At 43.5% G+C, this 576,716-nt stretch overlaps 1 protein-coding gene, 4 non-coding genes and 1 pseudogene across 5 annotated transcripts; 2 read left to right on the top strand and 4 right to left on the bottom strand.

Annotated features, from left to right (window-relative positions):
• The first annotated feature begins 56,688 nt into the window (after positions 1-56,688).
• Trnas-cga lies at positions 56,689-56,763 on the top strand. The gene has a single exon. It is a non-coding gene; the product is annotated as a tRNA-Ser (tRNA).
• Positions 56,764-197,158: 140,395 nt separating this feature from the next.
• LOC124789893 (protein-L-histidine N-pros-methyltransferase-like) lies at positions 197,159-493,987 on the bottom strand. The gene is made up of 2 exons (XM_047257413.1): positions 493,474-493,987; positions 197,159-197,348 (listed from the first exon to the last, which is right to left on the bottom strand). The coding sequence occupies exons 1-2, from the start codon at positions 493,696-493,698 to the stop codon at positions 197,160-197,162; spliced, it is 414 nt and encodes a 137-aa protein (XP_047113369.1). The 5' UTR covers positions 493,699-493,987; the 3' UTR covers position 197,159.
• LOC124790208 lies at positions 325,370-325,487 on the top strand (annotated as a pseudogene).
• On the bottom strand, positions 393,842-393,916 carry Trnat-ugu. Its single transcript has one exon. It is a non-coding gene; the product is annotated as a tRNA-Thr (tRNA).
• Trnat-ugu lies at positions 410,140-410,213 on the bottom strand. The gene has a single exon. It is a non-coding gene; the product is annotated as a tRNA-Thr (tRNA).
• Trnat-ugu lies at positions 420,334-420,407 on the bottom strand. Its single transcript has one exon. It is a non-coding gene; the product is annotated as a tRNA-Thr (tRNA).
• Positions 493,988-576,716: the final 82,729 nt, after the last annotated feature.

The following is a 576,716-nucleotide window of genomic DNA, read 5'->3' as shown; positions in this document are numbered from 1 at the left end:
CTCGCTCGGTGGGGAGGGACGGGAACGCGTAATGCGCCCGGGGACACTGTCGAACATCATCATTTTGGTGGTCCAGGTGTCATGGTGTGGGAAGTCATAATACTGCATCGGCGTACTGACCTCCAAATCTCTGAACATCGTACATCCATAGGTCTACGTTATTGTGACAGTGCACTTGTTCCTCCATGTTCGTCATTTCAGTGGTGCGTTCAACGCAGACAGATGTTTTTTGAATCGTAATGCGCGACCTCTTCGAACAGGGAAGGTGGAGGAAGTCTTGTAATTACCTCTCATTAATAATCAAGTGAATGGACTGGCTTGCCTTCCCCCGACCTAAATCACATCGAGTACATGTGAGATGTGGTGGGGAGATGTACTGTAACGTGTCCGTATGCACAAACGACCATCTGCCAGCTGTGAAAAGCGCTGGTGGAAGAGAGGAACGCCCAATCACAAGAAATCCTTGCCAACTTTGTTGCTAGTAAGGCTGCGCTTTGCAGAGCATGTACTGCCGTTCGTTGTGATAACCCTATTAGCAAGCATATGACACCTTTTGTAATGTCCAAGTGACCATGATAAACTGCGTTGACTTCTTTTTATTTGTCGTCCATGTTTCTTGGAGCTAGATTGCCTGGCAGTGACACGTCATGCGAAACTTACTTTCGTCCTCATGTTTTGCATACTAGAATATAACTCCCAACATGACATTGCAGTTCCCCGTGTTGTTCCGAAATACAATGCAATAAGCAGGAAATCCGAGTTAGAGTCCAGATCCAACACAGATTTTCAGTGTCGTCGAGCCGTGATACAGCTGATGGTTGTACATTTTCGCAACTACGACTACATCTCATGTGTAATGCCCAATTATTATATCTTTTGCAAACGTGCAATTTTTGTGTAGAGATGTGTTCCCTTCCTGTTAGCTTGGATTTTGGGCGTCAGATTCGTTGAATGAATGCAACATTCGGTCGTAAAAATGGGCTTAGGTGGGGGATTCATGAAAAGAAACACACACTACTTAAAAGATGCACCAAATCGACAATTTTGTACCATGCTTTACATGAAATCCGCACATTTATAGTCAAATTACTTGTATTATTTTTTATGTATTTCAAAAATATTGTTACACATATATATGTTCTCAAAAACTATTCAAGGGAGTCTTATAAACTTTTCTCTGTTTAATCTCCTTGCATATGGTAAGCATCTCTCATGAGGTTTTTTGAATATATCCAACAGGAAACTATTAATAACTTTTTAATTGTAATTCTGTATGTAGAACATAAAAGTCATGCAAAATTCCAAGCTATTTGCCCCATATATCCGTTTACACGCAGAATTTCAATATTTACTCTTGAGACAACATTTATTCTGTTTACAGAAATAACGATACAAAATATCGCAATTCTAGCCTTCATAAATTCTGAGAAAAAGATGCATAAACATAAAAAACATAATTTTCAGGCCACGCAATTTAAAGGTCAAGCTAACATTTTTTCTTACGTCTGCTCTTCAGAAGGCCCGAAATTTCTACTCAGGGTCCTCTTTCTCTTAAAGGCTTCACTTCTGATTTCTTGTTTTCTGCCTTCTTTACTTTTCCAGGTCTTCAGCCGACTTCTCAACTGTAGAGAGGCACCGTAATTCTTTTTTTTTTCTAAAGGTCTCTTGAGTGAAATTTCCTGTCTTTACACCCATTCTATCGAATACCTTCATCCTCACTACGTTCCCACCATAAAATAAAAGAACTGCACCAGATATTGCAATTCTAACAACTCTAGCATACGAAAATAAATGTGGTTTTAGGGCATCGTTTCCACATGAGTGAATTTAGAGACTGATTTGCCATAGAGAGACTTTTTCAGAAGTTCAGGATCGGTCAGAAACCTGTACATTGGCTTGACAACATCCAGTATACGATTTGGAAACCTCTCCTTCTGAATGTAGGAATTGTTATCCCTCTGGGCATGTAGATATTTGAATATTGCTTCAAAAAGTGGGCGTGGCAGGAAGGTCGCTTCACAAGGTCGCTTCACACGTTTAATTATTTTTCAGTAATTTCGGATGCAATTTCATCACTGAAGCTTTGGGAATTTATCATGGGTTCTATTAATAAATAAAAATTCATTGAAAATTGATATTTTAGGCCAGTTTTATGAACGTCCCATCTTGAGGTGATGTGCGAGCTGCGAAGTAGCACATTAAAGATATCGTAATAATCGTACGTCAAATACGGGACTCGGATAAATCTCATACGTAGACCAAGAACGAAGCACTCGGATTGAAAAGGGTGCAAGACAGGGGTGTAGTCTTTCGCCCCTACTGTTCAAACTATAGATCCAGAAAGCAATGAAGTAAACAAAAGAAAGGTTCAAGAGTGGGGTTAAAATTCAGAGTGAAAGAATATGCATGATGATTGGGTGATGAGATTGCTATCCTGGGCTACCCTGGGTGAAAGCGAGGAAGACTTACAGGATCTGTTGAATGGAGTAAACAGTCTAATCGGTACAGAATACGGGTTGAGAGTAAATGGAAGAAAGGTGAAAGTGATAAAAAGCAGAAAAAATAAGAACAGCGGGAAATTTCACATCAGGATTGGGGACCACGAAGTAGACGAAGTTAAGAAATTCTGTTACCCAGGCAGCAGAATAACCCACGACGGACGCAGCAAGGACGATATGAAAAGCAGACTAGCACCAGCAAAAAGGGAAATTCCTGGCCAAGAGAGTCTGCTAGTATCAAACATATGAGTCAATTTGAGAAATAAATTTCTGAGAATGTACGTTTGGGGCACGGCATTGTATGGTAGTGAGACATGGACTGTGAGAAAACTAGAACAGAAGAGAATCGAAGCGTTTGAGATGTGGTTCTAGAGAAGAATGTTCATCTACATCTACATCGATACTCTGAGAATCACATTTAAGTGTCCACTTTTTGAAGCAACATTCAAATATCTACATGCTCAGAGGGATAACACCTACATTCAGAAGGAGAGGCTTCCAAATCTTATCCTGGATGTTGCCAAACCAATGTACAGGTTTATGACCGATCTTGAACTTCTGAAAAAGTGTGTCGATAGCAAAACCCGGAACTGCGGAAAAGCGAACACCTATATCTTTCGGTGCGAGCTCTTATTTCGCTTATTTTATTATGGTGATGTAGGTCGGCGTCAACAAAATATTTTCGAATTCGGAGGAAGGAGTTGGTGATTGAAATTTCGTGAGAAGATTGCGCCGCAACGATAAACGCCCTCGTTTTAATGATGTCCACCCCAAATCCTGTAACATTTCATCGACACTCTCTCACATGTTTCGCGATAATACAAAACGTGCTGCCCTTCCTTGAACTTTTTCGATGTATTGCGTCAAACATTGCTGGTAAGGATCCCACGTCGCACAGCAGTACTTCAAAAGAGGAAGACCAAGAGTAGTGTAGGCAGTCTCTTTAGCAGATCTGTTACATTTTCTAAGTGTCCAGCCAATTAAACGCAGTCTTTCATTAGCCTTCCCCACAACAGTTTCTATTTGTTTTTCCCAATTTAAGTTGTTCGTAAATGTAAATCCTAGGTATCTGGTTGAATTTACGGCCATTAGACCTAATTTTAATGGATTCCTTTTGGCACTGATGTGAATGACCTCACACTTTTCGTTATTGAGGGTTAACTGCCAATTTTCGCACCATACAGATATCTTTTCTAAATTGTTTTGCAATTTGTTTTGATCTTCTGATAACTTTACTAGTCAGTTTATATAGATAAGGAATAGCAAAGGGCCTATAACATTACGTTGGGGAACGCCAGAAATCACTTCTGTTTTTCAAGCAGTTACTACGAACTGACAGGAAATCACGAATCCAGTCACATAAGTGACACGATATTCCATAAGCACGCAATTTCACAACAATCCGCTTGTGTGGTACAGTGTCAAAAGCCTTCCGGAAGTCCAGAAATATGTAATCAATTTGAAATGCTGAAAATTAGGTCGGCGGAGAAGGTTCCCTGCAGAATCGGTGAGGAAAGGAAGGTGCGCGAAACACTGACAAGAAGGAGAGACAGGATGATAAGACATGTTTTAAGGCATCAGAGAATAACATCCATGGCCCTGGAGGAAGCTGTGAGAGGGTAAAAACTGTAGAGGATGAGACATATTGGAATACAGCCAGCAAACAATTGAGGACGTAACTTGCAAAAGGTACTGTGAGGTGAAAAGGCTGACACATGAGAAGAATACAAGGCGGACGCATCAAACCAGCCAGAAGCCTGATGAATAGCAGGGAAATGGGGGAGGGAGAGAGAGAAAGAGAGAGAGAGAGAGAGAGAGAGAGAGACTGAACGTGACAATGCATCATTTAGAATGTCAAATCAAACACTTTTTAGCCGTCTAATTTCCAAACTTATTTTATTGGGCTACCAGTTTCAACGATTCATTACGCCATCTTCAGGCCCCCTGAGCGACGCGTAGAAAGGTTCCAACCTCAGTTCTGGTCAATATAGGGGCCAGCATTCAATGACTGATATCTGTAGGTTTCTGACTGACGCAGCGATCACTTCAAACAACTACATCTACATTTATACTCCGCAAGCCACCCAACGGTGTGTGGCGGAGAGCACTTTACGTGCCACTGTCATTACCTCCCTTTGCTGTTCCAGTCGCGTATGGCTTGCGGGAAGAAAGACTGCCGGAAAGCCTCCGTGCGCGCTCGAATCTCTCTAATTTTACATTCGTGATCTCCTCGGCAGGTATAAGTAGGGGGGAAGCAATATACTCAATACCTCATCCAGAAACGCACCCTCTCGAAACCTGGCGAGCAAGCTACACCGTGATGCAGAGCGCCTCTCTTGCAGAGTCTGCCACTTGAGTTTGCTAAACATCTCCGTAACGCTATCACGGTTACCAAATAACCCTGTGACGAAACGCGCCGCTCTTCTTTGGATCTTCTCTATCTCCTCCGTCAACCCGATCTGGTACGGATCCCACACTGATGAGCAATACTCAAGTATAGGTCGAACGAGTGTTTTGTAAGCCACCTCCTTTGTTGATGGACTACATTTTCTAAGGACTCTCCCAATGAATCTCAACCTGGTACCCGCCTTACCAACAATTAATTTTATATGATCATTCCACTTCAAATCGTTCCGCACGCATACTCCCAGATATTTTACAGAAGTAACTGCTACCAGTGTTTGTTCCGCTATCATATAATGTTAAGGGTCAGTTGCCACTCCCTGCACCAAGTGCCTGTCCGCTGCAGATATTCCTGCATTTCGCTGCAATTTTCTAATGCTGCAACTTCTCTGTATACTACAGCATCATCCGCGAAAAGCCGCATGCAACTTCCGACACTATCTACTAGGTCATTTATATATATTGTGAAAAGCAGTCACCATAATCTTTGAATGCTGGCCCCTATTTTGACCGAAACCGAAGTTGGAATCTTCCTAAACGTCGGTCAGGGGGCCTGAAGACGTCGTAATATATCGACAGAACTGGTAGCCCAATTAAGGGGGGTAGGACGTCAAACGGGCCGACTTGGAGCAGGAGAGGCACCACAGGACATTTTAATTTCCACTGTCTATGCTTTTACAAGTAAATTCATAAAACTTTGTCAGCATGACCAGGAAGGATTCAAGATTCACACTCGTAGCAGCGGAAGTTCAAAAACATAGCAAAATAACTTTTTTTACATGTGAAATTTCATCTTTTTTTCACTTACTATTGGCTGCATTTGTTGCTAGAGGTACACTTTTCTTCATAAGTAAGAGAGACTGTTCGATGAATTTTGCACAGCATACAAACCATACTTATAGGTGTCTGAAACTCTAGAATCTATTTAATTTATGAAAAAATGAATAAGCTGTTACGTTTTAAACTTTATGTTTAGAAAAAAATCAAATTTTGTAATTAATTATCTCCATTTTTACCACAGTTTTTAATAGATTTGGAAAATTCTAGAGTTTCATACACCTGTAAGTATGGTTTGTGTGCTGTGCAAAATTCATCAAAGAACCTCTCTTACTTGTGAAGAAAAATTTACTTATAGCAACAAATGCAGCCAATACTAAGTGAAAAAATGATGAAAGTTCATATCTAAAAAAAATTATTTTATGTTTTTGCACTTCCACTTCTATGAGTGAGAATCCTGAATCCTTCCTGGTCATGCTGACAAAGTTTTGTGAATTTATTTGTAAAAGTATAGACAGTAGAAAATAAAATGTCCTGTGGTGCCTATCCTGCTCAAACTCGGCCCGTTTGACGTCCTAACCCCCCTTAAGTAAGAGTTTGGAAACTATACGGCTGTAAGGTGTTTGATCTGACATACTGTGCTGAATAGCCGAGTCCTGCAACTATCTCCGGAAAGATGGACATACAGAGATGCATCCCGCGCCCGGGTTCGATTCCCAGCGGGGTCAGGGATTTTCTCTGGCTCGTGATGACTGGGTGTTGTGTGCTGTCCTTAGGTTAGTTAGGTTTAAGTAGTTCTAAGTTCTAGGGGACCGATGACCATAGATGTTAAGTCCCATAGTGCTCAGAGCCATTTGAACAGAGATGCATCATTTTCGTTCCGCGGGAAGGAGCTTCCAGTGAGGTAACGACAAACGCAGAGGAACGCGTGTTTGCCTCCGTGTTAAACTTGTGACGGACGGAGTACGGACGCGGCTGGACGCAGGTGGTGAGCGGCAGCTGCAACAAGTGGGGCCCGTGCTGTCGCGAGGGACTGCGGTCGCCGAATTCGCCGGTCCCGGCTGGGCGCTGCCCGGCTGGGCCCGCCTCGCAGATTTACAGCCGGCGAGTGCGGAGCTAATCTGCGCACTCTCGCCTCGGCGCTGCTCGTATCGATGGCCGTCGCCCGCGCCTCGCCGGCCGGCCGCGCCTCGCTCCGCCGCGCCGCTGTTTAATTACCTGCGGCCGGCGGGATTTACTGCCTCCCACATAACACGGGGCCGGGCCGGGCCGCGGCGCGCCACGCAGCGCAGCGCCTGCTGGCGTTTACGACACCTGCGACCGCGCCGCCCGCCAGCCCGTCCGACTCCTCGCTTTTATTTTCTGCTGTCCGGCGAACAAATCATGCCTACTAAAAACCTCGCCAAAACGGACCGGCTAACGCAGCCGGGAGGGGGGAACCCAGCCAGGCAGAGGAAAAAAAAAAGAAAAAAAAGGATATTCGAAAGACGTAAAATGCAAAAGAGTCCGGGGATTAGTGACTGTAAAAACAACCTGTTAATGTCGTCCAGGGTGCGCAACCCGTGTAAAACGGGATTAGCGTGTTGAATTACAATGGAAACCCGTAGCCTATGGAGTAAGCGCAGTGGGCAAAAGTTCAGTGGCAGACAACCAGACGGTTGAACCGCTAGCAGCGACGCACCTATTCATTAAAGTGGCATTTCCAGCTTTGAGATACGATGCGTCACGGGCGCTATGGGCAGTGGGCCTTATTAGTATTAATAAATAATTTTTTTAAGAATATTCACATCTTCGACTTTTATGAACCACCAGCTGCGAACCTGGCGTTTCCCGGCTGTATATTTAGACAAATCCTCTATTACCGAGCGCAAGGAATTAAATGTGTCTGCAGTCGTTCTATCTATAAATTCACACAAATCTCCAGTTTTATTCTGATCTTCACGAAATTTTGCACACTTGATCGAGACAAGAGGGAGATCACTGTCTACATAAGATTTCGTAATTTCATCTGAAACATATATATGTGTGTAATATACACAGGGCCCGCCCGGTTGCCCGTGAGGTCTAACGCACGGGTTTCCGGGCGGGAAGGAGCGCCTGGTCCCTGGCACGAATCCGCCCGGCGGATTTGTGTCGAGGCCCGGTGAACCGGCCGGTCTGTGGATGGTTTTTAGGCGGTTTTCCATCTGCCTCGGCGAATGCGGGCTGGCACACCTTATTCCGCCTCAGCTACACTATGTCGGCGATTACTGCGCAAACAAGTTCTCCACGTACGCATACACCACCATTACTCTACCACGCAAACTTAGGGGTTACACTCGTCTGTTGTGAGACGTTCCCTGGGGGGTCCACCGGGGGCCGAACCGTACAATAACCCTGGGTTCGGTATGGGTCGGCGGAGGGTGAAGTGGACTGCGGTAGTCGACGTGGGGTTGTGGACCACTGCGGCTGCGGCGGGGACGGAGCCTCTCCGTCGTTTCTAGGTCCCTGGTTAACATAAAATACAATATACACAGGGGAAAAGCTGTAACCAAAAATATCTAAAAGTTGTTGGCCTATTTACTTCAAATTTCTGCACTATCTCCCAATAAACATTGGGATTGACATAAGCCATAATTTTTTTAATTTACGAGGGAAGGTCGGAAAGTAGCGCATAATAATGTTATTACTAAAAAGTTTTATAGGTAACAGAACCTAGAAATAACAAATGAAGCTACATCTTTTTCCTGCTTTTATACATAATCTCCAAAGTTCTCAATAAATTTCTCCTGTTGTAGTACCAGTTTCAGTACGCCGAGTTCGTAGAAGTCCGTTTGGTTTGAGAATAGCCATCTGCGGGTTGCTGATTTCATTCCCGCACCTGTCGCAAAGCGTTGACCGTCCAGGAATGTCTTCATAGTACCAAACAGATGAAAGTGCGACGGACCGTATGGTGGATACTGGAGCACCTCCCATCCAAATTTGGCGATTTTTTCACGAACAGGAGCAGCAACAGGGGGCGACTATTGTCATGAAGATGTTTGACACCGTCAGCATTAATACTGAGGCGTTTGTCACGAAGGGCACGACGCAAGTTAACCAAAGTTTTAATGTGGGCTGCAGCATTCACAGTGGTCCCGTATTCAGCAAAGTCCACCAATAGCACACCATGCATATCCCAGAACACTGTCCAAACATTTTCCTAGCAGACTCAGTCACTCTGATTTTTTTTCATACTGGAGAACCAGGATGTTTCTACTGCATAGAGTCCCGCTTGGTTTCGGGCGTGCAGTGATATGCTCACGACTGATCATCAGCGACGATTCCCTTCTGCGGCGTGATTTCCCTAAATCTTTTGAGGCAAATGCCGGGAGGGTTCCTTTGAAAAGGGCACGGCCGACTTCCTTACCCATCCCTCCCTAATCTGATGAGACCGATGACCTCGCAGTTTGGTTTCCTCCCCCAAAAACAACCCAACCCTTCTGCGGCGTAACGCGTTAAGTGATCAAAGCTCGACATCATTCGCTGGTCGTTACGGCTGTCTGTCAGCCTCTTAGGAGCCCAACGAACACTAACTTTACGAAATTTCAACGTGTCATGAACAATATCGTACACGGCGCCATAGGAAATGTTGAATTGCTGCATTAAGTTCGCAGTTGTACATGCTGGTCGTTCACAATTGCTGTCTCAATAGCTCCGACGTTTTGTGGGGTGCAGCTGTTACCGGCGGCCAGGAGTGTGGCGAATTACTAAGGTTCTCACGGCCCTCTTGCAAGAATGCACACCACGTGGAGACATTGCTACAGTCCATACAGTCGTCTCCATACACGCCAAACATGGCCCTGTAAACTGAAACCTTGTTACCAAATATCTCGAAAAGTACTCGACCGATTTACTTCAAATTTTTACATTCAGATGAAACAATGAAGAAAATTAAAGAAAAATTAAATGCCTAACAAACAAAATATATCGTGGTAAACTGGCTGTAATCGCTATCTCCCCTCGTACACTAAAAAAATTATGGCTTATGTCCACTTGGCAGAAAATCCTAAGAAATTTTGGTCTTATGTCAGAACGGTAGGTGGATTAAAACAAAATGTCCAGACACTCAGTGACCAAAATGGTACTGAAACAGAGGATGACAGACTAAAGGCCGAAATACTAAATGTCTTTTTCCAAAGTTGTTTCACAGAGGAAGACTGCACTGTACTTCCTTCTCCAGATTGTCGCACAGATGACAAAATGGTAGATATCGAAATAGGCGACAGAGGGATAGAAAAACAAAATTGCTCAAAAGAGGAAAGGCCGCTGGACCTGATGGGATACCCGTTCGATTTTACACAGAGTACGCGAAGGAACTTGCCCCCCCCCCCCCCCTTTCTTGCAGCGGTGTACCGTAGGTCTCTAGAAGAGCGTAGCGTTCTAAAAGATTGGTAAAGGGCACAGGTCATCCCCGTTTTCAAGAAGGGACGTCGAACAGATGTGCAGAACTATAGACCTATATCTCTAACGTCGATCAGTTGTAGAATTTTGGAACACGTATTGTGTTCCAGTATAATGACTTTTCTGGAGACTAGAAATCTACTCTGTAGGAATCAGCACGGGTTTCGGAAAAGACGATCGTGTGAAACCCAGCTCGCGCTATTCGTCCACGAGACTCAGAGGCCCATGGATACGGGTTCCCAGGTAGATGCCATGTTTCTTGATTTCCGCAAGGCGTTCGATACAGTTCCCCACAGTCGTTTAATAAACAAAGTAAGAGCATATAGACTATCAGGCCAATTGTGTGATTGGATTGAAGAGTTCCTAGATAACAAAACGCAGCATGTCATTCTCAATGGAGAGAAATCTTCCGAAGTAAGAATGATTTCGGGTGTGCCGCAGGGGAGTGTCGTAGGACCGTTGCTATTCACAATACATACAAATGACCTTGTGGATAACATTGGATGTTCACTGAGGCTTTGTACGGATGATGCTGTAGTATATCGAGAGGTTGTAACAATGTAAAATTGTTCTGAAATGCAGGAGGATCTGCAGTGAATTGACGGATGGTGCAGGGAATGGCAATTGAATCTCAACGTAGACAAGTGTAATGTGCTGCGAACACATAGAAAGAAAGATCCTTTATCATTTAGCTACAATATAGAAGGTCAGCAACTGGAAGCAGTTAATTCCATAAATTATCTGGGAGGAGGCATTAGGAGCGATTTAAAATGGAATGACCATATAAAATTAATCGTCAGTAAAGCAGATGCCAGACTGAGATTCATTGGAAGAATCCTAAGGAAATGGAGTCCGAAAACAAAGGAAGTACGTTACAATACTTTTGTTCGCCCACTGCTTGAATACTGATCACCGGTGTGGGATCCGTACTAGACAGGGTTCATAGAGGAGATAGAGAAGATCCAACGGAGAGCAGCGCGGTTCGTTACAGAATCATTTAGTAATCGTGACAGCATTACGGAGATGATAGATAAACTCCAGAGGAAGACTCTGCAAGAGAGACGCTCAGTAGCTCGGTACGGGCTTTTGTTGAAGTTTCGAGAACATACCTTCACCGAGGAGTCAAGCAGTATATTGCTCCCTCCTACGTATATCTCGCGAAGAGACCATGAGGATAAAATCTGAGAAATTAAAGCCCACAGAGAGGCATACCGACAATCTTTCTTTCCACGAACAATACGAGACTGGAGTAGATGGCAGAACCGATAGAGGTACTCAAGGATGTAGATAAATTAGAGAATTAGTAGCCGTCTCGGAGTTACTATCATAAGACGCCACTAGACCGCGAGAAGAGCGAAAGTGCGAAAATTGGACAGAAACATGATTGGAAACTCCCAGTTATTGATTAGCTGCCGTTGTTAGTTATGACATATACCCTGGAAGACATTTTAGCCCGTGTTTCACAGTTATTTTCAGTATTAAACTCCACACTGTCACACAAAACAAAGGCAGGTCGTGGATATAGTACCAAAGAAAGTCACTAGACGCCTGATCGATCAAAAGATCGAGCAGCACCCGAGATTTCACGCACGGTGACGTAAACTGTTTGAACAGTTCGAATCGTACTCAAATACAGCCCTACGCCAAACAGTGAAATCCAAGCTGAAACAATAGGAGACGAAGTCTCCAAAATCACAATGAGATACTTATCGCAAAATGTAACAACACATGGCGCAAACTAATCATCTTTTCATATAGGAAAAATACAGTGGTATTCAAGAAGACGGGACAGATGTCAAACAGTTATTGCTTCCAAACTACACAAGATAGAAACACAATTCCAACGTTCCTGGAAAGAGAAAAGTTCAAATCTTCATCTAATCAATGTGAGCACCATGTGTTACGCGACAAATATCAAAACGGTGGCTCATTTCCTGCCACATACGAAGCAGCTGGTTTCTCGTTATAGAATCCACAGCTTCAAAAATGCGATGTTGCAGATTTTCAAGAGTGTCAAGGATAGAGAGGTTGGGAGGGGGGGGGGGGGGAGATGAAAACGCGGTCTTTTACATAACCCCACAGATTAAAGTCACCAGGTGTGACAGGAAGAGAATTTCTCTAAGCACGTCCGACGTTACCTGAATGACACCTTACCAGGAAGTTGGACTGGAAGAGGAGGAACAGTAGATGAACTTCATCGCCCGTGGCCCTACACGTCTCGAGACCTAACACCTCGTGACTTATCTGTGTAGTTACATTTAAAAAAAACGAGTTTTTCTCTCCCCTATACCTGACATTCTTGAAAGTCTGCGACATCGGATAGTTGAAGCTGTGAATTCGATAACGAAAGACCAACTGCTTCATGTGTGGTAGAAAATGAGTCACCGTTTTAACATTTGTCATTTAATACATGGAGCTCACATTAAAGGCATAAAAAGTTTGAACTTTTCTCTTCCCAGGAACATATGAATTGAGTTCCTATCTTTTGTAGTTTGGAAGAAATAAATGTTTGAAATCTGTTCCTTCTTTTTGAATAGATCTGTATAAAGTTTGCGAAAATGAATTAAGAATACTAATCGCAAGTCATTTAGTTCCTATCAAAGTTTAAAAGAAATACCGAAGTTCTGTTTACCATTTTTTGTATATCGTATACTGATAACAAAACACGACTGAACTTACTCCGGAAGCGGAAGTTTTAAAATCGTTTACATCGCTATTTCTTGTTTGACAGCTGCTTAGTACGGCCGTTAGGAAGCGTGGCTGTCAGCTTAGATTACCATCTATCATATATGTCATCTTGCTTTCTTTAACCTAATTTTTAATACTTTTACGTGCTGATGTATTTGTATAAGCTAGAACTGGCTCAAATGGCTCTGAGCACTATGCAACTTAGATTCTGAGGTCATCAGTCGCCTAGAACTTAGAACTAATTAAACCTAAATAAGCTAAGGACATCACACGCATCCATGCCCGAGGCAGGATTCGAACCTGCGACCGTAGAGGTCGCTCGGCTCCAGACTGTAGCGCCTAGAACCGCACGGCCACTCCGGCCGGCAAGCTAGAACTAGAAGTAGATAAGTTTAGTTCAGTTAGACATGAATTCACACCTACCGAAACGCCGCCGAAGAAAAGAAAGTCTATTGGTCAGAAAAGCCATGCAGCTATAAGACAAACAGCTATCTGGGCGTCGGAAACACCTGAACAACGGGAACTTCAGCACCATGTGCGTATGAGGGCTTCTACGTCTAGGGCAACAGAAACTTCAGAGGTTAGAGACCTTCGTGTACTGCAGTTTCCCATGCGGCTTGTATTCGCTATGAGTATTAACAGGGCACAGGCCATTTGCGTGGCAGATATTTAACTTCCCGGGCAACGCAGGGCACTACAGCTAGGTTTCGACAATTTTAAAATGGTACAGCTTTCACACTCCCACCCCTTTCCATTTCTTTCCCAAAAGAACCATCCGTTTTCGTTAGGGTACTAGCGGCCGGACCTGGCATCCTAAGGGTAGCACTAAATATCTACATCCAGACGACATGTCTGGCGTAGTGGAAATAAATTATACAGGGTGCATGAATACGCCATCGATAAACGTTCAGAGGTTGTATAGACCAAAACATTTAAAAAAAGGTCTAGTACACATGGATTCTAAAAGCGCATACCTCAACAACTATGAGCACTTGTTCACTTTGGCTACTGCGAAACACATCTCTTCTACTGAACAAGTCCTCGAGGCTGTCAAGGTATACTATTCAGAGCCCATCTTTACTAGACATTTTTTCCATGTTTTCATCCATACTACAATCTCTGAAAGTTTTCAGCTTAGCCTTCACATACAGACAGTACAACCTTTTACAGACATCTTTAGGATCAAAGCTTTCATGCACTTTTTTAAAATGTTCAATATATCTTCCTTCGAACACATGATACACATCCAGATGATAGCCAAACTCGTCTGATACTGTTGCCATAATGTGTGTAGTTAACATATTCACCGCTGCTGCTGCTACGCGCTATCGCAAGGCGCCCAGTGTTGTTGGATGAGGAGACACACAGAGGCAGTCTTTCCGGAACATCCACAAAAAGATCACATACTATGAGATCGGGCGACCTTGGACGTCAATGCGAACCATCGTTGAGGCAGGTCATAGTTAAGACATGAGCCGCAGAGTTGTAATTGGGTTGTATCTGCTGAAACGTGGAACGCAAAACCCATTTTATTGCTGTGTCATCGGCATCTCGACACGACATACATAGCACAATGAAAGAGGGAGCGAGCGGGCGAGGCAACAACATAAAGCGACAACTTACTACTTGGAGCCAAAGTAAGCTTTTCGTTTCGATACTTAAGTTAATATTCGCACCGAGTTTCTATCTTGATTTCTGAAGTAGATATAGATTTTGGAATCGAATGAACATTTACGGAATACTATGTACATAATCAAGCTTGGCTGAATTGCTCTTTTTTCCAATACAAGTGGCAGACTTAGTTATATAGCGAAACTCTTTCTGCCTTTTCCTTTCTCCGGTTCTTCCGCTCTGTAAGATTTCACTACAAATTCCCTTCCACTATTATAATTCGAGAATGGTCACTAAATCGTTTCAGTATATGAACTGTGTGTCACTTTCGTCATGAGTACGTATGGAAGTGTCCAAACAGACGAAGATTCGTCGAGATGTGAGTTACTAGAGATCTACAAAACTAACTCAGTTTAGCTGATGACACATTTCAGTAGCTAACATGGTCAAGGCATGTCTCAGCAACACGAAGTATCAAGTAGACCAACATCCTTTGTGTAAACAATCAGTTCCATTTTCGACTGAGAATAGAAACTGTGTCCTAATTTACAATGAGAAAGGACATTTCGCATCTGAGGGTCAAGGTAGTATGGTAAGTTGCAGATTTTGGCTTAAAATACAAATTAATAAAATGGAAAATTATTTACAGAATGTCTGAGAAAGTAGATAATCCTCCAAAACTGGACAAACATTGTAATCATTCTACTGTCTAGTGAAGACACAAAAATATAGACGTACTACACGTCACTGTAGAAGCCGTTCAATAAAACAATCATCAGTCACACAGGGAAAAAAGTACACCTGAATCAGTCAAGCGAACAACTTGCCTTCAGAAGTGGCTACAGCACAGCGCACCAATCTGCAAGGCGTGAATGGAATTACAGAATGGAGTATGAACTATCACTTCACTTGAGAACTTTCATTTTATTTCCGAAATTATACGTTCAATAGTACAGGAGAAAGACACCATCTCTGCCTTAAACCCTTTGTAATCAGAGCACATCTACCTCAGTTTTCGATTTTTATTACTTCCCCTTGGCGCTTGTACACACTGGTTTTTAACTCCCCTCCCCTATACACCTGAGGGTTCTGAACATCTCGCATCACTTTATGTTGTAGCACGCTTTTTCTAGGCCAACAAATCCTACGAAAGCGTTTTGATCTTTTTTTCAAAATCTTGCTTCAGTTATCAAGCGTAACATCTGGTTGCCTCACTGATTCCCTTACCAGTCCTATAGCCAAACTGATCATCTAACAGATCCATAATTTTATTTTCTATTTTTATGAATATACTTATTGTCAAAAACTTGAATGTATGAGCTGCCAAGCTGATTATGCAATAGTTATCACATTCACCTGCAGCTGCTATACTCGGGATTGTGTGGATGATATTCTTCCGAATGTCTGAAGAGTATACCTGCAGTCAAATGTAGTCTATATATTAACTTGGAGTATCGTTTTGTTGCCACTTACCAAAATGATTTTAGAAGTTCCCAAGGGATGTCATCAATCCCTAATGACTAGTCTGATCAAAAGGTTTCCAAAGCACTGTCAAACTCCGACTGTACTTCTAGGCCCCCTATGTACTTCACACCGATCTCTCTTTCTTTTTCTGTCACTTCAGCGAATACTTTCTCCATCTTGCAGAGGGCCTGAATGTGCTCTAGCCACATATTCTCTCTCTCCTTTACGTTTAACAATGAATTCCTTGTACTCTTAATGTTAGCGGCTTTGCTCCCCCCCCGCCCTACCATGATGACTCACTATTCACTTTTCGATATATTTGCATTTTTCCTGCTAATGCTGCCTTGCATTTTCTTTTGAGGTCATTCTTACTGCGGATTTGCTTGAATATTTTTGTATTTTCTTCTTCTGTTTATCAGCCGAAGTATTTATTCTCTCCTTATGTTTTCGACGCGTTTACCTTCCTTGTAGTTTTTATATTTGTGAGTCCAACTTCCATGATTGCCCTTTTTAGGGATAGACACCTATATTCAACTGAACTGCCTACTGTGGTAGTCATTATCACAGTATTAACAGCGTCAGAGAACAGTGAACGCAGATGATCATTCCACAGAACACCAGTATCCGACACCTTTGCATACTGATCCTTCCTGATTGTTCTTTTGAAACCTGTGCGTACGCTTCCTCATTGCCTAACATATATAAGAATTTATTGTGAAAAAAAAGTGCGCAAGGGCTTAGGATTGGGTGGAGAGGGGTGGGGGGTGAATGTTGGAAGAAACGACAGAATAACCTTTGTGATGAATGGTTCCGAATCCACAAAGTCCATCTGTCTATAAGGGACAATCAGTAATCTGTTGAACAGAGAGTACTGCGTGTTATTACAATCAATATAACACAAGAAACAAAATTCTGTGGTACCTAATAAATGGCTGCATTGTTATTTAATCTTATGTATACCATCCCTATCATAGCAATACGTTTTTGGTAGACAGGTACTAGACGTGACAGTGAAACGGGAAGCAAGCAGGTAAATAAGCGAATAAACAAGAACTCTATTGTAGCGCTGCTAAACTACCTCCCTCTGCAATAACACATTCATGCCATACCACGAATATAGCATATCTGTATACAATCAAAATTGAAATTACCGCTTTCAAGAATAAATTTTTTCACCGAGCGAGTTTGCAACGGTTAGCACAAATGGACTGCATTCGTTAGGAGCGAAGCTCAAATCCCACCCGTTAGCTTTTTCACCTGGAATCCCTAAATTAATTCAGTCGAAAGACGTGTTTACTCTTTTTTATATAAAGATATTCTCGCCCAGTATTCGTTTGTGGGCAGCACTGGAACAGGTTTTAGCCCTGTACGGCATAATATATTATAATTTCTATAATGTGAACCCTATGGTTCGTGTGACTTCGAGAGGACGTCAATGGAGATTTTCTAAGAGACTCAAATGATTGACTACGCTTTAAGTAGGCCACGAGAGGGGTACACGAATGAAGAGTGTGTCAGAACAGGCACCACGCATGCGACAGGAGGGCTTTGAAGTTTCTTCGTTGACTGCCGACAGCGATACTGTAATACGTACATACCATGTGCACTTTAAAGACTGTACATACTATGGACAAACTTTAATGACTTCTGCACTTCTTGACAGATTTCTAGTTACTGCCCCTCGCGTCTTCATTGTCCCGCTGTAAAATAATATAACGTCTGCAAACGCATGTAAATAAGATTCGACTTCCTTCGAGAGAAGGATCCGACTTCTCTTTGAGCAACGTGTAAACCGCTTCTCTGCGGCACAAAAACACTGAGGTGTCGTGGCATCATCCCCAAACTTTTGTCCTCGCTGCAAGTGAACTGGACTTTGGCGTTCCGACAAGGCATCACTGAAACGCGAACAATCCTCTGTACGAGTAACAAATCGTTCGTGTTGGTAAGATAGTTGACGCGCAGACTATTCTGATGGCAGTTCACCTTATAACTACGATATAGCATCGCACGACGACTAGTGTTGTCAGGGTTGTGTAACGAAATAAGTTTTTCCCTGCAGAGAATAAAACTACCTGCATATCTGCCCCCTTCCATTTCCAGTGAGGCAACGAAACGTAGCACTGCAGTTCTCTTGAATTCAACAGTTCCGAGCTTGACACATTAAGTCGAGACTTTTATAGATTCCACTTTTTGTTGATCTATTACATGCGTAATTATGTCTGCTGATCACTCACTTTTTCTTGGCATCGAATCGACAATCATTTATCACTTTTATGTGTGATCTTATGTTGTAGCTATTTATATTCTCAATGGTTGTTACAATATTTCATTTCGCGAACACGGTTTTACTCAATTGTCACCGACGTAGCTGAAGACGAAAACTGATTCCTCAGCTGAATACACTCAAAGTAAATGAAAATTAACTGCCCACTTAACAAAATCAGAAAGTTTTTTCGTAAAAATAGAATTTCTCCACTCACTTCATTGTTCGATTACTTAAAACTGAGCTACCGCTGACATTTGCATCATACAGCTCTCCACCAATTCACTGTAGCCAGTAGTAGTCACATATTTGATATTATCTACAGAGCTCTGTACAAAGAGAGTAACCAAATCTCACAGGCAATAACAAGGCGGCCCTAATCAGGTCCATCTCAATCTTCTGTATTATTAAAGGGCTAAAAGGGTCACACAGTTCTAGTTGAAGATTTCCTATCAAATGGCTTCCAGGGGCAAGAAAAATTTCATTTTGAGTAACTCATATAATTAAAGACTGACTGTACAAATTTAAAATGCTGTCATCATCTACTCATCAATAGGTATTGCCGTAGGTTCAATATTTAATACCGTAAATGTTGAAATTAGAAACTGTGTGTACTTAAAAAATTTATGTCTTTTATTTTTCTGTATCAGTTGTATTATTTTGGGCAAACATGCAATTTTTTAAATGGAACAATGCCTATTCACATTAAGAAATTTTAAATAAGATAAATTGAATGTCATTCGTATCTATTGCAGGATTCTAGTACGAGTTGTTTCCGAGATATCGTATTTTGAAAAGTTCCACACCGACACTTGTCTGTGCTATTCTACTTGCGTAGTTGATAGGTACGACGTTCTTATGTTTGTTTACAGTGTGCTTATATGTTGCTTGAGCGCAATGCGACTTGCTAGTTAGTCAGTGTGTCACAGTCACAGCAGAAGATCGAGAGTGGACGATGGGATTTACCAATGCAGAAGAAGTCGACATGCTCATGGTGTATGGAGAGTGTAGGAAGAATGCAGTTCGTTCTTATAAGGCGTATGTGTCAAGATATCGCAACAGACGTCAACCATCTCGGCAATTAGTTACCAAACCTCCAACCAGTTAAGTGAAAGTGGTAATATAACACTAGACAACGCAACAGAAGGAAGCAACTGACGACAGAAGAGGGGAAAATTAATATTCTTGCTGCTGCTCTGCATGTTAGCTCCAGCGCAGTCGCACGAGGAACCGGCATGAGTCAGGCAAGTGTCCTACGCTTTCTCCATAGGTTCCATTCCTATCACGTCTCTCCCCATCATGATCTGCATGGAAACTATTGTAATAATCGTGTCAACCTCTATACATGGGCATAACACAGGATATTCGAGATGTATCAAGTATCCTGTTTAGCGATGAAGCCGCATTTACCAATCATGGCCAGGAACATGCACTATTGATTTGTTGACACTCCCCATTGGCTTCGTCAGGTGCAACGTCAGAGTCCATGGAGTATAAACGTGTGCTGTGGGATAGTGAACCATCTGATCATAGATCCGTGTTTCATAGACGGAACGCTGAACGCAGCCTCCTAACAGACCATCCTCCGCGGATGCTGGAAAACGTTCCTCTGCATGCTAGGAGGAACCTGTGGTACCGACATGATGGCTGTCCAGCCCATAGTGCATGAAGTACCACAGGATGTCTTCACGAATTGTTTCCAAATCGTTCGACTGGACGCAGAGGACCTGTACCTTGGCCGGCCCATTCCCCGGATTTGACAACCATACACTTTTTTTGTGAGGACAGCTGAAAGACACTGTCTACAAGGACATACCGGCTACACCCGCTGATATGCAACGACCTGTTGCTGCAGCCTGCTCAGACATCTCCGCTAAAATGCTAGCATCTGTGGAGCAGTCGTTCCACGCCAGACTGAAAGGGTGTATTGCCGCTGCCGGTGGTCATTTTGGACAGAACCTGTGACGGTCAATTGTCTCGTTATTGGTCAGAATCCACGTAACTAGTGTATGCACTTGCTTTGTTTTTTAGTGTGTGATACCACAGGTATTACACAAGTGTTGGTTTTTTAATTTACGCTAATTGTAGCTCGTTAGTGCCAACAGGCACTGTTGCATTTAAAAAAGTGTATGTTTGCACAAATAATACACTTTGTAGGTATTATTATAATCTATTTATAGACCAACAGTACGAACCTCTTACTTCCAATCCGTTCCGTGAAAACCGCACGTCAATAGCAATTTCCACTTCCGCAATATTTGTGGTGGCAAGTTTTAGGTGATTCACCCTCTACATGTACGTATATATAGTTGCTGAAGTCTCTCGCGACGAATATGAAGACTGTAGTGATATATATACAGGGTGGTCCATTGATCGTGACCGGGCCAAATATCTCACGAAATAAGCGTCAAACGAAAAAACTACGAAGAACGAAACTTGTCAGGCTTGGAGGGGGAAACCAGATGGCGCTATGGTTGGCCCGCTAGATGGCGCTACCATAGGTCAAACGGATATCAACTGCGTTTTTTTAAAATACGAACCTCCATTTTTATTACATATGCGTGTAGTACGTAAAGAAATATGAATGTTTTAGTTGGACCACTTTTTTCGCTTTGTGTTAGATGGCGCAGTAAAAGTCATAAATGTATAAGTACGTGGTATCATGTAACATTCCGCCAGTGCGGAAATTAAGCATATTGTATTTACAGGTATTTGAGAATTAGAGAACTAAGTGACTTCCAAATTATTTAACACATGACTTCAAACCTTTCCGAAATTTTTTAGCTGACAACCTCAACAAAAAAGAAAAGGAATTTATCGCTTACTACGTTTTCATCAGCAAAATTGCAGAACCAGGCATGTCGTTTTAAATTACTGCTTCTTTACTTCTAGTGACACATCCTGCTGCCAGTATACACACATAAGATATACACTTGAAGAATTATATGGCTGAACGACAGCCGCCCGCATCTCGTGGTCGTGCGGTAGCGTTCTCGCTTCCCACGCCCGGGTTCCCGGGTTCGATTCCCGGCGGGGTCGGGGATTTTCTCTGCCTCGTGATGGCTGGGTGTTGTGTGATGTCCTTAGGTTAGTTAGGTTTAAGTAGTTCTAAGTTCTAGGGGACTGGTGACCATAGATGTTAAGTCCCATAGTGCTCAGAGCCATTTGAACCATTTTTGAACGACAACCATACAAAACTGAGAATGCTTTCCAGTTTTCCCTTATGGACCTGAAACACGGACAATAACAGATTGGGACTGCAAGAGAACTGACGATTTTGAGATGTGAACACGTAGGAGGTTGCTGAGAATATCATGTATGGAAAAACGGACCAACGGATCCATCCTTTAAGAATTCAAACCGGGGAAAAGGTTGTGCAGTATTTGTTTCCAGCAGTTCTTTAGGCACATAATTCGACGACAGGAGGATAACTGGGATACGATGATCATCCAAGGCAAAGTCGAAGGGAAAACATTGCGGGGAAGACGACCGAGATGATGGATAGGCCAGATAAAGGAGAAGACACACCCAAACATGGGGCCAGCTACTCCGAGTTGCCGAAGACCGGAAAGAATGGAAAGAAATTGTAAAGATAACTGTATGATGGGCCACCAACTTTCAATTTCGAAAGACGGATTGTTGATGATGACGACACACACTTCACGAAATATGACGTCATAAACACTGAGACACATGAAAAACTAGTTTTCTTTAAACGGATCGCAAATGTTTGAGTCCTTAAAGTAGTGAGGATGGGATTACTAACTGAGTACTATACGGCACCTCCAGTGACCTTCAACTGTGATGTCTGGCCGTTTGCAACACTGTAAATCGCCGCATGTAACACAGAGAGCTGTTTTGAAGAGTGAGTTAGAAATATTACTACGAAAATCTAAGTTTATTACTTCATATAACGGCTATTTAGTTAACATACAACCGAGATTCATTCTCCCATACGAATTTATCTGTAAGAACACAGTTCCGATTAAATATTGGATGATGCCATTGCACGAAGTACTTCATTATCGCGCTTCGCTTGTGAGTACTGAACAGTTGCTACCGGATGATCTTATATAAAATAAGGTTTTCGTTTTGAAGCGAGGTTAGTATTTTTGGACGCTTACAGCTTGGTGGTGAAATCAAATATATGCAAACAGAACAATTTCTGAATACATTTGCAAAACCGATGTGGCTATTCTGCAAGGCAGAACGGCACTGACATATATAGATCGGGACCTGAACAAATTCCACAGTGACGTTGGAATGAGAACTGGCACACGGATTAGCAGGTGCACCTCAATGGAAACGCTAAAGCTAATGTCTACAAGTATCTGACACGGTTTATGAGAGCTGCTGTCAAGATATTAACTCGTGGACAACGTCTCTGTTTATTCACAGGGACACTGGTTGGCGGCGACTACTGCCACTGTCGCCAAATGGTGTTCAAGATGTTGGCAAACAATATTTCTGTGAGTCTGATGGTTACATAGGATTTGACATACAGTTCACGGTGGCGATAGGCCACAAGAGTGCGTAAGTTTTTTTCCCACCTGATGCTTGCATTAGACCCGTCGCTTTATGGGATATGAAGGGTCGAGTTCTCACTCTGCCTTCTTAGCCGCTACGTCAGGGCCCAGACCCGAGTTGGTTCAAATGGCTCTGAGCACTATGGGACTTGACATCTGAGGTCGTCAGTCACCTTAGAACACACATCCATGCCCGAGGCAGGATTCGAACCTGCGACCGAGCAGTCGCGCGGTTCCGGACTGAAGCGCCTAGAACCGCTCGGCCACGGCGGCCGGCTAAGACGCACTGATGGCCTTCACGACATCTCGCTTGCGGGGTACGGCGCAACGTTGTCCGTGATAAGCCTCGCAAGTCTTTTCGGTTTGTTGTTATTTTGTATTCGAATTTGTTTTCGTAAGTTGTAAATCAAAATACGTGGTGCACAATGAAAATTTGTTTTGTCATCAATCGAAAACGTTTTACAATGCAAAAAAGGTGTATGTGATGGTGAAAATACGAACATCCTTGAGGATGTATTTCATTCGGGCATAATTGCAAAAACAAGTGCGCTAGACGAACGTTTCACGTAACTTACATTCCAATGAAAATCTGTAGCGCAGCCAGTTTTGTTACACGCTTGTAATTGTGAATTATTGTTTATCCTAGGGCAACTCACCAGCAAACCAATGTATCATCTGTTTTGATGAAAGTACGAAAAACCGTCTGAGGAAGACTTGCGAAAAATTCGAAAGCGGTGACGGTACTTTTTGAATTAGGTAATTCAAAATTAATTTGTTGTTGGTTGCTGCATAACATCAACTTATTCAATATTATTATTTCGTTTTTCCCGCAGATTTTTCTTTTGCCATGAAATACCGGGTGATCAAAAAGTCAGTATAAATTTGAAAACTGAATAAATCACGGAATAATGTAGATAGAGAGGTACAAATTGCCACACATGCTCGGAATGATATGGGGTTTTATTAGAACCAAAAAAATACAAAGGTTCAAAAAATTTCCGACAGATGGCGCTTCATCTGATCAGAATAGCAATATTTAGCATAACAAAGTAAGACAAATTAATGACGATGTTCTTTACAGGAAATGCTCAATATGTCCACCATCATTACTCAACAATAGCTGTAGTCGAGGAATAATGTTGTGAACAGCACTGTAAAGCATGTCCGGAGTTATGGTGAGGCACTGGCGTCGGATGTTGTCTTTCAGCATCCCTAGAGATGTCGGTCGATCACGATACACTTGCGACTTCAGGTAACCCCAAAGCCAATAATCGCACGGACTGTCTGAGGATCTGGGAGGCCAACTATGACGAAAGTGGCGGCTGAGCACATGTATTATGTAACAGGTGATTTGGTCAAGAACGTTGTCGTCATCATCGTCTGTATTGTTACTTGCTCTGATGTTTCCAGTATGAATCTTTGACTTTGCAGCGGAGTTTTTGCTGATATGAAAGTTCCTGCCAGAGTAAAACTTCGTGCGGACCGGCAATCGAACGCAAGACCTCTCCCGCTCGCGGGCAAGTACTCTGGCTGAGATTCCAGAGCTCGACTTACAACCCGTCGTCACTACTTTACATCCGCGAGTACCTCGTCTCTTACCCGCCAAACTTCAAAGAAGTTCCCTGCGAAATATGCAGGAATACTGCAGCAGTGCTAGTCCTGCAAGTTTCGCAGGAGAACTTCTGTGAAGTCTAGAAAGTAGGCGATGACGTACTCCTGGAAGCGAAATGTGAGGACCAGTCGTGAGTCGTACTCGGGTAGCTCAGTTTGTACAGCACTCGTCCACTGCGTTCGATTTACGACCCGGGACACAGTTTTAATCTTCCGAAAGTGCCAAGTTTCTTCTTATGTGCATAAAAAGTTCTCGGTTTACTTGCCGGTTGATATTCCGATAAACTTCCAAGCTTTCGATGATATCCAACATCATCTTGCTCAGGGACTAAAACTGACTGTCGTGAACTGGAAAAATTTCCCCAACTGGCTGGATTACATCATAATGGCGCGTACTGAGGTAGCGCCCTCTACTTCCATTAATTTTGCTTGCGCTCTCTGTCTTGTACTGCTTTGCAGTGCCATCCATCCCATCACAGGGTGAACTACGAGAAGTATTCCTCTCTGTTTTTTCCTTGTCAAGTGCACGCTTCCATGCATTTCTAAATGCATAGTTAGTGTCTCTACTGAGGTTGAGGGCGAAGAAAGCGGTGTCATCAGCATACTGAAGGAGGTGGACTGGTGGGGGTGGTTTGGGCATATTAGCAGCGTGGAGGAGATAAAGTGTAACCGCATTGTGTAAGTCGTGCGTAGTGGGAGGGGCGACAGCGGCGACTGCGAGATAAGAGGAGCTGGGTCAGCGGAGCACCTGCTGCGAGCGCAAGTGTCCATTCATTTGGCGACATCCGGCCGGCCAGGCGGCCGCGCGCGCCTCCGGAAAGTCAATGAGCGGAGAGGCGGCGCGCGAATTCCTGGCCCCGCTGCCTTTGTTTGGAGGCGGAGCGCCGGCGGCGGCCGGGCGTGGCGGCGGCGGCGTCGTGTGGCGAGGCGAGGCGAGGCGACAGGCCGGCTCGCCCCCGACTGACGCGCCGGCCGCTGGCAGTGATCGATCACGCCGCCTCGTGAAATACACTTTTCAGCGCGTCGCCGTCCTGCTCCTTACATGGAATGCGCACATTAGGAGAGTCGTGACGCGGGCCGATCCCGTGTCGTGACAAAAAAATATCTTTTATAGCCTTTGTAAACCGTTTTCGAGAAACAAAAAAATAAGAGAACAGGAAAAGGAGGCAGGAGCAGAGCGGGTAGGGACGAGGCGGGGCGGCCGTGACGGCGGAGGAGGAGGAAGAGAATGAGAAGAAACGCGGCCCGGCGCGGCGGCCGATGCTAATGGCAAGCGCGAAGAAGCATCGTTAGCAGAGGCGTGCATACAATTCGGAAGAATCCGGCTGATTTATTCGGACGCGCCCTGAGGCGGCAGGGGGAGGGGGGGGGGAGAGGGGAACCCCCGCGCGAGCTGGTTCGTCAGAATTCAGCACGGCGCCCGCTCGCCCGACTTGATGCACGGCCGACAGCAGAATGACGGAGCTTACCTAATTACGAGGCGAAATCCGCTACGACCGCTGCCTGGCGTTATACAAGGCCTTGCTGAATAGTTAACAGGTGCCTTTTGAGAGCGTCTTCCGGCAGAAACAGATTTCTGTGTCGGCTGCCTTTTCCAAATTTCTCCGAGTCCTCCGTGCATAATCCAATCTAGCTGAAGAATCACATCTTTTTAATGGTACACAATGCGGCTCAGATTGGAAACTGAAAATGTTCCGCACCGAAGTGACATCTTTTCTGGGTTCTTCGATGTGGTAACTGCCTTCTTGACATCTGCACATAACTGACCAATCATACAGTGTAACACAGGCGTTAGGATACAGGCGTTAGGACTTTTAAAATATAAAACTTAAGATGAAGTCCAATAGTCCGGAATAGCTGTATTTACTGAAGCAGATAAGACACTCACACAACCGGTTTTGCTACTTCTAAGCTGTATCTTCTGGTGTAGATCTGTACAAAAGTTTTTAGAAATTAATACTTTGTTTATGGGAAAATGAAATTATCTGACATACTTTGAAAGTACTGTGTGAACAGATTTAAATAAGGAAGAAAATATTTGCATCCGGTTAGGAAACAGAAAGTGGGTCACATAGCCCCATAATGAATGGGCCCGTTCGTATATAATAAATGACATTTGTAATTTCATACCAAGAGATGTTTACATAACATCTTATGTAATATAGTATAGGGAGCTATTACCGAAAAGCACAGAATAACAATTGATGTCGTTAGAGCCGGCCGTTGTGGCCGAGCGGTCCTAGGCGCTTCAGTCTGGAACCGCGAGACCGCTACGGTCGCAGGTTCGAATCCTGCCTCGGGCATGGATGGGTGTGATGTCCTTAGGTTAGTTAGGTTTAAGTAGTTCTAAGTTCTAGGGGACTAATGACCTCAGATGTTGAGTACCATAGTGCTCAGAACCATTTGAACCATTTTTGATGTCGTTACGCAGTTTTTCAGTTGCTAAAACATCATCAACTATGAATGTCCAGTCTATAAAAGCGAAGGAATGGAACTAATCATTGACGAAAAACGTTGAACCGGCTTCATATTTTAAAAAAAGTTTTAACTCCTCTATGTAAAAACCTGCGTTATGCTTTATGAATGGTCAATCAATCATGTATAGTTACTGTAGCTGTTGCTGCCCTAGTTTTAACATTATCTGTTATCGACATGTAAAAGGCGAACCAAAACTCCGCTGACAAAGTTTCGGAGGCTGTTCAGTGATTCTTCCTGAGTATTTTCACCTTGCTGATCCATGGTCACACATGGCTCGTTGCACAGTAATAAAATGGTTCAAATGGCTATAAGCACTATGGGACCTAACATCTGAGGTCATCAGTCCCCTAGACTTTGAACTACTTAAACCTAACTAACCTAAGGACATCACACACATCCATGCCTAAGGCAGAATTCGAACCTGCGACCGCAGCAGCCGCGTGGTTCCGGACTGAAGTGCCTAGAACCGCTTGACCACACCGTGCACAGTAATAATGTTAATTATAATTTATTGGGTTGGTGGATTGATTTGGGAGAGGGGACCAAACAGCGAGGTCATTCATTGGATTTGAGAAGGATGGTTGAAGGAAGTTGGCCGTGCCCTTTCAAAGGAACCAACCCAGCATTTGCCTGAAGCGACTTACGGAAATCACGGGAAACCTAAATCAGCATGGCTGGATGCAGGTTTGAGCTGTAGTCCTCCCGAATGCGAGTCTAGTGTGCTAACCACTGCGCCATCTCGCTCGTTTCCCTGTGTATAAATGACCCAGTCGAAGGCCTGCAGAGAATCTACACTTGATGCAGGGAATGACAGCTGACTCACAACTTCAGCAAATGTAGCGTACTGCGCATAAATAGGCGGAAAGGCGCATTACTGTAGGTGCGGCCCAGATTCCAGCTTGCGGGCCATGTTCTGGCACGAATGCCACAGTGCTCAACCGCGCTGCACATTTCTCCCATCACCCCGCCACGCTGTCTGACCGCTTGGAGGGGGAAGAAGAGGAAAACTGTGAATGCGCCGCACTTAAATGGTAGTGCAGTCGTACTGGATACGGTGTGGTTTTATATTTCACATTTCTCAACAATACAGATCACAAACAAAACAAATTTTCACTGTTATTTAATTATTTTGCTGAAGACATGATTTTTATGTGGTACAGCCTGTCGACATACTGGCAGATACAGACCATCTCGAATAGATTTTCGTACTCACGCTGCCTTAGTTTCATAGCTAAAAAAGCTCCTTAACGCAAATATGTCGATTGAAATATTGTAACATTTTTGGAACATCATTGTGCACACGTGGCAACTCTACATCAGGACAATTTTAACATAAAACGATTTGTCATTAAAACTGGAGTTCATTTGCAGGTCAATCAGTTACATCTGCACATGCACTTTCAACTGAATTGGCAAACAGTCTCGAAGACAGATGTAAGTCTGACAGTGTCCTCAAAATGTTTAGGAAATTATCTTTGTAACTCTTTCAATGCCACAATGCATTCTTCAAATCTCAAGTTGTCTTTAACATCAGTGAGCTTAGGGAACTGGACTGTATTTGTCAAAGTATGACCATTCTGTAACGCGATTTTCCTTTTAAATGCATCCTCATCACGTCAGAAAGTTGTTCCTTGCCTTGAATTGTCTTGCTGTGAGCGGTGTACAGTCAAGTTCACTTAAAATCCGACGTCTGCAATCAATTCTGTATGTTCTAATGCCGGCCGCTGTGGCCGAGCGGTTCTAGGCGCTTCAGTCCGGAACCGCGCGACTGCTATGGTCGCAGGTTCGAATCCTCCTCGGGCATGGATGTGTATGATGTCCTTAGGTTAGTTCGGTTTAATTAGTTCGAAGTCTAGGGGACTGATGACCTCAGATGTTAATCCCATAGTGCTCAGAGACATTTGAACCATATTTTTGATGTTCATAGTAAACTAGGATGTCAATGGCTATTTATGAATGATACAAGGGCAAGAGAAAACCATCAACTGCTAACAAGTGGTATACCAAACGCATATCTACCAAGTCACACGTAAAGTAGTTCAAACATAACAGCTACATTGTAGAAATCGCTTTTACAGATTATATAATGTATTTCAAACTCTGTTCGTCATAGCAGTCCTCGTAAAAATTGCGATTTCTTATGATCATTATATATATATAGCGGACAAAAACTTTTATCGCCGGCCACCAAACTGCGAACTACACCGCGCAGCTTCTCGGGGTGGTCTGAAATGGACAGCCAGAATACCATCGTTCGGTGTGACTTTTTGACGGGAGCCAATAATGCACGAACTGCTTCATCTGCATATCGTAATTGTGACGTTAATAAGGATACAAAAAAGAAATTTGAACTGAGTATATGTTGGCTTACTATTGAGAGGCTAGCTGTTGTGATCTGACATCTAAATTTTACTTTGACAAAGATTAATAAACGAAAATGTGAGATTTGATGCACAGTTCAACGGTAATTCCTTCATCTTCTATTGTGGCACCGAGTCAGATTATACGAGTACTAGGTTGGCGCAGTTACACACGGAACTGGTACCCACTCCACGTCATTCCACTTCTTACATCATACATCAGATAATGCAATGTACAAAGAGCATTCAATAAGTACTGCCTCAACTTTTTTTCTCATACAATTTCGCTTGAAAAAGTGCAGACTTTTGTTGTGTGACATCGTGGAATATTCCCGCTTCAGCACTTACAGTTTCATGAAGTTCCGACCGGTACCAGTGCTATACGTAGCCTTCAGAATGGCGTCTGTAATGGAAGTGTGTTCCAAGCAGAGAACTGTCTTTGATTTTCTTTTCGCGGAAACCAGAGCGTCACAGATGTTAATATGCACCTGCAGAATGTCTTCGGTGACTGAGCAAGGTGGTGCAGTGGTTAGCACACTGGACTCGCATTCGGGAGGACGGCGGTTCAATCCCGCGTCCGGTCATCCTGATTTAGGTTTTCCTAGATTTCCCAAAAACGCTTCAGGCAAATACCGGGATAGTTCCTTCGAAAGGGCACGGCCGATTTCCTACCCCGTCCTTCCCTAATCCGATGACACCGATGACCTCGCTGTCTGGTCTCCTCCCCCAAAACAACCCAACTCTACGTTGACCTGGCAGTGAACCAAAGTGCGGTGAGTCTTTGAGCGAGGCGTTTGTCATTATTGCAACAAGATCGCGCAAACCTGTCCGGTCTCCCTCATGCCAGTCGGCCGCCCACAGCTGTGACTCCTGTAATGTAGGAACGTGCGGACACACTCATTCGAGGTGATCGACGGACTACAGTCAAACACCTGTTGCTAAACTGGACTTTGCTGTTGACAGTGCTGATACATTCGGCCGCCAGTTGCGGTGAGCAAAGCTGTACACCCGCTGCGTTCCTCGCCGCTTAACAGAAGACCATAAAGAGAAACGAAGGATCATCTGTGCGAAACTGGCTATGAGACACTGGTTCATCATTTCGAACCGGAAACAAAATGGCAATCCATGAAGTGCCACCACCCCACCCCTCCTCTGCAGAAATCGTTCAAAGCCGCACCCTCACCGGTAAAGCCATGGCGACGGTTTTCTGGGACTCTGAAGGGATTATTCTGTTGGATTTCCTCCCTCATGGTGCAACGATCAACTCTGAAATATAGTGTACTGTGCTACACTCAAGAAATTGAAGAAATGCAAACGGACTTCTCCTTCTCCTTGACAAGGCCTGACACAAATCTGTGCACCCAGGAGGAGCTCACAGAACTTCATTGAACTCTTCTTCCTCATCCACTCTAGAGCCTGGATCTCGTTGCTTCCTCCTTCCGACTTCCATCTGTTTGGCCCAATGAAGGTTGCACTCCGCTGGAAGCAGAACGTGGATGATGGGGATGGTACTGATTCAGCAGGACGTTGGGTGTGACGTCGACGAGTAGAGTGATACCATGCGGGCATACAGGCACTCTCAGTAAGTTGGCGTAAGGCCGTCGCATTGAACAGGGATTGTGCTGAACAATACAGTCTTGTAGCTAAAACAGTGGGGATTCATATGATGTATTGATATTCTGAATAAAACCAATCTGGTTTAAAAAAAAAAAAAAAAAAAAAAAAAGCCCCTCGTATCTCAACTTCGAAATGAAACTTTGATTGAATATTGTGTTGCGTTGGTCCAGAAATGTTATAACGGTCCGCCAGAAGAACGATTGTCGGTAATCGCCCGTGTGATCTCGAATCTTCCAATTTTTAGCTTCATGAATTTTTCGCGAGATATACACGGGAGGAGGCGCGACGTATTTGTTGACTGTACTAGGAACATACGTTCTCGCATTTTTAACATCGTCTGTTGCAGCGTCTATCACTAAATTTGGTTTATTTTCTCGGTGACGTTTTCGCGCCTACTATATGGACCTGTAACGAAACACGCCACTGTCTGGATCTTCTCTGTTTGCTTTATCTGACGTATCCGATAATGGATCCCACACTGACGACCACTATTCAAGTGTAGGTCGAACGATAGGGTAAGCTGGCGCCTGCACTGGTGGGCTAATGAATTTCAGTCTAGTGGCTGCCATATTGCAATTAGTTTCATGTGGTCGTTCCGCTTTTAAATCGCTCCGTACGCATACTCCTATACGTTTTACGGGCGTGGATGCTTTCGGCGATTATTCTGCTATCCTGTGTATAAACAGTAATGCTGGACCGGCCACGGCGTGCCGAATCTCACGCGGGCCGAATGTGTATCGCCGTTGCTCGGTGCTTCCCGGAAGTACTCGGCACAGCGCAACATTTCCTTTAATATTGCGTTGCGACATTTCTTGGTCGGCACAGTTCTCTGTAGTTCGGTAGAATCGTGGCGCCAGCGATGTGTACCCTTCGCTATTTGTTCGTGGCATGAAGGAAGTTCACGGGTCCAATGGCTGTTAGCACAAAAAGAGACAAAAAAAATGGTTCAAATGGCTCTGAGCACTATGGGACTTAACATCTATGGTCATCAGTCCCCTAGAACTTCGAACTACTTAAACCTAACTAACCTAAGGACACCACACAACACCCAGTCATCACGAGGCAGAGAAAATCCCTGACTCCGCCGGGAATCGAACCCGGGAACCCGGGCGCGGGAAGCGAGAACGCTACCGCACGACCACGAACTGCGGACCAAAAAAGAGACAGTGTGGCGATCTATCATCATAAGTCTTTACAAATGAATGGGAGTGACAGGAGAGAGGGATGAGAATTCTCAGTGTACATTATGAAGTCGTGTAAGCGAGGGGTACTGTAAATTTGCCTGGAAACAATACTAAAATACTATGCAGAAAAAATTGAAAAATTTTGTTGATAATGGAAAAGTTATTGTTTACTACATCAAGAAGCACATTCTGCTAAATTTTCAGGCGAGGATATTGGTGGAGCGAATAGTAAAATTTCTGATGTCGCAGGCATTATTCCACTGTCAAGTGCAACTGTTTTTGATGGAACTGAACGAAGAGTATGGAGACTTTATACTGCGTAGTACGTTTGTTAAGTCAAGGGGCAGGCCTGAAACGATTTTTCGATTTAAAGCTTGCTGTTGTTAAATTTATGAAAGAAAAAGGAGAGCAGGAACGAAAATTAGAACATCCAGAATGGATTGCAGACATCGTTTTTTTAAGTGGACTTCATTTACTAGCTTAGTGAGCCATAGACAAATCGCTAGCAAATTTCACAGCTTCGCCTCAAACATAAATGAATTGTGACCTAAGAGCCACTCCTGTGCAAGAGCAACAATATCATTAGAACATACCAGGTGGGTGAACATGTAGAGGGCCTCAGTGATCTGCTTTGGTGCGGCGGAGTACACGTTTTGTGTGGTGTCACCGCCAGACACCACACTTGCTAGGTGGTAGCCTTTAAATCGGCCGCGGTCCATTAGTATACGCCGGACCCGCGTGTCGCCACTATCAGTGATTGCAGACCGAGCGCCGCCACACGGCAGGTCTGGAGAGACTTACTAGCACTCGCCCCAGTTGTACAGTCGACTTAGCCAGAGATGGATCATTGACAACTACGCTCTCATTTGCCGAGACGATAGTTAGCATAGCCTTCAGCTACGTCATTTGCTACGACCTAGCAAGGCGCCATAGCATTTGATATTATTTTATATTGTGGTTATAACATGTACTGTCAAGAGAGATGTTCTACAATTGTGGATTAAAGTTAAGTATTACATCAACTACGTACTTTATTTGCTACTATTAATTTATTTAACTGTTCCAGACCTCACGCCAATCTGCGTGGGCTTATCGCGTGCCTTTCGGCTTCCTCTCATTGTGACTTGGCTGTCTTGCCAAGTCACAACATTTTGCATTCAAAAAATGGTTCAAATGGCTCTGAGCACTATGGGACTTAATATCTGAGGTCATCAGTCCCCTGGAACTAAGAACTACTTAAACCTAACTAACCTAAGGACATCACACACATCCATACCCGAGGCAGGATTCGAACCTGCTATCGTAGCGGTCGCACGGTTCCAGACTGAAGCGCCTATAGCTGCTCGGCCACACCGGCCGGCGTTTTGCATTCCCAGTAGAATTGGGCACAGTTACTTGCCATCTGTGATAACACGAGGAGGAAACCAGGAAAATGCATTTTGAACTAGGCACTGACTGCCGCCACATTTGTTGTTCTTCTTTGTACGTGATCTCTTAGGATCGTATCACCTTACTATTCGCGACTGAAAAGGAAGGGGAAAGACACTGGTACACCACATACCATATGGCGACTTGAGGAGTGTAGTGCAGATGCACCATTTCATACACACATTTAAAGCACGTGGCACAGCAGTCTAGGTGAGTATATATTTCGTAAGAATCATTTAACTACATATTAGAGCAAAAATGCCTACTTTTAAAGTATATTTGAGATTACTAAGGGATCGCATCTGCTTTCTGGCACAGATAGCAACCGATCAAGAAAACATTCCTCCGAGAATCTAGTGGCGGCCACTATGCATCAAAAGTACGCAAGAGGGGATGGTGGCGGTAAACAGAGGGAGACTGTGACTAACAGAGAAGTCTTACGAATTTCAATAGGTACTCTAGGCAAAGCTGCGGTGGTTCCTATCGTACAGCAGAAACCCAATTATGCTTTAATTCTCATCCAAGTGAATAATGTCGTGTGTAACGATAGCGATATCGAAGTGACACTAACGGTCATTCCTTCTGCGAACAAACGGCACAGTGCACAGTGCGACCAAGCGAGGTGGCGCAGTGGTTAGCACACTGGACTCGCATTCGGGAGGACCAAGATTCATACCCGCGTCCAGCCATCCTGATTTACACTCCTGGAAATAGAAAAGAACACCGTGAATTCATTGTCCCAGGAAGGGGAAACTTTATTGACACATTCCTGGGGTCAGATACATCACATGATCACACTGACAGAACCACAGGCACATAGACACAGGCAACAGAGCATGCACAATGTCGGCACTAGTACAGTGTATATCCACCTTTCGCAGCAATGCAGGCTGCTATTCTCCCATGGAGACGATCGTAGAGATGCTGGATGTAGTCCTGTGGAACGGCTTGCCATGCCATTTCCACCTGGCGCCTCAGTTGGACCAGCGTTCGTGCTGGACGTGCAGACCGCGTGAGACGACGCTTCATCCAGTCCCAAACATGCTCAATGGGGGACAGATCCGGAGATCTTGCTAGCCAGGGTAGTTGACTTACACCTTCTAGAGCACGTTGGGTGGCACGGGATACATGCGGACGTGCATTGTCCTGTTGGAACAGCAAGTTCCCTTGCCGGTCTAGGAATGGTAGAACGATGGGTTCGATGACGGTTTGGATGTACCGTGCACTATTCAGTGTCCCCTCGACGATCACCAGTGGTGTACTGCCAGTGTAGGAGATCGCTCCCCACACCATGATGCCGGGTGTTGGCCCTGTGTGCCTCGGTCGGATGCAGTCCTGATTGTGGCGCTCACCTGCACGGCGCCAAACACGCATACGACCCTCATTGGCACCAAGGCAGAAGCGACTCTCATCGCTGAAGACGACACGTCTCCCTTCGTCCCTCCATTCACGCCTGTCGCGACACCACTGGAGGCGGGCTGCACGATGTTGGGGCGTGAGCGGAAGACGGCCTAACGGTGTGCGGGACCGTAGCCCAGCTTCATGGAGACGGTTGCGAATGGTCCTCGCCGATACCCCAGGAGCAACAGTGACCCTAATTTGCTGGGAAGTGGCGGTGCGGTCCCCTACGGCACTGCGTAGGATCCTACGGTCTTGGCGTGCATCCGTGCGTCGCTGCGGTCCGGTCCCAGGTCGACGGGCACGTGCACCTTCCGCCGACCACTGGCGACAACATCGATGTACTGTGGAGACCTCACGCCCCACGTGTTGAGCAATTCGGCAGTACGTCCACCCGGCCTCCCGCATGCCCACTATACGCCCTCGCTCAAAGTCCGTCAACTGCACATACGGTTCACGTCCACGCTGTCGCGGCATGCTACCAGTGTTAAAGACTGCGATGGAGCTCCGTATGCCACGGCAAACTGGCTGACACTGACGGCGGCGGTGCACAAATGCTGCGCAGCTAGCGCCATTCGACGGCCAACACCGCGGTTCCTGGTGTGTCCGCTGTGCCGTGCGTGTGATCATTGCTTGTACAGCCCTCTCGCAGTGTCCGGAGCAAGTATGGTGGGTCTGACACACCGGTGTCAATGTGTTCTTTTTTCCATTTCCAGGAGTGTATATTCTCCGTGATTTCCCTACATCGTCTCAGGCAAATGCCGAGATAGTTCCTTTGAAAGGGCACGGCCTTCCCTAATCCGATGGGATCGATGACCTCGCTGTTTGGTCCCCTCTCCCATACCAACCAACCAACAAACCTACACAGTGTGCCTGCACTTCAATTTGCAAATTCCAGCTTATTGATTAGGAGTAGTATCGCAGAATGGCCCGATGGCCCATGGTGGAACTGCAAGGTTGGGTGGCGTGCAAATAGGAAAAATGCATACGTGAACGTCGCATCAGTCCAAGATTAACAATTCTGACTCCCCTAAGAAAAAAATTATACGCTCGGGAAGCTGTCGTTGTCGGTTCTTGTTGTAATACTTTGTGTGTTCGTTTTATGCCGTCCATAGTGAACGCTACACTGGGTAAGTGCCTGCATGATACACTGACCGCCATGAGTTTGGAAACCAACTGATTAAGGACAATGGAAAGGAAATAAATTATAAAATTGCATTTTATCGTTTTCTAAATGTTTATTAAGCTCAAATAATACATAGGCAATCGCAACCATTAAATTTTAGATTCCCTAAAATAACCATCCTTTGCTTTCATCAGTATCTTGCATACTCTCGGCATGCGACGGGTCATTTTTACCAGGGTTTCAGTTGGAATTAGCCCCTATTTCTGCTGCAGGACGTCCCACAAGTGTGTCCCACTTAAGATACCACGGTTTCGGAACCTCTTGTCCAACTCATCCCATAGTAGCTCGATTGGGCTACAATCAAGGGATTGGCGAGGCCATTCCACGTTTTTCAAAATTTTCTGAACCTCTGGAAACTTCACATCAATTCTGACACAAGTGGGATGTATGTTTCTGGTCGTTTTCTTGCTGCAACACAAACCCCTTCGCAATCAGAGGCAAACCAAATGTCTTGGCACGTTGCTGGAGAATGGCATAATATTCCTTTCGGTTCATTTTTCCATCAACTTTCTCCAAATTTCCGACTCTATTCCCTCTAAAAGGTACCATCACGGAACTCCACTTAATGAGTCATTGTTGGATGAAAGCACTGAGGATTCAAGTGTTCATAGGGTGTACGGCATACAAATTGACGGCGTTTACTTCCAAATATTTCTAACCTATATTGATCAGTGAACAGCACTCTTTCCCCTGCCCCTGATGTCAATTGTTGGTTTTTCGTACCCCACTGAAGCCTTTTCTTCTTATTAACAGAGTGCAACAATGGTTTCCTTGCCGCTACATAACACATGAAGGTTATTTTCTGCCAGGTGCAGTCTTTCTGTTGACTCACTCACTGGTGAATCCCTAGCTGTGTTTAGTTCAGCATCGATTCACAGACAGTTTTCAATTTATTATGTTTACTGGTGACTACCAAATACTTTTCCTGGCATTCTGCCGGTCGGAGTGGCCGACGGTTCTAGGCGCTTCAGTCTGGAACCGCGCGACCGCTACGGTCGCAGGTTCGAATCCTGCCTCGGGCATTAATGTGTGTGATGTCCTTCGGTTAGTTAGGTTTCAGTAGTCCTAAGTTCTAGGGGACTGATGACCTCAGAAGTTAAGTCCCATAGTGCTCAGAGCCATTTGAACCATTAGAACCTGGCATTCTGATATTTTCCTGGGTGTTCCTGAGAGAGGATGATCAACATCAGCGCCTGTCTCTCGATGTCAGGGTATGGTCTTGTCAACTCCATTGATATTAGTCGCACACTGTTGCGTTCATGGTGCAAAGGGTTACCTACACCTGTGAATCATACGGAATCTGGCACGTTTGGGGCATTTTCAATTACATTTTCTGCATGTACTATCTTTTCTCGTGGGGTGTCTTACCTTTATACAAATCGAACTACAGTTGAACAAAACTGTAAGCAACATACCTCTACATAGTCGTGCGTCTACCGGCGTGTTTAGTGGAAGTGCTTCGACAGATACACTCACTTTACATGAAACAGTGGAATACCAGTATATACCAATATGTATGTATATATACAATAATTATCTGTACATTGATAAGAGTCCTTGTCAATCGTTATTTCAGTACACTATACTATCATAAATCACTCCCATAATGCTCTGCTGTAACATGCTGTATGCTGTCTCCAACCTTATGGAGTGTAGTGTACCTAAACTGACACGAAAATCAACGCTAAATGTAGTACGCTCACCCCAAGCGCACCCTACAGACAGTGGCCGCAGACTGACGCTTTTGGCTGGAACGTCGCCCGGCACACTGAGCATCGCTCCCACCGCCCGCCTTGTTACGTGCAGCGCACTATAGCCGGCGACGGGCCGCGTTGCGGGAGAGGCTCGCAGGTAATGACGCGCCCCGGGCGAGCGTGGCGTGGCTCTATCAGGCGCGCGCTTTCCACATATTTGCCCGTCATCAGCTGGGGTAATTTATGAAGAATCCCGCGCCCGGCCACTAATTAGTAATTAAAGATTTATGCTAACTAGCGGCGTGCCGCACGAGAGGCCGCTCAATAAGTCCCCGCGCAGCATAAATTACCCGGACCCGGGATGTCCAGATAAGCCGGGGCCGGCCGGGGCCGGCGGGCCACGCCGCCTCTTTCACTCGTTCGTCAGCGCCCTTCCTGGCCTGCCCGTAAAGCACGACGGCTCAGCAGTGACTCACGTGAGGGATAACGTATCCCAAATTTTTATATTAAATGGAGACATTAAGTCGCTGTACGACTCCGCGAATATTTTTAAGAGCACATTTTTGTTACTTTCCTATCGACAGGGGATCTCAAGTTGATTACGTATTTCTAGATTTCCGGAAAGCTTTTGACACTGTTCCTCACAAGCGACTTCAAATCCAGCTGCGGGCGTATGGGGCATCGTCTCAGTTGTGCGACTGGATTCGTGATTTCCTGTCAGGAAGGTCGCAGTTCGTAGTAATAGACGGCAAATCATCGAGTAAAACTGAAGTGATATCAGGTGTTTCCCAGGGAAGCGTCCTGGGACCTCTGCTGCTCCTGATCTATACAAATGACCTGGGTGACAACCTGAGCAGTTCTCTTAGGTTGTTCGCAGATGATGCTGTAATTTACCGTCTAGTAAGGTCATCCGAAGACCAGTATCAGTTGCAAAGCGATTTAGAAAAGATTGCTGTATGGTGTGGCAGGTGGCAGTTGACGCTAAATAACGAAAAGTGTGAGGTGATCCACATGAGTTCCAAACGAAATCCGTTGGAATTCGATTACTCGATAAATAGTACAATTCTCAAGGCTGTCCATTCAACTAAGTACCTGGGTGTTAAAATTACGAACAACTTCAGTTGGAAAGACCACATAGATAATATTGTGGGGAAGGCGAGCCAAAGGTTGCGTTTCATTGGCAGGACACTTACAGGGTAACCTCCCCATCGCACCCCCCTCAGATTTAATTCTAAGTTGGCACAGTGGATAGACCTTGAAAAACTGAACACAGATCAATCGAGAAAACAGGAAGAAGTTGTGTTAAGTTGTGTGGAACTATGAAAAAATAAGCAAAATATACAAACTTAGTAGTCCATGCGCAACATAAGCAACATGAAGGACCGGGTGGGCTCAGGAGCGCCGTGGTCCTGTGGTTAGCGTGAGCAGATGCGGCACGAGAGATCCTTGGTTCAAGTCTTCCCTCGAGTGGAAATTTTAATCTTTTGTTTTCAGTTTATGTGACAAACTCTTATGTTTTCATCACTTTTTGGGAGTGATTATCACATCCACAAGAAAACCTAAATCGGGCAAGGTAGAAGAATGTTTTTACCCATTCGCCAAGTGTATAAGTTAGGTGGGTCGACAACATATTCCTGTCATGTGACGCACATGCCGTGACCAGTGTCGTATAGAATATATCGGACGTGTTTTCCTGTGGACGAATCGGTTGATCTATGACCTTGCGATCAAATTTTTTCGGTCCCCATTGAAGAGGCACGTCCTTTCGTCGACGAATCGCACGGTTTTGCGATGCGGTCGCAAAACACAGACACTAAACTCATTACACTGAACAGAGACGTCAATGAACGAACGGACAGATCATAACTTTACGAAAATAAAGAAAGTAAACTTATCACTCGAGGGAAGACTTGAACCAAGGACCTCTCGTTCGGCAGCTGCTCACGCTAACCACGAGACCACGGCGCACCTATGCTTACATTATCCTTGATGTTGCCTATCTTGCGCATGGACTACTCAGTTTGTATATTTTGCTTTTTTTTCATAGTTCCACACAACTTCTTCCTGTTTACTCGATTGATCTGTGTTCAGTTTTTCACGGCCTATCCACTGTGCCAACTTATAGCTAAATCTGAGGGGGGGGGGGGGGGGGTGCGATGGGGAGGTTCCCTTGTTAGAAGATGCAACAAGTCCACTAACACTAAAGAGACAGCTTACACTACACTCGTTCGTCCTCTTTTAGAATATTGTTGCGCGGTGTGGGATCCTTACCAGGTGGGATTGACATCGAAATGGTGCAAAAAAGGGCAGCTCGTTTTGTATTATCACATAATAGGGGAGAGTGTGGCAGATATGATACGCGAGTTGGGATGGAAGTCATTAAAGCAAAGACGTTTTTCGTCGCGGCGAGATCTATTTACGAAATTTCAGTCACCAACTTTTTCTTCCGAATGCGAAAATATTTTGTTGAGCCCAACCTACATAGGTAGGAATGATCATCAAAATAAAATAAGAGAAATCATAGCTCGAACAGAAAAGTTTAGGTGTTCGTTTTTCCCGCGCGCTGTTCGGGAGTGGAATGGTAGAGAGATAGTATGATTGTGGTCCGATGAACCCTCTGCCAAACACTTAAATGTGAATTGCAGAGTGATCATGTAGATGTAGATGAAATGCATACTGTATAGTCCATAATATTACCAGTTTCAGCACTAAGTCGCTTATCGAAGGGAGAGATAATGGGCTGTCAATAATTGCATTATATGGTCCACAGCTGCACTAGAGTGGCTGTCAAGGTATCAGACACCCCCAGATCACACCCATTCCTTGCAGCAAGCCGCATGTACAATGTTGGAAAGCGACAGCTGAATGTTCCTGTGTTCCCGTGCGATATCGTGTGTTCACGTGTTCAAAAATGGTTCAAATGGCTCTGAGCACTATGGGACTTAACATCTGAGGTCATCAGTTCCCTAGAACTTTGAACTACTTAAACCTAACTAACCTAAGGACATCACACACATCCATGCCCGAAGCAGGATTCGAACCTGCGACCGTAGCGGTCGCGCGGTACCAGATTTAAGCGCCTAGAATCGCTCGGCCACAGCGGCCGGCTGTGGACGTGTGTTTTCAGTCTTCCGTGGAACGGTGCACTGACGTGTATTTGGTGGTGAGCTAAATGCAGAAGCAAGGGCCTACTTGTAATGCTACTCCAGTCGGTGTGTATAAAAGGCGAAAAGACATTTGGAAACAATCTAGAATTGTCGTATCGAACGTGTTGAAGATTTTTTACTCATCTGGCCAACAGTGGAGAAGCCAGGAGTGATATAAATTCTCCAAAAGTTCATAAAATGACAACAAAACATTGTGGTATTTCTGAATCGACTGCATTCCGTATTTACAGTACAGTAACATCGGCAGAATTTCTAGATGTCATCTTCTGTTTTGATTCTCCAAAAAATGGATATAAATGGAAAATAAAATTACGGAATTTGACAAAAAGTTACTGCATAGAACTGTAGTATGACAGAGGAGAGTATTCCACGACTAGAAAAATACAGAGCGAGCTCCATGAACAAAATAATAATAATAATAATTTTTCCGGCTCAGAGACCTCCGTTCTTTGCCTTCACTGCTCATTTGGTTTTTGATTCAATAAGTATAATAATAGGCAAAAAAATTAATGGAATTCAAAGACATTGCGGCAGCAAGAGCGAAGTTTTATGTAAATTGAACTTACTGCGTGCTCAGGACAACAGGCTTGTAGTATACGTCGGCAAAACTTGTGTTTCACAAAACTGCACGCAAAAATATGTTTTCCGAGACTTCAATGGAAACATTGGCCTGAAACTGCTTACAGTTACTTTTGTACAGCGTATACCGGCGATTTGGATGATGAGTGCAGTGACGAAGGATCAGTAAGAGCAGAAAATAAAAATTGTTTAGGAGGTAGAGAGTGTTTTCGGTCGTGTTAAGGCGAGGCGTCGGAACTAAAATCGCGTCGGTGGCATACGAGTACCTGCACGCTATCGCGTACGGAGCCTCCCGTAAATAAAATGTGTTCGTACGTGATGCGATGCAATAATGTCTCAGATGTTACCAAAATTAATTTCATAGTTTTCTTAACAATTTTCTCGCTGGAAGTTTCTGGAAGGTCCAACAGAACGCAAATTCCAGCCGGAACAGTTTCCCACCTCTTACTGTATTTTTTTAAATCTCAGAATACTTTTATGGTTTCACAGTAAAATATGTAACACATGCATTTATGAACTTTAAGAATGTTCATCTATTATTATCGGTCCAAAAATATCAGTGGTTGTGTTTTTCCACAAACTGAAGTTAAAACATATATTTGTCTTCAAAATTTCTTGAGACGTTAGTTTTTATTTTTTTCGTAGCAGCTGGCAAGAATCTTCTTTAGGAAAGTACATCACATTCCTGACTAGAAATAAAGACATCTAACATTTTTTCGGAATTTTCACTAATATCTGAAATTATCACTAACTGGCAATGCTGTTGGACGGTGAGACCTTGGGGGTGTCTATTTCCGTGACGATCGCTATAGTTATTGTATTACTGACTATCGATATCAATCAATATTACATCGTTCACGAGTCAGGCGAAGCACGAATCATAAGGAGAAGAGGGCGCCATCGTCAATTCCCGTTGTAATTTTAACATGACGTACTTCGTCTGACTACAAAAGCGGCAGCGAAATCTGGTACGTTAGTAAATGGCAGGGTTGAGTGCCGTGCTTCATAGACGCGCCATACTCTCGAGTTTCAGGAGGACGTACTACATCACGAAGAAGAGAACTGGGCCAACGAGAAACAGAGGCCCTGCAACTAGCTTGTGACGTCACACTAGTGGGCTTGTCCGCCACCCTTCGGAAATGCTTGGGTTCCATGCAGGGCCATGGGAAATCAATATTTAATTGAAAAAGTTCCGACTAAAGGTCTCAATTTTGTCCTGTGCTGTCCAGAACCTGACTGCATTTAAACGGGCAGTTAAGATTTATTAAACTCCTCTGAAACAGTTACTCGTTACCCGAGGAGACGACTGCCAGCACTCATAAGGCCTGCAGTGTCATGTGGTGTGACGTAAGTGCTATGGCCTGTCTTTGTCGTGGGCTTCAGTTCTGTCTTACGAGTGCCAGCAGCCGTATTCGGCGGGGAGAGAGTAACTATTTCAGTCGATTTTAGTAATTATTAACTGCGCGTTTAAATGCATGCTAATTCTCGATGGCACATGACAAAGTTAAGACCATTAGTGGGTACCTTTTTATTGACATACTGATTTTCCGTGGGCCCTGCACGGAGCCGAGCGTTCGCGAAGTATGGCTGACAGGGCGGCTGGTGAGACGTCTCAAGTTCGTTACAGGGCCCGTATTTCTTGTGGGGTCTGGAAGAGTACGCGCCAACAAGAACTCTAAACTTTGCCCATGCCATGGGCTCCTACAAAGCACACGAATCAGAGCTTATTGCCATTGTGGGAAGTAGAAAATTTGGAAGTGATCCGTTCAAATGTTCAAATGTGTGTGAAATCTTATGGGACTTAACTGCTAAGGTCATCAGTTCCGAAGCTTACACACTACTGAACCTAAATTATCCTAAGGACAAACACACACACCCATGCCCGAGGGAGGACTCGAACCTCCTCCGGGATCAGCCGCACAGTCCATGACTGCAGCGCCTGAGACCGCTCGGCTGATTCCGCGACTTATTTTAGATTCAAACGGCACATTTCTAGACATGGGTCTTTATCAAAACTTTATCTATTAAGTCTCCTTTACAACCCTATAAACCTGCAATAGGAACTCTGAAATACCCTGGATAAATAGCTGAGAATATTTCACACACAGGCGCATATGGAATGCCCAATTTAGAAAAATGGTGAAAAACATCACCAAAAGACAGTCCATAGAACACTGTATGTGACATAGGGCTTTGGGGTATCGCCAGAGAGTCACAACTGAACCAGCTTCACGATAAGAGAAGCATCATATGATTCATAGCCTTTGCAGATCTTCTAATAATATTAGCTTCCAACATCAGGCCACAGAAAACAGAAGCAGAACATCCATATACACGCGGAACTCATCTTCACCACCATCACCAACACCGCCTGTTGATGCCTCGGCAGTGCGTGTGATGCCTTACCGGCTGTACGCTGGTACACTGGAACTACCCCTCGGGCTGTCCTCCGTGTCAGTGTTGAGACTACGATCTACTATTTGTTACTGCCTGCCAAATATACCATGACGTCAATCTCACTTTTAATTATTGTGTTATTTCCTATACATATTATTATTTTATCTAATCTATTGACATCCCTGTTTATTTATTTAACTCGATTTGATTAGGGCCATCGAGCCCTCTCTTGCATCGGACTAAATATTTTACATCATAATTATGTAAGAAAGAACAATTTTAATATGACAAATAGTATTAAAATGATTTGCATGTCTATACAGACAATGTGAGTATATAATAATCGGTTCACCATAAATTCACAGAAATTTCACTTCAGAGTAATGCATCATCCGAAAAAAATTTGTACAGAAACTTGAGAACTACCTGTGTCACGCAGTTGTTTTCAGAACTATAGTAGCAACGAACTTCCACAACTTTGAAAACTTCATAATTCATCTGTAGAGCTACATAAAGACAAGTCGCTGTTGAGCGTTGTTACTAAAAATCTCAAAAAGTACTTGACCAGTTTACTTCAAAATTTTTCACTATACGTTAACGGGAAAAGTTGTTAGCAAAAATCTCGAAAACTTCTTGACTGATGTATTTCAAAGCTTTACGCGATACTCTTGTGAACATTCGGACATACATAGGAGATATATTTACAAAAATGAATACAAACGTAGTACGTAAAGGGGAAACATTGTTACCTAAAATCTCTAAAACCTCTTGACCGATTTATTTCATATTTTTTACACACTACTCTAACGAACATCCGGACAGACATAGGCTATGTGCTTTTTAAGCAATAACGGACAGGCTTTGTCGTACACCGTCTGTGAGAAGAAATTGCTGTGCTGTGCTCTACTGTTAAAATATGTTGATTTGTCCCCTCTCTAACAGTCAGTTTTAACTAAAATAGCAGGGCACTTAAACCATTAAATAAATTGTTTCTCCAATATATACATTCTTTCTCATTACGTATTTTAAACAGAAACTGTATACACAACAATATACTGTTTTAAGTTGTATTTACTGATTATCACCCTACGATTAGAATACTACTATGGAATCTGAATTTGCTATAATAATAAACGAGGCTCAAAGTCAGAAAAGGGAGGGGGGAAGTGGAGATGGGCAGAGGGGGGTGGGGGGGATGACGTATAGATGGGGAAGGAGTAGGTGGACAGAGAGAGGGGGAGAAGGAGATGAAGAGACAGAGAGGAAACAGGAGGACATGGACACAGCGTGGTCGGAGTAAGTGATGGACAGAGACAGGGGGGCAGGGGGGGGGGGGCGAGAAGGGGGACAGAGAGATGGAGGACAAGGAGAATAGGATGCATATCTAATCACCATACATATTTATCATTTGCGAACTATATCCGGATTCGCTTGTACGGCGTTAAATCGAAGTGTTTAGTCACGTTTATCAGTATTTCACTTACAAGTAAACCAACAAACTTGTAAATGACGGAGTTTCGAGATTCTTAGGTATGCGTATGTTGTAGATAAATCTCTCGGGAGTACCTGACTAGAGGATTTTAATATGACGGCTCCTAGTTTCTGACAAAATAGATGTTGACGTTTCATGCGTATTTCCTTTGACCATAATGTTAATAATGTTTTGACCAGGCGACCGTAGCGCACCCGTTAATTTTCACGGCTTCCAAGCTTGGAGCAGCGGCACAAATCCTGTCGGTGTATTTTCGTTTCATCATTTCGAGCGTAGATTCCATAAAAATACCTTGTTCAATTCTGCATCAATTTAATGCTTCTGCTTTCGCAGGAATGATAAAATTCGCGTGGTTCGCATTGACGTTGACCGAAGGAAGAACAGTCGTTTTTAATTCAAACGGTGTTTTCCGATATCGCTCCTGAAAAATCCGTTTGTGAGCAAGACTGTAACTCTCATTAAATTTGCATGGTGCTCTACAAATTTGTGCTTTGGTTGCTTCTACGACGAATATCGTTCGGAATTCTCTAGCAAAGCAAGCGATAGCGTGTAAGAAGATTCCGTAATCTATTCAGTAACAAACGAGATACATATCTGAAGAAAGTTTGCTGTAATGATTGATTCAGTAATGGAATTACTACGGCGAAACTAAGTACTTTTGAATAATATTGCATGAAATACACCATTTAATGGCATTCTGTACGACTAAATTGAAAAAAATAAAGAGTACAATGGCAGGATTATTAATCCGTACCGTCAAGTGATATGCGCGAACCTTTACTGGTAACGCTACGCTCGTCTACTAGAAGCGTGAGTAACGCCACGTGTGTAGGCCGTGGGCATAAAACTTTTCCAATCTTCTCGGAAACTAGGAGCCGTCACACGACAAGTTGCTAGCCACGTACTCAGGACAGGTTCCTCTACAACATACCCACCAAAAACTTTGATTAACAGGTCTGACGGTCTCCTTGTTAGCTCTAAGGTGTGAACGCAGGTCTTCAGACTACAGGTAAGCGATCATACAAATGAGAGGAATGCTGTGTCTATACGTCGTTTCCGCTTATGCTCGAAAAAGGCAGTCTTATTTTTTGTTACTGTAGCAGATCTTCCCTTCTGTCTTAACTTCCCTCAATTCCCTGTGATCTGTCGGTACCACCTGTGGACTCACGAACCGTATGAGATATGTTGGCAGCTAGTGTGGTCAACCTGTGTATTGTAACACTGATACGAACGCAAAGAGATGTTCACCACCCGGAGACACATGAGTTGGATGGATAACTGCTGAGTTAATACTCCATAAACCGCCGGGGAAGAAGAGGATCCCAGTGAAGACCCACTGTGTTTGCCTGTGAATGGCCGCCGTTTCCCCACAGGAGTATTCTCTGCACTCAGTCACGCCGCAAACAAATGCACGTGGTCTAACGTGATCAATGTATCCTCCACTTGAGTTCGTAGACGTAGATGAAGTAAAAAGATAGATCGACTTACGTGGCGTTTACTGGATGATTGTAGCTATCATAATTTAATAAGTTTTGTTATTTAAATGGTAAAGAACTTGTTGATTTATCAAAGAATTATCGTTCTTCTCAAGACACCAGCTTCGTTTGTTTCACCTACTCACAAACTCAAGAGTCTCAGTTAATATTTCTCTCTCAGGGATAGTTGGTCTTTCCACTCTGTTTTTCCATTACTATTGCGTCAATTGTCCTGTATTTAAGTTCATCAAATGTTTGAGCATTCTTACGAAAATAATTTAATATTAACAATTTATACACTGTAGCGAAAGAGTCTCTGAGAAGCTGCTTGGTGACCAGTGATTGCTTCCGTAACACGGCTCTCTCTCATTTTTCAAGTACTTTAGAATTCTGCGTAATTGCAGGTAGAGTGCTCCAATTTTTAAATATCCACTACATAAGCTCTGTCGAACACCTCAGGCCTGCTGATGACCCGCCCTGTCCAACATAATTTTCAATTTTTACAGTTTCTGTCACAGTTGCGTTCGAAAACTGTTACTTACTGTGACTAGTTTCGGACTACATTGTCCATTCTCAAACCACAGCCTAAATACATAGCTGACAGTCTAATCTTCAAAATATTGTTACGTACGAGGAAGCTAAGACAACTGTCATCAGTGCAATTAACACTACATACAATAGCCATAACTAGTGTTTTTATGTATATACAGAACAATAAAGCGCATTAAGGACCCAATTATATTCCAATGACAAGTAATGAGTATCCCCTCCAAAGCACGTGGTATACTGAAGGTCCATGTTATGAGCGCATCGAAGTGACCTCCATAAAGGCTAAATGTGATATTCGTATGTGGTGCGAAGCTTTACATGCTTCTCGCTTCTACAGTGGTAACCATTCGCAGTTCATTAGTATTGTTTAATGAACAGCGCATAGCGGCAGTCGTGCACTGTTCATTAAATAGTAGACGCGTGAAGCATGTAAAGCTTCGCAGCACATACGAATATCACATTTAGCCTTTGTCGAGGTCACTCTGATGCACTCTGGGTCCTGATTATGCATTATTAATCTGTAAATATACACAAATATGTTACTGTTATTCTATGTGTATGCATTGGTGGAAATGTGTGTTAACATTTACAAAGAAGGTATGCAGTGTTAATTACACAAATGAGAATTGTCTATTCTTCCTCATAAGTAACAATCTTTTAAAGATTACACTATAAGCTTTGTATTGTTTGTAAGCTGTGGTTTGTGAATGGACAACGTAGTCCGAAGCTAGTCTCCACAAATAAAAATTTTTGAACGCAACTGTGACAGAAACTGAAAAAAAAATTAATAATCCAAGTTGCTGGTCTTCGCTCCAGCATTATGGTGGAACTTCATGACCACAATTTTACTTATATTGCGATTTAATGCAACGTTATAGTTGTTTGTTGTATCCTAGTTTCCAAAGTGTCTTATCTCTGCAATCTCTCACTCGCAAATTCCTCTTTGACATACTGCTGCCGGCCGGGGTGGCCGAGCGGTTCTAGCCGCTACAGTCTGGAACCGCACGACCACTACGGTCGCAGGTTCGAATCCTGCATCGGGAATGGATGTGTATGATGTCTTTAGGTTAGTTAGATTTAAGTAGTTCTAAGTTCCAGGGGACTGATGACCTCAGAAGTTAAGTCCCATAGTGCTCAGAGCCATTTGAACAGTTTTTTTTGACATACTGCTTCTGACTACCTCTTCCCACCTTGTTTCCGAGCGTCCACTTCTTCTGTTAGTTGGAATCCATTCCATCGTCTACTTAGGCCACCTGTTCTCGCCCAAACGCCATATATGCTGATATAGATGACACGAACTATTCGTAGCAGAAAGTTGCACAGAGAAAATGGTAAATGAGGTATAACCATTAATTTAGAGAGAACAAAATGTTTGGTTATTGGAGAAGCGAGCCAAAATCTGACGTTAGATACTGGGGTAGTAAGGTCTGTGCATTCTCATAAATACATGGCAGTTGTTATTAACAAAGTTGAGACCAGTAAAAGCGAAATTAAGAACCGCCTTCTACAAGGGAGACAGACCACCAAAGAATTAAATAGAGTTTAATAGAGTACACACATTAGATCAAAATCGACGATTAGGATATTTAAAATTACTTCCGGAAGTATTGAAACTCGTTTTGTGATGCAAAGACCAGTAAGTAAAGTGCGACGAACTATTAATACTACGATAAATGTAAAGTACTCCGTGCGGACTCGATAGCAAAGATATGCAGACTGTATTAAGCTACGGCAAAGAGATAATTATTTCATGTTGGACACTGGAAAAGAGATGTTCTATTTCGGATTGAGAGGAGATTGTTGGAAGCCACCACTAAGGCAGTATCTATGTTTTATGGTATTGAAGAAAATAGATCCATATAAAAGCAAAAAAGGAGTATCAGCTATGTAGAGTTCAAAATCCTTAATCATTTCAAAAGAAATATTCAGTGATTATAAAGACGCAAGTCATTCGAAAGTGATGTGTGGTTTGATGGTGCAGACCTGCGGTTTTACACGGTTTTAGGATTAGTCGAGAATATTTCTCCGAAGATCTAAATAATTTCACGAACTAAAGTTGAACGCCACATTCCATAGACATGACACAGCATAGCACTTGGCTGTACCGATCGATTTCCGTAGAGCGATAAATTATCTTTAGCGATTTCAGGTAAAGTTCCAGCAAGGAGGCTCAACGAAATCCGCTGCTGCGAAACGCATATGGTATTACCGTATTCTTTAACTTATGGAGAACAGTAACCAATATAGAATTCATAACCACCGCAAACATAATTAAAAGGACTCAAATAAAAGGAGCAAACAGTAAAAAGGAATCGCTAAACCAAACCAAAAATAAAAAAAAATCAATTAATAATAATACGCAATCACATTAATAAAACGCCCATTAAATAATAGAGAAAATAAAAATAAAAACTTTGAAGTATGGAGCAAAAACATGGGAAATAACTGAAAGAATTAAGAAGAACGTATAGTCAGTGACAATGGGATTCTGGAGGTGTGACTTGGTTGACACTATGGGATAAAATTATAAGTGGAGACACATGGAAAAGAATGACTTTGGGGACCGCTATAATGGATACGCTCGAAACAAAACGACTGTGATGTTTTACATATGTAAATTTTCTAATTTTTCCGCTAAATTTCGGAGAATACCGTATCGTGCAAACTAAGAATCTCAAAAACGGCACGGAATTCTAAAAAGATACAAGCTTCGTTTAGTAGGGGATACTTTTCTGGTGAGTTCCTGAGGATTAGCCCATGCGCAGTGGTTCCTGCAGAGAGTACTTCTACTAGGAAAAGGTGTACTGTCACAGACTCACACAGCGGGTCTTCAGGGATTCTCTTCTCTCCCTAAGATTTATGGAGTATTAACTCTGCAGTTACCCCACCTACTCACGTGTCTCGTCTCGGAGTGGTGAACTTCTCCATGTGTTTGTCATCCCGGTAATCCAGTCCACAGGTTGATCATACCAGCTGCCAACAACAAATCTGACACGGTTCGTGAGTCCACGGGTGGTACCGACAGACCACAGAAAATTATGGGAAGCGAATGCAGAAGGGGAGATGCTACAGTAACAAAAAATAACAGACTGCCTTTCCCGAGCGTGGGTGAAACGACGTATGGACACAGCATCCCTCTCATTTGAATTTGCCGCTTTTCTGTTTCATTTGCGAATGGTTTACATGTAGAAGATTGTCGGCAAGACAGCGACCGAGCTGGAATTTCTTTGATAGTTATTTCGCGAGACGTGTATGGTAGAAAGTAATACGTTACTAATTTCTTCTCGGAGAAAGCACTCTCGAAAATTCACCGCTCTATTTCCCTATACAAATGCACAAGGTTTCTCTTGTATCGTCTGCACTGGATTTAGATCAACACCTTCGTGAAGCTCTGGCACTCACTAATTATTCCACGACGAGACGTGCTATTCCTCTTCCAATATTCCTCATTTCAAACATTAGTCGGCCCTAGTAAGAGAGAGGTAGTTTGCCAGCTTCTGTACAACGGGGCGATTCTCTATAGTCCTGTATTTCGGTGTTATTAGCTGGTGCTGCGACTTTCCTATATCCTACAAAGTTATCAGTCGCGAAAAGCCTCATGTATCTGCAGCCGTTATCCACCAGCTAATTTGTACAGAGTGAGACGACTAACTATTTCACCTAAAACGAATTAGACTCGAGAAGACAATTTTAATGTATTTTCACCTAGAAGATAGTGACGGGTGCTTTATGAAAGAAAATTTTGGCAACTTTATTACTCACTCAGATACAGGGATTAACCTTGTTTCTTTTTACGAAACTATGCTATTTTTTGAGAGCACACAGTATATCTGTATGAGACAAATCGAGTGGTATAAATGTCTTGTAGGTTTGACAAAACATAACGGAGTAAAAATACAATGAAAATGAGGATTTTTGTGCTGTTGTTGCGACAGTTTGAACGGGGCACCGTACGCAAGTCAACGACACTGACTGACCTTCAGCGGTAACATTCTCTTTGATAGAAAAACTTTTACACCTTTCTAATCGGGTTTGAGTTGAAAAAGTTAGATATCTCATGCAATATGTCCATCATGAACACTAATACCTTAATAGCACTGCCTAGGCATGGGCGTTTGTAGAAATTCAACAGGAGGCCAAGATTTAAACCTTATTGTATTTTAAATATCAATATGGTAAGCATATTTCATTAGTATATGCTAAGTCGTGTTTCTATATTATTAATATGAATGCCACTATTTTTATACAGCAGTCTGAAATTATTCTCGTGATTAACTCCACATACTCAACGAATCACTCATATAGCAAGAAAGTTAGGTCTCATTGAAAACTAAAAATCTGAAATATAGAACAAAATCAGAATGATTGAGGAAACCCTACTGGATACTAACAAATATTTTCGCAAAAATGACAATACGTACTTCTCAAAGTTAAGAAACAGACATGAACTGTAAAAAACCATTGTACTTCCCACTGCACGCGGCAATGCTAAATTTAACATTTTGTAGATTCCCAATCAATCACTGCATAAATGCGAGAGAATTTTGGAATAAACCCTATAGCCCCAGATTCCAGGAGAGGACCACCGCCCCCTTTGACCCTCCTTACAGACACCTATGCCCTTAGGGTGCACCCGAAGTTAATCTCACATCTGATGATGTCGCTCTAACCAGTGTTTCATAACCTCGCATCCTTTTCGCAAGGCGACATTTTATCACTGATGGACAAGTTAAAATCTGCGCTGAAGTTCACGGAACCGCCAACAAAACTGCTCGTGAACTGGCACCCTGAAGGGATGTAAAAGGGAGCAGTGCACCCAGGGTGCTGGCGAAGAAGGCCGCGCTGAAGTGGCCCGCTTAGTATGGTGTAGTGACGTAGAGTTGCAGCGCTGTGATGTGACACTGTACTCGTAATCAGGAAGATGGCGATTCATATCCCCGTGCGGCCATCCAGATCAGTTATGTTGCTGATGTAAATCTGTTGTACAGTTACGGAAGTACTTGTGTGCTCGCACATTATGCCTTTTCTGGAAAACGACAATCTCCAATCTCCTCTATAGGAACTAAAGCGTGTTCCGTACACAGAGCTCTTGCTAAACACAGCTTGATCTCTGCGCCTATGACATACAGAGCGCCGCAGACAGAGGCATTCAGGTTCCTGTCGTGTTCCTCGACTTTCGGAAGACATCTGATACAGCTCCGAACTGTCTTTTAGTCAACAAAATACAAGCTTAAGAAGTCTCGGACCAGATTTGCGACTGGATACAGACCTGTCTACGAGACAGAACTAGATACGTTAGTCCTAACGTCACAAATCGGCACATGCAAATGTAGCTTCTGAAGTACTCGAAGGGTGTGTTATGGGACCATTACTGTTACAGTATCGGTACGTATGCAACAGCATGTTTATCAATGTATTACAAAAGCCGCGCATAAAAACGAGATTTTTCGGAAGCTTGCACCTCGGGTTCTATTGCTGATAGGAAGGTAGGATCAAGTGTTTTGTGTTGCCGTTGGGCTAGGGATCATTTGTACACCCAACAGAAGGATCGTCTTAGTCTCTATCGTTCAGTATGATGCCAAAATATGAATATTACACAGTTCCTCCAGCTTAGACGAATGGAGCGAATCGGTTAGTTGTTTACGGTGGGCCTTAGGGGGCTAATGGAAGCACCATTACTTGATGGGCTGTTCCTTAGAAATCCTTTTAAAAGGTGTTTTTTGCCATTTTTTGTACCAAAGCCGTGCCGCAGATTCCAAGACGGCTATGCACAGGAAATGGCTGTAATTTTTACGATATGTTCCTCAGATTCCGACCTCGAACAATCTTGAAAATTTTCTTCATATCTTTATTCATTTCCAATATACAGAGATTCAAAGTTACCCTACTTGTACACGTAAAATACGAACTTTAAATGCGGTGTGACGCGAAAATGTAGTTTATAAAGTGACTTAACACGGAGAAATATGCTGCAAAGTGTCTCCGTTACCGATTATAAGAGTTCTGGCAATCCCATGTTGTAATACTGAAGCGGATTCAAAATTTTTTGCACTTAGAAATCCAGTATAATGTGAGAAATTTGTTTTCCATTATTTAAGTTTCACGTAAGAAAACTGAAATAAATTTCTTTTAATATGAGTAGCATGCCCTGCTTCAGCAGGGAAAAGAAGATAACCAGCGGAAAACTGCTCTTATCGGAGGATATAAAATGCGAATATGTTTCTATTTATTTAAAAAAAAACTCTGACTGAAAAGTGAAATTTTCCTCGGCATCTTTAAGATTTTTCCCAAAAGTTTTGGCAAGTGAACACATTCGCGATTTTTGTGCGGAGAGAAAAATAATAAATACTGTAATATAGCAGAGAGTGTTTGTGGTATAAAAAAGAGAGAAAAATGGTTCAAATGGCTCTGAGCACTATGGGACTCAACTGCTGAGGTCATTAGTCCCCTAGAACTTAGAACTAGTTAAACCTAACTAACCTAAGGACTTACTTTTGAATGCATTACGGGAACAGCAGTGATCAATAAAATTGTAAATAATTACTATTAAAAACAGTCTTGATCACAATTTATTTTATAAGGTGACCGGTTTCGACCACTGCTGTGGTCATCTTCAGACCATTGAGTGGAAACCCCTTTCTGTTGGAGAATTCCACTCAATGGTCTGAAGATGACCACAGCAGTGGTCGAAACCGGTCACCTTATAAAATAAATTGTGATCAAGACTGTTTTTAATAGTAATTATTTAACCTAAGGACATCACAAACATCCATGCCCGAGGCAGGATTCGAACCTGCGACCGTAGCGGTCTTGCGGTTCCAGACTGCAGCGCCTTTAACCGCACGGCCAGTTCGGCCGGCAAAAAAGAGAGAAGAAGAGAATGGCAGTTTGAGAGAAACAGAGGGGTACAATGGCAGCGGAGCATAGTTGACAGTGACGGAACAGTGGTAGGAAAAAGAGTGTCAAAGGGAACAGTGGCAGCGGGAGAGGAATAAAGACAAGGAGAAAGAAGAAACGGGAGCCAGTGATAATAAGAGACAGAGCCTATGACCATCACAACGAGGAAGAAAGAGACAGTGACAATGAGAAGTGATAGCAACAATGGGAAAGAAGACAGTAAGAGGGAGACAGTGACAGTGACAGAGAGAGGATACAGTAGTAGTGGGTCGAAACAAAGGCGACTGTGGCTGTGAGACAGGAACTTGTGACGGTTGTGGAGCCACAAAGAGATAATGACATTGGTTTGGGCCGAACGAGTGAGTGAGAATGGACAATTGGGTGAGGATGGGCTTGAGCGACTTACAGCGATAGATTAGTGGGTGTGAGTTACAGTTAGTGTAGCTTCTGGGAGTGAGCGGTGAATTGCATCTTAAGAGCAGCGCGCATATGTTCGCATGCCAAAAATTTTGGTAAAACTATTAAAGGTGCTGAAGATCGCAGAATGAGAGAGTTGGTACCTCAATTTTCAATGAGAGTCTTTTAAGTAAACAGGGACATATTCCCAATTTTTGTGCTCTGAAAGGAGCATTTTTCCGCTGCTATATAAATGATCCAGAGGATAACGTCAGAAGCTATGTGAGACATTTTGCAGAGAATGCTGCTGTCTATGTAAATGTTGCAACGCAAGAAGACTGTATCGAAACACAAGGAAATCGGCATAAGATCGGTGACTGGTTCAGGGAGTGGCAGTTAACCCTGAATTACGGGGGTGGCGGCAGGAAGGGCATCTGGTCACCCCTTCAACATACCATGACTCATCCGATTAACCATGGCCGACCCTGCGTAACTGCGGGACAAGGCTCAGACAAAGAAAGAAAGAAAGTGTACATGTATGTTTGACACAGTGTCCCTAAATAGTTTTTAAAAAAATTCCGGTTTCTTTGCAAATAGCACACCCGATTTCCTTACTCCATTTCGCCCCGGAATACGTTATCCGTCTGCAAAGAAACAGTCGTCTAACGGACATATATCTCAATGTTGCTTTTTTGACTGTGCAGTTGTTAATACGCTCACGAGGAGAGGAAGTGAAGTAACACAACTCGTGTTCCCAGAAACTTCGCTCAGTGGAAGAGGAGCCAAAATGAGCGAACAGATGTCTCGGCTTAACCGCGAATACTTGACCGTTTCTGAGGAAACGACCGTTGAAGTCTTTGATGTAATTCCGATGCCTTTTAGCGCGCGATGAGCGTAGCCCAACTGGTGGCATAGTGGCTAGCGTAACGGCCTCTCACTTCTGGGTCTTGTGTTCGAAACACGATTATCGTTTTTATTTATTTTATTTTTTCGTTTATCATATGTCCATTCTAGGTTACCGCACGAATGTTTCTCATCGAGTTAGAGGATACAAGGGTAATTGTGAAATCGAAAGACTTGCACCCGGCGAACCGTCTACACGACGGGAGGCCTTCGTCACACGACATTTTAACACGTTTATTATACAATTTTCAGGTGTTACAATCTATTTTTTTTAAATTCTTATATCCTTATGTTTCGCTCTTATATCAATTCTCATATGTTATTCTTATGTTTATTCTTCAGACAGATATAGTGCACTCCCTTGGATGATACTGATCGTAGAATCACTGGAAACGTAAAAATTCCGATCAACGCGAGTATCAGGCGAAGAGAGTTTTGCCGCAGCGACATTTCTTAGTGCGACTCTCCCTCGAGAAAGAAACGTTATCTTTGCGGAAGATTTCACACGTTGGCAATGGTTGTGCAACTAGCGCTTGCGGTTAATTATGAACCACAATACACTACACGAATCTCACGAAAAAAAATTTCAAACAATTTTTCTGGTCATCTACTTTTTATTTTGTTTTTATTTAATTCATTCAGAAGAGATACAATTATTAGAAGACCCTATCCACTGTGTCACCGCTTCGATTGGCCTACTCGGTCGCTAAAAGGCGCATAAAGCACGTCGAAAGCATTTTGATTGTCGTTTACTCAGAAACGGTCGAATAGCTAGGTCAGTTCGCTTACCAGAATGAGATTTTCACTCTGCAGCGGAGTGTGCGCTGATATGAAACTTCCTGGCAGATTAAAACTGTGTGCCCCACCGAGACTCGAACTCGGGACCTTTGCGTTTCGCGGGCAAGTGCTCTACCATCTGAGCTACCGAAGCACGACTCACGCCCGGTACTCACAGCTTTACTTCTGCCAGTATCTCGTCTCCTACCTTCCAAACTTTACAGAAGCTCTCCTACGAACCCTAATCTGCCAGGAAGTTTCATATCAGCGCACACTCCGCTGCAGAGTGAAAATCTCATTCTGGAAACAATCCCCAGGCTGTGGCTAAGCGATGTCTCCGCATTATCCTTTTCTTCAGGAGTGGTTCGCAGGAGAGCTTCTGTAAAGTTTGGAAGGTAGGAGACGAGATACTGGCAGAAGTAAAGCTGTGAGTACCGGGCGTGAGTCGTGCTTCGGTAGCTCAGATGGTAGAGCACTTGCCCTCGAAAGGCAAAGGTCCCGAGTTCGAGTCTCGGTCGGGCACACAGTTTTAATCTGCCAGGAAGTTTCAGTTCGCTTACTTTGGCTCCTCTTCCATTGAGCGAAGTTTCTGAGAAATCGTGTCATGCCACTTGCCGTGTTCTCCTCGCCGCTTATGGAAGGCATCGCCGCCGTGGCTCTTTCGCTTTCGTGTGGACCGCGCCTGAGTTGACAGCGTATGCGACAGGTGCCCGGCACACCCTCTGTCATCGGGCGTGTACGCGCCGCTTATCGCACGAGCTGCCACGCGGGCGCGTTATCACGGACAAACTGTAACACCCGCTCGGCGTGTCCGATCCCATTACGTGCCGCGGACAAGGGCACCGCCGACGTGTCCTTCCTTCTCTCTCTCTCTCTCTCTCTCTCTCTCTCTCTCCGTCTTTTTTATTAATCTACGCGCTTAGTCCCTAATTCAATATACATGAGGAGGCGGGCGAGACGTTGCCGCTCATCCTGCGCTTGGACCCGCTGCTCGGGCTGTCCGACTCCTTTTCTGGAAGCGCCGCCGAGGAGGCATTTAGTATGTGATTCCTGGCTCGTATAACCAATCTAATCAGATAAACACGCGGCCTGACAATAAGACTACGCGGCGCCGGTGCCGGGGCGGGTTATTTAGATTAACGAAAGGGAGCGCAGCCGGGCAGGACGGCCGGCCGGCCGAGCTGAGGCGAGGAAAGCCGAGGACACGCCGCGCGTCCCGTTTTTGTTCGCCGCCGCGCGGTCAGCTCCCTCTAATAGGGCGGGTGCGTGCGCCAAGATATACGGCGGCTCCTCGCACACCTGGTTTAGCATTGCCCCAGACGGGAGCCGCCGGGGGGAATCTCGCAGAAAAGGACTAAAACGGGGCGGGGACGGGAGAGAAATGGTTAAACAAAAAGCGCCACCAAAAACAAACAGTGGCGGTGGTGGTGCGGCGGCGGCGGTGAGCGCAAACGAGCAGCAGTCGGGGCGACCCCTCCCCCTACCCCCCTCCATCACATTACTCGCGCGTGCGTGCTCGAACACCACACACACGCACACACACACACACACACACACACACACACACACACAGCGACTGCATACATTAGGCTACCACTTAGCCGCGTGCCCGAGCACAATATTTAGCATTTCATTTGCATGATATTCTTTCAGGCGGGCTGCGCGTCGCCGCGGCGGAGTCGGCCTGCGCGACCACCGCGCCTCAGTCCGCTGCTATCTATAGCAACCGCTCCGCGGCCACTTGTGTATTGTCGCCTCTAGTACAGGCGTGGTACGAGGGGAGGCGGAGAGGTGGGGACGAGTGCGCGAGAGGGGGGGGAGGGGAGGGGTACGGGTAGGGGGTAAAGGACGGCGAGCGCAGTCGTGGCAGAGCAGAGAAAATAAAGAAAAGGAAAAAAAAGCAGCGGGAGGGGGGGGGGGGGAGGGGGGAGACAGTGAGAAGTAAAGAAAAGGAAAGTGGGCACGGTGTCCGTACCTGCTGCTGGGTGTGACAGGCCGGATAACAAGAGACGCTCAACTGATTGCGTATTGGCTGAGGTACAGTCGCGTCGCGTCGCGCCACACGGCGTCGCGTCCACACGCACGGCAAGGCCACCGCCGCCCACGCTGCAGACGCACCGCACCGCGCACTGTGTCTCGCTCCTCACGCCTACGGCGCGTCCGGGCGGCAAAAAAAGTGAAAGTTACGAGCGATGCAGATCAGTTCCATATATCGCGCCCAGTGGCGTTGTCTACGGACGTGACGCGACTGGCGTCCGAACACGTATTCACAATTTCTGTGGACCACTCAGTAAGTGGTCTACCTTTGCAGCTAGAGCGGCGTACCTGTTTGTGAGGGAAAAGTGGGGGTGGGGATGAGGGGGGGGGTGAGGCCACTGTTTGATTCTTGACTCTGCTAAAATATTTTGTTTGCTGCAAGAATTGTGGTGCGGCACGCTATGATTTCCCCTCCCGCGCAGTAAAAAATTGCGGCATAGTCGGACACCCCAGATATGTCGGTGTGACTCTCGACAGAACACCGACATTTAGAAAACACGTAGAACTAATAGGACAAAACCTACAATCAAGAAATATTAAATATTAAGAAAACTGGCTGGTGCTAGCTGGGCATCTAATGCAAACACGCTGAGAATTACAGCACTGGAGCTAGCGTACCTTATCGCCTAGTACTGTTCTTCTGTTTCGAGTTGAAGCAGCGATGTCAGTAAAATAGGTAACCATCTAATGGACGGAATGAGGATGTGACAGGAAACTACAAATCCACACTATCACCACGTCTATCAGTACTCGCCAATACTGTCCCTCTAAATCTCCGACGACAACAAGTAATAACACTTGAAGGCGAAACTCAAAAGACCCATATGCTTACAACTCACGAAACCCTTAATAGTTTACAGCACAGATGACGAAAATCTAGAAAACTAACTGGATAAATAATAGTCAAGCCATTCCACAGAAGTGTGCCCTAAGAGAAGAATGGAAAAAACGATAGTCGTCCTTCTTCCATGCTCTACGATAAGATAGGTAAAATAGATCCCTCCATCCAAATCTCAGGACTGAGCCAACCAAGAATAATATGCAGCTCCCCCAAATGTGGCGGAACTGGCCACGCTGTGAGAAAAGCAACACTACACAAGTGAGGAATGACCCATGAAGACCAATGCAATTACTGAACATTGGAAAAATACTAACCACATTTTCCAAGACTGTCCAAGAACAAAATGCATGGGTTCTTGGGAAGACATTGCAGACGCAGCACTTCTAGCAGTCAACTGGGTGGTGTCTTCGGACGTTCAACCATGATCTCAAATGGCTAGCATCTTTCACCTCCTGCCTGTACACACACACACACACACACACACACACACACACACACAGAGTGCTATTCAGCTGCTCCTACGTGTTTGGTTTTTATGCAACCCGCAACGCCTTCAAATACCGCACGCAGGATTTGCATATTCTCTCGCTCACTATGTACAAACTATCAACCCTGCAAAAAACTGAATTGGATCTGTACGTAGGAACTTTAATGCAATTAAATTTTGTCCAGGAGTACGTTTTTGGCAGAGACTGCAGTTCCCGAATTATTCAAGAGAAATTAATTTTAAATTAACAACAGCCTCAGTTGCAATGTTTACCTATAGTTACCTAGGTTTCAGTTGCGATAACCCATCCTTCTTCAGAATAAAAGGAACTACGATTTGTCCATAATAGACAACGTCAAAAACTAAATCCCAGCTGGGATTATCTGGTATTTCAAATCCGTAGTTATCCTCATGTGGTCAAGTTCGATGATTAGCCCGAATATGCTAGGTTGGCTTAAAATAGTAAACGCATTGCATCCATCACTTTTGATGTCCAACAAATTATTACAAATTTTAAGACAGTTTATATATCTTTTTCCTTACAGGATAACGTATACGTCAATTTCGTTACCTGCACCTGGTTATTCATAAAATTTTAAGTAGGAGTACATGTTGGTACCAGTGTTAACAAGTACGCATGACACACTATCGCGCATGCGCTCTCAAGGCTATAGCGTTCCAGTACAACATCCGTTGCCGCCTTACTACGGTGGCGAAGCGGGGCTGAGGCTGTTTCTCGGGTAAGTTATTACAATATCACGACGTATTACCATATTACAGTTTTTAGTTTTTGACGTCTATTATGAACAAATAATAGTTCCTTTTATTCTGAAGAAGGTTGGGTTATCCCAAGTGAAACCTAGGTAAATCTAGGTAAACATTGCAACTGAGGCTGTTGTTAATTTAAAATTAATTTTATACATTTCCTGACAGGATCACGAAATGTTGAAAATATTAAAATCCAACAGAAACATATAGAAGTTAACTTTAAAAGCGTTTTTCTTGGATGACTCGAAAACTGTGGCCTCCAGCGATTATGTATTCCAGTATAAAATCTAACTACATTAAATTTGCTAAAAAATGGTACTGTTCATTTTTTTCTGTAGGACTAAGAGTTTGTGCATAGTGAGCGAGAGAATACGAAAGTCTCGTGTGTGGTTTTTGAAGGCATTGTGGGCTGCATAGAATCCATAGGTAGGGGCAGCTGAATCACCCTGTACAGAAGGGGAGGGGGGGGAGGGGAGGGGGACAAATATACGGAAACACCAAGAACGCAACACGTTACTGTAACTTATACGGCGTACACAGCTTCCTGTCGTCTCGGAATGGGCGTACAGGTCCTGTATGATTTCTAAGAGAATCTTATACCATTACGCCTGCACCAGGATCATCATTACGAAAAGAAAAAAAACATTGTGTCATCGGATGCACCTTTTCCGCCAAATTGGTCACACAGTCGTTGGTAACAATGCGATGCTGCCCGTGTAATATCACGATATGTGTTTTTCTTGGGACGTAAATCCGGCCAGCAGTTGAAAACAATATGCAACAAGATTCATCCGACGAAATGACAGTCGGGAGTGAAGTTGCGCATCATGCAGCCCATTGCGCACAGTTTGAGTCGTAACACGACGTCCTGTGGCTGCACGAAAAGCATTATTCAGCGTGGTGGCGTTGCCGTCCGAACTCCTCCGAGCCATAATCCGAAGGTAGCGGTCATTCACTGCAATAGTAGCCCTTGGGCGGCCTGAGCGAGGCATGTCATCGACAGTTCCTGTCTCTCTGTATCTCCTCCATGTCCGAACAACATCGCTTTGGTTCACTCCGAGACGCCTGGACACTTCCCTTGTTGAGAGCCCTTCCTGGCACAAAGTAACAATGCGTACGCGATCGAACCACGGTACTGACCCTCTAGGCATGGTTGAACTACAGGCAACACGAGCCGTGTACCTCCTTCCTGGTGGGATGACTGGAACTGATAGGCTGCCGCCGGCCGGAGTGGCCGAGCAGTTCTAGGCGCTGCAGTCTGGAACCGCGCGACCGCTACGGTCGCAGGTTCGAATCCTGCCTCGGGCATGGATGTGTGTGATGTCCTTAGGTTAGTAAGGTTTAAGTAGTTCTAAGTTCTAGGAGACTGATGACCTCAGAAGTTAAGTCCCATAGTGCTCAGAGCCATTTGATTTTTGATAGGCTGCCGGACCCCCTCCGTCTAGTAGGCGCTGCTCTTGCATGGTTGTTTATATCTTTGGGCGGGTTCAGTGACATCTCTGAATAGTGAACGGGACTGTGTCTGTGATACAATATCCACACGTCTATCTTCAGGAGTCCTGGGAACCGGGGTGGTACAAATCTTTTTTTTTAATGTGTGTATTTGTAGCTGACAGTGGTCTCCCTTAACAATCCTTACCTCTGTGACTGTTCATTCTGTTTCTTTTTCTAGATAGTGTTTTTTGACGTATTACTTCTCCCGGCGATTCTGCGAACAAATCACTCGTTTTATCAAACTGAAGGCTCAGCTTTTACGACCGGTTTCATTGGTATTGAAACGTTCCTTTCGTCTGAGACTCGACGCTTCCGTGGCCTGAACCCACGTACTGTTGGCGAATGGAAACGTTTACTGTCGGACCCGGGTTAATTCTCTGCAATGTTGCACTTGTAAAATCAGGTTAGATAAGGGTCGAGAGTGTGACTCTGACCCGGGAAGTCAACAATAATGCCCTTTAGCTACGTGATCTGCCAAGGTCCGTCAGGTGAAGGTGACTTGAGAAGAAGAAGCATTCACAACGTTCACAAAGATTCCGTGATCCGACCAATGAACTATGTTCAACATTTAAAGTTCATACATCGCGCATAACTTGCTGCTAACAGCTGCCGCAGATAATCTCCATGATAACAACATGGGGATACAGATCTAACTCAAGAACGAAGGAGTAACACAAAACACCACACTAAATTTCACACAGAAACGAATGTAATTTATTGGCTTTAATGGACGGATCGCCAAGCCTGTCTCGCTAATTAGAACACCTAGAGCACCAACCATCCAAGCAGCTTCTTAGCTCCACAACTTCGTTTGAGGATTCCGCTTACTGAGCACGTGCATCCTCGCTAAAAATGAACTCTCTTCAACGGAAACAGTAGAATCGTTGAGCACTCCGCATGCAAACCCGGGAAACCCAGTCCCCTCAGCCTTCCGTACTGGAAGAAGTACTTCGTGGATCATTATGTCTCCGAACACAGACATCGGCAACAGCCAAGAGGGTTGTTGATAAACCCCAGCCCCATTTCGCTTCACGAAATTACTTCACTTTTAAGCCAACCAGCCAGTCAGAATTGGGAGTAAAATGTAGTTATTTTCACTATAAGTTTCCAGCTCCCGCTAAAAGAGCTTCTGTAAGCTGCTGCTTCCTGGCAGGACTGTCAGGACTATCTCTGTCACGGGGCGTTGTAAAACACCGGCCGCCATGGGCAAATTACTCGCCCTAAGAATCAGTCTAGTCGGTTCCGACCGCCACCCATTTAGGACGATAAGAGAAACACTGGAAACTCATCTACAAGTCGAATAAAAGCCCCCTGCCCACGCAGCCGGAAACTAGCCAAAGTGACTAAAACAGCGAACAGGGCTGGCGCACATGAGCAGCCAGGAAATGTGTTACACCAACATCTCACGTCACTGTATCTTCACTAATTTCATCTTGATCTACCTATTCGTTTCATTCCAGTTTCAATTTTTATGTACGCCTTGTGGCATGGTCAACCACAGTCAGCCAAGTCTGCTCCCCCCTATTCCCCCCACTCTCATGTAGCCCATGGAAGAACCGCAGATTGCAGAAAAATAACAGCATGAGGAAATACCACAGCTAAACTGTAACTCGGGTCTAGATGCCTGCTCAGAGGCAAGTCAATACACGTGCACCATACAAAACCGGTTTCTCGGTTTCTTATACACGATAACGAAAATAAAACTGGCCCAGAAAATATTTCATGCTCCACAATATAGGCAACCCAACATGATCTGCCCCAGGTGCAATGCTACATGAAATATTTTCTGGGCCAGTTTTATTTTGCCCATCTTATTATGTACAGTGTGTTCGGTAATTTCCGTAAAAAACTTCTAGGACTTGTAGAGGGAAGTGAGTACATAATATTTGTAATAGGAGCCCGTGTGCGGAAAAGTACCGCTCGAAAACATGCTCGCTAGGTAGGTAAGCAAGAAGGTTGTCATGGTGGGGGGCGCCTACGTCAGGTCGGCTGATGTTACTTGACGTCTATCCTACCCGTCTAGTACCCGTGGTCTAGGGGCCGGCACGGTAACTCAGCGTGTTCGGTCAGAGGGTTAGCTGCCCTCTGTAATAAAAAACTGAGTAAATGGATCAACAACGAACTGAAATGGGTGTCTTTCGACGTTCGCCTCGAGCAGATACAACGAACAAAAACGAACAAAATGAGACCTTTTTTTTTTTTTAAAAAAAAAAAGGGGGCAGCGTCTTTAATTCATAATCAAAACGTCTTCGGTCCCGGGTTCGATCCCCGCCACTGCCTAAACTTTGATAAATAATCAGGATTGGCGGCCGAAGACTTCCGGCATAAGAAGTCAGCCTCATTCTGCCAATGGCCTTGTCAAAGATGGCGGAGGAGCAGATAGAGATTCAGGGCACTCTCTTGTCCTAGGGGTGGGAAATTGCCCCTATAGGCGGAAGAATCAGCAATGATCAACGACATGAGGATGCAGAAGGCAATGGAAACCACTGCATTAAAGACACGTATCCACAGGACATGTGGCCTGTAATTGAAGAAGTGTCATGATGATCTCTCCATTGCCAAAAGATTCCGGAATAGTCCCCCATTCGGATCCCCGGGAGGGGACTGCCAAGGGGGAGGTTACCATGAGAAAAAGATTGAATAATCTACGAAAGGATAACGTTCTACGAGTCGGGGCGTGGAATGTCAGAAGCTTGAACGTGGTAGGGAAACTAGAAAATCTGAAAAGGGAAATGCAAAGGCTCAATCTAGGTATAGTAGGGGTCAATGAAGTGAAGTGGAAGGAAGACAAGGATTTCTGGTCAGATGAGTATCGGGTAATATCAACAGCAGCAGAAAATGGTATAATAGGTGTAGGATTCGTTATGAATAGGAAGGTAGGGTAGAGGGTGTGTTACTGTGAACAGTTCAACGATAGGGTTGTTCTTATCAGAATCGACAGCAGACCAACACCGACAATGATAGTTCAGCAGGTATACATGCCGACGTCGCAAGCTGAGGATGAACAGATAGAGAAAGTGTATGATGACATTGAGATGGTAATACAGTATGTAAAGGGATATGAAAATCTAAGAGTCATGGGAGATTGGAATGCAGTTGTAGGGGAAGGAGTAGAAGAAAAGGTTACAGGAGAATATGGGCTTGGGAGAAGGAATGAAAGAGGAGAAAGACTAATTGAGTTCTGTAACAAGTTTCAGCTAGTAATAGCGAATACCCTGTTCAAGAATCACAATAGGAGGAAGTATACTTGGAAAAGGCCGGGAGATACGGGAATATTTCAATTAGATTACATCATGGTCAGACAGAGATTCCGAAATCAGATACTGGATTGTAAGGCGTACCCAGGAGCAGATGTAGACTCAGATCACAATATAGTAGTGATGAAGAGTAGGCTGAAGTTCAAGACATTAGTCAGGAAGAATCAATACGCAAAGAAGTGGAATACGGAAGTACTAAGGAATGACGAGATACGTTTGAAGTTCTCTAACGCTATAGATACAGCAATAAGGAATAGCGCAGTAGGCAGTACAGTTGAAGAGGAATGGACATCTCTAAAAAGGGCCATCACAGAAGTTGGGAAGGAAAACATAGGTACAAAGAAGGTAGCTGTGAAGAAACCATGGGTAACAGAAGAAATACTTCAGTTGATTGATGAAAGGAGGAAGTACAAACACGTTCCGGGAAAATCAGGAATACAGAAACACAAGTCGCTGAGGAATGAAGTAAATAGGAAGTGCAGGGAAGCTAAGACGAAATGGCTGCAGGAAAAATGTGAAGATATCGAAAAAGATATGATTGTCGTAAGGACAGACTCAGCCTACAGGAAAGTCAAAACAACCTTTGGTGACATTAAAAGCAACGGTGGTAACATTAAGAGTGCAACGGGAATTCCACTGTTAAATGCAGAGGAGAGAGCAGATAGGTGGAAAGGATACATTGAAAGCCTCTATGAGGGTGAAGATTTGTCTGATGTGATAGAAGAAGAAACAGGAGTCGATTTAGAAGAGATACGGAATCCAGTATTAGAATCGGAATTTAAAAGAGCTTTGGAGGACTTACGGTCAAATAAGGCAGAAGGGATAGATAACATTCCATCAGAATTTCTAAAATCATTGGGGGAAGTGGCAACAAAACGACTATTCACGTTGGTGTGTAGAATATATGAGTCTGGCGATATACCATCTGACTTTCGGAAAAGCATCATCCACACAATTCCGAAGACGGCAAGAGCTGACAAGTGCGAGAATTATCGCACAATCAGCTTAACAGCTCATGCATCGAAGCTGCTTACAAGAATAATATACAGAAGAATGGAAAAGAAAATTGAGAATGTGCTAGGTGACGATCAGTTTGGCTTTAGCAAAAGTAAAGGGACGAGAGAGGCAATTCTGACGTTACGGCTAATAATGGAAGCAAGGCTAAAGAAAAATCAAGACACTTTCATAGGATTTGTCGACCTGGAAAAAGCGTTCGACAATATAAAGTGGTGCAAGTTGTTCGAGATTCTGAAAAAAGTAGGGGTAAGCTAGAGGGAGAGACGGGTCATATACAATATGCACAACAACCAAGAGGGAATCATAAGAGTGGACGATCAAGAACGAAGTGCTAGTATTAAGAAGGGTGTAAGACAAGGCTGTAGCCTTTCGCCCCTACTCTTCAATCTGTACGTCGAAGAAGCAATGATGGAAATAAAAGAAAGGTTCAGGAGTGGAATTAAAATACAAGATGAAAGGATATCAATGATACGATTCGCTGATGACATTGCTATCCTGAGTGAAAGTGAAGAAGAATTAAATGATCTGCTGAACGGAATGAACAGTCTAATGAGTACACAGTATGGTTTGAGAGTAAATCGGAGAAAGACGAAGGTAATGAGAAGTAGTAGAAATGAGAACAGTGAGAAACTTAACATCAGGATTGATGGTCACGAAGTCAATGAAGTTAAGGAATTCTGCTACCTAGGCAGTAAAATAACCAATGACGGACGGAGCAAGGAGGACATCAAAAGCAGATTCGCTATGGCAAAAAAGGCATTTCTGGCCAAGAGAAGTCTACTAATATCAAATACCGGCCTTAATTTGAGGAAGAAATTACTGAGGATGTACGTCTGGAGTACAGCATTGTATGGTAGTGAAACATGGACTGTGGGAAAATCGGAACAGAAGAGAATCGAAGCATTTGAGATGTGGTGCTATAGACGAATGTTGAAAATTAGGTGGACTGATAAGGTAAGGAATGAGGAGGTTCTACGCAGAATCGGAGAGGAAAGGAATATATGGAAAACACTGATAAGGAGAAGGGACAGGATGATAGGACATCTGCTAAGACATGAGGGAATGACTTCCATGGTACTAGAGGGAGCTGTAGAGGGCAAAAACTGTAGAGGAAGACAGAGGTTGGAATACGTCAAGCAAATAATTGAGGACGTAGGTTGCAAAGTGCTACTCTGAGATGAAGAGGTTAGCACAGGAAAGGAATTCGTGGCGGGCCGCATCAAACCAGTCAGTAGACTGATGACCAAATAAAAATACTACCTCTCTGACATGGTTCGGACCTCATTCACGTATCTATGAGTGTTAACGGCAACATATCTGACTGCACATTTGCAGAGTGCACCGACATGATTCTTCTGTATGTTGAAGCTCACGGCAATGGAAGAGCTGCTCGTCGCCTTTATCGTTATCCACAACGTCCCACTCCATCACATACCCATTTCGCCACAATTGCGCAACGGCTTCAAGAAAGGGGTACCTTCACCCTTAGCAATTGTGCGCGCAATGGATGTAAAACAAGTGATTTTCTGAGTCACGCCTAACAAATTACACGTAAAAAGTGGTCGCGTTAGCAATATGTTTTCCAATGATTATAGCACGGAACTGCTACGTTTCCGGACATTGGTTCCAATTCAAAATACAGGGTGGGGCAAATACAAGTGGCCCAGAGAACAGAGTTCCACGGTACAAAGAAATACAGCAGAGGGATGGAAATACAGCAATAATCCGACTATAGCAGACGCTGAAAGTGAACACCATTCATCTCTTAGAACTTTTGGGCCCAGCCAGCAAATTGCTGCAGGCAGATCGAAGCTATACTGTTGGACTTGCTGCAATCTCATCCGAAATGTTCTGCTGCAGTTCTTGAAGACTCTTAAGGATGTTGCGACACATCTTAGACTTGAGGGTTCCCCATATAAAGTAATAGCACACTGACAGGTCAAGTAACCTCAGTGGGCAGCTAGAGCCGCGACCAGACTGACCTCACAAACAATTCTGTCACGAGTGACGATTGTGTAAATGTGCTCCAAGGTTCGGCTGGCTGTATGGCGAGTTGCTCCATCGTGTAGGAAGTAGCTGTACGTCTTTTCCTCCTCCGTTAATGCTGCCAGAAACGGTCTGACAATGTTACGAGCCGAAGTCAGCGTCTGATGAAGGAAGATGAGATCAGTAATGTGGCGTGCAGACACTGCGCACTAAACCTCAATCTTCTGTTCATGAAATGGTGTTTCGTGGAAGTTATGCGGATTCTCCGCTGCCTAGAATCTGCCAGTTGACAGAACCACTCAGGTGAAAGCAGGCTTCATCAGACATAAAGAACAGATTCGTGTCTAAGCCATTCATTGTTATCTCACTGAAAAGCCACTCACAAAACAGGAAACGCTGAGGAACATCTTCTGGTTTTAATGTATGAACAACAGACACTGGGTAGGGATGCATTTGCAGGTCCAGGTGGATTATTTGTTGGCATTATCGACGTGATATGCCGGTCTCTTGGGCCAGGCGTCGGGTTAATTTGGTAGGATTTTTCTGCTGAACTCTGCGGGGACGTTTCGGAATGTTTTTTGACTTGTTCAAAACAGATCTTGCCTGACGCCATTTTCGGTCTAGGCGTCGCGTGCCACTCTTTGCTGGCACTTTGACACCGTTAAACTCCTCAGCAAACAACTGACCACACCGTTTCCACTACTTTGTTGCCGCGTAGCTTTCCACAACGAACACCCGCAGCTCCACTATGAGTATTGGTTATCGTCCGCTTTGCACTGCTCCATTCACACTGAAACAGCGCGTATTACGCTTTGAACCGGTGTGGATCATGTGGCGGGCGTACTCGGGGTGTGCCCGTGACGTCGTGTTATCATATGCATACCTTCACGTCCAATCGTACCCAGTCGTCCAGGCCACTTTTAATTGCCCCAGCCTCCATTATTCACTGAACTCCTCTACAAGTCCTAGAAGTTTGTAAAAGCAATTTCGGAACACCCTGTACACTGCCTGTCACTGAATATTCAATGATTTAGTACCCGTTGACTCCATTTCCTGTAACTGTATTTAAATAAATCCACAATTCTGCTATGGTCAAGAGTCGATAGTGTTGAACTGTCATTGATGCGAGTGTATTATACTTGCAGTTTCCTCTCGAATAGCAGCAAGAATGTGGTTCACTTTAATATCCCGATTTGACGGACCATTTACTAATTCATGTTCCCACACCAACAGCCATACAGGAAATATGTAATGAAAATCAGGTCAGACATGCACAGTTTGGTAAGCAGGGAATGTAAGCCAACCTGTTAGGGGATGAAAATTTCTTGGACCATCCATTCGAGAGCCATCGTCGAGTCATCAGCAAGTCAGGGGACTAGACTAAGTATCATCTTTATAACTCACGGAAACAGGATATGACCCGCAGACTACTTGAAGTGAAGTCACTACGAGAATCGTGCACTACTTGTTTTCAAAAAAATGGCTCTGACCACTATAGGACTTAACATCTGAGGTCATCAGTCCCCTAGACTTAGAACTACTTAAACCTAACTAACCTAAGGACATCACACACATCCATGCCCGAGGCAGGATTCGAACCTGCGACCGCAGCGGTCGCGAGGTTCCAGACTGTAGCGCCTAGAACTGCGGCCGGCACTTGCTTTCACACGGTTGCTGTTGACAAAGGGGCGTCCTGAATTTAGTCCACAGGGAAGTACGTGCTTCGTTCAGACATCGGCGCCTCAAATGCTTGAACGTCTGTCCAGACGCAGACAGATCACGAGTATGCATTATGGAGCAAGCAGCCACACTGGATCGGTACTGTCCGACAACCGAGGAGTCGCGACTTTTTGCCCTGCCTCACGTCATTAGGTGCTCCGCACAAGAGGCGATACTTATGAAAATACTCATTTTCGTTTCGTCCAAGGAGCCATTTCAGTAGTATGCAATAACGTACGGCTACAGAGGCCAACGCTATGAGGACGCAACGGTATCAAAGAATTCGGCATTAAGGCTATGCAAGTCGAGAACATATCACAGTCGAGACTAATTTTCATGAAGTTAAGCTACCCAAGGATGGACCTATGAGACATGGTATGCCGTTACCTTACTCCGACCTTTGAACTGACTTACCCCGCCACTAATAGAGGCACCTACAGTTTTTTGTGGATTCCGAAAAGCGGTGCAACTCCATTTTTCACACTAACAATGCCGTCGGAAGTGAAATAGAAATAATAAAAAGCCTAGGACGGATCGAGGATCGAACCCAAAACCTTTGGATCCGTGGTTGCTAGGTTGCCACCGAGCCTACGCGTCAGCGCCCATTCTTAACAACATATCTACAGGAAATAGGAGAGCAGAAAGAACTATGGAAAGTTATTGACCAACGCAAAACAAAACTCGTTGGACACATTTTCGAAGCCATCATACTATATTCGAGCCTTTTGAAAGAAGAAGAAGAAGAAGAAGAAGGAGGAGGAGGAGGAGGAGGAGAAGACGAAGAACTAAACTAAACTCCGCCCGAACAGTCCTTGACTGCCCAACGCTACGGACCGGCCGCCGTGTCCTACTCAGCCCACAGGCGTCAGTGGATGCGGATGTGGAGGGGCGTATGGTCAGCACAACATTCTCCCGGCCATATGTCAGTTTAGGAGACCGGAGCCATTACTTCTCAATCAAGTAGCTCTTCAGGTTGCCTCACAAAGGCTGAGTGCACCCCGCCTTCCCACAGCGCTCGGCAGACCGGATGGTCACCCATCCAAGTGCTAGCCAAGGCCGACAGCGGTTAACTTCGGTGATATGACGGGAACCGGTGTTACAATAGAATAAAAGGTTTTTTTAAAACGAAATAGTAACTATTGGCGCTGTACTTACTGAACGTACATGGTTAATACAAGCACTGAAGTTCCACACAATGGGCAAGATTATTTTAGGCATTGCAGCTTCAGTCGATCCTTTCGGAGCGACAGAGAATTCAGCATTGAATAATTTATGCAGTTTGGTATTCGAAAGCCATTGATTGCAACAAACGAAAATAAAATGAACTGTAAAACAAGCAAGAATTGTTTAAGATTCGAGGACAGTCATTAAGAGAAAGACAGCCATAAGCTACCTGAATTAAGAAAGGGCAACATTTTCGTCAGGCCACTGTTTGCAGTTTGATATTCAATTTATTCCACTGTCAACTTCAGCTTGCTACCATATTAAAGTAGTTTTGAAACACTTTAGCTCTCTTACCTGTGACAGGCGCTAAGGCTTTCAGAATTATTGAAATTGCTGCAAGCTGAAATCGACAGTGGAACAAATCGAATATCAAACCACGCAAAGCCGGCTGGTGGAAATTAGTCATTTCCTAAATACGACTGAGGAGCCAAACACAGTGAAAACAATCGAATTAAGTTTACTGATGGGAACATAATGACTTTAGCGGCAATGAAATCAATGTGGATGCAAATAAATTAAATCCATACATATTGTAAAAACTTGTGTGTGTATGTGTGTGTGTGTGTGTGTGTGTGTGTGTGTGTGTGTGTGTGTGTGTGTGTATTCCGTATCTCCCCCTAAAGCATTTGAACCGATTTCAACCGCCGGCCGAAGTGGCCGTGCGGTTCTAGGCGTTGCAGTCTGGAACCGCGAGACCGCTACGGACGCAGGTTCGAATCCTGCCTCGGGCATGGACGTGTGTGATGTCCTTAGGTTAGTTAGGTTTAAGTAGTTCTAAGTTCTAGGGGACTAATGACCTCAGAAGTTGAGTCCCATAGTGCTCAGAGCCATTTGATCCAATTTTTGAACCGATTTCAACCGACCTCTGTACGCATATCCCTTAACGTCTGGTAACAATCGTTGTCGAAGTAAGAAACACCTAATTATCATAGTTCATGAGACATTACATCATAAACAATGCGACGAATGAAAAACTGCCGCATCATGTGTGATGTCTAAACTTATTACTTCTGTGCTACTAACTCCATTCGCAATAAATTTCACCAACAACATCCACATACGCAGCTAAATGCACCTCCACAATTATATCATGATAGCACGAACAGTTCAGAAAATATGACGTCATTAACACTGAGATGCGTGAAAAAATGCCGCATAATGCATGAAGTTTTCACGCACGTATTCTTTATTACTAAGACATCGCTACAGTCAGAGTGAACATAAGGAAATCCCTGACACCCGGCAGGCTTTCAACTGCGAAGGGCAAACGGCTGTAGGCGAAAACAGTCGCCATCTATAGAGCTGTGAACAGACGTTATCAGAGATATTTACAAAATCACGTTGTAGATACGTGAAGCAGCTGCGCCCAGTGTACAGAAACTGTCCGGGATATTACACTACAAACACACTTTTGTTTTCGAACACAAAATTGGTAAAACGAATACCCAGCTAATGCCGGGTTTGTAAGCTATTACCATCAATAAAACCGTTAAAAACTGCTAAACGTACAATACACTGGACACGTAATGACAGATAAAACTTAGCACCGGAGCTCCTGATAATCGGGGGCAGTCGTCTTGACTATTAGTCAATACGAACACGCCTTTACCCCCCACCCAAATTTCTAGTCTGACTGTTGCTTCTATTATTATTTCCAAACATTACGACCAGCAGTTATCCTCCGAGATGTCCACATCCTGTCGCCAGTGACACTTCCCACATCCTCCGTAGAAACTTTTGGTTGTAATGTTTGTAAATGACAGTACCTGGAAATGTGAGTGGCAGTACCAGTCTGGGTCACATCTGGAGATGCGCTCATACAGCCTGCGCTAAGGTGATGCAGGTTCGAGTCTCGGTTTGGTACAAAGATTTGTCATCACATATTAATTACAGTCACAAACGATCTGTAAGTACCCAGTCATGTAACATAAAATTTTAAGATTTATTTACTTGTTCCTCGATCCTTGTTCCTCGAGATTTAATGGGTTCGCTGTATTTTTTTCCTTTCTTTTTCGCCGCCTTTGCGCTCGGCATGGTGTACATCAACACTTTTTACCAATTATAAGGTACTTAAACAGATGTTTTGGAATGTGCCTCCCTTTTTTTTCTGGTCGCAAGAAACAGTCGCAGACAGGGCCGGTTTAAGGCCCAAGCGACACAACCTGCTGCTTGGGGCGCCATGCCGTATAGAGACTGTAATGAAAACTGACAACACTGAAAGTGCAGGACAACAGAAGTAAAAAACGCTCCAGTACAGAGGTGTCCGTAAATGAGCCGATTGAAAGATAATCGCCAATGTGTGGTTACGAGCCAGCACTGACTTCAACATCGAATATTGTCACAGACAGTAAAAATAATTTAAAATGTAAACTTTCGGAGTATGTCCTCATGTAACTGGGCTCAAATTTCACTCATGGCCTGCCTTATCAATAAATTCAACGTACAATACTGTTTCAGTAAATTACATACTACAATTTACTATTGAGTTATCTTCGTATGTAAAATACAACTTTCACAGCTGAAGATGTGTTACTGTTAACACGTCAGTGTAAAATTAGAATATACAGGGTGTACAGAAAGTCCGGGAACACTTCCCATTATTTATTGCACAAGAACTAAACACTGTACAGATGTCATACATATTGCATTTTGAAGAGAAACTCTGAAAGTTTATTTTACAAACATACGATATGCGAACCATGAGTAGGCCGGCAGACGTCAATACGGTAATCGAATTCTTGCCATACCCGTCCCAGCATGGCATCGTCGACTGTGTCAGTCGCTTCCCCTATTCTCTCCCGGAGCTCTACTACATGACTTGGTAGAGGCGGTACATACACCAGATCTTTAATGTGTCCCCACAGACAAAAGTCACACGGATTGAGATCTGGTGATCGGGGAGGCCATTTCGCACTCCAACACACAGAAAGCTCACTCCGCACCTGAACTAGCCATGTTTGCGATTAGCGCTAACTATCGGCAAATTACCAAACTACGCTGTGGCAGTATACAAGCAAAAAAAACTTTCAGGGTTTCTCTTCAAAATGATATCTGTAATATATCTGTACAACGTTTGATTCTTGTGCAGTAAATAATTGAATCTGTTCCCCGACTTTATGTACACCCTGTATTTTTTGTGTTTCTGTCCCATTTTTATCCGATGGAATGTGAAATAATTTATAAATTACGGAATTACAGAGTTTCTACATTAAACTAAAACTATAACACAAATTTTATAGTTTCAATGTTTCCACTCAGTTCAACAGATAGTGCACTTTTATTGAAGTTAGAACAATGCTGTTTCGTTCTTTCTGCATACAGTAAAATCTTTTAAAGATCTCAGAAATTACCTTAAAAGGGAATAAATTGTTTTCCTTCAATTCTTAGCACAGGAATAAGATTCAGAAATGTATTTCTATTACAGAGAAATGTCTAGGAACAAAAGAAGCTGTTTCTACTATTACTACATTTAAATTTGAGCCCAAGTAAAGGCAACTAACGTCAAGGGAGGTAGGGGAGGAGTGGGGAGTTGGATGGAGGGGGGAGGGGAGGGGGGGGGGTTAAATCGTGGCGCGTATGTAAAAAAATGTTCTCGAACCGGCCGTTGTCGCGGAGAAAACACAATAAAGACGCCATTGCGTTGCCTGCTGAAACGATGTTTGCATCTTTAACAGTATACACTTTGCATAACATCACTTGCGGAACACTATCTTTCAATATGTTAAATACTTCGGAACATATTTGAGTTCTGTATGTTACTGGTGATCTCTTCTATAATGGAACTTATTATATATTATATTTGCTGTTAAACAGCTCCATATTTTTTCTTTCTAGTCTGATTTTTTTCGTAGTGCATCTGATAGCTATCATAATTAATTAGCGCTGTAAAACTGCCGTAGGCCACCGAAAGCAAGCGTAGACTGCGGTCGTTTTCGTATTAGCTTTAGTCAGTTAAGATCGTAACCGCGTTACCTGCACATGTGGATGGGCTGCATACCTATCAGCTGTTACGTCATAACGTTCGCTTACGTATGCGATCAGTGTCTTACTAGATCCCCCTAAAAATTGGATGCGGTGAACCGTTTAGAAACTGAGTGAGAATATATTAAGGGCTGGGCAACGTACGGAACAACGTACGGAACATTTTGGTTCTACACAGTCATCCTGTCTGTCTGTTACTTAAGAAATAACAGTATTTACAGCAAAATTGAAACGGTGAAAGTTTAACTGTTAATGTTGATTTGTAATGTGAAAAAAAGGGATGCAGCAGTAAAAATAAAGAAAACAACAGAGTGTTATCATACAGCGCTAGAAAACGCAATTTACAAAAAAAGCAAAATAAAAAAAAGGCAAAATAAAAAAATGGGAAACAAAAATATATCAAACATCGCTTCGATACTTCGACGAACTTGTATAAACCATGTTTCTGTTATTAAAAAACAAAGGCCGTGCGGAGTGGCCACGCGGTTTGAGGCGCAATGTCACGGATTGCGCGGCCCCTCCCGCCGGAGGTTAGAGTCCTTCCTCGGACATGGGTGTGTCTGTTGTTCTTAGCATAAGTTAGTTTAAATAGTGTGTAAGTCTAGGGACCGATGACGTCAGCGGTTTGGGCCCTTAGGAATTCACACACATTTGAACATAAACAACTTTCGCATTTATCAGTGATACCAGGAAACTCTTATCCTTGATCATGATGAAGAACGTTCTGTTGAGTACAAAATAACAACAATAATTGAACATACTTTCTTATGTTTGTGCGTGAAAACTGCACTTGCATCAAAAGTAATTGCCTCGGTTAAACAAAAGCGCAAAAGTTACGCGATCGACTAATTTTTATTACTTATAAAACGCAATTTATATTCTGTAAGGATATAAAACACACAACTGACTAACGCTGAATGATATGCGGTTCCAATTATGTGAAAAAAAAAACAATTCGTCAGCTCCCAGTTCCTCTCTTACACGTTCAAAATGGCTCTGAGCACTATGGGACTCAACGTCTGAGGTCATCAGTCTCTTACACTTTCATTCATGTTCCTTTTCTTATCAATGTTACCAATACTACCGGCAAACCATTTAATTACTACAAGATTTATGCAGTATACCAAACTACCGAACCATACTATTGGTACAGCGGAACCCTTAATAGTTAAGTACTGGGCTTTTCGTCATTTCAAACTGTACCACGGATGGAAACATGTAAGTCATATCATCTACTAAAATTTTACTAACTGGATATAAAGCATATTTTATATTATACGCACATAGCGAAAAACAATAAGAAAAAACTAAAGTTTCGTAACATATAACGCATGCCGGGTTAGCGATATTACAGCTGGTGGAAATTTTGTCCAAGGCTTCCAAATGGGAAGCGTATTATGCAATAAGAGAGAAAAATCAAACATGCTATTTGCACTCAGCTGCTTTAGTCATAATAAGAGAAAAACTTTTGTTCCCATATTGCTGGAGTCCAAACACTCAGCAACGAAATCTGCGTGCGACATATGACGAAGACAAATAGGGAAGTTGCCGAAACGTTGTGAAGACAGAAAATGAGAACTCGGTTGCAAACCGCAGAAACTTGTAAACCACCAGTTTCGATGGGGAAACTTGAAGGATCACATACTAGTACAGAGAGCGTTCCAATGGAAAACCAGATGGTGGCGAGAAGGTCTAAGACTATTAGCCTTTCTTTTACGTATTTATGGAATGAGTGTCCATTGTTATTGCTATCCGAAATGGAGAAGTAAAAGGTGGGAAAAACCATAAGTTTTCAGATGTCCCTCGTCGAGGCGAGGGCGAACTCAACTGGCGTTTAGGCACGTTTTATTTTCGCACGCAAATATTACGGGTCATAAAAATTTGCTTTATAGTTATCTCGATAAATCAAATCCTGTTATTTTGTTACAATATAATACGCTTTTTACGCACCTGCACATCTTTACGAGGCCATATATATCGAAGTGCACAATGTTCGCCAATATGGCGGAAAAGCGCAGGACTCGTTAAAAACAATAATATATTTAGCGGCAGAGGACGTAGGCCGGGGCGAGCGCGGACGGATGTGGCGAGGTGTCGACCTGGGACGGCCACCTTACGCAACTATAAATAATCCCGTGGGCGGCTCGTAAGTCGCACTTCGACGGCGCCCGGCCAGCCACACGTGGGATGCACGTGCGCGCCCGGCCCGGTAAATAAAAGCGTGCGCTCGTAACCCGGCGCGGACCTCTGTAGCCGCTCATTAGGGGCGCAGCGTTTACGCTGACATCCGGGCCGGCGTAAATTAAACGTCATCTTCTACGCGTTTCCCGGGCGCTGGCCTCGTTCGGGCCGAAGGCTTTAACACATACGTGAGCACCGGCTTTGTGTGTTTAGTTCCTGTCCCTCTTCGGATGCCTCGTTTTATATCCTCCTATTACCCTCCAAAGCCGTTTCTAATTATTAGCTATTGAACCAATGAACAGAAATGTTTTCTTTTCTTTCCCATTTCGTTTTATAGACTGCGAAAAATGGGCAATTGTGCAGTAACGGGACAAGGATTTCAAACAAGTTCAATAAGTAATGCAACACAATTTTTTTTTTTTTCTGGGCCAAGTTGGTTTCAATCAGGGTTCAAATACACCATATTATTCCCTACTCTAGCCGACCGTTGCGACCGAGCGATTCTAGGCGCTTCAGTCCGGAACCGCGCTGCTGCTACGGTCGCAGGTACGAATCCTGTCTCGGAGATAGATGTGTGTGATGCCCTTAAGTTAGTTAGGTTTCAGTAGTTCTAAGTCTAGGGGACTGATGACCTCAGATGTTAAGTCCCATAGTGCTCAGAGCCATTTTGAACGTGTAAGAGAGGAACTGGGAGCTGAAGAATTGTTTTTTTTTTCCACATAATTGGAACCGCATATCATTCAGCATTAGTCAGTTGTGTATTTTATATCCTTACAGAATATAAATTGCGTTTTATAAGTAATAAAAATTAGTCGATCGCGTAACTTTTGCCCTTTTGTTTAACCGAGGCAATTACTTTTGATGCAAGTGCAGTGCTTAGGGCCATTTGACTATTTTATTCCCTACTCTTTTGGATATGAAACCCTATTTTTCAACATAACCTCCCTTCATTGCGACAGCCTTACGCCACGTTACTGGAGGGCTTGCATATCCACATGGCAGCACTCTACTTGTCGACGTGGGATCCAACGTACTGCTGCACCAATAACCTTCCCATCACCCACGTACTGCTTCCCGCGAAGTGCGTCCTTCATTGGGCCAAACAGTATGAAGTGGGAAGGTGCGTAGATGTCAAGGAACTCAGCGGGCACACAGTTTTGAGTACCCCAACTGGTGGACGAGTGCGTCAGCACTTCCAACAAAGACGTCCAGTTGAGCAGCGACCTATTTGATTGTGATCCATCGATTACCTCGAATGAGAGTGTCCGCACGTTCCAACATTGCAGGAGTAACAGCTGTGTGCGGCTAGCCGGCACCCGAGAGATAGGACCTTACTCCGATGATGACAGACTCCTCGCCCAACTCACCGTGCTTTTGTTCACTGTCAGGTCTCCGTTGATATTCTGCAAGAACCTATGAATATCTGCGATGCTCTGTTTTTCCACCAAAAGAAACTCAGTGACAGGTCTCTGCTTGGAAAGCGCCTCCGCTACTAACGCGTGCGAAGGTTACCCACAGAACCACCACCTACCGGAATTTCGTGAAACCATACAGGCTAAAGCGGGAATATTTCACGATATCCCACAACAAATACCGCATTTCTTCATGCGAAACTGGTCGAGAAAAAAAGTGTTGCGTTATTTATTGAAGGTCCTCCGCACAATTGGGCCCATGGCTGACAGATGTCACGCACCTTTAAAATTTGTCTAGAACAAGGAAAATCATTTTAAAATAGCGTTCCTTCATTTATTTGACAAAATGTTAACCATAGGTTATGCCTTTGACTGTATAGAGCATTCTACACAATATAACGAATTATTTTTTCATCACCACTACACTGAATCCAAGCATGTCCTACGATCAACAAGAGCAAATATCTTTAATTCATACTTTGCAGTTTCACAGGGCATGTAGTGCCTAACGGAGCAGTTCCCCTGAAAGATCGATGGTCACATACTCACTTCGTGAGTAAAGACCACTAAGCCTATTAAACATAATTACGATATTGCAGTGTCTGTGTTATTCTGAATTACGATGTAAAGTTCCTTTGGATATGCATGCATGAGAGTGCAGGTTGTAGACGCATGGTTGACGACATGTGGAAGTTTGGGTCTGGCCGTGATTCGTGTAGAGATAGCCAAATGGTAAGGCGACCCATCGCGGCTTCACTGTCATCATTCCATTATGCAGCTGATGGTGGTCCATATTCTTAGTCGTGAATACATTAAATGTATTTCATAGCGGCTGTAGTCGCCGCAGTGCCCCGACATTCCATTCTACATCTGATGCAAGTCCACATACGCAACTACGTATGCATTAACTGTACTAAACATAAGTTGAAATACTTCTCTGATTCTGGCTTGTTTGTCTCCCAACTGACGAGAATTGAGCGTATTTGCGTATCAAAGCCATAATATCGGTAAAGAAAACGAAATTTCTTCACACATACCAAGCAAACCATACTCCAATCCGTTGCGTTTGGAATTATCCAACTCCTTTAAATTCTTTCCAGAACAATTCGTAGTAGCATTATGCCGATGCCGATGAAATATCTTACTTCTGTGCTATCTGGCTATCTTGCATCTCACTTCTGGTAAATTTTGAACGAACGTTTTTAATGTATATGTTAGTACGGCAAACAAAAATTTGCCTTATGTCTTCGTCAAGATACAAATTCAGTGCTTCTATTGGAGTCTTGTCCGAACGAGCCCTACATTTACTTCCAGAAAGATGAATAGTATTGCCACTTGTTGGGTAGCAATAGTTTTTCGAGGAGTTTTTGTGTCCCATCTTGCTTCACGATCCTTTCCATAAAAAAAATCAGATGAACTGGATGCATCTCATCACTTAATTGTGACGAACTTGATCTATTTCCCTTATCACTCATCTCCTGTATCGATCAGTGTTGTAATCACGTGATCAATTTCATCATCACCTTCATATCCAACACAGCGCAGACTCCTCCTCATGCCACTGCAGAACTGCATTCGTCGTTATCTTTTGTTGTCTCCATCTTCCGGCGTTTTGACATTTTATTTGTTAGTAATATAGGCGCGCGGTTGATAGCTGTCATCCAAAAACGCTACTGTGGATAGTATTTATTTCTTACGAACACTGTGCACGTAAAACAGAACTGTGACACTGCCACCACAACGAACGCCAACGATAAATGTGGAAATACTGAAAGGCACGACACCGACAATCAAGAGATACTATAGTGATGCGAACTTGCGACAATCCTCAATCCTGCGAGGGGGGAGGGGGGGGGGAGCTTTCTCTCACGTGTTTGATCTGGGGTTAATCGCTGCTTGGCTGAAGTTGTAAATAACGATACAAGAATATAATAATAATCTATTTCAAGTATCGATCAGGAGTCGCTGTCAATTTCTAAAAAGGAAGTCTCTCTCCTGCGTAGGTTATTCTTTTATTTTGCAAGGAACACCCCATTTCATTATTTAGCAATTAGCTAATTTCGACCCAGTTAGGCATTATCAAGCTACATCACAGCAATAATAATTATGGTAATTTCGTGTACCTAAACGGCCTAGCGAAAGTTGTTCAACTGGACGCCTACCCCAATGATCCTGGTGGGGAAAGTGGGCCTACAATTTGCTTGGAATTGGAACCACTTGTCGTTCCTGGTGAATTTCCACGTTATTGAAATTTGAAGGCTGGGCTACAGGTAGACTGAACTATTCCACGGTCGGGATTCGGTCACGTCACCGTTCGGTTTCCGGGTAGGCGTTTTACCACTATATTACCAGGCCAGACGACATAACAACTAAAATTGTTACCCGTACAGCATGGTATATTTCAGTCATCACCGTGCGGAAAAAACAAGTGATGGCGTCGCTAATGAAAGAGCTTCGCATTTATGGCCACCGTCATCATAGATGTGAAATCCACGTATAAAATGAAAAGAAGAGCAACTTTTACGCGTGTTTTGTCACTGTACTACCATACGTATCATACTGAAACACGTTAGTGTAACTACTGAAGTGCAAACACGCAAGGCGTAGTCAGTGTCTTAAAATTAAACATGATGTGTATCCGTGTAAGCGTTGCACTATTTTTGTTTTCACAGACTGACTTTGTGATTTTCAAATGGCTCTGAGCACTATGCGACTTAACAGCTATGATCATCAGTCCCCTAGAACTTAGAACTACTTAAACCTAACTAACCTAAGGACATCACACAACACACAGTCATCACGAGGCAGAGAAAATCCCTGACCCCGCCGGGAATCGAACCCGGGAACCCGGGCGCGGGAAGCGAGAACGCTACCACACGACCACGAGCTGCGGACAGACTTTGTGAAAATACTACTATAATCTGATACAGTATTCTTTGCTTTCTTTTTTTAAATTCTTTTCACATGTAAGATAAGACTTCAATAGTGCAGGTTTAGTGTTACGTTCTATTTTCGTTCTATAACTGCCACGAAAATATTTTTGTTTTATTTTCTGCTATTGTCTGATATGATTCATTACAAATGGTTTCTGCTGTTGTAATCTGTCTTGACCGAAGACTTGCAAATTGTTGGCAAATACTTCCGTAACTGAAGGTTACAGAGAAATGTTGCCAAAATAAAAGTCACCAATTTCCACCTGAACAACAAGTTCGCCAACAAGGATATAAAGGTATTACTGAACAGAAACAGCTGAGGCACAGCACAAGTCCGCCTTACCTAGGGGCTATGCTAGACACGAAGCTCAGCTTTAAGAGGACTTGCTGAGATGTGCCGCTAAAATGTAGAGAACAAATTTTTGTGATACGACATGCGTTTCATCAGCTCACACGCTATGAACTTCTGCTCTTGGACTGGTGTATTCTGTGACAAAATGCAGCGTTGCAGCCTGGAAACACAACACACACACACACACACACACACACACACACACACACAACAGTTTGATCGTCCTTATCTTCTTATTCTTTTCTTCTTCTTCTTCCTCTTCTTGGTAGCGTTCTCGCTTCCCACGCCCGGGTTCGATTCCCGGCGGGGTCAGGGATTTTCTCTGCCTCGTGATGACTGGGTGTTGTGTGATGTCCTTAGGTTAGTTAGGTTTAAGTAGTCCTAAGTTCTAGGGGACTGATGACCTTAGATGTTAAGTCCCATAGTGCTCAGAGCCATTTGAACCATTTGAACCTCTTCTTCCTTTTATCTTGACCTCCAGCATCTTCGCCGTTTCAGTGCGCCGCTGAGTTTGTGTCATTAGTTTCTCCTTAGCAGTCTCTTCTTGTCTTCCTAGGTGCAGGATGTTGTGTTCAGGAACATGGTCCCTTGCCCCTTCCCAATTTCAGTGAATGCCTATTCATTACTATCAGTTCCACTGTGTATGCAGTAAAAATTCGCTAACTTATGAAAGCAACCGTTTTGTTGAAGGATTCTTTTAGTTTACCGAAGAGGTGGTAATCACACGGTGCCAGATCAGGGGTGTCGGGTGCGTGTTTCAGTGTTGTTCACCAAAATGATTCAAATGGCTCTGAGCACTATGGGACCTAACATCTGAGGTCATCAGTCCCCTAGAATTTAGAACTACTTAAACCCAACTAACCTAAGGACATCACACACATCCATGCCCGAGGCAGGATTCGAACCTGCGACCGTGGCAGTCGCGCAGTTCCGGACTGGAGCGCCTAGAACCGCTCGGCCACAGCGGCCGGCTTGTTGCTCACCCCAACTTCGTAATGTAAGCGGTGATTTCTCACTGATCTGGCCGGCCGCTGTGACCGTGCGGTTCTAGGTGCTTCGGTCTGGAAAAGCGCCACCGCTGCGGTCGCAGGTTCGAATCCTGCCTCGGGCATGAATGTGTGTGATGTCCTTAGGTTAGTTAGGTTGAAGTAGTTCTAAGTTCTAGGGGACTGATGACCTCAGTGTTAAGACCAATAGTGCTCAGAGCCATTTGAACCATTTTCTCACTGATCTGTAACCGGGTAGTCCAAACTCCATACATCTTGTTCAATCTCTTGTGAATGTTTGCCACTGTATTGTTCTCACAGTACCGGAACTATATAACAGCACGTTGCTTCAAACGAACACCAAGCGCAGCATTCAGCTTGGCGGAGTGCTACAACACCGCGACTCACGGAAATTGGATTAATTAATTATGAGTGAGAGAGAGAAGAATTTTTGCACGATATCTATGAACAGCGAAAATGCAGAACAAAGGATGCATTCTTGGAAAATGTTGTGCATTTCTTTTGGAGTGACCCTCGTAAATGGCCCCCACTGTAGCTGAATTACACTTACGACGAATTTTTCTAATGAATACTGAGCTAGATCTCGCTTTGCTCACAATCAGAGTTAAGCGGTCACACCGCATACACATCGACCTTCTCTCCGTAATGTATAAGATATTTATTAAAATTATTACCAGTTGCAGAGAACAAACATTACTTTTTAAGCAAACAGCGGCACAAGTTGACTTTAGATGTGGATAGCGAGCAATGGACCATTTATAAATTGGGAATAATGGGTTTATTTAGTCGAACCTCCATTGTCCTAAATAACTGCGAAAATACGCTCAGGCAGCGATTGTTTAAGGACAGTGATCTCCCTCTCCGAGACTGAGGTCCACTCCATTCTAACTGCACTTTTCAGCTCCGTCACAGGCTCATACTGTCGTCCATTGCGATAAACAAGTTATCCTAGGATCGCCCACAGATTTTCCATGGGATTTAAGCCCGGACTTCTCGAGGGTCAACTCAGAAGTGAATTCCATTATCCTGAATTCACAGGTTTGTCTTGGCAGACCTGTGAATCACAGCGTTATCGTGTTGGAAGAGTACATTATTATCGCCAAATTCCTCATACATACGACAATCCAATTTCCAGCGTTCCTGTATAACCACCGAACTTAATTTTGGGTTGCAGCCATCTGTATGTTGGCGTGCCTTTACCACAAAATGCTGCCACCGCTCGTCCGAACGTGTTCTTCTGTACGGAGATCATGCCAATAATACTGAAAACCACCTGGCCCACCAAAATTAAACTTCTTCCCATCACTTTAAACTACTTTGTTCCATTCTACGGGCCACGACGTATGTTCTTCCGCAAACTTCAACAGAACATCCTTACGCGCACTGTTTATACCTGGTTTATGGAAACGTTTCTCGAAATCTACATTCACGTCTTGAGCCAGGAATTGTCTACCGCGTCTGTTAAGTTACCGATAACAGCAAATGAGCCACGATTTGAGAGGAACACAAGCCGCTGACTTTTGCTTTAAGCAGAATCAAACGCGTATCTGATGCTTATAACTGTCGTGCCCGTCGATATTTACCAGTTTTGCCATACTGTGCACTCAATCTGACAAAATTATCAATAACACAACTGGAACCCCTAATTTCTTAGCAAGTTGCCGATTAGACATGTCCGCTTCCTCAAACACCTTATTACTTGCTTGCTTGTCACCCAGTAGAGCTTTTCCACGCGCTATTATCACAATCACACCGTGCGACGTTAGCAGACACACCTCCAAACTGTAACGATAGCAAACAGTTGATCTTCACTACTATGCGCGTCATCTAGCAGACCTGCCTCTATACCAAATCCCTCCGCTTCCTACCCGAAATACCGTCTTTTTTCAAATTTTAAGTACTCGGCCTAATTCTGATGGTAAAATGTGAATGTACGAGGTGCATTCAAGTTCTAAGGCCTCCGATTTTTTTTTCTCCGGACTGGAAAGAGATACAAACATGCACATTGTTTTAAAATGAGGCCGCGTTCATTGTCAATACGTCCCAGAGATGGCAGCACCGTACGGCAGATGGAATTTTACTGCCAGCGGCGAGAATGAGAACTGTTTTAAATACCTAAAATGGCGACGTTTTCCTTACTTGAACAGCGTACAATCATTCGTTTTCTGAATTTGCGTGGTGTGAAACCAATTGAAATTCATTGACAGTTGAAGGAGACATGTGGTGATGCAGTTATGGATGTGTCGAAAGTGCGTTCGTGGGTGCGACAGTTTAATGAAGGCAGAACATCGTGTGACAACAAACCGAAACAACCTCGGGCTTGCACAAGCTGGTCTGACGACATGATCGAGAAAGTGGAGAGAATTGTTTTGGGGGATCGCCGAATGACTGTTGAACAGATCGCCTCCAGAGTTGGCATTTCTGTGGGTTCTGTGCACACAATCCTGCATGACGACCTGAAAATGCGAAAAGTGTCATGATCGAGAAAGTGGAGAGAATTGTTTTGGGGGATCGCCGAATGACTGTTGAACAGATCGCCTCCAGAGTTGGCATTTCTGTGGGTTCTGTGCACACAATCCTGCATGACGACCTGAAAATGCAAAAAGTGTCATCCAGGTGGGTGCCACGAATGCTGACGGACCACATGGCTGCCCGTGTGGCATGTTGCCAAGCAATGTTGACGCGCAACGACAGCATGAATGGGACTTTCTTTTCGTCGGTTGTGACAATGGATGAGACGTGGATGCCATTTTTCAATCCAGAAACAAAGCGCCAGTCTGCTCAATGGAAGCACAGAGATTCACCGCCACCAAAAAAATTTCGGGTAACCGCAAGTGCTGAAAAAATGATGGTGTCCATGTTCTGGGACAGCGAGGGCGTAATCCTTACCCATTGCATTCCAAAGGGCACTACGGTAACAGGTGCATCCTGCACTGCAACAAAAACGTCCGGGAAGGGCTGCGCGTGTGCTGTTTCACCAAGACAACGCACCCGCACATCGAGCTAACGTTACGCAACAGTTTCTTCGTGATAACAACTTTGAAGTGATTCCTCATGCTCCCTACTCACCTGACCTGGCTCCTAGTGACTTTTGGTTTTTTCCAACAATGAAAGACACTCTCCGTGGCCGCACAATCACCAGCCGTGCTGCTATTGCCTCAGCGATTTTCCAGTGGTCAAAACAGACTCCTAAAGAAGCCTTCGCCGCTGCCATGGAATCATGGCGTCAGCGTTGTGAAAAATGTGTATGTCTGCAGGGCGATTACGTCGAGAAGTAACGCCAGTTTCATCGATTTCGGGTGAGTAGTTAATTAGAAAGAAAATCGGAGGCCTTAGAACTTGAATGCACCTCGTATTTTTTTGCGCTTTGTTGCACTTGTACGGGGAAAATCGCGTGCAATACCAAATACGTAAATAAATATGTGTTTTCCACAAATAGCAATGTGCCTTTATACTTATTTCACCACTGTATAGCGTAAATTAATTAGACGATTATCAAAAATTGCGACCAAGTCGATACCCGGAGGATTAATAACTAACAATTTGTTTTACGTGGCTCACGGGCGGGTGTACTTAGATCATACGACTAACTCCTTGTGACCGTAATTTTACGCTTCTGTTTGTCAGTGGACCTACAAGAGACAGTAAAATGAATGAGCAAGTAATACGGGACTTGGATGTTCCACGTTTTGAATCGGAGGCTGGCAAAAGACAAATGCAAAACTGTAAACATAATGTCATGGTGTCACTATGGTTAGCGAGCATTTTGCTGACTGTGCCTCACAGAACTCAGCGGTATTAAAAGGCAGATTCATCCATCAAAATATCGAAACAAAGAATATTCCTTTGCCGTATTAGACGACAAAACGAGTTCGTGCTTTACTTGCTCAATTTTATGCTATGCCTATTTTATTTACACATGTCTCAATTAACTCGGATGCTAACCTCATGTGTATGTCACTATTAATTTATTTCTGACTAGCGTATTCCAGATTCACCTAGCGTTAATTTACTTTCCTCAAAAATCAAATTTGTCTCCAGTTTTAGTCAGTTCTGTTGCGTGTCTCCTTTAAGCGAGAGTGATGTCGAGCACAGTACTTTACAATTTAGTATTTTTCCGATAAAACGAATTTGGGGGTTGGGCCTAAGAAACAAATACGTGCTTTAATTTGAAAGTAGACGCGTTTTCTACCTTCATTTTTATCAGGAAAAATCACAAAAAATTTGAGTCTGCCTATTACTTACGAGACCACAAAAAAGTGCTCTTTACGAACCAAACAATTTTGTGGGCAGTAGCCACTTGTGTGCTAAAGGTCTTACCGCAAAATAAGATTGCATACTGATAGAACAAAACTTTCTCCGTCTTTTAAAACGTAAATCACTGAAATTATTCGCTAGTAAAAATTACTTTTTACACAGCGTCGTGATGAGGCGCGAAAAATGTAAACATAAGAATTGAAATATGAAACGCGAAAGCGTGAACCTGCAGAATTGAAAAAATTAAAAAATGAGAATGACATAAAGCAAGGAAGGAGAATATTACCTCACTGGCTGACATGGTGCCATAGACATGTCTAACCACTCCTTTAAGTACGTGATATTTCTGAAATAAAGGGTACTGAAACGAGAAATCAGTGTTATTATCCCTATGGCCCCAGTTTTGCCTTTCCCACTAGAATGCAATTCGCAAAGTTTAGTAAAACAAACTGTGGGAAATTATTATGACGTTCACAGCACTAATGATGAACACGTACACACATACGGGATATAGTGGAAATCTTGAGTGCAACTGAAATCCTGAGATTCAAATAGTCACTGGACGCAACGTCAAATGCTGTTAAAAGTGACATAACGCTGAACTTAGTAACTTATTTACTCAATTTTGGCACTAATGATATAGGCCACCAAAACAAATACGTCGAAAATTATCATACCTTTTTCAAAAACTTATACATGGTCACAATGACCAGATGAACAGAATTTGTCGATCGGATGTTTTCAGATAGTATTTCTGTTCCTTCCGGTGACTCTGTGGCAACATACGATTTAACAGACCATTAGTAAATCCGAAGAAACAAGGCAGCTTCACTGTAACCAGATTATGGGCGAAAGAAGTGAGAAAAATCAACCTACGCCTTGTCCAGCTCACGTTGATATTTTGAGTCTTTATTTGTTAGGAAATCTTCATCCTAGATTGTTAATCTTCATAGAATTAAGACGCGAATATGCTATCTGAGGAGCTTCGCAAAAATACGTTTTGCTAGGAACATATGGTCCACCAGATTATAAATCCCATTTGAAGGCAGGCACAGACGAAAAATTTTAAAAACTAGTGAAGAACAAGTGTTAGTGACCAATGGTCCGAAACTGTTTTCTCTGTTTTAAGACAGATATAACCAAGTTATAGCATAGATCAATATATCCCTGACTTCACACTAAAGCTTGTGCAGCTTGGATTCTTTACATAAGGCGCGTCTCTGCATATGTTTTTCAAATAAGGCTTCACATGTAACTTCAGAAGAATAAAATCAAGTAAGGTCAGATTGCTTGTAAAAGCTGTGTAGGGAAAAGCCAATTCTTCCAGTTTACTTTTACAGAATGTCTTGCGCAAACTAGAATCTAATGTGCGAAAGGATTGTAAGAATAACATCCTTTAATGAACAGTGACAGGAACTAATGTTATGATTTCAGAACAGAGCGTTTTGCTTCACGTCTACTCCCATTCGGATTTTCCCCCGGCTCAGTCACTCAAGAATATTTATAAGAATAGAAAGGAACTGATATTAGGTGTTGCTGATAAATCTGGTGTTTTTACGTCATGAAAGTGTGAGTATGGACTGCAGAAGACGATGAGTGTTGATTACAAGGAATGTCTGTAACAGTGCAGTGGTCAATGAAAAGAGGTCCTTTACCGCACAAGAACTTAGGAACAGTGGTGGAAAGAATGGGCTACAAAGATTCAGATAGGAACGCTGTGAAACGAGAGTGCTTGAAGGAGAATTATTCTTTCTTCCGAGACAGACAGGACAAATTCTTCACCTTGTAAAAATAACAGCAAAGTGATTTTTGTTTGTGTACAAATGTGTCGTATTGCTCTCTCACCTGCAAGGATCGGTCGTTATTAAGCAGAGCTGTGACATATAACGCTTCTTTTGGGTAGAGCTGTATCACAAGTTTCCTTACATGATGTTGTTTAAATCCACCAACAAAACAGTAACTGTTCAGCGGCACATTGTCAGAGATAAATGCAGCACGTTCGTAGAGCTGTAGCTTGCGTTACCAGACACTAAGTTGTATTATGTTGTTACTCTTTTTATTGTTCTCCAATACAAGCTTCACGTTTTAATGTGATTCCAGGACTATGCAATTAAACGATTTTCGGTATTTCATGACAGTGTAATCTAAATCACAAAGCAAAAGTTGGTATCGGGGCATTTGGATCTTCATTTTGCATTTTTTCATATGAGGACTGGTTCACTCAATTTGGGTACGTTAACTCTCAGAATTCGCACCATTATTAGTCATAAAATCGTCATCAGTGCATTCCACGAAGGTTATGTTTTGGCAGTCTTATGCAACACAGTCGTTGATGCGGCGGAACGAGTACTTCCAAAGAATGGAGTATGAAAGAAAGGTAAGGGTTTTGTGTCCCATCGACGACAAGGTCATCAGAAAGGGAACACAAGCCCGAGTTGTGCCTAGAGTTGTAAGACTATGTAATACTACTGTAGCCTACCATGGACTAAGATAGTTTTCCTAGTAGCTTTAGTCAGTTACGATTGTCCACACGTTATCTGTATATTCTGTGCATTGCGTACCTATCGGGCGTTTCCTAATAATGATAGCTTTGGAAGAGTGCAACTCTAGCTGTGCCCCTTCCGAAGGAACCATCCAGTGTGATAAAATTCTATTCATCTCGCGACCAATCGATCTATTCCAAATCGACTGTTTCAGATGAGACCTGCTTTGTTCGTCATAACACAAATTCTACGTAATAAAAGTTGGTACTGATGTAACACCACAGACACTTTCGGCCACAACACAAAATTGCTTGAAATTATCCATCCTTTTTCATATTGAACCTTATACTTTTGTTTACTTTATCAACTTTCTTCGTGTAGTTAAAGTTTTGTATTTGGTTTCCGTTTTAGAAGTTATCGCCAGCTTTTACTAACATGCACTAGAAGTCAGAACCATCTCTTGCTCGCAGCGACATAACACGTTTTGTGGGCGATGGCTTCCATCAACTAAGTTTGCAAAACATGTTATGAGAACACTAGTCATCTTAATTCTGACATCTTTTGAAAGCCTTTTGAAGCAATTGATGTATTGCAAGAGAAGCAAAGTTTCTTGCTTATAACAACCAGTTTCACTTAAAAGACGATGCTCAGATTGCTATTTATTAAATGAACATCAAAAATGACAAATCAGTAACTTACATAATCAAATTAAAGCTTTATAATTATTTGCTCACACGGAATCGTTCGGTGTACGAGGGTTGGAACTTAACCCTTTGTTTCCTGACATAAGAAAATTTTTAATTTTTAACATTTTCTTTGCAGAATTTATGCTATTGTGGCCTCAAATGACGGTAGGATTTTTTGTAAAATTTTATTTTATTTTTTGCAACTTTTTTCTCTCCTGGTACTCAAAAGTACCGTCAGACTCCATGGACAGAATCACAACATGCGCAGAAAAATGCTCCAATTTTTATAACTTGTACTTTATTCCACATAAATATTAAATATTTGTACATTAGAAAATTAACAGAAATATGATATTTCTGATTTTTTTTTTAAATTTCGCATAAATTTATTCTAGAGCAACTTCAAAATACATAGTAACTTGGCAATACATTTTTGACAGTATATACATATCACATATTTAGTGATACCTCATGAAATTGTAGGAAACAGTTCTTTTTCTCATTGCAGCACAAATACACTTTACATGTACTACATTGTGAATGTGGTCTCGACTGAATTTTATTTTTTGCACACATTTCGCATCGTCCTCTTTTACATCTGAACACTACAAAATGGTTTCCTCGGATGCCAAGACGTACAACAGAAAAGTTATTCTTCCTTCTCTTTGGGAGAGTTATTTCATCTTTACCAGAGTTTCTCTTTCTGAGATTTGGCACTTCATATTCATTCATTAGCCCTAGTGCCACAGCACGCCTGAATTCCAGCAGTGGCAGTGCCCCATGTAGATCACTGAAAATGACGTAAGCATTGACAAAAGCAATTTCTATTGCTCCCCAGAAGAGACGGTGCCACCATTTCTTTGATCGCTTGTCAAGACCATAAGTTGAACGTAATCTGTCTGCATGATCCACACCACCCATGTTTTTATTGTAATCACATACAATAACTGGACATGGTATAGTCACACTAGTTCCATCTTTCTGTTTTCTTGTCACTACGCTCTGTTCGGTGCTATGGAAGTTTGACGCAAAATACACTACTTTATTTTCCTTCCATTGAAATACTGTTAGTTCTAAAGATGACACTCTGTGTTTTGAATTAGACATTTTTCTTTAGGAAAATTCCCTGGCAAGCCTTTCCTGTTTTTTCTAATTGTTCCACAGGCAAATGTATTTACGGATTTCTGTGTGAGAAAAAGTGGACAGAACAACTAGTGAGAGCTAACGCATTGTTGCTACAATAAAGTGTTCGCACAACCTGACGGTACTAATAAGTCCGCCTTATATTTTCCACTTTATCTCATTCACTTGTAACGTAATGCTTCAAACTGTTATAAAAAAACAAAGAAGGTAAGTACGTACAGTGGAAAACTCAACGGAAGTTTCAATAAATTGCGCACAAATTCAGGCAACACCATGGAAACAAGCACATACAATCTTCTGTTTTCACAGCAGCGCGCGAAAAACAATTTCAAGCTCTGACCGCCAGAGAGGTCTGTGTGTTGGCGACTACTTTGAAGGACAGTAAACTGTCTGAAACACGCGTCCATTCTGTATTCGTTGTAAATAAGTAGCTGCCACTATTCAGGTTCCAAACGTTGTACATCACAACAACATTTTGTTAGATTCCCTAGTGATTTTTGTTGTTATGTATGTTTTAGACCTTCGCACCCCCTGGTTCAATCAGAACATTATAACCACGATTCGAATGCGACGAGAACCGGCAATCTGTGAGGGATTGGCAATGTCATATGGATGCATTGACCTATCTGTATTATTTGCCACCAACCTAAATTTACATGTTACTTAATTTGAATCATACTACACTCTTAATTCTGACGTGGAGCTTGTCTGACGCCATGAGAATGTCGGTAGCCCCTAGAACATAAGCAGCACCCTCAAGACCGCGGGGGGTGGGGGAGTTTTCCTGGGAGCACCATTTGTGGGGGTGGTTGACGTGGAGACATTGTTAGCAGACGCTTTAGGAGACGATAATGTGCGTTCATTTACAGGTCAGTATATATTTACGAGATGGCGCGGTATGGATTTTGTCTAGAGTCAACGTGGCGACACTGTACTTCAGTCGTTCAAAGCATCGTGCTCATTTTGATTACGAGCAGAACTATAATATACCAAAACTGTTGGATGTGTTTGTTTCGATATTACTAAAATTGAACGATCATCTCAAACATACATATGAAGCTGTGGATCTGCAACCCTAGAAAACAAAACGACTAAAATGTAAGAACAGGATGGGCGAGAAGCCTCCGTACCCCTGTGACGCCTGTCTAGTCCCGCGTCTGGCTATTCGTGATTTCTCTAAATTGGTTCAGACAAATGCAGGGATGGTTCATTTGAAAGGGCACGGCCGACTTCCTTCCCCATTTTTCCAGAATCCGGTAAACCGATGACCTCGCACTTTGGTCTCCTCCTACAAAACAAAACAACCCAACCCTACCCCCCCCCCCCTCCCTAGTATCAAATGATGTTATACAGGTTGGTAGCTATGTTACTTCTTATCCGTTGTTGGAAACAACTGTTGGAATTCATGTCTTTGCAGTCGCAGTCGAGTTTCAATTTGTAGCCATCATGGTAGATAAGAGCCGTCATAGCTACACTAGTGAGGAGCGCTTAGTGACAAGAGTGGGACTGAACGTACGACATCACACAGGGCAGACAATGACACAGATTGTGAGAGCATCCCAGGACAGATTTTATAAGGCTCCACTCACTTCGAAAGTCAACAGTTCTGGGTTGGGAAAGACGCGCTTTTGCCTTTGGCAGTGCTTAGATAGGCTGCTGGAGTATCTGCTCCGTTTGAACAATTCCCTGTGAAGTCGACACGGAAACATGCATCGGTAGTCGGTATACCAATAACAGCAATGCAAGATCTTATAAAAACAGACCTTAAGGGCAGACCCCTTCGACCCACGCTCTAAAGGAGACATCGGATACAGGCCAAAATAAGTGCGTTTTAGCATACCGTGGTTTGTCAACTGAATTTCGAAATGAAATGAACCGTGCGAAGGTTATGTTTTCAGGTGAATGTGCCACTTATCGCAGCTCACGTGCTAGAAATATCTTCAATCTTCGTTGATCCATTATGGGCAATGGGACAACGGCTGGCATGTATTTCTTGATGCAATAATTTATTGTAGAAATTTATTGTATCAACTTCCGTGTATAGCGATTTTACAACTATGACGTGTGGGGCCAGAAGATGGCATCAATGTAATGCGGAAACTGGTAGCACGTAAGAAATTTATAAAATAATTTTCTACAATGCATACGGCTGTTTGTAAATTATTGCATCAAGAAATGCTAAAAATACTGTCGTCTGTACCACATGGTCGAGTTAAAAAGGAACGCGCCACACGTAATAATATGGGCAGCGATGACAACATACTTGGACCGTACTTTCTGAAGGGACTGTAAATGGCATAAATTATTTTCACAGGTTATAAACATGGCTAATACCTTAGCTTGAGGGAAAGGCCCTCGCAAGACGCATATGGTTGCAGCAAGACGAAGCGCCTCTCACTACGCTCTTGCAGCGCGCTAATTCCTAAATGAACACGTTCCACGGCGGTGGTTGGATTGTGGCTGATCAGCCACATCAGCTCGTTTGAAATGGCCACCTCACCACACCTTACAACTCGTTATGGAGAGCCATTAAGGCGCGTGTGTCTGCACGTCGTTATGCTACAAACGAAGAACTGTCCAATGGTGTTGAGAATGCATTTCGCACTATAACAGCGGCCATGCTCAAAAATATGTGAAGAAGAATTTGGAGGCGTATGGAAATGTGTTTACTGCGTGATCGAGAACACATCTACATATTGGACACTTCATACGTAAGTAAGTACTTGTGCTAAAACAGATGAGATGAATTAGTATTCGATACTAGGGAGTACGGGGAATTCTCGCCCACCCTGTATATTCACGGGCGGTGTGAATTTAGGAGATGATGTTACTTGTGGGGGCTAGATTTACTACCAATTAAAACAAACAATAAGTATGTCTCACCGGATTTTTCTTTAAGCTGTTTAGGGGAAACACGGAAAGCTAAATATGGTAAGTCAGACGGGGATTTGAATTGCTGTCCAACCGAATGTGATTGCAGCGTCTTATTGCTGCGACGCCCGAGCTTGCCAGTTGGAAAAAAAATAAATCTTTATGGTCTTAGCATTTGACAGTAAGAGAGTAAGTTTCCGTAAAGTACGCAGAGTGCTCTCAACACATGACGGAAGAACCTGTTTATGGCAGTTCGCACATGGTTGTTTCTGCTTTTTCTGAAGCCACGCGAAGACCTTTGCTCAAATGGGTCAAATGACTCTAAGCACTATGGGACTTGACATCTGAGGTCATTAGTCACCTAGAACGTAGGACTACTTAAACCTAACTAACCTAAGGACATCACACACGTCAATGCCCGAGGCAGGATTCGAACTCGCGACCGTGACAGTCGCGCGGTTCCGGACTGAAGCGCTTAGAACCGCTCGGCCACCGCGGCCGGCTGAAGACCGTTGTCAGACATGTTGCTGTATATAATTTTATGACGTCTGAAGACGATCCGATAATCGAACCCAGTAGTTAATAGAGACTTCTTTATCGACAGTTCTTGGCGGTTCTGCAAAATGACGTTTGTCACCTGCACAAAGACTTCTATGAGACGCTTCTGGAGGACAGGAATATCAATACGAACAAAATCTGCACCTCCTCCGGCATTACCTATGGAAATATCAGTCAGCAGCAATGAGACCACGAGTCACGCGATTAATCCAGAATTTGTTTTTGGCCGCTTGCTTTTTCGCTCCCGCAGGAGCACCAACCGCCATCGCAGACAGCGGGACAACCTCAAGAAATAGATCGATTCGTCAGCTTCACAGAGGCTGAAGACAAAGGCGCGGAATTAATCGGTGAAATCAAATCGATAAGAAAAATCAAAAAGGGCAAAACCTCGCCAATGTGTGCGTGTGTGTGTGTGTGTGTGTGTGTGTGTGTGTGTGTGTGTGACGCGTGTGTGAGAGGAATGGGATATGGGACCTCGCCCGCCACTGCCACCGCCACCGCCTTGGTCCCGCGCCCTGGATATTGTTTCTGAAACGAATGTATGGGCACTGGCGGAGCCGGCAGCGAGGTAGCTCATTAAAATGTAAGTGGAGGTGGGCCGACTGAGACTGAGGGGCAGCCCTTAACATATAAAGGAGGAGCCAGCCGGGACGCCGCCGCCGCAGCCGCTACGGGACGCACGCGCGCCGTTTATTTGTTGGGCGCAGATAGCGCTGGGCTGCCCGCACCGCACAATACTAATTGATTCCTGTATTGGGCCGCAGAGGCACCGCTGCTACAGACCATATCGCCCGCTCTCCTATTTGGCTGCCTGCGTAGTTTACCAGAAGGGTCAGCCTTGTCTGTGGCAGTTACCGCTAGCTTCGGTGCGCTGTCCTCAGCCCTTCAACTGGGCATGACGGATATAGACTATCTGATCAAAAGTTTCTGGACACCTGTTACTTGACATTAATATGGAGTGCGTCCACCCTTTGCCTTTATGCTGGCTTGAACTCTGCTGAGGCCGCTTCTGATAGGGTGTTTGAATCTGTCTGGAACAATAGTACCACATTTTTCCTCGAGGGCCTAACCCAGAGAAGGTAGTGATGTTGGACGCTGGCGTCTGGACCTTAGTCGATTTTCAAACTCATCCGAAATGTGTTCCATTCGGTTCAGGCCGGGATCCTAGGGACACTGGTCTATTTCAGAAATGAAAGCGCTTACAAATTCTAAAGGCAGCAGGGGTAAAATACAGGGAGCGAAAGACAATTTGTACAGAAATCAGATGGCAGTTTTAAGAGGCGAGAGGCATGAAAGGGAAGCAGTGGTTGGGAAGGGAGTGAGACATAGTTGTAGCCTATCCGCGATGCTATTCAGTCTGTACATTGAGGAAGCAGCAAAGCAAGCGAAAGAAAAATGCTGAGAACGAATTAAAGTCTTGGGAGATGAAATAGAAATGTGGAGGTTTGTTCATGACACTGGAATTGTCAGAGACAGAAAAGGGCTAGGAATTGCAGTATTTTAAGAGTAGGTTATTACATGAACCACTACAAAATTGAAAAAAGGGTAATAGAATGTAGTGGAACTAAATCAGGCAATGCTAAGGGAATTAGATTCGGAAACAAGACACTGAAAGTAGTAAATAAGTTTTGGTGTTCGGGAGGAAAGTGATTGATGATGTCCGGAGAACAGACGATTTAAAAAGTAGACTGGCAATGGCAAGAAAAGCGTTTCTGAAGAACAGAAAATTGTTAATATCGAGTATAAACTGAGGTGTTAGGAAGTGTCTTCTGAAGGCATTTGTTTCGAGTGTAGCCTTGCAAGGAAGCGAAACAAAATGTTCAAATGTGTGTGAAATCTTATGGGACTTAACTGCTAAGGTCATCAGTCCCTAAGCTTACACACCACTTAACCTAAATTATCCTAAGGACAAACACACACACACACACACACACACACACAACACACACACACACCCATGCCCGAGGGAGGACTCGAACCTCCGCCGGGAAGTGAAACGTGGGTGATAAGCTGTTCAGAAAAGATGGAAAACAAGCTTTTGAAATGTGGGGCTACAGAGGAATGCTGAGGGTTAGATGGCTAGTTGATGTAACTAGTGATGAGATTATGAACAGAATTGGGGAGACAAGAAATTTGTGGCACAACTTGAGTAAAAGAAGGGATCATTTTATAGGACACATTCTGAGACATCTATGGATCGTCAATTTAGTACTGGAGCGAAGTGTGTGAGGTAAAAATTGTAGAGGGAGACCAGGAGATGAATAAAGTGAGAAAATTCAGAGGAATGTTGGTTGCAATAGTTATTAGGAGATAAAGAGGTTTGCACAGGATAAAGTAGCACGGAGAGCTGCATAAAATCAGTTTTTGTACTGAATACAAAAACAACATCGTTCACAAACTACTGCACCACAGATGATGATGTTTGGTTTGTAGGGCGTTCAACTGCGCGGTCATCAGCGCCCGTACGAAGTTCCAATTTCTACACGGTCCAATTTTTTTCCACAGTCCAATCGAGCCATTGTCACGAATGATGAGAACAACACAAACACCCAATCCTCGGGAAGAGAAAATCCCCAACCCGGCCAGGAATCGGACCCGGGACCCCGTGATCTGCATCACAGATGTTGGATCCCCTCCGAAATGTTTGTCTACTATACGCAGTACATAATACTGTAAAGTGCGTTCATACCGTTCCGCATTTACCGTTTACTTAAGCACAATAAAGTGATCACACCCTAACTACTAAAAACATCCCTACACCATAACACCACTTCCTACTCCGTACTGCACTGTTGGCGCTACACGCGAAGGCAGGTAAGGTTCTCGAGGCACTGCACAACACCAAAACCTTCCATGGGATTGCAACAGGGTACAGCGTAATTCATCAGCCGAAATCACTCGTTTCCAGTCATCCACTGTGCAGTGGTGTCACTCTCTAGATTACCTCAACCATCGCTTAGCTTTCACCACAGAAATGTGTGACGTACGAGGAGCTGCTCGACAATCTTTAAGCCTTTCTTTTCAACTCGCTTTGCACAGTCAATGTGCTTACTGAATTGCTGGTAGCACTCTCAAACTCATGAGTGATTCCTTCCGCTGACTTCATGCAATTTTTTACAACCACTCTCTGCAAGGCCCGGTGGTCCCTGACCGTAAGTACATGAGGTCTGGCTGGTCATGGTTTAGCTGTGGTCATTCCTTTGTGTTTCCATTTCACAAACATTTAACCAACAGTACCGCCTCTCTACTGATAACACAATAGCTTCCTTTCACTCTCGAGGACCCGCCTCTTCTGACGTCCAGTGGTCAACTCCGCATCAGATGCGGGTTTGTCCGGATACTTTTGATCCGGCAGTGTACCCTCCATGGCCGGATGATACCGGCTATAGCATTCTGTGGCTTGTGGTTAACGGGAACGAGGAGCTTCAGTCCGGCAGGTGTTATAATGATATTAGTTAATGCTCCCTGCAGTAGATGATATCTCTCGTCAGTCAATGTACTGTATTCTCGACCAGGTAAAACGTTTTCCTTTGTTTGTGTCAGAACAAAAATTTTGGCAGTCATTATTCCGAAAAGAATATAATTTTCAGAATTATTTTGGAGCCAATTCAAGATTTTTTCGGAAAGTGGTATTGCATTTACGTCGACAACTGGTACAGTAGTCCAGTTTTGCTTGAGAAACTAACTAGTAAGAAAACCGACATTGTCGGCACTATTCTGCAAAACAGAAAGAAGTTCCCTGACTTCATGAAAAATGAAAAACTGACTAAGTGCGAATGTGTAGCAGCGTACAAGAACAAGTAGATGTTGATGAAATGGAAGGACGAGAGAGACATCGTGATAGTCAGCGTGTTCGATGACGATGCATTTTCTGAGGTAAATTCAAGGAATGGCATCGTGTGAAAACCACACGTAGTCACGGATTAAAACAAAAATATGGAAGACGTAGATAGAAGCGAGTCCCAGTTGCAAACCTATCAAATGGCCAATAGCAGACCGAAAAAATTTTATCAGAAGATTTTTCGCCGTTTATTGGAAGTTGCATGATTCATTGTATACTATGATCATTAAAGTGTAATATTATATAATTTTTATATGTCAGTTCTGGGGGAAAGATCTCATTTTCTAGATTACTTCTCCTGTCGGTAGCAGGGTCGCAGACCCGACATACACTACAGAGACGCTGGTGGGAGAGCTCCGGGTTTCATGGCATATGCCCTCGCAGCGGACGGACGTCAGCTATCGCCGCACGAAATTTTAACCACCTCTGGCAGACACTGGACTCAACTTCAACGTGTGCAGTGCTTTAAATTTCAGCACAGCTTCCTCCGCCATCGCGGTCCAAACAAAACGATCTGTGAAATAAAACTACGCTGACCGTCCCCTTTACTCTTATCATCCGTAGCCAAGTGGCCGCAAAAGGAACGCACACACCCCGTTAGCGTTTGCCTAGCCGAGGAAACTGCTGCTGCAGCATAAAATGGACTACGATCGGTCGAACGTGATAAAAGGGAAATTGAAGCCTAACGACGGTCGATTTCGATACACTGAATGCCAATGAATTCCGCGAAGCTCTGGAGACATGCGAATAACAAGACGACATGAATTAAACATGGAGAGACGATGACGTCAGCAGACGGCCATCATAGCAGCCTTCCAGCACTCGGCAGGATCATCCTCCGTGAGACCTAATATCCGACTTAATTGCTGTATACCTTCGCGCAGTATTTGTACAGCTTCAGCAAGAAGTCCGCTAATTAATATTTCAAAATTTAGTGCATTGTAACAAAGTAGGAAACAGCAGCAAAATGTTTAAATTCTAATTGAGAGTAATAAGCATCACATTCACGGTACAGAATTATCCTCACTCCTGTTTGTCAACATACATCATGTTGCAATGAGGTGACAGGAGTTACGGGATAGCGATATGCACATATACGGATGGCGGTAGTATCACGTACACAAGGTATAAAAGGGCAATGCATTGGCGGAGTTACGTCTGACGTGACAAGTTTTCCGACCTGATTATGGCACCACGACGGCAATTAACAGACTTTGAACGCGGAATGGTAGTTGGAGCTAGACGGATGGGACATTCCATTATGGAAATCGTCAGGGAATTCAGTATTGCGAGATGCACAGTGTCAAGTGTGTGTCGAGAGTACCAAATTTCCGGTATTACCTCTCACCACGGACGACGCAGTGGCCGACGGCCTTCACTTAACGACCGAGAACAGCGGCATTTGCACTGAGTTGTCAGTGGTAACAGGCCAGCACCACTGCATGAAATAACCGCAAAAATCAGTGTTGGAAAGTGCGACGAACTATCCTTCAGGACAGTGCGGCGAAATTTGCCGTTAATGGCTATGGCAGCAGATGACCGGTGCGACTGGATTTGCTAACAGCAAGACACCGCCTGCATAGCGTCTCCTGGACTCGTGACGATATCGACTGGACCCTAGACGACTGGAAAACCTGGCCTGGGCAGATGAATCCCGATTTCAGTTGCTAAGAGCTGATGGTAGGGTTCGAGTGTCGCGCAGACCCCACGAAGCCATCCACCCAGGGTAACAACAAGGCACTCTGCAAGCTGGTAGTGGTTACATAATGGTGTGGACTGTGTTTACATGGAATGGAATGGAATGGGTCATTGACAGGAAATAGTTATGTTCGGCTACTTGGAGACCATTTGCAGGGAGGGGGAGGCCGATTTCTTTATTTTTCACAGCCAAATTGTTCCCATTATTATTATTATTATTATTATTATTATTATTATTATTCTTTCTTTCTTTTCTCAGCCGTTACGTCTGGTCAAAAATGGAAAGTGACGCAGACCTTGATCAAGCGTGACTTCCTTTTAACTGTACGGTATATGTTATATTGCATTTAGGAACTTTCGGGTAATTGAACATGTGTTTTTAGCATTTGTAGACTTAGAGAAAGCTTTTGACAATGTTGACTGGAATACTCCCTTTCAAATTCTAAAGGTGGCAGGGGTAAAACAGAGGGAGCGAAAGGCTATTTACAATTTTTACAGAAACCAGATGGCAGTTATAAGAGTCGAGGGACATGAAAGGGAAGCAGTGGTTGGGAAGGGAGTAAGACAGGGTTGTAGCCTCTCCCCGATGTTGTTCAATCTGTATACTGAGCAAGCAGTAAAGGAAACAAAAGAAAAATTCGGAGTAGGTATTAAAATTCATGGAGAAGAAATAAAAACTTTGAGGTTCGCCGATGACATTGTAATTCTGTCAGAGACAGCAAAGGACTTGGAAGAGCAGTTGAATGGAATGGACAGTGTCATGAAAGGAGGATATAAGATGAACATCAACAAAAGCAAAACAAGGATAATGGAATGTAGTCTAATTAAGTCGGGTGATGCTGAGGGAACTAGATTAGGAAATGAGGCACTTAAAGTAGTAAAGGAGTTTTGCTATTTGGGGAGCAAAATAACTGATGATGGTCGAAGTAGAAAGGATATAAAATGTAGGCTGGCAATGGCAAGGAAAGCGTTTCTGAAGAAGAGAAATTTGTTAACATCCAGTATTGATTTAACTGTCAGGAAGTCATTTCTGAAAGTATTCGTATGGAGTGTAACCATGTATGGAAGTGAAACATGGACGATAAATAGTTTGGACAAGAAGAGAATAGAAGCTTTCGAAATGTGGTGCTACAGAAGAATGCTGAAGATTAGATGGGTAGATCATAAAACTAATGAGGAAGTATTGAATAGGATTGGGGAGAAGAGAAGTTTGTGGCACAACTTGACCAGAAGAAGGGATCGGTTGGTAGGACATGTTCTGAGGCATCAAGGGATCACCAGTTTAGTATTGGAGGGCCGCGTGGAGGGTAAAAATCGTAGAGGGAGACCAAGAGATGAATACACTATGCAGATTCAGAAGGATGTAGGTTGCAATGGGTACCAGGAGATGAAAAAGCTTGCACAGGATAGAGTAGCATGGAGAGCTGCATCAAACCAGTCTCAGGACTGAAGACCACAACAACAACAACATCAATAATTACGGATTTCTGTAGTTGTATATATAAGTTTGGATGTAGCTGTATTGCATTGATGTACTGGTGGATATTGTGTGGTATGACTCCTGTAGTTGATAGTATAATTGGTATAATGTCAACTTTATCCTGATGCCACATGTCCTTGACTTCCTCAGCCAATTGCATGTATTTTTCAATTTTTTCTCCTGTTTTCTTTTGCATATTTGTTGTATTGGGTATGGATATTTCGATTAGTTGTGTTAATTTCTTCTTTTTATTGGTATGATGTCAGGTTTGTTATGTGGTGTTGTTTTATCTGTTATAATGGTTCTGTTCCAGTATAATTTGTATTCATCATTCTCCAGTACATTTTGTGGTGCATACTTGTATGTGGGAACGCGTTGTTTTATAAGTTTATGTTGTAAAGCAAGCTGTTGATGTATTATTTTTGCTACATTGTCATGTCTTCTGGGGTATTCTGTATTTGCTAGTATTGTACATCCACTTGTGATCTACTGTTTCTATTTGTTGTTTGCAAAGTCTGCATTTATCTGTTGTGGTATTGGGATCTTTAATAATATGCTTGCTGTAATATCTGGTGTTTATTGTTTGATCCTGTATTGCAATCATGAATCCTTCCGTCTCACAGTATATATTGCCTTTTCTTAGCCATGTGTTGGATGCGTCTTGATCGATGTGTGGCTGTGTTAGACGATACGGGTGCTTGCCATGTAGTGTTTTCTTTTTCCAATTTACTTTCTTCGGATCTGTTGATGTTATGTGATCTAAAGGGTTGTAGAAGTGGTTATGAAATTGCAATGGTGTAGCCGATGTATTTATATGAGTGACTGCTTTTTGTATTTTGCTAGTTTCTGCTCGTTCTAGAAAGAATTTTCTTAAATTGTCTACCTGTCCATAATGTAGGTTTTTTATGTCGATAAATCCCCTTCCTCCTTCCTTTCTGCTTAATATGAATCTTTCTGTTGCTGAATGTATGTGATATATTCTATATTTGTGGCATTGTGATCGTGTAAGTGTATTGAGTGCTTCTAGTTCTATGCTAATCCATTTCACTACTCCGAATGAATAGGTCAATATTGGTATAGCATAAGTATTTATAGCTTTTGTCTTGTTTCTTGCTGTCAATTCTGTTTTCAGTATTTTTGTTAGTCTTTGTCTATATTTTTCTTTTAGTTCTTCTTTAATATTCGTATTATCTATTCCTATTTTTTGTCTGTATTCTAGATATTTATAGGCATCTGTTTTTTCCATCGCTTCTATGCAATCGCTGTGGTTATCCAATATGTAATCTTCTTGTTTAGTGTGTTTTCCCTTGACTATGCTATTTTTCTTACATTTGTCTGTTCCAAAATCCATATTTATATCATTGCTGAGTAGTTCTGTTATCTTTAGTAATTGGTTGAGCTGTTGATTCGTTGCTGCCAGTAGTTTTAGATCATCCATGTATAGCAAATGTGTGATTTTGTGTGGGTATGTTCCAGTAATATTGTATCCATAATTTGTATTATTTAGTATGTTCGATAGTGGGTTCAGAGCAAGGCAGAACCAGAAAGGACTTAATGAGTCTCCTTGGTATATTCCACGCTTAATCTATATTGGCTGTGATGTTATATTATTTGAATTTGTTTGGATATTAAGTGTGGTTTTCCAATTTTTCATTACTATGTTTAGGAACTGTATCAATCTAGGATCTACTTCGTATATCTCCGATATTTGTAGTAACCATGAGTGGGGTACACTATCAAAAGCTTTTTGGTAATCAATGTATGCGTAGTGTAGCGACCTTTGTTTAGTTTTAGCTTGATACGTCACCTCTGCATCTATTGTCAGTTGCTCTTTACATCCTCGTGCTCCTTTGCAACAGCCTTTTTGTTCTTCACTTATAATTTTGTTCTGTGTTGTATGTGTCATTAATTTCTGTGTAATGACTGAAGTTAATATTTTGTATATTGTTGGTAGGCATGTTATGGGGCGATTTTTAGCTGGGTTTGCTGTGTCTGCTTGATCTTTAGGTTCCAGATAATTTATTCCATGTGTAAGTGTATCAGGGAATGTGTATGGGTCTGCAATGTAACTGTTAAATAATTTAGTTAGATGTGAATGTGTTGAGGTGAACTTCTTTAGCCAGAAATTTGCTGTTATATCTTTTCCAGGGGCTTTCCAATTGTGAGTAGAATTAATTGCTTGGGTGACTTCATGTTGCAAAATTATCACTTCAGGCATTTGTGGTATCATCTTGTATGTGTCTGTTTCTGCTTGTATCCACCGTGCGTGCCTGTTATGTTGTACCAGATTTGACCATATGTTGCTCCAGAAGTGTTTCATGTCTGTTATGTTTGGTGGATTGTCTATTTTAATGTGTGTGATATCTACTGTCTGGTAAAACGTCTTTTGGTTTGTGTTGAATGTTTGGTTTTGTTCCCTTCTATTTTCACTTTTTTTGTATCTTCTAAGTCGTTTGGCAAATGCTTGTAATTTCTGCTTCTTTTCATCTAATTGCTCTATCGCTTCTTGTTGTGAGATTTTACCTAACCTTTTTCGTTTTTTGTCTGACATTTCATTTCTTATAAATTGTGTTAGCTGTCTGATGTCTTTTCTCAGTTTTTCTATTCTGATCTGTAGACTGTGTTGCCATGCTGGTTTTGTGGGTTTCTTCTGTGTGTTGGTTGGTTCTGATCTCTGCCTAGTGTGTATATTTAGTGTAGTGAGTGTTCCTATATAAACCAGTAGTTGTAACTCTTCCATAGTTGTGTTTTCATTTATTTTGTTGTGTATGATTGTGTTGATATTTGTTATTGTTGTTTCGACTTGTGGGTTATTTGGCGGTCTATGCAAGAATGGTCTAATGTCTGTATTTGTGTCTTTGTATTCTATATATGTCAGCTGAAATTCAGCTTCTATATCTAACATGCGTGTCACTTCGTGTTCTATTTGTGCTTGTTCTGGTGGCTGTCTTAAGATTTCGTTTTCCTCTGATTGTTTAATTGATGCGTGTTGTTCTTTGTTTGTTTGTTCTGGGATGTTTGAGTCCATTACTGTATTTTCTTCTTCTTCTGATTGCACATTATTTTGTTCCAGTATTTGTTGTACTTGTTGTTTGATGTATTCTAATTCTGACTGGGGTATCCTGTTATTTTTGATTATTACACGGATCTGATCAGCAGTCGTTGTTCTGTTAAAAATTTTTATTCTGGGTATCTGGTAATAAATGTTGTGTATACTTGTGATCTGTATCCGGTTGTGTTGGTTCCCAGGTTTGTTGCTTGGTAATAACAGAACATGAGGTGTCGGTTATTATTCTTCTTCTTATTATTATTACTATTATTATTATTATTATTATTATTATTATTACCGAAAACATGAGAGAATGAATCAAGTGATGTATCTATTTTATTTACGTATTTAGTGTTTCATTTCAGTCGTTAATTTTTATCTCTCAGAGTCACTGCAGATGTCTCTGAAAGACAAGGTACGAACGAAAGTTACTTCGTTCTCTTAATAATTGTAAAATTGTACATAAAATACACTGATGGAAAAAATAGCAAAACCAAAGAGTTGTGCGACATAAACGAAAGTTGGTAGGCGTTTTCGTACATCTGAAAGATGATGGCTATTCAACTTTCGCCCCAGGCGCATTAGAGTGCCGTTAGTAGCGCCTCTATGAGGATGCAAATCAGGCTTGCTTTAAATACACACTGTAACTATCGCGGGCATTAGTCAGCTTTGAGATTGCACGCGGTGAGTTGATGTTAGTCAAGAATACCTCTAAAGCGACAAAGACGCCATTATCAATACCTCACTGAGTAGCAACGAGGCCGTGTGATAGGGCTACGAGAAGCTGGATTTCACTTCTGCGACACTGCAGAAAAACTTGGTAGGAATGTAGCCACTGTACATAATTACTGGCAGCGGTGGGGGGCGAGGGTATACGGCCACAAGAAGACCCGTCTCCGGAAAGCCACGTAGCACTACCGTAAGGGAAGACCATCGCGTTCGGCGAATGGCTTTAATGCATCGTACTGCATCTGCAGCAGCAATTTGACCATAAGTTGGCACAAGAGCGACAACAAATCGTTAAAAATCGGTGACTTCAAGGACAGCTCTGAGCTAGACTCCTTGTAGCATGCGTTCCTCCGACCCCACACCACCGCCATTTGCGACTTCGGTGGTGTCAAGTGAGAGCTCACTGGAGGGCAGGGTGAACGCCTATTGTGTTTTCAGACGAAAGCTGGTCCTGCCTAGGTGCCGTTGACCACTGTGTGTTGATTAGAAGGAGGCGAGCTGAGGACCTGCAACCAAGCTGTCTGCGTACAAGACATACTGGACCTACACCTGGAGTTACGGTCTGGGGTGTAATTTCATACGACAGCACGAACACTCTCGTGCCTACCCCACGCACCCGGCCTGCAAATTTCTACGTCAGTCTGGTGATTCGACCTCTTGTGCTACCACCCATGAACAGCATCGAATGGTTCGAATGGCTCTGAGCACTATGCGACTTAACTTCTGAGGTCATCAGTCGCCTAGAACTTAGAACTAATTAAACCTAACTAACCTAAGGACATCACACACATCCATGCCCGAGGCAGGATTCGAACCTGCGACCGTAGCGGTCACGCGGTTCCAGACTGAAGCGCCTTTAACCGCACGGCCACACCGGCCGGCCATGAACAGCATCCCAGGGGCTGTTTTCCAACAGAATAACGCTCGCTCACCTACAGCTGTTGTAACCCAACATGCTCTAACGAGTGCCGACATCTTCCCTTGTCCTGCTCGACCATCAAATCTTTCTAGAATCGAGCACAAACACGACATCAGCGGACAACTCCAGCTTCATCCACAAATAGCATAAGCCGTCGGCATAGTGACCGACCATCAGCAACAGGCGTGTAACTCTAATCCCACAAACTAAATCCGGCAAATGTACAACACAATGCACGCACGTTTGTATGCTTGTATTCAACATTCTGGCGGTTACACAGGTTATTAATGTACCTAGATTTCACGTTTGTAATGGCTTATCTCACGCTTACAGTAACATATGATCCCGCAATGTTAATCACTTATATATGTTACACAGATAAATGTATTCCCGAAATTTCACTATTATACATAAATTATTTTATTGGTGTTAGGATTTCTTTCCGTCAGTGAATAAGCGCATAAGTTACAAGAATTAGAATTTAAAATCCATGAGCGAGGAGGTCACAACTTTGAAGTACAGAAAAATCTTGATCGCACAGTTCTTATTAAGAGTTACGCGCTTCAAAATTTCATAGTCAGACTGAAGCTGTGGAATGAAGTGTACAGTAAACTAATGATAGAAAATATACATAAGCGTGCATCTAAGTATGGCAACAGACGGAAATTTCAAATACTACCGTACTTCCATGAAAATGAAACTTTAGTACAAAGCTCTCGGAAGTGAGCACGTATAGACTGAATACAATGCAGATCTCACATCATGTAGGCATATTTGATGGTGCCGTGTATTCGAACAGAACCAGTGCCAAAGTGGGTGTGGCGATTGAGCTATCAAAGAGGTATATGAAAGCCAGTAGGTGGCTAGAAAGCAAGTCAAACTTCAGCACGAAAACTGCATCGCTAGGTAACATCGTAAGAACGTTACACAGAGGTAGTATTAGTCAACTGTCTGTACATTGCAATACTTAGATTTTCTATCATTAATTCACTGTGCATTCCACGGCTTCAGTCCGACGATGAAATTTTGAAACGCGTAACGCTTGATAAAGAATTGTGCGAATAAGACCTTACCACACTGAAGAGTCAAAGAAACTGGTACACCTGTCTAATATCGCGTAGGGGCTCTGCGAGCCCTCAGAAGTGCCGCAACACGACGTGGGATGGACTAGACTAACGTCTGAGGGGAACTTACGTCATGAATCCTGCAGGGCTGTCCACAAAACCGTAAGAGTACGAGGGGGTAGACATCTGTTCTGAACAGCACGCTGCAAGGGGTCCCGGAATTGCTCAATAATGTTCATATCTGGGATGTTTGGTGGCCAACCGAAGTGTTTAAAGTCAGAAGAGTGTTTCTGGAGCCACTCTGTAGCAATTCGGGACTTGTGGAGTGTCGCATTGTTCTCCTGGAATTGCGCAGGTCCGTTGGAATGCGCAATGGACATGAATGGATGCAGGTGATCAGATGGGATGCTAACGTATATGTCACCTGTCACAGTCGTAGCTAGTCGTGTCAGGCGTCCCATATCACTCCAACGACACACGACCCACACCATTACAGAGCCTCCACCAGTTTGAACAGCCCCTTGCTGATATGCTGGGTCCATGGATTCATGAGGTTGTCTCCATACTCGTACACGTCCATCAACTCGATACAATTTGAAACGAGATTCGTCCGACCAGCAACATGTTTCCAGTCATCAACAGTCCAATGTCGGTGCTAACGGGCCTGTCGCGCAGTCATCAACGGTACACGAGTGGGCATTCGGCTCCGAAAGCCCATATCTATGATGTTTCGTTGAACGGTTCGTACGTTGACACTTGCTAATGGGCCAGCATTGAAATCTGCAGCAATCTGAGGAAGGGTTGCACTCCTGTAACGGTGAACGATTCTCTTCAGTCGTCTTTGTTCCCTTTCTTGCAGGATTTTTTTCCGGCCGCAGCGATGTCGGAGATTTTATGTTTTACCGGATTCGTGATATTCACGGTACACCCGTGAAATGGTCGCACGGGAAGATCACCACTTCATCGCTACCTCGGAGATACTGTGTCCCATAGCTGGTGCGTCTATTATAATACCACGTTCAAAATCACTTAAATCTTGATAACCTGCCATTGTAGCAGCAGTAATCGATCTAACAACTATTCCATACACTTGTTTTCTTATATAGGCGTTGCCAAGTGAAGCGCCGTATTCTGCCTGTTTACATATCTATGTAATTGAATACGCATATCTAAACCAGTTTGTTTGGCGCTTCAGTGTATACAGGGTATTACAAAAATGTACGGCCAAACTTTCAGGAAACATTCCTCACACACAAAGAAAGAAAATATGTTATGTGGACATGTGTCCGGAAGAGCTTACTTTCCATGTTAGAGCGCATTTTATTACTTCTCTTCAAATCACATTAATCATGGAATGGAAACACACAGCAACAGAACGTACCAGCGTGACTTCAAACACTTTGTTACAGGATATGTTCAAAATGTCCTCCGTTAGCGAGGATACATGCATCCACCCTCCGTCGCATGGAATCCCTGATGCGCTGATGTAGCCCTGGAGAACGGAGTATTGTATTACAGCCGTCCACTATACGAGCACGAAGAATCTCTAAATTTGGTACTGGGGTTGCGTAGACAACAGCTTTCAAATGCCTCTATAAATGAAAGTCAAGAGGGTTGAGGTCAGGAGAGCGTGGAGGCCATGGAATTGGTCCGCCTCTACCAATCCATCGGTCACCGAATCTATTGTTGAGAAGCGTACGAACACTTCGACTGAAATGTGCAGGAGCCCCATCGTGCATGAACCACATGTTGTGTCGTACTTGTAAAGGCACATGTTCTAGCAGCACAGGTAGAGTATCCCGTATGAAATCATGATAACGTGCTCCATTGAGCGTAGGTGGAACGAAACTAAAATGAGCTCTAACATGGAAATTAAGCGTTTCCGGACACATGTCCACATAACATCTTTTCTTTATTTGTGTGTGAGGAATGTTTCCTGAAAGTTTGGCCGTATCTTTTTGTAACACCCTGTATTTCAAAGTTGTGCCAAATCGTAATGGTCTCCTGGTTCTACTATGGAAGTATTTCTACACACAAGTAATGGCGACGAGGTCGTTACTAACGGAGTGAAATTTCGGATACGGCAAGGTCCGAGAAGAAAAATCCGAGCATTCGACTCAGCCCATTTACAAAAGCGTAAATCCGGTTGGCTTCTCCCGTATACGCGTCAGAAAGCAGAAGAAGAGCTGCGGGGTTGAAAGTTGTGTGGAGTATTCGCGTAAATTGCTATACAGTAGGTGGGAAGCAGAGGAAAGTGACGCTTTGTAGTTTCCATCTTTTCTGCGTCCCCCGGCGGCAGTGTTGTTTCCCCGCCGGTCGGCTGCCGGCGCCGCTGACAGCATGAATGGCGGCGCAGCCAGTGGCCAGGGATAGCTCTGGCCGGCTCATTTGAATGGACGCGCGGCGGCTACCGCCGACACTCCATCACGGATGGCAGCGGCGATCCTCCTCTGATGCCGAGCCTGCAATACATCTGCGGGCACCAGGCGCGCATATCGAGGAGGAGGAGGCAGTCAAAGGGCGCTGCTTCCCGCGGGGAGGAGGGAGCAAAGTAACAGTAATATTTGGTCTCAGCGGAGAGGCACTACCGGTCGTTACTCCCAAAAGTGGTCAGCTGGAATGCCCGTAACGCCTGCAGTTCGATCAGCGAGTAACTAAGCACACTGGACAAAAAATCAATCGCCACAAAAGGAATTCATGTTAATATCGCCTCCATTACAAGGGGAGGGCCGCTGGGGTCTAGCGGGTAGAGCGCTAGCCTCCGACCCTGCAGGACAGGGGTTCAATCCAGGGTAGAGACTGGTTATTTTCTCCTTGTTCCAGTCCCTCGGGGACTGCTCTACTAAGCCTGCAGAACGCGAATCACACTTTGGCGGCGCATATCACAGTAACTTCGTCCTTACGGTACGAGTTCCTCCTGTGTAGCCGTATCAGTACCAGTGCCTAATGCAAGTCAGCCTGCTGTCAAAATGATTACAGGGAGCCAACAGGCGACCACGGCGAGGGGCCCGCCAACCCTACATCTAGATACATACTCCGTGCTGGAGGGTATGATGCACCACTACTAATCGTTCTGCAGTCGGATTGAAATGCTGATTAAGTTTCTCGATAGTGTTTTTCGAAAAGAACGTGTCTTGACATTAAGCTCTGGTACTGATACGGCTACGTAGGAAGGACTGGGACTGTAAGGACGAAGTTACTGTGATATGCTTCGCCAACATGTGATTCGTGTTCTGCAGGAGAAAGGTGCTTCGGACTCAATTGCTTTGATGCACGCTAGAGTTCCACCTCACATTGCTCATGGTGTCAGTTGGTTACTCTGAAACACACGCGGAGTAAATCGAGTCATTGGACGATCCATCCAAACTGTATGGTCACCAGGTTTGAACCCGTGTGATTTCTGGCTGTGCTGTCACCTGAAGGACAGGATTTATCAACGGGACACTAAAACATCTTTGAAGTTGAAGGTGAGCACAGCGAAGGATGTAGCCAACATCCCACCTGAGATGTTTCGGGCAGCAGTAAAGTAATCTCTTATACTGTTCCAACATCTCGTGGTCGTCACATGGAGCAACGTTTGTAACCCGGAAATGTTAAAATGGTAAGCAGTTAACAAATCTGACCCTCTCATGTGGAAATTAATATGCATTTCTTTCAATGGTTTATTCGTTGTTTTTCTTCCGCATGTCCTTATAAATGTTCCACAAAGTTTCATTATCCTAATATAACTCGTTTTTCATAGTGGCCCTCTCCAGTAGCGAAAGTATAATTATAACTACCCTGTACATTCTCACTGAGTTGGATTGATTTGGGGGGAAGAGACCAAACAGCGAGGTCATCGGTCTCATCGGATTAGGGAAGGAAGTCGACCGTGCCTTGTCAAAGGAACCATCCTAGCATTTACCAGAAGCGATTTAGGGAAATCACGGAAAACCTAAATCAGGATGGCCGGACACGGGATTTAACCGTTGTCCTCCCGATTGCGAGTCCATTGTGCTAACCACTGCGCCACCTCGCTCTGTGTGTAGATTCTGAGACAACTGCCTTGCCGAAGTGGTAACACCGTCAGGTCATCGAAGTTACGCGCTGTCGGGCTTGGCTACCACTTGGATGGGTGAGTCTTAGGGTCTGCCGAACGCTGTTGGCAATCTGTGTGCACCTAACCCTTGTGAGGCTAATTGAAGAGCTACTTGCCAGAAAAGTAGCGGCTCCGGTCACGAAAACTAACAACGGCCGGAGAGTAGTGTGATGATCACATGCCCCTCCACATCCGCATCCAGTGATCCGTAAGGGCTGACGATTATATTGCGGTCGGTCGGTACCATTAGGCGTTTCGGCCTCTTCGGATGGAGTACACTCCGGGAGATACAGCAAGGTGACTTGTGGAGTGTATACTACCTGATCAGAACTGCCAGAAACGTTTTTCCTTAGTATGTTCTTCAACTGGCGCGCCATATTGGCTTGAATGTCGGTTTAGTCATGAAATAGTTGACCCTTCAAGTGAATTTCTGCACTTAGTCGTTTCGTGGTAGGCTCGTATAGTTATAGAAGTCTCGCTTCCGTGATAATTTCTTTGAGAAAAGAACTGTCCGGGTTTTGCATTTCAATCAAGCCGCGGCAAAGTGCACAAACATTATCTAGAATTTTTGAATAATTGATTTAGAGATGTTGCTCCATTGCGTTTGTGACGTAATAAATTTGAATCCGTACAGCCACAAGTCCACTTCTGAGAACTGGAAATTGGAAATTTGTGGTAAGGACTATGGAACCAAACTGCTGAGGTTATCGGTCCCTAAGCTTACACACTACTTAATCTAACTTAAACTAACTTACGCTAAGGACAACACACACACCCATGCCCGAGGGAGGACTCGAAATTCCGACGGGAGGAGCCGTGCGAACCGTGACGACGCCTTAGACAGCACAGCTACGCCGCGCGGCCTTCTGTTCTTTACTGTTATTAATTCACCCGTGGTCTAGGGGTAGCGTCTTTGATTCATAATCAAAAACGTCTTCGGTCCCGGGTTCGATCCCCGCCACTGCCTAAATTTTGATAAATAATCAGCATTGGCGACTGAAGACTTCCGGCATAAGAAGTCAGCCTCATTCTGCCAACGGCCTTGTCAAAGAGGGCGGAGGAGCAGATTGAGGTTCAGGGCACTCTCTTGTCCTAGGGGTGGGAAATTGCCCCTACAGGCAGAAGAATCAGCAATGATCAACGACATGAGGATGCAGAAGGCAATGGAAACCACTGCATTAAAGACACGTAACGTGTATCCACAGGACATGTGCACTGTAATTGAAGAAGTGTCATGATGATCTCTCCATTGGCAAAAGATTCCGGAATAGTCCCCCATTCGGATCTCCGGGAGGGGACTGCCAAGGGGGAGGTTACCATGAGAAAAAGATTGAATAATCAACGAAAGGATAACGTTCTACGAGTTGGGGCGTGGAATGTCAGAAGCTTGAACGTGGTAGGGAAACTAGAAAATCTGAAAAGGGAAATGCAAAGGCTCGATCTAGATATAGTAGGGGTCAGTGAAGAGAAGTGGAAGGAAGACAAGGATTTCTGGTCAGATGAGTATCGGGTACTATCAACAGGAGCAGAAAATGGTATAACAGGTGTAGGATTCGTTATGAATAGGAAGGTAGGGCAGATGGTGTGTTTCTGTGAACAGTTCAGTGACCGGGCTGTTCTAATCAGAATCGACAGCACACCAACACCGACAACGATAGTTCAGATATACATGCCGACGTCGCAAGCTGAAGATGAATAGATAGAGGAAGTGTATGAGGATATTGAAAGGGTAATGCAGTATATAAAGGGGAACGAAAATCTAATAGTCATGGGCGACTGGATGCAGTTGCAGGGGAAGGAGTAGAAGAAAAGGTTACAGGAGAATATGGGCTTGGGAGAAGGAATGAAAGAAGAGAAAGACTAATTGAGTTCTGTAACAAGTTTCAGCTAGTAATAGCGAATACCCTTTTCAAGAATCACAAGAGGAGGAGGTATACTTGGAAAAGGCCGGGAGATACGGGAAGATTTCAATTAGATCACATCATGGTCAGACAGAGATTCCGATATCAGATACTGGATTGTAAGGCGTACCCAGGAGCAGATATAGACTCAGATCACAATGTAGTAGTGACGAAGAGTAAGCTGAAGTTCCAGACATTAGTCAGGAAGAATCAATACGCAAAGAAGTGGGATACCGAAGTACTAAGGAATGACAAGATACGTTTGAAGTTCTCTAACGCTATAGATACAGCAATAAGGAATAGCGCAGTAGGCAGTACAGTTGAAGAGGAATGGACATCTCTAAAAAGGGCCATCACAGAAGTTGGGAAGGAAAACATAGGTACAAAGAAGGTAGCTGCGAAGAAACCATGGGTAACAGAAGAAATACTTCAGTTGATCGATGAAAGGAGGAAGTACAAACATGTTCCGGGAAAATCAGGAATACAGAAATACAAGTCACTAAGGAATGAAATAAATACGAACTGCAGGGAAGCTAAGACGAAATGGCTGCAGGAAAAATGTGAAGACATCGAAAAAGATATGATTGTCGGAAGGACAGACTCAGCATACAGGAAAATCAAAACAACCTTTGGTGACATTAAAAGAAACTGTGGTAACATTAAGAGTGCAACGGGAATTCCACTGTTAAATGCAGAGGAGAGAGCAGATAGGTGGAAAGAATACATTTAAAGCCTCTATGAGGGTGAAGATTTGTCTGCTGTGATAGAAGAAGAAACAGGAGTCGATTTAGAAGAGATACGGGATCCAGTATTAGAATCGGAATTTAAAAGAGCTTTGGAGGACTTACGGTCAAATAAGGCAGTAGGAATAGATAACATTCCATCAGAATTTCTAAAATCATTGGGGGAAGTGGCAACAAAACGACTATTCACGTTGGTGTGTAGAATATATGAGTCTGGCGATATACCATCTGACTTTCGGAAAAGCATCATCCACACAATTCCGAAGACGGAAGAGCTGACAAGTGCGAGAATTATCGCACAATCAGCTTAACAGCTCATGCATCGAAGCTGCTTACAAGAATAATATATACAGAAGAATGGAAAAGAAAATTGAGAATGCGCTAGGTGACGATCATTTTGGCTTTATGAAAAGTAAAGGGACGAGAGAGGCAATTCTGACGTTACGGCTAATAATGGAAGCAAGGCTAAAGAAAAATCAAGACACTTTCATAGGATTTGTCGACCTGGAAAAAGCGTTCGACAATATAAAATGGTGCAAGCTGTTCGAGATTCTGAAAAAAGTAGGGATAAGCTATAGGGAGAGACGGGTCATATACGATATGTACAACAACCAAGAGGGAATAATAAGAGTGGACGATCAAGAAAGAAGTGCTCGTATTAAGAAGGGTGTAAGACGAGGCTGTAGCCTTTCGCCCCTACTCTTCCATCTGTACATCGAGGAAGCAATGATGGAAATAAAAGAAAGGTTCAGGGGTGGAATTAAAATACAAGGTGAAAGGATATCAATGATACGATTCGCTGATGACATTGCTATCCTGAGTGAAAGTGAAGAAGAATTAAATGATCTGCTGAACGGAATAAACAGTCTAATGAGTACACAGTATGGTTTGGGAGTAAATCGGAGAAAGACGAAGGTAATGAGAAGTAGTAGAAATGAGAAGAGCGAGAAACTTAACATCAGGATTGATGGTCACGAAGTCAATGAAGTTAAGGAATTCTGCTACCTAGGCAGTAAAATAACCAATGACGGACGGAGCAAGGAGGACATCAAAAGCAGACTCGCTATGGCAAAAAAGGCATTTCTGGCCAAGAGAAGTCTACTAATATCAAATACCGGCCTTAATTTGAGGAAGAAATTTCTGAGGATGTACGTCTGGAGTACAGCATTGTATGGTAGTGAAACATGGACTGTGGGAAAACCGGAACAGAAGAGAATCGAAGCATTTGAGATGTGGTGCTATAGACGAATGTTGAAAATTAGGTTTTAGTGATAAGGTAAGGAATGAGGAGGTTCTACGCAGAACCGGAGGGGAAAGGAATATGTGGAAAACACTGATAAGGAGAAGGGACAGGATGATAGGACATCTGCTAAGACATGAGGGAATGACTTCCATGGTACTAGAGGGAGTTGTAGAGGGCATAAACTGTAGAGGAAGACGGAGATTGGAATACGTCAAGCAAATAATTGAGGACGTAGGTTGCAAGTGCTACTCTGAGATGAAGAGGTTAGCGCAGGAAAGGAATTTGTGGCGGACCGCATCAAACCAGTCAGTAGACTGACGACCAAAAAAAAAAAAATTCATGCTGCCACCGTAGTTAACGCACCGACGTTATTTATACGCCAAAAATAAAATCAGTGTCGGAACTTCCTGGACGAAAGGTGTACATTAGGCCCCGACAGTCATGATTTCGACTACAAACGGCTCGAACTCGCTAATTTGGCAACATTCGTTATCTATTAAGCCCTTCGCACGTTGATATAAAAATTACAAAGAGACGCTCCTGAAGTCGTAACCAGTCAGTTCACAAGTAGACAAAGCGGCTTAGAAGGAGACACTTTACTGGCCCCCAAAAAGAATATGAGTCCCACACTCACTCAATCTTGTTGCAAAGATAGATTTTTCAAATTTTCCAAATAACTATTCATCTCAAGAGGATAGCACCATCTTATGACTCCGCGTAGAACAGTAAGTGCGTAAATCGTTCATCGTTCTCCGCCACACTTACCAACAGTCCTCAGGAGGACTTACAAGAAGGTGACTCGAAGCCTTATATCGTTTTTCTCCCCTTTTGCTTCATCAGGACAACCGATTTCGGAAACACAAAGCCGTGGCGCCATATACGGACATCGTCGGCGGAACAGTGTGGGGAAGCGGGGCAGAGCACGGTGGAGCAGGGTGGAGCAGTATGTTAATTGAACAGGCTGAGAGGTGTCCCGGCTGTCTGCGCGGGCGACGGCCGACCCGGCTGGCGACGCGCTCAATTGATAACGAGCCAAATTAAACGCACGCCGTCCCGCCCATTATCCTTATCGATGGAACACACGTCCGAAATTTGTTGGGGCGACACGTAAAGGCTAGAGACTCTGGGAAACAAAGAGGAAAACAAGAAAACTAACGAACACGTTCTCAGGTGATGGTGGACACGCGGTAACAGAATATACAATTCATCACGAATACACAAGATAAGACCTTAAGAGATTTTCTTTTCATTTATTTGGCTGTTATCTTGGAAAAGGGAGACTACAGCAACACAGGACGACCCAAGCAACTAAAAACGTTATAACTCACAAAAGTAGCGTTCCGAAACGTAAATATTTCTGCATTTGAAATATTATGTACCAGTAATGTTTAATGAAAACTAAAGGTACAAGTAATTTTCATTACAATAATGAGCCACTGTAGAATAGGGCTGCTGATAAAATATGGATACATCGATAATTTTTCGAAAGATATTGATTTATATCGGAGATATTCCACAGATAAATCGACATCAAGATGGCAATATCGAGTGCCGATATTTTTATTTTATGTTATATTTTATTCACTATTATTGGTCAATATTTAAAGTTGTTCTTATAAAATTGTAATTCTACTTTCACTGTGTGAAGGAGTCTTACTACCTTTTGAGCTTTCATCAGGTCCAATCTTTCACTTTGACCTATTGCGCTGGGTTCAAATGGCTCTGAGCACTATGGGACTTAACATCTATGGTCATCAGTCCCCTAGAACTTAGAACTACTTAAACCTAACTAACCTAAGGACAGCACACAACACCCAGCCATCACGATATTGCGTTGGGGGATGGCTGTGTGAGCGGTATAACAAGATTACCGATGTGAAGAAATAGCACTAGTTTAACGCAACTAGTGTGTATTTCTTCACATCGGCGTTCTTCAAAAACGTTAGCTGAAAATGATTAACACAAATCTAAATGACAAGATCGATCTTTACGGTGGGCGGAGACGTGAAAGTGGGAAATGCTGATGTAATCCGCTCTCGGCCCTACCAACAGAAACTGCAACGATTAGCGTCACCACGCAATTTTGACATTACAATTGCTAGGTCGTTGGTAGAAAAGAAAAAAAAAAAAAACATGTAAGTCGAAATGAAGTGTTCCGGGCAAATCCGATATATGACGAAATCGAACGGCGGACCCATCGGACACCTTTTGTTGTGCCACTTACATGCAGCTATTGTTAGCAACGTAATTATCGCTAAACGTGAACGTGCATTGTTTTCCTTTCAGTTCCTGCTCTAAGGAAGATAGGCAGGCTGCTAGCTTGTCGACGTACAGAATATATAATAATAAATCAACACTTAAATAGACGACCCTAAAACCGGCATTATATATTTACAAGGTGCTCTCGATAGTTTTATAAGCACGTACGTCGATTTTTTACATCGATACATTTTTCGATGTATCTGGAGCCGATAATGAATTTTCTCAGAATTAAATTAAAACCAGTCACTATCCTCGATTGTGACCAAGGTTTTTAGGAGGTATCTCTTTACTGTTAGGTAAATGTCCGCACTGGAAATTGGCTCCAAATTTTTCCCGCCGGCCGCGGTGGTGTAGCGGTTCTAGGCGCTCACTCCGGAACCGCGCGATCGCTACGGTCGCAGGTTCGAATCCTGCCTCGGGCATGGATGTGTGTGATGTCCTTAGGTTAGTTAGGTTTAAGTAGTTCTAAGTTCTAGGGGACTGATGACCACAGATGTTTAGTCCCATAGTGCTCAGAGCCATTTGAACCATTTTTCCCAACTGGGTAACCATTTTCCCGATTCCAGCTCGCCGTTTATTTGGTCGCAAAGTCCCTGACTCTACAGTACGACTGTTCATATTTTTTTAAAATATCGGTAATCCAATACATAGATATGTAAAAATATCTAAAAAGTCGCTCCCTCAGAAGTTGTGTTACCACCACAGACATTGGACACCTTGCAAGCACGTTCACCAATTCGTGAGGCTACTGGACCAGATCGCATGTGACTTGTTAGTTGTCCTATCACCTCTCAACAAACCAACTAAACAGAGGGCCAACAACGATGGTCTCAGTTAAACAATGCCGAAGCCGGTTGAGACGAAGTGATACGGTATTTCGATGAACTACCTTTGGGCACCAACGCACCTACACTCTAGAAAATAGAGTACGTAGATCTCATTGCAAGGGACGCAAGGACTAACGGCACTTACTTTACTCCGATTTCAATGTATCTGACGAGATCCCTAAACTTCACGCGAAAGTAGACAAAGTCATTTACTTGGAATGGTATTTCATTTCCTGTCTAATGTTTGCCATGACTTGCTTGTTCGATTAAACTGACACTATTACTTTAGCCCAGTTTGTGTTAAATTTAAGTTTATAGTGTCACACAAAATTGTTCACATACAGTTCTACATCTAATTTTACATGTGCATGACACTTAAGTGTTTGGCTGAGGGTTCGTAGAACCACTATTCCCCGACCGTTTCACGCTCGAATAGCACGCTGGAAAAATGAACACTTAATTCTTTTCGTGCACGCTTTGATTTCTCTTATTTTATTTCGACGTTCATTTCTCCCTATGTAGGTGGGAATCAAGAACATACTTTGGCATTCGAGAAACACCTCTGCTTTAATGATTACCACCCAATCTCGCATATCACATCCGTGACACTCTGCTCCCTGTTTGGGATAATACAAAAGGAGCTGCCATCCTCTGAAATTTTTTCCATGTCCTCCGTCAGTCTTATCTGCTACGGATCCCAAATCTCGAAGGAATACTCCAGAAGAGGACGCATAAGCGTAATGTAATGCAATAATTTTAGTTCACTACCTTCTCAGACACTACCTGCTAAGACTACTGTAACATAAGCAATTCGAGTACTTTGTATTAGTTCAATTTGATCCTTGTCGTGTCGCTTTTAATTGTTTGTACTTCACTTCCTATGAGTAAAAATGGCTCTGAGCCCTATGGGACTTAACATCTGAGGTCATTAGTCCCCCAGAACTTAGAACTGCTTAAACCTAACTAACCTAAGGACATCACACACATCCATGCCCGAGGCAGGATTCGAACCTGCGACCGTAGCGGTCGGGCGGTTCCAGACTGAAGCGCCTATAATCGCTCGGCCACACCGGCCGGCTCCTATGAATAAATTAGAAGAATATGGAGAGAGAGAGAACAGCCTCGTCGGACACCTCTTCTTATAATACCCTCCTCTTTCCTAGTGCCTTTGATATTTATTCCTGCATTCTGGTTTTTGTATATATTGTGAATCAATATTTTATCCCTACATTCCGCCCCGATTTTATTCAGTTTCCCAGAGATTGCCTTCCAGTCCAGTCTATAGAAGGCCTTCTTTAGATCAAACATTGAGGGATACCTTTTGCTGTCCATCTCAGTTCTTGATTATAATGTCATTCGTAGCGTCGCTGTAGCTTCCCTGGTTCCTGTTCCTTTTACAGGAATCTACTGACAAGGTTACGACAGTCTCTCAAGATGAGCCGTCGTGGGAATCTCTCGAAAAGCGAGTTTCTGTTCCGCGACACCGTGCATATCTCGTTGACACATTCTGCTTCTTTAGGCTATCAAATGTTGCTTCACACATCGTATGCTCATAACATGACATCCTGTTACTACTTCCCCTTTCCCGAACCAAAAAATGAGTGCGTTTCTGACACTTTCTGAATGACGACGAGGCGACTTTCGAGGTGAATCGTTCCTGAACAGCCAGAATGTAGACTTGTATGACCAAGGTCTACCGCCAAGTCATTCATCGTTAGCAGAGACGATTAGAGAACATATATGCATATAAGCGACTTATAATTTGGCGCCACCTCCTCCCCTCCTCTCCCCCCTCCTCTTCGTCCTCCTCCATCATACATTAGTTGCCTTTCCCGGCGCTCTTGGTACGACCGTTTCAAGACTAAAGTTATATATCCAACTTACTTATACGAAATGTGAAATGATTCTAATGTTACAGAAGGAAAGTAGCACTTTTCACGAAGCAACACTTACTGTCGCATGCTACTCACAATGGAACCTCCCCATTACACCCCCCTCAGATTTAGTTATAGGTTGGCACATTCAACAGGCCTTGAAAAACTAAACACAGATCAATCGAGAAAACAGGAAGAAGTTGTGTGGAACTGTGAAAAAATAAGCAAAATATACAAACTGAGTAGTCCAAGATAAGCAACATCATTGCTAGCCCGAGCTCAGGAGCGCCGTGGTCTCGTGGTTAGCGTGAGTAGCTGCGGAATGAGAGGTCCTTGGTTCAAGTCTTCCCTCCGGAGAAAATTTTGATTTTCTTTATTTTCGCAAAGTTACGATCTGTCCGTTCGTTCATTGACGTCTCTGTTCAGTGTAATAAGTTTAGTGTCTGTGTTTTGCGACTGCACCTCCAAACCGTGCGATTAGTAGACGAAAGGACGTGCCTCTCCAATGGGAACCGAAAACATTTGATCGATTCCTCCACAGGAAAACACGTCTGATATATTCTATACGACACTGGCGACGGCATGTGCGTCATACGACAGGAATATGTTGTCGACTCACCTAACTTGTACACTTGGCGAATGGGTAAAAAGATTCTTCTACCTTGCCCGATTTAGGTTTTCTTGTGGATGTGATAATCACTCCAAAAAAAGTGATGAAAACATAAGCGTTTGTCACATGGTGAAAACATAAGCGTTTGTCACATGGTGAAAACATAAGCGCTTGTCACATAAACTGAAAATTAAAAAGTTAAACTTCTCACCCGAGGGAAGGCTTGAACCAAGGACCTCTCGTTCCGCAGCTGCTCACGCTGACCACGAGACCACAGCACCGATGAGCTTGCTCTGTCCTTGTTGATGCCTATGCTGCGCATGGACTACTCAGTTTGTACGTATATTTTGCTTATTTTTTCATAGTTCCGCACAACTTCTTCCTGTTTTCTCGATTGATCTGTGTTCAGTTTTTCAAGGCCTATCCATTGTGTCAACCTATAACTAAATCTGAGGGGGTTCCGATTGGGAGGTTCCTTGTCAGGGGGTCTAGGCAGACGCCCACTTGCAATGCACTGATAATGCTGCGATTTTAAGAATGCTGTACACTATGCAGGGCCAGATGGCCTCAAGCCGAACAGTCGAGACTATACTGTATTCATTGTTTTTGAAAGATCATATTAATTCCACTTCTTTCATTACAGATCTATCTGCTGATTGAAATAACAAAGAATTAGACTAACAAAATGAATGTTCAGTTTAAAATACCTAATTTTTAAAAACGAGATACTAAGTTCGGCAACAAATAAATAAAGTAGCGTGTTATCTGTGCTAACAATGGTTCAGTTCTTGAACAGATAGTGGTAGTTGTATGGCTGTCATCACTTAACTTCATAGTGTTTTTCATCTAGAGAAATAACGTCTTTACAAGATTTAAGAAGCAGAGTGATTAAAGACGTTACGCGACAGTGGACATTGATTTATGTCAATGGGGCAAGCTGAAAGTCCATACCGGACCGGGATTCGAACCTGGCACAGATTTTCAACCTACCTGTTAATATAAATCAATATCCACTAGTGCCTAATGTCTTTAGTTCCCTTGTGCCTTGATTCATAGTGGCTGCAAGCTCAAAATGGTGTCTGACGCACCAAACATATACACTACTGGCCATTAAAATAGCTACACCAAGAAGAAATGCAGATGATAAACGGGTATTCATTGGACAAATATATTATACTAGAACTGATATGTGATTACATTTTCACGAAATTTGGGTGCATAGACCCTCAGAAATCAGTACCCAGAACACCCACCTCTGGCCGTAATAACGGCCGTGATACGCCTGGGCATTGAGTCAAACAAAATTCAAATCCTGCCTCGGGCATGGGTGTGTGTGATGTCCTTAGGTTAGTTAGGTTTAAGTAGTTCTAAGTTCTAGGGGACTGATGACCTCACAAGTCCCATAGAGCTCAGAGCCATTTTTTGAAGTAGTGACTGGCGTATTGTGACGAGCCAGTTGCTCGCCCACCATTGACCAGATGTTTTCAGTTAGTGAGAGATCTGGAGAATGTTCTGGGCAGGGCAGCAGTCGAACATGTTCTGTACTCAGTAAGGCCCGTACGAGACCTGAAACATGCGGTCGTGCATTATCCTGCTGAAATGTATGGTTTCGCAGGGATCGAATGCAGGTTAGAGCCACGGGTCGTAACACATCTGAAATGTAACGTCCACTGTTCAAAGTGCCGTCAATGCGAACAAGAGGTGACCAATGGCACCCCATACCATCACGCTGGGTGATACGCCAGTACGGCGATGACGAATACACGCTTCCAATGTGCGTTCACAGCGATGTCGCCAAACACGGATGCGACCATCATGATGCTGTAAACAGAATCTATATTCATCCGAAAAAAATGACGTTTTGCCATTCGTGCACCCAGGTTCTTCGTTGAGTACACCATCGCAGGCGCTCCAATCTGTGATGCGTGAAGGGTAACCGCAGCCATGGTCTCCGAGCTGATAGTCCATGCTGCTGCAAACGTCGTCGAACTGTTCGTGCAGATGGTTGTTGCCTTGCAAACGTCCCCATCTGTTGACTCAGGAATCGAGACGTGGCTGCACGACAGCCATGCGGATAAGATGCCTGTCATCTCGACTTCTAGTGATACGAGGCCGCTGGGATCCAGCACGGCGTTCCGTATTACCCTCCTGAACCCAGCGATTCCACATTCTGCTAATAGTCATTGGATCTCGAGCAACGCAAGCAGCAATGCCGCGATACGATAGACCGCAATCGCGATAGGCTATAATCCGACCTTTATCAAAGTCCGAGACGTGTGGTACACATTTCTCATCCTTACACGAGGCATCACAACAACGTTACACCAGGCAACGCCGGTCAACTGCTGTTTTGTGTATGAGAAATCCGTTGGAAACTTTACTCATGTCAGCACGTTGTAGGTGTCACCACCGGCGCCAACCTTGTGTGAATGCTCGGAAAAGCTAATCGGTTCCATATCACAGCATCTTTTTCCTGTCGGTTAAATTTCGCGTCTGTAGCACGTCATACAGGTGGTGTAACAATTTTAATGGCCAGTAGTGTATTTTGCAGAAGGACTGATAAAATCGCGCAGTTTCACAGTCACAGCTTGATTTTTTTCGAGATGCTTATTAAAAATACACGACAAGTGCTAAGCTATAGAAGCATATATAACAAGGGAAAAAATAGATTCCACGTACATTAAAATTAAAGAGGCTTTGCAGATGAGAGAAGCACTTGTATGAATATTAGATCAGATGGAAAACCAGTATGCAGCAAAGAAGGGAAATCTCAAAGAGGGATGTAGTACACAGAGGGGCGGTATAATGGAAATGTAATAGGAGGCAATATTATGGAAATGGAAGAGGAAGAATTTGACAGACCACTGAAAGAACTGAGTCAAAGAAGGCCTCTGGAGTAGACTACATTCCGTCAGAACTACTGATGCTTTTAGGAGAGCCAGCCATGACAAAATTCTTCCATCTGGTGTGCAAGACATAAGAGACAGATGAAATATCCTCTGAACTCCAAGACGAATGTAACAATTCCAATTCCAAAGAAGGCAGCTGCTGTCTGGTGTGAATATTATAGAACTATAAGTTTAACAAGTCAGGGTTGCGAACACTTACACGAAATATTTATAGATGAACGGAAAAAGTCGACCTCGAGGCAGATCAGTTTGCATTCAGGAGAAATAAAGGAACACGCAAGGCAATACAGACCCTATCTTAGAAGATAGCATAAGGAAAAACAAGCCTACATTTATAGCTTCTGTGGATTTTTGAGATAGTGTTTTGACATTATCATTTGCAGTACTCTCTTCGGAATTCGGAAGGCAGCGCGGCTAAAATACGGGGAGTAAAAGGCTATATACAACTCGTTAAGAAACCAGACGACATTTTTAACTGTCGAGGGGCATGAAAAGGCAGTAGTAGTTGAGAAGGGAGTGAGAGCCAGAGCCTATCGCCGATGTTATTCAATCTGTTCGTTGAGCAAGCAGTACAGGAAATCAAAGAAAAATTTGGAGAAAGAATTAAAGCTCAAGGAGAAGAAATAAAAACGCGGAGCTTTGCCGATAACATTTTAATCCTGTCAGAGTCAGCAAAGGACTTGGAAGTGCTGTTGAACGGAAGGGACAGTGCCTTGAAAGGGGGATATAAGATGAACTTCAGGAAGAGCAAAAAACATAGGTAGTCGGATGTAGATCGGTTGATAGAACGAATTCAGAGACAAGAAGGGATCACCAATTTAGTATTGGAGAGAAGCGTGGGGGTTGTGGTAAAAATAGTAGAGGGAGACCACGAGCTGAATACAATAAGCAACTTCAACTGGCTATACAATGACTTGACAAACGCCACGGGGTAACGATATGCACACATACGGATGGCAGTAGTATCGCAAACACAAGGTAAAAAAGGCAGTGCAATGGCGGAGCTACTTCTCAGGTGATTGTTGTGGAAAGATTTCCGACGTGATTATGGCGGCACAACGGGAATTAACAAGACTTTCAACGCGGAACTGTAATTAGAAATAGACGCATGTGATATTCCATTTCGGAAATCGTTAGGAAATTCAGTATTCCGAGATTCACAGTGTTAAGAGCGTGCCAAGAATACCAAATTTCAGGCATTACCTCCCCCCGTAGACAACGCAGTAACCGATGGCTTTCACTTAACGATCGAGGGCAGCGGTGTTCGCCTAGAGTTATCAGTGGTAACCGACGAACAATACTGCGTGGAATAACCGCAGAAATCAATGTGGGACGTACGTCCGTTAGGGAAGTGCGGCGAAATTTGTCGTTCTGAGCTATGGGAGTAGTCGATCGACGCGAGTGCCTTTGCTAACAGTACGAAATAGTCTGCAACGCCTCTCGTGGGCTCCTCACCATATCAGTTGGACCCTAAACGACTGGAAAACCGTAGTATCGTCAGATGAGCCCTGATTTCTGTTGGTAAGAGCTGATGGTAGGGATCGAGTGTGGCGCAGACCCCACGAAGCCATGGACGCAGACTGTCAACAAGGCACCGTGGTAACTGTTGGTACCTTCATAACGGTGTGGGCTGTGTTTACATGGAACGGACTGGGTCCTCTGGTCCAACTGAACCGATCACTGACTGAAAATCGTTATGTTCAGCTACTTGGAGACCATTTGCAGCCATTCATTGACTTCGTTTTTATTGATGAAGATGCGCCATGTCACCGAGTTAGAATTGCTCGCGACTCATTTGAAGCACATTCTGGAAAATTCGAACGAATGATACGGCCACCCAGATCGACCGACACGAAACTCATCGAACATTTATGGGACATAATCGAGAGGTCAGTTGGTGCACAAATCCTGCACTGGCAACACTTTCGCAATTATGGGCGGCTATAGAGGCATCATGGCTCAGCGTTTCTTCAGGAGACTTCCAACGTCTTGCTGAGTCGACTTGCTGCACTACGCCGGTCAAAAGGAGGTCCGACAATATATTAAGACGTATCCCATTACCTTTGTCAACTCAGTGCAGGTTGTAGAAGTTAATCGTAAGATGAAAAGACTTGCACAGGATAGAGTAGCACGCAGGCCCGGATTTGGATGGGGGAGGGGAGGGGAGGGAGGGAGGGGGGGATGGAATCGAGGGTATCTGCACCGGGCGGCAATTTCCACGGGGCGCCAAATTCATATTCTGAAGAAAAAAACCTTGTTGCACAATGTGCCTAGCATACAGAGCACGTTGGTCTATGGATTATTCCTATGATTTTGAAACGCATGCCAGTTGTTTTTGCAAATTTTTGAAGACATTGTAAGTTTATTTCTCAACGAATCATAAGCTGATTTTTGAATGCGTGCATAGGGCACGTGATGTCTCTGCCAGGGGAATCCCCGTCGCATCTAGAAATAAAAAACTTTCCCGCAGATGAAAGGGGGCGGGGCTATACGAGCCGGGCCGAATGAACCCAAACGGGTCAATGACAATCGCTGTTAGTTTATGTGGTTGACTGGGTGTGCGAATGATAAGAATTGTTATAATTACTAGCGAAATCCATAGATTCAGACTACCAGAGTGGAAATAGGAATAACAGGTAAGAAAGATTACATATTATCTTCACGATGTACCCATGAAAATGAAATTTTTAGAGAAAATTTTTGCCATAATGCTACACTATTGAGGGTCATTTGTGCAGACGCCGGTTAGCAGCCGTCAAAAGTACTATTCTCGGAATAGCGCGGACAATGTGTTGTACGAACACATAATAACGCCTGCCCGGAGAATTAACGCGGGATAACTGAACCGGTGATTCTGGCAGGGATAGTTACAGAATTATTGATGACAAGATTATTTGTTAGAACGGGGAAGCAGAAGAAACAGGGACAATACACATATTATGAGAAAGAATATGACGATCACGAATTTATATAAAAATTTTGTACAACTACTTTTCGATCTCACGCTTGAGAAACTGGAGCATATGACTGAATTGTGAAGCTATTTCCTAACAATAAACTTCTTACAAAATTGTTAAGGCTTTCGTGGCCGCCAGCCGTTGTGGCCGAGCGGTTCTAGGCGCTTCAGTCGGGAACCGCGCTGCTGCTACGGTCGCAGGTTCGAATCCTGCCTCGGGCATGGATGTGTGTGAAGTCCTTAGGTTAGTTAGGTTTAAGTAGTTCTAAATCTAGGGGACTGATGACCTCAGATGTTAAGTCCCATAGTGCTTAGAGCTTTCGTGGCCACTTGTTGACAAACTGCCTATTGGCTTCTGTCTCGGGTTCTTCGGCCGACGTTCAGCTAATGATTTTACTGACGTTTCGCCAGCACATGTGGCTGGTATTGTGAAAGCTTCACCCTCCACTGTTCACCACCGGCAATGGAGGGTGAAGCTTTGACAATACCAGCCACATGTGCTGGCGAAACGTCAGTAAAATCATTAGCTGAACGTCGGCCGAAGAACCCGAGACAGAAGCCAATAGGCAGTTTGTCATACAACTTTTTGCTTGTAGTAGGCCACTTAGGCACTTGATATTGGCACTTCTTGAATTATATTCTGTTGTGTTATTTATGTAAACGACGTACGTTAAAATGAGCATTGTGCCAAAACTGTGTCGCTTACTTGGCGTGTGTTACAATTGTTACAATATTAGAAACGCCTGTTTTGCTTTCTCTATCAGTGACAAAATAGACGTAATGAAATCGAGAATCCACTCCTGACTAGGATACTATTCGTATTGACAGCTTTTTCAATATTAAACAACGACATTTTGATATTTCATGTAGCAAAACGATTGAGGAACTCTGATGAGGTAATAGTTTCTTTCGCCGGAAGGAAAGCAAGCCATGTAAAGATTACAGAGAGAGAAATGCTTGGACCTCAGGACTGAAGAAATGTGTACTGTCTCGCACGTCTCTTGACTTTACTGGTTTTATGTTTCTTATGTTTAATTTTATGTCACACGAAAGAGAAAGTTATTAGCTAATAAGGAATAAAGAGTGTAAATTTTCTGAAGAGTTCTTATTCTCCAGATCGACTGGGAGCAGGTCAGACTTCATAGGACATTTTAATTTCCACTGTCTTGAATATAGGTTTGATGGCTTCCATTACAAAGTACACACGTCTGAATTTCACAGGGCGGAATACAGTGACGTGCGATAGAGGAATACTGTGTAAAGAGGCGGGCACTGCGCTTTGGCACACTTTAGACCAAATAACATTCCTTACATTTCCTCGAACATACATGTTTTACACATCAGACTCTTCAGAAAGATGTGCACTACAAAACGAGCGTGTCTTTGAAAAATTGATTTTTTAAAATTTTTGTCGTCCTATCTCAATTCTGGAGGGGGGGAAGGGGTGCGCCACTATCAAGCTTTTGCTCCGGTTCGGAAATATCGTACTACACTACTAGCCATTAAAATTGCTACACCAAGAAGAAATGCAGATGATAAACGGGTATTCATTGGACAAATGTATTATACTAGAACTGACATGTGATTACATTTTCACGCAATTTGGGTGCATTGATCCTGAGAAATCAGTACCCAGAACAACCACCCCTGGCCGTAATAACGGCCTGGATACGCCTGGGCATTGAGTCAAACAGAGCTTGGATGGCGTGTACAGGTACGGCTGCCCATGCAGCTTCAACACGATACCACAGTTCATCAAGAGTAGTGACTGACGTATTGTGACGAGCCAGTTGCTCGGCCACCATTGACCGGACGTTTTCAACTGGTGAGAGATCTGGAGAATGTGCTGGCCAGGGCAGCAGTCGAACATTTTCTGTATCCAGAAAGGCCCGTACAGTGCCTGCAACATGCGGTCGTGCATTAACTTGCTGAAATGTAGGGTTTCGCAGGGATCGAATGAAGGGTACAACCACGGGTCGTAACACTGTTCAAAGTGCCGTCAGTGCGACCAAGAGGTGACCGAGACGTATACCAATGGCACCCCATACCATCACGCCGGGTGATACGCCAGTATGGCGATGACGAATACACGCTTCCAATGTGCGTTCACCACGATGTCACCAAACACGGATGCGACCATCACGATGCTGTAAACAGAACCTGGATTCCTCCGAAAAAATGACGTTTTGGCATTCGTGCACCCAGTTTCGTCGTGGAGTATACCATCGCAGGCGTCAAGGGTAACCGCAGCCACGGTCTTGCGAGCTGATAGTCCATGCTGCTGCAAACGTGGTCGAACTGTTCGTGCAGATGGTTGTTGTCTTGCAAACGTCCCCATCTGTTGACTCAGGGATAGAGACGTGGCTGCACGATCCGTTACTACAACCCGACCTTTATCAAAGCCGGAAACGTGATGGTACGCATTTCTCCTCCTTACACGAGGCGTGACAACAACATTTCACCAGCCAACGCCGGTCAACTGCTGTTTGTGTACGAGAAATCGGTTGGAAACTTTCATCGTGTCAGCACGTTGTAGGTGTCGCCACCGGCGCCAACCTTATGTGAAAGCTCTGAAAAGCTACTCATTTGCATATCACAGCATCTTTTTCCTGTCGGTTAAATTTCGCATCTGTAGCACGTCATCTTCGTGGTGTAGCAATTTTAATGGCCTGTAGATCTGGGGTTGGTATCACTGCAAGCTCCATGAAACCAGTAGTTGGACTGAAGACCAAAATAAGGACAATTAAGACAGTACGACTACACCACCACGTAGTTAGGACTGCTCCAGCGCCTAGCGGCAGATCACCGCGTTGGTGCCGCGCCAGACACACAGGGGCCGGCCAGCAGCCGCCAGACAGACAGACAGACGGACAAGGTCCCGCGGGCGCGGACGACGGCGTGAGCCGGATCGCCCCTCTGGGACGCCAGGTGGGCCGCCGCGCGCCTTTCCCATTTGCATGGCGGCGCGTCGCCTCGCTCCGACACGCGGAGTCACCTTGTGGTAATAGTCCGCGCCGCGCCACAACACACAAATCACACGCGCCTGGCCCCGCGCATCTGGGCCAAACGCGTTGCGCAACACGCCGCCGTCTGCACTTGACCTAAATTTGAATAACATCTTCGGCGGTGCCGACCAGGAAAAATAAAAGCACATAATACGCCCCGCGCGGAGCTTCCTCACCGTTTCTGTGCCGCCGGTATAAATATTCAGCGCGACGGCCTCATAGACACGTTCTTTATTCATGGGGGGGAACGTCCAGATGAAATCGGCAGATTTGAAATTCATGTATTATTTTATCATATTGCCTTCAACGAGAGCCTTCCGCGGACACGCATTTCAATATTAAACTGATGTATACGGATGATCTGTAATTTCCGAATGGTAATCGAGGAAGCTAAGAAGAACAAAACCGGTGACTGCTGGCTTCCTGACAAACTCGAGACAGTCCGACAAAAGACCTGGGACGAATGATACATACCGAGAAAAACGAACCTCATGCCTCACGAGACTGACGTAAAAATGGAGATTTATTCGTCACTGACCCTGTATATGTTTCATATCAAATGCCCTTCATTATACAAAAAATTACGCAAACGAAGTAACCGAGAAAAAATCTACGATATTATGCTACGTTTGTGTGTGTACAGCATGCTGCATTAGCCTAAGCAAATATGCAGTATCACATTAGAGGCAAAGTGATGAAAACAGATATCTAGTAGTTGTGGTGGGAACTTCGATACAACCAGTGAAATGTCAACTGTAACACAATTAAAGAAGAAGTAAATATAATTTATACAAAGAATTATTTCGACATACACAAATGCATAAACAAGGCGCCCCAGAAATGTTGCGACAAAGGTCGAGAGCTTGCAGTTCGTTGGACGATTCGGCGGAAGGGGACCAAACAACAGGTCATCAGTCTCATCGGGTTAGGGAACAATGGGGAAGGAAGTCGGCTGTGCCCTTTAAAAGAAACCACCCCGCCATTTGCCTGGAGCATTTTAGGGAAACCTAAATCAGAATGGCCAGACACAGGTTTGAACCGTCGTCCTCCCGAATACGAGTCCAATGTGCTAACCACTGCGCCACCTCGTGCGGTCGAGAGGTTGCAGAGGGTGTCTTGAGGAATAAATCGAGGATAGAAACCGGTGTCCGGAAATCTCATCCAAAGACGCTACAGAGGATGGAATTTGTAGGCGCTGACGCCTGCCATTAGGCCACCCCTTCGGCAGCAAACATGGGTTTGTACGCTGACAAACTACAGGCGGAACATCTCACAATGCTGTTTGTTATTCAGTGATTGCGACTGATTGCCACGATCGCCAATGGAGAAGGTGGACTTAGCTGCTACGTAGAAAAGCCTTGTCTCCTATGAAAGTGATGCTCTGGTGCCTTAGTGGAGGACAGTTTTGGACATGGGTTTCCATCTGCAGTTTATTTTTTCCTGGAACCCTCTAAAACTTCCAATGTTTTTCGGTATGAAGGAGAAAAATAAACTGTAGATGTAAATTCGTGTCTGAAAGCGTCATCCATTGCATTCATAGGAGACAAGGCCTGTCTACACAGCAGCTAGCTCCATCTTCTGTACAGTCACATCTGCTGCTAAAGGGGTTGCCTAGTGGCAGGCGCCAGCGCCTGTAACTTCAACGCTCTTTAGCCTCGTTGAATGATGTTTGTTGCTAAAGACACTCTCTACAACAAAATTTTTGGGACGCACGGTGTAAGTCCCTAACGTTACACTTTCCCATCGAAGTGTAAAGGTGACAGAAATACACTGTGAAAGCTTGAGATGACCTCACACGTCATAAGTGTGACGATCATCCTCGCTGTTCACATGTCAATGCATTGATGCATGGGCCCGTTATGCAGGTTAAACTACAGTTAAAATGCAAATGGCACAGTGATATAATGCTAATGGCGTTAGTCATTTCTTCCAATTCAACACTTTACTGTGAATATCAGCAACATAACTATAGGGAATGCCATTTACAAAAAATAAGCCAGTTACATTTTTAAAAGTTGTAACATGCTGAAAAGCTAATCATGAGTTCGTGATGGTATTTTTTAATAACATAAATTTTGCGTAACTCAAACCACTTGACAACATGATTATTAACTGCTGTAGATTTTTACCATTTATTCCTCTCTAATGAGAATAGGTCTAGGTCTCGTATACCATGTTTTCTCATTTTGGCAGCTGACGACCTCCAAATAAAAACTTGGGAGGAAGATGAACATCTCAGAATAACTTCAAAACTCACCGCGACTTAAGGTTTTTCTGTTTTTCCGACACTAATTTATTATAGGTGCCAACGTACGGATTACTGTCGTAGATGAAAAACAGCTTTCGTGAGCAACTGAACTGATGAACACCGCACAAAGATAACAGGTAGTAACTTCTTCCGCTGTGGATTCTGTCATCATAACCAACCGAAAGCAACTCACGATTTTCCGTCATTGTATCGATAACTAAACGGAACACATGAAAAAACGATTTAGACCTTGGCCAAGCAGTTCTGTTATGAGACGGGTTTGAAACGATGCATATAGTGAACGAGTACCGGTACATCGCCGGAAAACAGCGTTATGTAAAAACCTGCCTCTCCAAAATATCTTGGTGTCACCTCGGACCGTTCACTGTTTTTCAAACAGCACCTTCTGAAAATGGTTCAAAAGTTGACGGCTTGAAAAAACATCCTCCATAATCTATGCGGAGTTACCTGTGGATCTTCAACAACCACCCTGTGATCTTCAGCCGTGGGTATAGTGTACTCAACAGTTGAATGCTGTGCACCTGTTTGGGTGGACAGGATACCCAGCTGAATAGTACAAGGAGCATAGTATCTGGCGCAATCGGATCTACTTCAGTTCACTGGCTTCCGCTGCTAACCGGTATAATGCCTCCTAATCTACGTAGATCTACTGCCCTTATGAGGGAATTCAACAACATCTCCGTGTATACTTGATCTGCCACTTCTGAATCTTAAATGATAAAAATAACGCCGCCCAATACTGTGTTGTGCTACTGACACGGATGCGACAGATTTTATACCTCCTGATGAATGTAAAGGTCACTGGCAAGCAGTAACAGATGTGAGCTTGCATAACATCTTTACAGGTACTGGACTTCCAAGGGGATCCGACCTACCAAGCGAGACCTGGACTGCCCTGAACAGTATAAGAACGGACCATGGCCGGTGTAGAGATGCTCTCCACAAGTGGAAAAGGCTGTCCAATCCAGACTGTGACTGCGGAGCTCCACACCAAACTATTAATCAAATTGTCAGTGATTGCAAGTTTCGAGACTATCACGGCGATGAAGAGGACTTCATGCTGGCAACTCCAGATGCTGTACGCTGCATCGAAGAAGTGGCTATCCAATGGAGAAGCACAAACATTACTACGTTTCTCATCTGCAAAAAATATACACGGTGTTTCCGTAAGAGGGAGCAAAAATGTCAGAACAGAGAGAATGCGCCACGAAACAATTTGAGATAGGGAACCCGGGGTCGGAGAAGCCAGTTTAAGGATACATGGAAGTAAACTTGTCTATTGCTTTGTCTAGCATCACTGTTTTCCAACTCGTTTACAGCTAACATGCGTACAAGTTAACACGTACTGCTGTTTATTTAAATGTAAATTCTTTATTTCCTGCAAGGAAACAAGGAGGACAAGCCTGATTGCTAGGAAGTCATGATGCAGGTTTTGCTTATTTTACTTGACCATAAGGTGGCTCTGTTGTACATATTTACATTGCACATGACAGAACGCGCTATGAATCAACGACAGACTTATTCATTACTCAGTACGATTCAGAGACGTACAGTACAATACGACTGAGCAGTACAGGTACAGTACTTTCTGATCACTGGATTGGAAGGGAAAGTCCATTTCCATGGCTTGCGAGGTCACATGAACCGGAATCCCCTTCATTATTTCCTAAGGGGATATCTAAAGTCATTTATGTATGAGATCCAAGTGGATACGGAGATGCAATTAGTTGCCAGAATTATAGCTGCCTCTGATGTAATTCGAAACACACCAGGGATACTTGTCAGGGTGCGTCAGAATCTTGTTCGCCGATGTCATGTTTGCATTGAGGTTGATGGCCGCCAATTTCAGCACATTTCATAAGATACAGTACAGATGTTACGTTCGTTGTGCCAGTGATGGCATTTGCAGTTAACCAATGTAAATAAAGAAGTGTTCAGTAATGCGATTTTATTCCTATTATTTCCTTAAGCTGGCTTCTCCGAGTAGAGGTTCTCTACCTCAAATTGTTCAGTGGAGCATCTTCTATGTTCTGTTAAATTTTTGTACGCTCTTTCGGAAACACTGTGTATATGTATATGTAACCACTGATAGCAATACGCCAAATAAATAAATAAATAATCGCCATGATTGGAACACACTGATGTAACTATTACGTGCAAGAAGTGACAGGCCGCCCTCGTCAGAGTTCCACTACCTTCGGAATTAACAGCGAAGTGAAAGCGTTATTGAACGTTCACAGTCCGAAAGTGACTAATCTTTGAGGTACGAGAAAAGGTTCTTACCACACGTGTGTACCGATCTTCGCTGAAACTGTATTTTACACTTGTGTTCTCTTGTAACATAGTGCGCTCGTGTATATAGGCTATTTCTGCTTTCTGTGTGTGTGTTGGTGGGGGAGAGAGGGGACATGATGACGGAGAATTAGAGAAAAGTTAAGGAATGGGAAAGAGAAAGACTACAATACGCGGGAAGCGTACAGAAAACAGCGAGGTGCGGACGAAATATTAATCTTAACTGAGTACTGAAATTCTGCGAGCGTTGCGTTGCCAACAAGCTTGCGGTGTGATCTTAAAAATATTGAAATGTGTTTTGACGTCAAGGAAAAGAAACTAAAATGACCAAAGGACGTGAGATGACGTGTCACGCACAATTAACACAAAACAATCTGCGGTCTCACACTGGTGTTGACCATCGGCGTCACATTTCGTGAGGTTTCTGTGCGCAGGTCTGGTAGTCCTCCCAGTTATAGATTCCAGTGACGCTCGTTCGCGTGCATGATGCACCTATATCTACGTCAACATCTAGACTTGGCCAGTGGTAGCGAAGGGGGGTGGCGGTGGGCACACACAATCGATTCCACTTACGACAGTTTGCTTCCCATTTCAGACGACATAGGAGAAAAAGACCCGCATTTACCCTTCAATATGCGCTCTAATTCTTCGTTTTATCTAGTTGCTGCAATCACGACGCAGGAGAGTGGCCGACTGCGACACGTAGCCTGCCATCGCTTCTGAAGGTCATCCACCGTAGCCTTGAAAACTGCTGTACATGAAAGTGTCGTATCTTATTGTTATTTTTCTCTGAATTGGTGGCGTGAACATAGAGAAGAAGTGAGCTTCCCTGCAAGTATAAATTCTGGTTAGTTCAAAATTTGTTTTATGAAAAGTTCCAGCACACCTAAAAGGTCCCAAAATACACGCAAAAGCTGCACTTTGTACTGCATCGTGTTTCAGGAAGCACTGCAAATTCAGGAACCGTAGTTTGACCGTATATGTGTACACACGTAAATTTTTGGCGAGTGTAGAATTGCAGCCGTTTCAAAGATAGGGGTGAAAGAAACTTCACGCATGATGAAACACACACACGCATAACTTAGTTATTTAATAACGAAATATTTACAGCACCTTAAATTTTAAAAAATCTTCATATGAGCTTCAATTCATCAGCCGTCTTTGGAACGTAATGCTTTCATTCTTGGCGTACTACACTGACAGAAATGAAAAATCACAGCACCAAGAAGGAGTTGCGTGAAATAAACGAAAGTCAGTAGGCGTGTTTCTGCATCTGAAAGATGCTCCTAGTAGCACTCCTTGGGTAACACAAAAAATATTGAATTTAATTGATGAAAGGAGCAAATATAAAAATGCAGTAAATGAAGCAGGCAAAAAGGAATACAAACGTCTCAAAAATGAGATTGACAGGAAGTGCAAAATGCCTTGGCAGGGATGGCTAGAGGACAAATGTAAGGATGTAGAGGCTTATCTCACTAGGGGTAGGACAGATACTGCCTACAGGAAAATTAAAGAGTCCTTTGGAGAAAAGAGAACCACTTGTATGAATATCAAGAGCTCAGATGGAAACACAGTTCTAAGCAAAGAAGGGAAAGCAGAAAAGTGGAAAGAGTATATAGAAGGAGTATACAAGGGCGATGTACTTGAGGACAATATTATGGAAATGGAAGAGGATGCAGATGAAGATGAAATGGGAGATATGACTCTGCGTGAAGAGTTTGACAGAGCACTGAAAGACCTGAGTCGAAACAAGGCCCCAGGAGTAGACAACATTCCATTACAACTACTGACGGTCTTGGGAGAGCCAGACCTGACAAAACTCTACCAACTGGTGAGCAAGATTTATGAGACAGGCGAAATACCCTGAGACTTCAAGAAGAATATAATAATTCCAGTCCCAAAGAAAGCAGGTGCTGACAGATGTGAAAATTACCGAACAATCAGTTTAATAAGTCACAGCTGCACAATACTAACGCGAATTCGTTACAGACGAATGGAAAAACTAGTAGAAGCCGACCTGGAGGAAGATCAATTTGGATTCCGTAGAAATGTTGGAACACGTGAGGCAATACTGACCCTACGACTTATCTTAGAAAATAGATTAAGAAAAGGAAAACCTACGTTTCTAGCATTTGTAGACTTAGAGAAACATTTTGACAATGTTGACTGGAATACTCTCTTTTGAAATTCCGAACGTGGCAGGGGTAAAATACAGGGAGCGAAAGGCTATTTACAATTTTTACAGAAGCCAGATGGCAGTTATAAGAGTCGAGGAACATGAATGGGAAGCAGTGGTTGGGAAGGAAGTGAGACAGGGTTGTAGCCTTTCCCCGATGTTACTCAATCTTTATATTGAGCAAGCAGTAAAGGAAACAAAAGAAAAATTCGGAGCAGGTATTAAAATCCATGGAGAAGTAATAAAAACTTTGAGGTTTGCCGATGACATTGCAATTCTGTCAGAGACAGCAAAGGACTTGGAAGAGCAGTTGAACGGAATGGACAGTGTCGTGAAAGGAGGATATAAGATGAACATCAACAAAAGCAAAACGAGGATAATGGAATGCAGTCGAATTAAGTCGGATGATGCTGAGGGAATTAGATTAGGAAATGAGACACTTGAAGTAGTAAAGGAGTTTTGCTATTTGGGGAGCAAAATAACTGATGATGGTCGAAGTAGACAGGATATAAAATGTAGACTGGCAATGGCAAGGAAAGCGTTTCTGAAGAAGAGAAATTTGTTAACATCGAATATAGATTTAAGTGTCAGGAAGTCTTTTCTGAAAGTATTTGTATGGAGTGTAGCCATGTATGGAAGTGAAGCATGGACGATAAATAGTTTGGACAAGAAGAGAATAGAAGCTTTCAAAATGTGGTGCTACAGAAGAATGCTGAAGATTAGATGGGTAGATCACGTAACTAATGAGGAGGTATTGAATAGAATTGGGGAGAAGAGGAGTTTGTGGCATAACTTGACAAGAAGAAGAGATCGGTTGGTAGGACATGTTCTGAGGCATCAAGGAATCACCAATTTAGCATTAGAGGGCAGCGTGGAGGGTAAAAATCGTAGAGGGAGACCAAGATATGAATACACTAAGCAGATTCAGAAGGATGTAGGTTGCAGTAGGTACTGGGAGATGAAGAAGCTTGCACAGGATAGAGTAGCATGGAGAGCTGCATCAAACCAGTCTCAGGACTGAAGACCACAACAACAACAACAACCACCTTTGAGAATGGACGTGGTGAGCTCATAGTCAGGATTGTCTTTAAGGCACTGAGTTTGAAGGAGGCCGTGTGATAGGGCTAAGAGGTTGTGGCTGTTCCTTCTGCTATATTTGAGAAAAACTTGGCAGGAATGTAGCCGTTGTACATGATTACTGGCAGCGATGGTCACGAGAATGTACGGTCACAAGAAGACCGGGCTCCGGACGGCCACGTGGAACTATCGAGAGTGGAAGACCATGGTGTTTGGCGTACCACAGGACGCTCCTCTCAGAAAAGAAGATAGGAAACACTTCCATACAATGCCTTAGTTATTAGATGCACTGCGAGTTGTATCGGAAAGCGAACTGCTTTTCTCACTGCGTCAGTATAGATGGTGCTAGCGTCAATACCCATCTGGCAGTTTTCCATTTTCATCGCCTATTGGGACATAATCATTATTCAGTATAAACACTGAGTGTCACCAGATATTCTTCAGCGTTCTGCATATGACGTGCAACAGAAGCATACTACACACATACAAAAATATGTTGCATCACCTCGGTTCCACGCTCTCCAGAACACTGACGTTGAATGTGTATACTGCACCAATAGTACAGTCTCTTAGATTGTTCATAGATATCACGCAACCCACACAAAGAGGTAAAAAACCATGCATGCCCTGTGCCTATGCGACAGAGTGGGCAAGACAGCAAATCAGTTCCAGTCGTAACACCATGAAGGAAGTATACTACTTGTGTTATCTGTGGTTTCCCCATGCCTAGAAGGTCAATTCCAAAGTTCTATCGTATCCGCATTGTTTCGTTGTATCTGTAAGGGCCCTCATCAAGGGAAGTTTAAAGACGTCTCAGACTGAATCAAAGTGGTGTTGTTGGAGAAGGTACACAGGTACACAAACTGTCGACGACTTGTCTCAAGTCGCCCAAAGGCTACTACTGCAGCTGATGACCGATTCTAACTGATTTCAGCTCGGAGGAACGCCATCATGGTGAATAATGATTTTCGTGCAGCCACAGGACGTCGTGTTTCTTCTCAACCTGTACGAAATAGGCTGAATAATGTGCAGCTTAATTCCCGACGTCCATGGCGATGTCAAAATTTGAAACGTAGACACAACGCAGCGCGGTACAGATGGGACCAACAACATTCTGTATGAACTCCTCACAATGGGCATCGAGTTCTATTCACAGGTGAGACTCGCATATGCCTTCAAGCAGACAATTGCCGGAGACGTTTTGGAGGCAGTGTGGTCAGCCTGAACGTCTTATACACACTGTCTAGTGAGTCCAGCAAGGTGGTGGCTTCCTGATGTTTTGGGGTGGTATTTTGTGTGAACCTAAGTACGTCACTGGTGATCGCTGAAGGCAATCAAAAGACTATACGAAAGAGGGATGACACCTTCCGACGTAGGCTTACAGTGCAATCATATCGGCAGCATTGCGGAGAGGGATTCGCCTTAATGGACGACATTTCTCGCACTCATCGTTCACATCTTGTGAGTGCGTTCCTTCATGATAAGAGAATCACTAGATTAGAATGGCCAGCATGTTCTCCGGACATGAACTCTATCGAACATGCCTCGTATACAACGAAAAGGGCTGTTTTTGGACGAGATGATCCACCAACCCATCTGAGAGATCTGCGCCGAAACGCCGCTGGGGAGTGGGCAATGTAGTCGAGAGTGCTTTGGTGATCTAGTGGACGAATGTCACGACGAATAGAGGCAGGCATCAGTGCCAGAGGTCGTGTTACCGGGTATTACAGGTACAGATTCTGCAATCTGGAACATAAATTCGGAAAGTCTAGATTATTATTGTACAACCTGCAGTTTTTTGTTTTCACGAATAATACAGAGAGAGGGAGCTGAAACGTTGTTTTTGTACGAGGGTAATCCCAAAAGTAAGGTCTATTTTTTTATAAGTAAATAGACCTGTTTATTTCTACAATGGTTTAAATCAGTTTACAGCTTGAACACTTAGCTTTTTTCGACACAATCACCATTTCTGTCGATGCATTTTTGTAAAGGCTGTGGCAGTTTTTGTATGCCCATGTCATACCAGCTCGCCGCCATGCTATTCAGAAAGTTATGAACCTCTTCTTTCACCTCGTGGTCGGAGCTGAATCGCTGCGCCCACAGTTAACGCTGACGGTACTGTGAGACTCTCAAAAAACTCAAACGGGCAATTCAGAACGGAGAAGAGGAATGTTGAGCAAGGGCGTACACATTGTCCATGACCACGCTCACCCACACATCGCTTCGAAAACCGTTGCTCTCCTGCAACAGTTTCAGTGGACCATAATCAACCACCCACCCTGTAGTACTGACTTGGCGCCCAGTGACTATCACATGTTCCCTAAGTTAAAAGAACATTTTACCGGAAAGCGATTCAGCTCCGACGGCGGTGTGAAAGAAGAGGTTCATAAGTTTCTGAACAGCATGGCGGTGAGCAGGTATGACATGGGCATACAAAAACTGCCACAGCGTCTACAAAAATGCATCGACAGAAGTGGTGATTATGTCGAAAAGTAGCTAAATGTTCAAGCTGTAAACTGATGTAAGCCACTGTAGAAATAAACAGGTCTATGTACTTATAAAAAATAGGACACCTTACTTTTGGGATTACCCTCGTATATCTCATTTCCATTTTCATGTAAAGGCCCAGGAACTCCTAGAACCGTGGTGATGCACAATTTTTTTGATGTGTGTATAAAAATCTCCACTCAAAGATGTACACAGAAAAGAAAGGTTTCCAACGAAAAATGTTATGCGTTTGAGCGAAGACCTTTGTAGCAGACGCCAGTTATACAGCAGATGCTGGATACTGGGGATTTTTTGTACTATTCATAGCTTACAGCGTACAGTGGTTAATTTTGTGGACGATAGGCAACGAAAATCGAAGATTCCAGTTGGATATCAACACCAATAACGCCTATACTGACACAATAAGTAAATAAATTCAATTTTCGGTACAACTTCCCTAATAACTACAGTACAAAGCGACACATTAAACAGTTTCCTATGCACTTGTCACTGTGAAGCAACCTTCAGAGTCCATTACCTTGTTATGAGTAATGAATAAGTAAACTCATCTCAAGATGAGCCTTAAATCATTCGAAAACCACGGAAACGAGGTTACTGGTCGCAGCTATCAGTACTTATACTCCGTCATCTGAACTTTATAACTTGATACTCCTGGGGCAGTGGACTCGGGAAACGTGCACATTTCTTCTCAGACATCGTATACTGCACTGCTCCAGATGTATCGGGCCTCTACTTTGGAGAGTACTGGCGAAACCACCCGGACGGCAGTGTATCGGCGAGTATCGTGCGGCGGAGCGCATCCACTGCCCGCGAACCGGCTCCGCGGTCGCGGAAGTTTTTGCAGATTGAATGCGCCGTAGGAGTTCGTGCTGTGCTTTATCTAATTTTATTACAGCCGCCAATTAAGGCAAGGAACTTGCGCAAGAGATAACTATGTTTCGCTATCGTAGAAAAACAAAATGGGCCCCGCCGCTTTTACGACCACTTTACCGCCGGTACGAGTTAACTAAAGCCCTCCCTCACGAAATTTTAAATTAGTGCTGCTGCTGCGTCAGTTCTTGAAATAGCACTGCGAATTTAATTAAGCCACTGCATGGTTTCGAATAAAAAAGTCGGGCTGGACCAAAATGAGGATTGTTACGACGCCTCGCCTCGCCGGCACCGCTGCCCTCATCGCAATATGCCCGCGCCGTGGAATTACCGCGCGGCTTTAAATTCGCCGCGGAATGACGCCAGCTCAATCATAAACGCCAGCCGAATAGAGACATGTGAATCCTTCTCAACAGTACGTTCAGTGCGGCTTTACTTTGGCGTAAGGAACGTCGGAGGACTGACAAAAATAGTTTAAACGACCTTACGGCGAGAGCGTGATGGACAACGCGGCAACTGTAGACTTGAAAACCAACCAGTTATAGCCGATACTGGTACTTTAGTGCTGAATAACCTGTATTTTTCGGTCTTTGACTGCCCCCCGTTATTGCAGGTATTTTTTTTACTAATAACTAGGTAAAAAACCGAAATATCAGTTACTCATTGTAGCAGTGCTAAAATTACTATAGAAAATGGGAAAAACGATCAATGCTATTTTAATAACAGACAGAAACGAGCAACACGCGCATGGCATAAGAATTCATATAGCAATGCTGAGACAATAACGTACCTGCTACCACATGTGGTGTGGCCTATTAGATCGTGTGTACAGGTAGTGTGCAAGATTTTCCCAATCTGCTCTATATGGTACTTTCTCACCGTCCTCTTGGGACATCAGTTGTATTACAGAATGGCACCGTCCCTAATCTGGCAGTTTTTGCGAAGTGCAATATCAACGAAGTACAATGCTCCATTTGATTTAAAAGATTAAAAACGAGAGGAACCACAACGAATTGGTGACATAATATAACGAGAAATAAGGAGAAAACTTGACACTTAACAGTTCATTCACAGTTTGTAGAAAAAATATAAAGCAGCCGATTAGCTGCCTGCGTATACACAACATGCCTTCATCTAGTTTGTAGCCCTTGAAAATGGGCTAACGAATACGAAAAATATAGTTCTTCAGCCTCAGTTTTCACTCTTTAGCACTAATACTCGTAATGTCCAAATCGTGGCACGATCCCTAATTGTAACACGATTTTGGAGCAGAGTTGCAAAAAATTAGAATAAGCAGGAGAATACCGGTGATTTTTAGTAGTAGTCAACTACATATCACTTTTCGAGCAAAAGCAGCAAACGGTGGCCGGACTAAGTTTCTTTTATTTGTCTATTTAATTTAATATTTTGATTCTATGTATCTTAAAACTGACAGACACAATATTTTTCAATCTTAGCTCTACTTCTACTTTTAATACAAGAAATAACAATAATAAAAGACTGAAAAACGATTACTTCAGAAACCTATTATTTTCAGCAGTTTTAACAGTACTGTTAAACTGGCGCTGGAAAGAAACGATACAATCGTAAACAGTTTTTCTTTTAGAAATAACCGACTTCCCTATTCTTGACTACTTATACAATTTTTGATCTTTATGGCCAGCAAAAAACGAGGTGGCTCTTTTGCTATCTGAGGAAAACTACTTCTATCTTTCAGCACTCCAGCAATAATTTGCTATACAAACTTCTTCCAAATTCCCCTTGCAATCAATGTACGGCGGCGATACATTTTCGAGCTAAGTGGTTAGCTGCAATATATAGCTCACTTACAAGAATTACATCGAAATGATGTGGAACGAGTCAGTATGCGTGTACGAACAGATGATTTTTTTGTGTGTCCGCGTCTTGGTCGTTTACAGATTCTTAAATAGCATATTGGGCTAAATTTAATAACCTTCTGCTATCCTAGAGCACAGTTTCAAGACAGGTGCAGACACCAACGAGAAACCACCCCTTAAAGAGTAGGCAAATGAAACAGTGAAGGAAGCTTGGAAAGGAGAAGATACTGATACTCCCGCAAATGTGTATAGCAGCAAGTTTCTAAGAAGTCATTGATAGAATTCTTTCCACGGAAACAGGGAGATCCCACAAAGTGTCCAAAGTACGTGAAGAAAACTGATTAGCCAGTAGAAACTCTCAAGAAAATATGATGTACGCTTGTGCCCTGACAGTAAAGTTCCACCGCCTCGTCAAGCTACAAGATAAAGGCAAATTATTGTCAAGTATAGTAATTGGACTCTAGCAAGAATTATTACAGTAAAAATATATTGAAATTTGAATAAGTTGATGTCCTAATTTTTGTCGAAATTGTAGTTTATTTTCTAACTAAATTAAAGAACAACCTTTCCACTTCCAAAGTATGTTTTCATCCCTGAACACGTACTTAAAGAGCTGGAAAAAAATTATATACAGGGTGTTACAGATTGCCATCGACAAACTTCGAGGGGTTATAGAGGCTGTCATGAGGTACAAATTGAGGATAGGAACCCAAGTCCGAAAACGTTATCCAATGACGCTTCAGTTCGGTTTCAGACACAGGTTTATATTATCTGCAAAGAGTATTAACTCCGCTTCAGTTACATCAAGTGGTAGATAACACACATCCGTATGATTAGTTAGTTACTTACTTGTTCCATAGATCATATTCACGATAAACGTTATGATGTGGAAAGTGTAGTGTGCTAAGCATCAGACAATAAGTAACTCGTGCAGTTGTCATTATTTAAACCCTTGTCTCTGATAAACACTCGCCGTCGAGGACAACGTACTGGGTGCCATCACTTAAGAAATCTTCGAAACACCTGTCTGGAAACATTCCGTATGCTCGTATCTTTAACAGTTTGCAGTGCGGCACCGTCTCAAATACTTTCGGAAATGTAGAAATATGGAATCTGCCTATTGCTCTTCGTCCGCAGTATATCGTGTAAGAAAAGGGCAAGCTGAGTTTCGCACTATGCTAATACGTGGACAGAAGATAATTTATTACATTAGAACTGAGAATATGTTCAAGAATCCTACTGCTAACTAATATAATGGATACTGGTGTGTAACCCATTTAGAAGTTGTCAACCGCACTGGCGCAGAAATGGAATGGCCTACCAAAAGAACTCATTACCAACCTTGTAGCCAGCATGGAAGCACCTTGCAGTGTGTGCATTGCTGCCCGTGGTGATCACACACCCTATTGCGAACCATGACCCGCCTTTTGTAATGTCGTGGTGATCATGATAAATCGCGATGACTTCAGTGTAATTATTGTCTTTGAATAAAAGTGGAATTTCTGCTCATGCCATTGCGTATTCCTTTCAGTTATTTTCTGTACTATACGGTACCAGTAGTGGTCCACGTTTCATCGAGCTACGTTACTTAGCAGTGGCACAACAAGCGATAGTCACTTTCGTCCATACGTTTTGCACACCAGTGCATAACAAAAGTTTTATGAATTTCCCTGCGTGGCTGAAAAGCTGCAAAATTCAGCGTTATGACACAGTTATAATTTTATGAACATGACTTTTTTTGTTTCACTAAACGGTAATTATCGGTTTCGGCTGAATTATTCTATCTGAAGAACAAGAGGGCGTTTGCTGCTACCGGCGTCAGCTGGCTCGCGTCGCCGTTCTATATTTTAGATATGAAGTCGTAGTTGTGCAGCTAAATTCGTGGTTTCCTGATGTAAGGAAGAAGGAAGGAAGATCAGTGTTTAACGTCCCGTCTACAACGAGATGGAGCATAAGATCGGCTTATGGAAGGACGGGAAAAGAAATCGGCCGTTTCCTTTCAAAGGGAAACATCCTGGCAATTGCCTTAAGGTATTTTAGGGAAATGGTCGGAAACCTAAATCAGGATGACCGGACGGGGAACTGAACCGCCTTCTTCTCGAATGCGAGTAGCTGACGGGAAGTCATGTAGTGTAACCGAAGTGGGTTTCCACAAGGAAGTATTATAGGACCTTTGCTATCCTCAGTGAAAGTGAAGAAGAATTACGTGATCAGTTGAATGGAATGACCAGTCTCATGAGTGCAGAATATGGACTGAGACTAAATAGAAGGAAGACGAAAGTAATGAGAAGTAGCAGAAATGAGAACAGCGAGAAAATTAACATTATGATTGATGGCCACGAAGTAGATGAAGGAATTCTATTACCTAGGCAGTAAAATAAAAAATTAGGAGCGGAGCAAGGACATCAAAAGTAGACTATCACTGGCAAAAAGGGCATTCCTGCCATGAGAAGTCCACTAGTATCCAACATGGGTCTTAATTTGAGAAAGAAATTCCTGAGTATTGTATGGTGGTCAAACATGGACTGTGAGAAAACAGGAACAGAAGAGAATTGTAGTATCTGAGATGTGGTGCTAAAGACGAATGTTGAAAATTAGATGGACCAATAAGGTAAGGAATGAGGAGGTTTAGCGCAGAATAGGAGTGAAAAGAATTATGTGCAAAACACGAACAAGAAGAAGTGACAGATTGATAGTACATCTGTTACGACATCGGGGAATAACTTCCATGGTACTAGAGGGAGCTGTAGAGGATAAAAACCGTAGAGGAATACAGAGATTGGAATACACCCAGCAAATAACTGAGGACGTAGGTCGCATGTGTTATTCTGAGATAAGAAGGTTGGTTCAGGAGAGGAATTCATGACGGGCCGCATCAAACCAGTCAGAAGGCTGATGACTCAAAAAAAGACGATTTCGGAGACAATCTGAGCAGCCGTCTTCGATTATTTGCAGACAGTTCTCTCGTTCACAGACTACTTGTCGTGAGTAGAACAAAACGAAATGCTAAATGATTTTGACAAGAGGTCAGCAGGCAGATTAAAACTGTGTGCCGGACCGAGATTCGAACTCGGGACCTTTGCCTTTCGCGGGCATGTGCTCTACCATCTGAGCTACCCAAGCACGACTCACGCCCCGTCCCCACAGCTTCTGCCAGTATCTCGTATCCTACCTTACAAATTTTACAGAAGCTCTCCTGCGAACCTTGCAGAACTAGCACTCCTGAAAGAAAGGATATTGCGGAGACACGGCTTAGCCATAGCCTGGGGGGCGTTTACAGAATGACATTTTCACTCTACAGCGGGCGTGAGTTGTGCTTGGGTAGCGCAAAGCATTTGCCCGCGAAAGGCAAAGGTCCCGAGTTCGAGTCTCGGTCCGGCACACAGTTTTAATCTGCCAGGAAGCTCCATATCAGAACACACTCCACTGCAGAGTGGAAATCTCATTCAAGAGATCTGCATTTTGCAAAAAGCGGCAATGGGCACTAAACAACAAGAAGCACGAGGTCCTCTTCGGTTACATGATAACCCACAGAAATTTAAAGACTGTCGATGGGTGGATTACTATTACAAGATAGTTAAACTGGAACCATCATACAGAAAAATGTTGTGGGTAAAGCGGACCAAACAGTGCATTTTACTGGCAGAACACTTTGAAGGTGCAACAAATCTGCAATAGAGACTGCCTGCAGTACGCCTGTCCGTACTTTCCTGAAGTACTGCTACGTGCTAAGGGGTCCTTATCACACAAAATTGACGGAGGACATCGAAAAAGTTCACTTAAAGGCAGCTCGTTTTCTATTAACGGGAAATAAGGGAGAGTTTGTCATGGATATGATACTCGAGTTGAGGTGGCGAACATTAAAAGGCGTTTTTAGTTGTGGCAATGTCTTTTCACGAAATTTTGAACACCAACTTTCTACTCTGAATGCCAAAGACTTTGTTGTCTCCAATCTACTAAGGGAATATTTTCCATCGTTATAAAATAAGAGAAATCAGAGCTCGCACGGAAAGAATTGAGTGTTTACTTTTCCCACGTGCTACTGGAGAGTGGAACGGTCGAGTAGTAGTCTAGAAGTGGTTCTACATCTCACTGACAAACACTTAAGTGTGAATTGTACAATAGCCATGTTGAATATGTAGACTAGTGCTTTATGCCACAAACTGTTGCTAATCAAGTGACTACCTTCATTCTAATATGCACGGCAAAAGCACATGTCACTGATGAGAAAAATTCTTCTTAGCAGCTATTCTAATTGGAAATACAAAGCGGAAAATGATATAATACAAAGCCAAAAATGATAACATGCAAAAATAATTCTTTAACAGATGGAGAAATTTCAGCCCAAATTGTTACATACAGAACGTCAACCCGAGCTACAAGGATAAAATTTCGGCGGTTGCTCGGGAAGATTTTCCGAGTATTTTTGCACACAAGACCGGTGGTCTCCTGTGACTAGTACAGAATAATAACGTGTTTTCGATTTATCCGGTTTGTTGCATCAGTTACTTTATTAGTTCCTGTGGAAATATCTCCACATCAGTGAAAAAGGCAGTAATACGAAATCATGAAAACGTACAATACAAAACACAGTCCTTAGACGAAACATGCATGCACAACGTCGCTGTGCCATTGCATTCAGTGAACACACAGGCGAGGTGCACACTGGCCGACCCTACATCAGTAAACCTGTTCACTGCGTTGTGCAGCACCATTAACATACAACTAACACAATCGGAAAACCAAGCGGTTAAAGGCACTACGGTCGCAGGTTCGAATCCTGCCTCGGGCATGGATGTGTGTGATGTCCTTAGGTTAGTTAGGTTTAAGTAGTTCTAAGTCTAGGGGACTGGTGACCTCAGATGTTAAGTCCCATAGTGCTCAGAGCCATTTGAACCATTTGAACAATCGGAAAAAAAAGCCCGAGTTAGAACCTGCCATTACTAAGAGCAAGGATAAAGAGTCAGTTGGGCGGCGTTACTTTTATGAAGAACAAGTAACGTCAGCGAAAGGAACAAGTTTGTTTCGAAAGACGAAAAATAGTGTACACTGTCAACATTTGGACAGTTGTGCGGATATTTTCATCGTAACAGAGATAGGAAGAGAAATACTCCCCAAAATAAAATATTATTTCTGAACGAATTTTGCACTCTCAGTATATTTTATAAACTAGAAACAAATGTTATTACACTTTTCATGTAGTCTTTCTGCAGTACAGTTTACTGCTGCAGCTTCTAAGCTCTCTAAACAATAATCAAAATAAATGGACGTCATTAAACTCAACCTTTGGTTTGTCTTAGCATCATATCAGGATTGTTTCCGGACAGAAGCTTTGAATATATATCTCACGGTGACTACGCAACAGCGCTTGGCAATTGTCGAAATGAGCACAACTATCACGGGGATCATAAATTACTCATTCATTCTCTTAGATTTGTGTGTTCTTGTTGTGATGTCACAGACACGGAGAGGATATTCTGTGACTGATAAACTAAATATTACTGATAGTGTGAGGAATGGTGAAACTGAAGTAGGCTTATCACGCTAGTGTGGTGCACCTGAATGAACAATCAGGATTTGATGGAAGAAGAGAATAAAGATGGAAGTTTTGTAAACACAGTTGAAAGTAATGTGGGAATGGACAGGAACAGGACTAACGTAAGAAAAGACAGTGAACTTGGCAAATATCTTTATAGGTGGTTTTTAGTAAAACGGTATGAAGGTGTACCACTTTCCAGGCCAATTATTAAAGCCCAAGTTGAAAAATTTCTCTTTGATTTACATGTCAACAAAAACTTTATAGCTTCAGACGGATGGTTTTCAAGATGGAAATATCGATGGAATTCTCCGAACGACCACTGAAGGAGAACCAAGGTTGCGACACTGAATGTGCTTCGATGTGTTTGGAAATGAATAAAGACAAAATAATTCTCCTCTCTACCATAAATAAATGAGGCAGCCATAAGCTGAAAGCTCATTGAATAAGTAAAGTAAAAGCCAAAGATGTTTCAAGCATGTAAACTTGTCATCATTACAGATCACTTACAGACATTCAAAGAGTGCTTGGATGACACGTGATATGACCACCAACTGGTTTAAGAAGATCACTTAAGCTGAGAGAAGAAGCTCTGCTAATCCTTGATCACTGTCCAGCTCATCCACCTGCTGACGTGTTGCAACCAGAAGATGGAAAAATACTTTGTTTTTGCTTAAAGACACAACGGCATTAATAACTGAGCCATTGTATCAGGGGATCAAACGAGCATTTAAGACTCATTATGAACTGATCAATAGTATATTCAGATGAGGAAATAGAAATGCTCTTGATATATCTAAGTCTTAAGAGCGTTACGCATTCGGTGGGCCTGGATTGGCAAAGCATCGGTCCGACCACTGTGAGGAATTGCTGGAGCACGTGTTCCATAGAAGACACTCAACAGATGAACGCTGTAGTAGCAGCAGTCTGCATGTGGTGTTCTGTGGTACAATGTTGATCATGAATACTTGGAACGTTGGGTAGATGTCGATACGAAGAAGCGATTTCGGAGATCACAGATGAAAAGGACATTACTGATGATGTTCGAAGTAAGAGTAGCGAAGCAGCCGATGACGAGGATGATCGAACTGAAGAAGAAAGTATAGATGACTTTCCCAGTGCACATGAAATGTTGGATAATATAGAAACAGGGATTACGTTGATGGAGCGAAAGGTGAACCAAACCAAATAGAACTGTTGCACCTAATGAGTATAAAACAATACGCACTAAAGAAGCTGCGTGAAATGACCCGCGAAAAAGATGACTGTCTTCTTTAAAGCAGTACAACAAAGACGTGCTAGGAGGCACTGTTGTAAATTATCGTACTGTATTTGACAGTGTACTTTATACGAGGGGCGGTAGGAAAGTTTGTAGCCCGAGATAGTTAGCGTAATGTCTCGCACAAACACCATCACCTACTTTTATGATGACCCCTTGTGGGTATGCAAGTCAAATTTCGCGGCTCCAGCTTCTTTAGTTTCGCCGCTAGGATGCTTTATATACCGTAGTGTAAGTAAATTGCGATTATCGAGGGAATCAAAAGCCGTGCTGTGACTGAATATCTCCAATTGAAGGAAATTACGCCCAAGGAAATTGCGAAAGACATGCGGTATACACTTACGGACAGTGTTCCGTCTTATTCAACTGTGAAAAACTGGGTGTCCTACTTCAAACATGGAAGGACGAGTTTGGAAGATGTTGAAAACACTTATGGAATCTCCCATGGGCGTGCTCATGACATTATTGTAAATACTATGGGAATGCGGAAAGTTTAATCTCGGTGGGTCCCGAAAGACTTGATCACAGATCAGAGACGGGAGCATGTGCAATGTTGTGAAGAAATCGTCCGCCAATTTGAAGCGGATGAAGACGGCTTTCTTGCAGGGTATGTGTCAACCGACTGAACGTGGGTTCACCACTTTGATCCTGAGACAAAACAACGGTCACAATAATGGAAACACCCTTCATCCCCTATCTCAAAAAACTTCCGGTTGCAAAAATCAGCAGGTAAGGTGATGGCATCGGTCTTCTGAGATGCAAAAGGGGTAATTATGGTGGATTACTTGCATAAGGGCGTAACTATCAATGCATCATACTATTGCACCCTCCTGCACCGTTTGAGAGAAGAGATAAAGAAAAACAGGCTCGGAAAATTGGCGCGCGGAGATCTTTTGCATCAGAACAACGCACCGGCGCACAAAGCCCTCGCAACACTGGAAACTATGCGCGACTGCGAGTTGGAATTGTTACGTTTTCCGTCATATTCTCCAGATCTGGCTCCATCGGACGTTTTCTTTTCCCAGACCTAAAAAAAGAACGACTATTTGACAATGATGATCCAGTGATTGTTACTGTGAACGCTTGGTTGGACTGGAAATCGAAGACCTTTTGTCTGAATGGTTTGGAGAAGTTACCTGACCGTACCCGCAAGTGTATTAGTGCACACGGGTATTATATTGAAAAACAAATTGGTATTATGAAATTTCTGTCATTCTTTATTTGTTAGGCTGGAAAATTTTCGATCTCCCCCCACCCCCCATCCCCACTCGCATACCGTATCGAAAGTCGTGTTACTGTTTGGTCGACTTTTGAGTGAAGTTTGTCTAATTGCTGTATCCCATTTGGTAAGCTTCAGAATTGCTCTACTTCTGATGTTCCTTAAATACAGTACAATGCCAATGTTTTTGCCAACTTTCTGTGTAGTTTGTTATTTCATGGCTCGATCTCGATATCCCGAGGGTACGCAGGAGTAAAACATATCCCCCGACAACTGCGTTACGTCGCGCTTCTACAGTAATTTAAATGACAGAAGAACATAGGTTACACCTAGTGCTCCAAATGGTTCAGTTATTCTACCTTCCTCACGAACAATGCGTGTAATAATAACACTAAATCTTGAAACTTTTTTATGTGCCGCAGAAGTTTCCGCTGTCGATGAATCGTATGAAGTCATTAAGTCAACAGGTGTTTCTTACGCGCGGCTGACAATAGAGACATGGCTGACGAGCTAACGTCTGGAATGAGGCATCGACAGTCGAGAGGCGCTGACCGGCGTGTAGCCAGGGTAATAAACGGACTGGCGGACGGTGCGGCGAGGAGACGCAGGAGGTAAGAAACACGGCGCCGGCCGGGGGCGCCCGTTTCAACTGGACCATCGTTAGGCGCTGTCTTAATCGCTCCGTGATTATACGCTGTGAGGTGCCCCTCCCGTGTGCTCTAGCTGGCTGATCGCTTCTTTAGCTGTCCAGCTGTCGCCCAAGTTGGCTCCAATGCCGTTCTGCTTGCTTTGTGGGTTCACACGATGAAGGTATCTGCACGGGGATTACGAATACGCGTGTGCTGGTTACCCAGTTACTGCTTCTCAATCCCTTCGAAAGTGATATGACTCACTGGTGGTCACCCAGGTGGCACGAGAAGGACGAAATAATACGGATTACGCAAAAAAGTAAAGGAAAATCGAAGTCACGTTTATTCCAAAAGACAGTGCCAATATAACCCATTTTGATTTCACTATATATAAATTACACGCGAATAATCTGTATACGTATGGCGATTGGTGATGCTGAGGGAATTAGATTAGGAAATGAGACACTTGAAGTAGTAAAGGAGTTTTGCTATTTGGGGAGCAAAATAACTGATGATGGTCGAAGTAAAGAGGATATGGCAATGGCATGGAAAGCGTTTCTGAAGAAGAGAAATTTGTTAACATCGAGTATAGATTTAAGAGTTAGGAAGTCGTTTCTGAAAGTATTTGTATGGAGTATAGCCATGTATGGAAGTGAAACATGGACGATAAATAGTTTGGACAAGAAGAGAATAGAAGCTTTCGAAATGTGGTGCTACAGAAGAATGCTGAAGATTAGATGGGTAGATCACATAACTAATGTGGAGGTATTGAATAGAGTTGGGGAGAAGAGAAATTTGTAGCGCAACTTAACTAGAAGAAGGGATCGGTTGGTAGGGCATGCTCTGAGGCATCAAGGGATCACCAATTTAGTATTGGAGGGCAGCGTGGAGGGTAAAAATCGTAGAGGGAGACCAAACGATGAATACACTAAACAGATTCAGAAGGATGTAGGTTGCAGTAGGTACTGGGACATGAAGAAGCTTGCACAGGATAGAGTAGCATGGAGAGCTGCATCGAACCAGTCTCAGGACTAAAGACCACAACAACAACAAACAACGTATGGGAAAAGAAGTTTTAAAGTTTCAATACATACATACACACCGATGAGCCGAAATATTATGACCATCTATTTAATAGCGTGTTGTTCCTCTTTTCAAACACAGTACAACAGAGATCCTGCTTGGCATGGATTCTGCAAGTTCTGGACAATATTCTAGAAGCATGTAGTGCCAGATGTCTACGTACAGAACAAGCAATTCCCGCAAATTATGAAAAAAATGGCTCTGAAAAGTATGGGACTTAACATCTGAGGTCATCAGTCCCCTATAACGTAGAACTACTTAAACCTAACTAACCTAAGGACATCACACACATCCATGCCCGGGGCAGGATTCGAACCTGCGACCGTAGCGGTCTCGCGGTTCGAGACTTTAGCGCCTAGAACCGCTCGTCCACTCCGGCCGGCCGCAAATAATGAGACAGTGCTTTATGGGCACCCAGCTGTGTATTCCAACGGGTACAGTTCAGGCACATTCGCTGGCCAAGACATCAATGTGAGTGCGCTACAATGCTCCTCAAACCAGAGTAGCACGAGTCTGACCTTGCAACACGGACAGATGTCATCACCGCACGGGGAGACTTCAAGTATGAAGCGATTCAGGTGGTGCGCAACAATGTTCACGCAGTTCACTGCTGTCTTGATGCCTTCGATTACCACCACAAATATCATGGAAGCCCAACTCAATGCACTCCATGGCATAATTATGCCCTCACCGGCCTGTATGTGTGGTGTGTAGCATGTTTCGTGCAGCCATTCGCCTGGACGACGGCGTGTAAGGATCCAACCACTGACCTGGTGTAACAAGATACGCGATTCATGCGACAGGAGACACATTTCTATTGATCCGCGTGAAAACTCACTGATGTTGTGCCCACTGCAATCATAACTGACGACGGGGGTGGGTCAACAAAGGAACATGTAAGGAGTCATGTGATGTGGAGCGTCATGTTCAACAATGGCCTTTGAACAGTGTGCTCCGAAACAGTTGTAGTTGCACCAGCATTGTACTGTTTCGTCAGATTCGATATAGATTGCTGTCTATCGTGGATTACACAGTGCGCGGTCCTCTGACCTATATGTTTTGTGATGAGTCGTGGTCGCGAATATCATACAGCCTACTCGGTATTTCACCCTCCTTAAACCACTTTCCATAGGTGCTCACGATAGGATTGCACCAACAGGCGACAACCTTGGTCGTTTCAGAAAGACTCGTTTCCAGCCGCAGCGCCACAACAATGTGCCCTTTGTCAAAACAGCTTAAATCAGTGGATTTCCGAATTTGTGCCCGTATCTTCGCTATAATGACTGCCCATTCTTCTCTCTTCCGCTTACATTCTTTCTTTACCGCGTCACGTACCCAAAACACCACCAGGAGGCGTTCAACCTCGTGGTGGGCGGTGGTCATAATGTTTTGGTTCATCAGTGTTTAAATAAGTATGACGTAGGGATGTGGCGACCCCACCGCGCATGAGAAGCCACTGCAAGCAGTCAACCGAGAATTGGCGGAATAACACTACCTAAATGGGTAATGAGAAAACCAGGACTGCCTGGGGTATTACGGCAACTGGCCAACTTTACCATGTGGAGATAAAAGTGAGTCAAGGAAATAATATTAGCTGCGGAGTGGACAGATCTGTACGACGACGACAACCGGCGTGGGAACAGAAGATACGATATGGAACATGGGCCCAAAAACGATTGTTGCTAAAGAGAAAGAAGTGATTCAGGAACGAGAGAAAGAAGTGATTCAGGAACTAAGGATCATAAACTAGATGTTCTCGGACTAAGTAAGGGGAAGAAGAAAGATTTTAAAAAATGTCGTGTGGCTAGGGCCTCCCGCCGGGTAGACAGTTCGCCGGGTGCAAGTCTTTCGATTTGACGCCACTTCGGCGACTTGGGCGTCGATGGGGATGAAATGACGATGATTAGAACAACACAACACCCAGGCCCTCAGCGGAGAAAATCTCCGACCCACCCGGGAATCGAACCCGGGCCCTTAGGATTGACATTCTGTCGCGCTGACCACATTTTTTTTCTTCTTCATTTTGTTCATTATTGATCGTAGTGTTTGGTCGTTGCGGACGTCGCAAGACATCCTGTTCAAGTTCGATGGTTGATCCTTCCACTCAGTTTTTTTATTACAGAGGCCAACCGGCTCTCTGACCGAACACGCTGAGCTACCGTGTCCACTCAGCTACCGGGGGCGGACAAGAAAGGTAGTGGAATGTGAAGAACATAGGAGGGGTATACTTTAAGAGATTGTGTAGCTGGGCTCCACAGCTCGTGGTCTCGTGGGTCCCAGTTTGGACACCGGGCACGTCGGGGATTTTCTCCGCCCAGGGACTGGGTGTTTTTGTTCTGGCCTCATCATTTGAACAAAATTCAGGCAAAGGCGGGACTGGAAAGTGAAAAGATTGAGAATTTGAACGGACGCCGATAACCACGCCGTTGAGCGCCCCACAAACCAAAATCATCATCATCTGTATGTAAAACATTCTCGGTTTTCTTGCCGCGTCAATTCGGGATAAAATCTCGAGATTTCGACGATAGCCTCCATCGTCATCGTCAGGAGCAACTGGCTGTTTCACTGCTGCTGTGGTGGCATTTTATACTCCGTGGACGGCTTTCGATTGGTCGGATTGCGATTGGTCGCCGACCATGATGACGATAGAGACTATAGTCGAAAGCTCGAGATTTTATCCCGAATTGACGCGGCAAGAAAACCGAGAATGTTTTACATAAAAGTGCCGTCGCGTAAGACTTCGATCTCACCAACATCTGTGATGGGAATGGATAGTCGAGCAAAACAAGGAGTAAGTATAACTATCACAGTGCAGCATGAAATGAAGGTGAGTCGATGGGAACCAGTTAGTTCAAGAATAATTGTTGTTAATTTGGACTTAGAAATGGAAGTGCCTTACATTCAAATGTGCGCGCCAACTGAAGATGCCAGGAGACTAGATAGAGAGAATTCTAAGTATTAATGCAACGGACTGCGCACAAGGAGGTAGCCAGAGAACGCCAAGTACCAATAGGAAGAGGTTCCAATGGCAGAATGAGTCACGATAAACGAATAGCACATGCAAGCATAGGCAGTCATATTGAAGAGAAAACCCGAGAAGATTGTGACAGGCAACTATCAGAATTCTGGGCAGCTCCTTTTTCCCTCAAAAACTAATGCAGAACATTTTCAACGAAGCCGAATGTACAAATGCCAAAAGCATTATCGATTACTTTGCATACCCCCATGGTCAGCGCAATAATATCATAGATGCGAAGGTTATACGAGGAACAGAGCTTGCTACAAATCATAGACTGTTGGTGGAGGACACTAGGTTCGGAAGACCAGTAAATCTGACAGCAAGAAACTGATGTCGACTAAACTCAAAGAATTTTAGAATGAACAGAAAGAGACTCAGTATGCAGAACTCGTGACAACAAGGCTGCAAAGCAGAAATAACGTGGATGTCATGTGGATTAGGCTGAAATCAGTATTAATACAGTCAGCGGAAAATGTATGTAGGAATCTAATAGCTACACAAGGAATAATAGAACAAGTTGGTGGAATGGAGAAGTAAAGCAGGCAGTGAAGGACAAGAAGAAAACCTGGGGAAGACAGATAGCACCTGAGACTGAAGAAGACAGGCTGGATTATCAGGAAAGAGAAAATGAAGTCAAACGAGTATTTAAAAAAAAAAAAAAATGTCGTGTGACTAGGGCCTCCCGTCGGGTAGACCGTTCGCCGGGTGCAAGTCTTTCGATTTGACGCCACTTCGGCGACTTGGGCGTCGATGGGGATGAAATGATGATGAGAGGAGAAAATCTCCGACCCAGCCGGGAATCGAACTCCGGCCCTTAGGATTGACAGTCTTTCGCGCTGACCACTCAGCTACCGGGGGCGGACAAACAAGAATTGAAGGAAGCTAAAAGGAAATCTTGGGAGGAATTTGGAAACATGGTTGAGGACAGGGGAAGATAGAACGACACAAAGAGGTTCTGGACAGTCATAAGAGCACTAAGAGGGAGATATGGGAAGCAGACAAGGAAAATTAAGAATGGGAATAAGCTAGCGTCAGAGAAAGCAGCAGTGCTCGAGATGTGAAGACCCAATGCAGAAAAGTTCAAAAACTGAGGGAGTAGAAGAAGAAGAAGAAGAAGTACTTATCGTCGTAAAATATCAAATTTTGCAGAAACTGAAGAAGAGATAAAAGAAGGAGACAGGCCACGACTCAAGACACTGGGCACTTGCCTCGCCGGCTGAAGGCAGCAGCATCGCTCCTGGGAGGCGCAGCCAGCGCGAACGTACATTATGTGATCAAAAGTATAGGGACACCCCCAAAAACATACGTTTCTCATATTAGGTGCATTGTGTGCTCCATATCTGCGACCTCAGTAATCACTAGACATCGTGAGAGAGCAGAATGGGGCGCTCCGCGGAACTCACGGACTTCGAACGTGGTCAGGTGATTGGGTGTCATTTGTGTCATACGTCTGTACGCGAGATTTCCACACTCCTATACATCCCTAGGTCCACTGTTTCCGATTTGATAGTGAAGTGGAAACGTGAAGGGGCACGTACAGCACAAAACCGTAGAGGCCAACCTCGTCTATTGACTGACAAAGACCGCCGTCAGTTGAAGAGGGTCGTAATGTGTAATAGGCAGACATCTATCCAGACCATCACACAGGAATTCCAAACTGCATTAGGATCCAGTTCAAGTCCTATGGCAGGCAGGAGGTGAAAAAACTTGGATTTCATGGTCGAGCGGCTGCTCATAAGCCACACACCACGCCGGTAAATGCCAAACCACGACTCGCAAGGTGTAAGGAGCGTAAACACTGGACGATTGGACAGTGGAAAAACGTGGTGTGGAGTCACGAATCACGGTACACAATGTGGCGATACGATGGCAGGGTGTATGTATGGCGAATGTCCTGTGAGCGTCATCTCCCAGCGTGTGTAGTGCCAATAGTAAAATTCGAAGGCGGTGGTGTTATGGTGTGGTCGTGCTTTTCATGAAGGGGGCTTGCAAATCTTGTTGTTTTGCGTGGCACTATCACAGCACAGGCCAACATTGATGTTTTAAGCACCTTCTTGCTTCCCACTGCAGAAGATGGCGATTGCATCTTTCAACACGATCGAGCACCTGTTCATAATGCACAGGCTGTGGCGGAGTGGTTACACGACAATAAAATCTCTGTAATATACTGTCCTGCACAGAGTCCTGACCGGAATCCTATAGAACACCTTTGGGATGTTTTGGAACATCGACTTGGTGCCAGGCCTCACCGACCGACATCGATACCTCTTCTCAGCGGAACACTACGTGAAGAATGGGCTGTCATTCTCCAAGAAACTTTACAGCAGCTATTGAACGTATGCCTACGAGAGTGGAAGCTGTCATCAAGGCTACGGGTGGGAGAACGCCATTTTGAATTTCAGCATTATCGATGGAGGGCGCCACGAACGTGGCCGGATACTTTTGATCACATAGTGTATTTGCTTCCGCCATATCATGTGGCTGCAAATAATTTGCGAGCCATTCATCCGCCCGCTAGCATTTTCCGTCGCCCCGTCTTATTTCGGACAGTTGCAGGCACCCACCCAACCTGAGAGCGCCACCTTCCGGAAATGCGTGAAGCCACCATCAATTCCTCCATCCTGACTCTCAAAGCCCCACGGACTTTGGTGTGCGGTTCGTATTGTGCTTGTGTTATAGACAGTCGTCTCACCTTTGACTCTGCCACATCGTTTGGGGATTAGGCATCTATGGCGGACAATTTAACTTTGTTTTTTAAGACTGGAATTTGGAGTGATTATCTATTTTTTTGTGTTCCTGTGAATTTATGCTTCAAGATGAAGAAGACATAAATCTGTTGTTTTCAATAAAATTGTCCTTCAGTGTTTGCCTAATTGTTACTCTAGTTCCTCCACATCGAACCTGTCGCAGGGCACTTCAAATCCCTCCATAGCGGATGAGTTGGGTTTGAATCACCGTCCAACCGTCCTAACGTACGTCATGTGTTTTTTCCTTTTTCTGTAGAGTCATTCCAGGCGAATGCTGTGATGATTCCCCCACCACGGATTAGTTGGGTTACAGGATCACTTTGTTGTCCGTCCGTCCATCTGCCTGTCTCTCTCTCCGACTGCTAAGAACCCTTTTCCTCAGGAATGGGTCGACATATCAGGCTCAGATTTACGTCATATATTGAAGTCGAGAGTCTCTTGGTAGTGCAAAAGTTTTAAGCTTCGAAGTCAATAGAGTCAAAAGATACGGCATTTAGATCATATCTATTTTGATATTCACGTCACATCCTTTTATACTCGAGAACTAACCCGTCGAAACCTACACAGCATTTCCCGTTGACCTAAAACAGGTTCCGATGTACAAATAAAGTAAATACATCTGAAAATTGTTAAATTGTAATTTTATCACACACAAATTTCTTTTTGCCATACGAGCATACATTACGCCCGTCATTCGCCAATTGCATGACAGACCAACATTACTCCATGCTAACATAACAGGAAAGTTGTACTCATGTTTTAGTAAGTGAATAAAATACATTTTATTACATATTCTTTGTCTACATATATAAAGTGAAGTCCCCTGGTGGCTCTTCTTTGTATGTCCAAGCTAGTGTGTCCCCTGGTCGCTATTCTTTACATGCCCAAACTAGTCTCAGAAACTACTGTAGAGATTTTGATGTGGTATTGGAATTTCCGGGACCGATATCTTGCCAGTATCTATATCAAATGGTTCAAATGGCTCTAAGCACTATGGGACTTAACTTCTGAGGTCATCAGTCCCCTAGAACTTAGAAATACTTAAACCTAACTAACCTAAGGACATCACACACATCCATGCCCGAGGCAGGATTCGAACCTGCGACCGTAGCAACAGCGCTGTTCCGGACTGAAGCGCCTAGAACCGCTCGGGTATCTATATCGATAACAGGCAAAAATAAGTCAGATTCTAGATTCCCAGGACGGATGAACTAATTATTTGCACGGAATCGTCAGTAGGACTCGCACTTGATCAATTTCTTAACGATGATTTCGGCTGAATGCTGGGATGATTCCTCAAATACAGTTACACAGAAACCCTGGCATTCGACAACCACTCCCCTCCCAAATGATTTGTGATGTCGTCATTAAACGTTTAACACGACTTCGTTCATGAGTTGAAGAACACTCATCACGTCTTGAAGGGCGTTAGCCTAGGAAACGCCGTCACAATACGACCAGCCGTTAAGGATAATGCGCACGAATTTGTAATCCAGTACGGCCGGCATCCGAGTGGAACGACGGCCGCCTGCCTCCCATGCTGGCCGCGGTTGCGCCGTGCGACATGGTGGTGGCGGCCGCGCGTCCTCTGCTCATCGCAACCGGAACTGATCGCCTTGTTTTCAATAATGGGCCGAGTTCCCAGCGGATGCCCGCAATCAGGCGACTGCCTGACGTGGGAACTCCCGCCGCAACCGCCTTCTCAAGACCAGCAGACGGCGGCTTCTGGCCCGCCTCTCGTCACATACGGCCTTCTCTGCGGAGGCCACGAGCCGAAAGACTCGCCACGTTTGGGCTCTGCGTCTACAGTGAAGAGCCGAAACAATTACCACCTGCTTAATAGCGTGTTGGACCCGAACAAAAGCACCAGCGATACTTCGTGGCATGGTTCGACAAGTTCCTCGCAGGTGTCCGGAGATATGCGTCACTAGAAGTCTCGGTCCAAGTAACACAATTCCTTCCATGAGAACAGAAGCTGAAGTAAAGAATTAAAATTTGTTCCAAGGCCGGGATTTGGGCCAGCGTCTCCTGCTTACTAAGCAGATGTGCTGTCCACTACACCAACCTGGCATTGCAGCTGACACAGGTGCACGGAATACCTTAGTCCAGTGCCTTCCGTAACACATACTTAACCTCATTACTTCAGCTTCTATCTTTATCGAAGATAAAGATGAGACTCAATGTCTCCAGGAAAATGTAATTTTATCAGATGGATAGATCACCTACTCCTGAGGTGGAGACTACGTACAGATCTGGGGTGCTATTCCACTATCGGAGAGCCTCAGCAATACTGACGATTTAGATTTAAGAAGGGGGTAAAAGAGATAGGCTGATGTGCGAATTGGCCGGCCGCGTTGGCCGAGCGGTTCTAGGCGCTTTAGTCTGGAACGGCGCGACCGCTACGGTCGCAGGTTAGAATCCTGCCTCGGGCATGGATGTGAGTGATGTACTTACAAGGGGAGGCCGCCAATTGTGAAATTCAGATTGGATTCATACTGCGCATAATAAAAGCTCATGGCCACAGGTGTAATGTGGCAAAGCACCAAGATGCACTTCTCAGCCGTTGTCGAGAAAATCGACAGTTAAAAGAAACCGCTGCGGTGAAATACTCTCTACGATTAATAAGTTTCCACAGCTTCGTGGCGCAGCGGTAAGCGCTTGGGTTTGTAATCCTAAGGTCACCGGATCGAATCTCACACCATGCAATTTTTTTTTTAGTATTTGTTTTTTGTAATTCAAATGTGTATACACACACACACACACATATATATATATATATATATATATATATATATATATATATATATATATATATATAATTCCCGGCAATCAGTTGCAACAATTATGCATATAATACGTTGTTGAAAGTCGTTTGTCGCGGAAAAACTGGCGACTTCGAACATCATTATGTTTTCCGCAAACAAAGTTGTATTTCACAAATGTCATTAATTGTCTTCATAATGTTAACCACGTATAGTTAACGGAAGATGTAGAAACGATATTCCGAAACGAATACGTATAGCGTAAGTCAAACGTTCGAATTAAAATAGAGACCCCACGAACACAAATTCGCTGTGGTAGGCATGAAATATAAACTCCGTTACTCGCTCGTTACACTTGAAGGACAGATGTTGAATGGGCCGAAACGAGCCGCTGCATAACAGCGTAGTTGCGTGCTAACTTCGAAAGAAGGTAGATGCGGTCCCTAGCGTAACTTATAACATCGTCGAAAATCAGTGCGTACGTGAGAGCTTTGGTACACCCTTTTAAAGAAACGGAAAAATGGAGGCGGTACAACTGGAGAGCGATCCGCCTTCACCAGCATGCATAAGCAATTCATTAATAGTTATATATATATATATATATTTGAATTACAAAAAAACTAATAATAAAAAATATTGCATGGCGCGAGATTCGATCCGGCGACCTTCGGATTACGAGCCCGAGCGCTTACCGCTGCGGCACGACGCTGTAGAAAACTAGTAATCGTAGAGAGTATTTCACCGCAACGGTTTCTTTTAATTGTCGATTTTCTCGACAACGGCTGAGAATTGCATGTTAGTGCTTTGCCACATTACACCTCTGGCCATGAGCTTTTATTACGCGCAGTATGAATCCAATCTGAATTTCACAATTGGCGGCCTCCCCTTGTTAGGTTAGTTAGGTTTAATTAGTTCTAAGTTCTAGGGGACTGATGACCTCAGATGTTAAGTCCCATAGTGCTCAGAGACATTTGAACCTTTTCTTTTTTTTTATGTGTGAATTGAAGCTTGTGTTGGGGAGGGCACTGGACTAGGGTATTCCGTGCAACTGTGTCAGCCAGAATGCCATGGTGGTGTAGTGGATAGCACATCTGCCTATAAACAGGAGATCTTGGTTCCAGTCGAGGCCTTGGTATAAATTTTAATTAATTATTTCGGCTTCTATCCTTATTGAAGATAAAGCTGAGACTCGACATGCATCAAGAAAAATGTAGTTACATCAGATCATGAAATTCTCTTAAAATACAGGCCGTTTGGGTTTTCAGGCCAGACCTGGCACTCTATAGCGCCCCTAATGCGTTCTTCGGGTTCAGATGAGGCTTATTTGATGTCCAAGACATAAACATTAGCTCACTGCCACGCTCCTCAAACTACTGTTATCATGATTCCGGTTTCTTGACACCGACAGTTAACCTACTAGACGATGACATCACCGTTGGGGAGGACATCAAGAATGACGGAATGGTGGTGGTCCACAGTTCTCAAGGTGGCTTAGGTTACTAAAACAGGTCCCATGCAAATCCAGGGGAACGTCCACCGTATCGTAATACAGGCTCCAATGATCTGCATCCGTCGCGCCATAAACGTTTCGAACAGACATTCACCAGAATGACGGGTATCTGGTCACGACCATCGGCCTGGTATAACAAGAGACGTGATTCGTTCGATCAGATGAGGCGATTTCATTCGTTCATGTTCCAGTTTAGATTATCCTGTGCCCTCTGATATCGCAACTGACGTTGTCGTTGGGTCAACACAGAAACAAATACGGCTCGCTTTCTACGGGTCCCCACGTTGAACAATACGTGTTGAACACTGTGCTCCGAAGCGCTTGTGCCTTCACCAGTGTTGTACTCTGTAACCAAACCTGATTAGAGTTGCGCTCTACCACACTACTATTCGGTAGTTTTGGTATAGTGCATAACTTAGGATTATCTACAGAGTAGTCCATTGATCGTGACCGGGCCAAATATCTCATGAAATAAGCGTCAAGCGAAAAAACTACAAAGAACGAAACTTGTCTAGCTTGAAGGGGGAAACCAGATGGCGCTATGGTTGGCCCGCTAGATGGCGCTGCCATAGGTCAAACCGATATCAACTGCGTTTTTTAAAAATAGGAACCCCCATTTGTATTACATATTCGTGTAGTACGTAAAGAAATATGAATGTTTTAGTTGAATAACTTTTTTCGCTTTGTGATAGATGGCGCTGTAATAGTCACAAACGTATAAGTACGTGGTATCACGTAACATTCCGCCAGAGCGGACGGTATTTGCTTGGTGATACATTATCCGTGTTAAAATGGACCGTTTACCAATTGCGGAAAAGGTCGATATCGTGTTGATGTATGGCTATTGTGAGCAAAATGCCCAACGGCGTCATCTGGTTTCCTTCTTCAAGCTAGACGAGTTTCGTTCTTTGTAGTTTTTTCGTTTGATGCTTATTTCGTAAGATATTTGGCCCGGTCACTATCAATGGACCACCCTGTATACTGCTCGTAGCGTTGGTAGGACAGAAGCATAAACTAATGTCTGAGACAGAAACCGGGGTCTACGACTTCTCTTTGTTATTTGTTTGTTTTGCCCATAATTAGAAACGCACATCATTCAGCGTTAGTTCATTGTGTATTTTACATCCTTACAAAATACAAATTACCTTTTATAAGTAATAGAAATTAGTTGACTATATAGCTTCTACGCTCATATGTAGCTAAAGCAAAAATTACTTTTGACGCAAGTACAGTTTATATGCACAAACACAAGAAATCTATATTATTATTGATGTTATTTTGGACTCAATAGAACGTTCTTCACCATGATCGAAGGCAAACGATGCCTGCTAGAATAAGTGTGAAAATTGTTTTGCAATAAAAGAAACATGTTTTTTATAAAGTGTTCATACGATGTTTTATATGTTTTATTTCGCGTTTTCTTAAGTTTACCTTTTATCAGAAAATTGCATATGATACCAAAATGATTAATCTGTGTTGTTTTTCTTTATTTTTATCGGTACACACCTCTGCTTCACGTAAAAAATCGATAATTTTCGAAAAAAAACAACAATTAAAATTTGACATCTTCAGTTTGCTATAAATACTGTTTATCTTTAAGTAATGATACGAGGATATGTATGTAGGAGGAAAATGTTACGCGGACTTTTGTACATCATCATTCAGTTTCTAGACGATTCACAACTGCAGGTTTCTGGGAGAATCTAGTAAGACACTGATCGCACACCCAAACAAAGCGACCGACATGACGTAAAGCCCAATTGGTGTGCAACACACTTAACGTACACGTACCGTGTTTACGATCTCAACTAATCAAAGCTACTAGAAAAGCTACCGTAGTCTACGCTTGCTTACGGTAGCCTACGGTAGTTTTACAACTCCAGATCTACCACAGATCGCCGGATATTGTCCTTTACAGAGCGGGCAAGCCTTCGACCGCCACGTTTTGTGATAAGACGCGGACGTCCAACGTGTTGTCGCCTACTAGTGATTTCGCCGTCCTTCAACCGCTTCCCACAAACGCCAGGACAGTAACTCGCGAGTAGCTGACCGCTTTCTCTGTTTCCGAGATGATCATCCTCAGGCGCTGCGCCGTAACAATCTGGCCTCTGCCAAAGTCACTTATGTCAGTGGCTTTCCTCATTTGTGGCCACGAATCGTTGTTAGAATAATTCCTCATTCTTCTCTGCTCTGCTTACGTACTTTCCTTACCGCGTCACGTGCACCCAACGCACTAGTTTCACTGATTTTACATTCATGTTCAGGAAAAAAAACAACAGAACACTGTAAACGACTTAAGACAGGACGTTCATATTCACAGGGCATTTATATTAGTATGTTCTGCAGAAATGATTAGCGTTTGAACCATGTCAGCTGGCGATCTCCAGGTCAACACTGATATCGCAGCGCAATACCACCAACCGGTAAAATGTACCTGCGATTCTCTTTGTCGCTGTAAACCGAAAATAATGGATCAGTGTGACTTGAACAGAGGTGCAGGATGGCTCGCAGAAGTTTGCGCAAATAGTACCATCAAATCAGTGACATTGAAAGAGGGCGCATTATTGGGATGAGAAAATGTGATGCTTCCATCAGGGAAACTGTTGCTCGTGTGTGACCAAGTATTTCGGCAGTGCGACGGGTATGTGCAGAAAGGTTTACAGAATGTTGTAGAACACGACGAGATCGATCAGGTCGCACCACCCAGACCACACCCAAGAAGTTCGACATCTCAGGCATTGCAGGACAGATACGCGTCCTCCTCGGCTCTGGCGCAACAGCAGAACTTTGTAACACACCGTAGAAGATCAAGGATGACAGTCCGTCGCCGTTCATTACGGCATGAGTTACGTGCGCGTCGTCCACTTCTCCGCATACCTTTGGCGAACGTGCGGAAACATGCCAGATGACAATGGTGCATGGCTCGCCGTCACTGTGGACAGGAGTAGTATCAGATAGTGTTTTCGGACGAATACAGGTTCTGTAGGCTTGAAAATGATGGACGCATTTTGGTTCGCCGCAAACAGGGGGAGCGGCATCACAGTGACCGCATTTGCACAAGACATACAGCGCCAGCACAAGACGTTATGGTGTGGGGTGATACTGGGTGCAATCACAAATCACAGCTGGTGCGTGTCCGGACACTGCGACCAGTGTGGCCCACGTGAATCACATCCTGCGACCCGTAGGCATGCCCTTTCTGCGCAACACCCAAGACGCCATTTTTCACTAAGACAATGCACTATCACCTGTTGCTGCACGAACACGTGCCTTCTTGGTGTTGCAGGATGTGAGCCTTTTGTCGTGGCCCGCCAGATCACCAGACTTGTCGGCAATCGAAAATATGTGTGATATGGTGAAATGACGGGTGCAGCGCTGTGAGCGAATGCCAACCACCACATATGAACTTTGGAACCATGTGAATGCAGCATGGATGGCTGTACCAGAGGACGCCATTCGCGCCTTATACGCGCCGACGCCATCACGCATGGAACAAGTTACCACGGTCCATGGCCGATCCTTCGCCTTCTAGGCAACAGGACACATGCTGAACTGAGGTGACTGAAATGCTAATCATTTCTGCAGAACATACTAATCTTCATGACCTGTGAATACGAACGTCCTATCTCTAGTCGTTCAAGGCATTCTGTTTTTTCTGGTCATGAGTGTATTTAGCTTTTATCCGTTCTGTGCGTAGAAAATGGTTCAACTTGCTCTGAGCACTCTGGGACATCATCTGAGGTCATCAGTCACCTAGACTTAGAACTACTTAAACCTAACTAACCTAAGCTCATCGCACACATCCATGCTCAAGGCAGGATTCGAATCTGCTACCGTAGCAGCAGCGCGGTTCCGGACTGAATCGCCTAGAACTGCTCGGCCACAACGGCCGACTTCTGTGCGTAGAAACAGAGACTGCGCATGTCTCTTAGGAGCTCGACTTGCTGCTTCCAGAGGCCTACAGTGGACCAGTACTTCGTTTTATGCCAGGAGATTATATACTGTCGGCAATTAATGTGGGAAACGAGGCATAAACGGCCGAAGTAAGGGAACAAAGTACTCCTTGCTGCGACATTTTACGGTGCAGACTGATTTATGCCGAGGGCGTTACGAATGAGTCAATTCCGAGACAGCGGCACAACGGCAGGAGCTGAGCGCAGGTGAGAGCTATCACTCGCCATTCAATTACCGCATTTTACGGCCCGCACCCTGGCCACATATTGCGATTTAAAAGCTATGCGGAACCACATTAGAGTAGACACAAAGAGTGGTCGCATAGCTTTCCATTTGCTCGTATTTCCTTAACGTGTGGAATCAACAGAGACTCAAATAAATAACTGTCTCGGAAAGCTGTTTCCGTAAGTCTTTAAGACGGAAACCTCAACATCGACCGTTACAGAATAAGCTCTGGAGAGAGTCTTAGATGGGTACGCACAGTTTCTCTACATGCGACAATGCCACATCTCAAATCCCCAGAGAGTATGTGGACACACAGTTACAAATGGTTTAAACGGCTCTGAGCACTATGGCACTTAACATCTGAGGTCATCAGTCCCCCAGAGCTTAGAACTACTTAAACCTAACTAACCTAAGGACAGCACACACATCCATGCCCGAGGCAGGATTCGAACCTGCGATCGTAGCAGTCGCGCGGTTCCAGACTGAAACGCCTAGAACCGCTCGGCCACAACGACTGTCCCACACCGTTACAGGTCAACGAAAAGTACATATATTCGATCGGTTCGAATTCCTTTCGGACTATGCCCGTACACGAATCAACCTAATCTGTGTGTTTAATTATGTCGGGTGAGGCGTTACTGTACTGATGGAGTAATTTGGTCGTCATATGCTGTGAAATATGAAGCCCTGAGTACGACTCGTATCGTATCAAGCATAATTTATCAAGAATTACGAAACGCATGTAACTCTATTACTTATAATGTGTGATTTGTTCACTAGAGATACTAATGCCACATCCAGATTGAACGCAATTATACTGAACCACAGGAAATGTACAACAACAAACACCATGAAATGTAGATCAGAGTCACTTATGAACGGAAATTTCATAGGAAGCTCATCAGCAAATGATCTACTGCCATGGTTCTACAGAAAAAAAGACACTTTCGCCCAGAAAACCCTTTGTCATCGTACCTGCGATTGTTTGCCACTGGCTGAAGATTTTCCACACAATCATAAAAATAGTTACACTACTAATGGGTAAATACATGAAGTGAACTATAGACACTCCCACATGTCACCGTCATAGTAGCAAGTCAGTGAATTATTACTGTAGGAGACGGTTCTGGTTACAATTTTCTAGTGACGATGACTGTTATAACATTTGCACAGACCGCTGCTCTAATCCATACAACAAAGACGACAGTATTAGAATTTGTGTTCCGGGAAATGAAAGGTACACTGAGCCGCGTAGAATGCTCTAGGTGTTTCGCATCTCGTGAGGACGTCTTTAACAGTGAGTAATCACTCTGAACAGTCTCGCGGTTGCTTTCTGCCTGTATTGCGTGAATTCCACCCACGGATACAATCCTAATAAATCTTAAGTAATCACGAATATTTAGGGAGGAGATTATTGTTTAACGTCCCGTCGACAACGAGGCCGTTAGAGACGGAGCGCAAGCGCTGATTAGGGAAGGTGGGGACGGGAACCATCCCGGCATTTGCCTAAAGGGATTTATGCAAAACACGGAAAACCTACATCAGGATGGGCGGACGCAAATCTGAACTGTCCTCCTTCCGAATGCGAGTCCAGTGTGCTAACCACAACGACACCTCGCTCAGTAGCGAATGTTCAACAACCGGGAATGGTGTCCTAATGATAGCCAGCAAAACTGCTACTTCCGAAGAAGAATGGGGCAGTTGAAGACAGAAGAGGTTTATAAAATACTCGTTCGGCTTGATTGGGGTATATCTGGTCAGTAGAACTGCGCTCTACCAAAACTACGGTTTGTTAGCTTTGGTACAGTAGCTAAATAACGTAGTAAATGGTAGGAGTACCGGCAGTATTGGCAGGGAAAGAACCGTAGCTAAAAACATCGTTGTGGAAACCTCCAACATATATCATGTATTTTCTCGAAAACGGAAAGAGCTATTGCTCTTCTACGACTGTTAAAAACAATGTCGATATCTTAGCTGTATTTCGCATGCAGCAAGCATGACCTATGGCCCACCAAACGTAAAACTGTCGAGCGACTACGTTCTCCACTACAAACTTTTCAAAATATTACTTATTTCCGACGTATAGCAATAAATAAGATCAATAGCGTAACGAAAACCAGTTCATTATCAAGCACTGATGTGGGACAGTGATATGAGAAAGAATTAGATTATTTTTTCACACAGTTTCGTTTGAAATGAATGAGAAGGACTGCACAATAACGAAGACATGCGAATACGGTTTTTAATTTTTTTACGCAAAAAGTAAAAGCTTTACTGGGAAACTAAGTAGAGAGCGGATGTAGCTTTGCACCATTTGTATAAAAAATTTTTAGCGAGACACTTCTGATGACTCGAAAGTTGTGTCATACGATGCAGTTGCGTGCAGCAAACAGCATTCCCTATTGCGCCAGGAGACACGACAGGTACACGTGTCGTTGTCGTATCGCTTTCGTTTCAGTATGTGAACCAGTCAAGTAGCTTCAATTACTTTCCTATGCGGTCCACCAATGCGGGTTGCTACTGCTTCGCGTCGCATATCGTTTCATACCGTACTGCATATACACTCATGCCCATAAATTAAGGATGATTGCAGAATGTGGTGCCACACAATGTGGCACTACACGAAACTGGCGCTAATAGCATAGGCACACAGGTAACACACACGACACAGATCTGTACGTCCACGGTATTGGTGGTAAGTTGAGAAAACCGTCCCGAAACACATGTGCTACAAAACGCCACTGTTTCCTGCGCATGTACCCCGACATCAATATGGGATATGATCACCATGCACACGCACACAGGCCGCACAACGGGTTGGCGTACTCTGGATCAGGTGGTCGAGCAGCTGCTGCGGTATAGCCTCCCATTCTTGCACCGGTGCCTGTCGGAGCTCCTGAAGTGTCGTAGGGGTTTGAAGACGTGCAGCGATACGTCGACCGAGAGCATCCCAGACGTAGTCGATGGGGTTTAGGTCTGGAGAACAGGCAGGCCACTCCATTCGCCTCATATCTTCTGTTTCAAGGTACTCCTACACGATGGCAGCTCGGCGGGGCCGTGCGTTATCATCCATCAGGAGGAAGGTGGGAGCCACTTCACCCCTGAAAATGCGGAAATACTGGTGCAAAATGACATCCTGATACACTTGACCTGTTACGGTTCCCCTGTCAAAGACATGCAGGGGTGTACGTGCACCAGTCATAATCCCACCCCACACCATCAAACCGCAACCTCCATACAGGTCCCTTTCAAGGACATTAAGGGGTTGGTACCTGGTTCCTGGTTCACGCCAGATGAAAACCCAGCTACAATCACTGTTCAGATTATACCTGGATTCGTTCGTGAACATAACCTGGGACCACTGTTCCAATGACCGTGTACTGCGTTCTTGACACCAGGCTTTACGGTTCAAAAATGGTTCTGAGCACTATGGGACTTAACATCTGAGATAATCAGTCCCTTAGAACTTAGGACTACTTAAACCTAACTAACCTAAGGACATCACACACATCCATGCCCGAGGCAGGATCAGAACCTGCGACCGGAGCAACTGTGCAGTTCCAGACTGAAGCCCCTAGAACCGCTCGGCCACCCCGGCCGGCAGGCTTTACGGGCTCTCCTGTGGCCAGGGGCCTGTGGAATGCACCTTGCAGGTCCCCGGGCGAATAAACCATGTCTTTTCAGTCGTCTGTAGACTGTGTGTCTGGAGACAACTGTTCCAGTGGCTGCGGTAAGGTCCCGAACAAGGCTACCTGCAGTACTCCGAGGCCGTCTGCGAGCACTGATGGTGAGATATCGGTCTTCTTGTGGTGCTGTACACTGCTGACGTCCCCTACTGTAGCGCCTGGACACGTTTTCTGTCTGCTGGAATCGTTGCAATGATCTTGAGACCACGCTTTATGGCACACGGAGGGCCCGATCTACGACCTGCTGTGTTTGAACAGCCTTCAGTCTCCCTAGTATTCTACCCGTCATAACGTCATCAACATGTGTTCTTTGAGCCATTTCCAACACACAGTCACCATTAGCTGCACCGTACTCTGACATGCACCAACACATCTCTGCGTATGTGGACTGCTGCCAGCGCCACTGTGCGACGACCGCAGGTCAAATGCACCACATGGCCGTACCCCGAGGTGATTTAAACCCGCAAACTGCCCACCAGAGCGTTGTGTCACCATGTATCAGCATTATCTTTAATTTATGAGCATGAGCGTAGTATAGCTTCACTGAATGTAGCACTTTACAAGGGCAGTAGTCTCGTATAAAGAGCGATCAAAAAGTTTTCGTCTGAGGGCGGTTCTGTACTGTATATGCAAAGTAGCGCGACCCCGATGTGGGTATATAAGCCCCGAAAGATAGGCAAGGGATTAGTGTGGCATTCGTGTAAGGACTTGCGTGCAGTAAAAGCAGACTCGTGAACTATGGTGACGTTATTACCAAATGCGTCCACAGACAGGACCCACGTGCTGTTAGTCTTTTCTTGGTTGTTGAAGGACAAACATAGGTAGAGATTCCCATAGGAGAATGAAGAATGCGTAAGGGGCAGCATGTCTGTTGAAAACAACCGTTGTGGAATGGTGCGTCAAGTTCCGTGCTGGTCACGAATCGACAAAAGACGGCGGTTGATCTGGGGGGCCAGCCTCAAGGAGCCTGCTGTCTCCATCATTGTGAAACGGCACTGCGCAACGCAGGAGAAATTACGGTGTACAATCAAGGCAAAATTTCTGGGAAAACTGCGACAAAAAGTGCTGCTGCCTAACGATAACGAAAGTCTCCATATCGCAAATGACGTACTGCAGAGGTTACTGAAGTGGAAGACATCCGAAGCTGTAGATCTGATCTCTCCCCATACGATTAACACGCATTTGGCCCCTTAGAAAAGGCCTTGAAGGGTTGACGATTCCTATCGGACGAGGATGTCCAGCAGGTAGTTACGGATTGCATCACTCAGCAGGACACGGTGTTTTCACAGACGAACATCTTCAAATCGGTGAGGCGGTGGGATGATTACCTCAATGGTCACACCGATTTGGACAGTACGGCCTTCGAATAGGAACTTTTTGATCGCTCCTTGCAGTCAGTAAACCAGAGGTACAAAACGACTTAATTCTCAATTTTACGCTCTTAAAATTTACAAAATTTTAGGTTAAAATTTACACAAACGTCTTTTTCGCAACTATATCTGCAAGTTTAAGGCGTATTTTACGTTGAAAGACGATTTTAGCGAGAAATAGAAATGAGCGTAAAACGGTTTATATCGAGCAGGCCGGCATAAAAAGGAGCAAAACGATATGGAAACTATCGCTCGGGCTTTGAGCGCCAAAGTGTGGTAAATTTTGGAATTTTGTGGTAAGGTCTTATGAGACCAAACTGCTGAGGTCATCAGTCTCTAAGCTTACGCACGACTTAATCTAACTTAAACTAATTTACGCTAAGGACAACACACACACGCATGCCCGAGAGAGGACTCGAACCTCCGACCGGGGGGGGGGGGGGGGGGAGTAGCACAGCACGGACCGTGACAAGGCGCCCATAACCTCACGGGAACCCCGTGCGGCGCTATAATGTCTTCTGTATGCCATATGGGGTTGTTCCCCCGGACTGATAGACCAAAAATGTCCCTTATCAAACTCTTCGTCTCGTGGACCTCTGCACCACTTTGTACGTTACAAAAAGTTGTGTTTACACCTTGTATACTTCCCTTATTGCAACCAGGCGCCAGATAGTCTAGTGGTGGGCAGTGGTCATAATGTTTTGGCCCAGCAACGTAAATGTATAAGTGGCGTTCAATGAGTAATGTATTCCTTCTTTTCTGAAAGCAGGCTGATTTTATTCAGGTTTCCAATACACTGCATTACTCCCCATCTTTTGGCTAAAGAACCCTACTTTTAACATACCTCCGTTCCATGCGACGGCCTTACGCTGTCTTACTCGGAGGGCCTGTATGCCCGCAAGGTACCGCTCTTTTGGTCGACGTCAGATACAATGTCTTGCTGCATAAATAACATCGTCCATGGAGTGTAACCTTCATTGGGCCAAACAAATGGAAATCGGAAGACGCGGAATCTGGGTGGATGAGGAAGAATAGTCCAATGAATTTTTTGAGCTTCTCTCAGGATCTAGCACTTGGGTGAGGCCTTGTGTGGTCATTGAGAAGGGGAAGTTGGTTTGCATTTCTGTGGCGACGAACACGCAGAAACAATCTCTTCAGTTTCTTCAGTGTCTCACAACGCACTTCAGAGTTGATCGGTTGTACCATGAAGGGGGAATATAGGAACAGAATAGCCCCTCCAGAGACCCAGAATACCGTCCTCATTAGTTTACCGGCTGAACGGGTAGCTTTTTCTTCGGAGGAGCGGTGGTGGGGCACCACTCTATGGACTGTCGTTTTGTTTCCGATTCGAAGAGATGAACTCATGTTTCATCGCCTGTGACGATGTTCGATAAAAATTTGTCACGACCGGCCTCATAAAGCGCAAGCTTTCCGCACAGATGGTCCTTCGTTGCTCTTTATGGTTTTCTGTTAGACGGTGAGGAATCCAGCGGTCGCAGATCTTCAGGTATCCCAACTGGCGGACAAGAGTGTCAGCACTACCGACAGTTGAACAGCGAGCGCTGATAACCTCGAATGAGAGAGTCCACACGTTACAACGCTGCAGGAATCACAGCTGTGTGCGATCGGTCCGCATGCGTAGGATCGGACAGGCTTGCGCGACCTTGTTGCGATGATGACAGATGTCTCGCCCAACGACTCACCGTGCTTTCGTTCACTGACAGGTCTCCATAGGCATTCTGCAAGCTCTTATGGATATCTGCGATGCTGTGGTTTTCTGCCAAAAGAAACTCAATGAATCTCTCTGCTTGAAACGCACCTCCGGTAGAGATGCCATTTGAATACTACGTATAGTGCCGCCACCTATGGGAACTTCGTGAAACTATACTGGTTGAAGTTGGAATATTTCACGATGTTCCACCACAAATTCGAAACTTCTTTCAACTGAAATTGGTCGAGAGAAAGAAAGCGTTGCATTAATTATTGAAGGCCCCTGGTACAAGTAAAATACTACTGGCCATTAAAATTGCTACACCACGAAGATGACTTACTACAGGCGCGAAATGTAACCGACAGGAAGAAGATGCTGTGATATGCAAATGATTAGCTTTTCAGAGCATTCACACAAGGTTGGTGCCGGTGGCGACACCTACAACGAGCTGACATGAGGAAAGTTTCCAACGGATTTCTCATACACAAACAGCAGTTGACCGGCTTTGCCTGGTGAAACGTGGTTGTGATCCCTCGTGTAAGGAGGAGAAATGCGTACCATCACGTTTCCGACTTTGATAGAGGTCGGATTTTAGCCTATCGCGATTGCGGTTTATCGTATCGCGACACTGCTGCTCGCGTTGGTCGAGATCCAGTGACTGTTAGCAGAATATGGAATCGGTGGGTTCAGGATGGTAATACGGAACGCCGTGCTGGATCCCAACGGCCTCGTATCACTAGCAGTCGAGATGACAGGCATCTTATCCGCATGGCTGTAACGGATCGTGCGGCCACGTCTCGATCCCTCAGTCAACAGATGGGGACGTTTGCAAGACAACAACCATCTGCGAGATCAGTTCGACGACGTTTGCAGCAGCAAGGACTATCAGCTCGGATACCATGGCTGTGGTTACCCTTGACGCTGCATCACAGACAGGAGCAGCTGCGATGGTGTACTCAACGACGAACCTGGGTGAACGAATTGCAAAACGTCATTTTTTCGGATGAATCCAGGTTCTGTTTACAGCTTCATGATGGTCGCTTCCGTGTTTGGCGACATCGCGGTGAACGCACATTGGAAGCGTGCATTCGTCATCGCCATATTGGCGTATCACCCGGCGTCATGGTATGGGGTGTGATTGGTTACACATCTGGGTCACCTCTTGTTCGCATTGACGGCATTTTGAACAGTGGACGTTACATTTCAGATGTGTTACGACCCTTCATTCGATCCCTGCGAAACCCTACATTTCAGCAGGATAATGCACGACCGCATGTTGCAGGTCCTGTACGGGCCTTTCTGGATATAGAATATGTTCGACTGCTGCCCTGGCCAGCAATTTCTCCAGATGTCTCACCAACTGAAAACGTCTGATCAATGGTGGCCGAGCAACTGGTTCGTCACAATACGCCAGACACTACTCTTGATGAACTGTGGTATCGTGTTGAAGCTGCATGGGCAGCTGTACCTGTACACGCCATCCAAGCTCTGTTTGACTCAATGCCCTGGCGTCTCAAGGCCGTTATTACAGCCAGAGGTGGTTGTTCTGGGTACTGATTTCTCAGGATCTATGCACCCAAATTGCGTGAAAATGTAATCTCATGTCAGTTCTAGTATAATATATTTGTCCAATGAATAGCTGTTCATCATCTGCATTTCTTCTTGGTGTAGCAAGTTTAATGGTCAGTAGTGTACATTGTATGTCCTGCGACAGTGAAAACGGTGACATGAGAGGCGTGTACTGGAGAACGGTGGCCGCCTACTGCGCTGCGCAGCGCTGCGCAGCGTAGCGCCACACCGCCCCTGTGGCTGGGCTGGGCTCTGCCCGGCCTCGCTTGGCGCCTCGGAGCATTGCGTGCCGTCTGGAGCCAACTATAAAGCACCTTGTCAGCAACTCGGCGGTCGGCCCTTAGGACCTTATAAATAAATCCTTATCGCCATCTCATCTGGGGCCCAATCGGATCTCCGCGAGACGTTCGTTAAACGGTGTCCGGGAACGCAGTGTGCGCGCCTCGGTGCCGACGCGCCTCGCCGCCATATTACTTTTAATTAAATACCTCCAGGCGCGGCTGATTTATAGAATTCCAGCCTCCCCGCTAAAAGCGCTAATTAGATCCCGACCGTGACAAACGTGATTAGGATTTAAAGGCCCAACTGCTCGAGTCACTTATCGGATAATCGCAGTCGTCCATCTCGCGGCAGTTCCTTCAACCAAAAATAATTAAAACTAAGAAGAGCGGTAGTTCAACAATGTACAGTGGACAAGACAGATGTAGCTTATCTTCCGGAAATGCAACAAAATATCTGGAATTTTATTCTGTCAACAACTTCTAAGTGGTCTTGTGAACAAACTTCTGGGACACTGCCACCAGTCACAATTTTCTTTGATAACTCGCTTAAATTACTGAATATTACAACACGTTTCGAGATATAATCTCATCATCACGCAAAAATGGGAATATAAAAACATATAAAAGAGATCTAAAAGTAACTGTATTCGCTCCTGGTATCGTATGTGTAGCGTTACCATAAGTATAACATCAATACAACATGCCTATTTAGAAGAAAATACATATCTGATAGGACGGAGTACGCTTATGAGACCGCATACATAAATGGCAGTTTTCGCATCTTTACTCGCTGGCTCACGATGAGATGCTAGGTAAAGAAGTATACAATTTATTCTTATATATTGACATATTAAAATGGAAAGAAGTGTCGGAGGCAAAATATATCACACAGTACATAACGCAGTCATCTGAGAAAATTACGCTGCCTGACAAAAAAATGTGGAACACCTTCAGGGAAGCATGGAACGAAATGAAACTCCACGAGTTGAGAGGGCATATGACGTAATTTCATGGATTACAAAACAAGTCAAATTTAGAAACAACTGGCAATATTATGAGAAGGGTAGTTGCTACCCACCATACAGCGGAGATGCTGAGTCGCAGATAGGTACAACAAAAAGACCGTCAAACACAGCTTTCGGCCGAACAGGCCTTCATCAGGACCACACACACACACACACACACACACACACACACACACACACACACACACACACACACACAAATGACCACAGTCTGTGGCCGCCTAGGCCAGACTATTCCATGATGCATTTTCCATTGTTTGCTTTTCTACAAAGAACTGGGTTGTATGAGCCCTCTTATCAGTATGACGTAGTACACTCTCTGGTCTTGCCTTCATGGACTGATTCGGTTGGGAACGGTCGCATAACGCCTTTGTATCCTCTCCTCAAGGAAGCTAACCCATAACGTTCCTAACTGGTCCTTATATATACTGGATGGCGGCACTGGGACGGATTTGACGGGCAAGCTGGTCCCATATATATACTATAGGGGGCAGATCTGTATAGCTTCTCCGCCACAGAAGAACCTCGACATCAAGCACAGTGAGTTCTTACAGACACGTGGAATGTGTGGACGAGCTTTGTCCCCTTGAAAAATGGCACCACGATACTTTCGCACGAGAGGCAGGCCTAACACATGAGGAAGCACCACGTCTGTGATGTACCGTTGTGCCGTCAGAGTTCCCTCAGTTACTACCAGCTTTGGCATGAAGTCATACCCGACAGCAACCCACACCATGACATCTCTTCTAAAATTGGAAGAGTGGGATCCCTCCCCAGATTGCCGCCATACTCGGAGACGAAGGTCATGTGTGGTAGCGCTGAACCGTGATTCATCGCTGAACGCAATGCGACGCCATTCATTCATCAGCGGTTCATGTCTCCCGGTCGAGGCACTACTCCAAATGCCACACAGAATGTTGCAGAGGGTCGATCACATGTTCTAGAGTACCAGGCATAAAAGTGGATAGGTTGAGATGTACTTGGTAAACATTGCGGTGACCCTGCCATGTGATGCTCTGACATGATCCACCGGAACCTCGATGACGTGTATACCTGTCCTCACGTCCTCCTGCAGTCCAACACCGGGCCACTGTCACAATCGAATGCCCCTCAATCTTGATATACAGGGTTTGACCAGCCGAGCAAATGGACACTCACAATGTGACCTCTTTTCAAACTCAGACAGGTGCTGATAATGCTGTTTCACACGTATATGAGGCATCTGGATGTCCACAATGATAACTGAAAACCTGACGTAGTTTATGCCCCTTATATATCCCACCAAGCCTTGTAACAACATTAAACACGAACACATTCAACCTGTCACAGAGAATTGTAACTCTGATCATTTACATATCCGCCTATGTTGCAAATGTGTATTAAGCTATACTGACATCTGGTCGTATCTTTCTGGGTGCTTCGCTTTTTTTGTGAGGCTTTATACGGGCTAGTAAAGTTGAACATTCCTACAAAATAGATTAATTTCTTATTGCATAAATGGAGTCCCAATAATATTTACTCTAAATTTTGTTACGCTGCGGTTTGTTTCAGAACAATTACATAAATGATTTTAGAGAGAGACAAAAGACAGAAAGCTTACCTTCTCAATGTATTATCTCCTTCATGAAACAAATTATAATCATGACCCACATTATCATTATTCACAATTTAAAATTCATAGTTTTACCGTTTGCGATTTATTTAGCCTTTGTTCCTAGATATTTCACGATATTCTAAATTCTGAACTCACGCTCTAATTCATGGAAGGAGTATTTTACCACAGTGGCTTTGCACGAAACAAGTGCATGCATACTAGCAACTCTGTAAACCGCATGTGTCATCTGCATATAGCACGCAATTGCTATGCATGTGAGAGCAGGCAGCGCGAATAGTACGACGTAGAATAACGTTGAGACATAACTGTCAGGACGAAATACAATGCGGTTAAACGCACACCCATCTGTTATTTAGACGTTGTGGAATCAAAGTGTAATCACTGGCCTGAGAGCATGTACTAAAGGCTTAGCAGTTCTGTTGAAAGGCGTATATTTAATACGAAATATGACTTGTGGACATACGCAGCAAAGACATATATGATAATGAGAAAAAGAACGGGGAATAGCGACTTGCTTAACGTCAGAACTGATAACACAGCACTGGAAGAACTAAACGAATTGTCCTATCTAGGAAGCAAGGTTACAAACGATGGCAGGAGTAATGAAGGTAGCAGAAATAGACTGACAGAGGCGAAGAAAGCTTTCTCCGATAAAAGAGCTCTGCTGACATCAAATATTGACATGGAGCTGAGGAAGATGTTCCTGAAAGCGTGCATCTAGAGCACATCATTGGACAGAAGTGAAACGTGGGCCGTCCGAAATGTGGAGAAGAAAGTGCAAGAACTTGAAGTGTGGTAAAAGCTGACATTATGTAACCGGATACAGTTCGAATATTCTAAAGGATCAAAAAGGATGAGGAAGAACCACAAGGCGAATAGAGAGCGGTACTCTAAGGAACAGCACACTGTAGTCATTTATTTGAGGCTTAGCTATGACATTATCTTCAGCAGCTAACACACCAATGATCGGACAGACCGACTCGATTACTTGATAGAAATAGAACGTGTACAGAATACTCTATAAAAATACTGGCGGTTAAAAGTCCTGCATATGCTATCTGATCGATAACACCCAAGAAACCCATATGGAAAGAGGAATTGACCAGTAGAATTCATCACGAAATGGTAATTACAAATTTTAGTTCCTGTCAGTGTTTATCAATGGAAAGGATGACCCAACCGCACTTACGCCCTGAAATGGCAGTGTTAAACCGTTAAGACAGCTCACTACAAGTGTGGGATCGGTTTCCGAAGATGTAATAAATGAATCAGTGCATTAAATCTGATCTCATGTAAAGACAGAACAGTTCGTATAATACACTGCTGGCCACCGTAAATGCAACACCCTGAAGGAAGCATCCGAATCGAGTGAAATTTACACCATGAGTTTGCAGCGATGAGATATGCAACTGATTAGAATTTCAGCGCAGACGCACATCACGCTCGCCTGTGGCGCCACCTCATAGCGCCATTTAAGGCTTGGCGATTTCGACGAGTGTACGTTCGGCACGTGTGTTTACCTTGTGGTTGTTTCACAAGACGATCAGTTATGCCTCGTAGACAACAGCGAACATCTTTTGATCAAGTAACCGAGTTCGACAGAGGAAGGATAGTGGCTTACCGAGATTGTGGATTATCATACAGAGAAATCGCTAGTCGTGTTGGACGAAACCAAACAACTGTAATGCGGATATGTGACCGTTGGATGCAGGAGGGTACGACGGACCGACGTGGTCGATCGCATTCACCTCGGTGCACCAGTGCACGTGCTGATAGGCAAATTGTGCGCATGGCAGTGACGGATCGCTCAGTGACATCCCGAACCATAGCACAGCACATTGCGTCTGTAACGCATCATCCAGTGTCTGCACGTACCATTCGACGCCGTTTACAGCAGAGTGGTCTGTCCGCAAGACGTCCATTGCTTCGTCTACCACTGACGCAGAACCACAGACGTCTCCGTCGCCAATGGTGTGATGACAGACGGATGTGGACGGCAGAATGGAATGACGTTGTCTTTACTGACGAGGCACGCTTCTGTCTGCAGCACCACGATGGTCGGATTCGAGTGTGGAGACACCGTGGAGAGAGGATGCTGGACAGCTGCATTATGCACCGCCACACTGGTCTTGCACCGGGTACTATGGTACGGGGCGGTTTTGGATATTACTCTCGCACGCCTCTAGTACGCATTGCCGGTACTTTAAATAGCCGGTGCTACACATCCGAGGTGCTGGAGCCAGTTGTCCTTCCTTACCTTCAGGGCTCGGCCACAGCCATATTTCAACAGGATAATGCGCGACCACACGTGTCACGTATTGTCCAAAGGTTCTTCGTCAATAACCAGATTGAATTGCTTCCCTGGCCGGCTCGCTCTCCGGATCTTTCGCCGATAGAAAACATGTGGTCCATTGTTGCTCAACGAGTGACGCAGATTACATCCCCAGCTGCCACACCAGATGATCTTTGGCAATGTGTGGAAGCTGCTTGGGCTGCTGTACCCCAGGAACACATCCAACGTCTCTTTGACTCAATGCCGAGACGTGTGGCAGCGGTGATCTCCAACAATGGCGGCTATTCTGGCTACTGATTCTGGCAGGAACCACATGTCACAGATGTCTGTAAACGTAATCATTTGATACTTGGTCAACATGTTATCTACAAAATAAATTTTGTTGTGCTACCTCTTGTCTTTCTTGGTGTTGCACTTACGGTGGCCAGCAGTGTAATTGCTTCGGGTCAGATGTTGTGTTAATCCAAGGCAGTCTACGATCGGTTTCCGAGGTGGCAACAGGCGAACTATTGTGTGAAGTGCAACTCCGTATAAAGACGGAGTTAAGTGTCACAGTTGCCTTGGAAAACATATTTGTTGGAGGTTACGTTGTTTCCAAGATCGTCTGAAGTACTTTTGTGACTTTTTCGGGGCTCGATAACTAATGATTAATGACCGGAAATCTTGTTATGAATATTGAAGACACAGTGCCTCTAGAAATCGTTTTAATAATTTTGCGATTGGTGCAAGAAAGAAAAATTAGTTACCATCCCAACATTTTAAGTTTCTTATTATGCTTAGCATTTAAATCTATCAATTTGTCACATTATTATGCACTGTTTACGGTACAAGCGTTAGAGCTCGCGACCGATGGAGGCGAAAGGAATTGGGAGCATCTACCAGGCGGGAGGTAAGCAAGTTGGCTAAAATCCAATTACGAGAAGTAGGGAGCGGACGCACTGGACTTTCACCTGTAAATCACACGTAGCATCACTGTGCGTCCCCGTGTACATATTGCGGCAGAGGATATTTCGAACATTCATTCTCCTGTCTGCTGTGATACTGTTACAACGTCTGTGCAAGATGCAGGTGTTTCTGTAAAGGCTACATGGCTCAGAGAATGGAGATTCCACTTTAACAGCTGGTAGAAACGCCACCGGAGGAAGGTACGGACACAACGACCTTCTAACTGCTGCCTTAAACCGCCATTCGCGGTACCTTTAGCTGCTGGCTTGCACCCCCTGACACCACCGACATCTTACGTAAGGAGAACAGATAAGATACCTTGTTACGAGGAAGACTGCAAACAGAGATCTGCGATCACGTATGGCAAGTACTTATGGTAAAGAGGTACAGTGTCCTACAGGTGCAGGCTGTGCGGGGAACAGGGGGTGTTTCGGAAGCAATTTGGGCGATCACACGGCGGACGACAGCGCCGGGGCGCGCTTCCCTCCTGGCACGGGGACCGGGGAACAGGGAACGAGGTTAATTCCATTTCGATTTAAACGAGGCGCCCGCCACTGCGGCAATGAACGCGCTTCGCCTCGCCTCGCCTCGCCGCGCCGCGCAGGAAGCAGCCCAGTCAGACAGTCCACTTTATTCGCCCAATTCCCGAATTGCATGCTCCGCCGGTATTACGGCCGGCAGGGACATCAGATGCACCGTTCCTCATGCATAATCTATGTGCGACAAGAAATAAATATGGAAGTTTAAATGAAAATTTAAGAGCAATAGAAATTCATGAACAGTTTTATAGCGCGGCCGTCTATATCCGTGCGCCTCGCTTCCGAAGCGACTATTGAGGGCGCGCGAGCGAGGGCCCATTCCGCCCGCGACTGTCACGCCAGACGGGAGCTGCGACAATGGCCGCCGTCGATACCTCTGCAATGGCGTCGCCTCCCATCGTGGGCAATCCGGCTGGATAGGCCCTGCGTACGTCTTCCTCCACGCGTCGGACAGCACGCACTAAACGCTGTTCTCGCTCCCTGAACGGGCTGGCTTTCTAACATTCTCTTCCCCCTCACAGTATTACCAATCTTTAAAGCAGATGATGATGCGGTCTCATACTCCGAGGAGCATAGGGAACGATGTGGGCCACCCGCACCGCCGACTAGGCAAGGTCGTAGCGGTGTGGTTTGCCACTGCCTTACTCCAACCGTAATGGGGATGATGATGATGAAGACAACACAAGAACACACAGTCATCTCGAGGCATGGAAAATCCCTGACCCCGCCGGGAATCGAACCCGGGACCCCGTGCGCGGGAAGCGAAAACGCTACCGCAAGACCACGAGCTGCGGACTATAAAGCAGAAGTAGCTCAAAATTTTTATCAACAATTATCCAAAGCATTTCTGAGAAAATACACTGATCAGCCAGAACATTATGACCACCTTTGGCACGGATAACAGCGGCAACGCGTCGGGGCATCGAAGCAGTGAGATCTTGGTAGGTCGCTGGAGGAAACTGGCGCCACATCTGCACACACACGTCACATAATTCCCGTAAATTCTGGGGAGCGGGACGCCACGTTCAATCAATCCCAAATGTGATCGTTCGGGTTAAGATATGGGGAGCTGGGGGCCAGCACATCGACTGGAACTCGACACTGTGTTCCTCGAACCACTCCATCACACTCGTGGCCTTGTGACACGGCGCATTATCATGTTGAAAAATGCCATTGCCATCGAGAAACATGATCGTCATGAAGGGGTGTACGTGGTCTGCAACCAGTGTACGGTAATCCTTGGCCGTCCTTGCACGAGGTCTACTGTACCTAAGGATGCCAACGTGAATGTTCCTCGGGACATTGTAAAAAAATTCGTGCCGAGAAGGGGGGATGTAGTTGTTACATCCCACTTCTGACACCAAATGTAAAAGAGTACGTGGTTTGGGGATGGGGAGAGAAACTTCTGGCACCAATGTTAATATATAAAATGGCAGGGAAGGGGGAAAAAGGTTGTTAAATATACCTCGTGGCGGCAGTGTGCAAGAGGTCGAGAGGTCAGGATTTGATATTGGGCATCCAGGGCTGCCGTTAAATGAAAAAACAGGGAACTAAGTACAATGAAGAGCATATATTTCAATATACGGCGTACAAAAGGCGCGCCTAGGGTCAGAAGTAAACAGGTTTAGGCCAGTCTAGGAGGTCGAACAATTTATTAAAATGGGCAACGGAAGGGGAAGCGGTTCATGGTTCATGTTAACTTACGTTGGTAGCCGGTCGTGAAAACCAGAGACAGAGGCTCTGCTTTCCAAAAAGACGTCTCTTCTGCTCGAGGTCTGGATTACAAGAGAGAGAATAAACTGTGTTCGGCACCGCAGAAGACTCCAGAGTCCGCACACGTGATCCGTATCCCGTGCACGCTATTGGCTAAAACCAATGGCGTGAATTCGCTAGCAGTTTCAGCAGAGGGCTCAGGGCGTCTTCTGTCAGCAGCTTTAACTGGACAGAATTGCCTCGGTTTCGAAAGACAAGCGATTTGTGTCATGTACACACGGCGTCAATTAATCTGGGAGAAAACTTGTAAAGTTTCCACTGGGCCTTTGGAATAAATTTTTTACACTAATTCCCTAAAATATTCCTTGACTGGCTGCCATCCTGTACAGCATAATGAAGCCGCCGCCATCTTGTCTCCGTCCGGCAGTACAGGTGTCAATGACCTGTTCCCTGGAAGAAGACGGATTCGCCTTCTCCCATCGTCATGATGGAGGTTCAACAGACCACGCAACGCTCTGCCACTGCGCCAACATCCAGAGCCGATGGTCGCGGACCCATTTCAGTCGTAGTTACCGACGTCGTGGTGTTAACATTGGCATATTCATGGGTCATCGGCTGCAGATGCCCATCATTAGCAGCACTCTGCCCAGCAGTGCTGTTAGTTCCGCCACAGTTCGCCGCCTATCCTGTTTTACGGCCTACGATGTCCGACGTCTGTAACGAGAGGTGGCCGCACAACCCCACGACGTCTGGACGTGGTTTCACCCTCGTTTCGCCACGTGTTGAAGACACACAACAACAGCAGTCCTCTGACACCCGACAACTTGTGAAGTTTTCGAAATGCTCATGCAGAGCGTCCGGGCCATCACAACCTGCCTGCCCCCTGTCTAACTCAGACCGATCGCGCGCCATCCCCACTCCAATCACGGACAGCATGTGGACTGATGCTACATACACCGTGCGTGTGTCTGACTAGCAGTCATTCCTCGCCAGGTGACGTTGCTATCGCCTGGACGGGTTTATAGCGATAGTAGATAGGTGGTGATAATGCTCTGACTGATCAGTATATATTGCATCAATAACACAGTCCCTTAGATTGTACATAGGTATCTCTTAACCTGCACAAAGATGTAAACAACAATGTATGCGCAGTACCTATCCAACGGGGTGGGTAATACAACCGATCAGTTCCAGTCATAACACCAGCAAGGAAGAACACAACTTGTGCTGACAGCAGTTCCGCCACGGGTAGAAGGTCAGTCCCGTAATTTGATCGCATTCACATTGTCACGTTGTGTCAGGAAGGACCCTCATCAAGAAAAGTTACCAGATGTCTCAGAGTGAACCAAAACGTATTTGTTCGGACGTTAAGGTACAGAGATGACTTGCCTCGCTGAGGCCGCCCAAAGGCTACTAGTGCAGCTGATGACCGCTACTTACAGATTTCAGCTAGTGGGAACCCTGAAAGGAACGTCATCATGCTGAATAATGATTTTCGTGCAGCCATAGGACATCGTGTTGCGACTCAAGCTGTTCCAAATAGGATGCATGAAGTGCAACTTCGCACTTAACGTCCATGGTGAGGTCCACCTTTGACAGCTGGACACCATGCAGCGCGACACAGATGGGTCCAACAACAAGCTGAATGGACACGTCACAACTGGCATCAAGTTGTTCACATATGCCTTCAACCAGGCAATCGTCGGACACTTTTTGGTGGCAGTCTAGTCGGACTGAACGACTTAGACACTCTGTCGGGCGAATGCAGAAAGTTGGTGGTTCCTTGATGTTTTGTGGTGGGATTATATAGGACCAATGTACGTCATTGGTGGTCAGTGAAGGCAATCGAACAGCTATATGATACAAGGATGACATCCTCCGACATTTGGTGCAATCATATCGGCAGCATTTCAGAGAGGGATTCGTCTTAGTGGAGGACAATTCTCGCGCTCATCGTGTAATCGCGTACATTTTGCGAATGCGTTGCATCACGACATCGAAATTGTTACATGAGAATGGCCAGCTTAGTCTCCAGACATGCCAAACATGCCTCGGATACATTGAAAAAAGCTATTTTTGGACGAGATGACCCGCCAACCAATCTGAGAGATCTACGCCGAATCGCCGCTGAGGAGTGGGATAATGTGGACCAACAGTGCCTTGATGATCTAGTGGACAGTATGCCACGACGAATGCAGTCATGCATCAGCGCAAGATGATGTATTACTGGGTATTACAGGTGCTGGTGTATGCTGCAATCTGGAAAACAATTTCAGAAAGTAATACACCCCACGTAGTTTTTCATCTATTTTGAATATTTTAGCATTGAAATTAGTGGTTTATACAACTATAAGTTATCACTATGGGTTAATGTTATTTATTATTAATACACTTCAGAGTGGCAAAAATAAAGTGGATTTTCATTGATATTAATTATTAGCCAATAACAGTTACAAATATTGGCTCATACAATACTGAAATTAACGCCCTTGTCCAAAGCTGCTGTTCTGAAATAACTGAGATTACAATCAACAAAGTATGTTTTATGTAGTCAGAGACTTATAGAATATTGTATTTACGATCCATATCTAAAAGATGAAAAAAGTAAGGAAAAGAAGAATACATGCCGCATTCCGACAAACTTTAAAATGCACCTGTGCAACATTACGTTTAAACTACACTTACGAACGAACGGAAAACGAAAATATCTATAAAGTACATATTTTTGTAATCGGCATCAAATGCTCTTTTCTGCAGACCACAAATATTTTTTCAAATTTTTGGTCATTTCTCACGAGCAGGTCCCCTTAAGGATATACTATGTGTCCCAAAATATTGGGTCAAGGTTAGCGTATACAGATGACGAAAAAATCCTAAACCAAGTATTTTGAGATAAGGACTAATTGTACGAAATAAATACCAATTTTATTATTGACGAAATGAACTTAACACTTTGCATCAACAAATGAGGTTCATCTGTGCTAGTAAGCAGGCGTTCATGCCACGAGCTTCGCGTTGCAGGTTGCCTGCCTACAGGCTTCCAGGAGCAACAAAAATTTGATTTTCGATACATCATATAATTATTGACCGAATTTTAAAAAAATGCTCTCACAGTCTATTCAGTAAGAGGTATACTCTTTATGTTCAAGGTCTAACAAATGGTTCAAATGGCTCTGAGCACTATGGGACTTAACATCTGAGGTCACCAGTCCCCTAGAACTTAGAACTACTTAAACCTAACTAACCTAAGGACATCACAAACATTCATGCCCGACGCACGATTCGAACCTGCGACCATAGCGGTCGCGCGGTTCCAGACTGGAGCGCCTAGAACCGCTCGGCCACACCGGCCGGCTCCGGTACTTCAATCTAATGATTTTAGAATCACATAAAGGCACACGCATTATGGACTGCCATAAGTAGCTTCCGGCATTTTCTGTTGTTTTTGTAGTTGTGAGGCCAAAATGTTTACTCGTTACCTCCGTGACAGTTTTGCCGAGTATGGCTCTGAGCACTATCGGACTTAACTTCTGAGGTTATCAGTCCCCTATAACTTAGAACTACTTAAGCCTAACTAACCTAAAGACAACACACACATCCATGCCCGAGGCAGGATTCGAACCTGCGACCGCAGCGTTCGCGCGTTTCCAGACTGTAGCGCCTAGAACCGCTCGGCCACTCCGGCCGGCTTTGCCGAGTAATGCAATACTATAGCGAGAGGGTAGGCTTCTAACGACAAAACGTTTTTTATCGTTACCTGCGTCCTGACTTGAAAGTCTCTCTCTATATCTCCAAATCAGCGTCCAGCTATACCGTGTATGCCTCTTATCTCGTTGACTTGCTGCTGAGTGCTGCAAAGTTAACAACAGCCTACTGCTCTCCATATTATTAAATGAGAGAATTTTGTTCTTTCGTAGATCATATGCATTACAACAACTTTTTACGTTTACGAAACAGCTTCAAACAATTCCCTCTCTGCTTGACAAGTGTATCTCAAATGCATTAGCAACGATCACAGTCACAGTTCATAGAAAACCTACCAACTCGAACTTGTTTCGTTCCGTGACTTTTTGATGCATTATCGCGGCCGTCTTGCTCCACGATGGCTGGCGCAGCTCCGAGGTGGGGATCCGCTGCACACGGAACACACAGAGAACAGTATGTGGGGCCAAACATAAGCAGCCGCCAGCGCCACCTCGTCCCGCCCTAGCAACGCCGTCTGCATTGTCACGCAGTTAACACGCAGACACAGACAAACCCTACGTTGAATACGCGCGCCCCACCTACCAAACTACATGAAGTAAATCTTCAGCAGACGACGACTATCATTCGTTCGTTCTAGATACAATGAACAACACATCACTTTAACGAAGTGGTGTGTTACACTGAAAGACGTGAGGCTGTGTTTTGTGCAGGGGTTGTAAATATTCCGAGTTCTATACATGGCATTACGGCTGTATAATCTCTAACAGTTAATTCTTCAGTCTGCAGAGTTTTATGGTGAGTAAAATTTTGTGTACATCGAGGTGACAAAAGTCATAGGATAGCGAAATGCACATATACAACTGACGGTACTATCGCGCACACAAGGTATAAAAGGGCAGTTCATTGGCGGATCTGTCATTTGTACTCCGCTGATTTCACTTGAAAACGTTTCCGACGCTATTATGGCCCCAAAATGCGAATACACACACTTTGAACGCGGAATTGTAGCTGGAGCTAGATGGATGGGACACTCCAATTTGAAAATCGCTAGCGAATTCAATATTCCGAGATCCATAGTGTCCAGAATGTTCTGAGAATACTAAATTTCAGGCACTATCACTCACCACGGATAACGCGGTGGCCGATGGCCTTCACTTAACGACCGACAGCAGTGGCGTTTGCATAGAGCTGTCAGTGCTAACAGACTAGCAACACGGCGTGAAATTACCACAGAAATCAATGTGGGACGCACGTCGACCGCATACGTTTGGACATTGCATCGAAATTTGGCGTTAATTGGCTATGGCAGCAGACGACCGACGAGAGTGCCTTTGCTAACAGCATGACATCGCCTGCAACGCCTCTCGTGAGCTCGTGACCGTTTCGGTTGGACCCAAGACAACTGGAAAAACGTGGCCTGGTTAGATGAGTCCCGATTTCAGATGGTAAGAGCTGATGATAGGGTTTGAGAGTGGCGCAGTCTCCACGATGTCATAGACGGAAATAGCCAACAAAGCACTTTGCAATGTGGTGGTGTCTCCATAAACATGGTGCTCGGATCCAACTGAACCTATCGTGGACTGGAAATAGTTATGTTCGGCTACATGGATGATGTTTGGTTTGTGAAGCTCTCAACTGCGGGGTCATCAGCGCCCATACAAAGTCCCAATTTTTTCACAGCCCGATTTTTGTACACAGTCCAGTCTAACCACTGCCACGAATGATGAGGACAACACACTTAGTCCCCAGGCAGAGAAAATGCCCAACCCGGCCGCGAATCGAACCTCGGACCCCGTGATCCAGAGGCAGCAACGTTAGGCACTAGATCATGAGTTGCGGACACGGCTACTTGGAGATCATCTGCAGTTATGAAAAAAAAAAAAAAAAAAAAAAAAAGATGTGGTTGAAATGGCTCTGAGCACTATGGGGCTTAACATCTGAGGTCATTAGTCAGTCCTGTAGACTTAGAACTACTTAAACCTAACTAACCTAAGGACATCACAGACATCCATGCCCGAGGCAGGATTCGAACCTGCGACCGTAGCGGTCGCGCGATTCCAGACTGTAGCGCCTAGAACCGCTCGGCCACACTGGCCGGCTACAGTTATTCATGGACTTCATGCTCCCAAACAGTGGTGAAATTTGTACAGACGACAATGCTCCACGTCACCGGGCCACAATTGTTCGCGATTGATTTGAAGACCATTCTGGACAATTTGAGCGAGTGATTAAGCCATCCATATAGCCCGAAATGAATCCCACTGAACATTTATGGAACATAATCGAAAGGTCATTTCGTGCAGCCGGCCGGAGTGGCCGAGCGGTTCTAGGGGCTACAGTCTGGAACCGCGCGACCGCTACGGTCGCAGATTCGAATCCTGCCTTGGGCATGGATGTGTCTGATGTCCTTAGGTTAGTTAGGTTTAAGTAGTTCTACGTTCTAGGGGACTGATGACCTCAGAAGTTAAGTCCCATAGTGCTCAGAGCCATTTGAACCACCAGTTCGTGTACAAAATCCTGCACCGCCAACACTTCGCAGTTATGGACGGCTGTACAGGCTCAATATTTCTGCAGGGGACTTCCAACGACTTATTGAGATCATGCCACGCCCAGTTTGTGCACTACACCGGCGGAACGAGATCCGACACGATATTGGGAGGTATCCCAGGACTTTTATCACGTTACTGCATTTTTTAAGCCAGATATATAATGTGCGGACTGTTAGGCCATACTCCATTTGTCGCCATCTTGTACCTTGAAATAGAAGAATGTTTCTGTCATGGAGCACGTGGTATCTTCAAATGAATTCAATTTATTTACTGTCTCCTACAAATTTCCCCCGTCTTGAAAACGAAAATTTGTGTTACTTGCCAACAGCTTCTGTATCAAAACGTTTTTAACTTGTAACTCGTACATTATAATACTTCTTCTTAATTGGATTTCAGTTACTGATCATTGGTGTGTAGCAGAGTAATAATATAGCACACAGACTATTAAATGCTGTATCGACAAGATTTTCTCGAGTGCAACACCTTTAAATTGGAATAGAATATTTGGTCCTAGCTATATAATCACGATGTACCTTGGAACAGCACATTTGAAAAAGTTTTACTTTTCCGAAGTGATTTCTGTAATTTCAAAAAAAGAGTGCAGGACACAGAATGCTATCATTTCAAAATGGAATAAGAAAATATATAAAACTTCTATCACCGGTCCGGCTAGAGGCGAAAGACTGAAAAGTTTTCCGAGGTACAACGCTCTCCTCTACCGTTCTTCAAGGTAGAGCCACAAAAGTGACATCATAAACATTAATAGTTTACAAACACGTACCTCACACGCGCTGCTCATTCAAGAATTCGAACTAGCTGAGTATTCATTTCCAATCATGGCTTCCTTCTCACGAAACACTCTCTTCATGATTATCTACCGCATAATTGACCCTAATCGTTTGGGACGTCCTGTACAGTCTTCCAGAAGGAATGGTCAAATTCGGGGATATGACGGGAACATTCATTCAAAACAAAAAGAATCTAGTAAACATGGGCTCTAAAGTGCAAATCTTAAGAGCTATCAGTACATTTTCATCTTCAATACTGTGAAAAACATCTTTTTTTACGAAGCAAGTTCTCACTGCTCTTAAGGTGTGCATTTTAGAGCCCATGTTTTCTAGACTTACTTGCCCCGAATGGTCATTCCTGCCTGCAGCAACTACGTAAATGAGTGCGGCTTCATTGAGACCCATGTTTATAGTTGGCGCCAGAACACACCGAAACAGAAAGAAAAAAATCTTCAGCATTCCAGTACGATCAGTTTCACTAGTACTGCCAAAATTTCGACAGGAAATGCTACTGACAGCAAACATTGTGCTGCTGTCGACATTTGCATGCTAATCTGTCAGACATTTGATAATGTAAGGGGAAATAACACGTTTCAAAAATGAGAAAATAATATTAATTCTCTATTATATGGAACTGCCGTAGATGTAAGCAATCAAACAGCAATGCAAAAAGTATGACTTTTTTGTACTGATTCTACACTTGTATGTTAACCGGGGGCCTACAAACGACGGAGAGGCTCCGTCCCCGCCACAGCCGCAGTGGTCCACAATCCCACGACGACTATCGCAGTCTACTTCACCCCTCCGACGCCCCACACCGAACCACTCTTTCAGGGTTATTGTGCGGTTCAACCCCCGGTGGACCCCCCCCCCCCCCCCCACACCCCCTCCCAGGGAACGTCTCACACCAGACGAGTGTAACCCCTATGTTTGCGTGGTAGAGTAATGGTGGTGTACGCGTACGTGGAGAACTTGTTTGCGCATCAATCGCCGACATAGTGTAGCTGGGGCGGAATAAGGGGAACCAGACTGCATCTGCCGAGGCAGATGGAAAACCGCCTAAAAACCATCCACAGACTGGCCGGCTCACCGGATCTCTACATAAGATTCTATAGTTACCAAAATAATCTCTGCAGGTGTCCGGACACTGGTTACTTTACCTGGAAGATGAAGCATGAAAGAGCAACAACACGCTCGAATAGCTTGATTTTGTGAGCAATCTAGAACTAGCGTCCTGTTTCAGCCTGGTGGTTCTCCACTTAAGAAATGAGAAGCTACAGTCTTAACAGGACGCAAGGCAGAAGGTACGTGGTGTACATGGACATTTGAAATAAAAACCATTCAGGATGTAACAACAAGGCTATCACAAGGTAAGGGAAGGTGAGGTAAAGTGGGCAGACTAAGGGAAATCGAATTTTCAAGAAACCGTGATTATGGTAAAGCTTGCCGCTTACACATTTTGAATTGCATGTTATAAGGCCTCACACCACATACGGAATATCCATAAAGGAATGTGACAGTTATAAACTTTGATAATATCAACGGTAAGCGTTGTAGATTGTTGGTTCAAGGTTACAATCAAACAGTTTTGGATAAGCGCATACACAAGTACTGTTTTGTCATTTTCCCGTTTACAACGCCACATATGCAAAATGACGGTTCCTCTGTGTAAAGCGTTTTGTGTTTTGCTGTTTGCTAGGGCTGAATCTGTAATTTCAGTTAAATGTGCGTTTCGTTTAAATTGCGATACCCCACGTGGCAAAAACATCTGACCATGGCATAGTCAATTCGAAACGACCGGACGTGCGTGTTAAGAGAAAGGCACGGCACGACCGTAAATGTCTGAAGAGTAAATTGACCGTGTCAGAGCATCTTACTTTTGTAGTCCCAAGAAGTTCGAAACCAAGTCTTGAACATCATAGGGTAGAGATGACTGTGTGGAAGATTTTAAGAAAAAGTTTGCACATGCTTCAATACTGGTTACACTTACTACATGCTTTAACGCAAAATGACTATGGCGAACATTATAGCTTTGTAAGTGAAATATTGCAGCGGGAAGATGAATTTCTTGATCGTGTTGTGTTCAGAGATGAGGCAGCTTCCCATCTAAGTGGGATGGCAGGCTAAATACCCATAATGTTCGTATCTGGGGGTCAGATTATCCTCATGAACCTGTACAACATTTCCCAAAATTAAACGTTTTTCTGCACTGCGTCCCGACGTCAAGTGTACGGACAATATTTTTTTTCTTTCTGAAGCTACCGTAACAGTTGTGGCTTGTCTTGATAATGTAGAAGAACTGCTCTTTCCCCAATTAGAAGATCAACCTGAAAACCTGGAAACAAGATGGAAATCCTGTCCACTGGCATCTCCTTGTACGAGATTGGTTGAAAGTCGAAGTCCCTGCCAGCTGGACTGGTTGCAATGGTCAATACAACATACTTTTCTGTTGGCTTGCACGTTCGCCTGATCTAACGGCACGTGATTTCTTTCCATTCATTGATGCTTTATAAAACATTTTGTCTATGTTGTGCCACTATCTATTGCTAGAGTTGAGACACGAAAATGAAGAGGCTATTGCTTCTCATTATTCCGGACTTGCGAACCAAAGTGTGGGAATAATTGTATTTTGGGTCGGATGTGCGCCGTATAACTAATTGTGCACATACTGAATATTTGTAAGAAAAACTAGGGTAGTTTATACTCAATTTAATGTATGGTTTTGTAAGTGGTCTAAATTAACTGTTATAAAATACCACAGAAACTGGGAGATTCTTTTAAGGACACTCTCTACTCTTACGTGGAAAAGAAAATAATTTATAGGAACTATGTGAATTTTTGTGAAGACTTATATAGCGGCCACTTTGCCCTACCTAAGGGGGTAATGCGGCCAGTGCCATCGTAGCAAGCTTTCCTGTATGTTGTTCTGGATTACGTATATATTTACGCATCGTGGTGTCCTAGTATCTGAAATGATACCAAGCGGCTGCAGCAAACCGTTTTGAATCGGATTTTTGTATTAGACCAAATATAATACAACAGAGACGGTTTTAAATAATATAAATAAATTACTTACTTAATTCAAAGCTGTCACAAAAGGGTGCATAATATATTCGCATACCAAAGGGTTTAGAAGTCAATCTGACCTGTTGCGTTCTGCTGATACATGGAAGTAATTACCTGTTGTTGGGACACTTTTCCTGATCGGACACCAAAATGCCACTAGTGGTTCCAAGATAAAACTATATAACCGAAATAAACGACAAGAAATCTACACTTGTAAGACCAATAGACGCGTTTTAAACATCAACATTTTAATAAAGTCTTAATCTACGTCTGAATGAGGTAACAAGAGTAATACAAATGACTTACCTTACATCCGACGAATGAAAATCAAAAAAGTTTTTACTAAAAACTAACGAAACAAGCGTCCTCTGTCAGATTCAATGACAAAAATGTCGGTGTATGTTAGATGCACAACATGATCACTTCACAGAATGTAGCAGCACTGCTCAGGGCAAAAATTATAAAATGGACAACGGCCACTTCTTCAGCTCTATCACTTTATCCCAAGTGTCATTTTTATAGCATACATAGGTCGATTTTATTTTATTTTATTTGCAATATGGTCAATACATCTGAAGCAGCTATTCAAATAGTCTGTTCTAAATTGAATTATTTCCGTTTTATTTTTATCGGTTTCTGATAGCTTGTGGAGAGACAAGTACAGTGGAACTCTTTGGAAAATAGTAACTAAATATGATACAAACGTTGCTTCATTTAATTGTGTGAAAAGTTTCAGGGTTAACATTGATATGTGATAGACGGGCTGCCTAACGCTGTTAAGAAAGTTTATTGTTCCGCTTAAGGATTCATAGGTACTCCACTCTCTAAATACAGAATATGAATCATGTAGCACAATACTCAGCCCTCAGGCTAATATCACTTACCGCCAAACTTGTCCAATGTTGGAAGTTCCGAGTGGTGCGTCTGCAGTGATTTATCATCAGCCTCTGTTAAGTTCTTTTAGTCATTTTTGTCACTGCTAGTGATATCTATGAACTTTGCAACCTGCTCCATGCCGGAAACCTTGTAACTGTGTTTGTGTGCGCCTGCCTAGAGCATCCATTCCTTTTTTTCAGGTCTGTCAAGTAGCTTGGTGAAGTCGCAGTGAGCGGGCGCTTGTCTCACCCCACTATCCCCCAATGGGTGGACGCATTGTGCATGTCGGAAGCGTTTATGAGACTGAAAAATCTTGTTTCCAGTGTAATCAGTCTGAGTGGAAATAAGATGAGGACAACGAGTCTTCATGCAGTAGACGCCCAGAACTTAAGAGTAGGAATGCAGGAACTACAGGCCTTCTAGTGAACGGTTACGCAAACTCTTGTCCACTACACTACTGGCCATTAAAATTGCTACACCAAGAAGAAATACAGTTGATAAACGGGTATTCATTGGACAAATATATTATACTGGAACTGATATGTGATTACATTCTCGCTCAATTTGGGTGCATAGATCCTGAGAAATCAGTACCCAGAACAGCCACCTCTAGCCGTAATAACGGGCTCGATATGCCTGGGCATTGAGTCAAACAGAGCTTGTATGGCGTGTACAGGTACAGCTGCCCATGCAGCTTCAACACGATACCATAGTTCCTCAAGAGTAGTGACTGGCGTATTGTGACGAGCCAGTTGCTCGGCCACCATTTACCAGACGTTTTCAATTGGTGAGAGATCTGGATAATGTGCTGGCCACGTCACCAGTCGAACATTTTCTGTATCCAAAAAGGCCCGTACAGGACCTGCAACATGCGGTCGTGCATTATCCTGCTGAAATGTATGGTTTCGCAGGGAACGAAAGAAGGATAGAGCCACGGGTCGTAACACATCTGAAATGTAACGTCCACAGTTCAAAGTGCCGTCAATGGCCCGCATCTCGTGGTCATGCGGTAGCGTTCTCGCTTCCCACGCCCGGGTTCCCGGGTTCGATTCCCGGCGGGGTAAGGGATTTTCTCTACCTCGTGATGGCTGGGTGTTGTGTGCTGTCCTTAGGTTAGTTAGGTTTAAGTAGTTCTAAGTGCTAGGGGACTTATGACCACAGCAGTTGAGTCCCATAGTGCTCAGAGCCATTTGAACCATTTTGCCGTCAATGCGAACAAGAGGTGACCGAGACGTGTAACCAATGGCACATCATACCATGACGCCGGGTGATACGCCAGTATGGCGATGCCGAATACACGGTTCCAACGTGCGTTCACCGCGATGTCGCCAAACACGGATGCGACCATCATGATGCTGTAAACAGAACCTGGATTCATCCGAAAAAATGACGTTTTGCCATTCGTGCACCCAGGTTCGTCGTTGAGTACTCCATCGCAGGCGCTCCTGTCTGTGATGCAGCGTCAAGGGTAACCGCAGCCATGGTCTCCGAGCTGTTAGTCCATGCAGCTGCAAACGTCGTCGAACTGTTCGTGCAGATGGTTGTTGTCTTGCAAACGTCCCCACCTGTTGACTCAGGGATCGAGACGTGGCTGCACGATCCGTTACAGCCATGCGGATAAGACGCCTGTCATCGCGGCCATTTGGATCCAGCACGGCGTTCCGCATTACCCTCCTGAACCCACCGATTCCATATTCTGCTACCAGTCATTGGATCTCGACCAACGCGAGCAGCAATGTCGCGATACGATAAACCGCAATCGCGATAGGCTACAATTCGACCATTATCAAAGTCGGAAACGTGATGGTACGCATTTATCCTCCTTACACGAGGCATCACAACAACGTTTCACCAGGCAACGCCGGTCAGCTGCTGTGTATGAGAAATCGGTTGGAAACTTTCCTCATGTCAGCACATTGTAGGTGTCGCCACCGGCGTCAACCTTGTGTGAATGCTCTGAAAAGCTAATCATTTACATATCACAGCAACTTCTTCGTTTCGGTTAAATTTCGCTTCTGTAGCACATCTTCGTGGCGTAGCAATTTTAATGGCCAGTAGTGTACTTTCCAGATAAGGCTGGTACTGTACAGAGCACTCGTAGCACAAGTTATACATCATCTTACCTCCACCTTGGAATCTGACGAGAAAATAACATTTACTTTTTGATTAATTGCGTGACTTGAGACGAGAATGCCGTAGGGCGCAGTGCTCGGTGTGTTGGCCGTCCGCACTGTCGCTGCATGCGGAGTGGAAGACGCCGAGGTCGAAAGCAGAAAAACAGGAGGAAGGCGGCGGGAGCGGGCGGGCTTGCACTCACCCGTTGATGGAGGTCTGCGACATGAAGATGCTGAGTATGGAGCGCGCGAGCGAATGCCAGAGCTGCGTGAAGACCCAGTCGGACTTGTGCGACGCCTGCTGCAGGAAGTGCGCCGTCTCCTCGTCCACGGACTGCTCCTGGAACGTCCGCTGGGCGTGCTCCGCCAGCTCGCCGCACTGGTACCACTGTGCAAAAACAGACACGCGGTCAGCCTAAACAGCCAGAGCGCCGTGAAAAAGTGTCACCTTACGACTACCGCCACTCGCTGAAAGCTTAACACAAGCCATAACAGCCGTAATGAGGTGGCGCTTCAGTTCGTGCTCTGGTTTCGAATCGGTGGAGAAAAGGGGGTCAACTGCACTTACCGATACACGCTTGTCGATTTCGTTCCGTAATGGAACAATGAATTGACGTGTACCGTTATATACGTGCAAACAGAAGGAAAACAGAACACTGGCAATATTTCTTTTGCGTCTACATTACTTCTCTTGCAATGCAGGTTGTGGTGACAGGCTGATCTGTAGCGTAGTCAGGCAAAAGAATCACAGCGTTTGATATGTGGTGCAACAGAAGAATGTTCAAAATTAGGTGGACTGGGGAGATATGGAATGAGAAGGTTGTCTACACAATTGGCGAAGAAAGGAAAATATGGAAAACACTGATAGGAAGACGGTACAGGATGATAGAACATGTGTTAAGACGTAAGGAAATATCTGCCGTAGTACCGGAAGTATGTAGAGGAAAAGAGGCGACGGTTTCACTGTGAGTTGGCGAAGCGGTATCGAATGCTAAAGTTAATCAAAAAACATACAGACATAAACACTTAAACTGCCAACTAACAAAAAATGGTTCAAATGGCTCTGAGCACTATGGGACTTAACCACTGAGGTCATCAGTCCCCTAGATTTTAGAACTACTTAAACCTAACTAACTTAAGAACCTAAGAACACCACACACATCCAGGCCCGAGGCAGGATTCGAACATGCGACCATAGCGGGCCAATTAACGAGATGCAAGAAAACAGTTCGTGGTTGGCACTTAAATGATCCTGTGGATATCACGATATTGTGCATCAACAGCAATATTTCTTAAGTCGTAAACATTGTTGTTTGCATTAACACAAAATCTAGTTTGATTTACGAGGCTACACTTTACAAAGAGTATCGAAAATCACCAGCGACTTTTCTCGATGAAGGGAGAAGAATACTTCATGTTGTAGGGAAAAACAGTCAAATAAATTACAGAAAAATTGAAAATGTGTTGGGTGCTTTCTGCTCTGTCATATAGCTAGTCCTGCTAAGTGTTCGGTCAGTAATGATTTTTTTATTATTATTGTGATCGTAAGAGAGAGAGAGAGAATGATGACAATTAGCGAGGCGGTCACAGTTTAATAGACGATCAGCCGCACATTAATGGGTTCGCCTACGCCGAGCGAAGATTTGCGAGATAGCAAAGACCGTAAAAGCCTCGTGAACGGGTTCTTGATGCAGAGCGTTTCAGAAAGTTGACATGAAACCCTATATCTTATACATAATCGAAGATAGAAAGTTGGGGCCAATATTTGTTTACGCACCGAAAGTAAAAGTTTACCGTGGCCCCACCTTCAATTTGCCGATCCATGTAGGAATTTGCTAGTTCATTATGCATTGTGTGTCAAGTCAAGGTGGCGGCAGCGCAACAATAAAAGTAAAAGCCGTGTAATTTTTCAATATTAAAGACGTTTTGTCAAAAACGATCTCTCTGAACGAAGGTCTCCTAGATCTTCTGAGAACACAGAATGTTTTCTTTTTTTTTGGGGGGGGGGAGGGGAGGGGGAGGATTTGGGGGGGGGGGGTTGGGGGAGGCGGTTAGAGCTATGAAAGACTCCATCTATGTGCCTTACTTTGCAACTTTTGATGAACTGCGCCGTTGGATAGCAATACCAGCGAATGCAGTTACTCCAGTCATATTCGCTAAAGTATGAGACGAGTTTAACTATCGTCTGTTAGTTAACAGTAGAGGGCAGACTGAATATTTGTGTAACTTAGGTGAAAACATTGATAATTAAAGTAATTCCAGAAAACACTCAAGATTGAATATGCTTGTGATGATATATCCCTATAAAATATTTTAGAAACAGAAACTTTGTAGTTCTTTGATTACGTTAAAATTCACTCCAAGTTTTTGCCTTAGCCCATGTAGATGGCATAATCTTGTGAAATCGGATAGTTATCTTTGAAATGCATTATATTTCTGGGTATGAGCAACTGTCGGCAAGAAAGATGCCGCTATTGCCGACGTGATCGTATTGTGCTATGCCACTTTTGATGTAACTCATTAACTTTACTTCCAGCCTAACAGCGAAAACGATTTTTTGTTATCTCTTTCTGAATATCTTCTGATGAAGTTGAAAATGGAAATTTCTCGTGCAAATTTCTGAAGTAACTGAAATAAAAGAGGAAATAACTGATATAAAAGAGTTACAAACAGCTCAGAAAAAATATACTTTCTTCCCGTCAGTGTACCCACTATCAAGTCCTTGATTGGAATGCATAAAATCGTTGAATGGTGAACCTGTTCAACCCCATTTTGCAGATTTGGCTCCTTGCACGCTTAAACAAATAGCACAGCTGGAAGAAATTCATATACTCGTAGAATAACAGGGGCTTGTATGAAAGTAACTCCTATTTAACAGAGCTCAACTGCATATGAGAAAACCGTTCCCAAATTATACCGAAACAAAAGTGGTATTAGAAACATATTGGAATTCATTGAAAAAATGTTAATTGGATAAATAAGGGTGCGATTAACCATACATGATCATTACTTTGCTTCCAAGTTAGTTCTTTGGTTTTCAGTGTTACTGGAGCTAGTCTATGTTATTTATTGCGCATTCGTTCAGTCATGTGCAATGAGAAATTTGTGCTGTCATCCAAGGCTACACGTAGTCATGAAAGAAGAACATATCTGATGTATCCAGAATGAGATTTTCACTCTGCAGCGGAGAGTGCGCTGATATGAAACTTCTTCGCAGATTAAAATCTCATTCTGGACACATTCCCCAGGCTGTGGCTAAGCCATGTCGCAATATCTTTTCTTTCAGGAGTGCTAGTTCTGCAAGGTTCGCAGGAGAGCTTCTGTAAAGTTTGGAAAGTAGGAGACGAGGTACTAGCAGAAGTAAAGCTGTGAGGACGGGGCGTGAGTCGTGCTAGGGGTAATTCAGATGCTAGAGCACTGACCTGCGAAAGGCAAAGGTCCCAAGTTCGAGTCTCGGTCCGGCACACAGTTTTAATATGCAATGAAGTTTCGTATTTGATGTACATGTTGTAGGTAGGGTTACAAAATAGGATAAAATACATTTAAAAGACATTTGAGAAACAAAGGCCTAAAACACATACTAAGTGATCTAAAGTATCCGGACACCTGCCTGAAAAGACTTACAATTTCGTGCCGACCTCCATCGGTAATGCTGGAATTCAACATGGTGATGGCCCATCCTTAGCCTTGATGATAGCTTCCACTCTCGCAGACATACGTTCAGTCAGGTGCTTGAAGGTTTCTTGGGGAATGGCAGCCCATTCTCCCATTCTCTGTGGAGTGCTGCACTGAGGAGAGGTATCGATGTCTGTCGGTGAGGCCTGGCACGAAGTCGGCGTTCCAAAACATCCCAAAGGTGTTCTGTAGGATTCAGGTCAGGACTGTGCAGGACAGTCCACTACAGGGATGTTATTGTCGTACGACCACTACGCCACAGGCCGTGCATTATGAAAAGTTGCTTGATCGTGTTGAAAGATGCAATCGTCATCCCCGAATTGCTCTTCAACCGCGGGAAGCAAGAAGGTGCTTAAAACATCAATGTAGGCCTGTGCTGTGAAAGTTCCACGCAAAACAACAAGGGGTGAAAGCTCCCTCCACACCATATCACCACGGCCTCCAAATTTTACTGTTGGCACTACACATGCTGGCAGATGACATTCACCGGGCATTCGCCATACCCACACCCTGCCATCGGATCGCCACATTATGTACCGTGATTCGTCACTCCACACAACGTTTTTCCACTGTTCAGTCGTCCAATGTTTACGCTCCTTACTGCAAACGAGGCGTCGTTTGGCATTTACCGTCGTGATGTGTGGCTTATGAGCAGCCGCTCGACCATGAAATCCACGTTTTCTCACCTCCCGCCTAACTGTCATAGTACTTGCAGTGGATCCTGATGCAGTTAGGAATTCCTGTGTGATGGTCTGGATATATGTCTGCCTATTACACATTACGACCCCTTTCAACTGTAGGCGATCTCTGTCAGCCAACAGACGAGGTCGGCCGGTACTCTTTTGTGCTGTACGTGTCCCTTCACGTTTCCACTTCACTATCAAATCGGAAACAGTGGACCTAGAGATGTTTAGGCGTGTTGAAATCTCGCGTGCAGAGGTATGGCACGAGCGACACCCAATCACCTGACCACGTTCGAAGTCCTTAAGTTCCGCGGAGCGCCCCATTCTGCCCTCTCACGATGTCTCATGACTACTGAGGTCGCTGTTATGGAGTACCTGGCAGTAGGTGGCAGCACAATGCACCTAATATGAAAAACGTTTTTGGGGGTGTCCGGATACTTTTGATCACATGGTGTATAAATACGAGGACGTGCTGAAAAGTAATGCCTCTGAATATGTTATGTGAAAACTCTTAAAGCCCTTTAAATAAAACAAACGTTGTTAACATTCTACATCTTTATGCTTCATGCCAACAAATTTGCAGCCCTCTGCCGCAAGAGGACTCTGAATTGTAGCGTGTGACATGTGGTGTGTACCGTAATTATGTGCGTGAGAAACAACGTGTTGTAATCGAGTGTTGAATTTGAAGAGATCGTCCAGACATGGAGTACCCTCTTCTTCAGCATGACAATGCAAGACCACACACGAGCGCTGCGACAGATGCAACAATCCGACGCCTTGGGTTCACTGTCACCGATCAGCCTCCATACAGTCTCGATTGGTCCCATCCGTTTTTAATCTGTTTCTAAATCTTAAAGAACACGTGCGAGGGCTTCACTTTGACACTGATACCTCAAGCAAAGCTGAGATTGTGGCTTCGTCAAGAAAGCCAAACATTCCACAGGGACAGTATCAACCAACTGGGCTCTCTTTGGGGAAATGTGTTCACCCCCAGGGTGACTATGTTGAGAAGTACTTATGTAGACATGAGGAATAGAGATTTAGAATGTTAATAACGTTTGCTTTATTTAAAAAGCTTTACGAGTTTTCACAAACAGATTCGGAGGCATTACCTTTCAGCACGCCTTCGAAGAAAAGTTCTACAATCGAAGACAGAGATTACTAAATAGTAGCAAAGAAGAGTTTTACTTTATTCGCATAACAACGGCGCCAAATGCTGTCTATGACACGGCACAAGAACTCCACAAATCCCATTACCAAACAGTATTTTTTAAGACCTCAGGTTGTTTCAATCAACCGAGCGGATTCTTTTATTCAAGATGTGTCACAAATTTCTTTTTCCTCTAATTCGATTTAGAACCTCCTCATATGTCATTCCAACTATCCAAACAATCTTCAGCATTCTTCTGCAACACCACATTTAAAAAGCTTATGTTCTTTTCTTGTCTGAACAGCTTATCTTCCACCTTTCACTTCCGTACCTTCAGAAAGGATTTCTAACACTTAAATTGATGTTACATGTTAACAAACAACTTTTTTTCAGAAATGCTTTTCTTGCCACTGCCAAATCTCAACTTTACATCCTCTCTACTTCGGCCATCGTCAATTATTTTGTTGCACACGTAGCAGAACTCATCGACTACGTTTAGTGGCTCATTCCCTAATGTAAGTGCCGGCCGCGGTGGCCGAGCGGTTCTAGGCGCTTCAGTCCGGAACCGCGAGACTGCTACGGTCGCAGGTTCCAATCCTGCCTCGCACATGGATGTGTGTGATGTCCTTAGATTAGTTAGGTTTAAGTAGTTCTAAGTTGTAGGGGACTGATGACCTCAGATGTTAAGTCCCATAGCGCTCAGAGCTATTTGAACCATTTGAACCTAATCTAACTACCTTAGCGTCGGCCGATTTTATTCGACTATATTCCATTACCTTGTTTTACTGTTGTCGATGTGCTTCTTATATCCACTTTTCAAAATACTATCCATTCCATTCAATCGTTCTTCAAAGTCCTTTGCTGTCTTTGACAACATTACAATGGCATCGGCAAAACTCAATGTTTTTATTACTTCCCCTTGAACTTTAATTCCTTCTCGAATTTTTTTCTTGGTTTCTCTTACTGCCTGCTCAACGTATAGATCGAATAATATAGGGAAAAGCTACTACCTTGTTTCACTCTCTTCTGATCTATAACTTCCCTTATACTATATCCTTCGACCCTTAAAAACTCCAATCTGGTTTCTTAACAAGTTGTAAATGACATTTCGCTACCTTGCCTTGTTGAATTCACCGTTTCTCGTTACATCACCGAAGTTAAGCAACGTTGGGCGTGGTCAACACTTGGATGGGTAACTGCCTGAGTACGCCACGTGCTGTTAGTTGCTTTCCCTACGCCTTTATGGCAGAGGGGAAAAGATGTGGTGGCGCAAAGTTCCTCATCACCAGTCTCTGCGGAAATGTCCCGGATTAAATTGCAAACCTCTTCGGGGTGCCTCATAAAGTGAGAGCATCTGACCCTGTGAAAGGTTCATTCTCCTCAGTCAGCCTATAAAATAATGGAATTTTACAATTTTTTTTGGAAAAAACTAATGAAGAGATCAACGCAAATCTTTTTGCACATTATTTATTGATAGCAACTTATTTTGGAAAGACTGCGCTTTGTTGGCAGAACACTTGCAACAAACCCACTAAAGAGACAGCCTACATTACACTTGTCCGTCCTCTGCTGGAATACTGCTGCGCGGTGTGGGATCTTTACCAAGTAGGATTGACAGAGGACATCGGAGAAGTGCAAAGAGAGACAGCGCGTTTCGTGTTATCCGTTATCGCGCAATAGGGGTGAGAGTGTCACTGATATGATACGCGAGTTGGGGTGGCAGACACTGAAACAAAGGCGGTTTTCTTTGCGGCGAGATCTGTTTACGAAATTTCAATCACCAACTTTCTCTTCCGAATGCTAAAATATTTTGTTGACACCCACCTACGTAGGGAGAAATGATCATCGTAATAAAATAAGAGAAAGCAGAGCTTTAACGGCAAGATTTTGGTGTTCCTTTTTCCCACGCGCCATTCGAGAGTGGAATGGTATAGTAGTACGAAAATGGCTCGATGAACCCTCTGCCAGGCACTTAAGTGTGAATTGCAGAGTAACCATGTAGATCCAGATGTGGATTGAGTAGTGTGTAAGCCAAGGGACCGATGACCTCAGCAGTTTGGTCCCTTAGAAACTTATCACCAATTTCCAATTTTTCCATTTGTATATGTGCATGTCGCTATCACATGACTTTTGTCACCTCAGTGTAAAGTAGCGCAAAGCGTTACATAACCTTTTCGTAGCATCAGATGTCGAAAATAACATCAAACGTGCACGACGCTAACTCAGTGCAAAAAATAAAATGCAAAGTAATCCAACTGATGATGATAACACGAGATATGAAACGTGTTGTCGGTCGAACAAAAGTGTAGCCGCCGCGGAACGCCGTTCTATTCACCTCATTATTAATCAGTCGTACCCTGTGGCAGCAGTCCATTAGGAACGAATGTTTGTTGTTACAGTAGTAACCCGTGGTGGAGGCGCGGAGCTGATGGTCAGACACTCGGGCAGTGGCTGGCTCGGAGCAAGTGCGCAGGTGCTCGCCGCTTTGTGACCGGACACGCATCTGCCAGCACTCATTAGCGCGGCTGCTGCTGCGGCTCTGAAAGGCCCTCGCCTTGCTCCCAAACCGGCAGCGCGATTCAGAGAAGGCCGGAACGTGAAAGAATACTGCGGCGTGGCGCGGTTTGTAACGACTAATGTAATTTAGATTCCAGCGGCGGGTCGGCGGGGGGACGCGCGCTGCCCGGCCACCAGATGTAATTAGTGGCTGCCTCGCTGGCCGGCAAGTGTCATCAGTGCCGGGCTGCTGTAAACACGCGACGCGGCTGCCAGCTGGGCCACACAAACACCTAGAGAGAGTACAGAGAGAAGGAGAGGGGGGAGGGAGAGAGGGAGAGAGAGAGAGAGAGAGAGAGAGAGAGAGAGAGAGAGAGAGAGAGAGAGAGAGAGAGGGGGGGGGGGGGGGGGGGGAGACAGATCACTGGTGAGAGCTCAGGACGCCATCTTTACCGCGTCTGGAGTAGTGTGCACGATGCTGTTGTAGACATATCCTGAGTAGTCATGGAATACCTCCTAATATCCTGTCGGACCTCCTTATGCTCGGCGTAGTGGAGCAACTTGTCGCTGGAGGTCATCTGCAGATACACTGAGCAATGCTGCTGCCTCTATAAACGCCCATAATTGCGAAAGTGTTGACGGTGCAGGATTTTAAGGATTTTGTGCACGAACTGACCCCTCGATTATGTCCCATAAATGTTGTGTAGGATTCGTGTCGGGCACTCTGGATGGCCAAATCATTCGCTCGAACTATCCAGGATGTGCATCAAAGCAACTGTGAACAACTGTGGCCCAATGACACGGCACATTGTCTTCCATAAAAACTCCATCGTTGTTTGGGAACATAAAGTCCATGAATGGCTGAACATGGTCTGCAAGTAGCCGAACATAACCACTTCCACTCAATGATCGATATAATTGGGCCAGGGGATCCAGTACATTCCATGTAAACACAGCGCACGGCATTATGCAGCCACCACCAGCTTGCACGTTGCCTTGACAACTGGATCCGTGGCTTCCTGGGATCTGCGCCACGCTCGAACCTTACCATCAGCTCTTAATGACTGAAATCGCGACTCATCTGACTAGGCCACCGTTTTCCAGTCGTTTAGGGTTCAGCCGATATGGTCAAGAGCCCAGGATAGGCGCTGCAGCCCAAGTCTTGCTGTCAGCAAAGGCAATCTCCTCGGTCGTCTGCTGCCACAGCCCATTAAAGTCATATTTCGCCGCACTGTCGTAATTGATGCGTTGATGGTACGTTCCACATTGCTTTCTGAGGTTATTTCATGCAGTTTGCTTGTCTGTTAGCACTGACAACTCTATGCAAACGCTGCTGCTCTCGGACGCTAAGCAAAGGCCGTCGGCCACTGAATTGTCCGTGGTGAGAGGCAATGCCTGTGATTTGGTATTCTCGGCACACTCTTCACACTATGGGTATCATACTATTGAATGATTTCAGAAATGGAATGTCCCACGCATCTGTCCGAGGCAGGATTCGAACCTGCGACTGTAGAGGTCACGCGGTTCCAGACTGAAGCGCCTAAAACTGCTCGGCCACTCCGGCCGGCTATCGCTATTCAATAAGGTGTCGTGTGACTAGGGCCTCCCGTCGGGTAGACCGTTCGCCGGGTGCAAGTCTTCCGATTTAACGCCACTTCGGCGACTTGCGCGTCGATGGGGATGAAATGGTGATGATGAGGACAACACAACACCCAGTCCCTGAGCAGAGAAAAATCTCCGATCCAGCCGGCAATCGAACCCGGACCCTTAGAATTGACATTCTGCCGCGCTGACCACTCAGCTACCGGGGGAGGACGCTATTCAATGACTTTTGTCATCTCAGTGTATTTTAACGCTCCCAGCACGTGTTATCTGGCATGATTATACCCAGGAACAAATTAAGTGCACTTTATTTGGATTATTCATGTCCTTTGTCGGTTTATTTCATGCCATTAAACATCGATAAAAGAATCATCTACATCTACATCCATACTCCGCAAGCCACCTGACGGTGTGTGGCGGAGGGTAGCCTGAGTACCTCTATCGGTTCTCCGTTCTATTCCAGTCTCGTATTGTTCGTGGAAAGAAGGACTATCGGTATGCTTCTGTGTGGGCTCTAATCTCTCTGGTTTTATCCTCATGGTCTCTTCGCGAGATATACGTAGGAGGGAGCAATATACTGCTTGACTCTTCGGTGAAGGTATGTTCTCGAAACTTTAACAAAAGCCCGTACCGAGCTACTGAGCGTCTCTCCTGCAGAGTCTTCCACTGGAGTTTATCTATCATCTCCGTAATGCTTTCGCGATTACTAAATGATCCTGTAACGAAGCGCGCTGCTCTCCGCTGGATCTTCTCTATCTCTTCTATCAACCCTATCTGGTACGGATTCCACACTGCTGAGCAGTATTCAAGCAGTGGGCGAACAAGCGTACTGTAACCTACTTCCTTTGTTTTCGGATCGTATTTCCTTAGGATTCTTCCAATGAATCTCAGTCTGGCATCTGCTTTACCGACGATCAACTTTATATCATCATTGCATTTTAAATCACTCCTAATGCGTACTCCCAGATAATTTATGGAATTAACTGCTTCCAGTTGCTGACCTGCTATATTGTAGCTAAATGATAAGGGATCTTTCTTTCTATGTATTCGCAGAACATTACACTTGTCTACATTGAGATTCAATTGCCATTCCCTGCACCATGCGTCAAGCCGCTGCAGATCCTCCTGCATTTCAGTACAAGTTTCCATTGTTGCAACCTCTCGATACACCACAGCATCATCTGCAAAAAGCCTCAGTGAAGTTCCGATGACATCCACCAGGTCATTTATGTATATTGTGAATAGCAACGGTCCTATGACACTCCCCTGCGGCACACCTGAAATCACTCTTACTTCGGAAGACTTCTCTCCATTGAGAATGACATGCTGCGTTCTGTTATCTAGGAACTCCTCAATCCAATCACACAATTCGTCTGATAGTCCATATGCTCTGACTTTGTTCATTAAACGACTGTGGGGAACTGTATCGAACGCCTTGCGGAAGTCAAGAAACACGGCATCTACCTGGGAACCAGTGTCTATCGCCCTCTGAGTCTCGTGGACGAATAGCGCGAGCTGGGTTTCACACCACCGTCTTTTTCGAAACCCATGCTGATTCCTACAGAGTAGATTTCTAGTCTCCAGAAAAGTCATTATACTAGAACATAATACGTGTTCCAAAATTCTACAACTGATCGACGTTAGAGATATGGGTCTATAGTTCTGCACATCTGTTCGACATCCCTTCTTGAAAACGGGGATGACCTGTGCCCTTTTCCAATCCTTTGGAACGCTACGCTCTTCTAGAGACCTACGGTACACCGCTGCAAGAAGGGGTGCAAGTTCCTTCGCGTACTCTGTGTAAAATCGAACTGGTATCCCATCAGATCCAGCGGCCTTTCCTCTTTTGAGAGATTTTAATTGTTTCTCTATCCCTCTGTCGTCTATTTCGATATCTATCATTTTGTCATCTGTGCGACAATCTAGAGAAGGAACTACAGTGCAGTCTTACTTTGTGAAACAGCTTTGGAAAAAGACATTTAGTATTTCGGCCTTTAGTCTGTCATCCTGTTTCAGTACCATTTTGGTCACAGAGTGTCTGAACATTTTGTTTTGATCCGCCTACCGCTTTGACATAAGACCAAAATTTCTTAGGATTTTCTGCCAAGTCAGTACATAGAACTTTACTTTCGAATTCATTGAATACCTCTCGCATAGCCCTCCTCACACTACATTTCGCTTCGCGTAATTTTTGTTTGTCTGCAAGGCTTTGGCTATGTTTATGTTTGCTGTGAAGTTCCCTTTGCTTCCGCAGCAGTTTTCTAACTCGGTTGTTGTACCACGGTGGCTCTTTTCCATCTCTTACGATCTTGTTTGGCACATACTCATCATGATGTAGATCGAAACTGTAGTGGTTATTGTCGCATTATATTTTCACATCAGTTTTTGAAGACTGTATTTTATTTGATAGAGGATTTAATGATGTAACTAAGGACAATAAAGAACAATTCCAGGTGTTTCACTTTTGACTGTGAAAACTGTAGTGAAGGTGATTTCATGACGCTTGTATTTCTGATGCAGTACGTGTTATGTAAACTGAAGGTGGAAGCGAAGGGAAAGGACTGGTCACACCAGCCGGCCGGAGTGGCCGTGCGGTTCTAGGCGCTACAGTCTGGAACCGAGCGACCGCTACGGTCGCAGGTTCGAATCCTGCCTCGGGCATGGATGTGTGTGATGTCCTTAGGTTAGTTAGGTTTAATTAGTTCTAAGTTCTAGGCGACTGATGACCTCAGAAGTTAAGTCGAATAGTGCTCGGAGCCATTTGAAACATTTGTTCACACCAGCTGCATCGGGACTTTACGCGGAATCAGCGGCGACAAGTGAAAATGTGTGTCGGATCGGGATTCGAAAAAGGAGTATCCTACGTGCTAGGCAGTTGCGTTAACCAGTGCACCACTCGGACAAATGTTTAACGCCAGCTAACGCCACGTATCAGCAGTTTCTGTCCATGTCCTCCATTCTCACTAGTTTGAGCTTCCGGCACGAGGTCGGATGCAACTGAGCATCGGCACTGAAGGTGGTGGAGTCATTGCCCTTCAAAGCGAATCAGTTATATGAATGCGCGATGCCTGTTCTTTCGGAGGTGTCCGAAAGATCAGACACCACGCATTAATATAACTGATACATTTGAACCTCACAAAGACCTCCTCTGCGGGTCGGAACGCAAAAATGGTCGGCTTATCAGAACACTTTTATTGACTCGTAACATAACAATACAGTATCTTGCGACTGTCATTAGCCTTATTACAGAGAACAATAGTTATACTATCTTTGGCAAGTTTTACACCTGTTACAGACTCCTTTTGTGCAGCAACGGTTATTGTATGGAGCATTTTGTAGTCAAAGCTAGACTCGTTAAAGTTATACATCTGATCAGTGGCCAGACTGACTTTTAACAAAGTTTTCAAAAATGGTTCAAATGGCTCTGAGCACTATGGGACTCAACTGCTGTGGTCATAAGTCCCCTAGAACTTAGAACTACTTAAACCTAACTAACCTAAGGACAGCACACAACACCCAGCCATCACGAGGCAGAGAAAATTCCTGACCCCGCCGGGAATCGAACCCGGGAACCCGGGCGTGGGAAGCGAGAACACTACCGCACGACCACGAGATGCGGGCAAAGTTTTCAAATTTCGGAACAAATTCACTGGTAGTTGTTTCGCCAGCAGATAGCTTCTCTCCGGAAATAATTACATTTCGAATGAAATTTCATTTTTTCAACTGATGTAGCCAGCCTTTGCCGGCTGTAAATTGCTCATTTTCATTGTCTCCATTTAAGTTTTCATATAAAATCAGTGCCCCTTGTTTTATGATTGACCCAGTCAACTGCGTTCCTTTTCTTCTCACCTGCTCAAAGGACACCCACAAAACACTCTCTAGAATTTCATGACAATGATCACTGTATGACTTTCAAGAACTTTCCTATTTTTTTTCTCCAGTGTTTAACAGTTCTTATGCCAACCCCCAAATCACCGGTAATGTTTTGAAAAGACTCCATTACAGGCAACGCCAGACGTTTACGTTAAGTTGATGATATAATTTAGTTTTATATACTTTAATCTGAAGGAAGAACACTGTTACCAATTTACAAAACAAATAGTATTTCTTGATCGAGGTAGCAACAATTTATTTCATATTAAAACCGATCCAACTATCACATCTGGCAACGGTTAACTGGCTACTGATTAATATGGCAAACGGCGAATCATGTAAACATACGCCGGAAATGAGATGGTTGGACTAAGCGAGAAGTCGGGCTATCCGAGGTAGGATCAACGAGGGTCTACTGCATATGAATAAAGACGCAAACAGTACGCAGTTACAGTTACGGTAATAAAATGAAATACGAAACAGAAAGAACGCATATAGCAACCAAATGTGGTGACGGTCAGTGTCTGGTGAAACATGTGCTCTTTACATTCACGTTCTCCCCTGTGTTACTACACATCGCATGTAAATGTTCCGCGCTTCTACTAGAAATTGCGGGACAAGAGAGGGGTCCATTTGTACTCTGCTGTATCAAAGGAGAACACTGACATTCTGTAATTGTCTACCCCCCTGTTGTCTCCGAAAAATGTCCTTGTCCCTGCGCAGAAGTAGGAGTCAGATCGCGAATCTGTTGTTCTCGTTGAGAAGCTCTGAAATTTACTAGACTAAGTTGGCTAGGGCCCACTACGCTATTAAATGAGTATGGGAAGTTAACTGTGATGCCAATGACTTTTTATTTATTTATAATACACGGAGCAGCTAAAGCCGTAAATGCTAACAAGATATTTCAACAACGTTAGGAATACAGTCGATGGGAGCTGTCAAACTGAGTCCATGATTTTACATTTCCAGAAGACTTTTGAACCGTTCTTCGAAAGCGACTTCTAATCACATTGCATGCCTATGAAGTATCGTCTCAGTTGCGCAACTGGATCTGTGATATCCCGTCAGAAAGGTTACAGTACGTATTAGTCGACGGAAAATCATCGAGTAAAACAGACGTGCTATCCGGCGAGTGTTATACGCCCTCTGCCGTTCCTTATCTACATATACTACTTAGGAGACAATCTGAGCAGCCCTCTTAGGTTGCTTGCAGATGATGCAGTCATTTACCGCTTATAAAGTCATCAGATGATCAAAACAAATTGCAGAACTATTTAGACAATGTATCTGTATGGTGCGAAAATTGGCGGTTGGCTCTAAATAATGAAAAAATGTGAAGTCATCCACAAGAGTACTAAAAATAATCTGCTAAATTTTGGTTCCAGGATAAAACACACAATGTAAACACTGTAAATTCAACGAAATACTTCGGGATTACAATACGAACAACTTAAATTGGAACGGTCACACATATAATCTTGTGAGAAAAGCAAACCAAAGACTGCGATTCATTGGCAGATTAATTACAAAATGCAACGGGTCTACTAAAGAGACTCCTACACTACGCTTGTCCGCCCTCTTCTGGAGTATTACTGGGCGATGTGGGATCCGCATCAGATAAGATTGACGGAGGACATCAAGAAATTCCAAAGATGGACGGCTCATTTTGTATTATCGCGAAATAGGAGAGAGAGAGTGCCACGGAGGTGACACGCAAACTGGGGTGTCAATCTTTAAAACAAAGGCGTTTTTTGTTGCGGCAGGATCTTCTCATGTAATTTCTATCACCAGCTTTCTCCACAGCATGTGAAAAGTTTTTGTTGAAGCCCACCTACATAGGGATAAACTATCATCATGATAAAATAAGAGAAATGAAAACTCGCAACGCCCTGTTCGAGAGTGGAACGGCCGAGAAATAGCTTGAAGGTGGTGGTTAGTGTTTAACGTCCCGTAGACAACGAGGTCATTAGAGACGGAGCGCAAGCTCGGGTTAGGGAAGGATTGGGAAGGAAATCAGCCGTGCCATTTCAAAGGAACCATCCCGGCATTTGCCTGAAACGATTTAGGGAAATCACGGAAAACCTAAATCAGGATGGCTGGAGACGGGATTGAACCGTCGTCCTCCCGAATGCGAGTCCAGTGTGCTAACCACTGCGCCACCTCGCTCGGTAGCTTGAAGGTGGTTTTATTAACCCTCTGCCAGGCTCTTAATTGTGAACCGCAGAGTAATTATGTAGATGTATGCCTACAAAGTCACATGTAAAACAGTTCATGTATGTAACACTTACAATCCCAGCATAGTAACTACATTGTAGAAGATTACATTCATTGAATGCAAAGGGAAATACCCTACGAATTCAAGAAGTCGTGCTGACGGAATTAGATAAGGAAAGGAAAGGAGAACTAACATTACTAAACGATTTATTTGGCTATCGAAACATCTGACGATGGCAGAAGAGGATATAAAATACAGTAAAGCAAGAGAGAGGAAAGCTTCCTGAAAATCGCGAATGTAAATGTAACTATTCGGATGGGTTTTCTGAAAGTATTGTCTTGAGAGAAACTGTATCTGGAACTGAAGCATTGACGATAAACAGAGCAGACAAAAAGGACATAAAATATTTTGAAATGTGAGACGCTGGAAATTAAATAGGTAGATGGGATAACAAATGAATAGGTAGTGAATCCAGTTGGCAAGAAAAGATCCATATGCACCAACCTGACTAAAAGAATGGATAGCTTGATAGGTCTCATCCTTAGCCATCAAGAAATAGTTAATTTGGTAATAGAGGAAAAAGGGAGAATTAAAAATTGTAGAGATAGACTATGACTTAACTACAGTAGGCAGGTTCATACGGATGTAAGTTACAGTAGTTGCATAGAGATGTAGAGACTTGGTCAAGATAGATTAGCGTAGAGCGATGCATTAAATAAGTGTTCCAACTGAAGACCACAAAAATAACAACAACGACAACGACGACATAAACTGTGTGTCTTACCCAAGTGGCTGTGAGGCAGCACTTCACTATACAATCGGATTTTTTTCCTCAGTTGCCAGTGGAAACGCGCTTGGAAGATACAATAACAAGAAGTTGCAACGGGATGTCTACAGAACTAGCACAAGAGTCTCCCAGATTTCTCTGTCAAGTTCGAAGCCCGTAACACCCAAATCGAGAAAACAAGTTGCCGAACGCCGATCAATTTACGATGGGTTAAACGAGAGACTTACGTCATTGTCAACAAAGAATATAAAACTGTCAATGCGGAACTGATCCAAAGAAATGGAAAATGAATGTTCCGACAGTATCGTTCTCAGCGTTTCAAAATATAACAACAGCAAGAACCAAATACACGACAGATGCTACTCGCCATAAATGGCAAGATGCGGATTTTACGATCCCGGTGGCGAGCCGTGTTTATTCGGGAGAAGCGTGAATTAACTGTGAATTCTGTGCCGCCAGACAGGTGTTGAGCCGCAGACGAGAACAGCATCCTCAATACATGGACGGCCGGAATGCGATGAACAGTAGCCTGGGAAAGACGTACCGAAGAACACTACAGATATATCATTTGAAAAACTATTTCTGGCAGAAGAAGGCCTCATTCATATCCGCACACAATAAAGTACAGCAAGCAGGGTTCTGAAGGCCTCTACTTCATACGACACTGCAGTGCCTTTGTTTGTAACAAGCACGATGCAGTGGTCTGCGGCAATCACAGCTGTTACGAAATACAGGAAATGAATTCGCAATTGCGAATATGGGCAACCTTCAATTGTAGAATGGAATGACGACATTAAAAATTTGTGGCAGACCGGGACTCGAGCCCAGATTTCCGGCTTGTCGCCAGCGGTCACGTTAACAATTTCGGCTAACCGTGCGCACTTCACATCCAGTTCCAAACGTCCGTAAAATGTATTCGTCCTTGTGTCATTAATTTGCACTCGTACACATACCGTGTTTTCAGTACATGGGAGACATTTAATGGAAAGTCGCTTGGCTGGCATTGGCGATAATACGATATTGCAGTGTCTGTGTATGTAAGAATCACGATGGAATGTTCCTTCGGATATGCATGCAGCCGTGCACGAATAGCGGACGTGCTTAAAGCGATCGCTCGCGACAAGCGTAAAATCCGAGTTTGTTTCCCAGTACAGCACAAATTTTCAATGTCGTCATTTCATTCTACAGTTGTATGTTACCTGCATTCGAAATTCCGAATACATTAACTATATCTCTATTTATGTTGTTAATAGACATTACTTCGTGGGCTGGCCGTAACTGTAACTTCTTAACTAAGATAACCAAGTATGTTGTCCTCGATGGCGAGTGTTCATCAGCGACAAGAAAGTGTGATAGGACCGCTGTTGCTTTCTATATACATAAATAATCTGGCGGATATGGTATGCAGCAATCTGCGGCTGTTTGCTCATGATGACGATATGGTGTACGGGAAGGTGGTGTCGTTGAGTGAAATTAGTAGGATACAAGATGACTTAGACAAAATTTCTAGTTGATGTGGTGAATGGCAGCTAACTCTAACTGTAAAAAGATGCAAGTTAATGCGGCAGAATAGGAAAAACCAGCTCTTAGTGGTCGAGTACAGTATTATTAGTGTGCTCCTTGGCAGAAAGAACTCGAAGGAATTCAGCGGCGGGATGCTAGATTTCTTACCGTTAAGTTCGAGCAACATGCAAGTTTTACGGAAAAGCTTCGCGAACTCAAATGGGAATCACTGGGGGAAAGACGACGTCGTTTTCGAGGAGCACTACTGGGAATATTTAGAGAACCGGCATCTGAGGCTGACTACAGAACGGTTCTACTGCTGCCAAAGTACATATCGCGTTAGGACCATGAAGGTAGCATTAGAGACGTTAGGGCTCGAGCGGAGGCGTAGGAAACAACGTTTTACTTTCACTGTATTTGCGAGTGGAGGAAATGACTAGCAGTGGTACAGGGTACCTTCCGTCACGCATCATACAGTGACTTGCAGACTATGTATGTACAGGTTTAAGTAATTTCTAGGTTAAGGACACATTTATTAATAATATTCCGTCCGCAGTCACGACATATTTACAGTATAATAGCAACAGCAGAAACAAAACAGATGACAGATGCGACTCGCCATAGACAGCAAGATACGCGTTTTAGAATACTAATGGGGCGCCGTGTTTCTTCGGGAGAAGTATGAATTAACTCCTAATTCTGTACCGCCAGACAGGTGCATTCAAAGCGTTTCGGAGCTACAGCTCCATTTTCAAGAACTGTATAGTCATGACGGGGTCAAATCTGCTTTACTTTTTCATCTAATACTAGCACAAGGACACAGTTGTTAGGTTTAACGAGAAAGGGTTTAATGAGAGAAATAAAGTATTGCAACAAATTACCTGTGCTTGATCACCAAACATTCGTGTTATGCCTTGATGAAAAACTTTCGGACTTGCATTTACATTTCTGACAGTTTAGCATGTTTATCACACTTCGTGACTCAAATGAAACAATTAACCTATGTTACAGTGATAAGACGGAGTGTCGAATTTCGTATTATTTACGTTTACATAGATTTACGAAATAAGAAAAATTATGTCGAGGAGTGGCAGTTAACAATTTATGTTTCACTTTCTTACATATTCAACACGAGATTTGAAATGCTTATTAACACACAGAGTCAGTCAACATACTCCTTCCAATTTGCTGCTTATATTGCCAAGTGTGTAACCCAAGCTTTTTGAAACTACCTACTGCAAAGAGACAGTTAGTACAATTGGAGTGTTAGCGAGAGAAAGTGTGGAAGGGGACTGGAGGGCTAAAAAAAGAGAAAAAGAGAAAAATAAGGAAAAAGGGACAGAGAAAGAAAGCGAGAGAGAGAGAGAGAGGAGTATTATGTGCTCTGGCGTCTAAACCATCAGTAAACACATTTTCAGCCCACTGTTTTTGGTAGGTATACTTGTCTCAATTTCGACTGCCTATTCACGGGCGTTTGTAACAGTTCGCATTAAACTCGATGTTTATCCGTTGCTCCATTTCATGGTGAAAACGACTCTTCAGACTCACTAACTGGTTCAGCTCAGTAAGTTCATTGCTAAGTGTCATTTCTGGACATTTTGTAAATGCACGCATTTTTAACAAGCGTTACCATCGGTCTATTCACCGAGATTTTGAGCGTGTGTATATGACTGTCCGCCATATTTCCTGCATACTTCGTTTTCCTCGTTCATTTGTAATGCTTGTACGGTAAGCTTGCTATGTAAAATTGGTCTTGAGAGTTTCCTTTTCGAGTGCAAATGTTGATATCAGTGACGGAGAATGAGTTTTTTTGGAGTTCCAGTTATCAATTGCTCCTTGTGGTGGTTGTCAGCTTTTACAACAGTCTATCACGCCCTCACTCCATTACTATAGAGTTCATTAATTAATGCTCACACAAATTCTTCAAAGGCTACACCGATTCAACAGACCAGTCATTATCAATAACATAAGTATATTTCTCGGCCGATGGCTGCATCAAAGCACCCTAGGAGTTAATATTATACGAGGCTGCTATAATTTCTGTGTGAGCACTGACAAAGTAAACTTCGTAGTTAAAAGTAATGTGGCCACTGATGCTCTCTGCCAATAAAAGCAGAAACATAAGCTCACTCCGTTACACACTGCGATGATGTTTCCGGTGATCAAGAACTGTACCGCTGCACCCGTTTCCGCCTTCCTCATTCAAACTAAGAAGATGAAAATTTCTTACGGTACCACAATTCGAATCAGATCTCTCCGGAATCTGCTGCCACCACACCACCGCGCATTGGCGAAATCGGGGAGCGCGCGGTATGTTCTCATAGGCCGGGTGAAACACGCTGTAAACGAACGTAGCTGAAAGATTAAGCAGGAGCTCCAGAGATAAAAGCGCACTAACAGATTGTTAGGGCGAAAAAAATGTACAAGCACTCTGATGTGCCAGACGTGTGAGCATCTCACACTGTGGAAGGTCAAAGGACATCAAAGACAGTACGAAGGAATGCAAAACGCGTGACCCAACATATCTTTTCGAAAGGCGACAAATCGCGGGAACGTGTACGCTATGCAGCGGAATACGCCCCAATAGATTGTCACGAACGAAAGCGCGCGGGACGCATGAACGAACACACACACACACACACACACACACACACACACACACACAAGCGCGATGGCCGCTGTAAATTAAATTCCGTAGATCCATACAGCGTCCAACGCCAAGCGACAGCCACGGGTTACACCTAATAATCACCTGAATCGTTTATTTACGTGTTTTACTCTTTTTCCTTAGCTCGACCTTAATATTGTAATGTCCGAATGCCGGCAACTGAACAGCATATGAATCAAACTTGCCCTCCACCCCGGCAGTTTTACCACCGTAATTAAATTAAACATAAAATGTCTCAACAAACTGTCTTCCAATGACTGATCTTCCCTGGACGTGTCGCAATAATCATTTTACGCCTACGATCTGCCTATCCCTTTAACCTATGAGTCAAAGGACGTCGCTTCATCCGACGATATGTCCCATACAGCACTAATGTTGAATTTAATTTCGGTGGTAAAACTGCAGGGGGGGAGGGCAAGTTTGATTCGCTATTCAGTTGCCGGCATTCAGACATTGCAATATCAAGGACGAGCTAGTGTTCTTTAAGAATAAGTATCAAAAAGTTATTATTAATGAAGTAGTAACCTAAGTATATCGTATTAAGTTTAGAATAGAGAGAATAACAAACGACGGTCAGGCACGAAATAATTTTTTGTCATATTATGGTTCAAATGGCCTTAAGCACTATGAGACATCTGAGGCCATCCGTCCCCTAGACTTACAACTACTTAAACCTAACTAACCTAAGGACATCACACACATCCGTGCCCGAGGCAGGATTCGAACCTACGACCGTAGTAGCAGCGCGGTTCCAGACTGAAGCGCCGAGAACCGCTCGGTCACAGCGGCCGGCAATAAATATTTTTAGGAAGCTGGCGCTATGGAAAAGGATCGATTCATGTCAGAAAAAAACTTTGTCAATTCACGAACTTCCAGCATGCTGGAGTAACTTGGGTCAGCAACTTCTGTTAATCAATAGAACAAAATACCAGTCCAAGTCGCAAATATTTTATTTTTCTTTCGATGACTAGTTGCGGGTCGAGAGCCATTTTCAAAACAATGTAACAAATTCCATTCTCGACTTTGTTATGTCATCGAATGAAAAATAAAATATTTGCAACTTGAACTGGTTTTTTGTTATGTTGGTCAATTTAGTTGTCAGGGATTTGACTCAACTACTATTCCGTGGAGGAAATATAATGGTCGAACTGTATATAACTTTGAAACATATAGTAAACCTGATAAGTCACTGTCTGTTGATGCAGTAACAAACTGGACAAGTATTAAAAACAAATGTGACGCTAAGAATACTGTGCTTCAGACTAATCCTTTTTATGTTGGTATATTAATCAGTGGGTCAGGACTAAAGCAGATGATAAAAATCAAGCAGAAGTTAAATATTTTCATGTATCGTCAAAAGTGTTGAAGATCTAACGTTCTGCAAGAGAAAAGGCAAAATAAAATGCTGAGGAAAGTTTTTGCATTACAGTTGACGTCTGGTCAGCGTTTTTTTATGCAGATTGGAACCGTGTCAGATATACTCCAGACTCCTTGAGGCTTGCATTCCTGGTACCTGATTCGGACGATAGGATAGAGACACATTAGCATTAACGTTCTACGGCAACAAAATTAATGGCACTGCAGGTATTATAGTGTTGGAGGAACTGTGGTACCAAAAGCCAAATGGCTATGATCTAATACGTCCTTTTAGGGGAGCATACACAGAATACGTGTTTATGTCTAATGGTATTAGGTGTTCTCATTCACATTACGAACTAAGGCAGAGTGTGTATAAAAATCCCTGGTGCCAATATTAGAGATACAATACAACAAAATACGGTCCTTCTCAGACGCACAGCCGTGGGCCATCCCAGAGAACTGCCCCGTGGTCAAGGAGACATTGAATATTATACGGTAAAATACTTAGCCTATACGCGTATATTTTCTATTGTGTGCGCGTGAAGCGGACAGCTGGAAGAAGGTGGAAGAGCGAGGAAAAAAAAAAGAAAAAAAGGAAAAAGCCGGTAAGCTTGAAAATTTTTGGATATCGAATTTACGAAGATGAGATTCTGGAAGACTCAGACACTGGCATTTACTGAAACATGTGTACAAAGGTGGAACAAATGGCGAGTAATTCCTAGTGATTAAAGTAGTAAAAAATTTGCAAACGATTTATGAGCATAGAGGAACTGATGAGTGAGGTATAAATGACGGGAGAATGTGGCTTTCTACTGAATCGTGGTGAGGAATAATTGATTGCTAAATAATACTTTTGCGAAGGCATAGCACATTTAATGCCTTTTATGTTTAATATAATTGATCGCGTTCCTATAATTATATACTGGGCGTTGTGATTAAATATTGAAAATGGGCGATTGTGAGTAAACTGAAAATATTAGTCCCACATAGTGCTCCGAATTTATTTCTACTTTTCAGAAAATCTGTTTTGATTCAAGGCAATCTGTCTTCCAAGAGCGTCAATAACCATTTAAATGTAGATTCGAGTAAGCGTAGGAAAAGCGCCACGCCATCTTAGCAAAATCAGCGAAGGTATCGGTTGAGAATCACTCTCCATCTTCATGCGCCACCGGGAAGGAGACTTCTTTGTATGTATCTTTGGGTATGGAAGAAAACTGACAGCAAACGAAAACAAAATAGTCACATGAATATAAAATGAACCAAAATCAGTTCAAAGACCTTCTTCTTTACCATTATAGTTATAAATCTTATGTCCTAAACGGTCAAAATACATTTAATTTCTCAACACTCTTCCAACGATTTTGATGGAGTTTCCTATTTATGCTTATTCAGCCCATCTTTCTCGTCGCTACGCAACAGCTGGACTCAGCTTCGTCGATAATCTGTACTGCATAGTTGCATTTCAGTGCTCGTCTTCTGCTGCAGGATTCGCTTTAGTTACTCCCCCCGGTGGCCTGTCCAGAATTTCTTCGCACTGTACAACTAACCTACTCCGTCAATCAACTCCAAAACCAATGTGTCACAGGGATAGGGCACTGGAAACAAATTCGGGAGTATGGCAGTTAAAAGCAACGGTCTGGTCTTACAGACCTGGATTTTCTTTGGTTTCCCTAAATCGATTAAGGGAAACCATCGAAACGGTTCCTTTGCAAAGTGTGTGGCCGATTTCCTATCAATATTCACAGCTTCTGTTCCTTCTCGTCGTCGACGGGGCGTCAACCTCTGATCTTTCTACATTTCTTGCCCTCGGCTTCCTTTCCACTTCTCTTCTGCGCTATTTTACCCGTCAACTTTATTTTTAACAGTTTTAATAGTCCCCTTTCTCCATTTTCCAGTTTGTTATGTCTACATGTTACCACATCCATCTTTTGATTCTATGTTACATAGTTCTCCACAGATATAAATTTAAGAAAGTTCTGTTTCACATCTAAGTGAATTAATTATTTTTCACTGCTCTCTTTCTTTTCATTTGTATTTTCACGATTTCCTTCAACATACAGCTGCATACTGTCCATATATCTTGCAATATTTACCAGTTTCATAACATCGAGACCTCCGACAATCCATTGTGGTATAAGTAGAGCGGTAGTTTTATTTACCCTCCTCCTGGTAACCGGACCTACACAAGAAACTCAAGGGAATTATATTCTATTCTATTATTTATTTTTACTTCTCTGTATCTGTTGAACACCTTCCACTGTCTTGTGCATCTCGATCCTTCATCTTTTGGGCAGTTTACTATATGTCAGTTAAGGGCTATTTTTTGCCATAGGTGCTATTGAATCTGGTATTTCGTTTTTGTAGCTAAAGGCGCAGACCATTAGATTATAAGGCGTTGGGTGCTATCTATATAAATTTATCTGTGTCTGCTTGCTCAGTGTAAACACAAGCGGTGGAAGAAGTCATCAGCACGTATATTTCTGAGCTTCATACACCTTGTTCTCGAAACACAGCTGTAGATTCAAAAATTTTGCGCTACGAATCGTGGGAAGGAAATAATACATTTCGCTCACTGTCTACACGAGACACTTCCATCTGACTGAACACAGAAGCAACTGCTACCGGTCATTGCTTGAGAGCAGTGGCTGTCAAACGTTTTTGTCCAAGAGCCAATATTGACATTTTAGGGCGGCTCCTCGGGCCCCATATTCACCGATCCTATTATTAATTTATAAGTTAGTATGTTATGAGCCCCCAGTACACTATCTTTAGTATGGGCGCGGTAAGTTCACTGTCGTGACCCCTCCCGCCACCCATGTATTAATCGTTAAAAGTCGGCACAACTAGAAACACTTTGAACCCACTGTTCTCGCCTTTAGATTGCTGCCACCCTCACGGATCCCAAAACTGTGACACTGAAACTGCTCGATGAAGCGTTGTTATGTTGTCAGTGCGAGCGGATGATTAATTGATTAATAACAGTGATTGTGCTTAAATCTAAATGCATTTGAGGCACGATCACTAATATTTAATAACTAAATTCGCCAAGCAGCCGTGCAAAGTAAGAAGTAATTTTATTTTATTTTCGCTACCAGTTTCGGCAACTCAATATGCCATCTTCAGGCCCCATATGCACCTCTCAGAAATGACCGACACTGGCATACTGGGGCCTTCTGTTTCTGGATGTCGTGAATTCCCAAGTGATTCCTTCGAAGACCTGAGTGCAATGGACAAAGCAACTGTCCTGGCAGTTGCCTGAAGCCATTTTGGGAAGCCACGGAGAACGTAAATCACGATAGCTAGATGCGGGTTTGAACCGTCGTCCTTCAGAATGTGAGTCCAGTGAGCTAACCACTACGCTACCTCGTTCGGGAGTTAAAATTAACCACACCTTTAAAATATTACTGTGTCTGTAAGTATTTTCGCTTGTTCCTGAGCGGGAAAACTATATTCTTAAGAAGCTCTTAACGTTAACCGACCTTTCTTTTTAGATTCAGATGCTAGTTGTTGAATGCATATTATTGTAATATACAGCTGAGAACTGAGACGCACGCATACCTTTTTCGAGCAGCAATTTGACGAGGACTACGTAAGAAGGAGTCTGCCCGACGGTAAAATCTCAAGAATTAACTAGCGGCATTTACTCAACCAGGTTCGCCCTAAGTTGCCTGAGTGGGAAGTTAAGAGTTTAGCGTCTCGTCGGTACCAAGATTTTTAAAAACGAAGAAGCAGCTGGTACGGAAAAGGATGGGGAATGTAAGCTGCCATGTTCTCTTTCAGGACCCATTCATTTATAAGCTTGGAACATAACACGGACAGACCAACGTAATTTTACATAAATGTAATGTTGCAAAAACCAGGGAAAGCACAAAAACGTGCACTTATATATTTATTAACTGTAAATGATTTCAAATCTAAATATCTTATGTACATTAATTTTGTGGTTCAAAAATGCCTCTGAGCACTATGGGACTCAACATCTGAGGTCATCAGTCCCCTAGAACTTAGAACTACTTAAACCTAACTAACCTAAGGACATCACACATATCCATGCCCGAGGCAGGATTCGAACCTGCGACCGTATGGTCGCGCGGTTCCAGACTGAAGCGCCTAGAACCGCTCGGCCTCACCAGCCGGCCTTAATTTTGTGAAATGTAATAATTATTTCATAAATAATACTTCAAAGATACACCGCAGTCAGCCTTGGCTGATTTCGATCGATTGTAATACTTTTTTAGTTTTGTTTCAGAATGTAAGTAAAGAGCGTTCCAGTTCGTATCTCTCTCTCTCTCTCTCTTTTCTGTAGCCCTTTAGACTGATACAGCCTACTATAACAGCGTTCCACGTGTATCATTAATTAATCTTTCTTTTGTGTAACAAATGTGTGTATTAGCTTCAGAACCATTTGCAATTAAATTAATGGAAATGAATTAAGTCTCATGAGTTCACCTTTTAACAGTTCTCCTAATAGATATAAAATACATGAAATGTTTTAATGCTCTATTGTTACAGCCAACGACCAATACTTTTATAGAATTTTACTACAAGTCAGTTTGGCCACTAACAAAGATACATTCTCCATCAACAATGCTCGTCTGCTGCAGCTAATTTTAAAAGTTTTGCTTCCAGTGATTAATTTCAATTTCTCTTTAAAATCAAATTGTTATCACACATTTTAGTAATCCTGTTTGAGCAACCGCGTCATTTTGGCCCCAAAGCGGTCGTGGTCCCTTTCAGGATCTATTGCGGCATTCGTCCGCAGTGATTTTAGGAAACGTCGATGAGGATGATCTGTAAAAGATCTGAACTCTTCTTCTTCAGAATACGAATCGAGTGCTTTTAACGAATGCGCTCAGTGCTGCCAGTCAAGCTACATCATGCCATGTGTCTTTGGGATGCTCTCCCAAACATTTTGTGGTACAGTAGTTTCCCTCATATTCTTACTTCCCCTTCTAGAGACAAATGTGTAGTTACAGTGGTACCCCAAATTATTGGCACACATACCATTATATATGCATTACAAACAAATAAATGTGATGCCAAGACGCTGTTAGATTTATTTAAACATACAGTAGCATACATAAGATTATAGTAAATTTGGTTTCTCACAACATGAATATTAGTTTACAAAAAGAAATTAATCAAAGAAATATGGTACATCTGCACAACAATGAAGTTACATAACTCCATTCTAGTAGCCTGTGTGCATCCCGTTGCCACTTATGACAGCTTGCTGACGTCTTTGCATGGAGTGAACCTAATTGCAATTAATATCTGGCAAGATCTTCGACCACTCCTCTAACAACACCGCCTCAAAGTCCCACTTCCCTGTAGAACGACGTTTTCGAATATTTCTACCCAAGTATGCCCAAAGATGCTATGTCCGTTCGAGATCAAGTCTCTGTGGTAGAGTGAAAACCCTTCTTGGAGCTGTGAGAGACGGATGTTTAGGGTCACTGTCTTGGTGAAAGTAAACTATTCTAGACCCAGTTTCTGTGCACTGCTGCGTAATGCACTCGCAACAAACTGATATATTTACTGATGAACCATGAAACCTTTAATAATTCTAACTCACAAACACCAGAACCTCCCACGCATCCCCAAACCACTGTGCTTCCTCCCCATGTTTTACTGTAGGTAGGACATGTTGCGACTTGAGCTCTGTATTTGTTTTCCGCCTGATTCAAACAAATTAAACTTCGATTCCTCACGAAAAGCACAGTATTCCAAAATTTATTAGATTTATTGATATAATCTTTGGCGATCTCCAAGTGTTTTCTTCGGTTAACTTCAGAAACAAGTGGCTTCTTTCTGGGAGATTGGCCGAATATCAACTGCGTCAAAACATTCCTGATAGTCTGAGTACTGACCTATTTGTTCGACGTAGACAGGATGTCCAGTATAAACGACACTGCACTTTTAACATGCTTTTTGTGCAAGACGAACTGTCCTTCGACGCTTCCTACATGTAAGAACTCTTGGAGGTCCGGATCTGCGTTTATTGTCTGTTGTACCAGTCTCTTGAAACTTCTTGATGATTGCCCACTGTGTTGTATAATTAACAGAACGATCTTTACCAATGTCACGGTACCTTTCATCCTGCGGATGCAATAAAACAGCCTTTTTCCGGAACGACACAAAATGCTCCTTCTCCTTGGGACTCTTCGTGAGATATGAATGCCCCTTACGGTGGACGTCTGGCAAGTGACTGAACTGTTTGCCAACTCTGAACGCACAAATGTCGTACGTGCGGCGCTGTCTATCAAGCACAATAACAAACGTCGCAGCGTGTGCGAACACTCCTTTGAGCAAGAGAAAACGCTCATTTAATTGATTACATGTGTCTTCGTTGTGCTGGGAAAACATTTTAATATAAAAATTATATTCTTTATTGAGTCAAAGTTGTTGTTGTTGTTGTTGTTGTTGTGGTCTTCAGTCCAGAGACTGGTTTGATGCAGCTCTCCATGCTATTCTATCCTGTGCAAGCTTCTTCATCTCCCAGTACCTACTGCAACCTACATACTTCTGAATCTGTTTAGTGTATTCATCTCTTGGTCTCCCTCTACGATTTTTACCCTCCACGCTGCCCTCCAATACCAATTTGGTGATCCCTTGATGCCTCAGAATATGTCCTAACAACCGATCCCTTCTTCTAGTCAAGTTGTTCCACAAATTTCTCTTCTCCACAATTTTATTCAATACCTCCTCATTAGTTATGTGATCTACTCATCTAATCTTCAGCATTCCTCTGTAGCACCACATTTCGAAAGCTCCTATTCTCTTTTTGTCTAAACTATTTATCGTCCACGTTTCACTTCCATAGATGGCTACACTCCATACAAATACTTTCAGAAATGACTTCCTGACACTTAAATCTATACTCGATGTTAACAAATTTCTCTTCTTCTGAAACGCTTTCCTTGCCATTGCCAGTCTACATTTTATATCCTGTCTACTTCGACCATCATCAGTTATTTTGCTCCCGAAGTAGCAAAACTCCTTTAGTACTTTAAGTGTCTCATTTCCTAATCTAATTCCCTCAGCATCACCCGACTTAATTCAACTACATTCGATTATCCTCGTTTTGTTTTTGTTGATGTTCATCTTATATCCTCCTTTCAAGACACTGTCAAAAATTCAAGTATACATATAATGTACCTAGTATTCATAAATTTTGTACCAGGTGCGAAAAGATGTCTGTGCCAATACTTTTTTGTGCCACTGTATAAGGTATTCTGCTTATAAGATGTAGGCAGCCCGAGAAGATGTTTTGTAATTGAAATGGACGGCGGGAGTGCTCACGAAGTAGCGATGCTACACAAAAAAGTGTAATTAGACGACCAACAGAATAACACTGTAGCACGAAGTCTACATCTGCTGTAAAGAAACTGCTGCGTAGTCAGAAACATTATCAGTCCCTGTACACACAAAGCTTTCATTACGGACGTCTTCAATAGAAAACCACGTCTCTCGGCTGCTGCCCGCCTCGAGTGCATGATGAGCTTTTGTACAAAATCTGACGATGCGAAATACGTGCTCCGCCGCGTCTTCGCCATCTATTTTCTTCGCTTTCTTTGGCCGTCCTTATTCTCCTTTTCTCCTCTTTTTTGTGCGGTCACGGCTCGCCCGGATGGCCCGCTGGGTCGAGAAGTTAGTTTTCAGTAGCTTAATTAACTTAATCTAAAGACATTCCGGAGAAATATAAATGACTGCGGGGAGAGCGAAGCAGTCAGCGCGGACCGGAGCGGAGCGGAGGGGACAGAAAAAGGAGCAGCGGGCATTCGAAAGAGAGTAATCATAATTAACATCCCCTTGTGAATCACGGGCGCGCTCGCGGGCCGCGCTTTGTCTCTGCGGCGGGCGGTGACGAAGCTCCCAGCAGCTCCCGGAGAGCGCTAGCCGGCCCGGCCTGGCCGTGCCGCCCTAATGAGACGGACGGACAAACTCGATTACTGGCTGTTCGGAGGCGTGGGCGGGAGGCGCCGCCGGCGCGCCGGCGAGCCGCGTCGCGTCACAGCCTTTCCAGGAAAAGGCGGCGGGCCGCTTCTCCGGCTGCCGCCTGTTACGTCTGAACCGTGAACGGCGACAACAGTCACGAACGGTGCCAATAGCAGTGTGAAAGTAACGAATAACCGTATTCGGTATTGTCGAGAGACATACCCGTCCACAACCAAACTTTGTCGCCATGTCTACATCTACATCTACATGATTACTCTGCAATTCACATTTAAGTGCTTGGCACAGTGCTTAGTAAATTTATTCCATACTATCTCTCTACCATTCCACTCCCGAAAAGCGTGCGGGAAAAACGAACACCTACACCTTTCTGTTCGAGCTCTGATTTCCCTTATTTCATTTTGATGATCATTCCTACCTATGTAGGTTGGGCTCAACAAAATATTTTCGCGTTCGGAAGAGAAAGTTGGTGACTGAAATTTCGTAAATAGATCTAGATCTAGATGAGAGAATGCTTCTCTACCTGGATTGGAATCATTCGCCGAGATGTTATCGCCTACAAGACCTGGCATTGTGGAATAGATGCTAAATCCCAATCTAGACCTAGTTATGTATATAGTAATATGCCTTTTACATTGTATACACGCTCATGTCGCAAAGTTAGTAATGATAAAAAAATACATGTATGGATCAAAGGACTTGGTGTACTTGCTGAAAATGTAACTGTAACTGGTGATGTAACTCTGTACTATAATTATTAATATATGACGCGACGAACGTCTTGAGCAGCGCCTACTAGGCGGAGGGGGTCCAACAGCCGATCAGTTCCATTCATTCCACCAGGAAGGGGGTACACAGTTCATGTTGCCTGTAGTTCAACCATGCCTAGACGGTCAAAACCGCGGTTCGATCGCGTCCGCGTTGTTACTTTGTGCCAGGAAGGACTCTCAACAAGGGAAGTGTCCAGGCGTCTCGGAGAGAATCAAAGCGATGTTGTTCGGACATGAAGGAGATACAGAAAGACAGAAACTGTCGATGACATGCCTCGCCCAGATCGCCCAAGGGCCACTACTGCAGTGGATGACCGCTACCTACGGATTATGCGTCGGAGGAACCCTGACAGCAACGCCACCATGTTCAATAATGCTCTTCGTGCAGCCACAGGACGTCGTGTTACGACTCAGACTGTGCGCAATAGGCTGCATGATGTGCAACTTCACTCCCTACGTTCATGGCGAGGTCCATCTTTGCAACCACGACACCATGCAGCACGGTACAGATGGGCCCAACAACATGCCGAATGGATCGCTCAGGATTGGCACCACGGTCTCTTCACCGACGAGTGTCGCATATGCCTTCTACCAGACAATCGTCGGAGACGTGTTTGGATGCAACGCGGTCAGGCTGAACGCCTCAGACACACTGTCTAGCGAGTGCAGCAAGCTGGAGGTTCCTTGTTGTTTTGGGGCGGCAGTATGTGGGGCCCACGTACGCCGCTGGTGGTCATGGAAGACGCTGTAACGGCTGTACGATACGTGAATGCCGTCCTCCGACCGATAGTGCTACAGTATCGGCAGCATATTAGCAAGGTATTCATCTACATGGATGACAATACGCGCCCCCATCGTGCACATCTTCTGAATGACTTCCTTTAGGATAACGACATCGCTCGACTAGAGTGGCCGGCATGTTCTCCAGATACGAACCCTACTGAACAAGCCTGGGATAGATTGAAGAGGGCTGTTTATGGACGTCGTGACCCACCAACCACTCTGAGGGATCTACGCCGAATCGCCGTTAAAGAGAGTTACAATATGGGCCAACAGTGCCTTAATGAACTTGTGGATATTATGCCACGACGAATACAGGAATGCATCAATGGAAGAGGACGTGCTACTCAGTATTGGAGGTACTGGTGTGTACAGCAATCTGGACCACTACCTCTGAAGGTCTCGCTGTAAGGTAGTACAACATGAGATGTGTGGTTTTCATGAGCAATGAAAAGGGCGGAAATGATGTTTATGTTGATCTCTATTCCAATTTTCTGTAGAAGTTCCTGAACTGTCGGAATCGAGGTGATGCAAAACTTTTTTTATGTGTATTTTTACGTTCTTCTGTGGGTGGGGGTGGGGGGTGGGGTGGGAGAACAACAACACCGCACTGCTTGTTCCTTTTGTGCTACCTGACGGTTGCACTGCATAACCAGCATAACTAAATTATCGTTACTGTAAACTCATGTGAACAGTATACTGAGGTGACAAAAATCACGGGATACCTCCTAATATCGTGTCGGACCTTCTTTTGCCCGGCGTAGTTGAGAGATCGACATTGCAGTGACCCGCCAAGTTGTTGGAAGTCCCCTGCAGAAATGCTAAGCCATGCTGTCTCTATAGCCGTGCATAATTACGAAAGTGTTGCCGCTGCACGATTATGTGCTCTAACTCCCCTCTCGACTATGACCCATAAATGTTCCATGGGGTACAAAAGGGCGACCTGGACGGCAAAATCATTCGTTAGAACTGTCCAAAATATTCTTCACACCAATCGCGAACAACTGCGATACATAAAAATTCAATCGTCGCCTTGGAAAATGAAGTCCGTGAATAGCTGTAAATGATCTCCAAGTAACCGAACATAACCTTTTCCGGACAATAATCGGTTCACTTGGACCAGAGACACCAGTTCATTCCATGTAAACACTGCCCACATCATTATGGAACCACCACAGTCCCTTGTTGACAAATTGGTTCCATAGCTTCACGGGGTCAGCGCCACGCTCGAACCTTACCATCAGCTCTTAATATCTGAAATCAGGACTCATCTGACCAGGCCACGGTTTTCCAGTCGTTTTCTGGTCCAACCGATATGGTCACGGGCCCAAGACAGGCGCTGCAGGCGATGTCATACTGCCAGCAAAGGCACTCGCGTCGACCATCCGCTGCCACAGCCCATTAACGCCAAATCTCGCCGCACTGTCCTAACGGATACGTTCGTCGTACGACCCACATTGAATTCTGCGGTTATTTCACGCAATGTTGCTTGTCTGTTAGCACTGACAACACTACGCAAACGCCGCTGCTCTCGGTCGTTAACTGAAGGCTGTCGGCCACTGCGTTGTCCATGGTGATATCTAATGCTCGAAACTTGGTGTTCTCGGCACACTCTTGACACTGTGGATCTCGGAATATTGAATTCACAAACGATTTCTCATGCGTCTACTCCAATTACCATTCAGCGTTCACAGTCGTCAGTTCCCGTCGTGCGGGCACAATCACTCCGGAAACCTTTTCACATGAATCGTTTGAGTACAAATGATAGCTCCGCCAATGCACGGCTCTTTTACACTTTGTGTACGCGATACTACCGCTATTGTATATGTACATATCGCTATTCTATGGCCTTTTGTCACTACAGCATATAAGGGATCGTTGTAAACTGGAATTTATCTCTCCATTTAGTCCAAAATACAAATTTAACTTCACAATGGAACTGAACGCTTTCCGAAAAACGAAGGAAGGTTGAACTAACTGAATGGGCTAAACGCCACTTTGGCACAAATTGTGTCTTCTACTTCGTTACGTGGTATGTAAACACGGTTTTTACATTCTAAAGGAGCTATCTCCAAGGATGGCTGAAGTAGATTCTCCTATGAGTGGTTCATGCAAAATAGTGTAAGTGCAGAATGTGTTACGCGAGTTGGCTATACTGAAGATAGAAATTGTACACTTCCGCGTGCACCGGTCGTTTTGTAGCCTGTCTCTTGCGTGTTTTCATTGCCGGTAAATAGATAGTGAAAACAATATGAACAATTCAGAAAAGGGAAGTAACAAAAGAACTAGTAAGTTATTGAAAAAGTAAGGAAAGGCGGAAAATCATTATATTCCTGATTGTGACGAACACCATAGTAAGAATTCGCAATAAGCAATCATTTAAAGTTGTTTTAAAAAAAGCAAACAAACAAACGAACAAATGGGTTGCGAAGTTACGATTTCAAAACGCTCTCATTCGCTGAGGTCACTGGTGTAAAACGATTGTCTTCAGAGAAGACAAGAGACCTCAAAAGTATTATGGAATACCTACAGGATGTGCACAATCAGGTTTCACTGTGAATTATGTCAAGACGGAACAGTATAGCGAGTACCAGGGGTAGAAGCGTTTAAAAAAATGTTTGATGGGCTTAGCCTGTTTAGCATTTCAGTGCAAATTCATTCAGAAAAACTCAGTGTTTGGATCATGCCAAGTGATAAGTTGCTTTGCTAATGTCAATGAGCAAATGTTATGCGGAGTTAGAACATATTTGTGTTCACGTTACTTGAATAAAGCTTATTCTGAATAACCTAGAAAGTACAATTCGTTCCTTAGCCCCTTTAATGTCATAAACCTTCAACTTTTATTTGTTACCACTTATAATGATTTGAAACGTTCCGCTAACAAGAACGATATGCAAGGGAAAAAAATCATCTGTGAACTAGCCACATTATGACGGGGATCTCTAGTTGAGTGAAATGATTTAACGAATATGAAACTAAAAGAGAAACTCGAAACTGTACTTCTAACCTGGGAATCAAAGTGTACAAGAAAGACATAACTTAAACTGCCTTGTTTAAAAAGACAAAACTTACCTCTTAAAGAATTAAACTACGGTTACTTATATAATGAAAAGTAAAGGTGGGGAAAAGTTAAAAAAAACATATTTGCAGTTCCACAATATAATTTCAGAGTATAATGCATGTTACTGTGAACATTCGAGACAGAATCCAGACGGGCACGCCGCGTTATTTACACTCCAGTGACATCAGCGGCTCCACTGCACACATCGATATAATCTCTGCTAGGCTGTAAATCATTTTGTTTCTGGAATTTTTTGTTAATACGCAACGTAACGTCTCTGATTTGAATGGTAATCGGTATTTGTTTCGAGTTATGATCGATATTATCTGTGATAAATATGATTGTTGATTCCCTTAGAGGTTTATCTAGCCACATATTTTGTCATTTGTGATGCATTTTCGGACTTCAGTTTTCTTTTATTTCAAAACAAAACACAGATAGCTGCAGTTACCCACGGAGCACCAAGGGAACTTAATATTAAGAAAAGTGCGAAGAGTAATAAACAAATAATTTAAAAAGCTATACTGAATATGAGATAGTTATTTTTCTTGAATGAGTACAGTAACTACACTTAGCGAACTAGGAGAAGCTTGCGGTAGTGTCAAGATCCAATAAAGTCTACTTCCGAACCAGTACCTTCAGTACTAATATTTTGCCACAGAAACGCGCAGAAACGAAGGGTCAATATTCCTTGGATACTCTTTAGCTCTATCTTCAATGTCGATTTGGTTTCTTTACAAAATTTGTGTTACTGATCAGTCAAGATGGCAAAAAAGTCATAAGCGCTCTCTGATTACAGCTGTTAATTGCATTATAGTCATTATTCTGCGGAACATTAAATACCTACTTGCGAATTGGTCTAAAGTTTTGTTAATTCACAGAAACAACTAGAAATATTTAAAAACCATTTCCTATATTTCATCGAATTTAAGGAACGACTTGTATTTGTTCTGTATCAAACTTACATAGAAAACCTTTCCCAGATGAAAAAGTACCATATAGAGCAGTGAGAGAGTTTTCAGTTTATGATCTTAGTTCAAGCTACGTTAATATGTAGTGCATCCACAACAGGGGTCTTGCACAGATACAAAGATGTTCGTCACCTGTACTAGCATTTAAGTCACCAACCAAACTGACGCAGAAGGCACTTAACATTAAAAAAAAGTTCTGTGACCCTAACTGTGTGGACGTCTTTAGCACCGTATAAGTATTTAAGCACCAAAACCATAGTTCCAGCTCTGTTGGCATTTCCAGACAGTTCTACAATAAAAAAGTATTATAAGGATTAAATACACTTAAATCACTTGCGAAGAGCGGGCAATACATCCTGAAACTCTGTTTCTTTTAAAGGTTGGCTTATACCAATATTTCATTGTTTCATATGTCAGTGTATACTTGACTTTGTTAACATTAAGAGCAAATATTCAGAAAAATACATAAAAACACAAAAGAAATGGCGGGACAGCGGAGCTGCAGCAAGTCTATGCTGTAACGTGCGGTGGATTACTCCACTACACTTATACTGGATAACTAATGCCACGTTTACAAAGAAATCCTTGAACGTAGTTTTATCGATCAGGGGCGGAAACAACTGATTAACAGAGATTCATGTACACGTAAAGGAAATTGGCGTGCAAGAAGAAATCATTCGAGATAGATTAAAATTTAGACCCTTAATGAACCATCACAAATTTGCTGAGAATCCTCTTCGATCGGTTACAGACTGGACACAATAATGCAATAATAGCAAAACAGCGATGAAGAAGATACTGAGAGAATAACAATATGTTCAAACATGTTCTTCAGTTTGGCACAAAAAAGAGGATGACCCCCGGCTTAAAATGATACAATCGTTATACTAACTGCTTCCACACATTTCTTTTACTTTTCTATTTATCTATTTCAGTGTCAAGCATTCTTTAAATATCTCACAATCCGCAGCATACGTGCAGAATGGTCAGTAGATAGCTGCTGCCTTTGAGCGGCTTGTGTAAATACTTACAAACATATGCAGTGAAAAGATTGTACATCTGTTTTCACTACAATTTGAGACTGTTAACAGTCACGCTTTATTTCAAAATTTGTCATAACGTACACAGTGTAATGCGTAGCATCAACTGGAAAAATGTAATGTAAAACTGCTGTTAATTTCCGTTGTGAGAGAGCTGCATTTAGAAAAAGTTGGCTACATGCTGTACATCACAGATACGTAATTACTAACTGCTCACTAGCGAGAAGTGGCTAGAATTTATTAATGGTGTCTTTCCTGTGATATTTGTTGTAGTGAAACTACTTAGTTGCCAGATATGCATCCATTCAGTAATGTGTGACAACAAGGGCTGGAAATTTGTAAGAGAATTTCGATTGAGCAAAGAGAAGTTTGAAATTTGTAAAAGAATTAGTCTGAACAACGAAGTAACCAAGTAGTAATTACGAAAGTACTCTCCTGTGTTCTCTATTAAACTGAAACTGGCGGCGTTAGAATAACTTAAACAAGTCACTAACTTATTTTCACTTAAATAATCATTAGTTTAAGTTTCATTAAAAAGCCACCACAGTTATTTCACAGCATTACAGTGTGTTTTGAGGACGATCATTATCATCATCAATCAAGGTTATCATGCACAGAAGAATAAATATTTTTCCATCATTTGCAACTGAATGTTTAGTATTCCTTTCAACTAAACACGTCTCACCTATTCGTGTTGGGTATCATCAGCGGTCTATATAAAAAAAAAAAGAGAGAGAGAGACAGGCAACTACTGAACTACACGTATTTTGACAAACTGTCTATTGGCTTCTGTCCCGGTTTCTTGGGCCGATGTTCATCTGATTATTTTACTGATGTTTCGCCAGCACGAGTGGCAGGCATTGTCAACTGACAAAGCTTCACCCTCGGCTCCAGGTCACCACCAGCGATGGAGGGTGAAGCTTTGACAATGCCAGCCAATCGTGTTGGCTAAAGGTCAGTAAAATCATCAGATGAACTTCGACCGAAGAACCCGAGACAGAAGCCAATAGATATTTTGGCAACAAGTGGCCACGAAAGTGTTAACAATTTTATATGTATTTTGATATGAAGTATGTAGTGTTTATGGAATGTTATTATTTACAATTAGAGGTTTGTGACTGTGTGCTTACTTCTGTGTATTACACTTTTTGTGAGCTATTGACTCTTGTACAAGCAGTAGATGACCACAAAATAAGTTTTCAACTAATGGCATGTCAAAATTGGCACCGCACTGGACGTACAACTGACCGTGAAATGCCGAGTGAAACTGAATATATTTATGCTTATTTATATCTTAAACGTAATTGAAGAAGCAACTGAGGTAGAAACATTTTGTAAATATTAACAATATTATTATTACAGATACAACTATGGCCCACACTCAACCTTATGGTGTATGGGGTTGGGTAATTTGTACTACACCACTGTCCTCCTCCTCCCTCCCCCCCCCCCCCTCTCCCGGCCCCCACTCCCTTCCAAACCTTTATGTTTCAGTCGAGAATAGAGCGCGGGAAGAACTTCTATTCGCTCAGTCAAAGTCAACGCTCTGTGCGGTGGCTGACGGGAGCGACTGTACACTAGTTTGTCAGTGACGCTAGCTCGCTTCAGCTACCGAGGCGAGCGTCAGCTTGGACTGCGCATGCAGTATTGTTGGTAAGGCTCGTCGAATCATTGCGAAAAGTAGTTAGCGAGAAGCAATATACTGGTTGTCTATTCTAGGCACGTACGCTCTCGGAATTTTAACAGTAATCTACATAGTGATGCACAACACCTCCCTTGTACCGTCTTCCACTAGATTGGATGAGAATCTCCGTGACGCTTTCGCGCTTACTGAATGACCCTGTGACGAAACGCGCTGCTCCCATTTCGTCTTCTCCATTTCATCTATCAGACCTATCTGACGAGCAATACTCAACTTCAGGTCGAACGAGGGTTTCTTAAGTTACCTACTTCACGGATGTAGTACACTTCCTTAGGGTTCTTCCAATGAATCTCAGTCTGGCATCTGCTTTTCCCATGATTACTTCTGTGTGTGGTTGTTCCACTTGTGATCCGCTCCGTACGCATACGCCCAGATATTTAATGGGCATGACTGCTTCCAGTCCCTGTTCGGTAATCCTGTAATCATACAATAAAAGGGTCTTCGGGTTTAGCTGTTCTGCCCGTGTATTACCCTTGTTTGGTGTATTACGCAAATCTAATTGCGCATGAATGTGGTTCTATAACATTCCTAGGCTCCGTGTTACATCTGCGTGCTAGCAACTGAAGAGCACTATACACTACCCGACCCCCCTGTCAGCGGTAATCGTGTAAGAGACTTCCTTTAATACAGTGGAAAACAAAATCATCGCATGGCATTGATGGCCGGGAGACCACACATGGGTTAGTTGCGGCCGCTGAGTTGCAAGGATTTACTGGTGACGCCGCACTGGACGACTTGGGTGTCGACGATGATGAAATGATGATGAGGGCAACACCACAGCCAGTTCCCGAGCGAAAAAAAAAGTCAGACCCGGCCGGGAATTGAACCCAGGTCCGCTACCACTCAGCCAAGGAGGCGGGCTATAATACAGTAATAAACCTACAATGTACGTACGATAAAGGGTACTCGGTTCATATTGTCGATACTCTATCCATTACGAATCGAATTATGACGGAAAACAGAACAGCAGAACGTCCGACTGTCATAATCACGATTCCGACTTCATTGCTAGGAAATCCGCGGATACATGGCTGGCTCAGGTATGTTCGTAAATGTACGTCTAGAGTCCATAAGAACTGGATGTTGCCGACAATGTTGTCAGGCAGCATTATGGCCACACGAATTGCTGCCGCTTGTACTAAAACGTTACCAGCCACTATTTCCCGGCAATTTTTATGGCAACACATTTTCAGGCTAGTAGTATTAACACGGGACCACACTATTGGACGAACGCGAGCTAGTGGAAGTGAGTGCTGTTCTACCACTTTTACTTCATACAAGGAATAAAACTACAAATAACAGGAGAAATCGGGATTTGTGGATGTGTTCTTTTTTAAGTAAGCAGAATGCTTCTGAAGCTGGATAAATATCTTTTTCTTGAATGTCAAAAGGCGATTTCGAATGCCTCGCGAGATCAGCTGGTAGGAGAATTGTTAAAACACATAATGAGAGTAGGTACACCAATTACCACCCGACTGGCAATCGCCCTTCGGTTCTGAGCTACTGTTGATTCTTACAGAAGTTTAATGTACTTCTTTAAAGTGCACTATTAATTCATGAACCTCTTGGTACCAGCGGTAGAGGTACTTACAGACTTCATTAAGGTATGTTTGAAATGAGAATACAATTTTTAATTATATTTCCTTTCTGTTCACCAGCACACAGGAACACACGATACAGCTCAGAACAAAATCAAGCGTGCCCTGTTTCAGAATGCGTCCTGAAACGGCGCAGATGACAAGCTGTTGCCGGTGACGTAATCACGCTTGATTTTGTTCTGAGCTGTATCAAGTGTCGGCGAGGCAAATACGAAACAGCGAAGCATTTACATACACGGGCAACGGACAGAGATAGATATTACCGTTCAACATGAAATATTCTCCGCCCTTGTGGGGCAGCATCGGCAACCTCTAGGAGACTACTTGTAACATCAGCAATATTGCCCAGGCACAGCGTTAAATTATTGCGTATGGGACCCACATTCCAGCAATGTTGAAGGGGACGCTACTGCTATCAAATATTGTTGTAAAATATGGCACGTGTAAACGCAGAAGATCGAAGTGAATATAGGACGAGAGATACGAAACTGCAAGAAGAATTTCACAGATGCCGTTGTGGCCGAGCGGTTCTAGGCGCTTCAGTCCGGAACCGCGCTGCTGCTACGGTCGCAGGTTCGAATCCTGCCTCGGGCATGGATGTGTGTGATGTCCTTAGGTTAGTTAGGTTTAAGTAGTTCTAAGTCTAGGGGACTGACGACCTCAGATGTTGAGTCCCATAGTGCTTCGAGCCGTTTGAACCATATCACAGGGCAATGAAAGACCAGTCAAAACAAGGCCTTGGAGTAGACAACATTTCGTCAGAATTACTGATATCCTAGTGTGCAAGATGTATGAGACAGGCGAGATACCCTCAAACTTCGTGAATAATGTAATACTTCCAAAGCCAAAGAAATAAGGTGAAGACAGGTGTGAATATTACCAAGCTATCATTTTAAGAAGTCATCGTTGCAAAATACTAACACAAATTATTTACAGACGGATGAAGAAACTGGCAAAAGCCGACCTCGGAGAAGAAGAGTCTAGATTCCGGAGTGACGTAAGAACACGCGATACTGACCCTACCACTTATCTTAGAAGACAGGTTACAGAAAGGAAAAACCACGTTTATAGCATTTGTAGTCTCAGAGAAAGGTATTGATAATGTTCACTGGAAGACACCCTTAAATATTCTGTAGGTAGCAGGACTAAATTACAGGAAGCGAAAGGATATTTGCAATTTGTACAGAAACCAGACGGCAGTTATCAGAATTGAGGGGCATGAAAGGGAAGATGAGGTTGAGAAGGGAGTTATAGCCTATCACAGATGTTATTCGATCTGTACATTAAGCAAGTAGTAAAGAAGTTCAAAGAAAAAAAAATTGGAGAAGAGATTAAACTTCGGGGAGAAGAAATAAAAACTTTGAGGTTTGATGATCACATTGTCATTGTCAGACACAGCAAAGGACTTGCAAGAGCAGCTGAACGGAGTGGGCAGTATCTTGAAAGGAGGAAATAAGATGAACATCAACAAAAGCAAGACAAGGATAATGGAATGTAGTTGAATTAAATCAGCCATTAGATTCGGAAACAAGAAACTAGAAGTAGAAGATGAGTTTTGCTACGAGGTTTGGCCAGAAAATAATGGACTGCACATTTTTTTTTCTTCAATGATTCTTTATTGAGTATAATGAGAATTACACACACGAAAGAATGGTGTTTTGTCTTCACGACTTATTTTTCCAAGTAATCTCCAACCCGTTGTATGGCCTTTCTCCAGCACAAAACAAGGGCGTGTATGCCCTGTCGGTACCAATTCTTGTCCTGGTGGCAGCCCCAGTGCATCACTGTGCGAATCGCCTCCTCATCGTCCTCAAAATGTCTTCCACGAATGGCAACCGCTAATGCCCAAAGCAAGTGGAAGTCCAGGAGGCTGGGTTAGGTATGTCAGATGCGGTAGGCGTGGTCGGTCTCCCCGACCGCTGCAAATCGTGGAGCTCCGCCTAACCGCCTTCTGATGACTTCACCCTCCGTGCCCAGCGACTAACTGTACTTCTGTCGACACCAGATGCTCCATAGACTTTGCACAAGCGTCAGTAAATATTCCCCATAGTTTCTTTCCCTGCAGTGAGAAATTCAATGACGGCACGTTGCTTGTAATGTACATCGCCTACAGTTGCCATTTTTAAACTGTCCTGCAGCTACGCTATCTGTCGGAAGTGACGAGTACTTGGCATGCTCACTCAGGAGACTTCAAATAACACACACGTGACGTTTCGCACTCGTAGCAATGTTTTCGGCCGAGAAAAAAAAAATGCGGTGCATTACTTTCTGGGCAATCCTCGTATCTGGGCAGCAAAATAACTGCAGATGGCCGAAGTAGAGAAGATGTAAAATACACACCGGCAATGACAAGAAAAGCGTTTCCGGAGATGCCTTTTCTGGGGTATTTGTCTGGAGCCTAGACACGTATGGAAGTGAAACGTGGACAATAAACAGTTCAGACAAGAAGACAAGCTTTTGAAATGTGCTGCTACAAAAGAATGCTGAGGAGTAGATGGGTAAGTCATGTAACCAGTGAGGAGATGCTGAACAGAACTGGGGAGTAAAGGAAATTTGTGGCGAAACGTGACTAAAAGCAGGGAAAGGTTGATAGGACACAATGTGAGGCACCGAGGTCTTACTCATTCAGTACTGGAGGGAAGTGTGGGGGATAAAAATTGCGGAGGGAGACCACGAGATGATAACAGTAAGTAGATTTAAAAGGATGTACGTTGCGGCAGATATTTGGAGATAAAGAGGCTCGCAAAGTATAGAACAGCAGGATGAGCTGCATCAAACCAGTCTTCGGACTGAAGACAATAATAAAAAGTCTATAAGGTCTTGCACAGAAGTTGAGAATCATTTTGCGAGTGTGAGCAGCACAATGTCCGTTGGGCAGTATTAGATTAGAGATTAGATTAGATTAGTACTTGTTCCATAGATCATGAATACGACACTTCGTAATGATGTGGAACGTGTCAGGTCAATAAAGGTGTCTATACAAGATATTACATTACATAAAATATTACATGAAACTTAAAATTTTAATTTATTTGTGGGGGTTGGGGAAATTACCCACTTACTATATCCCAAAATTTATCTAATGAGTAGAAGAAGTTGCCACTAAGAAATTCTTTTAATTTCCTTTTAAATGCTATATGGCTATCTGTCAGACTTTTGATGCTATTAGGTAAGTGACCAAAGACTTTTGTGGCAGCATAATTTACCCCCTTCTGAGCCAAAGTTACATTTAACCTTGAGTAGTGAAGATCATCCTTTCTCCTAGTGTTGTTGCCATGTACACTGCTATTATTTTTGAATTCGTTCGGATTGTTAATAACAAACTTCATAAGTGAATATAGATATTGTGAGGCTACAGTGAAGATCTCTAGCTCTTTCAATAAGTGTCTGCAGGATGATCTTGGATGAGCTCCAGCAATTATATTGATTACACGCTTTTGTGCAATGAACACTCTTTTACTCAATGATGACTTACCCCAGAATATGATGCCATACGAAAGCAGAAAATGAAAATAGGCATGGTAAGCTAATTTACTGAGATGTATATCGCCAAAATTTGCAATGACCCTAATAGCGTAAGCAGCTGAACTCAAACGTTTCAGCTGATCCTCAGTCTGTTTTTTCCAGTTCAACCCCTCATCAATGCATACACCTAGAAATTTTGAATATTCTACGTTAGCTACCGATTTCTGATCGAAGTCTATATTTATTAATGGTGTCATTCCATTTACTGTGTGGAACTGTATGCAGGGTGTTACAAAAAGGTACCTCAAAACTTTCAGGAAACATTCCTCACACACAAAGAAAGAAAATATGTTTTGTGGACATGTGTCCGGAAACGCTTACTTTCCATGTTAGAGTTCATTTTATTACTTCTCTTCAAATCACATTAATCATGGAATGGAAACACACAGCAACAGAACGTATCAGCGTGACTTCAAACACTTTGTTACAGGAAATGTTCAAAATGTCCTCCGTTAGCGAGGATACATGCATCCACCCTCCGTCGCATGGAATACCTGATGTGCTGATGCAGCCCTGGGGAATGGCGTATTGTATCACAGCCGTCCACAATACGAGCACGAAGAGTTCTACATTTGGTACAGGGGTTGCGTAGACAAGAGCTTTCAAATGCCCCCATAAATGAAAGTCAAGAGGGTTGAGGTCAGGAGAGCGTGGAGGCCATGGAATTGGTCCGCCTCTACCAATCCATCGGTCACCGAATCTGTTGTTGAGAAGCGTACGAACACTTCGACTGAAATGTGCAGGAGCTCCATCGGGCATGAACCACATGTTGTGTCGTACTTGTAAAGGCACATGTTCTAGCAGCACAGGTAGAGTATCCCGTATGAAATCATGATAACGTGCTCCATTGAGCGTAGGTGGAAGAACATGGGGCCCAATCAAGACATCACCAACAATGCCTGCCCAAACGTTCACAGAAAATCTGTGTTGATGACGTGATTGCACAATTGTGTGCGGATTCTTGTCAGCCCACACATTTTGATTGTGAAAATTTACAATTTGATCACGTTGGAATGAAGCCTCATCCGTAAAGAGAACATTTGCACTGAAATGAGGATTGACACATTGTTGGATGAACCATTCGCAGAAGTGTACCCGTGGAGGCCAATCAGTTGCTGATAGTGCCCGCACACGCTGTACATGCTACGGAAACAACTGGTTCTCCCGTAGCACTCTCCATGCAGTGACGTGGTCAACGTTACCTTGTACAGCAGCAACTTCTCTGACGCTGACATTTGGGTTATCGTCAACTGCACGAAGAATTGCCTCGTCCATTGCAGATGTCCTCGTCGTTCTAGGTCTCCCCCAGTCGCGAGTCATAGGCTGGAATGTTCGGTGCTTCCTAAGACGCCGATCAATTGCTTCGAACGTCTTCCTGTCGGGACACCTTCGTTCCGGAAATCTGTCTCGATACAAAGGTACCGCGCCACGGCTATTGCCCCGTGCTAATCCATACATCAAATGGGCATCTGCCAACTCCGCATTTGTAAACATTGCACTGACTGCACAACCACGTTCGTGATGAACACTAACCTGTTGATGCTACGTACTGATGTGCTTGATGCTAGTACTGTAGAGCAATGAGTCGCATGTCAACACAAGCACCGAAGTCAACATTACCTTCCTTCAATTGGGCCAACTGGCGGTTAATCGAGGAAGTACAGCACATACTGACGAAACTAAAATGAGGTCTAACATGGAAATTAAGCGTTTCCGGACACATGTCCACATAACATCTTTTCTTTATTTGTGTGTGAGGAATGTTTCCTGAAAGTTCGGCCGTACCTTTTTGTAACACCCTGTATACTGTGTTTTGTCAGTTTAGTGAGAGCCCATTTGCAGAGAACCACTTAACGATTTTCTGAAAAAACATCGTTATTCATTTGTGTGAACAGGGATAGCGCTTGAGACCGAAGACGGTGAGAAGGATGCAGCCGAGTGTGGCGGGAGGCGAGGCGAGGTGAAGGCTTGTGGGCCGCCCCCGGAGGCAGGCAGCGCCTCCACTAATGATGCGGCGCCGGTGCTGCCCGCTACCGGAATTAAGAGCGGGCCCTCACAATGGCCCCTGCAAGTCAGCCTTGTTGGGATTGACCCCACCACACCTGTTGTCCGGCCCTGACTCGGCACTCTGTCAGCGCCAAAACAATAGTGCGCGCCGCCCATTACCGCGTATTGACGGCTCTTATTTGTGGACGGTGAGGAGGAGGGGGAGGATGACGTACGAGACATACGCTTCCTACTAGCGTTACTCTATCATTAGCCCGCCGAGGGCTGTCGGCGCGAGTGGGCTAACAAACAGCGCGCGCTGACAGGCTGCCCGGCCGTGAAAGGACCCCGCGCACTGCCTGACAGCTTCGGCCTCATCTCGACACTCGCAAAAGCTCGGCGCTAAGTACTGCGCGTAGTGAGCCGAGCTCTGCAGAACACTGAACCCCATCTAAATGTTCTCACTCGGCAATCACTTCTTACTAAAGGCAAATGTAGGAACGTAAAAATGTAGACGCCATTCACTACAGAAAGACAGACAGGTGTGCCATGTCACTTTCGGAGGGCAACACCAAGCATATTTCTCCTGGCAACAAAGTGCGCTGCAGTCAAATAGTCGCATGAAACTATTCATAGCCTAAACAAATAGGGTATTTGACTGTTTTTTCTGTGGAAATCGTCCTAAATAGTTAAATCATGCCACTTTATGTTAATAACACGCTTTATCTTCCTCATTGAGGTTCGCCGATGACATTGTAATTCTGTCAAAGACAGCAAAGGACTTGGAAGAGCAGTTGAACGGAATGGAAATAGGCCTTGAAAGGAGGATTTAAGATGAACATCAACAGAAGCAAAACCAGAATAATGGAATGTAGTCGAATTAAGTCGGATGATGCTGCAGGAATTAGATTAGTAAATGAGACACTTAAAGTAGTAAATGAGTTTTGCTATTTGGGGAGCAAAATAACTGATGATGGTCGAAGTAGAGAGGATATAAAATGTAGACTGGCAATGGCAAAGAAAGCGTTTCTGAAGAAGGGAAATTTGTTAACATCGAGTTAACTACACCTGCACACACACACACACACACACACACACACACACACACACACACACGCACACACACACACATGCGTGCGTTGCCGTGTGTTTGCGTTAAAGTTAAGAAGACTGATAAATGAACAATCTAATAAGTAAAGAATATAATTGACAGTATACCGAAGAAAGTGATGAGAAGTAGCGGACATGAGAATAGCGAGAAGCGTAGCATCAAAATTGGTGATCACGAAGTAGACGAATTTTAGCGATCCTGCTATGTTGGAAGCAGAATAACCCATGACGGACGACATAAAAAGCAGAGTGGCGCAGAACAAAGAGGGCGTTCGTGACCGAAAGAAGTCTATTAGTACCAAACATAAACCTTAATTTGAGGAGGGGATTTCTGAGAATGTACGTCTGGAGCACAGCATTGTATGGAAATGAATCATGGACTGTTGGAATACCGGAACAGAAGAGAATCGAAGCGTCTGAGATATGGTCCGACCGAAGGCAGTTGAAAATGTGGTGGGCAGATAAGGTACGGAATGAGGAGGTTCTCCGCAGAATCACCGAGGAAAAGTATATATGGAAAATACTGACTAGAAGAAGGGAGAAGATGATAGGACACGTGTAACACGCCAGGGAAAAATTTCCATGGTTCCAGAGAAAGACATAGATTTGAATACATCCAACAAATAAATGACGATGTTGGGAGCAAGAGCTATTCCGACATGAGGTGGTTAGCGCAAGACAGGAATTCTTGGCGGGCCGCATTAAAAGAGAAGTTACAAGTTTCTGTCAGAGTTGCTGAAACGGAGTTTTTGGAGTTTTCTGCGACACATTTCCCCAAATTTCGGAGGCATATGAGGCCATTTTACAAGGTGTGACCATGTACTACATACCTTTAAATGTTAGGTTACACAGTTCGTTTATCAAATGTACGTTAACTCAAATGGTTCAAATGGCTCTGAGCACTAGGGGACTTAACATCTGAGGCCATCAGTCCCCTAGACTTGGATGTACTTAAACCTAACTAACCTAAGGACATCACACACATCCATCCCCGAGGCAGGATTCGAACCTGCGACCCTAGCAGCAGTGCGGTTCCGGACTGAAGCGCCTAGAACCACTCGGTCACAGCGGCCGGCTACGTTAATTCACCACAATCGTAAATCATATTAATGTGCTACAGTTCTCAGTGTAATGAGCTTTGCAAAGCGTCCTTGTAAATACTTTTAAGAGAAACGTTAACAGAGCCACTGATTTTGTACCGAACATTATTACTGTCGCACGCCATACGCAAACGGCACCCCGATAGCATTCGAGACTACAAACATGGCGTGCAAGAATCTAGCATCCCGAAAAATGGATGATACCGGACGAAAAGGGACTTCCTCGTGGCTGCACAGAAGAATGTACTAACTGAAAGCCACTCAGTCAAATCTGTTCTGATGTCACGAGGAGCAAAATTAATTTCCAGAGCTCAGGCTTCAGTGTGGCGGCGGTGTGTCGTGAATGTGCTGCTGAGTAGATCCCAGCCTACTTCTTACAGTGTCACTAAAGAGCCTCCTTTTTAGAGTTCAAGTAACGCCCATTATCGATACCCCGCAAGAATTGTCCAAAGCTACCTGCCGTCTGTGTTATCTAGGTTGTGAAATTCTGGGCTGCAGTTACCTAAGATTTGTCGTCTTTATATTTCGTCCTTTCTTCAGATGTGTATAATTTTGTTGTACTTCTAGCACGATAAGTAAATATTTCTGGATTACATAATTTTAACAGAAGAAAAATAAATTCATAAAAGTATTTGGGACTAAAAACTGTGCGGGAATATGAAGTGTAACGATCAAATGGACTGGGTCGTAGATTGAGTAAATGGCAGACTCAGTTTCAGTGACCAATACCGGGGAAATATAGTATGTATGAGAAACAGATTTCTTATAAAACCCCTGCACGGTCTTCACTCGAATACCATAGAATGTGTGGGATCTACACCAGAACTGTTAGTATGTATATCAACTCAAGGCACAGGATAAGGGGTTGGCCTCGGGGAGAATGTAAAGGAAATGCTGAGAAATCACAATGGCTGGCGAAAACTCTAAGAAGGTATCCGAACATTTCACAATAATCTTCTGACAAAATTACTTTCGGAACTAAATTAACAATACTTTTCATCCTTTGAGGTTTTAGGGAGTTTTAACTTCGCTTTATTGGAACACAGTTTCTTTTATCTACCCAGACATGTTTCGACACCTATATGTGATCTTCTGTCAGTCAAATACATTTCTGTAAGATACAATACATAGTCTATGGACGTTTAACTACTGCAGGCCTAAAAATTATGACATGCGTATTTCGTTTGATTTGTTTCGATTGCTCATCGGAAAATTATATTGCAAATGAAAATGCATTTTTACTAGTTTTTTTTGTGCCCGTTCTTTGTCATTTTGACACCACGTCATCTACAAAGTAATTACGGAGAAATTAGTCCACTCCTGAAAAAAGTTTTCCTGGAAGTGGTTATATTTCTAACTGCACTCACATTTTCTGTTCCGTCGTGTATCTCTTGAGGATATCTCATTTTATTGATATTATGTACACTGTTTTCACCCCGTTTTTTTTATATATAATTCGTTTCTTACCTTTACTTCACAACTACTTTCTACTGCCGCTTCAGTACACAAATGAAGATGACAGAATAGGAAAACCACGCACTAAGCAGTCACGATCGCTTTGTCACAATAACATCCGTAAATATACTGGAAAAAGAAGAACGGAACAACTGGTACAAGGAAAAATTTATCCATTCTAAACAATTTACAGTGATTATTTGAATAAAGATAGAAATGTACAATTATAGCTTATTTTTTAAAGGTCAGCCAAATGAGTGAACCTATCGGACGACTCGCAGTAGCTTTCTCTCTGAATCAGAATTGCCATGAACTTTTCTTTAGTACCCGAAAGTAATTTAAAGGGCTCTGTCATTGGAGAACTTTTGTGTTGTATGTAGATCTGAATAAAACATCTTCGGAACCGAGACAGACAGTACATGCATAGTGTGCCACACAGAGGTATCCGGCTACATCAAAAAATTCTTCATTAATACAAGTATTTGGCTGGTGAGAGAAGGCATCCTGTCTACGGCAAGGTTGTTAGAAACTGTAAGTACAGATTGGGAAACATGAACCACCCGTCAGGCTTCAGAAGCCACTGGAAAGTGTATACACGTGCGGTCGATGTAGACATAAATCCAAGAAAAAGTATTCTGCTGTTACCAGATATTGCGTTAAAACGAAACACCTCTTTTTCTACAGCAATTACACCTAGTTTTTTTCTATAGTAACGCAGGAAAACTGCATTCTGTATTGAGCGAGCAGGAAAAAACCTCATATTACTGAGTTGATGAGGATCTATACTTTATCAAAAAATTCTCAATCCCGTGCAGCATTTTAAAAACTCATGGAACCTGGCCCTGGACAGAAAAATGTGGAAACTCTTACCGTATAGCTACAGACTAATAGCTTCCTGTATACTCAGTGCGATACAGCTAGCCTCCGTACCGCGCTATTTCACTTACACAGTCACTAACGCTCCGAACGGCTTGCGTGGAGTTTTACTGACAACAGCAAGGTAGATGTTAACCCTTTTACTGGTTCTGATTTTCTGTCTTACTACATACGATTTTGATTGTTAACACTGAAGTAACATTTACACCATCTGCCGCGAAAGGGAACTGCTCACACATGGAAATTAGAGATAAATGTAACGAATTCCCGTTAAGATAGTCACCTGTTCCTACTTTACACATGTTTTAGTGTAATATTTTATACTTCCGATAGTTAAAAGATAAACATTTTAAATTAATCTAAATATTGTCAACACTAACTGGGAAAAGAACATGGTACTACCAGTAACTAGCCTCTGCAACGTACGTTTGTACTACACAAGCATGACACGTTCCGAAGTATTTATAGCACTACAATAAGGTGGATTTAATTTCTGTAGACATAACATAAATGACGACTTGTGCACGATTATTTCGGCAATCTTGCCCCAGCGCATGAAGCGGTAAACGAAAGGAAAATAATGCCAAACACGTTAAGTATCGTAAATTATTTAGCGGTCCGGTTAGAGTGATAGCATCGCCATATTTATGTCCGAGAAAGGGAACTACGAGTGTATAAGGCAAGCACTCAGCGGTACTGTTAGTGCGGGATGGCGTGACGCGCAACGCGAGTAAACGATCACTGAAGTGATCGCCAACTATCCACAAGCATACAAACTGGGTTAAATATTTTCACTCTCAGTACCGTGCAACTACCTACTATGCCAAAGTCACAATGTACCCTAGCTCTCGTGGTAATTTCAACTGTTCGTAAGACTCAAGGAAGTTTTTTTTCCATTTTAGAAATTTTTATACGAAATACTCTTTGTCGAACTGAAGAACTATTTATATCAAAGAGCTGTAATACATAAACTTTAAAAGTTTAAATGCTGTAAATTCTGTATCACGCAAGATCTCTGTCTGTCGCAAGATGCCTTATCTGCGGCTGCAACAGTCATGAAAGCGGAAGAAAAGGCAAAAATCAATAGAAGTGGTCGCAAAACATAAACATTTTTCTACTTTGTTTTCATTATCATATAACACCGAGTACAGTCCCGAAGAATTCAATTAACATCTTCGGAATTCCTGCCCAGAGTTGTCTAGGGATTTCTCGAGAAAATACACAAAAATTTATCAATGGCTAACAAAGTTGTTTGGCAGTAACATCATATTCTGTCGGTTTGCCAGCACTGCTTTCATGTATAGTGTGTGACTCCAAGTTTATCTCAATAAGAACTGATCTTTTGGATATTTCTTTCATTAGATTGAGCTGTAGGCGGGGGGAATACAAACATTTCGCCATCACCACACGGCTACTCGCATATACTGGCGCCTTGTCAAGCCTTTTTTTTCCTTCTCTAACCTTAAAACTTACTTCACTTCGGCAGAAAATGGGTTAATAGTACCACGTCTCATCGACGATGTGTCATTAGTGAAAGTGCAGAAGATACGTAATTCGTTTTTTTCTTTCACAATGGCTGGTTGGTTGCTTTGGTGGAGGGACCAGATTGGATTAAGGAAGGAAGTCAGCCGTGACCTTTGAAAGCATTTGCCTGAAACGATGTACGGAAATCACGAGGAACCTAAATCAGTATGGCCGGACGTGAATTTGAACCGTCCTCCTCCCGAATGTGAGTCCAGTGTGCTAACCACTGCTCCACCTCGCTCGGTCTTTCACCATGAATCTTCACTCTGCTGCGAAGTGTTGAGTGATCCGAAATTTTTCTGGGAGATTAAAACTGTCTACCGAACCGGGCCTCGATGCCGAGACTTTTGCTTTAGGCGGGTAAGTCCTCCACTGTCTGAGCTATCCAAACAAAACTTACGACCCGCTCTCAGAGCCGTAGGCCAATCCAGTGGTTAGAGAAGCCATCCGCATTGGTTTGACACAAACGAAATATTTTCACTGTTGCAGAAAACTAACTACCGCGCGATAGCCGGCCTTTGTGGCTGAGCAGTTCTAGGTGCTTCAGTCTGGAACCGCGCGACTGCTATGGTCACAGGTTCGAATCCTGCCTCGGGCATGGATGTGTGTGATGTCCTTAGGTTAGTTGGGTTTAAGTAGTTCTAAGTTCTAGGTGACTGATGACCTCAGATGTTAGGTCCCATAGTGCTCAGAGGCATTTGAACCATTTTTTGTACCATCTGACGATGATTCGCTAGGTGATTAAAAACTTCTCATTAAACTTTGACAAAACACAGTATATACAGTTCCACACAGTCGATGGAATGACACCATTAATAATTATAGACTTCGATCAGAAATCGGTAGCTAACGTAGAATATTCAAAATTTCTAGGTGTATGCATTGATGAGGGGTTGAACTGGAAAAAACACACGGAAGATCTGCTGAAACGTTTGAGTTCAGCTACTTATGCTATTAGGGTCATTGCAAATTTTGGCGATATACATCTCATTAAATTAGCTTACCACGCCTATTTTCATTCTCTGCTTTCGTATGGCATCATATTCTGGGGTACTTATAATTGAGCAAAACAGCGTTCATTGCACAAAAGCGTGTAATGAAAATAATTGCTGAAGCTCATCCAAGATAGTCCTGCAGACACTTACTTAAAGAGCTACAGATCCTCACTGTAACCTCACAATATATACATTCACTTATGAACTTTGTTATTAACAATCTGAACGAATTCAAAAGTAATAGCAGTGTACATGGTAACAACACTAGGAGAAAGGATGATCTTCACTACTCAACGTTAAATCTAACTTTGGCTCAGAAGGGGGTAAATTATGCTGCCACAAAAGTCTTTGGTCACTTACCTAATAGCATCAAAAGTCTGACAGATAGCCATAGCATTTAAAAGGAAATTAAAAGAATTTCTTAGTGGCAACTCCTTCTACACATTAGATGAATTTTGGGATATAGTAAGTGGGTAATTTCCCCAACCCCCACAAATAAATTAAAATTTTAAGTTTCATGTAATATTTTATGTAATGTAATATCTTGTATAGACACCTTTATTGACCTGACACGTTCCACATCATTACGAAGTGTCGTATTCATTATCTATGAAACAAGTACTAATCTAATCTAATCTGTGTAGTTGTGAGTGGATTACGTCTGAGCCATGTGAATTAAACGTGGGCAGTTTATTGGTGCTCGCATGGTGGGTGTTTCCGTAAACGAGGTGGGCGAACTGTTTCGTGTCTCAAGAGGAAACGTGTCGAAGATTTATACAGCATACAGGGAATGAGGAAAAGCATTATGCACTAAGTCACAAAGCGGACGAAAGTGTGTGTTGCCTGATCGTAACGAACTGTCATTGATAAGGACTGTGACAACAAATAAGAGGCTGACAACTGCAGAATCCACTGCAGAATTGAATGTCGCATTCGCGAATCCGGTCAGCACCAAAACAACACGAAGGGAGCTCCGAAAGTTAAGAATTACGGGGGGAGCTGTAATTCCAAAACCACATATGAGTGATACAAACACCCCTAACAGAAAAACCTGGCGCCGAATCCGTAAAACCTGGACTATGGGGTAATGGGAGAATGTCACTTGGTGGTATGAGTCTTGTGCCACACTGTTTCCAACACCGGCCACGAGTGAAATATGTCGAAAGTTTTGTGATGAATTGGGCAGCCATATCGTGGTATTCCATGGGCCCCACGGCCACTCTGCAACGTCTCATTCGTGCCAAAGATTAGGTGATTATATTAGCTGAGCAAGCCCAACTCATTGTAACAATGTTTGCTCGCCAATGTTGATGCTGTGTTTCAAGAAGCCAGGGTCCCTGCGCAAACAGCTAGCGTCGTCCAGCACTGGTTACATAACACGGGGTGAATTATCGCGTCTCCTCTGGCCACTCACAGTTACCAGATCTCAATATTACTGAGCATTCCGGGAGTAGACAACATTCCATTAGAACTACTGACAGCCTTGAGAGAGCCAGGCCTAACAAAACTCTACCATCTAGTGAGCAAGATGTATGAGACAGGCGAAATACCCTCAGACTTCAAGAAGAATACAATAATTCCAATCCCAAAGAAACCAGGTGTTGACAGATGTGAAAATTACCGAACTATCAGTTTAATACGCCACGGCTTCAAAATACTAACACGAATTCTTTACAGACGAATGGAAAAACTGGTAAAAGCCGACCTCTGCGAAGATCATTTTGGATTCCGTAGAAATGTTGGAACACGCGAGGCAATACTGACCCTACGACTTATCTTAGAAAATAGATTAAGAAAAGGCAAACCTACGTTTCTAGCATTTGTAGACTTAGAGAAAGCTTTTGGCAATGCTGACTGGAATACTCTCTTTCAAATCCTGAAGATGTCAGGGGTAAAATAAAGCGAGGGAAAGGCTATTTACAATTTGTACAGAAACCAGATGGCAGTTATAAGAGTCGAGGGGCACGAAAGGGAAGCAGTGGTTGGGAAGGGAGCGAGACAGGGTTGTAGCCTCTCCCCGATGTTATTCAATCTGGATATTGAGCAAGCAGTAAAGGAAACAAAAGAAAAGTTCGGAGTAGGAATTATAATCCATGCAGAAGAAATAAAAATGTTGAGGTTCGCCGATGACATTCTAAATGTGTCAGAGACAGCAAAGGACCTGGAAGAGCAGCTGAACGGAATGGACAGTGTCTTGAAACGAGGATATAAGATGAACATCAACAAAAGCAAAACGAGGATAATGGAATGTAGTCAAATTAAGTCGGATGATGCTGAGGGAATTAGATTAGGAAATGAGACGCTTAAAGTAGTAAATGAGTTTTGATATCTGGGGAGCAGAATAACTGATGATGGTCGAAGTAGACAGGATATAAAATGTAGACTGGAAATGTCCAGGAAAGTGTTTCTGAAAAAGAGAAATTTGTTAACATCGAGTATAGATTTAAGTGTCAGGAAGTCGTTTCTGAAAGTATTTGTATGGAATGTAGCCATGTACGGAAGTGAAATGTGGACGATAAATAGTTTAGACAAGAAGAGAATAGAAGCTTTCGAAATGTGGTACTACAGAAGAATGCTGAAGATTGGATGGGTAGATCACATAACTAATGAGGAGGTATTGAATAGAATTGGAGAGAAGAGAAATTTGTGGCACAACATGACTAAAAGATGGGATCGGTTGGTAGGGCATATTCTGAGGCATCAATGGATCACAAATTTAGTTTTGGAGGGCAGCGTGGAGGGTAAAAATCGTAGAGGGAGACCAAGAGGTGAATACACTAAGCAGATTCAGGAAGGATGTAGGTTGCAGTAGGTACTGGGAGATAAAGAAGCTTGCACAGGATAAAGTAGCATGGAGAGCTGCATCAAACCAGTGTCTGGACTGAAGACCACAACAACGTGATCTACTTTGGAGAGATGGTTGCGTGATCGCCCACCACATCCGTCATCGCTACCCGAAGTTGCCACTATTTGCAGGAAGAATGATATAGCATTTCGATGAAAACCATACAGGCGCTGAATTTATCCATTCCGAGCAGACTGGAAGCTGTTTCGAATGCCAACGGATGTCCTACACTATATTAGGCATCGTACCGTAATATGATTTGTTTGTGGTGTTTCCACATCTTTGTGCGGTCACTGCGCGGCTAAGAACATTTAAATGAAAACTAATTACGTAACTTTATTTCTTGGAGATGATAAATAATACTTTCCGACTATACCTCGTATCGATGGTCAGACAGTGTTTTCAGCCGTAGCTACGTCGAATACGATTGCGGTGTCTTTTGACTGCACAACCTGACTTTCTCGGGAAGTACGAGGAACGTTCAATAAGTAATGCAACAATTTTTTTCTGAAAGCAGAGTCGTTTTATTCAGGAATTCAATACACCATATTATTCCCCACTGTTTTCACTACAAAAGCCTGTTCTTCAACATAAATCTCCTTTCAATGCGACCGCCTTAAGCCACCTTACTGGGAAGACTTGTATGCCCATATGGTAATACTGTAACAGTCGAAGTCGGAGCCGCGCGGGATTAGCCGAGTGGTCTAGGACGCTGCAGTCATGGACTGTGTGGCTGGTACCGGCGGAGGTTCGAGTCCTCCCTCGGGCATGGGTGGGTGTGCTCGTCCTTTGGATAATTTAGGTTAAGTAGTGTGTAAGCTTAGGGACTGATGACCTTAGCAGTTAAGTCCCATAAGATTTCACACTCATTTGAACATACGGAGCCAAAGTCTTGCTGCGTCAATAACCTCCACATCACCCACGTAATGCTTCCCGTGGAGAGCACCCTTCATTGGGCCAACAGATGGAAGTTGCGAAGTGCGAGATTCGGGCTGCAGGATTGATGATAAAGAACAGTCCGATGAAGTTTTATGAGCGCCTCTCGGTAGCGTAGACTTGTGTGGGGCCTTATGTTGTCATGGAGAAGGAGAAGTTCGTTTGTATTTTTTGTGGCGACGAAGTCTGTTTCTACCAATGGACAGAAATGATGCAAACAACAATGAATGATGTGATTCAGCAGATTTTCCTGGCGTCTTACATGTTTCTGCTCTTCACGGGTATGCTGCCGAATATGATCGTCTTCACCGCACGATTATCTGATGACATTATTAATAGAGATAAAGGTTTTCCTTTAAGCAAGACATGGAACCCTAGTTTATCTGAAATAAAGCAACAACGGTCCGGTTTTCGACCCGCTACATCTTAATTTGCCATTTATCACTTTCGCCAGTTTCTACCACAAGCGGTGCTGCAATTCTTCGCTTCGCAGAGGGCAGCTCTTCCGATTCTCACGCAGGCGGAGTATTAAGGAGCCGCCGTTGTTAACGTTCATTCAGTTCGGGCGTGACACTGTACTCAGCGATCGCACCCGGAAATGGCGACAAGATGGATCGCCGAAACATCGTGCAGTGAAGACGATCATATCCGAGAGCACAACCGTGGAGAGCATAAACCAATGAATGAGGTTTAACAGCGCTTCCGCTCATCCTCAATACTCAATAATATTACGATAACAGCCTCTTCCGCCTGATGTTTCTTTAATTTCCTGAGGACAGCACAATGTACTTCATAGTTGATCGTTGTACCATGAGGGAGGGCATCAAACAGAATAACCCCTCCAGCGTCCCAGAAAACCGTCGCCATATCTTTATGTGTGTGTGTGTGTGTGTGTGTGTGTGTGTGTGTGTGTGTGTGTGTTAATTCTTAAGGGACCAAACTGCGGGAGGGGCCGCGCAATCCGTGACATGGCGCCTCGAACCACGCGGCCACTCCGCGCGGCGCGATGGCTTTACCGGCAGAGGTTGCCGGTTTGATATTTTTCTTCGGAGGGGAGATGGTGTGTCGCCACTCCATGGATTGCCGTTTTGTTTCCGGTTCTACGTGATGAATTCATGTTTCATCGCCTGTGATGATGATCTACAAAAATTTAGCACGATCAGCCTCGTAACGTGCAAAAATTTCCGCACACCTGGTCCTTCGCTGCGGCGAGCAATCCAGCCGGCACACAAACTGTTGAGTACCTCAATTGGTGGACGAACTTGGCATTTTGAAGACTACGTATAGCGGCGTCACATACTGGCAGTTCATGGATTGACAGGGGCTGAGGCCCGATGTCCCACATCGTATTCCACATTTTTTCGACCGAAACCAGCCGAGAAAAAGAAAGTGTTGAATTACTTATTGAAGTACCCTAGTAAGTGAAGATGGGAGGAGATACCGAAACAGGTGGCTGGCAACGAGTCAATAGAACGTGCCTCGGTAGTTGTGGACAGGCTGGCAGTGTGGGACGGACAGGCGTAACACTGGCGGTGTAGGCGGCTGGTCCGGTCCGGCCCGCTCCGGCGTGCACACCTGTGCCCTCGGCTGCGGCTGGGCGCGCTATTTTTACGGCGCATTCCTGGCGTGCCGATCGCCCGCGCCGCCGCCGCCTCCCGCTGTTCCGACGTTCGGCCCGGCCGGTGCTCGGTCTGCAGGCGGCACGCGCTCACCCGGACCGCCCGCTCCCACTCCGCGGCAAGTATGCGCCGACACGCGGGACACGGATTCCGCACGCAGCAGCAGCCGCGCCGCTTGCCCGAGTAAGTAGATCGCGGGAGGCGCACCACTCCGACTCATTCACTCACAGCACCCGCCTCCGTAACCGAGGTCGCTAACGCACAGTAGTGCCGCGAACCTAGAGGCAGACAAGGCCACGGCTGACTTTCAACTCCATCCTCGAATTACATCTACATCTTACATCAGGGTTGTAGCCTCTCCCCGATGTTATTCAATCTGTGTATTCAGCAAGCAGTAAGAGTACTGTTGTGTACACAGTTCCGCGTCGTCAGCGCGTACACAACTTTCCCACTAGAGCGCGCCCCGCTAAGCACAACAGCGCAGGCGCAACGCTCGTCCTTCTCCGCACTACCAGATGGCGCTGCCTTAGAGACGGACCAAACTCTGCTTCCGCCCATCCGCGTATTAATATGTAACGCAACCAATGAGATTGCTGCTAACGTAGAACCTTTTCTCCTCGCGGATCACACTCGCTCAGGGATACCTGAACGCGCGAGGTATTATAGTGAGTGTACAGACCTCCGATTAGTCAGTCTGCATTTGTCTCCACCAGTCTGTACCAGTCTTCATTAGCCTGTACCAGTCTATAGACAAGTTTCAGTCAGCGCCTAATAAGATTACCATATTCCTGTACATAGCCATGAACATAAATGTATAGACACTTTGTCAAGTATCAGAGATATGTGAGAATAAGATTAACGTACCAAGACCAAAGGAACTTCAGACTGTCAATTGTAAACAGCATCCAGAATCAAGTTACGTAATGTCTATGCTTTTTATTATTTTAATAAATGTGTTTGAAAATTGATCAAGTTCTGTTTACAGTTGCTACTCTAACCGTGCAAGTGGCATTTCTATCGCCTGACCTAACAGCAGAAGATAAACACGCCACGATAAGACCACGAGACATATTGCTGACACTCGCCTACTTCGTTAAAGCGACAAGTCAAATAATCTGATGGTGTGTGTACCGAAGGTCGTACAGTACGCACACTACAGAAACAAAAGAAAAATTCGGCGCAGGTATTAAAATCCATGGAGAAGAAATAAAAACTTTGAGGTTTGCCGATGAAATTGTAATTCTGTCAGAGACAGCGAAGGACCTGGAAGAGCAGCTGAATGGAATGGACAGTGTCTTGAAAGGAGGATATAAGATGAACATCAACAAAAGCAAAACGAGGATAATGGAATGTAGTCAAATTAAGTCGGATGATGCTGAGGGAATTAGATTAGGAAATGAGACGCTTAAAGTAGTAAAGGAGTTTTGCTATTTGGGGAGCAAAATAACTGATGATGGTCGAAGTAGAGAGGATATAAAATGTAGACTGGCAATGGCAAGGAAAGCGTTTCTAAAGTAGAGAAATTTGCTAACATCGAGTATAGATTTAAGTATCAGGAAGTCGTTTCTGAAACCATTTGTATGAAGTGTAGCCATGTATGGAAGTGAAACACGGATGATAAATAGTTTGGACAAGAAGAGAATAGAAGCTTTCGAAATGTGGTGCTACAGAAGAATGCTGAAGATTAGATGGGTATATCACATAACTAATGAGGAGGTGTTGAATAGAATTGGGGAGAAGAGGAGTTTGTGGCACAACTAGACTAGAAGAAGGAATCGGTTGGTAGGACATGCTCTGAGGCATCAAGGGATCACCAATTTGGTACTGGAGGGCAGCGTGGAGGGTAAAAATCGTAGAGGGAGACCAAGAGATGAATACACGAAGCAGATTCAGAAGGACGTAGGCTGCAGTACGTACTGGGAGATGAAGAAGCTTGCACAGGATAGAGTAGCATGGAGAGCTGCATCAAACCAGTCTCAGTACTGAAGACCACAACAACAACAACAACAACAACAACAACAACAGGTATTTAGTTGAATTTACGGCTTTTAAATTAGACTTATTTATCGTGTAACCGAAGTTTAACGAGTTCCTTTTAGCACTCATGTGGATGACCTCACACACCTTTCGTTATTCAGGGTCAACTGCCACTTTTCGCACCATTCATATATTTTTTCTAAATCGTTTTGCAGTTTGTTTTGATCTTCTGATGACTTCATTAGTCGATAAACGACAGCGTCATCTGCAAACAACCGAAGACGTCTGCTCAGATCGTCCCCCAAATCGTTTATATAGATAAGGAACAGCAAAGGGCCTATAACACTACCTTGGGAAACGCCAGAAATCACTTCTGTTTTACTCGATGACCTTCCCGTCAGTTACTACGAACTGTGAACTCTCTGACTAGAAATCACAGATCCAGTCATATAACAGAGACTATACTCCATAAGCACGCAATTTCAATACAAGTCCGCTAGTGTGGTGTCAAATGTCTTCCAGAATTAGTTACTGAGATAGTACGCTAACCTGTAGTCGTCAGCAAGGCTCAGGGGTGTAGGGGACAGGGGAAGAGGAGGCACTTTTCCCATCCTGGAATCTGGTTACAGGCTTTTTATTTATCACATAATTCTCACTAATGTCCAGCGACGATTTACTGCGATTGTACCCAACTGGAGATTTGACACTCCCGAACGCAACGGGAAATACTTGGTTGGTTGGTTGATTTGGGGAGCGGACTAAACAGCTAGGTCATCGGTCCCATCGGATTAGGGAAGGAAATCGGCCGTGCGCTTTCAAAGGAACCATCTCGGCATTTGCCTGATGCGATTTAGGGAAATCACGGAAAACCTAAATCAGGATGGTCGGACGTGGGTTTGAAGCGTCCGCCGTCCTCCCGAATGCGAATCCAGTCTGCTAAGCCTCGCGTCGCCAGAAGTAATATCCGGCGTTCCCCAAGGAAGTGTTATAGGCCCTCTATTGTTCCTGATCTATATTAACGACATAGGAGACAATCTGAGAAGCCGTCTTAGATTGTTTGCAGATGCTGCTGTCATTTACCGTCTTGTAAAGTCATCAAATGATCAAAACGACTTGCAAAATGATTTAGATAAGATATCTGTATGGTGCGAAAAGTGGCAATTGACCCTGAATAAAGAAAAATGCGAAGTTATTCACATGAGAACTAAAAGAAATCAGCTAAATTTCGATTACGCGATAAGACACACAAATCTGAAGGCTGTAAATCCAACTAAATACTTAGGGATTACAGTTACAAATAACCTAAATTGGAACGATCACATAGATAATATTGTGGCTAGAGCAAACCAAAGACTGCGATTCATTGGCAGAACACTTAGAAGGTGCAACAGGTCTACTAAAAAAACTGCTTACACAACGCTTGTCCGTCCTATTCTGGAGTATTACTGTGCGGTGTGGGATCCGCATTAGGTGGGACTGACGGATGACATCGATAAAGTACAAAGAAGGGCACCTCGTTTTGTATTATCGCGAAATAGGGGAGATAGTGTCGCAGACATGATACGTGAATTGGAGTGGCAATCATTAAAACAAAGGCGTCTTTCGTTGCGACGGGATATTGTCATGAAATTTCAATCACCAGTTTTTCTCCTCCGATTGCGAAAACATTCTGTTGGCACCCAACTACATAGGGAGACATGATCATCACGAGAAAATAAAAGAAATCAGGGCTCGCACGGAAAAATGTAAGTGCTCGTTTTTCCCGCGTGCCGTTCAAGAGTGGAACGGTAGAGAGACAACATGAAGGTGGGTCATTGAACCCTCTGCCAGGCACTTTATTGTGAATAGCAGAGTAATCACGTGGATGTTGATGTAGAAACACTGGTCAATACATCTATATCAGAGGTATCTATACAACATTTACCTAAAATATTTTCAAGTTGTGTGCACGCTGTAACATTATCAAGAGACTAGAATAAAACAAAACACCGTCATAACAGACTACATAAGAAAAGTCGTACTAAAGAAATATCTGTCTATATTTTTGTACAAAGTTTTCGCTACAACAGTCAATATAATTCTTCTGCGTATGTGACCGATTTTTCAATGTGTAAAATTATCTTCCTCAAGGTTCTTTTGCTAGCTGCTCAATGAGAAAAGATTTGGTTCTTTTATACTGGCGTTCTCGTAATCTTATTGGGTACTGAGGATGAACGGAAGGGGTGTTAAACGTTATTTATTGGTGTTTGCATTATTTCTTTTCATTGGTGTAAGCAGACGTTCTTGATTGATATTTGCTTAATTGCTTGCCTGAGGAAGATCGTTTGTAATAGTGGCAGGAACGTCGGATAATTTTACACATTGACAATGCGGTTACATGCACAGAAGAATTTTATTGGCTGTGACAACGGCCGCGGAAGCCTACGCTTACATTTTCAATAGAAGTTTGAATACCAAAGTGAGCACTACACTTGATCCTACTCAACCCACAAAGCAAGCTGAGTTTCGCATAATGTAATTGGCAATATCCTCACTCTACCTGAAGCAGTTAGTAGAACAAATGGGTACATCTACTTCTTTGCCTTGTCTTTATAGATTTTGATAACGCGTTCAATTACATCAATGCCCAGCTATGTTTGAGGATGTAACAGAACAAGGAGTAGAACAGGGCTATATCATAATTTAGTGTCACAAATATAGTACCTCCACGGCGTTTTGAGTGTTGTTGAAGGAATCAATAAACTTCTCGTTGAAAGGGGTGTAAAACAAGGTGACTCTATGATTCCAAAACTATTTTGAGCTTTCCTAGAAAAATCAGTGTATAAAATGAATTGCAGAACAAATAACCTAGGATCTGATGACGATATTTTTCTATTTGTAAATAATATAGAGGAACTTCAAATATTACTCTGCTCTGAAGATGGTCTAAAAATGAAGTGTGGAAAAACGAAGATAATGACCAATGAATGGACGTTGAAGGGAAATATATGCGTTGGGAGTACACAACTGCAAATTATCACAGAATCCGTCCATCTGGGTCATTTTGTAAACATGAAAGAAGACCTAAAACCACATATATTTCATAGTATTAAATTGGGTTGGCGAATTTACGGAAGATACACGTCAGTTTGCCTCAGATGTTGGATGAACTGAAGAAAACAATTTTTGACGAATGTATACGACCAGTAATAACTTATGGCTGTTAGATATGGACATTAAATGAGTTCATTGTTAGAAAACGTATAGCGGCACAAAGAGGAATGGAAAAATCAATGTTGGACTATACAAAGAAATACATAAAGAAAGCAGTAGATATCAGAGGTGCAACAGACGACAGTGACACTACGGGCCGGCCAGAATGGCCGTGCGGTTCTAGGCGCTACAGTCTGGAGCCGAGCGACCGCTCCGGTCGCAAGTTCGAATCCTGCCTCGGGCATGGATGTGTGTGATGTCCTTAGGTTAGTTAGGTTTAATTAGTTCTAAGTTCTAGGGGACTGATAACCTCAGAAGTTAAGTCGCATAGTGCTCAGAGCCATTTGAACCATCTGACATTACGGAAAGACCAGATATCCTGAAGCGTCGCTCGAAGAAAGCATGCCAGATGGTCAAAACAAATACTAGACTGAAGTCCAATTTACCAATAAAGATCAAGGGAAATACCACTGGTCAGATGGCACAGAGACTTACCAAAGACAGCTGGATTCAGTTGACAACGGAAACCTCAAGATGTGCAAAAATGGAATGACCTGTTGTGATCCTATGTTGCACGCCGACTCAAAGATGCCACATCACTCAGTGATTGTATTGGCTGATTGTGCTACTGTTGCTGCTGCTGCTGCTGCCGCCGCCGCTGCTGCTGCTGCTGCTATCTATGCTTAATCTTTGGACCAAAATGCACCATTTGCAAAAAGAAAATATCATTTTGTGCTCTACAAGAGAGGAAAAAAAGAGTGAACTTTTAAGGTGAAGAATAGGTCCACTTCAGGAACTGGATGATTGTCATCTCTACTGGGTGTAACACAGCATTGCATGCACTAATAGAGCTAGGAACTCTGCAATCCAGTTGCCATGCACGTTAATATGTCAAACTGAAAAGATGAGAACAGCCTTGGTTCAGTGTTAGGCTGTTAGAAATCGATTCTAGTGGCCAATCTGAGAGTGGTTTTGGGACAATACACTTTTACATCTAGTCAGATACTGGTCCTTGGCTACACCTTACCTATCTAGTCCAAAAACTGTAGTTTTCAAAACACATTTTGTTCAACTTAAGTTATCCCAGTCAACATTAAAAGCCAGAAAGCCTGAAAGTAATGTGATTAGATGTGAAGTTTAGTTGATGAGACCAAAGTTGAATAAGTACTTTTTTAAAGTTATTCACTGATCATGCCTCCATTTCACTTTTTGTTGATTCTCTTGATTTTTCTTTCAAGTATATTTCAAATTTTTAGTTGTCAGTTTCAACCTAGAATGAGAAGAACTTTATTTCATACCTCGTTGGATATTCTGGATTTAATACAAAGGCATAATTTCATAGTTTTGAATCAAAATGTTGGCATCCTTAATCATATTAACAACATAAAAACATGTAGAGAAATTTACCTTACAATGCTAAACAGACAAATATTAATCGATTCAGATACAAGATGTTCTTGTGTTGTTCTTGTCAAATTTAGTTCTTGGTGCTCAAGACGGTTTCAAACTAAGCGACTGAGTCTTACAAACATTGGCAGTTTCAGAACATTGCGGAAGCGCATGCTGTGACCCCAACAACTTTGATAGAGACGAAAATCCATCCTCCGCTCTACTAACATCGGGTACCTCCTCCGGACGTCCACAATTTCTACAGAGAGGGCGTCATTATTTTCGTAAGTATTTGACAAAGTATCACACGAGCAATTAGCTCTTACTATAGAGTTAGGTAAAGCTGTTCGCTTCCCCAAACGTAGGAAGTTGTAACATTGCTTTAGTATCACTAACGCCCTCAATTAGAGTCAGTCAAGAAATACTTCAGAGATTCATAACCTCAACCATAAATTCACATTTACGTTATCCGTGGTTTCAGTAAATAGATTAAGGTAAGAGATGGTTTCTCTGAAAAAAGGCGCATTGTGGAAACCCTTCATCATTATTGTCCAATTGCACCTTGCGGCTACGTCTCTTAACACCAGCGTCTTCGACGGAATGTTGAAAATTAGTCTTCTTTCATTTGGAACAGACGATGTATCGAATTGCGAAAAGCAATGATGGGCGGGCAAATCGTTAGTGCTTGTTTCATTCGAAACAGGGAGAAAACGTGGAGGCGAAGGAAGGATGGAGCGAGAGAGAGAGAGAGAGAGAGAGAGAGAGAGAAATGTTGAAAAATATTAAGCGGCAAACATTCGAAGAAAAGTAGCATATACTCTAAGAAAACGAATTTAAGAAATTCGAAGAAGCAGCTTTCGGGACGAAAACCAAAAATATTCTTCAGTCCCCCCTGAATCGATCACGTAGATACGAAGCACAAAGGCGTACTAGTAGCAGCAGTCACTCTTTTCACGTATCCCTCATGAAAGGATGCAATTCACATGCCATTGCAACATCTTGAAAAGGTGTTTCAGAGAACTAGCAAACAGTCCCTGTATTAGATACTCCAAGAAATAGGAAACCCAGAACACATTAATAAAGCAATGTGATTGACATATTAAATTTTAGTGGTGAACAAATGTGTCGAAACGGCGGGGCGAAAGAGCACTGAATCTTATCTCTTACGCTTCTTAATGCGCATATCTGAAAAAAATATTTAAAAGAAAGGGAGTAAAAATTCACGAAAACAATTGCTAATGACATATCAGAAATAAAGAACACATAATACAGGTTACAATTCGTTATTTCCCGTTCTAAAAGACCTTCTCCGTGTACAATTTAGGAAATGAAAACAATTTAACGACAATTTACAGACAGTAACAATTTAGAAGACAAAATTTGTGGAGTCAAAACAGTTGTACACATTTTTGTCTGCTATTTAGGCTGCGAAAAACAAGGAAGACTGGAGATTATTATAGACTGAGCAGAAGTTAGCACTGGAAAAATATGTCGATCGTGTCCTTTCCAAATGAAGCATCGCAACAGTAATCCTCATTCAAACAAAGAAATGCAGTGGGCGTTCGAAACACGCTGTGGTTTAAGCTGTGATATCAGTATTAAATGCGGCAAGAGCAGAGAGATAAAACGAAATATACTGCATGCTATATGCCGAACAACCAACATAATTTGAAGCAATAAATAAAAAATAAGAAGCGAATCATTCCTTTTAAAATCGTTGTCGATCGAGCTTTTCTTTATTAACTTGAGCTATGGCTACTGATAATAAAGTATGAAAATTGTGTAGAGGAAGTGGAGATGAAATTCTTTAGTGCATTTAAACAGAAAACATTGGAATAAAAACGGTAGTCGCACAAAGTCTGAACACAAATGAAACAGAAAAAAGGGGACACAATGCAAGGAGCGTAAAATCAAATCGGAAAACGGTATAATAACGAAATCATTTACAAATCAATGAATCAAAGACGTAGTGAAATAATTCAAATGAGAAACGAATGGTGACATAACATAAATCAAAGGATCTTAATTTCTTGAAGCGCAAGACGATGAAGAAGCCTACTTGCGCAGCCAAATTGGTCGTCTAAACTCACAACGAGGTATTGCCCGATGTGAAATAAAGCGTTGCTGAATTTCTTTCACCGTAAACTGCTTTTAAAATTGCTTGCAGCACCGTAATATGGTCACTGTGTATTTACAATCTGTTACAAATTACCAGACGACTTTTTCTTATTATTTCCTTCTCGAAATATTCTGCTAAAATTCTACCTTCTTTTCTCTTTATACTCTCGCATTCCTGATTTCGGGATTAATATAACTATGTTTTCATATCCATTCAAAGAACGTATACCTCAGTGTCCTTAAATGTCTTCTTTTTTTGCTTTCAACATCTTGCAACGTTAAGATTTATATCTATAATATGGTGGTTAAGTTTACTGCTTACATTCTGGTAATAATAACTGTGTGTCTGTGTTCCTTATCACAGATATAGATCCTTTGAGCATGTACTTGAAATTTTTTTTTTTTAAAAAGTTCTGTGATATCATCAGAATAATAAAGAAAATGTTTAACAATGTGTCATGGAATAAAAGTACACATACTGAGGCTCAGTCAACGTATTTTCTCAAAATGCACGAATTTTTGTTCATATTAATTCATTTCGCCAGAAATCCACTGACAGATTAGCAAATGACATTATCCTTCTGGTTAAAAAATTTAGAATAATTGTTAAAACTGCATGAACGGGCTGCTTAGGATACACGTCAGACAGACAACAAGCAAAACTGCTGCAGAAGCAATAAACAGTAGGGGAAGCTCCATTAACAACATTAAAACTATGGAAGAGACAACACAGGATATCAACGAATTCCGGCACCTGAGAAGCAAAACAACGGAAGATTGTTGTATGTATCAGAATTTCACATTAATATTTCCATTTCTTCAACAACAGAGAAACCATTGTAATTGAGGAGACAGGAAGAAGATTATGACGCTACGTGATTCGAGTACCGCAATGAATGTATGTTTAAAGCGAACAGTGGGGAAAAAAGACAGAAAGGGAGAAAGTGTCACAGAAGCATTACTAAAAATGAAACTGAGAGATTAAGTGACATGAAGCAGTATTCTACAGAACAAGTGAAGGACGCAATCTTTGAATAATAACGCTAAAGGTAGGAATAAACGAACTGGACAAAGGCTTCGCAATATAGAACTCACTAGCCTGGAGATGGATGAAGTGAAAGAAGTCTCAGGTGGTGAAAAAATATATAAGTTGGAATATGTAGCAAGAACTATCAAGGAATGTTTCCAGAATGAGATTTTCACTCTGCAGCGGAGTGTGCGCTGATATGAAACTTCCTGGCAGATTAAAACTGTGTGCCCGACCGAGACTCGAACTCGGGACCTTTGCCTTTCGCGGGCAAGTGCTCTACCCGCGAAAGGCAAAGGTCCCGAGTTCGAGTCTCGGTCGGGCACACAGTTTTAATCTGCCAGGAAGTTTCACTATCAAGGAAGTTGAAAGTATGGTTGGAGGGATCGAGGTGTTGTACAAGAGGGTATGTAATACATCAGCTGGCGAGAAGGTCGTTAGTTCAGTTGTACAAGTATTAGCAGAAGCATCGGTCTCCGGACTGATGAAAGAAACCCTGCAATATCCGACTAAGCGACTAAGGAAAACAAGGACGATCTAAAAATTAAGATGGATCGGCTAAGATCAGCACCCGCCCTTTCGTAAGTTTGCACGTTCGTCTCATTATTGTATGCTTCGAAATTTCATATACTTTCAGTCTGCTCCTTCCTGGTTTTCTTAACGCATAAGTTTTAAAATTTTAAATACGAAGATAATAAAGCCCACAAGTTATATCGTAAACACATGTCATATTAGTGAGTCAATGGAATCTTCACCGGTCTTGATGTTTGAACTTATCCGTTTTTTTAACTTTTTTTTCATTCTCAGATTAGATAGGTACATACATATTTTCAGATTTAACGTTCTACGAGGGCATGCTGAAAAATAATGCCTCCGAATTTTAAAGGCGAAAACTCTTGAAGCTTTTTAAATAAAACGAACTTTATTAATATTCTACATCTTTATTCTTCATGTCTACATATTTATTTCTCAAAACAGTCATCCTAGCAACGAACACATTTCTCCCGACGAGATTCCAGTTTGTTGATACCGTCACCGTAGAATGTTCGACTTTGCTTACGGAGCTACAGCCTCACTTCTGCTTGCACCGCTTCATAACTACCATGGGAAGCCTTCGAAGTTTTCTTTAAATTTTGGGAATAGATGAAAATCGGATAGGGCCGAGTGGGGACTGTATCGAGGATGATCGATGACAGTTAGCCCGAGGTGTCGGATTGTTGCAGATGTGGCAAAGCTCGTGTATGATTTGACATTGTCACGCTGGAAAAGAGGGTGCTCCATGTGGGGACGAACTCTTCGAATTCGTGCTTTCTGTTTTCTGAGGGTCAGAGTTTATGGTGGTGCCTTTAGTAATGAAACCCAAATGCACCTTACCTTGATCATCCCAGAACTCTGTGAGTGTGACTTTACCTGCTGCTGGCATGGTTTTCAAATTTGTTTGGGTTTGGTGACCCTTTGTGGCTGAACTCCATTGACGCTCTGTTGATTTCGGGGTGAAACGGTGATCCCAGTTTTCATCACCTGTCACGGTTTTGTTAATGAACCCATCACCCTAGCGTTCAAAACGCAAAAGAAATTGTCGGCAGATGTCCACTCTCCACTGCTCCGTGTGAGGACAGCATTCGAGACATCCACCGTGCACAGAGTTTTCTGTACCGCAGTTCCGTAGTGATAGCCTGCACACACTCCTGTGATACGCCACACTTGCCTCAGAACTGTGTGTGTACTATCCGATGATTTTCTGTGATAAGTTCATCAAACTGATTCCTATAAGTCCCGTCGGTTACCCTAAGCTGTCGCCATCTCCGAGCTCTGTCACACATGTTGAGGTTGGCACCACCGCTTCCCTCATTACGAGCATTAACAGCCCAACGTCGCACTTTACTGATATCGATACAATCATCACCGTACACGGCAATCATACTTCTAAGGATCTCAATTGGAGGCACGTTTCCTGCGGTCAGAAACTCGATTACAGGACGCTATTTCTCACGCACCGACACAGCTATGTTACACGCCGCCATGTTACACGCTGCAATCCAGAGCCCTCTAGCGGCAAGGGTTTGCAACTTGCATCAGCGAAGCAAGATAGTCGATGGAGTAATATGTACGACACATAATACCTCAACCGATATTGACAACGGGATAAAAAATTCGGCGGTATTACTTTTCAGTACGACCCCATACTCAAATGACGCATCTGAAGTAGTCTTAAATGATTATGGCAAGCCAAAAAGAATTAAACCTGACTTATTCCTTAGTGACCACACATAGTTTCATTATTCACCCCTGCTTAAGTAGCAGCAGGCAGTTGATATTTTTCTCGCCTTTAGATAATATTCTTGTCATAAGTGTTCCACACCCACATTCCATGGACTCGATTCTCCCCTGCCACCACCCTTTTTCCGCGTATTCATCACATTTATCAGATTGTCCAAATCGCATAGCAGTCTATGGCATTACTCACATATAGAACTTCTTTGCTAATACATTTCTGTACTTTTAACCTTTATGGTTGGTTGGTTGGTTTTGAGGAAGGAGACCAGACAGCGAGGTCACCGGTCTCATCGGATTAGGGAAGCACGGGGAAGGAAGTCGGCCGTGCCCTTTTCAAGGAACCATCCCGGCATTTGCCTGGAGTGATTTAGGGAAATCACGGAAAACCTAAATCAGGATGGCCGGACGCGGGATTGAACCGTCGTCCTCCCGAATGCGAGTCCAGTGTCTAACCACTGCGTCACCTCGCTCGGTCTAACCTTTATGTACACATTAATGTAAGATATATTTGTTCAGAGCTTCTCTATGAATTACATTATGGTTGTTTTTCTTCTACCGATGTACAGTCATAAAATGTCACATATTTTTCAAAAACAATCTCTGCAGACCTGTGAACTGTCGCCAATGTTCCATGGATTATCTGTTTAGTATTTAGTATTACGTTATCTGACAATTTAGGAAGCCGAAAGATTATTAAAGAACTATTAAATAAATATTATTGTGGAGCATCAATAGGTGGGAATTTAAAGAGATGGGACATGGATAAACTGACTAAACCAGAGGTTGTACAGAGTTAGGGAGAGGATAAGGGAACAACTGACAGGAATGGGGGAAATAAATACAGTAGAAGAAGAATGGGTAGCTCTGAGGGATGAAGTAGTGAAGGCGGCAGAGGATCAAGTAGGTAAAAAGAAGGGCTAGTAGAAATCCTTGGGTAACAGAAGAAATATTGAATTTAATTGATGAAAGGAGAAAATATAAAAACGCAGTAAATGAAGCAGGCAAAAAGGAATACAAACGTCTCAAAAATGAGATTGACAGGAAGTGCAAAATGGCTAGGCAGGGATGGCTACAGGACAAATCTAAGGATGTAGAGGCTTATCTCACTAGGGGTAAGACAGATACTGCCTACAGGAAAATTAAAGAGACCTTTGGAGAAAAGAGAGCCACTTGTATGAATATTAAGAGCTCAGATGGAAACCTAGTTCTAACCAAAGAAGGGAAAGCAGAAAAGTGGAAGGAGTATATAGAGGGTCTATACAAGGGTTATGTATTTGAGGACAATATTATGGAAATTGAAGAGGATGTAAATGAAGATGAAATGGGGGATACGATACTGCATGAAGAGTTTGACAGAGCACTGAAAGACCTGAGTCGAAACAAGGCCCCGAGAGTAGACAACATTCCATTGGAACTACTGACGGCCTTGGGAGAGCCAGTCCTGACAAAACTCTACCATCTAGTGAGCAAGATGTATGAGACAGGCGAAATATCCTCAGACTTCAAGAAGAATATAATAATTCCAATCCCAAAGACAGCAGGTGTTGACACATGTGAAAATTACCGAACTATCAGTTTAATAAGTCACAATTGAAAAATACTAACTCGAATTCTTTACAGACGAATGGAAAAACTGGTAGAAGCCGACCTCGGCGAAGATCAGTTTGGATTCCGTAAAAATGTTGGAACACGTGAGGCAATACTGACCCTAAGACTTATCTTAGAAAATAGATTACGGAAAGGCAAACCTACGTTTCTAGCATTTGTAGACTTAGAGAAAGCTTTCGGCAATGTTGACTGGAATACTGTCTTTCAAATTCTAAAGATGGCAGGGGTAAAATACAGGGAGCGAAAGGCTATTTACAATTTGTACAGAAAGCAGATGGCAGTTATAAGAGTCGAGGGGCATGAAAGGGAAGCAGCGGTTGGGAAGGGAGTGAGATAGGGTTGTAGCCTGTCCCCGATGTTATTCAATCTGTATATTGAGTAAGCAGTAAAGGAAACAAAAGAAAAATTTGGAGTAGGTATTAAAATCCATGGAGAAGAAATAAAAATGTTGAGGTTCGCCGATGACATTGTAATTCTGTCAGAAACAGTAAAGGACTTGGAAGGGCAGTTGAACGGAATGGACAGTGTCTTGAAAGGAGGATATAAGATGAACATCAACAAAAGCGAAACGAGGATAATGGAATGTAGTCGAATTAAGTTGGGTGAAGCTGAGGGAATTAGATTAGGAAATGAGACACTTAAAGTAGTTGCAAGTGCTACTCTGAGATGACGAGGTTAGCACAGGAAAGGAATTCGTGGCGGGCCGCATCAAACCAGTCTGTAGACTGATGACCAAAAAAAAAAAAAAAAAAAAACGTAGTAAATGAGTTTTGCTATTTGGAGAGCAAAATAACTGATGATGGTCGAAGTAGAGAGGATATAAAATGTAGACTGGCAATGGCAAGGAAACCGTTTCTGAAGAAGAAAAATTTGTTAACATCGAGTATAGATTTAAGTGTCAGAAGTCGTTTCTGAAAGTATTTGTATGGAGTGTAGCCATGTATGGAAGTGAAACATGGACGATAAATAGTTTGGACAAGAAGAGAATAGAAGCTTTTGAAATGTGGTGCTACAGAAGAATGCTGAAGATTAGATGGGTAGATCACATAACTAATGAGGAGGTATTGAATAGAATTGGGGAGGAGTTTGTGGCACAACTTGACAAGAAGAAGGAACCGGTTGGTAGGACATGTTCTGAGGCATCAAGGAATCACAAATTTAGCATTGGAGGGCAGCGTGGAGGGTAAAAATCGTAGATGGAGACCAAGAGATGAATACACTAAGCAGATTCAGAAGGATGTAGGCTGCAGTAGGTACCGGGAGATGAAGAAGCTTCCACAGGATAGATTAGCATGGAGAGCTGCATCAAACCAGTCTCAGGACTGAAGACAACAACAACATCAATTGTGTGTATTCAAGGTTTCTTGTAACTTATTTTCATTTACAAATTAATACTACAGTGGTCCTAACAAATTGTAAATATGTACACATTAAAGTACACAAAAAATCTCAAGTAAGTACCGCAAAGTATCAAAAAGCGGATTAATATCGTTTTCTTATAATTATACAAGTACTATTAGTGCACTTGTGATATGAAAATGTCGACTATTACATAGAAGTCACATTATATGGAATTATTAACAACATATACTTCAGTAACTTAATTAAAGAAATCCGACATTAGGTGTAGAAGGAGTTACTGATGAACAAGTTCCACAGGATCCCCTTAAACTGTTCTTTATAAGTAATTAAAATTTCAACTACTCTCGGCAAAAACTGTAAATTGTGTCCCTAAAAAATGACACACTCTTTGGTCCAAAATAAGTGCTTTCAAGTTTTTGTGTATATTTTCGTATTCCTAGTATTCATTGTGTTTACTGAGCTGCTGGTTGATAAAAAAAATTAAAACGGTAAGTAATTACTAACATTAAGAAATAAAATATCGCACACTGAATATCACTAGTTAATATACCCATTTCTCTGAAAAGGTTTCTGTAGGATTTTTCTTTCTTCCGCTGTAAGGTCAAGTTCCTTGCGATTTACACGATTCGTTCGATTAATACTAGTACAACCGCGCATCTTAACGTCGTTGTCCTTCTACAGAAAGTTTTACTTGTATATTTTCTCTTTCTTTTTTTTGTGCACCGAGCAATGTGGCGCAGCTGTGAGCAAAGGACTTGTAGTCGGGAGGAGGAGGGTTCCTATCCCCGTCTCGTCATCCAGTTGTAGGGTTTCAGTGATTTTCCTTAATCGCTTAAGGATATGGTTCGTTTGAAAGCGTACGCCCTATTTCCTAGCCATTCTTCCCGATTCTGAGGTTGGGCTTCACATCTCATCACCTCATCGTAGACGAAACGTTAAATCATAATCTCCCTTCCTTCCTTCCGCTCATTCATTGCCTCTTCCTCATACAAACTAAACTATAAATACGGTAAACCGCATCCCCGACGTTTTATTTTGTTTTTTTATCTTTAAATAAGTGAAGATAATTCAGCAGAATGTCATATGCTTTGTGAAACTCAATCTTCCAGGGAACACTGCTTTTTTTAATTATTTTTTTACTGAGATTAAGCAGTCCGCAGTATCAATGTGTGGAGCTATAATGTGCGACGACCAGAAAGTCTTGTTACAGACGAAGCAAATCACAGGCTACTATTCACTGGTAGGACACTGACAAACTGCAGTTTGTTTAGAAAAGAGACTGCCTAGAAAACACTTGTACTGTCCATTACGAATACTGGTTGTGTGTATGGGACGCGATTCAGGTCGGAGGTAACAGGAGACATCGAGCGTATACAACGAAGGGCGTGGCGAATGGAAAATAGCTAGTCTGGCTGGAGATAATGAGCAGCACAAATGTGGGAAAATTTTAACTTGCCGCCAAGCGACGAAAGACGCAGTACATGCCGCGAGGACACACTTTAAAGCTTCAAGAACCGTCTTGAAGTTCAGAAAATACGATAAGTCTTCAGGCTCCTGTGTATAGTATATTGTATGGATCGTGTACATAACATTAGGCAAACAATGATAATGAACAGCTCAGCTGTCAGTTCAGTCGAATGCAGCTCTCCATGCTAATCTATCCTGTGGAAGCTTCTTCATCTCTAAAAAGGACAATGACAGAAACTGGAAAGAGAAACGTAGGTACAAGGAAGGTAAATTCGAAGAAACCGCGGCTAACAGAAAAAATATTTCAGTTGTTCCACGAAAGAGGAACTTAAATAAATAGGAATTGCAGGAAAGTTACGGCGAAATGGCTACATGAAAAAATGTGAAGATAGAAAAGATATGATTGTCGCAAGGACTGACTTAGCACACAGGAAACCAAAACAACCTTCGGTGAAATTAAAATCAAGGGCGGTAACATTAAGAGTGCAATGAGAATTCCGCTGTTAAATGCAGAGGAGAGAGCGGATGGATGGAAAGAGTATACTGATGGTCTCTATCAAAGGAAGGATTTGTCTGATGACGTGATGGAAGAAGAAATAGGAGTCGACAGAGAAGAGAATCCAGTATTAGAGTTGGACTTCAAAATAACTTCGAACGACTTAAGATCAAATAAGGCAACGCGAGTAGACAACACACGACCAGAATTTTTAAAATCATTTGTGGAAGTTGCAACATAACGAGCATTCACGTTGGTGTGCAGAACGTATGGGACGGGCAATATATCATCAGACTTTCGGAAAAACATCATCCACACAATTGGGAATGTGCCAAATGCTGACAAGTCCGAATATTACAGCACAAACAGCTAAACAGCTTACACAGCCCAGTAGCTGACAAGAATAATATACAGAAAAATGGAAAAGTGGACTGAGGATCTGTTAGATGACGATCAGTTTGACTTTAGGAAAGGTAAAGGCACCAGAGACGGCGTTCTGACGTTGCGGGTGATAATGGAAACAAGACCGAAGAAAAAGCAAGATACGTTCGTGCCATTTGTCTACCTGAAAAAAGCGTTCGACAATATAAAATGGTGCAAGACGCTCGAAATTCTGAGGAAAAAATAGGTAAGCTATAGGGAAAAACTGGTAATATACGAGTATGTATAAGAACCAAGACGGGACAATAACACTGGAGACGAATAACGAAGTGCTCGGATCAAAAAGTGTGTAAGACAGATCCGAAGTCTTTCGCCCCTACTGTTCACTTAGCAAATCGAAGTAGCACTGACAGACATAAAAGAAAGATACAGGAGAGGGATTAAAAGTCATGGTAAAAGGATATCAATAATAAGATTCGCTGATGACATTATTATTCTCAGTGGAAGCAAAAACAGAACTACACAATCTGTAGAATGGAATGAACAGTCTAATGAGTACAGCATATGAATTAAGACTAAATCGAAGAAAGGCGAATGTAATGAGAAGTAACAGAGATGTGAACACTGAGAAACTTAACAACATGATTTATGGTCACGAAATAGACGCAAGTTAAGGAATTCTGCTACCTACGCTGCAAAATAACACATGACGGACGGAGCAATGAGGACATAAAAAACAGATTGGCACTGGCAGAAAGGTCCTTCCTGGCCAACAGAAGTCTACTGGTATCAAACAAAGGCCTTAATTTGAGGGAGAAATTTCTGGGAGGGTACGTTTGGAGAACAGCATTGAATGGTAGTGAAACAAGGACTGTGGGAAAACCGGAACAGAAGAGGGTCAAAGCATTTGAGATGTGGTGCTACAGACGAATCTTGAAAATTAGGTGGACTGATATGGTAAAGAACAAGGAAGTTCTGTGTAGAATAGGAGAGGAAAGGAATAAGAGGAAAACACTGACAAGGAGAAGGGACATGATGATAGGACATCTGTTAAGACGTCAGGGAATGACTTTCATGGTACTAGAGGGTACTACAGATGGTACTAGAGGGTAAAAACTAGAATAGCTCGACCCATTGTTGAGTACCGATCGAATGTTTGGGATCCCCACAGCGCCGGATTAAAGAAAGACATCGAAGCAATTCAGACGCATGCAGCTCTATTTCCTACCGGTAGCTTCCACGAATACGCGAGTGTTACGGATATGCTTTGTGAACTCAAAAGGGAATTCGTAGAGGAAAGACGACGTTATTGTCACGAACCACTACTGAGAAAATATAGAGAACCGACATTTGTGACTGACTGTTAATGATTCTACTACTGCCAACAACACTTTGCGTAAATACCTGAAATGACTATATTAGTGATACAAGCTACCCGCCGCCACGCAGCGTATGTTGGCTCACAGAGTATATAGTTGTAGATGTAGATGTACGAGCAGCCATCGCTGCGTTTGTGATGGAATGGGAAGAAATCTTAGTATACGGCACCATGAAAAGTACACTTTATCACGCATTTCATAGTGATTTGCAGAGTATATGTGTGGATAATAAAGCTAAATCGACAGAATGTGTCGGGTAGGAGATTTCGTTAATAGTTATTTAACAAAAACTGGGATGTTTTCGGGCACCTGCTTTGTTGGTGTGGCGTGGTGTGGTGTAGTTTGACGCGGATACCGTTGCTACTCTATCCGGTGTGACGGATGTAAACAGAAAAATAAAGTATAAAACTAACATACGAAAATATTAACAATCTAGTACAGATTATGGCAAATGAACATTTAAAGACGTTAACAATGTCACAGTAGAATCAGACATTTATGGCCAGGGATTATAACCATGCAATAGTTTTTGGAGAGGCTTTTATGAAGTCGTCCCAGTCCCCTTAAAAATTTCTTAATGGGCATTCGCTGATAATGTGGTGTACTGTTTGCTCCATTGCGCTACTAGCATCGTCTGAAGTTATGTACTATCCCCCTTTCATAAAGGGATGCTTTGCATCTTGGATGCCTGGTTCTGACGCGACTTTGTTGGCTCCAGTTTCTTCTTGACAGCGGTGTCTTCGTAGGCTGTTAGGTTGGATCAGTCTGATTCTCTATGCTTTCTCCAGTAAACAGTACCCAATTAGATCTCTTTTGAAACACAGGAACTACGTTGGCAGAGGATGAGAACATCCTATAATAGCTTCCTAGATCAAAGCGTGGCATGTGGAAGGTGCGAATGGATGTTGTTGATTCAACAGTTTTTTTGGAACTGACCCATTGCATATCTCAATTGTAAGACAAGTTTTGACCTCCCTCTAAGACCTACCGCCCTCCCCCCCCCCCCCCCCCCTGCCACCACATACTATTTTTGTTCTTCTATTTCCAAAGTAACTACTCCTTTATGTCTACTACTCCTTTATGTCTCAGGATGTGTTCCACGAACCTGTCCCTTCCCTTCCTCAGGATGAACCACAGATTTCTTTTCTCCTAGATTCGTTTCATCATGTTTTCATTAGTTACTCCATCAATACATCTAATCTCCAGAATTCTTCCGTAACAACTCATCTCAATTACATTTGAAAAGCCCCTATTCTCCTCTTGTCTGCAATTTTTTTGACACCACATTCTGCTAAACAAATTGTTCTGGAAAAGGGTAGAATTTTAAAAAAAATCAAGTTTAATTAGCAAACATGGAAAAGTTGCAAATGGGGCTTGCAAGTCGAGGAACTTGTCTTTACTGTTTATCGTCTACGTTACATTTTCGTGTAAGACCACACGCCAAGTAAATGCTTCAGGCAAATTCCGGGATGGTTCCTCTGAAAGGGCACGGTCAATTTCCTTCCACACCCCTGACACAATCCGAACTTGTGCTCCATCTCTAATGATCTAGTTGTCAACGGAACGTTAAACACTAATCTCCCCCTAGGATGTCACATTATACAGTGCTACTCAAAAAGAAGGAATAGATTTCGAACATTTATTGCTTCCAAACTACGAAAGATAGAACAAATTTTCAATGTTTTCATACCTGACATCTACTGAAGACGTGTGTGCAATGAAAACCAAACAACATGGAACAATTTTGGGATGGGCCGGAAGTGAAGGAGATTCTCGCAATAGGCAGGTGCAACAGCGTCAGCTGGTCGTGGCGGGAAGCCGCATGTGGATCTTGGGAATACTAACGATGGAGTTTCCACTTGGAACTACGAGTCGGAAATAATATAGACAGTCGACGGATTTTTAGGAATTAAACATGTATCTTTCACTGTCGTAAGATTTGTTCCTTTTACCAATATACAGGTGGTACCAATAACGTGATTTAGATTCTCAGAATTTCAGTATTAACTGTTGTCTTTCTTTTAAATACCTAGATTTAACTGCATTTGAAATGGAAATGTTATAGAAGATATTAAAAATTAGACTGGACAGGAGAAAGGTTTTATTCGGCCGCCAAATTCAGTTCTTTGGAGTCATAAGACCACAATCAAAACGAAATGCACTATCAACACGTCTAGAATACACAAAAGCTTTTAAACATCCCCACAAAAAAGAAATCCTAGGTGTTCAAGTTAGAGGACCTGGGAGGCCTAGGTACTGACGAGCCATGAACGATACAGTTGTTGTGAAAGATTCACGCTAAGTATTCCCGAACAGCAACATGACAGGGTGTCGGTGAATGGCTCTGAGCACTATGGGACTCAACTGCTGAGGTCATTAGTCCCCTAGAACTTAGAACTAGTTAAACCTAACTAACCTAAGGACATCACAAACATCCATGCCCGAGGCAGGATTCGAACCTGCGACCGTAGCGGTCTTGTGGTTCCAGACTGCAGCGCCTTTAACCGCACGGCCACTTCGGCCGGCCAGGGTGTCGGTGCCGCTATATGTATGTAACATATACGCATGCTTTTACAGTAAGGATGCTGCAGCGTAAACGTAGCTTTAGACATTAACAGTGTTCTAACATGCATGACTGCGCTTGTGCATGCGTCGTATCGGAGAAATCGCTAGCTTCCGGACCTGCGTTTATTACGATTATTTGCTTCTTTCGCCCTCTTTCGCGGTTATCTATAATAGTCGAACACCCTATATACAAAACAATATTATTAACTGTATGTATAATAGGTGTTTCAAATGTCTATGGGCGATGGATCACATCATGAGGAACAACTTTTGTGAGACAAAATGTTCGTCGACACTTCACAACGACGCTGGGAGTCTTTTAATATTGGTTATGCCCCTGAAAGGCGGCACGGTATACGCGCTCTGCTGCGTGCATGTGAAATGTATGATTCCTATAATCCTGTCATCTGTTCCTTGTGAAAGGGGATGGGTCGTATTCCTGATTGGCTTCTTCTAAAATACCTTTCTCCAGTCAGAGCCACTCATTCTTAACGGGTTTTTATGTAAAAGTGGTCAAAAATGTTGAAACTTTTTATTATTTTTTGCTACCAATAGTTCTGTCTTTTAATCAATGCGCACTGCTAGGTCCACTATTCTAGAGGACCCCATCCCCGTCTGCGATATTTTACTATTTCATCAGAGAAGACATCTGTATAGTGTAGAAGTTTATAAGACCCCATTTGCGATGCGATTAAGTACGATTTCTCAAAGAACTGCACACTTGGAGGAACACGAAGCCCAAACGAAAGCTTTAATAATCTAATTTCGAAGAGACGGCCCAAGACAAGATTTTGCTCGTTTACTGCTGTTAAAATTTCCTCCAATTTTGCTTGTCTAGTGTTCAGTAATTGTAATACTTGAACAATCAGGACCCTTATGTGACAAAGATTTGATGCCGATTGCCTCACTGAAAACCTATTGAAGAAGATTTATGACCTGCGTATCGTTAATTCCAAAATGTTAGTGAAGGAAATTGCCGAAAGAAGACCGCAGAGGGATCAGACTAGAAGAAAAGAGCTATATGAAGACCAAGAGACCAAATGTATGGTCATGGCCAAATTGAATATACTAGTTTCTGGTATAAATGTTAATAATTTTTTCTGCATTTCCGGCAACTTTCATTTTCCAGTGTGTAAGTAACATTTTCTGCTGGACGATTGCAGGTGAAATTTGCTACAGACTTTGTACATACTATAAAACAACTTCCTCTGCTACAAAATTTTTCAAGGTGTGTTACTGTCAAATTTATTTAAATTTTTGTGAAATAAAAATTACTATGTATCACATTCACAAATTAAAAAATTGTTACGAGTCTTCTAAGACTAATATTTAAAAAATTGTAGACAGGTTTGTTTATTTAATTACTGAGAATTACCTACCACATTTTGTAAATAATGTGTAAAGTAACCCTTGAGAAAGTGTTCCTCGTGTGATAGTACGTGTTGTAAAAGTATCCAGCACCGTCCTTATCAAATTATTTGAAAAAAAAAAAAAATACAATGACACCATGTGCACAATTTGGTTCAGTTATCTTTCAGGCAGTAAAAGTTACATTACCTTATATGTATGCGGGTATTATCTCATACGTCCTCCTTAAGGTTTCCTTGTAGAAAATCAGTATCAATTTATTGGGGTAGGTACAATGCAAGGCAGAGCACCTGGTTTGCATACTCTGCTGGTTCGGTGAATCCTCGTAGTACCAGGGTTGGCGAATGAATAAAACAACACTTGATGTTGCCGGGAAGCGTTAGCGAACACTTTGTCTCTAACAAAAGTTGTTCCCCATGACGGAAATGTGTGAGTTCTTACGGGACCAAACTGCAGAGGTCATCGGCCCCTAGACTTACACACTACCTTAAACTAACCTATGCTAAGAACAATACCCATGCCCGAGGGAGGACTCGAACCTCGGGTGGAAGGAGCTGCGCAGTCCGTGACATGGCGCCTCGAACCACGCGGCCACTCCGCGCGGGCCTCATGACGCCGTCCAGCCATCCTAGACTATGATGAATACCTTTGAAATATCCAGTATATGTGTCGGACGTTTGGGAAATCAGAAAGACAGAAAATGATATGCAGCTAGATAAGCAAGTAATAAGCATTGCTAGCGCAGAAAAACAATAGAAAGTGTTGAAAACAAATATGTCACCAGGTCCGGATGGAACGCCAATTCGGTTTTTCAAAGCGTACTCTGGGGCATTGACCCCTTAGTTAGCTTGCGCTTATCGTGAATCTCTAGCCCAGTGCGAAGTCCGAAGCGCAAGTGAGGGAAAAACGAAATTATAGACCAATATCTCCAACAACCGTTTGCTGTAGAATCCTTGAACACATTCCCAGTTCGAATATAATATATTTTCTTGGGCCTGAGAAGTTTATGTCCACAAATCAGCATTGTTTAGGAAGCATCGCTCGTGTGAAACTCAGCTTACTCTTCTCTCACATCACACACTGCGAGCTATGGATGAAGGGCAATAGGCAGATTCCATGCTTCTCGATTTCCGGAAAGCATCTGACACGGCGCCCCATTGCCGGCTGGTAACGAAGGTACGAGCATATGGAACAGGTTGACAGATACGTGAGTGGCTCGAAGACTTCTTAAGTAACAGACCCGGTATGTTGTTCTCGATGGTGCGTGTTCATCAGAGACATGAGTATCACGAGGAGCGCCAATGGGAAGCACGATAGGACGGTTGTTATCTTCTATACACACAAATCATCTGACGGAGAGGGTGAGGAGCAATCTGTGGTTGTTTGCTGATGATTCTGTGGTGTACAGTAACGTGTCAAAGTTGAGTGACCGTAGGAGGACAGAAGACGACTTTTGGTGAGCTAAACTGCAGCTAGCTCTACGTGTAGAGAAATTTAAGTTAATGCAGATGAGCACAAAAAACGAACCCATAATATTCGGATGCAGCGATAGTTGTGTCCTGCCTGACACAAACATATCGTTTAAATATCTGGGCGTAACGCTGCGAAGTGGTGTACAATGGAACGAGCGTGTGAGGATTGTGGTAGAGAAGGTGAATGGTCGACTTCGGTTTATTGGGAGAATTTCAGGAAAGTGTGGTTCATCTGTAAAGGAGACCGCGTATAGGACGCTGGTGCGTCATATTGTAGAGTACTGATCGGGCGTTTGGGATCCGCAACAGGTCGGATTAAAGGAAGATATCGAAGCTTTCAAAGGAGGGCTGCTAGATTTGTTACCGGTAGGTTCGAGCAACATTTAAGTGGTACAGAGATGCTTCGGGAACTCAAATTGGAACCGCTGGAGGGAAGGCGACATTCTTTTCGAGGAACAATATTGAGAAAATTTAGAGAACCGGCAATGAAGCTGACTGCAGAACGATCCTACTGCCGCCAAAATACACTTCGCGAAAACATCACGAAGATAAGAAGAAATTAAGACTCATTCCTTCACTCTGTTGCGAGTGCAACAGGGAAGCAAATGACTTGTAGTGGTACAGCGTACCCTCCGCCACGCACCCTGCAGTGGCTTGTGGAGCGTGTATGTAGAGGCAGAAATGGATTACAAGAGACGAAGTACTGGAGTCTCAAGATTGGACCACGTCAGGAATGAAGAACTTGGAAAAACGATGAAAGTGGAAGGGAACATAATGGAAGCTATTGGGAGGAAAAGACTACTACGAGGGGAGTTTGAAAAGTCCGTGCAAAGTCTGAGATATGGCACCACCAGCCGGTATCGAGATCATGTATAGTTGGTAGCATCTTTGGAAAGAACGCACAAAAAGTTTCACCCATATTGGTCTATTTCTTTGTGTTTGGCATTCGTGTGAATCAAGGAAGTCGAGTGATTGTCAAAAAATGGACGAAAAAGAATTTCGTGTGGTGATTAAACATTACTTTATGAAAGGCAAAACGTCCCAGGAGACTAAAGAAAAGTTTGATAAATATTACGGTGACTCTGCACCTTCAATTACAACAGTTTATAAGTGGTTCCAAAATTTTCTGAGTGGCCATATGGGCACAAGTGATACAGTACGTTCTGGACGCCCTCTGAAGGTTACGACTCCAGAAATCATTGATAAAATCCATGATTTGTTGATGGATGACAGAAGAGTTAAGATGCGTGAGATTGCTAGTGCTGTCGGCATCTCGAATGAACGGGTACATTATATTTTTCATAAACATTTCGACATGAGAAAGCTATCTGCAAGATGGGTTCCGCGACTGCTCACGCTTCACCAAAAACGGAATCGTGTGAGGTATTGCAAGGATGGTTTGCAGCTGTTCAGGGAGAATCCGCAGGACTTTAAGCGTCGTTTCATCTCTGTGGACGAAACACGGATACATTACTATACTCCTGAGACCAAACAACAATCTAAACAATGGGTTACCAAGGGAGAATCTGCAGCAAAAAAGGCGAAGACCATTCCTTCGGCCGGAAAGCTTATGGCGACTGTCTTTTGGGATTCGTAAGGGATAATCCTCGTCGCCTATCTGGAAAATGGTAAAACTATTACAGGTGCATATTATTCATCGTTATTGGACCGTTTGAAAACCGAGCTGCAAGAAAAACGCCGGCGATTGAACCGCAAAAAGTCTTTTTCCGTCATGACAATGCACCAGCACACATCTCAGCAGTTGTGGTCGCAAAATTAATGGAAATAGGATTCCAACTCGTTTCACAACCTCCCTATTCTCCAGCCTTCGCTCCCTCGGACTACTATTTGTTCCCCAATTTGAAGAAATGGCTGGCGGGACAAAGATTTTATTCAATCGAGGAGGTGGTTGCAGCAACTAATAGCTATTTTGCAGACTTGGACAATTCCTACTATTTGGAAGGGATCAACAAATTAGAACAACGTTGGACGAAGTGTATAAGTCTAAAAGGAGGCTATGTCGAAAACTAAAAAAGGTTTCCCCAAACACGTAAGTAGTATTTATTTTTGCACGGGCTTTTCAAACGCCCCTCGTACGGAATGGCCAATGTGGAATGAGTGGATGATAACTTATGGCAAAAGGAACTATGGAGATGGATACCAGAGGGAAAATGGAAACCATGTTGAGCACAGGTGACAGATGTCAGAGTAGCGATTGACTCTAGGAATCATCAAGAGGGGAATTGGGAAGACGGTGGACTATGGAGGTTGAGGAGCGAGAGATATCCAATCTCGCGACAAGTGTTCTTTTATATATATATGTATATATATATATATATATACTGGGTGATCAAAAAGATAGTATAAATTTGAAAACTGAATAAATCACGGAATAATGTAGATAGAGAGGTACAAATTGACACACATGCTTGGAATGACATGGGGTTTTATTAGAACCAAAAAAATACAAAAGTTCAAAAAATGGCCGACAGATGGCGCTTCATCTGATCAGAATAGCAATAATTAGCATAACAAAGTAAGACAAAGCAAAGAGGATGTTCTTTACAGGAAATGCTCTATATGTCCACCATCATTCCTCAACAATAGCTGTAGTAGAGGAATAATGTTGTGAACAGCACTGTAAGGCATGTCCGGAGTTACGGTGAGGCATTGGCGTCGGATGTTGTCTTTCAGCATCCCTAGAGATGTCGGTCGATCACGATACACTTGCGGCTTCAGGTAACCCCAAAGCCAATAATCGCACCGACTGAGGTCTGGGGACCTGGGAGGCCAAGCATGACGAAAGTGGCGGCTGAGCACACGATCATCGCCAAACGACGCGCGCATGAGATCTTTAACGCGTCTAGCAATATGGGGTGGAGCGCCACCCTGGATAAACATCGTACGTTCCAGCAGGTGTTTATCAGCCAGGCTGGGGATGATGCGATTCTGTAACATATCGACGTACCTCTCACGCGTCACGGTAGCAGTTAAAAAACCAGAATCATGCATTTCCTAGAAGAACAAAGGCCCGATAACGGTAGATGTGGTAAATCCAACACATACCGTGACTTTCTCGTCGTGCGATGGAGTTTCCACCACAGTTCTAGGATTTTCGGTAGCCCAACTTCTGCAGTTGTGAGCGTTGACAGACCCTCGGAGCGTGAAATGAGCTTCGTCGGTCCACATCACGTTACTCAACCAATCGTCATCTTCTGCTGTCTTTTGATACGCCCACACCGCAAATGCCCTCCGCTTCACTAAATCGCCAGGTAACAGTTCACGATGGCGATGGATTTTGTACGGATAGCATCGGAGGGTACGCTTCAGTGCGAACCAGACAGTAGTGTATGGAATGCCGGTGCGACGTGCGACTGCACGAGCGCTGACTTCCCCGTGCATAGACGAACCCGCTACGGTCTCCATTTCTTCCTGAAATGTCTCAGCAGCATTACGCCTTGTGCCGGGTCGGCCACTACGGGGTCTATCGTCGAAAGAACCTTTGGCTTCGAACTTTGAAATCATTCTCCCCACAGCTGCATGTGTCAACGGACCTTTACCCGTTCGAATCCCTTTCCTATGGCTATAGGATCGTAACGCTGAACTAGCACATCCCCCATTCTGATAATACAGATTCACTAAAAGCGCCATTTCAGGTAACGTCAACATGCTGCGACTGCTGGCGCATCTGATTCTCTCTCTCATTACAGTTCCTTTTATACACGATTGTCATGCGCAGTCACTGACGTTTTGCTGTCCAGCGCCATCTGTCGGACATTTGTTGAACTTTTTTTTGTTCTAATAGAAACCCACGTCATTCCAAGCATGTATGTCAATTTTTACCTCTCTATGTACATTATTCCGTGGTTTATTAAGTTTTCAAATTTATACTGACTTTCTGATCACCCGGTATATATGGGGCCACGACGATGGTTTGTCCAACTCTCTTCGCTACGTTCTGCAGAAGTGGCGACGCAGGGCGGTGCAGAGACGAGCAAGCCAGGCATCTATAAGAGTCTCATACCCGGCGGGTGGGCCTCGGGCGCTCAGTCATAGCCTCTTCCCCGGCGCAGTGCTGTGCTGTGGTGTGGTGTGGAGCGTTATTTAGGGAAGAGCGAGCGGGCGTCCGCCGCCTCAGATGCTATCAGGCGCGCTGCTTATGCGCTTAGCGGGAAACCAGCGGCCACCGCCATTGTCCACCCACGGGCCGAACAATATAACAAAAGCCGCCCGCCGATACCGGACCGCGCCGTTCTTGCGCGCCCCGCGCAACAAATTCACAGATAAAGTAGCGCCCGAATCAAAATAAAGGACGCGCCGGCGAAAGATGGGTGATAATGTGCGCTACAAGATTTAAGATACAAATCGCGAGTTTTATGAGGCGTCCTCCACTTGTACTTTCCTGATCTGGTTCACACTACACGCGGGGTTGGAAACCGAGGATTTAATGCTTCTGCACGGCCACGCCGAGGCCTTATAACTCCAGGTGTGTTTGCTGGAATTTTTGGTTTTGTTTCCGCGCCGACGTGAAACATCGATCCCGCCTCACACAAAACTTAACGTTTCGAAAGTAAAAATAAATGTGAAGCCTTACGTGAGTATATACTGAACAGCGTATCTTCCATCACTGATAATATTTCACAGTTCTAAAATTGTGAACAAGTTGTCAAAAAACAAATAAAAATAAAAAGAGCGGTGTTACATCGCCATCTGTCTTGCTGCTGAAGAAGCTGCATATCGGTTGAGCATCATCTTGAGGGATATACATCTGTTTTGTATTTCACTAATCTTACAGTAGAGTAATTTCGACGTCGGTTAGCTAACTGCGTGAAATTAAATGACGATACAACAAATTCAACTAACAAAAATTTTTATGATACTATCACAACTTTATTTTACCACAATTCGTCGATTGGCCTTGTTTCGTAATACGTTAACGTCGATGATTTTACGGGGTGTTCAAGAAGTGTCTCTGCAGTGCCGTATGATTGTTAGCCGCGCGTGCCGTATGCCGTAGAGAATAAACCGAAATGAAACTCACTGCCGTATGGTTGCGTGTTTATTGTTTCGTTGAAAAATATGGGACCCACAATCTAAGGTCTAGAAATTGCAATCCAAACTGCTGTTTTCACAGAATGAAGTGTTTCGGCCGGCCGCAGTGGCCGAGCGGCTCTAGGCGCTTCCGTCTGGAACCGCGTGACCGCTACGGTCGCAGGTTCGAATCCTGCCTCAGGCATGGATGTGTGTGATGTCCTTAGGTTAGTCAGGTTTAAGTAGTTCTATGTTCTAGGCGACTGATGACCTCAGCTGTTAAGTCCCATAGTGCTCAGATTCATTTGAACCATTTTGGAAGTGGTTCCTCATGAATAAACAATGGATCTACAGTACTCCACATACGAAAATTTTGCGACTTCATGTACCCGGATAAATGAAATCACGCCTCATCCCTGAAAAACGTTTCACTAAGAACATCCCTTCTATTTTGTTGAACGAAATTCTTGAACCATTCACAATAATGCAATTTCTTGCCATGATCAGTATTTTTCAGTTCTTGCACGACTGTCACTTTGTATGGGAAAAGTTCTAATTTTTTCCTTACAGCTGTGTGGACCGTTCCGACACTAACATCGATTTCCTGGGCGACTTTTCTCACTGACTTGTTCGGACTCATAGACATTTTATCGGAAATATCGAGTACTTTATCCTCAGACTAACCGCTAGGACGACCACTTCGTGCATCTGCCATTAAACCCGTACTTCGAAATTTGTTAAACAAATCAAGCACAGTATCGCGATGTGGGAGTGTTGCCTCCGAGAAAACTGAATTAAATGTTTGACGAACTGAGACTGTGTATTTACCGCCTGCTTTGAACACTTGTTCGACTAAAAACAAACGTTCTTCAATGGTTAGCATTTTGACACTGACAAAAGCGAAACAAACGAACAAAGGAACTTAACTTAAACGTTCACGACAACACGTCACGACACACAGCAACGATACTACTGACACTGGCTGAGATAAACGAAACAATGGAATGTTGGCAGAGTCCACTTGGAGGGAAGTAACCCAGGCAGGCGAACAATCATACGGCATGCGCGGCTAACAATCATATGGCACTCCGGGGAGACTTTTTGAACACCCCGTATTTACACAGTTTTTTTTATCTCTTGATTCGGTGGTTTAGTGAGTTTATCACACTTCAAGAAGTTAAAGCCACATCTTCAGGGATGCAGCAGTTTTACTTATCGGTGTCGGCGCCAGGTCAGCTTAGTTTGTCTAGGTGGTCTCTGCGGATGTCAGGTTGTCATGGCGTTAGTAGGTCCTAGGTATGTCTACACAAGATTTTATGTTTTCCTTCCTCCAGTCCTTCCATTGAGATAATTGTGTATCCTGAATGTAGCAATTTATCTAAACTTGACTTATCGTACAATCACTCAAGCTCTGCTTCGGGATTTATTTTATCTCCGCAGCGTGAACCACCCACAAATATTATTTGTTTTATCTTTGACATCCATGTATTCTAATTCTAGTTTTCCTGTATCGCGACTATGTTCCCTACATCCTGATTTATTTTAAATTGGACTACCGACCCCTTGACGGTTAAACAATTTTATCAGAAGGGACAAAGAACGTTCAGTCACCTACTGCTTATCGTTTGGAACAAATTAGAAATGTGAGTACATACTTTTTCCTACATAGTTTCGCGTATAGCATAATCATATTTTAACTACAACAGGATCTTTATTCGTTTCTACTCTTGTTTACATACAGTTGTATCCCTGAAGATGTGGCTCTAACGCACGGTAACAAGCTGAATCAGTAATAAAGACTTATTATACAGCTGAAGTGGTTTCATTCATCATGGTTCAATTCTACACCAATAGATAAAAAAAGAGTAATAAGCGCAATTCCAAACGAAGCAGTCGCGGAAAGGTGTGAAAAATACGGAACTGTCAGTGTAATAAGACTTGATTGCAAAATAATAACATAAATTCTTTACAGAAACACGGAAAAACTGGTAGAAGCCGACCTCGGAGAAGATCAATTTGAATTCCGGAGAAACGTGGAAAGACGCGGGGCAATACTCACCCATGACTTCTCTAGCATGATACGTAAAGGAAAGGCAAACCTACGTTTATAGCTTTTTTGGACTTAGAAAAAACTTTCACAGCGCTGACCGGAATATTCTCTTTCGAATTCTTAAGGTGGCACAGGTACAATACAGGAAGGGAAAGGCAAGTTACAACTTGAACAGAAGCCAAATGGCAGTCGTAAGAGTCGATAGGCATGAAAGGGAAACAGTGATTGGCAAGGGAATGAGGCAGGGTTGTAACCTATCCTCGATATTATTCAATCTATACACTGTGCAAGCAGCAAAGGAAAACAAAGAAAAATTTGGAGTGGGAGTTAAAGTTCAGGGAGAAGACATAAAAAGTTGAGGTTTGTCGATGAGACTGTAATTCTGTCAGAGACAGCAAAGAACTTAGAAGAGAAACTAAATGGAATGGATGGTGTCTAGAAAAGATTATATGATGAACATTAGCAAATGCAAAACAAGGATAATGGAATGTAATTGAATTGAATCAGGTGACGCTGACGGGATTACGAGGGACATTTCATCAATAATTCGCACTAATTTTTTTTACTTACACGTTTATTTTCTTTTTAAATATCTCTTTACAGTCTTTCAGTATAGTCTCCCTGCTTCTCTATGACTGAATGCCAACGTCTCTGAACCTCTATTATGCCATCCAGGAAACCATTCCTGTTCATCTGTCGAGCGGCTCGGGTAACGGTAGTAGAAGGCTCTTCTATCGAAAGATAACGACGTCCACGCATAGGTTTTTTTTCAATTTCAGGAACAAGTCGAAGTCTGGTGGACTCACGTCCGGGCTGTAAGGGAAGTCATTTTAGACTCTAGCACGGTCTACATCGACTAGTACTGTTTACTACGTGATAGACTTGACTAATGACACCCACTGTTATATGCACTGAAGATCACTACGTATTAGCTGAAATTTCGCGATCGATTGCGGTTTTTTTCTCAACGTCTAAATGCTTTCTGACTACGGCTTCGAACTGCTGTGCAGTTAATGTTTTTTAGCTGTAAATATAAAACATTTCTACGCAGACATTCACCTGTGTATTTCTTCGCCAGAATTAACTGCTACTATTACAACTGAACTTCTCTGAATCCAAAATTACTTTAAAATATTTTTAAAAGCAGTAACACATATGAATGTCCGCATAACATTCCTTTTGGTTCTGACGAATGGCAAAACAAGATGCCCAGTAGAATTTCACGTTCTACTTCTTCATTTCACACACACGATTGTCCCTTCCGCACACCTCTGTAATATCGAATAACTCATCGGTAGGGGGACCACCCGAATATATTTCGTCGGAGATAGCGAAGTTCAGATGCGTGTAAAAGTGTCACCATACAGGAAAAAAGAGACTTATTGATACTACTTAGCCAAGAGAAAGATACAAACCTCCACTGCAAAAATAAATTCTTCGTCCTAGTAATGTTTAATTTAAAACTTGTGTTTAGAATAAAGGGAATTATCCAGAAGGCGAAAAACTTTCGAATCAAATACAAATTTGTCTTGACATTTCGTTATTACGCGAATAATTAGAGATTTTCATCACCACATAGCGCACAGTTTTCTGATTTACTGACTGCTTTACAAATATGTAACGAAAATAATTGTTTTAAGGCTGTAGCTGTATATATGACTATTTATTTTAAACTGTGATAATTATGGCGAATTTTACTATTGAATTTTTATACTGCAGGATGCGGTTCGCGCACCTAACTCATCGAACAGATTTTTGTTCTCAGTGACATTGGCGCAAGTGAAAGGAGAAAATTGTTGTGTTCTACATCTCGTTCATTTCCCGTGGAAGAGTTTACGCTCTTCCCACAGTGTCAAATACAATTAGTATTAGTGCGCTTGTTTCACCTTTGTCGGTCAGGTCATTGCATGAAAATAGCCTTGATGCCGAATTGTTTAAATTTGAAAAGTATTCGGTACTGCATGATCTCTGTAAGATTACTTCCGTTTGTTGTCACTTGTAATAAGAAATATTGTAACGTCAAATAATCATTACTTACAAGAATCCATGTGTTCCTTAGAATGTGATGAGCTTTTGTAGTCCGTTATTAGCTCAGACACTTGTCTCTGACATCAGGTACCAACGTCCAATAAACTTTAACTGTAGCGGCAAGAAACTGCCGTACAAGATTGCATTGTGAACCCAAGTGCCACTGCCAACGACTTATTGCAGCGGAAATTATGTGCAATTCGCGCATGCGTCTAGACCTGAAATTGAGATGTTTAAAACACATAATACCTCTATTACTTAAAATAAACGGAGAAGACTACTATAGATGCTTGCTGTTTTCGTTTCGGCCAGAAGGCACCTTAATTTAAAAAAAGCGGTTCACATAATAGCAATCCGCGACAAGCTAGCAAACTGTGATACCTTCACGAAATCATTCGTTTTCAGCTTAACATTCTAACAAGTTTCATTTTTTTTTTTATAAAGACGAGGGCACAAGAATTATGTTACAAAGATAGCTGATGGGAGTCGGAAATTTCCCATCAATTTTCCATGTTTGGTATAGTATCGTGTTTCTGTACATTTCTAGTAAAAAAATTTTGCAGAAATAGGTTGCATGCCATTGGTTGGTTGTGCATCAACGTGATTCAGTTCTTATGGACTTTAATATTTTCTGGCTAGTAACAAAAGTGCGAATACTTTTCGAGAATAATATAGGTCAGCCATCAGATGATATAACTCTTTGTTGTTGCCACCAGCATCGCTTAGCACAAATCATTACCAGACAAGGACGTCAAAACGCACTCTGCGTAACGTCAATAAAGCAACCTAACGGCAGAACCTCATACATAAAATTTTAAAATTTGAAACGAAATGTGTCAATACGATAGCAAAACGTATCCAACCTCTGGATACTTGTTAAGTGTTGGAACATGTCGCTGTCTGACGCCCGAGCGACGATTCACTATTACAGGTAAGGGATCACTGGTAAGACATTATGAATCTGCATTTTACAGACGGAAATTAATGAGTGTAAAGCGCTCAACGGACACAAACTGAACAGTGCTCAAATGTGTATGGTCCGTATTACTTCCCCTCAGAGTGAATATCGGACATACCTACGTAACTGCAGCGTCCTTTGCAGACTACGTGTTGTTCAACTGAGCTCAGTTTGTTAGAGGGCAGTCAACCCAAGAAAGACGTCAAATATTCTGGAAAGACTTGCTTCAAAAACTTCCATGTTTTCCCTGAATAATCTTGAAGAAATCTACTGAGTCCTACATACCCCTCCCTTCGTATATTACCGTGAAGAAACACTAAAAGTCTGCAGACACATATTGCTGTTCATTCCATAAAATTCCAACAATGTAATTAGTGTAGTGCAGAACATGATTTTCTTAGTCTTACAGACTTTAATCTCGAGGTATAATTTTCAATTCAACTAAGAGTTGGCAGGATTCGAACCTGCGACCGTTGCAGCCGAGTGGTTCCGGACTGAAGCGCCTAGAACCGCACGGCCACAGTGGCCGGCCAAAACGTAGTGTTCCCGTAATATTTTAGCTGTCATCTTTGGTTCCTCCCTAACCCCCACTTCGGCAAGGCCAAAAAAGGTTTCGAAATACACATTTGGACTGGAAACGCTTTTCGTCACTTCCTTCGAATGTTTGGGTGCAAACAAGGCCTCCGTAAACATTGTTGTTGCTGTGGTCTTCAGTCCTGAGACTGGTATGACGCAGCTCTCCATGCTACTCTATTCTGTGCAAGCTTCTTCATCTCCTAGTACTTACTGCAACCAACATCCTTCTGAATCTGCTTAGTGTATTCATCTCTTGGTCTCCGTCTACAATTTTTACCCTCGACGCTACCCTCCAATGCTAAATTTGTGATCCCTTGATGCCTCAGAACATGTCCTACCAACCGGTCCCTTCTTCTTGTCAAGTTGTGCCAGAAACTCCTCTTCTCCCCAATTCCATTCAATACCTCCTCATTAGTTTTGTGGTCTACCCATCCAATCTTCAGCATTCTTCTGTAGCACCACATTTCGAAAGATTCTGTTCTCTTCTTGTCCAAACTATTTATCGTCCATGTTTCACTTCCATACATGGCTACACTCCATACAAATACTTTCAGAAACGACTTCCTGATACTTAAATCTATACTCGTTGTTAACAAATTTCTCTTCTTCGAAACGCTTTGCATGCCATTGCCAGTCTACATTTTATATCCTCTCTACTTCGGCCATCGTCAGTTATTTTGCTCCCCAAATAGCAAAACTCCTTTACTACTTTAAGTGTCTCATTCCCTAATCTAATTCCCTCGGCATCACCCGACTTAATTCGACTACATTCCATTATCCTCGTTTTGCTTTTGTTGACGTTCATCTTATATCCTCAAGACACTATCCGTTCCATTTAACTGCTCTTCCAAGTCCTTTGCTGTCTCTGACAGAATTACAATGTCATCGGCGAACCTCAAAGTTTTTATTTCTTCTCCATGGATTTTAATACCTACTCCGAACTTTTCTTTTGTTTCCTTTATTGCTTGCTCAATATACAGAATGAATAACATCTGGGATAGGCTACAACCCTGTCTCACTCCCTTCCCAACCACTGCTTCCATTTCATGCCCCTCGACTCTTATAACTGCCATCTGGTTTCTGTACAAATTGTAAATAGCCTTTCGCTCCCTGTATTTTACCGCTGTCAGCTTCAGAATTTGAAAGAGAGTGTTCCAGTCAGCATTATCAAAAGCTTTCTTTAAGTCTACAAATGCTAGAAATGTAGTTTTGCCTTTCCTTAATCTTTCTTCTAAAGTAAGTCGTAAGGTCAGTATTGCCTCACGCGTTCCAACATTTTTACGGAATCCAAACTGATCTTCTCCGAGGTCGGCTTCTACCAATTTTTCCATTCGTCTGTAAAGAATTCGTGTTAGTATTTTGCAGCTGTGACTTATTAAACTGATAGTTCAGTAATTTTCACACGTGTCAACACCTGCTGTCTTTGGCATTGGAATTATTATATTCTTCTTGAAGTCTGAGGGTATTTCGCCTGTTTCATACATCTTGCTCACCAGATGGTAGAGTTTTGTCAGGACTGGCTCTCCCAAGGCCATCAGTAGTTCCAATGGAATGTTGTCTACTCCGGGGGCCTTGTTTCGACTCAGGTCTTTCAGTGCTCTGTCAAACTCTTCACGCAGTATCGTATCTCCCATTTCATCTTCATCTACATCCTCTTCCATTTCCATGATATTGTCCTCAAGTACATCGCCCTTGTATAGACCCTCTATATACTGCTTCCACCTTTCTGCTTTCCCTTCTTTGCTTAGAACTGGGCTTCCATCTGAGGTAATAACATTATTGTGGACGTAAACCATCAGTCCGAAAGTGTGTGACTGACGATATACACAGCGAGTTCAACGTGGCGTCCGGGATACTCGGAGCTACATAAACTAGCCGTTAAATGACGGCTCGTACAGAGACATATAAACGCTTATTCTACCCGGGAAGCAGCAGTAAATAGTTATGAGGTGCGCCGGCAGCTACGTGCTACCGCATTCCCTGCAGCAACTCGCAGCGGCAGCCGCGCGAGACAGTTGACGGGCGGCAGTGGCAGCGGTAGCGTTTAACGAGTGCAGAAGCGCGCGCCCGCGGTGCGACCGGCACCGCCTGCCCACCGCCTCGGCGCCTGAATCGCGACCGGCCTCGTCCATCAGGCGGGCAAAAAAGCGCGCGCAGTAATGACGGGGGCCGAGGTGCGAGCAAGAAGCGGCGGCGGCGGCGGCGGCGGCAGAGGCGGGCAGGCCGCGGACAAAGCGACTGGCCGGCAGGCCGCCCGCTCTACTAATAAGGAATACAATACAGGCCGCACAGGTGGCACATTCCAGCCGACCGGACCGCCCGCTCCCACCAGCCGCCGCCGCCGCCGTCACCGCCGTGTATCACACGTGTTCACACTGCGCCAGCGCCGCCTCGCGCCCCGCGCCACTGGCGCATCACGCGCTTCTCCAAACACTATCACGACACAGTGTAAGATACTACTGAACAATCTGTTTAATAAATACGCCACAGTCGACATATACCTGCAGAATGAGATTTTCACTCTGCAGCGGAGTGTGCGCTGATATGAAACTTCGTGGCAGATTAACTGTGTGCCGGACCGAGACTCGAACTCGGGACCTTTGCCTTTCGCGGACAAGTGCTCTACCAACTGAGCTACCCAAGCACGACTCACGCCCCGTCCTCACAGCTTCACTTCTGCCAGTACCTCGTCTCATATCTTCCAAACTTTACAGAAGCTCTCCTGCGAACCATGCAGAACTAGCAAGCAGAGCACTTGCCCGCGAAAGGCAAAGGTCCCGAGTTCGAGTCTCGGCCCGGCACACAGTTTTAATCTGCCAGGAAGTTTCATATAAGCGCACACTGCACTGCAGAGTGAAAATCTCATTTTGGAAACATCCCCCAGGCTGTGGCTAAGCCATGTCTCCGCAATATCCTTTCTTTCAGGAGTGCTAGTTCTGCCAGGTTCGCAGGGGAGCTTCTGTAAAGTTTGGAAGATATGAGACGATGTACTGGCAGAAGTGAAGCTTTGAGGACAGGGCGTGAGTCGTGCTTGGGTAGCTCAGCTGGTAGAGCACATGCCCGCGAAAGGCAAAGGTCCCGAGTTCGAGTCTCGGCCCGGCACACACTTTTATTCTGCCAGGAAGTTTCAAATCAGCGCACACTCCGCTGTAGAGTGAAAATCTGATTCTGTAAACATCCCCCAGGCCGTGGCTTAGCCATGTCTCCGCAATATCCTTTCTTTCAGGAGTGCTAGTTCTGCAAGGTTCGCAGGAGAGCTTCTGTAAAGTTTGGAAGGTAGGAGACGAGGTACTGGCAGAAGTGAAGCTGTGAGGACAGGGCGTGAGTCGTGCTTGGGTAGCTCAGCTGATAGAGCACATGCCCGCGAAAGGCAAAGGTCCCGAGTTCGAGTCTCGGTCCGGCACACAGTTTTAATCTGCCAGGAAGTTTCATATCAGCCTAGACCCGCTCGGCCACAACGGCCGGCTCGTCTTAATACCGTACCGTAAACCATTCTGCAGACGTCGATTGTATGCTCGGTGCGGCCCTGCGGGTTAATTTCTAAGCACCGTACCAATAAAAATCAGCGATGGTTAATTCTTGGCTTGCTTCATTGCCTCATATTCATATGTGTAAACCTAGCACTCGTCCATGGTGATAAGTTGCATGCGAGTAGTCGCGGACCGTAGATACGGTGACCTTTATCACGTTGAAAATGTCGTGCTGCGTGTTTAATTATGATCCGTGTCTAGTTCTTTCATTTTCGCCTAGACTTTGATTCGCCAATCTTCGAGCTTCGGGGCCTCAGCTTCTCTAGAGATTCCAATGTCTTCACAAATCGGTAGCCTGCTACTTAGTTCTTCGTGATAAATTCATGTTGTTGTTGAGTCAGTGCTGCCAGAGAAAATTGCCTTTACCTGTTGAATATCATAGGGAAAATAAAGACACACAATCTACGCCTGATAATTAAAGATCGCAGTGTTCGGAACGATTGGCGGTAACGAATCCAAGCTCGCGGCATATGTAAAACAATGTAGTCCATTCGAACGTAAACAATCGGTGGTTTAAAAGAACCAAAAATTTTTCTCCTTTGTATAGGTTTCTGACTCAGCTGGTTTCTCAGCTGCATCGCTGTCTTATAAATGTTTCCCTTAAACCAGATGTAGAAGCTACATTTCTATCACAGGGGGTTTAAGAAAAAGAGACCGAGATAATGAATGCGCATACTAAGAAGTACGATAAGAACATGCGTATGACATAATTAACTTTCGCAGGTTGGGAAGCATTTCACGCACTTTAACGTAGGCTGGTCCTCTACCGCTCGGGGGTAGATCAGATAGTCTCCGTTATGGTGATCCGGGTATGATAAACTTTTCTCAGTTATAGAAGAATCTTCACCAACAAAGGTGTTCCGAGGGTAAAAACAACTGGCGATTAGTCTCACAGAGGTTTCTCATTTAACTAGTTCTCAACCGCCGGCTGGAGTGGCCGAGCGGTTCTAGCCGCTTCAGTCTGGAACCGCGCGACCGCTACGGTCGCAGGTTGGAATCCTGCCTCGGGCATGGGTGTATGTGATGTCCTTAGGTTAGTTAGATTTAAGTAGTTCTAAGTCCTAGGAGACTGATGACCTCAGATGTTAAGTCCCGTAGTGCTCACAGCCATTTGAACCACTTGAGTTCTCAACCCGATTCGGCTGTAGCAGTAAACCATTAAGAGTTTTGAGAGATGGCCAAGATGTATGCCCATCGACGCCCTTGCTTGTGTGACTACACAGGTCAAACGACGTAGAAACCTGGAGACAGTATAACTATACTTCGGCGAGGTGAGGGTGCGTGACCTTCCCATAACAATCTGTACGGATTCCGAAAACAATTCGCAAACGGCAGTCAAGGTCTTTATAGGTAACATATTAAGGGGCTCCGGAAAGGCTCAAAATCATGAAAAGTTCAATTTTTACTTTTTTGCGTTTTCTGAATCTGCAGACTATTACCTTTTACTAGATATATAATTTATTTAATTCCGAAGACTGCAACTATTTTTAATTTTTTTTTGAAATGTGTTCTAAATGGGCGTGACCCACTGTGGCGCTGTTAAACTGCTGTCAAATGGTGTTATTATTAACGTCCGTGTTCATCAGGTACATTTTAGTGATGTGAGATAAAGTATGTGTTGTGGCTAACCTGTGATGGTTCAATATATATCGCTGGTGTGATTGTCGATTTTTTCATGTTTATTTACTCTGTCATTATCTCGAAAATATTCGTAATTAATTCTGTTTCTTGAGTCTCTGTTTTCTTGAAGTATAATAATGAGTAAAAGTAAAGTTATTAGAAATCCTCTGAAGGCTTTTAAGAAAAGGAGAAATGTTGGAAAGCCAAAGGTATGTGTTATTACTGTAAACAATAAAGACGATAACCAGGTGAGTGAACCTAACCTCTCAAGTACACCTGGCCATAGCAGTCAAATTGGGAAAGAAAATATTTCACAGAAGAAGCTTGGTTCAATGAGTGAAAACTATGAATGTTTTATGGGCGAATCGGATGTGAATGAAATATTTGATATGTCGGTTCTCAAAGGATTTTTTTCAAACTGTGTAAGATGTATTCATTGTAGTGAAGTTGGTCTGGAACTCTCCATAATAAAGCACGTAGGACTTGCTAGTGAAATACAACTGAAATTTGATAAGTGTTCATACACGACCACCTTTTGGAGCAGTGTTGCAGTAACTGCAACTGAAAAAAATGGTAGCAAAATCTACGAACACAACAACGAGCGATGCTTGCTTTAGACAAGGAACGCCTTCGGGCTGCAGACAGGGCTGTAAAGAGTCTAGAAATACAAGCAAGAGTAAACAGGAGGAGGAACAAGAGGAAGCTGGAGGAGGAGTTTGCAGAGGATGAAGATAATCCATCCTATGGACCTGGAATGCACTAAAAAGTTGATCCAATCTTTGTCGCTCGATTCCCAAAACTTTTATTTTCTCATACTATTTACATGTTTTCTAAGGATCTTCCAAACATATTTGTTTCAAACTTTCAGTAAATGTTACACAGTACTTTCTACATAATTTAACACAGCCTTTTTCCAAAAAACTGTATATTTTTGAATATATAAATAAAAAATTGCAAAAAAATGTTGTGAATTTTCATTACAATTGAAGAAAAATCATCTTTAATAACTGAACTAAAATTTTGTAAAATCCCTGTGTTAAGTTGTAGCCCATATTCCAATAAATAATCTGTAAAAAGTTCAACTTCCTACCTCAAATACTTTGAGAGGAAAGATGTAATTTATAAGCGTTATTTTAACATTGCAAGTATAGGGCGTTCCGGAGCCCCTTAACGAAATAATGACGCCATCTGCTCACAAAATCAGCCCCATTGTGCATGAAACGAGATACGCAAAGCAGCAACGGCGGCCCTGTTTATTCCACAGTAAGAGGATAGAAATAATCTGCGCCAGATACCGCCTACCGCGTCGCGTACCGACAGGTGGTGCATTGTGTTGTATATCTCAAGTGGGATCAATTCTTGCCACTCACGGCTGATCACAACCGGACACACGTTCGCCTATGGCAGAATGAAAAGTTAAATTAAAAAAGAAAAGGAAAATGAGTGAACTGTGACATCAGTTTTCCATGGCACACTACTGTCGCCCATATTCATTCACACTGCGTGAGTCTCGTCGACGATTAAAGCACGTTCTCAGGTGTAAGTCGGGTAAATTTATTTGACAGAGTTCGAAATTTTATTAAACTGCGTTGGCACTGTCGAACTTCACTTTTGATAGCCGTTTGAAGTGACATTTGACGCGGTAAATGGAGCAAAACTAGTTTCATACTGTCAATAAACATTAATAGAGCAAAAGCGAATGGAGGTAACACCTGCTCTGCATTGACACTGGAGATAATATATCACAGGATTAATGAGTTTCGACGTGGGAGGTACAGAAGGTGGAGTACACTTCGACTGGCCAATTACAAGCACCGCATGAGGAACTATTGAGAAAAATCTCGCGATATCGTAATGTAAGATGCCAAGATGAAAATGAGCGATATAGCTTATGGTGGTGCCATCTCAAATGAAAGAGTATACACCTCTCTGCAGGAAAAGTTAGACGTCGCTGTACGCACACTGCATGGCGCGATTTCTGCCGTGTCATCAATAGTTCATATGCAACAACATATCAGTGGGGAAGCTAGCGATGTAAGAGAATTCTGCAGGGATTAGGCGGTCAGAGCCTTCGCAGAAAAATGTTTGCGGTTGCCTACGGTACCATGACTGTACACAGGCGTGCGCACTCTCGTCCGAAGCAAATCGACGGAACGTCTTTCTTCACGGTTCAAAAATATGGAAGTTGCAGGCGGAGAGATCGGGACTGCATGGATAATATCTAAGGGCTTCACAGCGGAACTTTTGCAGCTTAGTCGAAACAATCTGCCAACAAAATGCCCGCCCCCACTCCCCTCATATGTTGCCAAGGTTGTTTCAAGGACGCAGCAGAAGTTTCGGTGGGATGCCCTTGCTCCATACAGTCCCGGTCTCTCCCCAAACAACTTCCATATTTTTGGAACCCTGAAGAAAGACGTCCGTAGCCGTCGATTCGCTTCAGTCGATGTCGTGCATGCCAGGGTGCAAACAGTTTACTTACTTATTCCATACGTCTCGTTTTGATTTGACTGACCCTTATACGAACGATTTATGAAATAGAGATGAGCATTATTAAAAGATTGTTCGCTGCCGATGCTGTTTTGTACATAAAAGAATCATCGTCGGACGAACGTAAAGAATTGGAGAAAGACCTGGACAAAATTCCAATTGGTGAAATGAATGGCAGGTCTCTTTAAATCTGGAAAAATGTAGGATAAGACCTATAACAAAGAGATAGGGCCCGATGGTATCGCAAGATTAGTGGTGAACATCTTGAGCACGTCCCATGTTATAATAATTTAGGAGTAATACTAAGAATCTGCCAGAGACAGCAACGGACTTGGAAGAGCAGTTGAACGGAATGGACAGTGTCTTGAAAGGAGGATATGAGATGATCATCAACAAAGGCAAAACAAGGATAATGGAATGTAGTCGAATTAAGTCGGGTGATGCTGAGGGAATTACATTACGAAATGAGACAAAGTGGTAAAGGAGTTTTGATATTTGGGGAGCAAAATAACTGATGATGGTCGAAGTAGAGAGGATATAAAATGTAGACTGGCAATGGCATGCAAAGAAGAGAAATTTGTTAACATCGAGTATAGATTTAAGTGTCAGGAAATCGTTTGTGAAAGTATTTGTATGGAGTGTAGCCATGTATGGAAGTGAAACATGGACGATAAATAGTTTGGACAAGAAGAGAATAGAAGCTTTCGAAATGTGGTGCTACAGAAGAATGCTGAAGATTAGATGGTTAGATCACATAACTAATGAGGAGGTATTGAATAGAATTGGGGAGAAGAGGAGTTTGTGGCACAACTTGACAAGCAGAAGGGACCGGTTGGGAGGACATGTTCTGAGGCATCAAGGGATCACAAATTTAGTACTAGAGGGCAGCGTGGAGGGTAAAAATCGTAGAGGGAGACCAAGAGATGTATACACTAAACAGATTCAGAAGGATGTAGGTTGCAGTAGGTACTGGGAAATGAAGAAGCTTGCACAGGATAGAGTAGCATGGAGAGCTGCATCAAACCAGTCTCACGACTGAAGACGACAACAACAACAACAACAACAACAACTAAGAAGCGATGTGAAATGGGACGAGCAAGTATAATCAGTACATGGGAAAGCGAACGGAGCTTTGTTGTACGGCTTCTGGGAAAATGTGGTGCCTCTGTAAAGGAAATAGCATAGTCTACCGGGCGCTATAGCGACAAATTCTTTAGCATTTTCCCGGCGTTTGGAGTCTTTAATAAATAGGTGTGACATCATGCATCGAACAAATTCTAATACGCGCTTCTAGGATCGTATCCGTTCGGTATAGCCCATACGATAACGTAACAGAAATGCTCGGGGAGCTTAAATGGGATGCATTGGGAGAAGGACGATATACTTCTCGCCTACTCTGTTGAGTAAATTCAGAGAACGGGTAATGGAAGAAGACTGCTGTGCGACGATTATGACGCCAATATCGAATAATTCGTGTAGGCATCATGAGAAAAAGGTAACTGTGCCTATTCGTCATCACCGGTTGCGTCCAAATTTATGGTATATGCAGGACTTGGCCAGAAATGAAAGTGATAGAAGTGGGAGCTCTAGATGACCAAACATTGAGAAAAATTAGAATTTATGGCGCGGGTCGGGCGAGGCATGTGGCATTTATCTTAGCTTAGACACAAAGCAGCGGTTGACGCAGTAGGAAGAGTACAGAACGGTAATCCGACGGTCGTGGGTTCGGATCCTCATGCGGAAACTTTTTTATTTTCAATTTTTACGGTACTTACACTGCAAATACACCGAAATAATTTTCAATATATCGTATTTATTAGCATATTCATAATGAAAATGAAACTCAAAGGAAAATTTGGGACTGGAAATAAATTTCCAAGAGGGAGTTTGAAGACATACACGGGAGCTTCGTATATAAAATCAGATACTTATATTAATTTACAGTTGATAATTTACACGTGCTAGGGTGTTATTCATTGCAATAATTACCTAGGCATCTTGCACACGTTATAAACGCCGCATTTTTACAGTTACACTATGTTTCAAATGTTCTACAGAAAGACAAACTTGATTTACATTCATAACAGGTTCTCTCTCATCGCACAGTTTGGCAGCAAACTAGGCGTGAAGTATTCTTTCGCCAAATATTGGTTGGTCGGTTAATTCGGGAGAGGGGATTAAACAGCAAGGTCACCAGTCCCATCGGATTAGGGAAGGATAGCGAAGGAACGCGACCGTGCTCTTTCAAACGAACCATCCCGGCATTTGCCTGAATCGTTTTAGGGAAATCACGGAGAACGTAAATCAGGATGGCCGGACGCGGGTTTGAACCGTCGTCCAGTGTGCTAGCCACTGCGCCACCTCGCCCGTTGCCAAATATGTAATGTATTTTAGTGTAGTCTTCTTCGCATGTGTTTTCTGTTTCCCTTAAGATGAGATACGAACAGTTCTGGAGATTTCTGATCGACTTCTTTAACTGACGATAAAAAACAGACATCGCAGGATTGCAGTAGCGGAGGGCATTTTGCGGGAATGAATTTATACTGCGCAATAGCTACCCTCCTCCAATTTGAAAAAGCTCCTCGAATAATTGTGGAATTGTCCTCCTACGAGTCAATTATCAGAAGGAAGTTGTTCTCATGGCCGTGGCGCTTCAGCACATTAGTCAAAAGAATTCCATGTTCGACTGTTGTAAGTTTCCCATATTATGATGAAGTAATAGCGACAGTCCTACAGTCTACATTACCGTGTACTCATTCAACGTTCTTTGAATACTCGGTCAAACAGATCCAGTACTGTGTTGTAGACATACGTAGACTGTTGGCAATAATCTTCCAGAAAGGGTTACAGTATATTGGGCTGTGTAAAGTGGGTTACTTTGTTCTCATTTCGGTTTATTTACAGTCTACGTAACGTAAAAATTGAATATAAAAATATTCGTTTCCAGAAAAGGAGTCGAACGCGCGGCTCTGGTGTTACCGTTCTGTACCCTTCCCGCCACTGCAACCGCTGGCTCGGAACTATGCTAGCATAAACGGCTCGTGTCTCGCGCGGTCCGCGCCAAAAATGCTATTTTTAGGGTTGCGTACCTCATTTGGCAACAATGGAACCCTTACAGGCTCTTTTTGTTGTCTGTCCATTGGTCTGTCTGTCTGTCTGTTACGACCCCTTTTTCCCACGAACAGGTAAATGTATCATGTTCAAATTTATGGCACATACTAAGATCTGTTGCCCTGTCACAGTGTAAAAAATTGAAGTTTCTGAGTCGATGCAATAAAAAGATACGGCCATTTAGGTCACATATTTTTTATACTCGCAACTCGCTCATCAAAATCTACAGGGTGCTTCCCTTTGGGCTAGAAACATGAAATTTGCCAAGAAGCAAGGTTTAAAAGTTAAAAGCGCGGGGAGAAATCCGAAAAGTATTAATATGTAATCATACGACTCACAAAAATATTTATTTTGTCATTTGTTGTCCGACTGTCGGTCTGCTCGTCTGTTATGACGTCTTTTTCTCAGGAAATTTATGTCACATATTAAGGTCTGTCTCACTTGGTGGTGTAAAATGGCTGGCTCTGAGCACTATGGGACTTAACAGCTATGGTCATCAGTCCCCTAGAACTTAGAACTACTTAAACCTAACTAACCTAAGGACAGCACACAACACCCAGCCATCACGAGGCAGAGAAAATCCCTGACCCCGCCGGGAATCGAACCCGGGAACCCGGGCGTGGGAAGCGAGAACGCTACCGCACGACCACGAGATGCGGGTAGGTGGTGTAAAAAAGTTAAGTTTCTATGCCGATGCAATCAAAAGACACGGCAATTTATGTCATATTTTTACATTCGCAAATGCACTCATTAAAACCTATAGGGTACTTACTGTTGACCTAGAACAGTGAAATTTGGCATGGAGCAAGGTTTCACAAAGGAAGTAAGAAAAAAGAGTCACAAAATTGTTAATACGTAATTGTATAAAAAAACTTATATTGTCATTTGTTAATTGACTTCAAACTTAAGAGATTCTCTAAATTTTTAGAATTCCCGGGGCCGATATCTTGTCAGTATTAATGCCGATAACAGGCAAAAATCGTCGAGATTTTCGATTCCCAGGATGAATTTTTTTTTTGCCACATTTAATTCTGGTGGAGTCATGAATATACAATAAATATGGACGGAATCAGTGATGGGCACTAGGCACGGTCCCCTTATTAGGGAGCGTACAGTGGCTTACAGACAGCCATTTCTCACTGGCTCAATACGCGATTGAAATTGCACAGAAAATCGATAATTATGGAACGATGTATCCTCCGCCATGCACTGTACAGTGGTATGCGGAATATCTATGTCAGTGGTTCCAGACATGGGGGTAATTACCCCTTGATAGGTAAAATGAAATGTTCTGAGGATTAAACACGGACCGCAGCTCGTGATCGTGCGGTAGCGTTCTCGCTGCCCGCGCCCGGGTTCCCGGGTTCGATTCCCGGCGGGGTCAGGGATTTTCTCTGGCTCGTGATGACTGGGTGTTGTGTGATGTCCTTAGGTTAGTTAGGTTTAAGCAGTTCTAAGTTCTAGGGGACTGATGACCATTAATGTTAAGTCCCATAGTGCTCAGAGCCATTTCAACCATTTGTGTAAACACTAAAGTCCTCAAGTGTGCTTCGGTCTGAAACTAAATTATTTTTAAGTAATCATAACTACGAGGATCATTCCTCATTGATTTACACTTTATTTTTCCCCTCGTTCATGGTACGCCATTTGAATCGTAATTACAGGTGGAAGTATACAGTAATTTTGTCTAACTGTAGGTGGCAGTATAATACATGGAAGCCCTGCACACTACAGCCTATTTTTCCAACTGCTGACATTACGTGAGTCGCCAATTTGGAGTGCGACCATCAAGGACAGCGCTGCACAACGTTGTTTCTGTGGAAGTAGGATGTACACACTGCGGATATTTACAGGCGATTGATGGAAATCTGTGAAGAGTGTGTATCGTCACGGAAAAGTGATCTTGCAACACGACAACGCTCTTCCCCGTACGAATCGGAAAATCCTCACTGCCGTCGCTGAATTGGGGTTGCAGACACTGCCATACCCATCGCATTCACCTGGTTTGGGCCCCCTTAACTTTTGTAGGCTCTCCTCGAACCATTTTTCTGGAGTCTGTCGCGCCCAACACAGGACAGCTGGTGGAGGTTACAGCTTGTTGAACGAATGTATGAACAATTTCATATACCTGGTCCACCACACATATACTTCGCACTTCGTAATATGCATCTACTTAAATATCTCATAGTCCGAGTTGTAAATAGTTTCCACATCAGATAAAAAATTGATTCTTTATTCGCTACACAATAACAAACGAACTGACATTAGCACGCAAGAGTAACTATGCAATGGCTACTGCACTGATGTAAGGCACATTGATTATTATTATCATATTAGTGTTCCTGTTATTATTTAATTGTTACTATAGTCCGCCCCCGGTAGCTGAGTGGTCAGCGCGACAGAATGTCAATCCTAAGGGCCCCGGTTTGATTCACGGCTGGGTCGGAGATTTTCTCCGCGCAAGGACTGAGTGATCTGTTGTCCTGATCATTATCATTTCATCCCCATCGGCGCGCAAGTCGCCGAAGTGGCGTCAAATCGAAAGACTTGCACCCGGCGAACGGTCTACCCTACAGGAGGCCCTAGTCACACGACATTTACTTTTTTTTATTGTCACTATTATTATCATATCATTATTATTAGTGGCAGTGCTCAGATAGAAAGTACTAGCAGCCTGAAGTGTTTCTGCCGCTTCAGAAGGAAGGAGTCCAACAATCAAGTAATTTAGAAACAATACGTGTAGTCCACACATTTCACTTGGTTCATTTTAAAATGAGGTGCAGAGTGTGGCTGAAGGAAGCGTCGTTAGGTGGAGGACCGGTGCAATGGTAGAATGTTTCCTAACAAGTGTCTACCCTCAGTATGGATAGCTGTGAGCCTTTTTTCTGAGAATTAGTTGTAGGTAGCAATCGGATGCCCTCAGAACAGCTTCATTCTATTAAAAAAAGTTGTTAGAAACAAGTGGAAATAACTGTCTCACTGACTGGCTCTGAGCACTATGGGGACTTAGAACTACTTAAACCTAACTAACCTAAGGACATCACACACATCAGTGCCCGAGGCAGAATTCGAACCTACGACCGTAGCAGTCGTGCGGTTCCAGACTGAACCGCCTACAACCGCTCGGCCACACCAGCCGGCCTGTCTCACTGACTCATTAGTTTGTGGCTTAATAAAACACCTAAAAAAACTAAAAATTATGTATCTTAAAAATACAGGTGTAGAAGGAAAATTCTATTTCATTTTAAAGTTTAGTTAAACACCGATGTTGATAATGTAGGGAGGTTGGGGTACTAGCTACGGGGTGCGGCGCGGGAACTTCCTTATTTGAAACACGCGGCACACAGCGGCTGTTAGTCATTGTTGCGTGGGTTTCAGTGCAATCAAAAGTGCGACACTTAACGTTTTTCTAAGGTTAGTTTAGTAGAGATCATGCAGTGGGCAAGACAGGAGCGCGCGTTCGCCGCTGCGGCCAACTTTTCGAATGGACGTTCGGTCATCAGAACGCAGCGTGAGTTCAGGAAACAGTTCAACATCGCGCCTGCAGGTCGTGTTCCTGATGGGAAATCAATTGTTATGCGGGTAGACACTTTTGCGGATACTGGAAGTGTGCAGAAAAAGAAACCAGGACCTTAAAGGATCACCACAACGCCTGAAGAGGGTAAGGATGTCGATTTTGAATTCCCCAAGCGATCTGCATGCAAACATGCAGTTGCCCTTGGAGTTTCTGAAGGCACAGTGGGACGAATTCTTCATGAAAAGTTAAAATTTCATCCGTATAAACGTCAGTGGTGCACACACTTCATCCACGTGATTTTGTTTCACGAAAACATACGTGTGAAGCCTTGATCGATGAGCTGCCTCATGACGCCTTAGTGTTCTTCAGCGACGAGGCACATTTTCATTTGTCTGGTTGCGTGAATAAACAATATACGTGGTATTGGAGTGGCACGAACGCCCGAGAACTTCATGAACAGCCCCTGCATACAGAACGTGTGACTGCTTCATCTACATCCAAATCTACATGGTTACTCTGCAGTTCACACTTAAGTGCATGGCAGAGGATTCATCGAACCATTTTCATACTATTTCTCTACCATTGCACTCTCGAATGGCGCGTGGGAAAAAGGAACACCTAAATCATTCCGTTCGAGCTCTGATTTCTCTTATTTTATTATGATGATCATTTCTCCCTACCTAGTTGGGTGTCAACAAAATATTTACACATTCGGAAGAGAAAAGTGGTGATTGAAATTTCGCAAATAGATCTCGACGTAAAGCAAACCGCCTTTGTTTCAGTGACTGCCACCCCAACTCGCGTATCATATCAGTGACACTCTCACCCCTATTGCGCGATAACACGAAACGAGCTGACCTTCTTTGCACCTTTTCAATGTCCTCCGTCAATCCTACCTGGTAAGGATCCCACACCGTGCAGCAATATTCCAGAAGAGGACGGACAAGTGTAATGTAGTCTGCCTCTTTAGTGGGTTCGTCGCGCCTTCTAAGTGTTCTGCCAACAAAGCGCAGTCTTTGTTTCGCCTTCCTCATAATATTATCTATGTGGTCTTTCCAATTTTAGTTGTTCGTAATTGTAATTCCTGGGTATTTAGTCGAATTGACAGCCCTTAGATTTGCGCGATTTATCGTATACCAAGAATTTATCGGATTTCTTTTAGTACCCATGTGGATAACCTCACACTTTTCTTTGTTTAGTGCCAACTGCCACTTTTCGCACCATACAAAAAAATTCTTCAAATGGCTCTGAGCACTATGGGACTTAACTTCTGAGGTCATCAGTCCCCTAGAACTTAGAACTACTTAAACCTAACTAACCTAAGGACATCACACACATCTATGCCCGAGGCAGGATTCGAACCTGCGACCGTAGCGGTCGTGCGATTCCAGACTGTAGCGCACCATACAGAAATTCTCTCTAGATCATTTTGTAATTGGAATTGATCGTTTGATGATTTTACGAGACGGTAAATTACAATGTCATCTGCAAAAAAACTAAGCGGGCTGCTCAGATTATCATCTAGATCATTTATATAAATCAGGAACAGCAGAGGGCCTATGACACTACCTTGCGGAACGCCAGATATAACTTCTGTTCTACTCGATGATTTATCGTCTATCACTGCGAACTGTGACCTCTCTGAGAGACGTGCACTATCTAAATTAGGCATAAGGCAGTGACGGTCACTTCTGGACGCATGGTCAGATGATTGAACAGTTTTTTCCTTCCAGAACTTGAAGAAATGGATGTGGGTGATGTCTAACAAGATGGCGCAAAAGCTCAGACGACACGAACATCGACCATGTTGCGCGAACACTTCCCCGATCGTCTCATCTATTTGAGGGGCAATTTCCAGTGGCCAGAAGCTTGGCAGATTTAGCGCCATGCGACATTTTCTTATGGGGCTACCTCAAATGCTTGGTGTATACCACTCGTCCGCAGGCCCTGGCTGAGCTACGGAACAACATTCGTGTCGACATCGAAGGAGTCATGTTGGAAAAAAATGGGCCGAAACTTCCGATTTCGACTCTACAAATGCACTGAGCAGAACGGAGGCCACCTCCAAGATATCGTTTTCAAAAGTTAGTGGAACAGAACATTAGACGTTATTCTTTGTAAAGAAAAAAGAATTAAATTGATATCTCTAATACTTTCTGATTTACGATTCTTTTTAAATAATGAAGTTTCCGCGCAGCAACCTGTAAAATCTGATTGCACAAAGGGGTGATGGTCTCATAAAAGTTGAGAACCACTGATCTACGTAGATGTACACTACTGGCCATTAAAATTGCTACACCAAGAAGAAATGCAGATGATAAACGGGTAATCATTGGACAAATATTTTACACTAGAACTGAGATGTGATTACATTTTCACGCAATTTGGGGGCATAGAGCCTGAAAAATCAGTACCCACAACAACCACCTCTGGCCGTAATAACGGCCTTGATACGCCTGGGCATTGAGTCAAACAGAGCTTGGATGGCGTGTACAGGTACAGCTGCCCACGCAGCTTCAACACGATGCCACAGTTCATCAAGAGTAGTGACTTGCGTATTGTGACAAGCCAGTTGCTCGGCCACCATTGACCAGACGCTTTCAATTGGTAAGAGATCTGGAGAATGTCCTGGCCAGGGCAGCAGTCGAACATTTTCTGTATCCAGAAAGGCCCGTACAGGACCTGCAACATGCGGTCGTGCGTTATTCTGCTGAAATGTGGGGTTTCGCAGGGATCGAATGAAGGGTACAGCCACGGGTCGTAACACATCTGAAATGTAATGTCCACTGTTCAAAGTGCCATCAGTGCGAACAAGAAGTGACCGAGACGTGTAACCAATGGCACCCCATACCATCATGCCGGGTGTTACGCCAGTACGGCGATGACGGATACACGCTTCCAATGTGCGTTCACCGCGATGTCGCCAAACACGGATGCGACCCTCATGATGCTGTAAACAGAACATGGATTCATCCGAAAAAATGACGTTTTGCCATTCGTGGACCAAGGTTCGACATTGAGCACACCATCGCAGGCGCTCCTGTCTCTGATGCAGAGTCAAGGGTAACCGCAGCCATGGTCTCCTATCTGATAGTCCATGCTGTTGCAAACGTCGTCGAACTGTTCGTGCAGATGGTTGTTGTCTCAGGGATCGAGACGTGGCTGCACGATCCGTTACAGCCATGCGGAAAAGATGCCTGTCATCTCGACTGTTAGTGATACGAGGCCGTCGGGATCCAGCACGGCGTTCCGTATTACCCTCCTGAAGCCACCGATTCCATACTCCGCCAACAGTCACTGGATCTCGACCAACGCGAGCAGCCATATCGCGACACGATAAACCGCAATCGCGATAGGCTACAATCCGACCTTTATCAAAGTCGGAAACGTGATGGTACGCATTTCTCCTCCTTACACGAGGCATCACAACAACGTTTCGCCAGGGAACGCCGGTCTACTGCTATTTTGTGTATGAGAAATCGGTTGGATACTTTGCTCATGTCAGCACATTGTAGGTGTCGCCACCGGCGCCAACCTTGTGTGAATGCTCTGAAAAGCTAATCATTTGCGTATTACAGCATCTTCTTCCTGTCGGATAAATTTCGCGTCTGTGGCACGTCATCTTCGTGGTGTAGCAATTTTAACGGCCAGTAGTGTAGATACAGGTCGCCTGGGGGTAGTCGTGTTAAGTGGCTGTGTACGGCGCGCACTGCTGGGCGAGGGCGGTGCGACTTCAGAGGTGTCGGGGAACGAGGAGCCGGCAGCTATGCGGCTGTTCAGTGTTCGCCGCCCACACCGTGACAGAGACGAAGCGCGAACACCTGTAGGAAGCGCGGGCACAATGCGGGGCTTTTAGGCCGGCCCGGGGGACGCGGCTGCCTCCGCCCTCTTTCAGCGTTCATCCTCATTGTGATGGCACGTTTTTAAAGCCTAATTGATGGATTAAGCCTCGGTGGAATAAAAGCCTCGAATTTGCTTGCGGGTCTATCACTCGCCGTATTTCTGGTGGCAGCGCAGCACGTAAGGTCCGGAGGAGCCGAGGCGTTGCCCCACACCTCCCGCCGTCCTACATCCGGCGCCGAGGTAGAACATCTGGGGACTGCGGGTGAGTAGCTCATAAATGCGCTTAAAATTACATCCGCTGCAGTTCATGTGTTTCAGCTACACCAGTGGTCATTAAGCGACAGTCCGCGGTTATCGCCCGTAAAACGAACAGCCGAAGACGAAAACGTTAATTGACGCTAAACGTTTCTTAAGAGTGTAGTTTTCCTGTTCAGTAAGAACTGAAAGGACTTACAGTGCAGTAATATTTAAAGATGTGTTTACTTTTGTTAAAAGTAGACATTAGTGGATTCGTCTATGAGCTAAGCGAAGCTGGCCGCTTACCTCAGGGGCAGGGGGGTGAGTAGCGCGACTACTGAGGGCTTATAAGGACGTCAGAAGTGGAGAGTAAGTAAATAAGTTTGTTTGTTTCATTTTTGTTTGTCTTTCAATACCGACAACTCACATGCGGCCGGCCGATGTGGCCGAGTGGTTCTAGGCGCTTCAGTTTGGAACCACGCGACAGCTACGGTCGTAGGTTCGAATCCTTCCTCTGGCATGGATGTGAGTGATGTCCTTAGGTTAGTTAGGTTTAAGTTGTTCTAAGTTCTAGGGGACTGATGACCTCAGATGTAAAGTCCCATAGTGCTCAGAGCCATTTGAACCATTTTGAACTCACAGGCGTCCAATGCGCGTGTGATGAACTGACATGGTAAAAATGAAGTAAAAAGGATTCGATGTTCATTACAATGCCTTCTTCAAATGGTGTAAATACGGGGTGTTCAAAAAGTCTCTCCACAGTGTCACATGATGGTTAGCCGCGCGTGCCGTTTGATTGTTCGCTTGCCTGGGTTACTTCCCTTCAAGTGGACTCTCCCAACATTCCACTGTTTCGTTTATCTCAGCCAGCCTCAGTAGTATCGTTGGTGTGTGTCGTTACGTGTTCACGTGAACGTTTAAGTTTAGTTCCTTTGTTCGTTTGTTTCGTTTTTGTCAGTGTTAAAATGCTAACCATTGAAAAACGTGTATTTTTAGTCGAACAAGTGTTCAAACATGGCGGTAAATACACAGTTTCAGTTCGTCAAACATTTAATTCAGTTTTCCCGTAGACAGCACTCCCACATCGCGATACTGTGCTTGATTTGATTACCAAGTTTCAAAGTACGGGTTCAGTGACAGATCCACCGAGAAGTGGTCGTCCTAGCGTTTTGTCTGAGAATAAACTACTCGATATTTCCGATAAAATGTCGCTGAGTCCGAACAAGTCAGTAAGAAAACTCGCCCAGGAAAACAACGTTAAGTGTCGGAACGGCCCACACAGTTATAAGGAAAAAATTAGAACTTTTCCCATACAAAGTGACAGTCGTGCAAGAACTGAAAAATATTGATCATGGCAAGAGACTGCATTATTCTGAATGGTTCAAAAAATTCGTTCAAAAAAATGGAAGGGATATTCTTAATGAAACTTTTTCACTGATGAGGCGTGGTTTCATTTATGCGGGTACATGAACTCGCAAAATTCTCTTATGTGGAGTACTGCAAATCCATTATGTATTCATGAGGAACGACTTCATTCTGTGAAAATAGGAGTTTGGATTGAAATTTCTAGACGTCGGATTGTGGGTCCCATATTTTTCAATGAAATAATAAACGCACAACGATACTGCAGTGATATTCTGTACCCACTTACAGGAGAACTTGTGTTACGTGAAATACTGAACGGTTATTTTCGGCAAGACGGTGCAACCGCGCATACAGCTCGCCTTTCAATGTCACTGCATGCTGGTTTTTGGTGATCGCATAATTTCACAGGGACTTTGGCCTCCACGATTGCCTGATCGAACACCACTTGACTTTTTCTTCTGGGGTGCAGCGAAAGCAACTGTCTAAAAAAAAAAAAAAAAAACCGTCCAAAATCCATCGATGAACTGAAAACTGGAATATCCACTTTCACTGCTTCTGTTGCAGAAGAAATGTTACGTTACAGCTTGTGTTTGGAAACATGATTAGACGAATTGAATTGTGTATTCAACAACAGGGAGGACACTTTCAACATTTAATGTGAAAACCTGTAAGTAAAAATGAATATTCAATCAATTAATAACTTGTATTTCACTGAGTTTCAGTTCGGTATATTCACTGCGGCATACGGCACTGCGGAGGGACTTGTTGAACACCCCGTATTTTCAGCAAGAAATATGAAATTAAATTACGGTTGTTGTAATGCAACGCAACGAGTTGAAGAAAAATGGCATTCACGACATTTAGTAAACATTCGTGTTCGTGTCTGACATTGCACTGCGCATTTCAGTGTAAGTACAATAACTGTTATTAGTCAATCAATCAATCAACAGCACAGACAGACTCAACAATACCACTTCGTCAGGGAATTACAGCGTCACAACCTTAGGGTCACTAAGGCCGGCAGTATCCTGAAACAGAGAACACTTGACACAGTGTTCCTAACACTGCACAGAGCGGGGTAGCGCAGTGGCTACCACACTGGAGTGACTCGTATTCGGGAGGACGACGGTTCAAACCCGCATCCGGCCATCCTGATTTAGGTTCTCCGTGATTTCCCTAAATCGCTCAAGGCAAACGCCTGGATGGTTCCTCCGAAAGGGCACGGCCGCTTTCCTTCACCTTCCCTCCCCAACCCGATCTTGTGCTCCGTCTCTAATGACCTCGTTGTCGATGGGACGTTAATCTCCTCCCCCTCACAATGCCGACTTTTAACGAGCGGTACTTGGTCGGCGTCCAACTTCCGGCAGCCTCACCATAGCTACTCGACTACTGGCTCAGAACACACTACTTTATGTAAATAACCAATTAACTCTAAGATCGGTACATATGCGGCCCGAAGTGCTGCCCCACAATGCCAGTATTGGCTCTCGAGCAAAAATGATTGACTACCAATGTGCTACACTTTCTTCAGGAACGCCCAAGCGATTTTTATACGTACATTTCCATTTTTATCGAGCAAATTTTCGGTTCATACACTGGATGGAAGTGAAATATGAACTGTGGAAGAGCCAGAAGACAATCCACCCTTTTGAGACGTGGTTGCTCAAAATAAATTGGGCTGGTAAGAAAAGACATTAGGATGTTCTCTGCAGAATTGCAAAGGGAAGGAATATGTCGATAAAATAAACAACAATAACGGACAGGATCACAGGGCACGCGTTAAGATATCAGGAAGCATTTCCCATCATACTAGAGCGAGTGCCGAGGGCAAAAACTATACGGGAAGAAAGAGACTGGGATGTATACAACAAATAATTAAGGGCTTTCCTTGTAAGTACTGTTCTGAGATGAAGAGCTTGGCTCAGGACATGATACCGAGGCGGGTTGCGTTAAACCAGAGGACTGATGGCATACATAAACCCTGCTTCGTTATCATGTGTTGTTAATTATCTCATTTCTTTGCTATACGAACTACACCAATCTTTTAGTACAATGGGATTGGACTGGAATACGTCTAGCAGCTTCCCTCCTTCAAGTGGGAAAGCCATTACAAGGTTTCCTACTGGGTAAATCTACATCTAAATGATTACTCTGCTATTCACAATAAAGTGTCTGGCAGAAGGTTCAATGAACCATCTTCATGCTGTCTCTCTATCGTTCCAAGCTCGAACGGCGCGAGCGAAAAACGAGCACTTAAATTTTTCTGTGGGAGCCCGGATTTCTCTTATTTTATCGTGACGATCATTTCTCGCTACGTAGGTGGGTGCCAACAGAATGTTTTCGCAGTCGGAGGAGAAAACTGGTGATTGAAATTTCATGAGAAGATCCCGTCGCAAAGATAAATGCCTGTGTTTTAATGATTGCCACTCCGAATCAGGTATCATGTCTGTGGCACTATGCCCGTCATAGAAATTGCAGTTATCGCTGGTTCATTCTATTCTTTTTACCATAGAATGTATTAAAAGATAGTGTATGTCATTAAACTCATTTCTGCTATCTGAACAAAAGTATCCGGACACCTAGCTGAAAATGACTTACAACTTCGTGGCGCCCTCCATCGGTAACGCTGGAATTCAATATGGTGCTAGCCCACCCTTACCAATGATGACAGCTTCCACTCTCGCAAGTATATGTCTCCAGAAGTAATTTTGGAATCAACCTGAAACTTTACACTTAATAACATACCAATGCAAGGTCTCAGAATATAAATTTTCATTCTCAAATGGTTCAAATAGCTCTAAGCACTATGGGACTTAACATCTGAGGTCATCAGTCCCCTAGAACTTAGAACTACTTAAACCTAACTAACCTAAGGACATCACATACATCCATGCCTGAGGTAGGATTCGAACCTGTGACCGCAGCGGTCTCACGGTTCCGGACTGAAGCGCTTAGAACCGCTCGTCCACAGCGGCCGGCAGTTCTAAAACATCCCAAAAAGTGTTCTATAGGAATTAGGTCAGGACTCTGTGCAGGCCAGTCCATTACAGGGATGTTATTGTCGTGTGACCACTCCGCCACAGGCCGTGCATCATGAACAGGTGCTCGATCGTGTTGAAAGATGCAATCGCCATTCCCGAATTGCTCTTCAGCAATGGGAAGCAAGAATATTCTTCAAACATCAATGTAGGCCTGTGCTGTGATAGTGCCACTCAAAACAACAAGGGGCGCAAGCCCCCTCCATGAAAAACGCGACCAAACCATAACACCACCGACTTCGAATTTTACTGTTGGCACTACACACGCTGGCAGATGACGTTCACCGGGCATTCACCATACCTACGCCCTGCCATCGGATCGCCACACTGTGTACCGTGATTCATCACTCCACACAACGTTTTTCCCCTGTTCAATCATCCAGTGTTTACGCTCCTTACACCAAGCGCGGCGTCGTTAGGCATTTACCGGCGTGATGTGTGCCTTATGAGCAGCTGCTCGATGATGAAATCCAAGTTTTCTCACCTTCCGCCTAACTGTCATAGCGCTTGCAGTGGATCCTAATACAGTTTGGAATTCTATCTGGATAGATGTCTGCCTATTACACATTACGACCCTTTCAACCGTCGGCGGTCTCTGTTAGTCAACAGACGAAGTCGGCCTGTACGCTTTTGTGCTGTACGTGTCCCTTCACTATCGCATAGGAAACAGTGGTAATAGGGATGTTTAGGAGTGTGGAAATCTCGCGTACAGACGTATGACACAAGTGACACACAGTCACCTCACCACGTTCGAAGTCCGTAAGTTCCACGGAGCGCTCCATTCCACTCTCTCACGACGTCTAATGACTGCTGAAGTCGCTGTTATGGAATACCTGGCAGAAGGTGGCAGAACAATGCACCTAATACGAAAAACGTATGTTTTTGGGGGTGTCCGGATACTTTTGATCAAATAATGTACATCCTATTTGTTATAGACAAGTACCACATATTATGACTCAGATCCGTTTACTTGTTGTTTTCATTGCTGAGAGAGGTCTGTGCGCCATCTCGCCTGCTCTCACTATTCATCACGTTTACTTGCGACGGTAATATATTCTTACCACATGGCTCATATTCTATAGCCAATGTATAGTATAAAAATTGCCAAGCCTACAGAAAGAGAACAGATATGTCAACGACCGAACGGAAGTGCATAATTTTATTTACAAAACAGTGGAGCACGAGGGAATCTTGAAGCCGGATCTCTCGCCGCCACCACACAACCAGAAGGCGGTGGTTCTAGCAAAAGACTCGGTGTTGCACATCTTGAGCTCGGACCGTTCACTGTTTCTATTTTGCTTCTTTTTTCACAGTTCAGTACACCTTCTTTCTCTTTTCACGCTTGACCTGTGTTCAGTTTTTAACGGGCTACCCGCTGGGCCATTTTACCACTAAATCTAAGGGGGTTGCGATGGGTAGCTTGCCTTGTGAGAATCAAATTATTCTTGCTACTAGAAGCCGTTAGATGTGCAATTTGCAACTAGTATTGGGTCACCTGGAGATAGTTTTAGCCGTCTAGCGCCATGAAGTTTTCTTTCGACTTTTATTCATGGAGGTGTATGTGTGGCGTCCAGTAAATACACGTTTTATAAGCTTTAATGCACATTACAGTTTATCATCCCTCTGAATCATTCATCTGTGGTTTCAGCTATTTTAAAATAAAACAAAGAACCACCTCGATTTAACATACTGCTACGGACTGCAACATCCTCAACTGCTGCCAGAGAACAGGAGTTTGCGTTTTGCGTTCGTACACAGTAGCTGTGTGAGTATGTTCAAACACTGAACATAAGACGTAATAAAGTGGAACACCTACAGCCGTCCTTACGATGTTATTTATGATCTGAATATCAGTTTCGGTGCTTCAGGACAACATCTTCAGGCAACGATGTTGTGTCTCCAACCATCAACTACCAAGCTGGTGGCTAATGGGTGGAGACACAATATTGTTGTTGCAGGTAGTCTGCGAAAATTAGTTCATAGATGTTGGCCACTGATGAGTAGTGTATACGACTGGAGTTAATCCCCACAGCGTCAGTTAAGGCCTGAAGAAGATGTACTGAAGCACCGAAACTGGTAGCCATACAATAAATAACATTGTAAGGACGGATGTAGGTGTTCCCTTTTATTACATAACTGAACGGTCGAAGAGGTACGCTGTTTGACTGTTTATTATGGTTGACCAGTCCCAACTCTACAAGCAGTTAACATGCATTTTCTCTTCTGGCGCTGTTCTGTGTGTATGAAAAGTGTCCAGCTGAGTCGCGGTTAAGGTTCCGCTTTGAACTGATAGTTCAGCTGTACTTCGTCGGCCTCACCAATTCAGGAGTTAAAGGAAGCTGTAGGCGTAACGCTTCACGACCTCTAGGCAGAACCACATATGTAAGGCACAATGCCGTTTCAACTAACCTAATATTAAAGACTGCTTTGTTTTTTCCACAGCGATATGTACATGTTGACAAATATATATAATTTGTTCCACGAGCTGTTACAACTTTACATATAAAACTACAGCAACAAAGACATCTGTGTATAGTCCGAGAAACATATTTAAATTTATGATGTCCAGAATCTCGCAAATTTCATGCACACCGCTCGCTCAGAGAAAGTTCCGTACCTAAACACTGGAAAGTTGCTCAAGTCACACCAATACCCAAAAAGGGAAATAGGAGTAATCCGCTGAATTACAGGCCCATAACACTAACGTCGATTTGCAGTAGGGTTTTGGAACATATAATGTACTCCAACATTATGAAGTACCTCGAAGAATATGATTTATTGACACACGCAGCACGGATTCTGAAAACACCGTTCTTGCGAAACACAGCTAGCTCTTTATACTCATGAAGTAATGAGTGCTATAGACAGGGGATGTCAAATTGAATTCCATATTTTTAGATTTTCAGAAGGCTTTCGACACCGTTCCTCACAAGCAGCTTCTAACCAAACTGCGTTCCTATGGAATATCGCCTCAGTTGTGCGGCTGTATTCGTGATTTCCTGTCAGAAAGGTCACAGTTAGTAGTAATGGACGGAAAGTCATCGAGTAAAACAGAAGTGTCGGCCGCGGTGGCCGAGCGGTTCTACGCGCTTCAGTCCGGAACCGCGCGACTGCTACGGTCGCAGGTTCGAATCCTGCCTCGGGCATGGATGTGTGTGATGTCCTTAGGTTAGTTAGGTTTAAGTAGTTCTAAGTTCTAGGGGACTGATGACCTCAGATGTTAAGTCCCATAGTGCTCAGAGCCATTTGAACCATTTTTTGAAAACAGAAATAATATCCGGCGTTCCCCAAGGAAGTGTTATAGGCTCTATAATGTTCCTGATCTATGTTAACGACATAGGAGACAATTTGAGGAGCCCTCTTAGATTATTTGCAGATGATGCTGTCATTTACTGTCTTGTAAAGTCATCAGATGACCAAAAAGAATTGCAAAATGATAAGATATCTGTGTGGTGCGAAATGTGGCAACTGACCCTGAATAAAGAAAAGTGTGAAGTTATTCACATGAGTGCTAAAAGAAATCCGCTAAATTTCGATTACGCGGTAAGTCACACAAATGTGAAGGCTGTAAATTCAACTAAATACTTAGAGATTACAATTGCAAATAACGGAAGTTCGAACGATCACATAGATAATGGTGTGGGTAGAGCAAAACAAAGACTGCGATTCATTGGCAGAACACTTAAAAGGTGCAACAGATCTACTAAAGAGACTGCTTACAATACGCTTGTCCGCCCTATCCTGGAGTACTGCTGTGTGGTGTGGGATTCGCATCAGGTGGGAGTGACGGATGACATCGAAAAAGTACAGAGAAGGGCAGCTCGTTTTGTATTATCGCGAAGTAGGAGAGATAGTGTCGCAGACATGATACGTGAATTGGAGTGGCAATCATTAAAACAAAAGGCGTTATTCGTTGCGACCGGATCTTCTCATGAAATTTCAATCACAAGTTTTCTCCTCCGATTGCGAAAACATTCTGTTGGCACCCACCTACATAGGGAGAAATTATCATCACGATAAAATAAGAGAAATAAGGGCTCGCACCGAAAAACTTAAGAGCTCGTTTCTCCCGTGCGCCGTTCGAGAGTGGAACGGTAGAGAGACAGCTTGAAGGTGGTTCATTGAACCCTCTGCCTGGCACTTTATTGTTAATAGCAGAGTAATCACATAGATGTAGATACAGACCTGGGTTCCGATCGCCCCCTTGGTACAAATTTTCATTCGTCGTTTCAGTCCGCATTTATACATTCACTAAACAGTGTAGCTAAGCCATCAGAGACGGAATAATCGCTCAACTGAACAAGTGTGTGTAATGAATCACCGTTGAAAGGGCTGGACTGGTATACCCAGCAGTAATTCAGTATGGGCATACTGAGACGATGCGTGGTCCTATTGAAGAGAAAGAATGGCTGAAAGATTTAGGTTTAAGGTCCCGTCGACGATGAGGTCATTAGAGATGCAGCGTTACCTTGAATTGTGGAAGGATAGGAAAGGAATCCTCCCATACACTTTTCAAAAGAATCGGTCTGATACGAGGGGGCGTTTGAAAAGTCCGTGCAAAGTCCGAGAGATGGCACCACCGGCGCGTATCGAGGTCATGTCTAGTTGGAAAGAACGCACGCAAAGTTTCAGCGATATGTGTCTACTTCTTTGTGTTTGGCATTTGTGTGAATCAAGGAAGCCGTGCGATTGTCAAAAAATGGACGAAGAAGAATTTCGTGTGGTGATTAAACATTACTTTATGAAAGGCAAAACGCTTCAGGAGACTAAAGAGAAACGTGATAAACATTACGATGACTCTGCACCTTCGATTAGAACAGTTTGTAAGTGATTTCAAAATTTTCGGAGTAGCCATATGGGCACAAATGATGCTGAACGTTCTGGACGCCCTGTGGAGGTTACGACTCCAGAAGTCATAGATAAAATCCATGATATGGTGATGGATGACAGAGGAGTTAAGGTGCCTGAGATTGCTAGAGCTGTGGGCATCTCGAATGAACGGGTACGTAATACTTCGCATAAACATTTGGACATGAGAAAGCTATCCGCAAGATGGGATCCGCGATTGCTCACGCTTGACCAAAAACGGAATCGTGTGAAGTGTTGCAAGGATGGTTTGCAGCTGTTCAGGAAGAACCCGTAGGACTTTAAGCGTCGTTTCGTCACTGTGGATGAAACATGGATACATTACCATACTCCCGAGACCAAACAACAATCTAATCAAGCCGCGCGGGATTAGCCGAGCGGTCTATGGGCGCTGCAGTCATGGACTGTGCGACTGGTGCCTGCGGAGGTTCGAGTCCTCCCTCGGGCATGGGTATGTGTGTGTCTGCCCTTAGGATAATTTAGGTTAAGTAGTGTGTAAGCTTAGGGACTGATGACCTTAGCAGTTAAGTCCTATAAGATTTCACACACATTTTGAATCTAATCAATGGGTTACTAAGGGAGAATCTGCACCAAAAAAGGCGAAGACCAGTCTTTTGGTCGGAAAGGTTATGGCGCCTGTCTTTTGGGATTTGCAAGGGATAATCCTCATCGACTATCTGGAAAAGGGTAAGACTATTACAGGTGAATATTATTGATCGTTATTGGACCGTTTGAAAACCGAGCTACAAGAAAAACGCCGGTGATTGGACCGCAAAAAAATCCTTTTCCATCACGACAATGCACCAGCACACACCTCAGCAGTTTTGGTCACAAATTAATGGAAATAGGATTCCACTTCGTTTCACATCGCCCCTATTCTCCAGACTTGGCTCCCTCGGACTACTATTTGTTCCCCAATTTGAAGAAATGGCTGGTGGGACAAAGATTTTATTCAAACGAGGACGTGATTGCAGCAACTAATAGGTGATTTTACAGACTTGGACAATTCCTATTATTCGGAAGTGATCAACAAATTAGAACAGAATTGGACGAATGTATTAAGTCTAAAAGGAGACCATGCCGAAAAATAAAGAAGGTTTACCACAATCACGTAAGTACTTTTATTTTTTCACGGACTTTTCAAACGCCTCAAGCGGTTTTAGGAACTGACCGAGGGAAAAATTAAATGTTGATGGGCGGAAGAGGGGTTTGAGTGCAGTCTCTTAACACCCGCTCCCTCTTCTGAAAAAGAGCTGTGTGTTTCGCCCACTGCACCACATGGCACGGTAATTATTGTGCCACAGGTTTCCTCGAGTAGCGTGGGCGGGTGGCGGCGAGGGAGGCGGCAGCCGCTGGCGCATTAGGACATCTCGGCTCGGCTCGGCCCGAGCCGTCTCTTCTGCGGTTGTCCCTAGCATATTTAGTTGCATTGTGGAGTTTTATGTGGCGAGTTAATAGTGCATCCGGGGCCGTAAAGCGGGCGCGCCGGTAAAAGTATGTGTATACGGCGGAGCGCCCGGCCGGCAGTAAAGCGCCGCGAGCCGTGGTGTACCTGGCGGCGCGGCGCAGCGCCTTATTTACGCCCATCAAAGTAATTGAGGGCCGGCTTTAGTGGCTGCGTCGCGTCTGGTCGCGCCTCCAGCGCTGTGCGCGCGCGCTGCCGGCGGTTAGCCCAGCCACGGCTCGCAGGTGTTGCTCGCCCAACTGTACACTGTGCAGTCACAGTACTGCCACCCCCAGCAAAACTCTTCACCTATGTTCTTCCAGGCATTTGCTGACATTACAGCATTATGCCATGGTGCATTGTCATGCTGAAAAATTCCACACTCCGTATGCTGCGGCGTTGGTAATGGGATTGCAAGTTTCTGTCTGACGGCCATAGCGGTTGCGTGGGATCTGGTGGACCCAATGGTGCATTCCAGCTGAGCCACACCTCCACCGGCTCTGGACTACGAGCGCACTCAGCCGCAGCAACATAGGATGGACGGCGGCACACACAGAGTCCCCTTGCACTTGCTACGACACCATCATTCATGCTTACAAGGGAATCTCCCCATCGCACCCCCTCAGATTTAGTTATAAGTTGGCGCAGTGGATAGGCCTTGAAAAACTGAACCCAGATCAATCGAGAAAACAGGAAGAAGTTGTGTGGAACTATGAAAAAAATAAGCAAAATATGTAAACTGAGTAGTCCATGTGCAAGGGAAGCAGCATCAAGGAGAGTGTGAGCTCAGGAGATCCGTGGTCACGTGGTTAGCGTGAGCAGCTGCGGAAGGAGGGGTCCTTGGTTCAAGTCTTCCCTCGAGTGAAAAGTTAAATTTTTTAACTTCAGGCAATTCATTTGTTGCAGTTTATGTGACAAACTCTTATGTTTTCATCACTTTTTTTGGAGTGATTATCACATCCACAATAAAACCTAAATCGGGCAAGGTAGAAGAATCTTTTTACACATTCGCCAAGTGTACAAGTTAGGTGGGTCGACAACATATTCCTGTGATGTGACGCACATGCCGTATAGAATATATCAGACGTGCTGTGCAGGAATCGGTTGACCTATGACCTTGCGATCAAATGTTTTCGGTTCCCATTGGAGAGGCACGTCCTTTCGTCTACTAATCGCACGGTTTTGCGGTGCGGTCGCAAAACACAGACACTAAACTTATTACAGTGAACAGAGACGCCAATAAACGAACGGACAGATCATAACTTTGCAAAAATGAAGGAAGTAAACTTTTCACTCGAGGGAAGACTTGAACCAAGGACCTTTCGTTCCGCAGCTGCTCACGCTAACCACGGGACCACGGCGCTCCTGAGCTCACACTCTCCTTGATGCTGCCTATCTTGCGCATGGACTACTCAGTTTGTATATGTTGCTTATTTTTTTCATAGTTCCACACAACTTCTTCCTGTTTTCTCGATTGATCTGTGTTCAGTTTTTCAAGGCCTATCAACTGTGCCAACTTATAACTAAATCTGAGGGGGGTGCAATGGGGAGGTTCCTTTGTTAGTACAGCGATCCTCATTCCAGTTGATATTGTGATAGCTAGACTCTGTTTCCTGCTACATTATTTGGAACGACTCTCTGTCCATTTGGACAAGTACCAGTTAAGTAAATATTTTGTTTGTTGTGTTAACTTACTCGATAATTATTTCTGCTCATCTTTGCTGTATGCTGATGCATTAGCACCATACGTAACAATCACATACAACCGTTCGCTCTATTGTGTCTCACTGTTTAGAGGCATAAAATGCGTGGGTGTTTTCAGCTCGTTACTAAATGCAAATAAGTAGGAGGCCAAGTTGATAGGAGCTGGAGTCCAGGTTGCAATAATATGCGGTACGGCACACTGTTAGAGAGAAGGATTATTATTCAAGAAACACATAGTACAATGAAATTACTTATCTTCAGAAGTTTGTAGGACTGCAGCTGCGGCTATGAACTGACAATTTCGTAACATGGAATATCATGAACTAATACAACATATTCTCAGGGACTAAGCCTGACGGGCCCTCCTCAGAGAATCAATGCAAACATTACAGAACTGGCTGAGGGCCGATTATGAAAGTGCGTCTGCCTAGGTTGAAATCTAGCTAAGAAGTGAACGAGGCACACTCCAGTTCCGTCGAGCTGCACAGCCCGCTAGAGTGCGCTGTGCTCGGCAGACGATGGGCTGCCAACCTCGTGCTGGAGCGTCGTTGTAGTAGTATCTGTGGCAATGATACTACACGCTCCACGAAACATCCGTACCCAAAGGCTGGAAAGTTGCACAGGTCACACCAATATTCAAGAAAGGTAGTATGAGAAATCCACTAAATTACAGGCCCATATCGTTTACGTCGATATGTAGCAGGATTTTAGAACATATATTGTGTTCGAACATTATGAATTACCTCGAAGAAAACTGTCTATTGACACACAGTCAACATGGGTTTAGAAAACATCATTCGTGTGAAACACAACTAGCTCTTTACTCACATGAAGTGTTGAGTGCTATTGACAAGGGATTTCAGATCGATTCTGTATTTATCGATTTCCGGAAGGCTTTTAAGACTGTATCACACAAGCGGCTCGTTTTGAAATTGCGTGCTTATAGAATATCGTCTCAGTTTTGTGACTTCATTTGCGATTTCCTGTCAGAGAGGTCACAATTCGTAGTAACTGACGGAAAGTCATCGAGTAAAACAGAAGTGATTTCTAGCGTTCCCCAAGGTAGTTTTATAGGCCCTTTACTGTTCCTTATCTATATAAAATACTTGGGAGACAATCTGAGCAGCCGTCTTCGGTTGTTTGCAGATGACGCTGTCGTTTATCGACTAATAAAGTCATCAGAAGATCAAAACGAACTGCTAAACGATTTAGAAAACATATCTGAATGGTACGAAAAGTGGCAGTTGACCCTAAATAACGAAAAGTGAGAGGTCATCCACATGAGTGCTAAAAGGAACGCGTTAAACTTCGGTTACACGATAAATCAGTCTAATCTAAAAGCCAGAAATTCAACTAAATACCTAGGTATTACAATTACGAACAACTTAAATTGGAAGGAACACACAGATAATGTAGAGAAGGCTAAGCAAAGACTGCGTTTTATTGGCAGGTCACTTAGAAAATGTAACAGACCTACTAAGGAGACTGCCTATACTACGCTTGTCCGTCCTCTTTTAGAATACTGTTGCGCGGTGTGGCATCATTACCAGATAGGACTGACGGAGTACATCGAAAACGTTCAAAGAGAGGCTGCACGTTTTGTATTATCGGGAAATATGGGAGAAAGTGTCACAGAAATGATAGAGGATTTGGGCTGGACATCATTAAAAGAAAGGCGTTTTTCGTTGCGACGGAATCTTCTCATGAAATTCCAATCACCAACTTTCTCCTTCGAATGCGAAAATATTTTGTTGACACCGGCGTACATAGGGAGGAACGATCACCACGATAAAATAAGGGAAATAGAAGCTCGTACGGAAAGAGATACGTGTTCATTCTTTCCGCGCGCTATACGAGATTGGAATAATAGAGAATTGTGAAGGTGGTTCGACGAACCCTCTGCTAGGCACTCAAATGTGATTTTCAGAGTATCCATGTAGATGCAGATCTTTCCCTCGACGACAGTTGCCGCACTACTATTTAATCCACCTATCCTTACCCTTGTGTATGAAGTCGTACAAAAGTTGTTCATTAGAGTAATTCCATCACTATACACTGTACAGTCACTTTACTGTGGTCACCTACAAAACACTTCACTATGTTCTTCCAGTCATTTGCAGACACTACTGTATTATGCCATGGTGCAATGCCACGGTGAAAAATTAAATACTCCACTTGCTGCTTGTCTTTACAGTGTACAGTCATGTTACTGTCACCACCTACAAAACTCTTCACTGTGTCCGTCCTGAGGTTCTGCACAAACATGTCATAGTGCAGTGTCTTGGAAAAATATTTACTCTAGATGTTGCTTGTCGAAGACATGCCATCACTATACATGGCACAGTCACATTTCTGTGGCCACCTGCAAAACACTTCACTATGTCCCTTCAGACATTTGCAGACTCTACAGCAATACGACATGGCGCACTGTCTTGCTGGAAGATTCCATACTCCGTTTGTTGCTTGTCAGTGATGCTGTCGCTATACACTGTATATACATTACTGTGGTCGCCTACCAAACTGCCCGCATCTCGTGGTCGTGCGGTAGGTTTCTCGCTTCCCACGCCCGGGTTCCCGGGTTCGATTCCCGGCGGGGTCAGGGATTTTCTCTGCCTCGTGATGGCTGGGTGTTGTGTGCTGTCCTTAGGTTAGTTAGGTTTGAGTAGTTCTAAGTTCTAGGGGACTGATGACCATAGACGTTAAGTCCCATAGTGCTCAGAGCCATTTGAGCCATTTGAACCTACCAAACTCTTCACTATGCTCAACCAGGCATCTGCAGGCACTACAGCATTATGGCACAGCGCATCGTTACGAACGAATGAACGTTGTAAGCATACTGTCGTTACGTCGTTGCCTTAGCTCTGGAAATTCCACATTGCTGGGCCCTGTCGTCGCGTTTTTAGCTTCGTCGCCCATTACGCGCCAGTAGTCAGATTCCGTAGTGTCGATGGACGGCCGCAGCACACAAGCGCCATTGCATACTATTAACCGGAAGTACATTTTAACGTAGTCATGTTGAATAATTGGGTTCTCTGCCGGTTGTTCGCGTCGTTCTCGCACAATATTTCGACGGCGTGACTCGCTGTCTTCTTCAGGTCTCAGAAATAAGTTGAGGAAGACAGTCAGTCACGTCGCGGAAATATCGTGCGAGAACGATGCGAACAACCAGCAGAAGAGACGATTATTCAATATGTCAACATATCGCCTGGAAAACCTGTAAGTTTTAATGTAGTTTTAACAGAGTAAGGCGGTGTGATTTATTTTAGGAAACTGCATTCTAATGACACATGGTGAAAAAGTGACTGACTGTAGGAGGAATATACACCATCTGATGAAAAGCATCCGGACGCCCCTACGTAATGCGAAATTGTCCAGCAGATGTCACAAGACGCAGACCCACGAGTATCAAATGAGGCGGCGAACATTGTGTTATCAGTGGTGATGCAGGAACATCAGAAGAGGTCGGTCACGAGAGCTGCATGACTTCGAACGCGGTCTAGTCATAGAATGTCACCTGACAAGAGAAACTCCCCATCCCACCCTCTTTAGTGGTAGGTAAACGACCCAGTGGATACGCCGTCAAAAACTGAACACATATCAGGCATGAAAACAGGAAGAAGGTGTACTGAACCGTGAAAAAAAAAGGAAAATAGGAGAACTGAAGGGTCCAAGCTTAAGAACTACAATACTGATTGAAGATAAAAAGCTGCGGCGTCGTGGTTAAATCATCACGGAGTTGGACTTCCAAGCGGACGAACCGTGTTCAGAACTCCCTCACGCCATTCATTTTTATTTTATTTTTTCACGATATTATAAACTGTCCGTCAAGTCAATCAAATGTTTGTTCCCTTTCTGTAGTCTTGGCAGTTGTCATGCTATATATTGGTTATAGAACTTGAGTTGTATCTTAAGAAGACATTACTGTCGCAAGTAAATATGACAAATAGTGAGAGTGGGCGAGATACCACATAGACGTCTCGCAGAAATGAAAACAACTGATAAACGGGTGCAAACTATGTTACAACAAAGGAATTCAAGAGCCAAAAATTCCAATACGGAACGCAACTTCAAAAATGTTAAAAACATATGTTTTGACAGAGCACAGAGAAACTGTGTGATACTGTTGCGCTCATTTGTTGCAGCTTATGTACAAACTACTATGGTTTCCTTGAGAGTGATCACATTCATACTAACACCTAAATCGGGCAAGGAGGTGTATCTCACTCAGTCGTCAGGCGTACAAATTAGGTGCGTAGATAAGAGATTCCTGTCATATGACACACTTACTGTCACTAATGGCGTATATGACAACAACAAACGTGTTTTCCGGCGGAGGATTCGATTGACTTGTCACCAAATGTTTGCGGTTCCAATTCGAAAGCCACCTCCTTTCGGGTGCTAATAGACTAGTTGTGGATAATCAATTGTCCTTATACACCGCGCTGTTCTAAAAGGACGTTATACCATGACATAGACACAAATTTGAATACAGTGACAGTGAGGTTCGTCCACTTGTCAGTCCAAACACTGCGACCACTTAATCACGACGCCGTTGCTCTTTCAGGCTGCTCTATATTGCACTTCTTGTCCTTGGACCGTTCACTGATTCTATTTTGCTGTTTTTTCACAGTTCGGTACTCCTTCTCCCTGTTTTCATGCTTGATCTGTGTTCAGCTTTTGACGGGCTGTCCACTGGGCCCTTTTACCACTGAGTCTGAGGGGGGCGCGATGGGGAATTTCGATCGTGAGTAACAGGCTCTTTTAAAGCTGCCCAAGTCGACGGTTGGTGACGTGACAGCGAACTGAAACGCAAAGAAATGACAGTCGTAAAACCAAGACCAGGCAGATTTGAAGTACTGACGGACGCGGGTTGTCATGCATTGTCGAGGGTGGATTTAACTATCGTATGAAATCAGGGGAAGGAATGACGTGTGAGTTCCGAAGTGTTACCAGCAGTCCAGCCAACACAATCACTGTGCACAGGAACTTAAAAAGAACGAGAAGAGAAGGAAGATCAGAGTTCAATGTCCCGTCGACCGAATTTCATGATTCTAGGCGAACGGGAAGCAAACGGCCTTGCCGCAGTGGTAACACCGGTTCCCGTCAGATCACCGAAGTTAAGCGCAATCGGGCTGAGCTAGCATTTGGATGGGTGACCACCCGGTCTGCCGAGTGCTGTTGGCAAGCGGGGTACATTCAGCCCTTGTGAGGCAAACTGAGGAGCTACTTGTTTGAGAAGTACCGGCTACGGTCTCGTTAACTGACACACGGCCGGGAGAGCGGTGTGCTGACGCCGCTCCATATTCGCATCCAGTGACGCCTATGGTCTCAGTATGACACAGCGGTCGGTCGGTACCGTTGGGCCTTCCATGGCCTGTTGGGACGGAGAGATGAACGGGAAGTAGCCTATAGGGCTGGTGAGTGATCAAAATACGCGACGTAAATGGCCCAATGTTTGCATCGCATTGACGAAAAGAGCTTAAATTATTTACGACGACAAGGAAACATAGAATTTAGTCCGTGACGAATTTGAACTCGATGCGCCAACCTGTTCCAGAGAAATGGGTCTTAAGAGACGGACAGATAGATGGACAAAAAGGATGAAAAAATAGATTTTCGTATTATATTATTACAAATTACAAATTTTCGGATTTTTGTACTCTGAAACCCTGATTCTTGCGAAATTACATGATTCTAGCTCAACGGGAAGTACCCTATAGGTTTTGATGAGTGAGTTTTCGAGTTTCAAAATAAGTCACATAAATAGCGTATCTTTTGATTCCACCGAGTTAGAAGCTTCCATTTTGTACAATGCCAAGCGACCGTACGTCTTAACATGTGAGATAAATGAACTCCGCACGTCCACCAATTCCTGAGAAAAATGGATGTTAACAGTCGTACAGACAGATGGACAACATACCGATTCTACGCAGGATCCGTTTTTACAGACTGAGGCAAGGAACCCTAAAAAATGGGGTGAATCTGAGAAGTGAACAAGGAACATGATAATGTGCGTTTCACTCGGTTGACACAGCCCCGCAAGATATCTGACGAGGGGACCCTCCATACTGTAAATCACATATTTTGATGCCCTTCAAATATGTTGTAGAGGCACTTACCCTGAGTACCTGGCTATCCGGTTTTTTGGCGACGGGCCTTGGTTTTTGAGAAAATCGATTTTGAAGTTCATTTCGTGCTTTGTATATTCGTTACATAACAAGTAGTTCGAGCAAGTCAGCGTAGCGCAGCGGCAAAACTTCAGGGCTACAGTACTGGAGGTACCGTGTTCGAATCCCGCTCGTGTACCTTCTTTTTTCCTTTTTTTCAAAATCGACAGAATTTTTAAATTTTATTTCAAAGAATATCAACAAACAGTGTAAGGTGTGTGAAATTATATAGATGTATTCAGTTATTATTATTTTTTTTCAAATATTCATTCCGTTTGTGGTTCGCAGTTGGAGTTCCAAATGTTCTTACAACGGTGGCTTCTTATATTACCTGAAATCGATCTCCGCCAATTATCGTCCCCTCTCCCGTGAATACCGTTAGCCATAACGGGAACCCCAGCTCCTAGGCCAATGAAGATGCGAGTTGCATTCCTTTACGTTCGCATCTACCTACAGCGACAGTTGCTCGCAAAGCGTCTCTAGTGCCGTGTGTTAGAAAAATTCTGTGAAATGGAAGTACCAAGTGTAGTGCAGCCAGAAAAAGATCCACAAGTAGAAGAGTTGAACGAAGAATCAAAAGGCGAAATTACAAATTCCATTAAATACGGCGAATATCTACTCCGCGATTTGAATCTCATAACAAATACACCGCCCAACGTGATCTCTGCCAATTCCGTTGCAATTGGCGAAGAGATGTGTACCGCAATACAGGATCTCTTGGTCGAAAGACGGATCATTATTGATGATGAATTGATAGAGTTCAACGAAGAAGGTGAATTGGGAGAATATGATGCGAACTACAAATGAATATTTGAAAAAATTAATAACTGAATACATCTTTATAGTTTTGCACACCTTACACTGTTTGTTGATATTCTTTCGATTAAAATTGAAAAATTCGGTCGATTTTGAAAAAAAAAGTACACGAGCAGGATTCGAACACAGTACCTGCAGCGCAGTAGCCCTGAACCTTTACCGCTGCGCTTCGCCGACTTGCTCGGAATGTAAGCAATGTTACGGATATACAAAACACGTAATGTATTTCAAGGTCGATTTTCTCAAGAACCAAGTCCCGTCGCTAAAAAAAAATCGTATAACCAGATAATCAGGGCAAGTGCCTCTACAACATATTTGAAGCGCATCAAAATCCGTGATTTACAGTATGGAGGGTCCCCTTGTGAGATCAGGGACGGTCACTATTGGCATGTTGTTGTGGTCTTCAGTCCTGAGACTGGTTTGATGCAGCTCTCCATGCTACTCTATCCTGTGCAAGCTTCTTCATCTCCCAGTACGTACTGCAGCCTACATCCTTCTGAATCTGCTTAGTGTATTCATCTCATGGGCTCTCTCTACGATTTTTACCCTCCTCGCTGCCCTCCAGTACTAAAATTGGTGATCTCTTGATGCCTCATAACATGTCCTACCAACCGATCCCTTCTTCTAGTCAAATTGTGCCACAAACTCCTCTTCTCCCCAATCCTATTCAGTACCTCCTCATTAGTTATGTGATCAACCCACCTAATTTTCAGCATTCTTCTGGAGCACCAGGTTTCGAAAGTTTCTATTTTCTTCTTGTCCAAACTATTTATCGTCTATGTTTCACTTCCATACATGGCTACACTCCATACAAATACTTTCAGAAAAGACTTCCTGACACCTAAATCAATACTCGATGTTAACAAATATCTCTGCTTCAGAAACGCTTTCCTTGCCATTGCCAGTCTACATTTTATATCTCCTCTACTTCGACCATCATCAGTTATTTTGCTCCCCAAATAGCAAAACTCCTTTACTACTGTAAGTGTCTCATTTCCTAATCTAATTCCCTCAGCATCACCCGACTTAATTCGACTACATTCAATTATCCCCGTTTTGCTCTTGTTGATGTTCATCTTATATCCTCCTTTCAAGACACTGTCCATTCCGTTCAACTGCTCTTCCAAGTCCTTTGCTGCCTCTGACTATTGGCATGTGGAGGTGATTACCGTCGTCCACTGTTGGATCCGTGTTCGACAGGAACGCAGGCGGGAGCCGCGTCGCGGCGCCAGGCAGCTGCACCTGTGGAGCGCGCAGCGTGGAGTGAACACGTTGTGGCAGAGTCGCCGCGCGTGGGCGGGGCGTGGGTGGGGCGCCGTAAAGCCGGCATGGGAAGCGTTGTTTTACGCAGTCGTAAATAAGTCCGGCCGGCGCGCCAGTCGTCATCCGCCGACCTGATGGGCAATTGCTAGCTCCGCCAGCACTTAAGGCCCCACACTCTGCGGTCGAGGAATAACTAGCTCACAGCCCCGAGGTGCAGAGCAAACCCATCAGCTGAGTCACAGAAAAGGACAAGAGCGCAAAAAAGTGAGTCCACGGTAAAACACCTGCGGCGGGCTCGGGCGGAGGCCGTAACTTATTTGCTATGAGGCGCACACTCGTCATATGAAACGGAATGGTTTCTCGCCACGACAAAGAAAATGGTTTGGCGTGGGGGGTGTTTGTTACAACAGCAGCTCACTGGTTTGCTCAGAAAATAGAAACTCGGCCCTGAAACACACATGAGAATTACCACTACGCTGTAGTGCCCCTATTTCGGGTGGTTGCCTAATTGGTGGTAGCTACCTGCTTTGTTTGGTGCTACACCCCGTAGCTCACTCCGATAACCAGTGGCGCAGGTCGTTCTGATACGCCATTATGAGTTTGGTGCCGATGTTGTTGACGTTTCGTTCTCCACAGCTACTTTTACTTTATGGTCAAGATAAAAACTTTCTATAGCGTTCGGGTGGCAGTCCTTCCTCAAGTCAGGTACGGTGTGCTTTCAAACTATTTCACAGCACCAACTAGACTGAAGCACGCACTTTCTTATGTATTTAATAAACCATGTCAATCAACGTTCACTTACGTGTTACGTTGAGTCTAAATACACTCCTGGAAATGGAAAAAAGAACACATTGACACCGGTGTGTCAGACCCACCATACTTGCTCCGGACACTGCGAGAGGGCTGTACAAGTAATGATCACACGCACGGCACAGCGGACACACCAGGAACCGCGGTGTTGGCCGTCGAATGGCGCTAGCTGCGCAGCATTTGTGCACCGCCGCCGTCAGTGTCAGCCAGTTTGCCGTGGCATACGGAGCTCCATCGCAGTCTTTAACACTGGTAGCATGCCGCGACAGCGTGGACGTGAACCGTATGTGCAGTTGACGGACTTTGAGCGAGGGCGTATAGTGGGCATGCGGGAGGCCGGGTGGACGTACCGCCGAATTGCTCAACACGTGGGGCGTGAGGTCTCCACAGTACATCGATGTTGTCGCCAGTGGTCGGTGGAAGGTGCACGTGCCCGTCGACCTGGGACCGGACCGCAGCGACGCACGGATGCACGCCAAGACCGTAGGATCCTACGCAGTGCCGTAGGGGACCGCACCGCCACTTCCCAGCAAATTAGGGACACTGTTGCTCCTGGGGTATCGGCGAGGACCATTCGCAACCGTCTTCATGAAGCTGGGCTACGGTCCCGCACACCGTTAGGCCGTCTTCCGCTCACGCCCCAACATCGTGCAGCCCGCCTCCAGTGGTGTCGCGACAGGCGTGAATGGAGGGACGAATGGAGACGTGTCGTCTTCAGCGATGAGAGTCGCTTCTGCCTTGGTGCCAATGATGGTCGTATGCGTGTTTGGCGCCGTGCAGGTGAGCGCCACAATCAGGACTGCATACGACCGAGGCACACAGGGCCAACACCCGGCATCATGGTGTGGGGAGCGATCTCCTACACTGGCCGTACACCACTGGTGATCGTCGAGGGGACACTGAATAGTGCACGGTACATCCAAACCGTCATCGAACCCATCGTTCTACCATTCCTAGACCAGCAAGGGAACTTGCTGTTCCAACAGGACAATGCACGTCCGCATGTATCCCGTGCCACCCAACGTGCTCTAGAAGGTGTAAGTCAACTACCCTGGCCAGCAAGATCTCCGGATCTGTCCCCCATTGAGCATGTTTGGGACTGGATGAAGCGTCGTCTCACGCGGTCTGCACGTCCAGCACGAACGCTGGTCCAACTGAGGCGCCAGGTGGAAATGGCATGGCAAGCCGTTCCACAGGACTACATCCAGCATCTCTACGATCGTCTCCATGGGAGAATAGCGGCCTGCATTGCTGCGAAAGGCGGATATACACTGTACTAGTGCCGACATTGTGCATGCTCTGTTGCCTGTGTCTATGTGCCTGTGGTGCTGTCAGTGTGATCATGTGATGTATCTGACCCCAGGAATGTGTCAATAAAGTTTCCCCTTCCTGGGACAATGAATTCACGGTGTTCTTATTTCAATTTCCAGGAGTGTAGATTTAACGTATGGTCCCTAATAACAGGTAGTAACAGATTGCACTATATCGAGTACCCGAAATTTGGTGTCAGTTTACACAAACAGACGTTCTGAATTTTATTACAGATGCCAACTTTCCAGTGTTTGAGAGATAAAGACGTTGGGCCATTGATGGGATGGGCATACTGCAGAGCCGCGACAACAGAAGTGGCCCCAAATGGTTTCAAAAACTGTGGGATCTATCCTTGTGACTCCCTGGTTTCTTCATCTATGGAATTTTCCTCCTCGGCAATCTGCAGCAAATGCAGATAAGGCCTCAAAAGCCACAGCAGAGCCACTGCCGACTGGAGTTTATGAAATGCAAGAACCAGCGGTTTCTGCTTTTGAAATCAGCCGACCTCCAGTACTTCCACCGTCAAGCCCAACAACACGAGCAAGTAAAGCAGCAGTGTTGACGTTACGCCTTTACAAAGGATTTGAAGCAGTCCCTGACTATAGGGGAAAGGAAAGCAGATAGCAAGCCTACAGGGGATGCGCCACCTTCAACAAAACTTACTCCACGAGCTTCATTTGATGCATCTCCCAAACCTTCAACATCTGGGGCTACCAAAAGGAATTTCTTTGTAAGCGAAACCAGAGTGACACGAGACAGCAGGATCATGGTGGGAAAGACTTCGATTCAAACTCTAATGAAACCATGTTGAAAGATTCCTGATCTGATTGTGAAGAGGAGGAAAAATGAACTCACTGCAACCAACTGATACCTCTAAAAAGACCCGCTGTTATGAGCTTGGTGCAGATGTCTACGTTGATACTTGAGAAGTTTTTAAATGTGACTTCTGTATCAAAAAGTACAAAGGCTGAGCTTTTTTTATTGTTTTGTCTGTAACGTCCGCAGAGAAACCGACAATCACGCAGCGCGCACTCTTTACTTTTGGAACAAACATCTGTTGCAAATGAAGGCGTTGTTACTTATTCATTAACTATTAGTGTTTATTTACAACCCGAAATTAGGAACCATATTTTCCGGAGGTACAAATTACACGATTTAATTCCTTACTCTGTTATTGCAGAAAGAGAAAATATTCGGGAGATTTTTTTGCAAGGATAGTATTTAAATATCCCCTGGTAATAGCAAAGCACATTTTCCATAGTTTTTTTTTCTTTTCTTGTCATCAGTCTTCTGACTGGTCTGATGCGGCTCGCCATCTCAGAGTAGCACTTGCAACCTACGTCCTCAATTATTTGCTGGATGTATTCCAATCTTCCAGTCTCATTCTTCCTCTACAGTTTTTGCCCTCTACAGCTCCCTCTACTATCGCGGAAGTCATTCCCTCATGTCTTAACAGATGTCCTATCATCCTGTCCCTTCTCCTTGTCAGTGTCTTCCACATACTACTTTCCCCTCCGATTCTGTGCAGAGCCTCCTAATTCCTTACCTTATCAGTCCGTCTAATTTTCAACATTTGTCTCTAGCACCACATCTCAAATGCTTCGATTCTGTTCCGTTCCGGTTTTCCCACAGTCCATGTTTCACTACCATACAATGCTGTACTCCAGACGTACATTCTCAGAAATTTCTTCCTCAAATTAAGGCCGATATTTGACATTAGTAGACTTCTCTTGGCCAGTAATGTCTTTTCTTCTTCAGCTAGTCTGCTTTTGATGTCCTCCTTGCTCCGTCCGTCACAGGTTATATTGCTGCCTAGGTAGCTGAATTCCTTAACTTCATCTACTTCGTGACCATCAATCCTGATGTTGAGTTTCTCGCTGTTCTCATTTCCGCTACTTCTCATTACTTTCGTCTTTCTTCGATTTACTTTCAATCCATATTCCGTACTCATTAGACTGTTCATTCCATTCAGTAGATCATGTTATTCTTCTTCACTTCCAGTCAGGATAGCAATGTCGTCAGCGAATCATATCACTGATATCCTTACACCTGCCAGCCGCGATGGTCTAGCGGTTCTAGGCGCTCAGTCCGGAACCGCGGGACTGCTACGGTCGCCGGTTCGAATCCTGCCTCGGGCATGGATGTGTGTGGTGTCCTTAGGTTAGTTAGGTTTAACTAGTTCTAAGTTCTAGGGGACTGATGACCACAGATGTTAAGTCCCATAGTGCTCAGAGCCATTTGAACCATTTTTTATCCTTTCAACTAGAATTTTAACCCACTCATGAACCTTTCTTTTATTTCCATCATTGCTTCCCCGATGTACAGATTGAACAGTAGGGGCGAACGACCACATCCCCGTCTTACACCCATTTTAATCCGAACACTTCCTTCTCGGTCGTCAACTACTATTCGCTCTAATGGCTCTGAGCACTATGGGACTTAACATCTATGATCATCAGTCCCCTAGAACTTAGAACTACTTAAACCTAACTAACCTAAGGACAGCACACAACACCCAGCCATCACGAGGCAGAGAAAATCCCTGACCCCGCCGGGAATCGAACCCGGGAACCCGGGCGTGGTAAGCGAGAACGCTACCGCACGACCACGAGATGCGGGCGTCAACTACTATTATTCCCTCTTGGTTCTTGTACATATTGTATATTACCCGCCTCTCCCTACAGCTTACCCCTATTTTTCTCAGAATCTCGAACATCTCGCACCCTTTTAAATTGTCATACTTCCTTTCCGGGTCGACAAATCTTATGAATGTATTTTGATTTTTCTTTAATCTAGCTTCTATTATCAACAGCAACGTCAGAGGTGCCTCTCTGGTGCCTATACCTTTCCTAAAGCCAAACTGATCGTCATCTAGCATCCTCAATTTTCTTTTCCATTCTTCTGTATATTATTCTTGTCAGCGACTTGGATGCATAAGGTGTTAAGCTGATTGTGCATAATTCTCGGACTTCTCAGCTCTTGAAATCTTCAGAATTGTGTGAATGACATTTTTCCGGGCCCGCGGAGAGGCCCGGGGTCTGAGGCGCCATTTCACGGATTGCACGGCCCCTCCCGCCGGAGGTTCGAGTTCTCCCTCGGGCACTGGCGTGTGTGTTGTTCTTAGCGTAAGTTAGTTTAAGTAGTGCGTAGGTCTAGGGACCGATAACCTCAGCAGTTTGGTCCCTTAGGAATTCACACACATTTGAACATATTGAACATTTTTCCGAAAGTCAGATGGTATGTCGCCAGACTCATACATTCAACACACCAACGTGAATAGTCGCTTTTTGCCACTTCCCCCAATGATTTTAGACATTCTCTCAAATTATGATTCTAATACACTACTGGCCATTAAAATTGCTACACCAGGAAGAAACGCAGATGATAAACGGGTATTCATTGGACAAATATATTATACTAGATCTAACTTGTGATTACATTTTCATGCAATTTGAGAGCATAGATCCTGAGAAATCAGTACCCAGAACAACCACCTCAGGCCGTAATAACGGCCTTGATACGCCTGGGCATTGAGTCAAACAGAGCTTGGATGGCGCGTACAGGTGCAGCTGTCCATGCAGCTTCGGCACGATACCACAGTTCATCAAGAGTAGTGACTGGCGTGTTGTGACGAGATAGTTGCTCGGCCACCATTGACCAGACGTTTTCAATTGGTGAGAGATCTGGAGAATGTGCTGGCCAGGGCAGCAGTCGAACTTTTTCTGTATCCAGAAAGGCCCGAAAAGGAACTGCAACATGCGGTCGTGCATTATCCTGCTGAAATGTAGGGTTTCACAGGGATCGAATGACGGGTAGAGCTACGAGTCGTAACACATCTGAAGTGAAACGTCCACTGTTCAAAGTGCCGTCAATGCGAACAAGAGATGACCGAGACGTGTAAGCAATGGCACCCCATACTATCACGCTGTGTGATACGAGAGTATGGCGTTGACGAATACATGCTTCCAATGTGCGTTCACCGCGATGTCGCCCAACACGGATGCGACCATCATGGTGCTGTAAACAGAACATGGATTCATCCGAAAAAATGACGTTTTGCCATTCGTGCACCCAGGTTCGTCGTTGAGCACACCATCGCAGGCGCTCCTGTCTGTGATGCAGCGTCAAGGGTAACCGCTGCCATGGTTCCGAGCTGATAGTCCATGTTGCTGCAAACGTCATCGAACTGTTCGTGCAGATGGCTGTTGTCTTGCAAACGTCCCCATCTGTTGACTCACTGATCGAGACGTGGTTGCACGATCCGTTACAGCCATGCGGATAAGATGCCTGTCATCTCGACTGCTTGTGGTACGAGGCCGTTGGGATCCTGCACGGTGTTCCGTATTACCCTCCTGAAACCACTGATTCCATATTCTGCTAACAGTTATTGGATCTCGACCAACGCGAGCAGCAATGTCGCGATACGATAAACCGCAATCGCGATAGGCTACAATCCGACCTTTATCAAAGTCGGAAACGTGATGGTACGCATTTTTCCTCCTTACACGAGGTATCACAACAACGTTTCACCAGGCAACGCCGGTCAACTGGTGTTTGTGTATGAGAAATCGGTTGGAAACTTTCCTCACGTCAGCAAGTTGTAGGTGTCGCCACTGGTGCCAAACTTGTGTGAATGCTCTGAAAAGTTAATCATTTGCATATCACAGCATCTTCTTCCCGTCGGTTAAATTTCGCTTCTGTACCACGTCATCTTCGTGGTGTAGCAATTTTGATGGCCAGTAGTGTATTAGATCCCCTATTTCTTCTAAATCGATTCCTGTTCCTTGTTCTACCACATCATACAAATGTTCCCCTCAAAGGGGCTTTCGATGTACTCTTTCCACCTATCCGCTTTTTCCTCTGCATTTAACAGCGGAAAGCCCGTTGCCCGTTTGGTTTACTCTGGGTTATTTCGATGCCACAAGCGTAGCGGCGCTCTGTGACCATGCGTCACCTCGCACCGCAGAAGCCTCGGAAACCGCCATTCTCGAAGCTGTGCTGCTGTCAGAAGACATATCGCCATGCGCCATATGGAATTTCAAGACTTTAAAAACAGGCTTATCACATGCCTACAGAAAGAATGAGGTAATACTCCCACAGTAAAGTATGCAAATGTTCCTTTGCTTCTCGTGGTCGAAAAACAGCGCTCGCCGCCTTCGTTCACGTGACTCGAGCGGCGTGTGATGCAAGCAGTTCAGCTGTCCTACGTAATTACCCCACGGTCGGGAAAGAAAACATATTACTCGCGTACCCGGATCCACCTCCTTCACTACTGGGTTCATTAAATTGTTATAACGCACAGTTTTAACCCGCGCGATGGGGTTAATTAGGCTCGGCTCCTATATTACTCGGACATAACCCCGTTGCTAAATGATGGTAGACGTAAAACCTCACATCTCTACACTGAACCAGGAATTAGAATCTTCTTGCCATCTCAATTTAACAGCCAACTGCGTTCAGTCAAAGTCCTTGAACCCTAGGGGGACAAGTCTGAGTATACCAGTAGAAAATTCGAGACTCGAAGTCCCTCAAATGTAGACATATGTTGCCTCAAATGTAACACAGTTTATCATCATCAAGTCAAGTATGTTCTTTCGATTAACGCCACCTCCAATTAGTGTCCTCTCTCACAAGAACAACTTCTATCGCAATTCCCTATTTTGTCTCTGCAACTGGATTGTAAATTTTGCGGTACCTCTGTATCGAAACTATAGCCTTCGAAAATGTACAACTGTCCAAAAGTTATCGTAAGGATTCCGTCCCTCCACAGGACTAAACGAATCCAGAATTTGCTTAGCAAAATTTCATACCGAACTCCGAAAATTCCCACGTCCTCAACAGACCCCACAGATTGCTCATCATTCAGTTTATCGGTCAATCAGAACTGCGTGTATTGAATAATTAATCTTTTGGCGATTGTTGCTCTTATTAGAGAAAATACACAATGATTACTAGTTTCAGAGAAATTAAATTGCCATCTTCAGATAATTTCCAAAGAAAAAAAAATGTTAGAAATTAAATTGCCATCTTCAGATAATTTGTATAGAAAAAAAATGTTTACTGGGACAATCCACTTCGTCGACTGTTCACATTAACTGAACAGAAATGTAATGAGTATAAAGGTATCCTTATGGAAAATTCTAACGCCAAAACCAACATAAAATTCATAGAGATTCAAAGTAAACACACCTTATAGAGACGACATTCCGTAGTACCGTCTCTCGTCGTACAGTAAGAGAATAGCTGTGCGAACAGCGCACAATGGTTACAAATAAAATACATAAGACATGAATAAAATGTTTTCATGCTGTGTCAACAAGACATCTGATAGGAAACTGTTCCGAGGTAGTCAGCCTACTACATCATGTTTTGAGGAGCCACTAGATGATAGCACTCTTCTGCAACGTAAGATTATGTATTCGAAATGCAAAGTTAAAAATTTTATATTTTTAATTTTTTTATATATCCTATATCTTAAAAATCTATAGAAGTAAAGGGATTATATACCTAGTTTTCCAAATATATACGTCAAAAAACTGTTAGAAAAACATTATTACTATGTCTTGTATCAGTCTTATGGTCACTGTTAGCAGACACATAAAGTGGTAAACTATTAACGTTACAATAATAAATACTGGTTTTATAGAGATTAAAAATATGAAAAGGGTGATGTGTGACTTTACTTCATACGAGTGTACAATCTTGTATAATAATGTATCTTCAATGACGAACTGATGTATGCTGAGTAGCTAGAGGTCTAGGTTATGGTTCAATGTATTAAGTCTGTTATCTGAGCAATGGGCTAGGTCACGATAAGTGTTACACATGGAGTCATTGCACACAAGTTTCGAACCAAACTTCATATTTTAACTTGAAATTTTTGTTTAAAAATAATCTGAAGATGGCGATGTAATTTCGTTGAAACTAGTAAATCATTGTGTATTATTATGCGATCTGGGCAAATAAACTCCCCAGAGGCATCCTCAAGTATTCCTTGCAGCAATAGCCCAATATGCCAGATTCAACTTGTGTAACAACACTTTTCAAATTAAAATCAAGATCCCATTATGCACAGCTAAATAAACTCAGTTCAATAGACCTCTGAAACGATTTGTAAAAGATAAAACGTATCACTGTACTTAACAATTTGTTGTGAAAAATGTAAAAGTTGATTATAAATTAATGGACTTACTGGCGAATATTCGGATAGCATACGAGAATGCAGACAGGTAACGTCTTCGACAACCGCCAATATCCCGACAGATCAGTTTCTAAACACAAATGACGGTCGGTGTCTGCACCTGTCTCGAAATCGGCGGTTGTCGGAGAGTTACCCATCTGCATTCCCGCAAGTTGTACGAACATAAGTTATACTGTAAGCCTGCTAATTTATATTAATTACATTAATTAGCTATGGAAAAGGCCCGTGAGTGCAGAATTTGTAATCAATGTTAAATAAATGGATTAGATTCTGCAATGGAAAGAGTATAATCATAAAAACGCAAATTTGGTTTGCATCGCAACTACACTGAACGCATTTCGTATTTTCAAAGGTCATTCTGACGTAATTAACGTAAGTTTCCATAATACAATAAGAGACAGAACCTCCGTGTTGTTATGTTCCATAGGATGACCACTGCCAAGTCAGTGTTCTGCAATACTAGATTTGCTCGGTTGTTGTAATCCTCCATACACCGGTCTGTCGACGGTCCTAACGGTCGCACCAATGTACAACACGCCACAACTGCAAGGTATACGGCAGACCCAACTTATGCAAACAAACATCATTTTTACACAAAATGGTTCAAATTAGAGTCCTGCATGACCGAGTAAGCGAGCACAAAATACAAGATGGGGCGAGCACACCCTAACTGGCTAGGCTGCCCGCACTAGTTCTCGTGACCGAGCATAGAAGCCGTGACCGAATACGGAGCACGTAACTTCAGACACATTACACGTGTAAGACTGCAGCCAGTACGGGTTTCTCATTTGTGGTGTGTCTCTCTCCGTAATGATGCAGCGCGAGGAAGCCAATGCAGTAAGACGTAAGACTGAGACGAATGCTTACTCATTGAAGAAATAGGAAGATCTAAAAAAGCCAAGTATGGAGTACATTTCTGTTGGTTGTAGACGAAAACAGTGCGTCTAATTGGTATGTATCATGCAAAACTGCTCCACATTATTGTCTTTGCAGCCGGGAACAACTCATTTAAAGAAACACAGTTGCAAGAAACCTCACAAACATAGAGCTCCTTTAGGGATATTGGCAGTAACAAAAAATTATATTACAGCAAAGTATGTTGCAATGTGTGCTAAAGATATGAGACCTTTTAATGCTGTTTCCGGAGAAGGTTTCAGAGAAGTAGGCCAAAATACATCTAGGTGCGCATTATGGAGAAGTTAACGTGGCAGATGTCATGCCACATCCCTCTACAGTAAGCAGACATGTCAAAGAACAAGCTGGTGCAATACGAAACAGAATAATGCCTTCTGTTATTGCGGAAGTTATTAATAAAACATGTGCTGCGACAGTTGATATGTGGACTGATTCGCATAATCAGGTGCACTATTTGACGCTTAAACACATTACATTAACACAGATTGGTGTGAACAATGTTCTATTTACAACAAAATTTCCGGACGCTAAGAAGACGAGAGTAAATATTATGCAAGAAATTGAAGAGAGGATGGCTGATTGGGACATTTCACCGGACATGTTGCACGGTTTTATTTCTGTCGCCGACCAAGGTGCCAATATAATAAAGACTTTGGAAAATCAAGAAAGTATTCCTTGTGCTGCTCATTGTATAAACACAGCACTTAGCCATACTTTCGATGAGGATAACATCTCTTTAAATCGTGCCCCGAAATGGCGTCAACAATAAATACTGAAAAATGCATTGCAAGGTACATTAAGAAAATTGGCCTCTTCTCGTCTTTGAAATCATCGTTGAAACAAGAGGTCTGCACACGCTGTAACAGCTTGCACACTATGCTGGAATTCTTACACACTCAGTATAACGAAGTTGCTGCATTGCTGACGCAAAAGAACTCCGCTTACAGACTGCAAGCATATGATAATGAGCTTGCAGGAAAAACTGCGCATTTTCTGAGACCATTTAAAGAGGCCACAGATGAATTAGAAGGCGAAAAAGAACCGACAATCCAGTAAGTTCTTCTTTGGATTCACAAACTCCAACAAATTTGCAGTGTCAATAACACTGACTGTCAGGAGAGTAATTACTTCAGTTAAAAGCACTGTTTCATTATGATAGTATTTTTTAACTGGAGGTACAAAGGATTTAAAATCAAGTCTTGACTTTCGTTTGTGAGAAGTTTGTGATCACTTCCAGACATAAAATTGCTACGTTTCTTTGGCCGTCTTTCCGTGATCTTAATATGCTTGAAATAAATAAAAAGCAGGAAAGTCTTAGCAATGTGCGACAAATGTGTGCTGCTTACGCTGGTACAACTTGCAATCATTAACATAATCGTTTTTGCATAGTTAGTGGATAGTGTATTATAGAGAAACGGGAATGTTATAATTCGTATAATATTTCATTAACGAAAAACACCTCGTTTTTATGGGGACGTTTCGATGATTTCCACATCAGTTCTGTATTACTATTTGTTTATTATCATAGATCCTTCAAGTACTGTGTCATCACCACCCAGAGAACGATATCGTTTCAAGGAATGGAGGAACAACAGATCATCATCAGCAGATGAAGTAGATCTTTACATTTTAATGCACCCCGGAGATGATGATATCTTAAAGTGGTGAAACAGACATGAAACAGATCTGCCAGGCCTGGCTGCAGTTGCAAGACGTATTCTATGTAACCCAGCAACAAGCGCACCTAGTGAAAGATGCTTTAGTAAAGCCGGCATGTTACTAACGAATCGCCGCAGCCAATTAAATCCGGAACGCGTTATTGATTTACTGCTGATCAACAATAACTATAATTTTGTTTCTGTTGCAAACAAGTGAAAAGTATGACAAGTTGCGTCTGTAAATGTTTAATGTCCTTTGTATGCTTTCTTTACGAAGATGGTTGTTTTCTAGATTAAATTGACAGCACTTATTTAATTTTCCTATTAATGAAAGGAAAAATATATCTTCTGTTTGGAAATGAGACTCGTCTTCTATCCGCGAGAGGCTTTGGATTTGTACAGTACAGGGCAGCGAGACGGGGCGAGGCGAGGCGAGACGTCAGCGGTGACCGGTCGTGCTCGGTTATCCGCGTGTCCGGAATCCGGACAACAGACATGGGGCGAGTACGTGACCGAGCCGAGTTGTGTGGGGCCGGACACGAGAGGCTCGGTCCCCCCGTCAACATGCGAGCCGTAACCGGTCAAACATCGAGCGTTGCAGCACTCTAGTTCAAATGGCTCTGAGCACTATGGGACTTAACTTCTGAGGTCATCAGTCCCCTAGAACTTAGAACTACTTAAACCTAACTAACCTAAGGACATCACACACATCCATGTCCGAGGCAGGATTCGAACCTGCGACCGTACCGGTCGCGCGCTGCCCGACTGTAGCGCCTAGAACAGCTCGGCCACTCCGGCCGGCCATTTTTACATTCTAAAAACACATTTCACATCAAGTTTCGGCAAAATGCGACGACTCCTGTTGGAAATTTCAATTTCTGAAACAGGCATTTGTATTGGTACATAGCAACATTTTCTGTAGAACGTGCGTTGTTACATGGGCGTCTACGTGACATCTCTGTTATTTGTCAGCTTCAAAATCGTATCATGAAGTGGAAGAAGTCTCCCAGCTTCTTACTCACACGCTATTGGTTGATGACAATGACATCCACAAGAGTAGGAGTTATTTTACATTATTAATAAAATTTTATTGAGTTATTTTACATTATTAATAAAATTTTATAATATACCTCCCGAGGAGATCACGAATGTAAAATTATTAATAACATTTTATTCTATGAAACTCGCAATGTCTACTTCTATTGGCCACTGAGAGTCGTGCTTTGACAGAGGCAGGTCGACCATTGTGACCGAGCGGCTCTAGGCGCTTCAGTCCGAAACCGCGCTGCTGCTACGGCCGCAGGTTCGAATCCTGCCTCGGGCATGGATGTGTGTGAAGTCCTTAGGTTAGTTAGGTATAAGTAGTTCTAAGTCTAGGGGACTGATGACCTCAGATGTTAAGTCCCACGGTGCTTAGAACCATTTGACAGACACAGTAATGTTTCAGAGCATTAAGATAGAAAACACTTGCTCCTACGAGATGGAGGATTAAAGAGTTGCTGCTTGGCAAGGAGAAAGTAATGAGTCGGCGCTGGGAAATGGAAGAGTGAATACGGCTGATGAGACTAGCCCTGCTGTCATACAGAAGGCTGTCTGCACTTGAGCGCACACGCACACACACACAGCGAGAGAGAGAGAGAGAGAGAGAGAGAGAGAGAGAGAGAGAGAGAGAGAGAGAGAGGGGGGGGGGGGGGGGGGAGAACTCAAGTTCCTCGCCGCTACCTTCCGCATTCACGCTACGAGTTTGGTGAGATTGGTAAGATAGGCCAGCGTGTCGAAGACCGATGCGGCAGGAATGCGAAATTAGTTAACTCCCTTCAGGAGCTAACTGTACAGTTCTAACGTTTCACAGCCGGCTAGTTCCTCTCATTATGCAATTTGGCGGCTTTTCTGGTGTTCCTAGTGGGTCATCTCTACCAATTACCATTTCTTTAAGAAGTTTCCGACTGCGAAACACGATCATTTCCTTTAAATCAATTTGCATAACCACATGACGTACTTCCTTTCCCTGCAGGTGACCAGATATTGGACTATAGCATCTAGGGGTGTGCTAAAGACCACAACGGAGACCCCACACTAGCTACACATGCACGGAGGTGAGAAAAGCCATGGGACAGCGATATGGACATTCACAGATGACACTAGTAACTAGTATCGCGTTCACAAGGTATAAAAGGGCAGTGAAATCAGGGGATCCACGTGAAGAGGATTCCGACGTGACTATGGCCGCACGACGGGCGTTAACTGATTTTGAATGCCGAATGGCAGCTAGAAGCTAGACGCATGGGACATTCCATTTCGGAAATAGTTAGATCTACAGTGTCAAGAGAGTGTCGAAAATGCTAAGTTTCTGCTATTACCTCTCATCATGGACAACGCAGTGGCCTACGATCTTCACTTAACGGCCGAGAGCAGCGGCGTTTGCTCAGAGATGTCAGTACTAACAGACAAGCAACACTGCGTGAAGTTACCGCAGAAATCAATGAGGGACGTACGGCGGACGTATCCGTTATGATAGTGAAGTGAAATTTGGTGTTAATGAGCTGTAGCAGCTGACGACCGAAGCGTGTGCGTTTGCCAACAGCACGAGATCGGATGCAGCGTCTCTACATCTACATCTACATCTACATCTACATTTATACTCCGCAAGCCACCCAACGGTGTGCGGCGGAGGGCACTTTACGTGCCACTGTCATTACCTCCCTTTCCTGTTCCAGTCGCGTATGGTTCGCGGGAAGGACGACTGTCTGAAAGCCTCCGTGCGCGCTCTAATCTCTCTAATTTTACATTCGTGATCTCCTCGGGAGGTATAAGTAGGGGGAAGCAATATATTCGATACCTCATCCAGAAACGCACCCTCTCGAAACCTGGCGAGCAAGCTACACCGCGATGCAGAGCGCCTCTCTTGCAGAGTCTGCCACTTGAGTTTGTTAAACATCTCCGTAACGCTATCACGGTTACCAAATAACCCTGTGACGAAACGCGCCGCTCTTCTTTGGATCTTCTCTATCTCCTCCGTCAGACCGATCTGGTACGGATCCCACACTGATGAGCAATACTCAAGTATAGGTCGAACGAGTGTTTTGTAAGCCACCTCCTTTGTTGATGGACTACATTTTCTAAGGACTCTCCCAATGAATCTCAACCTGGTACCCGCCATACCAACAATTAATTTTATATGATCATTCCACTTCAAATCGTTCCGCACGCATACTCCCAGATATTTTACAGAAGTAACTGCTACCAGTGTTTGTCCCGCTATCATATAATCATACAATAAAGGATCCTTCTTTCTATGTATTCGCAATACATTACATTTGTCTATGTTACGGGTCAGTTGCCACTCCCTGTACCAAGTGCCTATCCGCTGCAGATCTTCCTGCATTTCGCTACAATTTTCTAATGCTGCAACTTCTCTGTGTACTACAGCATCACCCGCGAAAAGCCGCGTGGGACTTCTGACACTATCTACTAGGTCATTTATATATATTGTGAAAAGCAATAGTCCCATAACACTCCCCTGTGGCACGCCAGAGGTTACTTTAACGTCTGTAGACGTCTCTCCATTGATAACAACATGCTGTGTTCTGTTTGCTAAAAACTCTTCAATACAGCCACACAGCTGGTCTGATATTCCGTAGGCTCTTACTTTGTTTATCAGGCGACAGTGCGGAACTGTATCGAACGCCTTCCGGAAGTCAAGAAAAATAGCATCTACCTGGGAGCCTGTATCTAATATTTTCTGGGTCTCATGAACAAATAAAGCGAGTTGGGTCTCACACGATCGCTGTTTCCGGAATCCATGTTGATTCCTACAGAGTAGATTCTGGGTTTCCAAAAACGACATGATACTCGAGCAAAAAACATGTTCTAAAATTCTACAACAGATCGACGTCAGAGATATAGGTCTATAGTTTTGCGCATCTGCTCGACGACCCTTCTTGAAGACTGGGACTACCTGTGCTCTTTTCCAATCATTTGGGACCTTCCGTTCCTCTAGAGACTTGCAGTACACGGCTGTTAGAAGGGGGGCAAGTTCTTTCGCGTACTCTGTGTAGAATCGAATTAGTATCCCGTCAGGTCCAGTGGACTTTCTTCTGTTGAGTGATTCCAGTTGCTTTTCTATTCCTTGGACACTCATTTCGATGTCAGCCATTTTTTCGTTTGTGCGAGGATTTAGAGAAGGAACTGCAGTGCGGTCTTCCTCTGTGAAACAGCTTTGGAAAAAGGTGTTTAGTATTTCAGCTTTACGCGTGTCATCCTCTGTTTCAATGCCATCATCATCCCGGAGTGTCTGGATATGCTGTTTCGAGCCACTTACTGATTTAACGTAAGACCAGAACTTCCTAGGATTTTCTGTCAAGTCGGTACATAGAACTTTACTTTCGAATTCACTGAACGCTTCACGCATAGCCCTCCTTACGCTAACTTTGACATCGTTTAGCTTCTGTTTGTCTGAGAGGTTTTGGCTGCGTTTAAACTTAGAGTGAAGCTCTCTTTGCTTTCGCAGTAGTTTCCTAACATTGTTGTTGTACCACGGTGGGTTTTTCCCGTCCCTCACAGTTTTACTCGGCACGTACCTGTCTAAAATGCATTTTACGACTGCCTTGAACTTTTTCCATAAACACTCAACATTGTCAGTGCCGGAACAGAAATTTTCGTTTTGATCTGTTAGGTAGTCTGAAATCTGCCTCATATTACTCTTGCTAAACAGATAAACCTTCCTCCCTTTTTTTATATTCCTACTAACTTCCATATTCAGGGATGCTGCAACGGCCTTATGATCACTGATTCCCTGTTCTGTACATACAGAGTCGAAAAGTTCGGGTCTGTTTGTTATCAGCAGGTCCAAGATGTTATCTCCACGAGTCGGTTCTCTGTTTAATTGCTCGAGGTAATTTTCGGATAGTGCACTCAGTATAATGTCACTCGATGCTCTGCCCCTACCACCCGTCCTAAACATCTGAGTGTCCCAGTCTATATCTCGTAAATTGAAATCTCCACCTAAGACTATAACATGCTGAGAAAATTTATGTGAAATGTATTCCAAATTTTCTCTCAGTTGCTCTGCCACTAATGCTGCTGAGTCGGGAGGTCGGTAAAAGGAGCCAATTATTAACCTAGTTCGGTTGTTGAGTGTAACCTCCACCCATAATAATTCACAGGAACTATCCACTTCTATTCCACTACAGGATAAACTACTGCTAACAGCTATGAACACTCCACCACCGGTTGCATGCAATCTATCCTTTCTAAACACCGTCTGTACCTTTGTAAAAATTTCGGCAGAATTTATCTCTGGCTTCAGCCAGCTTTCTGTACCTATAACGATTTCAGCTTCGGTGCTTTCTATCAGCGCTTGACGTTCCGGTACTTTACCAACGCAGCTTCGACAGTTTACAATTACAATACCGATTGCTGCTTGGTCCCCGCATGTCCTGACTTTGCCCTGCACCCGTTGAGGCTGTTGCCCTTTCTGTACTTGCCCAAGGCCATCTAACCTAAAAAACCGCCCAGTCCACGCCACACAACCCCTGCTACCCGTGTAGCCGCCTGCTGTGTGTAGTGGACTCCTGACCTATCCAGCGGAACCCGAAACCCCACCACCCTATGGCGCAAGTCGAGGAATCTGCAGCCCACACGGTCGCAGAACCGCCTCAGCCTCTGATTCAGACCCGCCACTCGGCTCTGTACCAAAGGTCCGCGGTCAGTCCTGTCGACGATGCTGCAGATGGTGAGCTCTGCTTTCATCCCGCTAGCGAGACTGGCAGTCTTCACCAAATCAGATAGCCGCCGGAAGCCAGAGAGGATTTCCTCGGATCCATGGCGACACACATCATTGGTGCCGACATGAGCGACCACCTGCAGATGGGTGCACCCTGTACCCTTCATGGCATCCGGAAGGACCCTTTCCACATCTGGAATGACTCCCCCCGGTATGCACACGGAGTGCACATTGGTTTTCTTCCCCTCTCTTGCTGCCATATTCCTAAGGGGCCCCATTACGCCCCTGACGTTGGAGCTCCCAACTACCAGTAAGCCCACCCTCTGCGACCGCCCGGATCTTGCAGACTGAGGGGCGGATCTTGCAGACTGAGGGGCAACCTCTGGAACAGGACTCTCTAGGTCTCTCCTAGGCTCGTTACCATTTCGTTTGGGACCTAAACGACTACCAAACCGTGGCCTGGTCAGATGAGTCCCGATTTCAGTTGGTAAGAGCTGACTGGAGTGTTCGAGTGTGGCGCAGACCCCTCTAAGCCTGGGACCTGTGCACGATGGTAGTGGTTATTTTTACACTGTAGGCACAGAGTCCTATGGTCCAGCTTAACAGATCACTGACTGGAAATGCTCATCTTCGGCTACTACTAGGCGACCATCTGCACCCATTCATGGACTTCATGTTTTTAAAAACCGATGGCATTTTAATGGATGACAATGCACCTTGTCAACGGGCCACAGTTGTTCGCGATTGGTTTGAAGAACACTCTCGACAATTCGAGCGAATGTTTTGGACGTCCAGATCGCCCACCATGGGTCCCATCGAACATATACGGGATATAATACAGAAGGCAGATCGTGCGCAAAAGCCTGCAGCGGCAAGACTTTCGCAATTATGGACGGTTATATAGGGTGAAAAGTATTTAAACCGACAAACACTGGGAGGTTGTAGGGGACATCAAAACAAATATTTTTCCCTAATGTCATTTTTTCCTATGGGGATTATTTAAAGCAGTGGAGGCCGTATTACGCTCTTGAATTGATAGTGGCCGTATTACGCTCTTCAGTTGTTAGAGGCCGTATTACGATCTTTAGTTGCTAGAGGGCGTATTACGCTCTTCAGTTGTAGGCAACTGCTGTCCATCAGTGTAGTAGTCCATTGTCTCTGTTTACTGATGGAGCGATACACCTGGAGTGAGTACACTGATATCGTTGGTGAGTACTACATAGCGCACCACACCGGACGAGTTGCACAGCGGGTTTATCAACAATAATATCCTAATCGCCGTATCCCGCGTCATACGACCTTTGCTGCTGTGTACTAACGTCTGCGTGAGACCGGGTCATTTAGCAAATTACCTGGACAGGGACGCTGTCGCACGGTAAGAACTCTGCAATTTGAGCAAGCTGTCTTGCAGCATGTGGAGCAGAATCCTTCAATCAGCACTCGTGCAATTGCACGTAACATGGGGACGAATCAGACGAATGTAAGAACAGTCCTTCGAGAGCAACTGTAACGTCCATTTCCATTACAGCGTGTCCACAACCTGGAACCAGTTGATCATCCACCCAGAGCACAGTTTTCGCAGTGGTACCGGGAACAGTGTGAAATGCATCCTACATTTCCATCCTCTGTGTTGTTTACCGATGAATCAACATTCGGGCACGATGGAGTCTTCAACATGCAAAATTCGCATGTTTGGAGTGAGGATAACCCACATGCCACAGTTACTAGCGCTCATCAAGTGCGGTTCTTCGTTAATGTGTGGGTCGGTGATGTTGCGGACTGTTTAATTGGGCCGTATCTGCTACCTAGGCCATTAAATGGCAGGCACTAATACAATTTACTCGCCAGAGCATTGCCACAATTGCTGGAATACGTCCCGCTCCCTACAAGACAACACATGTGGCTCCAAGATGACGGGGCGCCGGCACATTTCAGTCGTCGTGTGCGTCGATCCCTGGACCGACGGTTCCCAGAAACGTGGATTTGCAGAGGTGGTCCTGTACCATGGCCTGCTCGATCCCCAGATACGTCCCCTCTGGACTTTTTTGTATGGGGAGAGATGCGCAACCTTGTTTATCCAATCCTGTTGCATCAGAAGAAGATCTGGTTGCCCGGATAGTAGCAGCAGCAGCAGGAACAATTCAGGACACTCCCGGGGTTTTTGCCAGTGTCAGACAGAACATGGTCCGACGGTGTAATCTTTGTTTACGTGTCAATGGAAGCATTTTTGAAAATCTACTGTAATTGAAATTGGGTTGTGTTAATGTGCTGTCTCTTGGTCATAAAAAATGGAAAAGTATTTGTTGGTTTAATTAATCTGCAGCCAGAGAAAGCTTCCTCTACCGCTTTAAATACTCGTCATAGGAATAAATGACATTAGGGAAAAATATTTGTTTTGATGTCCCCCACAACCTCCCAGAGTTTGTCGGTTTAAATACTTTTCACCCTGTAGAGAAACCATGGTTCAATATTTCTGCAAGCGACTTCCAACGACTTGTTGAGTCCATGCCACGTTCTGCAGTCCGCCGGGCAAAACGAGGTCTGAAACGATATTAGGACGTATATCATGAGTTGTGTCACCCGAGTGTATTTGAAAAGCAAGTGCTCTTTGTGGCCCACAGTAAACTGCAGTTCATTTACAACGATTCAGACACCGAATTAGCTTCAACATCTCTTCTTCGTACAGCGGGACGATACTGCTCACTGAGTCCTTCGGCAGCACCGTCGTCGCTAGGAAGAAGCATCGCCAGTGGCCGATGAATTAGCGGCAGCCCGCCGCCGCCACGGCCGCGTCAGCCGCGTCCCCCAGGACTCGGGAGCGACAAACGAGGCGTCAAATTACGACGCTCCGTCCCGTCCCGACGCGTCGCGACGCCTCCGCTCCGGCGACGCCTCTTCTGATTACGACGCCCCAAGAAATGAGCGTCGACCGCATTATGCGGCTCCCCAGCGTCCCTTTTTGCGCGGAGCTGCTCCTCGCCAGGATATTTAATTATCAAAAATATACCTCAGACAGGGCTTTATGGCAATTAAACAGCGGCGCCGTTATTACACACGCTTCCGCGTGAACGTGCGCGACGTCAGACTGTTAACAAGACTGCGACGGGCGACTGCTGTGAGGAGGTTTTGGGGGGAGAGCCAATCCAATTAAGTTACGCGACAAGCGAAGTACAGAATCGGCCGACACAGTGCGGCCGAGAGTGCGCTCATCAAGGACTCGGCAGGCCTCCGTAATGTTCACCATTCGCCGTCGGAGGCTCTTCGCAGCCGGCTGTTCCTTTTGAGGCTACCGACGGCGGAAGAATCCGCTCTGGCGCTCAGTACTTCTCTAAGGCGCAACTGTACGGCAAACACACACACACACACACACACACCTCGTGGTCGTTGTTCTCAGTACCTCCTGGTCCGTAAAATTATGCATCAAAGTACGAAATAGGCTCATCAAGTCGTCAATTTGTGTAAATCTTCCTCGTTCCTCCGACTTGTACCGCTGCGGGATTACTTTCTCGCGCTTCTACCGGGGACAAGAGTTCAAGCGGACTCGAACGGCATCGCAGCGTTTCACTTCCTGGAGGAGACGGGCGGCCCTTACTTAATGGACACTTCACGAAGAGAGAATATTACAAGGGTGTAAATTATACTTTAAATTATGGGCATCCCCGCCTTATTCATTCCTTTCAGAAGCAAAGAACTGCACGTACAGCGTCTGGCTGCAGGACGGCCAAATTATTCTCATTACTTAACGAGCACACGATGCTCTCCCATACCGTGTCTAATTCTTAGCGGAAACTTAAACACCCCCATCGAACACAGCCACGAATTTGTTCACGTTAAACAGGAGCGTTATTCAAAAGAACATTACGAAGAATCGCCGAAGTGACGAACACCTGCCAATTAGAGGGCGCTGCTAGTCACACGAATCGCGCCTCCTTGCTAACTCTGCAGTCCACGACGCAGAAAAGAGAAGAATCAGGTCTCAAGATTCCTTAAACAGCAAACCGTTCGCAGTCATCCCTTGACGCGATATCTTATTCAGCGCTGTATTTTCATATCCTTTTTATGCGACTCTGTGAGATCTTCAGTCGATTATACCGCACAAAGTTGCGTCTCTAATTGGTAAGCAGTAGAAATTTGCTACGCAACGACAGCTGACATTCGGATAAATACCAGACTGACTCGTTAAGCCTTTTTATTTCTCATCATTATAAGTGGCGCTCTGTACGAGGGCCGATAGGACTGAGTGAGAAGTTAATCTTTACACCGCGTAAGGCTAAAAAGTTTCGAGCCCGGATTATTAAAAAAATTAGAGAAACGTTAAGATTGTGGTTTTAATGCTTCACGTGTTCCACATAGTGTCTCCCCACTTGAGTTTAACGCACATAACGTTTATACAACCACATAACATTCTCAGAAAAGTCCTTTGAGATGATTTGCAACTCGTGTGTCACAAAAATTTTAATGTCGTTTAAGTCGTCAAAGCGTTGCCCTTCACGTGAATTTCCGCACTCTGTCGATTCCTGGTAGGTTGGTACTGAGAACGCCATGTTACTTGATCCATGATTACTTCTTTCAGAAGAGAATTATCTACGGTTTGCATTTCAATCAAGTCGCGGCAGCGTCCACACGTTTTGGTTTTGCTCGGGAGCCAAGTTGCGCGAGACTGTCATTGCACAAAGTTCTCTCTTCTTAAAAACATTGTGGAGAATGTCTTGAACACGTGATTTAGAGAAATTGCTGATTTGCGATTTGCATGAATTGTTATCTCACAGAACAGGAATCAATGTATCTTTCTCGTTGGTAAAATATTTATAACTTTTAAACCATTAACCACATTTAACTGGAAAAAATTTCATATAACTTCCTTTGATTTAGACAACAACGCAGTTCTTGCCGTGATTCTAGTTTACTGGCACCTTTTAAAAACCTTATGGCATTTTTGAAAATTTGAATACTAATCGTTAATGATACATATAAAACTAAAAACGTCTATTCCAGAACATCCGATTCATGGAATTTATTATCGAATTTCACAAATAACTCCGATATTATAATCGAAAGTTTCCTCCAGAGTAATAAGGGTCAGATTTGGTTCTTCTCCCTCACCTTGAAGGTTTCTTCTTCCTGCTGCCTGTGTACTCTTGGCATTATATTCAGCTGTAACTGAACTTTCCTTAATCACTTAATCACTCTTCGTTTAGACCAGGGGTCTCCAAATTACGGCCCGCGGGCCGAAACCGGCCCACGAGGGCCGGCAAACCGGCCCGCGTTAGCTGAGTGGACATCCCTCCTGGTATCCGGCCCGCCAAATATTTGAGGTGGTACCTATACTGCCAACAACTGAGTTTCGAGGCCTATCGAGACCAATACACCGCGACATTGTCGGAGCTCTATCTTTACAAAGCGGAAGGTCATGGTTAAACTTGTGGCTATCCACAATAAACAGACAGACCATGCTCCGTGCGATAGTGAAGAAAAGAAAAAGGTTAACAGACTAGTTTGGCGAAAACATTTTAAGTAAAAAAATTCTTTGCATTTTATTCTACTCACGAGTCTGGTTCAAGTCTTTCAAATGGACGCCACTTCGGCGACTAGCCTTAGTAATCAATCATTATGGAATATGCTTCTTAAGCGAGGTTTCACTTTCTTTTGATTACGTTGTAAAATACATACAGAATGTGCAGTGACATACTTTTTTGTCGATGAAATTCGCCAGAATAAAATACGCCAGAATTTCGGTCAGGTATGTCCACCAGTCAAAATTATGCAATTAAATAAAAATCGTAGTTCGTTTCAGAGCTAGCTATTCCCACAACCTTAGATTTTTGCGATTTCATCTTTTCTTTAGCCTTACATTACGGTGATCATGGAGTGCTAGGGTGCTTTAATCCCAATAGCTAGATCTTGGCCCTCATGACTTCGTGGAAGAATCAACGTGGCCCGCGGACTAAAAAGTTTGGAGACCTCTGGTTTAGACGCTGAGGTATTCGTACCTGGCACAATGACGAACCCTTCCAGGACCTTTAACCTACGCAGACGACCATCATTACATGAAATAACGGCGTCTATGACCCCTCATCCCAACGTTTTTATCCCAACAAACGCATTTTTAAACACCAGAGTGTATAGGAGGTGTTTTTTTCTGGACACAACCATGAAGACATTTTCTAAGAACGTTAGGATGCCTCAGATCTCTGTACACTGGTTTAATTGTTTCTGTAACAGTCACTGCGCTATAATTTTTATGGTGATAAAGGAATCCCATAAGAACGAAGTATTTCGCGACGGCACTGATATTTAAAACATTCTCGGTTTTCTTGCCGCGTCAGGGCAGTACTACCTCGCGTGTTCCTACATTTCTTCGAAATGTAAACTGGTGTCCCCCGAGATCGACTTCTACCAGTTTTTTTTCCATTTGTCTGTAAACAATTCGGAAGTGGAATAATTATATTCTTCTTGAAGTCTGAGGGTGCTTCGCCTGTCTCATACATCTGCCACATCAGATGAATAGTTTTGTCATGCCTGGCTCGACCAAGACTACCACTGGTTCTGACAAAATGTCGTCTACTCTCGGGTCCTTGTTGCGAAGCATGTCTTTCAGCGCTTTGATTATCTGCAGGAAAAATTCAAATCATTACTTTGCGTGTCTCTCAAAACATTTTTTTTTAAATGTGTGTGGAATCTTATGGGACTTAACTGCTAAGGTCATCAGTCCCTAAGCTTACACACTATTTAACCTAAAATATCCTAAGGACAAACACACGCACACCCATGCCCGAGGGAGGACTCGAACCTCCGCCGGGACGAGCTGGATAGTCCATGACTGCAGCGCCCAAGACCGCTCGGCCAATCCCGCGCGGCAAAAAACAAACAGTCCCTCTTTTGTTTCGGTATAAAATGATCTGTGGAAGTATACAATAGATCCTGCAGAGCCAGGTAATGACTCGAAAACTGAGCATAAAGAGACAAAGGAGTCGCAACTGATGCAGCACGAACAAATGGAAAAAAATGTCGCGAATGTCTGATGCAGCCGGCATGTCACATCTGTCTGATGAAACCCGTATGGACTCGGAGTGAAGGGAACAGGCCGATTGTCAAGCGGCGAGGCTCCGCAGCAAACGGCGTGAACCACTGCAGAAGAGGATGGCGCCGAGATTAAAATAAGAAGAGCGGGGAACGCGCGGAGCGGAAGAAAATCAGACGGGGGAAATAGCTCTGAGGGGATGACCGTCAGCGCCAGGCAGAGGCCTTCACTGCTGCGTCACTGCTGTGTCCCCCTCCCGCTATCCGGGAAACACGTGTCCCCACGTGCGGTACCGGCTCAGCGGGAGGCGTCGCCGTTTAAAAGGAGACTCCCCAGCTGCTGGCACGCTAACAACCTCACGTAGCTCCACTGACGGAGACTGGGCACCTCTGCAGCGAATGTATTCGCGCCTGTGGGGGTCACACGTAATACTGATGGTTTCGATGACCTTGAACCAATTACTTAATCTGTGTTATGTGACGAAAATCTTCATACAATTTGAGAAATATCGGACTGGCGACTCATGGTGTAACGTGATACGTGTTGTTGATGTTGTCGTCTTCAGACTGAAGACAGGTTTGAGGGAGTTCTCCATGATAATCTGGCCTCTGCAAGCATCTCTTTCTTCACACTCCCTCCTCACCAAATCAACTAAATGTCCCTGCGTTAGACACCAATATTCAAGAAAGGTACTAGGAGTACGTGCTTGTGGAATATCGTCTCAGTTATGTGACTGCATTTCTGATTTCCTGTCAGAGTTCGTAGTAATTGACGGAAAGTCATCGAGTAAAACATAAGTGATTTCAGGCGTTCCCCAAGGTAGTGTTATAGGCCCTTTGCTGTTCCGTATCTATACAAACGATTTGGGAGACAATCTGAACAGCCGTCTTCGGTTGTTTGCAGATGACGCTGTCGTTTATCGACTAATAAAGTGACCAGAAGGTCAAAACAAACTGCAAAACGATTTAGAAAAAATATCTGACTGGTGAGGAAAGTGGAAGTTGACCCTAACTAACGAAAAGTGTGAGGTCATTCACATGAGTGCTAAAAGGAACTCGTTAAACTTCGGTTACACGATAAATCAGTCTAATCTAAAAGCCGTAAATTCAACTAAATGCCCACGTATTACATTTACGAACAACTTAAATTGGAAAGAAGACATAGAAAATGTTGTGGGGAAGGCTAACCAAAGGCTGCGTTTTATTGGCAGGTCACTTAGAAAATGTAACAGATATACTAAGGAGACTGCCTACACTACGCTTGTCCGTCCTCTTTTAGAATACTGCTGCGCGGTGTGGGATCCTTACCAGACAGGACTGACGGAGTACATCGAAAAAGTTCAGAGAAAGGCAGCACGTTTTGTATTATCGCGAAATATGGGAGAGTGTGTCACAGAAATGATACAGGATTTGGGCTGGACATCATTAAAAGAAAGGCGTTTTTCGTTGCGACGCAATCGTCTCAAGAAATTCCAATCACCAAATTTCTCCTCCGAATGCGAAAATATGTTGTTGACACCGACCTATATACAGAGGAACGATCACCACGATAAAATAAGGGAAATCAGAGCTCGTACGGAAAGATATAGGTGTTCATTCTCTCTGCGCGCTATACGAGATTGGAATAATAGAGAATTGTGAAAGTGGTTCGATGAACCCTCTGCCAGGCACTTAAATGAGATTTGCAGAGTATCCATGTACATGTAGATAGACAATATTAATGTGTCACGGACACGTAAGAAGATTTAGAGGAGGTCCTCAAGCACAATGGGAAAATTTTTCTGTACTCAGTACGGTATGAAAATAAACAAAGGAAAGAGTAATGCAGTAATGAAGGAGAATATGAACCTCTAAAAATGAGAACTGAAGGAGAGGGGTCAGAAGTCATATACGAACTTATCTTTTTGGGAAGCAGGATCACAAGGGATGGTAGAAGTTGGAAAGGAATTGCGATAGCATCCCAAAATTGCATTCAATTTGAGAAAGAACTTACTCACCAGCAAGAATGGCAATTAGGAAATAAGGAAACGGATTGTGAAATCATTTGTTTGGAGTGTGAACCTATGTGAGTCTGAAACTTGGACGACTGCGAAACAAGAGAGGAGCACTGGAGATTTGGTTCTACATATGTCACAGATGGCCGGCGGGAGTGGCCGAGCGGTTCTAGGCGTTACGGTCCGGAACCGCGCGGCCGCTACGGTCGCAGGTTCGAATCCTGCCTCGGGCATAGATGTGTGTGATGTCCTTAGGTTAGTTAGGTTTAAGTAGTTCTAAGTTCTAGGGGGCTGATAACCTCAACCGTTGTCCCATAGTGCTCAGAGCCATTTTGTTACAGATGGGGAGACTGTGTTACCAAAGAGGAGGTGTGGAGAAGAGTATTAGAAACAGGATGTCTCTGGAGACTCATCCAGACAATACGAGATGAAACCGTAGAAAGCATTTTAAGACACAATAACATTACTGCAACAACAGCAGAAGGAGCTATCGAAGGAACTAATCGATGAGAACGAGAAAGGACGTCGCACATGTAACAGATTATGAATGTTGTGGGATGTGCTAAACATGCGGAGATGAAGAGCGGGGCAACCAGAAGAGGAGAATGGCGTATTGCTGCAAACCAACCTCAAGGTTGAACAGAAAAAGAGAGAGAGAGAGAGAGAGAGAGAAGAAGAAGAAGACTTAGATTCTGCCCTGTCAGCTGATCCCTTGTTTCAGTGTTCTTGTGTCGACAATTTTTTTTTCTATCCAGTTCTGCGAGGGCGTTCAATAAGTACACCTTATTTCCGAAATAAGGTTGGTTTAATTCAAGATTCCAGTACACCATACTGTTCCCCTCTCTTTCGGCTACAAAACCCTATTTTTTAACATAATCTCCGTTCAGTGCGACGCCTTACGCTACCATACTGGTGGTAACACTGCTGGTCGACGTCAGAACCAACGTCTTGCTGCATCAACAACCTCCTCATTATCTCTTATTTCTTTCCGCGGAGTGCATCCTTCATTGGGCGAAAGAGATGAAGTCGGAAGGTGCGAGATCCGGGCTGTAGGGAGGATGAGGAAGGACAGTCCGATGCAGTTCTGTGATCTTCTCAGGATGAGCAGACCTCTGTGATGACCTGCTTTGCCATGGAGAAGTAGAAATTCTCTTGCATTTTCGTGGCTACGAACGCACTGAAGTCGTTTCTTCAATTTCGTAAGGGTAGCACAATACACTTCAGAGTTAATCGTTGCACCATCGCGGAGGATATGAAACAGAGCAACCCCTTCAGAGTCCCTGCAGACTGTCGCCATCACTTTATCGACTGAGTGTGCAGCTTTCAGTTTTTTACTCGGAGGAGAGGTGCTGTGGCGTCAGGACTGCCGTTCTATTCCCGGTTCGAAACGATGAACCCATGTTTCAATGCCTGTGACAATGTTAGAGGAAAGTTGTCACGCACAGCCTCGTAACGCACATGCGACACCGCACAGATGGTCCTTCTTTGCTCTTTATGGTCTTCTGTTAGGCGGCAAAGAACTCAGCGGGCATACACCATTGAGAACCGCAACTGGTGGACGAGTGTGTCAGCACTACCAACTGATACGTCCAGTTGCGCTGCGAGGTGTTTGATGGTGATCCGTCGATCACCTCGAATGAGTGTGTCCGCTCGTTTCAACATTGCAGCAGTCACAGCTGTGTGAGGCCGGCCGGTATGCGGAAGATCGGACAGGTTTGGGCGACCGTGTTGTGCTGATGAAAGACGTCTCGCTCCACGACTCACCGTGCTTTTGTTCACTGCCAGATCTCCGTAGACATTCTGCAGGCGGCTAGGGATATCTGCGATACTCTGATTTTCCGTCAAAAGAAACTCAATGACAGGTCCTTGGTTACAGTCGTCAATTTGAAGACTACGTATAGCGCTGCCACCCTGCGCAACCTCATGGAACTGTATGGGCTAAAGCAAGAATATTCCGCAATGTCCCTCAACAAACTGTGTATTTTTTTCAACCGAAATTGGCCGAGTATGTAAATGTGTTGGATTACTCAGTGAACGTCACTCGTATTCAGTACTTTCTCTTCAGCTAAGCGATCTACCCATCTAATCTTAAGCATTCATATGTAGCACCACATTTTAAAATGTTCTGTCCTCTTCTTGTCTGAAACGCTTATCGTCAACGTTTCACTTTTGTAGTAGGCTACACTCCACAGAAATAACTCCAGAAAAGACTTCTTAAGACTTAAATTTATACTCGATGCTAAGAAATTTATGTTTCTCAGAAACGTCTTCCTTCATATTGTCAGTCCATATTTTATATCTCCTCCACATCTGCCATTAACAGTTAATTTTCGGCCCAAATAGCGAAACTCATCTGCAACATTTAGTGTCTGATTTCCTAATCTAATTCCTTCAGCATCACCCGATTTAATTCGCTTACATTCCGGTACCCTTGTTTTATTTTTGTTGTTGTTCCTCTTATAACCTCTTTGCAATGCACTATTCATTCTGTTCAACTAACCTCCTAAGCGCTTTGGTTTCTTCGGCAGGATTAAAGTGTCATCGGCAAACATATATGTTTTTTAGGATTCTGTACCTCAGTCTACAAAACCGAGCACTTATAGGATCATATTTGTTGTCCGTCTGTGTGTCTGTCTGTCCGACGGTTCAAAGCCCCTTTACTGAGGAATGGGTAGACGTATCATGTCGAAATTTGTGTCATTTTCATGGTAGATCTATGATCCCTTGGCGATGTAAAAATGTGAAGCTTCCACATTAATGGAGCCTAAATATATGGGCATTTTTGTCACATATTTTGATAGGCGCAAAATCACTCATCAAAACCCATAGTACTCTTGCGCCAAAAACAAGGTTTCACACTACAACCAAAGGAAAAAAATCCGAAAATTATGAATTTGTAATTATATCACACTAAGAAAATTTTTGACATACCTTATAAAACTGTTCTATTCGTCCATCTGTTAAGATACCTTTTTCTCAGGAAAGGCTACACGCATCACTTTGAAATTTATGTCGCATACTAAAGTACACTGAACAACCAAAGAAACTGGCAAACCTGCCTAATATCGTGTAGAGCCACCGCGAGCACACAGAAGATTCGCTACGCTACGTGGCATTGCTCGACTAATGTCTGAAGTTGTGCCGGTGGAAACTGATACCATCAATACTGCAGGGCTGTCCATAAATTTGTAAGAATAAGAGGGGGTGAAGATCTCTTCTGAACAGCGCGTTGCAAGGTATCGCAGATACGATCAGTAATGTTCATGTCTGGGAAGTTTGGTGGCCAGCGGAAGTGTTTAAACTCACAGGAGTGTTCCTGTAGCTACTCTGTAGCAATTCTGGACATGTGGGGTGTCGCGTTGTCCTGCTGGAATTGCCCAAGTTGTCGGAATGGGCAATGGACATCAATGGATGCAGATGATCAGACAGGATGCTTATGTACGGACACCTGTCACAGTGGTACGAAGACGTATCGGGAGTCCCACATCACTAAAACTGCACACGCCCCATACCATTACAGAGCCTCCACCACCTTGAACAGCCCTCTGCTGACATGTAGGATCCATGGATTCACGAGGCTGTCTCCATATACGTACACGTCCATCCGGTAAATACAATTTGAAAAACGAGACACGTCTGATCAGGCAACATGTTCCAGTCATCAACAGTCTGTGTTGACGGGCCAAGGCGAGGCGTAAAGCTTCGTGTCGTGCAGTCATCAAGGGTACACGAGTGGGCCTTCGACTCCGAAAGCTCATATCGATGATGTTTCGTTGAGTGGTTCGCACGCTGACACTTGTTGATGGCTCAGAGCTGAAACCTGCAGCAATTTGCGGAAGGATTGCACTTCTGTCACGTCGAACGATTCTCTTCAGTCGTTCTTGCGGGCTCTTTCTCCGGCCGCAGTGATGTCGGAGATCTGATGGTTTACCGGATTCCTGATGTTGGGTCCCATCGTTCGTGCGCCGATTATAACACCATGTTGAAACTCACTTAAATCTTGATAACCCGCCATTGTTGCAGCAGTAACCGATCTAACACCTGCGCCAAACACTTGTTGTCTCACATAGGTATTGCCGGCCGCAGCGCCGTATTCTGCCTGTTTACATATCACTGTATTTGAAAGCGCATGCCTATACAAGTTTCTTTGGCGCTTCAGTGTATATAGTCCTTTGGCTGTGCGATAAATGTAACCTCCTATGTCAATGCAACCGAAATATATGGTGATTTGTGTAACATATTTTGATACTAGCAAATTGACTCACCGAAAGCTGTAGGAGACGTCCTGTTACTCTAGTAATATGAAATTTGGGAAGAAGGACAGTCTGACACTACAAATAAAGACAAAAATTAAAATTGTTAATTTTTAATAACGGCACACGAAAACAAAATTTTTGTCATTTGTTATCTGAGTGTCTGTCCCTCCGTCTGTTAAGACACCCTTTTCTCAAGAACGAGTAGATATACAAAGTTTAAATTCGTCACACACTGAGGTGTAAAGTCGTTTGGTGGTGTAAAAATATTAAGCTTCTAAGTCGATGCAATCATTTATGTCACATATTTTGATGCTCGCAAATCGGCTCATTGAAACATATAGAATACTTCTCATGACGTAGAATCACAAATTTTGGTAATGGTTTCACAATACAACTGCAGGAAAAGAATGAGTAAATTGAAACTTCCTGCAGATTAAAACTGTGTGCCCGACCGAGACTCGAACTCGGGACCTTTGCCTTTCGCGGGCAAGTACTCTACCAACTGAGCTACCCAAGCACGACTCACGCCCCGTCCTCGCAGCTTCACTTCTGCCAGTACCTCGTCTCCTACCTTCCAAACTTTACAGACAGCTTTCTCATTCTAGAATGAGTAAATTGTTAATCTGTAATTGTATCAAACGAAAAAATTTTCGTTTGTCATTTGTTATCCGACTTTAAACTTGAAATTCTTGGAATCCCTGATACCGTCGTCCTGCCAGTATCAATATCCACAATAGGTAAAAATCGTCGAGGTCCTCGAGTTCTGGAATGGATGATATGTCTATATACACGTGTGTGTACGGCAGAACGCGAGAGCTACTCGCATCTGGCCAATTTTTTTTTTATTTCTGCTCCATGATCTTAAATTAGTTTTCCCAATTTCTCCATGGTTTCGTTTACGTGATATGACTATCTTCAAACGAAGCCTCTGATATTCTGAACACTTTATCATACTGATTTTCAACAGTGGTACAGGAAGCGGTAATGGTGTTCGCTAGCGAAAGGCCACAGACAGCCGATGCAAAGTGGTGGGCCTCCGGTCTCCTACGCCTGGCGAATCTCTCGGCTGCAGCAGAATTGGGCGAGGCGAGGCGGCGCACCCGAGCAGAAATCAGGTGGCGGCGACGGGCGCAGGATATGAGATATGAGAACAAAGGCGGCGTGTGAATGAATGTATGAGTGGGAGGAATCCCGCGACACCTAGCTCGTCGGCGCGCGGCCGCGGTCGCCAAGTTAAACAACAGCCTCGCTCCCCGCGGCGAATAAAAGGAGGGCGGGAGAGAGCGCGCAGAGGGCCGTTAGAATCATACGGACCGCTCTCGGCGCATCGCAGCTCGGAATAAAAGACGCAGCGGCGCGGCAGGAACCGAGGTGGCGCCAGGCGTCGGAATTGCAGAGCGGTTCGAACGCCCGCGGCCACGGGGGCGGCAAGGAGTATTTGCCGGCAGTGTTTGCGTGGCGCGGACGGGGAGCAGAGGTGGGAAAGCCTCGATTACGTAGCTGTTTGGTGGCCCGCCATCTCGGGTCACCGAGACTATTCAGCGCACCATAGCTCGAACAGGTAGGACTTCTATGGCAACCTGAGTATGCGAAAAATGGCGCAGTTGTTCCAGGTGAATGAAGTTCTGCTCATATCTAAGGTGCTCATGAACTACTGATGCATTTCTAAGAAATACTGAATGAACTTACAAGATAGATAATTACGAGGATAACTCCAAAAGAAATGCACACTACTTTTTTTTAAAAAAATCCATATTTTATTCTACATGTTTGAAAGTTTTACAATGTGTAGATAAATCCTTTAAGAACAATATTTTCATTTCTCCATGTAATTTCCATCGCTCTCAACTGCCGTACGCCATCTTGGAACCAGCGCCTGTAAACCCGCACGGTAAAATTCTGGACCAACCCGTTGGAGCCACTGTTTGGCAGCGTGCACAAGGGAGTCATCATCTTCAAACCTTGTTCCACGAAGAGAGTCAGTTTCCCAAAGAGATGATAGTCACATGGAGCCAGGTCAGGACTGTAAGGCGGGTGTTTGAGTGTTGTCCATCCGAGTTTTGTGATCGCTTCCATGGCTTTTTTGACTGACATGTGGCCGTGCTTTGTCGTGCAACAGCAAAACATCCTGCTTTCGCCGATGTGGTCGAACACGACTCAGTCGAGCTTGGAGTTTCTTCATTGTCGTCACATTGCATCAGAATTTATGGTGGTTCCACTTGGCATGATGTCCACAAGCAAGAGTCCTTCGTAATCGAAAAACACCGTAGCCATAACTTTTCAAGCAGAAGGTGTGGTTTTGAATTTTTTTTCTTGGGTGAATTTGCATGATGCCACTCCAATGATTGCCTGTTCCGTCTGTGGTGAAAAATGATGGAGCCATGCTTCATCCCCTGTCACAATTCTTCCAAGAAATTCATCTCCACCTTTCTCGTACTGTTCCTAAAGTTCGCTGCATACCGTTTTTCTTGTTTCTTTGTGAGCCACTGTCAACATTCTGGGAACCCACCTGGCACAAACCTTTTTTAACGCCAACACTTTCTCAAGTATTCTGCAAACACTTCCTTCCCCTATCCCAACGTAGCGTGACAATTCGTTCACTGTGATGCGTCTGTCAGCAGTCACCAATTCGTTAACTCTCTCCACATTGTCTGGAGTGTGTGCAGTACGAGGCCTGCCGATGCGAGGACAATCCTCAATATTGCCGTGCCCGCTTTCATCACGTGACCTGCTTGCCCACCGACTAACTGTAGTGCGATCGACAGCAGCATGTCCATACACTTTTTGCAAGCTGTTGTGGATGTTTCCCACAGTCTCGTTTTCACAGCACAGGAATTGGGTGACAGCACGTTGCTTCTGCCGAACGTCAAGTGTAACAGCCATCTTGAAGACATGCTGTGACGGCGCCACTCACGGGAACAGGTTGAACTACGTTTGAGTACAAGCGGGAAGGATATATCTACACACTGTAAAACTTTCACAAATGCAGAATGAAATCTATATTTTCAAAAAAATAGTGTGCATCTCTTTTGGAGTGACCCTTGTACAAGGGTCCAATAAGTAATGCAACGCATTCTTTTCTGAAAGCAGGTTGGATTTATTCAGAACTGCAATACACTATATTATTCCCCACTCTTTCGGCTACAAAACCCTATTTTTTCGCCATGAACCCTGTTCAATGCGACGGCCTTACGCCACCTAACTGGGAGGGCCTGTATGGGCGTGTATGCCCGCATGGACTGCTCTAGGCGTCGACGTCAGAGCCAACGTCTTGCTGCATCAATAATCATCATCCATGTACTGCTTCCTGCAGAATGCATCCTTCACTGACCCAACGAAAGGTAGTCTGGGCTGTAGAGTGGATGAGGAATAACAGCCCAATGAAGTTTTTTCATCTCCTCTTGGGTGTAGACATGTGTGAGGCCTTGCGTTATCATGGATAAGGAGAAATTCGTTTGTATTTTTGTGGTGACGAATAACGGTGAAGTCGTTTCTTCATTTTCCTGTGGAGCTGATCACTTCTGAGCTGATCCTTGCACAGCACCACGAAGGATGACATAAAACAGAATACCCCTTCAGAACCCCAGAAGCTCGTCGTCATGAATTTGCAGGCCGATGGAGCGGCTTTGAACTTTTTCTTCGGAGAAAAGGTAGTGTGACGCCACTCCATGGACTGCGGTTCTGTTTCGGGTTCGAAGTAATGAGCGCATGTTTCATCGCCAGTGACAATGTTCTACAAAAAATTGTGACGATCAGCTTCGTAACACGCCAACAATTCCGCACGCACGGTCCTTCGCTGATCTCTATGGTCTTCTGTTAGGCACGAGAAACCCAGTGGGCATCTATCCTGGATGGGTTGTTTGGGGGAAGAGACCAAACAGCAAGGTCATCGGTCTCATCGGATTAGGGAAGGACGGGGAAGGAAGTCGGCCGTGCCCTTTCAAAGGAACCATCCCTGCATTTGCCTGGAGCGATTTAGGGAAATCACGGAAAACCTACAGGATGGCTGGACGCGGGATTGAACCGTCGACCTCCCGAATGCGAGTCCTGTGAGTCCAGTGTGCTAAGCACTGCGCCACCTCGCTCGGTCATCTATCCCGAGTACCCGAACTGCTGGATGAGTGTGTCACTGCTATCTACAGAGACGTCCACTTGAGCAGCGCGTTGTCTGACCGTGATTCATCTATCACCTGGAGTGAGAGTGTCCGCACGTTCCAACATTGCAGGAGTCACAGCTATGTACGGCCGGCCGGCATGTCGGAAATCTGACAGGTTTGTGCGACCTTGTTGTGATCATGACAGACGCTACGCTCACCGACTGACTGTGCGGTTTTTTTTTCTTTTCTTTTCACTGCCAGCCCTCCGTAGACATACTGCCAGCACCTCTGAGTACCTGCAATGCTCTGTTTTCCGCCAAAAAGAAACGCAATGACAGCTCTCTGTTTGGAACGCACCTACGTTACAGAAACCATTTTGAAGTCTACATATAGCGCCGCCACCTATCAGAACTTCATGAAACCACAGGAGTTGAAGCGCGAATATTCACCGATGTCCCACAACAAATGCTCCATTTTTTTTCAGCGAACTTGGCCGAGAATAGTATGTGTTTGCGTTATTTATCGAACGCCCCTCGTATATTACATTACCGCGATAATGTGGGCCTTTTCTGAGCACAATCGTAACATGTGGCGGTTGTTAAGGCATATATCCACTAGCAAATAAACTTGCAGACGTTACTTCTGCCAGTTCTTTTAACCCTTCTAATACCGTGGGGTCTGTAATGACCCCAGGTCGTAATTTTCTGTAAAATGTACCTTATTTCCTATTCCTAAAAATTATGAAAAATTCGGACTTTTCCTGAATTAAGTAATGGGTTCGTAATATACAGGGTGATTCAAAAAGAATACCACAACTTTAAAAATGTGTATTTAATGAAAGAAACATAATATAACCTTCTGTTATACATCATTACAAAGAGTATTTAAAAAGGTTTTTTTTCACTCAAAAACAAGTTCAGAGATGTTCGATATGGCCCCCTCCAGACACACGAGCAATATCAACCCGATACTCCAACTCGTTCCACACTCTCTGTAGCATATCAGGCGTAACAGTTTGGATAGCTGCTGTTATTTCTCGTTTCAAATCATCAATGGTGGCTGGGAGAGGTGGCCGAAACACCATATCCTTAACATACCCCCATAAGAAAAAATCGCAGGGGGTAAGATCAGGGCTTCTTGGAGGCCAGTGATGAAGTGCTCTGTCACGGGCTGCCTGGCGGCCGATCCATCGCCTCGGGTAGTTGACGTTCAGGTAGTTACGGACAGATAAGTGCCAATGTGGTGGCGCTCCATCCTGCTGAAATATGAATTGTTGTGCTTCTTGTTCGAGCTGAGGGAACAGCCGATTCTCTAACACCTCCAGATACTGTAGTCCAGTTACAGTAGCACCTTCGAAGAAAAAGGGACCAAAAACATTATTGGCTGAAATGGCGAACAAATGTACAACTAAATGAAACTTTATAGCTCCCTTAATTCGCCGACAGATAGTGCTTAGCTCTGCCTTTTGTCGTTGCAGAGTTTTAAATTCCTAAAGTTGTGGTATTCTTTTTGAATCACCGTGTATTAATATAACTTTTTGAAAATATTTAGTTTTGCAGAAAATCAAGAGAGAACCGCTGAATACCATTGTGGTGAAATGCGACCCCGTTTCTCTCTTCCGGTATTACTACCCAAAAATGCTGCACTGAATCCGTAACTGTAGCTGTATTTCCATTCTTTTATTCTTGTAAATATTGTTGTAACGTGTGATTGTTGCCAATACTTAGTCGGCAGTTACTTGTTCCATACAAATGGAGACTACTATTGTGTGTGTTGCATTTAGTGGAAAATGTCTCGTCACCTTTCCGAAGACGAAGTGCTTGAAATATTATTGCAGGACAATCCACTATTTGGAGAATGAAATAGTGTTATCAGCGATATGGTTTCTGATGTCTCACGCAGCGATGGAGAAATTGACGTCTTAGAATATTCCTCAATCAGACGGAAGTTCAGAAGAAGATTTGGACAGCACAGATGTCCAGCCTGAACAGGAAGTAACACATATTTCTGACTGTTATATGGAAATACACATTGTAAATTTGTAAATGTGCGTTAGGGTCTAGCGCCAAGATATACCCTTTGTATTTTTATTTTGCGTAGGTCTAAAAACAAAAACAAAAAATTGTGGCACAAACACGAGTTGAGAAGAGCTTGTGGAAGAGAAGAGAGATGGAATATAATGCGAGTAAAGCCAGGGCCGATAAAATTCGCAGTGAAAAATGTAGACTTCAGAGAATCAGCTTTTCAGTTGTTTCTTAGGAGAAACATTGTTGATATAATTCTAAAATGGACTAACAAAGAGGGTAGTCTTGTTTACGGTAGTAAATGGAAACCAGTAGATGCTATTGAACTGAAGTGCTTTATCGGTGTCTTGATCCTAGCAGGTGCTTACAAAGCCCATAATGAAGCAGTTACACATCTGTGGAACAAAGATGATGGTAGACCCATTTTTAGTGAAGCAATGGCTAGAAATCGCTTTACGCAAATTTCAAGGTGCATCCGATTTGATGACGCAGATGTGAGACGTCACAATCGTGCTCCTGACAAGCTGGCTCCCATTAGAGAAATATCTGAAATGTGGGTACACACATTTCAAGAAGCATATGTTCCTCACAGCAACGTAACAATTGATGAACAACTTGTGGCATTTCGTGGTAGATGTCCATTTCGGCAATATATTCTTTCAAAACCAGGAAAATATGGGTTGAAATTATGGGCTGTGTGTGATAGTGCAACATCTTTCGTTCTCAATCTACAAGTTTACGCTGGTCGACAAGAAAATTAATCTCGTGAAGTTGGTCAAGGCAAGAGAGTTGCTTTAGATATGGTGAAAGGCTTAGAAAACAGTGGCAGAAATGTAACAACTGACAAGTTTTTCACTAGCCTTAGTTTGGCGAGAGAACTTCTGAAAATCAATCTTACACTCTTAGAAACAATTAGAAAAAATAAAGAAGAACTACCACAAGCTTTCACTCAGACCAAAGGTCGAGTCAAATATTCATCTATTTTTGGATTCCAAGAGCATGCTTCTATTGTTTCATATTGTCCGAAAAAGAGAAAAGTTGTAACTTTGCTCAGTACAATGCATTCAAGGAAGGAAGTGAAAGATCGTGAAGAATGCAAGCCAGTAATGATTCTGGATTATAATAAAACAAAATCAGGAGTAGATACCTTGGACAAGCTGGTTAGAAAGTACACTACAAAGAGGATGAGCGGAAGGTGGCCAATGGTATTATTTTACAACATGATTGATACCAGTGCACTGAATGCATTTATGATGTGGCTACAACTTACGCCAGACTGGGCAGAAACGACCAACTACAAGAGACGGGCATTTCTCATAGAATTAGGAAAGCATCTCGTCGGAAGAAAGTCAGACAAAATTATATCCCCAGTACTTCCATCAACAGTACAGACAAAAAAAAAAAAGAGGAAGGTCTCCGTTTTGTAAAAGTCTGAGGATAAAAAATTCATAGATAAATGTTCAAAATGTGGATGATCTGTGGGTAAAAACCACTCTGCAATTTACTGCTCTAAGTGTAATGCGTCATAACTGTCAATTTGGAATTTAATCACAAATGTTTTTAGTTTCATGAGAATCGTTTGTAAATTTTGCGGAAATAAATAATTTAAAAAAATATGCATTTTAATTTAATGTAATGTCACTGACATCATGTTTTAGATAGTGGACAAAATAAGGAATGTGATTTTATTCTACCATTATTAAAACTATCCTTAATAAAAAATAAATTCCGTTGGGGTCACTAAAGACCCCAATGGTACTCAGTGTAACAAAAAATACTCGGTATTAGAAGGGTTAAATGGAAAGACTCTCTGCCAGCCGACTTCCTCAAGTCCCGTCAACTTTCGTGGACGTAGCTTCCCAAAGTTACTGAAATTAGTTTCTTACACCTTGGTGCAAGAGTCTGCCGAACTTGCCAGTTGATAAATTTTCTTTTCAAATTTTCAGAAGTTCTGTGTATTCAATACCGGTACGAAAATGTCAGTGCCCCTTATGGCAGACTTCTACGCCATGTTACGCAAAGAATCGTGTCCACATTTAGGTTTGATTAAAGGAAGTCAGAAACTTAGAAGCTGAATCATCTGCTGTGGTACTGAAAGAATGTACTGTACATACACGAAGCAAATTTGCTGAATCAGATTTTTAGAAAATGTTTCACGTGTAGCATAAAAAAACGAAACATCACATATTTTGGATTTGCATTTTTTTCACTATGCAGTTGTTCTTAAACGACTGCAACAGAACGAGGTGGTGCAGTGGTTAGGACACCATCCAGATTCAGTTTTTCCGTGATTTCCCTAAACCGTTCTAGACAAATGATGGGATGGTTGCTTTGAAAGGGCATGGCGGATTTCCTTCCTCATCCTTCACACAATCCGAGCTTGTGTTCCTTCTCTTATTACCTCGATGTCGACAGGACGTTAAACCCAGTCTTCCTTCCTTCCTTTCAAACGACTACAGGGAAACTGTAAATTAAAAATATTTCATTATTTCAAGTCTCACATCACAGCCTGATGACTACGTGGTTAACTTTTTGTTAATGGTAATATTTATTACGATACTTTAAAGCTGAGTAACTCACCGCCCGTCGTTCGAAGAATTTGCACTGAATTAACAGTGCGAACCGAGATTGATAACCTGAGGGGAGCAGAAATTGGCCTGGAATTGTCGTCATATTGAGAAATGGCTAGCTCCACAAAACTGAGAGGCGAATGCTTGGTTAAAAGGCAGCGTGAATAAAAGTGAACTGGCCAGGATTCGATTCCACAGCCTTTCGGTGTCCAGCCACACGTTCTGCTGCCAGACCTCGACACCAGATGCGAGTTAGATCCCGCGCTGCATTCTCGAGACACTGTTGCTGTCTCGTGTTATGGCAGCTGTTCGCTAGGTGGCAATGGCATCGTTTCAACAACTTAGCTTTAATTATTCACAATTCGGCCAAATATATCGTACAGATATATTTATAAATTATATACGAATACCTTCCTTGTCAATCAGTGTCTCTATCAGCCAAAACCGGAACAGAATACCTAAAGCCTTTCCTGAGATTAGCCTACACATACAGATGACGCGAACAAGCGTCTTCAGTACATGTTACAGAAAGAGAGAGAGAGAGAGAGAGAGAGAGAGATTTGACTGAATTGTATTAAGTGAATATACTGTTCGTTTCTTCAATTAGTTAGCCGGCCAGAGTGGCCGAGCGGTTAAAGGCGCTACAGTCTGGAACCGCACGACCACTACGGTCGCAGGTTCGAATCCTGCCTCGGGCATGGATGTGTGTGATGTCCTTAGGTTAGTTAGGTTTAAGTAGTTCTAAGTTCTAGGGGACTTATGACCACAGCAGTTGAGTCCCATAGTGCTCAGAGCCATTTGAACCATTCAATTAGTTATAATCCACATTTCAAGTGACCCTTGGGTAACAAAAACCATTCACTTTCCGCAAGCTGTATACAAAGTGTGATGAACGCTCTTAACAAGTTACAGTTTCAATGTGAACTTCGGGCTACAACTAGCTACCCACCCCGGTTGCGCGCGGGTATTACTAACAAGGGCACCCTTCGAACGCGTCACCGATTTCATTCATACTGACTGGGTGTGTAGGGCACGACTAGGACTTCGACGTATGTAAACAGGAAGACGCTACTATCAACCGTTTTAGAGAAAATCGAGTCTGAAGGTTTTAGGCGTACTTATGTAATTCGTATTGCCGTTAGGAGTCAAGGAGTCCGTACCTCAAAGAGTAACCACCTGGTTTCACAAGGATAAGAGCTGTGAATCGAATTTCGCTGCCGCTACTGTTTTTTTTTTTTTCTTTTTTCACGTAATTCTAACAATAGATATGTGTGATACACCATGAAATGATGACCGAGAACCGTTTGTGAATGCAAACCAAGTCTATTTCCCAACAAAGACATTGAAAAAACCAGCACTTTCAAAAGTTCGGCGTTTACTTCAAGTGCCGTATCTTGCAATAACTATTGTTTTTCTTGTTTCTGTGATCAGTATTATGCTGATACTACGTCACAAGTTACATGTTATGATTGTCACAACTGTAGACAATACAAATAAAATAACTATACTGATTTGATTAAAGTCCTTGCGTATTGTATTTTATTTCCAGCCTCATTACGAAACTTTTTTTCCTCCTTTTTTTTCAAAATAAAGATCATGAAAATAATAAATGCATAATTAAATAGTGGCAACTTGCATAGTCATAATAATTCTGTACTATAATTAAGTGGGGAAAAGCCGAAGTGTCGGCACGGGGGTTCGGTCCAAAGACATCGCACTTTTCAAACTCAGCGCTTACTCGCTCCGCTACGGCCTTCTTGAACATAAGTGGCCACACAAAGTGTATAAGGACGCGTAAAATTTTCGAACTCCATTTTCTCGAAACTCATTTGGGAGGTGCATCTACCTGTTTACAAGTGTTGAAGTCCTAGTGGTGCGCTACACATCCTGTCAATGTGAATCAAATCGGTGAGGGGGAGTTCTCACGGTCGCCTTGTATGTACAGTCTGAAGCAGCGGTCTGCCGTAATAGAATATCTAAACAAGCCTTTCTAAAAAAATGGCTCTGAGCACTATGGGACTTAACATCTCAGGTCATCAGTCCCCTAGAACTACTTAAACCTAACTAACCTAAGGACAGCACACAACACCCAGTCATGACCGCTGTTAGTTCTCTGTGGGCCTTGCCAGGAGTCCAGATCTTGGAATCCTACTATCGAGTTATAAATTTATGAGCAGCAGAATCTACGACTAGATACTTATATGAATGAAGTGTCTGTTCTTTCGGACATTGATGACCTGCTGCCGTCTAGAACAGAATTAGAATTATATATTAATACCTTCAGCTGCTGATGGGCGTTGATATATATCAACGGGGCAGGTCCGAAAGAACAGACACCATATCCATGTAAGTATATAGTTTTGACAATATCGGCCATGACCTTCCTCTTCTGTGCGGATGCACACATATTCCCCGGACTCTTACGGGACTTGGTAAAAATGTCTTCCACGAGTAATGAGTGTGTTGGGGTGGGACACTACGAATTTAGTGTGTGGACATACAAGGTGAGAATGTGGGTCTCGCGGAAGGCGTGCGCGAGATAGTCCCTGCAGGCGCGCTATCCTCTGTGTCCTCAGTGGCTCAGATGGATAGAGCGTCTGTCATGTAAGCATGAGATCCCGGGTTCGAGTCCCGGTCGGGGCACACATTTTCACCTGTCCCCGTTGATATATATCAACGCCCGTCAGCAGCTGGAGGTATTAATATAATTCTAATTTCATTCTTGAACATTAGTGGCCACACAAAGTGTATAAGAACGCGTAAAATTTTCAAACTCCATTTTCTCGAAAACGATTGAGAGGTGCATCTTTCCTAGCCGTGCCCTACACATTCTGTCAATGTGAATCAAATCGGTGAACGGAAGTTCTTACGGTCGCCTTGTAAGTATCTACGTCTGACGTAGCGGTCTGCCGTAATAGAATATCTAAACAAGTCTTCCTCGTGAATCATTCTGTCTATGGGTAAAAATCGTATCAAAATCACTGCAATAGCTCCTGGCATTAACCTTCACATACTATAACAAAAACGCAGTCAGAGACTTTACTATTTGTACAGTAGATAAGCTCACACTAATACTTCCTGGCAGATTAAACTGTGTGCCGGACGGAGACTCGAACTCGGGACCTTTGCCTTTCGCGGGCAAGTGCTCTACCAACTGAGCCACCCAAGCACGATTCACGCCCCGTCCTCACAGCTTTAATTCTGTCAGTATCTCTTCTTCTACCTTCCAAACTTCACAGAAGCTCTCTTCCGAACCTTGCAGAACTAGCACTCCAGGAAGAAAGGACTTGCCCGCGAAAGGCCAAGGTCCCGAGATCGAGTCTCGGTCCGGCACACAGTTTTAATCTGCCAGGAAGTTTCATATCAGGGCACACTTCGCTGCAGAGTGAAAATCACATTCTGTAAGCTGACACTGTTTATAGACGAAGACGGAATATGTTTTGAAAGAATTATAGTAGCCATCGTTGTTAGTTCTCAGTGGGCCCAGCCAGGAGTGCAGATCTTGGAATCCTATTATCGGATAATGCATTTATGAGCAGCAGAATCTACGGCTACAGTTCTGATCAACGGAGAAATTGCCTTGATGTGAATTTCGCTCCACGAACTAAGTCTGATTATTTTGCGCATTTCTCGAAAAATAACTGCTGCCTTGTAGCTCAATCGGCAGTAATTTCAACGGTGTAAATGAGCGAAATAACGGACGCAAAGACGCACGCCGAGGTGAAGCAAGAGTCGGCGGCGCGTTGGGAAAATAATGGCCCGAAAGCAAGTGTAGCGGATTACACGGGGAGGGAGGGATAGAAGCAGGGGCTGGCAACGCGGTCATCACGGCGCGAGGCAGGGGGCAGCGCCGCTATCAATATTCAGAGTGGCCACCATTAGCGGTGGGGGCTGGGCAAACTTCCGTGACAGCATGCGAGCCGAGGCCGAAGACGAAGCCGGCAGCGGGCGCGCCCAGCGCCACCTGCCGGCAATTGCGGCGCGCTTAATAATACACGCGGGGGGCGCCGCGCTGCCCGCTCCTGTCTGTCTGGCTGTGTGTGTGTGACGCACTCGCATCGCAAAACACTTTGCGGCCGGCGCCACTCCATCACCATATGGTACGTCATCACGTCGTGCAGATAGCAGAGAATCTGTCACTCTGTAGCCGAGTGTAGGCTGTCCTGAAACATCCTTCCACATTAAATCTGTTTACGGGAACGGGCATCGGATCCGGCATACTGCCTCTCGTCGCAATGGTCTCCATGAGTGGCTATCCAAGAACGGCTCACGACCCTCCCTTCACAGCTTTACTTCTGCCCGCCATCTGTTTAAGATACACTACTGGCCATTAAAATTGCTACACCAAGAAGAAATGCAGATAATAAACGGGTATTCATTGGAAAAATATATTATACTAGAACTGACATGTGATTACATTTTCACGCAATTTGGGTACGTAGATCCTGAGAAATCAGTACCCAGAACAACCACCTCTGACCGTAATGACGGCCTTGATACGCCTGGGCATTGAGTCAGACAGAGCTTCAGCTTCAACACGATACCACAGTTCATCAGGAGTAGTGACTGGCGTATTGTCACGAGCCAGTTGCTCGGCCAACATTGACCAGACGTTTTCAATTGGTGAGAGATCTGGAGAATGCGCTGGCCAGGGCAGCAGTCGAACATTTTCTGTATCCAGAAAGTCCCGTAGAGGACCGGCAACATGCGGTCGTGCATTATCTTGCTGAAATGTAGGGTTTCGCAGGGATCGAGTGAAGGGTAGAGCCACGGATCGTAACACATCTGAAATGTAACGTCCACTGTTCAAAGTGCCGTCAATGCGAACAAGAGGTGACCGAGACGGGTAACCACTGGCACCCCATACCATCACGTCGGGTGATACGCCAGTATGGCGGTGACGAATACGCGCTTCCAATGTGCGTTCACCGTGATGTCGCCAAACACGGATACGACCATCAAGATGCTGTAAAGAGAACCTGGATTCATCGGAAAAATGACGTTTTGCCATTCGTGCACCCAGGTTCGTCGTTGGGCACACCACCGCAGGCGCTCATGTCTGTGATGCACCGTCAAGGGTAACCGCAGCCATGGTCTCCGAGCTGATCGCCCGTGCTGCTGCAAATGTCGTCGAACTGTTCGTGCAGATGGTTGTTGTCTTGCAAACGTCCCCATCTGTTGACTCAGGGAGCCAGTCGTGACTGCACGATCCGTTACAGCCATGCGGATAAGATGCCTGTCATCTCGACTGCTAGTGATACGAGGCCGTTGGGATCCAGCACGGCGTTCCGTATTATCCTCCTGAAACCACCGATTCCATATTCTGCTAACAGTCATTGGATCTCGACCATCGCGAGCAGCAATGTCGCGATAAGATAAACCGCAATCGCGATATGCTACAATCCGACCTCTATCAAAGTCGGAAACGTGACGGTAAGCATTTCTCCTCCTTACACGAGGTATCACAACAACGTTTCACCAGGCAAGGCTGGTCAACTGCTGTTTGTGTATGAGAAATCGGTTGGAAACTTTCCTCATGTCAGCACGCACCTTGTGCGAATGCTCTGAAAAGCTAATCATTTGCATATCACAGCATCTTCTTCATGTCGGTTAAATTTAGCGTCTGTAGCACGTCATCTTCGTGGTGTAGCAATTTTAATGGACAGTAGTATACAAGCGACACAAGAGGCCCCGGCTCGGTGATTTTCTCCGAACGGGAACTGGGCGTCTGTGTCGTCCTCATCATTTCATCATCATTCTGGAACTGGCGAGACTGGTCAGTGCTAAGATTGGGGATTTGTAAAGGCGCTGATAACCACGCCCTTGAACGCCCCACAAACCGAAGTCATGAGAGGCCCCTATGTGTGCCAAGCTGACGTGGGAGGGAGGGGGGCCCTCAGGCAACATTTTGTAGGATGTATCAGAATTAGTAGCGACAAGCTTAAAGATCAAGGGGTCCAATAAGTAATGCATTTTTTTCTGAAATCTGGTTAGTTTTAATCTGTATCCAAGTACAGCATATTATTCTCCCCTCTTTTGGCTATAAAGCCTTATTTTTCAGCATATCTCCTTTCAATGCATCGGCCTTACGCCACCTTACTGGGAAGGTCTGTATGCTCGCATCGTACCACTCTACTGGTCGAATTCGGAGCCAACGGCTTCCTGCACCAGTAACCTCCCCACGATCCACGTACCGCCTTCCGGGGAATGTATCCTTCATTGGGCCAAACAGATGGAAGTCGGAAGATGAGAGATCCGGGCTGGGGCTGGATGAGGAAGAGCAGTCCAATTAAGGTATGTGAGCTCCTCTCGGGTAGCACAATACACTTCAGAGTCGATCGTTGCTATCGTGGCATCATTAGGGAGGACATCAAACAGAATCCCACCTTCAGAAACTCGTCATGACTCTACCTGCTGAGTGTGCGGCTTTGAACTTCTTCTTCGGAGGAGAGGTGATGTGGCGCCACTACATAGATTGCAGGTTTGTTTCCGTTTCGAAGTGATGAATCCATGTTTCATCGCCTGTGAAGAAGTTCAACATAAAATTGTTACGATCAGCCTGGTAACGGTCAAACAGTTCCGCATAGATTGTCCTTGGTTGCTCTTTATGATCATCTGTTAGGCGGCGAGGGACCCAGGCGACACACGTCTGGTGGACGATTGTTTCAGCACTACCGGCAAAGACGTCCAGTTGTGCAGCGAGGAGTTTGATTGTGATCCGTCTGTCACCTCGAATGAGAGTGTCCGCACGTTCCTACACTGCAGGAGTGCCACTGTGTGTGGCCGACCGGCACGCGGAAGATCCGACAGGTTTGTGGGACCTTCTTGCGACAATGACACACGCCTCACCTAACGACTCTCCGTCCTTCTGCTCACTGCCGGGTCTCCGAACATATTCTGCAAGCGCCTATGTATCTCTCTGATACTCTAATTTTCCGTCAAACGAAACTCAATGGCAGCGCTCTGTTCAGAACGGTCCTCCGTAACAGACGGCATTTTGATGGTTACGTACAGTGCCACCACCTATCGGAACCTCATGAAACTATAGGGGCTGAAGCGGGAATATTCCGGAACGTCCCGCAACGAAACCTCCATTTTTTCAACCGAAATTTGCCGAGAAAAAAATGTGTTGCATCACTTCTCGAACGCCCCTCACATACGATAACAGAAACGAAAACGTTGCAATAAACATAGTTCTGCAAACGACCCGTCTGCGAAATAAATGCAATTTGAAGTTACGCTCCGTCACAAGAAATACAATACTACTTCAGCACACGTTATAATCCACTGTACATTCGTATCTGTTGAAATGAGCTATTCCACGTGTGGTCCTTGCATCTGCATGAAGTACTTCATAAGCCTCTGCAGTAAGGTATGAACTTTTTCAGACAGTCCCTGATCATTTCGTAGATCTTGCTGTACTCTTCACTTCCGAGATGATACCATACAGAAAAATCTAGAGGATTAAGGTCTGGCACTGCTCGATCTATCCACCTTGCAAAACAGTAGCGCGTTAGATGTCGTCTTACGTCACCACCACAATGTTCCTGTGTCCCATCATATGCGTACCGCATATCCCAATTGAGGGCCATGGGTGAAATTTGAGCCTAATTACGTGGGAACTTCACCGAAACGTTTACATTTTAAATACATTTATTGTAACTATTACAAAATTTCGTACTGAAGTCAGTGGCTGCTCATAACAACACTTGCATACGGCGGAGCCATGTTTACTGGAAAGTTGTAGCTTCCATTATAGAGTGCTTTCTCTCATGTGTGTCAGCTTTCGCTACAGATTGAGATCCACCTTTAATATGTAGGTCTAACAACAAAATTTTTATCATAATGTTAATCTCTACTAACAATAAATCAGTAAAACCGTGGTGTCTGTCTGTCTTTGAACATGCTAATTTCCAAAAATTACTAGGCGAATTTTCATGTGGTTTTCGTAGGTAATTGAGCATACTTTGCAACACCATACAGGCTTCATTTCATCAAAATCGGATCATGAAAAAAAAAAGATATTCATAGATATTATAAAAATATATCTACATATGTTCCCCATGTTCTCCGAAATTATTGGACCGATTTCAACCAAACTCGGTATACTTATCATTTACTGTATGGAAAAAATCGGTGTGGGGGTTTAGAACCACCAATCTATCAAAGAAGTGGGGATGAAAAAGAAATGTAGGCCACGACGCGCGAATAAGTTACCCACATTTTATTCACCCAGTAACTGAGAACGGGAGCAATTAGTGACTAGCAACAAACTTTACACATAATTTCAAACCTTTAGGTAAATTTTTATAGCTTACAATCCCCACAAAATGAGGAAAGGAAAAAAAATATCGCGTATTAAGTTTTCGCTGTTCATGCAGTAAGAGTGTCTGATGTTTTAATTTGCTCCTTCTTTACTACGAACTGTATTCCCGATACATTTTGTTAACATAGATTGTTGAAAGTAGAGCCTACCTACGAAATTATATCAATATACCACACATCGTGTGTTCGGAGAACTTACGAGAAGGGGGGAGCGGGTTGCACATCACAAGCTATGATACCCAAACAGGCAGACACATGAAGGAAACTGATGTTATTGCACGTACCGTATCTTAGTTAATCACCATCACTCACCATAGCGTCTCTACCGTTATGCGAACTCGGCCACGGTTAACAGCTAGTAGTAACAATGAATAACAGATCTCGAGTGGCTCACAGCTTGGTGAAAATATTTTCATCTGAAGCCACATCAGTGGCGGGCGAATGAGTTTAAGCTGGTGCTGTCGCCGGTAATCGAACCCAGTTCCATCGCGCGAGAATGGTGAACGCTAACTGTCAGCAAACAAAGGGGGATCATTATATTCATTATATTAGTAAAATGCAAGCCTAAGAAAGTTAACTAATATCTGAGGTAGTGGAGGAGAAGGGGGGGGGGTGAAGTTATCCTGCATACCTTTCAGAAGTAGCACTCATGGAAGAAAGGATATTGCGGAGAAAATGCTGAGCCAGAGCTTAAGGAAATTTCTCGGGAATCGTGTGTGTGTGTGTGTGTGTGTGTGTGTGTGTGTGTGTGTGTGTGTGTGCGAGAGAGAGAGAGAGAGAATGGCGGAAGTGTAACTGTGAGTGCGACTTGTGAGTCGTGCCTCGGTGGAGCATTGCCCGCTTTAACCTGCTAGTAGTTTCATATCAATGCACACTCCGCAACAGAGTAAAAATACATTCCACTTTTTCGGCCGTGTTGCCATTTTTCGGGGTGCACTCAGCCTCGTGATGCCAACTGAGGAGCTACTCGATCGAAGAATAGCGGCTCTGGTCAAAGAAAACCATCGTAACCACCGGGAGAGCTGTGTGCTGACCATACGCTCCTCCTATCCCCATCCTTACTGAGGATAACACGGCGGTCGGATGGTCCCGATGGGCCACTTGTGGTCTGAAGATGGAGTGCTTCACATGGTCGTCTGGCTTATCCCATGATGGCAGCCCCCCCCCCCCCCCCCCCCCCCGGTCTGTTGCTGATTTAGAAGTCACTGTCCCAGATCTTTCACTTCTACTTTCAAGTGGTTGTAACTTCCTTGGAACGGATTTCCGGCCATATGTCAGTCAGTATGGCCTTTTTCTTTCTTACCCAGTCAGTAACAAAGCACAATAACAGCTAACTACACTGCATATTTACTGGGTAATCTATCACCACAGTTCAGTGATTAAAACTCTTTCTACCGAGACTAGAAAACTGTTTCACATGCTGATCCAATCAGTAAGCCAGATTATTTGCAAGCGAAGTGACACTAACCTTAGTTGAAAATGATTGTTTTTTTTTTCACGCTGAGTTTAGTAATAATTTTCGTCTTTGCAACAGAAAACGACATAACGAAAAAGAACCATTTGCACAGTGCAAAGACAGATTGGGCGCTTGGTATTTTTTCGTTTGTTGCACAAGATGGCATCTCTGCCAAGACGGGAATCCATTGCCAAAAACAGTGAAGATCTTACATATTAAGGAAGCGACAGCTCATGACAGATTAAAAATCTGCAGGGTGAAAGTAAGTGGGCGACTGTCTGATGTATGAATGATTTCATGCGTCAACAGAAAAGTTTACATCGCAGTCGAGAAATAAATTCTTACGTAATCCGAATGAAGTTCTTTTTGAGAGTAAAGGGTAGTAGACATTACGTCTGGACAGTACAAGCACGGAATTACTAAAAATGCGTTGCGCATAAAGGACACATTCAGATGCTACCAGTCGAAGGCACACAGAGGCCGATTTGACACGCGATTTGAACTACGAGATGGAAAGGATCCACACGCCAGGGGGGCTGGGAGCATCACGACAGTTCAGGCACGCACAATGGACAACTCAGCTTAACCTCACTTATTCAGTCATTTACATAATACGGGTTCCATCCTAAAAACAAGCTGGGTTGCCGGGATATTTTCCTAATCTGTTATCAATAGTGAGCTCAGTCGTTGTCGAGAACGGGAACTGTCCAATAAACGAAAACAGTATTGAAAATAGAAGGTTCGTAAATCGTAGTTAGAGGGCAAAAAAATAGATGATTAGGGATTGCGACATACTCATATGTCAAGGATGTGTGTTGAGGAACTCAATACTAGGACAAGTGAGCAATGTCATCAATACTTCTCAACTTCCTCCTATTCTGTGACACCACACACACTTTCTGCTCGTTCGGTACTCTCACACGCCGGCAGAGGTATGGTCTAGGCGACAGACTCGTTTCTGGGAGCAGCATGCAGAAATGTGCCAAATCAATTTTTTGCTATTTTTCAACAGTACGTGCCAATATATTGTAAAAAAGTTATTTTTCTGTATAGGATTTAATCACGTCTACATTTAATTTTCAACCACGAGGTGGCATTAGGCCTCATCCTCTGAGATATACAGTCAATTGTATTCAGAGTTATAGTAACCAGGTCCACAAGACATTTGTTTTGAGGCTTAACAGATTCATAGCGTATTGTTTCGGTTTAAATGTTTTGTAAACAGCCAGTGAAACTTGTATTTGAGTTTTTAGTTTTACGAAGTCCTTGACTTCTTTTTAAGTACGAGGACTGTTTGGAAAGTAAGGCCCAATCGGTCGCGAAATGAAAATCACAGTGAAACTCAAAAATTTCTTATGCACAACAGCCACACCTTCCAGCTATCTCTCTTCATAGTAGCCGCTCCGACTTAGACGTTTGTCGTGGCGTAGTACAAACTTTCCAGTACCTTCGTCAGAGAAAGCAACCGCCTGTGCTTTCCGCCAATTCTCTACGCAGGTCTGCCTTTCGTTGTTTGTGCCAAAATGTTGTCTTCGTAGCCAGCGGTTCATGTGAGCAGAGATGAACAACGGAAGGAGCCAATTAAGGGCTGTATTGTGGTTGATCAAACACTTCCCATCAAAAACACTGCAGGAGCGTCTTCATTGCCCCTACAGAATGCAGTTGAAAATTGTCTTGAAGAAAGAAACGCATGACATTTATGTTATGTGGGTTGCATAGCTTCGGGCGAAATTTATCACAAAATCCACATACTTGGCGGGACACACTGTTGTTTTAAGCATTTCTACGTGATCACTTTGCGCTCTAAACTGAAAAGAGTGACGTGAAACGATCGACAGGCACACTGAAGACACTGCCCAACACATCGGTGCAAAATTCCATCTGATTTTCACAGTGGTTGCCATTTCGCGCCTAATCGGACCTTTCTTTCCGCATACGCATCGTAAATTCATCATCATCATCATCTTGTATGAGGAAGAATTTAAGAGAAAATGCGCGGAACTTCAAGTACGTCCTCCTATTTTCAGACTTGTGGATCATATCGAAACATTAAAATGTTTGTAACTCTTTTCCAGCTAGCTGAAGCTCATAACCTGGAAATACAAACTAAGGATTTGAAGTTCCTCGAGTCTGAGAATTCATTGTCGCCTAACAATCCTGACTTCGGTACAATCGAAAAAGCTAGTAAAAAGAGCGCTATACATTTACATGACAGAAGACTGGATGGAAATTATAAATTCAAGCAAGAGGAATAGGCTTACGTTCACAGTCGTTTTAATGTACAGAAAAGAATTACTAAGCACGAAAGCATTGGAAAATTCCAGAAGTTAACTGGAAGTGAACACACAAGGACAGCCTGTCAAACTGCTTAACTATACGGTGGCTGAAATCTGAAAGAGGCTGCCTTAACGAGTACATTCAAAGAAACTAACAACGAACTCCGTACTTCCTTTCGAGAGAGTAAGCTGGAAAAGAACGGAAACGAAAGACCTCTGCATATCTTAACAAACGCGAATCAAGATTAACTTTATCGGTACAGAAGACCGAAGAGTGCGCAGAGGGAATATAAGATGAAAATCAGTCACACTATAAATACCATCAGTACATCACACATACTTCAAAAACATCCCAGTACATGTGAATACAAACGCAAGCGACATAACTTTGTAGCATAACGATGAGGATGACATTGTTTATTACTTGTATGTTCAGAAATATTGCAATATGTAGGTCTTCCAGGTGTAATAATATTACAGGGTTTTAAGACACCACTTACACGAAAACTTAGGAAATGAAAGGTATGTATATTAATATACTACGAACCAGATTTATATATTTTGTAATATAAAATCAATACTGATAAAAAAACCTTACGTCATATATTTTCCTTCAAGGTTCAGATGAAAAGAGAACCATCAAGTTCCGTATATAGTTAAATTTTATTCTTCCCATCAATAACTGCAATGAGTTAGTGGATGTAATACAGCATAATAGCCAATTTAAGTACTTATCAAACACACCTAAAATTCGAAAACGAGTCAAATCGTATGGATTATAAACTAAAGTGATTTAACTTTTCAGTACACTCTCTCTAAACTGATTTTACTGGACTTGGACTTATTTAATTTTGCATACTCCTAATCTTGGTCTGCAATCCGATAATGGTTTTTTCTGGTGTAGAAATCACTGCAAATTCCCGCACACTTTCTGAGTTATTGTGTCTCCAATGACGTTTCTCTCGCGAAGGGCGACTCTAATCTTCTTTATGTATCATGGAAAATCGCCAACTAGCTTTATGTTTTGAGAAGTTATTTTATTTAGACAACCTGTTTTGGCATCTCAATAATGCCATCTTCAGACCCCTATGCATTCCATGTATACGTAATCAGATATATCGATACTTGCATACTGGAGCCATCAATATCTGGATTATGTGGTGTTTGGAGTGTTTACTTCGAAGACTTGACAACAGAGTACACCTGGAGTCTCAGTAAGTGGCCAAAGATGATCTATATATCGTAGTCTAGATATAAAGTGTGGTGTCACCGCCAGACACCACACTTGCTAGGTGGTAGCTTTTAAATCGGCCGCGGTCCGCTAGTATACGTCGGACCCGCGTGTCGCCACTATCAGTGATTGCAGACCGAGCGCCGCCACACGGCAGGTCTAGAGAGACTTACTAGCATTCGCCCCAGTTGTACAGCCGACTTTGCTGGAAAGGTTCACTGAGAATTACGCTCTCATTTGCCGAGACGATAGTTAGCATAGCCTTCAGCTAAGTCAATTGCTACGACCTAGCATGGCGCCATTTATCCTTTGCTATGTATCTAATGAAGCATATACAGTAACAAGACCAATGTTCACCAATTGTGGATTAAAGTTAAGTATTCCAGCAGCTACGTACTTTTCTTTATAGCATTCATTACGTATCCTGTTCCAGACCTCACGCCAGCCTGCGTGAGTTAAACGCGTGCCTTTCGGTTACCCGTCACTGTGGATTGGCTGTCTTGCCAGTCCACTACATAAAGTGCATAGGGGCGTGAAGACCGCATTACTCAGATGCCGAAACTGGCTGTCTAAATAAAATAATTCCTCAAAACATTTGGTTGTTTGGCGATTTTCTTTGTTAAATATTTGACAGCACGATGTCCCGCATCCATATTGGATCAACAGGCAACTAATGTTTTTCCCTCTCACTCACTTCTCCTCATACTGGTGTGCTTTTCCGTTTAAGTGCGATCGCTTGTGTAATGCAAAAAAGATGCAGCTAACTACATTTACTAGCGGTTTACCTTGCATAGTTGCGCCCTGTTCATCCCTGAGATATGAGCAAATGTCTGATATATCAAACATTTAAGGTATTACAAAGCCCATGCCCGATCAGAAGTCGATGATATGTTAAAAACCCAAATTTAATTCGTACGGACGAAAAAGCGGCAACCGCACCAGCGCATTTAATTTTAATTTAGTTTCATGTTCTATGGATCACTTTTACGATTAATCGAAATGATGTGGAACGCTTAATTTGACGTACATACGTACAAATGACTACGTTCTGGCCATTTTTAAGTCATTGTTGTTGTTCTTGTTGTTTGTTGTGTGTGTGTGTGTGTGTGTGTGTGTGTGTGTGTGTGTGTGTGTGTGTGTGTGGTGTGTGTCAGAATAATTAATTCCTTCCCACCAGTGCTTTCACATTACATAATATAAATTCTTTTACGGAATAGCAGAAATCAAGAAGAAACTTTTTTTTTTCAATTTCTTTTCAAATTTAACTTTGCTGCGTATCAGATATTTTATACTACTGGGTATGTATCGATAGTTTTGGTGGCAGCATTTTGGATTCCTTTTAATGGCACAGACAACCTTAAGAACTGTAGTGGGTTATTATTAATGAGGAAATAAATTTACTGGGAAGCGGTAGACAAAATACCTAAATCCTTAAACAGACGCGTGCAAGATGATCGTGGGTAAGTAGCACATATCATTCTCATACTATGCTTTTGGAGAATGAAAACTTACTTTCTTAATAGATCAGCTACCTTTGAAAATCATTCCACACGACATTGTCAAATGAAAATCCGCAAACTTCCTGATTTGTCTCGAAGAGCAACTCTCGCTCAACTGAGTTGTTTCAAGAGTTCAAGAATTTTTTCTAATTTTAAATTATTTTCAATATGGACACATAACAATATTGACTTTTCTGTCTGAGTTATTACTTACTCACCATGTATTAAGTTTCTCAAAAGTGAAATCATCTAGATGACTAGAAATGAATAAATTGGTCTTTTTGATACCATTTCAAGATCATCACTCAATAAAACTTTTAACAAAATTATTTACTTTTTTTCTGTTGCTGTATGTATGTATGAATTGATGAGAACACTAGTGTCGTCATTTGAAAGAACTGTTGTACTTGTTGTATATTAGACGAATGGTGTTCCATATGTAAGAGTAACAATAGTGGACTCAATACTGAGCCTTGTGGAAGCCACACTCAGGGGAAGAAAAAGAAAAAAAAAAATTTCCCTGATTAAATTGGTTTAATGACGAAGTACAACGTTCCAGTACATTTTGTCAGATATGATACTATCCACTGGGTAAGGGTACAGTTAACTCCATAAAAGTATCGAGTAGTAAAGTGAGTTATTGTGATCGTTTCTTAGCTTTGGTTACTGATAATAACTTGATACCAGTGCCTACGAGTTTAATTTGTACACCACAGCATTGAAGACGATCACTATGTGATTGAAAATCGCTTTTGCTAGCAATAAACCATCAATATTACGGTCAACGCTGACCTTCCTTCTAATTAAGTAGTAAATTATTAGTAGCTATAAACACAGAAAAATTTTCGATATGTCAAATTTACCGGCTTCAAATACTATATGGTGTACTGACGAACAGTTTTATCGAATACTGGCAACGCAGTTCCAGAAACTCGAAGTGAACAATGGGCTAATACAGTCGTCTGCGTGCGTCATTGCGACAGACCAACCACGGTACCGAACGACGGCTTAATTCGGAAATAGGGACGCAAACACAGAAGGGCACACGATTACCGACGGCATGCGGCAGCCTTCCTGAATATGCACGGGAATCCCGAGCAGTTAATGTCACGGAACAGGCCGAAGACACCGACGGAACTACGGCGCGGTCCCCGGATCAATCAGCGGACAGGTACGTCGTTGGAAGGTAGGCCGCAATCCGCTGAATGTTGCATGAAAATAGCAGAGCAAACGGGCGCGCACGCGATTAAATACGGAGCGCCGGCAGTTAGCCCGACTCGTTACTCCGGGCTGGCCCCGGTATTCGGCGCGCAAATATTTATGTAGCACTTAGCGAAATAAAAGCGCCGGCGGCGGCACTGGAGGCTTACGCAACGACAGACCGCAATCCCCGGGATGGGGGCGCAAATACAGCGAAAGGCTCGTGGCGGGTGGGTTGTGCAGATAGCGAAGAGCTCGCCCTGCCTACCTCACTGCTCCGCGCCTCCCGATGTAGATGTACATTCGAGATAGCCACACCAGTAATAATAAAAACTCTGGTTCATGTGTCGATATTTATTCAGCGTGTCCCTCCTAACGCTGACGTCTACAAAAATTACATCAATTTTTATGTACACTACTGGCCATTAAAATTGCTACAGCAAGAAGAAATGCAGATGATCAACGGGTATTCACTGGACAAATGTATTATACTAGAACTGACATTTTCACGCAATTTGGGTGCATAGATCCTGAGATATCACTACCCAGAACAAGCATCTCTGGCCGTAATAACGGCCTTGATACGCCTAGGCACTGAGTCAAACAGAGCTTGGATGGCGTGCACAGGTACAGCTGCCCATGCAGCTTCAACACGATACCACAGTTCATCAAGAGTAGTGCCTGGCGTATTGTGACGAGCCGGTTGCTCGGCCACCATTGACCAGACCTTTTCAGTTGATGAGAGATCAGGAGAGTGTGCTGGCCAGGGCAGCAGTCGAACATTTTCTGTATCCAGAAAGGCCCGTACAGGACCTGCAACATGCGGTCGTGCATTATCCTGCTGAAATATAGGGTTTCGGAAGGATCGAATGAAGGGTGAGCCACGGGTCGTAACACATCTAAAATGTAACATTCACTGTTCAAAGTGCCGTCAATGCGAACAAGAGGTGACCGAGACGTGTAACCAATGACACCCCATACCATCACGCCAGGTGATACGCCAGTATGGCGATGACGAATACATGCTCCCAACGTGCGTTCACCGTGATGTCGCCAAACACGGATGCGACCATCATGGTGCTGTAAACAGAACCTGGATTCATCAGAAAAAATGACGTTTTGCCATTCGTGCACCCAGGTTCGTCGTTGAGTACGCCATCGCAGGCGCTCCTGTCTGTGACGCAGCGTCAAGGGCAACCGCAGCAATGGTCTCCGAGCTGATAGTCCATGCTGGTGCAAACGTCGTCGAACTGTTCGTGCAGATGGTTGTTGTCTTGCAAACGTCCCCATCTGCTGACTCAGGGATCGCGACGTGGCTGTACGATCCGTTACAGCCATGCGGATAAGATGCCTGTCATCTTGACTGCTAGTGATACGAGGCCATTGGGATCCAGCACGGCGTTCCGTATTACTCTCCTGAACCCACCGATTCTATGTTCTGCTAACAGTCATTCGATCTTGACCAACGCGAGCAGCAATGTCGCGATACGATAAACCGCAACCGCGATAGGCTACAATTCGACCTTTATCAAAGTTGGAAACGTGTTGGTATGCACTTCTCCTCCTTAAACTAGGCATCACAACAACGTTTCACCAGGTAACGCCGGTCAACTGGTGTTTGTGTATGAGAAATCGGTTGGAAACTTTCCTCATGTCAGCACGTTGTAGGTGTCGCCACCAGCGCCAACCTTGTGTGAGTGCTCTGAAAAGTTAATTATTTGCATCTCACAGCATCTTCTTCCTGTCGGTTAAATTTCGCGTCTGTAGCAAGTCAGTTTTCGTGGTGTAGCAATTTTAATGGCGAGTAGTGTATAAGAAAAATTACTCAGACAAGGGTTGTTTGGTTTCAGAAGTCGTATCTTCCTGTGCTACCGGAAATCATGTGAGAGAAGGATGTACGAAAACTGCGCCCAAAAAGAATTGGTGCCCAAAGAAATGTCTGAAAATCAGCCGAAGAATACTGGAAACTACCTGTTCACCGAGCGAGGTGGCGTAGTGGTTAGGACATCGGACACGTGTTCGGGAGTAGGACTGTTCAAACTCGCGTCCGGCCGTCCTAATTTCGGTTTTCCGTGATTTCCCTAAATCGCTTCAGGCAAATGCCGGGATGGTGCCTTTGACAGGGCACGGTCGACTTCCTTCTCCATCCTTCCATAGTCCAATGGTACCGATAACTTCGCTGTATGGTCCCCTCTCCCCGAATCAACCAACCAAACTACCTGTTCACTAAGTCACTGCTACTTCCTACGAGTCACCGCCGCTTGCACTCCGAAATTCCTGGTTCACCCCAGTTTGGTTTGAACAATCACCCTCCCACACGGGACTAATTAGGGGACGTCTATTAATTACGTGAGATCAAAATTGGCGGGGGGGGGGGGGGGGGGGGGGGATGTGGAAGTGGAAGGTCCCACGTCATCTTTTTAATTCAGAGGGCATACTGAAGAGCCCACCTATCTTCATGGCTTCTCTGAACTGAAGTGAATGCTTCATTCAAGGTGTGTGTGCTACGCCGGTCGAAATAACTGCGTGCCTGTCAGACGTGATATTGTGCAACGCATATAAATCCTTTGTTATGGTGTCCAGCATTAATTACTATCAAAAGTTTTATAATGTGTAGGTTAAGCGGGGTGCCAACATGCTGAAGCACACGTGCAAGCAAGAGGATAATCGTTTGTGGAAGAAAGCAAGGCTGATGTTCACGGACAGGAATCCTCTTAGTGATCATATAAATCTAGAAATTGAAAAGCTGACGCGTCTGCTCACGAGAGACTACTAAAATGTGTGTGATGACTTTAAATAGAAATTGAAATTAATCACTGGAAATAAAACTGTTAAAATTAATTGAAGCGGACAGCCATTGTTGATGGCGGATGGACCTTTGTTAGTGGTCAGACAGACTTCTAGAAAAATGCTGTAAAATTTAGAAATATCACTATCAGTTTTGCGGGGCCGGTATCTATTATTTACGGATGAAACGCAATTACAGCTTGGAGACTGTGGGCAGATCATTTAAGGTTCCGCTTTTGCACTCAAGGTTGCAAAATGCTTCCTGATAATCGGAAATTCATCTCAGGGACGCTGTAGCAAGTTGCAAACGAATAAGTGGCAGAATACTAATTGTATTCGTCCATCGCATGTCCACGACACGATCCGTTAAGCTCGTACTGATCGTTGGCTGTAACAATAAAGCACTAAATCATACTACGTGTCCTATACCTATTAGGAGAACTTTTAAAATGAGAACTCAGAGGCTTAATTTACATTAACTTAATTGCAAATGGTTCTAAAGCTCATACATGACACTTAAGTCAGAATTGAGAGAGAGAGAGAGAGAGAGAGAGAGAGAGAGAGAGAGAGAGATCCGAGCAGGAACGCTTTTCACTTACTTTCGAAAACAAAAACGTATTACAATTGATCGCATTCAGCAGCAAGCTGATTGCCGCTATATCTTTGAAATATTATTTGTGAAATAATAATTACATTTCACAAAATTGATTTATATAAGCTACTTAAATTTGAAGTTATTTACATTTAACAAATAAATAAGTGAAAATTTTTGTGCTTTGCGTCGTTTTTGCGACGTAAAATGTACATAAAATTATGTGGGTCTCACATGTGGTGTTTCGAAGGTACGTAATCATACGCTTCAAGGGAAGGTATAAACAATGTTGTCTTCCATCTGCAAAATAAGTAAAGCTAAAACGACATTTAATGTATACCAATAAAGGGTCAATTTTTTTAGGTATTGGTCAAAATGGTTAGTATACGATTAGTACTATTTTTGTGGAGCGTTTTTGTCCGTCTCGGTCTCTCTCTCCGTCCGAACACTACTCACGGTTGGCATGTTTAAAGTAGTGTTTTTACTATGTGTTAAAAACACTGATTCTCTTTCTAAATGAAACATGGTTTTGTTAAAGTGTTTTAATCAATGCTTAAAAGATAAAAATTTTTCATGTTTACATATTTTTTCCCCATTAAAGGATAAATCTCACTCTGCCTTATATGAAAAGTCATGATATCCAGTGTCAAAGGGAAAGCTGTTGTTTGTTATTGCGTTAAGTTATTTTATGATGCATACTCTCTCTTTTTACTGTATAACTTACTTAATGTACAGTTTCATAAAGCTAAAATAATTTTCAACTTGGAAATACTGTAATTGATATGCACACTTTTATTTACAAACAATTCTGTTTCCGTGTTTCGAAGTCATACCTACAGAAAGTGCACTTGTAGCGCTAAGAGTGTGAAGAGAAGCTATGTACAACTTATATCACGTACACACCTGCATAATCCTACCCTTTTAGTTTGTATAACAACACAGCTTATTTATACAACATGTACCATCTCCTGACCCCAGGGTATCGACCACATGTTATTTCAACGTATGCTTCGTCGAGCACTAGAGATACGAATTTTAAATTCCGTGTTTGTAATTTTATTTTTCCATTCTACTTTGTAAAGATCCGCTTATCAGAAAAAAAAATGTTGTGATTGCCTCAAACTGAAAATAAAATAAAATATAATCATTTTGGAATGTGTAAGTCTTAACACTACAGTTCCTGTTCGAGCGTCTTCAGTTCTCTTTATCAGGACACGACCTAAGGACAATCGCTCTTCCTACCTACCGCGCAAGTTGCTGAGTTCGGAGAGGGGGATTATTGCACCTATTCTCAACCTTTTCTGGACGCAAATTTCATTGGGCGCAGTTTACAGAACACCATGAATGTTTTCCTCTAAAAACAGGAAGATTAGTAGCATTTTTTAAAAAATGGAGCTAATGTATTTTTCGTGACAGAGTGATAGACACGCGGCAAAATCAAAAATATAACTCTTTTATAGATCTGCTATGAAAGTAAGGACTAAGTAGATACTCTCGGAGTAGCGAAGCAACTTAAGCCACTTAATAAAGACAACTTGTCCGGTCCACACAGCATACCACCTAGGTTTCCTTTTGCAATACCTAAATACTGGAAAGTTTGCACACATCACAGCGATATCCAAGATAGAAAACAGAAATGATCCGCTGAACTACAGGTCCGTAACTTCGAATTCTAGCCGGATTTTTGAACATATACTGTGTTCGAACATTACGAAATACCTTCAAGTACACGATCTACTGACGCATAACCGGCACAGATTCATTAAATATCGTTCTTGTGAAACACAATTGGCTCTTTACTCTCACGAAGTAATGACTAGCATTCCAGAAGGCTTTTGACACTGTTCCTCACAAGCGGCTTCTAATCGAATTGCGTGCCTTGTAGAGGGTCGTCTCAGCTGTGCGACAGGATTCGCAATTACCTTTCGGAAAGGTCACAGTACATAGTAATGGAAATGAGCGTTTGGCGTCATTGGCTGGAAGGCCCCTTGCGCGGCAGGTCCGGCCGCCTTGGTGCAGGTCTTATTACATTAGACGCCACATTGGGCGACCTGCGCGCCGGATGGGGATGAAATAATGATGAAAACAGCACAACACTCAGTCCCTGAGCGGAGAAAATCCCCGACCCAGCTGGGAGTCGAACCCAGGCCCGTAGGACGGCAATCCGTCACGCTGACCACTCAGCTATAGGGGGGACACAGTACGTAGTAATTGAGAGCGAGTCAGCTATTATAACAGAAGCATTAGAAGCGCCCTCCTGTTCTTAATCTATGTAAACGACTTAACAGACATTCTGAACAGCCCTCCTAGCTTGTTTGCAGATGATGGTGTCCGTCCTCTACTGGGGTATTGTTGCGCGGTATGGGGTAGATACGACTGACGTAGGGTTTCCAAAACGTTCCAAGAAGGGCAGCTCGTTTTGTAATATCGCAAAAGAGGGCAGAGAGTTTCACGGATATGATTAGGAAAATTGGTGTATTAAGCATTAAATTAAAAGCTTATTCACAAAATTTTGATCACCAACTTTCTTCTCCAAATGTCGAAATATTTTTTTTCACAATTACCTACATTGTGAGCAACGAACATCTCAATAAAATAAGAAATAATAGAGTTAGAGCTGAAATATTTAGGTGTCTATTTCTTCGTAAGTGCTATTCGAAGTAAGAAATAATAGAGTTAGCGCTGAAATATTTAGGTGTCTATTTCTTCGTAAGTGCTATTCGAAGTGGAGAGATTCAGAAATTGTCTCGAAGTGGTACTAGGAACCGTCTGCGAAGCACTTAAGTGTGAACTGCAGAGTAGTCATGTAGAAGCAGATGAGAAATGAATATGGGAATTTTTGTGCTGTTGATACGGCTGTCAGAATGGTGCGCCTTCTAAAAGTGGCGTAAATATCGCCTAATGACTTGCCCCAGCGAAGTTAGTTCCCTTGGAAAATGTCTCCAGCACACAATTTCTCACATCATACACTAAGCAGATTCAGAAGGATGTAGGTTGCAGTAGGTACTGGGAGATGAAGAAGCTTGCACAGGATAGAGTAGCATGGAGAGCTGCATCAAACCAGTCTCAGGACTGAAGACCACAACAACAACAACATGTATTTTTCCTCAGTAATTTCTTATCAGTACTACAAAAATTTCACTAAACTGCCGATCAGTTATTCTGATGCGTCATCAAAGCGATTTTCTGTAGTGTGGGCAGGTCAGGCATTTTGATTTAATATCCTTTCTCTGGATCTATCCAGATTACCAAAAAAATGGTTCAAATGGCTCTGAGCACTATGGGACTTAACATCTGAGGTCATCAGTCCCCTAGAACTTAGAACTACTTAAACTTAACTAACCTAAGGACATCACACACATCCATCCCCGAGGAAGGATTCGAACCTGCGACCATAGCGGTCGCGCGGTTCCAGACTAAAGCGCCTTTAACCGCGTGGCCACACTGGCCGGCTATCCAGGTTACCGATACTGCCTAAAACGCAGCCATAGTCTTGAGGTACTTTTCATTATATTTTTCAGCCGCAGTTAAGTCAAATGGTACCATTACAACTTTTTTCACTGTAGGTGGTATGTCATAATTCTCGAACGACATGTCAACGGTATCACTCCGCTAGTTTCGGGGAGGATCTACAGTTTCAGAACTACTGCGATAAATATTTTTCTGTTTTACATGCAAAAAGCACTACCGAACTTGACAGCCATTGACATGAAAAAGAAATTATACACGGTGTCTGATTATCACAGATACAAACGAAAGGGGTGCAAATAAGCAAACAGTGCTAATAAACAAAGGTCCGGAAACGAATGTTTTCACTGATACGACATATCACGACTGACTACATGACCACATTCTAACACAGTCCCCGCCTATCCAATTGCACGTATGCGCTGGGGGACAAACGCAACAGAAAAAGAGATTACTTTGGCAACGTTCATGTGAAGACAGGTTTCAGCAATTCACACCTTCTGTACAAGCTAAAAATCCTAGGGGTGTTCCGAGTTCATTGACAACCGCCCACAGAGCGATCCCGGCGTTCACCGACATTACCAACATGGCTAGAAAACACTACAGCGTTTAAATATCCACCACAAAAAAAAATCAATGAGTTCTAGTCGGGTGGCTGAGAGGGTATGCTATTGACGAGGCATGGCCGATACACCTGTCGAAGATTTGTGCTGTGTATTCCCGAACAGATGTTTTAAAGTGTGCTGGTGCACCACAGTGCAGGTGCCTTATACGCATACTTTCAGCATAAGGGACATCATCCAAACATTTGCGCCGGCCGCTGTGACCTAGCGGTTCTAGGCGCTTCAATACGGAACCGCGCTGCTGCTACGGTCGCTGGTTCGAATCCTGCCTCGTGCATGGATGTGTGTGATGTCCTTAGGTTAGTCAGGTTTAAGTAGTTCTAAGTCTAGGGGACCGATGACCTCAGATGTTACTGACTCTGTCAGATGCTGTTAATATACTCAGTCTTAGTACGTCGCGGATGGTGGAAAACCATTGGTTTCCGGACGTATGTTGTTGTTGTTGCTGTTGTTGTTGTTGTTGTTGTTGTCGTCGTCGTCATTATATTCCGACAGAAGATTAATTGATGCTGCTCTTACTGCTACTCTATTCTGCGCAAGCCTCTTGATCTTCGAATAACTGCTGCAACATACAACCTTCTGAATCTGCTTGCTGTGTTCAGCTCTTGGTCTCCCTCTACGATTTTTACCCGCCGCACTTCTCTCCATTACTATTTTGGTGATCACTTGGTATCTCAACTGATCGGTTCTTTGTGCCACAAATGTCAAATTCTATTCAGTACCTCTTCATTAGTTACGTGGTCTACGCATCTAATCTTCAGCACTCGTCTGTAGCACTATATCTCAAAAGCTTATATTATCTTATTATCTAAAGTATTTATCGTCTATGATTCACTTCCATTCTTGGCTACACTCCATGAAAGTACTCCAGTACCCATGTTTTGCTTTTCTTGATATCCATCGTGTGCCCTCCTTTCAAGACACTGTCCATTACTTTCAGCTGGCCATCCATGTCCTTTACTGTCTCTTACAGAATTATAGTGTTATCAGCAAACCTCAAAGTTTTTACTTCTTCTCCCTGAACTTTAATTCCTACTCCAATGTTTTTTCTTTGGCTTCCTTTATTGCTTGTTCAGTGTACAGGCTGAATAACATCAGTGATATGTTACTCTCGGTCCCTTCTCAACCACGATTCCCTTTCATGCCCTTCGACTCACAACTGCCGCCTGGTTTCTGTAAAAGTTGTAAATGCCTTTTCACTCCCTGCATTTTACCCCTGCTACGGTCAGAATTTCGAAGACGATATTCCAGTCAACTTTGTTGAAAGTCTTCTGTGAATTTACTAAAGGTATAACCACAGGGGCCGCGCGGGGTGGCTGTGCGGTTTGAAGCGCCATGTCTGGATTGCGCGGCCCCTCCTGCCGGACGTTCGAGTCCTCCCTCGTGCATGAATGTGTGTATTGTTCTTAGTATAAGTTAGTTTAAGTAGTGTGTAAGTCTAGGGACCGATGACCTTAGCAATTTGGTACCTTAGGAAGTTACACACATTCGAACATTTTTTATAAACATAGGTTTGCCTTTCCTTAAACTACCTTCTGAGATAAATCGTAGGTTTAGTGTTGCCTCGCGCGTTCCTACATTTCTCCGGAATCCAAACGGTCCTTCCCCGAGGTTAGTCTTCTACCACTTTTTGCATCTTTGTACCTATAATAGTTAAACACACTGTGTATTCTAGAACCAACCTAGTGCCAAACCAAGTAGCTTACGATATGTAGCCACACATTCGATGAGCTGTCTAGACTCAAATAGCTGTAACAACAGCACCCAATTCCCCACATTAGATGTATTTTTACTCAATAATTTTTGTCAGTTCTACAAAAATGTATCCGAACTGTACATCACTTGAATGACGCGTAAGATGCGATAACAGAGAATACTGTGAACGGCAACGTGAAAGATGTATGTAAGGAATGTGGAATATGTATGTAACGAGAGATAACAAATTACAGGAAAATTTAATAAAGCTATATGCGGTGCAACACTGCATCTGATAAAATTTCGGGTGTTGTTCAGGAATATTTTCTGAGTATTTTAATACAGGCATCTGTGGTGTCTGGTATTTGCATTTCGTTTAATTAAGTGCCCCCATTTATCTTCGAACTTCTATTGCACTGAAAATACACGCTCAACATTGTAAACGGCGGCAGTGAGCGCTGTGTGCCTTGAATGGAAACAAAACTAAATTAGAATTATATTAACACCTTCAACTGCTGACGGGCGTTGATATATAGCAACGGGGACAGGTGAAAATGTGTGCCCCGACCGGGACTCGAACCCGGGAGCTCCTGCTTACATGGCAGACGCTCTATCCATCTGAGCCACCGAGGGCACAGAGGATAGTGCGACTGCAGGGACTATCTCGCGCACGCCTCCCGCGTGACCCACTTCTCACCTTGTATGTCCACACACTACATCAGTAGTGTCCCACCCCAACATACTCATTACTCGAGGAAGACATTCTTACCAAGTCCCGTAAGAGTTCTGGGAATATGTGTGCATCCGCACAGAAGAGGAAGGTAGATCCTGCAGTCGCACTATCCTCTGTGCCCTCGGTGGCTAAGATGGATAGAGCGTCTGCCATGTAAGCAGGGCCGGCCGAAGTGGGCGTGCTGTTCTAGGCGCTGCAGTCTGGAACCGCGAGACCGCTACGGTCGCAGTTTCATCCTGCCTCGGGCATGGATGTGTGTGATGTCTTTAGGTTAGTTAGGTTTAGCTAGTTCTAAGTTCTAGGGGACTAATGACCTGAGAAGTTGAGTCCCATAGTGCTCAGAGCCATTTGAACCATTTTTTTGTTAGCAGGAAATCCCGGGTTCGAGTCCCAGTCGGGGCACACATTTTCACCTGTTCCCGTTGGTATATATCAACGCCCGTCAGCAGCTGAAGGTATTAATATAATTCTAATTTCGTTCTAGGCGACTGCAGGTCATCAATGGTAGTTGCTGTCCGACTCTCTCTTTGTCCTTCACGATGATCACACAACATGTGACGCTATCCACGATCCTCATATGTCCTATTCTGGTGACACCACTGAACACGAACAGCACTAATCCATTCTGGTGCGAATTGCAACTAGAATCATTTACATATCAGCCGATGGTGTGTACATGTACCTTCGTAAATTACACTGACATCTGACCATGTCTTCCGGGTGATTCACTTTTTTAATCATGCACTGTAATCCCGTACATAACTTCGGAGGTTACATATTAGTATTAACCAAGAAACAACTAACATTTAGGATCACCCGATCACCCATGTGAATATCGTGTGGCACTAACACACGCAAAAGGATTAGCCTCATGACACTGTAGTGTTTGCGAACTGATGCCCTAGACGAGGGATGGAAGTGCTCGTACGGCTGATGCGACTACTTAAGGCGGGGGGGGGGGGGGGTGGGGGCGGCGGGGTGAGGGGGGGGGGGGGAAGAGGGGGACGCGAACCGCAGGCAGACGTCGCCTTTGGCATATGCGGAACCCGGCGCGAGCAGGGCGGCTACAGAGAGGTCGCAGAGGACGGCAGCCGGCGGCGCATTAGCGTAAATGTCACCGCGCTGGGATCGAATACGTGGCCCCGGCGCCATCAGAGGTGGCATTTCCTGCGTCGCAGCACTCATCTCAGTCGCGATGGGGCCGCACTAATCCCTTAAAAGTCAACGCCGCAACCCTTCCGAACGACGCACGAGCTGCGTGGGACCGAAGCACAAGTTACCTCTCTGAGCATAGCGCTCTCTCCTCTGATACCTCCGCGTTAGCACGTCCACCCGATCATGTTCTCAGTACATTGGAAGACCCCAAACTACAGAAAAAAATGGAAATTCTTTAACTCAATGAGTGTTGCTAGTAGCGCAACGCGGTTTTCCACAGAAATGCACAAAAGAGTATAGAATTATTTTTCACTAACGAGAAAATGTTACTGCCATAATAACACGTTTTGTACTCGCGTATTACTACCATTCGGGAGACTGGAAAAATATCATGTGCGAGAATCGACGTGGATTCTGCGATATGTAATGGGTCAATATTTCCATTTATTGGCATCTGTCTTACAAACATCTACATCTACATTTATACTCCGCAAGCCACCCAACGGTGTGTAGCGGAGGTCACCTTACGTGTCACTATCATTACCTCCCTTTCTTGTTCCAGTCGCCTATGGTTCGCGGGAAGAACGACTGCCGGAAAGCCTCCGTGCGCGCTCGAATCTCTCTAATTTTACATTCGTGATCTACTCGGGAGGTATAAGTAGGGGGAAGCAATATATTCGATACCTCATCCAGAAACGCACCCTCTCGAAACCTGGACAGCAAGCTACGCCGCGATGCAGAGCACCTCTCTTACAGAGTCTGCCACTTGAGTTTGCTAAACATCTCCGTAACGCTATCACGCTTACCAAATAACCCTGTGACGAAACGCGCTGCTCTTCTTTGGATCTTCTCTATCTCCTCCGTCAAACCGATCTGGTATGGATCCCACACTGATGAGCAATACTCAAGTATAGGTCTAATGAGTGTTTTGTAAGCCTCCTCCTTTGTTGATGGACTACATTTTCTAAGGAGTCTCCCAATGAATCTCAACCTGGTACCCGCCTTACCAATAATTAATTTTATATGATCATTCCACTTTAAATCGTTCCGCGCGCATACAGACAAGGTGAAACTTTCAAAAACGTTGCCCAGGACAGTGTTATTGGACCAATTTTTATTGGGTTTTGAGACAATATGCCCCACAGAAAGTATGAAGCATGCTGTGGAATTGTAGCTACTAATGACCGCAAGAGTCAATGATTTGCTCGACATGTGTTTCAGTCTATCTCACACTCATATCACCCTGTCATTAGGCATGTTTTACGTAGTAATTTGGCAGAGAGTTAGCGTGCGTATTTCTACAATCCGCCGCATTCAACATACAAAAAGTGCACTAAAGCATGCAAATTAGGTTTGATAATGCGCACTTTTTCTCCATGCTTCTCTATTCATTTCAGTCATTCCTACCTACAGTATTTTAAGTTCATGGTATTAGTAGGAACCACAAACTAATGCGCATGTGGCATACATGAAAAACTTGCACACACATGATTTCATGTCATTGCATCGATAATGTCTTCATCACCGTCCATAAATTAACTTCATTTTAGCGCATTTACCCAACGGCCTTGCCGGAGTGGTAATACCGGTTCCCGTCGGATCACCGAAGTTAAGCGCTGTTGGGCTGGGCTAGCACTTGGATGGGTGACCATTCAGTCTGCCGAGCGCTGTTGGCAAGCGGGGTGCACTCAGCCCTTGTGAGACAAACTGAGGAGCTACTTGATTGAGAAGTAGCGGCTCTGGTCTCGTAAACTGACACACGGTCGGGAGAGCGGTGAGCTGACCACATGCCCCTCCATATCCGCATCCAGTGACGCCTGTGGGCTGAGAATAACATGGCGGCCAGTCGGTCCGTTGGGCCTTCAGGAACTGTTCGGACGGAGTTGAGTTTAGTTTATTTTAGATAGTGGATTTAATTCACAAACTCAGTTCTAACCACAGTTGCCCAATCCGCTGACAAATTAATCTGCATATCTGGAATCCAGGATGCACTATTGAGCGTAAGCATGATTTGTTTTTTTTTTTTTTGGTCAGTGCAAGGAGAAATGGAACGTGTCTAATGTGGCGGGACACATCACAATTTGGGTCGCATTAGCACTATGTCAGTTGTTCACAACTGTTTACCTTTCACTGATCACGTTTTGCTCTCTCCCGAGTGTGCTACTACGACGTTAGGTAGTTTGATCTTCATCTGCATCTACGTTTCTATCACCACGATGGAAAGCACTGTGCAGTGCATAGCACGGAGTGCTTCACATTGGACAAATTAGTAAGGCTACTTTCCGTTCCATTCATTCATGCGAGAAGAGTCATTGCTTAAACTCCTAAGTGCGCACTGTAGTTAGGCTAATCTTGTCTGCGATCCCGACGGGGGCGACATATGTATTAATAGATTCTTAACTTCAATCTGGTCTTTCAAACTTACTAAGTAAACTTTCAAAGGATAGTTGGGGTCTATCTTCAAGCGTTTGACAGTTCAGACCTTTCAGCATCTCCGTTACGCTCACCCATGTGTCAAACAAACGTGTGACCATTTTTAATGCCTTTCTTTGAATAGCTTTAACATCTCCTCTTATTCCTATTCCGTTCGGTTCCCACAGACTTGAGCAATATCCTAGAATGCGTTGCACCAGTGCTTTGTGAGCACCGTCTTTGTAAAATCAGGGTAAAAACAGTTTAGATGGCGATGGTAGTTTACTAAAACGACCGGTTTCGGCCTAGCCTTAGGCCATATTCAGACAGCGCTGTGAAAGATAGACAACGTGCTAGTTACACAAAGAATTCAATGATTTAAAATAATTTATACATATTAAAAGTGAAGAGTCGTTAACCATCACTGAAGTTGACGGCGCATAGGACAGTTGACCTCAGTCGCTGATATTGCTGCTGTTGGCTAGGCGTGTTTGGTAAGGGCGTGTTTGTGCTACACGACGTCAATGTCAGCCAATGAGGAACGATTTACATAAATTACATATCAGTAGAAGATACAGCTTTTCTAAAAGTGAATAATTACAAAACGAAGTGCATGTAGGACAGAAAAGAATATTAACAATGTGAGTAACATAATATGATTATTTAAAAATTATATATCTTATTTCATGTTGTACCATCTGGCGGAAATAGTTTATTTGACTAGTCTAAAATATCGATGGTATCGGCTACTTAATCAGTAGAGTGTATGTATAAAATAAACAAATGATTTAAGATAAAATAACTATCGCCTATGATAATTACGCAGTAATTAAAATTGTATACTGAATATTACGAAATTTAGAGGAACATTGGCGCACTCTTCTGGTCTGAAAATGCTACCTATCGACGCCATTGCATATAGCACAAACACGCTCTCACCAGATCTATATAACGTAATGCTGCCTTGGGAACAGTAGCAGTTTCAGTGACAGACTGTTCTATGCACCGTCAACTTCAGCTGATGGGTAAAGGCTCTTCAGTTTTAGTATGTGTAAATTATTGTAAGTCACTGACTTCTTTATGTAACTAGCACGTTATCTGTCTTTCACAGTGCTGTTTGAAGAAGGTGTAAGCCAAGGCTGAAATCGGTCATTTTAAGAAAGTACCATCGCGATCTAAACTGTTTTTCACTGACTTTATATAGTCTACAAGATGGCTGCTTCCCGAAAATGTTATCAAAAGTTTTGTACCTTCTTTGTACACTGACTGCATTTCCCTAATATTCTACCAATGAACAGAAGTGTGTCACCTGCTTTACTTTAGACAGAGCCTATGTGATAGTTCCATTTCATACAACTGCAAACAGTTACACCCAAGTACTCGTATTTGTATGAGTCGACCAGTTGCAATTGTGATTATTTGATTTTGTAGTCACGGGATACCACGTTTTTTTGTTTTGTGAAGTTGTCAATGCTTGCACTTTTTGAAATTTTATCAAGTTCTGAATGAATGTTTGTGCATCTTTCTTCAGACAGTATGTCATTACAGATACCCATATTATCGAGTAAAAGTCGGAGGTTATTATTTGCAGGTTTATTAATACACAACATGAACAGCAAGAATTTCCAACACACTTTGCTGGGGCACAGCTGACGTTACTTCTGTATCTCTGACGGCCACTACCATTCAAAGTAACTTGCTGCATCCACCCTACCAAGAAATCCTCGATATTTCTGAACTTTTCACAATAAGCGTAGATGTGGTACTAAGTCAACTGCTGCTCGGAAGTCAAGAAATACTGCCTCTACATTGATACATGGCTTTCAAGATCTCATGTGAGAAAAGAGCGCATGCCGGACGGAGTGGCCGAGCGGTTCTAGGCGCTACAGTCTGGAACCGCGCGACCGCTGCGGTCGCAGGTTCGAATCCTGCGTCGGGCATGGATGTGTGTGATGTCCTTAGGTTAGTTAGGTTTAAGTAGTTCTAAGTTCTATGGGACTGATGACCTCAGAAGTTAAGTCCCATAGTGCTCAGAGCCATTTGAACCAAAAGAGCGCATTGACTTTCATTTCACCGATGTTTTTGGAATACATGCTGAGTGACATCGAGACCATTCCGTTCGAGTTAAGCTCGGAATATGTTCTACGATTCTACTACAAATGGATGTCGAGGATACACCTAATACACCCTTCGTCGATAGAGTTTCAGTTCAAAAGTCCCGATTGTGGTGTCATCCAAAGATCGCACCGCAAAACTACAGTCGACAACGCACATCGGTACCACAGACATTAGCGATGTCTCGCAGCAATCCGCAACGACAAATGAGCAAGGCTGAAGCAGACACGGCCTCTCTCTCAGCACAGCAGAGTCCTCATACAGAGGTCAATGATGAGCCGAGCTTGGAAGTACTCTGCCCAATTCGTGACGTGGGCTGAAGCAGTCAACATCACTGAGCAAGACTAGCGTTGGTCAAGTCTCAGATGGATACATACTTCTGTAAATGTAGAACATTCTACCTCAAGAGAACAGTGTTAATTAGTGTATCAAGTGACGCTTTAATAGTCAATGAAGGTTGTAAATTATCAAGCATTCCTGTGGCAAAGTACTGTATCAAGTTCAGTAAATCTTTTTATCATTCATGTAATAATGTGAACCAAAATTTCATCCGCAGAAAATCCAATGACCTGTCTCTCAGTGCAATCAAAAAACCCACTGTCATGGGCAGACGATTGTAGTTTCATCTCATCTTAATACCGATAACTCCTCTCGCTAAAAGTAGGAAAAGCAGTCGCGCAGATGAATATGCGATACGCTAGCTACAGTACTGCGGGTCAACACCCTTCGAAGCAATTGAGAACGAACGTGATAGCACTGAATGATCATTGTTTCCTCTAGGCGAGAGCGCTGTGCAGCGGAACACAGGTGGTGTTAGCATTACTTTGACATTTATGCTAACGAGGCCGCGTCGGCCGCTCTGCAGAGATTGGCGACTGTCAGAGGGGGCAAACCACCCTCCGCCGCAGGCCTCGGCGTCGCTCGCCGGAGAGCGATTCCTTCGGAATGCCACATCAAAGGAGTCGGTTGGGCTGCGCTATCCCTCAGCGAGACATGCAGTTTTACGAAGTTTCGCCTGTGGCGCTGAGGGGTGCGCCCTTGGAACGTTCGGTAGAAAACTCCTGCAAACTGGCTCCGCGTGCACCCCGGTGACGAACTGAAAGCCTCAGACTCGAAACAAAAAGAAGAAAAAGGTAATAAACTGGTGCTTTAGCCCTTTTGAGCCACTTAACAGTCTTCAGAAACATGTTAAAATATTTAAAATGTTTTTCATTAAGCTCTCTGTAAAAGAATTTAGCCGAAGTCCTATAAACAGATTCTGTCTGACAAGGGAGGTCTCTCGGCTCGAAATTTGTATTTAAACATTTCTCCCCAGACCCATCTTACATCTCTGACTACGCCAGCGATAGCTTGTGATTGTACTGCTCTTGGTTTAGACACAACAGCGCTTGCACTCGTGGAGGCTGGGAGTTTAACAACCAGTCAATCAGTTACTACAGCAAGTAGTTGACGTGTTTAGTATACGCGTGTCAGTACTGTCATACGTATCAGCAAAAATAAACGGAACCATTAATGTCTGAAACGTTTTACATATTGTAGCGTCCGCGTTAAGAAGGCGTCATCCAACGGAACAAGTAGTACGACTGGATGATGACACTTTCGCAATGTTTTTGGTGGATCTGATTATTCATAAACATGAATATACAGGGTGATTCAAAAAGAATACCACAACTTTAGGAATTTAAAACTCTGCAATGACAAAAGGCAGAGCTAAGCACTATCTGTCGGCGAATTAAGGTAGCTATAAAGTTTCATTTAGTTGTACATTTGTTCGCTTGAGGCGCTGTTGACTAGGCGTCAGCGTCAGTTGATGCTAAGATGGCGACCGCTCAACAGAAAGCTTTTTGTGTTATTGAGTACGGCAGAAGTGAATCGACGACAGTTGTTCAGCGTGCATTTCGAACGAAGTATGGTGTTAAACCTCCTGATAGGTGGTGTATTAAACGTTGGTATAAACAGTTTACAGAGAATGGGTGTTTGTGCAAAGGGAAAAGTTCTGGACGGCCGAGAACGAGTGATGAAAATGTAGCACGCATCCAGCAAGCATTTGTTCGCAGCCCAGGAAAATCGACTCGCAGAGCTAGCAGAGAGCTGCAAATTCCACAATCAACTGTATGGAGAGACCTACGAAAAAGGTTAGTTATGAAACCTGAACGTCAATTACCCGAGGCGATGGATCGGCCGCCAGGCAGCCCATGACAGAGCACTTCATCACTAGCCTCCAAGAAGCCCTGATCTTACCCCCTGCGATTTTTTCTTATGGGGGTATGTTAAGGATATGGTGTTTCGGCCACCTCTCCCAGCCACCATTGATGATTTGAAACGAGAAATAACAGCAGCTATCCAAACTGTTACGCCTGATATGCTACAGAGAGTGTCGAACAAGTTGGAGTATCGGGTTGATATTGCTCGTGTGTCTGGAGGGGGCCATATTGAACATCTCTGAACTTATTTTTGAGTGAAAAAAACCTTTTTAAATACTCTTTGTAATGATGTATAACAGAAGGTTATATTATGTTTCTTTCATTAAATACACATTTTTAAAGTTGTGGTATTCTTTTTGAATCACCCTGTATATTTCACTGCTCAACTGAAGTTTTACTGTATACACAGGGGATGAAGACAACGAGTTTGTAGACTATAACGCGACTAAAACTGTTCAAGATTGTGGTGTTACTGGCAATGGCAGAAACACAACTCCTCAAAGAGAAGTTAACTGTTCTAGTGACTATGAACATTCGCCAGAAAATAAATCCTATACCGTTAGTACTTTAATAAAATTTTTGGAAGGACGTCTTGAACGAACATACGCACTCACACACACGCGCGCGCACACACACACACACACACACACACACACACGAGGGTTGGAACTTTAATAGTGGCAACTATTTACGGCTCGCACAAAATAGATACGTGTTTCAAAGGTTTACTGACCTTCAAAGTAGTCACCAGCATTGTGTATAACCCGTTGCAAGCGATGTGGATGTCGTAGGATACTTTTAGCAGTGCCAGTTGTGTTGACAGTTAGAGCGGCGCGTTCTATTGCCCGACGAATTTGTAGCAGTTCTAAAGCGAATGCCGTGAAGGGTTTCCTCCAGTTTAGAAATCGAGTTGAACACACGAGAGCTTAAGTCAGGGGAGTGCAGTAGGTGGTATAGCACTTAGCAGCCCCATCACTCAAACAAATCAGTAACAGCTTGCGCTGTAGGTGCTTGAGCATTGTCCTGCAAAATGATGGTCAGGTCCTGCAGAAAGTGTCATCAACAGCAGCAGCAGCTGACGTCACGCGTATACTGAGAATGATCACAGGTTTGTCTGACTTGGCGGACAGTCTAACACAAGCGCTGCACATCCTGGCCATGCGCATACAATAAAAACACAACTGGTATCTCGCGGAAAGCTCTTTAGAAAATTCCAAAAACCATCTTCAGTTCCGAATTTATAAATACTTTTAATGCTACACATGTCGCTCCCATACAACATCTAATCAAAAGTATTCGGACATCGTTACGTAATGCGCAATTGACCGCCAGTATAAAATGAGGCGGGGAGTAGTGTGTTGTAAATACAGAAGCACTAACAACATAATGGGTCGAGCAGGAATAACTTCGAACGTGGATGTCACCGAAGTAACAGATGGTCAGAGACATTTCAACTCTTACAAACTGGCGAAGTCGACAGCTGGTGAGGTGACTGTGAAGTGGAAACACGAAGCAAGAAACAGAGGTTGATCAGGCAAACCTCGTACACTGACTGTCATAGATCAACGAGCATTGTGTAGCGTGTAGATAAAAAATCGCATTAAATCAGCGGAAGTAATGGCTCGTGAGTTCCACAGCGCTATCCGTTGTCCTGTTAGAACAATGACTGTGCGTAGTGAGTTAGGAGCAACGGTGTGCAATGGTAGAGCAGATCCTCATAAGCCACGATTTCTATGGTCAATGCTAGGTGACGCTTGACTTCGTGCAAAGAACGACGACTGTGGACAATGAATGAATGATATGGAGTGATAAATCACACTGTACCCTTTGACATTTTGATGGAAGGGTTTTGAGGTCGAATAGCTGGAAAACGTTACCTGCCTTCATGTGGATGTGAACATAATTTACAGCGTTGTGTGCTGTGTGCAGTAGAGGAACTGTTCGGAGACAATGATTGATTGTATCAGCATGACAATGTACCCTGTCAGAGAGCAGTATCTCTGGGGCAGTAGTTTATGAACAATAACATTCCTGAAATGCACTGCCTGGCCGGATTCCCAACATGAACCCAATGGAAGATCTCCGGGATAAGTTAGATTATTGAATTCACTCTAAACCCCACCATCTAACATCACTACGTTCTGTGGTTTCGGGCCATGACGAAGAATGGGCTGCCATTCTTCCACAGACAATCTGACATCATATTGAATATCTCCCCAACAAAGTTCAAGGCGAAGGGTGAAACACTCACCTTGAAAATAATCACTAATACGAGGATCGTTCAATAATTAATGGCCCACATTTTTTTTCTCATAACATATTTATTGTTAAGAGTCAGAATTTGGTGACAATATACATCAACAAGTCTTTCCATGTCCTATTTTTCTACGTAGCCTCCATCACTTTCTATGGCCGTACGCCAACGTTGCGGAAGAGCATGTATTCACTGCTCGTATAAGCTCTTGTCCTGCAGGCGTAGCCACGTTTTCTGCATGACTGACACTCTCGTCATCTGCAAAGTGTGTTCTCCGTACAGAATCTTTAAGGGGCCCAAAGAGATCGAAGTCCGTCACTATGTCTTTTCCAGCACCATGACTTGTCTTTAATTTCTTCTTTTGTGGTGAATGGGGATGATGCCACTCCATGGACTGCCTTTTTGTTTCTGGAGCAAAGTGGTGCCCCAGTTTTTGTCCGCTGTAACGATCCGTGACAGAAAGGCCTCTCCGTCCGTCTCAAAACGCTCCAACAATTCAGATGAAATGGCCTTTCGTTGAATCTTGTGGTGCGCTATGAGCATTCATGGAACCTATCGTGAGCACCTCTTTCAATATCCTAGAGTCTCGATCATTGCAGACGCATTTCCAATGCTTACCTACAACTGTAGAGCCCATTGTCGAGTTGTGATGCGCCGGTCGGCACGAATAATGGCATTCGCAAGATTCAGCATCTCTGGAGCAGTGGTTGTGAAAGGACGTCCCGAGCATGGCTGATCATGAATCTCTGTTTCTCCATTTCCTGGGGTTGTAACTTTCTTTACCCTTCTCCCAACTGTACTATCAACTGCAGCATCGCCATACACTGTTACACAAACGTTTATGGATGTTCACCATGGTTTCTTTTTCTGCACTCAAGAATTCAATAACTGCACGCTGCGTGTAACGTGAGCCGTATGTAGACCCCATTCTGAAGCTGTACCACGGCTCTGCCATCTGCCAGAACTGTTCGAAACTTCACCGGCGCACAGAGCAAACACCAAATGTGAGGCACCAGCAAGGACATTGTCTAGGTATACTAATGGCTTTTTTTTAAAAAATGTGGGGCATTACTTACTGAATGACCCTCTTAAACATCCAGATAGTTTTGATCAGATAGTATAGAGTCTATAAAGGTGTTACTGCACAAACAGCTGCTAGCAGAAAAGTAGATGACCTTTATCTTCCCACCTCACATTCGTCGAAGCAACGGGAATAAACTGTAATATTAAAATGCACTTTGGTATACAAATAACCGTGTTTTGTACGTTAAAAAGTAAACAGGAACGCGTCTGCTAAAACGTCAGTGAATTTAGTGCTATATTCAAATCAGCATGATGCAATCATCTATTATTTAGTAATATACGAGTTAAAAATAGTGTGTATTATTATATGGAAACTTCCTAGCAAATGAAAATTGTATGCTTGACCGGAACTCGAGCGTGGAACCTTGCTACTTGTGAGCTGTGCACTTAACGACTGATCTATCCAGGCATGACTTACATCCCACCCTCATGGCTTCACTTTTGGCAGCATCTCTCTCCCATAGCTGTCACTTGCCAGAATGTTTCAAAACGACGCATATTTCGCTGCATGCTACAAGATTCATTTCCAGTACAAACCTTTTTGCTGTGCCTACTCCATAACTCTGCAATATTTTTTTTTCCAGGAGTAATAGTTCAGCACAACAAACTGGTGAGCTTCTGAAAAATTTGCAGAGTAGGAGAAAGGTACTGACAGGTGAGTGGTCCAGCACATCTCACACAGTAAGAGCAGCACCCCCAAATGGCAAGGTTCCAGTTTCGTATCTCGGTCGTGCAATTTTAATGCATCAAGAACCTTTCTAATCATCGCACGCAATATCTCTGCTGTGATGCCCACTAGACTCTTTGATCAATCAGTTACTTGCAAATAGTGAAACAGAACAGCTATTCCAGAGAGAATACACGAATGGTCACAGAAGCAAACCCATATCATCTGTTTTACTGGTGTGTTTTCCATACCCATTTCAACGAAGATCGAGAGTGAAATCTATTGGCTGTGATGCCATCTACCTTTCATTATCTACATCCACATACATACTCCGCAAACCACATTTACCGTATCTCATCTTCGTGGTCCTTACGTGCGATGTACATTCGCGGCAGTAGAATCGTTCTGCAGTCAGCTTCAAATACCGGTCCTCTAAACTTTCTCAATAGTGTTCCTCGAAAAGAACGTCGTCTTCCCTCCAGGGATTTCCATTTGAGTTGCCGAAGCATCTCCGTAACACGTGTTGTTCGAACCCACTGGTAACAAACTTAGCAGCCCGCCAGTGAAATGCTTCGATGCCTTTCTTCAATCCGACCTGGTACGGATCCCAGACACTAGAGCAGTACTCAAGAATAGGTCGCACTATCTTCCTATGAGCGGTCTCCACTACAGGTGAAGCACACTTTCCTAAAATTCTCCCAATAAACCGAAGTCGGCCAGTTGCCATCCCTACCACAGTTCTCACATACACGTTCCATCTCATATCTCTTTGCAACGTTACGCCCAGATATTTAAACGACTTGATTGTGTCAAGCAGGAACACTGTATCCGAACGTTACAGGTTTGTTCTTCTTACCCATCCGCATTGACTTACATTTTTCCACATTTAGAACTAGTTGCCATTCATCACACCAATTAGAAATTTCATCTAAGACACCTCATATCACCCTACAGTCACTCATCTTCGACTCCTTACCGTACACCACAGCATCATCAGAAAACAACCGCAGATTGCTGCTCACCAAATCATTAATGCATACAGACAATAACAGCAGTCCTAACACACCTCGCTGGGGCACTCCTGACGACTTCCTGCCCATCCATATCCGCATCCAGTGGCGCCTATCAGCTGAGAATCACAGAACGATTAGTCAGTAACGCTGGGTCTTTCGACACCTGTTCGGCCGGAATTTGATGAGCACGTGCAAACACGGTGACTTCTTTCTGTCACGTTTCTACGACGACCTTGCTTACTACGGAGATTCTGTACGATCAGCTGCCACAGACACACACCACGTCACTACCACGATTTACCTCAGCTGTGGAAAGATAACAAGATCGCCTGGTAATAGTTTCACGTCATATACAGAGCTCCGAGTCGACCGGTGGCCTATTTTAAAGGGCGATCAATATTTTGTTTTGTTGTTTTAAGAATTTCATAAGCCGTTTTTAATACCTCAATTTTTGCCGTAAGGTTCTTCTGCGTTCTTTAACACACGGTCCCTGATCACCTAATCCAATTCAATTAGTGATCGCTAACGATATACAGCACAGGCCATTATCAGGAAACGAGTAAGCGCACTGACATCCCAGGCGTTCTCACCGTGGAAAATGCACCGCCCATACTTACAAGTAAACCTACCCAAGCGATACAATTCTATTTTGATCGGCATTGAATATGTAGTAGTGCAGAGCAAAATAAGAGACAAACATACTTTTATATGTGCTCATACGGCTGTTAAGTGCCTGAAACACCTTCTTGAAAAAAATGAAGTTTAATATTTCTTAATGACTACCGTTGAAGTGGTAACAGATTTTAAAAAATGCATCCCGATTTCTCGAAGACACATTTTTTTCGAATTCGAAATGCATAAAACATTTTTTAACCAAAACAATTCTGAGTGCCCTCATTATTGTAAAGATTTACAATAACGTTAACTATAATGCACAAACAATTTCAAATCTAACATAATTAAATCTGGAAAGGTTACAACCTGGAAAAAATACTCTAAATGTAAAAAGAAAACACAAATACAACGCAAGATATTTCATAAAATTAAAAGAAAAAACATATAGAACAATATATGTAGCATACACAATTTAGAATATATTTACATGGGACAGCCTTGTTAAACAACCCAACATGACAAACGGCATTGAAGCGCACACACATCGGACATGCGTATAGCGATGTATTGATATTTCTAGCTTATTTCTGACAAATGTGTCTTTGGAATACCACTTCATCTTATATCATTAAATGTGCTATTAACAATGCTATACATTTTACTTTTAGCAAAATGTCAAAATGAAAAATAAACAGTGCGGGGGAGAGGATCTCGAAAAAAATTATTTTTTCGACAAATCTAGGTGCACCGTTGAAATGCATAAAAACCATAGAACTTTCCTTTGCAATTTTTTTGTATCTTGGTTTGGTTTTGTTTTGCTTTAGGGCGCAAAAAACAACTGGGGTCATACACGCCAAAGTCAAAACTATACGACACGTAGACAGGGAGGAGTTCAAAAACAATTATACGTCATTCCCAATTGACATAATAGAAGACAGCTAAAAACAGGCACGTGGAAAAAGGGCTAAAAGAGACCATACAGAAACGGAGGTCCAAAACTAACAATTAAATGGCCTTCGCCATATTGTTTTGTCAGATAAAAAGTAAAATAGGGTCGACAACCCGGGCGTCATTTGCTAAACGGCCGATAACTCAGACGGCAAAGCCAAGCGGGGAAGTAAACGGTTAAAAAATGGGCATTCCGTCAGGAAGTGGTGGACAGTTGTTACCATTTCAACGGTATTCATTCAGAAATATTAAACTCAGCTTTTTTCAGGGGAGTGTTTCGTCCCCCTAATAGCTACATAGGCACGTATAAAAAAATTGTGTGTCATATTTTGCTCTAATCTACAACATATTCACACCCAATCAAAATAGATGTGTTCTCCTTGGATAGGTTAACTTGTTAGATTAGCGTTCACACGACACGGCAAGAACAGAAACCAGGGACGCCAGTCCTCTGTTATTTGTATGTAAACAGGGAGGACTTGGCAAGCCCACGTTTAGCGGAGAATTCATTCTCAAATGGAGATAACAACGAATATAACGAAGTTACGCGAGCCAGATGTTAACAGACGGGACTCTTATTCTGTTTTAAGCTCAAGAAATCCCTGCAACGATAATTATCTGACGCTTAAACTAATGTCAAGCACCGGCTCGATTATATCCAGACATTAAGATTAAGGGTGAAGCCGTAATTTAAAATTCAGACGTTGAGATACTTTGTAAAATCTTCCGGTTTTCAGTAAACGCTCTTGATTTAAAGAGATTTTTAAGAATTTAGTCGGCAATGAATATGCAGATGTAGTTACTCCAACACCCTTAATTTCTTCACCCTTCTTGGAGTACGGGGTTCATGAATTTTTAATGCAATTAAGTGAAGGTGTTACTTTTGACGTTCGAACTCGCATCTCATTAATGACAACGAGTAAGTCAAGGGCATAATGAAATTATTTTATTAGTTTATCCAAATAAAGACCTTACTACTCCGATATCGTAAATTATTTACACTGACAAGGTCTCGTAGGCCACGAACAATAACTAAATCACAGTTTCACCCACTTAACTTATTTCATCTTTACAGAAACCCAAATGTTAGTAACCCTGGCAGAATAATGAAAACACAATTCCCAGAATGAACAGATTTCTTTTTCTTTTAATATTATTCCTTGAGGTTAATCTTTACTTTCATCACCTTGTTAATTTTGCAGCACAACACGAACTTCCTAAATTCAATAACGTTCCTTCTTCGTTTTTTAATTTATTGGTATTTCTTCAACAAGTACTCCCTTCAGTCTCTACTGCACATAGTTTACCAGCACGCTGCACTCTATCACGATCCATTATTCCTCAAACTACAATCATAAAGTTCTATGAAGCAAAAGAAAATGTTTTACATTATTTAATGTGTACGATAAAATGAAACGAAATGAAATGAAACTGATACAGACGTCCCACCAACTAAATATATGAAACTTAAGTCCTTTTATGTTCGAAAAACTGGAGGCCCTTATCGTACATTTTAACCCAACTGAGTATAGTTTATCTAATCTGCTCCGTATCTTCCACGCTATCAGACACTTACGGTGTTAAATGATGACTAACTGAAAACCTCAGCTGCCGACAGGTGTTGTTGGTATACCTCGATGCGGACAGCTGAAAATGTGTGCCCCGACCGGGACTCGAACCCGGGATCTCCTGCTTACATGGCAGACGCTCTATCCATCTGAGCCACCGAGGACACAGATGAATAGCGCACGGTCATCAACAGTAACTGTTCTTTCGAGAATGCTGAAAATAATTCAAACGCCAAAACCAAGAAAAAACAGATGTAAATCACTTTTAGTATCGCATATGTTCTATTAGAGCACAGAAAAACAGGAAACCAACATTATAAAACTTCTAATGTTATTGAAGACAGCGTTAGCCATCTCAAGATTTGTTTACTGTATACTATAAAACACCTCATCAAAAAGAGCTATCTATGCTTTGGATCAGAACTAGGCTAATTGCCAAGTGTGCAGTATACGACATCTATAACGGGGTGCATTTATCCGATGCCTAGGTTTATCTCTGTTGGCCACTGGACAAACATTACGACTGCATCATGTGAATAAATCGTCGATACGTAGAACAGGCGTCGTGTCGGAAGAACGGGGAGGTCACGGTGAAGTAGTAGCTACCATAAAGAGAAGTAGTCTACATCGCCCCATGTGACATTGAGAATAGAATTTCCCCGCTGGAATAAAACTCGGATAATATTTTGAAGAACGAAAAACAACACATTCATCCTTTCCTGATATGACGGAGGCAAGTGAGAGAACACATAATTCCGTGTTGTAGGAATGACAATGATAACTTACGCGGTTCAACATTTGGAGGGGTCCTGGGAACGATGTTCTCATCCACAAAAGTATATTTTGAGTTACTACGTGTTATATATTTCATTAAATTCAAAAACGGTAACATAAGGCAAAACAAATTTTGTATTATACAGCTCTTTCGAGTTGTGCATATGAAGAAAGTTGTTACCAACATGTGGCGCATTCGAAACCACAACTGATAGTATGCTCGACTAATTCTTGCTAAATTTATAGTTAGTATTATCTTCCACCGATCCCTTTCATTTCATAAATAATTCGTCCTACTTTGATCATGTAACCTGTCCAATGACACGCATCTCTATGGCGTCTCCCGTGCGCAACTCAGAATGAAGCAACGATAGATGCAAACACAGCAGACCAAAAACATACTATAGTACACAACGGACCGTATACGGCAAGTTCAAACCCAAACGACGCAGATAAGATGACGCATGCGAGCGGCTGCAATTCAGCCAATCTGCTTTTGCCATCTATATTTATACAGCCTGACATCAGATTGAAACAGGAATGCTGACAACACACAAATCATAATTTAAACCCGTATGACAATCTTCGCTGACCTCTCTGACAATGCCATTGGCATGTTATAGGATTGAGACCATTGCCGTTGGTCCAACAGGTATCATAAGTGAGCAGTAACAATGACAACTTTGTACACTTGCACGAAAATCTGCTGCTGGCAGTACGCCAACAGCCCTGCCATCGGTCCATACTGTCGAAGAGGTCTTTTTTTGTTTTTCAGGGATAGCCGTGGCACTTTCTTCTCCCCTTTGCTCTAAGACGCTAGCATTCAAATCTTCTGTCTCCTATCTGCCAGATGGGGCAACATAGATGCGTGATGGCGACAAGAAATGTGGACATCATCGATGACCAGCATCCGGTGTATCCAGACAGCAAACTAATACTTCTGCAAAGGTAAGATTAGAACCTTTTGTGAGGTCATGGTGACTTTTTTTAAGCTAGTTTCGTCGGGCAGGACGTTATGTACTCAATGTACTCACAGGCACGACGCTGTCTGTACCGAGCAGATCATTGTATCCAGAGGCAGTGTCCCATTGGTATCGGTTATTCCCGGTCCAAATGAATGACTGCCTTCAATACACAGATCAACAGGCTCCAAGAAGATGTGGCACTGCAGAATGGTTCATCTGCAACCGTTTCCTAACAATGTACCGACATTCGAAATAAAACTCTACAGTCCACCACCGTCATGCTGATGCAATGTCTTGCATCCCCTGGTGAAATTATGCTCTGTGACCGTTGAGTTGGTTCACAGCGGTGCGGTTAATTTCGTCTCACAAATTCAAGTTATCTCTCTTTGAAATAACAATGTAACACCACGCCCACCACAGCCTCCTGTCACGAGATGCTGTTTAACAACGCAACAAACCGTGGTCGACGAGCCCAAACAATCGCTCATTTTAGTCATACTGGCGGTGGTCATAAACAGCAGCGCTTACATTTCAAGCCATTAAGTAATGTCGTTTACAAGAAATAAAAAAGATTTTCAAAACTTTGTTAAGATTAATTATTAGACAAATTGTTTATGTGGCCTTACGTACCACATTTCTCTGCGTTACAGGTGAATACTCTTTTTGGGCAGGTTGTAAAAAACAGTTACCATTATATAATCATTAATTGTCGATTAGACACTCGTCTCCACGACAGAGCTCATGTTTCGTCGCGAAATAACAGCACCAAACAGCAGTAACGGTACGGACGGTTAACAAATGCACAATTTTACAAACACTGAATCACTAGAGAATCAATATCAAGCACTAGAAGACGAATGGCAATCAGCAATGAAATGTGCTACGTGCCTGCAGCGCTTCAGACTTACTCTGAAGTAGTAGCTCCGTATCTGCGTTCCGACCGTTCACTAGCACAGGGTGGTATGCTTAAAAAACTCCAGGTGAGAACCCAAAAGTCTCCACGACAAAGACGTCTGTTCGTTCATTTCTTTATTATTTTCGACAGGGTTACACCTTAAAACAAATAACTTTGTGGCTGCTATGGGAGAGGTGGGGGCATCCAGTGTCGCCGGCATGAAGCCAATTATCTACATCAGTGTTCTGGGGGACCGCAAAGCCTTGCTCAGGGGGTCGCGGTCGCAGGAGAAAGCAGTTGCAGCATGGCTAAAAGAAAAAAAGAAAAAAACCCTTGTCCATTTTATTCTCGCTCAGAGCGAAGCGCAAAGACAATAATCACGTCGGTACTTGCTGGCGTATTAGGACAACAGATTGTAGTGACCGAAAACGCGCGACTATGCCTTCGCTGACTCTTTCTCACACCTACGCCTCTAACGCTGCAAAGAATATAATTATATCTCCGCCCGCAGAGCACTGCGATCTCTTTTCACAATGCACTTGATTTCTCGATCTGTATAGTATCAATAGAAAGAAAATACGTTGCCTTTGAAATTTCTAACATACTTTTATTATGGTTCGGGGGGGTCGCCAGAATATTTTTACTTGGACGGGGTCGCGTATTCAAAAAGGTTGAAAAACACTGATCTACGTCATACTCCGCAAGCCACCTAATGGTGTGTGGCGGAGAGTACTTATTGTGCCACTGACTGAGCCCTCCAACCCTCTTCCACCCGTGAATAACGCGTGGGAAGGATTATTGTCGGTAAGCTTCTGTATTGGCTCTAATTTCTCGGATTTAATCGTCGTGGTCTTTACACGAGACGTGTGGGTGGAAGAAATATGTTGTACGACTTTTCCCGGAAACTTCTCTCCCGAAATTTTAGTATTCAACCTCTCCGTGATGCACAATGCCTCTCTCGTAACGTCTACCGGTGGGTGGAGATTGGTGAACATCTCGGTAATGCTCTCACGCCGGTTAAACGATCCTGTGACGAAACGTGCAGCTCTTTGTTAAACCTCCTCACTCTCTCTCTCTCTCTCTCTCTCTCTCTCTCTCTCTCTCTCTCTCTCTCTCCCCTATGAGTCCTACGTAATAGCGATCCCAGACAGATGAACAGTACTCCAGAATCGGTCGAACAAGCGCTTTATAAACCACTTCCTTTGTGGAAGAGTTAAGTTTCTTAAGATTCTTCCTCTGAATATGTGTCTGGCATCTGCTTTTCCCACTGTTTGTTTTTCTGCGGTCATTCCACGTAAGGTCGTTTTGGATAGTTACTCCCAGATATTTCACAGTAAATACTGTTTCTAGCGGTTTGTCATGAACAGTGTAGCTGTACAGTAGCGGATTTCTTTTCCTATGTATGCGCAATATGTTACATTTATTTACGGTCAGAGTGAACTGCCAGAGCCTGCGACATTCGTGCATTCATTGGAGGTCATTCTGCAAATCGTTACTTTCTTCTGCGATGCTACTTTGTTATTGACAACCGCATCAATCGTGAACAGCGTTAAACAGCATCCAAAGCTTCCCACTATCATTTGTACATACTGTAAACCGTAACGGTCCTATCACACTTCCTTCGGGTACTCCAAAAAATAATCGTACATCTGTCGGTTTTGTTCCTGTAAGAGCGACGTGTTGAGTCATATATGCAAGAAAGTCATGAATCCAGTCGCAAATCTGCTCAGATACTCGAGAAGCTCGTATTTTTTTCACTAGAAGGCAGTACGGGACGGTGTCAAATTCCATCCTGAAGAATAGGGCATCAACCTGAGCGCCATTGTCTACGGTGCTGTGGATCTCATGGAGGAACAGTGCGAGCTGAGTTTCGCAAGATCTCTGTTTGCGGAATCTATTTTGATTTTTATAGAGGAGATTTCTTCAGCATAAAACATGTTCCAAAATTCTACAACAGACTGACGTCAACGACAACGACTTAGGTTTATAATAGTGTGAATCTGTCCTACGCCCCTTCTTAAAAACGCGAATGACCTGCGCTTTCCTCCAGTCACTAGGTATCCTTCGTCGCTCAAGCGATTACTGCCAGAAGGTGAGCAAGGTCTTTCGCATAATCTTTGTAGAATCTTAATAGCTACCTCACCTGGTCCTGACGCTTTTCCACTACTAAGCGATTATAGTTTTTTATTTTTCCTATTCCGCTATCGGTTATCTCAATATCTGCCATTTCGACGTTCGTACAACGACTGAAAGGAGGGACCGTGTTACGATCTTCCGCGGTGAAACAATTTCGGAAGACCGAATTCAGTATTTCGGCCTTTTCCCTGTTATCTGTCGTTTCGGTGCCAGTATGGTCACTGAGTGAATGAATAGATGATTTTTGACTCACTTGAAGAGGCTCTCATTGTGCTTGGAAACAGCGAGAACGTACCGCTCGAGAAAGAACCACGAGCGGACTTCAAAAAGTAAGTTGTACTTACTGCAACAGGCCACGCAACTTTTATCGAATGCTGCTCCTAAATGACACTCATACGTGACACTATTTTCCACCAGTCTCCAAGGATCTGTAAACAACGGTCGGAACGTTCTATCATTCGTTCAGATCATCGACGAGAGAAGTTCGTCACTTGGTGACAGAGCCATTCGACAACCACTGTGAGAACGTTCTCATTTTTGAGAAATCTGCGACAGCAGCGATTCAGTTCTTCAACTGACTGGGCAATGTCGTCTGTGGTCGATGTCAATAGCCTGCCTTCTCGGTCAGTGTCACCGACATCTGTGCCCCCTCGGTCGAATTATTGGGACCATTTCATCATGGCTGGACGCGAATATTCATTTAGTCCGTACACCAGCAGAATGTCGCGGTGAATCTGTGTGCAGTTTAGACGTTTTTCATTGCAAGAATCGTACTATCCCCGTATGCTTTAACTTTGAAGTACGCACCCAGTTGCTGCGACATTTTACTCCGAGGCTGTGATGCACTTGTTATCCGTACCGCAACAGAACTGTCTGCAGGAAACCCAGAACGTGAACCCTCTTCTGACAGTGCGCATTGGTCTTAGTATGTGACGACAGGTGTAACTTACTTTTTTAAGTCCTGTCGTGCCACTGACTGGTGGCTAGCTTTACCACTCGACTTGCTGAACCGTCAGTCGTGAAGTTATTTTAATGGAAATATACACTGAGGTGACAAAGGTCATGGGACGGCTCCTAATATTGTGCAGGACTTCCATTTGTCCGGCGTAGTGCAGCAACTCCACGTGGCCTGGACTCATCAGCTCGTTGGAAGTCCACTGCAGAAATAATGAGCCCTGCTGCCTCTATAGCCGTCCATAAATGTTCGATGGTGTTCATGTCGGGCGATATGGGTGGCCAAATCAGTTGCTCGGATTGTCCAGGAGGTTTTTCAAACCAATCGCTAACAACTGTGGCCTAGTGAAGTGGTGCATTGTCATCCACAAAAGTTCCATCGTTTTTTGGAACATGGAGTCCATGATGGCTGTAACTGGTCTCCAAGTAGCAGAACATAACCATTTCCAGTCAATGACCGGTTCAGTTGGACCAGGAGACTCTTTCCATTCCATGTAAACACAGCCCACACCATTATGGAACCACCATCAGCCTGCACAGTGATCTGTTGACAACCTGGGTCACTTATCGAACACAGGCCACACCATTATGAAGCCACCATCAGCCTGCACAGTGCATCGTTGACAAACTGGTGCCATGACTTCGTGAGGTCTGCGCCGTGCTCGAACCCTACTATCAGCCAACTGAAATCGGGACTTACCTGACATGGTTACAGTTTTTCAGTCGTGTTGGGTCTAACCCATATGACCAGGAGCCCAGGAGAGGCACTGAAGGCGACGTAGTGCTTTTAGCAACGGCACTCGCGCCAGTCGTCTGCTGCCGAAGCCATTAACTCCAAATTTCGCCGCGCCGTTCTAACGGATACGTTCGGCGTACGTCCAACATTGACTTCTGCGGTTATTACACGTAATGTTGCTTGTCACTTAGCTCTGACAACTCTACGCAAAAGCCGCTGCTCTCGGTCGTTAATTGACACTGTAGACCTTGAAATACTGAATTCCTTAGTGATTTCCGAAATGGAATGGTCCATGGTTATAGCCCATCTACCATTTCGCTTTCAAAGTCTGTTAATTCCCGTCGTGGGCCATAATCACGTCGGAAACATTTTTAACGTTAATCATCTGAGTACAAACGACAGCTCTGCCAATGCAAGGACCTTTTATATCTTGTGTACGCGATGCAACCGCCATCCATATATGTGCATATCACTATCAAGTAACTTGTGTGACCAGTGAAATGTTCCCATATGCAGGGTGGTCCACAGATCGCGATCGGGCCAAATATCTCACGAAATAAGCGTCAAACGAAAAAACTGCAAACAACGAAACTTGTCGAGCTTGAAGGGGGAAACCAGATGGCGCTATGGTTGGCCCGCTAGACGGCGCTGCCATAGGTCAAACGGATATCAACTGCGTTAAAAAAAAAAAAATAGGAACCCACATTTTTATTACATATTCGTGTAGTACGTAAAGAAATATGAATGTTTTAGTTGGACCACTTTTTTCGCTTTGTGATAGATGGCGCTGTAATAGTCACAAACGTATGGCTCACAATTGTAGACGAACAGTTGGTAACAGGTAGGTTTTTTAAATTAAAATACAGAACGTAGGTACGTTTGAACATTTTATTTCGGTTGTTCCAATCTGATACATGTACCTTTGTAAACTTATCATTTCTGAGAACGCATGCTGTTACAGCGTGATTACCTATAAATACCGCTAATGCAACTAATGCTCAAAATGACGTCCGTCAACCAATGCATTTGGCAATACGTGTAACAACGTTCCTCTCAACAGCGAGTAGTTCGCCTTCCGTAATGTTCGCACACGCATTGACAATGCGCTGACGCATGTTGTCAGGCGTTGTCGGTGGATCACGATAGCAAATATCCTTCAACTTTCCCCACAGAAAGAAATCCGGGGACGTCATATCTGGTGAACGTCCGGGTCATGGTATGGTGCTTCGACGACTAACCACCTGTCATGAAATATGCTATTCAATACCGCTTCAACTGCACGCTAGCTATGTGCCGGACATCCGTCATGTATGAAGTACATCGGCATTCTGCCATGCAGTGAAACATCTTGTAGTAACATCGGTAGAATATTTAGTAGGAAATCAGCATACATTGCGCCATTTAGATTGCTATCTATAAAATGGTGGCAAATTATCCTTCCTCCCATAATGCCGCACCATACATTAACCTGCCAAGGTCGCTGATGTTCCACTTGTCGCAGCCATCGTGGATTTTCCGTTGCCCAGTAGTGAATATTATGCCGGTTTATGTTACCGCTGTTGGTGAATGACGCTTCGTCGCTAAATAGAACGCGTGCAAAAAATCTGTCACTTTCCCGTAATTTCTCTTGTGCCCAGTGGAAGAACTGTACACAACGTTCAAAGTCATGCAATTCCTGGGGCATAGAAATATAGTACGGGTGCAATCGATGTTGATGTAGCCTTCTCAACACCGACGTTTTTGAGATTCCCGATTCTCACGCAATTTGTCTGCCACTGATGTGCGGATTAGCCGCGACAGCAGCTAAAACACCTACTTGGGCATCATCATTTGTTGCAGGTCGTGGTTGACGTTTCACATGTGGCTGAGCACTTACTGTTTCCTTAAATAACGTAACTATCCGGCGAACGGTCCGGACACTTGGATGATGTCGTCCAGGATACCGAGCAGCATACATAGCACACGCCCGTTGGGCATTTTGATCACAATAGCCATACATCAACACGATATCGACCTTTTCAGTAATTGGTAAACGGTCCATTTTATCACGTGTAATGTGTCACGAAGCAAATACCGTCCACACTGGCGGAATGTTACGAGATACCACGTACTTACACGTTTATTCGTTTGTGACTATTACAGCGCCATCTATCACAAAGCGAAAAAAGTGGTCCAACTAAAACATTCATGTTTCTTTATGTACTACACGTACTATTTAAAAAAACGCAGTTGATATCCGTTTGACCTATGGCACCGTCATCTAGCGGGCCAACCATAGCGCCATCTGGTTTCTCCCTTCAAGCTAGAGGAGTATCGTTCTTTGTAGTTTTTTCGTTTGATACTTATTTTGTGAGATATTTGGCCCGGTCTCGATCAATGGAGCACCCTGTATAAACACCTAGACGTCATCCAAAATCGCCCGCCCTCTGTTTCCACAAAAGGAATGGTAAATTTTTAAAGAAATCTGCCGACAAGGAAGTTCTGTATGTTGCAGCGACTTATCAACTGAGCCTACAACACAGCGTACACTTCGCCGCTGAAATATGAGATTCATTCTGGCCACAAGTTTCCAACTTGTCTTCATGGGGCTCTAGTGTGAAACAACTTACAACGGAGAGACTAAGTCGAGACAGTAAAGGAGGAGAGAGAAAGCACAGAGTGCACTGAGTTGGGCTTTGGTGCATGCCTGGATATATAAACTGGCAAGACACAGTTTCAGCAACAACAAAAAAAGAAAAAGACTTGCAGCGTTGAAGCGGTGCAGAGTAAAAAATTCATTTCAGAAACATTTTAAATGGCACATTCGGCATTGATACAAACGGAACATGCTGTTGCAGCTTTGGTGACCGTCGCGTAGACACGAAATATTTAAAAACTGTCAATATCAGTATCAGTACGTGCGCGATTCCTAGCGAAACACAGTGACACCTCAGCAGTGCTCACTGCCTTGGCGAACATGGGCGCCGTGTGCGGCTGCTCGTCAATGTTAAAGGCAACATTTTTCGCTCGCGAGGACCGAAGAGGTGGGTAATGGAGTGGGAGGGACGGGGTCGAATTCTGCGGGGTGGGGGATGAAAAGGGCAAGGGGCAAGAGAAAGAGAGCACACAACCGGCAGGGGGCAAGGGGTGGGGCAGGGGAGTGGGTGGTGGAAGAGAAGGGGGTGGGGGAGGGCGCAGGAGGCAGACGCGGGCGCGAATGATTGGATGGAAACGAAGGAAATGTGGAGGGTGGCTTCATGAATCTAGACATTTGCGAAACGGAAAAAGGGCCCTGATGAGACACCCCTCGAGCCGTACCTATTTGGACGGGAATTTACTTTTATATCACCGCGACTTTGCTCCTCCCTCAATTCTCCACGCGCCGTGCGTTCCCTACTGGTCGTGTGGCCGAAATGAAAATTACCCTCCATGCGGTTGGTACCACTTCACATACGTGAGATCAACGACTGGTCGTACAGTAAACATTAGCACTTCCTCAGCGCAGGCTTCAGTGACATTTGTTCACAAGCTTTTGCGGAGGAGGGAATTCCAAAATACTCGAATTATTTTAGGGGTAGACTCAATTCCTTCCTAGTTAACATCTTACAGGAGGACTACCACTGATTTCTTCTGGACATTTGATATCTTACACGTCAAAAAGTCTTCCCGAGGACATGGAAATTGTAGTATCGCATTAGATTTCTTCTCACTGCATATGACAAGTGTTTTTATGAAAAACGTAGAAAGTAATACAAAAGACGAAGCTAAGAGGATTTTACAATGAAATGACACCCTTAGCTGCTTACAGGAGTTGACATACATCAACGGGGACAGATGAAAATGCGTGCCCCGACCGGGACTCGAACCCGGGATCTCCTGCTTACATGGCAGACGCTCTATCCATCTGAGCCACCGAGGACACAGAGGATAGCGCGACTGCAGGGATTTATCTCTGGCACGCCTCCCGCGAAATCCACATTCTCAACGTATTGCCCCGCACTACATTCGTAGTGCCCCCGCCCATTATACTCATTACTCGCAGCGCGTTGCCGGTTCCCGTAAGAGTTCGGGCACTTTTGTGCATTCGTACAGAAGAGGAAGATGGTCAAGTGGCCGGTGAGCTTTAACTATATATTTACGGGAGCACTACGAATGTAGTGCGGGACAATACGTTGAGAATGTGGGTTTCGCGGGAGGCGTGCCAGAGATAAATCCCTGCAGTCGCACTATCCTCTGTGTCTTCGGTGGCTAAGATGCATAGAGCGTCTGCCACGTAAGCAGGAGATCCCGGGTTCGAGTCCCGGTCGGGGCACACATTTTCATCTGTCCCCGTTGACGTATGTCAACGCCTGTAAGCGGCTACGGGTGTCATTTCATTGTAATTTCATTCTAACGATCTGCTTGGTCACCGATGGTATCTGTTCTTTCGGACATGTCCGAAAAAACAGATACCATATTAGTAAATAATAGGATTTTGATTTGATTTAACCAGTGAGACAAAACAACAGTGGTCCTAGCCCCCTGTTGTCCACACCGAAACTTCGTTTATTGTGCGGTCTCTTCCCCTGCCATTTTAGTAAATCCAACCAGTACCCTAAAGTAGTAGTAGGACTATATCTACTAGATCTCCGTTAACCACAATTTCTTCAGGAATTAACGACGCAAATACTTTTATCTTCTAGCCACCAGTGCGAAGCACTGGAAGAATAAATGCGGTACAGTTTCATCCGCCTCACTACACAGTCTGCACTTAAGGGCTTTTTCTCTATTCCCATCGTGTACTGGTGTTTCATGAAGATCTCAGGGCCAGTCATTAAAGTTAGCACGAATTTAACTTGCTTCCTGTTCAAGCCTGGAGCTACAGATTTTCTCTTTAAGCATGATTTGGGTATCATTAACTTCCTGTGTTTTTGTTCTGGGATCTTCGTCCAAAGTTCTAAGCGCTGCTTCCTGATCCAGCTACGTAGTTTTGATTTTACCATCGGCTTAGTGATAGGAAAGCTTCCGGTCCAATAAATGGAGTAATTGCGCCTACTCTTGCCAATCTATCACCTTGCGTTACCACTAACACCTGAGTGACCAGAGACTCACAGCAGATTCACCGCGGTGCTTGCTTTCCCGTAGCCTCACAAGGGTTTCCTGGCAGTCTGCAACGATCTTTCATCTTATTAAAACGGTCCACCAGAATAGCTGCTTCTAATAATTAATCTTCATTCACTACATGCTGTTTCGGCATTTATTGCCTTGTCAAGTATGTCTAGAATCACATGATGTCATATTTACGTCATTTACCATCTAATCAAAGCCCTGACAGTTATAAGACTCCAGAATGAGATTTTCACTCTGCAGCGGAGTGTGCGCTGATATGAAACTTCCTGGCAGATTAAAACTGTGTGCCCGACCGAGACTCGAACTCGGGACCTTTGCCTTTCGCGGGCAAGTGCTCTACCAACTGAGCTACCGAAGCACGACTCACGCCCGGTACTCACAGCTTTACTTCTGCCAGTATCTCGTCTCCTACCTTCCAAACTTTACAGAAGCTCTCCTGCGAAACTTGCAGAACTAGCACTCCTGAAAGAAAGGATATAGCGGAGACATGGCTGGCCACAGCCTGGGGGATGTTTCCAGAATGAGATTTTCACTCTGCAGCGGAGTGTGCGCTGATATGAAACTTCCTGGCAGATTAAAACTGTGTGCCCGACCGAGACTCGAACTCGGGACCTTTGCCTTTCGCGGGCAAGTGCTCTACCAACTGAGCTACCGAAGCACGACTCACGCCCGGTACTCACAGCTTTAATTCTGCCAGTATCTCGTCTCCTACCTTCCAAACTTTACAGAAGCTCTCCTGCGAAACTTGCAGAACTAGCACTCCTGAAAGAAAGGATATAGCGGAGACAGGTCCCGAGTTCGAGTCTCGGTCGGGCACACAGTTTTAATCTGCCAGGAAGTTTCAGTTATAAGACTGTTCACTACCGACGTAATATGGATGTCACATCATTCTAGACGAACTTGACAATGGCGATTAATTCCGAAACAGTCTGTCGTAAATAAAGATTAAATGGTTGATTGGTTGATTTGGGGGAGGGGACCAAACAGCGAGGTTATCGGTCCCATCGGATTAGGGAAGCTGCCTCCTCGTTTTCAAACATCTTTATCCTTTATCGAGAAACAACGCAAAAACTTAATTTTTGGCTATGAAAACTCAACCACGGATCGTGAGACGGCTATCCACAGAGAATAGTTGTAATTTTTATCTTCATATCTTGATCCGTTTTCGCGATACAAAGGTTCAAAGTTACTCTACTTGTACACCTAAAACAGGCACATACAATCCGCTGTCAAGCGAAAACGTAATTTACAATGTGACATAGCAAGGAGAAATATTCTGAAAAGTGTCTCCGTTATCTGAGAACCCCACGTTGTGGTACTGAAGCACATGTAAAATCTTTTTACACGTAAAATCTGGTCTGTAGTGTAAAAGCAATTTTGCGTTATTTCAGTTCCACATAAATAAACTACAACTACCTCATTCTGCCTTCCTCAGCACGTTGAAAAATTTTCCCCAAAATTTTGGAGTGCGAACGTGTTAGGGCTTTTTTATGCTGAGAGAGAAAAAGACTGTGGCAGTCGCAAATAAACGGAAAATTAATAAATACTGGAGCCTGCCCGGTTAGCCGTTCGATCTAACGCACTGCTTTCCGAAGTGGGAAAGAGCGCCTGGTCCCCAGCACGAATCCGCCCGGCGGACTTCTGTCGAGGTCAGGTGAGCTGGCCACACTGTGGATGGTTTTTAGGCGGTTTTCCATCTGCCTCGGCGAATGCGGGCTGGTACCCCTTATTCCGGCTTAGCTACTCTATGTCGGCGATTGCTGCGCACACAAGTTCTCCACGTGCGTGTACACCACCATTACTCTACCAAGCAAACATAGGGTTAACACTCGTCTGGTGTGAGACGTTCCCTTAGGCGGGGGCGGGGGGGCACCGGGGGCCGAACCGCACAATAACCCTGAAAGAGTGGTTCGGTGTGATGCGACGGAGGGGTGAAGTGGACTGCGGTAGTCGTCGTGGATTTGCGGGCCACTGCGGCTGCGGCGCGGACGGAGCCTCTCCGTCGTTTCTGGGCCCCCGGTTAACATACAATACAATACAATAAATACTGGAAGATAGTAGACAGTGGTTGTGTTAGAGAAAGAGAGGAGACAATGGCAGTGCAAAAGAAAGAGAAAGGTAGAGTGACTGTGGAATATAATTGACAGGACAGAACAGTGCTTGGCAGGAGTGAAGGAGACGTGCGGGAGTATGTGTATGATTGGGGGGGGGGGGGAGTTAGAAATACAGAGAAAGTGGAGACTGAAAGTGGGCGCGACAGCCAGTGATAATGAGAGACAGAGTGTACGACAATGACGACAAGGAAAAAAAGACTGACAGTGAGAAAAGGCACCAACTGATGGACGATTGTGTCAGGACTACCAACAGAGAAGTCCAGTTTTCTCATCTGTGCGACAATCTAGAGAAAGAACTACAGTGCAGTCTTCCTCTGTGAAACAGCTTTGGAAAAAGACATTTAGTATTTCGGCCTTTAGTCTGTCATCCTCTGTGCCGCTGGGCGGTAGGCTGCAGATCGAACAGGTTTGCGCGATCTTGTTGCGATGATGACAAACCGCTCGCCCAACGACTCGCCGTGCTTTTGTTCACTGCCATGTGTCCAGATACATTCTGCAAACGCCTATGGATATCTGCAATGCTCTGGTTTTCCGCAAAAGAAACTCAATGACAGTTATCTGCTCGGAAAGCACCTCCGTTACAGATGCCGTTTTGAAAGACAATGCATAGCGATGCCACCAGTGGGAACTTAATCAAACTGCATCTACATCCATACTCCGCAAGCCACCTGACGGTGTGTGGCGGAGGGTACTTTGAGTACCTCTATCGGTCCTCCCTTCTATTCCAGTCTCGTATTGTTCGTGGAAAGAAAGATTGCCGATATGCTTCTGTGTGGGCTCTAATCTCTCTGATTTTATCCTCATGGTCTCTTCGCGAGATATACGTAGGAGGGAGCAATATACTGCTTGACTCCTTGGTGAAGGTATGTTGTCAAAACTTCAACAAAAGCCCGTACCGAGCTACTGAGCGTGTCTCCTGCAGAGTCTTCCACTGGATTTTATCTATCATCTCCGTAACGCTTTCGCGATTACTAAATGGTCCCGTAACGAAGCGTGCTGCTCTCCGTTGGATCTTCTCTATCTCTTCTATCAACCCTGTCTGGTACGGATACCACACTGCTGAGCAGTATTCAAGCAGTGGGCGATCAAGCGTACTGTAACCTACTTCGTTTGTTTTCGGATTGCATTTCCTTAGGATTCTTCCAATGAATCTCAGTCTGGCATCTGCTTTACCGACGATCAACTTTATATGATCATTTCATTTTAAATCACTTCTAATGCTTAGATAATTTATGGAATTAAATGCTTCCAATTGTTGACCTGCTATATTGTAGCTAAATGATAAAGGATCTTTCTTTCTATGTATTCGCAGCACATTACATTTGTCTACGTTGAGATTCAATTGCCATTCCCTGCACCATGCGTCAATTCATTGCAGATCCTCCTGCATTTCAATTCAATTTTCCGTTGTTACAACCTCTCGATATACCACTGCATCATCCGCAACAGCCTCAGTATTTATGTATATTGTGAATAGCAACGGTCCTACGACACTGCCCTGCCGCACACCTGAAATCACTCTTACTTCGGAAGACTTCTCTCCATTGAGAGTGACATGCTGCGTTTTGTTATCTAGGAGCTCTTCAATCCAATCACACAATTGGTTGCGGTTCTAGGCGCTTCAGTCTGGAACCGCACGACCGCTACGATCGCAGGTTCGAATCCTGCCTCGGGCATGGATGTGTGTGATGTCCTTAGGTTAGTTAGGTTTAATTAGTTCTAAGTTCTAGGGGACTGATGACCTCAGATGTTAAGTCCCATAGTGCTCAGAGCCATTTGAACACATTTGGTCTGATAGTACATATGCCTTTATTTTGTTCATTAAACGACTGTGAGGAACTGTATCGAACGCCTTACGGAAGTCAAGAAACACGGCACCTACCTGGGAACCCGTGTCTATTGCCCTCTGTCTCGTGGGCGAATAGCGCGAGCTGGGTTTCACACGATGGTCTTTTTCGAAACTCATGATGATTCCTGCAGAGTAGATTTCTAGTCTCCAGAAAAGTCATTATAGCCGAACATAATACGTGTTCCAAAATTCTACAACTGATCGGCGTTAGAGATATAGGTCTATAGTTCTGCACATCTGTTCGACGTCCCTTCTTCAAAACGGGGATGACTTGTGCCCTTTTCCAATCCTTTGGAACACTACGCTTTTCTAGAGACCTACGGTACACCGCTGCAAGAAGGAGGGCAAGTTCCTTCGCGTACTCTGTGTAAAATCGAACTGGTATCCCATCAGGTTCAGCGGCCTTTCCTCTTTTGAGCGATTTTAATCGTTCCTCCATCCCTCTATCGTCTATTTCGACATCTGTGCGACAATCTAGAGAAGGAACTACAGTACAGTTTTCCTCTGTGAAACAGCTTTGGAAAAAGACATTTAGTATTTCGGCCTTTAGTCTGTCATCCTCTGTTTCAGTACCATTTTGGTCACAGAATGTCTGGACATTTTGTTTTGATCCACCTACCGCTTTGACATAAGACCAAAATTTCTTACAAGGGAACCTCCCCATCGCACCCCCCTCAGATTTAGTTGTAAGTTGGCACAGTGGATAGGTCTTGAAAAAGTGAACACAGATCATTCGAGAAAACAGGAAGAAGTTGTGTGGAACTATGAAAAAAATAAGCAAAATATACAAAGTGAGTAGTCCAAGATAGCCAACATCAAGGATAGTGGGAGCTGCGGAACGAGAGGTCCTTGGTTCAAGTCTTCCCTCAAGTGAAAAGTTTAATTTTTTGTTTTCAGACAATTATTTTGCGAAGCTGCACAGGTACACAGAGCAGTATTGCTTACGTGATCGTGTGTCAATTATCAAAGTTCAGGCACTCACACACAATCAACTTCGCTCTCCAAAATTCAAGGACATGTTCAAATTTGCTCGGACATATGCAGGATTTGGCGGTCTACACACGGAAAAAATTGAAAACGTTAAAAACATATGTTTTGACAGAGCACAGGGAAAACTGTGCGACTGTGAAACTGTTGCATTCATTTTTTGCAGTTTATGTGTCAAACTCATGTTTTTATCACTTTTTTGGGAGTGATTATCATATCCACAAGAAAACCTAAATCGGGCAAGGTAGAAGCATCTTTTTACCCATTCGCCAAGTGTACAAGTTAGGTGGGTCGACAACATATTCCTGTCATGTGACGGACATGCTGTCACCAGTGTCTTATAGAATATATCAGACGTGTTTTCCTGTGGAGGAAGCGGTTGACCTATGACCTTGCGATCAAATGTTTTCGGTTCCCATTGGAGAGGCACGTCCTTTCGTCTACTAATCGCACGGTTTTGCGGTGTGGTCGCAAAACACAGACACTAAACTTATTACAGTGAACAGAGACGTCAATGAACGAACGGGCAGATCATAACTTTGCGAAAATAAAGAAAGTAAACTTTTCACGCGAGGGAAGACCTGAACCTGGGACCTCTCGTTCTGCAGCTGCTCACGCTAACCACGGGACCACGGCGCTCCTGAGCTCCCACTATCCTTGATGTTGTCTATCTTGCGCATGGACTACTCAGTTTGTATATTTTGCTTATTTTTTTTCATAGTTCTACATAACTTCGTCCTGTTTTCTCGATTGATCTGTGTTCAGTTTTTCAAGGCCTATCCACTGTGCCAACTTATAACTAAATCTGAGGGGGTTGCGATGGGGAGGTTCCCTTGTTAGGATGGGCTGAAACGGGAATATCCACAATGTATAACTATTTTTTTTTCTTGCAGCTGAAATTGGCCGAGAAAAAAGTCTTGTATTCTTTTTGAATGTCCTTCGTAGAATAATCATGGGGGATAGCTAGGTAAATTATTCACTTGGCGATGTTGTACGTTGAACGTAAGCGAATTTGCACTTTTTGGACAGTGCTGAGAAGCAGATAGGTATTTTCTATTCTGCAGGAATGTCCTCGGCGCGGAAAAAGGAAACAAACATCAAGTAATCTGGCACGATAGCTACAGATTTATTCCATTACACGAAAAGCGTGATTTGACTCGCTCAGACGGCGCCTCAGATTGGACCCTTCTAATCAGGCGCGGGCGTCTGGAGTAAGACAGGAGGAGGAGGAGGAGGAGGAGGAGGACCGCGTGGGAATGAGTGTAGTAGTTCCCCCACGCCAGACGGCGGGCGTCCTCATTTCCAGTTCTTTTAACGCGGTCGGACCCTTTGTGGCGCGCCTCATCAGCGCGGAGAAAAGGAGCCGTATTACGGGACGGCGGAATAACCCAATAAGGGCCGCAGCGACGCCTCGGGACGCTGACGAGCCGAGACAGCGGCGGGCCGCGCCGCGCCGGGCTCATGCAGCGGGCGCGCGATAGAACACGGAATCTTTTAAAGGGCGCGCCGGCCGTCTGGGTACACAGGGCGGTTTTTAAGTCGGCGGCGCGCTGCCGCGGCACGTATGTGGGGGCGCGGCCGGCTATCTGCGCCCCGCGCGCGGCGCCTAGTCCGCCGGCGCAACCCCCGCTCACGGCCGCATCTCCGCGTTTTTAAACTCGGGGGCGTAGGCGGGGCCGCGCCGCGCCTTCCGGAAGCGCCGGCACGGGGGTGCGGAGGAACGGCGGCTGGGGCCGTGTAATCTGAGGCGGGGCTGCAGCAGAGTGCGTTCCCTAGTCGACTCCGACTCTGCGCGCGAATGTCTTGATCGAAGCTGAACTCCGGAGAGGTGAAGGAAACCTTATAACGTCTGCACCTTCACTTTTGATCGCAAACTGAGACATCAGCTGTACAATTTATTTGCGACAAATTAAAATTTGTGCCGTACAGGGACTCCAACCCAGATTTCGCGCTTAACACGCGCTTTAACCCTTTACACTATCCCTGCATGCCTCCTGGATCGATCCAAGCCTCCATATGTCACGGTATCTACGTCTTGTGCTCACATGACTTCATGTGATTCCAGCACAGGGAGAGCCTTTATTATTATTGTCGCGCGCAGCGAGGAGTGGCCGTGCGGTTTGAGGCGCTATGTTACGGATTGCGCGGCCCCTCCCGCCTGAAGTTCGAGTCTTCCATCGAGCATCGGGGTGTGAGTTGTTCTTGGCATAACTGTCCGTCCCCGGTAGATGAGTGTTAGCCGGCACGGTAGCTCAGCGTGTTCGGTCAGAGAGCTGGTCGGCCTCTGTAATAAAAAACTGAGTGGAGGCATCAAGAAACGAACTTTACCGGATGTCATGTGACGTCCGCAACGACCAAATCCAACGACGCAGCAGAATGTCAATCCTAAGCGCCCGGGTTCGATTCCCGGCTGGATCGGAGATTTTCTCTCCACAGGGATTGGGTGTTGTGTTGTCCTAATCATCATCATTTCATTTCCATCGACGCGCAAGTCGCAAAGTGGCGTCAAATCGAAAGACTTGCACCCGGCAAAAGGTCTACCGGACGGGAGGTCCTAGTCACACGACATTTATTATTTTGGCATAAGTTAGTTCAAATGGTTCAAATGGCTCTATGCACTATGGGATTTAACATCTGAGGTCATCAGTCCCCTGGAACTTAGAACTACTTAAACTTAACTAACCTAAGGACATCACACACATCCATGCCCGAGGCAGCAGCACGGTTCCGGACTGAAGTGCCTAGAACCGCTCGGCCACAACGGCCGGCTCGTAAGTTGGTTTAAGTAATGCATAAGTATAGGGACCCATGACCTCCGCAGTTTGGTCCCTTAGGAATTCAGACACACAAATTTTATTATTGTCGCGGCCTGGCTAGGCGTGTAATCCAGTTATGCAGTGGCTGCGTCGTGCTACGCAATGTCCATCAGCATGTAGTGTTGTAGTGTTGCCGACTTAGTGTATTTTCCACTGAAACTCGTGGTTTCTACCCTCCTTTTAGTGGTTAAATATTGTTTCCAGTGGCTGGTGGATATTATAGTCGTTTAGTACAATTCCGTTTCAGTTACTGAAAATGCGATCTCTTAATCACTTAGCTATTTACATGTTTCGAAATACGTTATTTCTACTTTACCTGATTTCCGGAGGATTTAACTTTTACTGTGAAGACAGCACTCATGAATGAGATTTTCACTCTGCAGCGGACTGTGCGCTGATATGAAACTGCCTGACAGATTAAAAGTGTGTGCCGGACCGAGACTCGAACTCGGGACCTTTGCCGTTCGCGGGCAAGTGCTCTACCACTGAGCTACCCAAGCACGACTCACGCCCGTCCTCACAGATTTACTTCTACCAGTATCTCGTCTCCTACCTGTAAACTTCACACAAGCTATTCTGCGAACCTTGCAGAACTAGCACTTCTGGAAGAAAGGATATTGCGGCAGCACGGCTTAGCCACAGCCTGGGGGATGTTTCCAGAATGAGATTTTCACTCTGCAGCGGAGTGTGTGCTGATACGAAACTTCCTGGCAGATTAAAACTGTGTGCCGGACCGAGACTCGAACTCGGGACCTTTGCCTTTCGCGGGCAAGTGCCCTACCAGCTGAGCTAGGTAAGCAGAGTACTTGCCCGCGAAAAGCAAAGCTCCCGAGTTCGAGTCTCGGTCCGGCACACAGTTTTAACTGTCAGGAAGTTACAGCACTCATGCATTACAATGTGACATTACTATGTGACATCAAACTCGATAGGCTACATGCGGGGATCCCCTGTAGAATGAACAGTATTTAGTAGCACGTACTTATACTGCAGTTCATTTCACGAACGAATGCGGCTTGTGCAGGTGCAGGGAGTGCAGCAACCGGTTTCAAACAATGGGTACTCACTTCTTTCATTGTCGCTTCGGATAACCACTGAGCGCTTGTTGGCTCACGCAGGGTACGCCACGTCAGATGCGCAGAAAAGGTAACTCGACTGTCGTCGTTCCTCGTGTGCACTGCACAACTGTGATTCTCGGTGTATGGTATTACTTCACGACTTGATAACTACGCCGAAACCACAATATACGCACAAGTTTCGGGGTTCTTAGCTTCAAGATCCACATTTAAAAGATTGGATTCAAGTTACGGAAAGTACTAAGGGTCAGGTAGCGAAGTGCAAATTTTGTGGAACAGTTTTAAGGAGTCTCTGTGGAGATATGAAGCTTCATGGGATGTCACAGAAGCAAGCATCTACAAAACAAAAAGAAAAGCAACATTTTTTTTAAACTGATTAGTCATTCACTGACCAGTTTTACATTTTTGACCCCTCTTTGACTAAGTAAATTGTTGCAGGTTGCAACTATGCAGCCTAAAATCGCTTTTAAGTCAGAGCCCATTGGAAATAAAAAAAAAGGAAGAAGCAAGACTTGCATTATTCACAGCCATGCATAATAATATAAGGGTGTCCACTGTTTGGGAGAGGTAATTAATCTCAGTCATGAAACAGATATCGAAAAGGTTCAGCTGCACCGAACCTAATGCACCTCAGTAATAAAAAACATGTTACCAGCACATTTTACTGACGTTCCAAAACAAGATTTCGTTTAGCTTATTAATTGATGAATCTACTGATATTGCTGTACATAAACATTTGGAATTGATTATAGTTTATTACAGTAAATTACACCAAAAAATAGTACCTACATACCTTGACCTTGCTGAACTGCACGAGTGTAGTACTGAAGCTATCGCCTCTGCTATAAAGACGACACTTCAACGATTAGATTTGCGACTTGAAAATGTAATGGACATTGGTACAGATAATACCTCTGTCATGACTGGAATAAATAATGAAGGATTTACGAAATTGAAAGAAAAGGTATCACGCCTGATTTTATTACGTTGCTTGTGCCATTCCTTAAAACTGGCTGTTTCAACTGCTGCGAAAGAATTTTTACCGAGAAATTTGGAGTTTTTAATTAAGGAGACACACGACTGGTTTATTCACTCCTCTTCCAGACAATCTCTTTATAAGAAGTTACACAAAACAAAACTAGTTCAAGCATGCCGACCAAGGTGGTTATCAATAGAATCCGCTGTATCAAGAATATACACGCAATGTTCAGAGCTAGAAACACTTTTTCCGTAGCTAAAGTCCGCGAAAGGTATCACACGGCTGAGTTATTGCACGCTATGTATCCGAACGAGATTAATTACGCATATACTTGTATTCATTTTTATATCCAATAGCAATTGAAATAAACAGAGTCAACAAAATGTTCGACTCGAAAGATACCGATCACACTAAATTTTTTGATGATCTGACTAACCTGACAGATATACCTGTCGCAAAATTACGTTCCTATAAATAAAACTAATATTTTTACTCAAAATATTCGTGATTTCTTCGATCGAAGATGTTATCTTGGATTCCGCTTTAAAAATAGTTGGTTTAAATGAGAGAAAAAGGATTACCACGGGAAGACGAAGAAATGTAGCGTAATCGGTGCATAACATTTATAGTAAGTCTGATTCAAGAAATAAAAAACAGGTTACCAGAAAATTTGACGTTGATGAAGAAAATTTCCAGAGTAAGTGTTGAACATGCAATCACACCAAATAAAATCTAGCTGATATAATGGCTCAGTTCAATAAAATTATAGAATTTATAGCAAGAGTGGATGATCAGTGGCGACAAATTCATTTGTTGAACTTGAATGAGACCAAAGAGATAAAAAAATTTTGGCATGAAGTATTACATTTCAAAGATGCTCAAGTGGAATCCAGTGTCAAAGGAATTTGCGACTTTTGCGATTACTCTCCTAATACTGCCTCATTCCAATGCCGATGTTAAGAGACTATTTTGCAGTATGAATGTAATAAAAAACAAGCTGAGGAGTAGAATGAAGTTAAATCTTTTAACTGCTTTATTAATAATACGCTGTGGCTGGAGGTTGGAAGGGAAATGCTGCAACGTATATTAAATTACAATAAACGTAGTAAAGCAAATCGGTATCAAAGAATCGTATCTCTCTGAAACTCACGATGATGATGATGATGATGCAGACAAAAATGATTCATCTGAAGAAGAGGAATTCATTTAAATAATTAGCTGTTGTTATAGAACTTTTTGCACGTTCCTAACCGTTACTTGCTTATTTCTTTATTGTATGATCATTCAATGACTGTGAATATTTTATTACTTAAAAATAAAAGAAATTTCAAATAACAGAAAATTTTACATAACGGAGATCTTTGATTTGTGACTGCGAGAGAGAGAAGATATGTGCTCTAAGGCGCGTAGCACTTCTCTCTGGACGTTGCAAATAAGCAGTGAAGGAAACCATAGAGTAAATATCTCTGGAGTGAGCATTGCGTTCTGCGCATGTTGTCAACATTAAACCAGGATTATCACGTGATCTCGGGACTTCGCTGTGCGTGTGTGCTTTCTGCAGCGTTTGAAGTTTATAATACCAAGAGTTTTTGTTGTGTTTCACCATTTGTTGATAGTGTAATAGCGATGGTGAATTACTGTTGTTGCTACAGATGCAAAGAAAAATATGTGAAAGGAGGGATAGTAACATTCCATGGGTACATTCCATATAGCTCTAATTATAGTTTTCGTTTTAGTAAGAGACACTGTATACGTTTAAAAATTTCGAGACGCATTATAATTAAGACTTGATTCTGTAGACCTATTTTTGTTACGATTTTATGACTATATAATAGATATTACGGCTCGTACAAAAGCTTACAAACAATCGCTTCCTCTCGTAAATTTGCTAGTGGAACAGGAAAGGGAAAGGTTAGTTGTTTCAGTAAATACTATCCCTCATGCATTTATCAGTGACTTGTCAATTATGTATATAGATTACTCAGTCTACTATTTATTTAATGAACTGGGAGCAAGTACTTAAAATGCGTTAAATAATTACCTCAAAGTGCCACCAGTAAGAAAAATTGTGCTTTAGGTAGCAAAAACGAGAAAATAAATACGCAGAAATACAAGAAAAAAGGACGAATTAGCAGGGATATTATCGCTAATGTGTGGTAAATTCGTGCGAAAGTACTAACATACTGTCAAGTCGTTTTGCAGGACTATCACTGCAAAAATGTACTTCAGGCTCTGTAATACTATAAAGTGCGGTATCATACCAAAAACTACCAAAAATCGAGTGCATCTGAACTATGACACCTATCGCAAAGAAGCTGAATGTAATATCACTTGCCCTTTAAAGTTACGTAGCTGGTTTATTCCTGGTATCAAATGGAGACTGTTAAAATGTCTGCGCAACATATATAAATAATCCACGACACGTACGAAAAGAATCCGTCTGTACTAGGAATGTAGTGACATTCTATACAGGGCGCTATACGAACAAACACACGACGTCCCGAGATCACGTGACCAGGCCGGCAATGTATGTCGACAACACAAAATCTGTTCTGCGCATGTGAGTGCTCACTCCAGAGATATTTACTCTATGAAGGAAACGAAACGACTCATTCAGATATTAATTATCCACTAGACAGACCATAGATAGTAGTAGACTGGCCTTGCTGTGCAGAAGCTACAGGGCTGGTGTGGCTCCAACATAACCACGTGACTGTTGGCAAAACGTGGCGGGATTTCAAATCAGCAGTCTGCCATCCTATGTTTGTATCGTATTTTCCCCACATTTCTCAATTGACTGCCAAACGCTTCCAACAAAAATTACTTTTTTATTTGCGAAAAATTATGCCAGAACTACATTTGACCTGAATTTGTTCACAGAACCATTTATAAAATCTAACAAATGCATCGAACGCCACTCTGGTGGGCAGCGGGACGAAATTACTATGAACTACCAATTAAAGTAAAATGTCGTTAAAATTCTTTTAAACAGTAAGAGTGGGCTCGTGTCAAAACTTTAAACACTGGATTCGCCGCGTTTTGAGCTCTAGTCACTTATAAAAGAAAACTGGATATGGGAATTATGTCAACTACAGGTGCCAAAATTGTCGACTTTAGGAGCAGGTCCATTTTAGAGTATCAATCTTAGATGCACTTCAAAAGTTCAGTTCCTACTATTTTTACAAAAGTTTAAACTATCAGTTAAAAAAATGATATTTTAGATGAGAGGTGAGACTTTGAAGTTTCAGAAAATAATTTTGGAGCCTAGGTTTAAAAATGACAGACGCTGTAAATACAAGGTGTTACAAAAAGGTACGGCCAAACTTTCAGGAAACATTCCTCACACACAAATAAAGAAAAGATGTTATGTGGACATGTGCCCGGAAACGCTTAATTTCCATGTTAGAGCTCATTTTAGTTTCTTCCACCTACGCTCAATGGAGCACGTTATCATGATTTCATACTGGATACTCTACCTGTGCTGCTAGAACATGTGCCTTTACAAGTACGACACAACATGTGGTTCATGCACGATGGAGCTCCTGCACATTCCATTCGAAGTGTTCGTACACTTCTCAACAACAGATTCGGCGACCGATGGATTGGTAGAGGCGGACCAATTCCATGGCCTCCACGCTCTCCTGACCTCAACCCTCTTGATTTTCATTTATGGGGGCATTTGAAAGCTCTTGTCTACGCAACCCTGGTACCAAATGTAGAGACTCTTCGTTCTCGTATTGTGGACGGCTGTGATACAATGCGCCATTCTCCAGGGCTGCATCAGCGCATCAGGGATTCCATGCGACGGAGGGTGGATGCATGTATCCTCGCTAACGGAGGACATTTTGAACATTTCCTGTAACAAAGTGTTTGAAGTCTCGCTGGTACGTTCTGTTGCTGTGTGTTTCCATTCCATGATTAATGTGATTTGAAGAGAAGTAATAAAATGAACTCTAACATGGAAAGTAAGCGTTTCCGGACACATGTCCACATAACATATTTTCTTCCTCTGTGTGTGAGGAATGTTTCCCGAAAGTTTGGCCGTACCTTTTTGTAACACCCTGTATAAATTATAAATATACATTGTGAATAATAACTAACTTATCAAAACACTTCTCCGCAAAGTGCTTCGAGCAAACGCGCGTATGTGCAGATGGGTTAAGGTTTTTCCGTTTCAGGGCCTGTGTCCAAAGCTGTCTTCGGTTTTCATCCTTAGGGAACCTATGACTAGGAACGAGAAACAATTATGCTTACTTCTGTAACCGAATTATCACAGATACTTTCCAAAATGTAATATGAGTCTGACTTTACAGGCATCACATTCAACACTTTAATTTATGTGATACTCTATTTCAAGTGTAAAAAACATATAAAAGTCACTTCAGCAGATTTCAACGAACGCATTTGCACTATCATAGAAACACTTACATGTGAAATGTAATGCCATTTCCCCCGACAAAACGCTGAGTACAGCCATAAGCGCAACACGAAACAACCATGTTTTGCCAACATTCACGTGACTTCAGCCCAGGGATGTTGGAGCCACGAAAATGACGTCAGGACCAGTCTATTCTATTTATGGTCGAAGACTGATCTTCGTATGAAAGTAGCTGACTATATTGTTGCAAGACAGCCATCTTGTGAATTTTTTGCACAGTAAAAGTTATTGAACTAATGACGTCCAAGTAAGTTAAATAGAAACTCTAATTCACACCGTAAAGAAGAATACTGAAAAATACATTCTTATTTTATTTGAGAGGGTAACTACGATTTTATTTCAAGTGATATTACGTATATGAATCTAGGTGTGTTGCACATCGGATGAGTGGACTTTCGTAGAAAATCCACGAGTCTACGCACGGTTAGAACTCTTCTGGGAGAATTTTCACTCGTCGCCAATGTGTTCCCATTTTTGAGGTTTTCGTTGGTCGGATAAATACTATCATATTCCAGTCTAGAGTGATGTCCTTGCATCAGAATGTTCTACTGCAAAAAATGTAATTTCTTGTGGAGTTACGGCCTGCGACGAACTTAGCAGCGGGACGTCGGGAAGCAGGGAGTAATTTCGCAGAGCTTCAGACAGCAAATCTGCCAGAAGGAAACGCCACTTCATAAGCGTGCTGATAATTATATAATGGTTACACAAATTCTTAGGACATTATCCTTGATTTCGCAACTAAATTTCAGGTAACAGATAACTTCAAACAACACTAAACGGATAACAGAATAAATTTTCGTTTAGCTTATATTAAAGGCCATGCATCCATGTGTTTGTAGACGAGAATAAATGCAGAATTTTTTCCTCAAGTTTGGGAACTTATCTTGTTACACAGACAATATGGAAATCATTTTGGAATTTCACGTGTGTAAACGTTTTTGAAGAAAATGTCATCATCACTTGCACTTTGGTTTTTATTTTAAGCCACAACCAGCTTCGGCCCTCAAGGCCATTATCCAGTGGCATATTCCAGGCGTCCTGAGAAGGTACAGGACAATGAAAACGCCTGACAGATACCACTAGATAATTGCCTTGGGGGCCGAAACTGGTCATGGTTAAAAAAAAAAAACAACCAAAGTGCAACTGGTGCTGACATTTCCTCAAAACCAATACCAACGTTGCAGAATCTTCGCCAAGATGTTCCATTTGTCGGACAACAAATAAATATGTATATTCTCCGAATTTAATCACTTCTACTGTAGCATAGTCATGTTACAGTTTCCTTCCCTTTCTCCGCATCTCGAATGGTTCTATAAACATCATCTGACACTACATCGATAAATTCATGATTTTCATTAATAAGCACCTGGAGCTCCGATTCATTTCCCAACTGCCGCCCGGGGTAGCCGCGCTATCTAGGGCACCTTGTCACGATCCGTGCGGCTTCCCCCGTCTGAGGTTCGAGTCCTCCCTCGGGCATGTGTGTGTGTGTGTGTGTGTGTGTGTGTGTGTGTGTATTGTGCATAGCGTAAGTTAGTTTACGTTAGATTAAGTAGTGTGTAGGCTTAGAGACCCATGACTTCAGCAGTTACCACAAATTTCCAAATTTCATTTCTCAACTGTCCAAATGCTTAAAGAAATCTTGGATTGCTTAGAAAATGTTCTCTCTGTTGTTTGTTAACATGTCCGTCTGCGCGCCTGAGTGGTCAGTGAGTTGACTGCCACGCATAGGAACCAGGTTCAATTCCTGGTACTACCAGGGACGTTACCGTAGCAGTAGGTATAAACAGGATGTACTCAGTCTCGTACGAATGGAGGAGCTGCTTCAATGAGACCTGGCGGCTCGAAGTTTCGGAAAGCTGGCAATGGCTGGGGAAGCGGTAACGAGAAACCAGTCTACTGCATTCAAAATAAACTGTAGACAGAAGGTGACAGAATGCCCGGGCGTTATCGCGTGGTCTGAGACTGTTTCCTGAATGAATTTTCACTCTGCCTGCCAGAGCGAGGGATGCATTCTGTAGGCAATTTTCTGGGCTTTGTGTAAGTCACTTCCCTGCACGTCTTATCTTCCAGAAGCGCGACTCCCACAGTTTCGCAGGAGAGCTTCTGTGAAGTTTAGAACGTAGAAGTACCTGCGTGAGTAAAACTGTAAGGGCGGGTTGTGAGTCGTATCTGAATAATCCAGCCAGTAAGAACATTGCTCGCGAAAGGCGAGGTTCTAGTTTCGAGTCCCGGTCTGGCACAGTTTTAATTTGCCAGACGTCACTTGCAGGAAGCCCTGGAAATATCGAAATCACATTTAAGGCATCTTGAAGAGTAAACAGACGAAATTCTTAGTCGCACAGGAACCGCTGATGAGACGTGGATCCATCACTATGAGCAACAGATTTAAGTTGTAGAGCATGGCGTACGAAGATCCTTATTCATCTAAAGCAAAATAGAACAAAAGCCGAGCTTCGGTAAAAAAGTTGATGAAGGCAATATAAAAGGTCCACCGCTGATGCACTTCGCTATTAGGGGTCAAACACTACTGCGAGATGTAAACCCAAACTCAAACCGCAGAGGAGAAGGAAGCTTTCAAAGCGCGTAATTTTGCTTCTGGGTAAACGCCACGCTTATACAGCTGGGAACACAATGCAGTGTATTCATAATTTTGGTTTTAAGCCGCTGGAGTACCCATCGTAAAGCCCTGACCTAGGGCTAAGTGAATTTCACATTTTTGTTCTGATGAAATGTGGGAATCTAAGTTTTCGTCGGCTGATGAAGTTGCGGAGATGGGCCAAGATTCAGGCGATGCGACAATGCGTTTTAGCGACGAAATTAGGAAAGTTGTCAAAAGGTAGACCAAGTGCATAGAACTTGAGGGACATTATGTATGCAAATGGTGTCATTTGTAACGTTCTTTTCCTAATATAAGTTTCTTTAAACATTTAACTATTATTTATTTATTTGGCTACATCTACATCCATACTCCGCAAGCCACCTGACGGTGTGTGGCGAAGGGTACCCTGAGTACCTCTATCGGTTCTCCCTTCTATTCCAGTCTCGTATTGTTCGTGGAAAGAAGGACTGTCGGTATGCTTCTGTGTGGGCTCTAATCTCTCTGATTTTATCCTCATGGTCTCTTCGCGAGATATACGTAGGAGGGAGCAATATACTGCTTGACTCTTTGGTGAAGGTATGTTCTCGAAACTTTAACAAAAGCCCGTACCGAGCTACTGAGCGTCTCTCCTGCAGAGTCTTCCACTGGAGTTTATCCATCATTTCCGTAACGCTTTCGCGATTACTAAATGATCCTGTAACGAACCGCGCTACTCTCCGTTGGATCTTCTCTACCTCTTCTATCAACCCTGTCTGGTACGGATCCCACACTGTTGAGCAGTATTCAAGCAGTGGGCGAACAATCGTACTGTAACCTACTTCCTTTGTTTTCAGATTGCATTTCCTTAGGATTCTTCTAATGAATCTCAGTCTGTCATCTGCTTTACCGACGATCAACTTAATATGATCATTCCATTTTAAATCACTCCTAATGCGTACTCCCAGATAATTTATGGAATTAACTGCTTCCAGTTGCTGACCTGCTATTTTGTAGCTAAATGATAAGGGAACTATCTTTCTATGTATTCGCAGCACATTACACTTGTCTACATTGAGATTCAATTGCCATTCCCTGCACCATGCGTCAATCCGCTGCAGATCCTCCTGCATTTCAGTACAATTTTCCATTGTTACAACCTCTCGATACACCACAGCATCATCTGCAAAAAGCCTCAGTGAACTTCCAATCTCATCCACAATGAGTATGTAAAGTTTTCTGTCTAATGGCTATGGAAAACCGTGCCAACTAGTTCAGAAGATTAAAAAATATATACATAAGAGTGTTAAAAAATCCCCATTTTGAAAGGTGGTAGTAAGGACCGAAACAAGACAAAAATGTCTAGTAAACAAGGGCTCTAAACTGTATACCTTAATAGCGATTAGCGCTTGTTCATACGCACTACTGCGAAAAACACCTTTTTTATTGCAAGCTCTACGTACTACCAAACACGTTGGCCGGTGCAAGGTATACTGAGTTCCTAACAGACGACCTGCTTGTCCTGTTAGAAAGAGTACGATCCAAATAGTGGCTGGAGATGTGATTGATGCACGATGGAGCACCAGCCGAAATGTTCGGGAACACCTTACGCGTTGGCCAGCTCTTTCTCTCAGTTTTAATTCTTTGGATTTTTGGTTGTGGAAACACCTGAAATCTTTGCCTAGTTAATGTTAATGATGTACAGGCACTACAGGAACACGTCATCAATGCCTGTCAGCACATGCGTGACCAACCTTGAGTTTTTCAGTGTGTGCAAAGACGTTGGACAGAAGTATGCCTTCCCTGTCAGTATAAATGCACAGCATATTGAAAACCTCCTACAGTCATTCCTCACAAGAAAGTTTGTACGTAGTGACTACAGATTACACAAGAAGGTGTGCTGTTTTACAGAAGGGAATAATGTGTTCTATTTGTTTACTGCATCGCTACTCAGAAAAATTCTACGCCGATTTTCTGTGTAGAACCACCCTCTGTCTGAATCACCATGTCCATACAGACAAAGCAATAAACTTATTTATATTTTGATAGTACGTCAGTAACTGAATCTCAATCATAATGATCTTTTACTTATTCACTGACAAGTCAAATTTCTTATTTTCTCTCTTAACTCTGTCCAGTAGCTCCATCACTTACACTTCTGATTCTGCGTACCGCGTATGTCACCAGTGAATCTTAAATTGCTCACCCGTCGTCCCCCAGTTCGGATACCACCATGAAGGCTTTTCTCATTACATTTTCTTTTCTCTTTAAGTCATCAGTCTTTTGACTGGTTTGATGCGGGCCGCCACGTATCCCTTCCCTGTGCCAACCTCTTGACCTCAGAGTAGCACTTGCAACCTACGTCCTCAAGTATATGCGCGATGTATTGCGGTCTCTGTCTTCCTCTACAGCTTTTTTCCTCTACAGCATCCTCTAATACCATGGAAGTCATTCCCTTAGGTCTTAACAGATGTCCTACCATCCTGTCCCTTATCACTGACAGTGTTTTCACATGTTCCATTCCTCTCCGATTCTGCGTAGAACCTCCTCATTTCTTAACTTATCAGTCCACCAAATTTTCAACATTCGTCTGCAGCTTCACATCTCAAATATTTCAATTCTCTTCTGTTCCGGTTTTCCCACAGTCCATGATTCACTATTATAAAATTCTGTCATACGTTCTCAGGAATTTCTTCCTCAAAATGGGGTTTTTGTTTGATGTTAGTAGAGTTCTCTACACCAGAAATGCCCTTTTTGCCAGCGCTAGTGTGGCTAGTGTGCTTTTTATGTCCTCCTTGCTCCGTCCATCATTATTTTGCTGCCTAGGTAACAGAATTTCTTAACTTCATCTATTTCGTGATCACCAATAGTGATGATAAGATCGTCGCCGTTCTCATTTTTGCTACTTCCCATTACTTTCATCTTTCTTCGATTTACTCTAAATCTACATTCTGTACTCAGGCTGTGCATTCCGTGCAAAAGAACCTGTAATTCTTCTTCACTTTCACTCAAGATAGCAATGACATCAGTGAAACTTATCATTGACATCCTTTCATCCTGAATATTAATTTCACTCTTGACCCGTTATTTTATTTCCGCCATTGCTTCTTCGCTGTACAGATTGAACAGTAGAGGCGGAAGACTACATTCCTGTCTTGCACCTTTTTTTAATCCGAGCACTTCGTTCTTAGTCTTCCACTCTTAACTCTTCCTTCTTGGCTCTTGTACATAGTGTATATTACCCGTCTCTCCCTATCACTTACCCTACTTTTCTCAAAATTTCGAACATTTGTACCATTTTACATTGTCGAACGCTTTTTCCAGGTCGACATATCCTATGAACGTGTCTTGATTTTTCTTGTTTCCATTATCAACCGCAAAGTCAGAATTGCCTCACTCGTGCCTTTACCTTCCCTAAAGCCAAACCGATCGTCATCAAACACATACTCAATTTTCTTTTCCATTCTTCTGTATATTATCGTTGTAAGTAACTTTGAAGGATTAGCTGTTAAGCTGATGGTGCTATAATACTCGCACTTGTAAGCTCTTGCAGTGTTTGGAATTGTGTGGATGATATTTTTCCGAAAGTGAGATGGTATGTCGCTAGACTCATATATTCTACACGTCAACGTGAATAGTCGTTTAGATGCCGCTTCCCCAAATGATTTTAGAAATTCTGATGGAATGTTATTTATCCCTTATGCCTTATTTGATCTTAAATCCTCCGAAGTTTTCTTAAACTCTGATTCTAATACTGGACCCCCTACCTCTTCTACACTGCTGTTTCTTCTATCACATCAGACAAATCTTTCCCCTCACAAAGGCCTTCAATGTACTCTTTCCACCTACCCGATATCTTCTCCACATTTCACAGTGGAATTTCCGGTGCACTTTTAATGTTACCATCTTTGCTTTTAATTTCACCGAGAGTTATTTTGACTTTGCTATATGCTGAGTGAGTCCTTCCGACAATCATTTCTTTTTCGATTTATTCACATTTTTCACGGAGCCATTTCGTCTTAGGTTCCCTGCACGTCCTATTTATTTCATTTCTCAGCGACTTGAATTTTTGTATTCCTGAATTTCTCTGAACAATTTTATATTTTCTTCTTTCATCGATCAACTGAAGTATTTCCTCTGTTACCCATGGTTTCTTCCCAGTTACCTTCTTTGTACCTACGTTTTTCTTTCCAACTTCTTTTTAGAGATATCAATTCCTGTTCAACTGTAATGCCTATTGAGATATTCCTTATTGCTGTATCTATAGCCTTAGAGAACTTCTAGCTTATATCATCATTCCTTAGCACTTTCGTATCACACTTCTTTGTGCATTGATTGTTCCTGAATAATCTCTTAAGCTTCAGCCTATTCTTCATCATCACCACTAAATTGTGATCTGAGTCTATATCTGCTTCTCGGTACGCCTTACAATACAGTATCTGATTTCGGAATCTCTGTCTGACTATGATGTAAACTAACTGAAATCTTCCCGTATCACCCGGCCTTTTCTAAGTATATCTCCTCCTCTTGTGATTCTTGAACAGAGTATTCGCTATTAGCAGCTAAAATTTATTACAGAACTCATTACATATTCTCCATAAACGTTAAATGAACCTGGTGACAGAATAAACCCCTTCTAACTCGTTTACACTGATTAAAATGACTTGAAATAGTAGTTGCGGTATTGTTCAAAGATCGTGGTGCTATACCAAAGTCTGCAACTCGCACCGATACCAAACAAGTTAGCGATGACTGTCTGCAATGCGCATCAACTAATGGGAGGCACTGGTGGAACCAAATCCTCGCTCCGAGCTTCGCAGCACCGCCGCATGGAGACCGATGTAATGCCGAGCATGGGATTGCTCAGAACAGTTCGTGACCTCTGATCCAGCAGACATCGCCTAGTCTCAGACGGAACTCTACTTTTGAACTTTGTGATCTGTATACTTCAAAAGAACAGTTTTACAATAGGGATTCTCAATAAGCAGGAAAAACATTTTTTCCTCGCCCAGTTTCGGTTCAAAAAATGCGGAATGTGTTGTGGGACATCTTGGAATATTCCCACTCCAGCGTCTATAGTTTCATGAAGTTCCGATAGGTTCCGGCGCTATAGGTAGTCTTCAAAATGGTGTGTTGAACGGAGGTGCGCTCCAAGCAGAGAGGTCACTGAATTTCTTCTGGCGGAAAACAGAACATGGCACATATTCAGAGGCGCTGGCAGTATGTCGACGGAAACATCACAGTGAAAAAACCACGGCAGGTCGTTGGGCGAAGCGTTCTGTCATAATCGCAATATGATCGCGCAAACCTCCCCGAGCTCTCGTGTGCCACATGGCTGTGACTCCTACAATGCTGCAACGTGCGGACACTCTCAGTCGAGGTGACAGACGAATTACAACCAAACTGCGTCCACTCTCTTAGCTGAGTGGTCTGCGCGTCTGGCATGCAGCAGGCTTGGGTTCGATTCCCGGCCGGGTCAGAGATTTTCTTCACTCGGGGACTGGGTATTGTGTTGTCTTCATCAACATTTCGTCATCATTGATACGGAAGAAGCCCAAAGTGGCGTCAACTGAAAAGATTTGCCACTCGGCAGCCGAACTTTCCTATGTCGGAACTTCCGGCCATCAATGCCATACGAGCATTTCATTTCACCTCGCTGCACAACTGGACGTCTTTGTTGGCAGTACTGCCACACTCGGTCAAAAAGTTGGGGTACTCAAATGCATGTGCCCGGAATTCGCACCTTTCGACTACTGTCTGTTTGGCCCAGAGAAGGATCCACTCCGCAGGAACCGATGACCTCAGCAATCTGGTCCCTTAGAAATTCACACATTTGAAGGAAGCAGTACGTGGATGAGGAGGAGGTTACAGATGCAGCAAGAAGTTGACTCCGACGTCGACCAGCATAGGTGTACCAAGTGCGCCTGCAGGTGACCTAGTAGATAGTGTCGGAAGTTCCATGCAGCTTTTCGCGGATGATGCTGTAGTATACAGAGAAGTTGCAGCATTAGAAAATTGCAGCGAAATGCAGGAAGAGCTGCAGCGGATAGGCACTTGGTGCAGGGAGTGGCAACTGACCCTTAACATAGACAAATGTTATGTACTGCGAATACATAGAAAGAAAGATCCTTTATTGTATGATTATTTGATAGCGGAACAAACACTGGTAGCAGTTACTTCTGTAAAATATCTGGGAGTATGCGTATGGAACGATTTGAAGTGGAATGATCATATAAAATTAATTCTTGGTAAGGCAGGTGTCAGGTTGAGATTCATTGCGAGAGTCCTCAGAAAATGTAGTCCATCAACAAAGGAGGTGGCTTACGAAACACTCGTTCGATCTATACTTGAGTATTGCTCATCAGTGTGGGATCCGTACCAGATCGGGTTGACGGAGGAGATAGAGAAGATCCGAAGAAGAGCGGCGCGTTTCGTCACAGGGTTATTTGGTAAGCGTGATAGCGTTACGGAGATGTTTAGCAAACTCAAGTGGCAGACTCTGCAAGAGAGGTGCTCTGCATCGCGGTGTAGCTTGCTCGCCAGGTTTCGAGAAGGTGCGTTTCTGGATGAGGTATCGAATATATTGCTTCCCCCTACTTATAACTCCCGAGGCGATCACGAATGTAAAATTAAGAGATTCGAGCGCGCACGGAGGCTTTCCGGCAGTCGTTCTTCCCGCGAACCATAGGCGACTGGAACAGGAAAGGGAGGTAATGACAGTGGCACGTAAAGTGCCCTCCGCCACACACCGTTGGGTGGCTTTCGGAGTATAAATGTAGATGTAGATGTAGGTACTCCGAGTAAGGTAGCATACGGCTGTCGCATTTAATGGAGATTATGTCGGAAAATAGGGTTTTGTAACCAATGAGTGTGGAATAATATGGTGTATAGGAATACTGAATAAAATCAACCTGCTTTCAGAATAAAAAGCATTGCATTACTTACTGAACACCCCTCGTAAATGTTGGCCTGAAAAGATGCTTTAATATTTAGACAGAGGTATATACAAGTAATGAGACTGATGTGAAGAAAAATGTAGCGTACCGTTTTAGTCAAGTTTAGTGTTGTCTCCTTCAAAGTAGTTCCCTTCTGATTGCACACACTTTTTCCAGCGCTTCTGCCATTGATGGTAACATTTCTGGAAGTCGTCTTCTGTAATATCCTCCAAAAGCCTCGTCAAAGCTTTTTGGACATCTTGTGTTGTTTGAAAATGGCGTCCCTTGACCGCCGTTTTGACTCTTGGAAATAGAAAAAAGTCGCAAGGAGCGATATGTGGTGGATAAGATGGCCGTGGTAGGACTGAAATTTGTTTTGAGGTTAGAAATTGCTGTACTGACAGAGCAGTATGGGATGGCTCATTATCGTGATGCAGAATCCAATTATCAGCAATGCTGGCACGGACACGAAGAACTCCTTTACGAAGTCTTTCTAAAATTTCTTTGTAGTAATATTGGTTAACTGTTCGTCCAGGAGGCACCCACTCTTTCCTTGGAATCAAAGAAGCACACAAGCATGCATTTCACTTTTTACTTTGACATGCGAGCTTTTTTTGGTCTAGGTGGTCCCTTTGAGCACCATTGAGAACTTTGGCGTTTTGTCCCTGGATCGTGCTGAAAAAACCAACTTTCATCACCAGGGATAACATGGCTCAACAATTCTGGATTGCTTTCCGTTTGTTCTAACAGATCGGCTGCCACATTTTTCCGTGTTTCTCGCTGTTATGGTGTGAGATTTTTGGGGACCATTTTTGCACAAATCTTTCTCATACCAGTTATTATTAGACCAACCGTTTCTTGATTGATGTTCAGTTCTTCTGCAATCATTTTCATGGATAATCTTCGATCAGATCGTACGAGTTCACGCACCCTGGCCAAGTTGACATCCGTTCGTGAGGTTGATGGTCGTCCACTGCAGTCTTCATCTTCAACACTCGTTCTGCCTTCACTAAACCTTTTATGCCAATGAAAACTTGAGCTCTTGACATAACCTCCTCTCCAAAAGCCTTCTGAAGCTTGCTGTAAGTCGTCGACGCGTTTTCACCCAATTTAATGCAAAAAGAAATGGCATACCGTTGCACAATATTACGCAGTTCCATTTCCATGACGAAAAATACAAACACGTGTTAACTTATTACAGCACAACTCACGACTGAGCAGTTGTATCGATGTGCCGCTTGGACCAAAATGGCTCTGAGCACTATGGGACTTAACATCTGTGGTCATCAGTCCCCTAAAACTTAGAACTACTTAAACCTAACTAACCTAAGGACATCACACACATCCACGCCCGAGGCAGGATTCGAGCCTGCGACCGCAGCGGTCACGCGGTTCCAGACTGAAGCGCCTTTAACCGCACAGCCACACCGGCCGGCGCCGCTTGGACCAGAAGCAGCTTATAGACCAAGGTCAAAGATATTGTGACTATGCAAGCCTGCAGGGTTACCACATCTTGCAAAGAAAATCAGTCGCATTACTTTACTGTCGCACCTCGTATTTGGCACATTTCTGTGGCAATGGATTGTATAAAGTACATCGTTTTATCATTCTTGTAATAAAGTGAACTAATATTTCGTAATAACCTGAACTAATATTTCATATGCTGTGCTTCTGATCAACCATCTCTCAGAGCAATCAAAGAATGCACAGTCATGACCGAACAACTGCTGTTTCGTCAAGCAACTGTATACTGACTGAAATTGTATGTACCGATGCAGAGGCAAACTTATTTCTTCTCGGGGACTGGGTTCAAATGGCTCTGAGCACTGTGGGACTTAACATCTAAGGTCATCAGTCTCCTAGAACTTAGAACTACTTAAACCTAACTAACCTAAGGACATCACACAACACCCAGTCATCACGAGGCAGAGAAAATCCCTGACCCGCCGGGAATCGAACCCGGGCGCGGGAAGCGAGAACGCTACCGCACCACCACGAGCTGCGGACTCGGGGACTGGGCATTATTGAAATGCGTGTCATAACCTGAACCCTTTTCTTTTCGCAGTGCGGCCACGTAGCTTCGTGCCCGACACACGTACGTGGATAAGGAGGCCCGTCACAATCCGGATGGAGCAGTTAGGAGGGAGGTGTCAGCCGCAGACACCTAGCGCCGCCTCCGCCTCACCAGTGAACAGAACAGAAGAGAACAGCGCTGGTCCGCGCCGTCTTGGCCACTTAGCCATGCAGGAATTTACTGCCCAGATTCGCCACGCGCTTCGTCGCAGCCCCAAGGGCCGCGGAGAGGCGCTGGCGTCGAGCCGTGCGTTACACGTCCAGCAGAGCACAATGCGCCACCACTGCAAATTTATGGGCGACTTCGGAGACGCATTAAAACGATATCGTGCAAAAACATAATTACGCGCTGGCACATAAATTACCTTTTACCACTAAACACTCCGGAGACACAGAATACGAATTATGCGCTGGCCGCAAGTCGAAGCAGCATGGCTTTTCAGTCAGACACACACACACACACACACACACACACACACACACACACACACACACGTCTGCACAGCAGGCGAGCGGTATGAGACTTCCTTCCAGCAGCTCGAATTGGCGTTCAGCAGCCGGTAGGTGTTTTACGAGGCTTGGAACGCCAAGGGAAATAAAGAGAAAAGGAACAGAGACGACACGGATTTTACAGTGGAAATATGACAAATATAGCAGTTCGCCCACGGACTGCATCGTATCACGCGAGAGTCTATTACGCTGCTAATATACACCGACATTTGACAGTCGGAGATATTATATCTTGCACGCCACACCTAATTATCCGATATGTAAATTACGATGATACCATCTTTCACAAACCTGGTACGAGGAAAACTCGACATTGACCAAACTGCTATATAATGGTAACACAGTTGCCATTTATACCGACCGCCCAAAAAGTTCCAAAACTGTTTTTACTCCTGGTGTGTAAGCGACGTCAACGCAGTAACCGGTGGCAGCCTGAACTGGCAACTGTTAACAACAGACGAGCATTCGGCCAGTCATTTGTCAGCGGGCAGTGTTCAATAGTCTACCAGCGGTCGTAGAGTGTCAACATTGTTGGGTCACAAATCGCATTGGAGCAACATCTCTACAACAAGTGTTCAAGACATTATCCCGAATGTTTCGAATAAGAGAAAAGTGTGTGCGAAGTCTGTCCCACACACCTGGATTCCCGAACAAAAACATCCGCTTGGACGCCTGTAAAAAGAATTGGCAAATGCGACGAGACTTGGTGTTATCAATAGGCACCTGTAAAATAAAGTGCAGAAATTCACATGGGTCATAATCGAAACTGAAGCCAATGCGACGCGCGAACTGAGCAATGCCCTAGATAAGGACTTTCCCCGACGGTCTCACATAAGTTGTATGAAGGTACTACACGTTCAAGAGAAGCACAGTATTTGAACACTTCAAGCATTAAAACCATTTTAATTATTCTCTATTTTTATTAATACAGTCCTGATACTTTTTGGACTGATGAACTATATTACCCGCAATATCTAAAGAGCTGGAGCAATATACACTACTGGGCATTAACATTGCTACACCACGAAGATGACGTGCTACAGACGCCAAATTTAACCGACAGGAAGAACATGCTGTGATACGCAAATGATTAGCTTTTCAGAGCATTCACACAAGGTTGGCGCCGGTGGCGACACCTACAACGTGCTGACATGAGGACAGTTCGCAACCGATTTCTCATACACAAACAGCAGTTGGCCGGCGTTGCCTGGTGAAACGTTGTTGTCATGTCTCGTGTAAGCAGGATAAATGCGTACCATCACGTTTCCGACTTTGATAAACGTCGGATTGGAGCCTATCGCGATTGCGGATTATCGTATCGTGACATTGCTGCTCGCGTTGATCGAGATCCAATGACTGTTAGCAGAATATGGAATCTGTGGGTTCAGGAGGGTAATACGGAACACCGTGCTGGATCCCAACGGCCTCGTATCACTAGCAGTATAGATAACAGGCATCTTATCTGCATGGCTGTAACGGATCGTGCAGCCACGTCTCGATCCCTGAGTCAACAGATGGGGACGTTTGCAAGACAACAACCATCTGCACGAACAGTTCGACGACGTTTGCAGCAGCATGGACTATCAGCTCGGAGACCACGGTTGCGGTTACCCTTGACGCTGCATCACAGACAGCAGCGCCTGCGATGGTGTACTCAACGACGAACCTGGCTACACGAGTAGCAAAACGCCATTTTTTCGGATGAATCCAGGTTCTGTTTACAGCATCGTTATGGTCGCATCCGTGTTTGGCGAAATCGCGGTGAACGCACATTGGAAGCGTGTATTCGTCATCGCCATACTGGCATATCACCCGGCGTGATGGTCTGGGGTGTCATTGGTTACACGTCTCTGTCACCTCTTGTTCGCACTGACGGCACTTTAAACAGTGGACGTTACATTTCAGATGTGTTACGACTCGTGGCTCTACCCTTCATTCGATCACTGCGAAACCCTACATTTCAGCAGGATAATGCACGACCGCATGTTGCAGGTCCTGTACGGGCCTTTCTGGATACAGAAAATGTTCGACTGCTGCCCTGGCCAGCACATTCTCCAGATCTCTCACCAATTGAAAACGCCTGGTCAATGGTGGCCGAGCAACTGGCTCGTCACAATACGCCAGTCACTACTCTTGATGAACTGTGGTATCGTGTTGAAGCTGCATGGGCAGCTGTACCTGTACACGCCATCCAAGCTCTGTTTGAATCAATGCCCAGGTGTACCAAGGCCGTTATTGCGGCCAGAGGTGGTTGTTCTGAGTACTGATTTCTCAGGATCTATGCACCCAAATTGTGTGAAAATGTAATCACATGTCAGTTTTAGTATGATATATTTTTCCAATGAATACCCGTTTATCATCTGCACTTCTTCTTGGTGTACCAATTTTAATGGCCAGTAGTGTATCAGTGAAAGGTATGTAAACAACGTGACAAATGCATGCTTGAACATAAATTCAGGATTTGGCCGAAGTAGCAAGCTGCGCTGTTGTATTTGGCCATGTATGGCACCTGTGCAACGTCGCACGTACGCTGCAAGGGTTAGTCCTGGTCACGGTAGTGTTCTGTGTAACTGTGAATACATTATATTGGAGCTGGGAGAATTCGAACATGACAATCTGTTGGTGCTCGTACGGTGGGTGTTTCCGCGATGAAGGTGGCCGAACTGTTTCGTGTTTCAAGAGGCAGCGTATCGGAGATTTACACCGCATACAGGGAATGCGGAGAAACATCATTCGCTGAGCTACAAGGCGGACGAAAGTAGGTATTGAGTAATCATGACACACAGCCATTGAAGACGATTGTGATGGAAAAGAAGAGGACGACAGCTGCAAAAGTCACTCCACTAAATGTCAAACCCGCGAATCCTGTTAGCACCAAAACAACACAAAAGGAGGTCCATAAGCGAGCTGCCGGCTGGAGTGGCCGAGCGGTTCTAGGTGCTATAGTCTGGAACCGCGCGACCGCTACGGTCGTAGGTTCGAAGCCTGCCTCGGGAATGGATGTGTGTGATGTCCTTAGGTTAGTTAGGTTTAAGTAGTTCTAAGTTCTAGGGGACTGATGACCTCAGAAGTTAAGTCCCATAGTGCTCAGAGCCATTTGAACCATAAGCGAGCTGCAATTTCAGAAGCTCTCACTAGTGATACAAATGACCATAACAGGGAAACGTGGTGCCGAAGAAACAAAACCTGGACTATAGAGCAATAGAAGAAAGTCATTTTGTCTGATGAGTCTTGTTTCACTCTGTTTCCAACCTCTGGCCGAGATGAGCTCTAAGTGGGAAAGGGGGGGGAGGGGGAGGCAGGGTCGGCCGATAACTTGGGTAGCCATACCGTGGTACTCCACGTACCCATTATTGCCAAAAAAAATTTTGTGTAAAGGGTTTTCTGACTAGTTTGATGCGGCCCCTACAACTTTTTCTCGTGTGACAACCGTTTCATCTCACATGGAAGTTCTTCCCTGACGTTAAATATTCTTTCATCCGGTCGCTTCTTCTTGTCCCTTCTTCTTACCTCGCCAATTCTGCGGAAAACCTCCTCATTCTTTACCTTGGCACTGCACCTAATTTTCAACATTCTTCTGTAGCAGCATATTTGAAAGGCTTCGATTCTTTTCTGACCCAGTTTTCCCACAATCCATGTCTAACAACCATACAATGCTGTGCTCCAGACGTACATTCTCAGAAATTTCTCCTTCAAATCAAGGCCTATGTTTGATACTGGTACTCTTCTGTTGGCCATGAGTGCCCTTTTTGCCAGTGCTGGTCTGCTTTCTGTGTGCTCCTTGCTCCGTCCGTCATGGGTTATTTTGCTGCCCAGCTAGCAGAATTTCTTAACTTCATCTACTTCGTGATCCCCATCCCTGATGTTCAGTTTCCCCCTGTTCTCGTTTTTGCTACGTTTCATTACCTTCGTCTTTCTTTGATTTACCCTCAGCCATATTCTGCACTCATTAGACTGTTCATTCCATTCAAAACGTGCTGCTCTTCTTTGAACTTTTTCAATGTACTCTGTTAATCCTGTCAAAGATCCCAGCCCACGCAGCAATACTCCAAGAGTTAGCAGTATCACCGTGATCATTCAAAATCTGACTCTGATTACTGCCCTTATGTACCCTACCAGGCCTGTCCGTGTCCAGGGTATCAAGGACGAGTTACAGCAGTTGTGGGCCACGCTGCCTCAGGAGTGGATCCAACGGCTTTAACAAACCCTTCCCAACCGAAGCAGTGCATTCGTCCGTCCCAGGGAGTGTGTAATGTTATACTGGTAAGAGAGCACTTACTGACAAGTTTTTGGTAAATCTGACTGGATCTTCTAAACACTGAATCAACACCACGTACCTTCTCAACCCGTGAAGTTTCATTTACTTTCCTCCTCACCTTCTGGGTACTTCAGTTTTCTTGTGAGGCAGTGTCTCTTCGACATTCTTGAGGTTAGCTGATTAGTAGGAAAGGCCAGACTAAAGATGTCTTAACTGGATACGGGTAGCCACGTGTGGCTGCTTGCACTGATCCAGCTTCAGACTCATATACGTTCTTCAGACCTGATGGTAAAACCATGTGGCTGCCGAGGGAGCATATTTAACTGAAAACAATAAGGTGTGAACAGTAAGACCCCCGCGTAAAAGAAATGCCGCTCTGATGCGCAGAAGAGGCCAGGCAGCGGGAGAACAGAGGGAAGAACGCGAAAAGGAGGAAGAGCGGCAGGAGACGCGTAGCCGCGAGGAAGAGGAGAAGAGATTGAAGGCGCTATAGCGGCTCCCGCGCGCCCATAATGCCCCCAACATCGCACCACTTTGCGAAATAAAGAGCTTTCTTTCTGGCGCCCGCGCCTCGCCGCCAGCTCTTTGCAGACCCGTTCCCACCCACGCCTCTCGCGCCGAGGCCAACCCCGCCGATCAGCCCTCTGCCCCTCGTCTCCCTCCTCCCCTCACCCGCCACTCCCTCTTTCCGCTCGCATCCGCATCCGTTCCGCAATGTTAATACGAAGGCGGGGATGATTTCCGTTGCAGGAGACCCACGCCCGAGGAGAGCAGCAGACAAAGCGACGCATTTGCCGAAGACCGCCTATTTTCGCCTTTTCCAAGGAGCGTCAGCAGATTTTCCGACTCATATTAAGTAGGTATCAAGACTGAATTAAGATCACCGTAACATCTAAGTCACTTCTTTGTATCTGTCATTGTGCCATTGCAGGTTCAGAGGATGGAATAAATATGTAAGTCTGTGAGTCTTTTAAGAAACTCATGCGTATTCTTGTTCGATACTGCGGCAAAGCAATGGCATTCGGTCTGAAAAGACAATGGGGCAAAAGCAGAAATAGATCTTATAACTGAACAGCATTTGCAGAAACGATATTGGCCTTCATAAAAGAACCTTGTCATATCTATGAATGATTTCTTTAACCATAATTTTGCAGACAAAACTGGATAATTACTCTAGATACAAATCCTGACCATTAGATTTTTATTCAGACCCAAACTTGTCCACAGTATCTTGCGGAATTTATATAACATGACAAATTCCAGTGGGATTTCAGTAATTTTCCGAGAAATACCAGTCACTCGCCCTGGATTCTCACTGACTGGAGTAGAATTGTCTTCGGTGATGAGTCCCTTTTCAACTGAGCTCCGGCGACCAACAAAGACGTGTCTGAAGATGTTACGGACAGATATGGAGCACCGAGTTGACTGTCATCCATCATACGGCGCGACAACCATGAGTGATGGTGTATGGTACCATTTCGTTTCATAACAGAACGCCTTTGGTTGTCATCCGTGGCACCTTTAAAGCACCCCGCGGTATGTCGACAATACTCTACGTTCCGTTTTGTTGTCCTTCATTGCAAGCCATCCTGTGCTTACATTTCAGCAAGATAACGTCCGCCCGTACGCGGCGACGGTTTCCACTGCTTGTCTTCGTGCTTGCCAGGCCCTTACCTTGGTCAGCAAGGTCGCCAGATCTCTCCGCAATTGAGAACGTTTGGGGCATTATGGACAGGACCCTTCAACTAGCTCGAAAGTTTGACGATCCAGCGCGCCAATTGGACAGATTTTGGTATTATATCCCTCACGAGAACATCTAGCAACTCTAACCAGTGCCAAGCCGAACAACTGATAGCATAAGCGCCAGACGTGGACCAATGCGTTATTGACTTGCTGAATTTGTGAAGCACTTTCTCTTGAATAAATGATCCAATTTTTCCGAAATTGTAATGTTTTGTTTGTCTGTACATATACATGACATCTACCGATTTCGTCTCATTTGGAAAAATCCTTCGTCGGGTGCCTTTTTCACCCTTAGAGTCTAATTTAGACACTATGTGAGGCGTAGTCATAAGACAGTGAGACAGGTGGAAAAAAGTATGTAAACTGTTTATTACCTCAAAATTAATCGCCACAGCTATTAATAAAGTCATCTCACTGAGATAAGACGGTCAATGCATTTGTGGAAAAAACCTTTATTGTTGCCTACGGAACCAAGATTGTACCGATGTGTGCACCTTTTTTGTCCACAGCAAATCGACGGCCAGTAAAGTCTTTCTTAAGACCTTAAAAAAAAAAATGAAAATCGGATGGGGAGAAAAACGGTTCCGATGGCTCTGAGCACTATGGGACTTAAAATTTGAGGTCATCACTCCCAGCCGGCCAGCGTGGCCGAGCGGTTCTAGGCGCTACAGTCTGGAATCCCGCGACCGCTACGGTCGCAGGTTCGAATCCTGCCTCGGGCATGGATGTGTGTGACGTCCTTTGGTTAGTTAGGTTTAAGTAGTTGTAAGTTCTAGGGGACTGATGACCTAGTGCTCAGAGCCATTTGAACCATTCGTCAATCCCGTAGAACTTAACAACTACTTAAACCTAACTAACCTAAGGGCGTCAGACACATACATGCCGGAGGCAGGATTCGAACCTGCGACCGTAGCGGTCGCGCGGTTCCAGACTGAAGAGCCTAGAACCGCTCGGCCACATCGGCCGGCTCGGATGGGGAGAGATTCGGACTGTATGGAGGATGTGTAATTGCTTCCCAGCGAAACTTCGGCAGCTAATCGAAACAACCCTGCGAACATGTGGGTGCACCATAAAGTACCCATCTCTCCCTGTCACATTTCTGTATATTTGGAGTCCTCAAGAAAGACGTTCGTGATTGTCGATTTGCCCCGCACGAAGAGGTGCTCGCCCGGGTAAACATGTTTCCATGAAAGCACTGACCCTCTTGTCTCACGGTGGGATAAATGCATTAACTTTTGAAGTCATAAACAATTTACTCATTTTTTCCATCTGCCCCGTTTTCATTTGACTTGCCGTTATAAAATCGAAACGTGAATTTACCATTATCAGTATTTCACTTAACACTACAACTGTGTACCAAAAACTGAAGACTGGCTGTGCAAGCATGTAAAACTGGGCACCGCCGTTTCTTTCACGTCTTTCCACCCACATTTGGGAAGATAAACTTTCTGTTTGCTTTCTTCCCCTTCTTGGAGGACCTATCCCTGTAGACCTACGAACCGTAATGGATTTGACACTGATAGCGCATACGGTCGGCCTGGGAACGTGCACATTTATCTGACTAGAACGTTACCGGTCGGGTCCTAAGCGCAACACCATGGGCATATTCTCAGGCAAGTGAATTAAAAGTATCCTGCGTCAACTGAAGTTTGTAATTTGTAGAGTTTCTTGGCACTGAAAAGTTTCTTTCGTCCGTACGCCGCGGCTTCTGCAGCGCCGCTCGGAAACAGACTCGAGGCGGCGGTCAGAAACCAAACACTGCCGATGGCGTGCGACAGCTGAGACAAATTCCGCGACATAATCCTCCGCGGATTCAACCGTAAACTTTTACCAGCCGATCCACATTAATTCTCTGCTCTGCTGCACAGACAAGTCAATATAACCAAGGGTCGCCAGCCTCACTTTGAGCCGCGAGACAGGGTTAAACTTCTCAAAACTCATTGATTAGAAGTCCCATAGCTATCTAGGTACCCTCACGAAGATTCCGAGATCTGACCACTGGACTGGAATCTATTCAGCGCTAACCGTTATATGGCCGTCACAAGTCGTTACTAGCAACTAAGCCGACAGCTACCACAAAAACGAAACAGGAATACAGTTCAACGTCAACAGGGAAAAAAGACACACAAAAACAACACACGCAGATCTGCACGTAAGCACATGAAATTGCCACGTATTAAACCTAGCCAAGTGCGTCATTTTTATCAGCCAGCTAGCGGTTCCGCGCTCTCCTCTGACGTCTGACTCTTTTGGCCGAACATGTCCGCGCTTTTTAATCCGCAAAGGTCACCTAGAGAAACAATGAAGTGCCTAATCAGAATTTTACGTCCACACACGTTGACGCATTTTCGAAAGTTTTGTGTGTTTCCCGTAGCGTAAAAGCAATCTCGCTCATCACAAAGGATCACGAACTCCGGACCTTAGAAATAATAACTACTTTGAAACACAAACTCGGCCCCAGACGGCGCACGACCAGCCACCTCAAAAACCCTATGAGGGACGGCGGCCGACTCGTCGATTACGCGAGACAGAAATGGCTCCATGAAATCATTTAACTTCTGCCGCCATTGTTTCTTCCGCGGCTGTATTGCTTTCGTAAAATAAAGAATAACCGTTTTCAGTCGCAATCGATACTTTATTTGATTTCGAGCACTTGGGGGCTTATCTTCAGGTCTTTTCACTGTCTATTTTTCTTTTCAGATTTAGGTTAGTTCTGACCTTGGTGCGACTACATTGGTATATTACAAATGGTTCAAATGGCTCTGATAACTATGGGACTTAACAGCTGTGGTCATCAGTCCCCTAGAACTTAGAACTACTTAAACCTAAATAACCTAAGGACATCACACACATCCATGCCCGAAGCAGGATTCGAAGCTGCGACCGTAGCGGTCGCGCAGTTCCAGAGGTATACTACAACGTGGCACAATGTGAGTATAAGTTTACAAAATTAAGACAAATCGAAAGATAACTTACCGTTCCCAGTAGTGGATACATGATTTTGAATCACAATATAACTAAACATCTTTATGTACACATAGAAAATTTTCATTCCACAGCACATTTATATGCACAAGTAGGAACAAGACAAAAAATTTCAAATGCAAAGATGCTTTATTTCTACAAATACACTGGTGTTGTTATTTCAAAGAAGACACAAAGCTCTTACACTATTGAGTATAGAGAGATATCATTCCTAAAACAAATATTTGCGAATACGTCAAATGTGCCTGTAAGCAGTCAAATGGCTGCACTATTAAATATTTGCTTCTCTGGGAGAAAATAAACATTTAGAATTACTGAAAAAACCGTGACTGTTAAACTTCGTTTGTTCATTCAATATTTCTTTCAGAAGATCTTTCTTTGTGTAGCATTATTTCTAACTGTTCTAGAAGATCAAGCTTTTTAACATTAGAAATAAGGCTACACAAAGAAAAATCTTCTGAAAACAAGATGAATAAACAAACGGAGTTTAACAGTCACAGGTTTGTTAGTATTTTAATAGTTTATTTCTTCCGAAATAAACAAATATTTAATGGTGCAAGCATTTGATAAAATGCAGTCACATTTTATATTTTCAGATATATTTGTTTTATAAATTATATCCCTCTATAATTAATAATGTGACAGCTTTGTAACTTCCTTGAAATAATAACACCTGTGTATTTGTAGAAATGCAGCATCTTTGCATTTGAAATTCTTTGACTTGTGTTTATAAATTTGCAGTAGAATGAAAAATGTATATATGTACATAATCATGTTTACTCATACTGTGATTGAAAACTATGTATCCACTACTGGGAACACTAACAAGGGGAGGCCGCCAATTGTGAAATTCAGATTCGATTCATACTGCGTATAATAAAAGCTCATGGCCAGAGGTGTAATGTGGCAAAGCACCAAGATGCACTTCTCAACCGTTGTCGAGAAAATCGACAGTTAAAAGAAACCGTTGCGTTGAAATACTCTCTACGATTAATAACTTTCTATAGCGTCGTGGCGCAGCGGTAAGCGCTCGGGTTCGTAATCCGAAGGTCGCCGGATCGAATATCGCGCCATGCAATTTTCTTTTAATATTAGTTTTTTTGTAATTCCAATATATATATGCTTATGCATGTTGGTGAAGGCCGATCGCCCTCCAATCGTACCGCCACCATTTTTCCGTTTGTTTAACAGGTTGTACAAAAGCTCTCACGTCCGCACTGATTTTCGACGATGTTACAAGTTGCGCTAGGGACCGCATCTACCTCCTTTCGAAGTTAGCAGGCAACTACGCTGTTATGCGGCGGCTCGTTTCGGCCCATTCAACATCTGTCCTTCAAGTGTAACGAGCGAGTAACGGAATTTATATTTCATACCTGCCACAGCAAATTTGCGTTCGTGGGGTCTATACTCTAATTCGAAGGTTTGACTTACGCTATGCGTATTCGTTTCGGAATATCGTTTCTACGTCTTCCGTTAACTATACGTGGTTAACATTATGAAGACAATTAATAACATTCGTGAAATACAACTTTGTTTGCGGTTTTTCCACGACTTTCAACAACTTATTATATGCATAATTGTTGCAACTGATTGCCGGGAATTATATATATATATACATTTGAATTACAAAAAACAAATACTAAAAAAAAAGTTGCATCGCGCGAGATTCGAACCGGCGACCATCAGATTACGACTCCGAGCGCTTACCGCTGCGCCACGATGCTGTAGAAGATGATTAATCGTAGAGAGTATTTCACTGCAACGGTTTCTTTTAACTGTCGATTTTCTCGAAAACGGCTGAGAAGTGCATCTTGGTGCTTTGCCACATTACACCTCTGGCCATGAGCTTCTCTTATGCGCAGTATGAATCGAATCTGAATTTCACAATTGGCAGCCTCCCCTTGTAAGTTATTTTTCGATTTGTCTTAGTTTTGTAACCTTATATTCACAATATGCTGCTTTGCAATATACCCATTGTAAGGTGCCTCTTACGTGAGGAAGACATTTTTACCAGTTTTAATAAATTATTGTCTCTTACTGATGTATTCACGATAGTTAGGAAGTGCTGTAGTCCGTAGTCGGCCATGAGTCGGAGAGCATTTCCCACGCTGGCTGGCTAGGTGACAAAGCGACCATACATCGCGCGTAGTGGGGTGGGGCTCGGCCCTGGACCATAGCAACAAGCGTCAGCCTGGGAAATATACATGACGGGAAGTACCGCCATCTTGGCGCCAAAGTCACCGATTTTGTTTATTTATATTTAATAATTAAAGTCATTTATGACAACATGAATACTAGGAGGAGCCTCTGCATGTTTAAAACTATTTATCATAATTTTGCCTCGTTAAAATTCACACCCTTTCATTAACAAATGCATATCTTAGTAAGTACGAACTTGATCGGAAATCCATGAACTGTGACGAAACTTGTAAGAGATACGGGCTGCGCGCCAAAGTCGGCAGTCGGCGTTAACAGCTCTTCCTGTCTTGTTCGATGGAAGCCATGCTTTCGATTACGAGTAGTTTGTGACATGAGTGTTTCATTATTGATCTAATAGGAATAAACGTGATATTACGGCATTCTGAATGTTAATTTCGAGTAAATAGATACCCCAAAGTTGATCGACAGCAATTTCAGATAATTAGCTTCCACTGACAGAGACATCCAATGCGCCAATGAAGAATCTGCACGGGACGACATTTACGAGAGCTGCACCGCGCACAGGTAGGAGGAAATCCGACGACACGACCCACCAAGGCGGATCAAGGAAGGTCCGACTTACACTCGCAAATTACGGGGGGAAATGCTGACCAGTTATACTGTACGTCACATTACCACCCTCTGCGGACTCGCTGCTAAGCTGAGTAATAACAGTATCAGTTTAGAAGCTAAGGGATCTTGCACCATGTAATCTCAGCAAACCCAGCGAAGTAGCGCAGTGGTTGGCACACTGGACTCGCATTTGGAAGGACAACGGTTCAAACCCGCGTCCGGCCATCCTGACTTAGGTTTTCCGTTCAAATGGTTCAAATGTCTCTGAGCACTATGGGACTTAACATCTATGGTCATCAGTCCCCTAGAACTGAGAACTACTTAAACCTAACTAACCTAAGGACAGCACACAACACCCAGTCATCACGAGGCTTAGGTTTTCCGTGATTTTCCTAAATCGCATCAGGCAAATGTCGGGATGGTTCCTTTGACAGAGCACGGCTGATTTCTTTCCCCATCCTCCCCTAACCCGATCAATTTCAACAGGAGCAGATTGTAATCTAAATACGAAAAAAAAGATGTAGACTGTCAAAGCACCTGAAGATGGACTCCTAAGTCTCGAAATGCATCGTGCATCGAAAAAAAAATCACAATTGTGACAAGTTATTTAAACTTAAAGCATCTCAGCCGGTCAGGAGCACAAAGCAAGCATTCTCACTGGCCATTTCCTGCTGTTGCAGACAGTGCTTCTGTAAGGTGCTGCCTTCAGGCAATGGAGTATTTAATCTCCCTATAGACCTGCCGTGAATGTTACGGGCACAACCCATTTAGGAGGTTTAGGGAATGCACGGCGCATGTTCCAGGCTGAACAAGAAATCCCTTCTATCTGCAGGCGGAAAGTGGCTGAGGTGACTGCAACAGCGAACACGGCTACCGTGAAATGATACGTCGCACGGTTTTCGGAATTCTTTGCATTCATGCTACTTTACTGTCCGAAAGTTAGACGTGAGGGTAGATCTGACCCTTCCCACATGGATCTGCGCCCGGCCTGATTTTAGCTGGGCAGACGAGTTGAAGGTGATCACCCATATCTGACTCCTGCACGGCAAGTGCAAGCAACGACTCCTACAACGGTGTCCAGGGGGACAGAGACTGGACGGGAGACCGGAGGGACCTCCGACACGCGCCAGCCACCGGCCACCGGCGCAGCTTGTTGCATGCGGGAGGAGCAAGGCCCCCCCAGCGGGCCGGATGAAATATCGCGGCGCGAGCGTTAATCGCACTAACTGCGGCGGGGGCGGGGCGGCTGCCCGCGCCGCGCCGGTGCGACGCCCTGGACAGACGCTTAATCACGGTCGCCGAGTCCTGCTGCGCTCAGCGCCATCCCTCACGCCACTCACGTGACCCTACGGCAGCGCAGAGTCCCGTCACTAACGGTAAACCTACCACTGGTCCACGGACTAAATGTGCTCCACGGGGATTAAAACACTCCTGAGTCACATGATCATAGCCGAGACGGCGGCCAAACCTCACTCGTGCACTCGCATAGCCAATTCCCTAGCAGGACTAGGGCTGCATCGTTATTGATGGAATCGCTTAAAAACATTGCCACCTTTCGCTTCTTTACAGGTAGTAGCAGTAGTTGTTGTAGTAGCAGTAGCTTTACTTATCCGTAGATCTCTTTTTACAAGGATATAGGACATGTCAAAGTATTTACAAATTTAGATCAATTTAAAATAAGCCAATTTGCATACATATATATTTACAGACTTCTAGTTCGAGACTATCATTAGATTTACTCCTGATATACAATACTTTTTTTTTTTTTTTTTACAAATAACTTATTACAAGATGCGACATCGTCGGTCACGTTCCTCCAACCACTTCCCGCCTGTGCGGAATTCTGGCGTTAGCGCTAACAGATTAGGATTATGTGCAGCACTATGTTTTCTTTCATTTGTGGCTCCTATAGCGATTTGTTTTATGGTTCTTTAGTATTACACAGTACTCTATCGACGGTGTTTAATATTTATGTCATTATCTAGACTATTGGCACTAGAGCACAGGTCAACCACTGTTTTTTAACTCTTCCTCTTTTTAACAATATTACTTTTGTCGTGTTCTTCTTCTTACTGCTTTTTATTACTGTAATGCCTTTTATACGTTATAAGCTTATTACAGACTTCAACTACTGTATTCCCCTTCATTTTCGCTGTTTCAATTAATTTTTGAAACTAGTGTATGACGACATTAGCGACATCTGGTCAACTTAAAACATAAACATCTTGTGGCTACTGTACGGCAGCTTGTTTTAAACAGTAGTACTACTGACAACATGACTCGTGCGTGTGATGTTATTTATATGTATTTGACGACGCTGGCGCTGATTCCGCATTTAACATTTGACGATGCCACTATGGCTGCAGTACATTAGGACTTTGTTTTTACGAAACAGGTATGCCTCTTCATATTTAAAGCGCACAAATGTAAATTTTGTCAGTACTACTTTTCATTATGGTCTGTGTATTGTTCTTAAGCTGTATACAGTTTGCGAGTGTATTTATGCTTTTCCCATTTTTGTTGCAGATCTGATGATGGTCATTAAAGACCGAAACCGGTAATCTGTTAACAAAAAGTTTGTGACCATAGACGTAAATTAAAGGAAACCTAGTAACTTATTAAATAATGTCATACCACATTGTTCACTCATATCTCACTATCAGTCACTGCACACATTATGCACACATTGTTTCATAATACTTCACTCACTACACACACACACACACACACACACACACACACACACACACACACGCACACACACACACACTGGGGATCTCTGGGCCATTTTCTGTACCGCAACTTCCCATTTGCTATCCTGAAAACCTGAGTCAGCATCCCTCCATAATGAGTCAGATGTTGAGCTCAGAAAGAGGAAGAGGTGTTAGTATTGTGCTATGCACAGCTTGAGGGTAAGTATTTCTAGAAAGGAGAAAAACGAAGGAAAAAAAACAAAGCGAAGCTGTTATGTGGAATGCTGGATATTTTATAATCATCATTATTATTATTATTTATTTGTATAACATTTTTTATCAAACCTCTACCCTGTTTTAGCTTAGTAATCCTCAATCTATAAAATGTATTGAACAACAGGTACTTTTAGCTGCCTTTTTAAATAAGTGTGTTCTTGCAATTTCTTTAATCTCTTTTGGTAGCTTATTGCACAGTTTTATTCCTTGGTAGAAAATGCTGTTTTACGTTTATTTTTTCTTGGCAAATGTAAGTTTAGTCTATCTCTTGTTGCATGGTCATGGACAGAGCTGTTTGTGCAGTAATTACCAATGTTAGTTTTGATGTGTACAACTGACTGGTAAATGTATTCACACGGAGCAGTCAAAATCCCCAGTGTTCCGAACAGATCTTTGCAATGAGCTCGACTAGTATTTTTGGTTATTATTCTTATGGCTCTTTTCTGGAGTTTGAAAATTGTGTTCATATTTTGTGCATTTGTTTCCTAAAAAAGAATGCCATTGCTAAGAATTGAGTGTAAATATGAATAATATGTAACTAAAAGACACTGCATGCCACACACTGATGATAGGATTCTAAGGGCATAACATGCTGATGACGTTCTGTTTGCAAGTACCTTTGTGTGTTCGCACCAGTTCAGCTGAGAATCAATATTGACTCCTAGAAATTTTGCATTTGTTACACAGTCTATAGAGGTGCCATCTACATTTCATTTAACATTTTCATTTTTACTCTTCAAAGTTCAATGTCAATTTATTACTTATTGACCAATCATAAATTTCCTTGAGAATTGTATTTGCTTTCTCGGCAAGGAGTTCTCTTGTTTTCTCAGTGACTGTAATATTACTGTCATCAGTGAAGAAGATTTTTTCAACATGAGTAACACTGCTGGGAAAGTCATTGATGTATATCTGGAATAGTATTGGTCCTAATATCCTACCATGCAGAACCCCTATACTAATATATTTTGGTTCCGATAAGTGTTATACTAAATGTTTAGATCTATTTGAAGTATGTGTTATCTCTAATGATGTCACTGTCACTGGAACCATACTTAGAGCCATAACAGCAGTCATTCATACATTCAATCGGATCTTCATTGTAACTAGGAACGTTTGAATACTCAGCGTCCCAAACCTGCCAATATTTCAGATTTCTTTATCTCCTTCCGCTTTCTGAATAGGGCGGTCTCTACAAGCAGAAGGAACTTCAACACGAAAATAGTAACTACTTGAAAAATCAAAATGCTAAATCAACAAAAAGCACATGGGGGCAATCAAGTTTCATACATTGGCTACTGGTGTAAATACCTAATTACTCAAAGTAGTTAAAAATTGATTATAGCAGATGGCGTGTGCAGACAGCGTGTAGAAAACACACGTTATCTCGACATCCATCCGTAACGGAAATAGGTATGTAAGGACAATTCATGGACGGTGTGCGTCATCGATGACGTCATTGGTGACGTCATGGATGAGTCGCGTGATTTCCCTATCCATACCCCCCCCCCTTTCCCCTCAGACATAGGTCGATTACCCTATGTATATATTGGCGCGAATTCCAATTTTTGGCGGTAATTTAAAAACTTTTGCGGGAAATTCAAAAGTTTGTCCAATTGTACTAGTGTGTTTCCTATGGAAGGAGGATGGTTGTCCTAAGTATAAATCGGCTGGAAATCCAAGATCATGCATTGTCATACTGGCTGACTTGTGTTCCAGGTAGCCATCTTGGATTTTGACGTCAAAGAGCCTGTCCCAAGATTCCAAGTCTTGGATTCTGACATCCTGTCCCAGTATTCCAAGTCAGCCAGCATGACAATATGTCATCTTGTATTTCCCGCCAATTTATACTTAGGACAACCGTCCTCCTTCCATAGGAAAGACCCTAGTACAATTCGGCGAACTTTTGAATTTTCCTCTAAAGTTTTGAATTTACCGCCAAAAATTTGAATTCGCGCTATTTTATACATACGGCAATTGGCCTTTGTCAGAGGAAGGGGGGGGCGGGGGGAGTGGCGAAATCAGTGATAAAAATTTTCCGTGAACTGTTCTTACATACCTACCAACGGACGGCGCGCGAAACCCGAATAAAGAAGCGATACGTCCGCAGTCTGTTAATAATGGCCACCACCTAAATGTAATGACTACAGCCAGTGGTTCAAAACTTAGACTACAAATGCGACGCCATAAGCTGCAGTCCCTCCTTGCCCCAAAGAACGTTTTACTAACAGCAGTTAAACTTTTACGAACATTACCTTCCAAGTTCCTCAGCTAACATTTCTGAAATAAAGTAGTAAGAAAACTAAGAATCTCGAAAACGACACTTTTAAGTTCCTCAGCTGAGGGCTGGGGCCACGTGCACGCGCCTGCGGGCTGACCGGCGACATAAAACATTGTAGCCACGTCGAAGCGCACGTTCGCAGGCTCACTGCACCTGTGTCAGTAGCAAATCAGACATGGTTCCTTACTCCGCAGGTACAATACAGGAAAATTGCAGGAAGCTGAGTATGCAGACATGGCAAAGGAACTTTCCATCGTTATTCGGAATAACACAGGTACTGCCATAGCGTATTTATTAGCTGACACTGGGGAAGCGACTTTCAAGTAGAATGTCTCTCACCTGTACTGGAATGTACGTTATAAAATGTATGAGTACAGGTCGTAGACGCATAGTTAACGATGTACGGAAGTTTGGGTCTGGCCATGAGTTTACACAGATAGCCAAACGGGAAGCAGGAAATCCGGGTTCGAGCCCCGGTCCGGCACAAAGTTTCACTGTCCTCATTCCATTCTACTGCTGATGGTTGTCCATATTCGCAATTGTGAATACCTTACTTGCAGTTCGGCACCAACTAACACCACGGAACTCTCACTACAGTCTAGTAATACGGAACTACAAATAGAAGTAGACGAGTGGTGCCCAGGTTGCAGCCGTATATAACATCGTCCTGGCGGTCTTCATAGATCGGCGCCCTGGACGTTCTTCGTTGGTAGCGATGCTCAAAGCGCAACTCACGGCGCCGGTACGAAACTTCGAGGCACCGGCTCCGGCAGTACCGGTAAGCCACGATACTACAGTTTCAATGCCAAAAGAATGTAGCGGAATTCAGGAAATCCTTCAGAAGATCGATACTTGGTGCGAGATCCACTACTGATCGATTATACTATTGGTGACAAATCAATGGAAACTTCAACTATCGTAAAATATCTAGGCGTAACGAACTGCAGCGACCTAAAGTGGAATGATAACACGAAGTACACTGTAGCAAAAGCTAGTGTCAGATCAAGGTTCACTGTGAGAATCCTACGGAAATGTAATTCATCTGCGAAAGAAATGACTTTCTAAACTATTGTAAGAGAGAGTCTTGAGTAGTGCTCATCAATCTGAAGTACCTTCCAGAATATCACTACATGGATATTCTGCAAATCACACTTAAGTGCCTGGCAGAGGGTTCATCGAAGCACCTTCACAATAATTCTCTATTATTCCAATCTCGAGCAGCGCGCAGAAAAAACGAACACCTATATCTTTCCGTGCGAGCTCTGATTTCCCATATTTTATTATGATGATCGTTTCTCCCTACATAGGTCGGCACCAACAAAATATTTTCGCATTCAGAGGAGAAACTTCGGGACCTAAATTTCGAGAGAAGATCCCGCCGCAACGAAAAATGCCTTTGTTTTAATGAGTCCACCCCAAATCCTTTATCATGGCAGTGAAACTCTCTCCCCTATTTCGCTATAATACAAAAAGTGCTGCTCTTCTATGGACTTTCTCGATGTACTCTGTTACTTGTATCTGGCAAAGATCCCAGCCCGCGTACCAGCACTCCAAAAGAGGACGGACAAGCATAGTGTTAGCAGTCTCTTTAGTAGATCTGTTACAATTTCTAAGTGTTCTGCCAATAAAACGCAGTCTTTGGTTAGCCTTCCTCACAACATTTTCTGTGTGTTCTTTCCAGTTCTAGTTGTCCCTAATTGTAATTTCTAGGTATTTAGTTGACTTTACGGCCTTTAGATTTCACTAATTTGTCGTCTAACCGAAGTTTAACGGATTCACTAATGTGGATGACCTCACATTTTTCATTATTCAGGGTCAAGAGATGGAGAATAGCCAACGAAGAACGTCGCGTTTCCTCATGGGATGCTTACGTCGGCGCAAGAGCTTTACTCCAACTGTACTGGCGGACGCTATAAAAGAGGTGTTACGCATCACAGAGGTGTTCTATTATTGAAATTTTGACGTCGTACATTCCAAGAAGAATCGAGCAACACATCACTTTCCTCCGCACCCGTGTCGTCAAATGATCACGACGAGAGTATCAGAGAAATTAAAGCTCATTCAGAGACTCTTCCCACGTGTCATTCACGAATGGAAGAAGGAAGGGGGAGGGAAGGTACTGACACGAGAAAAACCTTCCGCTTCACACTGTTAAGTGGCATGTGGAATATAGACACAGATGTGGGGATGAATGCGAGATCTATTCAAAAAATTCCGAAACTTTCTCCACAGGATTTTTCTACGCATACCTTTTACTTACAGTGCATGGTCTCCTTCAAAATACTCTCCTCCACAATTCATACACCGGTTCCAACGTCGTTTCCACTTCCGGAAGCAATCTTGTACTCCTCTTGCTGGATCGCACTGTTGCGAATTTTCTTTTAGCTCGTCTGTAGTTGAGAATTTTCGTCCTTTCAACGGAGTATTCAACTTTGGAAATTAAAAAAAGTCCGCAGAGGCCAAGTCTGGAGAGTATCGAGGATGAGGCAGCACAGTAAAAATTTTGGTGCGGCTGTCACGCACGAACAGCAATGAATGTGCGGGTGCGTTATCATGATGCGAGAGCGGTGAATTGTCTCGCCGCATTTCCTGCCGTTTCCTACTCACATTTTCTCGCAGAAGTCGATAATACCATCGATTAACAGTTTGTTCCCGTGGCACGAACTCATGATGAACTAATCCTGCAAAGTCAAAGTAAACTATTAGCTGCAACACGATGCATTCCAAGATGCTGGGTCAGGATTTCATGCCACGATCCAACTAAAATGTTACATTCTTCTGCACTCTCTCGAACAACGTCTTCGATTGGTGCAGACATTTTCGTTGGCGTTCCTGACTTGATAGTCGTCGGTAGACATCGAAAGGTGTCCTGAACGAGCGTCATCTTTAACTAACGTCCGACCATTTTTAAACCGTGTGAACCATTCGTAACACTGAGTACGGCGTGAGCAATGATCATGGTAGGCTTCCTGAGTCATTTGGCGTGTCTCTGTAAAGGTTTTCTTGAGTTTCACCGAAAATTTAATGCAAACGCGTTGCTCCTCTAACTCTGTCATCCTGAAAATCGCAAATTGTGCGACGCAACGTTCTACTCAATACAGCACTGAACAATTCCTAACAGACATGCAACAATGAAACTACTGGCAGTTACAGATTAACCACAGCATTGTGCACGGATGCTAACCGCATTTCGCTCCAACACACCATCGTCGAGAAATTATGTGTTCCGGAATTTTTTGAAAAGACCTCGTAGGTGTACCCTCCAGTGTGAATTTTCTGAGAGATAAAAACTGAAAGTGATAAAAATAATTTTGTTATTTACGATAACGTTGGAAGCTGAAGAAGTGAATTAAAATTTATGCTGCGGCCGGAACTCGAATCCCGGTCTTCTTGCTTACTAGGCAGATATGCTGGCCATTACACCACCACACCATTATCGTCAACACAGCTGCACTAACTACTCAAGTCAAACACCCTCCCCAACACAAACTAATTCACATCTCCCCTTATACTGTCACTATTACCAGGACTCTCCGACACTGGAATAGCACCCCAGCATTGGACGTATTGGGGAAGTGCCATATTACATGTGATCGTATCGATCTTAAATTTTCCCTGAGACATTTAAGTCTCTAATTTATCTACGATATCGTCGGAGAGCCCTGGTAATAGTGACAATATAAGGGGAGATGTGAATTAGAGTTTGTATCGGGGAGGATGTTTGACTTGAGTAGTAAGTACAGCCATACTGACCATAATGCTTTGGTGGTGTAATGGTCAGCATATCTGCCTAGTAAGCAAGAAGACCTGGGTTCCGGTCCCGGCTGCAGCACAAATTTTAATTCACTTCTTCAACTTCCGACGTTATCGTAGATAAATTAGAGACTTCTCAGGGAGAATTTAATTTAAGAAAAAAAATTGTTATTATTATATTGCCTCACAAAAATAGTGAAGCATCCTGAACGCAAGGAGGAAGTGAACGACACTTCATGAGTTTTGAGGGTATGTGATGATATTACAGTGACGACAAAACAAAGTCATTTATCAAGTACTTGGCAGTATGTGTCTAGTTATCAATATGATGTTGCTCCCCCCCCCCCCTCCCCTCTCCTTGACGTGTATGCATTCGATTGGCAACGGTTTTGGGTAGTTGTACCTTCTTCTGTGGCAACCTGGTCCACAACTGTTGTGATTGACCCTTGACACCAGCACTGGGGCAGCGTTGACATCCGCACTGGTCCCATACAAGTTCTATCGGGGACAAATCTGAGGATCTTGATGTACATAGGTGTACCTCAACCTCACGCAGACAGTTCGTACGAACATTTTCCACGCGTGGATGCACATTGCCCTTTTGAGAAATGGCACAACGAATCTGTCGCATGATACATAACACATGAGGATGCAGGATGTCCGTAACGCACAGCTGTGCTGTCAGAGTCCCCTCAGTCACTACCATCCGTGACCAGATCTCATGTCCAATGTCTCCTCACACCATGACACCATGTGTAACATCGCTAAGTTTCTCCAAAACACTGGAAGAATGGGACCTATCCCCAGGTCGGCGCTAAACTCGCCGACGATTGTCGTCTGGCGTAGGGCAGAATCGTGATTCATCGGTGAACACAGTGTGATCCCATTCATCAGCTGTCCATGCTCCCAGGTCACGGCACTACTCCAAATGCAGCCGTTTGCATTGTGCTGTTAGCGGCAGCAAACGCATGGGACAGCAGTTCGCTAGTCCGGCTGCTGCTGAACTCCGACCAATGGTGTAAGATGACAAATTATGTTACAGCCGAGTCCATTGCCTGTTCTTTGCAGGCACAGACAATACGGGGATCTTTCGTTGTGTAGTCATTCGTGGTCGACCAAAACCTTTGGGAAGAGGGGGGGGGGGGATGAATAGAAGACTGATACCTTTCGCTGTTTGGTCTCCTCCAACACACAATCAGCATCAGCAGCAAATATACAACAACGCGGTCAGAGATGAACACAGCTTACCGCAACGATCTATTCCACTCTTACTTAGCGGGGTGTGAGCAATGGTTCCGCTGAATTATAGCCCCGCAAGTTGTTCACTGTTTTGTCGGAAGTTCATCGTTCGCCGACGGGGCCAAAATAACAGATAATGTATTTCCAAACTGCCAAACTTGACAGATTTCTTTGCGGAATAATATTCTTAACCTTGGCTTGCAAAGGAAACATGATGAATTTTTTAACAGCGCAAGACAAGGTAGGCAACTTTCTCCGAAAATTGATGCTTTACCAAAGCAGAACTAAAGTTGGTTATTCTCAGAAATGACTCTTAATGCTCTACGTAGTGAATTAGATCTGCAGTTGTTTTATTTGCGCATTTATTTCGCCTGGCATGATTACCCGCCCGCAGACCCTCTCTTACATCTAATCAGACATCCTTAATGAGTCAAAATTACAAATTGGACATCAGCAGTATATAATGATAATAAGTCATGAATATCTAAAATTTAAGAAATGTAAGTCTATTTAACATCGTGTTAGGCATCTTTCTCACCGTGTTTCTTCGAATGTCAGTAACGACATGTAACAGAAATGTATGACAGATGTACAGAAGGAATCAATGTGGAGAAGAAGTTGACTCGTTAGAGGAAGAGTGATAAATAACGTAAGATTACAGGATGACAAGGAAGGAAAAAAAAACGGAAATGGAATGGCATGGAAAGAAAAAAAAAGACGTGTGTAGTCAGCAGTAACAAATGGTATTACCAACTATTTCCCCGATTCGGAAAATATGATTGTAAATACCTTGGTGGTAAGATCTTTGTGAGTGACTCAAGAAATGAAGAGATTGTTGGGAGTGCTAAACCACAAGAGCCTGTTTTCACGTCTTGCGTGAGAGAAGGAGATAAATACAATAACACAAAGTAACTTCTATAGAATAAGCCTACAGTTTTTTTCTGGGAGTACACAGTGAGCTACTTGTTATCATAATGTGGTGCATTCGAAAACCCACAGATTATGTGATGAAACTAACCCTCACTAAACGAAGAGTTAGCACTTTCTCCCGCCGGCCTCTTCAGATACCTTCAGGTACTTAAATTCGATGATGATGGCATTTGGTTTGTGGGGCGCTCAACTGCGCGGTTATCAGCGTCCGTACAGACTCCCAATATTTACACAGTCCAGTCTCGCCACTTTCACGAATGGTGATGAAGTGATGCGGACAACACAAATACCCAGTCCCCGAGAGAAGAAAATCCCCGACCCGGCCGGGAGTCGAACCCGGGACCCCGTGATCCAGGGGCAGCAACGCCAGCGACTAGATCACGAGCTGCGGACACTGAAATTCGAGTCAGAGTATGATTACTCGGTTTTCGCGATGACAACAGGTGAATATATGTTTTGATGAAAGCAGAGCTGATAAAATTTTGGCGAAATGTTGGTGAAGAGTATTAATTATTACAGTCTTAAGAATTCTGATTTCATACACCACAACTGGCAAGTATGAAATTCACCAGAATGAATTTTTATTCTGCAGCCAAGTGTACGTTAATTTGAAACTCACTGGCAGATAAAAGAAGTGAAACTATAAGAGTTGGTCATGAGTTGAGCTTGGATAGATCAATCGGTAGAGCGCGCTTGGCCGCGACTATGCAATGGTCCGAGGTTGGAGTCTCAGTCTGGAACAAAGTTTTGATCTGCCTGAAAATTTCGAGCGCGACAGTGATTTTTCGGTTGATGTGCACTGGCCATTACCTCACAGTTTCCCAGAGAACTGTATCAGAAACAAGGAGCACCAATTTTCAAAATGACTTTTCATTTTCTGGTTTACTAGTATCCCTATATGCGAGTTTCATGTCTTTGAGCACTAACTAAATATATTTAATTCAGTTTTCGTCATTTTCAAACCAAGAGCTTTAATTTTCTTTTTCAGTGTTAAGCTTAGTTGGATTATGGATTTTCTTGGGATGTTGGTTGATATCTAGCTTTGATCAGGAGTTATGATTTCCGAAAGGATGGGAACCACTGCTATAGCCTCCTCAGACCTTATGTCAGTTATAATGCACAGAGTTTTTTCTGTCCTGCTATGAAAGATTATGCATTTTTCGTTGTAATACCTGTGGTCCATTTGTATTTTAAGTGTGGTGCAGCTATCTCGACAGGGAAACGGTCATTACGATCAACTGGCGCCAAGCAGCAGTTTTGTTTACGACGTATTACCATGGAAGGTGAGTACCTCTACGTCACCGTACGTTTTTCGAAACTTATTTCATAATTATAGTAGAAAATATCTATAAGTGTTGTTTTTATGGCCTTGCTGTGTAATGAGTTTTTGTAGTACTGTATTATTGTAACAAAATAGAAATGTCCACTGTAATGGCCGTTGGGACTTGGACCCACACTTCCGAGCACCGGCTCTTACACATAAGTGGTGATTATTTTCGCTGATTTCCAATCTATTTCTTGTTGTGATTGGTCCTAGTGACATTATCTGACATAATAATAATAACAATAATAATAATAATAATAATAATAATAATAATAAAGCACAGTCTTTTTTGAAACAATAAAGAAGCCATGAATAAAGAAGTGCATGTGAAAGCAGACATCAATATTCTTGCATACCGAGGACAATGAGAAACCGGGCAGCGAGAAACACTAATTTACGTTGTAAAATGCTATAACTAAAAGCCAGCCGAAACTGCATTGACTGAAACTGGGAAGCAGCCTATGGATCAATGCTGAAGATGGTTCCTCGTCCAACAGTAATCGGCTGCTGCAAAAAAAGTTTTGGTGACACAGAGCTAATTGACAGGAGAATAACTTTCGATAGGATCTGCGCTAGAACCAGACAAAAGATTGTAAAAACTATTTTTAACTTCATAGATTTTGGAACTGAAAATAGCTGGGTTCAACACACGATTAAGAATGATGAGCCAAGGAAGATCATCCTGCAATATCTTGATTTCAAACCAACAACTGCACAAAATTTGTTAAGTGGCCAAGAAGAACAAGACTGCGACTCAACTACTGGAAGGCAAAGACTATTGGCATCACGATCACCTACTGTAGCTCATTTGTCCATGAATGAGTCGAAATAAAGCATAAGATGAAAGAGCGAAGGAAACCAACATAAAGTACCACGGCTGTTCAGCTTTCCTCTGCCTAACATAACACAATAACTGTACAGAAATAAAATTGTCACAATTTTTGTCGTTTTTAATTTATAATTAATTTGTATGTGATATCTGCGTAATAATACTGCATTTTGCTACGCAAACTACCTACAACGAAACTTTTCACTTTCTTTCTAATGCTTCCTTACATGTCACCACGCCCCAGCGTCCACTACAATGGACACTCCTGAAAAACATTAATATATATTTTTTTTTAATTCAAAATTTTTCGTGAATTTCATTTCACTATCTTCTGTTTAACAGGATCATAAAATCTATTTCAAACTAATTCACGACAAATGCCGCCAGGTCTCAGGAGGACTGTATCGCGATATGCAATGCTAAACAAAGGGGTTGAGCAAAACTAATTACTAAATGATGCAGAAAGATACAATTCTTGCATTCATCATTCAGTTATTTACAGGAACTACAGAGAAGTTAAAAATGGATTATCAATCATGAATTATCACCATGCTCCTCATCGAAGGCAGTACAGTGCCATAACCACTTCGCCGCCTCATTAGTCAAGATCCAGAAAAATATTTACAAATTAGGTACTACTATTGAAGTAACATACTAACAACACAGGAAAAAGGCAAAAAACACTCACGAACTATAGCGCAGAACCACCCAAAACATCGACAGGAGATTCCAAGCAGCTAACAGCGTTGATTCCAGCTTTCAGCCACTGCAACGCTTACTGAAAGCCATGGCTGCCTAGAAGGATGACAACACTGAGACGTTTCCACAGAAACGTAAACAAAATCGCGTTACGTGACTGGTCGTAGCAGACAAGCGGAGTAGCCGCACCAAGCACACTGTAACTGCCAGAGTTTTCCCTTGCCGTATGAACTGCATATTTGCATATTCTCCTGAGAGAGAAAAAAACGCGCCGTCCAATAGCGGCCGGAAGCACTGCAGGCACCCTGACTCCAGATACTATAGAGACATTCCACCAACTAATTCTACTACTATGCAAATCGTTTGGCTGTTGTGGACGCTGCAAATGGAGACTGCAATGGATCACAGAAGATGCTCACAGTAACCCGATTTAACAGTGCACATTAATACACTGAAGCGCCAAAAGACCTGATACAGGCAAGCGTATTCAAATACAGACATATGGAAATAGACAAAAATGGTTCAAATGGCTCTGAGCACTATGGGACTTAACTTCTGAGGTCATCAGTCCCCTAGAACTTGGAACTACTTAAACCTAACTAACCTAAGGACATCACACACATCCATGCCCGAAGCAGGATTCGAAACTGCGACCGTAGTGGTCACGCAGTTCCAAACTGAAGAGCTTAGAACCGCAAAGCCACACCGGCCGGCGGATACATTGACGTTCATACAGTGGGGTTAGTGAAGTTTGGTGGCAGGGTGAACAGAACTTCTGGTCAGATGATACACAGTTACAAATACAAAATCGAACATAGGTAATGTAAGAGTTGGTCTGATAATAAGAAATGGGAATGTGAGTAAGCTGCTACGAACAGCATAGTGAACCCAGTAGGAAAAATAAGACATGCAGCCAACACCCACCACAGGAGTACAAGTTTACATGCCAACTAGCTCTGCAAATGATGAATGAGAGAATTTATGGTGAGATAAAAGAAATTATTCAGATAGTTTACGGAGACGAAACTTTAATTTGATAAATTGCCACAATTCGGTAGAAGGAAGAGAAGGAAAAATTGTAGGACTATGGAAGAAATGAAAGAAGAAGGCGCTTGGCAGAAATGTCCACAGAGCACAATTTTATCATCGCCAGCACTTGGTTTAAGAATCATGACTGAAGGTTACATACGTGGAAGAGACCTGGAGACACTGGAAGTTTCAGATTGATTACAAAATGATATGACACATTTCGGAACAATATTTTAAGCTGTAAGACACTTACAAGGGCAGTGCGTACTGTGAGCATAATGTATTGCTATATGTTATGAACTTTGGATCAAAACCGAAGAATTTGCTAAAAGGCTAGAAATTAAGGAGATGGGACCTGGATACGTTGAAAGAACCAGAGGTCGCTGAGAGTTTCAAAAGGAGCATTCGTCAACGATTGACTGAAACAGGGGGAAGGAATACAGTAGAAGACGAGAGGGTAGTTTAGACAGAGGAAATAGTACACGCAGCATAGTATCAATTTGGCTTAGTTGAAATCTCTGTATATCACAGAAGATATCAATTTTAATAAACGAAGGGAGAAAATATAAAAATGAACCACATGAAGCAGGTGAATGGGAACACAACGTCTAAAATGTGAGATTGACAGAGAGTGCAAAATGGCTAAGCAGCAATGGCTAATGTACAAATGTAAGGATATTGAAACACGTGTAACTAGGAGAAAAATAGATACCGCTCGCAGGAACATTAAAGATGTTTTTACAGAAAAGAGAAGAAGCTGTATGAATATCAAGAGCTGAGATGGAAAACCACAACTAACCAGAGAAGAGAAGGCCGAAAGGTGGAAGAAGTATACAGAGGGGCTATGCAAGGGAAATGAATTTGAAGGCAATGTTATAGAAGGAGAATAGGAAATAAATGAAGGTGAGATGGGAGATATGATACTGCGAGAAGAATCTGTCCGAACACTGAGGATCTACGTCGAAATAAGGCCTCCAGAGTACCCGCGTGACTTTAAGAAGAACGTAATAATTGCAGTTAGAAAGAAAGTAGGTGGTGACAGGTGTGAATATTAACGAACTACCAGTTTAATAAGCCATGGCTGCAGAATTCTAACACTGTTAGAAACCGATCTCGGTGAAGATCTGTTTGGGTTCTAGAAAAATGTCAGAAGACGCGAAGCAATACTGACCCTACGTCTTACACCTTAAAAGATAGATAGAACTTGTATAGAAACCAGACGGCAGTTATATGAGTCGAAGGGCATGAAAGGGAAGCACTAGTTGAGAAAGGAGTGAGACAGGATTGTAGCCTATCACCGATGTAATTCAATCAGTACATTGAGCAAGCAGTAAAGGAAGGCATAGACAAATATGCAGAAGAAATTGAAGTTCCAGAAGACGAAGTAAAAACATTAATTTGTCAGTAAGTGTCATATCAATGCACACTCTGATGCACGTTGAAAATTTAATTCTAAAAATTTTGAGGTTGTTATCAGAGATAGCACGGGACTTGGTAGTGAAGCTGAGCGGAATGGACAGTTTCTTGAAACAAGGATATAAGATAAACATCGACAAAAGCAGAACTAGGGCAATGGAATGTAGTCTAATTAAATCAGGCGATGCTGAGAGAATTAGATTAGGAAATGAGACACTTAAACTAGTATACGATTTTAGCTACTTGGGTAGTAAAATAACTGATGATAGTCGAAGCAGTGAGGGTATAAAATGTCGACCGGCAATGGCAGGAAAAACGCTTCTGAAGAAGAGAAGTGAGGTAATATCGAATATAAATTTGTGTGTTAGGTTTTCTGAAGGCATCTTTCTGAAGTGTAACCTTGTACGGAAATGAAATGTGAAAGATAAGCAGTTCAGATAAGAAGAGAGTGGAAGCTTTTGGAATGTGATGTTACAGACGAATGCTGAAGATTAGATGGGTAGACTACGTAACTAATGAGGTGATACTTAACAGAACTGGGGAGTAAAGAAATTTGTGGCATAACTTCACTAAAAGAAGGGATCTGAGACATCAAGGAATCGTCCATTTAGGAATGGAGGGAATGTTGGGGTAGAAATTGCAGATGATGTCGATGATGATGATGATGATGATGAGGTCCCATACTCCGAGGAGCGTAGGGGACGATGCGGAAAACCCGCACCGCCGTACTAGCCAAAGTCGTAGCGGAGGTGGTTTGCCATTGCCTTCCTCCAACCGTAATGAGGATGAATGATGATGAAGACGATGCAGACGACACAACACTACCCAGTCATCTTGAGGCAGGGAAAATCCCTGACCCCGCCGAGAATCGAACCAGGGACCCCACGCGCGAGAAGCGGGAACGCTACCTCAAGACCACGAGCTGCGGACAGAAACTGCAGAGGTACACCAAAAGATGAATACAGTAAGCAGATTCAGTAGGACGTAGATTGCAGTAGTTACTCGGAGATAATGAGGCTTGCACAGGATAGTGTAGCATGGAGAGCTGTACCAAACCAGTTTTCGGAAGTAAAACCGCAACAACATACCCACATCATGTTCAACGCCATATCATTTGCATACTGTCTTTAACGCAATGGTCCAAAAATATAAAAATTATTGGGAGTCAGGTTGGAGCCGTATGAAGGGCAATGCTGAGTCGTATCATCTCGAGCGTACAACCCTATAGTACATGTATACAATTGTGCGTTGGATGTATTGGGTGGCCAAAAATCATGGGAAGACACTGGGACACGAGTCGGTTCTCGGCTACCGAAGCCTTTGGCCTCAAATCGGTGGGCGATTAGGCTCAAAAGCAGACCGTCCATGGTCTGTGCGGCGGTTTACGTGTGTCGAAACACTGTCTCTACTATACTGAAGATCCACAGTAGAGAATGTAGATCTAGGAAACCCGAATCCCTGAATAATCAACTATACGCCATGAGCACTCCATCTTGCACCAGTTATCATCCTACTTTAAAAGTCAGTTGACTCGCGACGTCCTGGTATTTTCATTACAAACCTGTCTGTAACAGAATGTTCGGATATAGTTAATACACTCGTGTCATACGCCAACATTCGGGTGTCATACAAGACATCTTCAAATGTAGCAGTCCCTCTGTTGTCTTTAGACCACTCATCTTTTATTTTCTATAACTAGAGGACATCCTCAGTTTTTGAATCATCGAACAGACCAATTCATTTGCATCACTCTTTTTCTATCTGTGAAGGTGCCCAAAATGAAGTTTCGCAGGATTAGACAAGAATATTCATATATTTTTGTATCAAAAGTATGTTTCGTATATTTCTTATTATTTCGTGAATACATGTAGTCAACAGCGGAACGTAATGACGCACGAATTTCCACGCAAGGAATCTAAAGCTAATCTCGTTCCATTTTAGAGATTTGCTTACACTGTTTGATTTCGTTATTAGGTACAACACAGTTAAACCGGCCGTTTCTCACGTCGCTTTTTTTCCGTAGGAGAAAAACAGTCGACAACTAATGGAAACAATAGTTAAATGTAAACTGAGCGTGAACAGGCGTCTGAAGATGAAACTGTCAGTTCGAAAACGATAGGCGTTATTTGTGTAAATAAATAACACTATTAAAAGTGACTGGCTGCTGTTTTCTTCTTCGTAAGGATCAAGTTTACATTAAAATGTACGTCTGTTAAGGACCTGGAAGAGTATTGGTTGTTTTTATCTTTCCACTCGTTATGACGCTGTCGATATCGCAATGCAAAGATCACGATAAGAGACGTACGATTTCTTTTTCCCGTAACCCGTTAATCAGTTCATCAGACTTTAACTTGAAACGACGTAATCAATCATATTCGTGTACTGATGACATCACGCTAAAGCAAAGACTAAATCTCCCTAACTTGAAATTCACGTTGCTAATGCTTGCGAACGAAGATAAAAAACGACAATGAAACCAAGTGTTACCTTTCATGAAATTGTCTAAACGCTTCAAAATCTGTCCAAACAACGCCGCCAATGTTTTAATTTCGTTTAAATACAAAATATAGCATTTCTAAAATACTTCTCACAGTACAAATGGATAACATGTGGTCTGCGGAGTTTGAAATTAAGGGAGTTTGTTCTCTCTGAAAATACATAAAAAACGAATTTTTTAGCTTAAAATGTTTTATGGGTGTCTACTTTATTGTACTGTTCATCCCAAGTTGGCCAGAATATCCGTTACCGAGTTACAAGACAATCTGTGAAAAAATATCTCCCAAGACCGTTCACAGCGAGAAGAAGAATAGTCAATATCGTCGCCAGTGTGGCAGCATGTAATTTCAACGACAGCCTAACAGGCATTATGGAAATTATGAAAGCGCTCGACCTTTAGATCGGACCAGTCTGTTACAACTTCTGCACAAAAGCGGATGAAAAGCGTATCGAGCGAGCAGAGCAGCGCATGACAGAAGCTGTCAAAGAGGCTCGCAGAACCAACATACCCACGAAGAGGAGTGAGGGGGGATCTCCTTTTTTATCTGGAAGGACTGATGTACGGTCCCGCGATCGCTGACTAGACGTGTGTTTAACTTAACTACAAAAAAATGTAACCCAAAACTTCAAACTCATTTTTCTCGAAACCATATTTCCCAAATCCCCGGGAAGCTAGTCTTAAGAACAGTACATACGATTATCATCGGAATTTGATGACGGCGTTCTAAATCGAATTCTCTATCAGCGTACGTAGCCATTTTGTGATATCATCAAAATATCTTTCCGTATACGCTACTGTCTCGACTTTTTGGGCGAAATGAATTATATATATTTCAAAAAGTCACCATTTTGTTTGACCTTCATATTTTTTTCAGTTATCCTCCGTACTGAAAATTAGTTATACAAATTTATTTTCTTACAGATCTACTACGAGTGCTTCAGGAATTCCTGCCGACGACGAATGTTGTGGCTGCAAGGGGCTCTTTACCCGGTGCTGCGGTTACAGGGAGCAGCTTCCGATGTAGGGTCAAAAACTTCTTAAAGGCAACAGCGTAAGGAATAAAACTATATCATCAGATTTAATATTACTTTTTATTTACTTGTAAAAATACACTGACGCAAAAAAATCGCAACACCAAAAAATAATGAATATAGTAATTAAGTTTCGAGAATACATTTGTCTAGGTAACACATGTAAGAGACTAACATTGAAAGATCACAGGTTAATGTAAGCGGGAGATAAGTCGTTTCAAATGTGAAATGGCGGTACATTAATAACCGGTGTAACCGCCAGAACCCTGAGTGCAAGCACGCAAACGCGCGTGCATTGTGTTGTACAGATACCCGAAAAAAGACCCGTCGTCCAGAGGCAGCGTCTTTCATTCATAAACAAAACGTCTTTCTGTCCCAGGTTCGAATCCCTCCGCTGCTTAAATTTTGATTAAGAATCAGCATTGGCGTCCGAAGACTTCCAGCATAAGAAGTCACCCTCAATTCTGCCAACGACCTTGTCAAAGAGGGCGGAGGAGCGTACAGACGTTCAGGGCACTCGTTTGTTCTAGGGGTGGGAAACTGCCCCTACAGGCAAAAATCAATTAGCTCTTTATTCACATGAAGCGTTAAGTGCTATTGACAAGGGAATTCAGATCGATTCCGCATTTCTGGATTTCCGGAAGGCTTTAGACACTGTACCACACAAGCGGCTCGTAGTGAAACTGCGTGGTTATGGAATATCGTCTCAATTATGTGACTGGATTTGTGATTTCCTGTCAGAGAGGTCACAGTTCGTAGTAATTGACGGAAAGTAATCGAGTAAAACAGAAGTGATTTCTGGCGTTCCCCAAGGTAGTGTTACAGGCCCTCTGCTGTTCCTTATCTATATAAACGATTTGGGAGACAACCTGAGCAGCCGTCTTAGGTTGTTACCAGATGACTAATAAAGTCATCAGAAGATCAAAACAAATTGCAAAACTATCTAGAAAAGGTATCTGAATGGTGCGAAAATTGGAAGTTGACCCTAAATAACGAAAAGCGTGAATTCATCCACATGTGTGTTAAAAGGAATTCGTTAAACTTCGGTTACAAGATAAATCAGTCTAATCTAAAAGCCGTAAATTCAATCAAATAACTAGGTATTACAATTATGAACAACTTAAATTGGAAGGAAAACATAGAAAATGTTGTGGGGAAGGCTAACCAAAGACTCCGTTTTATTGGCAGGACACTTAAAAATGTAACAGATCTACTAAAGAGACTGCCTACACTACGGTTGTCCGTCCTCTTTTAGAATACTGCGGAGTGGTGTGGGATCCTTACCAGATAGGACTGACGGAGTACATCGAAAAAGTTCAAAGAAGGACAGCGCGTTTTGTATTGCCGCGAAATATGGAACAGAGTGTCACAGAAATGATACAGGATTTGGGCTGGACAAGATTAAAGGAGGGCGGTTTTCGTTGCGACGGAGTCTTCTCACGAAATTCCAATCACCAACTTTCTCCTCCGAATACGAAAATATTTTGTTGACACTGACCTACATGGGAAGGAACGATCACCACGATAAAATAAGGGAAAACAGAGCGAATTGTGAAGGTAGTTCGACGAACCCTCTGCCAGGCACTTAAATATGATTTGCAGAGTATCCATGCATATGTAGATGATGTCAGTTTGTGTGATGGAGTTTCATGCCTCTTGCACTTGTTCGCTCAATAAAAGCCACGGTTAATGCTGACTGTGAATGACGCTGGAGTTGTCGTCCCATATGTTCTCGACTTCAGACAGATCTAGCGATCAAACAGGCCAAGGCAATATTCCGACACTCTGCAGAGCATGCTGGGTTACAACAGCGATATGTGGACGGGCGTTATCCTGTTGAAAAACAGACCCTGAAATGCTGTTCATGAATAGCAGTACAACAGCTCGAGTCAAAGACGTCCAAATCTGCAACCATGGTGCGTGGGACAACTACGAGAGTACCCCCGCTGTCATACAAAATCGCAGCCCAAACCATAACTACAGGTGTAGGTCCTGCGTGTCGAGCGCGCAGACAGGTTGGTAGGATGTTCTTAAGTGACCTCCTCCTAATCGGCCATCACTGGCACCGAGGCGAACCAGCTATCATCGACAGACCTCCGCCCTACTCTCCAATAAGCTCTCGCTTAACACCTGTTTAGTAGCAAATGGTGCTGTCTGGTGTCAATGAATGCAAGTTACAGGGCGTCTGTCTCGGAGCTGTCCTTGAAGTGACTGATTTGTAACCCGTCGTTGTGTCACTGTGGTGCCAACTGCTGCTCAGATTGCTGCTGCAGATGCAGTACCATGCACCACAGGCCCACGAGAAAGACCGGCCGCGGCGCGTACATCACGAAGGTAGTCCTAAACTCGCTCGCTCAGCTCAGCAGACAAAATGCGTTTCTAAACCTGTTAACTCGCAGCTAGGCGTGTAAATACTAACGAGAATTGCATCTTCCACTGGAATCTGCTACTATGAAGTCTTGCTGATTAACAGTACTACAGCAAAATTTAATTTAAGATCAATACTCGATATAAATGGTATAACGGCTTGTTTACAGCGTTTAGTCTCTTCTGCTTAACAGTTCTCATTATGTGGTGTCACCGCCAGACACCACACTTGCTAGGTGGTAGCCTTTAAATCGGCCGCGGTCCATTAGTATACGCCGGACCCGGGTGTCGCCACTGTCAGTAATTGCAGACCGAGCGCCACCACACGGCAGGTCTAGAGAGACGTCCTGGCACTCGCCCCAGTTGTACAGCCGACGTAGTTCACTGACCAATACGCTCTCATTTGCCGAGACGATAGTTAGCATAGCCTTCAGCTAAGTCATTGCCTACGACCTAGCAAGGCGCCATAGCTTTGATAATTAATATTGTGAAGCATGTATCATCAAGAGCGATGTGCTACAAATGTGGATTAAAGTTAAGTATTACAAGATTTTCGTACTTTATTGCAATTCTCAAGCCATTGTCCTGTTCCAGACCTCACGCCAATCTGCGTGAGCTTAACGCGTGCCTTTCGGCTACTTCCGAGTGGCGTGGCTGTCTTGCTACGCCACTACACATTACATGCTGGAAGTGGTGCGTTATGCAACTGATAATCATTTTAGCATGATTTTATTTTATTGTACGCCAGTGCAGCCGTAACAGATTATAAGTAGGCCCATGGACTTCTCATCATTATAGGACTAATAACAGTAAGATTCCATAATAGCGGATTCCAGTAGGAGATTCAGTTTTCGTTTGTACGGACACGCCTAGTTACGAGTTAACAGGTGTAGAAATGTAGTTTGTCTGCTGATTTAAGCGAGCGAGAGAGCGCAGGACTACCTTCGTGACGGACGCTCCGCGGCCTGTCTTTCTCGTAGGCCTCACACTAAACACGATGTCTTCTGTCGGTAGTAGCCCGTGAACACCGCTGCCAGCAGTTATGTACAATGGCTACATTCCTGCCAAGTATTTCTGCAATATCTCAGAAGGAACATCCGGCTTTTTGTAGTACTATTACACGACCTCGTTCCAACTCAGGCGGGTGTTGATAATGGCGTCTTTTTGCCTCAAAGGCATTCATACTAACGTCAACCCACCTTGTCCGATCTCACAGGTAACAAACGCTCACCACCGTTATATCGTGTATTTAAAGCAAATTGGTTTGCATCATCATAGTGGTGCTCTTGTCCGCAACTCGTGGTCTTGCGGTAGCGTTCTCGCTTCTCGCGCACGGGGTCCCGGGTTCAATTCCCGGCGGGATCAGGGATTTTCACTGCCTCGAGATGACTAGGTGTTGTTGTGTCGTCTTCATCATGATCATTCATCCTCATTACGGTCGGAGAAAGGCAATGGCAAACCACCTCCGCTAGGGCCTTGCCTAGTACGGCGTTGCGGGTTTCCTGCATCGTCCCCTATGCTCCTCGGAGTACGGTACCTCATCGTCATCATAAAAAAAAATAATAAAAAAATAAAAAATGGTTCAAATGGCTCTGAGCACTATGGGACTTAACATCTGAGGTCATCAGTTCCCTAGAACTTAGAACTACTTAAACCTAACTAACCTAAGGACATCACACACATCCATGCCCGAGGTAGGATTCGAACCTGAGACCGTCGCAATCGCGCGGTTCCGGACTGAAGCGCCTAGAACCGCTCGGCCACAGCGGCCGGCTCATCGTCATCATCAGTGGGGCTCTTAGCGCCGTTCTTATGCGACTGGCGCGAAATTGGAATAGACACAATCTTTCAGATGTAGAAGTACGCCTACCAAGTTTAGTTTACGTCCCAGAACTCCATCTTGGTACTGGAATTTTTTCTCCGTCAGCGTAATAACTAAAATCACCTATTTTTCACGCGATTTCTACGAACACGTTGTCACAATGCAGTTTGTGCGTTGAATTCAACTGCGAAATTGTTTATTGTTTGTCACACTTATAGGAAGGAGGTGGAGTTGCGGTGTTGGAAAACTGATATTTTTTAAATTGCATGATCTACAGTAATGAGACCGATCAAATGCAAAGCATTGAAAATTATGGGTTGTGTTATAGTGGCACTTTAAAGTAGCGCAGAAGCGAATACATTCAACCCAAGCTATATATCGATTTCATACGGTATCAATAAATTTTATGAGTCTTCAAATCTGTGGGCACTCTCTTTAGCACGTAAAGTCCGTAAAATTGTTACCTGAGCAGGTCTGCACCCTTCACACACAATATATTTCCACTCGTAATGTCCTCTCTGCAAGACAAATAAGGCAGGAATGCGTGAATGTTATGAAGAGAGAAATATGACGTCATGGAGAGGGGCAGAAACGATGGAGGATGGGGGAGGCTGCTTGCACGCTGACTAGCAGCTACAGTGTATTCACGCTAGATTGGAGCGTTACGTGGTCATAAAGCAAACTCCCATCAGCAGTTCCACAAATGAATGTGCCAGTCACTAACGACGGGACCTACGCACTGAACCCGTCGCCTCGCAGATCAGCGGCGTAATCTTAATCATTCATATGCACTACGGGCTGTTGTCGGAAGAGTAACTGCGGATTCACAAGCAAACAGTGGCGCTCGGGCAACGTGATGCTCGGCCGCGCACGGCGCTGCGTACTTATTGTGACTGCGGGCTCTGCCGCAAACATTTGTGAACTCTGGCATGAAAGAGCCGGGAATTGCAAGTCAGCGCACAAACATGCAGATGGCATCAAGCCGCGAAACAGCTGCTGCGTGAAACGCAAAAGGACACCCTACTACGTCTCATTTCTGTTGTCCGGCAGAATCACTGGTGCGCCAACTGTATTGTCGACTCTGATCACATAACGGTTCACAAATATTTCTGAAGTTCGCTAATCTGTTCACGACGGTGCAGAGATAGCAACATACCCGAATACTGCACATTTTACACCACTACCTCAAGCGGAAACACACAAGTAAAATTGCGTGCCTACTGGAGCTGATCCACGGTGGAGGGGGTAATTATTCAGGGGGGGGTCATGCCTCCACCAAATAATATTTTACTAAAATCGTTTATATTTTTTGATATATCAGTTCCATAGTTCCTCACCTAACTTTCGGAAAACGAAGTGTCACGAAAACTAATCGTCTCAAAAATTATAAGGAATGCTAAAACATGATAATCTATGTTTAATACATAATACGCGGGTAATCCCAAAAGTAAGGTCTCCTATTTTTTTATAAGTACATAGACCTGTTTATTTCAACAACGGTTTAAATCAGTTTACAGCTTGAACATTTAGCTGTTTTTCGACATAATCACAACATCTGTCGATGCATTTTTGTAGACGGTGTGGCAGTTTTTGTATGCCCATGTCATACCAGCTCGCCGCCATGATGTTCAGAAAGTTATGAACCTCTTCTTTCACCTCCTCTTCGGAGCTGAATCGCTGGGACCACAATTAACGCTGACAGGTACTGTGAGACTCTGAAAAAACTCAAATGGGCAGTTCAGAACCGGAGAAGAGGAATGTTGAGCAAGGGCGTACACATTCTCCATGACAACCCTCGCCCACACATCGCTCGGCAAACCGTTGCTCTCGTGCAATAGTTTCAGTGGAACATGATCACCCACCCACCCTATAGTCCTGACTTGGCGCCCAGTCACTATCACCCGTTCCCTAGGTTAAAAGAACATTTGGCCAGAAAGCGATTCAGCTCCGACGACGAGGTGAAAGAAGAGGATCATAACTTTCTGAACAGCATGGCGGCGAGCTGGTATGACATGGGCATACAAAAACTGCCACAACGTCTACAAAAATGCATTGACAGAAATGGTGATTATGTCGAAAAATAGCTAAATGTTCAAGCTGTAAACTGATGTGAACCATTGTAGAAATAAACAGGTCTTTGCACTTATAAAAAAATAGGAGACGTTACTTTTGGGATTACCCGGTACACATATGCAACGCAGACACATTTACGTACACACCATTATAAATGAATGAGAACGATTTTTTGTGCATTAAATTACACTTGAAAAAGTTTATTCAAATGCTTTGGACTATACAATAGTTTTGGTCTGTCTGTCTTCGGCAGAAACAAATTTCTCGACTGTCCCACTCGTGAGCATGCAATATACATATATTTACATACATTTAACAAATTCCTCACGTGTTTGTACATATATTTCATCCTATTTCATCCGTGTCCCTAGCAGATTTCACCACGCAGTTTCATGCGAATTCTGAGGAAACTTGTCTGCTAGTAACTGAATGCAGTTTCGAGAAAAAGAAGTGTCCTTGGAAACTGTCCGACACACTGCTCTTTTACGCCATGGGATTTTAGAGAGGACGCTAATGTACCTGCGGTGGTCGGGCGGCATTATCTTTGACCCCGAAACACTATGTGGCTCAAGTATTCAACAACGAAAATGGGACACTAATTGCACTTTATAATTTTTAAGCATTGCAAGTCAACTTATTACAGGAAAGAAATGCAAATAGGTCGTTTCTGGACGTTTTCGCTTCTCACCCCTTCTCATCATCACTCCCACCTCCAGCGGGTGTTTAGACCAAATTTGGCTGAAATTGCTCCAGGCGTTCTTGAGTTATGCTTTAACATCACGCCTTTTCGCCCCGACCCCTCGGACTTAGCGATACTAGAGGTGTCCTACGAACTCAGTGGATTTTTCCAGACAGCAAATGACATGTGTATCAATTTTGATAGAAATTCTTCCAAGCATTACGGAGATACACTCATATGTCTGTCTGCCTCTCTCTCTCTCTCTCTCTCTCTCTCTCTCTCTCTCTCTCTCTCTCTTGCCGTCCCCACCCCAACCCCAATTCTACAGTTGAAACATCAAAGTGAGTGTCACCAATAAGCCTAGTGACCCCGAATACTATGGATTTGCTACTAGTATCGGTCCCAACCTCAATTCTGAGGTTGAACCATCACAGTGACTGTCACCAATAAGTCTAGTCACCCGGAATACTATGGATTTGCTACTAGTATCGGTCATTATCAAATATTTTTACTTATCATGTCTTCACAGTATTTTCATTTAAATAATAAGTCATATATGTAAAAAATTGACTGAAACTGCTCCAGACATTCCTGAGTTAAGCTTCTATGTTACCACTTTTACAGCCCCATCGCTATGAGCAGTAGGTGGTTCTTACCACCATAGAAATCTTCACAGACACAAGCACAGTGTACAAACATTTCAACATAATTGAATCAATGATACTGGAATGTACAGAAGAAGAACAAACAAATAACAGAAGAAAATAATGACTGCAGTTTTAAATTTTACATGTGAAAGAGTGTTTAAACATTATCAATAAAATGTCAAAGAAAATGGTTAGAAACAATAGCAGTGCTAAGTGCTAACTGAATTACTGATAATGGTGGCATGTATATTTAAATTATATGTTGTGAAGATTGTGATGTCAAAGCAGTGAGACTCTGTTGCTATTATAGTTCCCACTTCAACTACAAGATGCATGTAAAATAGAACCAATGTAAACAAATTGCTATTTCTATCATTACTATTATTAAAACATTTACACATTTTATTGTTATTATTCTTAAAATCATAGGAATCTGTGGTACGTGAAAAATAGGGATAATAGAAAATTATATTTGAGAGAAAAACAGGGAAGAGGGGGGGGGTGCAGAAAATATGGAACTATGATCCCCTCCAGATATCTGAATCCTGGATACATGCATGTATGCATGTGTTTGTATGCTTATCCTTGTTCCATTAAAAGCGGACATACAAAATCCAAGATGTTTGTATCTAGATTATCGATTAACAGATATGGAAAGAAGGTACTACTGATACATGAATGCACATCCCCCCCCCCTCGCATGAAAACACAGTTCTAATCAAGAAACAACACACAATGCTGCAAAACATGAAAACTGAGGCAAACAAGGAACAGAAATGGAAGGAAAGAGATAACTCGAATACAAACTCAAGAGCATGTTAGGATGAAACTACAGGTCCTGTATATCCCACATAGAAAATGAGACCAACTAAGGCCGCACAAGAATAAATAAATTTAAAAACTTTACATTGATGGAACATGAAGTAGATGCAGGGTCCAGGATACAGACATTCAGAAGTGAAGAAAGGTGAACAGTGGTGCCAAATGCACAGAGGTATTTAAACAGTTATTCTTCCAGCAATATATACCAAATGGAACAGGAAGAAACCCCAGTGAGTGTTACACAGGCAAGTACCTTCTGCCATAAAATTCACAGTAGTTTGCAAAGAATGGATGTAGATGATCACAGAGATTAAACCGAAGAAAGTAATTTTTATCACTCAGTCAGTTTTTTGCAGACAGTTCTCTCTTTTTTCCTGACAAAATGTAATTAAAGGTGGAGAAAACTCTCTATTATTTTTCCTTTCATGATTATTACAATTATTGTGCAGTGGCAAGAACCCACAGGAAAACTACATTCACTGAATTTTCCATTGGTGCTTGGCAGAGCACATCTCTTAATGTATATTTATTCGACCACGAATCAGCTTTCAGCTTCTTAGGTCCTACACTCACATATTTTCACAAGTGTTACACCCTGTATACAAATTTTGCACTTGGGTACCTCCAGTGCCCCTCTCAAACATGATGCCCCACATGGCCACTTCTGCTGTAGTCCCTGAACGCACACATCACATTCTGTAAATCCAATCACGAAGGATAGAACTCAAGATGTGGATCGAGGCAAGTTCTTCTGTGTATTATGACTACTGCTAATCTTATCACACTGATAGTTGCGGGAATTACTTATATATTACTTTACATACGTATTCTACCAGAAAAATAGCTACTTTGGGAAAAGGCATTTTCCTTCTTGTACATTACTCTGTTGCTGCTTTTTACTTCAAACAAAGCATTTGTGTAACATTACAAACACCACTATCAGCTCTCTGTATACGATACTGATACAGATATTAGAGTTATGCAGAATTTACGGCCTGGGTCCAAATGTTCTGATAAATTGCGGGAGGTGTGATTAATGTGGGATTCTTTATCTTTTTTTCGCTTTTTTTAATATTGAGGGATTTTCAGCAACTCCCTGATGTCTAATGGTATCATGCTACAGGTCATTCCACAAGAGCATAACATGACATTCTGAATGCCAGAGAGGGATGCACAGTATGTATAAAATTATTTAATCACTAGAACTGTGGTAGTGAACTGCAACATTCATCCTAATTTCACTCTTCATATTAACTACAGTAACTACTCCTTCCCTGCTGAGCAGTATATTATAAACTTTATTTTTCTGTGAAATCATAATTACTTTGGTTCAAGGGCAGCATTTCTACAGCAACTGTTTAAATTATTTATTTTTGGGCAAATTATCTTTTCCATGCTTGAATTTAGTAGTAATACAAGGGGCATTAAAAAAAAAAAAAAAAAAAAAAAAAAAAGAGAAAAAGAAAAGAAAAAGAAACGAGCTGGAGTCTGGAATGAGCAAAGCAGTGACAGGAGGGTAATATCGAGGCATATGTGGTTCTGTCCAGAGCGTGGAAGTTCACACCCCATTGCTAGAGGGCACGTGTGCACGTCATGTGACTATACAGAGCTAGCAGCAGCATGCATCAATTGTCCAACACTGCCAGTCGCAGGTTGTGCTGACATTCTTCTTTGACCAAGATGGCCCCCTTCTGATTCACTTTCTGCAGCACGGGACAACAGTGAATGCCCAGCATTACCCACAAACCTTGACCACCCTTAGAAAAGCGATCAAATCAAAATGACCAGGCAATCTCACCTGTGGGGTCATTCTGCTCCAAAACAATGCAAAGCCTCATACAGCCAACACAGCTGCAACACTCCTGCAGAAATTCAAATGACAGGTTCTCAGCCACCCTCCATACAATCCAGACCTCTCTGCCTGTGATTACGCCATTTTTGGTACCCTCAAAAAGGCTCCAAGGGGCTAACGATTCACCTCGGACGACGATGTCCAGCTGTACATGTGGAACTGGTTAACATCGCAGCTCCAGTAATTTTATGAGATAGCCATTCACCACCTTGTGTCACAGTGGGACAAGTGTCTCAACAGCCAGAGTCAATACTTCTAACATACAGGTACTGGTTTCTGTAACTATGCCTCCAGCTCGTTTATATAAACAATGAACAAGAGCTATTGTCAGTAAAAATTTAAACTTATAAAAATTTATTCATAACTACTGCATTATGTGGACCCATGGTAGCCTAGTCAGTAGAGTGCTCTACTGACTCCAGAGTCCAGCCCAGGAGGTCCCAGTTTGAAACCAGGGTAAGGGCAAGTATTTTTCCTCATGCCATTCCCTCCGGGACAGCTGTCAAAATGAGTACTGGGGATCTTTCCAGAAGATCCACCACCTAGTTCTGCAGGCAATAGAAGGGCTGCATTCTACCCGCAGTTGGGCCAATAGTACAGTCCTGGGGTTACATAACAGACTTTACCTTTTTCCAATTGCATTACGTAACTGCCAATCACTTGGTATGTATCAAAGATATAGTGCACTTATTCACTTTTACATATGTTCAGTTACTGGGTGTGGATCATTTTCTGAGGGGCTATTCTGACAGCTGTTTCACTCATGTCTACGTCCATGACCATTAGAAGGGAAGTTCATGTTGTTCTTTATGATACAGAATACAACAGGAACAGCACAAACTGTATAATTTACTGATTTTCTTTTTAGTGCTGTTTGTTACAGCTACCACGCACGGATTAAATAATTTTTCTCCATGTTACAGCAAAACTTATCTGAAAATTGGTCTGTGTAAGATAACAGTGTACAATCGTATGGGACATTACAGATGATAATTGAAATGATAAAAAATGTTTTAATATAAATTATACTGGTGACAGTCCACACAAATCGTTTATTAATAATCTTATGCAATCATGGTGCCTAATGATTTGGCCATATACGGATAGAGGAATTGGTAAGTATCAGAAAAGAAATTTATGGCACAACATTACTAAAAGAAAGGGACAGTTAATATTTTAATATGAGAATGTGATGACAGTGGAACTGTAGAGGGAGATGATAGCTTGGCATAAACAGGTTCAAAAAGGATATAGGTTACAGCAGTTATGCTGAAGAAATTAAGAGACTTAACCAGTTTTTGGACTGCAGACTTGAACAACATCTAAATTAATTTATCGATGTATTTTTCAAAAAGATTCTACTGCAGGTGTAGTTGATGACTGAGCTTGACTTAGAAACAGTGTAATAATAAAATTTTTCATTTCTTAACACCATGTACATTACTTGTAATCTGAACTCCAAATAAACATCACTCTACTATGTAGATTTTCACTAACTTCAACAGGTAAGTAAATATTGTTTGATCATTACCATCGAAATGGAAAACATTAACACTGTCCAGTTGCATACCATAGCACATAAGTATAAGGAGTTTTCAAAAACCTAAGTGTGACATCAATTTTTATGGACCTACTACTGTTTCATACAACATTTTTTATACACAACATAGTGCACCAGTGTCAAGGCTAAAAATACCTTATTTGAACATGTTGTTAATGACACTGACATGATGGAAAGCTACATATTATTTGGCTCTGACTGTGTACTAGTCTCACTGTTCTTTGTATATGCAAGCATGTGTCACTGTTGGGAAAGAAACATATTCATATACAGCAACATAACAGCACAGTTGGTGGCACGATAATTAAGAAGTATATAGGTGAACAAAATAAAAAAAAGAGACAAGTAGGCCTATCAATGTTTTAAGACAATATGAGCTGTGAACATAAATGCTTTCTTTACTGGAACATTATTGTCCAATGATTATCTGAGGTTACGTATGTATTTCAGTTGCCTCATTAGTAACTGAAATTTATTTTTAAGGAAGCAGAGAGAAATATGTCACACCTTCCAAAATAAAAACATAGCATACACTAACTGTCGAGAAAAGCTAGGGTAGGAGCACCTGAGGAATTAGGACAAGACACCTAGTGAATCATACAACCTTAACAACAACATCAGACAGTACAGAATTTTACATTGGTTGCAACAATGTGATACAGGTAAACATAGTAAACTATGGAAGCCAACAATGAAAATTTAATACATTATTTTGTGGGAACATAGTTTTCCTCTAAAACAAAAACCAAAAATTGCTTGAATACTTTTCACTTTTTTACTATGCCAGCCTTCACATTCAGATACGCATTCCTTATATCTGATCATGTTAATCACCTAAACAAATACATAATATGAACTTTGAAACACATTTCACTTTAAACCATGAAAGTAATACATCTCAGCTCACAAATTAAAAAAGAAAATCCTTTACACTGTGAAATAGCTAAGGGTAGGAATACGTCAATAATATGGATTCTACAGTGTATCACATAACTGTATTTTTTTTCTTTAAAAGATAGTCACATCAAAAAACTAGTTACGAGGCAACTGTTTCCATGTTCTAGAAGTAGAACCACAAAGAATAAGATTAGTATGAGTACAAGCAGTTTTCAGTGCACTGCATGTGGTATGGAGTACCCGCATCCATATAAGTAATGTTCTACAGAAACTGAAACTACAGTCTTTCAGTGATATTTCTTACTTACTTTTCCAAGCAAGAGAACACAAAAACTATTCATGCCCACACTAAGTGCACTCTTGTTGTTACTTGTATTCACTCACCTCTGAAGTTTCAGTCTTATTCAAAATCTACTCTCAGTACATACTAACATCCACTTTAACTTTTTGTTAGCTAAATAATTTTCTCCCAAGAAATATAGTTTACACAATCTTGTCTAAGTTTCCGGATAATACAATGAAATCTGCTACTTGGTTTTAAAAACAAAAATTCCCTGACATACGTAAACAATGAACTATCAGTACTACTTAAGACATGATAGAAGGCCTATTACTCGAACTCCATCGAATTTTCATCACGAGTGTGTGGATACACAAACGAGACGGCTTTCTAAGTGTGTAATGAAAAGAAGTGACATACATAAGCCAGTACTGAAAAAAAACTTTATTGCCACTGTGGGATACAATTTTTGAACTCATAATCAACAGAAGCAATGGAAACGCTTTTAAATGGCACTCTCACCATTCAGTGACACTCTAAGGTATGGAATTTCGTCTAGAGAATAACATTCACTACCAGACACTTGCATTCAACGAACGCAGTATAAATTAAACAGTTTAATGCCATGTTTATATTCAGCAATAAATACTCCACTATTCTGCTACAACAGATTGGTAAGGGCACGATTCTTTCCAATAATACTATCAAGTTTACTGAACATATGCCAGCAGCTGAACATAATCCAAGCAAAAATAAAAAATTTACTTACCTGTCTCTTGTCCATTCTTTGCAGCTTCTCGTCCTGTAGATATTTCAGGTATAATGTTCTTGCGAGGGATCCATTTGGTCTGTAGATTCTCTCGTAATCGAAGTTAGACGTAAGACTGCTGCCACTTCCGTCAAAATGTTGTACGACTTGAGTATTACTAGCATCAATCGTTGTGTTCTGTGATAAACATGTGTTACAGTTTTCGTAATTGCTGCACAGTTCCATGATATATTTTTCTGCAAAAACACTTAGTTCATCTGATGAAATTTGGTAGACTCAGGAATAAGCTACAGTTTAACTAAAGGCGAATTTTCGGATGTCAACAACGAATGCAAAGTAGTAGCTTTCGTAAAACGCACAAATATTACTGTCTGAAAATTATGACAGTCAATCACAAAGATACTAATTCATTAACGGAAGAACCAAGAAGAACAAATTCAAGCTAAAACAAGATGTACTAAATAAATTACCGATAATTACGCGAAACGTCAATGTTTACTAACTTTGTGGAGCCATATTGCGACCGTTGTGCGCCCTTGCGGAGAGAGCATGAACGACACAGACAAGTGACGGAGGAAGTGCCGGGAGAGAAGCGGTGAACAGCTGTTCACTCATCGTACTCTCGCAGAATATGACACCTTCTGCAACCGCATTGTATTAAAGGCGACAATGAAAATGTGCTGTTCCAGCAGTGCCTTACCCAGCTTTACTACTTCTAGTATGATAAAAGAAAAAAACAAATAAGTTAAATATATTTCAATTCTTTTAATTTAAATCTGTTTTTCATACTAGAATGTCGTGTTCCCAGTTTGGCACAGCTTTGCCACAGGAAACACGAAAGCGGTCGAAGACGTCCGTCTTCTGGTCGACTCCTGATCCTCGTCAGAAGGAGGCTAGTTTTTGATTACGCAAAGACTTCTATTATTTGGAAAAGAACAACCCGGATTTCTTTACGTAATCAGTATGAAATTTATATTACCTAAGGGACCTTTAACAATGAACAACAAAAAAATTGCATTTGCAAGTGAAATCATTAAGAAATGGGGCAGCTATGAGTTGTATAGAAGACAAGGAGCGGCCTTCTGTTTACGACCAGGATGCCGCAGTATTCTCTACTGTAGTAAAGGCTGTTTGATATTTACAAAAATAATATGACATGGAGGTAAAAAATATATAAAGGAAAAGAATAGAATAAGAAATCTGGTAAACACTAAATATATTCAAACAATTCTCACAAGCAAATTAGGGCTTATTTATAAACAATATTACTTACATAAGTACTTTTCTAACTGTATGGTGCGATCAGATTTCAGCCTGTCCTGTGCTAGCTCCTTGGTTCACGTTTTTGTCACAAATTACAGTCATTACTTTTCTCCTTCCTTCAAGACAATTCTTGCACCGTTCAACACATTCATAACAATAACTTGCCGGTTTACAGTATCGAACATAAATTACTCGAATTTTATTAATTAATAATGTTGTCTGCACGCTGGCAAGACCGCTCACTTTTATGGCTTAAGACGACCTTCTTTACGCTTTCACATTACAAGCAGAAGTACGATAAAATCTGAAGATCTACAAAAGATTTTATTGTCATCTTTTATTTAGTTCAGCTTCTGTTAAAATGTTTCTTCGACTGTGAAATCGATGTATTAGTGTCCGCGCTAGATGCGCATCTTTACATTTACGTAAATTATATAAAACAAATGTCTTGCAAAGAATAGGTCTCATCTCATAAGTTGATCATTTAACATACAGGTAAATGAATGCCTTTCCAAGGGTACTCACAGCTTTCATACGACGGAAATCCCAATAATATTACACACTTGACATTTCATTATTGATAAATGAATATGCCAAGTTGCCGACGACGAAGATTTAAGAATTTTAAAGCATGAAAAGCTTCCACAAACGCATGCCACTGCCATCAGATTTCCCTGAACGCCTGTCACACTTCTTTTTGCTTCATTCACACCTGTGGAAGCTGTGTAGTAGTTCTATCGTATTTAGAGGACAGGGGCCGTCGTCCCTTTCAGGTAGCTTAATTCAGGCTTTTGTAATAATTACTGAAATTGATCTGCAGTCAGTTTGGAAAAGTACGGTACTCACCGTCAATAATATGACTAATAGTTTCCTTCACTTGATTCCACTGGAACATTAATGGAGACCAAAGTAGTCCCTGAAAGAAGATAAACCGATATTTGTTGCGGTGTACTCAGACGGTAATATGACGAGACAGAGATTTATTTTACAGGGGGGAGTAACAACAATAGAAGTAAACTAAACACAAGTGACAATAGAGCTGGATTTATTTTCATCAGGCTGCAGACGAAACAGGTTTGATAGTAGCGCTAACACATACTGTCACTCCGGCAGGTAAGTAGCATTGAGATTATACACTCCTGGAAATTGAAATAAGAACACCGTGAATTCATTGTCCCAGGAAGGGGAAACTTTATTGACACATTCCTGGGGTCAGATACATCACATGATCACACTGACAGAACCACAGGCACATAGACACAGGCAACAGAGCATGCACAATGTCGGCACTAGTACAGTGTATATCCACCTTTCGCAGCAATGCAGGCTGCTATTCTCCCATGGAGACGATCGTAGAGATGCTGGATGTAGTCCTGTGGAACGGCTTGCCATGCCATTTCCACCTGGCGCCTCAGTTGGACCAGCGTTCGTGCTGGACGTGCAGACCGCGTGAGACGACGCTTCATCCAGTCCCAAACATGCTCAATGGGGGACAGATCCGGAGATCTTGCTGGCCAGGGTAGTTGACTTACACCTTCTAGAGCACGTTGGGTGGCACAGGATACATGCGGACGTGCATTGTCCTGTTGGAACAGCAAGTTCCCTTGCCGGTCTAGGAATGGTAGAACGACGGGTTCGATGACGGTTTGGATGTACCGTGCACTATTCAGTGTCCCCTCGACGATCACCAGTGGTGTACGGCCAGTGTAGGAGAACGCTCCCCACACCATGATGCCGGGTGTTGGCCCTGTGTGCCTCGGTCGTATGCAGTCCTGATTGTGGCGCTCACCTGCACGGCGCCAAACACGCATACGACCGTCATTGGCACCAAGGCAGAAGCGACTCTCGTCGCTGAAGACGACACGTCTCCATTCGTCCCCCCATTCACGCCTGTCGCGACACCACTGGAGGCGGGCTGCACGATGTTGGGGCGTGAGCGGAAGACGGCCTAACGGTGTGCGGGACCGTAGCCCAGCTTCATGGAGACGGTTGCGAATGGTCCTCGCCGGTACCCCAGGAGCAACAGTGTCCCTAATTTGCTGGGAAGTGGCGGTGCGGTCCCCTACGGCACTGCGTAGGATCCTACGGTCTTGGCGTGCATCCGTGCGTCGCTGCGGTCCGGTCCCAGGTCGACGGGCACGTGCACCTTCCGCCGACCACTGGCGACAACATCGATGTACTGTGGAGACCTCACGCCCATGTGTTGAGCAATTCGGCGGTACGTCCACCCGGCCTCCCGCATGCCCACTATACGCCCTCTCTCGAAGTCCGTCAACTGCACATACGGGTCACGTCCACGCTGTCGCGGCATACTACCAGTGTTAAAGACTGCGATGGAGCTCCGTATGCCACGGCAAACTGGCTGACACTGACGGCGGCGATGCACAAATGCTGCGCAGCTAGCGCCATTCGAAGGCCAACACCGCGGTTCCTGGTGTGTCCGCTGTGCCGTGCGTGTGATCATTGCTTGTACAGCCCTCTCGCAGTGTCCGGAGCAAGTATGGTGGGTCTGACACACCGGTGTCAATGTGTTCTTTTTTCCATTTCCAGGAGTGTATATACGCGATATGTGCCGGTGTAAGAAACAAAGAAAGGTGGATCATGATTTACAGCAAATGGTGATGTTTAGGTTTTCATTAATACGAAACGCATATGGTGATGTAGGCATATATGTGATACACTGAACAGACAGATTCACAGTTCATTAAATATTTAGTAGCAATAGCGGATATCAAGTTGAATCAATGATTTCATAATCTTTATATAGCAACTAATAATGTCACATGTGTACTGAAGAAATCATTGATGTAGGATGTGCAAGGATAACTCTGTGACAAATTTCAAGTTCCAAAATATAACGACAAAGCAATTGCACCGCAGGTTGTTTCTTATTTTTGTGGATGAATTCCAAGAATGTTTTAGGTAAGAGTTTCTTAGTTTTTTGTATCACTGAGAAACCTTATTCTACAGCACGGATTTCTTTCATTGACCACTGAACTGCCTACTGGCACACAGGTTTTTTACTACAACTTCATTCAGCCAATGCATCTTACCATATGAATTCTGATGATTCTGTTCTCAACTCAATAACAACACGTAACAGTTTAGTAAGGTATACTTCAACAAAAAGTCGCATCTTTCTGAATGTTACGAGTGAACTACCACAATCCACATTTTCATGAAATTTTTTGTACTATGACTTCAGGAATTTAGCCATGTTTAATAGGTCTTTGACATTATGTCTTTCACATGACCGAAGAATTGTGGACTCAACGAAAGAGTACTTGTACATCTCTTGGATAATTGCTGCAGTGTTTTAAGCATAGCATTTCATTTCTTTTTTAGAACATTTGAAATGTATCTCAATACAGCCTGTGTTCTTGAGATCTTCGTTTTGCGTTTTCTTAAATCTAAAATTAGAGGTACATACAGTGCCAGCCGCAATTACGTATACTTTCATTAGGATAGCACTCTGATTCTAGATGCCACCATCATCTTTTCCATTACGCTGAAGTCCCTGTCACAGGGGAGAAATCACTTGGAACGGCGAAATAGGCTCCAAGTTGAGGGAACACCTTTGTGGACTTATTCCTGGAATAATACTCTCTTTCTTAGGAAAACTGAAACGTGAATCTCGTTTTTTTCTCTTATGAAGTAGCACAATGAGAATTCAGGTGCTATTTTGTCATCCTTAGGAGAGAGCAAAGTTTTCTAGTGAACCTTCTTTGAACGAAATTCGTATCTGAAAACCGCCTGTATCCGAGAAGTTGCACGACTTGTTTATTTCGTCCATGCAGTTGCTTCATTTATTTCCGTGAGCGCTATGTCCAGAAAAATAAATAAATAAATAAATAAAAAATGCAGGGGCAGTTTATAACAAGTACTTTTCTCTTAGATGGGGATCCAGGGTTCCGTTCTCGGGAGGAAGTGTTACAGTTGTTACTGTCTCCCACCCACAAATACAGGATGTTCCAGAGGATTGATCAGTATTCAGGGACATGATAAGAAAGCTCATATGAAGCAAAAAACTTCCTATGGACACATGTCATATCCCGAGATAGAACAAATTTAATGTACATTTGCTTTTGGGCTAGTGGTGCGCACGTATCTATCTTGCCTACTTAACCTCTTTGGTGCTTTAGTCTAGCCCAACATAGCTTGTTGCTTTCAGCCTCTCAGCTTGGGGTGTCTTTTTGCCATTAAATCATCCCACTGAACGCGCAACTGTCCACTGTGTGTTGTGAGTGAAGTAGTGCGAGGGACTGAGAGAAAAGCATCGGTTAACTGTGACTGTAAACGCCCTGGCAAAAGATCACACACCTACACTAATGAAGAATCTGCAGATAAGGTGTATGTTAACGGCTTCTGCGATGGTGGTGCTCCTAGCGGTCGAAGAATACCGTCGGCTTTTTTCGACACGTCGAATTCCTGATAGCAGCTTGTTTACCATAGTTTTCAGCACATTGCGTGGAACGGGTATGTATTCTTCCAAGTTCCCATATTTCTTCTGAACGTGTAGTTCGACAGTGTGTGCAGGAATAGCAACGTTTAAATGGCGCAGCGCATTCCTACAAACAGCAAACGGCGTCATTCTGCACACATCACTGTCCCACGAACACGTGAACGGCCAACGTTACGGGCAGAAAACTGTATTTATTGTGTGTCCACAATCTTCATATTGACAGTAGTGTCACAGGACTTGCTTTGTCACTGGTTAAGTGACAATAGTGATTTGCTTTCATTAACACTATTCACAGATGAAGCCACGTATGCTCCGAATGGAATCAACAGTACACTAAATAATCACTGATGGTTGCAGGAAAATCGACCCTGTACAGTGGAAACCAATGTCAGTGTGCGTTTTTCTATCAGTGTTTGGTGCCGCATGATAGGTAACATGTTGAGAGGTCCAGTCATTTTAGAAGAGCGAATCACGGTACATAATTACTTGCATTTTGGAAAATTCGCTTGTTGAACACTTTGAGGACGTACCTTTGGCCACGCGGACTGGAACATACCAGGGTTGGAACTTAAATAGCGGCAACTATTTATTCACAACCGATACAAAAAAAATTACATGTTTGCACCTGTTACTGTCCTTCAGAGTAGTCACCGGCGTTGTGCAGAACCCGTTGCCAGCGATGTGGAAGGCTTAGTATACCGTTAGCAGAGTCTGTTCTCTTGGTGGTGCGAATGGAGCGGTCCACTGCCTGTCGAATCTCTGGAACAGTTCTGAAGCGAATGCCACGAAGTGGTTCCTTCATCTTCGGAATCAAATCAAAGTCACAAGGACTTAAGTCCGTGGAGTATGGTGGATGGTACAGTACTTTCCAGTCCCACCGACAGAACAGAGCAGCCACAGCTTGCGCTGTACGCGCCCGCGTATTGTCGTACAAAATGATGTGTGGGTTGTGCAGAAAGTATCGCCGCTCCTTTTGCAAAGCATTAAAAATCACCGCGAAAGTCGAAAGTGCGTCAGAGCCCCAGTATGATGAAAGTTATGTTGATTCTAGTGTACGACTGTGATGGTATTATCATAACGCATTACGTTCCTCCACAGCATACCGTCAATGCACAGTGTTACTGTTCGTTTTTGGAGCATCACCTGCGACCAGCTTTGCGAAAGAAGCGGCGACACTTTCGCTCAGTCACCCATCATTTTGCACGACAATGCGCGGGCGCGTGCACCGCAAGCTGTGGCTGCTCTGTTCGGTCGATGGGACTGAGAAGTACTGTACCATCCACCATACTCCCCGGACTTAAGTCCTTGTGACTTTGATTTGATTCCGAAGATGAAGGAACCACTTCGTGGCATTCGCTTGAGAACTGTTCCAGAGATTCGACAGGCAGTAGACCGCTCCATTCGCAGCATCAACAGAACTGGCTCTGCTAACGGTATATTACGCCTTCCACATAGCTGGCAACGGATTCTACACAAAGCTGGTGACTACTTTGAAGGAAAGTAACAGGTGCAAACATGTAACTCTTTTGTATCGGTTGTGAATTAATAGTTGCCACTATTTAAGTTCCAACCCTTATACTTGCACTATGATGGAGGCCCTCCACATTTTACGAGATGTGTCAGGGAACATCTCAACCGCACTTACCGTAATCGCTGGATTGTTCGTGGTGGTTCAGTTAAGTGGCCACCAAGGTCATCAGACCGTACGTCATTAGATCTTTGTTAATGGGTTGGATGAAGTCTGAGTTGTACATACGATAGATGAATACTAGAGATGAGCTGCTTGGTCGCATCACGGGCCCCGCTGCATAATCACTCACAAGGGGAAGGCCTCAGACACGGCCAACCGATTCGGCTCAAATTTGGCAGGTCGCTTGTGTACAACCTAAAACGAAGGAATCTAAAATATTTTGGGTCAATACCCCCGCATTTTTGAGAAAATCATCCCTTAAGGTTATGACGAGCAATCGACTCAAAATTGGCGGGATCGATAGATATTTGTAAATGGAGCATTTTTCATCATCAGGTATGGGGCCCGAAAACGCATACTTTTCCAGAAATCCAGGTAAGAAACTTTTACAACTGCCGCTTTTGTACCCACATGGTAAACTCTTTTCGCCGAGAGGACCGATAGTCGCCAGCACGGTAGCTCAGCGTGTTTGGTCAGAGGGTTAGGTGCCCTCTGTAATAAAAAACTGAGTCAACGGCTCAACACTGAACTTGAACGGGTGTCATGGGACATCCGCCCCGAACAAATGAATCGAACAAAACGAGAACAATAAAAAAATAGCGCAACGACCAAGGTAATTGTCTGGGATTCGGAGAACCCGGGTTTGAATCTCGAAGAAACCTAGCGGATGTTCTTCTTTTCGTTTGTATTTTTCCATATCTCAATTGAGGGTTAATAAGGTAAGTAAATCAATAAGGAATGATAATATTAAGGTAGGCAAATAAATTTCTCAAACGCCGAGAAACAGAACTGCCTGCTTCCGGTAGTGCATTGATAATGCATCTGTCTTGCAACACTTTTACAAACCAAAACACATCGTCGGTAACTTCCCGCTTGCCATCGCCTCTGACAGGCTCCCAACTATATATTACAGCGCTAGTCGAAGGGTGTACATCCTTCATTATTCAAATTATGCACCTGAAAGATATGACACAACAAACAATAACTAGTTACTGCGGCATAAACAGACGAGCTAATTACTACAAACTACATACAGTACTCGTCATATGTTACTTACGGAAGGCCGGCCGAAGTGGCCGTGCGGTTAAAGGCGCTGCAGTCTGGAACCGCAAGACCGCTACGGTCGCAGGTTCGAATCCTGCCTCGGGCATGGATGTTTGTGATGTCCTTAGGTTAGTTAGGTTTAACTAGTTCTAAGTTCTAGGGGACTAATGACCTCAGCAGTTGAGTCCCATAGTGCTCAGAGCCAACTTACGGAAGAATACTGTATTCATTAACAAAACGTATTTCATTCGGCGCATTAACGACGGAAAAATCACTACATGTATCCGCGAGGTTCGCGGCAGCCTAATGACGGGAAACAATTCTTTCCGATTGACTTCTATTAGGCTCGTGCTGGACACCTTCACTCTTCCAGGTGCACAACTATGATATGACAAGAGGCAACCGGGACAACATAACTCTCCCCGCGTGCATTCTGTGCCGTGCCTCGCTGTAAACAAGCGTCGCGCGGTTGGTTATCTGTGATCCATCGTGAGGAATTCGCAGCACTCTTACTCGGAGTTGTTTTCATGTGACAAGACTTAAAAGTTTAATTACTAACTCACGGCGTTTGGGAAATTAGTTTGCCTACCTTATTATTATCATTCCTTATTGATTTACTTACGTTATTAAGCCTCCTATCCCTATCAATTGAGATATGGAAAAATACAAACGAAAAGAATAACATCCGCTATATTTCTTCAAGATTCCAACCCGGGTTTTCGATTCCCAGCCAATTACCTTGGCCACTACGCTAACGGCACTGTCGGCGAAAAACGTTTACCATGTGTGTACAGAAGCGACAGTTGTAAAAGTTTCTTTCCTCGATTTCTGGAAAAGTTTGCGTTTGCAGGCCTCATACCTGATGATGAAAAATGCTCTTTTTACAATTATCTATCGATTCCTTCGATTTTGAGTCGATTCCTCGTCATAACCTTTAGGGGCGATTTTCTCAAAATTACGGGGGTGTTGACCCAAAATATCTTAGAGTCCTTCTTTTTAGGCTGTACACAAGCGACCTGCCAAATTTGAGCCAAATCGGATGGCCGTGTCTGAGGCCTTCCTCTTGTCGGCATCCACCTCAACACGCTCTCCCAAGAGAGCACAAATACACTGAAGTTGATGGAGGGATATTCTAACAGTTACAGTAAAGTGTACAACAGCTTGTACGCCCTATATAACTTGTCTTCTCACACACTTTTAACGTGCCACAGATGCCTACGATTTTAAAAGTAATAACCACGAAATATATAAAATGTTTGACAAAAACTGAATTGCACATTACTGATGTTCCATAATAATATTTATTTTAGTTTTCATTGTAAACTGATTTTCGGCTTTCTGGCCATCTGCGGACAACTTAAGATTGAACATACACCCAACACAACGTCAGCGAGAGTGACACCCGTCAAAAAATCGTTTTCCCACAGATATGGGACAATTTGACGACTAAAACTTTTTACAACTCATAGCGCGGAAGGTATTTCAACAACGAAGAAACCCACGGTCTTGATTCCAGGGTTGTAATTATTATTTATTTACTAATGACGCCTTTTTTCCTTATTCAGGCATCTTCAGATCGGTTTACGCAATAATTATACATTTTGTTAGAAGTGGCAGGACCCCATTTTGCAGTTGTATGTTTTTTGTGTAGGCCAATCTGAAGACGCCTGAATCAGGCGAAAGGGGTCATTGCTGGTCAATAAATAACAATTACAACATTGCAACCAAGACTGTTTGTTTCTCATTTGATGACTATTATCTGTACGAAAAACACAAGCATAGTGAAATACATAAAGAAGCTACGAACAAATAAACCCTATATTAAATTTACTTAAAGACTAAAAACTCAAGAATGTAATACCCAAAACAGCTCACAAGTGAATACTGGAACGGACTAGTGCGTCTGTGGACAAAAGAACTGCTAAATTTGGTGAAACGGCCAAACGGTGGTGAGGGGCAGAGGGGAGGAAGGAGTCAATGATTTGTGGGGAATGAGGAACAGTCATACTGTTTACAACAAGCGTATTATCTTCGGCTGGAAAAATTTTAACTGCCACTTTCACAAGATTGAATAATGGAACTGTATTTCATCATTAAGGATAAAGTCAGGATTCTGTGACTGGTGTTTACAGATAACCAGAATTACAATAAATATTTGTTTCTGCCTTTATTTGCTCTATGGAGCACATCACATTTAAAAAGAGTACGTTCAGCAAATGTGGAATCATTCTTTTTCCTGTCTCCAGCTCCTTTCATGCTCTGTCAGTCTATTCGTTATAGCCCTAACTGATTGACCTGCGTATAAACTGGCACACAGCCGGCCGGTGTGGCCGTGCGGTTAAAGGCGCTTCAGTCTGGAACCGCGTGACCGCTACGGTCGCGGGTTCGAATCCTGCCTCGGGCATGGATGTGTGTGATGTCCTTAGGTTAGTTAGGTTTAATTAGTTCTAAGTTCTAGGCGACTGATGACCTCAGAAGTTAAGTCGCATAGTGCTCAGAGCCATTTGAAACTGGCACACAGACTGCAGGAAATGTATGAATGCCACTCTGTTATATAGGTGGAATCTTGCCTTCACTGTCGAAGAGAATTTGGATAACAGTATTCGTGGTATAGAAAGCTGTTATAAATTTTCTGGATTTTGGTTTTCTTGCAATTATCTGTGAAGTCCTACCTACATACAACGACAAAATTCATGGGATAGCGATGTGGACATGTGAAGGTGTCGGTAGTACCACGTGCACAAGGTGTAAAAGGGCAGTGCATTGGCAGAGCTATACTTTGCACTCACGTTTAGATTAGATTAGATTAGTACTTGTTCCATAGATTATGAACACGACATTTCGTAATGATGTGGAACGTGTCAGGTTAATAAAAGATGCCTGTACAAGATATTACATTACACAAAATATTACATGACACTTAATATTTTAAATTTTTTTGTGGGGGGTTGTGGAAATTACCCACTTACTATATCCAAAAATTCATCTAATCAGTAGAAGGAGTTGCCATTAAGAAATTCTCTTAATTTCCTTTTAAATGCTATATGGCTATTTGTCAGACTTTTGATGCTATTAGGTAAGTGACCAAAGACTTTCGTGGCAGCATAATTTACCCCCTTCTGAGCCAAAGTTAGATTTAACCTCGAGTAGTGAAGATCATCCTTTCTCCTAGTGTTGTTGCCATGTAAACTGCTATTACTTTTGAATTCGTTCGGATTGTTAATAACAAATTTCATAAGTGAATGTATATATTGCGAGGCTACAGTGAAGATATCTAGCTCTTTAAATAAGTGTCTGCAGATGATCTTGGATGAGCTCCAGCAATTACTCTGATTGTACGCTTTTGTGCAATGAACACTCTTTTACTCAATGATGAGTTACCCCAGATTATGATGCCATACGAAAAAAAAAATGTGATTCATATGAAAACATTTGCGACATCATCATGACCGCACGGCGGTGATTAACAGACTTTGAACGCGGAATAGTAGTTGGAGATAGATGCATGGGACATTTCATTTCGGAAATCGTAAGGGGATTCAATATTACGGAATTCCCATATCAAGAGTTCGCCGAGAATACGACCACGGACAACGCTGTGGACGACGGCCTTCAGTTCACGAACGAGAACAGCTGCGTTAGCTTAGAGTTGTCAGTGCTAAGGCACAAGCAACGCTGCATGAATTAGATGGTTCAAATGGCTCTGAGCACTATGAGACTCAACTGCTGAGGTCATTAGTCCCCTAAAACTTAGAACTAGTTAAACCTAACTAACCTAAGGACATCAAAAACATCCATGCCCGAGGCAGGATTCGAACCTGCGACCGTAGCGGTCTTGCGGTTCCAGACTGCAGCGCCTTTAACCGCACGGCCACTTCGGCCGGCCGCTGCGTGAATTAGACACAGAATCATTGTAGGACTCAGGACGAATGTATCCGTTACGACAGCGCGACGAAATTTGGCGTTAATGGGCTACGGCATCAGGACTGACGCCTAGTGCCTTTTCAGTGACTCTGCTGGACTCGTGACCATATCCGTTGCACCCTAGACGACTGCGGCATGGTCTGGTGAGCCCCGATTTCAGTTGGTAAGAGCTGATGGTAGCGTTCGAGTGTAGCGCAGACCCCAAGAAGCCATGACAACATTTTGTGAACCAAGCACTGTGCAAGCTGGGGCCGCGATTAGCCGAGCGGTCTCAGGCGCTGCAGTCATGGACTGTGCGGCTGATCTTGGCGGAGATTCGAGTCCTCCATCGGGCATGGGTGTGTGTGTTTGTCCTTAGGATAATTTAGGTTAAGTAATGTGTAAGCTTAGGGACTGATGACCTTAGCAGTTAAGTCCCATAAGATTTCGCGCACATTTGAACATTTTGCAAGCTGGTGGTGGCTCCATAATGGTGTGGACTGTGTTGACTTGGAATGGACTGTGTCCTCTGGCTGAACTGAACCGATCACTGACTGGAAGTGTTTATGTTCGTCCATTTGGAGACCGTTCGCATTCATTTTTATGGATGACAATATGCTATGTCACGGGGCCACAATTGTTGGCGATTCGTTAGAAAGTACATTCTGGACAATTCGAGCGAATGATTTCGCCACCCATATTGCTCGACATGCATCGCATAGAACATTTATGGGACGCAATCTAGAGATGTCAATTCGTGCACAGACTCCTGTACCGGCAACACTTCCGCAGTTATGGACGGCTATACAGGCAGCATTTGGCTCAATGTTTCTGGACGGGGCTTCCAGCGACTTGTTGAGTCCATGGCACACCCAGTTTCTGTACTACGCCAGAAAAAGGAGGTACGACACGGTATTAGGCGGAATCCCATGACTTTTGTCACTTCAGTGTATAGCATGGGGACCATTCGTTGTCGTTGTCAGTGTCAGTATGGTTTAGTGCCTTCTGAAGAGGACACAGAAATGCTGTTATTCTCTCTCTCTCTCTCTTCTCTCTATCTCTGCTAACTATGTATCAACTACTATATCCACTGAACATGAAAAAAGTAGGAAACAGGAAAAGAAAGTTTCCACTTTTGCTGAAAATGCTATAACTGGATGTTATTCTATGATACTAAATGCGATGTTGCCGATGAAGCAAATATTGACAAAAAATTAACATTACTTGAAATTCTGGTTATCAATAAACGCCAGTCACAGGAGTTATGTTCCTCTTGAGCAACTGTATAGTTGCACATGGTATGCAATTGTGTGACGAAAAGGTACTAATAAATACGAAAGTTAGATCGCATCGCCGTGTTTACCATGTTAATTAACCGATGAGTCCTCAGAGTTGAAGTGATGGATACCAGAAATCATGTAGTTGTGGCACTCTTTGAATGATTGTGACCTAAGCATTTGGGAGGATAAGGAGGCTATTACACCCAGGCTCTTGAAGTCAAAGAAAAAGATCATCGTGACTTCCCTGGAGATGGCGTGACTTGTTGCGACTAAGCTGCAGAAATTTCGCTGGGAAGCCCTTACACATCTTCCATACAGTCCCGGTCACTCACCATGCGATATCCATATTTTTGGAGGCATGGAGAAAGACATTCGTGGCTGTCGACTAGCTTCGGACGAAAAGGTTCATGCCTGGATATAATTATTGTTCTGTAGAGAACCGCAAATATTTTTCCACGAAGACATTGACCGTCTTGTCTCCCAGTGAGGTAATGTGTTAACAGTTACGGCAATCACTTTAAAAAAAAAGTTTTCTTAATTTTTCCATCTGTCTCGTTTTCATTTGACTGCCGTTTATATGAACCAAACAGTATTGTACACAATGGAAAAAAGAGTAAGGTTACGGTGTTTTTCAACAAGCTGGCATTGTTTTTTTTTGGGAGGATGGAAGCGTCAGTCTCCATTCGACCAACCCGATTTAAGATTTTTTTTTCCTGAATTACCTCAGGCAAATTCTGGAATGTTTCCTACTACGTACAGAGCCAGATGTCTCAGCCTTGTCAGACAAGACGTATGTGTAATGTCTATATAAAGGAATTATGTTGTTTGTTCTTAAAGTGAAGTACCATGATATGCCAACAACCTTGTAAAGCAAATCCGCGGACAAATATTATTATTTGTCATCAATCTTCTGACTGGTTGGATGTGGCGCGCCATAAATTCCTCTCCTGTGTCAAACTCTTCACCTCAGAGTAGCACTTGCACCCTATCTCCTCAATTATTGGTTGAATATATTCCAATCTGTATTTTTCCCCACAGTTTTTAACCCTTACAGCTCCCTCATATATCATGGAAGTTATTCCTTGATGTCTCAACACATGTATTATCGTCCTATTCTTTCTTAATGTCAGTGTTTTCCGCATGTTCCTCTCCTCACCGATTCCCACCTAACCTACCACGACTTTCCATACAGCCCGTCTCAAACTCTTCGATGTTCTTCTCTTCCGGCATTGCCACAGTCCATTATTCTGTTCCATTGAACGCTGTGCACGGATGAACAATTTATTCCTCAACTTAATGCCGATGATTGATAGTGATGGCTCAAATAGCTCTGAGCACTATGGGACTTAACGTCTTAGGTCATCAGTCCCATAGAACTTAGAACTACTTAAACCTAACTAACCTAAGGACATAGCACACATCCATGCCCAAGGCAGGATTCGAACCTGCGACCGTAGCAGTCCCGCGGTTCCGGACTGCAGCGCCTGGAACCGCACGGCCACCGCGGCCGACCGATGGATAGCGATGATTGACTTATTTTGGCCAGGATTGGCATCTTTGCCTGTGCTAGTCTGCCTAATATGTTGTCCTTCCTTCTATCGTCACTTGTTACTATGCCGCCAAGGTAGCAGAATTCCCTCACTTCGCCTATTTCATGGTTCCCAATTGCTACTACGTATGTCTAGTCTTTTACTTTTCAAGAAAAACAGACTGCACGACAGAAGGGCATCCGGTCACCCCATATCGCTAACGTGACAAATCCACATTGACAGGCCGACCTCATGTAGGTACGGAATAAAAGCCAAAGAAAAAGAAGAAGAACTTGATGGTAGGTGTGTACGTAGCTTAATTCTTTTCCAGTCCCTTCTCTACAGCTAATTTTACAGCTAATATTGCTCCGCTGGTTCACCTGTTACCCCGGAATCCAGATCGATCTTCTGAGGGAGTGGCTTCAACTTCCCGCTCTATAAGGATTAGAACAATTACGGTTATTATTTTAGGTGCATGCACCACTAGATTCAGAGTCCCGTAGTTTTCACAGTTTACGACATTTATCGTGTAAGACGATGGATATCGAACAAAGACTCAATGCTGTTAAGCCGTAGTGAGGATTTTTCGATTTGAACATAATGAAAAAAAGAAAAAAGTACTTTTTTTATCATACAAATATGTTACTAACGTATAATTTTATCGGTAAAAATAGCGTTTGGAAATGACGCCCAACCTTCCTTCGCATCTGTAGACAGCTGGAAATACAGAAGTAAGAAAGGAAGGAAAGTTAGCGTGTAAGCTTCTGTCGATGATGACATCATCGAAGTCGTTAGAGAAGCAGTTTAGTCTCGGATTCGAGAATAATGGTGATGGGAGTCGGCTGTGTCCTTTTCAAAGGAGCTTCTCCGGCATTTGCCTTAAGCTGTTTAAGGAAACCACGGAAAACCTACATCTGTATGGCCAGACGAGAATTTGAACCGCCGTCCTCCCCAATTCGAGTCCCGTCCAGGCATATTAAATTAACCACCGCCTATGTTCGACGTCAACGAGCAGTAACCATTCACAGACGGCAGGTTGTAACACTAGCAGAGGAGGGTATATAAAGCGTGTCGTTGGGGGACGCGGGAAACGGCGAAGTCGTTGTCGTTATACGGAAAGGGAAAAATGTATCTGATGTCCAAAAAGGACATGATCATCGGTTTTTCGGGACAAGGGTAGAATCATTTCCGAAACGACTACGTTTGTAAACAGTTCACGTGCCGCCGAGGTTAAAGTACACCGCGCTTGGCAAAATGGCGCTGTCCAAAGCCGGCCCCGAGGCGACTTTTGTGCATCACGGGCCGTAGATGACAGGGGCGAGCGACGGCTGGGAAGATGTGTATGGCCGAATAGACGTGCAACTGTTGAGCAACTGACTGCCCAGACAAACCGAGGGGCTTCCAATAGTGCGTTCTCAACGACCGTCCAGCGAATGTTGCTACGTCTGGGCTTCCTCAGCAGGCGCCTGGCTCATGAACCTGCTGTTCATCGGCGAAGAAGGCTAGAATTTGCACGCCAGTACTGTTAATTGGGCGTCCATCGAGTGGTGACAGGTGTCCTTTCCAGATGAATCACGTTTCGTGCTCCATCGGACAGATGGCAGTTGGGGTATACGGTGTGAGACGTCTGAAAATAAACGCCCTGCAACAGTTTCTTTCTTGGGTTAGATAGAGCAGCAATCAGTCGTAGAATTAAGAACTGTGTAAGCGTTCACTCGAGCACGAAAAACTGCTACAATTCCGGACTGCATTGATAACGACCTGACACAGGTCGAAATATGATCTGCGTTGTGACTATAAATGTCATAGTAAAGCAAATTAATTCTACGACTGATTGCTGCTCTATCTAACCCAATATAACCACAGTTGTTGCGTGCACCCACCCCATGGAGGGCAACCTGATGGAGTTTCTTTCTTTTCTTTCGCGTATGCCATAGTCCCGCAGCGATCGCAGGGTTGGCGTGGTTACAACAGATTTGGCAAAGTTAGTTTTAGGAATGGCCGGATGCCCTTCCTGCCGCAACCCCGAACCCCCCAGGACGGAATCAGTGTACCCCAACGGTCTGCGTCTAGTGTAAATCGTGAAATAGTGTTGACATGTGCAAATGTCTGCGACGCGTGTAACTGAGGCGGAACTTGGGGACCAGCCCGGCATTCACCTAGCCGGATGAGGAAAACCGCCTAAAAATCACATCCAGGCTGGCCGGCACACCGGGCCTCGTCGTTAATCCGCCGGGCGGATTCGTTCTGGGGCCAGCGCGCCTACCCGAGTCCAGGAAGCAGCGCGTTAGCGTTCTCGGCTACCCTGGCGGGTCAAACACCCTGCAACAGTTATGGTCTACGAAATGTTTTTGTGGCATTTACTGGCTGATATCGTTATTGTGAAAGTCACAGGCGATCAACACAACTATGTGTCCATCCATGAGGACTATGTCCACCCCCGCATGCAATTTGTTTTTCCCGGACATTATGGCATCTACTAGCAGGACAATGCAACGCATCACACAACTCGCGGCGTACGAGCGTTGTTCTTACAGAATCAGGGTGAGTTCATCGTACTTCCTTCGCCACCAAACACCCCGGATATAAACCCTATCGAGAATCTATGGGACCACCTCGATCGGGCTGTTCGCGCCATGGATCCTAATGCAGCCGGCCACGGCAATGGTCAGTGTTCAGGGATATGACAGGAACAATCGTTCGAAACAAAGAAGTTTAGTAAAAATGGGTTCTAAAACGCAGCTATGAGCACTGTTTCATTCTCGATACGACGAAACGCATCTCTTCTTCCTCAAGATCTTTGATTTGCATATATTTGGAGGAGGCAGCATAGATCAAAACAAGAAAACAATTATATGGACTCTAAAAATGCATACACTGAGAGCTATGTGTACTGTTTCCATCTTAGCAACTGAATAACACATGATTTCTGCTGAAGAAGTGCCTATAGCTCTTAAGGTATGCATTTTAGAGCCCATATTTAGTGAACATTTTTTCTTGTTTTGGTCCATACTACCACCTCTGAAAGTTACGTACCCTTCAGCGTTTGCAACACTACCGTTAAAAAGTATTACAATGTCAGAGGTGTCAGAACGACTTCCGTTTATAACTTTCGAATCGATCTTTCCCGGACCGTGGCTCCTTACCTCAGACTAATACATTTCCGCTTCTCCTAACCTTGAAAGTTTATACCATCCTCACAGAATCACCCTGTACGTCATTATTCGCCCATATTCAGTATCTTCTGTTACGCAATAACGTCGTATGAATCCATCCGAAGGCTAACAGTGTTGCTTGAAATAGGTTATTGCGAAACTCAACCATTAAATAACTAACCACGTGATTCCGTCCTGAAGACTACACTCTTCTATTTGACGATCCTCTGTTTACAAAATTTCACATGGTATGACTGAGAAAATGAAGCTCAAAATGCGGTGGATCCAGGAGGTATGAAGTGATATCAAAGATACGCGAAGACAGAAAACAGAGATTTATAACAAAGCAGCTTTCAAGTCGAAAATCGAGGCTACCACTGGCTTCCAGGACAGAATTGAGACGATGGAGAAAAACATCATGGACAGAGGAGAGAAAGTATACTGAAAACGTGAGACTGAAGGAGTACCGAACAAGGATAAACATCGCAAACAAGAAGTTGATTTACAGTGAACAACACAATGGGGAGAGTTGTTTACATCTGTTTAGCATTTTATCGTTTATGTCTCGAATTATTTTGACACTGAATTGCTATTTTCTTCGATAAGTGTGGTACGCCTTAGTTTGTCACGATGTACCACTTAAGAGATGAAAAAGGTCTAACTCTGCTGAAACCACTGACGGAAAAGAATTTCAGTGTAGTGTAATTTTGTGTACTGATTATAGCTCTTTCTGTTCATTTACTTTGTATCAACTTATGAAATTGAAAATTTTAAGCCGGCCGCGGTGGTCTAGCGGTTCTAGGCGCGCAGTCCGGAACCGCGCGACTGCTACGGTCGCAGGTTCGAATCCTGCCTCGGGCATGGATGTGTGTGATGTCCTTAGGTTAGTTAGGTTTAAGTAGTTCTAAGTTCTAGGGGACTGATGACCACAGTAGTTAAGTCCCATAGTGCTCAGAGCCATTTGAACCACTTTTTTGAAAATTTTAAAGCAACTTGTATACATAGACAGAAAGCCACAATCCATCTTGTATCCAGTGATTAACTGAGCTAATCCGAAATAAACCTAGATCAGCCTACCATGCAGTAGGCATGTACATGCGATTTTTTTGTTCTGTCGTACCGTTGGGTAACATGAATGAAAACAGAATGTTTATTTAGTCGGATACTTATTCGTTGAGAACGTATATACGTATATTTCTGAAGATGTATTGAGAACTGTTCACATATACTTAACACAGAAGCTGACTTGAGCTGTTTTCAAATTCCACATCAGCTCTTGCCTCTGGACCTAAACTACTACTAACCACTTTTTTTGCGTGACAACGTAATGTCAAACATTTCGTAAACTTCAGTCGGAGTTCTTCTCTGAAATTACAGATATGGGTTTAATGAATTAAACAGAAAACAACACTCACACTTCTTTTATTAAACAGATATGAAATTTATAACTTCTTGTTTTTAGAAATGACACCGCCAACTCATATTAAAAATGACCACAGGACTGTTAAGCTTGCATCAATTTTTTTCTTATTCTGAAGAGTTTATTGTCTCTGAAATGAGACGGCGGCAAAGATAACAAATTAGTCAGGCAAAGTGGTCGATCTGGAGCTGAAACACCAATATAACAAACAAAATGTAGGTTTTAACAACGGCCCATGAGGTGCATCCAAACCTAGAGGGGACGGGGAGTGACATTCTGCAGTGTCTGCAGCGAGGAAACGTCATACTATAGGTCAGGAAACAACGAATTCAAAGGCTAGGAATTTTATACACGAGGTTATAATCAAACTTTTGAGAGGACGCTCATGAAAAACGAGTGATCACAGGACAATGAATCTCTGTGGAATCATTTGTAAGGACATACGGAAGAGAAACAACGAATAAACCATTGAAAGAAACGCATTTCAATTTCTATATGAGAGGGTAGCAATTGTTGATTTGAACGCATACTGCGTCCGGCATTCTCTGTCATGGCATCAGCAACTTCTTTAGCCAGTAGTTGCGCAATTGGCCGTCGGCTGTCCCAGGAACATTTCCCAAATTGCCAATTAATCTGAACTTCCGAATCATGTTCTTCGAACCTCGTTCGGAAAGAGGGCCTCTCCGTATTCATTTAATGCGTCGATCCTCGCGAAGAGCGGCAGCATTGTTGCTGTTGTTTGGATAAAACAACTTTAAGAGTAAAGCCCTGCTCAGTTTCTCCAGGCCCATTTTGTCTGGAACTGTAATGCACACAGATGCTTGTGTTCCAACCCTATGTCCCTGAATCAGTACCGTCGCCTAATGGCAAGTCATACTACTAACACTACTAACGCAAATCTTGCAGCTAACAGTCTGAACACCATTCCTATAAAGTTGTGCAGCCAGACGGTTAACAGTTTATCGTCTAGATTAGTTCAAGTAGCGAAAGCTGAATTATAACCACCTTGAATAAGATTTCCACTCTGCAGCGGAGCGTGCGCTGATATGAAACTTCCTGGCAGATTAAAACTGTGTGCCGGACAGAGACTCGAACTCGAGACCTTTGCCTCCGCGGGCAAGTGCTCTACCAAAGGTCCCGAGTTCGAGTCTCAGTGCGGCACACAGTTTTAATCTGCCAGGAAGCTTTATAACCACCTTGTATTCGACCCCACTGAATCAATACCAGTTATACTTTGTACCATTGTCTGTTACGGATCTTGCGCCAGTTTTCTCTTTGGCTTCCACTTCACACATTTCACACCCATGCGTTGCTGGACATTACTTTTTCTTGTTAAGATGAAGTATCCTCACCAAACCAACTTATTTAGGTTTCTTTTCTTTCTAATTTTATGCGTTAGCTGGTACCGATAGCTTATCTTCGTTAGAGTCACCACTAAATATTATTTATTTTGTCTCTTTATCGACTTTCACGTACTAACTCATAGAGAAGTGATTTCGGTCTGAGAAGAAGGTGGAAGAGAATTGTCCATGTCTCCAAGCTATATAGAACAACGGTCCAAAGAAAAGCTTTTACGTACCGTCTCCTGAAATTTAAACTTTGTCAATGTTAGCAGCTTCTTGCTGGATGTGACGCTGTTTTAGCTTGTGCATTTAATCTCCTGGCAAGATCTGCAATCCTCTATTATTGTACTACTCAGGTACTTAAAGATGGAGATGCCGGCAGGTGTGGCCAAGCGGTTAAAGGCGCTTCAGTCTGGAACCGCGCGCCCGCTACAGTCGCAGGTTCGAATCCTGCCTCGGGCATGGATGTGTGTGATATCCTTAGGTTAGTTAGGTTTAAGTAGTTCTAAGTTCTAGGGGACTGATGACCTCAGATGTAAAGTCCCATAGTGCTCAGAGCCATTTGAACCATTTGAAAGATGGAGATTTGCTTCTCTCCATTCTCTGAATGCCGTGTTCATGCATTCTATAGTCTTTTGGCGACTGTTTTCAGATTCAGATAACACTGTTGTATCATTTCCAAATGTAAGCATTTTTATGTTTTTTCCATGTATAGCTATTCCTTCAAAGTATGATTCTCTACATTGATTTACTACATCCCAGTGTATATGTAAAAAGTTTGGAAAGGCTACGTCCCTGGCAAAAATCTTTACTTACTCTTGAAGATTTCGCGTCATTATCTGTGAGATTCCCGTAGATTATGTTCCTGACTCGCTATTCCAAATTACAGCGCATTACAATTTGCATTTTTTTAGACCAGACCTCATGGTCGAAAGCCGTTTCTGAATCTATACAGCTCATAAGTAGCGGTTCATTAATTCTAAGTAATTTTTCACACAGTATGGTTCAAAATGGTTCAAATGGCTCTGAGCACTATGGGACTCAACTGCTGAGGTCATTAGTCCCCTAGAACTTAGAACTAGTTAAACCTAACTAACCTAAGGACATCACAAACATCCATGCCCGAAGCAGGATTCGAACCTGCGACCGTAGCTGTCTTGCGGTTCCAGACTGCAGCGCCTTTAACCGCACGGCCACTTCGGCCGGCTCACACAGTATGCTTAATCTAGTTATTGCTTCTCTAGCAACTCTAATTGAACTAAATCCAACTAGGTTTTCAGTCACATTTTGATTATCTTAGTTTGGAATTTTGTTACTTAGGATCTTTGTCAGTATTTTGGAATCATGGGTTGGCAAGTTTTCTGCACGATAGCCTTCACATTTGCCTGATGCTCGGTAAGGGATTGGAACAAGGATTGATTTTTGGAAATCTTCAGGGACTTATACGTTTTCGTACATCTCATTGATGAATGTATTGCTTGAATCATTTCTCCAGTTATGCATAGTATTCAGGAGCCTTCTTTGGTCTTAGAAGTTTAATTGCTTCCATCGAATTCATCTCTGAGTATTTTTTTCCCCAAATTAGTCCTGTAATACATCTGCTGCCTTTTTCTTTAACTCATCCATCATCTCATGTCCACAATATGAATTGTTTATGTATTCCTCCCAGTGTTCTCTAAATTATTGCTGTTTGTGATGGACACTCCATCTTTGTTTTTTGGCTGTTGCTCTTTGTGGCTTTCGCTCTCCAAATTATGACTTGACTGAATGCTAAGCTTTTTCTACATTCCATCTTTTCCTACTTTCTTCAATTTTAGTACATCTTTCCTCAATCCAAGCTTCTTTAGCTTTCTCTGATTATTTACTAAATTTTTGAGTCTATTATAATTTGCTCTACCTTCTTCACTCCTAGAATTTTTTCATTTCCTTCTTTCCCCCACCAGCTTAATTACTGAACTGTCTGTCAGTGGCTTCATGGCGTACTGGGAATTATTTGTGCCTCAGCGTTTTCAGGTTGTTTCTCGTGTCATCTGTTGTGCTGGCTCTCGCTTGGTTCAAACTTCTTTGTACAGAGTTTTGAAATACTCTAGAGTTCTCCATCTCTAGTCTCGTTACATCGAAACTTACTTTTCATTTGGTTTCAATTATTTTCATTTGTTTCAGGACCTTACATGCAGACAAGGTTATGGTCCCTGCAAACATCAGCATGGCCTTACGCTGTTTGTTTTGGTTTCGGTATCTCTGTTCAAATGGTTCAAATGGCTCTGAGCACTATGGGACTTAACTTCTGAGGTCATCAGTCCCATAGAACTTTGAACCTAAACCTAACTAACCTAAGGACATCACACACATCCATGCCCGAGGCAGGATTCGAACCTGCGACCGTAGCGGTCGCGCGGTTCCAGACTGTAGCGCCTAGAACCGCTCGGCCACTCCGGCCGGCTGTAACTCTGTCTTCGGTAGCTCAATTATCTAATCGATTTGGTATTCGCCTGTGTGTTCTGTGCAATCAATGTTTATCTCTTGCTCTTCTCTTGTGTGAACAGCATGTTTCAACTGCTATTTCCATTTTTTGACAAAATTCAACCAGTCATTGTCATCCGTTATTTGTTTTCCCAAGCCTGAAATTCTCAACAATATTTTTGTCTGTGCTCTGTACAACTACTACACTGCATCCACCTGTAACCACAATATTCCCCTTTCCACCAATGACGTCCTTCGTCCTATTTTTCATATTCTTCCATAATTATTTATCTGAATGTCTCGTATAGTTATCATATGAACCTAAATAGTGATTAGATCAACTAGACATACATCAACTTCTACCTGTTCTGTTGCTACTCTGTAAAAAAATTAACTTGCTTCTCTAATTTTTTAGTTAGAATTGTTTCTATTCCTGTTACTCTGTTTCCATCTCCAGAGAAAATACCTCTGTAGTCATCACTGTAAAAATCTCCTGTTCCAGGCCATTTAATTTCACTCACATCCATTACATCAAACTGTAGTCTCTTTATTTTTATGTTAATGTTTCCTAGCTTCTCACAACAACCTTAATACATCGGTTCCCACGTACTAATTGTATAACTCGATAGTCCCTTCCTTGGGATAGTCCCGACCCTGAAGTCCCGGCATCTCCGCGTCCTTAACAGTCATCACTCAACATCTGACGCTGTTCGTGTCCCTGATATACCCCACCAGGTCGAGTAACAGCACTAGGTCGCTCTGCTTATCACTGGATATTGCAACTCTAATCATTTCCACACGTGGTGTGTACGCGTATGAAGTTCCATTGACAGCCAGACCTGTTTTCTGTGCCCTTCACTTGCTCTGTCAGGCGGTTTATATGAAACCGTATGGTATTTGATTTGTACGGCACAAGTTTGAAACAGAATTTTGTCAAGTCAGACTATATTAATGGTAATCGATCTATTTTAAATACGTTGTAATCAATTAAATTTAATTAAAGTATCGTCGTTGATTTTAAGCTCCTGCTTCGACTGAGATATCTCAGTTGCTTCAAAAGGCGTTTTTGGGCTCATTAATTAAGTTAAGCTGTGCTCTCGCATTGGTGCGATCAGCTCATGGAAGCTGTTGGCGACAAAACCCATCGTATCACTTCAAATAACAGGTGATATTAATTTTCAATAAATGTTAGTAATGGTTCGCATAATTTCTAAAAAAGAAACTAAAAGCGAGAACTTAAACAACACGACGATAGACTACAAGTTGAATGACTGATATGAAATGAGCCAGATAGTTTCAAGCAATTAAATGCTGCAACCGGAAGTATTTTGTTATGCAGTATCAGAACTAGAGTTGTAAAGCTACCGTAAGCTACCGCAGACTATCATAAGTAAGTGAAGGTTACGGTGGTTTTCCTAGTAGCCCTCGTCAATTAATACCGTAACCGCGTTACCTGTACGTAAGGTGTGTTGCATAGCAACGGGCGTTATCTCATTTCGATCGCTTCGTTTGCGTAAGCGATCATTGTCTTACTAGATTCCTCTAGAAATTGGAAGCGGTGAAGAGCCTAGCCCTAGAAAATGAGGGAGGATATATAAAGGGCAGTGTAGCCTACGGAGCATCTTTGTTCTACATAGTTATATTCCTATCTATTACCTAAAAATGAACGGTACATGCAGCTAAATTGAAATTACGAATGTAAAATAAAAAAATAAAAATAAAAAAAGCCCACATCAAATTCACTTCAGTACTTTGTCGAGCTTTTATAGGACATGTTTCTGGTACTCATAACAAGCTTCGATGTATCAACAATAACAGGAAACTCTTGCCTTTCATCACGATGAAGAACCCTCTATCGAGTAAAAAAGTTATAGTTTTTTTTGTTTGTGCGTGTAAAATGTACTTGCATCAGGAATCAAAAGAAATTAATCTGGTTACATGAAAGCGCTGAAGTTACACGATCAGCTTTGTTACATATAAAATACAATAAAATATAATTTATATTTTTTAAGGATATAGAATACACAATAGACTAACACTGATCGATGTGTGATTCTAATTATACGTAAAACAAACAAACCCAAAACTAAGAGGACTCGTCGTTTCCCAGTTTTTCTCTCACACATTTATTTATGTTTCTTTTCATACCAGTGCTACCAGTACTACCGTTAATCCTACCATTTACTACGTCATTTATGTACTTTACTAAAACTACCTAAGCGTAGCTTTGTAGAGCGCATCTCTAATCAAAACCAACTTTTGTAATTTGAAAATTGTGGTTATTGTGAACAAAGTGCTTTCCGTCTGCGGTAGTTCATTAGATGTAGATAAGTTCTTGTAATCGATCTTAGATTTACAAAAAGAGCGAAGACTGCAACAGAACTACATCACAATGTAATTTTCTGTTGCTACAGATTCTCAACACAAGGGACATCAAGTAGTCTCATCATATTCACAGGAACCATATTTCACCCACGCACTCTTATTAACTGATTGAAAGTCAAATAGCAATCATCATCCTGTAATTATGTCAGAGATGATGATATACAAAACAAACTCCGGTGGAAGCCAGGAGACTTCTCGAATTATTGCAGACAATAAAGAGAGTAATATGATTGACAGTTACGGTTAAGTGGTTAAAACTAACTAAGGACGCGTTAAAAACCGTGAAATTTACTGCCACTGGTTTCTTTGTGTACCACTGAAAGAATATTTTGACTCCGCGTATTATAGTCCCAATAATGACTTAACGTTCTGTACCCTTTTAAAAGGGAAACGAAAAAACCTACTCCATCTGCAGTAATAGAGTATTGTTTTCACATTTCCCAACACATTATCCGGGCGGCCGGCTCGGTAATTTCACGGTTATCGACGGGCCTAAGGGAAAATAAAATCCACGGTATTTCTAATTAACTCTTTCAAATAAACTGTTTTGAGCCACGAACTAAGGACGCGTGACTGCAAAAAGAAGGAGCGCCATCAATGAGCGAACCAGCTGATATGAAGGTTTGCTTCATTTCGAAAGTAATTTCCTCGGCCTTTTCAATGAGGAGTAAAGCCGCGGTTGCCTTTTTTGTGCTGTTCCTGGTTTATGCGCCGCAGAGCTGGCAAGCAATGAATGTGCAAAGTTACATTTCCTGTTTCAGCAAAAACTTGTTTATAGCTAGCGGGGCAATGGAGTTCTTACCGCGCATTAACCGTCCAGTCACGCCGTGTGACCACCGGCACCAAAGACACCACACCATCTCAAGAAACCAAGCGGTCACAGCGCGAACGACACCCGCTGTAGCTCTTATTGCATTCCTGAAATGTATTTGCGGTTGCGAATGCGAGAAACCGTCAGCTGTACAAGGGAATGACGACAATGTATGACGACATAACATCGTATTTCTTAACAACAGGTATTGCTATATCGTAATTATCCGCCGATACTAGGCAGCGACCTTCATTAAAATGTCCTACCTGCGGAATTACATACACTACTGGTCATTAAAATTGCTACACCAAGAAGGAATGCAGATGAGAGACGGGTATTCATTGGACAAATATATTATACTAGAACTAACATGTGATTACATTTTCACACAATTTGGGTGCATAGATCCTAGGAACTCAGTACCCAGAACAACTACCACTGGCCGTAATAACGGCCTTGATACGCCTGGGTATTGAGTAAAACATAGCTTGGATGGCGTGTACAGGTACAGCTGCCCATGCAGCTTCAACACTATACCACAGTTCATCAAGAGTAGTGACTGGCGTATGGTGACGAGCCAGTTGCTCGGCCACCATTGACGAGACGTTTTCAATTGGTGAGAGATCTGGAGAATGTGCTGGACAGGGCAGCAGTCGAACACTTTCTGTATCCAGAAAGGCCCGTACAGGACCTGCAACATGCGGTCGTGCATTATCCTGCTGAAATGTAGGGTTTCGAAGGGATCGAATGAAGGGTAGAGCTACGGGTCGTAATACATCTGAAATGTAACGTCCACTGTTCGAAGTGCCGTCAGTGCGAACAAGAGGTGACCGAGAAGTGTAACCAATGGTACCCCATACCATCACGGCGGGTGATACGCCAGTATGGCGATGACGAATACACGCTTCCAATGTGCGTTCACCGCGATGTCGCCAAACACGGATGCGACCATCATGATGTTGTAAACAGAACCTGAATTTGTTCGAAAAAATGACGTTTTGCCATTCGTGCACCCAGGTTCGTCGTTGAGTACACCATCGCAGGCCCTCCTGTGCTGCTGCAGACTTCGTCGAACTGTTCGTGCAGATGGTTGCTGTCTTGCAAACGTCCCCATCTGTTGACTCAGGGATCGAGACGTGGCTGCACGATCCGTTACAGCCATGATACGAGGCCGTTGGGATCCAGCACGGCGATCCGTATTACCCTCCTGAACCCACTGATTCCATATTCTGCTAACAGTCATTGGATCTAGACCAACGCGAGCAGCAATGTCGCGATACGATAAACCGCAATCGCGATAGACTACAATCCGACCTTTATCAAAGTCGGAAACGTGATGGTACGCATTTCTCCTCCTTACACGAGTCATCACAATAACGTTTCACCAGGCAAAGCCGGTCAACAGCTGTTTGTGTAAGAGAAATTGGTTGGAAACTTTCCTCATGTCAGCACGTTGTAGGTGTCGCCACCGGCGCCAACCTCGTGTGAATGCTCTGAGAAGCTAATCATTTGCATATCACATCTTCTACCTGTCGGTTAAATTTGGCGTCTGTAGCACGTCAGCTTCGTGGTGTAGCAATTTTAAGGGCCAGTAGTGCAGTATGTGTATGGGTACAGGTTGTGATGCAGAAACGACAAACAACGTATGGAGATTTAGGTCTGGCCGTTGGTCGTGCACGGATAGTCAAAGTGGTTAAGGAATACATGTCAGAAGAAACATTGAATCGTTCTTCTTAACAACACAAGCACTGCAGTATCGTATTATTGCATTCCACCTTACGTTACCGAACCACAGATTCGAGAAGAAAAGATCGAACAACGCAACCTAATATTGTGCAGCAGGCATAGTAAATGTTGCTACTGGAGGGTTGAAAACTTCTGATGGATCGATCTTTTCACACTGGAGAAATAACTTCATTCATTGTCTGTTGCCAAGAGTGAATAGTGAGTTAATTTATTTCTGAAACGTACGTAGAGAAGCATACAACGAGAACATATTCACGTTACACCGTCTTGATATGTTTCATCACTTGTAGCGCCCTGTAGACATCCTCCAGTTACTGCTTCTCTTCTTTCAGGTCTTGGCAATTCTCCGTGATATTACAAGCTTAAGTAGAGAACCTTACAAGTGTCATTGTTGCTCTATAGGCGCTACAGTCTGGAACCGTGCGTCAGCTACGGTCGCATTCCTGCAACAAACATCACTGACATTCTAATCTAGCCTACTTTTAGTTTGTTAATGTCAATAGGCATTCTACGATTTAAAAACGTGTATGTTTGAACAAAAAATACACTTTTTAAGAATTATTACAACATGTTGAATGGTCAACAATACGAGCTCCCGACTACCAATCCATTCTGTGAAAACCGCACCTCAATAGCTCTTGCAATTTCCGCAGTATTTCCGGTGCAAGTTTTAGGTATTTCATCCTGTATAGTTTGTTAGAGGACAAATCGAGTGATCCCTAGAAAATCATATATCAGAAATCTCTAACGTAACCGTGATGCATCAACCTCCTAATTACAGCTACGATGCACTAGGCAACGAAAATGATCAGGTCTTTCGTAAATTTTTAATGTTAATCAGCGTAAAAGATACGTATTCGCATTTGTTTATTTTCACGGAAATTTGTTGTACTTTTCCTTCTTCATAAAAAGAATTGGAAAGTTTGTGGTTATTCAAGAGGTGACCCGCCGGATACAAGCACCTACAACATTAGTCGTCTTTATTACGCCTCCACCGGCCGGAATGGCCGAGCGGTTCTAGGCGCTACAGTCTGGAACCGCGCGACCGCTACGGTTGCAGATTCGAATCTTTTACGATACGCGAACGAAAGGTACTTGTGTGATACTGGAATAATTTGACGAATTGGTGTTTTTTTGTATTCACATAGAAACCATTAAGACTACTCCGCAATTATGAATTTAGGAACTGAATACATCGACATAACAGTAAAACCATGTTTTGCATTCTATGCATATTCAGTGTTACTATCAAATTAGATCTACGCTATACTAGAGTCTGAAGTTTCTGAAAATAACACACTTACTGACCAGTTAGTACATACATGACGAGGAAGAATTGTGGGGGGGGGGGGGGCATGGGAGGGTGATGGATATCATGTCTTTCTTTACTTCCTTGTGTTAACCACTTCATCTCAGGGTCGCATTTACAATCAACCTCCTGAATTACTTGTTGTACATATTCCAATTTCTGTCTTGTCTTTCTGTAAGTCCCTCTAGTATCATCATGGAATTTCCTCCCTGATATCGTAACACATGTCGTATCATCCTGCCCCTTGTTCTACTCAGTGTTTTGCACATATCCCTTTCCTCACACATTCAACATATGTCAGTCTTATTCCCTATCAGTCCGCTAAATTATCAGCATCTTTCTGTAACACAACATCCAAAATGCTTTCCCATAGTCCATGGTTGACTTCCACACAACGTTGCTCTCCAGGTGGACATTCTGAATAATTATGAGGATTGCCCAAAAAGTAATGGTTCAAATGTCTCTAATCACTATGGGACTTAACAAAAAATGGTTCAAATGGCTCTAAGCACTATGGGACTTAACATCTGATGTCATTAGTCCCCTAGACTTAGAACTACGTAAACCTAACTAACCTAAGGACATCACACACATCCATGCCTGAGGCAGGATTCGAACCTGCGGCCGTAGCAGCCGCTTGGTTCCAGACTGAAGTTCCTAGAACCGCTAGAGCGCAGAGAAAGTAATGCACCGCATTTTTTCTTCTCAGACGGTAACAATGCTACGAATGTGAAACGTTACGTATGTATTATTTGAAGTCTCCTGAGTGAGCGCGCCAAGTTTGCATCACTTCCGATAGATAGTGTAGCTGCAGGACAGTTTCAAAATGGCGTCTGTATGTGATGTACGTTACAAGCAACGTGCCGTCATTGAATTTCTCACTGAAGAGAAAGAAACTGTGAGAAATATTCACAAACGCATGTGCAAAGCTCAAAAGCTCTGGAGCATCTGCTGTCGACATAAGCACAGTTAGTGGCTGGGCATGGATGGTGAGGACACTAGAAGGCTGTTCGGCGGATTTGCAGCGGTCGGGGAGACCATCCACATCTGTCAAACCTGATATGTTGCAGCGAGCTGAGGTATTCTTTCGCGAGCACAGGCGCATTTCGTGGAAGACATTTGAGGTCGATGAGGAGGTGATTTACACAGTGACGCACTGGCTCCCCCACCAGAACAAGGATTGGTACCGGCAGGGCATATTCGCTCTTGTTTCGCGCTGGAGGAAAGCCATAGGCCGGCCGCTGTGCCCGAGCGGTTCTGGGCGCTTCAGTCCGGAACCGCACTGCTGCTGCGCTCGCAGGTTCGAATCCTGCCTCGGGCATGGATGTGTGTGATGTCCTTAGTTAGGTTTAAGTAGTTATAAGTCTAGGGGACTGGTGACCTCAGATGTTAAGTCCCATAGTGCTTAGAGCCATTTGAACCATTTTTTTGAAAGCCATAGAACGGGATGGACATTACATGAAAAAAGAGGGTGTGTAGATAAAACACCATTCTTTCGTGTGTGTAATTCTCATTATGTTCAATAAAGAATTGTTGAAGAAAAAAATGTCGTGAATTACTTTCTGGGAAATCCTCGTACTTCGTCAAGTTAAAACTAATGCTTGATACTAGAAGGCTTCCTGCATGAGGAATACCCTGTTTGCCTCTGCTAATCCGCGTATTATGTCCACCTTGCTTCGTCCTGATTTCTAGTCAGCGTGTTCTACACATCCGACTCTTCAACGATTCTGTGAAGAATCTCCTTATTTCTTATCTTACGAGTGCACGTAATGCACTACACTCGTTTGGGCGATGCACCATTGAACAATAAACAAGCGCGAAAAGAGTTGGTGGACGGGACAAAATCGACAGACTTAATTTCGGAAGATCCCCAAGCTCTCGCGGAAAGGGAAAAAAATATAGCGTAGTCAGGTACTTTTCTTTCAAGAAAATCATTGAAAAGTCGGCATTATGCATGTATTTAACAAGGTCAAATATTTTTAATGGCTACTTAAAAGTCGCCATTCGTCTTCCAAAATATTAGATATGCTTCATGTCCCCAGGTCTTCCTGGGCGTTGGCGTTGTGTTTCTTGCGAGTCTGTCTTTGGCCTCTATAGTGATAGGTGCACTTGATCCAGCACCTGCTATCGATCCCCTTGCTGCATCTTTGCCGACCGGTGTGCTGGCGACAGCTTACGCCAGGACAATACGTTCCAAGAAGAATCAGGCAATGTATTATTTCTTGTCAGATAGGTCTCGCTGTATGACCACGAAGGGAATGTCAGAGAAATTGGAGTTCATATGGCTGTTTAACAACAGCCATTCTTCCCATACACCACTCCCAAATGGAAAAGGGGAGGGGGAGTTATAGTGGCATAACAAGAACCCTCCTTTACACTCCATAAAGTGCCATGCGCAGTGTGGATTTACATGTGGAGAAGATACCTCCTGGGCGACAAGTACGCTAGCAATATATGTTTGGTTACAAATTCATTGCTCTACAAAACTTAAGAACGAAATCGATAAAGCAAAATAACAGGTGAGTCAATCTCCGAGAAACTACAGTACACAATGGTGATGTTCTTCATTACAACTTGGCATGGCGACAACATTTGGCTGATTCATAGTGGAAGAATCGTCGGGAAACTGGGAGAAGGCAGGAGTGTGAAGAGTGTTGCCCAGGAGCTTGGTATTTCTCAGAGCACTGTTTCACGTTCATTGGAGAGGGAGGTGGGGGTGGCGGGGGGCGTTCTGAACCACGAGCACTGCTACTTGAAGGATAGGAGATGGTCGACGATGGTCAACTACAGCAGAAGATGTCTCCTACATTGTGCAATAGGTAAGAAGGGACCTACGTCAAACAGTGGGCGCAGTCGGAACCACATTTAACAAAACTACGAAACTACACAGTTTCACGCTCCACAGTAGAACGGTGACTGCTTGGGGGTGATCAGGGCGATCTCGTTGCCCAGTGACCGGTACACTGTGTTCCACTGAAACCCGCATATCGGCGACACCGTCTGCGATGACGTCAAGATTAGAGGGACAGAGTCAGTGAGGAGTGGGATCGCGGATGTGCAGGAATATAGTCATTGAGGTTTTGGAAGTTACTGACAGGGAGGTGGAGCCCTGTACCGCTACCAGCTTCGCTACGTTTCTCGATCGAGGTGCTCCCGCAGATTCTCGATTGGGGTTAAATCTGAGGAGTACACAGAGTACGGTCAACTCATTTCGATGTTCTTTGAACCACGTACATACACTGCAAGCTGTGTGACAGGTTGAGTTATCCTGCTCGAAGAAGCCGTCGTGCCGAAGAAAAAAATTTGTATCTAGGGATGAACATGGTGCCCAAGGATAGATGCACGCTTGTGTTGATCAACTGTGACATCCAGAATGATGAGATCACCCAGATAATGCAACGGAAACATCCACCAGACCATAGCACTCCCTCCTTCGGACTGGCTTCTTCCGACGATTGTTGCAGGGTGTTTGCTTTCAGACGTTTCACCCCGATGGAGCATAAAACGTGATTCGTCTGGAAAGGCCACATGTCACCACTCACAGGTCGTCCAGTTGCGGTATTGGCGTACTCTCTACGTACATAAACAAATACACTTACGTATGCACTAAGTTTTTATATTTTTGGTAAAAATGGTTCAAATGGCTCTGAGCACTATGGGACTTAACATCTATGGTCATCAGTCCCCTAGAACTTAGAACTACTTAAACCTAACTAACCTAAGGACATCACACACATCCATGCCCGAGGCAGGATTCGAACCTGCGACCGTAGCGGTCGCGCGGTTCCGGACTGCGCGCCTAGAACCGCTAGACCACCGCGGCCGGCGATATTTTTGGTATGGAAGATATTGTCTGGCTTTGTAACATCAACCAAAACAGCCTTGCTGTTCTAGTACTCTGAATGGCTGAAAGCAAGTGGAATCCACAGCCGTAATTCTTCCCGAGGGCATGCAGCTCTACTGAATGGTTAAATGATGATGACATCGTATTGGGTAAAACATTCCGGAGGTAAAATAGTCATCCATTTGGATCTTTGGGGGGGGGGGGGGGGGACTACTCAGTAGGATGTCGTTATCAGGAGAAACAGAACTGGCGTTCTACGGACCGGAGCGGGGAATGTCAGATCCCTTAATCGGGCAGGTAGGTTAGAAAATTTAAAAAGGGAAATGGATAAGTTAAGTTAGATATAGTGGGAATTGGTTAAGTTCAGGGGCAGGAGGAACAGGACTTCTGGACGGGTAAATACAATGCTATAAACACAAAATCAAATAGGGATAATTCAGAAGTAGGTTTAATAATGAGTTGTGAACGCATTACTGTAGTCAAGATGGGCACGAAACCCACACCCACCACAGTAGTATATGTCTAAATGCCAAACAGCTCCGCAGATGAGGAGTAGATTGAGGAAATGTATGATGAGATAAAAGAAATAATTCGCATGATTAAGGGAGCCCGAACATTTAATAGTCAGGGGAGACTGGAACTCGATGGTAGGAAAAGGAAGTGAAGAAAAAGTAGTAGGGGTAAATGGACTGGGGGAAAGGAATGAAAGAGAAAGTCGCCTGGTAGAATTTTATACAGATCATAATTTAATTATATGTAACACTTGGTTTAAGAATCATGAGTGAAGTTTGTATACGTGGAAGAGGCCTGGAGACACTGGAAGGTTTCAGATTGGTTATATAATGGTTAGAGATTTAGGAACCAGATTTTAAATTGTAAGACATTTCCATGTGCAGATGTGATCACTGACCACAATTTGTTGGTTACGAACTGTAGATTAAAACTCAAGAAACCGCAAAAATGCAGGAATTTAAGGTGTTGGTACCTGGATAAACTAAAAGATCCAGATGTTGTAGAGGGTTTGAGGTGGAGCATTAGGGAACAGGGGAAATGAATACAATAGAAGATGCATGGGTAGCGCTGAGAGATGAAATAGTGAAGGCAGCAGAGGATCAAGTAGGTAAAAAGATGAGGGCTAGTAGAAATCTTTAGGTAATACAGAGATACTGAATTTAATCGAGGAAAGGAGAAAATATAAAAATGCAATAAATGAAGCAGGCGGAAGGGAAAAAGAACATCTAAAAAATGATATTGACAGGAAGTGCAAAATGGCTAATCAGGAATGGCTAGAGGAAGGATGTAGAAGCATATATTACTAGGGGTTAGATAGATACTGCCTACAGCGAAATTAAAGAGACCATTGGAGAAAAGAGAAACACCTTTATGAATATCAAGAGCTCAGAGGGAAAACCAGTCGTAAGCAAAGAAGTGAAAGCAGAAAGGTGGAAGGAGCATATAGAGAAGCTGTACAAGGGAGAGGACATAGAGGAAGATGAAAGGAATGATGCTGCGTGAAGAATTTGAAAAACACTGAAAGACTTAATTCGAAGCACGGCCCCGGGAGTAGACAACATTCCGTTAGAGCTACTGATAACCTTGGGAGAGCCAGCCATGACGGAACTCTCATAGAAGATAGATTACGGAAAAGTAAACTTACGTTTCTAGCATTTGTACACTTACAGAAAGCTTTTAACAGTGTTGACTTTATTAATCTTTTTCAAATTCTAAAGGTGGCATGGGTAAAATACGGTGAGTAAAAGGGTATTTACAATTTGGACACAGACCAGATGGCAGTTATAAGAGTCGAGCGGCATGAAAAGGAAACCAATGATTAAGAAGGGAGTGAGACAGGTTTGTAGCCTATACCCTATGTTATACAATATGTATATTGAGCAAGCAGTAAAGAAAACAAGAGAAAAATTTGGAGTAGGAATCAAAGTCGAGGGAGAAGAAATAAAAACTTTGAGGTTGATTAAATCTGTTGGTGCTGAGGGGATTAGGTTAGGAAATGAGGGAGACACTTAAAGCAGTAAATGAGTTTTGCTATTTGGGAAACAAAGTAACTGATGATAGTCGAAGTAGGGAGGGTATAAAATGTAGACTGGCAATGGTTAGAAAAGGTTTCTGAAGGAGGGAAATTTGTTACCATTGAGTATAGATTTAAGTGTCAGGAATGCCTTTTCGAAAGTATTTGTATGGAGTATACCCACGTACGGAAATGAAACAAGAAGAGAATATAAGCTTTTGAAATGTGATGCTACATAAGAATGCTGAAGAGTCGATGGTTTGATCACATAACTAATAAGGAGGTACTGAAAGGAATTGGGGAGAAGAGAAAGTTGTGGTACAAACTGACTTAAATAAGGGATCGGGTGGTAGGACACTTTCTGGGGAGTCAAGAGATGATCAATTTACTGGAGGGAAGTGTGGGGGGTAAAAATCGTAGAGAGAGACCAAGAAATCAATAGAGTAAGCATAGTCAGAGGGAAATAGGTTGTAATAGTTACTCAGAGATGAAGAGACTTGCAGAGGATAGAGTCTTTGGACCGAAGACCACAACGACAACAGGTCAGATTCCCCGGTTTATAACTTAGGTTTATCGGAGAATTTCCGTTGGTCCCTTTTATTCTCCACTAACAGCTAGTGTAGTGTTCAGTCGATAAAACTCTGATCCTACAAAGTACAGAGCTAGTCTCATTTACCTTTAAGGGTAGACGGTGGAAAGTATGCATATACACGGAGGATTAAAAACATTATTACGGTTGCTCACAGCGAGATTGAATGCCATTTGGTGGCGCTGCAAGTACGTGACGCGGTAATAAAAGTATATAAGCGGAACAAAGACGAATGACTTACCAATCTAGCAACGAAACGGGCTGCAAATAGGAAAATAAAGTAAGCTACTTTGACAGTGTGGATTGTTATGCAACGCCACCTGGGAAAGACCATTTGGTAAATGGAGAAGTTGGTTGTCTGTTCGCGAGCTACTGTCATGAGCATCTGTGGCTGAAGGACGGTGAAACCAGGAGTAGGTGACAAGATACTGGAAGTCCACATCTCATCATAGAACGTGGAGGTTAGAGACATGTCCGCTCTGTAAAGCATTGTATGTAGCGATCTATGACTGATGACTGGTGTTATGTTGTACACCGTTCAGCACATGTTGTTGAACGTGAGCCTATGCAGCAGATGACTGCTGAATGTTCCCATATTGACTCAATGACAGCGTCAACTATGATTGCAGTAGGCACGGTATCACTGAGGCTGGAAGTATAAACGTATCACCTGGTCGGACGATTGACGTTGCTTGTTGGAGTAGGTCAATGGTAGTGTGCGAATACTCCATCCCAGGCGAAAGGTTGCTCGAAACCTGCGCCGCCCCACGGATTCAGACTGATGTGGGCGGTGCTATACTACAGGGGACATCCACTTGGGCTCCCAAGGGTGTATGGTAGCAATCGATGACACCATGAAAGCTATGGATTATGTGAACACTATAGCAGACCACAGGCATCCTTCCCTTCATACTTGATGTCTTCCCCAATGCGATGGCATCTTCCAGAAAGATAACCGTCCGTCTCACAAGGGCATAATCGCGCTGCAGAAGTTGATTTCTGACCTGAACCCGATGGATCACATCTGGGACGCTATCAAGCGCCACCTCCACACACACGAACCATCGGTGTTTAATCAAATGGTTCAAATGGCTCTGAGCACTATGGGACTCAACTGCTAAGGTCATTAGTCCCCTAGAACTTAGAACTAGTTAAACCTAACTAACCTAAGGACATCACAAACATCCATACCCGAGGCAGGATTCGAACCTGCGACCGTAGGGGTCTTGCGGTTCCAGACTGCAGCGTCTTTAACCGCACGGCCACTTCGGCCGGCTGGTGTTTAATCTTTACGGGAATTACGCGACCTCTGTTTAGACACCGGGAGCCACATATCCCCGGGAAACTGCCAAGGAATTGCCAAATCCATGCCAAGCAAAATCACTCTTGTACTGCATTCTAAAGGTGGCGCAGCACACCATTCAACCGGTGGTCATAATGTTGCATGTACAGGGTGTTTGACTAGTGTCGATACAAAAGAAAGGGGCGAACAGAGGACAGTGAAACAGGCAAATAATCCTAAAAAACATAGGTCCGGAAACCAGTGATTCCCCCAATACGATGTATTGCGACTGAGTTCAAATGGTTCAAATGGCTCTGAGCACTATGGGACTCAACTGCTGAGGTCATTAGTCCCCTAGAACTTAGAACTAGTTAAACCTAACTAACCTAAGGACATCACAAACATCCATGCCCGAGGCAGGATTCGAACCTGCGACCGTAGCGGTCTTGCGGTTCCAGACTGCAGCGCCTTTAACCGCACGGCCACTTCGGCCGGCATTGCGACTGAGTACGTGAATACTTAGAGTCACCGAGTACCCAAACTACAGATGTGCACTTGAGGACAAAGAAATTACAACATGGCTACCGTTCATGTTACGGCAGGCTTCAGAATGTCTCGTCACGTATGCCCGTACCCATTCAAAAATCTCGGGCGTGTTCTGAATCGACAGTTATCCACAATGGATTCCCGAAGTTTATCAACAGAGATGGATTCCACCAAAGATTTTAAATATCATCACACAAAGGAAAAACAGTCTGACGCGTTGAGAGTACTTCGAGATCATGGAAATGGCGAGTCACAATCGATAAACTTGTTGTCGAAGACTCGTGCTACATATTCCTGAACAGGGACATGAAAGAGAGTCGGTGTACCATCATGTATGTACCATATATGGATCCTTTCATCATAATGAACATGACGTGAAACGCGGTTTAGATATTAACAGTTTTGTAACATTAGAATGACTGCGCTTGTGCATGCGTCGTATTGGGGAAACAGTTAGTATTCGAACCTATGTTTGGACTGTGCGGCTGGTCCCGGCGGAGGTTCGAGTCCTCCCTCGCGCATGGGTGTGTCTGTTTGTCCTTAGCATAATTTAGGTAAAGTAGTGTGTAAGCTTAGGGACTGATGACCTTAGCAGTTAAGTGCCATAAGATTTCACACACATTTGAACATTTTGAACCTATGTTTGTTACGATTATTTGCTTCGTTCATTGTTCTCTATTTGCCCGTTCGTTTGTACCAATAATAATCGAATATCTTATACACCGACGGAAGAAAATCGCAACACCACGAAGTTGTGAGACACAAACGAAAGTTGGTAGGCGTGTTTCTACATTTGAAAGATGACGCCTATTTAAGTTCACACCAGTCGCAGTAGCGTCACGATGAAGATGCAAATCAGGCTTGCTTTAATTACTCAGTGTAACGATCGCGATAGTTATCTTTGAGATCGGACGTAGTGAGTTGCTGTTAGTCAAGAACCCCCTTAAGGCGACAAAGACACCATTATCAGCACGTTTCTGAGTTTCAACGAGCTCGTGTAATAGGGCTACGAGATACAGGGTGTATCTTCTGCAGTACAGGAAAAAGGCTTGGCAAGAATGTAGCACTGCAAGTAACTGGTGACAACAGGGACCACGAAAACGTACAGTCACAAGAAGACCGATCTCCTTCTTCATGTAGCCCTACTGAGAGGGAAGGTTATGATGTTCGACGTACGGCTCTGGCGCATCGTACTGCATCTGTAACAGCATTTTAGCGGCAGTTGGCACCACAGTGACACAACCAACTGTTTCAAATCAGTTACTTCAAGCACAGCTCCGAGCCAGACGCCCTGTAGAAACATTCCACTCTCCCCAAAACCACCGACATTTGTGACTTCAGTGGTGTCAAGCTAAAGATCACTGAAGAGCAGGGTTCTGCCTCGGTGCCAGTGATGGCCATGTTTTGGTTAGAAGGAAGCCAGTTGAGGGCCTATACTCAATCTGTCTGCGTGTTAGATACACTTGGACTTATACCTGCCCCTGCAGTTACGGTCTGAGGTGTGATTTTATATGACAGCGGGAGCACTCTCGTGGTTATTTCACGCACCGTGACTGCAGATTTGTACGTCAGTTCGATCTGCTGTGCTGCCAGTCATGAACAGTTCAAATGGCTCTGAGCACTATAGGACTTAACATCGGGGGTCATCAGTCGCCTAGAACTTAGAACTACTTAAACCTAACTAACCTAAGGACATCACACACATCCATGCCCGAGGCAGGATTCGAACCTGCGACCGTAGCGGTCGCGCGGTTCCAGACAGAAGCGCCTAGAACCGCTCGGTCACAGCGGCCGGCTCATGAACAGTATTTCAGGAATTTTCCAACAGGATAACTCTCCCCCACATGCCACTGTTGTAACACAATACGCTCTACAGAGTGTTGACATGTTGCCTTGGCCTGCTCGATCACTAGATCTGTCGAGCACATATGGTACACCATCGGACTACGACTACAGCGTCATCCACGAACAGCACAAACCGTCCCAGTATTGACCGACCAAGTGCAACAGGGCTGGAGCTCCATCCCACAAACTGACATCCGGCACCCGTACAACACAATACATGCACGTTTGCATGCTTGCATTCAACATTCTGGCGGTTGCAGCGGTTATTAATATACCACCATTTCACATTTAGGCAACGGCCTTGCCGTAGTGGATACACCGGTTCCCGTCAGAACACCTAAGTTAAGCGCTGTCGCGCGTGGTCGGCGTTTGGATGGGTGACTATCCGGGCCGCCATGCGCTGTTGCCATTTTTCGGGGTACACTCAGCCTCGTGATGCCCATTGAGGAGCTACTCGACCGAATAGTAGCGGCTCCGGTCGAAGAAAACCGTCATAACGACTGGGAGAGCGGTGTGCTCACCACACGCCCATCCTATCTGCATCCTCAGCTGAGGGTCGGATGGTCCCGACATTTACAATGGCATATCTCGCGCTTTCCTTAACCTGTGGACTTGCAATATTAATCACTTAAATTTATTACCTTGACAGATGTTGTATTTCCAAAATTTCATTACTCTACAATAATTTTTCTGGTGTTGTGATTCATTTTCTGGTATTGTACAGTAAAAGTTTTAAGGACACTCTATCTTATGCCATTGTCAGATAGATATCAACTCCACTCAGTCTCTGTCAGTACCCCCAACCTTGAACGCCATACACTCGTCCTCGCTTACTGGATCCACTGAAGTCTCTTACCTAGTCATCCAATTCATCTCTCTCCTCTTTCGATTTCCAATTATCCTACTCATCTCGAAAACTTGACTCCAGAAACCCTCCGTTTTCTTCCAGATTTTGGTATGCTGGCAAACCAGTACGAGCAACCCTACGCCCATGCTCCCTTCATATTGGGTCCCAATGCAATTTCAGCAGCCCTCGCCCCCTCCCAGACAATGAAAGCAGCCCAGATTCTACCCCTTTTATCATGTATAGTTCTGTCCTTCTTATTCTATCGCGGATCAATATTTCCTCCTCTTTTCCTATAATTCATTCTCTGTAACAATAGTCTGTGCTTATTACCCCTACCTCCAATCCCACTTTTTCTGCCATTCACTGACATTACAAATTCCCACAAACCAATCCAGCAACTCCGTTGCAAGCCCCCTCATCATAAAAACACTTATCACTCCTAGTACTAAGTTATTATATGCCATTGCCTGTCCTACAACCTATTTCACTGCTGTGAAGAGCCTCATTCTTGTTATTATGAAGACAATCCTTTATACCAGTTTTTAAAGATAACAGCAGTGTTTAACATCACCAATGTACAACCGTCTTATTACTAATTTTTAAGGAAATGTAAGTATTTCACCTTTTTAATGTTTAGTAATATTTTTTTTATATTTTAAAATACCTTTGGATGAAGTTCAGCAGATGTATCACTGACAGGCCACCCTCGGCCATCAGGACAACAGAATGAAATTGCAATATAGGACAAAAAATCTAAACGGAGAATGGAGAATTTACTGGAAACGTGTAATGACTACATAGAATTTCACTGCAATTTCGCAACAATGTTCTACTTGTGTGCTTATGTGTGTGATTAGTTTTAGAAGCCAGTTCAGCTAGACATTTGCTTCCTGGATGTAGATAGCCGTACTGAGAGGCCCATATGTTGATCCTCAGGCAAACTTCCGCACGGTTATGACGGTGACGCCTACGTCGGTAAAGGAACGAGCATCTCAACCGGCCAGAGGACTGATCCCGGTTCAGTGGTGGGGCTGCGACTGGGAGGAACTTTAGAGCAGCTGTGACATTTCGCGCGCTCTACAAAAGTCGCTTAACTGGCAAACTGCCTGCATTTCCAACCGTTAACGGGCGGAGAGCCAAAGACCAATCGTTATTATTCATACCCGTCTCTCAGCATTGTGTTTTGGCGGGCGGACGGAAAGTTTGCCGAGCTCCAGAATCAGTGAAAGGTGCTCACGAGAAACAAATGCCAAGGGTGACGCCCCCTGCAGCAGCAAGGCTCCGGGCTGAAATAAACATATTTATAAAGCAACACTTTCTCAGCCTAAGTCACGTTTCTACTCCAATATTTATTGGCACGGCACGTTCCGGCGGGATGCTGTGATCGTCAAGGTCACCGAATTTCTGTCCTGAGAATTCCATTGAGATAGTGTTCCAAAATACAGTTCCAGAAGAGTTCGTCTTCTTTTCTTCGTTTAGTGAGTGTTTAGTTATGAGTAAGTGTCGAGAAATAATTTCTTTCAAAGGTGTTTGTTTGTCCTTCATGTGTGTCACGAAAAAATATAATCGAGATCATTTTACTGAAAAGAAGGAGAACTTTTAGTTGAGTGAATCAGAGTAAGAGGAAGGGGAATATCTTTGTACTCTAAAAATTCAGAAAAGTGACTAACTAATTTGCCTGAATTTGAGAGGAGTTTTGGAAGCAGTATTGGCATTCAAGATCGAATTTAAAAGGCAGTTCATTTTGTCTAATTAATCTCGTGTTTTCAAAAGTCTAAAGTGAAATTTACGTGACGCTGGTTCATAGAGGCGAGGTATATAACTGCGCTATTGACTGATTTGTTGTATGCGCTAACAATGTTGGTTGTCATAAAGATTTTAAGAAAGGATGATTACAACTGCATTCCGACACAGTGGGCACTGATACAAAGAATGAATTTACGTAGTGCTGTGCAACTTAATTTATTTCACTTGCTAGGTGGAAGACAGACAGGTACAAACGCCACAGACCCCTACTTTATGTCTGCCTGATGGCCTTTCCGGCGTTCAAAACTACCAGTCACATTTGAATTTTATTCGTTCGGTCCACATAACAAGAAGAAAAAAAATGTTTAGGCTAGTAAACAGTCAAAAGTCATCCCGTGTCTCCTACCAGAAATAAAACCGATAACACGCCGAGATGTCCCTGTAGTAACAAGCCAGGACTGTCCGATGTTAGAGGCGAGTGTTGTCTTGATTAGACCCCAGGTATCCGCGAGTCGACATCGCCAACGTCCATCTCTTGCAGAATTCTGGATGATGTTTTGTGTTCGGGTATTATGACAATTGTGGAAACAAAAATCTTCTCGCTCTCAGCTTTTGGAAAATTTATTTTACTCAACTCTGCGGCAGGAGGCCCTTCCAGTCGTCGCAGTCTTCAGTCACATAAGGAAGTGAAACTTTCCTCTGTGTGTTACCGAACTTTAACTGATTGCGTATCGTATTTTCTGAAACGGAAAGTGGGAGCCATCTCTGCATTTACCTATACGAGCCTGGGAAATCGCCTAAAAAACACATTCAAGTTCGTCAGTGTACCATCCACGGTCGCTAATTCGTTGGGTGCGGTCGATTCTGATCCCGCACGACTTTCTGTCTCACAAGCTGGCACGCTACACGTTACACTATACGAACAAGTTCCTGCCCAGAGAGATTAATTCGTGGTACGTGTTACATTATTTGTTATGTTAGTAAATAATCTTAAAGACATATTTATTTACATAAAGTGTCCGCAGCTCGTGGTCTTGCGGCAGCGTTCTCGCTTCTCGACCACGGGGTCCCGGGTTCGATTGCCGGCGCGGTCAGGGATTTTCCGTGCCTCGAGACGAATGGGTGTTGTTGTGTCGTCTTCATCATCATCATTCATCCCCATTATGGTCGGAGGAAGGCAATGGCAAACCACCTCCGCTAGGACCTTGCCTAGTCGGCGGTGCGGGTCTCCCGCATTGTTCCCTACGCTCCTCGGAGTATGGGACCTCATCATTATCTTCATTTACATATACTGGGTGTATACACTACTGTTTATAAAACGTGGACCACTCAGAAGCAGTGGTCTGCAACATGCCGCAGTAAGAGGACGTGTAGAACAACAGAATCACAAAAAGTGATTTAAATGTCAGAAAGGTGGCGTGCACGTTGTCCCAACAGCGCTCTCTTTCTTTTTGTGACCACACTGGTCGGTGTTAAGCAACGTCCAGTCGGGGCGGAGCCGTCGTACGAGGTGCAAACGTGTAACCGAGTGCTACTGTGTCTCACCGACGTCACAGTGCGGAATTTTAACATATGAGTTGAAACATCCCCTTACAAAAATTAAGAATGACAGTGCTGGTAAATCTCTTACGTTATTTGATATTCAAACAGCTGAGCAAAACTGAACGTACTCAGACATTTCTCTCTTTACTTATTCTGATCATCACTAAACTGACACACAATTTTTTTTTTTTAGCGCAACGCAATCTGACTTTCAATAATCCATACAAAAGAATGGCCCTGACTAACAATAACGTATACCTTTCATGAATCACTTACCTCACAAAAATCTTCGTTACTCGAACTACTGCAATACAGCGAGCTCCAGTACTGCCAGCTAAAGAAAAGATTCTAACTACTGAAGGCACTAACTACTGATAGGCATAGTTAGCAAATGAAAGATTTCGATGGAGAACAAACAATGTATTTACCTTAATGGCTTTCAAAAGTCATTACATATATATATCAGCTCATGACATCCGGACTTACAAATTTCGTTTTTCTGGCGGACACACGTCCAGATCGTCCGCTCTCAAAACTCTGCCATCTCTCTTCCCACATCCACCACAGCTGGCGGCTCACCTCCAACTGCGCAACGCTACGCACTGTTCACATCCAGCTGCCCAACACTACAATAGCAAATATTCCAACAATGCAAACCAGCCACAGACTGCACAGTCAGTGATTTTCATACAGAGCGCTACGTGGCGTTACCAACATAAAAACCTAAACAGCCCATTCACAGAGTGGCTTCGACCGGGACAGAACTATTGGTCTCTGGAAGGCGGGTCTGTCGTTCCGTGACATTGTGGCTCGTACGGGGCACGCTGCTTCAACAGTGAGGCGTATGTGCAAACAGTGGAGAGAAGAGGACCGAACACAGCACTGACAGGCTACTGGACGACTCTATGTGACCAAAGCGCGAGATGACCGCCGTCTTGTCCGTTTGGTCGTAACGAACGGAATCGCTGCGTCCAAAGTGAGGTTGGAGCACGGCAGCGGCTGTGGACAGGTCTGTGTCGACGGTCGGACACAATCTTGTGCGGACTGGACTGGCGCCACGCATCCCTTTGCGTCGGCTTTCATTGACCAGAACCCAACAACGCTACAGACTCCAATGAGGACGTGAACACCGACACTGGCGTGCTTAGTGGCAAAATAGTCCGCCCCTGGTAGCTGAGTGGTCAGCGCGATGGAACGTCATACCTAACGGCCCGGGTTAGATTCTCGATTGGGTTGGTGATTTCCTCCGCTCACGGTCTGGGTGCTGTCCTTTTCATCATCATTTCATCCCCATCCATACGCAAGTCGCCGAAGTGGCGTCAACTCGAAAGACTTGCGCCAGGCGAACGGTCTACCCGACGGGAGGCCCTAGCCACACGGAATTTCCATTTCCAGTGGCAAAATGTAGTGTTTTCGGACGAGTCTCCATTACACTTGGTCTACAGTGGTGCCTACACACGCGTTCGACGCCGCCGCGATGAACGCGATCGGGCAAATCGTATTGCTGAGCGGCATAACGGACAGCGCCAACTGTGATGGTTTGGGGCGCCATTGTTTATAACACGCGATCTCACCTCCTACGTCTTGAGGGCAATGTGTACAGCTATCGCTATATCAGGGAGGTTTTAAAATCCGAGGCACAGCCCATCCTGCAGGCCGTTCCACATGCCATATTCCAGCAGGACAATGCCCGGCCGCGTGTGGCGAGGGATGTGCAAGCCGAAGAGTGACGGGTACCATTGCTTCACTGGTCAGCCATTCGCCTGAAATATTGCCCATCGAACATGTCTGGGATATGGTTGGTAATTCAGGTCCTCCTACTGCCCCAGTTAATACTTTGTGGAAGCGCCTACGAACTACATAGTATTCCCCAGCAGCATATTCAGCCGCTCTTTGATTCCATGTCACGATGTCTTGATGCTCTGATTGGACCACGTGATGGCACTACTCTGTACCGAATTTCCACAGTCACAGTGCATGTACAAGTTTGCAATGCTAATCATTTATGTAGTGTCACATCCCTAATCGGTGGAATAAATTTCACTGTGATCACATCTTTCGATTTTCGTGTTTCACTTTTCCCAAATGGTAGTGTATTATCTTGCACACAGATGAAGAACATATACTAAAGATGTGTTGTCTGTGCCAGATAAGGATATACACCGATCAGCGAGAACATCATGACTACCCACCCAATAGCCAGCATGACCACCTTTGGCACTGATAACAGGGCGACGTATCATGGCGTGGAACTACTGAGGCCTTGATAGTTTGCTGGAGGGAAATGGCACCACATCTGGACACAGAAGACACTTAATTACCGTAATTTCCGGGGAAGAGGGCGATGAGATTTGATGCCACGTTCAATCACATCTCAGATGTTTTCAATCGGGTTCATGAATGGCGAGTTAAGGGGACCTGCACTTCAATTGGAACTCGCCACCGCGTTTCTCGAACCGCACCATCACACTCCTGGCGCAGTATCTCGCTGAAAAATCCCACTGCCATCGAGAAACATGACCGTCGTGAAGGGGTGTACGTGGTCTGCATCCAGTGTACGATACTCCTTGGCTGTCAAGGTGCCTTGCACGAGAGCTCCACTGGACCGATGGATGCACACTTGGATGATTCACCAGAGTATAATGGAGCGGCCATCAGCATGTCTCCGTCCCACAGTATAGGTGTCAAGGTGTTGTTCCCCTGGAAGACGACGGATTCGCGGACTCCCATCGGCAAGATAAAGAAAGTATCTGGATTTATCAGACCAGGCAACGCTCTGCCACTGCGCCAACTCCCAGTGTCGATGGCCACATGACCATTTCAGCCGTAGTTGCCCATATGGTGGTGTTAACGTTGGAACATGCATGGGTCGTCAGCTCCGGAGACCCATCGTTAGGAGTGCTGGGTGTACTGCGCATTCAGGCACACTTGTACTCTGCCCAGCATTAAAATTTGAAGCTAGCTCCGCCACAATTCGCCGCCTGTCCTGTTTTACCAGTCTGCTCAGCGTACGACGTCCGACATTTGTCATGAGGGGTAACCGCCCAACACTACGACGTCTGGACGTGATTTCACCTTGGTTTCGCCACGTGTTGCAAATAGTCACCACAGCACTCCTCGAACACCCGACAAGTCCTGCAGTTTCCGAAATGCTCGTTCCGAGACACTGAACCATCACAATCTGCTCCCGGTCAAACTCAGATAGATCGCGCGGTTTCCCCATTCTACACTCTGACAGTACGCTCTCTGATACTAAATGCACCGTGCGTGTGTCTGACTAGCAGTCATTCCTCGCCAGGTGAAGCTGCTATCGCCTGGACCGGTTTATAACGATAGTAGGTTGGTGGTCATAATGTTCTGGCTGATCACTGTATGCACACTACATTTAAGTAAAATTTCTTCTAGAGTATTTCATTAGCACAACACACAGAATGTTGTAAACTAACATAAATTAATACTTGTGGACATGGGGAACGACATTTGGAAACATAACGTCAGTGGCACGTGACTGTACAAAATTCGTTTGCACTTCAAAGTAATGTGTCATATTACAATAGATGTATAGATAACTGCTAGGACCCGATGCTGCCGAAAAACGTGTTGCCAATAATTATCGGAACAAAGACGCGACTGAAGTTTGTACTGATATTCATGAGAGATTATAGCACATCCTGGTTGTCAGCACTTCCTTCCTTCAGTGCCGCTGTTCGCTGATGGTTTGTAGTAAGTACACTTTGTACACTCCTGGAAATTGAAATAAGAACACCGTGAATTCATTGTCCCAGGAAGGGGAAACTTTATTGACACATTCCTGGGGTCAGATACATCACATGATCACACTGACAGAACCACAGGCTCATAGACACAGGCAACAGAGCATGCACAATGTCTGCACTAGTACAGTGTATATCCACCTTTCGCAGCAATGCAGGCTGCTATTCTCCCATGGAGACGATCGTAGAGATGCTGGATGTAGTCCTGTGGAACGGCTTGCCATGCCATTTCCACCTGGCGCCTCAGTTGGACCAGCGTTCGTGCTGGACGTGCAGACCGCGTGAGACGACGCTTCATCCAGTCCCAAACATGCTCAATGGGGGACAGATCCGGAGATTTTGCTGGCCAGGGTAGTTGACTTACACCTTTTAGAGCACGTTGGGTGCCACGGGATACATGCGGACGTGCATTGTCCTGTTGGAACAGCAAGTTCCCTTGCCGGTCTAGGAATGGTAGAACGATAGGTTCGATGACGGTTTGGATGTACCGTGCACTATTCAGTGTCCCCTCGACGATCACCAGTAGTGCACGGCAAGCGTAGGAGATCGCTCCCCACACCATGATGCCGGGTGTTGGCCCTGTGTGCCTCGGTCGTATGCAGTCCTGATTGTGGCGCTCACCTGCACGGCGCCAAACACGCATACGACCATCATTGGCACCAAGGCAGAAGCGACTCTCATCGCTGAAGACGACACGTCTCCATTCGTCCCTCCATTCACGCCTGTCGCGACACCACTGGAGGCGGGCTGCACGATGTTGGGGCGTGAGCGGAAGACGGCCTAACGGTGTGCGGGACCGTAGCCCAGCTTCATGGAGACGGTTGCGAATGGTCCTCGCCGATACCCCAGGAGCAACAGTGTCCCTAATTTGCTGGGAAGTGGCGGTGCGGTCCCCTACGGCACTGCGTAGGATCCTACGGTCTTGGCGTGCATCCGTGCGTCGCTGCGGTCCGGTCCCAGGTCGACGGGCACGTGCACCTTCCGCCGACCACTGGCGACAACATCGATGTACTGTGGAGACCTCACGCCCCACGTGTTGAGCAATTCGGCGGTACGTCCACCCGGCCTCCCGCATGCCCACTATACGCCCTCGCTCAAAGTCCGTCAACTGCACATACGGTTCACGTCCACGCTGTCGCGGCATGCTACCAGTGTTAAAGACTGCGATGGAGCTCCGTATGCTACGGCAAACTGGCTGACACTGACGGCGGCGGTGCACAAATGCTGCGCAGCTAGCGCCATTCGACGGCCAACACCGCGGTTCCTGGTGTGTCCGCTGTGCCGTGCGTGTGATCATTGCTTGTACAGCCCTCTCGCAGTGTCCGGAGCAAGTATGGTGGGTCTGACACACCGGTGTCAATGTGTTCTTTTTTCCATTTCCGGGAGTGTATATACGACACATACCACATTTCTAGAAGGGAAATCGTGTGATTAAAATGTATCCTCTTTATCAAATACAAATATACAAAATTGTTTTCTAGTAGTTCCAGCGAATACAGCAGCATCGCGATATGTGGAAGGACTGCGACATATTGGAAGCAGATGCAGCTGACGAGCCTTCTGTGTGTTACCTTAGAGCCTTAGACACTTTCTTATGATGTTTCAGAGAAGCTGTGTCGTATCAACTACAGTTATTTAATTGAAATGGAAGTTTGAACTTTTATTTTGAGTACAGTACATTTTCGGATTCACATTCATGAAACAGTGGGTATTGACAAGGAGAATGAATTTACACAGTGCTGCACAGTTTATTCCATATCAAAACAAAGTAGTTTTGAAGCCACACCGTCTTGTTTCTTTCCCGGATGGAAAATGCACAAGTACAAATCTCTTAAATTCAAGCGATAGGCCCATGCTCTATGTCCGCCTTTCACACGTTCAAGACTACCAGTCTATAACACTCCTGTCTGCTACTGCTATACCATAACCTCGAAGCTGGAGGCAGTTTGCAAAGCAGATTTATTTTGTTAGAATAATTATGGTATAAAGCAACAGAGCAGTGTTACCCTGTGAGAGGAATTTTGTTGTGTTGACTGGGTTGTACCTAACGGGGGTGGCTTATGGGAAATGAAAGTCAGAATTGCGTAAATATTTGAACAGTAACAAACAAAATTTTTGTCTATCTGCACTGTTTAACGGATAAAGAAAACGGTCGCCAACCGAATTAGGCAAGAGAATGATTAACATTCTTGTTCAAGGAAATAGGTATTAGTAACTTTAACGGATAAACATAACTTATACTTTGTTACACGCGAGTGTAATGAACTCTGACACATACATATGTATACGGCAAGACTGAAGCTAACAGCTATAGTAGCACAAACTATTGGCAAAAATATAACAGATACCGAGACACACTATTACTTTCAGGGCTTGTTCAAACTGAATGGTCTTTATAAAATTGCTATTAATATTCACTTCAGGATCATAAATTGGACATAGGTTAAGTCTCTCTCAGTTAAATACTTTACTATTTAAAATGAGAGTTAATTGGAATCCACTAACAGGTTGCTTCTCACTATCTTTTGAATAAAGAAATTATGCTTTTCATAAATAGTGGTTTTCCTGTCACTTGTTACCTAGCATTAGCACAATAGACAAACTGTGGACCCTGTTAAACTATTAATATGCAATTCCAATACACAAGAGAGACAAGCACTTAGCAATCATGAACATATAATTTTCTACTATTGTAGTTTTCCACTTTTACGACAGTGAAACGCAATGTTGACAAATTTGCAAGAAACTGACTTACCTTTTAAAATTTACTACAGGTAGCACTTTGATCATTAACTAAGCAAAACTTTATAAGCCGCAATTTATAAAAGAAACAGCAAATTGTCTTTATTACCACAGTCTTCTACTTTCAAGTAAATAATTAAATAGGTGACTTTGAAACTTCACAAAACTACATTTACTGCCTCCCACAATTTCACTAAATCCACAGTAAATCTGAATATTCCCATCTCATCAAAGATCAAACAACATTATGTAATAAACTGCCTAACTTTGACGCTTTCATTTTTTCCACAAAATAGGACACTCGGTATTCATAGTCCAAATGGAAAGGAACCTGAGAGGTGTTGTGATAGGGAAAAAATCAAGGTAGGTACATAAATTCAATTATAAGTTACCTTATATTTGTGCACACTAAATCGCCCAATAAGCTGATCCTTCACTGTACATTATTATAGTACTCCTTTACAGTGATTGCGCAATGTGGTGGCAATTGCATGTTGGTAGGCGGATTTGCAGACAGAATTGCTGGACTCTGGCCCTTCTTGGTGGCGATGATGAATGCCGATTGCAGAATCGTTCCAGCTATTTATCCATCCATCCGAGGTATTGGAAAGTAGCAGAAAAAGCCTCTCTTGGAACCAGCACAATATGCAACATTTACATGGCAGTGCACAGTTTGGTAGCTCGTCCCCGACTGACTCTTGGTTCCACCTTTTCTACCTAGGCCAACCACAATTTGTGCGCACTACACAGTTCCGTTCCCGAGGGGAACCACTACACCTTCTACATACAGACTAACTAAGAACGCTAAGTGAAGGCCAGCAGTTTACATAACAGCAAACAAACACATTAAATAAAACAAAACATTTGCACATATTGACATTTCTACCAAAAATTATTCACACAAAATTACAATTATATACAGTAAGTTTTGTTCCCTCCAAATGGGAGAAAGAATTTAAATGACAGATATACTACTTTGCATAGAACCAAACCATGGCATCAAAGTTTGTACAAAGAAAGGAGTATACAATTTTGAGTTATCTATTCAGTCCAACACATTTACAGAAGCTTAACGATGTAATATTAAATGAAACAAAAGCAAAATAAATCAGTAGAGCACTAGAGTTATGGTGTTACACATGCCCCATGTTTCGTTGAAGTTTCCTGTAAGGGGTACTTCAAGGAAACATCTATAACACCTAAGTGGTGTTGGCTACAAAAAAAATTTTTCCATCCGACTTCAGTTGGGAGAAAGAAAAAAATACATATTACAAATATACAGTATATACACTCAGAAATTTCATACATTTCTTCCAAAACATTCTCAAAATAAATCATCTCAAGTAATTTCCATGACCACACTGTTTTAAGGAGACTAATTTTGCATCGTTACACAAGATATCTTTAAGCATGTTCATTTCATACACATACAGTTCAAATAAAAGACAAACAGTACACAAATTAATCTTCAGATTAGTAGAATAGGTACAGTCTTCAAATAAAATAAAAGAATAAACACATAGACAACAGCACAGAACATTTTTAACTTAATAAAACAGAAATTTGTCTTTCAATATTTTTAAAGGAATGTTAATTTCAGAGACACGCAAACATACTCATGATCACAGTACATTTTACAAGAATTAATGAAATACTGAAAATTTCAGTTTGCATCGACATATGTACCAATATTTACACAAAACAGCTATGAGAACGTTTTCCAACTTACTCTTTAAATACCAAAGTAAATTTGCAAGGTTTTTTCAAAATTATTAACTTTAAAGGTGCTCTTCATTAATAGCAGTCCAAAATGTTCATTGCACATATACACACTAACATATTTAGAACCTATCTTTAACTATCACTGCTGTGTCTTAAAACAAGACAGTCCAAAACTTTAAGTTACACCAGAAAACTTAATCTCAAAACAACTATATTCATTTGAATAAGAATGCATCTATATTTTATAATAGCTTTTCACTGACTTCAATAAGAATAGACAGTTCATAACACATTGACCAATAAACCTAACTTACTTCACTGCTTGTCTCAGCACTAGCAGTCGATGTTACAAGCCCATTTGAATTTTATTCGCTCAATTCAGATAACAAGGAAAAACCACTATTTTGAATAATAAACAGCCAAATGTCATCCCGTGTTTTGCGTCTCTTGTTGTTGTTGTTGTTGTCCTCTTCAGTCCAGAAACCGGTTTGATGCAGCTCTGCATGCTATTCTACCCTGTGCAAGCTTCCTCATCTCCCAGTACCTACTGCAACCTACATCCTGTACCTGCTTAGCATATTCATCTCTTGGTCTGCCGCTACGATTTTTATCCTCCACGCTGCCCTCCAATACTAAATTCGAGAGCCCTTGATATCTCAGCACAAGTCCTACCAACCGATCCCTTCTTCTAGTGAAGTTGTGCCAAAAATGTCTCTTCTTCCCAATTCTGTTCAATACCTCCTCATTAGTTATATGATCTACTCATCTAATCTTCAGCATTCTTCCGTAGCACCACATTTCGAAAGCTTCTATTCTATTCTTGTCTAAACTATTTATCGTTTATGTTTCACTTCCATTCATGGCTACACTCCATACAAATACTTTCAGAAACGACTTCCTGACACTTAAATCTATACTCGGTGCTAACAAATTTCTCTTCTTGAGAAACGCTTTCCTTGCCAGAACCAGTCTACGTTTTATGTCCTCTCTACTTCGACCATCATCAGTTAATAGCAAAACTCAACTACTACTATAAGTGTCTCATTTCCTAATCTAATTCCCTCAGCATCACCCGATTTAATTCGACTGCATTCCATTATCCCCGTTTTGCTTTTGTTGATGTCCATTTTATAGCCTCCGTTCAAGACACTATCCATTCCGTTCAGCTGCTCTTCTAGGTCCTTTGCTGTCTCTGGCAGAATTACAATGTCTTCGGCAAACTTCAAAGTTTTTATTTCTTCTCCACTTGCTTTGATTTCCACTCCGAATTTTTCTTTTGTTTCCTTTACTGCTTGCTCAATATACAGATTGAACAAGATGGGGATAGGCTACAATCCTGTCTCACTGCCTGCCCAACGCTGCTTCCCTTTCATGCCCCTCGACTCTCATAATTGCCATCCGGTATCTATACAAATTGTAAATAGCCTTTCGCTCCCTGTATTTTACCACTGCCACTTTCAGAATTTGAAAACGAGTATTCTAGTCAACATTGTGAAAATCTTAGTCTACAAATGCTAGAAATGTAATTTTGACTTCCCTTAATCTGTCTTGTAAGATAAGTCATAGGGTCAGTATTGCCTCACGTGTTCCAACATTTTACGGAATCCAAACTGATCTTCCCCGAGGTCGGCTTCTACCAGTTTTTCCATTCGTCTGTAGAGAATTCGTGTTAGTATTTTGCAGCCGTGACTTACTAAGCTGAGAGTTCGGTAATTTTCACATCTGTCAATACCTGTTTTCTTTAGGATTGGAATTACTATATTCTTATATTTATAATTATTATACTCTTATATTTATATACTATCAGTAAGAAAATCGACAATACGCCGAGGTGACCCTGTAGTAACATGCCAAGACTGGCCGATGTTAGAGGCGAGTGCTGTCTTGATTAGACCTCAGGTTTCCACGAGTCGATATCACTAACGCCAATCTCTTGTAGAATTATGGATCGTGTTTTGTGTTCACGTATGATGACGATTTTCGCGAACGAAAATCTTCTCTGTAAAGAGTCGTGAGACAGATTTTCTCTGGTGTTTCGACAGATATTTGCAATTATGTTTTTGGAATATGTAGATGGAGTCAGCCCAGGCAAATTCTGCTCGTCATGACTTTCCTGCCCAGTGTCGATAGAAAGCATCGGTTTGTTACCAGTTACAAACAAAATTATTTTTAAAGCGGGATTTTGCGTGCCCATTCGATAGAGCGGTCTTAAATTAGTCTAGCATCGATATGTCTTAACGGGGACAGTAAAATACGAAGAATAATGACTACTTCAGTAGCGATAGCACCGCCCCGGCAGAGCTGACTGCTGCCGCCATGCAGCAGAGCTACTGAGTCGCTGCTGGAGTACCCGTTGTTCTTCACGTTTTGCTGTCCCTATTAACACATATCGATAACGCAAGTATCACAATAGACTAATTTGGGCGTGCTCTATCAACCGGAACGTAGAATTTCACTTTAAAAATAATTTTGTTTGTAAAGGGAAACAAATCGACGCTTTCCCTCGACACTGGGTGACTCCAGCTACACGCTGCGAAAAGTAAATTACAAATATCTGCTGAAACACCGGAGAAAATGCACATAAGGACTTTGACTTTTAGGAGAGACGTGCAGATGTTCTTATACGTGGTACGTTATGTACACACATCAATGTGTTGGCTCTCTTTTCTCTACGTCGAACAATCTTCCCACCGACACTTCACAAACTTCATGATCTGATGTTTTCTGCATGGCTGTACTGTACAGAGAAGTGGACTACGCATGTTAGTATGGAGTAACCATTTTGCGTCCACATGTCCACACTTCTACACTAGAGCTGCCGCCCATGGGAAAATAAACATAAATGGCTTGTGTAGCATCGCAGCTATTACGCGATTGCAGATTTTTGCAGTAAGTTTTGTTACGTTATGGCAAGCTGTTTTGGAAGGCTGCAGTACAGTAGCATTCGGTGGCAGCCGACTTGTGGCTTGCCGTATGCGTCATAGCCACACCCGTCGCTAAAGCAGACCGTGAGAATGCTCACTGGAGCGTGTAATAAAATCACTTATTCACCTCACCTAAGAAACTAAATAACTATGTTAAATATTATCTGTTTTATTACAAATTTACTACATGACCTTTTGCTATTCAGACGAACTTTGTGTCAAAATTTGATATCGCTACCTATAATAGTTTTGGGGATATAAAAAACCCATTAAAATACTTAGCCGACATTTGAGAAAGTAAATTCAGACAGGAACAATAACAGTTTATTTTCTTTTGTTATTCGAAAACAGTAATAGCACTCTCATTGTGCTGATTTATTTTATAAAGATTTTCAATTCTAAACTTTCGATAATTTTTCTTTCGTAATGAAAAAAAAAACAGTTTAAAAGTTAATATTTATATTTTGTGTTAGGATGAGAGTAAATGAGAGTGAATGTGAGTGTATATGTGGGACATATGTCAAAGTTCAATTCTATATTGTATTACGCCTCTCGTAACTGACAAGTGTTACGCCACCAGGGCGTCACGAAAACTGTAAATCCCTCTAACTGGCGAATGACGTATGCCTACGAGTGTTTGCTATTGTAATGAGGCAGCCATAAAAGTAATACGAGGATAATCAGTTCTAAAATATATTTCAAGCATAGTTTACTCTTCGTTTTCCTTTGGTTTGGTGGAACATTTTGTTAATATTTGCAGCATGACACGACGTAAATGCATCTGCGAATGTTGACTGGAGTAAAATAGTTTAAGTGGGAATATGATCTTGAAAGATTGATCTGACTGACTGTTCGTTTTGATCAACCAATCAGAGTAAAGTCTTCCCCGCGCATTGGAATGAGTTATATGCCGTGAAAGCAGCGGCATTCAGACAGTCGTAGGCTCGTTGTCGGATGCGCAGGTCATGTTGGACGTGTCTGAAAAAGTTATCTGTAAAAAGGAGAGGACAGTGTTATTTCGCGTCCGGTTTATATCTCTGTGATAGCAGATGCATTTACGGACAGTTCTGTGTAGTTTGGGAGATTTTGGAGTGTTTGCTGTAGAAAAAAACGCGTGTGAAACTATCGGCCCTTGTGAAGAATTCTGCGTGCCGTGTTCAATATGCATTTACAGAACATTTTTTGGCGAACATTTTCCTTTGAAGAATCCACTGTAAAGGACCAAGAGTTAAACTCATTTCCTAGCAGAGTATTGACTGTATTAATCTCGTAACATTCCGCGTTGGACTTAGTACATTTCTGGCTGTCTTACTTGTGATATAAGCTGCATGAACTACTAGTAGATGTGCTATCGACGTAAATGTGGGTTTGTTGACACCATATCTAAAAGACAATAAAAAACAGTAGTATCGGGAAGTGGACATTTTTAATGATGGAAGGAAGCATCCAATTTTGCCTGTTATTACTAGAGATTTACAGGTTTATTTTGTTACCTGAGTTACACGGACTATGCAATCGTAAGTATGGACGATGGTTTTCTTCAACGCTGCTTTTAACATCGTCTACATATTACTTACAAATGCAGAGCAACAGTTGGTGAACGATCGCTGTACTGAGGTAGGTGTACATTAATCTGCAGCTTGCTTCACTCAGTGTTAGCGAACATTTTTACACCGCTCCACCGCACTTGTTCTTGTCACATGTACTAGGAGGTACTAACCAAACTAAAAGCATGCTGTTCCAACTGGCTATATTTATTACCCTGCAAGTGAAGTAAACTTTGAAGTAATGTTGTTCAGCACATCGTTCTCAGTCGCCAATAGAAATATAAGCAGTTACACGCGTCACGCCCTGCGTATATAAACATAGATTCTGCAAACAAATCCTGCAAAACTCAGCTCCCTCTCTTCGTCCATGAGATCCAGAGCACCGCAGATTCTGGCATCCAGGTTGATACGGTGTTCCTTCACTTCAGGGAGGCAATTTGATACAGCTCTGCACTGTCCTTTGGTGTACAAAATGCGAGTTTCCTCAGTCTAGGAACCGATTTGTGACTGCATTCAGGACCTTCTTGCAGCTAGAACTCAACACGTCGCTCTTTACAGAACTATCTCAAGGATGAGGTATAGGACGGTTACTGTTTACAGTCTATACCGACATTAATAATTAAACAGTAAAACCGTCGTGTCCATCTGTTTGCACAAGCTAATCTCCAAATCCAATAGACGAATTTTCATGCGGTTTTCACAAGTAACTTGAGCGTAGCTCGGGGCAACGTATAGGCTTTGGTTCATCAGCATCGGATCATGAAAAACAATGATGTAGTTATTTAGTTTTATCTAAAACGTGATGTCTGTCTGTCTGTTTGAACACGCAAATCTCCAAAACTACTTGACGATTTTCATGGAGTTTTCACAGGTAACTGGAACGTAGCTTGGGGCAAAATACACGTTACGTTTTCACGCCGCGTCTCGCATTGAGGCAGTGGAGCGGCGCTGTGCAGGCAGGCGGGGCTAGGGTGGGGAGAGGCGCACACCACTAAAGACGCTTGCCGGAAGGGGCAGACCCGTGAAGGTAGCTGACAGTATTACAACTACACCAGCTTTACTACTCATTATGACTTGTCACAACAAAACTACTGATAAGCGAGCACAGCTGCTGGCAACAGCTACTATATACAGGGTGTTACAAAAAGGTACGGCCAAACTTTCAGGAAACATTCCTTATACACAAATAAAGAAAAGGTGTTATGTGGACATGTGTCCGGAAACGCTTAATATCCATGTTAGAGCTCACTTTAGTTTCGTCAGTATGTACTGTACTTCCTCGATTCATCGCCAGTTGGCCCAATTGAAGGAAGGTAATGTTGACTTCGGTGCTTGTGTTGACATGCGACTCATTCCTCTACAGTACTAGCATCAAGCACATCAGTACGTAGCATCAACAGGTTAGTGTTCATCATGAACGTGGTTTTGCAGTCAGTGCAATGTTTACAAATGCGTAGTTGGCAGATGCCCATTTGATGTATGGATCAGCACGGGCAATAGCCGTGGCGCGGTACGTTTGTATCGAGACAGATTTCCAGAATGAAGGTGTCCCGACAGGAAGACGTTCGAAGCAATTTATCGGCGTCTTAGGGAGCACGGAACATTCCAGCCTATGACTTGCGACTGGGGAAGACCTAGAACGACGAGGACATCTGCAATGGACGAGGCGATTCTTCGTGCAGTTGACGATAACCCTAATGTCAGCGCCAGAGAAGTTGCTGCTGTACAAGGTAACGTTGACCACGTCACTGTATGGAGAGTGCTACGGGAGAACCAGTTGTTTCCGTACCATGTACAGCGTGTGCAGGCACTATCAGCAGCTGATTGGCCTCCACGGGTACACTTCTGCGAATGGTTCATCCAACAATGTGTCAATCCTCATTTCAGTGTAAATGTTCTCTTTACGGATGAGGCTTCATTCCAACGTGATCAAATTATAAATTTTCACAATCAACATGTGTGGACTGACGAGAATTCGCACGCAATTGTGCAATGACGTCATCAACAGAGATATTCTGTGAACGTTTGGGCAGGCATTGTTGGTGATGTCTTGATTGGGCCCCATGTTTTTCCACCTACGCTCAATGGAGCACGTTATCATTATTTCATACGGGATACTCTACCTGTGCTGCTAGAACATGTGTCTTTACAAGTACGGCACAACATGTGGTTCATGCACGATGGAGCTCCTGCACATTTCAGTCGAAATGTTCGTACGCTTCTCAACAACAGATTCGGTGACCGATGGATTGGTAGAGGCGGACCAATTCCATGGCCTCCACGCTCTCCTGACCTCAACCCTCTTGACTTTCATTTATCGGGGCATTTGAAAGCTCTTGTCTACGCAACCCTGCTACCAAATGTAGAGACTCTTCGCGCTCATATTGTGGACGGCTGTGATACAATACGCCATTCTCCAGGGCTGCATCAGCGCATCAGGGATTCCATGCGACGGAGGGTGGATGCATGTATCCTCGCTAACGGAGGACATTTGAACATTTCCTGTAACGAAGTGTTTGAAGTCACGCTGGTACGTTCTGTTGCTGTGTGTTTCCATTCCATGATTAATGTGATTTGAAGAGAAGTAATAAAATGAGCTCTAACATGGAAAGTAAACGTTTTCGGACACATGTCCACATAACATATTTTCCTTCTTTGTGTGTGAGGAATGTTTTCTGAAAGTTTGGCCGTACCTTTTGGTAACACCCTGTATACAGGACGTCTCTCCTAAAAGTCGTCAAGTGCATTTTCTCTCGTCTTTCGGCAGATATTTGCAATTTTGTTTTTGCATTGTGAAACTGGAGTCAGCCCAAGTAAATACTACCCATGACGTCTATCACGCGACGCCCAGTGTCGCTGGAAAGCGTCAGTTTGTTTCCAGTTATAAACAAAATGATTTTTAAATCGGAATTTTACGTGCCCATTCCATAGGGCGATCCCAAATTAGTCTAGTGCAATAGTCATTTATTCGATACGTTTTAATAGGAATACTAAAATATGAAGAATAACTAATATTCTGACAGTTTCAGCAGTGCCATAGCCCCTGCTTACTGCTACACCCATGCAGCAGCGTTGCTTAGTCGATTCTGGAGTAGCGTTTACTCTTCGTTTTTTGCTATCACTGTTAATACATAGCGATAAAACGAATATCGCACTAGACTAACATGGGACCGCTCTATCGTATGAGCACGAAAAATTCCGCTTTAAAAATGAGTTTATTCGTAATGGGAAACAAACCGTCGTTTTATTTCGACATCGGGCGTCGCATGAAAGAGTGATGAGCAGCACTTGTCTGGGCTGACTCAGCTACATACTGCCAAAACGAAATCGCAAATATCTGCCACAATAACAGAGAACATTCACGGACGGCTCTTAGGAGAGATACACGATATATGAAAATGATGTAATGGAAACGTTGGAAACTCCATGAAGCTGTTCCAGATGATGCAGTTGTCTAGAAGATGATAGCAGCACCAGAATACTGTAACGTATTGCACAAACACCTCCGGAGGGTCGGTGATGGATGCATGGACCAGCGGGTGAAGGAATCCATCATTATTGATTGTACCAATGTCTACAGGGCACTAAAGTGGAATGGCCACATAGATTAGTTGTAAAACAGCAGATGCTAGGCTAAGATTCAATGGATGAAACCATGTTTCGTTTCTTTTTTTTTAGTCGGTCAGCCTGTGACTGGTATGATGCGGCTTGCCATGAATTCCTCTTACGCACCACCCTCTTCACCTCACAGTCGCACTTGGGACCTACATCCTCAGTTACCTGCTATCCTGTTTTTACCCTCTACATCTCCCTCTCGTATCATCGGAGCTATTCCCTGGTGTCTCAGCACGTGTTCTATTATCCTGTCCTCTCTTCTTGTCAGTGTTTTCCATACGTTCCTGCCTTCGTCAGTCTGAGGAGGACCTCCTCATCCTTTACCTTACCAATATACCCTATTTTCGACATTCTTCTGCTGCACCACATCTCAGATACTTAACTTCTCTGCTGTTTTCCCACAGTCCATGGTTCACTACTGTACAATGCAGTGCCCAATACGTATACTCTCAGAAATTTCTTCCTCAAATGAAGGCCTAAATTTGATACTAGCAGACTTCTGTTGATCAGGTATGTCTTTCTCCCTGTGCTAGTCTGCTTTTTATGTCATACTTTCTTCGTCCGGCATGAGTTATTTTGCTTCCAAGGTAGCAGAATTTGTTAACTTCGACTACTTCGTTATGATGTTAAGTCTCTCTCTATTCTCATATATGCTACTCCTTATTACTTTTGTCTTCGTTATCTTTTCATCAGTTTACTCTCAATACAAATTCCGCACTGACTAGACCGTTTATTCCATTCAACAGACAGTGTAATCCTCCTTCACCTTCACTGAGGAGAGCAATGTCATCAGCTGATCTTATCACTGATGCCGTTTCACCCTGAATTTTAATCCCACTCGTGAATCTTTCTTTTATTTCTGTAATTAAGTTTTTGATTTGAAGATTGAGCAGTAAGGACGAAAGACTGCATCCCTGTCTTTCACTCTTTTTAGTCCGAGTACATCGTTCTTGGTCTTCCAGACTTATTGGTTCTTGTACATACTGTATGTCACCCGTCTTTTCATACAGCTTCTCAGAATTTCGACCATCTTGCACCATTTTACGTTATCGGACGTCTACTATGAATGTGCCATGATTTTTTTTTCAGTCTTGCGTCCACTATCAAGCGCAACATAGGGTCTGGCTCTCTGGCTCTCTTCGTCATTTAACAAATTCCCGCCCGCATCTCGTGGTCGTGCGGTAGCGTTCTCGCTTCCCACGCCCGGGTTCCCGGGTTCGATTCCCGGCGGGGTCAGGGATTTTCTCTGCCTCGTGATGGCTGGGTGTTGTGTGCTGTCCTTAGGTTAGTTAGGTTTAAGTAGTTCTAAGTTCTAGGGGACTTATGACCACAGCAGTTGAGTCCCATAGTGCTCAGAGCCATTTTTTGAACAAATTCCCGATTTCCTTTTCCATTACTCTGTATATTGTTGTTGTAGAAACATGGATGCGCGAGATGTTAAGCTAATTATGTGACAGTTCTCTCACTCATAAGCTCTTGCTGTCACTGGAATTGTGTGGGTGATGTTTTGCCAAAAGTGTAATGGTATGTCGCCAGTGTCATAGATTCTATATACCAACATGTTTAGTCGGATCCCCATATGGAGGGCATAGACATCGGCATCCCTGGAGCTGAGAAGCAACTGAAAGAGTTGTAAACAAATAAGTCACCTAAAGTGGACGGTATAACATTTCCGGTTTACAGAGAGCTCTCGACGGCATTGGCTCCTTACTTAGCTTGGATTTATTGCGAATCTCTCGGCTAGCCCAAAGTTCTAAGCGAATTGGAAAAAAAAGCGCAGGTGACTCCTGTATATAAGAAAGGCAAAGGAACGGAATTCGGAAAATTACGGTTTCATATCCTAATATCGGTATGCCCCAGAATTCTTGAACGTATTGTAAGTTCGCATTTAATAAATTATCTTGAGACAGCTTCTGACCGCAAATCAGCACGATTTTAGAAAGAATGCCTGCTGCTAAACTCAGCAACAGGCGGATTCCGCATTCCTAAATCTCCGGGAAGCGTTTCACACTGTGCCCCACTGCATATTGTAAAGAAAGGTGCAAGCATACGGAACTGGTTCTCAGATACACTATGTATCGTGAGACCTTACAAGTTCGTGGCGTCCTCCATCGGTAATGCTGGAATTCAACATGGTGTTGGCCTACCCTTAGCCTTGATGACAGCTTCCACTCTCGCAGGCATACGTTCAATCACGTGCTGGAAGGTTTCTTCGGGAATGACAGCCCATTCTTCACAGAGTGCTGCACTGAGGAGAGGTATCGATGTTGGTCTGTGAGGCCCGACACGAAGTCGGCGTTCCAAAACATCCCAAAGGTGTTCTTTAGGATTCTGGTCAGAATTCTGTGCAGGCCAGTCCATTACAGGGATGTTATTGTCGTGTAACCACTCCGCCACAGGCTGTGCATTATGAACAGGTGCTCGATCGTATTGAATTACTCTTCAACAGTAGGAAGCAAGAGGTGCTTAAAACAGCAATGCAGGCCTGTGCTGTGATAGTGCCACGCAACACAAGAAGAGGTGCAAGCCCCCTCCATGAAAAAAACGATCACACCATAACACCACCGCCTCCGAATTTTACTGTTGGCACTACACACGCTGGCAGATGACGTTCACCGGGCATTTGCCATATCCACAGCCTGCCATCGGATGGTCACATTGTGTACCGTGATTCGTCACTCAACACAACGTTTTTCCAATGTTCAGTCGTCCAATGTTTACGCTCCTTACATCAAGCGAGGCGTCGTTTGGCATTCATCGGCCTGATTTGTGGCTTGTGAGAAGCCGCTCGACCATGAAATCCAAGTTTTCTCACCTCCCACCTAACTGTCATAATACTTGCAGTAGATCCTGATGCAATTTGGAATTCCTATGTGATGTTCTGGATAGATGTCTGCCTATTACAAATTACGACCGTTTTCAACTCTCGGCGGTCTCTGTCAGTGAACAGACGAGGTCGGCCTGCACGCTTTTGTGCTGTACGTCTCCCTTCACGTTTTCACTTCATTATCACATCGGAAACAGTGGCCTAGGGATGTTTAGGAGTGTGGAAATCTCGCGTAGAGACGTATGACAAAAGTGACACCCAACCGCCTGACCACGTTCGAAGTACGTGAGTTCCACGGAGCGCTCTCTCACGATGTCTAATTACTACTGATGTCGCTGATATGGAGTACCTGGCAGTGGGTGGCGCCACAATGCGTCTAATGTGAAAAACGTATGTTTTTCGGGGTGTCCTGAACCGGATCACATAGTGTACGTGAGTAGCTCCGAGGCTTCTTAAATAATAGAATCAAGTGCGTTGTCCTCGATGGTGACTCTTCATCGGAGATGAGGTTTCGTCAGCAGTTCCCCAGGGAAGTGCGATAGGACTGCTATATACATAAATGACCTGATGGTAGAGCAGCAGTGTGCGACTGTTTGGTGATGGGGCTGTGGCAGAAGGGAAAGTGCCACCGTTGAGTGACTCTAAAAAGATGTTGGATGGCAAAGACAGAATTTCCCGTTGCTGTGGTGAATGAAATCTTGGTCTAAAACGGAAGTTAATGCACATAAGTAGGAATACAATCCTGTAATGTTCGAATAGAATATTAGTGGTATGTCGCTTGATACAGTCACATGTATTAAATACGTAGGCGTAACATTGCCAAGCGATATGAAATGGAATGAGCACGGAAGGACGACGGCATGGAAGGCGAATGAGCGACTTCGGTTTATTTGGAGAGTTTTATAGGGGCTGGACAAAAATACGGAAACACCACAAGAAATACATGCTTGGACATAAATGGAGATGCTAGCCAAGGGTGTAGATGGCGCTGTTGTATTTGACCACAAACAGCGCTTTGCAATGTCATCAATACGCTGCAAGTGTCAGTCGTGGTCATAACAAAATGGTTCAAATGGCTCTGAGCACTATGCGACTTAACTTCTGAGGTCATCAGTCGCCTATAACTTAGAACTAATTAAACCTAACTAACCTAAGGACATCACACACATCCATGCCCGAGACAGGATTCGAACCTGCGATCGTAGCGGTCGCTCGGTTCCAGACTGTAGCGCCTAGAACCGCACGGCCACTCCGGCCGGCGTGGTCATAACAGATACCTGCGTAGCTACGAGTGCATTATTTCAGAGCTAAGCGAATTAGTACGTGGGAAAGTTGTTGGTGCTCGTATAGGAAGAGCTTCCGTAACCTATGCAGCCAAACTATTGACGTTTCAATAGGCACCACATCGAAGATTTATACCATATACAGCGATAGCGGGAAACATCATCTGCTAAGTCACAACGTGGACGAAAGTGTATGATGAGTGATCGAGACAGACGGTCATTGAAGATGATTGCGTCGAAACATAAGAGGACTACAGCTAGAAAAGTCACTGCGGAACTGAATGTCACTCTCGCGAACCCTGTCAGCGCTAAAACAACAAGAAGGAAGCTCTATAAGCTGAAAACAGCTAGAAAAGTCACTGCGGAACTGAATGTCACTCTCGCGAACCCTGTCAGCGCTAAAACAACAAGAAGGAAGCTCTATAAGCTGAAAACTGCTGGGCGATCGGGATTTCAAAAACCGCTCATGAGTGATGCCAGTAACAGGAAAACGTGGTGCCGATTCCATAAAACCTGAACTATGGAGCAATGCAAGAATGTTATTTGGTCCGTTGAGCCTTATTCTGTTTTCGACTGTGTTCGATGATGATTTGGGCATCCATATCGTGGTATTCCAGCGCAGTGGTTAGCACCCTCGACTCGCATTCGGGAGGACGACGGCTCAAACCCACGTTCGGTCATCCAGATTTAGGTTTTCCTTGATTTCCCAGAATCGCTCAGGCAAATGCCGGGATGGTTCCTTTGAAAGGGCACGACCGATTTCCTTCCCCATCTTTCACACAATCCGAGCTTGCGTTCCGTCTCTAATGACCTCGATGTCGACGGGACGTTAAACCCAATCTTGTTTCGTGGAATTCCATGGCCTCCATGGTACCCTACAAGGTCGCATTACTGCCAATGGTTATGAGACCATATTGGCTGACCAGGTCCACCGCATGGACGGCCGCGGTTCGAATCCTGCCTCGGGTATGGATGTGTGTGATGTCCTTAGGTTAGTTAGGTTTACGTAGTTCTAAGTCTAGGGGACTGATGACGTCAGATGTTAAACCCCATACTGCTCAGAGCCATTTGAACCATTTGAATCCACCACATGGTACAATGTTTGTTCCCAAGTGGTGCTGCTGTGCTCCAAGGCGGCAGGGCTGTTCACACAGCTCACGTCATCCAGGACTGGTTTTGTGAGCACCATGGTGAACTGTAACATCGCCCCTGGCCATCTTAGTCAGCATATTTCTATATTATTGACCCTTTGTGGTCTACTTTGGAGAGATGGGCGCGTGTTTGCTATTCACTTGCCACTATTTTGCAGGAAGAATGGCATAGGATTCCCTTGTAACTACACAGTCCTTTATTTATTCATCCCGGGACGATTGTAAGTTGTTCTGAACGCCAACGTCTTTTATACACCGTGTTAGGTGTGATGATATGTTGCGTTTTTTGTGTTTCCAGATTTTGGCGCATTCCCTGTAGGAATATGTGGCTCATCTACAAAGGAGACCGCACATAGAACACTTGTGCTGGCCATGCTAGAGTACCGCTCGATTGTTTGTAATCCCGATCAGTTTGGATTAAAGGAAGACATCGAAGTGGTTCAGAAGCGTTCAGCTAGATTTGTTACCGGGAGATTCGATCAGCACGCGGGTATAAAGACGTTGCTGCTGACTGCAGTACGATTCTATTACCACCAAGGCACATTTCGCATAAGGACCCCGAACACAAGGAAAGAGAAGTAACGGCTCGAACGGAGGCATATGGACAGTTGTTTTGCCTTCCTCTCTTTGCGAATGGAATAGAAAAGGAAATGACTAGCAGTGGTACGTAGTACCCTTCGCTATTCAACATACGGTGGTCTGCAAAGTATGTATGTAGATGTAGACCGTTACCAGTTTGGACAGATAGATGAGATGGAGAAGATACAATGAAGTGTGGCTCGTTTTGTCGCGGGATCATATAGTCTACGTGCGAGCGTTACGCAGACGCTCTGTAACCTTCCCCTCACTTATCGACCTTAATGACACTGAAAAATTAAACCGCGTGTACCTAATGGAAATTTGGGAAAAGCAATCGTCACCGAAGTTAATCTGTCGCTAAAGAGGGAGGAAAGGGTTACATCTAAATGAAAGGAAAAATGCAAATGAAACTGGTGGAAATAAATTTTGAAAAGGGGTAAAGTTAATAAATAAAGTAAATGTGCGGTCGTTACGTTAACAATTAACTGGCGTTACTTACATATTTGAGATTTGGGGAAAATTACGGTCGCCAGTCCTATGGAGAACTACTCTAATAACTGAAAAATAAAGGTTATTGCATATATAATTAGCACTAAAAGCGTGGCAACTGAAGGCTGACACGTGTTGTGTGAAAACTGAATGTTTGTCAGAAGTAATAAATTTCGCTACACTCTGACTTAATTTAGCAAAAGAATTAATAAAACCGGAAAATTGAAACTTAATTTAGTGACTGAAATTAATAGTGAACTTAGCTTCTGAAGCGCTACGAAATTGAATGAAATAAGGTTAGTCTTGTGCTACCTCAACAATCATTTCAAATGCTACTTGAATCTACGCAATTTATAAATAAGATATTTAACTTTGAACTTGGATTAAATGATTCTGAACAATTAACAACAGTAAAATTTAGTACGTACGAAGCTGAGCTGCAGTCACAGGTAAGCTAAAATATGGTAACAAAACTCGCACTCTTAATTTGTGCTTGTGTAATCTAAATATTGTAGCCAGCTATGAATACCTTAACTGAACTTTGAAATTAAAGCAGTGACATCGAATGATATTACTTTAATGCTGGCGTTTGAATTTCAACGACACTCGGGTTCATTTCGGAAAAGGATGGGATCCTGCATGGTAATGCAATTGGGACAATGAGCAACAAAAGTTCATGCTAAGTTGCTGTAATTTTGTGAGGCAAATGGAACAATTTTAAAAGCTGAGGTCTGCCATACAGTTCTAAAAATTTGCGTGCTTCCAGTCTTCCCTGTTGGTTGATTGAAGGTTTGAAGTCGTCGATCGAGGAGGTGGGGACAGTCACTCATTGTCGGCCGTCGCTGTTGCACAAGCTGGATGTTGGCGCGCCTTCTTCTCGACACTGTCACCAGGCGAAACGGGCTCTTGATGTGCGCCAGCTAATGCTTCCCGTCCGCGACACCGTGTCAGAAAATATCATATCAAGTCGAGAGCAACTACATGCTGCTAAACCCCGCAACTCGCGGGAGCGTCACGCAACACACCTGCTTCACCGCCCTACTCCAGCCAGACTCTACTCTCCACGCGGAACAGTTAACACTACCAAAGATCCTAAGCACTTTGGTTCTCCACACGACCTATCGATGTAGTCGTTCGACAGCATAGTTTTCCCTAGACAAGACCCAGCGTAAAAATATAAATAATATTTACAAAACAAACCAATTATACATCGACATAAATGGATCAATTACAATATATAAAGACACGGAAATGTCATATCTCCAGGTAACAAAATAAGGAAAAACTTTATTGTACAATAGATGGAAATAGGAGGATATGCATTTCCGGCGTTACAGCTCGAGAAAGTCTAACGCTACAAGTGAGGCTCTGTGTGTTACTGAGAGGTTTGCCGCTGAAATCGCGAGAGAGTATGCTCTGGGAAGAGTCGAACAACATATTACTTCCTCGCAGAAAGGTCTCGGGGAATGTCTACAACGAAGATACCAAAGTAATTAGAGCCAATGTGCAGGTATAAACCTGCACATTCTCCCCATGCGCCACTCTGAGTGGGACGGGAAATGGGGTGATGAGATAAAGATACCAGAGATGCCGTCCACCACGCACCTAGAGGTAGCTTGCGTATTATAGATGTGAACGTAGATGTATATTCTACATCATTTAAATGTATAAAAACCAGAGGACTATATCGCATTCTGCGTCTGTCAAATTCGTGAAATGTGTGTTAGCGCTCTCGAAATGAATTTCCTCCTGCCCCTTCAGTATCATTTTCTGTCATTACTGCTCCAAATTCTTTCCTGAAATTAACTATTAAAATTTTAGAGCAACATGTTGAACAAGCCTCCACTTCAGTCTTATAACATATGATATTAAGTTACAAATTTTGATGGCCACATATCGACAGTTTCCAGTTTCTTAGATAAATACCACGAACAAACCTTACGTCATCATCCCTCGAAATGAAAGGCAGTACTCACCAAAGAGCAAGAGGGTGCCCCCAAATTCTGTTCGCCTTTCTATTGCCTTTGACAACGTCGTTGGTGGAACGGAGGTCTACGGTCGCCGTTGATGATTTATATTCCAAATTTATGCCGTGCCTGGAATCGAACCCGAGAAGTTTTGTTTACTAGTCAAAGATACTACTTCCAGACCTACTAAATTTTTATGTACTAAATATAATTCGTTGTTGTAACAACTTGGTGTGATTACCATAATTACATTGCTAATGAGAACTAAACAGGTTCTGCAGATTCATGCAACCGACAACCACTGTTAATTTTTACGTACATGTGCGATCCGCGCTGATTTTCAAATCAGTCTTTCAGAACTGACTCTCGTCCCTGGATTATTCTACAGTTAGTTTTTAGCAACATGGTAATTACTAGGGATCGGATTTCCATGCAGTAATAATAATCCCTCAAATACGTATGCATTTATGCACAAAAAATGTAAAATATGCACGTAAAACATGCACGTAAACTGTTCGCATAATGTTATAAAAACCAACGTAGTATCGTTTTAGTACAAAAAAGGACTTACGTAAATGCCTGTGAATGATTATCAAAAAACATTAAGAAACATGCAAGAAATTAGGACTTTATATTAATTTACAGAAAGGCATTATACTAAAATTAGATTTCCACTTCCCTTCTGTTACAGTTCACGATCACAATATGTTTCAGGTGTTCGAAAGTAAGCCACTCAAAATGTGCTTGTAGCAGGAGTAATTCTCTCTACCTCTCAGGAACGTAAGGGTGCATGTACAAAAGCAGCTACTTGCTCTATTGTTGCCAATATGTTGGTCGGAAGTTCAGCGAAATTTCTTCTGTTTCACAAATTTGTTCTTATCCTGGATGCTTTGAAAGTATGCTCTGAACGTTATTCTTCACCATTTCACCAAAGCTTGCAGGGACAGAATCAAGTTTAGAGGTTGTGGTTTTGAACACACTTACTAAATCAGAAAAATCAGAACTACCAGTCTTTATAGAAACAATTTCCGCCGAAAGATGAGAAAAATGAGCAGTTATGTGCGCAAGATTAGCTCTTATTTCTGTGGTGTTCAGAAAATCTTGGGCAGTTTGAATTGAGGCTGCAGTTTCAGGAACAAATGGACAAATGACGCACTTAATAGTTTCTAAATGTTCGGTGTAGTAAATCGCTGCAGACAACAATGTACCCCAGGGCGTTATGCTTGGTTCTGGTGACAGGGGAATGTCAGATGCTGCTGCTCTGAAGACCAGTTTTCTATAAGGTGTTATAACGAACACTGCCTTCACAGCAGACACCATCTTGTCAGCAGGATTAATTTGCATGAATTGTTTCAGCAATGAGATGTATCCCATGAGCAAGACAATTCAAATGTATCTTATTGGGAAATATAGCTTTGAGAATAATATCAGCTTTTATCATGAAAGTTGCTGCATCAGACACAAACAACAGTACATTTTCGTACTGAATGCCATTTTGTAGTAAATATGTGGAATCGATAAAAAATGAGAAAACAGCGGAACTATTTGTATATTGCAATTAGATAGGGCGTAGACCGTACAATTTTGTTAAGAGACCCAATTACAATATTTGAAATAAATCACCCCTCATAGTCTTGTGTTTCGTCGATTGATACCCTCATAAGATTATTTTGAATCCGATCCCGTATTTTTTTTTTTTAATGGTTTGGTCGTAGCACTGCTGTACGTAATTTTTACGTATAGTGGATTCGTGAGGCACTGCACACACTGTATAGTTCTCAATGAAATTTCTCAGAACAGGATTAATTAATTTCCACAGCGGAATATATGCCGACAAAAAGGCTTTACACAAATCAAAAGAAAACTTCGAGACAGTACTGCTAGAACATCCACCTAACAACATCCGGACGGCAGCAGTTTTCGTGGATTTCTACGTCTACATGTACATGGTTACTCTGCAATTCACACTTAAGTGCCTGGCAGAGGATTCATTGAACAATTTTCATGCTACTTCGCTACCATTCCACTCTCGAATGGCGCGTGGGAAAAAGGAACACCTAAATCTTCCCGTTCGAGCTCTGATTTCTCTTATTTTATTATGATGATCATTTCTCCCTACGTAGGTGGGTGTCAACAGAATATTTTCGCATTCGGAAGAGAAAGTTGGTGATTGAAATTTCGTAAATAGCTCTCGCCGCAAAGAAAACCGACTATATTTCAGTGACTGCCATCCCCACTCGCGTATCATATCAGTGACACTCTCACCCCTATTGCGCGATAACACGAAACGAGATGCTCTTCTTTGGTCTTTTTCGATGTCCTCCGTCAATCCTACCTGGTAAATATCCCAAACCGCGCAGCAATATTCCGCCAGAGGACGGACAAATGTAATGTAGGCTGTCTCTTTAGTGGGTTTGTCGCATCTTCTAAGCCAACAAAGCGCAGTCTTTGTTTCTCCTTCCCCAAAATATTATCTATGTGGTCTTTCCAATACAAGTTGCTCGTAATTGTAATTCCTAGGTATTGAGGGTGCGATTTATCGGATACCCAAAATTTATCGGATATCTTTTAGTACCCATGTGGATGACCTTGCTCTTCCCTTTGTTTACTGCCAATTGCCACTTTTTGCACCATACAGAAATTTTCTCTAGATCATTTTTTAGTTGGAATTAATCGTCTGATGATTTTACTAGACGGTAAGGGGGCTGCTCAGTTATCACCTAGATCATTTATGTAAATAAGGAACAGCAGAGGACATTACCTTGCGAAACGCCAGATATCACTTCTGTTCTACTCTATGATTTACTGTCTATCACTATGAACTGTGACCTCTCTGAGAGGAAATCACGAATCCAGTCACACAACTGAGACGATCATATGCACGCAATTTGATTAATAGTCGCTTGTGAGGAACGGTATCAAAAGCCTTCTGGAAATCTAGGAATATGGAATCGATCTGAGATCCCTTGTCGACAGCACTCATTACTTCATGGGAATAAAGAGCTAGCTGTGTTGCACAAGAACGATATTTTCTGAATCCGTGTTGGTTATGTATCAATAAGTCATTTTCCTCGAGGTGATTCATAATGTTCGAGTACAGTATGTGCTCCAGAATCCTACTGCAAATTGAGGTCAGTGATATGGGTCTGTAATTCAATGGATGACTCCTATTTCCTTTCTTGCATATTTGTGTGTCCTGTGCTACTTTCCAGTCTTTAGGAACAGACCTTTCGTCAAGTGAGCGGTTGTATATGATTGCTAAGAAAGGTGCTGTTGTGTCTACATACTCTGAAAGGAACCTGATTAGTATACCATCTGGACCGGAAGACTTGCCTTTCTTAAGTGATTTGAGTTGCTTCGCAACAATCATGCGAACAGCTGCTCTGGTTTCGAATTCTGGAATATTTACATCTTACATTCTCTTTGTGTTCATTGGTGTTCTCATGCTGAACGTTTTTCACTACCAACTCTTTTTTCACATGCACAGCAGTAACGTATTTCATCTGTTATTATCATCTACCCCCTAGAACTCCCGGTTATACTGTTGCAATCTATTCTGATTACATGGTTTTGCTTTTGACATCGCACTTAACTGTGGAGAATTAAAACACATCACCAAGCCATCAGCCAGTAATCGCCGCACAATACAAACGTCATTTGATTTTCAGTAAACGGAACATGGAATCAATTGAAGATAGGTAACTGACGGACGATTCGAAAATGAATCATTCGTCACTTTAGTGCTGTTTTATTTTAAATGGTACGAATGGTTTTTTTAATGGTACGAATATTTTGAAATGAAACATCTAAAAAATCGTACACAAATTAAATAATAGTGTTAAAACTGTTGCTTGGTGTTACATTGTAAGCAGCTCCAAAAGACACAGTTCCTACTAATCCCTTAATATCCATGTTGGTGCAACTGTTCAGGGAGACCGGGGAAGTCCCGCAACCAAGGCCACGTACTAGCGGAGCAAACGCTAACGGTAACTCCTAGCAGGGAAGCGAAAAGAAAGGAAAACCATAAATAAATACATAAAAAGAAGCATTGACAGCAACCGAACAAGTGAACATACAGTTTAAAAATCCATATTTTTTTGAAGAATAATTATTTTGCTTAAAGCAAACGCACAATATGAAGCACAATTAAAGATTTTCGAAAATATTATGTTTATTCACAAAGTAGCCAAAGCACGCAGTTATGTGACCTATAAAACCATGTCTAAAACGTTAAGAAAGTGAGTAATTCGCACATATCACCCAGAGAGCTTACTTGTATAATAATAGAAAAAAAAATGCAGTTGCATAAAAGTCCAGTCCTTATTAATTATTCTCACAGGCAAGACGTCCTTTCGTGTCACTTAAATTCTATGTTAATGTCAACAATAAATGCCTTGCTGGATAAGTTACTGATTGACTCATATGCGCGATGACCAAAAAATAGAAGCTGATTCAAATGCAGTACTCTTACAGTTGCAACGAAATTACTTTACAACCAAAGACGACATTTGCCCTAAGTGACTGCAAAAAATTTCATTACAGTGTTATACATTTATAATATAACGTAAGTTGAGGCGTAGAAAGTGTGTTAATTGCGTTGGGCAAAAAGAAAAAAAATTTACTACTGAGAGTGCAGAGTAACTGGGAGATGTTTATCGTGCTTCCTTATTTCTACGGCGACTGTTTTGTTGTACTCGTATTTTTATGGCTGCATCAGTACTTCAGAGAGACCGTAACGACTTTTTGCAGCGCAAGGAGTTTTTCCCTCGGAAGGTGTGCGCGCCCCTTGACGTATGGAAGGCAGACGTCATCGTCATAACCCGGCGCCAGGCGAGATGGCCCGCGCCTTCGGCAAGGCAAACAGGGCGACGGCAAGTATCGTGCGAAGGGGACAGCCGCTTAATCCGGCACCGCGCCGGCGGCAAATGAACGCCGCACGCCGCTCTGCAGATGAAAATTGATACCAAGATTGTATTTATAGATAATCTCGAGGACCGAGCAAAGTGCGAGGCGTCCGCGGACCAGAGAGGCAGAGAGAAGGAAAAAAAAAGTTAAAAGCGAGGCTCAGGATTTTTTTTCCCCCTGCTCCACCCTCCTATCTATAGCCATCTTCAAAAATCTTGGCACGTCTCCCCCATTACCGGTAAGAGGAGGTGGGAGGGAAGAAAAACTCATTCGGCGACAAAATATTACAACCTCAATCATTCTTAATCCCCTAGGCACTCTCTCTCGCCCGGCGCCTAGAGGGGCGAACAAATTAAAAATCGAGGGAGCCCCGTGCGGCCGGCGGGTGGGGAAATGTTAAAGGGAGCAATGCAATTAATGCGGACTAAGTTTTTTTAATGAGGAATTTCGCTGCTTAATTTATTTTAATACTGTTCTCATTCCGACTTCTCAGCTGGAATAATGAACACGGCGCTACCGCTCTGCAGCTCAGAGCATTTTCCCTGCACAGTTAGAGAATTCGGGACCCTGGGGGCGGAGCTGGTACGCCAGCTAAGGCACCCGGCAACTGTTTTACTGATGACGTCAGTAGCAGCCACTAGTTCGTTAGCTGGCTCGAGAGACGAGATTTCCAGTAGCAATCAGCTTGGAAGGATATTAGTGGAGAAATTTTCTCTCCAGTTACTGAGGTCACGAGAATAACGGAGTATCATGTATCAATTAAACAGTGCTCGAATATGAAAAGATGTCTCAGGAATGCTGGAAGACAACTACAGCTCTTCTGGCGAAATAACATTAAGGGCGGGCGGCCGGAGTGGCCGTGCGGTTCTAGGCGCTGGAGTCTGGAGCCGGGCGACAGCTACGGTGGCAGGTTGGAATCCTGCCTCGGGCATGGATGTGTGTGATGTCCTTAGGTCAGTTAGGTTTAAGTAGTTCTAAGTTCTAGGGGACTGATGACCTCAGAAGTTAAGTCCCATAGTGCTCAGAGCCATTTGAACCATCTGAACATTAAGCGCTATTACGTAGCGCCAGAACAAAATTCATGTATTGCTCAATTTAGTCATACATAAAAGAAACTAACTGTTAACTTTTGCCTTTTGTGGTCTTCAATAGCAGTATACAATGAGTTTACTTGGGTCTCTTGTGGAAGAGAACGGGGATCTATGCCTTTAAAATCAAAATCAATAATCCTATGCAGTTCCACTATTTGCTGACATTTATAACTATGCAAATTTTATCATATAACATATTAGCTTTCTTAATGGCGTTGTTTATACTGGGGAACTATCACTAGTTCACATCTGCAAGGAATGCCAGCCAAAATCGCCATTTTCTCGTACAGTGAGATGAGTGTCACTCTTTTGAGCTCATTTTTATAGAAGTAGCCTAATTGAAATCGGCTATCAATACGACAGATTCTTTACTTAGATTCAGGTACTTGTTATGAACTTCCTCAATGATTTTCGCTGTAGGCTCATCGTCTTTGACGACACTGGTCACATTGTCATGTTGATTATTTTGCAGTATTTTTACGATTCCGAATGAATTCGTTTTTTATTTTTTTTATTTTATTTTATTTTTTTGTTATGGGGGACAGAAATACACTTGCCGGTACAACAGTGGATTCATTTCTTGGCTCTGGGAGAACACCGAGTAGAAAGTATAATACGTGAAGTATTACTTCACTTTATTACAACAGTTATAGGAAGATGTACTAGACTTTGTATAGTCAATTTCCACAGGAACGTTACGAGTAAGTACACTGTCTCTGAATGTTAGCGTATCACATGATATAGATAATTTACAAGTCTTTTTCTTGATGTGCATAGACATAATGTTCACAGATACACTGAGGTGACGAATGTCATGGGATAGCGATATGCATATATTCAGAAGGCGGTGGTATAAGAGGGCAGCGAATTGGTGGAGCTGTCACTTGTACTCGGGTGATTCATGTGAAACGGTTTCCGACGTGATTATGTCCGCACGACGGGAATTAGCAGAGGCTGAACGAGGAATTGTAGCTGGAGCTAGACGCGGGGACATTCCATTTCGGAAATCGTTTGAGAAGTCAGTATTCCTAGATCCAAGGTGTCAAGAGTACGCGTAGAATACCAAATTTCAGGCATGGCCGATGGCGTGCACTTAACGACCGAGAGCAGCTCCGTTTGCGTAGAGTTGTCAGTGGTAACAGACAAGCGACAGTTCGTGAAATAACTGGAGAAGTCAATGTGGGACGTACGGCAAAACTATCCGTTAGGACAGAGCGGCGAAATTTGACGTTAGTGGGTTATGGTTCGTGACCATAACGCGTGGACTATGAACGACTGGAAAACCGTGGTCTAGTAAAATAACCCCCGATTTCAGTTGATAAGAGCTGATGGTAGGGTTAGATTGTGACTCTATGGACCAAGTTGTCAACGAGACAATATGCGAGCTGGTGATGGCTCCAGAGTGGTATGGGCTGTGTTTATATGGATTTCAGTGGGTCCTCTGGTCCAACTGAACCGATTATTAACTAGAAATGGTCATCAGATTGAGATTTTCATTCTGCAGAGAACTGTGCGCTGATATGAAACTTTCTGGCAGATTAAAACTGTGTGCCGGACCGAGACTCGAACCCGGGACCTTTGCCCTTCGCGGGCAAGTGCTCTAGCATCTGAGCTACCCAAGGACGACTCACGACCCTTCCTCACAGCTTCAATTCTGCCATTACCTCGTCTCCTACTTTCCAAACTTCACAGAAGCTCTTCTGCGAACCCACAAACTTCACAGAAGAGCTTCTGTGAAGTTTGGAAAGTAGGAGACGAGGTACTGGCAGAATTGAAGCTGTGAGGACGGGTCGTGAGTCGTGCTTGGGTAGCTCAGATGGTGGAGCATTTGCCCGTGAAAGGCAAAGGTCCCGAGTTCGAGTGTCGGTCTGGAAATGGTTATGTTCGGATACTTGTAGACCATCTGCAGCCATTAATGTTCTCATGACAATGCGCCATGTCACCAGGCCACAAATGTTCGCGAATGGTTTGAAGAACATTCTGGACATTTCGAGCGAATGATTTTGCCACCCAAATAGCCCTAAATGAAACCTGAATCTCATTTATAGTACATAATCGAGAATGTATTTCATGCACAAAATACTACACCGGCAACAACTGCGCAATTATGAATAGCTACAGAGGCAACATGCCTCAATATTTCTGCATGCTACATCGAGTTCTTGCACTACGCCATGCAAAACGAGGTCCGACACAATATTAGGAGGTATCTCATGACTGTTATCCCTTCAGTGTAGTTCTGCCTAAGACATAGAACACATTGGCGGCCTAATCTAAGACCATGCTGTCGTCCTGCTCGGTGATTACGAACTAGGCTGAACGTTCCTGTGCAGAGGCCGTAAGTAGAACATCGATTGTGGTACCGTAGCGTAGCTTTTGGTGGGTTGGCTACGCCGGCGTGGTCCATACGAGTATGTCGGTACCGTTTGCGTAACTACCTCCTGACGTGGTTTCGTTGCGAGGAACCAACCTTGCTTTGGCACCTCGCTCTTTAAACGAAACCACAGTTTTTCTGAGAGGTATTTTGCCGTTGTTATTTCGCTCAGTATGGTTAACTGAAGGTAGAAAGGATGTGCTATTTCGCTGCGTCTACTGGCAGAATATTTTGCATGGCATATGCGCTTGTTTCGTTTGATTGCAACGCTTCCATTATCAATTTAACCTGAAATGGAACGTTCTAATGCATGAATTGCGTATCTGTTCCGTTGTACCATTTGACAGACGACTAGTTTTATTCAGTACTGGACAGTATTTCTGCATTCGCTATGCAGTCTTAATGACTTGCCGACTCCGCGACATTTTTATTTATTTTTGAAACATTGTCAAGATTTTAATTATTTATTTATTTATTTATTCTTTTTTTTGCGACCACTAAGTTCCTGCGGAATGAATTTGTCACGAATTGCCTGGCATACACTGCACATTTCAACTGTAGATTCAGAGGTATTCGTGTTTAGTTTTCACTCGCACGTTTTGCATTTGACGTAAATTTGCGCAAAGCCCGATACCAAAGATGGCAGGCTGTGACAGATGTATCACTGAACCGTCAGTTTAATAAATCAAAGCTCCAAAATACACTACTGACCATTAAAATTGCTACACCAAGAAGAAATGCAGATGATAAACGGATATTCATTGGACAAATATATTATCCAGAACTGACATGTGATTACATTTTCACGCAATTTGGGTGCATAGATCCTGAGAAATCAGTACCCAGAACAACCACCTCCGGCCGTAATAACGGCCTTGATTCGCCTGTGCATTGAGTCAAACAGAGCTTGGATGGCGTGTACAGGTACAGCTGCCAATGCAGCTTCAACACGATACCACAGTTCATCAAAAGTACTGCCTGGCGTCTTGTGACGTGCCAGTTGCTCGGCCACCATTGGCCAGACGTTTGCCATTGGTGAGAGATCTGGAGAATATGCTGGCCGTGGCAGCAGTCGAACATTTTCTATATCCACAAATGACCGTACAGGACCTGCAACATGCAGTCGTGAATTATCCTGCTGAAATGTAGGGTTTCGCAGGGATCGGATGAAGGGTAGAGCCACGGGTCGTAACACATCTGAAATGTAACGTCCACTGTTCAAAGTGACGTCAAAGCGAGCAAGCCGTGTAAGCAATGGCGCCCCATACCATCACGCCGGGTGATACGCCAGTATGGCGATGACGAATACACGCTTCCAATGTGCGTTCACCGCGTTGTCGCCAAACACGGATGCGACCACCATGATGCTGTAAACAGAACCTGGCTTCATCAGAAAAAATGACGTTTTACCATTCGTGCACCCAGGTTCGCCGTTGAGTACACCATCGCAGGCGCTCCTGTCTGTGATGCAGCGTCTAGGGTAACCGCAGCCATGGTCTACGAGCTGATAGTCCATGCTGCTGCAAACGTCGTCGAACTGTTCGTGCAGATGGTTGTTGTTTTGCTAACGTCCCCATCTGTTGACTCACGGATCGAGATGTGGCTGCACGAACCGTTACAGCCATGCGGATAAGATGCCTGTCATCTCGACTGCTAGTGATACGAGGCCGTTGGGATCCAGCACGGCGTTCCGTATTACCCTCATGAGCCCACCGATTCCATATTCTGCTAACAGTCATTGGATCTAGATCAACGCGAGCAGCAATGTCGCGATACGATAAACAGCAATCGCGATAGGCTACAATCCGACCTTTATCATTCTCGGAAACGTGATGGTACGCATTTCTCCTCCTTACACGAGGCATCACAACAACGTTTCACCAGGCAACGCCTGTCAACTGCTGTTTGTGTATGAGAAATCGGTTGGAAACTTTCCTCATGTCAGCACGTGTTAGGTGCAGCAAATTTAATGGCCAGTAGTGTATTAACCACATTGTCTACAGAAAAATGGATTCAGGAGAAATGCAGGAACATGCAGAGCATTACTGCCGCTAAGAGAGGACGATGAAACCTACATTAAGCACTACAGAACTAACGCAAGAACACCAAGACGACGTTGCGGAGGACTTCCGGGCATATATTGCTACTGAGAGGTTGCCACGAGTACTTTCCGATGGATCGTCATAGAGCTGCGGTTCTGTAACTCAGTTTTAATGTGCCAGGGAGATCCAATTCGAACTAGATACGGACTGCTGTTTCGATCGCGATCACAAATGAATTTTCTTTTGAAAACAAGGATACTGCAATCGCTCGAGCAACCCATAGAGCTGAAATGAAATGTCCTGTGGTTAGGGTCTCGCATCGGGTAGACGATTGCCTGGTGCAAGTCTTCTTAGTTGACGTCACTTCGCCGACTTGCGAGTCGATGAGGATGAGGTGATGATGATGATGAAAACACACACACCACCCAGACCCTCAGTGGAGAAAAGCTCCGATCCAGCCGGGAATCGAACCCGGGCCCCTTAGAATGGCATTCCGTCGCGCTGACCACTCCGTTATCGAGGCAGACAGCCATGGAGCTAATTTGAACTGACAGATCAGTAAACGAGATACCTATCCTCACCGTACGCAGCTTAGGGAGTAATTGCTGTACCTGTGGAATCTATTTTGAGCTATACTCCGTAACACTTTTTGTCACATATGTTGTTGATCCTTACTCCTAAGATTTATTTCCATAAATGTTTATTATACTTTTCTCTCTAGTGAAAGAGATCAGGTGGCAAATATATTCGTTCTGAAATCGATTTTGTAGTTTGATCTGAAGCAGAAGACATTTTGTTCCGCGTTGAACACTCGATTATCTCCATTTGATCAATCATAAAAGTGTGGTAGAAAGTGATTCACAGCCGATGCCCTGATGCTGGACTCCACATGACTGTCTGATTTCCTTGTGACATGGTGGTCAACGAGGGAACTTACTCTCTCACGTGGCTCTCAGAAGCTTTGGCGCCTTTAACTTTTCGTACTGTTGTCAATTGCTCCGTTTGTTTCTCCCAAGATGGATATCTTTAAATCGTATATTTCTACAATCTACTGGTTACTGAACAAGAAGACTTACATGCGTCGGAGACTTTTACAAATGCGCTACCTGGGTAATAAGCAAAATGAGAACACTTCAGACGATGGGTGATATGATCGACAAATACTAGTAGACGTAATATACAGTGTATACCACCTAACTTTGCCACCTTATGTATTTCCGAAAAGAAGCAGTGTGAAAAATACGGTTGGCCAGGGATGCTACTGTGTCAGGGGCTCACACAATGGGCAGAAATGCCCAGTCCATACAAGTAAACAAACATTATTTTCAATAAAAAGTTATGCTTTTTTTTTAAAAAAAATGCACTTGTATGTTTTCGACGGAAATGAAGACTAGAGATTTATTTAGTGACGGCAGACTTTGTTTTTACTATTCTCTACCTCTTACCTTCTGAAATACGTGGACTTCAGAGGGTGGTAACAGCTCCACAGTTTCTGCCGTAATGCGCAGAGCAAGGATTGCTTAAGCAGGCTTCAGGTCAGCATTACAGCATTGCAGCATTACGTCACAAACTGTGGCACAGTTTCATTATTTAAAGGCTAAGGATTCAGGAACGTATAAGGTTTACATCAGTAAACCAAGTCTGCCATCATTAACTACACGTCTAGTTCTCATTTCGCAACAAAAAAAAAAAAAAAAAAAAAAAAAAAAAAAAAAAAAAAAAAAAAAAAAAAAAACTGCAAGCAAAAAAAAAAGATTGTGCATTCTTGCCCATTGTTTGAGCCCCTGAGATAGGTGCATACTGCATACCTGGCCAATTGCATTTTTCACATTTTGTTGCATTTCGAAAATCTGTGAGGTGGCAAAGTTAGGTAGGACACCTGCAGAATTAAAAACTGTACAGCAAGTATAATCATTAATATCATTGGTCAAAAAGACAACTCTTCTGTGATGTGGACTCTTATTAAGAAACAGGTGATATCCCGGTTCGGCTCAATTTGTTTTATCCTAATTAGGGTGTAATAATTGCTTTATTAACTATGTGTGGCAATCGGACTCGTAAATTACGGAAGAAAGTCGCGTGCAGTAGATGCTTATCTATGTGATGGCTGATCACTCTCTTTCGTCTGTGAGAGTTTAAATGATAGTAAAGAGATGTTAACAGCAAATGATCTTAGAGAAAACCTAGTAATTTTAATGTTAACTGCCTTTCAGGTAACGATCGCACAGGATGTTATTTCGAAATAGAGCACTTAATTTCGCAAGAATTGCTAATATTAATGTATCAGTATACACATGTAATTACTTTGAAAAGTGTATCACTTTTTTTCAAAATTAATATAATAAAGTTTTCATGAGTAACCGGATAAGCATTGAAGAGACTTTCCCACTGTGGTTGCAAAATATTTAATGTTAATATCATAAAAAAATTTCAGGCAAGGTATGAACATGTGTGTCACTTAGCAATATCTAGTCAGAAATTACGTAATGGGTCTCAGTTGCTACCTGTACCTGGCTCTAGTTAACAAGCTCAGAGTTCGTCACCTGCCACTGGTTTCGTTTTGCAAACTACACAAACCACCATAGTTTCTGAAGAAAAGAAGAAGAAATTTCACTGTACCTTGTCGTGCCTTCTTCTCAACAGTAACAGCGACACAGAGCACCCATTGTAAAATTTGGCTGGTTTATAATTTATATATGAAAGCTCAATGTATGTCGATCAACGGTTTTGTATTCAATTAAATACCAGCTTGCCCGCCCGGCTAGCCGCGCGGTCTAATGCGCTGCTTCCCGAGCGGGAAGGCGTGTCAGTCCGCGGCACGAATCCACCAGGCAGATTAGTGCCAAGGTCCAGTGTGCCAGCCTTCCTGTGGATGGTTTTCAAGCCGGTTTTCCATCTGCCTCCTCGAATGCGGGCTGGCTCCCCTTATTTCGTCTCAGTTACACTGTTACACTATGTTGGCGATTGCTGCGAAAACATTGTCTTCACATACGCGTACACCATAATTACTCTACCATGCAAACATTTGGGGTTACTCTCGTCTGGTACGAGACGTCCCGGGGGGAAGAGGGGGGGGGGATCCATTTAGGGCCGAACCGCACAATACCCCTGGGTTCAGTGTGGGGCAAAGGTGGGGTGGGTGGACTGCTGTGGCCTATTGTGGGGTTGTGAACCACTGAGGGCTACGCCAGGACGAAGCCTCTCCGTCGTTTCTAGGTCCCCAGTTCAGTACAAAATGGACAATACAAATGCCAGCTTTTCTCACTGTAAAAGTCCTTGGTTTAAATACTGGAAGTATAAAAATGCTGATTTTTAAATACAGTTTGCTTTATAATCAACCTGTATATTACTAGTTAACTTGATCTTTACATGGTAACACAGACATGATAAGGCTGTCATATGTAGTAGCACAGACCAAATAAAACTGTTGCATTTCACGTGATGACAAGCTATGTCCAAGCCTCTTCAACAAATGCTACTGAAGTGTGAAGTGGCGGCTTTATATTTGTGGTGCTGAATACAACACACGTTATTATACAAAAATGCCTGAATTTTAATTTACATATTACTACTCTTAAGTTTCTTTTAAATAAACTTATTCCACATTATTATCCATTAATTACTTAAAGCGACACAAATTATTTTATTTTACACACATAAAATTTTGGTTAAAATTAAGATGTGTCTTTGATTTTACTTTTTTCTACACGTTATTTCATCCACAAATTTCTTTTAAGTTTCATATTCAATTAACCACACCAAATCTGATTGGAACCATGCCGACCCTGAGAAAACTGCGGGACAAAGGCACAAGCAAAAGTAGAAGAAGAAGATATTATGTAAAATTAACATTATTTCAGTAACTTGTATGTTTCATTATCAGCAATATTTCATAATGATTTCAACTTAATTTAAGAATCTTCAACAAAATTTGTTATATTTCTTCTTTTAGTTTTGTTTTAAACAACTTTTAGAATGGACAACATATATTTTTAAAATTTCTTTCCAATTACCCTAGATGAAAACTCTATTTCTGGAATAATCAATTAATCCTATTTATTAATCATACCACCACAGCAAACAAAACTGATTTGTACTTCACGCACTTCCGTTTTGAATATAACAACAGAGAATGTCCATAC

This window comes from Schistocerca piceifrons, chromosome 3 (genome assembly GCF_021461385.2).
Source record: "Schistocerca piceifrons isolate TAMUIC-IGC-003096 chromosome 3, iqSchPice1.1, whole genome shotgun sequence".
In the NCBI taxonomy this organism is placed as follows: Eukaryota; Metazoa; Arthropoda; class Insecta; order Orthoptera; family Acrididae; genus Schistocerca; species Schistocerca piceifrons.
This window is presented reverse-complemented; position numbering and strand designations above follow the sequence as displayed.

What these genes read in the sequence shown, in the direction of transcription:
- LOC124789893 (XM_047257413.1), bottom strand. Translation starts at nt 493,698, where the DNA reads ATGGAACTGTGCAGCAATTACGAAAACTGTAACACATGTTTATCACAG. An exon ending in AAAGAATGGACAAGAGACAG is followed by an intron (nt 197,349 to 493,473) that starts GTAAGTAAATTT and finishes GTTTTTGCACAG; the next exon opens with TGGTACCAGTGCGGCGAGCT.